The 511928-nt window shown below is 45.1% G+C and overlaps 7 protein-coding genes across 31 annotated transcripts; 2 read left to right on the top strand and 5 right to left on the bottom strand.

Annotated features, from left to right (window-relative positions):
• Positions 1-19714: 19714 nt before the first annotated feature.
• EOGT (EGF domain specific O-linked N-acetylglucosamine transferase) lies at positions 19715-40831 on the bottom strand. Of its 3 annotated transcripts, XM_090022394.1 has the most exons (17): positions 40603-40831; positions 39436-39660; positions 38629-38729; positions 37068-37176; positions 36869-36963; positions 35884-35988; positions 34452-34558; positions 33080-33183; positions 30371-30463; positions 29232-29303; positions 28993-29079; positions 27792-27860; positions 25835-25896; positions 24711-24830; positions 23323-23425; positions 22815-22961; positions 19715-20758 (listed from the first exon to the last, which is right to left on the bottom strand). In XM_090022394.1, the coding sequence occupies exons 2-16, from the start codon at positions 39643-39645 to the stop codon at positions 22815-22817; spliced, it is 1584 nt and encodes a 527-aa protein (XP_089878520.1). In that variant the 5' UTR covers positions 39646-39660; positions 40603-40831; the 3' UTR covers positions 19715-20758. The 3 variants fall into 3 exon arrangements, with proteins under 3 accessions (XP_089878520.1, XP_089878519.1, XP_089878518.1); XM_090022393.1 differs by having other exon boundaries at positions 19715-22961; positions 39436-39694; XM_090022392.1 differs by having other exon boundaries at positions 19715-22961; positions 39436-39663.
• Positions 40832-46728: 5897 nt separating this feature from the next.
• Positions 46729-69868, bottom strand: TMF1 (TATA element modulatory factor 1). The gene is made up of 17 exons (XM_090022004.1): positions 69621-69868; positions 64156-65399; positions 62526-62629; positions 61183-61309; positions 60285-60390; positions 58147-58289; positions 56942-57108; positions 56605-56761; positions 55929-56021; positions 54997-55153; positions 53920-54112; positions 52131-52200; positions 51955-52047; positions 50949-51068; positions 50119-50265; positions 49144-49269; positions 46729-47685 (listed from the first exon to the last, which is right to left on the bottom strand). The coding sequence occupies exons 1-17, from the start codon at positions 69760-69762 to the stop codon at positions 47542-47544; spliced, it is 3333 nt and encodes a 1110-aa protein (XP_089878130.1). The 5' UTR covers positions 69763-69868; the 3' UTR covers positions 46729-47541.
• Positions 69869-71545: 1677 nt separating this feature from the next.
• UBA3 (ubiquitin like modifier activating enzyme 3) lies at positions 71546-100129 on the bottom strand. Of its 5 annotated transcripts, none has more exons than XM_090022010.1 (20): positions 95241-100129; positions 94870-95115; positions 87877-88079; positions 87295-87336; positions 83740-83860; positions 82748-82828; positions 81730-81812; positions 80429-80509; positions 79758-79801; positions 79400-79464; positions 77355-77510; positions 77117-77219; positions 75479-75592; positions 75127-75180; positions 74577-74613; positions 74419-74500; positions 73116-73216; positions 72925-72988; positions 72765-72819; positions 71546-71680 (listed from the first exon to the last, which is right to left on the bottom strand). In XM_090022010.1, the coding sequence occupies exons 3-20, from the start codon at positions 87966-87968 to the stop codon at positions 71592-71594; spliced, it is 1464 nt and encodes a 487-aa protein (XP_089878136.1). In that variant the 5' UTR covers positions 87969-88079; positions 94870-95115; positions 95241-100129; the 3' UTR covers positions 71546-71591. The 5 variants fall into 5 exon arrangements, with proteins under 5 accessions (XP_089878136.1, XP_089878135.1, XP_089878134.1 ...); XM_090022009.1 differs by having other exon boundaries at positions 94870-95839; positions 96040-100129; XM_090022008.1 differs by having other exon boundaries at positions 94870-100129.
• ARL6IP5 (ARF like GTPase 6 interacting protein 5) lies at positions 90765-100871 on the top strand. The gene is made up of 3 exons (XM_090022013.1): positions 90765-91029; positions 100136-100353; positions 100675-100871. Exons 1-3 carry the CDS (start codon positions 90854-90856, stop codon positions 100845-100847), a joined length of 567 nt encoding a protein of 188 aa, XP_089878139.1. The 5' UTR covers positions 90765-90853; the 3' UTR covers positions 100848-100871.
• A 13-nt stretch (positions 100872-100884) lies between these two features.
• On the bottom strand, positions 100885-124072 carry LMOD3 (leiomodin 3). Of its 2 annotated transcripts, XM_090022007.1 has the most exons (4): positions 123894-124072; positions 113394-113700; positions 108818-110212; positions 100885-105592 (listed from the first exon to the last, which is right to left on the bottom strand). In XM_090022007.1, the coding sequence occupies exons 2-4, from the start codon at positions 113682-113684 to the stop codon at positions 105566-105568; spliced, it is 1713 nt and encodes a 570-aa protein (XP_089878133.1). In that variant the 5' UTR covers positions 113685-113700; positions 123894-124072; the 3' UTR covers positions 100885-105565. The 2 variants fall into 2 exon arrangements, with proteins under 2 accessions (XP_089878133.1, XP_089878132.1); XM_090022006.1 differs by lacking the exon at positions 123894-124072 and having other exon boundaries at positions 113394-113854.
• Positions 124073-133500: 9428 nt separating this feature from the next.
• On the bottom strand, positions 133501-292982 carry FRMD4B (FERM domain containing 4B). Of its 5 annotated transcripts, none has more exons than XM_090021034.1 (24): positions 292899-292982; positions 251622-251789; positions 203216-203281; positions 202136-202230; positions 198962-199054; positions 193207-193291; positions 180263-180319; positions 179217-179239; positions 164643-164726; positions 163496-163561; positions 162318-162375; positions 161488-161574; positions 150724-150800; positions 149599-149737; positions 148992-149133; positions 147672-147805; positions 147465-147584; positions 146062-146290; positions 142959-143015; positions 141786-141933; positions 140085-140204; positions 138233-139041; positions 137252-137384; positions 133501-135250 (listed from the first exon to the last, which is right to left on the bottom strand). In XM_090021034.1, exons 3-24 carry the CDS (start codon positions 203279-203281, stop codon positions 135130-135132), a joined length of 2943 nt encoding a protein of 980 aa, XP_089877160.1. In that variant the 5' UTR covers positions 251622-251789; positions 292899-292982; the 3' UTR covers positions 133501-135129. The 5 variants fall into 5 exon arrangements, with proteins under 5 accessions (XP_089877160.1, XP_089877162.1, XP_089877161.1 ...); XM_090021036.1 differs by lacking the exon at positions 292899-292982 and adding an exon at positions 292057-292180; XM_090021035.1 differs by lacking the exon at positions 292899-292982 and adding an exon at positions 281888-281907.
• Positions 292983-359631: 66649 nt separating this feature from the next.
• On the top strand, positions 359632-485407 carry MITF (melanocyte inducing transcription factor). 14 transcript variants are annotated; one of them, XM_090021833.1, is made up of 11 exons: positions 359632-359812; positions 396771-396896; positions 431923-432169; positions 466349-466576; positions 467642-467725; positions 470007-470102; positions 471819-471939; positions 474078-474134; positions 475039-475114; positions 478052-478199; positions 481233-485407. In XM_090021833.1, the coding sequence occupies exons 1-11, from the start codon at positions 359709-359711 to the stop codon at positions 481632-481634; spliced, it is 1689 nt and encodes a 562-aa protein (XP_089877959.1). In that variant the 5' UTR covers positions 359632-359708; the 3' UTR covers positions 481635-485407. The 14 variants fall into 14 exon arrangements, with proteins under 14 accessions (XP_089877959.1, XP_089877958.1, XP_089877964.1 ...); XM_090021832.1 differs by having other exon boundaries at positions 474060-474134; XM_090021842.1 differs by lacking the exon at positions 359632-359812 and adding an exon at positions 396487-396688 and having other exon boundaries at positions 474060-474134.
• The last annotated feature ends 26521 nt before the right edge of the window (positions 485408-511928 follow it).

Genomic DNA, 511928 nt, shown 5'->3' with positions numbered 1-511928 from the left:
AAAGCCATTGTTGCCCATTTTTGCACATTAAAACCCACTAAGATTTATTTACAACATTAAATCATTTCTTTGCTCTCTGGCTGGATTTTTAACTATTAAAATATTCATCACATACTCCAAGTACCTTAATGCCGAGTGTTTTTTTGTTTTTTTTAACAACCTTTTAAAGGAATAGCTTCTTTAAAATACCTTCAAATGAAGATATCAGTCTTATAGAGGCTGAAAAGAAAAGAGCTCATTGTAAAACACCTAGGAGACAAACAACACATTAGTCACTGAAGAGACCGATCAGAGATCCACTCATTAAAAATGGATATTTATCGCAGCTACAGCAATCAGGAAGACTGTGCACAAGAAACTGCTCAGCATGGAAAGAGAGAACTTTTTTCCCCAGTATTAAAAGTGCAAGCTTTGCAAGCTGGCAAGGGTAGGCACGATTTTCCAGCGTCGGGAACCCTAAAAAACTCAGCCAGTGAGAGAGCTATGCCTTTGCCAAACTCCCCTTAAACTTGCCCTTGCTGCATGCGGTATTTCCGCGGACATCTGACAATACAAAGAGCTGGTGCCCAGACCCTGGTCTCTTTTGAACATCTAGCTCAACTGGTTAGCAGCGCACTTTGTGACTGCTAAATGAGGTGCCACAGGAGCAATGGCAGAGATGGCCATTTCCAGGCCCAGAACGATGAGCCTGGCCAACCGGCCCTGCCTCAGCTGGCAGGAGGCACAATGAATGCCCATCCTGGCACTGGCAGGGCCCTTTATGGAGGGAGGGAACCTCTTCAGATGCTTTCTGAGCAAGAGCAATGAGAACACAGCTTAGAAAAAAAGCTCTTCTTAATCCCTAAATCCTTCTCAGGTTGTCTGAGTATGTTGGTGTGGCATCCACCCAAGTTACAGCTGCATGGATGGTATTTAAGACCTGCTTTGGTTATTAGTGGATTGTCACAGTTGGGGGTGACCATCACACAGCCATAACATGTCCCCTCTGCATCACATTACCCTGTGATGGTGAAGGGGACAAGGGACATGTGCCAGGTCTTTAGCTCTGGGGGTAAAGGCTTCAAGTTGAGCCTTGGAAGGCCTCCTCTCTTCTCGCCGTCAGGAGCACCACATGCCACGGCAGCAGGGCTTTTGGCACTGGCAGAGGTGTGCTGCTTGGATCTGTTTCAAGGTAATTTGCATCATTACAGATCCTCACAAGAGGTGAGAGTCTCATACCAGCTATGAACTGGCTGCCCAGAGGAGTTTTCCATCTGTTGACTCCTCTGCAAAATCCTATGAAATATGATCTTTCATTTCGACCCAGGACTTTTACAAACTTTTCTCCAATGCCTGATGAAGGGTGTTTGTGCCCAAAAGCTCGCAATTAAAGATTTTTTTTTTGCAAAAATCTAGTTGGTCTAATAAAAGACATCACCTCTGCTACACGCCCCGATTGCCTTATGGATGCTACCACCACTATGGTAGTTGCAGCAACACCACCAGTAAGCTGGCCTACATGCTAGCCTTTTGCTGCTCAGCCAGAATATCTCCGCCGACCCTGATGAAAACCAGCAAACCCTGTCTGAGAGCGAGTCCCAGGGATTACATTTCCCTCCCATCAGCCAGGATCGAAACCCAGACTTTCTGTTGTCCCGTAACGTGCCTGGGATGAATAAGTCAGGAACCCTGCCGGCTTAAGAAAGATCTCAAGAAAGAAGCAAAGACTCAGACGTCACCATCTTTGGGGCCCACACAGTCAAAGGAGCTTCCACACCTGATGCAATGAAATTTTTCATTCTGGAAACCTGCACATGTGGTTAAAATAGTTTGACTGGTGCAACGGCTAACTCACGCCATTTCCCTCCTCTCTGAAAACTGAGTTTCTTTGGCTACAAGAACGCTTCTCTTCAGATGAACAGAAGCCAATAAGTCCTCACCAAATGCTTGCCTGTTTTTACACACCGAGCCAAATTCATTTCCGGAAACATGGAAATGTGGTTTATTACATCGAGTTGTACACACACGGCATCTTCCACCTCTTTATATCACTGATAACTTGTGCAAGCAAAGTGACACTTCCACCTTTCTCCTCTCTCGTTTCTATTTAAAGAGGAGGACTCAAAGGAGAAGGTCAGAGGCAAAAAAGGATGAGTATCACATACTCCTCTAAGTGTTCATGTGGGACAAGGCTAGGAAATAGTTCTGGGAAATTTCATACAACCATGTATTTCACGGTCGTGTCAATATTTAAGGAAAGGGGCAAGGGGTATTTTTTGCATATTTTTGTTCTCTCCATATTTAAACGTAAATAGAGGAGACCCCCCCCCTTCCCCGGGAAGGGGTTGGACTTGATGACCTACTGAGGTCCCTTCTGACCCTAACATCTATGAATCAATGAGAGATCTCCTTCAGTTATTTTGTACAACTGTAATTTCAAAGTTATGTATATTATGTGGCAAAATGTGCATTGGTCTCAAATGATTCCCCCATATGGAAATGTCATCTGTTCCATTCTAGGCATATGCATTCAATGAAAAAGCAGCAGCAGAGTTTTATATGCAAGGAACCTAACATGGCTTTCTTTTAGGCATGAAACTTTGTACTAAATATCCAAAAATATTTAAAAGATCAAGGGAATGTGCGAAAAAGGTGTTTTTATTGCCTGCAATAAAGAGGTATATACTTGTCCTTGAAATCACTGGATTTTCAAAGCCAACTTTTCAAACCCCTAAGTAGCTGTGCTGTTCAGAGATTGTAAGGCTGGAAGGGACCTTGGAAGATCATTGGGTCCAGCCCCCTGCACCAGGCTGTGGTAGGTCTTTTGTATTATTTTAAATATACTACACGTTATTCAAAGAATTTAACGTGGTGATTGCTGGTTGCTTTGAAAAATATACATTTTTCCTTTTTGTTTAATTTGTATCTGACACCAAATTAGCCAAAACTAATTCCAAATCCAAGAGTCCAGACCCATAAGCAGCCCTACTACTAGCAAACATCCTCCACCCACACCTGAGGTTTCAGATGTTTCCAAAACATTCGGCAGGTGTCCTACTTGCAGGCCCAAGCCTGGAGGTTTGGGGTTCGGATGCCCCCGGCTTTTGCTTGCCCTCAGCCATAAGACCCTCAGAACAAGCAAGAGTGGAGACATATATTTTTCATTGCCCCTTTCATTTTCTATGAATTCTTTGATTTTCTTTCAGTGTTGGTCGTCACACTAGAGAGCATTACCCTGTCACACTCTTCAATTACATTGACATTATCTTTTAATTAACCCAGGTTGCTTAATGTTTTTAGTACAATCAACAGATGTGGTCATTATGCAATCACCTGAATGTGCAACACCATTAATACCAGCAGAATAAAAACTTGAGAACCCTTCAGCCTGCGGGAATCTCAGTAAGGGCAAAGATCAGGCTATTGCATTTAGCATGCTTTCCATGTGCAACTCCAGTGGCATTGAGCAGCAATTGCAGTTAGCAGGTGTCCTGTGTGTATTTTAATTGTTAGTGTATGCTGTTTCATGTGCAACAACCCTGTCTCTGCAACAGTACTAGAATTCAGTGGCATGATCATAAACTGATCTCAGGCTGTATCACATCGTCTTCGCTGAATGACTCCACAGCTCTCTGCCCTCTGGATGAAATTCAACCCCATAACAAGTTTTGCAAAGCAAGATGCAGATCTGGCTAGCTAATAGCCCAGAGGTAGGCAAAATGTGGCTCGCCAGGCCATTCTATCCGGCCCGCGAAACCCCTAAAAAATTTAGAAAGTTAATATTTATCTGCCCCTGGCTGCCTGTCATGCGGCTCTCAATGGCTTGCCAAAACTCAGTAAGCAGCCCTCCGCCCGAAATAACTGCCTGCCCCTGTAATAGTTAGAAGGCTCCATGTAGTTGACTGACCACTGGATCTAGAACCAAGTTCAGGTACAGACAGAGTACGGGGTTAAACACAGGCAAACGTTTGCAGGACAGCGGCTTTAAAGTGAAAGCTCTTTGAAACCAGGCTCCTGTGTGTGTGTGTGTCACTTGAGCCGTGCAAAATGGGCCAGTCCTACTCACTACTACCATCACAATTGCCATATTTAGGATTTCTACAGAAAAATAACACATTTTTCATAACAAGACCCATGTCCTGCAGAGGCTGTTTTCTGCCAGGGCTTTCTTCAGAGGCACAAAACCTCAGCATCAGCACTAGCAGGCTGTACATCCTGTTGAAGTTCTGCCAAAACCTTTGTTTAGGGGCTAGACAAAGGGGAAAATATCAGAATGAAGGGGCAGAGACCTTGCTTCATCTGTAAAAACAAGAACAAAACCTTACTCTGGAGAGACTTCAACCATGAACTGATCTGCATTGCAGCTGGATGAACATTAAATCAAATCTGACCGACTTGACTCATTTTAAGCTTAAAACAGTTCAAACACATGCAGGTGAATCCAAGATCCTGGGACATCACTGCAGTGACTTATGTGGGACTTAGACCCAGTCCCTCATAGTCAATGGCCTCCATTCTGAGAACAGCGACTATATTTTAATTAATACAGTTATTATATGGTATCAGTTAGTGAGGTTGCCTAATCAGCACTCTTACTGTACCTGTTCCAAATCAACAAAGACTCTCCCTTCCTCATAGCTTTGTATTACTAGACCAATTCCTAGAGGATATAAGCCAGAAAATTTGCCTTAAAAAATGTGGGCAAAGAGAACAAAGACTTCTCAGACAAAATACAAAGTAAGCAGTTCTGCTTTAAAAACTCGACACCTCCCTCAAAATATCAATATATGCAAATACGTCCTCTCTCTCATTCCCATGCTGCGGTACAGTTGTGATAGCGGTACTTTCCTAAAAAATAAAAAAAAAAATACAAGCGAGGTAAGAGGAGAGCGAGCGAGAAGTGTAATTTCAAACGAAATTATCTTGCATGACTACCGAAGCATCTGCAATAGATTTGTTGCAACACACTGCAGGAGATGGCAATCTTCGTATCTATTGCTTGGTAAATAATTTATGCTACCACAAGTGTCATTACATCCCCAGCCCTTTCTGTTCTTTGTACTGCCACTGAGAGGTCGAGGGATAAAGCCTCTCTGTAGTTGCTCGTGGTTTAAGCAACTAGCTAGATCTGCCAAAAATGCAGAAAAACTCCCAGCGCTTCCCAGTGTAATCACATCCTATACCAAATTGCTACCAAGGCTTAAAACTTAAGAGTCCCAACACTGAAACTCAACCCTATGATAATACCCCCAAGCACCATTTATAAAGCATTTGAGAAGCTGCTTCTATGCAGAAATATCAGCTCTCCTTCTTAACCAAGTGTCTCCCTACATCTCTAGAGCCTCAAAATCCCTTGGCAAGGGAGAGTCAGGGGGAGAGAGAACACGGCTATGAATTATTTGGCAGTTTTCAAACCTACCAGTCCAGAGGAAAACATCTGTTCCCACCTTCCCTCCCAGAGCAGTTTGGCAAGGGAATCTGGCTTTGGCCAAGGAGGGTAGAGTTGTGTGCCCATGTGCAGTTCAACACTCAAAAGTTTGCCCACCTCTCAGAGCATCTCCAGGCTTCATTTTGATCAGTAAAAGAGACAGACGAGTCTCTCGACCTGCAAGTTTGAAGGAGTCCGTGAATGGGAAGATCCAGCCCAAGAGTCGATGACGGACAACTAGATGACGGGCAGGTGAACTAGAAGTGAGGAAAAGTGGGAAACTTTACAAGAATGCTGCTGGTCCCTAGTTTGGAAGATGGAGGTGGGGGTGGAGATGAGTCCAAATATGAGTCAATAGACATCTTTTTTCTATTGTGGGATGAGCTAAAAGAAAGGGGTGGGATCCCCAAAGTGAAAGCGGATGGAGGGTCCGAAAAGGCGAGGACAGCGCATTTGAACTAGAAGCTGGGAGAAAGCAAAAAAGGAGGTGTTGGGGTGTCATGTGGTCTAATAGGCACATGCTAGAGGTAGGAGCAGTGCAAAGCATCTGCAGTAGTAGTAAAACAACACAGGACAGAATTAGCAGTGGAACTGGAAGAGGGGCAGTGCGAGTTCATGGGTACTTTGCAGAAAAGTCATCAATCAAAATGTCAGAGCAAGGAATTAGATAAAAATGGGCACATGGGGAAGAAGCAACATGCATGGCTGGCATGATGTAGTTGGGGCTGGTCCTGCTTGGAGCAGGGGGCTGGGCTAGATGTGACCTCCCTTCCAACCCTCATTATCCATGAGTCTATGTTTCTACATCCACATGCCTGCATATTAAAAAGCAAGAAAATGAGGTGTTGCTACACGAAGTCATCATGAGGTGAGCTGGATTACAGGGTGTTAGGTACATGGCAGTAACCTGCCTGTGTGCACACTTATGCTGTGCCCCCCTGGGAAGGCGAGCTTAGCCACCTCCCATCTACCACAACATAGGTGCCACAAAGACAGCTGCCCTGTAGCAGCCGATGCACTCCCCGATTATACCCCGGGCTGCCTTACATTAGCTCACCTGCATGGGCACACCACTTAGACCTTTAAAATCATATGTACGAGAAAGACTGGCATTGAAAAGACCTCAGTGTAGCAGGCATTGCTGAAAGACAGGTGAATGACAGATAATAATGAGGTGGTGCAGCATCTGGGTCTGAGCTGGGCAGAAAAGGTCGATCAATTTGGGGAAAAAGAGCAAATCATAGCTGAGAGGGCTGATAGGATCCAACAGAAAATTTCCAAATGGGAGAGAATCATACAGTGCACCTCAAATTGTAAGAATGCGAATGGGGTTTGCTACTAACACCTGCATCGGGAGGAGAGACTTGGTGCAGACTCGTCTAAACAGTGCTCAGGAGTAGTTCATATTCATAAAGCAGTGACAATGGGTAGCTTCCTGCTACATTTATGAAAACATTTAAAAAAGTTGATGAACATTAGTTATGGGGAAATAATATGGGCCTGTAAAGGAAAGTCAGGTCCATCCAGTGTGGAATTCCATCAATGAATCCCCAAAACAGATGATAAGAAGGTGGGATCTTAAGCTTTAGACAAGAGTGATCGATAGATAGACAGATCAATCTTATGACCTACATGGACCTACATGGAATTCTTTATGAAAGCTCCACTTAAGTCACATAAAAATACCTACTGACTTTGTGGGATTTCATTCAGTGCATTCATCTCTGGTCCCTCCATATTAAAAATGCAAAGAGAGGAGAGGTGCAGGGGGGCGAAATGGAAGAGGCTACAACAGTCTGTATTAGTTTGGAAAGAGACAAGGAAGCAGTGATGGAGCCAAACTGTAAAACAATGTGCAATGTGATTTGTAGAACATTTAATAGGAAACGAGGGACACTGGAAGAAGACTAAAAGCAACAAGTATGCTGCTAACTGAAAGACATACGTAGGGAAAAAACAACACAGCGCACAATCAACCTGAAGAACTTATGGGCAAAACATTGGCATCCAGAAGCACAGCATCACTCAAATCGTAATATCATAGACAATGAGGGTGACCTGTTCCAGTGTTTTACTGCCCTCCTGAGAAAGTTTTTTTCCTAATATCTAACCTAAACTTCCTTTGCTGCAGATAGGGATTAACGCCTTCATAGATTATGACCGCATCCACAGTTCATTTAGATGAATTAAAAAAAAAGAAAGATGAAAACCCTCATACTTCAGGACAGAGTGTGAATTAGGCTATGAACAGCGATCTGAACGTGTCCTTTAGTTAAGGACTAAATGAACCACTGCAAGTCCCATGGCCCTGACAGAGTACACTCTTGAAATGGGCTCCTTAAAATGCTGTTAGTGGAGAAGGTGAAGGATACCGATTGTGCGGAGACGGCGTACAAATACAGAGAACAAGTAAACATCCTAGCACAAGGGGGCTTATGGCAAAATCCCCAAGACAAAACATTAACTCACATTTGCATTTCAGTAAAGACATATGGTCTTGTGGAGGCCTGGGTCAGTGGAATGAGAGAGGCTCAAATGCTCTCCTAAGCTCCTTCTGCAAGAAGATCAAGGTCCCAAGACATGTGGGGATTTGGTACTTTCTGCCACCATCTGAAGAAAGAACACAACATACTCCACTGATGATGTTGCATGCACGGAACCAATACCAAATGCTTTGAAATCTGATCAATAAAACACAAGTTACATCAAATGGCCAGAAAGCTGTCAAATTTTTAATTTTTATTTTTTAAATCCCAGGCCCTCTCATGGATCCTTAACTTCAAAAGGAAAGCATTATGTTTATTAAGAAAGTAATGATCGATTTATTCCGTAACATTCAGAAATGCGTTCTTTGAAGCCTGTATTAAAAGGTCTAAAATTCCCAAATTTTACTTTGGGTTGAATGTTAAAAAAAGCAGAAGAGATAGTATCAAAGGCAGTTTTGTAGCCAAGGGCATTGGAAGGAGACATAGAGCATCCACGTTTCTCTTGATTTACTTAGCAGTATTTTAATGAATATGGCACTGGATTTATTTTGCAGGTCTCTCTCATCAAGGAAAGAGTAGTAGCATGAACATTTGAGATCCGGTTTGAAGACTCTGCTAGCTATTACATGCATATCTTACGGCATTTTCACACAGAGCTTCAAGAAAGAGAGAGAGACATACATTTGGCATTCGTTCAAGCACCGAACCCACTGAAGAATTCAAATTGCTGTACGCTCTCATGCCTCGAAGTGTACAGATGCATTTTTCAGCTGTAATTCTTTCTGGTGACAATTATCCAAATTAGGAATTAATGACAACACAGAATATACTCTGTCCTCCAGGAACACCTTCCCTCACCGATTCCCACAGCCCTTGATAAGCGTTACTGCCGTCAGCTTCCAACCACTCCAGTGCTGCAAGCTTGGCTAGTTTTGCAGAGGAACGGTGGCCCGGAAAGGTTTCATTTGGCCAAAGGCCTTTGATTTTGATCAAGGGAGTCTGCCAGAGGCAGCCAAGGCAGAACCCAGGTCCTTCTCCAACCCTTGGGCATTATCCACCATCTGATCAAGGGAAAGGACTTAGGCTCTGATTCAGCCTGAAGTGGAGTCCATACATCGTCACTAAAGCACATATTCTTAACAAAGATCATGGTTAAGTGCTATTCTGCCTCTTATTTTGTAGTGCTGAAGGTACCCCTCTCACATCCCCCTTCGTGAGCGTAGGGAGGGAGGGGGGAGCAGAATTTATTTGAAAGAGCCTTGAGGAGTGGGATATTGCTAACCATCTCCATTTGTTGCCTGTTGGAAAGCTTTTGACATCAATATGCAAATTGCCAGAGACAACATTAAGCTACGGGGGGGGAAGCTTTAAAAAGTCAAGTAGAATACATGCTTCTTAAATAATGAATTATGATGCATCAAAGAACCTATCTGCAAGAGGGCAGAGAGAGAAGGGCTGGTGTTTTAAAGCAACTTAAGACAGCAATAAATAAATTATAAGAAAGGCTGAATACATCTCTACATATTAAGATGGGTGGTAGGGGAGGAGGGGAAGCTCTCTTTGCCCAGATCCATAGGTGCGCACGAAAACACCACTCAGGGGTCACCTTTCCCCCCAACCTGATTTTTTTTCTGAGTCTGGGCAACTTGATGGAGAAGGCAGGGTAGATATGCACCTTTACAGACTAACTAAATAAGCTATATAGAGCATAAGCTGTCATGAACCCGGGTTCACTTCATCAGAGCTGATGAAGCAGTGTCTACCCTAACAGCCCATCTCCGACACCCGTGCGGTTCCCTCGGCACCGAGATGCACTTGCTTATTTTTCCAATGTTGCTGAAGTTCTCTCAGTCATAACAAACGATGGATGTTCGGTCAATTTGACAAAGATGAAATGATAGGTAGAAAGCATGCTTCATTATACGATCAAGGCTTTGGCATGGTAATTGGTGAAAAAACAACTCAGAGCTGTCAATTCAATACACATGACTTTTCATTGACTGACGTGCCAGGCTCTTGATGGAATAATGAATGACGGCCGATGACAATCATTGTCACACGCGCACCTCGCTCCCGCGTTTGGTGCGACATGATAAACGGCGTGACCGCTCTTTCTGGCTACGTCTACACGAGCGGCGGACTGCGCGGTTGATACTGCACAGCCCTTTAGTACTTGCATAAATTTGATACTGCACAGCCATTTAGTACTTGCATAAATTACTGCACAGTAGCGTCCTGGCATGGTTTTTCTCCCCTCAGACACTCATGCACAGTAGCAATGAACTACTGAGCAGTACCTTGTTACTACTCCACAGTAGCGTCACATCACAATTAGTGCCCACCAATTAGCATCTTGTACACGTGCCCCCTGTGTGTGGACGCAGTCATCTGGGAGGAATCCCTTGGTTAAGTGCATAGTGCAGGGAGAGATCGCTGCAAGCTACAGCGCGGCAGACAGCTAAAATCCTTCCTGAAATAATCTGTAGGTGCACCCTCCCCCCAAAAAATCCAAAGAATAGTCAGGGATACACATCTCCATTCACCCAAGCGGGAAAACCCCAGTACAATGAGTGGATTAATCATCTGGATTTGATCATCATTTGACACAGATTTGTATAGCTTAATACGGGATGCCGATTTAAAAAGTACGCTGGCTCTCGGTCTTCCAAGCAGTCTCCCCCACTTCAGGGCTGTGCCCCGCTTCTGGCTTCATGCCTTTGTCACCAAGAGCAAAGCAACACTTTCCAGAATATCCCCAGGGGAGCACTGCTTGCCGTCAGGTTTGGGAAACAACCTTCTCCTTCTGCAGCCACTAATCAAAGATGAGCCTTCTTGCTTCCTGTAAGTTAACTACCAGGATACCCAACCTGCCTAAAACACACCCAGACACCCAAAGCTTGAGAAGTTAGCCTCACCTGTGTAAGCAAGCAATGGGAGAAGTGGTGAAAAATTAATCTTCTCCCAGTCAGCACTCTGCATCAGACACCCAGCCAACCATAACACCAGTACGTGGCTATCTCCGCTGGGGAAAAAAAGCAATGATTTCCGTTGTGCTGAATTTCATAAGGATTACCATGCCCAGTGTGGTTCTAGGTGCAGGACACACTACCCATCTGCATCAATGCTTGATATGCATGAATCGCTTTCCTGAAAACTGGGCGAGTTGCTCTGGGTTTCGTTTGGGTTGGACATCCACCTTTAGTCTCCTTTCAAAAATCCCAGCCTCTGTTACTCCATTTTGAGTATAGCCACTCCTGACAATGTTTGTATTATATCCTGTAAGAAATTCAGGCTTTGGCTCATCTCACATTTATTTAAAAGAGGTGACCATTTGATTGCCTTTTACGTTATCTTTCAGTTGGAGAAAGTCAGGTGCCAAATCTTTCAAGGGGCTGAACTCGGCTCTCGCTGACTGTAGCAAGAGGTGGGAATTACGGATGCTTTTCACCTTTCAGGAGACCATCCACATCTTGGAAGATCAGATCGTATGCTCGCTTAAACTGCAAAGAGCACAAGCACATATGTTAATCCAGTTCACTTCTAATTCAGCTTTTCCTTCCTATTGCACATCACCAAGCTGCTTTGAAAGACTGAGCCAATCCATCCAAATACCTTTCTTCAGAAACAAGACAAACCAAAGCCACTCTGCCGCTTTTCTCTCTCATCATAAAACCACGGTAAGAAGTGAGAGCTCTGTCCCCTAGCTTTTTACTGTTTTTGAGCATCTGTCAGCCTGCATTTCTAAATCCAACCACACCAGCTGCACATGCCTCAAACACAACCCCTACTGAACCACGCAGCAGAGATAATTATGTAGGTGACAATACAGAAAAGCTTGTTCAACCTAGGGAATGCTGTTGCATAAATGGAAATTAAGCCCCCCTGCAGAAATAGGAGTTATGGTAAGTGCTAACAAGTAATGGTTTAGCACAGAAAACACTTTTTTATAAGAAAACGAGGCGCAGCACTTTGATAGGAAGGTTCTCTGAAAGACCATTTCTAAGCCCGGCTGCATTTACTTTCCAAAGTCATCCAGGGACTAAACAAGTAGGTGATGTTAGCCTCTGCGTAATGCCATACTTAAATCTGAAAAACTGTCCAGGTTCATTTTTCCCCACTGTTGCTCCCCACAAACAGGAAGACAGATAAAACAAAACCATCACTTGTAGGAGTAGTGGCTTTATTGTACCTGCCTGTGAACAAATTTTTTGAATTTACAGTGAGATTCCACTTAAACAGGGAAGATGGGATTGGACATTTGGAAGTGTTGTAGTGCCATCTAGTGTACTCTCGTACAATCGTTAGTGAATACAGAAGCACTCTTTGACGCAACCTGCAAGTCAGATGTCTATTCCAGGGGGAAAATTAAGCCAGATTTATAACTGAACTAAATGAGCAGCAATAAACATCTTTAAAGTGCCCACTTTTAATTTAGAGCTAGGATATTACCACATTCTTGCAATTTGAATAACTTTAAAAAATAAATAAATAAATAAAATCAACCAATACTTGAACAGAGTTGAACATGGGAGCAGAAAACTACATTTTAGAGCACTAAAAAAAAAAACTTGCCACTTTTTCTCTCCAACAATTAGGTACATGCATAAAGTCCTGACGTCATGACGGCAGAATGTGGGTCAAATTAAAACATGTAGCTTTTCCCTCTCCACCTACAAAATCATGTTTATAATCTTTGCTCTCAAATACTTCTGTTCAATTCAAATAACCCAAGCAAAAGCAACTTAAAAGAGCGCGCCGGGGGGAGGGCGGGGCAGAAATCTAAAAATGTTTCATACATAAAATATTTTCATAAATTGCAAGTTATTCATTTGAAGTATTTCATCTTAATTGAAACAATTTCAATAGTTGTATTTTCATTTTTAAGTACAATTTCTCCCTTTTTCCTTTATCAATTCCCCTACCTGGTTTTCCTGCCTTTAAACTATTTTACAGTTGGGAAAGGGGAGGGAAAGGAAAAAAGAAACAGTGGAGAGAAGCAAACATTAGAGGCAGACTTTTGTGTTGGGGTTTCAGCAAGAAAATGGGAAATTGTGCAGAAAGTCTGTATTGGTAAAGAGACTTTCTGAAAAACAGCTCAATTCCTTTGAAGAATTTCAGTCACCGACAAGGCCAGTTGTGCCTCCTTTTGTGCTTTCACCCCTATTTTTTTTAGCCAGACACCAACTTTGATGTCAGCCGCCTACTCTCCATGTCCAATCCCTTCCACGTTCGTCTGGCTGTTGACCTCGTTTGCGCCTGGTCTTTGCTCTTTGGCCAGTTTGGTTTTTTATGCATAAGGATTCTTTCATTTTTCCCCTCTCAGCCTCAAAACACCATCACTATACTGCATTGCATTTACCACTTGAGCTCTTGGGATAGCAGCTTATAGCTGCACCAGTTTCTCCACCCCCAAACCCACACCAATCAAGTTTCCACTGCCACTCCCTTCGTGCTGAATGCCTCCACTCTTCCTCTGCTCAATCTCCTCATTTCCTAGCAAGGGCTTGCGATCTCGACTCCATTCTCATTCCCTTTCACCTTGCTGCAGCATTTAGAAGGGCCAGTCCTTCATCTTCTAGACCTTGTCCTTACGGCCCCAGTGTCAGGATCCTCTGTTCCTCTGGACCGTTCTTGCATCTTTTCCTTTGCAACTCCCCGAGCATCTCTGGGAGCTGCCAGGGCTCTGTTTTTGGCTGTCACTATCTCCTCTACACTTTCGCCCTGATGTCACCTGTTCCAAGGCTTGCAGTCATCCCCATGCTGATGACCAACACATGCATCCCAGCTCACTGGGATGCTACCAGCTCCTGGAGTTTGTTGCTTGAAAACACCTGAAAGCCAAGGGTGAGGTCTGGGTGCCAGAGAAGCCAGCATCTTTCCCATGAGACAAAAACAGTGCTGAAGGAGTTGGCTGGCAGTCAAAGGAGAAACAGCTGAAGACTTGGTGCAATAAGGGCACCGAGGTAGCCGGTGTGGTGTCTGGTATACTTTAGTTTGAGATGGATTCAGGCCAATAGCTTAAAGGACTAAAATGAACTAGGAGCCAAGCTGACTAGGTCAGCCTGGGGCAGATGGCAGAAATGGATCCAGAAGGGATGCCCTGGTGCATCTGTACCCCTTTCTTACCATGCCACAGGACCAGAGACTTAAGTCCCAAAGGAGGTAAAATTCCCCCCCTCTATCCCTCTACGTTCAAAGGCACGTCCCCTTTCCTCCCATTCCCCCTTCCCTGGCCTGCCACTGCTGCTGCCCCAGGGCAAGGAGAGGTCCTGTCTTGTTCCACCTGGGCTTTACAGGGGTGGGCTCAGCCCAGAACTGCGGCAACAGCAGCAGGCATGGTCCCATGCCTCGGTCCCAGGCGAGTGCAGCCCCCATACAGCTTGACTCGAGGGGGACAGTGCAGACCCATCCTGAGAGGTACGGAGGGCCCCATCTGTCGCCAGGATCCCTCAGCACGTGAGGTCTACTGCCTGCCCGGAGCGAAGATTCAGGATGTGAAGGGGATGCTCCAGTCCATCATCCAGCCCTCCGATTATTACCCCATGGTCCTTGTCCATGTGGGTACTAACGATGCGGCCAGGAGAGCCCCTGATCGCCTGATGGAGGACTACCATGCTCTGGGAGGCGTGCTGAGGGAGATGGGCGCACAGGCGGTCTTCTCTTCCATCCTGCCAGTGAGCGGACGCGGCAGACGTCACGAGATGTGCATTGCGGAGACCAACTGGAGGCTACAGGAATGGTGCTTCGAGGCGGGCTTTGGCTTCCTCAGCCATGACCGGCACATCGTGATGAGAGACATGCTGGGATGGGATGGGCTCCACCTTTCCCCTAAAGGTAAGCGTGTGTTCTCTTCCAGGTTGGTGAACCTCCTTCGGCGGGCTTTAAACTAGGCTCGTCGGGGGAGGGGGAAGATGAGGGCGGAGGAGACGATGAGATACCAGGCCCAGCAACAGCCAGCGTGCCCAGACCAATGGTCAAAAGGGAGAAACAGGTAAGCGATGGGGGACGGGGCATTGCTGAGACTAGGGGGTCAGTGGGCACAACCGCTGAAGGCCTCAAATGCCTCTACACGAATGCTCGAAGTATGGGGAAGAAGCAGGAGGAACTCGCCCTCCTCCTAGCTGTCACCAGCCCTGACATAGTAGGGATCACAGAAACGTGGTGGGACTCATCGCATGACTGGGCGGTGAGTGTCAAGGGCTATAGGCTATACAGGAAGGACAGGATAGGAAGGAAAGGTGGAGGAGTAGCACTCTACATCAAGGAGGAATATACTTCCTCGTTAATTAGCATGGGGGTAGAGGGGGGGCACTCTGAGGTGCTCTGGGTTAGAGTAAAAGGCAGTCCAGGGGAGAGAGACTTAACGGTGGGAGTCTACTATAGACCTCCCAACCAGGGAGAAGAGCTCGACCTGGAATTCTTAGGTCAGCTCACAGAGGCAGTGAGGGCTAAGGATGTGGTCATCATGGGGGACCTGAACTTCCCAGACATCTGCTGGGAGGAGCAGTCAGCCAAGTCTGATCGCTCACGTCGGTTCTTAGCCAGACTGCAGGACCTCCATCTAACCCAGGAGGTGCACAGTCCCACCAGGGGAGACGCCTTGTTGGACCTAGTGCTGGCCACGGGTGATGACCTGGTGAGGGGGCTGCGGGTGATGGGCCACCTGGGAGACAGCGATCATCGCTTGCTGGAATTCACCATCCAGCGTAAGGTGGCAAAGGGCTGCAGCAAGGCAACAGCCCTAGACTTTAGGAGGGCTGACTTCAACAAGCTAAGGAGGATAGTTGGGGAAGCGCTGAGGACCCAGAGGGGAAGGGAATCAGATGTCGAAGGTGAGTGGTTGCTCCTTAAGGAGACGATCCTCCATGCCCAAAGGGAGGTAATCCCAACAAGGGTCAAAGGGAGCAGGAGGGCACATAAACCCCCATGGCTCACTAAGAGCATCCGGGAATGTCTCCTTGCTAAAAGGGAGGCATATACCCAATGGAGAGATGGGGTCATCGCCAAGAAGGACTATGTTATAGTCGCCCGAGGATGTAGGGGGGCAGTCAGGAGGGCCAAGGCAGAGTTGGAGATAGGACTAGCTTCCCGGATTAAGGACAATAAGAAGTCCTTCTTCAAATACATAGGGGGTAAAAAGAGGGTCCCGGGTAATGTGGGGCCCCTGCAGGACACGATGGGCAACTTAGTCATCACGCCAGATGACAAAGCTAACATATTTAACAATTTCTTTGCCTTTGTCTTCCTAAGTAGGGACCAGTTCAGCCACCTCCCTGCTGGGCCCCCCTCGGGCCCCGAGAGAGACACGCCTGGGCCAAGGGTTAGCGAGGAGTTAGTTAGGGTACTTCTGGAGAGGCTGGACGTGTTCAAGTCCGCTGGTCCGGACGATCTTCACCCTAAGGTTCTACAGGAACTGGCTGAGGTCATTGCGGGACCCCTGGCGCGGCTCTATGAGCACTCGTGGTGCTCTGGCGAGGTGCCGGAGGACTGGAAGAGGGCCAATGTGGTCCCTATCTTCAAAAAGGGAAAAAAAGAGGACCCGGGAAATTACAGGCCAGTTAGTCTGACCTCAATCCCGGGTAAGCTCTTTGAAAAAATTATCCTGGCACACATCCAGGAGGGCCTTGCGGGGGAATGCATGCTCAGGGGCAACCAACATGGGTTTATCAGTGGCAGGTCTTGTCAGACCAACCTGGTGGCCTTTTACGATCAGGTCACCAAATCATTAGACGCAGGGGTTGCTGTGGATGTAGTCTTTTTGGACTTCCGGAAGGCTTTCGACACTGTCTCTCACCCTGTCCTCATCAAAAAGCTGGGAGACTGTGGTGTCGATGCCCACACGGTCAAATGGGTCGCCAACTGGTTGGAGGGCCGCACCCAGAGGGTGGTAGTGGATGGGTTCTTCTCGACCTGGAAGGACGTGGGCAGTGGGGTTCCGCAGGGCTCAGTCCTCGGGCCCGCACTGTTCAACATCTTCATCAGTGACTTGGATGAGGGGGTAGAAAGCACCCTGTTCAAGTTTGCTGATGACACTAAGATGTGGGGGGATGTGGGTGCACTAGAAGGGTGCAATAGGCTACAAGCTGACCTTGACAGGTTGCAACGGTGGGCGGATGAGAATAGGATGGGGTTTAACACTGATAAGTGCAAGGTGTTGCACATGGGGAGGAAGAACCGGCACCACACTTACAGGTTGGGGAACTCCCCTCTTGCCAGCACGGAGACGGAAAAGGATCTTGGAGTCGTCATTGACTCCACGATGAACATGGGCCGGCAGTGTGGGGAGGCAGTCAAGAAGGCCAATCGTACCCTGTCATGCATCCACAGATGCATCTCGAGCAGGTCCAGGGAGGTGATCCTCCCCCTCTATGCGGCACTGGTCAGGCCGCGGCTGGAGTCCTGCGTCCAGTTCTGGGCGCCACACTTCAAGAGGGACGTGGACAATATGGAAAGAGTTCAGAGGAGGGCCACTCGTATGATCAGGGGTCAGCAGGGCAGGCCTTATGAGGAGAGGCTACGGGACCTGAACCTGTTTAGCCTCCACAAGAGAAGGTTAAGGGGGGACCTTGTGGCCTGCTACAAACTGGTCAGGGGGGATCAGCAGGTATTGGGGGAGTCCCTGTTCCCCCGTGCGCTGCCAGGAGTGACCAGGAATAACGGTCACAAACTGGCGGAGGGTAAGTTTAGATTAGATATTAGGAGGCGCTACTTCACAGTCAGGGCGGCTAGGGCCTGGAACCGGCTTCCAGGGGAAGTGGTGCAGGCTCCTAGCCTGGGGATTTTTAAAAGGAAGTTAGATGAGCACCTTGCCGGGGTCATCTGACCCCGGTGCTCTTTCCTGCTAAGGCAGGGGGTCGGACTAGATGATCTACCTAGGTCCCTTCCGACTCTAGCTACTATGAAACTATGAAACTATGACCCCACCAGTGACAGGCAGGGGAGGGGGACATAGGACAGCAAGAGGAATTCTCTCTTACCTTTGGGACTTAAGTCTCCAGCTGCTGCTCCTAAGATGTGACCTGTCCACCCTGCTCCGGGGTGGGGAAGGGGGCAGGCTGGAAACAGTGGGGAAGCCTCCCCTGCAACTACACCTTTGTAAAACCCCGGATCTGTTTCTGGTACCAAACAGCCAAGGCTGCATGTGCAAAACATGAACATCTTCTCTTTTCTACTTTGCCTGATCAAACCAGATGCCAAGCAGCAGCTTGCTGGATCCCAGGCTCTGTAGGGGATCAGGGATCTGCTCCTGCTTCCTCTGACTGCACCTGTCTAGATTCATGTAAGTCTGGACAAGTAAGCAAGGTCCTCCTCAGACCAATGAGCAGATGCATGACGGAGTATGCAGTGATTGGGGTAGGGTGGAGCAGTGTGTTTTCAAAGCCGTGCTCCTCCTCGTGCTGTAGACATGCACAGAAGTCACACGGGAGATAAACCTGGGTCTCCCATGTCCTAAGCACTACAACAGCCATCCTCTAACTGCCTTGGAGAAAGTGTACAAAGGTGGCCTGTTGTCAAAAGCAACGGGCTGAGATTCAGGGGCGCAGAGTCTGATTTACAGCTCAGCCTCACACGTCTTGTGTAAATGTGTCTCACCGAGATCTACTTGGGCTCCAGTCCCCACCTTATAGAGGACACCCTTGGAGTAAAACCCATTCATCACCAAGAAACTGAGGCCATTTATAGACATTATGTTCTTCTCTGTTTAATATGGACTACTATATCCACGTGGACATCTGTACTCCAAATTAAAATTGGCTCCAATCTGAATTAACTAACCTGCGCTGAACGAGCACGGAAGTTAAAGACCCGGGCAGTCCGAATTAGGCAATTGAAACTGTATTAATTAAATAGTGTGTATATATAGCATAGCTTTTAGGAAAAAATAGTCCTTGAGAGCTCCGTTAAGCATTCTGCAAAATCCAAATAAGCATTGCAAATTTGGGGTTTTGCAACGCAACCGAAGCTATCCCCCCTACCTCCTCCTCAGCCTTTACAAAGTCAAATGTGCCAACACCACCTTACAGTGACTAAATATCAGTGTCCTGACTACGCCTCCAGCCGTACCCAAGCGCAGGGACTACTAGTCTATGAGGAAGGGGGCAAACCCTCTTGCTCATCTATTAACCCTTAATTCAAATTGCAATTTGATTCAAACTGTGTGAGGCAAATCAGTTATTGTGGTTTAGAAAATGATAAGCAAGTCTACAAAATGGCCTGAGATGCTCCAGAGCTGAGCGCCACATGAGTATCTGACAGCCAGTTCTTTCAGGTCAGGGAGAAAAGACAATCTTCTATAATACAAGCGTGTTCAAAAGAACTAAAATAAAAATGTTCATATTAGCCTGAGTTTAAGCAAGCCTTCAGTGATGAGTCTTATTGGAATTTAAATACGAACTATAAAATCCTGGGGAAAAAACAGATCTATGGCCCCTTCCCCTTCCTTCATACGTTGCACCCTTCTGGGTAGACCAACAGCTGTCTCACTAGCAAAACGTTGTCTTCAGCTTCTCTCACACCAAGTGCGTCTGAAGGTACATTTCAAACCTTTCATGTTTCATCGTGAATGGAAAAATTAATGATTAATGGCAGAAATCACCCATTATTATTCTTGTTTAATTAGGTTTAAAGCCTCATCACTTTAATATTTACGATTATGTTCTTCAGATGAATTACGTTGACATGCCATTGCTCTTCTTGCCACAAATCACACCTTACCCGTACCAGTCTTCCACGGCATTCAGCTAATACGACTTAAAAAAAAAAAAAAAAAGACATGTTGAACGTTGGAATAAAAGCAGAATGGGAAGCCAGAGAGTGTGAATTCATAAGTGACTCTTTATTGCAAACCCCGATCTCAATTTACATTAGATACTGGTCACTGCAAGTTTGGAAAAACTTATAAGACTGGCAACATCAATGTTCACTTTATATTGCAGATGCCACCACACTGCTCACAGGGAGAGTAACCCAACCGAGTGTGAAGCAAAATCCATTACAGTATTGTGGAGACAAATATCACAATGAGTATCAAGGAACAAAGTCCTTACATAATGTGGCCCAATGCCCAAGCCTGGTAAAAATAAAAATAGGCTTGGGGCGTCTTGGATTCCTCTAAATCAGATTCCCAACCAGACCGAAGTCTCCCTCTGTCTCAAACCAAAGATACTAAAAAGATCAGCTGAACCAAATCCCTACCATCATCCAAATATTGTCCACGAATTGGGTTCCTGGTTATTTTGTTTCTGACAAAAGCTTCTTCCAATCCCATCCAGCCTCAACCTATTGCCAAATTTCTTTTAAAAATTTAAAAGAGAGAGTCAGAAAGGTCAGCAATGTCCATGCTATATTCCTCTTGACTAAACAAGGCCTTCAGGGCAGAAAAAGTCTCCCCATGTGTTAAGTATCCATGTTAAAACCCAGAGTTGCTCAAGCTGGCTAATTTGGGATGGTCTGTTGGGTTTGTCGGCTGGGTCAAGTCCCAAGTTAGCAGCCACCCCAATTCAAAGTATGTGGCCAAACTGGATCTTCAGAGCAGTAATAGCAACCACTGTTTATGACCCCACAGGATGCGCATGTGCTTATTGCATATTGCCATCCATGTCACCAACGCTATCCACAACATGTGCCGTTGCACCCACCAGCATATACACAAGTCTTCATGGAAGGAGGCCCCAGGACAGTATCCCCACAGTCCTCTCTGCCAGCCAAAGTACCAGGCTATAGAGTAGACAATGCAATCACGTGCACCATTGGCAAGTCAGTCCCAGATGTTCAGATCTGCCACCAAGGGGCTCAGCCAGTCCCACTGCTTTGGTCCACGCAGTGACGTTTTTTCCATCTCTACAAACGTCGGGCCCCCTAGAACCTGACAGACAGCGATCAAAGACGACTTACAAACACGTGTTCTTTACTAATACTCTCTCTTTATATAAATCTCAAAGCACGTATATTTATGCACGTTTCATAGTTACAAGTTTTCCTTGTTCTTAGAGATTTAAAAAACAAACAAACAAACAAACACCAAAACCCTGACATATTTACTGGTTTAGTCTTCTTTTATACATTTTTTTTTCCTTTGTAAAAAAAAAAAAAAAAAAAGAGGTAAAATAAAAAATAAATACAGTCATTCTGTATTGCTCAAATATTTGTAATTCAATAAGGCATTTTTCATGTCAAGAAGTGCAATTTTGCTTCCACAGCTCTTTAAGACGTAAAATACCTTTATCTGTAAGTCACCAAACATCCGACTCTAGGAACTGCACCAAATATCTTAATGCATTCTGTTTTCAATCCATCTCGCTTTTCCTATACTCAGCTTAAGGTCAGGAGAGATCTATATGAAAGTTATGCTTATGGTAATTCATCTTTACAGTTATAGGCAGGGCAGTAAGCATATCTACACTCTGTAAAATTGCCTATGATTGTTAGAGAATGGAAGTCAATAATACCTACTGTTATATCACTCAAGTGTTTACACTTCATGTATGCAAAAGCAAAAAGGTTTGAGTTTTGTGTTTTGATTTTTTTTACAAGTATACACTCTGCCTCAAGCCAGAGACATGATACAATTATAAAAGAAAAATGCCATAGGAATTCATCATGAAAAATCCAGCATATAACAAGAAACTGTTGTTTATCTGTTCAGCTCAGTCCTCAGATATTTCTACAGGTTTGTACGCATAGCTGTGCTCCCAATGAAGTCAATGGGCATGCTTCATGGACTCCTGCAGGACCTGGATCTTAGCTCAAAAGGGAGTTTTCTAAAGGTCTTGTTTGGCCCCCACTGAAGCCAGCAGCAAAATTCCCACCAATTTCCACCTCCATGAGCAGGACTTTCAAAATCTCTCCCCATTTGTTTAATATTGATCCCATTCAAGCCAACAGAAAGCACCCCCATTGAGAACTGGCCCTACCACAAGAACAATTTTTTTTGCAATATAAGTCCATTCCAAAGCACCTGCATTTGCTGTCATGTTCGCCCCAAGAAACCCACAGCTCTTTAGCATCTGAAGACAGACTACAAATAGCATTTTTTGTTCAGCCTTCTGCCCCAGAAGCACCGTTTTCATGAAGTGCAATGAAAACCCTGGAATTACCAACTACCTAAAAGTTTGTACCACAACTGTTTCCTACCCTTTGGAAGAGAAGCCTGACATAATCCAGGGCCAGAACTTTTTAATAATTTTTAATTAATTTTTGGAGGCAAGAGCCAAGTGAACTACTGCTGCTTTAAGGCTCTTAATTAAACATGCAAGGCACGCTACGCTGCATCTTGAAAATGCTTCCAAGTTTAAAATGGGACCCTTGGGTACACGCTGTATCAAACAGTGGTTGTTAAGCTTTACTTTAACTGCTTTATTCTAACAGGTATTTTTACAAAGAAACAGCTTAAAAATCCATAAGTGATAGAAGTCGATTTGTACTCAGGTACTGAGTTGTAACATGTATGGTACTACAGCATAAAAGCTTCAAGGCCAAACAATACCAGTGCCAAAGGAGGAAGGTTGGCCTTTCCTCCATCCCACAACCGACTTCAGAAACACCTTTGTATTAAATCTCCCTGTCCCAGCTTGCTCCTCTGGACACACAACTTGCTACAAGACAAATCTGACGTGAAATGCGTGGACATTCAAATCTTTGTAAACACAGGACAAGCAGCTTACGATTAGAAATGCAAGGGATCAGTGTAAAAGAAAGTCTTGATAAATAGACATAACATACAGACAAAGACTCCTATAATAAATCTCAGATCTGATAAAATATAAAAATACTGAACATTCAGAGCATTTTGGTCAGTGGATAGTAAGGGTTCCCCTCCCCCTAAAAGTTAATATACATTTATATCCACCAGCTTTTTTTTTCCTATTTTGCTCATAAAAATAAGAGTGTTATTTTAAATAATTTTAAATCTGGAATCTGACCTAGAATTCATCATGTTTTACCCTAAACGGCCACGTGGAATGCTGCGATACGCGATTGGCAGCCAAAAGCACAAGGTACATAAATTCTTCCACATCAAAGGAGTAGTTAGTAAACTTTGGATGTTTCCCCAGTGTCGGGTGGTGTCCCTGGAAAAACAAAGTAGGTTTAAGAAAGCACAGACATTCGAAAAATGAGTCATGAATGAGCAATCAGCATTTTAATATATAATCTCAAATCCACTGAAATCCCTTATAGTAACTGCATCAGTAAGTAACTGTGTAACAACAGTGTTACTGATGGCTTGTACTAACGGACAATTAATTTCATTTCTCTTCCTCCCCGCACCCCACCCAGCTATTAATACAAAACGTCTCCTAAATCAGAGGAAAGTTCATTTGGGCTAGCGCACAGATACCACATTTCACATACACGAATGAAGACAAGGAAAACAAATTTACTTTTAATTAATTAAAAATAGTATCCTCCCCCACACCTGCTATGCATTACCTGATCCTGAGGGAAGACTTTGTCCTTTTTTTGCCAAGTGATATAGTGAACACCTCTGAGCCTTGCTAAATCCAGATAACACCGTTCATCTTCACAGTTGTACCTAGGGACATGCAGAATCATATAGCTACCCTCAAAGACTGCCCTAAAATACAAATACGCGTTGTTCATTTGTGAGGCAGCAAAACCCCGAGCCAAACTCTACACCTTAGACAAACTCATTAATTGAAGCAGGATTGCCCAGGATAGAAATCAATGCTCTTAATGAAATGCAGTACACTTGTCCTGTGTATTTAGAGTAAGGATGTCTCACAATGATGCTTCAGAAGAAATATAGTGAAAATGGAAATCCCAGGGCAATTTAGGTAGAACAAACTGCACATAGCTGTGCTGGAATTTAGCCAGGATGGTGGTACCAAGCACTCTTACGCCACTAAATAAATCACAGGAACTTCAATAGTCAGGGCTTGTTCCATTTCCTCACCTGATTTAACTTACTTGGATAATCAAAACGTCCTCTTCAGGTATGTTCAGACAAGTGTGGTGTGTGGTGCTGCAGCTCCACATTGCACACACCGCTGCATATCATGCACGTCACATATGCAATCATTCCCTGCACTGCTCATTTGCAGCACTGGAGGATGGGGATTTGACCCCAAGAGATCCCAAAGGTCCAAAAACCCATGCCTAAAAAAAGCAGGGCAGCACATGTGGCAGCAGGTGCATGCCTCCCAAAACTAGAGCCTGGCCAGCCGGAGCCCACTCTTCAACTGCTGGCCAGGTTCCCTGCTGCAGGAGCGCTGCAGCTGCAGCTCCTGGAGGCCCCCAGGAAAAGTTGCTGGCCCCAGCCTCTCCCACTTTACCTGGGGCAACGTGCCACACGCCAGAGCGCACATGGCATGGGAGTTTCCTGAGGACAAGCAGCAGTAGCACACATTGTGCCGCTACTGTTTGTCCACAGGGAAATGCACATTCCCGCTCATGGCAACATGCTCTTCTTGGCAACATCAGAGTCTTTTACCAAAACAGACCCACTGGGAGAATCCAACCCATGTTCCTCCTCCTCTTTTTTTATTTTATTTTTTTGGAGTCTTGCCATCCAATCACCAACTAGATGATTCTCTGCTTGGCTATGAGATCTGATGAAATCACAAATAAGGATTCTTTCAATCCTCCATCCAGAAGAATAACCTTCACTCAGGACCTAGTCTAAAGTTTCAGCCCCAAAAGGCAAACATTATGAACAACTGAAGGACGATGGTTATAATGGAAACATGCAGACAGCCTAAGAGCTGTTACTGTTGATGCTACAATACCAAGAAGGAATCGTTCCTCAAAAAGGCATGGAAAAAGTCATGTGTTAAAATAAACTGAATAAAAGGACTTACAGCTCAAAAACGACAGCCCAGTCTGGGAGAAAGAGCAGATGGGCGAGTCCAGCTCCATGCATGCCGATGAATATATCGGAGTTGTGTGTGATTCTCAACTGTTCTGAAAATGCAAGTTCCCTGCAGACAACATAACACTTGTTAGCATCCAGAATGCCTCCCTGTCTTAGCACAATTAGCTATGTTCAAATAACATAAAACTCACTGAATGAAGGGTAATTCTGGAAGAGGACAGTGCTCCAAAGCATGGATATCTTTGAAACAACAACCCCCTAAACTGTAACCACTCTGCCCAGCAGCCATTCACCACGGGAGCAGAGACAGCGCGTTTTCACACCTTCGCTCTAACAAGACTCCGCTGCAGACTTAAGACTCTCTCAGGTACGTTCTCCGATTAACCCTAGCAATGTGCGATCATCACCTTATGTAGGGACAGGCATCCAGCTTAGTCTCAGGCATCTAGAGTGGAGGGCACTAGATGGAAACCTGGAGACCTTGATTCAATTCCTGGGCCTCTCGCTGACCTGCTGTGAACCTGGGCGAGTCATTTCAACTCTTGGCCTCTGTTCCTTTGGGATTTGCTTGCTTAGACTAAACTCTCTGGGGAAGGGACTGTTTGCACAATGTGGGTGCACTGCCTATCTACCTAGCACCTCCATTTCAAATAAAGCATCTAGGCACCACCATAATGTATAACAATAACAGGAGATCTTACACCCATTAGCATGCAAGGACAGATACAAATAACAAAAGAATTGACCAGCTGACCTACTAAAGGGACTAAAGGGAACCAGTCTTTGGTTTCTGCCTCTCAGTTCCCCTAAGGATTGGTAATGTTGGTGATCAGCAGCAAACCCAGCAGCGGGACATGAACACACTTGCTTTGGAGGATTTAGGAAGGTGAAGTTCTTCAGCCTGGAGCTCGTCCAAGGTGACAGCCATTCTTGCACAGCCGGCTGCGGGGTAGGGCATGTCAAGTCACTTCCCACAGCAACTGCTTTTATACTGACGGCTCTTAGGTTTTCAGAAACAAGCTACACCCAGGTAGGAAATTCTGCGGGAGTCTAGACCTTAACCACCACAGACAACAAAAGAGGCAGATAATATGATCCCCACATACGTACTTGTACTTGTAATCTACTACTTTGACCTCAAATGATGAGACCGTCTTCAAAGCATTGACAAGCTAGAAAGAAAAGAGTAAGATTTAGTGAGGTACTGATGTTACTTCCTTTTCCCCAGCCCCCACCTGCTTTCCACCTTCTCCCCATATCCACAAGGAATGACACTTGAGATAAGAGTGCCTATTCCCACTGCTGTAATGAAGGAGTTTGCTTTCCAGTCTCCACATCTCAAGTCCCAGTGCACAGGATAAGTGCCTGCCTAAGCTTCTGACAACATGGATATTCCTTCACATCGCCCCATCTACCATTCACTGCCTTCTTGCACATCGGCCGATTATGCGTATGGAAGTACAGCACTGCTTGCACTTTTGGAGATCACTGTTTTTTATATGAAGCCTTAGCACCTGATTGAGTACCACTGAAACCACTAGGATTTGAACCATTACCTCGAAAGGGGCAGCCCAGACTCTACAGGCCAGATTTTTCAAAGGTGTTTAAGTACGTAGAGATGCATCTTAGTTCTCAGCAACTGTTTGTGGGCTCAGTAACTCCACTGTAAATCTACCGAGCCTCAATCAGTTCTCACTTCATCCAGCTTCGCAGAGGTATGACTCTGTTCACCTAAATGCAGTAAGTCCCAATTTACACAATGTGCTGCAATGAGAATCTGGACCTCTTTAGGATTGGAGGCCCATCCAGCAAGGTGTTTAATGCCTAAACAAGCACAGGAACACACCAAATGAGGTGAGCTTTATGAACTGCTAAACCTAATGCCACATGCTGTGATTAAATTTTACCTTGCAGCCAGCATAAGAAAAAGTGCTCCTGTGAGGTCAAGGCCCGACACTGAAGCCATTTTCTGAACTTTATTTGCTACCAAACCTACTACCTCGGTCATCACAGGAGAGCTCCGCAGGGCCTTCCTGGGATACATCACCCAATACAGTTTGCTCACATTCAAACTGCTTCAAAAAACATGCTGGCCTAGGTAATCCACTGTCCTTAGTATACGGGTCCCCTCTAAATAAAGTATCGCACCAATGGTCAAAACACATGGGCATTATCACAACAGCTCTTAAAGACAACAGGGTGCAGGAGGAGAGAGATGGAGTCAAGAGTATTTTTCCCCTATGAAAGTACCATCAAGAAAAGATGCTAACCTCTCTCTTCTTGGCATGTGTCCATTATAAAAGCACGCTACATAAGGCAGCAGAGGGGAGGCAGCGTAGTCCAGTGGATTGGGACTGGGACTCTGGAGATCTGGGCACTGCCACTGACCCGCTGTGTGATCTTAGGCAAGTCTCTTAACATGTCTGTGTCTCAGTTTCCCCATCTGTAAAATGGGGATAACAATGCTTAACCCACCTCTGCAAGTCACTTTCCAAACTAAGAATGAGAAGCACTAGATGTTGTCATTTTATCAAAGGTGCACCTTGACTGCAAAACACACCCAGTGACCTGTGATTTGAAAATGCAGGCTACTTTGACAGATTCAAGTGTGCACACTCAGAGCTATAAGCACAATCTGGAGCATCTCATTAGTCTGGTGGTTTTCAGCACGGACCTGTCAAGAAGTCTAGAGTGAAGATGCACCAATAGGAAACTGAAAGAACAGTAGTTAGCCAAGTAAAATTTAGCTTTAACATCATATTATGGCTTTGTCTTATTGTCTGAAGAATGGGCACATCTAATTTAGCAGCCCTACTGGCCATCCTTCACCAGGCTCCACAGATAAATTTACAAAGCAACCAGGCTCAAAACCAGGGGCATAGACACGGATACTGGCTAAATGGCAACTCTGCTTACAGTAATCCTAGAGCTGAGCACATTTATTCAAGAGTTATCAGACGGTAGTAAAGCCCTAACTATTGTGCCCAATAGGTACGTGTTGTTGGTGGGTTTTTTGGGGGGGTTTGAGGTTTGTTTTTTTTTTATTTTAAAAGGAAAATAACCCAACCTCATTCTGGTTCAGTATTTTCCGGTAGTCTGTACTGCGTGCAAGTATCGTGACTCGAATTCTCCCATCCTAAAAAGACAGAAGCAGTGAAACATCCGTAAGGCCCCCAAATAAATCAACAGGTCTCCTATGATTAGTTTTAAAGGAAGCAATGGTTTGAGCAATAAAGTGTGTTTCCTGCAGGTAAAGTAAAAGCCTCGAGCTAAACAAATATTTCAAGTATTCTCCAAAAACAATAAATTAAAAACCTCTTACAGCTACTAGAAATGGAATATTTATTAAATTACCTGCTTCTATTCAAAAAGAATTGCCGCACTACCTGCTAAAATAGCTTCTGAATGCAGGAAAAATGAACAGATATCTGTTTTCTAAGACCCCTGGAAAAAATGATTTCGCCCATCTACCAACTCTCGCTCTCTTCCCTTCAAATCAACTGGGTCCTTCGGGGTAAATTTTCCAAGTGAAGTAATGAGATTTAGCCACAGGACACCCATTAGTGACAGTGGGAGGTGAAGAGCTAAATACCCCTGCGATGTGTTGAAAGCCTGCCACTTAGTGACAACATGCAGGCTACTCTCCGGTACATATCTCAGAAAACCAAAAGTTGTTGTAGTTATCAACACAACTGCGCCAAGTCTGCAAGCTCAGTGCCAGGTTTAATTGGTCCTGTTCTACCCCCAAGTTGGCCAGGACAGTGAGGCTCTACAGACGCATAACCTAAGCCCCTGCAAAAAAACCCAACCAGACACCTTGCAGTACTTTGCCAGGTTCCCTCAGTTAGGCTTCAGAGCAGTGCTTGATGGTGGTGCCTTCTGGAGCTCATGCATCTAGGCTTCCTGACCTGGAAGGGCATTTGTTTTTGTACAGGGATATATGGATTAAGAGTGGAGGAAGGATGGAAGGGAAGAGACTGGGGAAGGCAGTAGCTCCTCAGCATTACAAGAGGAGGTTTGAAGACTTCTCCAAGGAGAGAGGACATGGGAGTGCCTTTTATTTATATGCTCAGGTGTAGACTAATGGTGTTGAATGACTAGCTGGCGAACAAAAGGAAGAACCAACATAACCCCATGAGAGACAGACTATAACACTTACAACCCTTCTCTGCTGGATCCGGCTAGATACCGCTACTTTTCTGGGCACAAATGATGATGGCTTACAGAAAGGATCTGCAAACTCTAAACACAAATGGTATCATTCCTACCTTGGGTCCTTCTTGCGTGATATTTAATCTGTGTAACACGTGCTGGGAAAATGCTCTGAATAACCCAGTACCATGACAGCCAGAGATCTGAAATCAGAGAAGTGATTGGTATCATCATAAAATGCTCTGCTTGCAATCTACCCTCAGACTTGGTTTGCCAACAGTGGGAAAACTCAAGCTCTGGAACAATACATATGTGGATGTCTAGGCGCCACAACGGCAAGATAAAAAGGACTCACCAGTGGCGTATTATAAAATAAGCCATAGCGCATTCGAGGCAGTAATGAAAAGACTGCTTCCTTGAAACATACCTGAAAAGAGAGAGCATTAACATGTAAAGGTCACACACCTACAACTGATTTAACAAGGACATCTTCCATACTCATTCAGTGCACATAGTATTAATACTGAAAAGCCCCCTTCAGCTCCAAATCAGGGACAGCCACTGAATTGTACAAGAAACAGCACAAAAGGTTGGAACACGTCGTTGCCACCCCATACAGTTCTCACATTAGGGACTAGTTAAAATCCAAGACTGAAAAGACCAAATGAGGAGCAGGAAAAAACAAACATTTGGTACGATCGGCTGCTTCAGGCATCTATAAATCACAGGTAGGCCTGTCTTTGTAGGGATCTGTAGACACCATCTGCTGAAACACAGGTAGGTTTTAAGGACAATTCTCCTACAGAAGGTTTTTGTGGAGGAAAAAGGGGCCACTACTGTAGGCTATGGTTAATCAGGGCAGGGAGTGGAGGTTAGAGAAGATTATAAATGTCTGATATATGTATGCATATGCCAAACTTTCCTGCTTCTACACGAGGGGGTGTTTTTGGAGTGCTCTTCCCTCGGCACCAAGGCTAAAGGTTCAGTTACAGCGCTGTCTGCTCTGACACTACCAGTTTTCATATATATAAAAATACATGAAATAACATCCTTGAAATATAATCCATACATAATACTTGAAATATGATATATGAAATAGGATATATAGTATATAATACTTGAAACAGGATATACATTTCAAGTATATTATTTCATATATATAAAAACTGGTAGTGTCAGAGTGGACAGCACTGTAACTGAACCTTTAGCTTTGGCGCCGAGGGAAGAGCACTCCAAAAAAAAAAAAAAAAACCCAACCAAACAAACAAACAAAAAAAACAAATACCCCCTCATGTAGAAGCAGGGAAGTTTGGCATATGCATACAACAACACATGCAGCCACAAAGAACTAGCTTACAGCCTCAGTTTTCACCTGAAGGAAGCCCCGACTTCAACTGGTCCAAAATATCTGTCTTTGAAAAGGCAGGAAAGGTCTAGCACATCACCCTGATAACATACAGCCTAGCAGTTCTGGCTTAACATGCAATCCCATACCCTTTTGGAGTCAAACGCTTTCAAGTGTATTATTTCGTAGTCCGTAAATGCCTTCCATGTCTCACTGAACAAGTCTCCATAACCATACGAGCTCTAGGAAGAAAGACAAAAAAAAGAAAACAAAAACAAACGTATGCACACCTGTGAGTAACGAATGCATATGAAAGAAGCCCTCACTGAATGATGGTGAATTCTATGCATTACATTAGTTTCTTGCATGGGCTTTGTCACTCTAGTAACTAAGAGCCAGCCTAATATAAACCACAGTCATGTAGAGCATCTAGGCTGATCCTTACAAGTGTAGAGCGGCCTAATTTGAGATAAACAGGCCTATAAACTCTAGTCTAGACCAAACCCAGCACAGGGGTAAGGGGAGGGTGTAACAGGTAGCTCTTGCCAAAAGAATACCTCTGGTTGCCACCTACAACCCCCAACTTGAGCAACTTGGACACCTCCAACCCTTTCTGAAAAATAACCATCTCCAGGTAGCCACAAAGGATAACCCTGTCCTGGCTTTCAGGCAGCCTCCCAACCTCAAACAGCATCTCTCCAGCAGCACACTACTTAACTCCTATTCATAGCAAGGGACCAGAGCTGGCTTCAGGCCTGGATGCCTTTAGTGCCCCCTCTTCAACAGAGACCACATCATCATGGGACTGAATAGCACGGTTCATAACACCCGAGGTTCATTTACCTGCTCCTCGACCCATGTCTTATATGCCGTCTGCTGACTTCAGACTAACAAGACTAACTACTTCTCAATGCTGAGGTGAAGCCTGGTTGTCAATGTACATGCAATGCAGGCATTTGAAATGAGAAGCTGTTATATCTATTTTGGATCCGCTAAAATTTGGAAGTAAGCCTAGCACTTAGTGCTGCTGTGACAGCTAGCCCTTCCAGCACGAAGAACATCTACCATGCCATGCCTTTTGGTGGACAGACCTCTGAGAACCAACTACTCCCTTCCAGCCAAGAGATCAACTTCCCCAGCTCAAGCAGCAGAGACTTCCCCTGCAGCTCCATAACAGATCAGTAGCATCTAGAAGGCAAGAGCATCAATGCTTCCTTGCCCAGTGCAGCAAGATGGGACATCAGGGACCTGAGGCAGTCTGCTTAGAGAATGTACACTGCCTTTCGATGTTGTAGCTGTTGGGTCCACCTTGTCTTTAATGAGAGAGGAATACATTTTCCAAGATCACTAAAAAAAAAAAAAAAAGCCTACAAAACAGAGGCAGGGTCCAGCGAAAGAGAAGAGACTCTAAAGGACGGCATATATTTCATTAGCTGGGAGCCTTTCTACTTTCATGACTCCACTTCTGCAATGAAGTTTTAATGAACCGTGGGCTGGATATAGCTCACCAGCAATACAGGAACTGCTTTCCCAGATCAGTAGTGACAGTCTCATCTTCAAAGCCGGGAGCTCTGCTCCTCCACAACAGAGCAGATTGTCAGGGAACACGGAAACGTCACTTCTGCACGTATAGGACAGGGGTCCTACAAGTGCATTCCCTACTCACTTTCTGGCTTACTTCACTTAAAAGCAATGCTAATGAGGATAGAAGTGCTACAGTACCTAAGAAGTATGCATATATCTAATTATGTTAAAAGGGAAAAAAAGGGGGGGGGGTAATGCATAATAAGCTCAAGACAGTCTTTTAATAATCAAACATTCCCAGCAAATCAAGCAGGTTCTTGGTGCCATCATCTGGTAGTGTAAGGGAATAACACTGGTGTGTAGACTCAATAAGTAAATTCTTGTAAGCAATGCACACTTCTTGCACTCATTCTATACTGCGTATTTGTGAACTACAACACAACATTAAGATATCAACATCCTCAATAACATAGGAATTAACAGGAAAAGTAGCCCATTTTTCAAAAGTCCTTCACAACAATACTATGACATTTTCGGCCTTTTAAGATGATCTTAGGCATGTATTTACATACACCTATACCTCAGTTGGTGACCTTAACATGCAGAAGATGCATGCTTATTTTAAATGGATTTGCTTCCAATATAGATTCGTAGATGTTAGGGTCAGAAGGGACCTCAACGGATCATCGAGTCCAACTCCCTGCCTGGGTAGGAAAGAGTGCTGGGGTCAGATGATCCTAGCCAGATGTCTATCCAGCCTTCTCTTAAAGACCCACAAGGTAGGGAAGAGCACCACCTCTTTTGGAACAATATATTAGGGTGCATATACATGTGTAGCAAGATTGTTCTGATGCACTGCAATTATAGCATGTCAGAGCAGACACGGTTAATCGAATGTGCTGGAGCGTGGTGCTTACTGAGCTCTAGCAGACTCTAGTGCCACATGTATCAGCGTCCCCATGCTGAAAAGTGATGGCGGGGTGCTTTAACTAAAGCTCGTTCAATGAGCTTTAGTTAAAGCACCCTGCCACCATTCTTCAGCACGGGGACACCGATACACGTGACACTCTAGGTACTTTCATTTGAGCAGTTCTCGGAGCCACTCTAATTAAGGCACCTCCTCTCCCGCCCCAGAACACGTGTATAAACACCTTTAGAAAACCTTAAAAACAAATAGTTTTTAACCAGCTGCATCAGAAGCATCACATTAAGTGAAGTGCTGGAAAGATTAGCTGGTAGTTGAGCTAGGACACATGGAGGGAAGACGGACAAGAGCAGATGCACTATGCTGTATCTACGATAGGACTATTCCACACCTTTCCAGAGCTACTTACTGTATCCCACATGACAACATTGACATCAGTGCTGAAAGAGTTGTTAATGTGCTGGGTGATGTAAAGATTGACAAAGTCACAGAAGTGATGGTACATATTGACACCTGAGAGGAGAGAGGAAACATTTGTTGAGATCTAATAAACCAAAGCTGCATTCGTTCATGTTTTTGTGGATGAGCACGTTGAGTCATTTCCTTTTGAACAAGACAGGTCTTCATCCCAGCATATGGGACTGTTGGCAGTTTATATTAGTCTTCCCATTCGTAGAACTGAGGGCTTCTTATACCCCTTACAGTGGAAGTCAGGGAAGAAAACACTAATGTCTTGGAGATTTCTTAAACCACAGAACAGCCAAATGCAGCAAGCAATAAAATAAATGTAACTTGTCATTTCAACTTAGATGTGCAACTGGTTTCTGTTGCATCCTAAAGGAGCTACCACAGCACAGATCCTTTGCTTCATCACTGCCCAGTTACATGGGTAAGTACCAGTATTATATCTTCTGTAACTATTTTCAGGGTGTTTAGGGCATCAAGGTCAGCTCTGTCTTGGCCTCAGTCCTGCAGAGCTGGGGATATTTGGATGCCATTGATCCCAGGTTATTGCTTCAGCACCAGTGCCAAAGCAGGGATCAGCTCAGTAGTCTCTCATTCAGAGTGCTTTCACTCACTCCTGTTTCAAAAAGGGCCTAACAATTATCTGAATGCTAAACTAAAAAGTATTCTCCTCTATTAACGTTATGCCTCCCAAACAGAGCATTAGAAAGGGCTGACAAATTACAGAAGTGCAAACCATTTACAGTAGCACAGTTTTCATAAAGCCTTCAAGCCTTGGCTGCCTGAGGGATTTGGATACAGTGTCCAGTAGCAATCACTAGGACTTTTGCAATGAACTAACTACCTTGCTTCACACCCCGCAGCTGCTTTTCATTGAACATGAAATGGCTCTCTATTTTAAGTTATAAAACTACATAAAATTGTTTGCCTGATTTTTTTTCTTTAGATGCACAACCTACTTCCCCCATATAGATGTTATAGATTCTATATGTGCAGAAGCTGCAGTTACTAAATTCACACAGCAGAAAGTAAGTTATTTCTACTCTTATGATATGCAAGTGATATTAAATTAGTCACCAGCACATAGTCAGTCAGCATGAAAAAGGAGTGGTCTGACAAAGCACAAGTTGGATTATACTAACGTTACACATTTTGCTTCTCTATGAAAAGGGAATGGAGAAAAAGTGTTCCGAAACATGTGTGCACTATGTGCATGCATTCACAAATAACGCAAGGTGCAACTCAATACACTACATCAGGGTAACACCTTCTTCTCTCTCACCACGTGATGCAGAAAAATACAAAGACCTGGTTACCTGCATCTAATTTCATGAAGTAAGTTGGCTTTTCAATAACAATCTCGCATTTCCCATCTTCTATGGGTCTGAAACTCAAGGGAGTAAATGTCTGGAGTTCAGCAAACCTGGAAATATTCATGCACAGGTCACACATCTGACTACGAGTACCAATTCCACTCTTACAATTCGATGTTTGTTAGGGGAAACTGATATGATGAACGATGTTCCCCATGTTGAGTAACATTTGACAATTAAAAATTAATTTCAACTGAAACGGATGGTTCTGAAGCTACAGGCTTCAAAAAGGTTAAACTCTGCCTTTGATCTCAGGAGTTGAGCAGCATCTTTGATCTACAAGTCAAGGCAGCAGAGAGCTAAGGAAACCTTTCTGCCCACCCACATGTCCAGGCTGCAGTTGATGCAAGTACATTAATTTAAGTACATACAAGTCACATGTGCTGACGTGCATTTAAAAGGCACTTGAATGCCAATCTGAATATTTTCCTAAGATCAATAACCATAACAACACAGCTGATGAATCTGATGCTAATTAGAAGGGATGTCTATGTCCACTGGAACTGGATGGGGGTGTTCAGCTGATGGGACTGATTACCAAACACGAGAGACAACAGTTAAGAAGGTCCAGAAAGGAAGATCCAAGAAACTCTGGTGTAGCCAGGGGATGCCCAAATGGAAACAGAATGAGGAAGAAAACTGAATCCTCAGTGCCTCCAGGCACAAGGGAACTACTTGCAGTTGCATGGCAGCAGCTCTGAAAAGGGCAACCGTCCATCTCTGAATACCCGAGCATCTGCCCCATCAGTCCAAATGCAGGCCGGTGGGGGCAACTCTGACCATGCAGAACAAGCATGATATTAGCCTCAATTCAGCAAAAGGCTCAAGTTAAGAGCCCATTAGCTGAATGGAGGAAAAAGGGCTTTTGACCCCAGAGGTACTTTAGAGAGGCAGCATCCTCACACCTTCACCCTACAATCAGGACAGGTTTAGCTTTGTTGCTCCCAGCCATGCAGCTTGGAAATCAAGCCCTGGATTTCCAGCTTCTAGCACTGCGCACAGTCATTTCCAATTCACTTCAGAAACCATTTCAAGTGGTTCTCAAGCAAAAAAAAAGAAAGGAGTGCTGCTTTGGGGTCAAGGTGGGACAACGGCCTTTCCTCCACAAAACCGTATTATCCGCAGCCATTACAACTTAGCCCTGTGGGTTATTTTGACTCTCTCCCACATGGATGTTTCAAACCAACTGCTGCAAATACACAGCAGTGCATGGGATGGGATCTGCACTCATTCCTCGTTTGCAAGAGTCAAGGTTTTCCCAAAACAAACACATTCGCACTAAACGCCCCACTGAGAGCCGCTGGAGCCCAGGAAAGGAAGAGTGAGAAAGAATAAGATAATTTCACTGAGAGGCGGTCAAGACAGCAAATCTTACCAAGACTGCAGAGGACTCTTGCGCTGTCCTTCTGCCAGGAAAGCTCGAACATCAAGGTTGCAAGAGCCACCAATTTCTCCTTTCTGGAAAAAGTCCTCCCTGAACCTGGAGGAATAAAACCCCATCAGCACAATATACCCGACTCCAGTGCAGCAGTTCAAGAGGAGTCAACCCAAGCCTGAAGCAATCCAGTGTGCCATTAATTCAATATGGGCAATGCAATATGGCTTAGCTTTCCCAGCTCCTGGGCTCAAGCCAATGCTGCCAAGTTGCAGTTCAGTACGGTGCTTCAAGCTGAAGTATGAGACATCCCTTTGCCATAACCCAAACTTACCCGAACTTGCTCAACTGGCCCTGTTGTCTCTATGCACTACATTCAACCATAACATTTCTTTGATTCTGGGCAGGGGTGGCCATATTCTCACATGTACAACACACTTCTTTCCCCCAAAAGCCAGCTACTAGGAATTGGAGTGTGCCTTATATGTGACAAATATGGTAAAAGCAGGTTCTGCAAAAATATTACATGTGGTAAGCATCCTAAAATTGGTCTGTCTACCTCCTGTGCCCACCCACGCCACTTGATACCACCCAAGCAGGCAAAGGATGGATTGGATTCTCTTGCCACCACTTCCTCCTTCCATCTTTTGCTTTGAACAGGCCAACTAAACCAGGCCTGCAGGCCACACAGACAAGAGATAATCTGCTTTACGAGTCCTGACGGGCCTTTGCACAAGCCCAACACCCAGCTAATCCGTCCTATCTGGACATCTGTCAGCAAATGCTGATTTCAGCAGCAGCAATTTAAGGGGCCCTGGAGACTGCAGAGCTGAAGACTTATAGTGTGATAAAGTTTTAGCAGGCAGATATCATGACGAAGGGTGCACCAGATATGCAACAAGTCTCCCTCCCTGCAGATATGAGTTTTGAAATACATTTTTCCTGCTGTTTCCTGGTCACGACAGAACATGAACAATTCAGAGACCTGTCATGACTCCTCTTGGCAGTCCTCAAATCTATGTACAGGTTGGTGGCTCTGCAATACTGGAGGTACTGTGAACAGGTAAGCGAGGAATCCCCCTGGGAGAAACAAAACAAGTAAGGGTTGCTTGCAAAAAAATTAACATGCTTACAAGACAGTGCAGCCTTCACAAGTTACTTATTTAATACCCACAAACACCTACCGTTTCCATTGGCTTGCAGTGGGTTCTCATTTCATCCAACCGCTCTCTTACGTAGCCAAAGTCAGCTTGTTTCCAGAAAATCTCTTGAGCCGTCTCAATGCTGTTAGCCCTGATGCATGGGGGAAAAGATTCGAGGTCCTTCCTTTAACATACATTAGCTTTCTGATGTGTCCCCTTAATCCAAACGGTAGGAGAAAGCCTGAGAAACTGTTTCATTTTTCACTATCCATAGGAGACTTCAAAATAAGCCAGCTATGACAAAATGAATATTCACACATTTTTTAAGCATCCCAATGCAGGGCCTGCTGGGCAACAATGGTTAACAGAGGGACCGTCTAGTCCAGGATTCAAAACGTGAAGTAGTCACAACCCAGAAGTGAACAAAACCAGGACAGCAAAAACGGAAGATACACGGACACAGACAGGAGACAAAGACAGCTGGTTACAGAAGCCCAGAGCTTGCAGAACAATCCCCATCACGTGCAACCCTCTGCCCCCCGTTTCGTGTATTTTCTTTGTACATTAGATTACTAAAAATTTGCTCTAGCTTCCACCAAATATGAAGAAATACTCATATATATACAGTGCTTGGAGAACACAAGCTTATATGTTTGTTTTGGAGAGACGGGAAGCAGGACACTTTGGGCCCAAGTCCTGTACAGCACAGAGCCTCCCCAAAAGGCTCTTACGATTTCTACCAAGACATTATAATGGAAGTAACCACTGGGTTTTTCTTCACGCTTGGTTTTAAAACAGTTCATTGCACTTTCTTTAATAAAAGAAGTCAGAGTTAGTAATTATAATTACTTCTGCTTGTTCTTAACTGCAGTAGCCCCTATGGCATGAGTCATATCCCTGAAAGGGCATTCAAGAGGAACAATTATTAGGCAATGAGAGGCCAAATCGCACTCCCCTGGGCTATGCATTTTAGCAGCTTATATAAATAAAATGTCTTGGCACACCATCATTTGAAAACACCCTTTCAGCTAGCCTAGATCAGGAGATGCAGTCCTCCTTTAAGCTTGCAAATTCAGTCCTTAGAGGGTACACCACAGGCTGTAGGCAAAATATGGTCCCTAACTCCCTCACCACAAGAAGGACAGTGACAGTGAAGAGCTATGGAGCTTATGGTCTATCCCGAAGCTACTACTACAGAAACACAGACTGGAACAGAAAAGCCAGCCATGGCTGCTTCCTTGCTATTCCAGTTTCAAAACAGGAAATGGCTTATCGTCTGGATACGGGCAAAAATCCCCACCGGAGTGAAAAGCTAGATTCCCCGATAGGGTGCAAAAAAACCCAGATTATCAAAAAGTCATGGCTTTAAACTGAATTATAACCAGGTTAATAAAACATGCTAGCAGCAGGTATGTCAAAGCATGAGTTTTCCCTTAGACTTGCACAAGGAAAAAAAGCCTTTACACATTACACAGGTTTCCATAAAGAACTTTGTGATTATACCCTCTGCTAAGCAGAGACCACCACAATGCTCCCCAGGTGACACAAATGCAAAAGCAACATGGCCATCCACCTCATCCATGCATTTAAAGAGGAAACTTACCATCCGGTCTCAACATATTCACACACCGGGTAACTGAACCTGTGCTCTGGCTTGCAAGATTTTTCATAGCCCCAGCAGGATTTTAGTTTCTTCACAGATTTCTAGAACACAGAGATCCCCATTGAAAGCAGCTGCCTGACCGCCAGTTTTAAAGCCGACGTAAGAGTCGTGCTTAGTCAAATATCCTGTCTCTTGAAAATAAATCTTGCAGAAATCTTCTCGTTTTCTACTCTCTTAAACAGTATTCTTGGTAAGGAAACATTCGGCTTGCCCATGCATGACTTAACGCACACAGATTTGACTGGGCATGCGAGTATCGCCACAGATATCAATACGGTTTGGTGTGGTAGATGTTACATGCATATATAGTGTTTTGTTCGATAAGGCCTTTTGAAACTTAAGTTGCAATGAGTCTCATGCACACCTGACAGAGAAGGGCAAACAACCTCAGCCTGGTAAAAACAAATCTAGTAATCCTATAATAAAGCTCCTTTCCTATGCAAGGTGCAGTCCAGCATAAACAAGCCATTTTTTTTTGGCTGTAAGCAATTGCAGAGTTTTAGTGGAAACTATCCTTATCTCAAATCCTGCAGGAGTTGTTCTCCCCACCTTGTTTACCTGACAATACCAGAAATGCAGTTCATTAAAGGAATCAGCGGGCCCTTAAGGAATGGCAATTCTCATCCCAGAGATGAGAGGCTTATTTATTGGCAAGAACATCAACCGGCTCCGCACCAACTTTAACATCCACGATTCTAAGAATAACCACCACCAAAACGCCATTTAGGAAAACGAAGAAATACCTACTTTATATGGGCAATGTGAGTCCTGCTTACAGGCTGCAGCAAGAGCCCGATGGTTGTGCAGAAAGTATGGAATATGCTCCTCTGGCAAGTTGAGACTTTCGTAGCTATATAATGGCATTTCTGGAAGGTTTCCGACTTCAGTGAGATTTGCATCTTGGGGACCAGCCAGGCTCTCTCGCAGCAGCACTCCAAAGGCGAGCAGCATTAGCATGGCAACCAGCAAGTCCTGCTGTCAGAAAGGAGAGACTATTATGCCCCACCTGAAAGCCAACACATCACAGGTCAGAAATCAGCTAAATTAAAGTCATATACTCTAAGTCTTTTTATCCTGGAAGGTACAACTTTAGAAGTCTGCTTTTAGTCCCAGGCGAGGCAAACTTGCATGAAGACATTAGGTCTGAACTGTTTAAAGTATGAATCATTACTCATTAAACATCACTGAGCGTTAGCAACTCAAATGCACACAAAGTGGGTGTGCTGGCTTCAGCAAGTCTCCAGGGAGCCTGGGAGTCCAACTCCGGAAACTAAGTATAGACTGTACGATATCTGGATGGAAGGAAGAATTTCCTTTCTAAACCAGTCTCATTTTTTTTAGGATGCGAAAGAAAAAAAAGTTTTAAAATAGGAATGGTGGAAAATGCAACGTGTTTCTGCCGACTAAACAGGGAACGCCTTCCAGTAGCTGAATGGAAAGACGTACAATTCTCTGACTGATATTCGGATGTAACCACATTTAACACTAAACCACGACTGGTTTTTCAAGCTGCATGTTATCACCGCATGTAGCGCCAGTAACGGCCTTAATGGAGGGCAAGCCGGGTGACCTCCCAGGGCCCCACACTTAATAAAAATTAATCGCACTGGATATGTGTATTATCAATACCGTAGGAAGATACTTTCATTGCCGTTTCATGGGTAGGGCAAAGCGAAATTGAAAACGTCCAACGTGCTGACAGGTCATCAAAATTAAGCCCCCAAATGACTCTCGTGCCCAGGGCCCCACCAACCCTCAATGCCGGTAACACCTTCCTGGAAGAAGGGTCTTAACCGCACCCGTTAACCCGCGGCCCTGTCATTGGGGTGACCAAACCCGAGGGTCCACCTGCCCGTGCTGGCCCTACCCGGGAGCCCGCAGCCTGAGGAAGCGGGTCACCGATGTTCCTCCTACCTGCTCGGTTCGGCGCCAGATTGTCAGGCCGCACAAACCTGCGGGGAGAAAGCACGGCCGTGACAAGGTCTCCCACAGGATGTACGCCCAAAAGCTTGCCGAAAAAGATGCTTTCCGACTATCAGAGCTGCTCTAATAAGAGACCGGATCCACCCCCAAAAAGCCTCCTCGTCTGCCCGTGTCCTGAGAGCAGCACGACCGCAACCTCCGCGCCTACCTCCCACCTCAAGGCGCCCGCCCCTCAGCCCGCCCCACCTCACCTCATGGAGGGGCGGGTGCGCATGCGGCCCAGGCGCGGGCGGGGCGGGGCGGGGCGGGGGGAGGAGCCGCGCGGCCGGAAACCGCCCCCCGCCCCGGGCCGGCGTGGTCGGGTCCAGCCCTCCAGGGGGGGGCGGTTGGTCGTAACGGATTTGTTTCGGCGTTGCATGTCCTGAGTCACACGGGGACCCAACGCGTTTGAGCCGCGCGTGGCAAAGCCCCCGTCTCCTCCACCCCCCTGGCAAACCCTTGCTGCAAGCCCAAGCCGGCAGGATTGGGGTCCGAGGTCGCAAGTTCTGCAAATTTGCCCAGCTGTTTAAGTCGGTCTAATAAAAGATGCATCCCAAGAGCCCCTGGCGCCTATGAATCCTCCCGCCGTGGGGAGTCCTGCAAGCAGACGTGGGTGCACGCTCCCTGCACAAAGCCCGTTGGGGCGCTGCCGCCTGCGTGGACATCGGTGACACGTAGCGGGTGCACGTGCACCCGAGGTTGGCCGCGCACCCCTGGAAACGTTTCCAGGTGGTAGACACGGGTGCACGTGCACCCGAGATTGGCCGCGCACCCCCTGGAAACGTTTCCAAGGGATGCACGTGCACCTGAGATTGGCCATGCACCCCCTGGAAACGTTTCCAGGTATTAGATAGACATGGGTGTACGTGCACCCAAGATTGGCCGCGCACCCCCTGGAAACATTTCCAAGGGGTGCACGTGCACCTGGAAACATTTCCAAGGGGTGCACGCAGGTGCACGTGCACCCGAGATTGGCCGCGCACCCCCTGGAAACGTTTCCAAGGGGTGCACGCGGGTGCACGTGCACCCGAGATTGGCCGCGCACCCCCTGGAAACGTTTCCAGGTAGTAGATAGACATGGGTGCACGTGCACCCGAGATTGGCCGCGCACCCCCTGGAAACGTTTCCAGGTAGTAGATAGACATGGGTGCACGTGCACCCAAGATTGGCCGCGCACCCCCTAGAAACATTTCCAAGGGGTGCACGTGCACCTGAGATTGGCAGTGCACCCCCTGGAAACGTTTCCAAGGGGTGCACGCAGGTGCACGTGCACCCGAGATTGGCCGCACACCCCCTGGAAACGTTTCCAGGTGGTAGACACGGGTGCACGTGCACCCAAGATTGGCTGCGCACCCCCTGGAAACATTTCCAAGGGGTGCACATGCACCTGAGATTGGCCGCGCACCCCCTGGAAACGTCAGCTGGAAAAACCATTAGTGGCGCTTTCCCATTTCACAGCTGGTGATTTTGGACTCAGCAATTGGCCCCAGCCGGTGATGTGGTGCCCCCCCAGACTTGGGAAGCAGTAATCGCCCACATTTGTGGTCATGGTAATTCTGTGTTTCATCCCAGGCCGGTCCAACCATTAGGTCGCCTAGAGCACCCAAATTTGGTGGGGGGGGTGCCAAAACGATATGCAGAACAAAGAAACAGGAACGGCATTCTCCATAACAGGCCTGGCCCGCCACGGCTCCACCTTGGTCTAAGACCTTTGGTTCAGTACGGGGAGAAAGACCTTTAATGAAAAGTGTGAAACAATCAATAAAAAAAAGTATTGTTTTATTCTTCATTTCAAATATCAGATAAGTACATGTGAAAGGTCATTCTAGACTTATTTTCCTCGATGTTGGAAGTGGTGGGGTTGCCTCGGGTGCCAATTACCCTGGGACCAGCCCCAGTTTCAGCCATGCCAAACCAGCGAAGGAGGCCTTGGTGGCCTGCGTCCCAGCCCACTCCTCGCAGCATGCGATGACCCCGCCGATCTCGAGATGGGCAGGGGCCATCCCCTTGGAGCAGGCCGAAGGCCCTCCCGAGGGTTTGCTGTCAGCCACACACCTCGTGCCCCGAAAGATGAGCCAGAAGAAGTAGATGCTCTGGGGGAGGAAGGACTTGTTCCCCGTAGGTATGAACGGCGTGCAGTAAGCTTGCAGCACACCCGCCTCACTGGTACCCGGGTCCTATTGCAATATGAATGGTCCAGACTTCTGAAATCTCTTTGCAACTTCAGCTTCTCAAATACCTTCCTTGGATTTGCCTGCAAAGCAAATAGCTGCACCAGGCTGGTCTTCCTGGCTTCATAAGACAATAATATTCACACTGCCCAAAGGAAAGGGGCTTTTCCCGTCACGGCCCCGCAGGAAACGGGGCTCTGTAAAATACCATTGTTTTATTTCCTTTGACCTTAGACTTATTTCCCTATATAGAAGCAGCTTCCGCTGCTGTGGTGTTTTCTCCCTCAAATCGTTTAACATGGTCCCAGACAAAACTGCAGCCTTGTTTTTCAAAAGCTGTTCTGCCACAAGAAATAAGGTCTGACGTAAGGTGGAAAGAGATCACTACAGACACAAACATGTCTGAACGAAAGTCGTCGAGGCATGGTTTGGAGCGAGCGGACGTCCCCATCAGAAGGGGCTTTATTATAAAGATGAGCAGGGAAGCGCATTAGCACGCAGCTTCCTTAGCACTGCACAGAGGCTCCCAACTAACCACGTCTTCTTTGACTACTAATAACCCATTTGCTTGCCAGTATTTTTTTGGGCACTGAACTTCCCATTGCCAGAGGTCGTGTTCCAGCTCTCTCTGAAATGTTTAGGATCCTAGATTCAGCCCGCTGCCCCTAAATACTGCAGTAAAGCAAAGTAACCAGAGGTTAAAAACCCTGCTTCAATGGAAAGTAGGTTTTTTGCATTTAAGAATTGTTCACTCGCAGGAGTACAGGCATTTTCTTTGCAGAACGCCACATTTGAACATCCCTCTGAAGAGCTACCTTAACTTCCATTCCCATCTTCACTAGCAAGAATCAGAAACGCGCTATTAGATTAAAATTTTATTCAACCCAGCCCCATGCTTTATACAGGTTGCTTATTTACATTGTTTTACATCTTGAATTCAAAAGTTCAGATCTCGCAGAATATTCATCCATTTCCCGTCTGATATTCAAGATCACTGTAGCCTTTTGTGTATAAATGTAACAAAAGGGCTCATAGCATAGGACAAAAAAATGTACTTCTCCGTAGCGAAGATAAAAACAGACGCATGCACAGCGGGGCAGCACTGGAACAGTTGCTCTGGTTTTCACTAAGGATGCAGTCAATGCCCTTGAAGTTAACAGGTTGTTGCAGCATATCCTAATTTCTCTTTATGGTAACACGCTGCCAGCTGATCAGGGGTCTAATCCAAAACACTTTGAAAGCAATAGGAGTCTTCCCATTGCCTTCACTGTATTCAGGAATAGACTCCTATTACTTTTGAGTAAATCTGTAAAGTATAATGTTTCTTCAGACTGGCAGATATAGCAGTTTTACTACTTCAGAGCAACGGGCAGTGAGAAAAGCCACAGATGGCATTTTCATCTATTAATTTGAACAATGCTAGGTGGTCCTATTAAGACCTTTCTTGTGTGCAAACATACCTGTGCTAGAGTTGAAAGGATGTTGGAGGATTAAAGTAAGCCCTAAAAACAAATACACCAGTGTTACAGCCAAGATGCACAAAACGGGTTCATAGATTTCATAGACATTAGGGTTACTTTTTACTGTTCTGTTTCACAAGGTTTTGATGCTTAGTACAGATGTAAATAGTGTCACTTCCTGATTTTCAGGCTGCAGGATAGGTGGCAAGGGAAAAGAACAGCCAAATCCAAGCACTGAATTTAGGAGGAGAGTTTGTAAAATCTTTATATTAATTTTGTAGACTTTAAAACCTAAATTCTGCACTTAAGTACTGACAAATACTGCCTTTTACATCCAAAAGGAAAGGAATAGGACATGTAAGCATACATCAAGGTTTTCCACTTGTCCAGATTCCTCTTAAAAATTAGATAGATTGCCCAAAAAATATTTGTATTTATTAGATTCATTACTGTATATCAGCTCTGACTGACAAGTTACCCACTTGCATTTTAATGGTGGAATACTACCTTCAAAAAGGTTCTGCAATGATATGCCAAAAAAAAATGACAAAGCTAGATGCATATTTTTCATGGAATAGTCCTTGACTTGCGCAAGATTGAACACAACCCAATCGACAAGATAAAATGCGGTCTGGCTGGCAACTGATACTGAATTGATACCCTACGCTAATTTGAACCTGGTTCTGTTAAAAAACAAAACAAAAGCACTTTTAAAAAACTATTTACACATTAGAATTGAACGATTGATTTATGCTCTTGAAAATAAGCATCCACACTTCAGTCTCTACCTACTTGGAGCACCTGGGGGGTTCACTGTGTGAAAGCAAAATGCCCAGTCTTAGAACAATACTCATTTCCAAAATGAAATCAAGCATGTAGATTGAACGAGATAAAAAATAAAACTCTATTTTAAGTTCTGCACTTGTGTTGCTTCAGCAGGGCAAATCCTGAGTCAAACTGCGCTCTGATTTCAAAGGGGTGGATCCCAGAGGGGCGGTGGCACATTGCGATGGCACCCGCTTAAGAATTCTTTTTTTTTTTTTTTTGCAGGCCCCAAGGATATAAATTCCTAGTACCAGATCGTCTCTCCTGTGAAAGCTGGTTCCCCAGCTGTCACATTTTATTCATTCATTCTGCTGGCTGTACACCTGGACCACACGGGACCGCGCTCTCCGATGCCTCAGCCCTGTTCAGACGTTAAGTTTCTGCTGGGAGAATCGCTGCTCCCCCAGTAGAGACCAGAAGTGTACGGACACTCAGGCTTTTTCCTCTCAGAGCAAAAATGGCTGGTCTAGGAGAAAAATAACTCAGCAACCCTGGTTAAGACACCAGCTTTGTAATCTCTTGCCCTATGCTACAAGGGGGGGCTGGGCTGGGCTGGGCGGGCTTTTCCAGAGCTCCCACTCCCAGCTAAACTGCCCCCGCCCCCCGCACAGCTGCGAAGAGGAGCTGGAAGCCAGGCTGGGCCAGCCCCTCCAGGTTTTAAATTGCTGCCCCTGCTGCTCAGCTGAGTGGTGGAGGCTGCCTGGGGAAGTTGGAGCGGCAGGGAGACGTGTGAATGGAGGCTCTCCCTTGCTGCAGACGCTGCCCAGCTGACCCCAAGGAGAGTGGGACAAGGCAGGCTCCCAGAGCCTTGCCACAGAAGCTGAGTGCTCCCACCCGTCTCCCTGCACCCCTCTGGGTCAGCCTGAAGAAGTGCAAGTGGGGCTATTTGCCTGCAGGGGAGAACTGGGAGGGATCCCACCACGACAGTGCCTGCCCTCATGCCCATTAGCTGATGATGGGGGGGCAGAGGGGTTATTCACCTGGGGGCTGAAAGCCTGCCTTTTCCGGGCAGGATCAATTAATGGATATATTAATGTCAACTAAGGGCATGGGTAGCTCAGGGAGGGGCCCTCTAACGCCCCCTGGCTAGAGAGCTTGTCCATGAAGCTATGTAGCCATGGGGGTGGAGGAACTTCGGTACAAGTCCAGCTCTGAGGCTACTTTCCTACTGGAAGAAATTCCTTCCGGTAGAAATGAACATTTGTACGCAGCCTTAGTTAAGTTATGAATGTGAAGAGGGAGGAGAAATCACTCATAATTAAAGCAAGTGGTGGAATAAGCAGAGAATTTCATATGCAGTACAGTTCAGAATATGAGCATCCATTACTGCTACAGTGTTCAGCACAGTGAAATATTTGCTGTCTGGAATGCAAAGAGGAAGAAGCAGACTACTTTTCAGTATTCCCAAGGGTCTGATTTCTCTAACACATGACCCGAAACATGGCTCTTGAAATATCAAGCTCCACAGATGTTGATTTAGCCAATACCTTTTATAAGGAATTGAGTGATCTTTTGCAATCACTGCAGGCTACCTTAAAAAACAGACTAGCTCAGTTCCAAAAAAATGGGGCAGAAGAATCAGATTTAGACCAAGAATGGCTACAGAAGAGCAGCAGCAATGATTTCATTTCAAAAGAATTTTATTTTTCTTTCTTTTTTTAAAACAGTACCACTACAAGCAGCTCCAAAACCTAAAAGAAACTAGCGTTGAACTGCCCTGCTTGCTGAAGATGATCTTAACTGTATGTAAAGACAGGTTTACCTGGAGGTCTAATGACCCCAGGGATGCAACACAAACAGCATGCAAGATGAAGTAGTGGATTTAACAGCAAGAACAAGTTACAGTCTTGGTCCATCTCTTTGCTTTAGGGAATTGGTGCAAAACAGATGTTCTGTGAAGCAAAATTTCTTCATGAAAATGAAACTGCTGTTCTTTAGATTCCCGAAATGCAGATCAGGAATTCTCCCTTCATTGAAAAGATTGGAAACATCTACCCTCTTAAATTTCAGACAGCAAGTCTCTGCCACTTGTGTTGCAGTAAGAAAAAAAATAGCATTATAATTTTTGTTATAAAAAGAACAGATGTTCAGAACATTTAAAAGCTCTTCCTTCAATACCTTCTTCTGCCATGTGGTCAGGTCACATCACATAAATCAATCTTTCTGCTACTGCTTGGACATAAAACAGTCCATTTTTAGTTAAATAAAGGGAGGGATAGTTTTAATTAAAAAAAAAAGAAAAATTAAATATTGCACAAATAATTTAACTGCAGACAGTACCAGACACCATTAAAGCGTTGATTTTTTCCAGCATATGAATTCTACAATATAGTCACATTTTCTATAGTACATTTTTTACAACACATTTGAATTTACATGAACAACTATCTTTACAGTCTAATATCACTGTCGTAAAGTTACAGTTTCAGCAGGAATTAGTTTTGTCTTTGTTTTAAGAGTTCATCTATCTGAGTCTTGTACATATTTTTCACATCTTCAAGATCCAGTCGAAGTTCTTCCGCCTCTTCTGCTTTCTCCCCATACATCTGGAGAATTGTGTTGTACCGCTGATCCAAATCCTACAACAACATGCATGTTTGGTTATTTGATTGTTTCCCTAATAATAAACTAACATGGTAGTTTTCATTGATTGTCAAACACTTACCATTCTAACAGCTATCTTATGAAGTCAAAGTACATTTATCAAAATTAAAGATTTTTTGTTGCTTTGTTTCTCACAAGTAAAATGCCTAACTAATAAAGGCTTCTTGCTTTATGTCCTGACTACTGATGAACTTGTGCTTTAGGGAATGGTTAAGGGGTAGCAGAGTCCAAAGGCAGGATTCTTAACTACACAGAACAACCAACAAGGACTTTTACATTCAACTCAGTTGCTACAGCAGAACATAGACTGACAGATAATTCACCTACATTCTCATATAAAAGATCTTGGACTGTTGCTGGGGGGAAGAGAGAGAGATCACTAGAAATCTGAAACACACTTGCAGGCTTCTGCTCAGAAATCACGATACACTTGCATCTCACTCCTTTCAAAAGGTAGGAAGTTTGAATTTCTACCTGGATTTCAAAGTAAAATATGGAGCCTGCTTCATCAGGACACTTTGAATGCTACTCTTCAATTTTAAGCATCACACGTGCTACCGAACTTGCAAGCAGGTTCATATATTGGAGTCCAAAACAGTTTAAGCAGCATTTTTTCTTCACTTCTGAGCAGAACAAAGTAATCTATATTTTCACACAGATTCACAGAAGTTTAGGGCTGGAAGGGACCTTGTGAGATCATCGGGCTCAGCTTGACAGACTCTTCGAAATTTTAATCTTCCACATAATAGCTCCAGGCTTTCAACTCACATACCTCGAGCTGCAGGCCAGAAATGCTGAATACTGTGAGCAAGGCATGTGCACATAATTGCATATAAAAGTATGAGAACTGTATGTGCAAATGACCATCTCATCCTGAAGGAGATTAGCAAAATTATGCCAAGTTTTAGCATTCTTTATTGTTGGTGTAAGCTTCTTAAAATATAGTCTGGTATCTCTGCATATGATCACAATTGCAAGACTTCACCAGAATTCTCTTATAAGGATACACAATCACTGCACTATACTTTCACTAGATTGACCCTTTAAGAATAACATTTAGAAATAACTGATAACTGCCATAACGCAAAACCTGCTGATAAAATCCATCAGTCTCTACGCTAAAAATTACCAAGTTACAGACTCACTTAAATTTTACTCTTAAAAAAAAAAAAAAAGAGCACTTATATTTTGAATCTAAAATTAACATTTTTTTTTTTACTGTCCAGATTTGAACAATTTAATATGTTTTGTGATTACTATCCTCTCACTTAAAAAAAAAAAAAAAACAAATGTTTTGTATCAACTGTGCTTACTGGCCTCGAGCTGACTTAAAAGTCATGAATGATAACTTGTTCGTTTTCCTAATTAAAAAAACACATTGGGTCATTCAAGTTCAGACTCACAGATGAGCTTGAATATTTATTCCACCTTACCTTTAGCTGAGCCCGCAATTTTGGTATCTCCTTCACTTTTTCTTCAAATTCATCATTTTGATTAGTTAATTTAACCAGTTCCTCAGCCATTATCGACCGAGTTTTTTCAAGGTTTCCAATTTCCAGCTAAGACAACAACAACAAAAAAGCATTTAACTATCAGATGTTTGTATTGAGAAACCCAGGTTAGAATTCAGATTTTTCATTTTTAAAAAGCTCGTAGTTGAGAGGCCTTGCTAGCTAATTATAATGATTGCTGTACCTTTTAATTATACAGACTGTTAGATATACAAGACATGAGGAGATATAAAAATCTCACATGACAGAATCCACGTAAGCCATTTCATATTAAAAATTTAAGCTCAATTGCTGAACTCATTATATTTATTTTAAACACATTTTCAGTGATATAATACATTTCAGTATTTTCCATCATTGCAGACCTCTGTTTTTATGCATGTCACTTGGGTTCAAATTAGCATTTACGCTAGAGTAACTTGGGAAATTTTCATTCCCAGACAAGTTTTTAAAAAAACCCAAACAGATGTGATACACTATGTTTGAAGCACCTACAACCAACTGGCTTGGGAAGAACATCTATTACAAAATCTGACAGAGGCACTTTTTCATAAAATCTTATCAAATATTGGTGAAGTAGCCAGCTATGGTCTGTCCCACTCTTTACCCCACACTGCTCCCCTCTCCCCCTCACCTACCCCCCACCCAAAAAAAAAAAAAAAATGATGCCCCATCATAACTCTTACAGAACTGCTACAGGGTAGAAAAAGAAAGGTCCCCAGTAAAATGGGAGCCAAACTCCCCAAGCCACAGTTCACACATTCATATTTTATAAAGGTACTGGTGAAATGCAGTAAAATAAGCTTTGTAAAATTAATATGATAATATTTTTTACTGTCTTAATCTTTCTACTTAGGTACAATATGCAGTTACAACACTCAGTGACTCTTACAGTACCTGTAGGTGAGAAATCTCTCCTTCCCTTAGTTTTAACTGTGATTGCAGGTTTTCAATGATACTTGAACCTGCTCCCATTCTTATAGCATCATAAAGATTGTTCCCACTTGCAGACACTGATCCAAACGAATGGTCATGAGGATCATCCTACAAATACAAGTTAAACAACCTTAAGGCTGGATATGAAAGACTTCATTTCAGGAACTCTGGCACCAGAAGCTAGAAGTTATTGATATAGTAAATTTAGACTGTTCTCATTAGAGTCAAGGGTTTCAATGCTTCAAATAAATTTACTTGAAAGAAAAGGTTATGGTGAACAGTTAAGTAAAATTTATGATCTTCACGCCTCTTTAGTTTGCTCTGTTAAACAATGGCTGTAAGGGTATCTGAGACACTTTCATCTGCAGTGATAGAGCAGAAACAGCCTTTGTGCAGACTGCATCGAGATGCAGCTGTTCTCTTCACCTGAGTGGTAAGAGATTACAGTCACAGGATTAAAAAGTATACCGAGATCCTTGTGTGTTCTCAAACGCTTATCACTTGCAATTAAACAGTTTCCACCCGTTTTGTAACACACCCTGGAATAACTGGCAAGATCTGCACTTGCTATCCACAGACTGCTTATATTACTGTATTACATTTAAAAATGTATAAAAGACCCAGGCTCCCTCCTGTGAATACTGTGCAACTCTAGACATTTTCTAGGCGTGCTTAAGTTCTAGTGCAGATATAAACAATTTTATCAAGACATCAACATAATTCATTGGAAAGAAAAGGCAGCAAACACAGACAGTCTAGCAAGAGAAACCAGTTGATCCACCATACAATACCTGAGAGATGAAGGAAGCCTGAAGCCCTGCCACATCAACTCCACTTATTGAACTTGAGCGTGACAGAGTTGGAGTACTCGAAACAGCTTCCATTGTCGACAATGAAAACGATTTGCGTTCCTTGAGAAAGAGAGGAATTTAGAAAACAAATAAGACTTTCCAAGCTCATAAATCTAGAAAGACCATTTTCATGACCACCAGAGTTTCCTTTTTCACTCCAAAATGCAGAACATGCATTACCATTCCCCCCCCACCCCACTGTCATAACTAACTTTAAACAGTGAAAATTTAGCAGACACCCAGGGCAAATAGCCTGAGTTCAACTTCTCAAGCTTTCTTGGTAATGAAGGAAAAGAAGCAGCTACCCACAAAAGAGATTTTGAAGCAGTAATGAATTTTGCTGAGCTCATGAATTTACAAGAATGACCCCAGTCCACAAAGGTAGTTTTCTTTCCAGGAGGGAGGTCAGTGAAGAGACTTTTAAGTTTTGCACTGCCCAAATCCAGGATCTTTGAGGCCAACAGCTCTCACCCACCAGTTTTATAAACAAACCGACCACCCTTGCAACAAGCACCTGCAGGCATATTCAATTCAGAAAAATGAAGCGAAGAGCTTCTGAACAGGACTTCTGGTTTCAGAACTTGCAGCAACAAAGATTAACAATGATGGCTGTTCTATATCAATTAGATATAGGCCCAGTCATTTATCTGTCTCTCCTGCATATGCTGCCATTGCCCACGCTTTATCTATTTTGTGACTAAGTAGATAAACCGTTATGCAGGACTATAAAACCATTATCTTCTACACCAGAATTGCACTGAGTAGAGAAAAAACATAAGTTTGAAAGAATACCGGGTCTCAGATGTTTTCTTTCATGGTATTACAGTACTATATCCTTCTAAGTCTCATTTCTTGTTGTGATGTTTTGTCTTAATGGTCTGGATACCTGCTATAAAATTGACACCGTGTATTTATTTTACATGATTATTAATATAAATGGCAATACCTTTTCCTTTGCTGCTTCTTGTACAAAAATGGCTTTCTTCCTTTCTTGCTCAACTTTCATTTTCTCCATTTCTAACTGAGTAGCTAACAGTGTCTGAAGGAGGAAATGTAGATTAATAATCTCCTGCCAACTCTGAATTTGATGATAAAGAAATGCAAAATTGAAGCGGTCAATACCTTTTCTTTCTTTGCTTCTTCAAGGGTTTTCGCATACTCATGTCTAAGGTTTTCTACTTCGACCTCATACCTATTTTGAGAACAGACATGAATAAAGGCAGTCACTACAGAACCTTCTCTTCATTTCTATCTTCGATTCATACAAAGAAAAAAAAGTTAACAGAACAGGGTTTGCTACTTGAATGTTAGCTATTCTTAAGAAGGCTTCTTAGATCAGTCCTGGCAATTTTAAGTCTTGTTATTGTGCATCTTCTTTAATGCTCTGGGTACCTGCTCTATCCTGCCATAAAACAACCACCTATTTTAAAGCTTATCTGGTTCATTTTTTAAAGCAAATTTCAATACATTTCCTTTATACAGGCAGTCCTCAGACTTACAACACAATTGGGTCCTGAAAATGGGGTCTTAGTTCGAAACACTGTAACGCGGAACCAATTTTCTCATAAGAAACAATGTTATAAATGAGGGATTGGTTCCTGAACCAAGGCCTGATACCCCATTTTCACCAAAAATACTCCAGAATTTTGTATTCGATCAATTATAGTTGAGTAATATAGCTACAGTCATATATTTATATTGTAAAGAACAATCATATTGATTTGGAAGGACTTCTTTGAGGTGACTTTGCTGGACTTTTTGAAGGGTTCTTGGCTGGAGTCTTCTTAGGAGTCCCAGCTGCAGGTTTTTCTGGAGTCTCGCCTGCTTTCTTAAAGAAAGTGTCCAAGCAGTTTGGACAGATGTTCTCCAGGTAGATGAGCGATGCAGCAAACTTGTTTGCTGGTATGGCACTGCATTGGATCAAGCGTTGTAAGTCAAAACTGGCATTGTAAAGTTGAAATGGGGTGTCAGTTTATAAACGTTATAGGTGTGAAACATTGTAACTTTAAATGTTGTAAGTCAAGGACAGCCTGTACTATTTGTACACAAAATGATAAGCATATAGGTATTATCAACCCAAACCAGAAAAGAGGGACAAAACTATCCCAAGTGACAGACTGCTTGAAAAGAAACTGCACCCAACTAGACAAGCAGCAGTCGAGTGAAAGACTAGGAATGTACTCTGATCATCCCTCCACCCCTAGATACCAGGAAGCTAGGAAAGTTCATCAGAAAATTTTGAATTCCCAATGCAAGAAAGTACATCTCTCTTATGATGAATGCAAAGTAGGGAAGATTAAACACCCCACTTTAAGCACACAGCTGTCAAAGCCTGAAAAAACAAGAATTTAAGAATTTCACAAAATGCAATGTAATTTTATAGTTTTCTTGGGTTTTATCATTAAAAACATTTTTTTTTTAAATAAACTAATAAATAAACACTTAGGAACTACTGAAGCTACTTTACTTTAGGACAAGATGATGCAAGATACTTTTTACCGTTCCCAGGGAAAGCTGCTTTGCACACACGGACCCTCATGGCACCATGAGCTCCAACTGTAACTGCAAAGCAGCTTGCAGGACCAGAATCAAAAAGAACAGTATACCCATTTATCATGCCAAAAGCAGGTGAAGTGAACCTCACGGGTGAAGAAAAATATTAAGTTTCACATCTCAAGTAACACTGTGGCAAAAACCTGGACAGTATAAAGATAGCCCCAAGCAACTAAAGTAATAAGTACCAGACAAAAAGGAAGGCTCTTCTCTGCCTGCCTCAGTCAGTTTTCTCACCATATGAATGATTATTAATATTTAAAAAGACAGTAACTAAACACAAAAGAAACCCAATAATTAAAAGTAAAAAAGACACAGGAGCTTTATATACAAGATAGTAAATTCAGATCCAATTCACCTATTGTTTTCATTTTCCAGTTTCTTGAGTCTGGCTTTCTCTACTTCCAGCTGAGCCTGAAGGCGACTGTTTTCTTGCCTCAGCAGGCTGTTTTGCGATTCAGTGGCAGACATCTGAACTTTATTGGAAAGAAGCTCTTCAGTAGCAGCACGTTCTCTCTCAGCTGCTGCTGCCAGCAGGGATTGAGACTCACCTAAAACCAAATTTATAAATTGCAATCCATTGTAAACAAATGGCTAGCTGACTTACTGTCAACATCAAGTATCCATAACCAAAGCCAATTATTTAGGTGGCTACCTGAAAAATCTGATGTTTGTCAAGTATTTTAGATGCAAGTAAGATACACAATGAAGATTTAATTCTGTAAGACTTCAAGCTAGAGAAGTGTTATCTTTCAATATCGCCTAAAATATTCTAAGCAGTCCTGTCATTAGCCATCAAAACCATGCAGGTATAGTAAAGGTTTGAGATCCAGCTAATGGCAAAGGACCAGCTTTTAAAGAAGGGCAGCACATATTCAAGAGGTACAAAGAACTGTTGAATAAGGATGATTTGGTATTCTGTTCTTAGAGCGTAGAATTAAGAGCTAAAACACTAATCTCCGTGGTTCCCTACCTTCCCTGGTTGTGGCTTTGGATCATTCCACTGTCATTTTGTTCCTTACAGCCCTAATAATCTCAGATGAAATACATTTGTTTCACAACCTGGGATAGCCACAGGTAATTATTCCTATGACTACCACTTCAGTGTGTCTGGCATTTTGAGGTACTGGTACGTTTCTACTACCCACTCTTCCCCTCCCATTTTTAAATGTGAAATGTCCCCCGAAACTTATCTGGCATATAGCGGTGATATTTCCAGGACCTCAGCTCTTTATAGAACCTATGAATTGGGTCTCACAGCACCCTTGTAAAATGCCAAGGTGTCATACTACTTTGCAGACACAGATTTAAATCCAGGTCTCCCATCCCAACCCCGTCTCAGACACTGCTGTGCCCATCTCTTCTTCACATTACTGACATCTAGTGCTACTCCACAGATATGCAAAGGACATTAAAAACTAGAAGCATGTCTTACCAAGTCTGTCAGAAAGGTTCTTCTCTAACTTTTCCCATGTGGAGGTCTGGGCTCCCAGCGTTGCTTGCAGATTTTCTATCTGCCGGAGAAGCGGCCTTGTAGCAGATGTAACACTTTGACTTAGTTCTTGATTCCTATTTTCTGCTTCTTGGAGTCTCTGAATTGGGATTTAGTTTAAAAGTTGTTAAACTTTCAAACTGCAAGACCAGTTTAAATGACAGTACAAAAAAAAAAAAAAAAAGAGCTAAAAACACATTTTAAGTTCTAAATTAAAGGCTATATAAAACATATATTCAATAAATCTGGAGGTAAGGTAACAATTTAATTGCCCAGGACTTTTCCTGAAGGTAGCATTACATTCATATATACCAGGAGTTCACAGTGTTAGTCAGAAGGTGGTCCTAATCTATTAGACCCTAACTGGCAGCACATTAGATTTCAAATTTAACACCACTGCCTGTTATTTCTCTCCTTTTGTACCTATCCAAAAGTTCAAGATCTGCTTTTGCCCTTCCCAATTCCCAACTCTTTCACAGGCATAATCTGCTATCAAGTCCGCCTTCCTCACCTGAAACACTAACACGACTAACTTTGACAGTATTCGCTATACTCTCTGGACTACTCCCAAGAGGTAAGGATGAAGCGTAGGCTATTTTTTCCAAATTGTGATTTTTCACAAAGCCTTAAGGGGTATGTATAAAAAACATTTTAATAGTGAGTCCTAATGCTCCCTTACAAAAGCAGATCAAATTGTACCATCCCAATAAACCTATACTTTGAGCCATTAATTTTCAAGACATTTTAGCACTTTGTATACGGCTTTTAGACGCTCCCCCCCAAGTAAATGGTTTAGTATAAATACATGCATTTTTCATTTTGCACAAAGAAACAAGAGAGGTTAGAAAAACACACTGAAACAGCATGTACAGTACCTGTTGTAGCTCACTGATTTCTTGGCGTAAATAGTCTTCCTTTCTTGCTGCTTGCTGTTCTGCCCGTTGCAATGCCAGCCTCAGGTCTGCCACCTGTGTCCACAGGAAGTAGACCATTACATGTCATTAACCTCTTGCAGGGAATTCTAGCAGCATTTTATCATGGCTACAGTTCTGCACCAGTAATTACACTGGGGCTCTAACTGACAAGTTTAAGCAGCAAGTTATGCAGTCACGCACCATGTGCTTAACTTATACTTGTTTATCACGCCACCAACTGGTTATACAGTAGTCAGTTCAAGAACTAACACTCTGTATCATAGAAATAATGTTATGAGCATGAAAAACAGTTCGCCCCCAAAAGTAAAAGTACAGGCCTTATTTTAAATGCGATTTAGTGTAGACTTTGCTCCTCCAAAGTTTTGCTCCACTGTTAACTGACTCTCTGTCCTATTTGGCACCTCAAACTCATTTTACTTATTTGTTACAAAAATGCTGTAGTAGAGCTGCTTAATATTTGTCAAATCTGCTTTTGGCAGCAGTGTTTAGAAAACGGGAAATTCTAACACCCCTTTGCCATTAGCCTGGTTCATTTCAACAGAGTACCGTGCTTATGAATTCCAAAGACATTCACAAATTAAATCAGAAAGCTTTAATCACCCTGTTAAAAATTCACCTGAATTGCTAAAGCTTCCTGTTGTTGCCTGGCTTCCTCTTGGGCCTTCTCCAGTGCTACACCAAGTTCTTCTTTCGCCTTCATTTCACAACTTAACGCTGCTTCTTGTGCCTCACTGTCCTTTGTAGCATTGGCTTTGTGAAGCTCTGCAAGCTCTCTGCAAACCAGGAATTAAAAGCACTGAAGAATTCATAATATCTACAATGATCTGTAATAAACTACCATACTAAAGCAATTTATTAACTATTGTTTTTACTGCATGTTGCAAGGATGTCCCAGGCACTCCACAGAGGAAATTCTGAATGTAAACGTGTTTTGTTTTTCAACACCTGCTTACCTGTATGCATTGTCAAGTGCTGTCTGAATGCTTCGGTTCTTTTCTTCAAGCTCTTCCACCTCCACCTGAAGCCTGCTGAGATCCTTCTCTTGCCGCTCTCCCACACTGTTGAGTTGTTTAATGTTCTCTCGATGCTGCTTCTCAACTTCCTCCTTGCCATCAAGCACCTATTAGGTAAAAAAACAAAAACCAACAGGCAAACAACACATGGCAGTTCATAAAATTAAGTGAAAAAAGCAGCAACAAACAACCTGCTGTATTTAAGGTTGAGGATTTTATAACAACTCTTTAGTTAAATTCTATAAAAAGCTCACAAACTGCAGTTCCAACTACACTTCAGCATTTCACACTTAGATGGTAACAACACACTCAGGAGTCAATGACAGGCCTCTGTGTAAAGCCACGTATTCCTGAGCGTGAGTATAGGGAACTGGTGACAATGAAGTTCACCACTGATAGGAAGCCTTCTTCACCCCTAACAAAAGCCCCACCCTTGAGATGAGATGGCAACATACATAAATTATCTTGTCATCGAGCTTCTTGGGTTTCACTGATGTATGTCCACTCCAAAGTGACATCCTTAACGCAAACAAAATACTATGAACACTTCAAAATGAAGGCTGTAAAGGTCAATCTGGAAAGCTCATTTAACCTCACTGAACAGATGTGGAATTCCTCAACTAGCTACATATGACAAACACTAAGAGGCTAGGGACTCTACAAGCATACAGAGACATTTACATCTAAAGCTTCCAAGGCAAATCACAAGAAGATTAATTTGCTTGACAGTGATTAAAGACAGGCACTGTTATTACAGAATATATGCAACCACTGTTACACCAACGTGTCAGCTAATCAATAGGAATCAGTTAGTTTAAGAAATGAAAGGTTTGAAGAAAACCATCTAAAATGAACTACTTAAAGGTACAGCGGAATAAAATTACTAAGAAGGGATGCAAATATTAAGAACCATAGGATGAGAAACAATAAATGACGACAGATCTCTTATGCACCAAGTAAAGGTACCCCAAAACCACAGCCCAAGCTGCTGAAATGGGAGTAAGAACAGAAATCTCTAAACAAAAATGAAAAACCCAGGAACAAAAAAGCTGTCTCAGAAACGCCCCCAAAACGGACAACTTGGCAGAGACAGGAATCAGTAACAGTACAAGGAAGTCTAGGATGTGATTGCAAATAAAATTAACCTGTTTCAAAAGCTGTAACTCCTCTTCTAATTCCTTAATCTTTTTATTCTGTTTTGCATTAGTGTTTTCCCTCTCTTTCTCTTTTGCTCTCAACTTCTTAATGACGTTGGAATTCTGTAGCTGCTGTTTTGAAAGCTTTTCTCCTATGAAGAGAGATGTGCATTAAGTTAAATGCTAGCATACATTTCCAAACTCTGACTGACTGAAGTTGAAGCAGAACTGCAGTATAACCAAAAGGTACACTTTTACAAAGGGGACTCCTTTATAAAACAATCTCACACTTACCTGTTTGTTTATTTCAGGGCTTTGTGTAACAGAGGATCTATGTGCTTACACTGTGTTACACTGTTAAGGATAATTAATGGAAATGATTAAAAGACAGTGTTTATTTACTATCACAGAGAGTCTTTAGAATTGCACTATTCTAATGTTGAACCTTAAAAAAACCCAAAACAATCAGCTCTGAAGTTGTTAGATTTTCTTCCAAATGCTTTAACCTATACCTTTAAAAAAAAAATCAGGCACTGGTATTGAAGTGGCAAGCACATTTTTTCTATTATACAAAGATTCTGGAGGAATAACTGACAAAAGTCCAATCACATTGAACTGTACATGGCAAATAAGGCAAGTCTAAATGCCCAGAACTTCCCTTTTTATCAGCCTACTCTATATAATACAAAATATGCTGATATCCTTACTGGAAAGAGAGTATATTATCTATATGAATAACGAACACTCATCTAAGGAAGCGGAGTGCTTTGCATTTATTACTGCACCTGCAAAGGCAGCAACAGGAACTGCTATTAAACAGACAGGGTACCAAAACCAAGTTACTTAACCTTGTAAGTCTACACTGCAGCTCAAGAAACAACTATGACTTGATCTGCACTGCCCGAAGTCACTAACTTGTACTCCGTCCATTTATGTCACGTTTCTGTGAACTGAATGTTTAATCATCTCTTTGTATTACTGTGGCACTGAAACACTTTAGCCCTGGACCAGAACATCACTATGTAGGTGCTGTACAGGCACAAAACAAGATATTTTCTTCCCCAGAGAGTATATAATTTTTGTATAAAACAAGAGATTACAGCTAGATACAGATTTAAGGACACAAGACAACAAATGAGATAACACCACGTGGAGCGACAGATTGCTGTCATAGCAACTCACCAGCCTAACCACTGTGGGCAAAGGAGAATTTTAAAGAGGGGTTTGAAGGGACATGGAGGTGCCTTGGACACTTACAGGGAGCTACACCCAAGAGGGGTAATCTAGGAGAAGATAGGAATGTGCTTGCTTGGAAAGAGGTGATGAAGATCAGCATCTCGGGCCAATCAGAGATGGGAGCTAATTCTACAACACCAGATGAGATCATTAGGACAGTATACTCCATGGAGAGTTCGAAGGTGAAAAGAAACAGCTGTTATCACAGAGGTATACAATAATTAACCTATTTATTGTGAATTATGTATTTTCCCCAAAGGCAATGAATCAAGGCAAGCTGCAGAAACGTTTTGGATAACGCTTTGTTAGTAATTCAGGGGATAACAAGTAGAGGGCTACACTGAAAAACTGCTTTTTGTATGTGGAAGCATCTTTCAGGCCACTCCACAATCCCTGCAAGCAAATGGGGGGAGGAGGAAGTTGGGCAGTAGTGGCATTAACTTCCACTAATGGCCACACCAACAAGCTCCAGCAGCCCTGGTGATAAGCCCCATGGGCTGGTTACAAAGGTTGGTTGTCCCACCTCTCTGGCTATGGCCTACATCCTGGCTGAGAGGGAGGAATATAGGCCACCTCAGTTTGACACCTCTGACTGAAAGCATCCACTACAAAGGTATGGCATAGTCGGCCATGCTAAGGGAAGTGAATCAGTACTTCTATTCAGAAAAGAATTTGGGATTTTCTAGCTCTCCTGCCACTTTCTGGAGTGAGAGATTGCGGATGTTGTTCCAAAGGTAGCTGGAGGCAGTCGGAGAAACTGCTGAGGGGCATGCCAGTGGAGCTACAGCTCACAGTGTCAATCTCCCCATCAGTGACAAGACCTACAACCACAAAATTGGCCTGAAATAAGGTACACATTCAAAATCATGATAAAAACTTTTACCATAAAAGACCCCTTAATCCATACCCACCTTCCTCCATAAGTCCTTTGATTTGTTCATCTTTCTCCTTCAGTAGTTCAGCTGTTTCGTTACAATTTAATCTAGTAGCCAATTCTTCTTTAACAGTCTTTACTTCCTAAAGAGAACCAAATGCGCTTAGGACTGCTTACACGAGAGAGTAACATTATTTAAACACACACTAGGTTAGCACAGTACTTTCTCCACTGGAAAACAAGCCTAAACATACCATAAAGTGACTTGAGGTCTTTTGTTCTGTAACTAAAAGCTCAAATAAAAGGGGAGGAGGGGGGAACCCTTTTCAACAGAAACTATTCAGTGACAATTGCTTGAGAAAAGGAAAATGAAGATGACAACTAGTTTTAAGCTTATTTTTTTAAGGGCACTGACACACCTGTTTGTCTTCACCAGACTTCTTTGCCTCTCCCTTCTACTATATATACACACTTGATATAAAAAACCAACACTTCTTCATTCATTCAAGTGAATTAGATGATGCAGCGTTCTATTTCCTTCTCTTTAATAAAAGCACAACCTCCACTTGCCCCACTATGCAAGTTTTATCAGTGGCCTTCTAAATAATTATCTTACAAATCTGTCATGCCAAAATAAGTTTAATTTTTCAATTACACTGCTTAATGTATTTTTTGCAGACTAAGAACATACCCACTGACCAAAATCCTGAAATATCTGGGCAGTGAATTCCCAAACACTTGTCATCGATCAAGGCACAAAATAACCTCTATTATCTGGTCTTAGAGGTCTCCCCCTCAGACACATCTTATATTGGTCTATAAGTAACTTGTCAACAGATACCCAGTCTCATGGTTTTCCTCCAACTCTACTTCTACGATTTGCTCCCACATAGCCTCACCTTGCTTTATTTTAATAAAGCTAGAAAGCCGATTACCTTTTTTGCTGTATCTCTTTCTTTGCATGCTACTTGGACCTTCTTTTCAGCATCTGCTATACGCTGAGCAAACTCCTCTTTAAGAGATGAAATACTACTGCTCTCTTCTTTCATTCTGATCACTTCACTACATGTAAAATATTTGAGGATAATTGTACTGTTATGACATATCAAGCAACATGTAACAAGTATTGTTTTTTAAAAACTCACTATAGTCAGTACTATTGCAATGGCACATGGAAGCAAAAACCAAGACTGGGGTCTGATTGTTATGTGCAGTCTAAAGTCAGGAAGACAACAAGGCGATGTATTATATCACTGGTCTTAAAGGACGTCTATACACGTGCTTCGGAGGGAAAGCACTTTGCTGTGGGTGCTTGAATTAGAGCAACTCTAAGAGCAGCTCTAATTAAAGCACCCTCAGTGTCACGTGTATTCAGCATCCCACACTTCAAAATGGTAGCAGGGACACTAACTAAAGCCTGTTCGACAAGCTTGAGTTAAAGCGCCTGGAGCAGCTGTTTGCAGCCTCCTGGCTGCAGCTGGCCCAGGCTCTGGTAGCTGCTGCCAACCACAGAGCCCAGGCTGCTTGCAGCATGGCTTACAGCTGAGCTCGCCTGATTTCCACCTGCTCCGAGCTCAGCCCCCGCCCAGCCCCCCACCAGGATGAAGCTGGCACTGCCCCTTGCCAGGAGCACTGCACCTTTTGCAGACTTAGTTGTGGAGGGTGTGTGGGTGGTTGGGCGGTTGGGCTGATGCCCAGGCTCCAGGCCAGGGCCTTGGCCAGCTGTGCTGCAGCCTGGGGGCTGGCTCCCCAGGGAAGCACAGGGGCTCTGGCAGGACCAGGGCATTGTTGGGCTGGACTTTGTCCAGTGGCCTAGGAGCCCAGCTCTGAGCACTTGAACATCTGGTTTTGTGCGTCTGTCCGCCTCTGTATGCGCGCACGTGTCTGGTTCTGGATGTGCGTGCGCATTTGTCTGTTCTGGTTCTCTGTGTTTGTGCACGTGGTTCTCTGTGTGCATGTGTGTGTCTGGTTCTCTCTCTGCTCTCCTTTTTCTCCCTCTCCTCTTTCTCTTGTCTCTTTTTTCTCTCTCATTGCAACAGGCTCAACAAAAAAGGCATACACAACAAAGGCAACATTTATGATTATTAAATATACTAATATTCAATGCATCCTGCTATGTACATCCCGACCCCCCCCCCACACCTGACATGCCGGCACTCTGGTCAAAAAACTTTGCCTACCCCTGTTTTAGTACATCACACTATTTTATGTAGCCTCTATCAATATATTAACAAAAAAGTGCAGATATATGCAGAACTGCTGATAGTTTGCTACTTACTCTTTCAGGTTGTCATAAGCTTCTTCTAAGCATGCCTTCTCTTTACTAACGCTCAATAACTGGGTTTCCCTCTTTCCCAGCTTCTCAGTCAGCGAATCAACCATCTGAGAAAAATTGTAGGCATGAAGATGAGAAAAATAAAATGATGGGGATTAGGGTGGCTTTACTCTGAGTCTTAAATTCTCCCAACATTTTAAGGAGCTCAAGAATAAGAGCTAATGAAGAACATCACCACTCAGTAGCACATTATATCAATCAGTAAATGTCTTGGTATAACATTTTAGACCTTTTGCATTTAGTTTTCTTTCCAGACTTTTGAAAAAAGATGATAAACTTCACAGAAAAGAATGCTTAATGTATAATTATACACCTGGGGAACTTATTAAAGAGGATTTTTTCTATCTGAAGGTTAAATTGTAATTCTGTATAATTTAATTGCACATGCTCATTAATTTTCCTTGAAAAAACTGCATTTTTTTTTTTAAATAAAATCCTAGATTTTTATCCCAAAGCACTGCTGATACCAGTATCACAATAAACCCAGAAAACCAAAAATCAAGAATGGGGCCTGGCTGTTACACACTGTTCAAACATATGTTTGGAACAAGGCCCTATCAGACAGAGTTTAATTCAGCACAGGCAGGATAGTCTGGGAGGGGGAAGAGGCACATAAAGGGGAAGCTGCTTACATCTTAGTACAGCAGGGACAAGATTGAGAAGAGAACCTCAGTTTCTAGAGTCCCAGCCTAACGTCCCATCAGTTGGGACGTGGTGCTCCTCCATATTTCTCCTCCTTGTATTTAGTTAAACCTCACACCCAAGCCATACTTATTCTATTCAGTACCCAGTAAAATGTTTCTCTTCTTCATTTAAAAAAAAAACCTTGCAGCTTTAGTCTTTCTAAAGAAAGCCTGTTAAGGATAAAAATTGCCATTAGCCTAATACACAGTATTTTCACATGCATAGACACAACCCATGGCTTTCTCTACTTGTTAAATGCAATCTTTCACATGAGAGCTCTGAATAGAAATATTGCTGATAGAGGCTATGCATTAAGAAACTGTGATTCTGACAATATTTTCAGCATGATTTTGATAGCTCAAAGGTGGTTCTTATTCCCAAGCCATTTCACTTGCTAGAAAGCACATTTTTAAAAAATTAAGCTGGTGCTACATGCAGTGAGTTTCACAGTCAGCAAGTCTACATAGCAAAATATATCCAAAATGTGATTCCTGATTACTATAAAAGTAATTCATAATTCCCCATCATAAAAAAAATGCCAAGGGTTCCCCTCATAGGTTGGGATCATCAAATTTACAGCCAAAAAAGCCGTAATTATACACATGAGAGCTCTACTATTAAGGCCCTATGCTTGCAGCCAGGTTTCTACACTGGTATTTATACCCAGGTAGAGCCCTGATGACTTCTTTGCAATGCTGAACGGGCAAGTTCTAACACGGAAGGGAATCAAGAACTTAACTGTCTATTAGAATTGAATGATTTATCTCAAAAATACTGGACAAGCAAAGTATATACCAAAGCCTACGCACTGATGCTAAAGTAGTTTCACCCACTTAAAACAGGGTTGAATTTAGCCTCCAAAATACACAGGGTTAAAAATGTTCATTACCTTGCGAAGCTCTTCCTTTTCACAGTCCAGTTCAGGCAACGTTTCAGCATCTTGCTGCTGCACTGTACACTCCACTTTTACCATTTCTTCTTCATCTGTTTGAGCAGCAGCAACCAAAATATCCGGCTGCTCAGAATTAACAGGGGTTGCACTTCTCCCACTCTCCTCCATTTCAGTTTCCTCTGGATGCATAAGAAGTGTCTCATTCAATTCTTCTTCAGATTTATTTTTCACAAAGTCAACTGTCTCGGCCTTCGGTGTTGAGGGGCCGACTGTAATAGACGCTGAAGCACAAGCCCTACCAGATAATTCATCATCCGAGTTGATTTCACTTACGCTTCGGCTGTCTAACGACTGCACACTGAACGAGTCTATTCTTTCAAATGCATCTGAGGAACAGCAACTCTCTGTCATTTTTTGAAAGTCATCTAAACGATTATACTCGGTGCAAGCTGACGTAGATAGGAGCTGAAAGGAAGTCTGCATCAGATGAAGGCTGGATTTTGAATCTGCTGCCTCTTGTCTGGAACTAACGGAGCTCTCACTTATTACACTCTCATGGTCCAAAACTTCAATGTCGCTAGTTGTGGATGTGCCCGAGGAGAAAGTGCTGATAGGTGGTGAAGGTGTATTGCTTTGTCTGTCCTCATTTTTCTGCTCCTTGGCTTCCAGGCCCACGTCTTTTGCCTCTGGTGTAAGAGACTGTGCAGGGCTGTCGGGTCCACCTTCTGGTCCATCCTTCCCTATGCCAGATTTCACGTTCACAGCAGCTTCAGGTACTTTCAGATCTAGAGTAGAGACTGCTTCAGCTGAACTTTCATTTGCGGTTTCTTCATGCTCGCTATCATTTTTAATTGCAGAACTCTCTTCTAATTTCTCCTGGAGAATATCAAGGTTTTCCAAGTCCACTAGGGTAATTACAGAGGAGTCTTTTGTTTCTGGCTCTGTTACTACTGATGCATCTGGCTGACTGGTGTGGATACATTCTTTTAAAGTGCTGTTCACTTCTTCTTTGGGCCACTGAGATTTGGTTGGCGGTTTAAACACCACTGGACTTTTCTGTACGCTCTGAACATCCACTGGAGAGAGAAAGGCACTGAAGAAGTTTTCAGATTCATCTACTACCGTCCTCCTAACAGGTTTGGTGATTGCTGTCGTAGACATAAGCTGAGTTTGAGGTTCGGCATTAGAATTTAATCCCCAGGAAGAAGTGTCCCATCCTCCACTTGTAAGGGAATTCGCTTCTAAAACAAAGAATAGAAAATTAGACAAACCAACTAAAATTACATGATTTCTACCATTCAGCTTGGTGAGATGCAACAATACAAAAAACTAACAATATTTATGGCAGTAAACACGCTATATAAAAGCAAATAAAATATGAGCATCTATATCACTTTTTATTGCTACTGCACACTTAAAACCACCTTTTCCATCAATTTTCAGACAAAAAGAAAAGAAATATATGAAATGATTCAGTAGCTTATAGTGGATTCAAAGTCTGGGTTAGGCACTACCAGACTTGTTCCCAGAAATGCAGTGCCCCAGAGTTCCTCCTGTTGTAGAGTTTACTGTTTGTGATTTGGTAACTCTGAAAAGAGCTGGATGACAGAACTCTAAACTTTAGCCTGACAATCATGTTCAAGCTTTTTGGGTTTTTTGTTTTTTAAAGAACCAAGGTACCACAATCTGTCTTTGCCAATCCCTGTATGTCATGTATTACAAAAGCTTTAAATTTAATTGGCAGAAGAGCTTCTTTGGGCAGATGTGATATCTTTTATTAGACAGAATGAGTAGTTGGAAAAAAAGTTAAATTTAATTTATATGAGTGCTGTGCAACCTTTGTGTACATAAAAACTTCAACGAGCTAAGGAGGATAGTTGGAGAAGCACTGAGGTCCCGGAGGGGAGGGGAGCCAGGTGTCCAAGGAAAATGGTCGCTCCTTAAGGAGACGATCCTCCAAGCCCAAAGGGAGGTAATCCCAATGAGGATCAAAGGGAGCAGGAGAGCACACAAGCCTCCATGGCTCACCAAAAGCATCCGGGAATGTCTCCTTGCTAAAAAGGAGGCTTGCACCCAATGGAAAGAAGGGGTCATCACCAGGGAGGATTATGCTGTAGCTGCTCGGGGATGGAAGGGGGTAGTTAGGAAGGCCAAGGCAGAGATGGAACTGGGACTAGCTTCCCAGATTAAGGACAATAAGAAGTCCTTTTTTAAATACACAGAGGGTAAAAAGAAGGTCCCAGGTAATGTGGGGCCCTTGCAGGACGCGATGGGAAACTTGGTCGTCACACCAGACGGCAAAGCTAACATGTTCAATGATTTCTTTGCCTCCGTCTTCCTAAGTAGGGACCAGAACAGCCACCTCCCTGCTGGGCCCCCCTCGGGCCCCAGGGGAGGCACACCTGGGCCACAGGTTAGCGAGGATTTAGTTAGGGAGCTTCTGGAGGGGTTGGACGTATTCAAGTCAGCCGGTCTGGATGATCTCAACCCTACAGTTCTAAAGGAACTGGCCCAGGTCATTGCAAGTCCCTGGCACGGCTTTACGAGCACTCGTGGTGCTGTGGTGAGGTACTGGAGGACTGGAAGAGGGCCAACGTGGTCCCCATCTTCAAAAAAGGTAGGAAGGAGGACCCGGGAAACTATAGGCCGGTTAGTCTTACCTCGATCCTAGGCAAGCTGTTCGAGAAAATTATGCTGGCACACATCCAGGAGGGGCCAGCAGGGGACTGCATGCTTAGGGGCAACCAACATGGGTTCATCAGTGGCAGGTCCTGTCAGACCAACTTGGTGGCCTTTTACGATCAGATCACCAGATCATTAGACGCAGGGGTAGCAGTAGATATAGTCTTCCTGGACTTCCGAAAGGCTTTTGACACTGTCTCTCACCCTGTTCTCATTAAGAAACTGGGGGGCTGTGGTGTAGACACCCACACAGTCAAATGGGTCGCCAACTGGCTGGAGGGCCGCACCCAGAGAGTGGGGGTGGATGGGTCCTTCTCAACCTGGAAGGACGTGGGCAGTGGGGTCCCCCAGGGCTCGGTCCTCGGGCCCGCACTGTTCAACATCTTCATCAGTGATTTGGACGAGGGGGTAAAAAGCACCCTGTTCAAATTTGCTGATGACACTAAGATGTGGGGGGACATGAGCACACTGGAAGGATGCAACAGGCTACAATCAGACCTAGACAGGTTACAAGGGTGGGTGGACGAGAATAGGATGGGTTTCAACACAGACAAGTGCAAGGTGATGCACCTGGGGAGGAACAACCGGCACCACACCTACAGGTTAGGGAAATCCCCTCTTGTCAGCACAGAGGCGGAAAAGGATCTGGGGGTCATCACTGACTCCAAGATGAACATGGGCCGGCAGTGTGGGGACGCGGTCAGGAAGGCCAACCGCACCTTGTCACGCATCCACAGATGCATCTCGAGCAGGTCCAAAGAGGTGATCCTCCCCCTCCAGTTCTGGGCGCCACACTTCAAGAGGGATGTCGACAGCATGGAGAGGGTCCAGAGGAGGCCACTCGTATGATCGGGGGACAACAGGGCCGGCCCTATGAGGAGAGGCTACGGGACCTGAACCTGTTCAGCCTCCAAAAGAGAAGGCTGAGGGGGGATCTTGTGGCCTGTTATAAACTAGTCGGGGGGGGATCAGCAGGCATTGGGGGAGTCACTGTTTCCCCAAGCACTGCCAGGAGTGACCAGGAATAACGGTCACAAGCTGGCAGAGGGTAGGTTTAGGTTAGATATCAGGAGGCGCGACTTCACCGTCAGGGCGGCTAGGGGCTGGAACCAGCTTCCAAGAGAAGTGGTGCTGGCTCCTACCCTGGGGGTCTTTAAGAGGAGGTTAGATGAGCATCTTCCTGGGGTCGTTTGACCCCAGTACTCTTTCCTGCCATGGCAGGGGGATGGCAGGGGGCCGGACTAGATGATCTGTTCAGGTCCCTTCCAACCCTAGAAACTATGAAAACCTGCAATTTCACTTACGTGACACTGACATTGCCTCTCCACCCAGGGGACAGCTGCCACCCAGCAACACTCCCTCCAACATTTTCATATCAAATTAGGTTTACATTGTGTTGAGCAGCTTCAAAAACACTTTTATTGTTCCTGTTGGAGATTCAAGTCTCTCTCTGCTTCACACAAGTCTGATTTTCCTTCTCTCTACTTCCTGTGTGACGTGAAAGATAAAAACACAAGGCTATTAATTCCAAATAACTTGTACTACGGACTGAGAAATGCGGCTCCGTGTACCACCAGTGGTACTCAGACAACCTGTCCGTGATACATGTTAACAGATTTCTTATAATTACTTTATGACAAAAATTTGTTGGTGGTAACCAAAGCTGAACAGAAAAAATTGCTGGTGGTACCTAAGGTTGTATCGTTTTAAATTGGTGGCATGCAATCTGTCAGAGTTTGGGAACCACTGACTCAGACCTTCCCAAGGCTCTTCTTTTTGTCTCCCTACTTTCAAGATATAAATTTGAAATACATAGTTTAGACACTATGCATCATTTTTTTGGCTCATTTATAACTGAAAACAGGTTCCTTACATATTAAAAAAGAAAAGAGCAAGCCATCATCTCATATTTAAGTCATGCAATCTTTCAATAAACTAATACAAAATGTTGGAGAACCAGGAAATTGAGACAGCTAATTCCACACCGGAATAAATCAAACTTCCCAAGGAAACCCCACCAGGTTTCTACAGGCTTGGGAAGGGATGGATGCCATGACTGCTGCAATTCCCCACTTCCCTCAAAGCAGGAAAACAGAGAAGAATGACATCACTTAAACATTTCTTCTCCTCCGTCACCCTTTCTGAGCACGAACAGATGCAAAAGACCTAAAAGACCCGGGACCCAAAAAAGCCTTGGGAAGCTCTGAGTCGGTGGTTCCCAAACTCTGACAGATTGCATGCCACTAATTTAAAACAATACAACCTTAGGTACCACCAGCAATTTTTTCTGTTCAGCTTTGGGTACCACCAACAAGTTTTTGTCATAAAGTAATTATAATAAATCTGTTAACGTGCATCACAGACAGGCTGTCTGAGTACCACTGGTGGTACATGTACTACAGACTGAGAAATGCTGCTCCAGGTTATTTGGAATTAATATCCTTGTGTTTACATCTTTCACGTCGCACAGGAAGTAGAGAGAAGGAAAATCAGACTTGTGTGAAGCAGAGATAGATTTGGATCTCTAACAGGAACAATAAAAGTGTTTTTGAAGCTGCTCAACACAAAAGACCGGGGACAGAGGACATAAAGACCCAAGGGGCCAAAAGCCCCGGCGCCGGCGCCGGCGCCGACAGGGTGCCGTGGCGGTCACGTTCCCCGAGGCCAGGCCAGGCCAGGCCAGGCCGGGGCTCCGCGCCCGACGCGGTGTTGACACAGGGGCCGGCCCCGCCCCAGGCAAACACGGCCTCGGCTCCCGCGCCCCCGACCCGGGCACGTACCGCGGGCGCCATCGGGACGGGCGGGCTCGACCCAGGGCCCGTCCTCGGCCTGGATGTCCAGCACGCGGTCGATGGACTTCTGCGCCTGCGACAGCGCCTGCTTGGCGAAACTGGACAGCTGCGACGCGTTGAACCAGCTCATGGCCCCACCGCTCCTCAGGCCGCGGCCATGTCCGCTCCGCCCGCGCCTGCGCGTTGCGCTGCTCCACGTCGCCACCCGCTGTCACGTGGCCGCGCCTCAACGGCCGCCATAGTTGCGGTCAACGCTCCTGCCCCTTCCGCCTCGGGCGCTGTCATGGCGGACGGCAGGCTCCACTTCCGCCTCGGTATGTGTCAAAGCGGAGCAGCTGCTTCTTCTTCCGGTTGCGCCCCGCCCTTGTTGCGGGGGGGGGGGGGGGGAGATGGGTTCGGAGAAGCGCGTCTGGCTCCGCGTCTGCTTTTTGTACCCGCTGGGCCGCCGTAGCCGAGCAGGTGGCGATGGCAAGGGGAGAGCGGGCAGCAGAGGGTGTGGCTGCGCTACGGGGGTCCTGACCTTGCCGAGGTGTATGGCTGGGTACAGGCAGCAGCCTGGCCTTTGCTGGCTTGGCAGACCAGGCACAGCAGATGCCCAGAGTCACTATCTACACGTGCTTAATCCCAGTTTACCCTGCCCTAAAACAGGCCCATCCCCAACAGTACTATCTTATGGCAGCGGTACTTTACTGTGGCCTAATAGCATCACACAGGTAGAAGGTGACACTTTACTCCGCCATTGAGCACATGCATAGATGCACCCACTTGCAAGCAAGTCAAATCCTTATCAAACTGGTGGAGTCATTTCCAAGACTGGCTAACGATTACACCTCTGAATAAATCACCTGGCATCTCACTGCACCGGAACAGTGAGCTTGGTTTCTTTACACTATTAGTGTTCTGCTCTGTATCACGTTTACAAAATATTCCAGCTTGCTGTAAAGTTTACAATTTCATATTTGTTGTAAATACAGCTGATTTCCTCATACGAGTTTCTTGTACGTCGTAAAATGATTCAGTCTCTCCCATGCATTGTCTTGAAGCATTTACTGTTTATTCCTCCTCCAGGCACAGATAGGAAAGGAGGCAGGCATTGTCCAAGTTCATGACGTTCGCACCCAGCCACTCCAACCCTTTTTTTGCTCCTAAATAGTTACATGGTTGTAACTTTAAGCATTTTAATAGTGGTCACACAATCAGCAGACTAAGGTATCTTTTTGTTTTTATTAATAAATATTGTGACAGCATCAATAATAACCAAATACAACTCAGTCCTGAACATCAGTGGGTTTTTGACTGCAATACTGTACATAGCAGCCACTTGTCCATTGCAAATATACACAAGGAAATGCTTTTTCATGTACAGGTGTTCGTTTAGTTCAATTACATCGTCTTTTCCCCTATTTCGTAAACAACGTAATTAAGTCTTTTCAATACTTAGTATCTGTTAAGCAAATTCATAAAAATAAGTATTAAATAAACAAGCATAATGCTTATTTTCCTCTACAGCCCTCAGGTCTCAAGATTCAGGAAATGTATATGGGTTCTAAAATTTAAATTAAAATCACCATGGTTCTCTTTAAGGATTTTTTTTTTGTACAGGTGGGCATTTAGATGCAGAACAGAACAACTCCTTTGATCATCACAGAACTGTCATGCATAGGAAGGAGTGTCAGCATTATTTTAACAGTATCAACACACGTTGAAAAAAACATTTATCACTGTATCAGGGCTCTCTGTACATTAAAAGAAGCATTTATACAAGTACCATCCACCAAATATTGGCTTCTAAGAGACAGTTCTAAAATACAGGTGATTCTTTTGGGATAAATGAACTTCCAGCAATGCTGTAACTAAAAAGGACATTTTAGGTTACATTTAAACATGCACATAGAGCACATTTGTTTGACAAGGTGTGCAGACTTCTCCCAATGAATGTGGGAATCAATTGTGTGTAAATTAAGTAGTAAAATGAAGCTTGAACAGCATAGTCTGTGGGGTAGTAACATCAGCCACTGCAAGTTCTTGGCCATCGACGAGACCAAGTTCTGAAAGGGGAAAAAAAGAAGATAAGTGTGACAGATTTGCAAATTTAAAAACATACAAGTCTGTCACCTCTAAGAAAGCTAGAGGAGTTGTGTATACATGTGTTAGATTTAACAGCTTATTCACTGAATTACAGTGAAGTTGACCAACACAAGGTATTTGTCAAGAACAAAATGGGCTAGATCTAAACTGAAGTTCTAGCTCAGTGATTACCTTATTTGCTGGGTCATGTATTTTTAATGGGATCGGTTCATACAAGTGATACTGCAAGAGAGGGGAGCTCATGTCTAGAGTAACTTACAGGAAAGTGAGACATCAGGAAAATTTACATCTTCGCTGACTGCCTGTTTTGTATGCATACCAGTGCAGCACCTAGTTTCTTTACTATTTATCCCATTCAGGAAGAGCACATACCAACTGCAGATGCTTCCTCAGTCTGACAAAGGGTATTTAAACCCAAAAGCTTGCCAAGAAGAATTTTTCCAATTATCTGAGTTGGTCTCATAAAAGATATCAGATTCATCCAAAAAACCTTGTCTGCCTGTGTCCTTAGACCAACACGACTACAACCTACACCCCTGTAACAGCAGGAAAAACAATTTGGAAGCATATTCTGCTGCAGAGCAGAACCAGGGAAGTGAGAACAGAAAACAATCAAGAAATTTCTCACTCCCCTTTGTCTTTTGCAACATGGTTAAAATTCCAAAGGGAAACAGATAGCAAACTGCATTGAAAATCCTAGTCAGAGGTAAGTTATCCTTAGTTTCTCTTCCACAAAAAACAGGGTACAGAACCATTATGCACCAAGTATTTTGTAATAAATCAATAAATCCTTAAGTTTTATGATGGCACAGCAATTTCTACCTTCCATGTAACAAAATGACAAACCAAGGTCTCTAACACTAGGTATGTCCTAATTTCATTTAATTGCTACCCAATGTAACTTGCAACCAATTTAAGATATCTGTTCCATGTACTGTTTTGCAGTAATAGGAGGACAAAGTGCAGTTTGCCACAGAGGTAAAACAGAACACTGGAACCATGAATCACTTAAACTGTAAGCTTTGAGATTCAGTTAGACAGTACCTTTCAATGTCTTCGAAAGATTCGGCCTTGTTCGTTCTTCAATTGAAGCTACAGTCTGGGGGGGAAGAGACAAGAAACAACATTTTATTTTCAATTAAACAAGGCAGCAAACTTACACAGAGCTTCAGTAACTATGCAGAATTATGACAGTAGAAATTACCTGTAAATAAAGTGTTTTATTCCCCCCATACATCGTTGCTGTGATTGCTGGAGATTTCATTTGCCTGTGTAAAATATATGGAAAAAGTAGATAGGAAACACATCGAGTAAGTTTGTTTTAAAAATAAATATTAACACGCTGCAAAACAACAAGTTCCTCAAAATAAGTAGCCAAAATAGTTGCACACTTACAACGAAGCATTAGTTGTCAAGTAATCCAAGACCTCCTGCAACTTAGCAGATGGAGAGAATTCTATATTTTGGGGGAGCTGGCTGCAGGCAGGACAATTTTCCTACAAGAAAAGTTATATAGGAATCAGGTTTATAATAACAGATTGTTCCAAAAACATAAATGCCAGGAAAAACTTTGACATTTACAATTATTTGTGAAATGTATTCATCCTTAGATTTAGAAACAGTAGCACTTGCGTGCAAATTAAGGATGCAGTCCAGTTCCCAGTACACCCTATTGGAACATTTCCATCAGCTTTTTAATTGGGCTTGGTTTCAAGCCCTTAGTTATTAACATAAAACAAGCATTTTTTGCATACACAATGCAGTACAGCCAGCCTGTAATATGTCTGGTTTAACATCTGGGGTTAACATAGTAGTCCTGTTACTGAACAAACAAAGGTGTTAGGACAAATGCTGTTGTGTCATTAGACACTGTATTTTGTTCTGTGGGTTACAATTCTTCACATCAGAGCAGTAAAGCTTTCTTGCTACACATTTAGCTCTCCAGACACAGATACCGTTTTCCTCCAGGTAGACTGGCAAAAGCAAATGCTGAAGTTAAGAATTTAACCACCTAAAAAACACCTTTTCTAAAAAGTTTTTTAAAGAAGTGGCATGCCAGCAGCCCAACACAAGCAGCTGATAGAAAATGCTTCCTGCAGCAAGAACTACTTGTCTTAGGAATTGAGAAACCTTGGCCTGACCACTATCAATATTTCTTCATTAAGTCACCCAACAAATTTTATTTACCCTAGGTAACGCAGAGGCAGGCCTTTGGTTCAGCTATCAAATAAGCCCCTTCTACTTTAATTGATGACACCCAGTGGAACAATACTACTGTTTACTGAGGCTGTGGAAGCCTGGAGCAAAGAAATTTCTTCCCGGAGTAACAGCACAGTGCCTGGGGTGTAAAGTATACTTGTCATTCGTTAAAGATACCTTGTGAACCCTGAGCTCAGCTACTGTTCACCTTAGTTAATTTGATAGGGGAAAGTCTTGCTACTCTAAGAAACTGATTCATCTGCAGACTGCCACCATTATTAAACTAAACAACCACACAAATGCACATAAAAAATCCTGTTTTAAGTTAAGAGTCAGTTATATTTTTTAATACTAGGAAAATATTTCCGTACAATGGTGGGAGCCAAAGAAATTCAATTTTAAATTTAACAAATAAGTATCCAATTGCTATTGCAAAAGGTACTACAACAAATCGAGAACAACCTCAGAAGCCTAGAGGCTCAGGTGTAATGGTACTGACCTTTCTCTCAGCTTCAAACGTATACGTGTAGAGTCCATCTACATCATTGAACACCAAGTAGTTGTTAAGAGGAATGTATGCACTGTAATGAGAAATGTGTTAGTGTTTATACAAATAAATTTGCTGAAAATATTTGTTATTAAAAAACAACACATTACCTTGTAGCTATTTTAAAAACTTCACTGGCACATACAGCTGGAAAGGGAAAAAGAGTTACTTTGTTCTCAAATCTCAGAACACACACATACATGCACGCATGCAAAGTCAATATATTGCATAAATAAGGGAAAAATAGAAGCCAAGAGGTTCTATCCAGCATACTGACAGGAAGCTCAGAGGCTACATACTAATGTGATTTTGACATGAATTCAAGGCAGTTTTGGAGGCAGCTTGCATTATTCCTCCCATCTCTCTCATCTGAGGCAAGCTTTTGCTTACTCCCACAGGAAGATCAAAATTCAGGCAAGACCAAAGTTGCTGCCATATGAAGGCAAAAATAGGGTAATAAAAAAAAGGAAAGTGGGCCAATCAAAGTGACAAAACCCAGCTGCATCCACACTAGCCCTCGAATCCTTAATTGCCTATGAAAAGCTCAGTATTTATTGAGAATAGGTGGAGTGAAGTAGAGCTTGCATTCTAGATGCTAGGAACTTCTACTGAAACATGAAGCCACATGTACAAAAGCATTGCCTCCTGGTATTACTATACCTGCGATGACTGCATTTGTAGATGCCACAGCTGGAATGATCCGCTTAACAACCCCTGCCGAGGTAAAACACATAGGTTTGTTTTTTTCCAGAAATGATTTTCACGTGATGAATTATGTTATGCAAAATCTGTGATGGTTTTGACTGCAGATGGGTATACCTGAAATCACTTTATACCGCCTCCCATTTATAATTTCCACAATACCTAGACATTCTTCTAGAATAGGTAAAACTGTATTTTCAAGTTTTGTACGTAAAGCCAGAGACACAGCTGAATACCTTCTGAACACAGAGGCCATCATTTGCAAGATGTTACTGTGCACTAACACTGACTAAAATACCATTCCTCTTACCTTGAGTTAGTCTGTACGTAACACCTTTAATGTTAAACTGTGATGCTCTTTCTAAAGCTCTTTGGTAAATCCACTGTATGTGATCTGGATCATCTCCATCCAAAGGAACACACTCTATAAGAAAGAGAGAGAGAAAGACAAGTTTGTTTAAATCTATTATAGCTCTTCATAAATACCAGCAGGCCACGGATTAACACAAACTTGCAGTTTCTAGATGAGTTTTGGTGAAAATTAACCCACAAGCTTGCAGGTGTTGGCAAAACTATTTCATTAAATCAGACTTCCACACACATTATACCCTGATGTAAGCCTTATATAAAAATCTGCAAGGTGGGGTGGGGTCAGCCAGGAAGTATCATTGTTGGGAGCAAGAAGACTGGAACAGGGAAAGCCTGGCTGAATACAAAATAATAATGCAGGAGTGGGGTGCCAGTATGAACAGGTAGGGAGACTGTTCAGCACAGTTCTCTTCAACTCAAATCCAGTTGAGGGGCTCTCCTCCCCCCATGGGTTTTACTGAGGGAAAAAGGATGAACAGATAGAAGATGAGGTGTTTTGAGTAAGAGCCACCCCTCCACATTTAGCAATCTCTAGAGGGTTTGACATGGGAGATTTTGGCAGTACCTTTTAAAAATCCTACAGGGAACCATTAGGCCAAAACCACCTGCTGATTTTAACTGTGCATGTTCATATTTTTTACCATTAATTCTGGAGCATAGCTTTTCAGAGTGATGGGCTGCAGATTAGCTACATGGTATCAAGTGCTAGGAATGTACTCTATTTTAAAAAAGCAATGTTAAAAGTCGGTAGACCAAAAAGCCAGAGCCATTTTTTCCCCTTTAAATAATGACTGGGTTTTGCAAAGAGACTTGTATTTGCTTCTCCAAAATCCATAGGGTACCAGTACTTTTTTTTTTTTTAAAAATGGCAATGATTTTAAAACACAGCAGCAAAGTCATTTGTATATGTAAGCAACATTTACACTTTGACAGTTTCAACAACTGACTTTTACATAAACTGACGCAAGATGCTTCAAAAACAAATACTGAACTCAGTAAAAACTTTATATAAACAAATTAAAAGTCAGTGAATTACTATATCACACAAAGGTAAAGCTATGAAAAGCTTAAACTACCATAACATGAATATCTTATTCTGTATCAATTATCCAGCATAATAGCAGCATGTATCTCAATAATGGAGTCATTCACAGAAACCCAATGAAAAAATTATACATCTGTATATGTCTACATAAGTAGAAAACACAGTTGCATTATTGCGTCCAAACAATCACTTCTCAGTTCTTTTTTCTGCTGCTGATGCGTATGAATTTAAATGAGCAACATGTGAAGAAGCCAGTAACTGTTTATTCAACAGGATGAGTCCATTGTTTTTCTAACTGTAGTCACAAAATGTTTGCTTCAGGCTGTAAACTGGCAGAGTACTTTAATTCAACAGCAAATTCAGCCAGCCTATGTTTGTTTTTTTTAAGATACAAAATGCAAACTAAAAAGCAAACAAAAAGTTACCAAATTTATGTCCGCCTCTGGCACAAATAAGCATCAAAAGAAATTTTGATTATCTAAACACCACTGGTCCGTTACAAACACCTTTGGATCAATGGAGTCTATCGATTACCTCCAAAAGGTTGTTCCTTTGGCCACTGCAATATCCTGACATACTCGATACAGTGTTCAGGTAACCTGGGCATAGATGCAATGGTGCACATTGGAAAATTGATCTGACAAGGAAAGATCATAAAATAAATTAACACAGCCTGTGAGGGAGTGGAGAGGAAAGAAGTGGCGCGGGAAGAGCAGGCAACAAAACAAAACAAATGGAATGCTTACTATAAAAATAATCAACACCGAGTTACCTGTGGCGGATAAAGTTCAAGAGTGCATTCAACACATGCTGTCATGCCAGGAATAATCACACGTGCATTTCCTTTGAAGCCTTCTGTCCCTCCATCTATCAAAGGTATGATGGAACTTGGATCTAGTACACCATCTTCATAGTGTAAAAATGACATCTAATGAAATCAGAGTTTGCACAGGTTACATTCAATTTTATACTGTGGGAATTTCTCTCTTTCTTGAAGATATAACACAGGAGGATGTACTAAGGAACAGCAAAGAACTAGTTCTTTACCATTTATAAACACCTCTCCAATGCATTTGTTCTTGTTTCCCTGTGGAGGCTCACCAGTCATCTTGGACCCCGTCCCCAAAACATGTCTTAACATAACACAGAGGAGAAAGATTTGCTTCCTGGCCAAGAGATTAATTTGCTGTCCCGATTCACATGAACCATTCTCTCCAGGCAGCAAGGTAGGGGGCAGGCATCTAGGAGAAGCCAGTGGCAAGAGGCAGGCTGCCTGGTTCCCCTCCCCAACTACTGCCTTCCTTGCCACAGAGGGCAGGGAACAAATTTAAGACAACCACCCAATAGATTCCAGACATGGAAAAATTATTTTAAAGTGATAACTTTCTATTTCTAGAATCTACTTACTGGGGGGGGGGTTGTCTTAAATTCGAAGCTGTCTTGAATTCAGGTAAATGCAGTACATGAGAATGTAGCAGACAGTTATGTCAGACAGATGTAGACATTATTTACTGATACAGAACTCCATGCGGAATTGCTGATGGCATGCTCTCAGCATGAAGCGCACAGGCTGAGGACCCCTACTTTGTACCTGTCACTAAACGATCAGCCCTATGGTACTGTGCTGACAGGATCAAGTACCTACAAATAGCTTTACACATCTCAGGCAGACATCCTGATGAAATGGTGCGGACAAGGGTGCAGTTTGCTGGAGATGCGAGCAATCACAGTGGGATAGTTTGTGAGATTCTACACAAAACGGTTTAAGTGAGCAGCTCTGCTCCAAGTAATTCAAATACCTTACATTTAGGGGTCTACACAACTCAAGGCAGCAGCCAACTGATTTCACAGGTAGATGGCCCATTTTTTGTGGGTTTATCATAGCAGCCCCCCCATGCCTCTGATAGGTAATGGGGTCCTGGTGGCCCCACCCTCCACTGATTGGGAAAGAGGGCTGTCCATCACACAGCCCCCAACCCTCACCACTGATTGGCCAGGAACGGTTATGTGGCCCCACTCCTTGCTACGGATTGGTGGAAAGGGGCACAGCCACCAACAGGCAGTCCTCTCTGCCAATCAGCGGTGAGGGGTAGAGGCAGCAGCTATCTTGCTGGCTTGCCTTTGTGCTGGCAGCCCCCTTACTGCCAGGCTATGCCACTGGGGAGACAGCATTTTATTTTTAGAAAATTCCTCCCCATGGATTTTGTGGACCATACCAGCAACAACACAGACTTCCTCCTGTCACCTTTTACCATGTTTTATAGTGTCATAGTTTCTAGGGTCGGAAGGGACCTGAGCAGATAATCGAGTCCGACCCTCTGTTATTTAGTTGTGGCTTGGAAGGATGAGTCCAAAGCATTAAAAAAAGATAACTGCTTCCTTGCTCATTTCATGTCGAGCCTCGCAGATGCAAACAAAAGGCCAAAATAGTACCAATTATGCTGGCACATTTTGTGAACCAGACAGTTGTTCAGCAGGATGAGCAACATTTTACCCAGCACACACTCAAGATAAACTAGCCACCTACCTTCAACAGCCTCAAAATCCTGATCTAATTTACATCTAAAACCTTAAGTGATGCGTTTTTCAAAAAACACAATATGGTAACGTGTTTTCTACAATCCAGTGTTACAAGCATAAAACAAAGATAAAAATACATGCAAACATTATGTAAAATGCAGGTCTTGATTGATACCTTAACCAGTTTTACTGTGCAAAAGCCTTTTATTTTATATTACTGCTATAATTTGCACAAAACTGTTAGTTTAATTTAAATTCAAATAGTGAATAATTAAAAAAAAAAATTAAAGTCTTTACCAGCATGCCATTTATCCATCTTCTTGCAATTATAGAGTCCAGACCACATACAATAATATGAAATTCTAGAAGAGAAAGTGTTATTTAAATTGTATACCAGTGTATGTTTCCCAAAATAGACAATATATTTTGTCAATTAATTTTAAAATAGAAATAAAATGCAGTCCCAATATCTACCTATGTTGCCCACAAGAAAGTTTCATCTAAGTTTTAGTCTTTACCCAATAATATTGTCTGCATAACTCCACAGGGACAATAAAAAAAAATGAACACCTCCATGGAAAAAAACCCAGCAACCATTAGAATCTTTTCGTGAAGCACAAGTGGAGAATCTGTATATTTAGGAAATACCACTTACGTCGATAGAAAGCTTCATCCATATCTTGAATCTTTTTAAAATGTCTGAACGTACAGGCAGTAAAGGAATTATATGATTTGAGCATCTTTATAATCAAGTTTAGGTGAAACATAAACTCGGTATTTAAAAAAACCAAACATACAAATATTTAATAGTGATTAGAGAACTTAAAATTCATGGAAACTGTTCAAGTCATCCAGAAGGGACATGGACATTTGGGCGTGGCAATTTTCTGAAGTTTTTCAGATATTTCATTCTCGTTGAATAGATTCATATTCACCAGAGAGCCTTGCAAGATACTGATAAGATACTTTATGAAATAAAATTCAACAGATATGCTAGAAAATATTTCAGGATATTAGACTTCAAAGCACCAACCAGTTGCCGTTCCTGTCAATGAGACCTGTGATGAAGTCACACACAGAGGTCACGTTGGATCAGTTTGACAAACCTGAGCTGCCTAGGCAAAGTGACTGACTGCCCATGCATGTGTCCTATGTTCTAGGAGCCAGAGCTAGCCCAAGAATTTTAGCCATTAGTCCAATGAATGTGTTTTTTTGTTGAACAAATGGAAAGGGCAGAAGTTAAATTCTTTAAATAGCCTGACCACCCACAGAGTATTCGTAAATGCTAGACATCTCAGTGGCTGTTACTGCTCTAGAGAAGGATACGATACAACGGCACAATTAGGGATTCGGCTGTTCAGGAATTCTGCTGCAACCTCTGCTTTAGGTCTTCCAACATCTTTGGATCTGCAAGAGAGTGCTTTCAAAATTGTCATTCTAGTAGCATCCATTCATTTTGGTGAGAATGCCTCTCTCAATACTGAAAGGCAGGACAACTTACTGATATAAGTACTGTAAGGAGTACGCCCATCATTTCTTTGATGGCAATTACTCAAACTTCAGACACAAGACAGTTTTCTATATAGCTTCAAACAGCAATTGTCACCAAACCTGAAAAACGGGTTTTTGTTCATTTGTTTATTAGCAAGCATTTTTAAAGTTGATACTGCAACATACACAAATTCTTTGGTGGTATTACCCATTCCATTTCCTCAGGCATCAACAATACTGTTCTGCTTAAGAGATTTATTCTCTTGAAAGAGGCGCAATACTTGTATCCAACTGAAATTTGTTTCTATACTGTTAACTAACTTGCATCTCAAAGTTCAACTGATGGTTAAAACATATTAAACCAAAATGTGAGACCAAATCTATTCTCAAATTGGCATGGCAATTCCCACCAAAATCAAATGAAGATAAAAAAAAAAATGAATTATGTGGTTAGAAAAGCTAAGAGAATTTGTTACATTTCAGTTGCTGTAACCACTGATCAACTAATATTTCAATATTAGTATTTCAGTATTTCAGATGCTTCCCAGAAGTCACCAAAAAATACAAGTACTTACATATTCCCTATTGGCTATTATGCCAACTATGGCCGGATTAGAATTTTGTTTTAATTTTAGAAACCTATCAAATTTGCTCAGAGAAATTAAATTTAGAAGAGACTATAATCTAGGTTCTCCCTTGGCCAAAACAATCATTTTCTGCAGTGTATTTTCTCAATTTACTTTGATACACAGCACTTGTTTCTTCTTGGTACAATGAAAAAGTAAGACTTTTCTCATTTAAAACATTAAGTACTGAATATTTGCATATTTCTACACAAACATATTCAAGAAACAAAGGTTAGTAACTGGCAAAATTAAAGGTTACTGCTTTGCATCTCGTGTACTCGTTTCAGCCTATAAACTTTTAATCTGGATGCAAGACACAATGAAGTAAAAATAATACATTTACTTTATAAATGTGCAAGTGATAACACAAAAGGCAAAGCAATGCAGAATCAGACCTGAGGATGAGTAAAGCACAGCTATTATCTTGATCTGAACTATATTGAGAGTAAAATATAAATGTATTTTGATTAGGTTTGAAAAAGAATTTAAAATAATGGAATTATCACTTACCGAAACAGAAACTGTCTATTCAGATTAGAAACGTCTATAGTGTCCATGTCAATAACATGGATCTGTCTAAAACCAGACAATGCCTGTGGATAAAATCAGTGAAGAGCATAAGAGGAAGTGAGATGCTCATATGGTCATATTAAAACACATCTCAAATGCTTGTAAGTCAACCTCTGCTGGAATCTAGAAATATCTTCTCAACTGATTACAGATTGGTAATATTAATACTTCTGGCTTTTTCTAGCAACAAATATCCTTTGCCTAGATTTTAAAAAGCCCATTCTAGGCTTAAGGGATGGCTTATTCCAACATTAGTTTTGCAAGAATAAATTTAAAAATCTGAAATATTTAGAGTTGGGATATATCGCTTAGTATGCATTAACATTTCCTGTAAACTAAGCAATTAATTTCTAGATGGTTATAATTATTCTCTAATTAAAATGTTGATTCCAAAAGTTACTGAGTGTTTGGATAAACTGGATTAAAAGCGTTTCAAGTGGTCAAAGTATGCTTTGAAGCTAGTATATTGACAAAGTGAATGAGATATTCACCTTGAAATACTTGACATAATATTTTTAGCCCAAGCAGCTGCAGTACAAGCGAATTAGCAGTACACTGGTCTTCAATAACCTACTTTTACAAGTGGACCTTAGGGGACAGAATGGTGTCATGTGTTCTTAACTTATGGAAAAAAACATTTCTCCCTCACTTCCAAGGTTCAGAAGTGACAAAGCAGAAAATTAATTATTTTACAATAACAAGGTATTTTCAACAACAATTTCAGCGTTAAATGTCAATCAGGGGGCTCTTCAGGTCTGTACTCAAATCAAAGCTGAAAGTAAGTGCAAAGAGCAGACTTCAAGTTGAACTATTAGCATTTACATAAAATGCTTACGAAACTGTGTACAGAAGCTATTTAACTTACTTCAGTGAAGTTGCAGTTGCAACTACAGTATGGTTCCTCACCCATTAAAAAAAATGAGGATCACAAGAAACAGTTGAAAACAAAAGTAATTACCAGATTTTTCAGGAGTTCACATCCTAATCCTCCTGCTCCAATAACTAGAACTTTACATGTGCTTAACAAAAAATCAAGAGCCTGTAAAGAATGGAAAAAAGAACATTAATATGTTAAAGAGAAAAACATAATTTGCTTTGCAGCATCATAAGACTACCACCATTAATACAGATAGATACCCAATAATCTATTCATAAAACATTTAGATCTGCAACGGACCGAATCACCCCTTCATCTGTATACAGATATTGGACTTCAGCAGTTATTCAGTGCCTGCAATTCTAATACCCTGACTTTAATAAGAGCAAGATGTCTACTGATTTCACCGCTGCCTTCATTTACTTGCATTTTATTTTGTTTCTGAAATAAGCAGCATCTCCATCTCATTCTCTCTCTCAGTGACAAAGTTTGTTAAAAGATATTATGTTGCTTTCCTCCTGCTGAAGACATCTACTAAAAGGAGGTACAAAATGAAAACAAACACAAAGATATAAAAAACTGCTGTCCCAAAGAGCATTCATATTTTTGCACTGAGCGGCTGCTTTCCATGAACTGTTCCACCATATACCCACCACAAGCCAGAGGCAGACAGAATAGCTTTGCCCATTCCTACTAAAATGACTCCCTTCCCAATAATAGAACTGCTTATATTGAGCTTAATTTTAAATAAAGTTAAGAATTTCTGATAAATGAAGCAAAAATTATCTCAATCCAGGAGAGAGAAATATTATTGTCTGTTGAATTTCAGAAGCTGCGGTGTGCAGTTTAATTAGCACATACAAACTCCCTTAATCTGGCATAAATCTGTAAAAATGTATTCATTATACTGTATTTTCTTGTAAAAAATAAGTGTTGTTTGCTTAACTCTAAAGATAAGTTTTTTGCATGCAGTTTAGGAATCTGACATTGCTGGATGATAAACTAATGAACATCTTTCTATTAGCCTGCAACACACACTATGAATAGTTTTATTTAAAATAAGCATTTCTCACTTGAGTGCCTGGCTCGAAATCAGGGTGTGTGAATGGTCCAGATCGCTCGAGGAATTTCTTTACATGGTTCCAGCGATCTTCCCAGTCTCCAGTGTCCCCACACCCACCATCAACAGCCATTCTGCACAGAACATAATAAATTAAGCCGCAAAAAATCAGTAAAGAAAATGCCACACCTCTACAATTTACATTTCAACCAAGGAAAAGAAAGGAAACCAAATCATTGGCCAGCCTTGCAAATACATCCACACATTCTTATTTTATTCAGGTAACTTAAGCACATGCATAAGCATTTGAGTGACTTGGTTTATTTGGGTAATTAATAAGCAATACCATAACTCTGCACTAGAGTCAAACAGAAATGAACACTTCATACTACATCCGGCTGCTAGTCAGTGAAGGACCTGAAAATTAAAAAATGGGTGTGCTCTTCTGTTTGTCTATTTCATTCCTGAAGCATAAAAAGACACGGAAAAGGAGTTTTTCCTCAACACTTCTATTATTTCTGAGGATAAGAGCTAAGTCCTCAAGTCTCAACTAATTCTTTTCATCAGACTTCCTAGATATATGTAGTTATCAGCATTTAACTGATTGATAGCTAGAATCCAGAATTACTAATAGTAACAAACCCTGACACTCCATTCTCCAAATCTCCTGTGCGTTTTAGGTAAGTAAGTACATGTTAACAAAACTTCCAGTGTTGTGAAATGTCTTATTAAAAGTTCCTTAATTAACCAGGTGTCATTTTAATTAGCCCATTTGCTTGTTGCCCACAAAATTTTCCAAGATAGAAAATCTGAACTTCTGAAGTATTTATATTTTTTAATCAAGATATTTATAGTACAGCATTTCCCCCATATTTTGATGCTCAGGTTTTCAGAAATTTAGAATGGTAAAATAAGCTGATCTCACTACATTTCAAAATTCCTTACTGGAATACTTCAGAACCAACATTTTCATTTCAGCTTCCTTTTTTAATTTTAAATCTCTTCTAAACTAGTCTACATAAGAGTAATGAAGTCCTGCCCCAAAATAGCACATTTCCCATTTTTAAATCTAATTCAATTCAGTTATATAATTACTGCTCAGTGTTACTAGGAATCTGTACAAATTATAAAATAGCTTTGTCAGTTTGAGCATGCACGCTCAACTTTATCATAAATAAAGAATGCATTTTTCTTACTACAAGCATTCCTCATATTTCTCATACATATGGAGAGCTTGGTTCAATAATAGTGCGGATTTACCATCTTTGCCCTCACAACAAAATTAAATGGCGCAAGATGGTGTGCAGCCTTTTCCTTCTACCTAAAATTTAAAAGATGGACAGTAGGATCAGTCCAATGTGGGTTTAATTCATGTACAAAGCATAACTTTTTTTTAAAAGAGTAATTAGGAAACAACAACTTGTAGGAAAGAAATGTTCCAATATTTCACATCTAGGTAACATTTTGACAGACTGTCAAAATCACCCTTGGCTGGCTTCTAACTTTAGCTGAACTACTCTAGTTATTAATTTATGAAGAGTGTACTAAACCGGTGTCTCTTAATTCACACTGAATCTTGCAATTGGTTCTCCACACATGCAAGTTACATTTCAGAAATATTCTTAACTTTTTTTATTTGAACCATAAACTTCAATCTGTATTCTGTCATCTACAGTTTGACATCTCTGCTGGAAATGAGTGCATACCTGTGCTCAGTGGCATTAAAAAGTATTTTTCTCTTTCTTGTGTAGTGTCAGTGAATACAGCCACTGCCAAGCCCTGAAGGGAGCATGTCTCTTACTTTAGCATTAAACTTGGGTAGTAACATTTGGTTCCAATTTGTGATTTTAATTCAGTTTATTCTGGGGAAGAGCTAGACATTTCAAAGGTAGGCCAAATCTCAGTCATCTGACTTGTGACCTAAAAATTCACTTTCAAGGGGGTTTGTAAAGTTTTCACTACTGCAATATTAGGGCATTAACAAGTCTCTTGCATGTAAGAACGCCATCAAAATTTTACAAGGTGTGCAACTGAAAGCTGCTTTCAATCGTCACAGTTTTTGCACTGCCTCACACCCTCGCACTCCTTCCTCCCCTGTTCCCAAAGCTCATGCTTTTGAGGGTCTCTGTCACCAGCATGCACCCACACAATGCAACATGCCCAAGGGCACTCATGACCCTCAGGGCACCCTGCACAGGCCCATACACTGTATGTGAATCTCTCCCCCTCTCCTTTCCCTTTGGGGAGGGGGTCACAAGCAGGTGGAAGGGGGCAGGGGTTCCCACACTGGCTTTTGGGGGGAGCTAGGTTAGGTGCACAGAATACAGAGTTGAATAAGCACAAGCAGCTATTCTGTAGCCTAAAGTTCACAAGCCAAACAGCTAGCTGCTCCTAACCGGCATACCCTCCCCAGACCCAGCCTCTCCCACTCCTTTCTGAGCTCCCCAGCATTGCCAGCCTGCACTCACGCCAAGCCCCAGCGCCATACTCAGGGTGAGCCCTTCCCCAGCCCCAGCTGCTCAAGCTATATTTAGCTCCCATGCCACCCAGCAGCAGTTTCCCCAGCCTCCAGGCCCTGCAGGAACCAAGTGACACCCATTCCTGCAGCCCTACCCCAGAGCCACCTGCAAGCTGCTTCCCTGCTCAGCCCCGGCCCTGCTCCGAACCCACCTACTCCAGCCTAACTACAGCCACCCCGACCTCACAACCCCTGCTCCGAACCCACCTACTCCAGCCTAACTACAGCCACCCCGACCTCGCAACCCCTGCTCTGACCCACCTACTCCAGCCTAATTACAGCCACCCCGACCTCCCAACCCCTGCTCTGACCCACCTGCTGTAGCCCCAGATACATCAGGGCTAAGCGGGTCAGGCCAGCTGTATCCGGGGCAACAGTGTCAGGTCAGGGCTTGGGGTGGGCCGGCTGTAACTCACCTGCCCTTCCCTGACCTGAAACCAGCCCCAGCTGCCAACCCCTCCCTGCTCTAACCCCGATACAGCTGCCCGCATAGCCCTCCTCAAACCCACCTGCCCTGACCCCAGCTTCAGCTGCCAAGAGCCCCCCCACCCCCAACCCCCCACATATCCCACCTCCTCTACCCCCTGACACAGCCTGGACACCACCACCACCCCCGTAACCCACCTCCTCTACCCGGGCACAGCCCAGACCCCACCGCCCTGCCCTGCCCGGTCCTCCTGCTGCCACCACCCTGCCCCACAGCCCTGCCAGGTCCCTAAAGAGGAAACCAAGCTCCGCACAAAACGATCGCACACTGCCAAAAAAGAAAATTAAATAAACGATGCTGCCCAGCCTGTTTTTTATCTCCTGGGTAGGTCTCGCAGCCAGTCACGGAGGAGCAGGGCCAGGGTGCGTTTCGGGGTTTCGCATCATAAGTGCACCCCTCATTTTCGAGCAATTTGGGGCTCTCCTGCCCGTCCCATCGTGTGTGTGTGTGTCCCACCCCGTGCACCTGGCAACGCTGCTCCCCCCCAACCCCGGCCTGCCCCAGCCCCTCAGCCCGGCCTCCCCGGCTCTGCTCTGCTGCCCGGCCCGCAGCCCCGCACTAACCCATCCGCCAGCAGCTCCTCTATCCTCCTTCTTTTCTTCTCCCTAAAAAGAGAGAGAATAAAAGAAGGGTCAGTCCCGCGCTGCAGAGCCCGGGGCCCACCCGGCCGGGGAGCGGGGGAGGGGCCCGCCCGGCTACTTACGGCTCCGCGCCATCCGCCATTGCAGCCGTTCACGGGACTCGCCAGGCGCCGCGCGGCTAGAGCGGCGCCTCGGAGCACCGAGTCAGCGAGAGAACAGAGAGGCCCGCTCAGGGATGGGCGGAGCGGGCTGACTGGAAGGGGCCCGCCAATCGCCTTAGTGACAGGGTTACGTCACTGCCGCTGTGCGCGGGCGCCGGAGAGCAGTGCGCCTCAGGGGCCGGCAGGGGGCGGGCGTGTGTGTAGAGCCGGGTCCCTAGTGCAGTGCACAGCGCCGGGCCCACGGAGTGCGTGGGGCCCATCACGTAAAGCCCCCCAAAAAAGGTCGAGCATCACTGCTATAGAGCATAAGACCCATCATCTGGAGCATAGGATGCTACAAATCCTGCAGAATGCAGGCAGTCCTCCACTGACAACGTTTCCGGTTATGATGTTTTGCACTTACCACGTCACTAAATCGACACCCTGTTTCAACTTTGTGACATCAGTTGCGACTTGGTGACGCTTGATCCGACGCCGCCACGTTGCATCACCCATCTACCTGGAGAACATCTGTCTGGACTTCCTTGGACGCTTTCTTTAAGAAAGCAGACGGGACTCCTGAGAAGACTCCAGCCAAGAACCCTTCAAAAAGTCCAACGAAGAGCCCTTCAAAAAGTCCAGCAAAGTCGCCTCAGAGAAGTCCTTCCAAATCAATATGATTGCTATTTACAATACATTACATACAATACATTAATGTAGCTATATTACTCATCTATAACTGACTGAGTACAAAATTCCTGGTTATTTTTGGTGAAAACAGGGGATCGGGTTTTGGTTCAGGAACCAATCCCCCATTTATAACCTTGTTTCCTATGGGAAAATGGGTTCCAAGTTGCAACGTTTCAACTTAAGATGAACCAATTGTGTCATAAGTCCGGGGACTGCCTGTACGGGGAGCAGAAGAATAATGGAAAACAGACAGTGACGAGCGCTGGAGGAAGGAGGAAGCTTCCACAGAGCAGGGATTTCCAAGCAAAGTGCTGCAGCTCCTTGGGGTGCTTTGAGAGCCTTTGAAGGGTGCTGCCGGGTGCCCCCCCTTGAAGCATGCAAACATGACTGAGAAGATAAACCAGATTTTCCCGTAGGTATTCACAGTGTCAAAAAATTGTGGGCTTCCTGTGTTCTTTGCAGCAGAAAAAGGTTTTGGTTATTTTTCCATGATTGGAAAACCTGAGTGCAAACTAAGAGCTGGCATTTTCTGCGGGGGGGGGCACAAGTTTAATAAGGGGTACCTCACACTTACAAAAAAGTTGTGAACTGCTACCGTAGATGCTTGAAGGGACACTGATAGGCATGCCCTCCCACAGACACCAGACATGTCAGGTGCACTTTGCCCCTTGACAGCCTCACCCAGCAAGAGAGCAGTGTCAGCCTTTTGCATATTAATTTATGAAGCAATTGTCATCCCGCCATATGGCAGGCAAGAGCTATTTACAATTGTTCACAAGTATTTTTCATGTTATCAGTGCTACCAGTAATTGGCTTTGTGACTGGCACAGATGCATACCCTGCATATCAATTATACTACCAGCATTTCTTCATGCAAGTAGGAGAGGAACCAGCCGCGCGGGTGGAGCAGGGTGAGGAGATGGAGCAGCTAGCTGCCAAGACCTTGACTAAGCTGGAAAAGCTTTGCAATTAGAGCGATAATACTGGCAAACCCTCCTAATACTGGCATAGCTCATAGTTGCTAGTATAATTTGTACAACCAGTCCCTCAACAAAAGTTTCAGCAGTAAAAAGGTGTTTTTTAACCAGCTTAACTCTTGCACTAGAGCTTTTGCCAGTACAGCTATGGTTGTTGGAGACACAGTTTTTCACACGATTACCAACCAGTGGCAAAGCTTGGAAGCATACACCCAGCTCCAATCTCTGAAGTGAAACCAGCTCATAGACATTAGGGCTGGAAGGGACCTCAGAAGATCATCGAGTCCAGCCCCCAAGCTGGAGCTCTTGAGGATGGATTGTTTCTCAAGCGGCATTTGAAAAGTATCTAGTCCTGCCAGCTTAATGAAATGCTAGGGCCCAACATATCAAAGATCAACGTATGGCTATTTTTGTGTGTTTTGTTGTTAGTATATTTGACATGTCCATAACTGGAAATCTGAAAAATGGAGAAGAATGAAATCAGAATTGTAATCAAATGCCTCCGTAAGAAGAGATCAAACATGTGGAGCCAACCTGTACTTTAACTGTCAAAACTGGCCTTTTTATGGGCACTGATTGCAGACGTGTAATAAATAAAGTGCTATTTAAACCTCACTTTTAAACCCAGAGTATTGCTTTTTTTTAACTGTAGTTCATGTTTTAGTTATTTTTTAAATTTAATTTTACTCCTGGTAGACCACATAACAGTGCTTGAAGTAGGATCTGGAACTCATAACTCCCCTCTTCTAGCTAGGTGCTGTTGGTTTGACTCTCCCCAGACAGAAGAGAGTGTAAAATCTGGATGTCCTCCCTATGTGAATACTGAAATCACTGATCAGAGGGGAGTGCCAGCAGCCCTGTCTCTAGCTGTGTTTTTTTTTTTAAAGTAGCATTTTGTGCACTGCATGAGCTACAAGGTGAGCTCTGAGAAACTTCCCAGCTCCAGCCCTTCAGGCAGAGCACCGCCTTGTTGATGGTTCTTGATGAGCCGTAAGCCTGAGCTAGGCCTGGAGCTGGTGCTTGGCACATGCACAGAAGTTGTGATTAAATGTGAAGCGCCTCTGAGGGTTTGGGCTTGTCGAGGATTAAGCAGCAGCTGAGTTGACGGGTTGAAGGTCATAATTTAGAAATTAGGGAGTTGAATCCCACCATAGTCCAATTAAGCCCTTTTGTGGTCTTGGGCCTAAGTGGCAGCTGATCAGAGGTGTTGCGTTAGGGCCGCTCTTACTGCTTCGCTGCATTTATGGCAAGACTGCGCCCACTCAGCAGATGGACAAACCCCACACATCTAAATGGATCCCCTAGAAAAAAGGCTTTTGAAGGTGTTATATTTTTTGGGTTGATGCTACATCTGCCTGGGATGGGAGAAGTCTTCAGGGGTGATGATTATAGATGGGCTCTTCCTCTAAGGGACAGGACCAGGAGCCTGCCCTCCAGCAGTAGCAGAGGAAACGGAAGTTGGCGAGGAGGAGAAACTTCCCCACCCTGGAGCAAGCTGGGCCCCTCCATCCCGGCACATTTGCAAACCCGGCGTCGTTTCGTTAACACAAAAGCAAAGGCTTTCATGCAACGCACCCTGCAAGCCCCGCCCCTCGCTGCGCCGGCAGCCAATGAGCGCGGAGCAGAGCCGCCCGCCCGCCCGCGCCGGTTCCGCCCCGCGCGCGGCGCGGCGAACCGCAGAGCCGGCCCCTCCGCGCCGTCCCCGGGAGCGGTGCGGGCGGGCGCGGTGCAGCCATGGAGGTGCAGGCGGCGCCGCTGCGGCCCTGGGACGATTTCTTCCCCGGGCGCGACCGCTTCTCGCGGCCCGACCTGGGGGACGTGTCCAAGTGGAACCACCGCGTGGTCAGCAACCTGCTCTACTACCAGACCAACTACCTGGTGCTGGCGGCCGCCGTCGTCTCCGTCGTGGGGTGAGGTCGGGGGGTGCCCCCCGGGCTCGGGGTGTCCCCGTTGCAAGAGCCCCCAACCGCCCCCCCATTGCAATCGCCCCAGGGGGCTGCTGACGTGGGTCCCCCCCATTGCCATAGCTCCAGTAGCCCCCCACCCCCATTGCAAGCCCCCTGGGGAGCTGCTAATACAGATGCCCAGGGTCCCCCCCCCTTACATTAGCCCCAACATCCCTCCCCCCGCCATCAAAATAGCCTTAGGGAGCTACTACTAACGTGGATGCCCACCCCCCACTTTAGTATAGCCCTAACAGTCTCCCCCATTGCAATCACCCCAGGGGGCTGCTAACATGGGTGTCCAGGCCCCCTCCCCCCACCATTGTAGTAGGTCCAACGCCCCCCATTGTAATAGCCTCAGGGAGATGCTAACATGGGTATCCAGGGTCCTCCCATTGCAGTATCCCCAACAGCCCCCCCATTGCAGTTGCCCCAGGGAGCTGCTAACATGGGGCTCTTGCAATTGGGGGGAGGGGGCAGACCCTGAACACCCAGCAGCCCCCCTGCCATTGCAATAGCCTTAGGGAGCTGCTAAGCACCCCCACCCCAACCCTATTGCGGTAGCCCCAGGGAACTGCTAACACAAATGCCCAGGGTCCCCCTTCCCCATTGCAATAGCCCCAACATCTGCCCCCATTGCAATAGCCTTAGGGAGCTGCTAACATGGATGCCTAGCCCCAGCCCCGCCCCACTGCAATAGCCCCAGCAGTCCTTCCCTTTCTCCCCCACTCCCCAAATTGCTACAGCCCCAGGGAGCTGCTGATGGGGATGCCTGGTGCCCCCTGGCAGGCCCAGGATACCATCACCCCGGTTCCCAGAGCTCTTGGGGAAGCTGCCTTGGATGTCTGAGCTAGCAAATGTCCTGGCCTCCTCCTGGCTTTCCCACAGCTGTGGGACGAGGTGGGACCCCCCTGAGGCTGGCTGCAGTGCGTGTGTGCCCTGAAGCTGTTTTGTTTTGCGGTAGTTGGGTCCTCCAACAACTCCCTGCACGCCTGTTTTTTCCTCTGTTTTTGTGTAGGAAAGGTCTGAAACCTGAATGCTTTAAAACCTCCCGTCCCCGGCTCGGCCTTGCTTTCTGCGCTCTGCAGGCAGGCGCGCACCAAGGCCCTAAGCGTGGGGGAGCCTCCCTTAGATGCATGATGCCAGCAAATGTCCTGGCCTGGCTGCTGCATAGCTGTGGGGCAGGGTGGGGACACCTCTGAGACAGGCTGCACAGTTTTCCCCTTAAGCTGTTTTTTTTGTTGTTGTTTTTGCAGCAACCGGGTCCACCCCAGCCCTGCCTTCCCTCTGTTTTTCTGTAGGAAAGGTTTGAAACCTGAACACTTTCAACCGTTATGCCCAAGCAGATGTGCTGCCTGGCTCGAGCTCCAAAAAAACTAAGCATGTGAGCCTGCTGTAGGCAGGTTCTCTTCATATCTCTGTTTCTAATTTAAAACCAAAAACCCACATCCTCTGCAGGGAGGGGTACTTCCCTGGTCCAAGGCCATGCAGTATGACTGGGTATGCTGGCATCCACAGAGTAGAAGCGAGAGGGGTGGCTTGCCTTTATAAACCACAGTGCAAAGCCTTAGGGGCTTGATTTTGCTGTTTTGCCCTTCCCCATGTTGCAGGGGGCTGCCCCAGTTGGCTTTGGGAGCTGGGTTAGCCCTCGAAGCAGTCAGATACGATGCTGAAACTAATTTCAGGGGCCATTTGATTGAGACCGCACCTGGTATCTGTGCACTAGCTCGGTACCCGCCTGTCCTTCCACCTGCTGTGTTCCCGACTCCTTCCCAAGTAGTGGTTTTTGGGTTTAAAATCAGGAGATTGAGGATGCAGAGAACCTGGCAAGCAGAGGGCACTTGCACTTATTTAGGGCAGGTTAAAACAGAAACTGGAGGTGAATGACATGCACCTGAAGTGAATACTTGAATTGGAGGGTCTGACTTGTTTGAATCGGGTATAGCTTTAGGCCTCTTGGCTTTGGCAGCGTTTCGTACGAGAGGCGGCAGAGCTACTAGGTCCTTCACTTAAAAACAAACCCAAAAAACTAGCATGAAAACTGGCTAAAGAAATCTTGTGTGGGGTCAGATGTTGTGAGGCTGAAGTTAATGGGTCTCTTTCTTTGGAAAGTTAGGCAAGCTTCATAAATATCTGACCTTCTGGGTCCAAGGTGTGCTCCGTTCATTTGGGGTAAATCTTGGTCTGTGGTTGGCTCTAGCCAAACTATGGCATTGCCATCAAATTGGAGGCCAGGTTTCTTGTTTAATTGGGGTGTAGGATATTTTTTTACCCTACAACTAAGCAATTGGCATGGTTGAGCTATTCTGGTCAGTGTGCTAGTCTGGTCAGTGTGCTGGTCTGGAGTTTTCTTGTGTCTTTCTCTCCCCCCGCTCAGTAAAGAGCCATGATGTACTGTGCCATCTGGACGCTAGACTTACCTCCGAACTGCTCCTCCTATGTATGAAGGCCTCCCACACAGCAAAGTATACAGGCTGCTAAGTAATCCGCTGTCTTACGTGCCCCTTTCCCTTGTGATATTCTTAAACGCATTCTTCCCTGCGTCAGACCCAATTAGAAAATCACGAATCCAGAAACAAGCTTAAGGCTCTTTGTAGATGTAAACAGTCCAACCAGCCCTGCAAATGGGAATGAACCACGGTGCTATTCTGTTCATTCTTAAAATACTCTGTTAGCATGGCCTTGCATTTTTTCCCTTCCCCTGAGAAGGTGGGCTGTTTTGACCCAGTCTCCACATACCTGGCCGACTGCATCTTTGCAGCCCTTCTGCACTAAGAGTGCACCAACTAAATGAAGGTCCCCAAAACCCATTCATATTGGCTCCCCAGCAACCCTTGCATGCTGCTGTGCCTGGGAGACCTGGTTACAAACTGGGGCTCTGTTATACTGGATGCTGCACAAACCCCTAGCAAGGCTAGCTCGACTGCAAAGGCCTGAAAAAAATCCCTTTCCAGCTTGCATTTCCCTGGTGGCGTGGACTGAGTGCAGTTTGTTTCATAACCATGTTACGGGGATGGATGAGGGTGCTAGCTGGATCCAGCAGGAGCATCGACTCTTGTCTAATTAGCTTCTGTGCTTTGCTGCTGCTGCTCAGGAAAAGCCCAAACTGCCTGCTTGAGTAAATTCATGTGGTAGTTAGTATGTTGTAATGCCTTTGTCATGTGTGTCGAACATATCCATTTAACTACTTGAGCCTTTGTGCTGTTTGCAAACCGGCATAAGCTTGGTCGTATTGAAGTGCTGTGGATTCCAGTGCAATTCGGCACAAGTCACTAGCTGTCTCCATTCTGATTTTGCTTTAATAATCCCCTGCCTACAGCCTCACGTTTTAATTTTCCTCCTCTCCAGCTCTCACTTCTTCCCTAAACTTCCATTTAGCTTTCTGCATAGCCATTATCGATTGACAAACTGCTGTATTTCCTTTTCCCCACTTCATCTCCTCCCTTTAGCCATGCACACACAGCATTAGGGGACTGATGCGCTTGGATTGCTTCACTAGATGTGGATGTCACTCTAACAAAAATAGCATTTTGCTGTGTTAATGGCTCTGAGAATTGAGCTATAAATCGCTGGAGGGGTAAAATGTTAAGAGTGAGCATCTCCTCCTCTTGCGCTCTCGTTTTTTAAAGTCCCGTGTTGCATTTTAGTGTAAACTCCTAAACAGCCAAGTAAGATTTTAGGAAGTGCTTGAGAAAATGGTGACTAGTGGCTGGTGCAAGGAGACGTGGGAGCGGTATCTTCTGAATTAAACTAGCCAGTGAAAGTCGGTGCCAATTAATTCATAATTATGAAGAGCTTTGGACCTACCGTAGAGTTAAATGCATCGCTGGGTAGCGTCAATGGTAATAATTTGAAGGGTCGTGGTTGGAGAAATGCATTACCCTGGGTCTCCTGCTTTCAGATGAAAGGACCAAATGCTGCCATCTTTAATCCCATGCAAACTTCATCTGCTTCACTGAGGTTACATAGGCACAGCTGAGGATATAACTTGACCTATTCTTGTCTTGGAATAAAACATTTTGTTTTCGTATGGGCTTGAATGCAACCCTGTGTCTGGCAAAGAAATGGTAACAGGTGTGACCACTGTCAGTTAAAACCAAGCACCATTTAAATATGCTCTTCAGTCATCCCCATGTGAAAGCGTGACTCGATGCAACCTCTTCAGTTGTTGAGCTCACCTGGAGGCAGAGTTGCTAGACACTTGCTTGCCTTCCTTTAGAAACGGGCCCGTTATTCGAGTAGTTAGGCCTGGTGGCTCTCCCCACAGTGACCGTCTTCTCCTCCCATTTGGACATCCATGAAAACTGCCCTACCCAGAGCAGAGATGGCGAGGTAGCATCTAAAAACTTGGATGATACTCTTGCACAGACACAAGCACATTAAAAAAGTAACCCACTGCCTATGAAAAGACCTGCAAGCATCAATCCTAAAAGCAGAGGAAACTCACCTTCTCAAGGTCCTCGGCATGAGCGCAACGTGAAAGTCGGGTCCCATACCTGTGTTTTGTTTTGCTGTACCTCGAATGGAAGCAAATAATCTCGCAGAAGGGAGGCGGGCGTTCCTGTCGCCGTGAGACGGCAGCGATGGTCATCTGTCGATGGCTCTTCTTCCTTGCAGCACTGCCCCATCCCTTTCTCCACTGGACTTGGCAACATCCCACCCATGTGCTCTGCCCTTATCCCGGAGGGCAGTGCAGTATAGCATCCAGTTAGCGTGCTGTTGACTCTGGGCTCTTCACACCTCTTCTTGATGCTGTTTATTCCTGCCACGCTCACATCTGTCAGGGTAACGAGAACTTGTTGCCTTCCTCCCAAGTTTCTGTTTTCCGAGTTGTCTGAGCAACCTAGAACTCAAATTACCAGAAGGCTGCCATGCCCCTCGGTGTCTATATAAATGATAAAGCACTTGAGGTGTCTAAGACCCCTCCAGAAAGGAACTATATTTAGATGGTGCCTCTCCTAACAGATCATCGCTTACCTTTTTATCTGTGCAGTTTTGTAAGACTTCAATTTGTGCTTCAGAGGAGGTGGCTGGCAGGTCTTATCTCTGTCTCGCCGATAGGGACAAGGCCACGGCAATATTGGCTGTAAAGGAAACTCCAGGAGACTTAAATTGCCTTTTAAAAGAAAATCACATGCTTGTATTTATTCCCACACCTCTCAAATATTGGAACTTCGGGGGGGTTTTGGCCCTGATATGCTAATTGCTCCTTGCTTGCTTAAATAGGAAGCAAATGTTATTATGACCCTAGTCTACAGCCTGCCTTCAGCCATGCTCTGAAGTCTGGGTAGAGCGTTTGAATTGTATGTCGCACTTTTCTCCCCCAGCCAATTCCTACTCCTTATTTATGGCCTGGCTGCTTTGTCACATCCTGATTTATTTTGAGTATCTCTGATATCAGTGAAATGTCCCCAGTCAGTCTTGCAGTGATCTAAATTGGGTTTAGTAGCCATGCCACAACTAGCCCCGTTCCTTCCCTGAATGCTATTCTGACCCCCCTTCTTCCATCCAATCTGCTGCTCTGCTTTCTGCTCCCCACTCAGTGCTTCCTGCTTGATCTCCTGCTCTGCTGCCATTTGCTGCAAGTCCTTCCTTTGATCTGTTTGTGCCACTTCTGGCACTTGTGCTAGGCTGACCCTGATCAAAATAAAGCCAAATCAGGTCCTTTGGAAAACCAGCTTTGCAACACAAAGATTGGAGGTTTAATTCTACTGAATGAGCAGGCAGTCATCAGGTTTGGTAATTGTGTGAATGAGTGATAGGTGCCAAGATCCCAAATTAAACTTGGATGCTGTGGGTGCATCTACATGTGCACTTTAATGCACATAATCTATTTTAATGCGCATTAAAGCATCACTAAAAAGTGCTATTTAGTTCATGCATATTAAAGTAGGCTAACACACATTCAACATCCTTTAAACCATGCTCTTGTCTTAATGTGCATTAAGACAGGGGAATGTACATTTTCTTAATACCTCCCAGTGGAGGTACTAGATTTAATACGCATTAACTTTAAGCACCTTAATGCACGTGTAGATGTGCCCTGTGTTATGGAGTGTGGGTTTAACCTAATGGGCGACAGTCCCACTGACCTGTTCCTATAGGTTGCCAGTACCTGGAGTGTCCTACAGCCTTTTATGTTGCACCAGAATAATAGATTCAGGATAACTGCACATGCTTAGAAATCAGTAGTTTGACTGGGAGTGATGGTATCCTGATCACTTGCCCCTGCCCATGTAGTTAGGGGAGTAGAATGGGTATCTGCAAAGAGACGCATGCTCACAAATATGATTAAAATCCGTCAGTAACACTTTGCCTTCATGAAATTCAGCATTCAAATGCTCTGCTATTCTCACAAGAAATAAAGTGCTCTTGCCACAATGCTGCATTGCGTGCGTGGGGGGCTGACAGAGCTACTGAATAATGCAGTGGCTTTCAGTCACATACAAGTGGGGGAGATGGCATGAAGCAGGTCATCCAAGATGGTATGCAGCAGGATCGGCCCAAGCACTCGGTGCGTGATCTGAATACCAACTTGCTTTAGTAGCAACTGCTGTCCCAATCTGCTTTCATGTGGCTCTGAATGATCTCATTGCTCACTATTTCTTTGTATTCATTGGAATTCAGCCCACTTCAGAAAACATGGTTTACAATTAACTCGTTCATCAAGAAAGTTGAAACAACTGCTTTTCCTTGCTTCTCTGGCACATCAGTTGCACAAACCCTAGGATGACAAATGAAAATGTAGGGAAGGTTTTCCTTCTTGTTTTTTTTTTTTTTTCCTCCCCTCCTTTAAAATCTGGAGGAGTATCCCTTCCACTAATGTTTTGGAGGCAGTCACTTCAAGTCCGAATGTTGTAGAAATGGCACAACGAGCTTGTAGAAAAGCTAATTCCAGATCCGTTCTCTTCGTCCTTTTGAAAGTGGCCTGGCTGGCTTGTAAACTGGTACCTACTACCAGGACTCTCCCCTTCAAGAGGAAGAGAGCATTTTGACTTCAGATTTCAGACTGCACATGAGTTGTTTTTTGTTTGTTTGTTTGTTTGTTTTAATAAAAAAAACCCCACAAACTCCCCAGAAACTAATAGTGGTAGCTTGGTTTAATAGCTTCCTCCTGCTGCTGCAGCGGAGCACAAGCTTTCTGCCAGAGTAACGCTGTTCACTTTTTCCAGCCTGGAAACTTAAGATTGGCAGTTCAAAACTAAATATAGCCTCTCTGGTTGCACTGAGTGACTCAAGTGGTAGCCAGCTGCCGGCTGGCCTGACCTCTCAGAGTTTCCAGTGTGCCACGCTGGATCTCTTATCGTGAGTAACAAGAGCAGGTGGGGAGCTCCACTGGATTTTCACTTTTTTTTTTTTCCCTAAATCCACTTGTCTCTCTGCAGAACTGACAGATGCAAGGAACTAGAGACTGTTGAAGCCATTCTTGGCTTCCCCCTGCCTTTTTTGAACCCCCTTTTAAATGTTTTTGAGTTAGGGATTTGCAAGATGCCAATGCAGTAGCTAGGCACCAGGTATGAAGCCAACTCGTGTGTTTTGCTGGTCTTGCTCTTAGCCTGTTTTCTGGTGAGCAGTGCACGTTTCTCTAGCTTGATAGCTGAATCCAGTTCTGAGAAATCGCTGCCTGAAAACCACAAGACCAGCAGAGGAAAATTTCCGCCCAGGTGGCAGCAAACAGATCATCATGGCCTTGCAGACAGTAGGAGAAATCTCAGAAAGACCAGCACAAAAATCTGAAGCTGGCTGCGAGGTGAACGTGGTATGAATCGCTTGCTTTCTGTCCCTGCTCTGGCATGAATACAACAGTATCCCAGGTATTTTGTAATGGGAAAACATATTAGCAGGTGAAGCAAACTCATGGATAAATGTTGACAGGACCAAAACAATTTGCCTAGTCCAAATTCTCCCAGCCTAAGAATTGGTTGGTAATAGGGTAAGCCCCTCACCCGGGCTCACTTCGTAGAACAGAAATCCTGTAGAGAAGTCCTAAACCTAAAGTCTTTGTGATCCCGAGATGTTTTTTCTCGTGCACTTTGAAATCTGAAGTCATGCCAGCGGTATTAAGTTTCCCCATATGTTATACTGGGTCCTGGAAGCTTTCCATCCTGTTCATAGCTTTAAACTACAAGGAGGAAAAGGGATTAAAGGCTCATAAAATGGGGTTGTTAAGTAGTAGCAACAAGACGGTGTCTGTAAGACGCCCAGAACTACTCAGCTTGGAGTAATGAAAATTGGAGATAATGGTGGAAACTCCATGCCTTCCCCCACGAAAAGGGAGCGGTACTGGTTTGGCTGGGGTATCCGATGCATTTTATCTTTTACCATGACCTTGACTGAAAGCTGTGTAACTGCGTTCTCCGCTCTGGAAAGTAGGAAGTAATCAAATGGGAGGGGAAGGGAAGGAGAATGGCATTTGTGTCTGGATGAATCACTACATACTCCCAAATACTGACATGGACATGAATAGGGGGAGGAGAGTGCTACGTTTCAAACCCGTGATGCTTGAAGTTCAACTGAGTTTTATTCCTATGTGTAGGGGAAGACCAAATGAAATCTTAATGCTTTGAGTCTTACCTGGGGATGTAGGCGTGACAGCAGGTGGTCACTCACTTCTCACATCTTAAGACCTGGGTTCAGGCCCCGTTGTAGTCCACCGATGGAGTAAACCAGTCTCGAGCGGCACCGTCATACACCCTGACAAGGGAGCTGAATGCCACTCAGCAAAGGCCCAGGCCTGCAATCAAGCGGGTGAAGTAGCTTGTAGATGTACTGATGAGATGGATCCAATCAGGATACAAGAGCTCCTGGCTTTGAACATTTCCTCCCATCCCAAAAAGAGTTTGGGAGGGAACTAGTGTGTCTGTACCCATGCACTCTTAATGCCAAGTCTAAGAGCTTACCAGGACTCGGTGTTGCTAACAAAGCATCGCATATAAGTTGATGTTGGGGCTCAGGCCATGAGGAACGGGCCCTGTGACTAATGACTTGTCTCCAATTGCAAAACTCGCATTGCAAAGTTAAAGATTCTGCTAAACGCTGTTTTGTTTTGTGTTTTTCCCTTCCCTTCCCCTAGATTTCTGAGTCCACTCAACATGCTGCTTGGCGGTACCGTGGTGGTGCTGGTGTTCATGGGGTTTGTGTGGGCATCGCACAACAGGGATATACTTGGCAGGTTTAAGAGGCAGTACCCAACTGCGTTTGTGGCAGCTATCATGTTGTCTAGCTACTTCCTGATCTCCTGTGTTGGAGATGTCATGGTGTTCATATTTGGGATCACACTTCCTCTGCTGTGTAAGTAATGCTTTGCATATTTATTTATTTATTTTTAAGCAATGAAGATTTGCTTCTCTGCAGTCTGAAATATGGCTGGCAAACTTGCTTTTTAATATAAAAAGAGGCTTTTAAACTCTCCTCAGCCATACCCTGTGCATCGGTTTCTTCACTGCCCAGGAAGAAACCCATTATCTAATAATTTTGTATTGAAAGCAACTTGTATGATTACTTATGACCTAATCTTAGATGTCTGGAAAGCTACCTGAAGTGCACAGGTGAAGAGCTAGATATTTAGGGAATGCCAATTTAACAGACTTTTGGTTTTCTGTCCTGTTCTAGTGACTTTTATCCACGCTTCCCTGAGGCTCCGGAACATAAAGAACAAACTGGAGAATAAAATGGAAGGAATAGGTTTGAAGAAGACCCCGATGGGCATAATACTTGACGCTCTTGAGCAGCAAGAAGAGAGCATCAACAAACTGGCCGACTACCTTTCTAAAGTAAAGGAATAAAGGGTGTATGAGGTGGTGTTATTACCTGTTGCAGGAATTGAGTTGCTCTTTTTGCTTTTTTCAAGCTTGCTTTCAGTTTGTGTGTGTGTGTGTGTGTGTGCGTGCGTGCGTGTGTGTGAGAAATGAGATGTGCACACTGCACAGATTTACCAGTGGCAAGATGCAGGTATTCGAAGCTGTTCAGGGCTTCCCCGAGAAAGGGAGGAGAGATTTAACCTTTCTATTTATGGTAAAGCGTCCCAGTGTTTGCACACATACACGCGCCGTTTTTAAAGCATTTGCCTGTTTTTTGTTTTGTTTTTGTTTGGGGCTACCTGGAACGCACTCTCTAAAGCTGTCTTCAGTAGTCAAGTGTTTTGTATAAGTGTTTTTATAATCTACTTTACTGGAGAGATAGGAGGGGAGCGGCCTGTACTTTAATACAGTATTGGTTGGCTAATGTCACACTACATCACTTGGCAGAGTCGAGACCTGAGACAACTTCCAGCTAATTGTAAATGCACTGTTACTTTTTTTTTTAAGTTTTTTTTCTCTGGGCTAGGCCACCTTTCCACCTGACGGGACAAATGGAAAGAGCAGGCCTACACTGGGAACTGCTCGTTTTGTAACCGATTGGAATTCCCCTTCAGTTTACATTCTGATTTTTTGGTTAATGTTACTTTTTCTTCTCTTTTTTGAAATACCCATTTAGATTTTGAACTATTGTTAACATGTCAGACTCTTCCCCATGTCGTGGGCACAGCTGAATGGCACAATGCAAATTCCACAAGGCGCATGTAGGAGAGGCATGTCAGCCTCGTGTCTCAGCAAGGCCCTTGTTCTGGTGGAGTCCCTAGAAGTTGGGCTGTTCGCTTCAGCAGAGCCAGGATTTTGCAGTTTAATAAAATCTTGCTTTATAGCGAGGATCCTGCCCTACTTGGCGTTCTGAAAAAATCTCTTGCCTCGTTCTGCTCGAGAGCGGAGAAACAACAACGCAAGCTGAAATACAAATCTTGCCAATTAACTTGTTCACTTCTGGCACTGCTCAAGGGAAAGGAGGCTCAACTTCCGGTTTACGAATAAAAGCAATAAATCAATAGATGCGCACACTTCTAGAACCCATTCCAAATTCCTGCAAGAAACTGCGTGCACCACTTCACAGTTTCGGGTTTGTTTTTTTTTCCAGTAAATTTTTAGCTTGAAATGCCAGTTCTGAGTGCCATTGTAAGTTCAGGATTTGTCTAAACTTCAAGCCAGGAAACTGTGTTGTCCAGTTTAACATGGCATAGGGGTGTGGGGCCATCCCTCTTTTGTGTGTATCACCTCTGTGTGAAGTATGGAGCTGTAATTGTTTTTCCACCCTACATTGTGGATAAAGTAGACTTTCTTCCTCCAAAGCCTTCAGAAAGTGTATATAACCCTTGCACCTATTTGTTTTAGAAGCCTGAACCACCTCATTCCATGCAAACATTATGAAATGATCAGTATTTATTCTAAGCATGTCTCTGTATAGTCCAGGATAAGAAGCAAGGGCCTGCTCCTTATTCTTTTGTCTTTAGTTTTGATGAGTATTTCCATACATGCATTACAGAAGAAATGCTAGCTTCTGCCATCATGGTTAAATTGTAGCATTTAAAAAAAAAAAAAATCACAGTTGTGAAGAATAAAGTTTAACAAGTGAAACTGCAAGTGCATCTTATTTTAATTTAAGATATGCTAACATTTTAAAGTGGGTGTGGAGCAGAAGCATCCTAAACCCACTATCCAGAACTTCTCCTAGGAGTGGCATGACCATGGCAGCAGTAATTATAGAAACCCAAAGGGCATTTAATAGTTGCTTATGCTGTGGGGACCCATCCAGCGGGGGATACGCTGCTAGGGTCACTGCTTCAAGACAAAATAGCATGTAGACAAAATAAGATCTAATGGGGTATGCTGGGGCTCGCCTGCTTCTCCATGCTTTCTGAATCAGTGTGGTATAAAGCTTCTGGTGCCCAAGCTACCTTAGATGCTGCCTTCTGCAGAACAGCAACTACTATCTACCCTGCCTCCCTGTATTGAAACCTACCTTCTGGCCATGCTCCTTTCTTGATGCCTTATTAGACCCTGTTGCAAGTTCCTCATGGATGCTTGAGAAGTGGCTAAATGAAGTGTGAAACAGGCCATTTTCATTTATGTTGCCAGTCTGGTCCAGCTCCAGGTGACAGATTCAAAACTATAAGAGCACATGGCCCTTCATTAGACTACAACAAAGCAATGAGTGACTTTTCCTTCTAACCTCTGAGTAGAAAGATTCGAGGGTTGCTGTCCCTTCCCAGAGCATTTCACAGTGCAGGACAAAGCTCCATTTGCTTTCTTCATACCCGCTTCCCCCAACACCTTTTTTTCGCCTGTCCTACAAGTAGTAGACATCAGAAAATGGTAAAATAATAGCAGTCCCTAAAAGGCTCCCCTCCTCATAGAGAAACTCCAGGGACAGAGGGCTATGGTAACAACTCCTTGGCTGCCAGGGAGAAGGAGTTTCTAGAAAATGGGAGTTATGATGAGCATACCTCTGCCTCAAGACTGCCACCAAGTCCTAGACCAGTCCTGGCTGATGAGTGATGAAGGGAAACATGGCACCATCTTGGGTCCTCAATCAGTTGGCGGGGGCACAATTAGTCTGAGGAGTCTATGCCTGTATCCATTATGTAGAAAAACTGGACAAAGAGACAATACAAGCACACCACCCCATTCACTTTTTTCCCCCCGCGTTATTTTTACATTCCGAAGTGAGATGCAGTAAAGCTACTTTTACACAGTGTTTCCACAGGCACCATCTTAAATATCCCAATTAAGTTATGTGTCGTTCTGTAAATGTATACAACACCTGACAAATGGGAAGATCCCTCCCCTTGTCCCTACAACGTTTGCAATCGGGCTGTTCCGCTTGATGCGTGTGGGAGTCGAGTGAAGCTGGAAGGGCGCACCTCCGGGACAGACTTGGAGGTGAAGAGCTCTGATGCATGGCAAAGGGGTGGAGTACAGGGGCCGCGTAATAGGAAGCTAAGAGCAGGGGGACAGCAAAAGAAATCAGATCAGCTAGGGAGAAAGATTAGGTAAGGCTGGGAGGAAATGTGGGATGCTGACAATCCAGGCAAAGGGAACGTGGAGCAATAGAAGAAGATCCCCAAGGACAGGAGAGGATATAGGCCAGCTGCAAGTATTTAAGAGCGGTGGAAGGCGAGTTTTAAGCACGCAAGGAGGAAACGGCATCCAGCAGAACAAAAAAGGGGGAAAATAGACTCATAGCTGTGAGAGTAACCAACAAGACCTGCGTCCTTGGGAAGGAAAGAGCTCGCTCAAATTGTACAGACAAAAAGATTGGGATATAAAAATGCACCCGTTAGCAAAAAGGAGGAATGTGGGGGAAAGATCAGTGGCAGATCAACTGAGGAGGGCCTGGCATGGGAAATCTCCCTTTCTCGGCACGTTTTGTCAGTGCTCGACAACCAGGGCTTGAAGCAAGGTTTCACCTTCGCTTGTGTAAAAGGATGGGGATTTCCAGGAACTATTTAAAAACCATCTAGTTGTGCAAAGCTGGGCTCTGCAATGCCATGCAAGAGGACAGTGCTGTTCTCTCTCCCAGGTAGAAGGGACTACCTGTTTTGCAAAGGCAGTCTGCTAAACCCCAAATGAAGAAAAAGCCTGGCGAGACTCCTATATGGAGCAGAGTTGAGGGACATCTGCAACGGGTCATAGTTTCATAGTTTCTAGGGTCGGAAGGGACCTGAGCAGATCATCTAGTCCGACCCCCTGCCATGGCAGGAAATAATACAGGGGTCAAATGACCCCAGCAAGATGTTCATCTAACTGCCTCTTAAAAACCCCCAGGGTAGGAGCTTGCACCACTTCTCTTGGAAGTTGGTTCCAGGGTCTTTCCTGGTCTCGTTCGGCAGGTGCCTGCAATACACAGCACAGCACAGGGGGGCTGAGAAGTGAATCAGGGTGGTAACAAGGACTGAGAGAAACCCGGAGGAGGAGGAAAAAGGATTGCATCGCTCACCAAAAGTCCTGGCTTCATCTTTTAACTGTTGCCCAGGATAGACTACTTGCCCAAATGCATTCTGGGATAGGTGGAGTTTGAAACCATCAGATCTTTGGGTTTTGCATGCTTTTTGAGCTCTTGCTTTTCTACAGAGATGACAGATAGGCTGTCCTCAGGACAGCTGCCATTTGGTGTGGAAGTGAATGCTTCAGGGTGCTTTCTCATGGAGAGGACCTCTCCTCGCTTCTCTAGAACTTAAAAAAAAAAGTGACTAGCCGTGGCAAAGAGCAGTGTAAAGAAAGCAATTGTAGGTGTAAAAGAGGACCGTTTGTTATAGGCTGCTGGGTTTCTGGAAAAAATAATAGCAGAAGATACCATAGAAGCAATAGAGCTAAACTGTACAGGCTGTAAGGTTATTGTTGCTTCTAAGAAAATACCCATGAACAAACTGGAAGCCAAAGTCCAGCTGGCAGACAGAGATTGTATGAGGGCCTCATTGTTACTCGATATCCAGTGGAAATCCTCTTAGTTTTGGCTGTTTCCGTTCCAGCCTCTTCCTTCATCACTTAAACGAACTGCACTTTGCAAGCATTGTTCCCACGTGTTCGTTATCTACCACCTGGCTTCAGAAGAAAACCTCCTTTGAAACCATTAAAGGCAAAACTTGAATAGTCCTTATTTCAAGTTGTTTTCTTCACGTCATTCTGGTCTCTTACTCGAGCTGCTTTGGCAGGGGCACCTGGACAGGGACAAGAAGATGAAGTTACTAGTAGGAAATGTGGCTTTCTCCCTTTTAAAATAAAAATAGTTTCACTTCTTATCATCAAACAGGCGCATCAAAGTACAAGAGTGAACAGGAAGCCCTAAGGGAAAAAAAATACATACATATAAAATGGGCAAGCCGTTTTCTGTCTCCTGAGACATGATTGTTCCCCTCTTAAAATGCACCCAGCTGAGGGTTAATACTTGACAAATCAACTAGCAAGCAATAATGATATGTATCCCACATAAAGCATTTGCCCACAGATCTCAAGGCACTGTAAAATGCTAAAAGCATGGGGAAACAGGCACAGACAGAGGTTATGTGTGTTACCAAGGCCACAAAGTGAGTGAGTGGCAGAGCAGGGAATAGACCTGGATGCCTAAAAGTGAAACCCAATAATCCATTAGGGTTACTTTAGTTGGATCAGAGCCTTTCTGGGATGAGAGGAATGAACACACACACACACACACACACACACACACACACACGCACATGCACATACACACATGTGTATACATATGTATACATATGCACATACACACATATGTATACATATATGCATATATACGCACACACATATGTATACATATATGCATATATACGCACATACACACATACGTATACATATATACATATATACGCACATACACACATACGTATACATATATACATATATACGCACATACACACATACGTATATATGCATACATATACACATATATGCATACATATACACACCCCCATACACACATGTATACATATATAGATGCACACACACATTCACACAAACATACATGCACATACACACACGTGTAATATATCTGTAAATACACAAATATTATCTGTATTTTATATACATGCATTTATATATCTATTATAATATTTATATATAGATAGATAAAATATTTCAATCCGAGTCTGCTTTTGCTTTCTATTCGCTTGGTTCTTATCCTTGGTTTCAGCCTTCATTTTAGATGGGCCATTAGTTCCTGCTCATTTACCCTGGGCTCTTTCATTAGGCTGGCAACCACAGTGGGGACCCGATGCATTTGCAAGGACCAGCCCCTGGGTGCTGGGCTGTGGGTGGTGAGCTTCTACACTGAATGACAGACGTCCTCCTGGAAATCTTGCTGCTTGGAAACAAGTCAACAGACAATGGACGCAAGAGCTTCTAACCTTGCTTGGGTCATCTGTACAGAGTAACAGCAGGGCACCGTCGGCTTTTGAAGTGTCGCAACTCTTTTTTTGTTTTCCTGAGCAGCCCCCTGGCCCAGCTGCCTCAATAAACAAGCTTGCTGCTGGCTGTAAAGTATATCATTTGACTTTTTACCTAGGGCAACTACTCATGTATCATGGAGGAAGACATAATTAAGTACAAGGAATGTTGGTTGACCTGGGTGATTAACAGGTGCAGCCTAATGGCCTTGGTTCAACTGAAAATCTCAGAGCCATGAAGGCCTCATAAGGATGGAGCTCTGGTGTTCACCAGCTAGTCCCCCATCTGCCTTGTTACTGAGAGCTGGGGATTTGCCTGGAAATATATCCTGCTGATTTCTGAAGTCCAGTACTTTTGAGAGCTGGCACTGGAGCTCTACCAGCTAAGGACAGATCTATCAAAAAATGCTCTCCCCAAGTGGTGCAGGTGGGAAGACACTGGTACAAGAAGCAACGAAAGCCTATGCAGACAATGGCACATGAAGATGTGAACTTCTAAAAAATATCAAGCCAAATCCTCAGTTACACCTGAATAATTCCAATTGATTAAATGAGTGTGTGCTCACGTAGATGAGAGCAAAATTTGGCCAAGGATGTTGAATTTTCAGTATATCCACTGAAATACTTCAGATGGTTCGTCAAGCTGGGGCCGACTCTTCTGAAACAGCACTTTGGCCATTTCTTTCCGGCTGGCCCTTCAAGCTCTCTTATCCCTTAATCGCACAAATTGCGCCAATCGCATGAAGAATTTAAGCGACTGCAATAGGCCAACATGCATATAAGAGGATGGTGTGCCAGTATTGGGCCCTGGGAGAATGAAATGTTAAACACAGGAGACACGAGTCAGAAAAGCGAGTAGGAATTTTGGGTGCCCATTGGAGACATCTAAAAAGGGTGTGTTTATTAGACCGAGGCCCAGAATTAAGGTTCACATCATCGCCCAGCCTGCAGCATTCATAGCTACCTGAAAACCAAGCTTATTAAAAGCACCTTGAGTTGGACACACAAAAGCCAAAGTCTATGCAATTCAATCTATGCAGTTAAAAGAAATAATAGGCCTAAATAACAGCCCCATTGCGGCCACAAATTTTGATGCTGATTTAAATAGGAACAGAACAGAGTCCAATGCGCACTGGTGTGTCAGCACTCCCATAAGTCAGCACTTTCTGGTAAGTAATTTTGGGTATAAATGTGAAAGGATTCTGCATAACGTTCGGGGGATTAGCAATAAATTATTCCTGCAGATGTCTTCTCCCTGAAAGAAACTATATATTTATATATGTATAACTATATATATAGTTATATATATAGACTCACATCTGCTGAGTGAAGTCAGTCTCTTTCACCTTCATCACAGTGTCGATAAAGGGGCTGTGCCCTTTCAGGCTCAGCGTTGGGGCGCTATTTCACTAACTCCAATTTACACAAATTTATAAGTTGCCTGATTACGCAAATAATGGTTCGGTTCTTACCATCACCGCTCAAGGAAAACCCAGGATTAGCATCCTTTGCAGAAAGATGCCAGGTTGCCCTTAGGGTTTGTAACAGTTGAAGTAAATCTCTCTCTGGTTATCAGTGATACACAACTTCACAGGGCGAATTTCACTGAGCAGTTCATCACAGCCCAGCAGATAAACTGCACACGCTTTATCAGTGCTTCCATGTACTTCATTTTAAAATGGTAATGATAAATCTATTCACGAAGCAAGGAGGTCAAATATTCAGCAGCATTGACAAACACACCCACAAACTTTGCAGGTGCATTCATTTGCCCATGAAAAATCCTCCATTTTTGCTTGTAGGAAAATAGGGACTACTGCTAAGTTGCTCACACAGTATCAGCTTGCATGCGAGCATCAGTTTGCAAAGGAACGTGCCCGTGGTTTGTGTCAGTGCATTTCATAGCACTGACACGGAGAGACTCCAGTTGCATTGTGCTGCACAGATTAAAACATTTCCTGGTTGCTACCATTGATAAGCACTCACCGGTTTAAGATAAGCGACGTTACTCTGACGGATGTCATTTAATAGCTGATCTCTCGGGCTTACTTCCACCAGAGGAGGTGGTCTGCTTCTCGGAACCGGTTTAAGCGTCTTGATCACGTCTTTGAGATTGGTTTTTTCAGGGGGCTCCACATATTGCTTCACAGAGGGTTTGCGCTGGATCTTCTTCAGCTTAATGACTCGGAAGGAGGACGTCTCCGTCTGTGGTTCAGGGGCTGGCTTTCTTGTGTGTCGTTCTTCGTTTCTTTTGCTAATAGGCATGGGTTGGGGAACAGGAGGTTTGGGGGCGAGTATTGGCTCCTGGATCCTCGGATCGGGGATTGGCCCTCCTAGCATTTCCCACATCCCAGGAGGCAGCCCAAATCCATTTTCTAACATGCTGATCAACTCCCTCTGCTCTTTTAATTGCTGCTGTTTCTGCTCCTCTTGTCTTTTTTGTCTTTGTTTGTCAAGATTTCTACTGAGCAGGTTGGTCACAACCATCCTGGGGCCGGGAACTTCAAAATGATAGCCTATCTTCAGCAGGGTAGGGTTGGCTTTCAAAAGCCTGGCGATCTCCATTTCTGCTTGATGGCCCAGCATGTTCCTCTGGTTGTGAAAACGCAGCTCAGTCAGCCTCTCGTTAAACTGCAGGCATCGCATGATGGCGACGATGCCTTTGCCCGTGAGAAAATTAGAATCAATATTTAGGGTCGTGATGCTCCGGTTTTCACGCAACATGTTGGCCAGAGCAAACGCGACGGTGTCGTCCGCGCCCACGTTGGCTAAGCTAAATGTTTTGACGTGCTTGTTTTTTTTCATGGCATTGACAAAATCTATCAGCATTTCCTTTGGGATGTTTTCAATGTTGTTCAGGTTGAGTTCTGTGATATCGGGATTGTTTTTCCGGATGTTCTCCAAACTCGCTTCTAAATTGGTTTGATTCCCTGAAGGCCTTGCACTTAGCTTAATGAAGCTAGTGTCCAGAGCCAACTTTTTAGGAAGATTTAACTTTGATATTTTCTTCTCGTTTTCTTCTTGCTTCTCTGAAGTTTCCCCTGAGTCTGTACCTGGTTTTTTCTCTGTCATCTGTTCACTATTGCTATTTTGATCTCCATGTAGCTCCTTCGTTCCTGATTCTTCTTCCTCCTCTTCCTCCTCCTCTTCCTCCTCCTCTTCCCCTTCATCCTCCTCCTCTTCCTCCTCCTGTTCTGTCTCCTCGTTGTTTCGGACTTCATTTGTTTCTTCTGATTGTTGTGCTGAATAAGACTTTCCTAGTTGCTCATTTCTGTAATATCTTTCTCTTCCATCTGCTTCTGTAGCATCTCCTGGCAGTTCCTCCTTAGTGATATCCTCTGTATCATCAGTATTTTCTTCAAATTTGTCTGCAGTGTTTCGCTAAGGAAGACAAAATATGAATTGTTGAAATCATTTTAAATGGCTTTCTTACAATAATTATACACTAAAATAAAATATAGCAGATGGGTTTAATGTATCAATATTTTTTTCCAGTTTCATAGTAGAAGATTTAAAAATAAATTGGGTTATAGATCCAGCATGAGACCAACATGATTCCTTACCCTCAGTCGTAATATACAGAAACTTCCGTATGTACAGAAGTGTCTATATATGCCCAGGGACACCAACAGTTACAAACACATATGCTTAGTGATACCTTGCAGATCCTAGATATTCAAAGTCTATTCACTAGCTTTCAACCAGGCTCCAGTTTTCTGTACTGTGAGAGCGCACGTTCTGCTATTCTCATAGTTTTCGTGCAACAAAACTTTGGAAGCAAATATTTAGCTATCAGCTCCATGGCTTAGACTAATGAAGACTGAAGAGGAGACAGTATAATATTGGACACCAATAGCTCTACCCAAGAGAGCAAGCCTTCAGAGTGGGGGAAGCTGTTGAAAAGAAAGGGCTGTACTGAAGACACAGATGAATATTACTGATCATTTGAGGTGGGAAGGTGGCCTCCAAGCACCACTTGATGCTGTGGTGTGCTGTAAAAGACTGCTTTTACCAACAGTAGTAGGAATAGGTTTCAAGAGGAGAAATCACCACTTCCTCTAAAGCCTCATTTTGCATGACAGATTCCTATTTTAATTCCTCTTTGTGGAAGGCAAGGAGGAGATTTTACCACTCATCATCCCTTGCACTTGGTTGGCAGCTTGATGCCAGGCTGCCGCTGAGCAGAATAGCTCACCAAGATGAATTTTCATTTCTACCTAGGAAAACTTTAAAAAACCTTGCAATCTCCTATGCCGGATGAAGGGTCTTTGTGCCCGAAAGCTTGCAAATAAATATTTTTTTTTGGTGCAAATATCTAGTTGGTCTAATACAAGGTATCACCTCTGCCACGAGTTTTGATTCCTTTTGCCACTAGACCAATACCTGGATACCTCACCATGATGTCTGTATTCAACAGCAGGGGTTCCCATGCAGTGCCTCCAGAGCTGATGTGCTGATAAGAATCAGGCTTTTCAAGGGAACCGAAAAAAGGGGTGTGAGTCAGGTGGGGATTTTGCACTCTCAAAATCTGGACCAAGGCTTGGGTGCTGCATAACTGCATTTCTCATTTGCAACAGCAGAGGTTGCTATCTGTCAAGTTGTGAAGCAACCATAACAACAACAATAATAATAAGAGAAGGGGAGGCAAAAAAAAAAAAATCAGATTAGAAATAAGGTGTACATTGGTAACAGCGACGGTAGAAAGCTATTGGGGCGACTCACCAATGACTGTTGTGAAGTCTCTATTACTGAGGATTTATAAAGGTTAGCTGTTTCTCAAAGAGTAACACCCCCGTTGAAACAGGAGTGAATTCAGGGAAGTCCTATGGCCTGGCTTACGTAGGAGCAGAACCGCCGCAATGGTCGCTCGCGCCCTTAAAATCTATGAATGAAGTAAAGGAAGCTGAACTTGATTTAAATTGCTTTGCCGTATAATGTAATACCTCAGTGAGTGAATGGGAATTACCTGGAAATAGAATTAGGAACAAAGGAAACTGCTCCAAAAGCTGTGAGAGTTGAAATGCAGATCCATGCCTTGCCAGTCAGGCCCATTTCTACCTTGTTTTACCATGGGGCTAAAGAAACACCCCCCCCCGGCCTTTAAATTTCCAAAGTAAATTAGAGAAGCATGAACTTTATTATATGATCTTGTTAGAAGCCAACGGACAAGAAACACTGCTGCTTTCATCCCTAGAGTTACTGGGTCACTAAAATGTAGCTGAAATTCAGGGATGTACTGCACTGCCGCACACGAGACTATAACCACCGCACAGATGGCAGGACCGATGTTGCAAAATCACAGAGTGACCTATGAATCATAGGAAGTTAGGGTTGAAGAGACCTTAGGAAGTCACATCTAGTCCAACCACTTACTCAAAGCAGGACCAGCCCCAACTAGGTCATCCCAGCCAAAGCGTTGTCTAGCTGGGTTTTGAAAACCTCCAAGGATGGAGGGTCCACCACCTGTCTGGGTAACTTGTTCCACTGCTTTACTATCCTCTTCACGATTAAATTCTTCCTAATATCTAACCTAAACTTCCCTTGCTGCAACTTGAGCCCATTGCTCCTTGTTCTGTCAGCTGTCACCACCCAAAACAGTCCGGCTCTAGCCTCTTTTGAACCCCTTTTCAGGTGGTTGAAGGCTGCTGTTAAATCCCCTCTCAGTCTCCTCTTCTTTAAACTAAATAAGCCCAGTTCCCTTAGCTCTTCCTCATAAGACACATGCCCCATCCTTTAAAACTTGGGCAAGTCTGAGTCCTGATATATTTACTCAGGCACAACTCCTGTGTTATTCGGCTCTACCCTATGGGGGTTTGGCCAGCATAAGACCTGCACTGAAAAGGGGCTTCAGTACTATGTTGAATAGGGTTGTACTGCTAAATTAAGGTCTGTGTAGAAAGACCTGGCTACACCCTGAACTGGGTAAATGAGTGTGGGTCAATTAACTTTGTTGATCTATACAATGAGGATTTAGCTCGTTAGATCTAGGAGTCACTCATTAGCAAGCGTTACTCAAGAGTCCAAAAGACAGAAGTTTTTGAGCGTGCCATTACATGTTATTAGCTATTTAGTTTTTCTTTTTCAGTTCATTACTTTTCTAAATTCTTTTGAATTGCGGTCAGGGTACTAGAACGCGGGTTATTGAATGTTTGTTCTGAAAAGTACAAAGCTCGAGTTACATTTTCTAAGGGGCTCTGTCTGACATGGTGATTTTTCACTCCCGTGAAACCAAAAAGGTCAGAATCATAGAAAACTACAGCTGAAGGGGACCTCAGGAGATCATCTAGTCCAGACCATCCCCCCCCGCCCCCCCAGACTGAAATGTCATCTCAACATTTAAGACACAAATAGTCATACGAACCCTGCGGTATATTCCACCATTAGATTCTAGGATCATTGAAACTTTTGACAGACCCCTAAATCCATACGTTGTGTTTTGATTTGTATAAAGGAGCTGGTAAAAGGAAGATGAAAGCCCTGAACACCCATCTTTGCAACGCACTGCTACGGTAAAAACCCCATCGCAGAGGCATAACGAACACTTGTGATTCCCACTTATTACCTCAGATGGCAAAAGGGCGACCGAAGCTCTCTCATCCTCCAGCATACGTTTCGATGCTTTCTCCCAGTACAAATAATCAACGAGAGACCTGTGGTCAAAGTTCCCCGTTGGAGGTTTCTCGGTCTGGTCTTTCTGTATCATTCCCACCGGCACTTGTGGGTCCGGAGCCATGACTTCCATTTCACTCTGTAGCTCCCTCAGCTCTTCGGGAGATAAGTTTGCTAAGATTTCATCTTCATCGATGTCTTCAGGGTAGACCTCTTGGTCTGAATTTTGGCTGTATTCAGACATTTTCTTTGTTCTTTCCCTAGAAAAAAAAAGTTAAAAAAAAAAACCCGACAACCTATCTGACCAACAGTATTGCGCTCTATAAAATCACCAGCTTAATGTTTCTGTCATGAACTGTGGCAGTGTTTGATCTTAGTGTGAGAGGGAGACAGTGGAACTAAGGCTTATGGTAAGTCTATATTAAGCTGCACTTGGCTGGATAAAGAGAATTTATGGAGATGCTGCCATGCTCTGTTTTCAGCAACTTGTCAGCTGTGCAAACCCTTCTGACATTTCAGTGCAGCTGGTGAGTCTCCCCCATTGAGTAATACATACGATGGTAGTTTTCTAGAGGATTCCCTTAGGAGGGTGACTTCTAATGTATGAGTCACCAATGTATATGGGGGGGGACTTCATCTATATGGAAAGAACCAACACAAGACCTATGAATCAGGAAGGTCTCCCTGAACCCTCAAAATAGGGCTTAAACTGCACCATATGCCAGGACACATGCAGATTTCACCCTGCATGTGGGGTCCTTACTGAATCTGAAAAATAACAGGGTCTGTCAGGGGCTTTTATTTGATTTCAGTCATCAAATGCTGGATTATGATGTATGGAGATGCTATATTCAGAAACCTCTCTCTCAAGACTTCTGCAATATTCTGCTCAGAATGATTCTTTTTTGTTTCTACTGCCCTTCGCTCCTGGCACTTATCTCCAGACTCGTCCTCCTTGCCCAGATCTACTCCACCCCCAACAATCCTCTATTCATTTAACTTCTTGAAAACTTTGCACTTTTAGAGAAAGGTAAGGGCTTGGTTCTGTACAAAAGCTTGCAGAGAGACAATAGGACTGGTGGATAGGTAATCAGGTCTGTTATCTCTCATTTCCATAGAATGCTATTAATAAGCATGTTATCTCTGGAACCACAAATCCACAGTTTGAGAACTGAAACTAAGCATCACAGAGACGCTTAATGGGATCTTCTAGATGAAACACAGGCAAGATCGGCCCTGTGAAAACTCATGAAAGTCCTGAAAAGATGGGGTTAAGCTAATTAAAATATCTCCCAAAATGTCCAGTGAGAGCTTGGACCATTTCTGACTAATAATGCCCCACAACTTCAGTCTCCTGGTGCTATTGATCTAATGAATCAATAGTTTTGTGAATGTTGCAGCTGAAGAATGCTTTGCTCATCTAAAGTAGTAAGACCCCATAACCTCTCTGATGGGAATATGTTAGTTCAGGAGGTGGGACTGCAACCCACGTAGACCTACCTGAACCAGCTTTACTGAATTTAGCTCATGGAATGCCAAAATCAGTGAAGACCTGGCAGCAGGGACCATACTAGCCCACCGAAAACTGCATATTTGTACTCAGGCTAACTAGATTGCAACTAGTTCAGTATAGGCAACCCCGACTTAGCATTCTTAATTGGTTCCTGAAAAACCAAGCCTTAAGCGAAATATGCATTAAGTGAAACCAAAAGTATTTGACAACCCGAAATGGCGACCACAATTGTTTTTAATGACCCGAGATAGTGACTGTAAGTGTTATAACAAGACTCACTGAGTGCTAAGTGAAATCAGGTATCAATTTAAAATGAGCGTTATAGCAAAATAGCGCTAAGTGAAAGCATATGCCTCTATGTGTTCACATTCCACAATCAGGTGTCTAACCATGATGTAGCCATAGCTTTACCTCCTACAGAAACCATCACCTGGGAATCAAACATCACGGGGCACAGGCCAGGTGCGTGCAGGGGAAAATATCACCAATCATGTTTCCCCTGAGTTGGGCCATATCATCTTCAAACTCAAACTACTAATATTAGGCCATTACAGGTCCCTGTTTACCACAAAGGATGCCAAGTGCAAGTATAAAACAAACCCTGCATCCCATTCACCAAGTATATTTAATACCACCCTGAAGCTTTATTCTTTATTTAGCTTTCACCTACCCTCTGTGTGTTAAAAAGGGTTACTAGCACTTTTTTTTCTCTCTGGATAGCTATCAACATATGCTCTCCATTATTTTTTCCAGAGAGACTATTATGTTCGGGCTGGTCCTGCTTATGAAATACAGAGCACCACTTGTCATTATAGGGTCTTTACATTGCACTGAGATTACAGATACAACAGGTGGGGTAACCCATATTGTATTTCCATGTATTGTCCGTCGAGTGTCATGAGTACACATGGCACTGTATTTATCACATGAGAGACTGCAACCAATCCAAACCACTTCCTACAAGAACTACCTGGTAGCAGGTTGCCATTAGCACACCATTCACTGTATTTTGCTTCGAAGGTATTTTTGTATAGTATTAATCAGTATCACGCTGCGTAGGGATTCTTCATGGCAAGAAAAATTGTGACGAGAAAAAGGGTTTTTTGCAGCATGCAGAGCCGATTTTGTGGGCACTTTGTGGTGGCTCCGCCCTTGGCACTGATTGGTGGAGAGGCCCTGGCAGGGAGAGGAGGGACAAGAAGGCAGCCGCCATCTTGTCTGCTGCCCTTCACGCTTCCCTGCCAGCTGGCGCCGTCCCCTCCCCACAGCAAAGACTGCTGGATCCTGCTGGGGAGCGAGCATTTTATTTATTTTTATTTATTTTTATTAATTTTGTGGACCATCCCAGATTTTTCAGTTTCCGTGAAATCCACAAACCCACGAATTAAGTAGGTCCCTAACAATGGATCCCTGGTCTTTGGAGGGATCCTTAGGCACTACTGTAAACAGAACAATTTCCCAGTAAATGTGAACAGCCCATGGAACATACTTCTTAAAACAGGAGGAATGAGAGACTAACGTTCAATTTATCACCTGTTCTTCAGTAATACAGTGGATTTTAGTCCTTGTTTCCAGTTACCAGTTATGTGCTTCTGCTTTTCCACTGCAAAATTACCAGACGACAGATTTCTGGGTGCACCAGCCCCACTGACTTATGTGCATCTCAGTCATGTGGTTTAACACGCTGCGAGACCTATTCTGTCGTCTACTGGCAAGGATATTATCCATGTCCCTAACTGTTCTTTGGTTGGCAAATTACCCGAGTCCATTCCTCCACTACCCATTTTTAATAAATAAACCAACATGCCGAAATTCTCCTTTATCAAGGTGAATATAACTAATAAAAGATGTGTGAAATCCATATTCTTCCTCTTCCCTACAGGTTATTCTTCTATCGTTCTATTTTACAACACTGAACAACAAGGCATATCTTTGATATTTCAGTGTAAATGACTGTTTCTTCGGAGATAAATCCTGCATTGTGGGAATGTTTCTACAAGGATAGAATTTTAGTACCTCACAGTTTCATAGTTTCATAGTTTCTAGGGTCGGAAGGGACCTGAGCAGATCATCGAGTCTGACCCCAGCCATGGCAGGAAAGAGTACTGGGGTCAAACGACCCCAGCAAGGTGTTCATCCAGCCTTCTCTTAAAGACCCCCAGGGTAGGAGCCAGCACCACTTCTCTTGGAAGTTGGTCCCAGACCCTAGCCGCCCTGACCGTGAAGTCGCGCCTCCTGATGTCTAACCTAAACCTGCCCTCTGCCAGCTTGTGACTGTTATTCCTGGTCACTCCTGGCGGTGCTCAGGGGAACAGGGACTCCCCCAATGCCTGCTGGTCCCCCCTGACTAGTTTGTAACAGGCCACTAGATCCCCCTCAGCCTTCTCTTGTGGAGGCTGAACAGGTTCAGGTCCCGTCGCCTCTCCTCGTAGGGCCTGCCCTGTTGTCCCCTGATCATGCGAGTGGCCTCCTCTGGACCCTCTCCATGCTGTCCACATCCCTCTTGAAGTGTGGCGCCCAGAACTGGACGCAGTACTCCAGCTGCGGCCTGACCAGTGCCGCATAGAGGGGGAGGATCACCTCCCTGGCCCTGCTCAAGATGCATCTGTGGATGCAGGACAAGGTGCGGTCGGCCTTCCTGACCGCGTCCCCACACTGCCGGCCCGTGTTCATCTTGGAGTCAATGATGACCCCCAGATCCTTTTCTGCCTCTGCCCTGACGAGAAGGGAGTTCCCCAGCCTGTAGGTATGGTGCCGGCTCTTCCTCCCCAGGTGCAGCACCTTGCACTTGTCAGTGTTGAATCCCTTCCTGTTCTCATCCGCCCACCCCTGTAACCTGTCTAGGTCTGACTGTAGCGTAGTGCGCCCTTCTAGAGTGCCCACGTCCCCCCACATCTTAGTGTCATCAGCAAATTTGAACAGGGGCTTTTTACCCCCTCGTCCAAGTCGCTGATGAAGATGTTGAACAGTGCGGGCCTGAGGGCGGAGCCCTGGGGGGCCCCACTGCCCACATCCCTCCAGGATGAAAATGACCCGTCAAACCCCACTCTCTGGGTGCGGCCCTCCAGCCAGTTGGTGACCCGTTTGACTGCGTGTGGTCGACACCACAGCCTCCAGTTTCTTAATGAGAACAGGATGAGAGACAGTGTCGAAGACCTTCCGAAAGTCCAGGAAGACTATGTCCACTGCTGCCCCTGCATCTAATGATCTGGTGATCTGATCATAGAAGGCCAGTTTGGAAGGTTCATTTGTTTAAAACAGTTTCCGTTAATAATGTCAAGTCTTCATCAAAGACCAAATTCTGTCCCTCCTCTTGTGTACACAGCTGTATGGAAAAAAAAAAAGCAAGGCTAGAAAGGAAAGAGTCCTCACCTAATCACTGTTAATTGGCACTACCATAAAGAGTGTGGTCGAATTTGGAAACTACAGAAGACTTATTGATCTCTAAAAACCCCAGGCTCTTATAGAAGTCAACAGCAATCCTGCCTTTCATGGGTCCCCTAGATGCCCTCTGGGTTCCCAAGTCACCCCGGCTCCATCTGCCTCCCCCGCAACTTCAGCAGACCACGAGGCTGCTTTGTCCTCATGTATGTGCTCTGAGACACACTGAGAGACAGCGACTAACCATTTTTCCCCCAGGGCAAAAAGTTTTGCCTGGAGCCAGTCCATCCTTGGCCACTCTGGAAAGCTGTTCCCTGGGAACCAGCACCTATTCCACATACCTACCTGCTGTTCCCTCTGTTATGTTACATATTTCCACGTGCACTGAATGCCAGACCAGTACAAGGCTCATTCACTTGCCACTTAAATCCATCTTCTGAACATCCCATTCTATTCAGGCAGGGTAGATAAAAATCAATGTTTTTTTTAAATAAAAAAACCCCCAACATACTTTTTTTCCCTATTTAAATCTGATTTTTTTAAATTTAATCATACTTTTTTTGTTAAGATGCTTTTTTAAAAAAAAACAGAAACCTAAGTAACGATCAGTTTAATTTAAGATATGTTAGAGCTCAACGATATCATCATGGAATAGGGATTATAACTTCTAATTATATACTATTTGAGACAATATATTCATGTAACCTTTTTAGAAAACTTTTATAAATAGGTCACAATAGGCCACGGATTATATTACGGGCCCAATATTATGGGGTTCCCAGAGGCTCCTTTATACATTAGTAAAGATTAAAGAAAACCACTTTACCCAATGGGACTCTGTGTTCAGTCTAGAAGATCCCATTAAGCGTCTCTATGATGCTTAGTTTCACTTCTTAAACTGTGGATTTGTGGTTCCAGAGATAACATGCTTATTAATAGCAGTCTATGGAAATGAGAGATAACAGACCTGATTACCTATCCACCAGTCCCATTGTCTCTCTGCAAGTTTTTGTACAGAGTCAAGCCCATACCTCTCTCTAAAAGCGCAGTTTTCAAGAAGTTAAATGAATAGACGATTGTTGGGGGTGGAGTAGATCTGGGCAAGGAGAAGGAGTCTGGAGATAAATGCAAGGAGCAAGGGGCAGTAGAAACAAAAGAGAAACATTTTGAGCAGAATATTGCAGAAATCTTGAGGGATACATTTCTGAGTAGAGCATCTCCACTGATTTCAGATCTAGCGAGGAAATGGTATGGTAGAAGGGAAAACCTATCATGGCAGCAGGCCTGCAGGCTGTAAAAGAGACCCTCTTTGGAAATACTTTAATGAAGGTTATATCAAACCACAGGAATGCACTTTTTGTAGCAAACAATGATTAAATTGAGACTTCCTGACCAGTTACTTAAACCATGATTTAAATGAGATCCAACCTGCATTCAGGCATATTTCTTATGATAGGCCAAATGCTGCTCCATCCTCAGTCAATGGCAAATCTCACAGGGCTTGCACTGGTCAAAGATTTGGCTCCTAGTCTTGGCTGAACTTTATAGCAACAGGGTATTTATGCATTCACTTCCACGAAAAAGCTGTAAGTCACTGTACAGTCCTTGTTCCTCATAAGTGGAAATGACAAAAATAAAAAAGCTAGAAACTAAAGCTAAAGGAAAAGCATAGTGGGTGTCTTGTTGTCCCCTTGGTATTTTGAGGGACATTCTTTGTTTTATATAATGCATCAGCAAGCACACAGCAGACCCACACATCAATCTGCCTGGTCTAGTAGTTTAAACCCCAGCAATCACCGTACCTAATTGAGTCCATAAATGGTTTCCTGATGTTATCAAATAAATCAACTGTGCTCTGCAGATGGCATGTTATTCTCTCAAACGATGCTGTTTGGGTCACAGAAGCTATCTGTTTGCTGGTTGCAAATCTCTTGCTGATTTCTTGACTGTAAATAAAGCCCTTTGCTATCCTCTTACATTTCCCTGATCTGCAGTTATGCCATCTTGGGCTGCAATCTCATCAGACCTGCTCCGTGAACTAGGGTCAGGCTTGTCAGGCACTTGTGGATGGAAAATGGGGATACTGGAAGGAATGGTAGGGAGGATTTAGTAAGAAGTTTGTTTTTTTTTTCCCTCCGAGTCAGAACGCATCCAGCGCCCCTTCTTGGTTTCAGAAAGTATGGTTTCTGGAAGCACCATCTTTCATATTAGATGCAAAGCAAGGGTCCAGTTTATGACACGTCTTGCAAAAGCAAGGGGTGATAATCCCACAAAGCCTCAGGTTAGTGTCACATTTTGTCTATCTCAGTTCTCCCTGGAAATTCAGACTGTGGATAGGACTCGCTTCCTTTCTAAGTCTGTTATGCAGCATTGTGGTGCATTGACGGATGCATACCTCTGAGCTCACCACCGAATGAATCACACCTGCACAGGACACAGCGAGCTATGTCCATCAGTCCTGATCTAAATGAAGCTTCTTCTTCCCTCCCAGCTTAGGCAGGGACTGCAGGTTTGGGGGCCACCATTCGTAAAAATGTATAAAGCATTTTGCAGGCAAGGTTCTTTGGGCAGATACGATATTTTTTATTAGATCAACTGAGTCGTTGGGGAAAAGTATAAAGCATTTTGGCATCCTTTGGGCAAAAACACTTCTTGTTTGTATTGTTATAGCTAATTATTATTGCCAGTACTTTTGTACAGCAATAATACCTAGGGATCAGGGCAATATTGTACAAGACAATATGAACAAGTGAAAGATTGTTCCAGCAACCAGCAGCTCATGGTATACAACTCAGATAATATGCAACAGGAAAACCGGCAGATATGAAGGGGAAGGGAGAGTGGAAAGAAGAAGTAACAGCATAGAGGCATGTCTGCAGCGGTTAATCCTCACTTTTCTACAACCTTCAAAAAAAAAAAAACCTGTCCCAATTTTTTCCTGCACGGGTAACTTCTTTAGGACCAAGATCCCTACTTAATTCAAAATATATTGATTCAGGATGCTCCCTGGCCACGTAACACCCAGGAATGGGAGGAGAAGATATTTCCATTCCCTTTGAAATATGCTACCCTCTCTGTTGGGAGGGTGGGTCTGGCAGAGGCAGACCTGATGTTATTGGAGTGATGCCTCTACAGCTCCTGTAAAAGAGGCTCATTTACAAGGACTTCCACCAGTTACTCACCACTTTAGCAAATGTTTGAGATGATATGAAGGAAGGCTGGGGGGGGGCAAGGCTGAGTGTCAGGGGTAGGACGGATTGTGTTTGGATGGCTTCTTTCGCCACCAAAGTCCCTACTTGTATTACATGCACAGCTGGAATCTCTTCATTGATGTAAATGCCAGGAAGATGCACCTCTAAATGCTGCGAGTCCACTCCTCATTGCAACTCCATCGTTTCTGGGTGGAAAACAGCTGCTGTCTAACAAACCCATCACTTCACAACAGTTAAGGCAGGAAGTAAAGACTCCTTGGGATTGCTGGCAGAAATCTGACCTAGAGACCGTATGGAAACTGTCTGAAATATTCCCCATGAAATCTGAAACTAGGCAAGAGTCATTCCTTTTTGATGGAGTTTCTGTGACTCTTTCTGCTGCGTCGAGGTTTCCGGAGACAGCAAAGAAGGGAGGAAACGGGCAAACCAGGAAGATGGAGAGCCATGCATTTCATCCCAAACTCTGCTTTGCTGAGAGATGCCCCACGCAAATACCGTCCAGCACTTACAAGATCCAACGGCCACAGTGTTATAGAAGCACTTCACCTGGATGTCCTTTTTATTCTCAGTCGTGTAGGAATGAGTGATAATTAATATGAAAAGGAGATTTCTCTTCTCTGCTGCTTCATTTCAGCTTGACCCAGGAATCAACTTGGAGTGATCTAAGGTCTTTACTCAGGCAAAATACGCAGGAAAGGCAAGAAGAGATTTCTGCTGAGTAACGAACCATTAAACGAGAGGAGGAAAAGGGGTAAGCATCTGAAGGGATGCTGCCAGCGTGCAACTTAGTTGCAAATGGAATTAAAAGTGGTTCCCTGGCTGACACCTCACCCTCGCTCTCCCTGCGGTTTCTGGTGGCATCAGTCCCATTTTCCTATATCTCAAGCTGTTCTCCCCCCCCCGTCGTTGCAAAAAGCCTTCCCCCAGCAAATAGTGGAGAAAACAATTAAGCCTACAGGGGAAAAGCAAAACCAGCTGCAAATCAAACACTAGCCAATGCACAAAGTAGGCACATGGAGAAAACAGTATTTTTCTCCTCTCTTGCCATTTTAGTTTTCTACAGTAGTACTTATAAGACCAGCGGGAAAAAATATTCGAGGAGAAGGGGGATTTTTAGGTCAACAGTATCCCTTCAGCAACATGTAAGCATAGGAGGTAGCATTAGACACAGACCTTTAGTTGACTGGTGTCATGTATTTCCTTGGATCAGCTAAAGTCATACTTTTCACATGAGAGATCTAACCCGGATATTCAAACTTTAGGCCTGTGAGCGCAGGGCTCTGTGCGGGGCCGGGGACCCACTCGTCTGAAACCAGTTTCAGGACCTGGGTCCTCATCCTTTCCCCTTTCCCAATAGAGGGCATTTTATCTTTATAATTGCTCACATCTCCAGTTTTACTGCACCAAGCATCTGCAGGTTGCAATCACAGCGAGTCAACAAGCTGCGTAAAGGGAACTGTGGTTTGGGATGATCTTTCAAATGATGACAATGCCAAACTTTGCTGCTTTACTCAGTTGAGGCAAATCATCCGTGCTGCCACCTGAGCCCCCAACCTTCCAGCTGATCTTTTAACAGCTTATTTTGAACACTTGGCCATCTCCTGCCATTCCCCTTTGGTGAACTCCACGAGCATGCTGGGAACCAGCCTTACTGACAAAGATGATTAATGGCTGTCAAAGATCTTAAATAATAGTACCGAACAAGTGCCATGTTAAGGATTTTTCCACTTGGTAGAAAAGCAACGTTTCCTTCACATTTACTGCCGGGCTGACTGAAGCAGAAGTTACGTGGCTACTAATAAAAAACCAAGTCTGCAGTTTATGGTACTCTATTACAGCTGAAGAGCTTGTGAAAAGAGGAAGAGGTGACAATATTTTTTCCAAGAGGCAGGCAGAGGTCACTGTGGTAGCACTTCCAAATGAATTGATTTGACTATATTGAGTTACAAACAACAGATAAGCATAGAAACGAGCAACCTGTAAATTGTAGTTAGCATTCGATCCCAACTCAGGATTAATTCCTGTTGTTAATTATAAAAGCGGCATTTTTTCATGTGGTATCAAAATAAAAGTAAAAAAAAAAAATCACTTTCATTGTATGGGAGTCTGCTTAATATATGTAATGATGATACCTGCTTCCCATGGTTGATTCATGCAACAAGTCACTTAAAGGAATTGAAGCCAAATAATTAAAAACAAGTTCTACGTGTGCTGAGAGATGGAAGAATGTCTATAGACCTCAATGCTTAATCAATTATTAGTGCATATTTTATTTCCAAGGCAAATACTTGCATAAAGCCTGAAACCCAGAAGAGTTGAGCACAACAGTGTTTTACCTTAAACTTACTTTTCACATTAGGTAGTTTTTTTCCAGGGTTCCAGCCCATCTGTCCCTCTCTGAAGTAAAAGAAGCGACAGGTTTTTAAGTCGAATCAAGAAAGCGGGAGGCTTATTTACCAACTTCTCGTCATGCATCACCATTTGACTCCAAGGTAGTAGATCATCAAAACATGCTTCAAGTGCCTAAAATGTCCAACGCGTTCTATTTTTAAGGTAACTGATGAGCCATGTGCTGACTCCAGATACTTCAGGGCAACTTCTTGTACTGCTGGCTTTCATTTTTGCTGATAAAACCCATGCATCCGTCACCCTTTACCAATACATGCCACTTTCCAATACATGCCATTTCCAAGTGCCAAGGTATTAACTGGACCAGGTCAGAGAATGTGTCCGTGTAACATAACCTTGCATCATTGGTAAAATACTTGTAAGCATGAGGGGGCAGTCTAAAATTGAAGAACACCAACATGTCCCAAGTATGCCCAGCAATCCTCTGTAATGCAATATGGGGATTATCAAGGGTCAGATGATGGGGTTTTTTAAATAATAATACCAGCCCAGTAACTAGAGTAATCAGAGAGAGACACCATGTGGGAAAGATACCATGGGTCTTCTCGAAAAACGCTGGATATGTTACATTTCATTTGTTATTGGCAGCTCCCCTGAGAAATGAAGTCTTCCTTCCCGGCTGTAAGTACTCCTGCTCAAGTCATAGGAAGAGAGGATGTTACTGGGGCACGGTTCAGGTTCTTTGTCAAGTGGTCCATATGGGTTAAGTGGCTTAGTGACTTGGTTTGGTGAGGCCCCACGTCTCTATTCCTGCACACACGCTGTGTCAGAGCAGCGGGAAGAGGCATGGCAAGATAGCTGTGACCCTCAATGGCAGGCCCCAAAACAGAGGCAGCACAAACCCAAGGCCCAGGAGCACCTGAAAAAGGTATCACCATGCACATTTATATCCCACATCTCATCGTTAAAGGTCCTTGCCATGGCACAAAGGAGGAGGAAGGGAGAGGAATGAGTGCTATGTTATGTCTGGATCCCAAAAAGTCCAAATTTCAAGCTACGGAAGAGTAACGACACAGGATGACCATTTCCAAATCTGCCATGGCAGAAAGCATCCATCTTCAAGCATGCCCCACAGATCAGAGGCAGGCTGCTTCTGAAACCAGAAAGTGTTGTCATAGGGTCATACTGTGCTAGGAAGCAAGCCAATCAGGATGGGACCAAGCTAATTGGCACAGTAATCAGTGGGGCTCTAATTAGCCCATGCAAAGTGCCTAGGAAAGGGGCTACGCAGGCACCGCTGTCTGGCATAGTCAAGTCTGCACGTAGACCTGTGTCGATGCTTAGGAAGTGGCTTGTCAGGGAATATTACAAGAAAAAAGGCAAGTGCACATCCAATGCAAACAACCTGTTAAAACTCATTTATTGTAATTTAAATAATGACTCAAAAGACATTAAAACAAAACATGCTCCACTGTTGCGGAGCGAGAGCGCGCCACCTTTGCAAAACCTACTGGCAGAAGTCGGCTGTCTGACAGCGACCTAAAGTGAGGGGCCAAATCCTCCCCAATGTAAATCAGCCTACCTCCAGCAGAGCCCTGTCCCTTACCATCACACTGAGGTTCAGGCACTGTGACATAACATATTAATAAGCCCTCCACTCCTCCTTTGGATGCAGAAGTCAGGCTCTTCCACACATTTTAAGGATACTTAAACCTAGTCAGTGGCTCTGAGTCTACCTTGTGTCCAGGCCGTGTCTGGCTCCTGACATCCACGTCTATTTTGATTGCCCACGTCAGTTGTTTCCTCTTTGACTCGTCCTTTGTGAAATACTGGGGTGGAAGGACCTCTCAGCCCCTTAAATTTCCCCTATGACAGTCCCGTTTACTTGCACTTTTGCTGGGGATGATGGTAGCTGTTCCCCAAAGCATTTGAGTCCCTGGCATGGCTTTGATCGAGACAAAGCCCCTTTCCTAATTGATATCTTCTCCTTGCCCCCCCCAGTATTGTACTGCAGCCCCTAGGAGTGCCCCAGCCTGTGCTGCTCTAGCATTGCTGTAGCCTCCACCCATTTTCCTCCTGCACCGCTGCTGACCTCTTGATCTTTCACTGAGCCGATGAGGTCTGCTTTTCTCAGGCCTTTACTCTTGGAAGCTCTTGGGTGTTTGCACAACTTGAAGCCTATTTATCTTGAGTTTCTCAGCCAACGATGACAGGCTGATTCAGAGTTTGCCAGGCAGTCTGTAAATGTCGCTCCCCATGGCTTTATAAGGATCTGCTCGTCTTTCCTGCCCACTTCTTCGAGGGTTACAGAATGAGTTATTTATTTATTTATTCAATTTTAACGGCATCGGTGATTTTGTAGAGGAAAATGAGAATTAATAACCGGCGTGTGAGTTTCTAGGCAACATTTCCCCACATTTTTCATCATTTCAGTGTTGAAAATCATCAGCGTTCCAGTATGCACTGAAATGTGCCGCCCAGCATTTATTCCCAACTGCACCTTAAAATCTGGATCGGTTACCTTGATCTACAGACCAAGTGGCTTCTTCCGACCGTCAAACTCCCCCATCCTTGACAGCCTCTGGTCTGATGCTCTCCACCTCTTTTTGAGCTTCGGTCTTTTGCCCCTTCTATTTTCTTTGTATGAGATGGCATGTCAGGTTCCCGGGAGAAGAGCCTTGCCTTTCTATGCATTTGTCTAATTATATTGCTGCATGGCATATGACTCTCTCTTCAAGAGAGATAGCTCATTAAAGAAAAGAGCTGCAAACTCGAGACACAAACAGGCTTCCACACACACTTGAGCTCAGGCTCGCTCTCTTTTGTTGACCAGGGACCACACCTTGTCTAGAAATGTAGACTTCCAACATCAGATGACCTGTCAACAACGCAGTTAGCAATCCTGCATGTCCCAGATAACTGAGATCACATTTTTCCAACATGGTCTATACTGCAGGTCTAGGGATTCAGCAATATATTAAGGATGCGAAGACTGTAAGGCTAGGCTTGAAGAAACTTCTGAATGTGGTCTTAAAGAGAAATTCTTTGTGATGCCACAGGAACAGTGAATATGCACACAAGTAAATAATTCCTAAGAAATCCCTCATTTAGTGAATTTTGCCTCTTTCTCTGTTCATGAAATATGGACAAGTACTTTGCTGTTGCTTACCCCCAAGTTAGCCACAGTCATAATCGCTGATAGATCTACTATATCAGCCTAAATCAACAGGCTGGATAAGACTTACATCATTACACGACTTACCAATATTTGGATAAGAGAGAAGCAATGGAGCACAATATACTTATGTCTTCATTTAGTCACAACCCAAAATACCAGCGTTGCTTAGAAAATTGCTTTCCTGGGCTGAGATGCAGAAACACTCAGATCACTTGTCAAGGGCTTTGCAGGTATTGGGCCACCAGCAGTGGCTGTGTGGCAACATTTCTGCCTACCAGCTAGGAAATCTAGGTTCAAGTCCCAGCTGGGGTGAGTGAGCTAACAAGAAGCTTTTCAGCTATTTGAGTGAGCTAACAAGAAGCTTTTCAGCTATTTGAGTGTCAGGAGGAACATTTCAGCAGGCTGGAAGAGATTTTATACAAAACCAGAGGTTTTATATGCATCTGACTGGGCTGGACTTTGCATGTGTGGCCCAGAGGGTTTGCTCAGCCATGATTAGTTTTAACATGACTTCCACTCTCCTGTTACCCAACAGGCTTGTAAGCTCCTAGACACTGTTTGCACAAGGAGACCCCGCTGTCTGGCTCACGTAATTCATTATGATTGTTATTTTTACTCTATTCCAAGATAGCATTTCTTGTGCCAGCAAGCACTTTTTAATTTACCTCCAACTGTTACACTTCCAACGCCATTAAATCAAACTAAATGGTGCAAAGGACTCTTTGAAGACTAGCGGTCTCGCTGCTGAAATGAATGGCCTGTCTCTCGTTATCTCCCAGAGCCAGAGAAAGACCAAATGAAGAAACAATGAGCCAAAGACCTAGGTGTGGGAAGGAGCCTTAGGAAAACAGAATGCCCTTGACATCAAATCCAGGCTCACTTCGCATCCAGCATCATCCTGCCACCAACACAACTCCCCCCACGCTGCTAACAACACAGACACATGTGGGCACGCTAAGCCACACGCCTGGGGCCTGCCCTTCTTTAACCTTAGTCTGGGAACAGGTGGCAGGATACGCTTCTAGAGTTACCCCAGCTGAAACCCTGCTGGCTCCGGGCTTTTATATTTTATGTCTCTTTGATGACATTGTAGTGATTAAATAGAAGCAGTCTCATGCACGCTGCTCCTGTGACAGCCAGATGCGTCGCTCAATGCCGGAAGACCCCATTTCCCCCCGTACAGTCAAGGACTCGTTTAAGAATTTATAGGGATGTCTGTAAAAATAAAAAAATAAAAAAGGGAAAAAAAGGTCTTGGATGAAGTCAGATAGGTGTCTAAGCACGTTGCTTTGACTTAGGATCCTCCTATTCATTCACAAAAGGTTTGGCCTCTGGTAGAGCAGTGGAGAATTGCCCTGGGTGTGAAGGCATGGCTGGATCTCAACCCACAATACCCCTTCCTGAGAAGGAAATTTAAGGTGAGGTTTTAACTCCTGTATCTGGACATGTAGGGGGTCTCTCTTCTAGTCTAGCTTCCCACTTGGAAAAGCCCACCACGAGTCCAAAACCTGCATGTAGAGGGGAAGACTCGGGAGCTGTGCAGAAGGTATCCAGCCCTGGCTGCATTCACTTTTGCATGACACCCTTCGTGCAGTGCCACATCTATCTTTTCCCTTGGGCAGGAATCTTTAGAGGGCTTGTCACCATGTCCAGTACAGGTTTGCCAGGGAAAGGATGCACAAGTTCGGGTGGCTGACTCCTCTTGGACAAAGTATGAAGCTTCCCTCCCTCCCTCTGGTCCCACTTGTCTGGGTAAGCCGGTGGGAAGGCATTATTAGCTTCCACCCGTAATGAACAACTTTTAATCACATTGATAATATGTTGGTAGGACCACTGGTAGAGTTGACTTGTACCCAAGTGAATTATGACTAGCTCTGGCCTCTTCCTGCAGCTCTTCTTCGTGCAAAAAGTCCTTTTGAAATCACGAATGGAGGAAGAGAAGAAGAGTCCAACCTTCCTGTGGGTTTTGTCACAGTTGGACTTTATGAATTATTATCGCTTCCATTAAAGCTGTGCTTAATGAGTCTCTTAGAAAGCAAGACCCTATTATGCTAGTCACCATGCAACACCAGCCTTGCCCAGGACAGCAGACAAGACACAACAGGTGGACGGGGGACAAACGCGGAGCGGACAGGTGACAGGAAAACAAGCTTGTGTTTGCATTTTGCACGCTGCCCTCCACCCACCACCTGCCTGCCCACATCTGACCCCAGTGCTCTTACCACTTCCTTCTGGAAACAAGAGGTGCTATTCCCTTGGACAGAGCTGGCTTCAAAAACAAAACCTCCATTAGATACTCAGAGTTCAGCCCAAAACCCAGCTTTGGCACAAGATCCTATTCCACCCCGGTCCAGTCCCTGAGAACTGTTAACATGATCAACCTTTGAGGCCCGCCTTCATCCCAGCCTTCACAATCAGTCACAGCAAGCTGTGAGGAGGACGACTTGCCCACCTTGTGCCATGGGGAAATCAAGCTTTAGAGACAACATAGGATCAGGGCCTTACTCCTGATTCAGACACTTTTATAGAGAGGGAAGATTAGATGAAGTGGATCTGATGCTGCTCCACTGAAGCCAAAAGCATCATTGACCTCAGTGGGAACATCTAGTAAGTCTTCATTCCTCCCTCCAAAGGTGGAACGCTTTCCTTTCCTTAAAAAGTCCCCCAGTACTCCTGTGCAGAAGATTCTGGGGCAAAGATCCAGGGTCTTTATGTAAAAAGAAATAAAGTTCAATGTGATGAATGGTCCTTGTCCTGTTCCCTCCTCACATGGGTGGGGGAACCTTTCTGCCCATGCATCAACAACGCCTAAGCATTTTGCCCCGACTCGTTAAAAATTAGAGAATAAAACAGGTAAAAGGCGGCAAAGAAAGCACGTGGAGGAAGGGACTCTTATGGCGGAGCTATTAGCTTACCTGTCTGGATGCCGCCGTGCAAACATTGATGCTCTTCTCTGCGGCAGCAAGATATTGTGACGTGATCTCCTGCATTCATTTCAAATACTACGTAGCAGGTGTCTGAAGAAGGCCCTTGTTACGGGTCGGCGTGTTTCAGTGCACCACGGGCCACAGGACATGCCATTGCACTCTGCGCCGAGGGCTAGCAGGAAGCCTCCGTGCTACGTAGCTCCAGCCATCACAGCGCACAGGCCGTTCACCAGCTCGTCACGGGGTGCATTTGACACACGGACCTTTCCAGGGCTACATCTCCCCAGTCAAGCCTACCGCTGGGATCCTGTTGTATACAGCAGGGCATTCTCCCTGCCAATAAGCTGTTTCATTTCCTCTAGGCATTTTTGCTTCTCCACTTGCTGTGGAAAAACACTACTGACTCCAGAGTTCATAAGACCTGCCAGTTACTGGGTCAGGCTGCAGGTCCATCTTGTGCAGTCTGCGGTGCCACACACCGGCACAGAGCGGATGCTGAAGGGGAGAGTGAACAGGGTATAGTCACTCTCTCTCTCAGCCTCCAGCAGTTAGGGTTTGCTAGGTGAAGATTTCTTTTGCTTTAAAAGGAGTGCTTATATTCATGTAGAGCCTGCAGATTTGCTTAGTTTATCATTACCTCTCCCCCTTGACTTCGTCATCTCAGCAGACGTTATGCCAAGGAAATCTAAATGAGCCAAAGTGTTACCAAAGTATTTGCTCAAACCTAAAATTGGCTGAGAAAGCTGAGGATGGAAGGTGAGCATGCTCGTACCTGCAACGATGCTGCCAGGACGCTAGATGTCCTCACTGTCCCTGCTTGAAAAAAGGCCAAAGCCCCATTGCTAAAACAGCTGCAAGAACGGATGAAATAACGCAGAGGGGGCACAAGCGAGATCTGTGTTTCAGCTGCAAACAAATCATCTCAAGTACAAGCAGACATTCCCACCTCAACACTATGGTGCTGTACAAGTAGGTTCACAACTCTTCAGCTGGAACGTAACTACAGAAATAAAAGACAGAAATCAATAAAGAATGAGATCCGCAAAAGCTCGGAGCAAGAACAAGGCCTGAATTGCCCCCGCTCTGCCGGGGCGTTGTGCTCTGAGGCTTGGATCACATCCGCGAGAAACGAACATCTGCAGCCCAGGAACGTAACATCTGCAGCCCAGGGGCCTTGCTAGCAACTACCACCTCCTGTCCGCAGGCAAGCTCTGCAGGACCTCCCTGTGCCTCTCCTGGAGGAAAGCATCAGCAGCCAAAATGCCAGTACTAGGTGGGATATGAAGTCTCCAGTTTTTCCCTGTGCCTTTCCCCCCATTTAGGGCTGTCTACCCCAGCTTCCTCCCTCCTTCCCTCCACCCATGTTCCCTGGTCTCTAACTAGTTGTGTGCAGAGTCCATTACCTGCCAGTGGTGAGAAGCTGTTCTCAGCCCTTTCCCAAGTTGCAAAAGCCTCCTCCCTTGCTTCTGTATTTCTACTTGATTTCTTCCACCCTTAAAGCTCGATGGCTGCTCTTCTGTCAGTGCTGCCCTGTGCACTGCCTGAGAGCAGGAGGGACCACATCCTCTGCCCATCATGCTACAGCTATCTCAACTCCTCCATTTACTTCGGTAAGCACCATCAGTGGACAAGCAGGGCATCATCAAGGTCCTGGTGTTCTTAAAATGTTTGAGCTGGAGCATTTGGGGCTATATTTCAGCAAACTTGTGCACCAAAAAGTGGGGGCCAGGCTCATCATCACTTAACGCATCACCAAATTCACCAAGTCTCATTCTTGCACTCGACATCTTCCAACCACCCCAGATAAACCTGGAGCAATGCAGTGGGACAGCAGACACAGGATTTGACCGATACAGAAGGAAGAGTCCAGGAATATTGGCGCCCAGTCACCCCGGTTTCATGGAAGAAAAACCCTTGCTCGACAAACCTAGCCCTGTGCTAACGTGGGGGTTAGGCCCGTCGCTTTTCCTCCATCACTTGAACGTCCCATGGCCAATGAGTCAGTGACCCCCTTCCAAAATTTTAGAATGAAAGGTTCACCCCCGAGCCGAGATGAAACAGGGGGAAACGTACTTGGGGTGCTGTTTGTGACCGCACATTTCGGGCTTCCATTAGTGAGGGCGGAGGCCACGTAATGTGGGGCAGCGTGTTCTGGATCAGGGGCGTTCCCCCCGTTTCTCACACTGGTGACACTGGCCGGTCGGGTAGCTTTGATGAAACAGCAGCGTTGCAGAGGTGTTGACGACCTGCTCCTCTGCGTCACGCAGGGCAGCTGAGCTGGAAGAACCTGCAAAGCCGGTGAGGGCGAGACCTGGAGAAGGCACTGCATGGCCTGCTTGTCCTTCTGGAAGCAGCTCCTATAGAGAACGAAGGGACTCCTCCAGCACTCACTGAATTGAGGAGGACTTTAGCCATTGACTTCAATAAAACCAAGATGGGGGCTTGCACTCTGGGCTAGATAAGCAGCTTATAGGGACGAGGAGGAAGAACCCAGGAAGAATTAGTGTATACACACACACATGCACGCATGCACACAAAAGATCGGACTGGAGTAACGAGACGGAAATCATTCTGCCAGGAAAACGTGCTCTGCTGCTATTGGGGGAAACCCCCCCCCCAAAAGTCACTTCTCACGAGACTTTTTTTCTCCTTGGTGAGCTGCTGCCAGCGAGTCACTCTGTCCTCAGCCAAGTTTGATGCCGATCACCTTGAGCTGGGCTGAAAGGCCGAGGGTAGCTGCCGCAGTGCAGTTTGGGGTGAGGTTTATCAGCAAGGAAAGACACGGAGGGGGAGTTGTTTGCATTGCGCTGGAGACATCCTCCTCTACTGCCACAGCAGGGAAAGGAAATCAATGAGAAGGATGCTGATGACAGATCGAGTCTGACAGCATAGATTAGATTACAATGAGCAGGTCGTGGTTGTGCGGCCAAGGGAAGCCTTTTGCACTAGGACGCGTGGCCCCGGGCAACGAGCAATCGACGGTCTATGCCCCGGAGGCCATTTCTGGTTGTGTTTGTTGACTTTCTGTTGCATTTAGAGTATTTTCAGGGAGAAATAAGAAAAAGGGTTAACAGGTTACTTACATTTACCAGCACTAATAAACTTCACGTCCGAGTCTGCGGCAGTTCTGAGCACCTCGCGGCTCTCGCTGACCGGAGATGGAGTCGTCGGTGCCCACCGCCGTCAGGAAATCTGGTTCTGAGAGCTGAAGCAGTGCTCTCTCGGGGGGGCTTCAATAGCTTCGTGACTCACTTTCCAAAGCTGAATCATGCGCCTCACTTGTACGCATTATGCAAACCCTCTTTCATGCCCCAGGATGCATGATGTACAAACACTGGTAGGAAAAATCCTTGATGGGTTCCCACATGGCAATAAATACTACAGGCTAATGAGAAACCAGACCCTGATGAATTGTGATGAATGCCTAGATGAAAGCACAAGTAGCACGCACCAAACTGTGATTGAAATCCCCCGCAGAAATAGGAGAATACTAAAACAGCTTTCGTAGCATACTTTTAGTTTATTGACCCATACAAAATAATAGGTCCCAAAAAGTCAGGAGTAGTAAAAGAATAGGCAAAAAAGGGCTTTTGCATTTCTAGAAGGCTATACAAATATGCAAAAACAAATAAATATATTTTTTTGTCATTTAGTTTTTGCTCCTTTATTCCAAACCTCAACTCTAATAATACAAATGCCTAAGGACCAGCTTAACAAATTTGTCTTTCCATATATATATTACATGCTTTGGAATACTGGTAAAAAAATGTTCAAAAAAGTTTTATCAGAAACTTTTCTATTCACAATATGCACAAGGAGTAACTAAACCCTCTGTATAAAAGGGGGGGAAAAAAAGAGCACCATTTTATGGATTCCTGAAGCACAGTACAGCTGAGAAACAAGACTTATTTTAACCGTATGCAAATGAGATTTTTGGAAATTACACGAGAGAATCCACGCTAATTCATTCCTACATATGGATGATATGAGGTAGGTTTATCCCTCCTAGATTAAAACTGCAGTTCATTTTTTTTTAAAAGAACATAAATGATTTTATGTGAAAACGCTGCTGTCACTCAGTGACTCAGTAATGCACCTGGCATTTTGGATGATACATTGTACAATTCAATGCCCTAAATTTTAAGGCACCCACTTGGTCTTTTTCTTTTCTTTTGTTTTTGTTTTTTTTGCAACCACCTTAAAATACTGGCCATTATAACAACATTGTTCAATATGCGATAACTAAAGCATCCCATCTCCGATTTTTTTAATTGAAAATGGCAGAGCAAAACATACTAGCTGTCTGCTGAACTGTTCACTGTGCATTCAACATGAAAATCCGCATGCTCATCTGCACAATGACACTGTACCGTTGAAAATTCACTGAACGCGAAATTACCAATTTTTATTTTATCGTGGAATAAAAATTCAAAGCTTACCGCTTCCATTTCCAAAATCCACAACCACGTAAAGTTAGTTTTATGTTACACGTTGCAACAGCAGGTCGCTTTCTTTCTGGAAACTCATTCTGTGGTGCTAAACAACAAACACTCCTAACAACACCCAAAAAACAATTAAGCTCACTCAAACCTCTGTTTAAAAAAAAAAGCTGGCCTTCCTTCAAGTAAGCATCCAATACTGATTAAGTCAACCTTTGCCTCATTCATACACAAAATCCTTCATCAGCTTATGAAGCCCATCACAAGCTACCGCAGAAGAAATTCTCATTCCTTCTTTCAGCCATTCGAATTGTGCTCCTCAAATGCCGGTTTCCCCACAAAGAGTCCCCTTTTCATATTTTTTTTCTTCGAGGTTTGCCTTCCGCACCTTGCAGTCTTCAAAAAGTGCTTGCTCAATATAAATACTTCATCCAAGTGCTGCATGTTGTCGTAGATGAAACCGTGGCTTGCCCTCACGCAGTTCGGCTACTGTCTGGATTAAGGAAGAAACGCCGTTGTTGGTAAGGCTTTGTAATTGTCACGTCCCTCTTAATGCTGATGGGGATCTGCACCAGCAAACATCAACGTGCTTTTGTTTTTCATTTGGGGAAACTCCACCGAAGACCTCTGCCGGGATAGCAGCGTTCAGTGCAAGGCACAAGGCGATTGAAATGCAAGGTGGCTGGCGACCTACACGAGCGTCCCGGGCTTAGAGTCCTCGTGCCAAAACAGTCTCTGCTCGTTATCGTGTAAGCCGTCTTCCAACCGGTCCTCAGCATCGTCCTCCAGCTGGCTTGGCTCTGCATATGCCCTGCGAAAGAAACATGGCACCAATGACAAAGGACAGAGCAACGTTTCCACGGGGAAGGGTTTGGTGCTGGCTTGGGAATGGTTTAGGAATAAACCGAAAGCTGGCAGAGGAGATTCAGAGCTGGATTCTGATCTCAATTATTGCAGCATAAGCTCAGAGCAAACCCCCGGCCTCAGGAGTTCAAGTCTATTTTGTTATTCTGAACTTACGCCAACACAGTGCGAATCCTGGTATTTGTTCTGTAGAGAGGAACAGGTAAAAGGGGCAGGCTTTCTCAGCAGGCATAAGCTATTGCAGCTCTACGGATCTCAGTGGAGTGATAGCAATTCACTTGCAAAAGATCCTAAGAGCCACATACAATAACCATGATCTGCACTTCATTGGCACTTGCGGGAATGCTGAACTGCAGAGGACTGCACACTGTCTCAGACATTCACAGCATGCACACATTCATCGGTGGATTAAAGATCACAGGCAATACTGGTGCATATTTGGACCAAATGATCAGAATGGGGGAAAAAAAATCACAATATAGCACACATTCATCGGTGGATTAAAGATCACAGGCAATACTGGTGCATATTTGGACCAAATGATCAGAATGGGGGGGGAAAAAAAAAAAGCCGCGGCTCACGTAAATCTTTTGCTGTCAAAATAGGCAGCTTATTTGCACGTTGCAAAATCCAACTCTAGGCCATTAAACCATTAGTAGAAATTGTATTTTGAAACGCTGTTACTGTAGATCTTTTAGTCACGGCACTAAACTGAAAGCTGTAAGGCATTTGGTGAAAATTACTGTGAAGCTTTCATGCTCCTTTTTTTTGTTTTAAATGCTTGTTTTAAAACACACACATAAATGGAAGATCGAAGGGGCGTATTTCACACATGCCAGCCCGGCAGCGAGCAAATATTGCAACTCATGGAAGGTGGAGTACTTGCTACAGCTGGCTACACTTAGCATTAGAGTATTTAAACATGATCTCACGTCTGCAGGCACCATTGCGCTGGTGCACAGAAGGTCTTTGTTCTGACTGTTAACAGGTGGAGTTTGGAAAGGGGAGGAGGAAAGAGACACAAGGAGAAGCAGAAGTCACATGAATCTCTGCAGCACTGAAGCAACGTGCTGCACTGTAAATAGCACCAGAGTGAAATCAGGGACAGAGTGGCCAGTTTTGAACCCATCTGAATGAGAGAAAGACGTGCCAACTCGTCCAAAGCTGCACTCCCTGTTCCCGAGACAGCTGTCTTTGTAGCCACATCAAGCCAAAACTCTCTGACTATGAAGCTCCCTATGTGATATGCACAGTCTATTAATGGGGACTACCTGTCCATGCCCTCTTTGAATGCCATCACAGATATTAGTTGGAAGAGAAACTTTACTCCTGGCTCACACAGAAGTCTGTTGAGGAAGGGTGGGACATGGTCAAGGCCACTGCCACCCTGGGGGCAGGTCCAACAGCAATGCTCCCCTGTTCATCAGTGCTCTGGACTAAGGACTTTGATGCGTCTTTCCTTGCAGACAGGTGACAGAAAACAGGATATTTCTGCCTACCCTTGCCAGCATTTTGGCAGGTAAAAAAAATAAAATAAAAAAATCAAGCCCTTCAACCTCTCCCTGCATTGTTTCCTTATCATTAGGACAGGGAGAAGTCTATGTCCCGCCCAGCCGATGCCCTGGCCCAGCTGAAAGTGGGACAGGTCCTTAGCAGGTGTGTCAAAACAGAGCTACGCCCACTGATAGCAGCTAATAGCCTGCCAGGATATCTGCATAAGGGAGGCCATCTAAGCATGTTATCGCTGACGTGGAACATCACACTTGAGCAGCTGGAAAGCAGCCCATGAATACTCTCCTTTCAGTTCGACACAGCAGATCTGCTGCAGGTCACCGGCTTTCATGGATCACTCCGGTTTAGCTGGAGACGACCTGAAACCAGGCTGCTACCTGCACAAGCTTTAAAAGCCTATACGGAGCAGAAGGCAGCCTTGGTGCGCCCTACTCACCTGCTCTGCAGTGGGAAGTTGCTATAAACATTTGCATAACAGCTGGTGTAAGAGGAATGAGACAAGGTATCATAATCAGCAAGTCCCGCGGTTGTCTGGTTCCTCCAGTTCCCAGAAGCGTTTGTCGAAGAAGCTAGAGATTTAAGAACAAAACCAGCAAATTAATCCTCTTCTGGCTACAATGACTGAAAGCAGGAAGACTTTTCCCAGCAAGGATCTCTGCGGGTTTGCACAGGACTTTGTGTTTCAAAGTACTTTGGGGAGCAAGGCATGCGGCCGCCATTGAGAGTAGCAGGGTGGCATTGCTTTGAACACCAGCCCTCTCTATTCAGTGGCAATCAGTGTGCTCCCTGTCTCAGAGACCAGGGCAGTTGCAGCATTGCATGCACGGAGCCAGGCCTCTGCCCACTGCGTATATTTGGTGAACAACTATTTTCTGGGACCCGCTGTGCCTGGATGATTTCTTATTCCCTATTGCCTTATGGCAATATCCAGACAGCTAAGCTTGTGCCCATTTTCAGATGGATCACCATGGTGGTGGTATCCTTTCCAGTGAAATTTGCAGAAAAACAATACCACCAGGAAGCAGAGCGCAAGCTTCTCAACTGGCACCACTTTCTGGGACCCAGACAGGACACTGCTTCTTGCATCATCAGCGTGTCTGGGAGTGATCTTGCAGGCATAACCAGTCTGGGGTCCATGGCGTAGCTTGGGGCCATGGCCTAGCCCGACTGAGAGCATTTGTTCTACTTGCATCATTAAATCATCGGACCAAATATAGCCTTTTCTCTGCCAAAAATTCCTATTTAAACTATTCTTCAGTTTTGTTGGGGGGGGGAATGGAGAGGGAATATCTGCCCTGAATTTATATGTATGCAGCCACATTCCCATCACTGAAGTTGCAAGAGCAAAAAAGGCCACAGAGATGGACCCCCTGAAGGGATAAGTAGCACATCTAATGTATCATGAATCGGACGTTACCTGAAGAGAAAGAAGAAACCCGGCTGCTAGGAGAGCACGGTACTTGCAGGCTAGCGAAGCCCAAGCTCCTCTGAGATCCTCGATCAGAGTCAAAGCTTGCCTGCAGGCTATGACCCTGCTCTTTTTTTGGACCCGAGGCACGTTGGTACCAACCGCGGAGATGCTCTGCTACTAAGGCCTTGTGAATGTTTTTGGTTATATGCTCCGTTTTAACCACTTGCTTCCTCGGAAGCCTTAGAGTCGCGTAGGGGTTGTGTGGTACTCTCTCCATCTCATCTTCGCGGTAGGACCTGAATTCCCTGTAACGGTCATATCCATAGTGCGCTGACGAGCGATGGGAAGGGTTGACGCTATACTGCCCCTCTGTATCACTCTCGTAAACATAGCCTCCATTGTAATAAACGTCACATTCGGCATACGGGGCGTATCCAGAAATATAGTAGCTAGAGGAAGGCTGCCCTGGACTCTTTTGGTAGACCCCGTTTCGGATGTCCTTTTGGGCAAGGTTTGGCATGCTCCCCGAATTGGCAGCCAAAATGTTTTGCTTCTTCGACCTCCTCCGGCCCCGTGTGCGGTTGTCTAATGTCTGCGTGGTGTAATATGGGTTGGGAGTCGGTGTCGTGCAGTAATATTCTGCACTCGACTGGCTGGTGTAGGATGACCCGTCGTCCAAGATTTCCGTGCTGCTACTTCGCTGAGATTTGGAGATGGAGAACGCAGGCTTTTCCCCGACAGTCTCGGACAGCAAATGGGTTTGGGACTCCAGGCTGCCGCTGCGCTGTCTGCAGTGCTGCGGGGAAACGTCCGGCCTGAAACGGCAGGAGATTAGGTGGTTAAGAGCAGCTGTACATGGAAGTTTGGGAGTTGTCATGTTGTGTGCTGTGCCAGACTACAGTATAGAGTAAGGGATGAGCAGGCAATGCCAGGGCCTGGGTGGATACTCTTTAGCCCACCTGTCATAGCAATCAGAACAGCTCCTTTGTTCCTGCCAGGGGTTTGGTAGAGTATGGTAAAGGCTTTATACCAAGCTCAATTTACAGTAATTGAAATCCTTTAGCTAAGGATGGGGAAGATAAAGATCCCATTTAGGCAGTGCATTGTCTTCCCCCAGATCCAGGGAGGTCCATGCATGGACTCATAAATTAGCTTTTTATTTTTTCTTGCATAAAAGGTCTGGATTACAGCTGCAGCAAACCTCGCCAAGCTCTACTGCCTGTAAGGGACATTTCTGATGGCAGCTAAAGCACCAGATAATTCAATAGTGTAAGTGAAGTCAGGCTTAGGTATGATCACATTTTGGAAAGGAGTTATACATTCATAAGCCCTCAGTGCTCCCCAACTCGAAAGTTTATTAGCCACATGAATAGACTGACAAGATCACGCTGACAGGTGGCCTCTTAAGTGTTTGCCAATCTTGCCCGAAATGAGCAATACCATGTAGCTCAAATGTGAAACTCCTGGAGTTGTGCTGTTTAGAAACCCAGCGTGATCCCCCACTGCCTCTCCGTACCTGTCCTCCATCAGCAGAAGGGCAACATTTTCAAACCCACTTTAAGCCAATGTCTATGTTTGCATGCGACATTTTGGATGCACTCCCATTTGTTGATGGTATTTGTGTGCATGAAATCTGGTTGCACACATAAACACCATCGTCTGCATGCCACATGTGTACAAGCAAGTAACAGCTAATGTATAACCAGGCACCTGAAAAATCACAGGCAGACGTATTGCAAATCCAGATTCTACTGGGCAGCTGTCCCACACGAAGGGATCCTATTTCTACTGTCACTGGTTTTATTTCTCTGTGGCCCAAAATTCATGTCACGCTTTAGGAAAAAGGAAATCATCTTACTGTAATTGGCTGCTGCTGTAGGCATTGCGTGTAAGGACAGGTGTGGTAGGCATGCTTCTCCCTCCAAAAGGCTGCCGTTCCAGTGTCCGGTAGGGACTACTGTGTGTTGAAAGGGGGTCCCTGGGATTATAAACAGAGGATCCAATGTGCAGTTATCATCCAGCTATCGCCCATAAAATGCAATGTGATGTTAGCTTGCAGACAGAACCAAAAGAAAAAAACCACCAGTGGCAATGAAAGCAGAAGTGAGCACAGGTGTCTATCTCCCAGTGCGAAAGCTAGCACTGCAGAAACAGCCAGAAGTTCACAGGCTCCAAGACAGTAATGCAGCAGAGATGTTCATGCAGGATAATATGCTGAGGGACAGAGATGTGCAACAGGAGACAGAATAGGTAACTGAGGAGCAGCACAGAAGCAGTGTTCACAGTTCTCAATGCTTTCAATTCTGTACGTGGATTTGATGCAATTCTGCTTACTCAAGGGAACAGAAGCCAATGACCCAGCATTGTCTGAAGTACCCTCAGGACCCTGGCAGATGGTCAAGTAAAAGCATGATGGGATCTGATGTGGAATCATGACTGTGGGATCCTGCATTAGATCCTATTGTGCCCTACTGATGATGCAAGGGGAGCCCGATCCCAGGCTCCCCCTGCACTGGCAAGTAGCAAGCTTGGCTCCTTGTGTTGCCCCGGCTGGGAGCTGTGGCTAAGCTGATCTGGGCTCCCAGTCAGGAGCGCACACGGTGCGCTCCCTCATCAACTGAGGGTGCTCCGAGCCGCTGGAGCACCTGGAAGTCTTGAAAGCTATCATACATGTCTGTGATTGCATTGTGTAATAACCAAAATATTACTAATATTTATTAATTTGTATCATTTGTATAATTATAATGTATAACATATCATTTGGAATAATACAATATTATTATTGCATGATAACTACAATAATACATTTTGTGTAACGACTTTGTGGCTGCTGCTTCATTTTATCATGCTATTCACTGAATGAATGCGTGGCCTGGTCACGACTTAAGACATGATCGACCAGTTAATCATGTCTTAAGCGTAGCATCTGTCAGGGACCTCATATTCTGACATATAGGGCCTGATCCTTGCACTGCGTACAGGGGGCATTGGAGCCGTGTTGCTTGAGGATGGGACTGTTTACAGCACTGTTCATGACCTAGGTCTGTCTCCTGCTCGGTTCTCACCAGTGTCAAAGCCTTTGAAAACGTCAGGCGAGGACAGTGCCTCTTCTGCGATTCTGCTAGGATCTACGTGGACGTGTGCGACCTGACAGGATTAGGCCATCGTTGTCAACGTGGAGACAAAGGGCGGAAACAAGCCGCACAAACGGAAGTGAAGGATGGAAGGGCTAGTGGGCGAGGTGTTTTTTCATGCCACGCCTATCATTAAATCTCTAACCCACTTTCCATTTCCCACATAAACTGCTCCGACTTAACTGTGCTTCTCCACAGTTTACCTCTACCAATAAACCCACTTCATATAAAATGACAATCATTAAACAATATATTCAACCACAGAAGCGAAGTCCCCATTTAACAAAGGCGTTGTCTTCTGCTATGTCATTCAGCAGCAGGACATACTGGTGTATTCACGACAAAAGAAATCTCGCACTGAATAGCCCCGGGCTCACACCAACCGGAAGCCGCTGGGGTCATCAGCGGCATGAGATGCATCATACCTGGTATATCTGGTTTCTAAGTACTGGTCATTTATGGAGGATTTCCTCAGATGGATTCTCTCCACACCAAGAGACTTTGGCGGAGGGGTTCTTGGAGAAAGCGGTACAGAGCTTGTTTTCTGCACTGGCAGGATCAGGGACTCGCTGGCTGTTGGGAAGCAACATTATGCTTTTGGTGAGCAAAATCCTAAACACGTCAGCATCCTCTCTCAGACGGCTGGGTCCTTCCCCCGACTGCAGCTGCAACCAGGCGTCTGTGGTCACGGCGCACACTCTCTAGACCGCGGGGGCAACAAGCGCCAACCCTAGGGGCTTCTCTTGTCCCAGACGCCTGTCCTGAACTCCCCGTGCCTCCACGATTGAGAGCGAAGCCTCCCCCGACTTTGGTAGGTGCAGGTGCCCCATGCTTTCACACTCAGGTGTGACAGCTTGGGGTGAGAAGCACATTCTCACACTCAGGTGCTGACGGCAAATTTGAGGTCACGACATTTTAAAAAGTCACCAGGACTCACTAATGTGAAGCTGCAGTAAGTGAGACCAGAATAAGGCCCTCTCGATAACATTGGTAGCTGCTTAGATGATGTTTGTGCCCAAATGACTGTGCTCCATCTCTAGTGGGAGGTTAAGCCACAATCTTTCCAGCCAGTGGCTGGACAGAAAGGAGAAAACCATGCATGCTAAAAGCAAAACACCAGATCTGTGGCAAGATGTGGTTCATCACTCAGCAGACAATTATTTTCACTTTATATTCCAATATTTCTGTGGTTTATAATAGCTGTGAGGGGCACTCTCTCTTGCATAATGCCTCCTCTGGCTGATTGCTCACCCTCAGGAAGTGCCCTCCCCTGCCCATGACTACTGCTGAAAGGTTTACTTGTAAAAGTGTGATCCAGGTATCTCTGCAGATGAATCCCATTAAAACAACAATCTCCCAAACAGATGACTGGGTTCACACTTTTGACCTATAAACCGTTTCAAACAATGGACTCTTGTTAAGCCTCTTCCTCCCTTTTCTGTATCCGAAAGCTTAGCAAAAAATACCTGGGATTGAAAAAGAAGATATAGGAAACTACAATACAGCATCAGGTCAAAATAAGACATCAAAAAGCAGTTGTACTACTATTTATACAGGCCCTTACAGGCTTCATAAAAGGAAAAGCACAAGCCACATACCATCATCATATGTTGCTGTATCAGACAAAGAGCTGCTCTCCGATGGGATGATATCATCTGTGAAGGAAAATAAAGGATCTGAAACACCACAAGTAGAGGTTTCTCAATACTTTACACAGTATTTTTTAAAAGCACTTCAGAGCCAGCTGGATCTGTTCTGCAATACAGTGCAAAGCATAATTAGCCTTTCATGGTCTGTAGACACTCGTATTTGCTGCTCAAATCCCATCTTATCTGCTTACCTTGTGATTTAATAAACTACTAATATACCGATGCTTGGTGTCGAACCTACTTAGGAGCATCTCACAATATCACGAGGCACACGTCTGCTTCTTTAAGCACCTAAATACCTCAGACAACTTAGCTGTGAATCACTTATAAAAATGGGACTTTTAGGGGCTTTTGAGAATTTGGACAACCCCTGCTCTTTGTTACATGGAAATGAATCCAGAGGACCATCATGGATTTCCATTCCCTTATGCCACATATACAGTAGCGTGCCTGAAGTATCCCGAATACGGTCGCTGCAGTCTTTGCACTTTTTGTATTTATTTTTTGGTGAATACATCAGAGCAGAAGGGTCTGATCCGACCAGACCACCTTGGAAGGACTCTCATGCTCCAGTGTATTAACCCTAAGCATCAGGGAGGGAAAGGCGAATCAGAAAAGAGCTGGTGATTGCCACAGCAGTTGTTTCCACTTCCACAGCCCGGCTGTTTCTTCCGTCCATCATCAGCATCCGCGCGCACAAACACAAGTTACATGAGTTGGTTACTCTGAACTCTTCGACAATGTCTGGTCACTGCGGTTTAGGAAGGCAGCAACTCTGGAAGGGCGGCTGCTATCTGGAGAAAACCAGACCTGCCACAAATTGGACACAACCATCCAGGCCATCCATCTCCCTCCCTCTGTAGCTCATCGCTGGCCAGGGCCAACATAGAGCAAAGGTATCAAGATCTGGCTCACTTCTAAGATAATGAATCTGAAGGTCTTACAGTCAGCAAGTCAGCTGTCTGGCAGTGGCTCCCCACTTAATCCAGTCAAAGTGTGCCAGACCACATGCACCATCTGCCGTGGCACAAGTGTCAGTCAGACACTGCTCCACATGAAAAGGGCACCCCCAGAGTGTCCTGCAGCCAGGGTGTGCGAGCAACAGCGGCAAGCGTTGCAATGGAGACGAGCGGCATGGCCTGGAAGAGGGACTGTGAAAGTCAAATACGTGCTGTATCTCCTGTCCCCAGAGGGCTGCAATGAGAACACTGCAGGGCTGAATGGACAAATCAATGCCGCTATTTAATACATCATTTCCAACAAATCATTCCTGCAGCCCACAGCTGCAATGACTCACGGCCATGCTCCTTAGCTAAAGGCTGACTCTCAGCTTTCTGCCACCATGTGCGTAGTGTCTGGGGGTGGCCAGGACTGCTTAAGAGCCCTGGACAAACCTACAGGAACGCCAGGTCTGCCCTCCTGGCAGCCTGACACATGCCCAGCAGTCAGGGAAGTTGTGAGGCTGGGCTCGGGGTCATGTTTAGTCACATCTTGGAGTCCTTACTCACCTGGGGCTGGCGGGACCTCCCGAGTCATCCAGACCACTTCCCTCCCATTGCATGTAATCCCTTACTCAGGAAAAACTCCCAGCAAAGTCAAGCCCCAGGAGCGAAAGGAGAGGTTTGAAGGTTGTATCTCCCCACTTCCCTGTCCTAACAGGGGAATCCACAAGCTCCATGGAGCGAACAACGGTGGTTTCACACCCACTGTCCCGTGGCATCCACATGGCTGACTGCTTCATCACTGACTTCCTGCCTCATTGCCACAGCCTGTTACTTATTTTAAAGGCCTTCCAGAGCCAGCACCTCCCATCTTCAACCTGTGGTTTGTAAATGCCAGGCTGGAAGAACGGATGCTATCGCGCCCCTGCCCACTGGAAGCTGTCAGTCCACTTGGGAAGGCTCAAAAGCCTGGCATTGCCATTTCTCCTCAACCTCCATCCCTTGCTGGAAATCAATGCAAAATGAATTCTGAAACTCAAGGACAGCAGCTACCCTGGCAGAAGATCTAGGTTATGTGCGACCCCCATCGCTGCTGCAATACTCAGAGGGAAGAACATAGGCTGGAAAAGAGGCCCCACGCTGCCATGCCAGCTGTACATTTACTGAAGGTGTCAGCTGATATAGAGAGGGGCCCGTGTCACTCTCCCTTTCCACCTTGCAAGAGAAAGATGCATCTCATGAAACGACATATCCCCTGGGAGCAACAGAAGGAGCAGAGTGAGACGGATTAAATATTTTCAACCATGTGTACAGATGTTCCTGGTGGAGGAGCTGTAAAATGTGTCCTGAAGCCATTTATCAGCAAAGAAAGCCAAAAGGAAGCATGAGATCCTTCAGTTTTTTTGCTAAGCCCAGGCATATGAACTGCTAATCCCTGCACTCTCCTATAAAGGAGCAAAAATCAGAACTTGCCTGTACTTGGGAGAAAGCCAGTAAGAAGGAAATAGCACTGTCATTACCGCTCTACTTTTAAGAAAGTAAGCCCCTCCTTTCTGGGATCTACATGCAGCCGTGCCCATTCCCCATCAGTATCTTAATGGAAGTCAGTACTTTCTCATCAAAAAATGGATTCTTTGCTGCCCAATTATTTTCCATCTTTTCCCCAGCACTGGCTGTGCAGAAAAATCCTTTCATTGTGCAACTCAAAATAACAGGAGGGGGACGAGTGTCGTACTGGGGCGCTGGAATAGCTCGGAGATCCTGCATGGAGCAGCTCATCTCGGCACCGAGGCAGCACATGATGCGTTACAGACCGAGGTACCACGCCAGTTTCGACTGAAACGATGCTGCCAGCCTTTCCCTGCATGCTAATTCTTCCGTCTGTCCTGGATGCTCGAACAAGCCTGCACTTGTGCAGAAGCCTCTCCTCCAGCATATTCTGCCACGGCTCTCGTACGCTCTGCTTCACATGCAAGACGATGCGTCAAGCACATCTCTCCTCCCTCCCATGCCCATGCCAGGGGCACACTAACGCTATAAACCAAAAGGGAACCGTAACATGGACCTTGCGTTTTCATCCTCACCAGGATGCGGTGACTCCCGGCCCTTACCTGGTATAATGAGGGTTGATTTCTGGGTTGGTTTTTTGCCACTCTTGATCCGGTATTTGTTAATGGAATGCTCTATGTCTTGCAGCTTTTTGACGGCGTCCGTATAATCCTGCTTCCTCTTCTTCTTCACGTTTTTGCATAGGTCTGGCTCGCTAGCCAGTTTCTTTGCCGCTTCCACCAGCTTTTGCTGTATGAGGAAATTGCTCTCCAAGCTTTGTAAGGTGGGGTCCTGCCAATTTGTGACATGAGCTCTGTGTTATTACACTGGCTTGCAGATGGAAACCAGGCACATACATTTACCTGAGTAAATGAAACACCAGGTGCACCCCGTATTACAGGATGAAATCTTAAGTGAAAAGAAGTATTGCCAGACATACTTAAAGGCTTAAAAAGACTCCTGCAATCTCTTGCTCAGCTCTCTGGCAGAGGCCTCCGGACAGGTTACAAAATGGTCAAATGTGGGTAACTAAAGTGCAAAACCTAAATCCGTGTTTAGACGCCAGGGACCCAATTTTTAGAGCATGAAACGTCTCGGCTCCATCTGAAACCAAATCTTGCTCCGCTTCACATAGCCAGATGCAAAACTGATATCGTCACAGCTTTGTTACAGGGCGTTGAAAGCTTAATTAATTAACGTGTGTAAAGAAATCTGAGAAAAGCCCTGCAGAAATGCTAAGTGTGTTATTAAGCGATGTCACAAGGGTTTGCTACAACAGGATTTCACACTGGCTTGTGGCAGCCCTGTGAATCAGGGCACAGAGCTGCTGGTGGCAGAGGGATGCAAAGCATCCACAACCCCACACTCTACTTAGAGAAGAAACCTGGTTACATCCAGTCTTTAGACGTGAGCGGGACTGGTGTCTGCCCAGAGACGGCACGGGATGTTGCTTGTGATCACTTCCCTTGCCATCCCCAGCCAGCAAAGTGCCTCCTGAGCTCCATGGATAATGTGAAGTGATTTGCCCTGGGGGGAGCCTGTGTTGTGCCATACAGGCAAATCCCCACCTAGTGGCACAGTGGCCCTGGCATGCATAGAAGATGTACTACCGAACCTTGTTCGTCTATTGGGGCTCCATCAAAACCTCAACCACTGTCTAATTCAGTGCCTGGAAGAACAAACCCAATCGCAGAGTAGGCCAGCGCCTTCGGAGACTGCCCAGCCTCTCTCAAAGTCAACAGTCGCATTTCCACTAGCTTCAAACAGTGCTGCATCGAGCCTTACTGGGGCTAGACCTCCCCTGAGCTAACTTGGCCTCAGGGGCTGCAGCAGTGGACCGTCCCCGGACACCCGAAGGCTCCATTTTAACCTTGGTGTCAGCACGTCTACACGTGCGCTCAAGAGCCGGAGTAACTAAAAATGTTGGGTCAAGATGTCGGCTGCCCTCGGTCACCGAGAAGCCTACCTCTTCGCTGGGGAGCAGGTTGTCATCCAGTTTGAACGCCGTGCCTACGCGCCTTCTGACCGGAGGAGGTTTCTCACCCGCGCTCAGGGGATACTCCTTCGGCATCTTGCCCGTTAGCTCCTGCAGAAGAGAAAAGACGCTCCACTATCAAGAGGCCGGGGAGGAGGCGGTCCGACGCCTTGCTGCAAGTCGAGCGCCAGTCCTCACCGCTTCTCGCAGGCAGATCTTTTTCAGCTCCTCTACTTTCTGAAGCAGCTTTTCTTGCAGCAGCTTCTCCTTCTTCTTTAGCTCTGTAATTTTCTCTTTCTTTTGCTCCTCGCTGACCTCTGAATCCTGAGACCCTGAAAGAAGAAAACAACTTCCCTTCAATATTCACAGTGGGGTAGACCTGTTTCCTTCCTTGGCCGACAATACACAGCCCAATCCTGTAGGCTGGGATTTCCCAAAGGGGCAGGAAGACAGTTACATTTTCTATGAGATCTGGAACTCTAGATTTGTTTTTTTCCCCCGATAATCCCGTGTGCACTCTCATACATGGACACACAAGCAAACAGGGCATTCATTTGTGTGCTTGAGTCATGTACATACACAGAGCCAAAACACACCCCATTTTATTAGACAAGTCTGGATTCCACTCTGCGGGGCTGATGCTGCCCGCCAGCCGACACCGCGCTTCCCGGGCATGTAATGGTTGCAGGCTCAGTAAGCAGGTAACAGGATATTGTTGTGTCCCACAGTATAATAGTCTATGCAGTGCGTTTCTGTTTCCTCGCTCGCAGCAAAATGGGTGGTTACACTTAGAAATCAAATCTGCATCATCAGCGTATATATCTATATGAAAGAAATGGTGTCAGTTTTCCTTACACCCAGGGTTCACGGTGTATTACACTCTTTTGGGTGTGTTGGTTGTAGCCGTGTTAGTCTAAGGACACAGGCAGACAAGTTTCTTTAGGGTAGATGTGATATCTTTTATTAGGCCAAATAAATAGTTGGAAAAATTGTTTTTTGCGAGCTTTCGGGCACAAGCACCCTTCTTCCCACTATTTAGCTGGCCAGGCAGAAGGGTGCTTGTGCCTGAAAGCTTGCACAGAATAATTTTTCCAACTATTTAATTTGTGTTTTAAAATGTGATATCTTTTATTAGACCAAGTAAATAGTAGGCAAAACTGTTCTTTGCAAGCTTTCAGGCACAGGCACCCTTCTTCTGCCTGACCAACTAAATTCTTGGAAGACGGGCATTTGTACCCGAAAGCTTGCAAAGAACAATTTTGCCTACCATTTACTTGGTCTAATAAAAGATATCACCATTTTAAACACAAACTAAATAGCTGGCAAAATTGCTCTTTGCAAGCTTTCGGGCACAAGCACCCTTCTTCTTCTTGACCGACTAAATCCTTGGAAGAAGGGCGTTTGTACCTGAAAGCTTGCAAAGAACAATTTTGCCAACTATTTACATGGGCTAATAAAAGAGATCACGTTTAAAAACACAATCTTTAGCATCTTGGATTCACTCAAAACAGACGTTACCTGAGGAGATTAAGCTGCCATTGCTGGCCATGATAAGCTGATTCTTTGCCTCCAAAGTCACTAGCTTGGAAACCTTGGGCGTGCCCATCTCAGTCAGGTCCATCGCTATATCGTCCAAACTCCTGGCTGAAGGAATTTTTGCCTGAAGGAGTTAAAAAAAAAAAAATCCCACATCCTCAAGTTACTTAATTAGCTTCAGAACAAAGGGTCACAGAAGATGACATTTCACACTTCATCTCCCGGTAAGCGAAGCGCTAGGCCAGCGCCACTGCATGGGAGTTTCGGCTTTGGATTTCACTGCTTAGGGTTCCCTCCCCCAAGCTGATCCCCGCTGAAAACCCCGACTATTTGCACAGCATTCAAAATGAACGTGAGAAAGAGGCGAGTCACAGGGTAGACAATGCAAACTCCTGATTTCACATCGCCTGGTGGCAGGCTGAAACAGACTGAATAAACCAGGTTCCCGCTCAACAGCTCACATCCCGGCTACAAAGCCCGTTTCTCTCTGCTCAGGCAAGGCTGGTTTACTCTCAAACAATGCGTATTTAGGTGTCTACAGGGAAGGGAGCAGCAAGTTTTGCTCACAGTAACTTGTCTGGTAACTTACTTTGCTTTGTTTTCTGTCCAAGTAAAACTGGTGTTGACTGATTGCCATTACCCAGATGGATTTGATCAGGGAAGTGTTTGCATACCAGGTCAGGACTACAAGTCCGCTCTGACCAAAAGTCCTTCGTGACACTGAAATCCTAATGGGGCGAGGAAAAAAGCAAGAGAGATGAAAGCTAAGGCTGGTTCCTTTCAGGTTGAAAATGCATGCATGGCCTTTCTGCAAATCGGCCTGACAACCTTTATGCCAGTGGTCTAAACACGACCCCCCAACTCCCTAGCTCAGCGCATCCCCAGGCTCTGAACTTTCCCTTTACATTACAACATGGTTTCACCACCATAAAGCCCTTCCCTGTTGAGTTTTGCAACCTGCTGAAACGGAAAATAAGGCTGCTGCTGCTCCAGCAAGTGCAACGCTGCTGAGAGCAGAGGTCAAGGGATAGGTTCATTATAAAGCTAAAACAGGGAACAGAGCGAGAGGCCGTGCAGAATATTGCAGGGGGGTTGGAAGAGCGTCTCGGGCGTGTTTTGCACCGCTTTCCGGATGGAAAGCGAAGGGAGCAGCAAGCCAGCTGGGCTCGTCTGATGGACAAAGGAAGGAAATAGGAAATCCAAAGAAGGAGGGTTTCACTGGAAAGCGTTGCGAATGCCTGGCTAGCAGTGTCCCACCCGGTCCTCACACAGAGGGGCTGCTGAACTGAGGGTGCAGGTGTGTAGGTAGCGGTCACGTCCTTTCCGGCCACGGAGGAGTGAAATCCATCTCTGCTGCCCAAAGCACATCTAGGGCTGCCAGAAACAGTCCCACCGAGAGCACAGCAGGGACAAGGGGCTCCCCTGGCCGTCGCGTATGCAATTCGAGAGGACAAAAAACACTTTTTTGAAGCCTTCTGAAGCTTCACTCCACATTACCGATGGATCCCAGAGCCCTTTTGGGGCTTTGCTCTTCTTCCGGGTACCTAGTGGACACCAGGGACCACATCCAGCCCGTATCTCGAGCAAATGATCAGGGCCGTGGTTTCCCGTAGAAATCCACGCTCTCCTGATTCACTGCAGCTCCGCCGATGAGAGGATTAATCAGCGGATGACTAAAGCTTTCCAGATGCAATCGCCACCGCCTCAGCCTCACCTGCGAGGATCATGAACCTCCACGGCGAATTTCTTCTCACGGAAGTACAGGTTTTCCAGCTGTTTCCATTGAAATAACTAGGAGAATTGGGAGAGAAGGAAACAAAACGGTCAGCCCCAGGGTCGCAGCAAACTCTCTCTTTCCACCAGCGTATTCACGGCAGTGGGAGCTCACACCAGCACAATTAATATTTAACCACAGAGCCATGGCCGTGTGCAAGATAAGGAAGTGGCACTGTTATACACTGTGCCTTGCACAGGGCTGATTTTAGTTGTGAAATCCTCTGCTGTCCCGAGCAGCCCTTTCTCCCTTGCTGTCAAAGGAGGCGCTGTAACAAAGCCCGCTGTCCGGAGAGCAGAACCGAAGGGATTTTTACGCTGATTAAATGAAGAAGCCATAATCAAAACGGTGACACACAGGAAGTGAAGAAAAACATGCCCTTCTCCCCCAGTCCGATACAGAGAGCGCGCGGGAGCACCAGCGCTGCAGTATGAACCCTCCAGGCAACCTCATCCCAGTGGGATGGGATTTTGGTAGGCTTGCTTTTTGCAGGGGGGGCAAGGAAAAGAGGTGGTCTGACACGTGGGAGGAGGGGTCAGGTCCAGGGAAGAAGCACTGCATGCTTCTCTAAGGAAGCTGGGGTTTTCCTGGGAAGCGCATCCCTGCCGGTGGAGGACAGGGTCGGAGAGGACAGCACCTTCCGGGAGGCAGCCTGCACCTCCATGGGGTTTCTCCCCCTACTACTGCATGGGAATTCACTCCCCTCCTTCCTACCAGGGCTAAAAGACCAGGGTTGGCCTCTTTTCAGCACGGCACATTTTAATGCTGTTCCCCTACAGGAGGGGGTTTCCGCAGAAGGGAACAACGGTGCAATTTTTTATTTTATTTTTCTTAACGCTCAGCGGTGGCAAGTGTGCAAAGCCACTTGAAGCCCATGGGGCTGCCCGGGCAGAGCTGAGGATCCAGTTCAGCTTGCCAAACCTCTGCAAGAGAGGCAGAGAAAGCCCTTCAGACCCCAGGCTGAGCGCAGGCTTGGCAGGGAAGGGGGGAGAGATTCCTTTCACTTGCAAACTAAGCAACTTTGCTCTGGAGATCAGCATGAATATGAAACACCTCCTCCCCCGAGATCACATTTCCAGCATCACTTTTTAAAGGCAGGATGAAGCTTCAAACTTTCTAGCCAATTAATCAACACTGCATTCACTGGAACACAAAATATTCCTGTTTATCCCAACAGCATGTTACAGCATGAACAAATGTCAAGTTTCATAAAGCTAAACAGTCTGCCCTGCTTCATTTTAAATGCATTTAACACAGGTCATAAATAAAACATAATCCAGATCATATGTTTCTTGAGAAGTTATGGTCCTGGCTCTCTCAATGACCCTTCCCTCGGAGGAATCCTGTTTAGTCAAAGCTTTTCTTTGCCAGCTCTGCAATTTATTATTGTGAAACTTTACTTCATTAAAAAAAAAAACCCCAAACCCCTGCTGTAATGAGAAATGTAGTTTGCTTAAAAGAACCATTTATTAGTTCAAGATCATGCATGGGTTTTTTTTTGCAGTGCAGCTTACAACCAAACGGCCAAGTTATCTTTGCATTGCACTGACACTCAAAGCTACTGGTGCTAACAAATGAGCTGTGTGGATGCTTTTTAAAGTGTATTCCTTGTACTTTGTGCTGTTCTCCTCAAGAAGTTAATTCTAGCAACAGCGTAAGAAAGAAAGAAACCTGGGATTCCAAAATGCAGGGCCCTGGGGGAGTGCAGCCATGCTGCACACAAGTCGCACACATACATACAGACCTAGAAGTTATACAGGTGGAAGCAGCCGAGGTCCTCTCCCCTCCTCTGCAGAAGATCCAAGAACTATTTTATATCTATTTATCTAGCTATAGATAGATGGATCGATATGGGCCCAAACACCCTTCTTCTGGTCAAAGACCTTGTCTGCCTATGTCCTTCGACTAACACGACAACCAAAAACCCTATATATTGCACCAACATTTTTCTCCAAATAAAACAGTGCATTCGGCGACCCCAAACTCCAATCTCCATACTCACCTACTTACAAAACCTCTCTTCCTTCTTATCTTTTTGGCTTGTAAGTCCAAAGGAGGTTTAAATCAAGTGATAGTCCATGTTCCCCTTCCCTCCCCACCCCACTCTACAACCCGTTTCTCCCATTGAAGCCGTCTTGGTTTCCCTCTGCTGCTGAGTCCCTGGCACTTAGGTGTAATTCTGGTTTCACAGACATCCTCCCACTGCTGACATCACGTGCACCACCACCCTTTCCCCGCAGATAACCAAACAGTGGAGACAGGAGGAAAGCCCTGGGAGTTTCAGCCAGAAGGGATGTGCCTTTAAGAGAGCTGAGCACAGCAGGATGCAAATGGAAGTGCCTTCAGCTTCAGGCTGATCTACAGCAGAGGTGGAAAGCACTATATCCCACCATCGCCTTTACTCACCTGAGCGGTGACAGGTCCCACTGGAAAAGTTGCACTCTACATGCCAGCTTTGCCTCCCTTCCACCGGTGTCCCACGCTCATAAAGAGCTGCGGGTGTGAAACAGCCGCTCCCTCTGCCTTATCACTTACAAATGATGACTCTTGCTCCCTCGATCATTTCCTCTGGACTTCTGCTTTTTCATTTTATTTATTATTTTGCCAGGATGCAAGCACTACGTGCACCCTGCATACCTGCAGGTTGTGGGAAACCAGAGCGGCCGACACAATTAAAGACAACCTGTTCTGCAAGTAGACAGCACGAACGAGGTGGGGCTTGGCATGTGGATAAGAAACTTCCCCTGGGGGATGCCTAAACTCCGGAGAAGAGATGTTGGCCCCCCACACAGACATGAGGAAACGGGAATGCACATTTTGACCTGCTGGCTCTACCCAGCCTCGACAAACAGGAGGCATCTGTGTATGGGAACGCACTGCCCAATCTTTCTGCAAGCAACTATTAGCGTAATTAAGCATGCCAGAGCTACGTGGCCTAGTTAATCTCCCCTTCCCACCCAGAGAAAGAGAGTCCCTCTGAGGGTTACCACCCCAATCTCCACTGTGAAAAGCACTGTTAGGAAGTGAGTTCTTCTGCCTTCTTATAAGGCAGCCATAGCACCCGCAAATGGCACCGAACGTTTGCAAGAGATTCTGGTTTGACAGCCCTGGAGAGAGGAGTTTGCCATTTAGTTCAGTTCACACGCAGCAGGGGCAATATGCATTGGTAACCCTGTACAAGGGCTTGGCTGCTTCGCTCTACTCTGTTTGCTCATTCAAACGGACCTGGATATCAACCACTAAACTCAACCAGGGGGCATGGAAAGCAACTCCTGTTCTCAGTGGTATCTGCTCTGCATTTGGCTGCACAGATGCAATGCATATTGCCTTTGCAATATAGGAGCACGAAGGCAAAAAGATGACTCCGGTGCTACATGTTGAATCCATGCTACGTAATGCAAGGGCTAATTAATGGGGGTGTACATTGCAGCCGTGTTGGTCTAAGGCAGGGGTGGGCAAAATGCGGCCTGGGGGCCGAATGTGGCCCGCTAGGCCATTCTATCCGGCCCGCAGGGCCCCTAAAAAATTTAGAAAATGAATAATCATCTGCCCCTGACTGCCTGTCATGTGGCCCTTGATGGCTTGCCAAAACTCAGTAAGCGGCCCTCCACCCGAAACAATTGCCCGCCCCTGGTCTAAGGACATAGGCAGACAAGGCAGCCCAAATTAATAACATTTACTACGTCTATACTGCAATGGCTCCATGCAGCCACAGACCGTATCCGATTTGAATACATACCGCAAAGTTACTAGGCCTTTTAAAGGTATCTGTAAAGACATTAAAACTTACAGACCATAATACAAATCAGTGGCTGCCCAACATTAGCACCAACACTACAATATTTAGCATTTTCAGTTCCAAAGTGCTTAATTAACTGTATTAGGCCTTGCAACATCCCCTTCAGGGAGATGTTCTTTGTATTTACAGTGGTAAACTGAGGCACAGAGTGACTTGCCCAGTGACACAAAGAGAGGCAGATGAACAAGGACAACCATAAATCAGGATCTCCTGACTCCCAGGTGATGTCTACACTGCAACCCGCCTTCTGCAAGAAACCAAAGGCAGGCTGTAGCTGCCCACTGTGCCTTCATGGTCTAGGCACAGGCGTGCTGCTGCTACGTGGTCGAAAATATGTTCAGATGGTCGTGCCTGCATACAACTTCACTGTTCAAGCTTTAAACAGCATCTGTTTACATAAAACCTGCTGAGGAGCACAATTTGTTTTGAACAAAGTTTGCTCTAACAGGGATATGTGGGTTCACCATGCTTATTTGAAAGTATAATATTACATATTTTATTTAAAATAAAATACATCTAAATAACTCAGTTAAGATATCAGCTCTTTCTTAACTTGCATGACTCACGCATTTCCCTGTGGTCAGAGAAGTTCGCTACTTAATGGTATTTTCCTGTAAGTCTATCATTTAGCTGACTACCCTCTAAAAACATTTAAGTGCATTTTCGCACACAGTTTTCAGGGGATCTTAAACATGTTTAAAATAAAACAAATCACTTTGCCGTACTGTCCATTTGCAAGACTAATTATGAAATCAGGTATGGACAAATAATACCTAGTCCATCTGATGATCCACAATTACAGATGAGTAAATTAAGGCGGTTCCCTGCTAACATCTGAAAGTAATAGATACAAGTCATCAGGAAAGACAAGGAACAGAAAAGCCTCTGAACACTGGAGAAAAATCGAAGGGAAAGAAACAGATTTGCTCAAGCTACTTTAAAAACCAGATTTTCCAAATCAGGGGCCAAATCCAAAAGGTTTATACTCAGTGAAACTCCCACTGAGCACGTGTAAATCCTACCCCAGGCTAAATGTTCCCTAATTTCCAGTTCCCTTAAAATACCTTTGCAACAAAATGCAGAGAGAAGCAAAAAAAAAGAAAGGAAACTAAAAAAAAAAATCTGGAAACTTTATGCAGACTTTTAAGGTCAGAAGAAACAATCAGAAATAATTAAAATGTTTTCATGAGAGTTTGGCAATGTATATCGCTTTGAACCAAATGAGTAAGCGCACCTGAGCTAATAAGTGTTTTTTTCAACAACTCTTTTCCAGCCACAAGCTTGCCAAACCCTTAATAAGCCCATGCAAGGCTCCCATTTCGCTTAAAGGGAGGCCCGTACAGCTCTCCAAGTGCAGGATTGCTTTTTTCGAAGCCAATACCAAGGGAAGACCCTCAGAGATGACCCCTAATTCCCCCTACCGCACGCCGTGCAGAACACCACTGCCCAACAGTAATATCTGAACGGCTTCTCCATGTCAACTTTGGACGTGACCTATACATTTTAGAAAGCTAGACCCAGCAAAATTCATCAAGCCATGTGACTGAGCAAAAGAGAAAAGCCTACTTAGGGATGTATAAACATCATCAAGGAAGCAGCTGTTCAGCAGCAGTGATGTACTACTAATCATTAGATTAACATTCATGTGACTCCCTCTCTTATAGGTTAACCAGTAGACTATTCTAGTCTATCGGTTTTATGGCAATAGTAACGACCAGCTCCAGCCACAGGCTGGATCCCACGTGCCCAGCGCTGCAATGAACACAGAACAAATAGCAAGTCCGCACCTTAACGAGCCTGCAATTTAGAGCGGAGTCCCTGCCTTACATTTCAGGAAGCAGGCTAGGAACAAATACGATTTATAGGAAGACTGCCTACGTGTTTGGGGGCATGCTATAAGCATGGGGGGGAAGTGCAAAGTTTAGGTACAGCAACGGAAGCTGAATTCAAATCAGCAACGTGAAGAAAACAGTGAGAGAGAAGAAGCAGGATCAGTCCTGGTGCGATGCAGGTGCACAACAAAACGACTCCTCCTTTCCGCTGGCAGGAGGGAGAGCGCAGTTTGCATGTCCATTGATGCTTCACCACCACTTATTCCCTGAAAAGAAACTTCTATAACATAATGAGAAACCCAGGGAAGATACTTTGTGAGGGACTCTGTCATTTCTGAGCCACAAAGAACTTGGTTTATGGACCAAACTGGAGGAAGTGAGACATCTAGGAAGGAAGAGACCATTGACAGCTAGTCATTTATCTGCAATCCAGGCTTTAATGAAGTCACTGGAATTAGAGATGACTGTATGCAATAGTACACGTGTGTATTAGCCAGTGACTCAGGGATCCCAACTTTGTTATACTGCTTCATGCAAAATAAAGACCTATAAATGTGTTGGACTCTTGAAAAGAAACTTCATCAAGAGAACAGGACATTCATGTGGCTTTCATAGCGGATTGAAGTCATCCAAGAAAGGCGCTATGATTTTCTCAGCAGAACTATTTGCTTGAAAAATGCCCTACGAAAGCTTTTAAATAAGACGTAACTTGTGAAAAGTTTTGAAGAAACCCTCCCATCTTCATCTCTTGCCCTTTCTATTTTACCGCCGTAACCAGAGTTTGCTCCTTTCAAAAAGGATGTTCAAGCTAGTCTGTGCGTGCCCGTGGCAAGTAATGACGTTCTTTAAACTTATCCACTAGATGAGCTGCCATCGCTGGGTTTTGGGCTGGTCGCATCGTGGAAAGGGTTTCTGTACATGAAATCTTTCGACTGAAGACAACATATGCAGAACATTTTATACCTAAGAAATATTTATTTGAGTATCTCCAAATAAAATCAAAGTGTTCTCAACTCCCTTTGTCTGCACGAAGGCGAACAAATATCTTGCAACAACTATCTAGACCAATATAAACAGCATCTCTCTTTGAACAGGTGAAGCTTAAACAATACTTTGCGTCTGGAGGGAACTGCATTTCACAGAGCGGTCTTATTACAAGCCCTGTGTTTGCATTAAATCATTGTGTTTGCTCACTATCTGGATTCTGAATCAATGACTCCTCCTTGGTGAGAAATACCACACAGTAACAGAGCTCTCTGCATAATTAGATCAACTGGCTGGGAACCCAGTGGAAATGCTATTGTATTCCAAACAATTGAACTATGCAGGACAGGACACTTTCATTAGGTAACCGTTCTGCAGGAGAAAACTCTCAGCATCAGCATTTAAACACCTCTCTCTTAATTTCTTAAACGCTTATCATAAGCATTATCCATTTGCAAAGCTAGCACGCCCTACCAACCATGCTCTGCAAGGCCACTCTGTAAGTGGCGTTATCGCAATTTCTGTAGACCTGATGCCGTAATGAATACCATTCGTTTTAAATTTGGGCTTTCAGGCTGCATTCAGTGACAGAGGGCTGTGGATTATGAACCCAAGTTACTTGCCTCCAAGTGCTTAAAGTGGAATCCATCCGAGTCGTGTACACTATAATGCGCGACGAATATGCAGTTCATTTTCCTCCCATTTGCACTTCCGTCTCAGAAGAACAAGGCACGTTCCATAAATGATGCTTCAGAAAGTGCCCCTCCGTTTCCAGAATAATCACTGCCCCAGAGCCAAGTCCTCATACTGGTTCTGACTGCAGTCAACACCAAGCTTGTCCTTAATTTCACTGGTGTAGGATGTGTATTAGGAGTGAGGATAAGTCCTCCAAAACATTCTGCTGAAATACTGCATTTCATCTAATGATCCAGTCTCTTCAACAAGGCACAAAAAAATGCCAGGCCCAAACCTGCTTGGCACAGCCTTCCTCAGCTGAGCAGCTCCTAATGTGAGCAGGCACCCTGACTTCATGAAGATGACCTACAGGACTGAGTGCTGGTGAGCACTTGCAGGAGGAAGCTTTTGCAGGATACAACCAGTGGCTATACTAGGGTGCTGGCCCTGCCTGCCCCCCTGCAGAGAGGAAGCCCCATTTATGTTACATATGAACAGACCATTTCACCACATTGTTACACACACTGGGTGCATCTACATGTGCTATTAACAAGGAGCAGTGAACTCAGGTGCAGTTTGCATTGGAGTTTATTGCTCCTGGGTGCAGCGTTTACACATGCGCCTGGGACCGCAGCACACGGAGCAGGGGTGGCACAGCAAGGGCCCCGGGGGGTCAGCCTGCAAGCCCAGAGCTGCTCCCCCACAGCTCAGTGTGCTGTGGAGGGGCTGCCTGAGGCACAAGGGTACTTCAGTGCGGGGCTAGGTGGCAGGCAGTCCCACACTGTAGCACACTCGTGCCCTAGCCAGCCCCATTCACCATCTACACACACGTTGCAGTGGAGTAAATAACTCCACCATGGGACAGTACTTGTGTTGGGCAGGACTATCCTATCCTACGGCGGAGTTAATTAGTTTAGTTGGGCCTAATAGTGCCGCACGTGTAGGCGGTGATGCTTTACTGCGGAGCTAATTAGTCAACTCTGCAGTAAAGCATCTCATGCACTCACTGTGTGCACTGGCCAGCTGTGCGGCAGACTGAATGGTCTTTGTGGTACTCCCCCCTCCTCCCATATTTTATGAGCATGGGCTTCAAGAGCTTCTGAGGAGCGCATGTTACCAATGGGAAATAAAAGAAAAGAACAGAAAAGAAATGCAGCCCTCTCTGGGTTAAAGTACAGATGGAAAAAGGCAGTGTGATGACTGCCCTGGAACAGAGCCAGAACGCTGTGGACTCTTGCTAAGCATCACAACTGAAACTTTCCCACCCCAACAAGTATCAGTGGATAGCTGCACACCAGTTTTTCACATATGTCTAAAAATGTGGAAAAACCCCGCTTGTGGGTTACACTGTGACTCAGCATCTCCCTCTTTCTTTGCCGAAGAGGCCCACGCATATGTGAAATGCAGCTATCTCGGAGGGTGGAGCACAGTGAGGATTCCCGTAACCCTTTAACCAATACTTAGGGATAAATCTCACCAGACTTTGAATCCAGGATGCAAACAATATAACAAGCCTAACAGAAAACTTGCTGTGCAGATCATTTTGACTCCATGAAGCAAAGTAAGAATTTTCCTGCGAACGCAACGGTATCAACACGTTGGGTCTGACAAGTGGTTGGCTTTCCCATACCACGTGCCTCTTCCTCTCCCGCTGTTCTGCATCTTTTACCTAGCAATGCATTGCTTCTGCTGGTCACAAACCTACTGACAGACCTCCTCTTCTGCCTCTTCCGATATATTTCCAGCTTGGGAATAGTTATTTAAAATTAATTTGGCTAGTATTTCTAGCCAAAACACATGGCACGCTCTGACAGGGAGGAAGAATGGGGCAACACATCTGTGCTAAAACTAACAGCTGTATGGGATACATAAGCATCGTTCCTCCAAAACCCAGCAGTACCTGTTAACCTCTGTGCCCTGACTGTATCTCTTTTTTCCTTGAAATGAAACTACTCCAAGTACCTCCCTACTGAGGTTCCCAAACACAGAACCACCCTTTGTGTAAAGAAACCATTTGCACATTAGTCCTTAGCTTCCTCCTTCCAAGTAGGCCTGTGATCTCATGTACTCAAATTAGGCACAATTTCAAGCAACTTTACTGGTATCAAAGCTTTCCCCCTCCCCTGTCTCACCTTCAGGCTCCCCCTCCCTCCCCTGTGATTTTGTTTGCTAGGCTGTATCATTATAATGATGACAAGAGTCATTGGACCTAATGGTCTACCAACATTTCCATTATAAATCCTATCCCATTTCCATTATAAATCCTGTCCTACTACACAAAACTCAGACTGCCAGGGTGTGGCTGCTGCTATCTGGGCCTGGCCAGCTTCAAACCTGAAGCTTCCTAACACGGCTAGTGTTGAACACTGTAACCCCGCAGATACAGAAGGGGTTAACTGAAAGCTGGCTCTCCCAAGCGCTTATGGTGCACTGAGTACCGGACACCACCAGCCCTATTTACTGCAGTGCTTTCAGTACTTTCAACACCTCTGGAGGGCACCCAGAGCTTGAACAGTATTTGATATTAAAGCTCTTAGTACTGCAGACCCAAACTTCTTGCCTACCAATTTGCTTAGATACGGCTTGTAATCAGCTGGTGTTTGCAACTCCATAACACAGGGGAGAATCTGCATCGGCTGGACCCTGTACCCGGTTTAGCAATTTATAATCTCAGTTCTAGTCCGTGTATATAAATGACAGCAAGTCCTATGACCAAACGTGACCCTTGCATTAAACAAAACAGGAGAGAGGAACTGAACTGATTTGGAGGATGTAAAAGTATGAAGACAAGTAATGAAGGCAATCATTTAGTAGCTGCCCAAAGAGAGAAAAGGACGGTGGCAAGCTTCAGAGGGATTACCACGCTGAATTCCTACTGATCAATCTCACATTAGGCATTTTCATGAAGCCGCGGACATTTTTATACCTGTTGTGGGACCGGGTGCTTTAAGGAGCGAACGCACTAATTGAAACCACCCGCACATCATGTATATCAGTGTCCCTATGCTAAAAAAACAGCAGCAGGGCGCTTTGAACTAAAGCTCACCAAGCATGTTTTATTTCAAAGCACCCTGCCACCATTTTTTCAGCACGGAGACGTGCAGGGACGCTGATACACACGGCACGGAAAACTGCCAGAACGCATTAAATTTTCGTGCCGCAGCTGGATTTCCAGCATGTCGGAGCAGGCTCCACGCACGTGGACGGGACCCCTGTGTTTCTAGAAGCTGATCCAGAATACGAACTTACCAGTGCTATTTACACGTTTGAAGGATCCTGTGAACTCGTGTGAACCTTTGTCAAAATAACGGATGCAAGAAAAAATGAGTTCTCGGTGAGCTCGGGACTCAAAGCAGCAACTGCTTAAAAATGTACACGTTTCCACACGACATGCAGAAAAAAAACCCAACTTACTTTTCTAGGCTTGACTTTGTCTTGTAAGTCGTACTGGCCAATTCCTTTATAACTGATCCCAAGCCACCAAGGGATTCCTTGTTTATCCTGTAAAACGGAGAAAGACGAGAACTACGATCTGACCAAGATCTAGTAAGAGTATCTACACATTTCATCCTGCCACCAATATCTGTGGGTTGGGACAGTGAATAAAGTTGCCATCCAGCAGCGAGGTTGTTATTAAAGTATTACTTTCTGCGTGCTCTCCATTCAGCACAATAAAACCCTTTTGCTCATGTCGCTCAGTTATCTACAATGTGCTGCTCATCATTTGAACTATTTCACCCCTCTCAAAAAATATGTATTTTGTCAGGTAGAACTGTAGGAAGCTACATTAAAATGTTGCAGAGCTGGGACGGCAGAGAGCAGCGCGGGCACCAGCGGTAGCTGCATTTCACTCGTGAAGCCGACATCACTTAGGAACCGTCTTCTGTGCGTGGCGTTTTCCTAATCTCAATTAACAGCACATCATGTCTCTGGAGAAATGTTAACTGCTTAAAAAGATATAAGCGATAGCCAGCATGATCCCATTTAATTAGACGGATATAAATTTAGCTCCTGATAAGATTACTGGAGATTTCACTAAAAATTCCCTTCTGTGTTCTTGGGCACATAAGTGATTTTGCTGTTTGGCAACAGAAGAGTTGCTATAGAACAAGGAAATAATACATGGCTCAAAAACCTACTTTTTAATACTTTCAGACAGATAGCCTACGATTAAATTACTGCTTTAAGAGGACGATGGTACCTCACGAGCAAAAAAATCGTGCTACTTATGGACATGGACTGACCTTTACTCCATAGTAATGGACTCCATAAGTGGGCAGGGCTTCCACCACTTTCATGTACCTGCAAACAGATTGACAGAGATGAACTGCTCTGCAAAGGATAATGTCTCTTCATAGGTCTTCTTTTGCTTATGAATTCACATGGAGTTATTTGCCTTAGGCCCTAATTCCTGGAAGAGCCCAGCACACACAGGTGGAGACAGAGGTGACACGCGGGCTCACCCAACGGCGGCAGCAAAACTCCAGAGCACACGCGACAAAATGCTGCAAACTAAGTTAAACCTTGCCCGGATTTCCTCTTGTCCAAAGTCCAGAAAGCAAGGGCTAAAATGACATGTTCCACTGGTCTTTTCCAAAACACTGAAGGAGCTGCTTATACTTATTTAATTCTACCTACTTAACTATTAATTCTACTGACTTGGCCAAAATCATCACCTCAAGAAACTGGTTTGTAAAACAGGACTATATGTACCACTGTTTCATTAAATATTTAGGTGACTCCACAGCTTAATGAACCCCTAAGAGGACCGTCTATTCTCAGCTCCTCCCCCCAAAAAAAAAAGCACTAGGATTTTCTAGCAAGACTTTCCCGGATACGCAGAAAGCTGCAATCGCACAACTGAGTGGGGCAAGTTTCACGCTGATGTAACTATGCAGCTTGCTATACAGCTCTAGGTCTGTACTCTACCCTTCAATCGTCTCTACTTTGCCCTTTGAAAGTCCAATAAGCTCAGTGAAGTTAATGAGAATCCCTGACCTATTTAAAAACCAAATTCAGCCCATTTTAAGTACTAAACATGCATTGCGTTTTCCCTACAGAGCTCAGGGCAATCCTTTTTTTTCCAGAACGAGGGGTGAAAACTAACTGTTAGCAAAACAAAGTATGGAGAGCCACTCTTGTGGAGCTGGCAATAAAATGAGGTGATAAGCATTTCTGCATATCTAAGATATTTAAACATAGAGGTGAAAACCTAACTGAGAATTTGTGAAATGCTTTCGTTTACCTTCAGTATGGTTTAAAGCAGGCAACAGGGTTATTACCAGAAACATCATTGCTACAGAAATGGGGAAAAGGTTCACAAGGACTGCGGGCATCAGCCCAGCCTGCCTTATCTTTTGACAACAGGAAGGATTAAAAAAAAACAAACAATGCCCTCCAGCTGAATAAGTTTTATACTCACTGAACAATGGCTTGTCCTCTGCTCAGGCCTTTAATATTTACGTAATGCTCAATCACTCTGTCCTCACTGCAAAATAAGCACAGAAACCATTTCAGAGGCTCGGTGATTTTTTCTTTTTTATATGCAATGTTTGATGAAGTTCAGATGCACGTTCAGCGTACACTGAGCATTTCTCACTGTAGCTCACACTTGATCCCCAAACTTCATTAGTCAGAATGGACCTCCTGTCCGATCCTTCATGGAGGACACAAGGTCTCAGATGCTAATCGAGTCACTGCTGCAGATTACCCTGCTTTTATATAAGATCTACTAACTGTATACAGTCCTATCAAGAAGCATGAAGCACCCAAACTTCAAATGACAAACGCTGCACACACAAAACAGATAAAGTTATAAAAACAAGGATTTTCGCATTCCTACGTATTTTTCTTCCAGACATTACAAATGAAACGACGGGTTATCATCACCAGTAATCTTTGCACCCTTCTCCCTCTCCTAGGCTCAGTATTTTCCTCTGCTAGGAGCAGACATAAAATTATGCATTCAACCCTTAGCCACAAAGAATAAAAAAGTAAAACCAAGCTAAATGAGTTAGTTGCCTGACACAGGCACAAAGCAAAGGCTTATCATAAGCCATTAGTACAACCCTGGAAATGACATAATACAGCAGAGGCTCGAAATAAAACCAATTAGGGGATAGTGGACCTAAGTCAACGGGTTCGATTACAAGTATAATGGTCTCTTATATAATGTTGCATATTCACACCACAGGCGTGATAGCCATTACCCCTGCGTGAAATGCATTCAAGTCACATCACTGGACTAAATCTATGTTTCAGATGCTCCAGGACTGTTTGGGGTCACCTTGTTATAAAAGATAGGAGCCACTTGCAAAATCCAGACCTAGCAGGAACTTGGATGGCTCAAATCTCTCCAACATTTGCTGGAGACGGTTTGACCTGCTGTACAGCATAATAACAGCTGGATTTCCATTTCCCTACACGGTGAAAGTGCTTGAAGCAGTTGGGAATGCCGCGGTCAGGATCAGCCCCACGTACAACCCCTTAGAGAACACGGTGTCAAGTTGGCTGCGTCATTCCCCACCGCTACGGGCATTTAACATTTTTAATATTAGGAAGGAGCTTACCAGTAGGCAAGGGATGGATGCTCTTGCAAAGTCTTGGTAGGAAAGACAGGCAGCGTCTTCAAATCTTTCCTTGTGTTTTCATCGCTAAAAAATATGAATAATACGCAAGTTACTGCCGGTGAATCATCCGCGCCGTCATCAGGGTTAGCAAAAAGGACGAGCTGCTGGGTTTTAGCTACTCAAGAACCGGTCCCTTCGCCCCGTCTCCTGGCTGTCACAGCAACGTAATTCTATCGGCCTTCTCGCATAACCACTCTGCACAAAGCGATGTAACGTAGATTGGTGCTAAAACTCATTGCCAACGCGATACGACTATGGAGGCAACAAAGCTGCTGAAGAAAAGAAAAGATGGCATTTCTCTACTGCAGAGCACTGGCCGAGTTAAGGAATCTGCCTTGAGCAGCTGCAAAAGGGAACCAGAAGAGACTGTCATTCGCCAGCTTCACAGGTTCATTTTTTGGTGGGTGTTTAGTTAAAACCCACTCCCAACAGCAACCTACCTGCTGTAGGCGTGAAAAATGTTTGGCAGTCAAAAAAAGTTCTAGAGCAACATTTTCTAATTGAACTAGGAGTTTCACTCGGACTCAGAAATTTGTTGCAGGCCCGGGTAACTTTTGGCAGGACTGAAAAAAAAAAAATGCACAAGGCACCACGGTTTACACTGATCTGAGCAGCCGGTCTAAGCCCAAAACAAAATGTTTCCTTTCAAGCTGACAACCCAAAATTCAAGACTGGTGAAATATTCCATTTTGAACTACCCAAAAGAAGAGTTTTTTTCCTGCACTTGTTATTCTACAGAAAACCTTGCTAGGGTTTTTTTTGGGGGGTGGGGGGAGGGATTTGTTTTTTGGGGGGGGTTAAGCTTTTGTATCAGGTGTTAAAATATCTGAATTTCCCACAAAACACAAATTCCATGTTTTGACCTTAAATTCTGTGATAGAAGATAGAGAGGTGCGTGAACTTTTAAGGGGGAAAATAGGCACCCGCTGAAGCTATCGACTGGAGGCAGCATGGAAACGGTTAATATTTTCTGTTGACCCGGTTCATTAATTAATCAGCTGAAGGTTGCACGCCTCATTTCTGCAAAATTTCTGCATGCTTTCGCAGCGGCAAGAACAGGCACAAACATGACTCTTCTATGTGAGGAATGCAGTGGTCTGATTCAGTCACATCTGCTTCGGTATCCGAGTTGCACAGGTTGGGTGCTTTCACGGAGGAGTGCATTTCTCTCTCGCAAAGCTCCCCTGCAGATCTGACTCTCTCTCGTGAAAGATTTTACACGGACGCATTATTCCCCCTCCTCCTGAATGTCTTGGCACATGCTGCATTGCACATCACGGAGGCGAACGGGGCACCGGCATCGCCACCCGGGTTTTAACATTGCATGCCGGGGAGGTACAGAACCAGGGACAGATTTCCTTTCTTGCAAGGAAACTCAGTGTTGGGGGTAAATGTCATGCTAACAGCACTGGAAATTAAAGGCATGCCATTCAGAGGGCATGGGATAGTAGGAAGGGAGACCACCTCTATGGGTGAAGGACTAGCTCAATCCACAGCCCATTTATGCTTCAGGTGGGAGGAAGCTGCCAACAAGAGGGTCAATTAGTATGGATTTGCTATTATTGCTGAATTTCCCACACCACTCACTTCTGTCAGACATACACCTAGCTGCTCCAAACACACATATCCCAAAGGGAAGGGAAAAAAAATAAAAACCAAGTTCCCTCTTTCTAACTCTCAGTACCGCCAAACCTCACAGTATTATTCTGGGGACAGAAAGATAGCACGAGAATCTATTTAAAGAAAAAAGTGACACGCTTCCTCTAGCCCTCCTGGTCGGGGAAAAGTTGAGACAGGAACCTAACACACTGTCAAGTCTCTGAAGCCAGAAGGCAAATAAAAGCAGCCAACATTTAAGAAAGAAAGAAAGAAAGCCTGACCCATAATCTTGATGCCAAATCCCTTTGAAATGCACTGTGCTTGGGAAAAGCTTGGGCAGGCAAGATCCCTGTGCTACTTTGCTAAATAAAAGGGGCCATGCCTCCTAAATAGACCCACATCCAAACTTACAGACACCTTGTTTGGGAGTTCAGGCAGCAACTTTAGTGGGCTCCTAATTCAGTAAAAGTAATGGGTGCTGTGGGCACACAGCAGCGCTGGGCACCAGTCGACTGATGGACAAGCCGGTCTGAGCCACCTACATTGCAATGTTCTGGTCCACAAACATCTTACCCTCATCACATGCCAAGAGATAAGGGCCGTAGTTTAGTCCGCTTTCCTGTTAAATAGGAAATACAGCCCTTCATGGTTTAAGTTTGGAAACAGCTGAAGCTTGACTTGAAAATGAAGTCCACCTGGCCAGCTGCCCTTCCACCTGGGCGGCAGACTTCAAGCAGTACAGTCTGCAGACCTCCGGTCGCTGAAGACTGCAACCATCTTTACGGCAAACCTCCATGCCAAGATTATAAGACTGTTTCACTGGCCCTTGAGAAGCGGTGTCTAGTACGGCTGTGCAAAATTTCATCCTGTGTTTCATTTTGAAGCTGTTTTGAGCTTGAAACAGCGAAATCGAAACGAAACAAAAGCTGTTGAAATAGCTTCAAAATGAAACAAGGGCACTCGAGGCATTTTGAAAGTTATCGTGGCTTCAGCACCGGTCTCAGGCAGCAGCACCAGCCTCCTGTCATCCAGCAGGCAGATCGGGGGCTGCGCCGGATTCAATTTTTTAAACAACTTTTTAAGTCCGAGTCTTAGAAGTTAGCCCTTCCCTGGGCACCCAGTCTCCTGTGCTCAACAGGTCCGTCCTCCACGTGGCATATTGGGAAACACACACCTATGTTTCTAGCAGAGTTTGTGCATTATTTCCAATATGGTCTTTCTCCAGGACTGGTTGCAAGCTTTCGGGTCCCAACACCCTTCATCAGGCACAGGGAGCATCTGTAGTTGCTGCGTGCGTTTGCCTGGGTGGAACGGAAGTCAGTCTAATAAAAGAGATCACATTTGCCCAAAGAGCCTCGTCTGCCTATGTCCTTCGACCAACACAGCTACACCCTACACCCCTTTCTCCACGGCTGCAGCTCTTCCCAGAAAATGGAACAAAATCTGCAGCCATCTCCATCCCCGTCGCTGGTTGTGCTCCTTCGCCCTTCGGTGAGCGGCACAACCCAGCGCTTGCACAGCGTGAAGACGCACCTGCAACGATTCACGGCCTCATGGCCAGGAAGAAACCCCCCGCAAGGAGTGACAAGCTTTTCTCTTTCCCAAAATTCACTGTCGCAGAGAAGGCAAAGCATGTTCTCCCCTCCTGACTCGCTTCCCCAGGGCCTAAGAGAGGCCCACACTGTCCCTTAAGAGGCAAAATGTCTACGTGAAATTTGAATTATTAGCCACTGCAGTTTGGGTTTTTACCAGGTCTGCGAGACGGGAAACCACAAGGCTGCAAGAAGCCCCCGTTCTTCCACCATCTCAGCTACCCGCATAGCACCGTAAAGTGCAATAAATGGTTTTTACTACGCCCTGCCCAGCCCTGGGGAGGACACAGGAGCCGCTCCCCTAAGCGGTGGTGCTGTTCCCCCGTCAGGACAAGGCAGGCCGGCTCTCTCGAGAGCAGAGCTGGAATTCAGCTGTCAGGACCGAGGGGCCCACTTGCATTTCATCTGATCTCCAATACAGCGGGGCGGCCTCTTAACACGCTGCTGTTGGTGCCTGGCCCAGCTCCAGCGCCTCAATTGCCCTGAGTCAAGAGCACCGAATTTTTGGCAGAAGGGTTTGCTCCTTTCCCAAGAGAAGAATACACAAAAAACCACTCATTCGAGGTGTTTTTCTCGGAGGAAGCGAATGAAAGAACATGAGCAACTGGGGCTCTTTTCACATCTTGCTTTTCCATCCTTCCTGCTCTTTTATTTCTCCCCTAACAAAAATCTTGCATAACTTGAATTGATCTGGGCAATTTAAATGAAAGGCACCTGAGGTGCTTCTCACATATGGCTTTAATTTGCATCTGGTGTGTGGTCTGTATTTAATCTTCCGCTACAGCCAAGCTTAGGGTAAAACGCTGCTCCCCACCTCCACATGCAGCTCTCCTTGATCTTTGTGTAGACCAGAGGACGGTACATCTACCAATGGGGATTTTTTTTTTTTACCATTTTTCATGTTCCCTGAGCTTAATGAAGGGTGTGTGAGGCTGGAAGCTTACAGAAGAAGATTTTTTGTTTTGGTGATTTCGTAACTGGTCTAATAAAAAGTATCATCTCTGAACCACAAGTTCAGAATTTATGGATTTTTGTCTTAGACCAACACAGCTACCAAATACATCCCCCCCCCCCCCCACCATTCAAAACAGGTATCGTACTATGACTAGGAAAGCTAATCACACAAACGACCAGTTCCAGCTGTGAGCCCACATCTGCTGCACGTGCCTATCTAAACCCAAGTTACGCAAAGTCAGCCGTGACTCCAAGTTTTAGGCTCCAACATAAAGATAGTTAAAATCCATCTGATGTCCCCGTCAGAAATTTGAGCGCTGGAGTCAGACAACAATGACTTACTTTGCTTAAGCACAGGACGACGAATTAAAAAGGATTTATCAAATATCTGAGCTCCCAGCATGGGCATCTTCACAGCTTGCAGTCTCGCCGGATACAACACTCCCTGCTAACCAGAGATCTACTGCGCTAATTAGAGCCATTTGTCAGTGGATGCCCGGCTTTTTCCTTGTGCCCACTGCGCCATGTAACCTCTTATATTGGCTACTAATGCAGTAACTCAAGGTAAAAGCTTTTGATGAAACGAGATGCGGCTAATGAGATCATCACAGGATGGAAGTATGAAGGACAAGAGCACGCAGCACAACTGGGGCAGCACGAGCCAACAAACCAGTTACACTGGCTGTGGCATGAAAGTTGAACAACTTTCATTTTCACGCCAATTTTAGTAACTTGCTGGTAACTTCGGGGCTCGGACCCGATGATCTGTTTAGGTCTCTTCCGACCCTGAGCACTATGAAACTATGAATTTGGGGTTTAACCCATACGCTTCAGAAATACGAAGGTAGAGGTGTGCCTATCACTGCTGATTTGCTTGGAAAACATGGACAGAACGCATAATTGTAGCATCACGGTAGTCGACCACATCATCTTGTTCTGGTATTCTCCAAGTCTTTGGTCCTCTCAACAATACTAATGTTTGCTGCTCTCGCAGCTATCGCAGGTCTTTCCAAGTATGACATTGTATATTTGGTTCAAGGAATTTTTATTTTTTGACTTGGGGGGGCCCAGTGGGACAGGCTTCAAGTGGCTTTCTTTTCAGAGATGACAGAGCCCTTGACGTTGAACCCAGGCTAGTTCAGAGGCATTGCATGGGCACCCAGACTCAGGTCACGTTTAGGGATCTTTACTATGGAGCACAGACAGCAATACAGAGTTGTGCATGCCATTCTCCAACAACATTTTTTTAAAATTAAAAATACTCTCTTTCAAACATTTAGAGAGAAATGGCTCAGGCCCCAGTTAAATACTGGACACAGGGGGTTATCATTTCTCAATCTGCTGTACGTCAGATTATTTGGAATATGTCAACACTTACCCTGAATCTTGAGACTCGCCAAGTGCACCTACTTTAAAGGGACAAGTTGAATACCGTATGTTCCTTGCACATGGGGTCCAGTTCGGATCCTACTGCCAGCACTCACATAGCAGTGGAGTTGTTCTGGATTGACGCCGATGCAAGAGAGGAGAATCAGGTTCAGGGCCTGGAGCCATGCCCTTACAGCGGGGAAACGGGACGGACAAGTATGTTTTCACAATATTGTTGGGCATGCTCTTTGGGAGGCTGCCCTAGGCATGGAGGGGACAGGCCTGAGAGCAAGCAGCAAAGAGACAGGATGACAAGGGGTGAGAAAGGGTCTAAGTGGCGATACGGGGAACGACTAAAGTTAGGGAGAACTTTTGCAAGAAGAAACCCGCACCAGGAAAGTACAAGCCAAGCAGAGGAGAAATGCAATCAGGGCAGGGTTTTCCAAAGCCTTCACTGAGCTGGTCCCTTTTTTGTGACAAATGCCAGACGCTTTCCACGGTTCCTGCAGTCTCTCGGTCTGCTACCACGCGGTTATCCTGGAGCACTCAAGAAGCCACTTTCCTACTCAAAGGGACCAAATCTGGAGAGATGGCAAACAACTGAATCTCCCATTTACGTCATGGGAGATGGAGGTTCTCAGGACCGTCAAGAAGTCACCCCTCACCCCCCTGTCAGCAGGGACATTTGCCCGAGGAAGATTTCCAGGGCTTGGCCCCTTGATAACGGCCAAGAAAGGGCTGCGCCGGGAGGCTACATCAGAGCGAACGCTTTCAAAACCCAGCATGCAAAATGAGCATGGCGCACGGATAAAACCTGGGGTTGTGTGCATCAAGCACAGCATCGCTCGGGAGGTCTAACCCTTTCACTTAGCCTTAGAGACAGAGAGGAGCTGGTAGGAAAAGCAAAGGACTTCAGACCTGATCCAAATGCCACTGGCTCTTGCTGTGGACTCCAGTGCGAGCCGGGTCATTTCCTTGGAATTACAAGGCTTGGGTTTTAACTTCAGCTCTGCCCCATGCTAGGGATGTGGGCAGGTTATCTATCATCTCTGTTGCTCTTCCCAGGAGAAAAAAAGTGGTGGGGGAAGATGCTTAGCAATCTTTGAGGGCATTCAGAAAGAAATTTTATACGCTGCCATGCTCCCAAAATCCTCAGATGGAAGGCAATATTATATTCTGAAAATCTGCTGTACAAAACCAGTGTCCTACCGATCATTTGTAATGGGGAATGACGCATAAATATCTCAGCACCTGAGTGCCTCGCAATTATAATTATAATGAAGCTGCCCTGGTTTGATAGGGCAGGGCTATAATCCCCATTTCACAGCTGGGGAGCTGAGATGCAGGGAGGCTGAGTGAGTTGCCCAAGGTTGCACAGGAAATCTGTGTCAGAGTGGGGAGCAAACACAAATGCTGCCGGACAATCTTGGGCATCGTTCCCTTTCAGGTCTGATCCTGAAAGCTTGGTAGTTGGAATAAATAAGCCTTCTCTACCTCTGAACAAAAACCGCAAGACTATTTGAGTATGTGCCGGGAACGTTTCTTCATCAGAGCAGGCGGGAAGCACTTCGCTTAGGGATTTGCTGTAGAGCAAGTAAAAATTGTTCACGGGGGCAGGATGCTAGAAAGCCCTCGGAGCCCTCCCCGCAGACAGGAGCCGGTTATTATTGACGTTCGCGGGTTCTTCCTGTTCACACAAAAGTCAGATTAGCCCCTTTAGCCGCGGCTCTTCTGTAAGCGTAAAGCTTGTTATCGTAGACCTCAGTGCTGAAACCGGGATGCTTCAGAGTGTGTGCACACACACAAAAGTATCCGAACAACACGGGGCCAACCTAAAACTACAGCAGCAAAAAGCAGTGGCGGAAAAGCTGCCATAGCCGGCTCTCTCCCAGCAGCCCTTCCTCATGCAACACACAGGGGAAAAAGGGACTGTACCCCACTTTAACGCACTGGGGACATTCCCAGTGCCAAAGGTGAAGAAACCCTGAGGTCGCAGCCTTGCCTGGGCAGCGATGGGGACCTAAAGACTACAGCAGGCTGCCTGGCTCCAAGACAGCGATTCCTAACAAGGGCAACCCAAGGTGCCTTAAGATCCTTTCGAGGGTGCCATGCATGTTGCAAGGTGCCAATATGATTCCCAGGATAATCCCAGAGATTTCAAACAGGAGTCCTTTCTGACCTCTTACAGCAAAAGCATTGCTACAGTGGCTTTTTGGCATTAAAAGCGAAGGGACGACTAAAAGCTGCATTTCCCACGGGGTGCCTTGAGTCTAACAAGGCTGAGAAACATTGCCCTAACGTGCCCCTCTCTTTGGGGCTGCCAAGTGCAGGACCCGTGGTCCCCAGCCCCACACTCACCTCTTTCCTGGTCTGCCTTGCACTGAGATCTCTACCAAAGGGAAGAGAGCATCTCTAAACCCCTCTCCACAGCCTGCCCACCTTGGCCTCTGCAGAGGGATAACGTTTACACAGGACACAACACAGGATGCACACGGTAGCATCTTTGCAGCCGCTATAGTCACATCAGGCTAACATTTGATATATTTATCTTCTGTAAAAATGCATGCTGCCTCACCATACTCGCACATTAATATTAGCCTAAATATTAAGATCACGCTGCGTGCTTCATTAGGCCACGTGAGATCAGGCATTGTTTGCAGACAACTTCTTTTTCTTCATCTAACATCTTTTTTACCTCTCACACAAGCATTTATACCTGACTCAGTGCTGTCATTACCTGTCGTACAATGAACACGCATTTATTCTACAGCCCAGGAGCCTTCACCCCACTCACTGTGAAGGAAGCGTGCATCTGTCTGGAGTCTGATCATTTCCAAGACTGAGTTAAAAGGAGTTACGAGCTCAACTCTTGCTTCCAAGCCATTTTGCTGAGCTCTGTGATTTTCTTTACAGTCAAATCTTTCCATTTTCAATGCATTTTCTCCTTTTCCTCACTATGTATTTCTAGATGAAAGACCTGCACATACAAAAGCAGCAGCTGGCTACACTCCTACACATGCAAGACAACAACACACTTGCCTAGGTTTCTGCATGTGAGTGGCCTCCCAGTGTAGGGGCCTACAGAGAAGTAAATGGGGAAAAAAACCCACTGAAATCTTCTCCCTCTCCTTTTAAGTTTGAGTCATCTTAGGAGTTGCCAATAATAACAGTAGGTTAAAAAAATCCAGCCAGAAACAGGCTTTTATCTTGGACACGGCGACAGACATGACAGTGCAGCGGAGTGCAGCGTGCAATGCCATAATGAACCCTCCATAGTCTAGACAGCAGAAGCCAAATGAATCCCTGGGGCAACTAAGTTCACGGATCCACTGGGAGTGAATTTGGTCCTATATAATACAAATCCCATTTTAATGGGCAACCAACCCGGGTAGCAGTCATAAGATGACAAACATGGGCAGGCTGAGAGCCGGGTCTGCAATCTGCCTACTCCTTTGGTCTGACTCCTAGGGTACTGACCTTCATGCAGGACGGGTCAAAACCCATTTCACCAAGGCTAATTTTTTGACTGAAAATTGGGCTTTCAACCAAGCAAAACGTTAATGCCCAGCAAGGACCTGGCGGGTGAAATAAAACATTCCCAATGAAATTCTTTCAAATAGCTCTACCGAGGCACGGCCTTTTGCAAAGCTTAGCTGCAGGGGAGTCTGAATGAGAAGAGAGGGGTTTTTTACATTGGATAACCTTATTAAATGCATACACACATACACACACACTATATATATACACATATATATACACACACACACAAATATATATATATATTATATATATATATATATATATACACATACACACCTATATTTGCACACACATAAATATATATACACACACACATATAAATGCACATATATACACACACGTATATGTGCACATATATACACACACACGCGCACATACACACACACACATACATATACACACACACAGTGTGTGTATGGGTGTGTGCATATCACTCATTTTGCGGTGTGTTCCCTACAAACGGAAAGAAATGAACCCTCTGCTAAGGCCTGATGTTGCAAACTTTTGCACGTGTTAGTTTTTCCATAGTTTTACATAAAATGGGCCTATGTTGTGACAAGAGAGAGGGTAGCTTTGTTTGCTCAGGAGGGAGTTAATGGATTACAAGAAGGTTAAGTGAGGTATTTGAGGAACAGGTTTACGTAGTGTTACTGCTGAAAGGCAAAACACATAATGATTCATTCAGCAAACAACAGGAATATGGTTAAGGGAGCAGAAGGCAAGGCTGGAGTGTTGAACATTGATTTATGACTTGACATGCATGGTGCCTGCAAGTGTCCTTAAGCTGGAATTTTTTTTGGAGGGGGGGAATGATTCTTTTAAAGCCTTTGCAGATATTTCAGGTTAAAAACAAAGATAGAGAACTGCTTTTTTCCACGTGTCATTTTTATTAGGTGAACTTGGAGGCCATGCAAGATGGGCATTTCCTCCACGTCCACCTCTCTTTCACCCTACGTGCCTGCCCCCAAAACCACCAGCCCCCAAAACTGCAGGCTGGTAGGAATTTCCTAACATTGGAGGGATCAGCTCCTTTCCTTGCTCAGCTGCCTCTGCAGAGCTGGCTGACACGCGTGGCCACCTGAGATCATGATGTAGTGACGTGGGCTCACGTAGATCCGAGGCGCCGGCTTATTCCTTAACACGCGCCGACCACTGACTCCCGGGCACTGCCAGATGGGTTGGACTTCAAAACAGCTGGTTAGCCCGGGGAGGCTGGGTGCACGATTACCAGCTCTTCAGGGTGTGTTATGCATTAAAGTAGGCCAGTCTGATAGTGGGAAATATGGCAAACAGGTGCCTTCCTATAATACCCCCATGAACCTCCCCAAAGCATAAGCTAATTCAATGTTAAAACATGCCTTTTTGCTAAGCATACCCGCCAGTTTGTCCAGCAAAACAATACGTTTCTCACATAAAAATTGTCCTATTCCTTGTTCTCACCAGCTCTTGATTTTGGAGCAAACTTAAAGATTGTTCCCTGCACCCGGCAAATATTTAATTGATTCCTCCGTAAAACCTGGTTTGGAGGCTCCCGAATTCACAATTGTGCTATGATTGCAGTCCGCAAGGGTATCTTTTAAACAAACTGGTTCCCTTTTACAAACTGTGTTTATCACCCATGCAGTGATAAACCCCAGTCTCTCATACATGTCAGCTATCAGGAATTCATTACACTGTCTGTGTTATGTTATACCAGGCAGTAGTTATCTTTGCAGCCCACAGGCTAAAAGGAAAATCTAATGTGTCAGCTATTTAAAGAAAATGGAAGCCCTCCTCCAGCAATTTAATTAAACTTTCAAGGAACACGACTGGGTTTCAGCTTTGGAAAATATGATCTGAGATAATCTGTCAGAAAATAAATTTTTGAAAAGGTAACTTTCCTTACACAGTACTTAATCTGATTTTAATAAACTTCTTGATACAGGAAGCACAAGATTTAGACCCATCTGTCTTCACTTCAATCGTGCCCCACCTTTTTTTACTCCGGCCTCAGAAACTATCCAAGCTGAACGAAACCCCAAATCACAAGCTATCATCTGTAGGAAAATCATCTTAAGAATAAAAAGGTTTAAACTATAAAGCTAAAAAGAAAACCCAGGTAATAGATGGCACGGTGTCTATAAGGTGGGTAAGTTAACATTACGGATGCTACAAAGAAAACTTTATTACAACATTAATAAAAAAAAATAGCACTATAAAATATTTTACGGGTCTGCGTACTTAGAGTCTATAGTCATTAACAGCAGAAAGTTGAAGTTCATTTTCCAAGGTGCCACCATACTACCGTGCGTATTTGCACTAGGAATAAATATTAGAGCACCCAATCTGACGGCTTGCTTTCTGCTCATGATATTCGCTTTATCAAAATCAAGTCAAAAATGAGACTCCCAAAGTGACTAAAACAAATATATTTTGCCTAACCACCATACCATGCTAGCAGCCACAACCTGAAGCGAGCATGCTCTCTGTCGGGGAAAAAACCCCTCCTATTGGAGTTTAATAGTTCAAGCCATTCTGAAATGAGGACTGCAGTTTTTCCTGCGTTTCACCAACCCAATTCGTGTTCATTACCAATATTTGCACAATACACAGCCGCAAACTGTATTAAACAAACTCCAACTTTTAAGGGAGTGGCGGCAGATAAAGACATTTAAATGGAAGCATCTGATTAGGGCCGTCCCGATGCGCTGAACAGTGAATATAAGAAAACTTTAAAAGATTTTGAACAAAAACCACCACCTTTTTTCTACGGGAAAACAAGGGGCCAAATTGCTGCCGCCCCATCAACTCACATGTGGCTCAACATCACAATTGTGAGGCTAAGAAGTTAGTTTTCTGGCCTTATCCACCTTCGCATTGGTCCACAGCATCCGACGAAGGAGGCTGTAGCCTGCAAAAGTTCATGCATCTCTGAATAGGCTGTAACAGAGGTAGGCAACCCCCGGCATCGGTGCCAGAGCATGGCACGTGAAGGCATTTTGCTTGGCACGCGCGCCTCGGAGACGACGGCAGGGAAGGGGCTCGCTTTGCAGAGCCGAGCTGCTCAGCGAGCATTGATGTGACCTGCTCCTATGCACCTCTATCTATCTCACTCTCACACACACACAGTATAATTATCCTGGCCGGGATCACAAATGTAGTAAACAGGAAAAGGAACCGACTTGCTCATGATGGATAACAAAACGATGGGCCATGTCAACTGCACTGGGCTCTCGCCTCCGCTGATCATTTCTCTTGCAGCCAGCAGTTGCTTTATGCAGCTGCCCAAAATGTCCTGGCTAGTTGTGCTGACACTCGTGTCCTCTACAAAACAGACACACTGCAGGGGCAACCTGAAAAGCAACTTGGGCATACAGGGGTCTAAAATCCCACTGACGTTTAAGGCTTCCTGAGAGCCTAAGTCGCTTAAACACGGGACCTCACATTTGGAAATCTCTCGTTCTGACACAGGCTGGGGCTATTCTAGTTTGAAAGCCACAGCTTCCTCTATCCACATCAGGTTTTACCCAAGGCAGCTCTATTTTAGAGAGGTTCTTTATCTCCAAAGACCCATTGCTACGGGTCTTTGTAGTGCCATCCTGCTAAGTTTCCTCAGCAGATTTCACGGTGCAGAAATGAGGCTTCTCCTTTCATTTTCCAGTTTGCAAATACTGCGTTCCTTCATTGCTTGCCTGCTCAGCCATATGGATGATTTCTTGGGATACTACCAATGTCTTTGGGCATTTTCCAGTTTGCAAATACTGCATTCCTTCATTGCTTGTCTGCTCAGCCGTATGGATGATTTCTTGGGATACTACCAATGTCTTCGGGCATATCCTCCACAATCAACCAGCGTGCAAGACTCTGGCTGACTTCAACAGGGATCGACTGCCCAGATAGATATCAGGATAAGATACTTCAAAAAGCCCTTCCCCATCCACAGCTCCAATTTGCAGATCAAAAAATAAAATAAAAAATCCTCTACCAGAGGTGTGAAAACCAGCCAGGCACAGCAGGGTTCACCAACACGCTCTTAAGTGCAACCCACTTCGCAGCTCGGAGAAAGCCAGTCATTAAGTCCCCAGGTGATCCCTGCATTAACTGGCTATCAGTGCCACGTGCAAAAGTTCAGATGCCCCAAATCAAGCAAATATAACGTCCTAACAGCCGCTTTCCAAAGCGATTCAAAAATCTAATTTCCAGCTGATAACGAACAACAGAGACATTAGAAACCAGACACTGGTAATGGAGAAGACTGCTTAAATACCAGGTTGCTCTGAGGAATGCACTCCTTTTATCAAGCATAGTTTTGCAAGGGAAATTTTTTTTGAGACAGGCTGTAACTGAGCTGGTTTCCTCATTGCGGATGACCCAAATAACCACCCAGGAGATGGAAAAAAATAATAATTTTGCTCTAGAATCAGCCCCAGTGTAGGTGGCTGTTGGTTATTTGGTGCAAATGGGCCACGTAATCAGCTGGTAGGGTTTCACAGATCTACCAGAAGAGCTGCAAAAGGGTGTTTCCAGGGTGGGAGCGGCCCTTGAAGGCACAACCGAAGTCACGCCTCTCTCTTCCTGCCGATGAGTATAAACGCTTTGCAAACCAGATCCCACACCTTGCTAGGCTAGCCGCATGAACAGCCCACGTCCAGGGGATTTGAGGCAGGGGGAGGCTAAGCCACAGGGGAGGAGGTTGCATCCCACCTGTACAGAGCGGGGCACCGAAAGCTCTCGTGGAAAAGGGTAGACAAGCCAACTTCCCTAGGTGGAAACCTCTGCAGGTAGTAAAAGATTAACAAGCCTAAGGCTGACGCTCTGCACCTCTGTTTGTTCACGAAGCTGTTTCTAATTGAAGGTCTCTTCCCACCCCCCAAGGCTGGTTATAGCACCCAAGGTACAGGGTCTAAACAAGTCAAAAAAGGGTAAATCCTGTCCGATTACACAGCAGGAGGTCGCTGCAAAGCTGGAGCAACTTGGTGTCTCGCACCAGCCACAATACAACTGTCGGGTCAAGTGCACGAAGGGGGAGGCCCGGGGAGGGCAGCTGCAAAAGAAAGCAGCTCATTGATCCCCGGAGCAAGCAGCTGACTAGCTCCATCTCCCTGTGCATACATTAGCACTGCACACACAGAGGAGCCGCGGCAGTGCACAGCCCGCTGGCCTCCGGCGTGAAACCGTGGGGGCGTTCATTTCTGAGGATGATATGCAATGATTTCTGAGGATGATACGAAACAGTGGAGGTACCCACACTTGCGGTGCAACGGTGGGGTGCAGAGAGTAGGCCGAAGCAGAATCCGGTCACAAACGAGCCATGCAAACTCCGGAGATGTTTTTTCCCACCCCCCAGGGTTTTACTTCTCCAACTGCTGGCCCAGGCCGGACAGCTTTCCCTCTGGCTCGGGTTAGTCAAACAATTGTTTAAAAATACAAAGCAAAGCACAGCCGCGTTGCACATCAGTATTAAAAAGGGAAATGGTGTTACCTGGAGTAGTCCCCTTTAGCTTCCTACAATTGAAAAAAAAAAAAAAAAGTGACAAAAATTAACACGTGCTCTCTTCACAAGCCTGGTGTGCGAAGGAAAATTTCCCAGCATTGTTTTCTTCCCAGGCTCCTTTCAGGACAAATCCTGACTTCGGAGGCATTCGTGCAGCCCGAGGAGCTGCACGCATGTATACAGGAGCAGACTTTGGCCCCAGGGGCGTCGAGCCAGCACCGTCCATCAGATAACTTCCACGACCCCGGGGATTTCCACATCCCATCACCTTTTACTAGAGAGAAGCGCCACCACAAATATCCATTCCCTCTAATATGGCCCACTTCCAGCAAAAGCCTGACATTACAGGAGGGTCGTGAGCGGGTCTGAACACATTCAAGACACAAAAACAAGGGTTCAGACAGCCCAGACCACGCGAACCCACTGTGGGATTTTGTCAATGGGAACAGATGGGTTGCAGGAAGAGTCGTGGGTAGAAGCAGAGAGTAAATTTAACCCCTGCACAACCTGGTGGAGGTTAAAACGAGGGGTCACATTCGTGGCGAGGGCACTAGATATTTGCAGAAGACCAAAAATCTTGGTTTTAGTCCTCTTGAAGGAGGATGCGTATGACTGGCGCAACAGCTTGTAGCATCGGGCTATTACACCTGCCCTCCCTGCCCCGATTCCCGGCTCGTGGATGAGCTTCACATTTATTTGCGCCGGAGGAGGAAGTGGCAAAGAAATAACAACAGCTCCGACTGAGCGACTCCGCTCAAGGGTCTTCCTTACAGAGCAAAGGTCCACTTCATTTTTTTTCCCTCCTCCACCCAAGGGTCTTGAACACAGAAGTAACTTGCTGGAGTTAAGCTCCTAAAATTGCGAAGCACGCGTTTGCTGGGGAGAACGCGTCGTTTTTTGTGTGCTTCTGTGTGTGCATGTGTTGGGGATATCCATAACCTAACAAATAAACCACGCTGCCGCCACTTGCCAAAGGAGAAGTGGTTAGGAAGCAAATGCAGGCATGCTAACAGTGCGAGAAAGGATCGTCTTACCTGTAAAACCAGGGCGGCTAACTTGAAGACGGTCTCGCTGTCTACCTCAATCTGCCCCTGTGTGTGCAAAGAGGAGACGGTTAGCCTGCGGATCACACCTCTCTGGGACACAGCCGGGCACTGGCCAGCCTGGAGGTCGTCACTACTTTGTACCTCTCTGTCTCGCTCCCGTTACAGACCATACCACTGCAAGGGCAGGGCAGGGGGTTTTGCAGCTGCCAAGAAAAGCGTCCTGTGATTTTTATTTTATTTTTTACCACCGCGTAGGAGAGGCAGTCCCGAAAGCAGGGTGCACAGAGCAGAGAGGCGGGCGGCACGCGAGGGTGCATGGCGTGAACGCCTTTGCCTCTGCAACGTAGGGCGCTCAGGCCCTACAGGTTTCACCAGATCAGCTGGCTGCGGTCCCTTCCCAGAGATAATATTTCTCTGCTTTGTGAGTGTTCGCCTCCCTCGCTCTTACACACACACACACCCACACACCCGCTCAGGCTCTCTCCACTGAAGCGTCCAGCTGCACGGCTTTTCTTGCACTTTTCTTGCATAAATCCTTACTTAGTGCAGCTGAGCAGGTCTGCCTGGTCAGAGCCGAGTGCAAAGGGACCCGGCACAACTTAACTGTATGTAAGCCAGGGATGCAGGACGAAACCAAAGATGTGCACGCCTTATGGCCTGTGGGGACCCTCTTTCTTCCTTGTTGGCATGGCACCATACATTTCTGTGATGCCAGATAAATAGTGTTTGCTAGGCACAACTAACACCGTTGCTCCGTGCCGGCCCACGGAGTCCAGAACAGTTTCTCGGAGTCCTTTGCACCAGAGACCAAACTCAAAGGAGAAAGCCACTTGCCTGGATGCTTATTGCCTAGGCATGCACCACGCTTTGCCTAATTGTTAAAGATGTACAGTACATGCATAACTTGTCATTTTAGCTAAAGCACGGACTCTCATAGGTCCACTTCTGCTTACAGAGCCTTGTACGGGGTCCAACTTTTCAAAGTTGGGCAGCTCCGTTGCACAAGTACTAGACCTGGGTCTCTAAGAGGACAAAAAACTGGGCAGAGTCTCTTCCTAGCACTTAAAATGGGCCAGGGAAGGCAAGAGGCTACTAAAATTACCCTTTGCATCCTGCATCTCCTGTATAGCGTAGGAAGGACAAGATGTGACCCAAAATCAGCCTCGATCTGTGAGTTATTGACCAATAACATTTCCCACTCCCCCCACCCCCCTTTTTTTTTTTTTTTTTTTGCTTGCGGGTGATAATATTGAACCTCCTCTATCTGCATTTTGCCCCTGAAGTCAGCACTCTCCTTTGCCTTCCAAAAATTTCTGGGGCTCAAAGGTAGCCTCAAACAGCCCAGGATGTGGCTCACCTTCTTCAGGTTGACTCAGTGCTCTAACCCAGGTGCTACCAAAGGCCCTAAACCTCATTCGAATGGGGGGCAGAGAAAAAAATCCTGTGATGGCAAACAAGCATAGGGATATGGGAACAGCCTCTGGGAATACCTCCCCAGCCAGCTCCCAAAGGGAGCTATTTATAATGGCATGCAGCACCTGGATAGGCTGCAGATCAACTCCACCCTCCGGGTACTACACCCAGTGAGGCTACAACGACCCTAGTGCAAGTGAAAGCAGCCGCTTAGTCAGCTTCTCTCGCTCCTGGGTGACTGCTCAGCCACAGAAACCGGTCTGCTTCCGATCAATTGTCAACGCTGGAAAATCCAGACAGTCTCCTGAGTAAGCCTGTGGTCTGGAAAGGGGTAGGCACATTCACACCCATCCAATGGGTTTGCACAGGAACACAGCAGGCAGCTGACTGCAACAACCCACGCAGTGGTGCCACTAAGGCACGCAGCCTTTAAAAGTAAGTAAATTAAGTATACCAGTATCACCCTACCTTAAAATACAGGGGAGAGCAAAGCCGTGGTCACCAGTTGCGTGCAGCACATGACTAGGAGCCAGGAGATCTAGGTTTCATTCCCAACACAAAACAGTGCAAGGGCAAGTGACTTAACCTCAGTTTACCTATCTGTGAAATGGGCGTGATAGATGCCTACATTGCAGGGGTGTTGTGTGGTTTAGTTAATGTTTGCAAAGCACTTCAAAGATGAGAAATGAAAGTTAATAATTATTTTAATTATTATCTTAAAAAAATAATACTCAATTTAATAATAATACTTATCGTTATTTTAATAATAATATGTATTATTATTATCATTATTATTATTATTAGCTGGTCTTAAATTGTCCGCTTACGTGACATGGCCCTAAATACAAGCTTTAAGAAACCCAGAGCACTTTCCTACACATGTGACGACATTCGGTGAAAATTACCATTAACATACAACAGCAGTGGAGTGACCAAACAAACTGCATTACCTGGGATGTTACAAGATCCTATGGCTTTGAACGCCAGCCTATTGCACAACTGGGGCTGTGTCTCTTGGTAGCAAAGGCTGAAACTTTATCTACCAAGAGAGGGATTTAGCTACTTTTGCCTCCACATAATATTTTGTTTGCCCGTAAAGGCTTGGACAGGTTAGGTGCTTCTGCCCCTGCGGAGCCATTTCAGGCAGCCCGCTCCGAGCGTCTTGATGAGCAACATCTTGCTCACTCGCTTCCAGAATGGAAACGGTAAAACCTTTAAGGCCAAACCATACAACTGCTGAACCTACACTCCTCAGGGCCTCGGGGACAAATGCTTCCCAAAACACACCCTGGAAGCCACAGTGAACCAAAAACCTTTGCTCAGAACAGCCAGGGACCTGCTTGGAATGGGGAGGGAAGAAACGCGACATACCAGACGCCAGGGAGCATCCCAGTTGAGTGGCATAATGGCCTAATGCCCCACTCCCTTGCACCCTGTAACTGCAATGTGAGGATAACGTGGCTGGAGTCTTAGCGACTGCCAATAAACTCCGCTCCATAGCCTCCCACGAGATTTTCTCTTTACAATGGATGGTCCGAATGCCCTGGCACTTCTTCCTGCTCAGGTGCACAGCTGGAAACGGCTATACCAGAAAAATGCAGTCAGGAGTTGGGCTCTGCGATTTCAGCTCTTGCTACACTTCAAACAGCTGTTGGCATGCCTGCATCCAGTTGCTGCAGGTCCTCGGGGTTCCCCAACGCTTGCAGTCCCTACGCACCAGCGCACTCATACAAAAGAGCTACTAGCAGCTTTTCCCCTGCTCTCCTGCACTCAAAGTAGTTGCTCCTGTTTTTAGGATAGAGTGAACTTATTTTAATCCCACAATTATGCATTACCGCATGACACTAAGGTCTAAAGATTAAGGCCCCATAGTGCAAGGCGCTGTACAAACGTGTAGTACTCCTGCCCTGATGAGGTTAAAAGCTAAAAAGACTAGCCAGAGTTGGAAAGGAAGCAGACGTGATCTGAGGAAGCACGCACTGCATTCAAAAGCTTAACTGAGTCTATCCCAAGTATGCAGTTCAATAAAGGAGAGCACCCACAAAAATCCTTGCCTCTCAGCAACGGGGGTGAAGTGACTCCCTGAGGCTACCCAGCAGATCAGAAGCAGGATCTGAACCCAAGTCTATTCACTCAAGCAGACCATGAATGTGTCTTGATCCATGCAGCAGCATGTTTTTGCTCAAAACAGGTCCCAGGGAGGGGGAGCCTTTCATCAAATGCAGATGGCCATGTTCGGCTCTCCGGCTGTCCCCCTTCTCGAATCCGTTGTGGGATTTCATCACAAAGCCCGAGCCCAGGTGAGTGCAGTGTAGTTCCAGGCTTTGTAATGAAAGCCTGGCAAAGCTCTAGCAAGAAGATCCATTTTCCAAAGGAGATGGGAGGGACAGACCGCAAAGATTAATTTGCAATTCCTGCAATCCCTCAGATCATTTCAGCATACGTTCAGGCAAGCAGGCCAAGGGGCCTGGGAGCCAGGTCTGCAGGCTGCTCTCAGAACCACATGTTGAATATGAAGATTGGATATTTTCCTAGAATCACCCCAAGTGGGAATAAGGTCATTAGCGCAGGGTTAAGTAGATGGATGCAATTCATATAATGGCATCTGAACCTTATACGTTTCAGATGTAAATAAGCTTAGCCAGAATGGAAAGAGCTGCCCCAGGGAGGGGGAAGAAAAAGATCTTTCTCAATTACCATCTGCAGAGGGGATCAATTGTTTTATCCAGTAAGGCAAATTCACCCCTGGAGTAGTGTTCAATTTATACCAGAGTAGAGTTGCTCAATTTATACCAGGAATTAATTTGGCCCCAGGAATTAATTTGGCCCACATATCCAGGTGGCTTTTTTCATGCTGAATAATGTTAAGGAAACAGACAGTCTCATAGATGTCCAAGCTGAGTGGAAATTCCTAGATGGCAGGAATGCATCGATATCTCTAAGCAGACACAACTCCTTCGGTAGAGGCGATATCATTTATTAGGCCAGCTAAATAGCTGCAAAAAAACAAATTTCTTTGCAAGCTCTCAGGCTCGCATGCCCTTCATCATGATGGCCAAGGCATCAAATGATGGCCAAGGCATCAGTCAAAGATGGCAAGAGTCGAGTCGTAGAAATGCTGCCTTCCAATGAATAAGGGCAGAATTTGGGCCCTGATTTAGTGATGTTCTTAACATGTCCCATTGCTTTAGGGAGCCACTTTACTGAGTAGAGGCAAAGCTAAGGACACCCTGAAAATCATGATGCCTGGCACCAGAGCAAGAGAATGAGCACAAATATGGTACAACAACATCAGCTCTTGAGTCCCACCATACAGGGCAAGTCTATGTCTTTGGTGGCTGAAAAATGCATCAAGAACAAGAGGGCAATGGAGATTGGAGCTGGAGGAGCTAAGCGAAACTTCGGAGCTACACTTTTTTCAGTCCAAAGAACTGAAACGCATGGGAGTTCAACTGTTGTGTTTTGCCTTTTTCATCGGAAGTGGCAGAGAGCCAACCAGAGGGAGAAGCCAGGACCTGAAATGGCTCCTTCCAGACAGTCCAGGGTGAAAGACAGGGGGGAAAAAAAAAAAAAAAGAGAATCAAGACACCACAAAATCCCCCTGCCCTCATAAAACTTTGGCTTTTCCTTATTTATTTATTTTCCATTACAATAAGCCAGCCATGCCCTGAGCCAGTCTGCATTTGAGTAGCCTCAAGAAAGCCAGAGAACTGCCTATAATTACCCACAATTACTGGGAGGGTTGTAAAAAAGGAAAAATGGAAGAGAAAAAAAAATGCAATTAAAAAGAGAGGGGTGGACTCAAGGCAAGTGCAATAAGGTTTGCCAAGGAAGACAATTACCTGGGTGTGGAGGCAGCACAAGTGAGCATGCTAACAGCGCTATTTCCCACCGCAGATCCTTTCTGGGCTACATCGAACAGCCACCTGGGACCATATGATTTAGTCAAAGCCAGATCCCCACATCTTAAATATCTCTATGCCTTTCCTCGTAAAATCCCTTGCAGGGTCATAGCCTCAAAGCAAGAAGTACATGCTGATGGGAATGACTCTGACGATGAAGGTGTAGTAGTCAGTCATAGAGTTGGTTCTCCAGCTTTGGAGGATTAGGCAAACCTAGCCTTGGTAGGTCAGGTAAACCTAAAGCCAGGTCCTTCCAGCAGATCTGTGCTGGGTAACCCCTCCAGTGTGGCTAACGTTGGCAAGGGAGGAATACACCCCAAATGAGCAGAGCCCCATGGCACCTCTTCTGATCATCAATATTTGCCTCTTAACTATAGCCCAAGCTGGCGGAGGCACACTTCGCTAAGGCTGCCCAGCACTGTCCAGACCCTCTTTTCAGTTGTGCACAACTTTGTTTGACCAACTGGCTGGACCGAAATTTTTCCATGATTTTTTCTCGTATCTAGAAGAGCTCCAAGCCACTTCTCAGAGCAAGAGGAGGGGAAAACTCACGCCTTTCCACCAACGTGAAACGAAGAGTCTTTGCTGTGAAGTGGCGGTACAAGCACGTCGTGGATCAGGGTCCAGGGGCGGATAGTGACATCCAGGTCCAACGCCCGCCTCTGGAGCACGTTTGGCCAACTTAATGTCTTCTGAAAAATCAGTTCACGCCATGCTGTGCAGCAGCTTGTGACTCCTTCCCCCAAGGGCTCTGCCTGCCCCATGGCCCCCTACCTCCCACAGGCTGAACCAAACTTTTCACGTTTCATCCCCAGATGCTGAATCCTGGGTGCACGAGGTCTGACCAAGACTTTCTATGCAATTGTTTCTCCCGGCGCTTGAGGAGCGGGGACATTAGGAGCAGCAGCTGAAAAGGCAAAGCATCCCACTGCATCCTTTGGTGGTATCTGGGCACTGAAGAAAAAGGGAGCAAGTCACCCTGAGTACGTAATGGGAGTCGGAGAGGAGGAAGAGAACCGAAGCAATGTGAGGAGAGCAGGCAGCCGAATGTAATGGGTAGGGCAGGAGCTCGGAGGAGGTTGGGAAGACAGAAGGGTATCCTTCCCTCCAGAGCTTGTCTTTGAGCCCATGAGCCCTCCATCCCCCTGCTGTCACCGCTGCAGAAAGCCGTGGCAGGCCAACTCCCACCAGGATAACAGTTTACTACTGCTACCAGCCCATCGTGGAGCAATCCCTGGGCTGGTGAAGAAGCTTGCACATGCCAGATGTGCAAGCCTCCAGCACAGATGCAACACACAGCACCACCGCTCCGCTGTACCAGCCTAGCCTGCAACGGTGTTGCACGGTCCAAAAGAAATCTCAGGGCTACCTTGCGAGTCCAAAAGCAGGCCCGTATGGACCGGGTGGGAAAAAAAATCAATGTACACGTTAAACCGCGTGCTCTTCAATCCCGTCCACTCCCTTCCCTTCACCGGAGAAGCCAGAGGCAAAGAAATTCATGACAGCTGAAGACCGTCGCGCACGAGATCCCAGGCAGAAGTCTTTCCACAAAGCATACTCGCAGCCTGAGATTTCTCCTCCCCATCTGGTTACCTCTCACCCCCGCACTTCAGACGCACTATCTTTAGGAACAGAATCATAAATAAAGCCCCTGGCAGTGTATATTTTAATAAGGCTGGAGAGAGCTACACTCAGTACACAGAGTCTATCTGAGAACATGTCTCATCCACCCGTGACGTGGGGGAATTAGGAAATGTTTACTATAAAACTTTCGAGAGCTCTTTAATATACGGGACCACTTTACTCTTCGCAAGCTGGCAGGCAGCCAGACTTTATGCTCACCCCAGAGGTCAGCTTCAACAGCTTCTCCTGGTAAACGCTAGCCCTCCGCCTGCCAAATGTTAACAAGAACCCATTCGCAAGGCTAACGTGCTTATGGGCTCCACCGCAAATCGAGACTGCTGTCAGCGTGCCTTAACGTCTTTGCGGGTCTTTGAAACAAATGGGAAATAAAAAACAAATCCCCAATGCCCAAGGACAGAGGCAGAAATTAGCCAAGCTGACCAAGACCTTAGTTTATAGAACATATTTTAAGGACTGGCAAAGATTCAATCTATGGCTGGGGAAGCATCTGGGGCATTTGCTGTACAAACGCTAGCTTTATTGTATAACAAACTTGACAGAGATTCACTAGCCAAAGCAGCGTGTTATTTGTCCAAACAGGGCTGGTTTAAATGAAGCAAGGTCCAACTACTCTTCCAAAATAGATTAACAACATATGCACGACCAAGTCCTCTCCTCCTCTGTCAAACCGTTCTGATTACGATTCAGAAACTGCAACAGGCATCTGGCATGTTATAAAACGTGCCTGTTTCTATGCAAATTCAGCCATTCCAGCTAATCTGTTTTTACCTGAAAGCAAGGGCCGGGCTTTCACTGTTCAATCTAACAGTGCTTTCAACAGAATCTATCCGACATCTCACGCAGGCTTTTAAATTCTTTTTTGTAGCATTAAGGAAAGATTACAGGCATCTGAATCTTCTTAGGCATGACTTTTCCAAAGCCCTTGAACTGTAAAAACTTATAAGAAAACAAAGATCAAAAGTACGATGCCTCATTGCAGCCCTTCTTTTCTTCTGCAATGGTGTTCTCCCCAAAATGCCGCATAAGGAAAGCAATATTTAATAAGAAGATTCTGCTTATGGACAGACAAAACACATACACCGGCTCAATTAATATTACATTTCCATATAGAAAAGTAGCAGACCAATGACACAAAGTCCTTAAGCAGGGGTAGCTTTGGCTAAGCGCAAGGAGGACTCTCAGGGTAAAACTCCACCGTGGTTTAAGTTTCATGTGGTCCCTTCCATCCTGGAATAGCCATTTGCTAAATGCAAACAGGCTATTGCTTGCTCTCCTGCCACGTAAGGGATCTGTGCTTGCTATCCGGGGGCAACTGCAGGCCTGCTCACTGGGTGTGATATAGAAATTCAGCGTGCAATTTTAAACTAGCGTATGTTAACATCTGGCCAGGGCCTCAGGAAGCCCGCTGAAGGGCTTTCCATAGACCGTGATGGATCCCAAAACCTCAAGCTTTATCAACTATTGTCTAACGCATGGGTGGGCAAAGTCTGGCCCATGCATCGGACAGGGCTCCTGGTGGACTCCATTTCCCTGCAGCCTCTACCCATGTCACTGCAACTGGTTTCCATGGAGACCCCCAGGAGCAGCAGGGCGGTGACAGTGCAGGGCCAGGATTTCCATGGAGACTGGCCCAAGCAGCATTGGCAGGGTGCATAGCTGGGTTGAGAGCTGCTCCGGGACCTCGTGGCGGTGATAGCATGGGCTGGAGCTGGTGCAGAGCTGCGATCTGCTGCCTGCATGCTCTGGAGCAGCTCACCGCCTAGCCCCGTGCCCTGCCAGCCCTGCTTGGAAAGCGTCACAGCCCTGCCACTTCTGGGCTCTCCATGGAAACTGGCCGCAGCGACGCGGGCAGGGGTTGCTGGGAACTGGAGTCTGGTTGCCAGCTATATCCACCATTTTACCTGTGCCTGGTCTACTGCCTCCCGTTCGGCTGTCCATGCTGATCTGGACAAAGGACACGGGGCTACTCCGATCCAATAGGGACATGAATTACCAGTACTTGTGTACACACCCAGGACAAAGCAACGCCCTTCAGAGCAGCGCTGTGAGCGTGCATCGGGTACAAATCAGAGCCCCGGGAAGCCTGAACCACTGGGGAGCCGGAGCTGCAGCCGGCCCTGTGCTGCGAGCAGAGGGATGTCTTCACAACCCCCTTAAACAGCACACGCAGCTTAAACAGCACATGTGGTGCCCTGGGCAGAAAGGGAAGGGGAAGATAGGGCACAAATCCCATGGAAGAGCCCACAGGGGAGGGACAAGAAGGTGTGGGAGCAGCTGTGGGGACCCCCTGAAGCAGGGAGAGGTCGGAGGGCAGCACGCAGCAAGGGGGAAGGTGGGAGGGCCGCCCATCTGATTTGCCACTTAGCTTCCTGCAAGGAACGGGGTCGCCAGCTTCAAATCAGACACGGGAGGAAGAACAAAATGAAAGGGAGAGCAGCTACGTACAGCAGGGTGTTATTAAGTGACTTTCTCCGCCGCGCAGACGCGTTACTCATCATCAGTAAGCTCAGCCCGAAGCAAAAGGCTCTCCAGCCTCCACTGGAGCAGCAGGGTCAATGCACCTGTGGGCTGCAGGCTGACTTTTTGCTGCCGGGCACTGCCACCTGCCAGCGAGTCTGCCAGTGCTGATCTCTCTCTGCCACTTGCAGCGGTCCTGCTGGAGTTCACGTGACTGCAACGCTTCGGTGTCACTTGCTCAAACCCTGAACCGGCTCCTGGGTTTCATGCCATACAGGAACGCTGAAATGAAGCCACCCCTAGCCCCCGGGACAGACCTATTCTTTGCCTACATCGGGAAAGCAGCACTATTCTTAGAAGCACTTGGAACAGGTGTCCAGTTAAGTGCATAAAGCATATAAGCACAGACAAGAGATAGAGGCACATGCAACATCCCACTGAGGTCAACAGAGCTTAAAGCATACACCAAGTCAAGCACGAAGCCCATGTACTTTCTGAACTAGTGATTTTCTGCAGGTTTCTCCCACTCTGAAAGACAACAGGACAACGAAAACAGCACAAGTAACTGAAGGAACAGATCTGATGGCATTTTAAGCCATCTCCATCAACCTGCTCTGGTTCCTCTCCTGCTTCCAAACCCTTTTATGCGAGTGCCCACCGTGCCAGCTTCCTTCCTGTCCCATGTCCACGGGAGTCTCATACAAAGATCTCAGTAGGAGAAGGCACCCTGTATTTTTTTCTGCATGTCAACAGCATGCACCTATGCATTAATGGTCCCTCTGAATCACACACTATGCTGCAGGGTTATTGCTTCCAAAAGCCAGGAGGCGTTTTCTCCTGTATGAATGGAGCAAAAAACCAGTTTAAGCTCCCCTAGCTGGATTAACCAGTGAGAAATACCAGGGAACATTCTTCCCTGTCATTAGTGACCAGCAGCAGGGTGTTTCACCGGAGCTGGGGATCCGGTGATTGCATTGCGTGCTGACACTGCCCTTCGTTCAGACTGCACCTCCTAGCCCTGCAGCACAAAGGAGAGCGCTAAGATGTTCCTTTAACCCACCTGGGGCTCGAACACCTCTGATACGCCTTTGTATCTACTCATCTGAATTTTGGGTGCTTAAAACACGAGAGAGTCCATCCCACGAGCATCGAAACTGCATTTCACTTACTCTGGAGAGCTAGAACAGATCCACAGAGTAATTGCAAAGTTCCCCAAATAGGAAGAAAAAAAAAGCTGGACAGTGTTAAAAGACACTGGGTCAAATGTACTTCCAAAGCAAATTCAAATGATTTCAAGTTGAGGGATATGTTTTACCTATATTTCCATGCACGCACCTGGCTGCCTACTTTTGGGGATATAGATGCACCCTTTTGCACATTAATCCCACATATTTGTTGCTTTATCTAACTTGTAATGTATCTGCAGCATGCTTTGATGAAGGTGGCTAATGGCCTTACTGCCAAATGTACAAAAGTGTGTGCCTTATATCTGGGGTTTAATTATAAGCACTGTAACCAGGCCATGGCCCCATTTGCCAGGTGCATCTTAAGCAACAGTCCCTGTCCTAAATAGCTTGCAAACTAACAGCGATGTGTCAAAGTGACCCGGAGGAGGCATGGTGCCGTGGCACGCGGCATAGCCAGAAGCATCGCTGAACACAAAGAACCAGACTCCAAGCCCCATTATCAATATAACCTTGCTTTCTAGGTGGGATTCTGGGGTAAGGTTTCATCAGGCTGCCATCCCAATGCCGACACAGGTGCTTTGCAGGGCTGTGCTATTGTCTTCAGTCTACAGAAACTCGTCCAGACAACTTTTGACTCCAAGCCAAACTGTACGAATCAGCCTTATTAGCAGCAAAGATAAAGCTATAACTGCCATGCTGTCTGGGCTGCGCTAGCATTAATGAGCCCGGCTAACAGGCAGCTGGCCTGCTCTGATTTTTTAAATTGAAACTTTAATTAAAGATCTAGATACAAAAGACATTTCTTTGCTCCAGGTTCATTTTCATTTCACCGGCTCACAACGACAGGAGCAAAGGGCTGTCTGCTTTTGCTGGAGCTCCTGAATATCTCACCACTGCCCTGTGATTTTCTTTCAGTGAGATCCAGTTTCTAGGTAAAAACTCCCTGTGCCTCCTACAGAAAATGTACACTAGGGGAAACTCTCTTTTCTTCTCTTGGCAGCTGTGCTGTGCAAAAGCTGGCAACTGGCATCTTCGACACCGATACCAATTAAAGCACACACCTACCAGTCGGGAAAGCACTCTCAAAATTTCTCATGAATCCCAAAGGACCAGAGTAAAGTAAGTGGCTGTGTTTATTCCAGCACTGTACGTTCTCAGCAGTTCTTGCCGGACTATGCAGCTATGCTCCCTGAATAATCATATTTATCTGGGCCAGATGTAGGTCATCCCCACTGGCTGGATGACACATATGTTTCTACAGTAAGTATTTTTTCCTCATCTTTTACACTGTGTACTCTCTGTACATAAACACCCCCCCACATGCTCACACACACGCTTACCCTTTTTGGCATGGGACTACTAGCATTTCAGAGCCTCCTGGTGAGGTCTTGATGGTTGTAATATCCTTCATGTCCTATGGCTAACTCAATCAGCTCCATTTTGGTGGGGTTTCTGGGTCTAGTTAAACTGTTTCAGTGGTTCCTGAAACTGTTAATACCAAGTGCCAAGATGCTTATTTGAGACAACACAACACTGGCCATGAGACTCTCCTGCTATTGAACTCAGCTGGGATTAGGGGAACAAAGTTCATTGAAATGTGGCTGCTACTACAGCAAAGGTTTTGGTAGCTTGGCAAAGGTTAGGACCACCCTTGGCTCGTCTGATGGGTGCTCATTTAAGCAGGTGGGAGATTTGGAGTAGAGAAGCATTTAAATAAACATATTTTTCCTATGTGAATGCTTGAATGGACTATGAACACAGTGGGCATGTCTACACATGCACTTTAATGCGCATTAACTTATTTTAATGTGCATTCAAGTCACAAAAAACCTTGCTCTTCAGCTGATGCACATTAAAATAGGCTAATGCACATTGTTCTAGTACCTCACAATTGAGGGACTAGATCTAATGTGCATTACCTAAAACACATTAAAGAACATGTGGACACACCCAGTATTAACCTCCTAACTACAGCTGAATCAAAGTGGATGGTATTTATTACTACATGTGTCCAGGAAGCTATAGGTATGATGTCAATCAGAGTTGGGGCCTAGCCCCAAAATTATGGCCCTCTTTTCAAACAGCTCGCAAATGTATTTGGAGCTGGGATTTGGGTTCAGCCCGGTTGAGAAACAGAAGGCCTTAGAAAGATGGATGAGGACACCATCATCTTCCTGAAGTTCAGGAGTCCTCAGGTACGAAGTCTTTGATATAACTGAGACATGTGCATTCAGGAATGGCTCATTTGTGGGTCTGTCTAGGTGATGGGCTCTAACAGTGGGACATGCACCAGAATGAGAAAAAGGATCAAAAGATATTTGTGCCTCACCTTGTGCACACAGGACTTTGCATTCAGAAAAAAGAGCTCTACCGTGGTTTTGTCCTTCAGAAACGATATGCTTTCAATGTAAAACCTGAGGGGAAAGAAGAACAAGACAGCATTACTTTCTTCAGAGGGCTTCGTTCTCCTCCCAAGGCATTCTGATTTCCTCCCTATCTTATTCCTGGCAGTACAGATGGTTTAGAGGAATTATGACTTATTGCATTTAATTTCCTGCCTTTCAGTGGGAGTCAAGCAAAAAGACGGGAATGCAGGATGACGAAACCCCCTGTTAAACTGATAAGAGCAATCCGCGGCATTTCAGGTCTCAGGACAACCTCGGCAGATCTCAAAGGGGTAAGTCATCCCTTTGCACAGACAAGAGCCATGGACCGGGGAAAGGTAACAAACACTATGATACACCTTGACCAAGCCAGTGCGAGATCCACTTCCCAAGAGGGATTAAAGCTAGCTAGCATGGAAAGCTGGCAGATGTACAACTTTGGACCACGATGCATCCAGAAAGCTTGTGAACTATCAGGAGAACAAACCATTAGCATAGGCTACCTAGGGAGGTGGCACAATCTCTTTCAGTGGGGGCTTTCTAACAAGAGACAATCATCCATCAGGTTTGATCTAGGTATTAACTTGATCCTAACTCAGGGCAAGGGCAAAGAGAAGATGGCATGTCCTTCTGGCTCTAATTTCCATTACTCCAGACTGCACACGAGCTTGAGTTGCAGCACCTGGACTCAGAGGCATTTGCAAGAGTGCCCGCATCCATGCACAGCCCTAGGCTCCCACTCCTTTCTGAAAATGCCTGGGGTTTCCCTTAACACCAGGGGTTATCTGGAGGGACGGCTACTGGCCCCGGGCCGGGGGGGAAGGAAGCACTCAGGCTCCTTCCATATCCTTCCTCAGCTACACCGTGCCAGGCTGTGGTTGCATTAGGCTCCTTCCCTGTGCAGGGGGCAAAGGGAGCCCTCCGTATCTCTGAGCCCTGAGAAGCTAATGTAAACAGGCATCTTGTGCAATTCAGATGGAGATTACTCCAGTCCAGTCCTGAGGTTCAGTCTGGGTGTTCCCAGCGTGGGGAGTTCCCCAGTTTATTACCGTCTGTGCTGGAGTCCGGCTGCCAGGACCCGAGGGCAGCGGCCCGCTCGTTTAGCCTGACCTCCCACTAAGCATCAGCCACACGGCAAGCCCTGGCCTCATTCCAGCCTTCCTCAACATGCAGCACTTCTTTGCTAATAAGCCACCTCTCCCCGGGTCTCCATCCCTAGTCTTTAAGAAGCCCCCTCTTGCATGACTAACTCGAGCAGGTGCAAGTGCACGGACTTGCAGAGAGCCCACGCTGTTCGGCTCCAGGGCACTGCGTGAAATGGGGACTCGAAAGCAAGGAGTCACTTTCCAATTCGCATGGATTCGCGACTGTGATATTATATATTATTCGGACTCTCGTGCCCCTGAAATGCAAGCTCCACCGTGGCATGGTTTAAATTAGCATCCACAAGCTACTTCTCTCTCAAGCCAGCTCCTCCTGCATTACTCTTTAATGCATCCAAGGAGGGACACTCTTTTTGAATGTCTTTCTGCAATGGTGTCTCCTCTACCTCACCATTGCAGGAAGGCCCCACTGCCCATCCTATGCCATCGTACCTCTGCCCACTCCTGGGTGGGAACAGCATTGCTACCCTGTGAGGTCCCCTTCAGCCTATCTCCCCATAGGAAGCTGGTTTTGGATGAGGAAGGAGGATCTTGACTGCTTTTCCAACACCACCTATATTTGTACTTAAAAACTGCCAGAAAAGAATGGCTATTCTATGTGCTAATGAAAGCTGCAGAGACCAGGCAACCCAGCAAACCCTGTTGAGATGCATCAGCTGTCAGAGACACATCCTAAATCTGTCCCCTCTCTCCTCTGGTCTGTTCAGAGAACAGACCAACTTCCAGCCCCGCAGCGCAGGCCGCATCTGGGTCAAAACCGGTGGGGAGCACAGCCCTCAACCCGATCTCAGCACTGCTGGTGTTTGCAATAACTTCATTTGGTTCAGAGCAGTTACTCTGGCACCACTGAGAGGAGCACCGAGACCTCAGCAAAGAGTTTGCACAAAGCAAGTCAAGACTTCAGCCTCCAAGATGCCAAATGTCCTCGCCATCCACTGAAGCCAAAATCCTTTCACACTGGATGCCTCTCCACAGACTGCGGCAAACCTCCCGCTGAGGCAGACCAGCTGGAAAGGTGAATCTGACCCCCCGACTCCTAGGAGAACCGAGGATACCGGGCACCGTGTAGGAACGGACCCTTGGGTTGCAACTTGCTGGCTCAAAGCTTCCATGCCACTTGCAAAAAAAACCACCATGGACTTGTCTACCCCTTCAAAATCCTGAAAGCAGATTGCAACATGCACAACACAACCAGAGCAGCTCACCAGGAGGTGACACACAGGCAGTACCTTTGCAGCAAGGGCAGGCATCACTACAAAGAGATGCGGCCCTGTGCTCTCACCCATCCAGCTGCAATCTCTCGTGGGATTTAGGAACAGGATGCTGTGGGAAGTCGTTCTCCTCCCCCACTTGTTTTATTTCTTCTCCAGTGCGTGGAGGACATCCTTATCATTACAACATGCGCAGGGAACACTGGACCACAAAGATAAGGATGCTCCAGGGCTGCTGGGCAAGTTTGGCCGGACAATAAAGGGCTCATTCTGGTGTTGTTTTCTAAACTGTCTCCACTCTAAAGAGAGTTATACATTTATAATTTATAAACTAGGCAGGTTATAGCTATACATGATTGCTTCTGGTACAGGCATCCTCCAGGGATTCTTGAATTTACTGCTAACTTAAGAAAACAATTAACAAAATTTTAAGGGAATGAGCTAACATTTGTGTTTCATTACTCTAATGCAAATGCTCTGAACTTGGCTTCGCAAACCCCAGGAGAGTGGTGACTAGGTGTCAGGGGTCACCCTGACTTTCCCATGTTGCTAATGGGAAAGGGTCGATTACAGTATGGAAACAGGTTGGAAACTGCTCGATGCAGTGGTCACCATTTCTAAGAATGATTGTTCACAGCGCCGGGCTGTTATACACGCTACAAATCACACCTGGAAGACTATGAAACGAGGTTCTCTCTTAATGATTGGAGCTGGGGAAAAAAGGAAGTGCAAGTCAGGGAGCACGTGGTAAGAAATACACTTCCCCCCCATGAAACTTAAATTTTCATCAGAAAATAAATATCACTTCACCGTGGAAAAGAAAAGCCAAGGGTTCCACGCTTTCCTGTTTCCTGCTAGAAAAAAAGAAGCTGTTTGGAAATCAAGTGGCATATTTTCCTTATAGTAACTAAACCAACATCTCATGGCACCTACAAGTGTTATAGATGCTTCAAAGATGAGCTGAGAACTCAAACTAAATGCTGGGCATGACACAAGTGGGACAAAAGCCCAGAAGCAGGGAGGATGCTAATTCCACTTATAAAGAATTAAGGGAAAAGGATCGGGTTTGTTCATTATCTCCTTAATGCCTGCCATCAATCTAGTAACAGAAACTCCTGTTTGTGCATTTTGGAAATGACACTTCCTCCTATTTTAAAACGCTGATTTTTTTATTTTTTTTTAAGGAAGGTAATGTCTACATCTGACTCTAAGGTTGGCCAGATGCTTATCTGTGGTGAGGAATTAAACCAGCAGGATGCAGCATTTCCACCATTTCCATTCTGGTCACAGACTGAAAGCTGGCACCACACTGCCCGCACAAAAAGCGTTATGCCCGGCGGGAGAAGCTCACTCCCACTGCCACACCAGGCCCAGACCGCTCCACGAAGCAGTGTGCACACAGCGCTTGTTTGCAGCATTTAGCCTGTGTGCATCTGGATTTAATTAAAGAACAGACTATGACAGGGCACATATGCTGGCGAGAGATAAGTGCGTGTGAGCTCACCACTCGAGGCGTGCGCCACGCTGCAAAAAAGCCTCAGAGGCGCTCACTTATCTGAACAGAGGAGACAAAATTTATTTTTTGTAGATTTTAAAGAGGTGTCTCCACTCCAATCTCTCCTGGCTGAGGACACAGAGAAGTCTGCAAGATATAATCATCTCCACATCCTCCTCTTGCTGCTTCCCAATGGGCTTTTCTTCCACTACCCACTCCCCCTTCCTCACATTTATGTGGACTCTCGTGCCCCTGAAATGCAAGCTCCACCCGACGTGGCATGGTTTAAATTAGCGTCCACAAGCTACTTCTCTCTCAAGCCAGCTCCTCCTGCATTACTCTTTAATGCATCCAAGGAGGGACACTCCTAAACCTAAGGGGGACCGTATCCCCAGCCAAGGAGCACACAGGACAGCAAAAAAGCCTGCATGTGATATGGGTGACCTTACGGCACTGGGCTGGAGACTCCTCTGCCATGAGTCAGGACAACAGAGCTTTGTCGGGACCTTGCAGACTTCTGTGTCATGGCAAAGCCCTGTTAAGGATGACCTTTATATCTCAGAGCAGAATGGGCAAGACCAGGGATATGGCCAGTCTGCTGGCCAAAGACAAGACAGGGGTTTTCCTCGCCGCCGTGCGAGAGGGACTCAGACTCAAAATACAGAGCAAGCCTTATTTCCTGCCCTAGAGACTACAATAAATGTATTTAGAGAGTCACTGTCAACGGGGGAGGAAGAAAAGGGGAAACCACAAAAAAATCTAACGAGACCGAAGTTGTGTATGTTCAGGGAAAACAAGGTCAGGCTTGTCCAAATAGCTGCTCGCCATAAGGTGGACACGGGACCTAGCAGCTCATGCTACAGGAAACACGTTCTCAGAGCGCCTCGCAGACAATTAAATGCACCGCTCATGAGCTTTCCCTCTCGCTTGCTCCGTCGGCTTCTTGGCCAGGGGCAAGCGAAACCAGGGAGCATCTGAACCCCAACGCCTCCGGGCTTGGAGCTTGCATGTAGGATGCTGCTATGGTCCTGGGAGTATCCGAAGCCCGAGGTTGAACAGGCTGGGAGGTAGGATACTTGCTGGCGGGAAAGCCACGGAGACTTGAAGGATTGAGCTCTGCTCAGTCGACAGGATTCAGAACTGATTTGGCCCGAGACATAACATTTCAAAAAAGCCTAATGAAAGCTTGCCTTGTGCTGGCGCAGGAGGGTTGAAAAGGGATTCTGCAGACCAGGCTTGCTCTGCACTTAACAGGCTTGTCAGCACAGCTCTTCACTTAATAACACGTGGAAAAAAATAAATCAAATCCTAACCAATACAGCTAAGCTGTAACAAAGGCAGCGCCAGTAGCCAAAACCAGTCCGTTTGCCAGTATCGCCTACCCCATTCAGGGACTTCTTTTAAGTTAGACCAGCAAAAAAATTCTTCTGCTGATACGAGTTGAGACAAAACCCTCTTGACACAAGGTAGATAGACCCCAAGTAGGGAACTAAGTAGGATTATTACAACTGGGCACGGTTTAAAGAATCAAAGTTATTACTAGTAACTTGGGCAAGAATTTCTTCAAGTACGGGGCTTTTACAAACTGAGCAATTTCTGTTTATAATCATCATTTTATACAATAAAAAATGGCTTGGATACAAAACAGCAACAAAACCCTATAAAAAGTCATCTCAGAGGTAAAGCCAATGGGTAACAACAGTTAGCCAGGGGTTTGCTGCATTCCAAAAAAACCCCAACCAACATGGCTGTGGATAAATTAGTATTCAGTCTTTTTAAGTCATCACTCAACCAAACTGACAGTACGGCCATCTGGATAAGAGGTACTCACCGAACTGCGAAGGACAGAGTTGCTGGGCCTAGTTTCTTGGGCAAGTCATGATCCAGAACTCGATGATCTAACTGCAGCCAGATACTCTGGCCTCTGTGGGAATAAACAGGAGAGGAACAGGTTGTATTGTAAATCAGGAAGGGCAAACACGGAGACAAGGTTCCTTTCATTGCTTGTATGTACTCAGATTGGCCCTTTGTTTAAAAAAAGCTGGTGAAACAAAAGAGGAGGAAGAACTAAGCAACTAATTCCAACCCCCCCAAAGGCAGTGACCAAAACTCAAGCCTCCAACAGGCACGGTATTTGGTTGAGTGCCTCTTTTCTTACCAGAAATTTCAGATTTTGACCATGCTTGGGACTGGGAAAACCCACGGGCACCTTCACTGTGCCGCTGTAACAAAGATCATCCGAACGAACGTGTCTTACAAACCTCTAATGTGGTTAATTAGTTAGACCCCACTGGCTTCATTCAGAGGAGATGGGTGAGGCTCCCAGGGGTCAAGCTCTAGTATTTTTCTGCAGTCAAAAGTGGAACCAACTTCCCAGAGAAGCGGTGCTGGCTCCTACCCTGGGGGTGTTTAAGAGGAGGTTAGATGAACACCTTGCCGGGGTCGTTTGACCCCAGTACTCTTTCCTGCCATGGCGGGGGGTCGGACTACATCTGCTCAGGTCCCTTCCGACCCTACTAACTATGAAGCTATTAGGTGCAGTGAAGTTGCACAGCTCCCTGCTCTCCCATCTCAGATGGACTATTTATACAGCCTGCCTCCCACTGACAGAAGTCCTGCTCGTGATGATTGCCCACTCAGATCTAGTACAAGTTCCCGATTCAGAGCGCAGCTTTTTATTGCTAACTTAGCGAAGCGAGTGCATAAGAAGTCTCTCTTTGCTGTTCAACTTTGCCATTGCAACCTAGAAGAAACGACTCTTTCTGTCGCATGCACCAATTTCAGATCACAATCAGTGACAGATCCAGAGCTATAGTCTGTCTTGCACGTTGCCTAAAGCAGGAATCAAGTCTGACGTATCAGTGCTATCCAAGACAGTGACTCTCACCCGGAGTGCTATGGGTTGCCTTGAGATCCTTTCAGGTAGCGCTGTTAGGTGTGCAGACAAGATTCACAAAAGCAACCTAGAGATTTCAAATCGTGTTAAAAGCATCCTGACTTGCTTTATTCTTTCTCGTTCCCTGCCACAGAAGAACTGCTCTAGTACAGGCATACCTCGGAGATATTGCGGGTTTGGTTCCAGACCACGGCAATAAAGCAAATATCGCAATAAAGTGAGTCACACGAATTTTTTGGTTTCCCAGTGCATATAAAAGTTATGTTTACACTATACTGTAGTCTATTAAGTGTGCAATAGCACCATGTCTAAAAAAACAATGTACATACCTTAATTAAAAAAATACTTTATTGCTAAAAAATGTGAAGTGAGCAAATGCTGTTGGAAAAATGGCGCCGATAGACTTGCTCGACGCAGGGTTGCCACAAACCTTCAATTTGTAAAAAACACAATATCTGCGAAGCGCAATAAAGCGAAGTGCAATAAAACGAGGTATGCCTGTATTTTTCTGCAGTCAAAAATCAAGTGACGATTAAGAGCCGGCATTTTCCAAGGGGGCCTTGAGTCTAACAAGTTTGAGAACCACTGCGAGAAAACCTCCAGGTCTGAAGAGCATGACTGCCCTCCAGAGGCAACAAACTCAGTCTCCAAATACTGAGGCACGTACGGAGAAGGGCCAGGGGCCCATTGAGCAGTCGTTTGAAAAGTCTCTGGGATCTGCCCATGTTTTTTTCCACCAAGTTGCCAGCAGCTCTTATGTAACACGGAGGCAGGGCTTTGGAAAAGCTCATCAGGTGGAAATGCCACTAACCAAGAAGTATTCTCGTGGCAGTTCTGCTGGAAAAAATAAAAAGCCAAGCGTAAACAGCATCTTGAAGGTATTTACAGAAGCAGCGCTGGGAGAAAAACACTTTCCGAACCACGGAAAGGAGAAGTACGTGGCAAAAATATTTTAAGACGACAGTCCCTAGGAGGACCGCTGTCATTCAAACACATGCACCCATTACAGAGTCGGGAACAACTGTCCGGCCCAGCAGTAATGCCCAACCATGACCGATTTCTAGCAGGCATTCTCCACTGCTCCCAAAAAAATCCCGAGAGGGGGTCCCTCTCTAGAGATGGGCTGAAGTACAGCTTTGTATGAGAGTTAAATCTTGAGATTAAGAGGCTTCCCACTCCTAGAGGCTTTGTATATGATCATCTAAAGTAACTGAGGGCATGGTGAAAAGAGTGGGCAGCCTCCTGGAGAGGGCAGGGACTCTCACCCCTGTAATACAGATATAAAATTATAACAAGGGTCAACATCTACTAGCTATTGTTGTAAACCTCCATCCCTTCTATGCCATGCTTCCCTTTTCTGTCAGTCCCAGAAGCTGAGACACGGATGTGTTAGAAAGGCTCGTAGGGGTGCATACAGCACTGCAATATGTGCGGTACCATGTGCAGAAATGGGCAGAATAAGCAACATGCTCACGGACATCAGATGCTTGGGTTTGCTAGCAACTGGATAAGGGAGAGGAGTCCACGAACTTAAAAACAGATGCTACCTTTGTAGCCTTTTCAGTAGCCTGCAAAGGAGTCTTTGACTTCTATCAAAATGAGAAAGTCAGTGAAATTGGGACTTGATTACTGTGTCTTCTAGCTTTACATTTCTCTATGGTTACAATGGTCAGGATTAAAGGCTTGTTTATAATGGGTTTGAAGCCAGAAAAGACAAAAATGTTATAACTGATTCATGCTGAAGATGCCTGCAAATCCTTGCAACTTTTTCCCCCCCCAAAACACAGAGAGGGCTTGCGTGAGTGTGCTTGCGTTGGGAGGAACGAATACTGACTCAAACTTTTCCACCCTGGAACAGAAACAGGAAAAAAGGAGGGGAACAAAAAGGAAAAGCAACTGCCCTCTTGTTTTGTCTTGGCATATTACCTCTGCTCAGCTGGCCACTGTTTCCAGGAGAGAGGAAAATCTCTTTACAAAAAGGAGTCACCGTTACCCCAGTGTGGGCTAGCCTACAGTCCCATTTAGAGTCTGCATGGGACAGACTGGGCCTTTTCCTCCCCCCCCTCCATAACCATAATCAAGGACAAAAATCCATATGGAGATACTTACGTGTCATCTATAAACGTTATCCCAAAATACTCCTTTTCTTTGAGGTTGAAATGTGATGCCACCAGATCCAGTAACTCTCGAGACAGAAGTTTAGGCTATGGAGAGAAGCATCGTTGTGTTACATGCAATTCAGCCTTATTATTAACTAAACAGTTTTCACTCTTACAGGGATACCACCAGGTAGCGGAAAGACTTGCAGTGCTCTATAATAGTCCCACAACAGCTCCAGGCACCAGTTTACCTCTCAGAGGTGCATACATCTAGAAGCACATGGTAGCTGCATCGTCGAAAGGATGGGCGAGCAGGAGGACTAAATGCTTGGGTAGCAGAGGCCATCGAGGTCCCTAACCTACAAGTCAAGCTGAGATGCCTAATGAGAAGAAGGGAAGCAGCAGGGGCTGGTCAGGGTACACACTGATTCAGGCTTTTCTTGAACCATGTGACAAAAAGGAATTGATGACATCGAAGAAAGTTTAGGGAAAAAAAATGTAGGACCCTTCCCCACCCCCAGAACCAGGCCCTTTATTTGGATCATGAGAAGATGCAGTCCACTTCAAAGCAGACCCTGAGATATAGGACTCTTCAATTGAAATGACAAGTAAAAAAAACCCAAGGTATTGTGTAACAAAATGTTCAGTGAAAACACGTCACTTTTAAAAGACCATTTAAAAGTTTGCACACCCAACTGCACCCATGCAATGGTGACCGGACCCATTTTGTGCCACTATATCCAAGCAAAGTAGATTAAAGCAAAAAAAAATAGCAAAGAAGTCAGATTGAGATTTTAAAACGTCGTTCTGTTTTACCGGTGAGTAACAAAGGCAGCATGGGGTAAACCTCCAGCTGTGCCCAAGTGATTTAAGACCAGAAGTTACAAGCGAGTTGCATGCTCAGAAGCAAAAAAGGATTTGGAGCCTAAATACCTGCATCATGTTTGAAAATGGCGCTTTGTTTAGAAAGCATTACTGAGGGATATTAAGATAAAAATCAAGAAGCCAGCAAACCCCCCACCTCTGACTATGCCCCCGTAGGTTGGGGGACCAATGCCCTCGATGCATAGCCCCCAAAGAGAGCCTTTACCTGAACCAGCAGCTCCAAGGTCCTGTCATCAAGGAGATGCACCTGGCAGTGTCTGCCTTCTGTCATCTGCGAGGAAAGGAGCACATTGTGGGTGAAATACTGGAAGAAAGCTTGTCTTGGCTTTTCAGAAGGGCTAGCATGCACCAACTCAAGACAAGGCTTCTCCCTGTCCCTACAACGGAGCTGCGCTGGAGCAAGTGTTCATCTGCCTCGATAACTGAATGGACTCTGCATACAAAGGGGAAACTCCTCCAGCTCCCATGGACTCCAAGCATTAATTTAGAGTGCTTAACAGCTCTCAGAAACAGGTGAAAATTACACAAAAGGTCTTGAGAGCAGCAGTACAGTCATCACTTAATTTGGCCTGTGACCATGAACCACATAAACCTCTGCATTCAAGTGGTCTTCTCAATGGGCTCATCCTCCAGCGGTGGCAGAAAAGGCTCAGGACAAGCAAGTCCCCCAGATTTTATACCTTGACACCTGGTTACAACTAGGGGGGACACCAGGGTTGTAGCCCCGATTCCCTCTTTTGATAAGCAAGGCAGAGGAAATGATGAAGGCAACGCTCTGCCCGAGTTTTGTGACTGGGGGCTTGCTCAGGGTTATGCAATGAGCTCAGACTCGTTATCCTCCTATTAGTCTGAATTAAATTTGGTCCCATCGGTTCCAATTTTATGTCAGGTTCGTCAATCAAAAGCTATTTCTGTCTCTTTAAAAGGAGAACAGTTCAGAAACCAATGTACATTCGGCCCGTTGAAATCTATTGCCGTTCCATGAAAGCTTTTACATTATTTAAAAACTGCGCTATTCTGGGCCCTTCCAACTCTGGGAAGGGGACCGACTTCAAGGCCCTGCAAGAATGCAATCAGTGAAGGAAACCTGGCTTTTCTTTGGAGGGCACGAGAATAAAAATAACTCGTTTTCCTGACGGCAGAGATGGCTATAAATATGCAGCTCTAAATAGAGGCAGAGGGTGGCTTTCTAAGATAGGGGTTCCCAAATGAATTAGGCATTATAAACACAGTGGTCCTCTTCTTATCACGAGTGACCAATCTTTCCACAGACAATGGCACAGAGAGGGCCAAATCCTCAGTAGCTGGAAACTGGGACAATTCTACTCAAGCCAGTGAAACGACATCGGTTTACGCCAACTGAAGATCTGCCAGCCGAGACGTCGGGAAGGAGTTGGCCCAGACCACACGTAACACGGCAAGTGACTTAATTGAGAAAGCTCTAGAAAATCCACAAGATAGAAAGAGACAGGACTTCAAATATATAAGGTAGCGTTCACACCCAAATGCAAGCAGAAAGCAATGCAATCCCTTTACATTGCCCCAGCGATCATAATAAACACACACAAAACAATCACAGTCCTTACTGAAACAATTTTATTGGCAAAAAAACTACATGTAGACTAGATTACTGTTCCCCCTCACAGAACATCTTGCAATGCTACAAGTGCCAGGAAGAGCCAGATTCGTTCCCTGGTGGGCCCATCTACACATTCATTAATGCGCTTTAGCTAATCAGCATTAAATCTAGTACCTCCATTGTGAGGTATTAAAAAAATGTGCATTAGCATATTTTAAAGCACATTAGGTGTTTTTGTGATGCATTAAAATAGGCTAATGCGCATTAAAGTGCACATGTAGACACACCCACTGACTCACAAAGACCCAGCTTGTGGCTACTACTAACAGTGGAAGACAACCTTTAAATCCCACCGGCCAACCTTTGGTTTTGCAAAGAAAGGTCCAGAGGTCTAGCTCTGGCTTCCAACGCATTGTGTGTGTCTTCTTCGGCAATCCCTCGCAGTCGAAGACGATCGTCTTCCACGATTGTAGCTGTGGACTGGAACTGGACTGGTGGATGCAGGACGATGCATGCTTGTGGTTTACAACCTTGGTCACAGAAACAACAGCTTAGGAGGCTTGCTGCTACGGGCCAGGTCTGCGGTTTATGTGATTTATGTCTGAACTGACTGCATTGTCTGGAGCCCTTCAATCCATTATGATCTGATCACAGATCCACTTGTTACCAAAGGTCTGCCAGCGTGACACCCTTAGATGAGCCACTTCATCAGCTTCAAGGTGGTACTTTTTTCTGCCTCTGACATACTGTTGCCCCTCCTGCAAGGTGCCCGATCCAATACGGTTTTTAAGTCATGCCCCCATTTGTTGTGCTGAGATAGCGCGGGGCCTGCCGTGGCAGAACTGCTGGTTGCATTAGCTTTCTCCCACCAAAATCACATTAATCACTTCTGAGAGTTGTAATGGTTTCATTCATCTAGTGTTAAGTTTAAAAAAAAACCCTTTCCATTATAAAAACTCACATACATAAACATTGTACTAAGGAAAAAGGAGGACTGCCTGCAAGATTAAAGTCTCAAAGATGTAACCATCCATAACCGGCACGTCTATTGAGCCATCCAGCAGACTCTCAAAGTGTTTATTAAGTAATTAAAGCTTCAGGACGCCCACGGAGATAGATAAGTTAGTATTATTCTCAGTTTTAGATTGAAAACATTCTGGCACAGAGCTGAAGAGCTGAAGTCTGAGCACTTCCTTCCCTGTTTCCTATCACTAGGAGCTCTTGATATGCAGCTTTTGGAGGAGAGGAGTAAAGAAAAAAAAATCAAGCCCTAAGTACAGCATGCAAGATCACACAGGAGAGACGCAGAGCTACCAGGCAGGGCTTCCTTCCACCCAGGGATATGTTCCAAATGTCATTAAAAATAGTTGCAGATATCTATCTACGCTGTCCTCCGTCCAGCATGCCATTTATTCTGAATTAAACTGGTGATGACTTGGCGATAGACATAATATTTGAGGTTCAAGGAATATTATCTCAAAAATGAAATAGTGACTTTCCAGGGTGCTGGAAAGCTGAATCCAGAAGTTAAGAATGGGAACAAGAACAGTGCAAGAGCATTCAGTGATAAGATGTGTTGAGCTATAATTGCTGTGGCATGTGTATTAGCTCAGCTGGGATAGATCTGGGCCAGCTCACTAGGTCCCTAATTCGGCAGGCTGCTCTGTTTGCGAATGAAGAGCATGTGTCTGCACTAACCCAGAGCAGCCTGCAGGATCAAAGTAAGGATCTGCAGTCTTCTGTGCAAAGCAAAAAAAAAAAAGCAGGAGAGAACAACTGAGCCCTCGAGCAGCCAAACAGCTGCTGTAAATCCCTGTCCCTGCAAAAGCCTTACACTACATACCAATGCTCTGCAATGGGATAGGACAGGAGACATCGTCCTCTCCACCCAGAAGAGGAGACAGGACTTCAGGAAGGCAGAGCAGCGCCGCTCAAAAGGCAGGGGACCAGGGGTCTCTGTGGTCTTTGGACACCTACAATCCCCTCACCCCCAGATTTAGCTTGTGACGGGCATCTGTTTATCTGGGGACTCCGCACAGTCCTTCCTTCAGACTTCTTGCAGGCCGAGACCTCAAGCCCGCCCTGCCCGCGTGCCCACCAGATTCCCATTCTCACGCTATTTCTGAATATCAAAAGAACTGATTTCTAAAGTCCACCCCGGATGACCCCAGCAGCTCCTTTTTCCCAGGACTATACTGAGCAATTCTTTCAATGCTGTGAGCTGGCTGCTCTGGCCAGGAAGGACCTGACTTCATGCCATGACCTGAAGGATGCCTCCTAAGGCCAGGAAGGGAAAAAATGGAGGCTCCCAGCCTCCAGTTCACTCCAGATCCCCAAATGAGACTCTTTTGGCTTTGCAGACGACTGTCTTACTCTCATTGCGAGGGCACGACAAGAGGTCCGTTACCTTAAAGAGTCAAGCACAGATGAGTGACTCGGGTTTGTCACTACGGGTATGGAAGGGCTCACAACCACCGCGGAGCCGGCAGGCGTCCGACATACAGACAGAGCGATCAATGGAGACGCGCATCCACGGCAGGCCAACACATCATGGCTGGGACTGGACTGGTGGGTGCAGGACGATGCATGCTTGTGGTTTACAACCGTGGTCACAGAGACAACAGCTTAGGAGGCTTGCTGCTACGGGCCAGGTCTGCGGTTTGGGAGAAGAGTTTTGCCTCCCACGCTGCCGTGCGCGTGTCGGGGAGCGATAGGACAGTGATTCCCTATTATTTTAGGCACTTACAGATACAGAGAAGACTGCCTGCCTCCCAAATGATCGACCGACATCTCCACAAGAAAGACAACGGGTCCTAACTTAAAAGGGGCTGCCTTTAGCTCAAGGCCCAAACCCCTGTGTTTCTGGAGCTGGTGCACAAGGGGACTGGTACAGGCTCCCCAGGAGCACAATGATTTATTACAACTATTGCCTCAAGCTGTCTGCGAAAGACCCACGTGCAACCCTGCAGATCTACATGCCGCGAGTCCTCCTCAAAAGGCCCATCAGCTCCGAGGTCGGCTGCAGCGACCTTTTCATCTTCTGCTCCATATGGCTTGCTAATTCAAAAGTGACTGATGGAGCATCGATCTGCGGGGATCTGGCACAAGAGGAATTCATGCTGCCCTGGAAAAGTTAAGGCACAGGTATTAATAAGCAGCCTGGAGACCTCTACGCAGCTATGTCTTTCAGCTCAATCCAACTAGGCATCTTCTTTGTGCACCGAGGAAATAAATTACATCAGTTAGAGTTTTTTCACCTGCACATACCCAAGTCAGTCTAGTCTGGCAGGCAATGATTTCAATGATGGGGTGGTGGTGGTGGGGGAAACGGTGTCCATTTCCTAGAAAATGGTTAAGAAAACGGAGCGGCTGAAATGCATGAAAGCCTGTTTTCAATCCCATCTCCTGGAGGAAATCAGACAACCAAAACGAAACAAAAAGAAGTGGAACAAAACGTAACCCAGCTAGCAACAGCGCCAAACCGAGGGCATCAGAGATGCCGGATACCCTTGTCTTCCCAACTTGTCTACAAACCCCTTTGCTCTCTGCACAGAGATATGCTGCTCAAAAGTGGAGGGAGGGAAAGGAGAGGGGAAATGACTGCCCAGTGCAATGCTTACAGCAGCTCTGCAGCATTTGAGCACACAGACTAGCAATTCCAGCAGGCTTTGTGTAAGCGGGCGATTTCCTCAGATGCTCGATGAGAAGAGAGGGCATCGGAGGAGCAGGACTACGTACGTAACCTGCTCTGAACTGGTGCATGTATAAGGGACAAAACCATGTTGCCTGGCTGGGATGAACTCCCTGGTTTTACATTTTCAGAAAGGGTCTCACCCCAGAGGGCAAGAGCCATATTCAGCTCCTGGTAACTGAAGTCAATTCTTAATATCTTCAGTAAAATTGCTCTGGATTTCCCCTCCAAAGTGTTCACATCTGGCCGGTTTCTACATGGACATTTGGAGGATGAAAAGGGAGGAAACAACGACAGTCGTTCCCTGACTCCTGAGCTACCACTGCAGAATTTTCCACGTCGGGTCGAAGAGCCCGATTTTGCACCGCTTCAGTGGGCTTTAAATAGCAAGAAGCCCATTTCTTAGGCACATAAAACATTATTTCCTATAATACTGTGCTCCCTCGGGTTTGGAGTAAAAGCTGCAGGATATTTATGCTGTTCCTAGCTAGGAGTAACATCCTTTCTATTGGAAGCCAGTTGTTATGCACAATATTTTTAGACACCACCGTGTCATCCCGTTAAAAAAAAAAAAGCGGGCACAAACATATTTAGGTCCTGTGTAAACAGGAAGCCTCAAAAACACTTAAGTGAAAAAAAAAGCTGACAAAATAACACGTCTCATGCGACACGGCTTTATAAGAGGGTTCAAGTTCAAAATAAAATCGAAGGCACTATGCTGCTCTAAGCCAAAGACTGCAGCTCTGCACGCTGCACAAATTACAGAGCACCACGCCATGGCTGAGCTAGCCATATTGGTCACTGCTGCAGATTTTCGTGGCTTTTTTTGTTTTACAATGATATGCTGCAAGCATCAGGCCTTACAATGACAAGTAAGGAAGGGGAAAAAAAGACTAAAAATACATTGGTGGGGAAAGGACTATTTTAAATAAGCTTCACATCATTTTGGGCCAAAATTGGCAGCTGTTTGGTGACGGTCACAATGCCTGGGCTGTGCGCACACATTGCATCTGCTGTCATTTGGGACTGACTTCACTGGTGACTCAAACCACAGGGAAGTCGCAGGGATGAAGCTCCCCCCCGCTCTTCCTTTCCTCTCCACCGTGCTTCCACACGCAGGGAAAATTCCCTGTCAAGTCCCTTTAGTTTTTTTTCCAGAAAAAGCCCAGAGAAAGATTTAAGAGTGATTCAGCTCCTTTCCTTGTTTCTTCCTTCTCCCCCATGAGCATCTTCCAGACTGTGTCTGCACTGCATGGTGCAAGTCCATGCTAACGCCTGAACTAGCACCGAGCAAGCTGAAAGGTGCTGGAAGTAGTAGGTCCTTATTAGCGCAGTGTTTTGCCTGGCCTGATATACCACGCAGAGCCATGAGCTTGGAAAAAATACCATACTGTGCTAAAGCCACTATCTTGCTTCTGCTGCCCAAGCTGCCTGAGCTAGCTCTGAAGGTGTCATCTTTGCTTGGCACTGTGAGGGGTTAAACTAAGAAAAAACCCTAAAGAATACATCAGATGTATGGTAGAGAGACGCTAGATAGATACATACGGCAGACTGATAAAAAAAAAAGGAACTCTTTTTACTCAACAAATAGTACAGGCTGCAAACCATGCAAAATTAAGCAGGAAAAAATGTCCTGCAGAATGCCATTATAGCATGCATTGCTAATAGCCGGATCAGTAACACACCATCCACACGGGCTAATGTAGTCAGAATAATGAAGAGACCCTGCAGGGATAAAAAGCACTTAATGGACACCGGGCACAGGGTGGTTAGGAGGTAAGTGTTAACCCATTTCACAGACGGAAAAGCAAAGGACGAGCGATTTGCTCAGGTTTCCGCAGGAAGAGAGACTAGATGTCTTGATTCTTCGCTGCAAGTTTTAAATCCAAAGGCTGTCCTAAAAGGAACTAGGAGACCAAACCCTGGTGGGATCAAATGTTGGGCTCAAGCAGACGAGGAATTACTCAGAATTCCCACCTGAGCTTGAGACGAGCTGCGCAGGCAGAAACCCACACAGGGACCTTTGGGAAAGGGGATGCTAAGAGTCCCAAATTCTGTCCCATCGCTCAGGATGCATTTCAAAGCTTAACCCAGAAGCCCATAAACCTGCATCAGATTTCCATCAGAGTTCATTACGACTCTTACCCCAGTCCCCCATCACAAACACAATTAGATTCAGGTCCTTAGGTGGTGCACGACCAGTGTAAAGCCATTTACATCAGTGGAACAAGCCTATTTACATCCAGCCTGTAGGAAAGCAATGATGGACTGGGGGGAGGAAGGAGGGAATAAAAAGGCACCCATCTAAAAAAATACAGAGCTCCCAAACTGAGCACAGCCCAGGAAGCAAAAGCAGTGGCTGGCCCCAGTTGAAGGAAGAGGCCTGGGTGTCGCTGGAAGGAAAATGAGCAATGGAGAAATCATGCAGCCTCACAATTTTTATGTTACCTTGTAAAGAAGTACAGACCTCAGGGTGTGCCACCCTGGAGGGAATCATACCAAGCTTTTTGCATCATGCCAGAGGAAGCCAAAAGTGCTCGCTGAAAAACAAGCACTTGATTTTAATGGCTGGGCTGCAGAAACGGCAGCAGTTTCCCCACAGGTCTCTAAAAACACCTTGTGCCGGAGCACCTGCTTGCAAACACACACTACATGCACGTTCATTCGTTCCCCACTAAGGGGGCAACGGTCTAGTGTTGAGGGGCAAACTCCTGTGTGCACGCAGAGGTGACTGTCATTCAAAAGGCAGCCGGTGATGCATACCGACCACCTCCGTGAGTGCTGGGTTTTACAGCCACTGCTTTTGGCCTTGTGCGGGCTTCCTTTCCTCTAAAGAAAGGTTGGCTCCCCGCTGCGGTCAGCAGGAGGCTGTCCATGCATCCTGCTGGCCCTACGTCACAGGTGTAGCGTGGGGACGTGGGGAGCGACGTTACATCCCTGGCTGTCCGGGCTCTGTCTCCTGCAACCTTTGAAGCTTTATCCCAGCCCAGATGCCATCCCATCCCTCTGCTCCTCGGGACAGAGGATTAAGCGGACAGCATCCCCCTCAGAGACGCTCCTCGGCTGCTGACTCTCGGTGCAGCTCCAGTCGTACCCCAGGGGAAACGGCTCCGAGAAGCAGAGATCCAGATCCATCCTTGCCCGCAGCCTGGAGATACCCCAGCCCCGGCTTTCCCTTGTCCGCCTCTTCCCGCGGTGCCTCTGGCAAGTGGTTTCCATCGGCATATCCCACTCCCACCGCACTCAATGGCAAGACTTCAGTTGACTTAATTCACATGGCTGCAGGCATAAAAGAAACCTTGGCTGAAATCCTGGACCCAATGAAGCCAATGAGGGTTTTCCCCATTACCTGTGATGGAGCCAGGATCTCCTCCTTAATTGTCCCTTTTCATCTGGATGCTTATTGTAAAAGCCAGGTATCTGCTTAGTATTAAATGGGTATTTGCAAGGCAGCACAGTGTCTATTCCTCCTCCTCTGACTACGACAAAGGTTTCTTGCTAGATTGCTTGCACCAAGCAATCACTGCCGTTACTTGACTTTACACACTTCAGTTTATGCTCATCTTTACCCAAGAACACATTAGACTAGACAACAAGGGTTGAAGGGACCTCAGGGGGTCACATCTAGTCCAACCCCCTGCTCTGAGCAGGACCAGCCCCACCTACATCATCCCAGCCAAAGTTTGGTTTAGCCAGGTCTTAAAAACCTCCAAGGATGGAGATTCCCACACCTCTCTGAGGAGCCTGTTCCAGTGTTTTACTACCCTCCTCATGAGAAAGTTTTTCCTACCATCTCATCTATACTTCCCTTGCTGCAACTCGAGACCATCGCTTCATGCTCTGCATTTACTGACTGCACTCACAGTGTTAACGCTACAGAAAAAGCGTTAAAAAGCAATGCCAAAGAATCAAATGCAACTTTCTGACATAGATTTCATAGACATTAGGGCTGGAGAGGTCCCGGGAAGATCATCGAGTCCAGCCTCCTGCCCCAGTGTCAGAGACAGGGTTCCCCTCCTTTTTCTCCTCTCAACCCCCAACCCCAGGACGCACCTCACTGCAGGCTCCCCGGAGTCTTTTGTCTTCAGCAGTTTTAGAGGAGAAGATTGGCAAAAAAACCCCAAACCAATGCTAATTTGGCACTTTTCTCTGCCCCCCTCCCCAGTCTCTCCTATCTATTTTGGCCCATCTTCAAAACAATACTAATAATTGGAGCAGGAGAGCTGTTTTCACTTGCGGACAGGCTGGGGAGGAGTTACTTCCATGCTGATGGGAACAAGTGTCCCTCCACCGACCATTTCCATAGTAGTCTTGGGTATGTTAAATTTGGCTGAGTCTTAACAACAACAGACATCGACTGGACTTGGAGGAATTAAAGCTCTCTGGGTAGCATGGAAGCTGCCCAAAATACTTCTATGGTACTAAAGTCTTAAAAAAAAAAACCCAACCCATAAACCCCACCAGCTGAGCTAGTAAAATGCTGGCAAGACAGCAACCCAAAGCATTCTCCCTCACTGCAGGCAACTGCAATAATTCGGGGCCGAGTGCCAACAGATTTTAGGTACAACTGTCCTTTTTACTATTTGTTTCTCCTATTCCCAATGCATTCAATGGCTCAGAGATGTGAATTTAAGCACAACTTCCAGCTCGCTCTGATTGGTTGCTGGTCCATCATGAGCAGCACGATGCAAAACCCCAACGACGCTTTCCTAAAATTAGCTCGAGCTTTCCAAAAAAAAGCCCGTCATGCTTAGATTCGAAGGCCGTTAAAACCGCTCTTTAAAGACGAGCCAACTGCAATGAAAAAAAAGCCTCAAACAAATCAAATGACAGATCTCCCGAAGTCACAAACCCTACACAATGGCAAAATAGGGATGCGGTGTGTTTGTTGCCAAAAAGCTAATGTGTATTCGGGAGAGATGATGCCGCTATGCCTGTGATAGTGATTTATGGAAAAAACAACCACCGCAAGGCGATACCACAGCTTGGCTGTGCTTGCTCTTGCTACAGCCATGCAGCGTAGTGCATACCCACCTCGTACAATTATGCCAATGCTGCTGATGCTTTGCAGACATCCTCCGGCAGGTACCTGTGTGCCTGCAAAGAGGAATGTGCATCGGTACATAGGGCTGCTGCGTGTCTAGGAGCGTGCAGGGGACGACACAGAGAGATGCGCGTACTGCAGCAGGAGCGCCCCTGGCCGCCCCCATTAACCCTCTACTGCTCATTGCACAAGCAGCCTCCAGTCTTCTCCAGGCTCTCCTGAGGTCCTAAAGGACTTATCTAGCTGAGAGCCTTATCAGTGAAAGCCAAAATCCTCCTATCTGATTGAACAAGGACAAAGTCAGCTTCTTTTCCCCGCAGGACCAGTCCCTTATTTTTCAACAACAAAAAGGTTCCCTTCAAATTCAGCCGGGGAAACATTTCACAATACCGTTTGTTAGTCCACCGAGGTCCCTGTCACCAGCATGTTTTACTGTTTTACTGTTCTGACAAAACCTAGGACTTGACACAGTATAAAAACCCAATAGCAAACCAGGGCGCACGCATGTGAGGAGGTCTCAAAATGCCGCAATTCATGCCAAAACTGCGAAAATTAATAGGAAGCAATCAGTGCAAATCCACAGTAAATACTGAGTCAATGAAATACTTGATAGAACATCTGCTTTCCTTGGCAGGAACACAGCTCATAAATTAGTGCCTGTTAGATGCATGCTTATCACATGCAATGCTGGCACGCGCGGTAATTGCATAGTTACCATGCAAGGACTCACGGTAACGTTTGCTCCAAATGAAATCTCCTGGGAGCTCATGGAAAATCTCACAAAATCTAACGACTCTTGTTATAGCCGAGGCCGCCGGAGCACAGGCAGCGTCAGCCCGGGCAGGGGCAGCGTGCTGAATACAAGGAATGTGACAGCTTCTCTCGACCGTTCATATGGACACAACACCTCAGAGGATGAGCCAGCTCTACGGCACGGCCCCACGAACCAAAAGATGAGCAAGCTGATCTGGCTGTGCCACTGACTCACCTCGCCTTGGGCAGATCACTTAACCTCACTGATGTACACTTGCCCAGCTGCAAAACGGAGCAAATGGTATTTGCCGTGTTTTGTAAAGCGCTTTAGAGACCTGCGGATGAAAAAGCACCCTAGCCCTAGGTGCTCAAAATATCGCCTGCTGTGGCTTTTGGAAACGCACCGCTGGATGATGACTGTTTCTGGCACTTCCTGTTTTATCCTAAATTAGACACTTTAAAACGCGGGGAACCTCCCTCCTCTTGCCTTTTTGGAAGCAGGAGATGAAATTCCTCCTGCTTTCAGTGGGCATCACCCAGACCTAACTTGGTGACCTTCAGTGTTAGTCCTGACTTCTGTTACCCGTCAGGAGCTAAAGAGATGATACGCAGCAATCACTCATAAGCAGGGATCCTGGTTTTCTCTGATAAAAAAAAACTCCCCACTTTTCGGATTAAAAAAAGCAACCCCAAAACTACATTTCTCTGCAATTAAAATGAAACGCCACTAGTATACAGATATAGATTGTGGCGTTTCATTTTAATCACGGGAAAATGTGGATCTGGGGTTACTTTTTTTAATCCGAAAATTGGGGGTGGGGGTTATTTATTTATTTTTTTAATCGGAGACAACCAGGATCCCTGCTCATAAGACATGTGAAGGCTGCCCTAGTTTGCAGCCATCTGCGTCACACTGGGGAGGCCCCAGCACGTCCCCGTTACATTCACCGTCCAAAATCTCCCCCTGGTTCCCGTACCGGGGACGTGCTCTTTCCCCATGTGAGCCTCGTTTTATTGTGGCGACAAACTCACTTCCCTGAATCGCCGTTTCACCAGCCTCGAGCATCCGCGTGGTTTCCCCGCACGCCCCGCTGTGCTCGGATGCAGCTGGAAAAGCCGTCTCGCCGCGCCGGCGCGTGGTTGCCCGACGGTGCTCACCTGCGGCCCCGAGCTGCGTCCCTCCGAGCTGAGGTCAAGTTGGGAAAACTACCGTACGCCTCCTAGAAACAGCCTAATGGTCTACTGCAAATGGACATGGACACTGCTCCGTGACGTGAGCAGTCACAAAAATAGGGAGCTTCCTTCTGGCCCGAGGAAACCCAACATCCTTCTCCCATCCACCCCCTCCTGGCTCCCTGAGGCCTGACACACAGGCCGTTTCCTCCCGTGGATGGCTTTCCACGCGCTGCTGCCCGCCCCATCCCAAGATGGTCCCCTTTGCACTTCCTTCGGGGCGTCTCGTGCTTCCTCAGCTCGTGAAGCCTGTCTGCAAAGGAAAGGCTCCTGAGGGCCTGCAGCAGTTGCTCGAAGCCCACCTTGTCCCCCCTTTTCCAGCAGGTTTCCTGCATCTTCTCTCCGTTTCTTAGCGACTCCATGCACGCAGCCTGCTTCTCTCCATAGCAGCCATCCCTGCTCGCGCCGTCTCATTTCCTTCCTCTCCCCAACCCCAACTCCCCTTCCTTCCCTACTGCTGATCAACTCTTTCCAAAGTCTCTCGTTTTTGCCCTGTCCTTCAAACCCTGCTTCCTCTCTCCCCTAGCCTCCATGCTATCCTACATTTTGCAGCTCCCCTCTTTCACATCTCGGGAAATCTTGATGCCGATCCGGAATAGATATTAAGCAAGCAGGGAGAGCGGTGGGTTATGCCGGCAGTCTACCTGGACAGGCTTTAATTGCAGGAGGGGAGTGGAAAAACCCTTCCAGAAGAAGGAAAAAACTTTAGCTGCACCATCCGTTATCTAATATCCGCCTCAAAAGGCGCTCTGAGGACAGCAAGGCTTGATGACACATGTATCGGGAGGCATTTAAATGGCTTTGACAGAATTGGACTTTCCGTGCTGCTTTCTCGAAGCAAAACAAGAGCTTCCAATCAAAAAAGATCAGTCTGAAAGGCTGCTAACGAGATCCATGTGCGCTGCTGCATCTTCAGTGCCAGCCAGCCCTTCCCTGATTTATCGGGGACAGAGGAGTACAGATCTTACTGATGAGCAACACGGCAACACGTGGAAAAGTCCCATTCACTGTAGGAATTCTGCATCCGGAGCTTAAATCATATTTCAAAGCAGTCTCTCGCCGTAAAAATAAAAGACGAACCTGCAAATGCGGCTTCTCTGACACCAAAAATCGTAGCCCTGATCCCCAGCTGCAGCAGCAAGAGATACCAGAGTCCAGCTTAGATTTAGCGCTTGCATTAAGCATCCAAGACAGCCGTTATAACAAAGACAGGAAATGCCGAGGGTAAACAAACAACCAGCATCCTCCAGGATGGAGGATTGAAGATGCAAATAAAGTTCCCCAAAAACCCTGGTCTTTAGAAAACGATCAGACAAAAAGAAGGCAGTCGGTACCGTGAAGCCCCCTTCCCAGAGCAAGCCCACTTTGCTCCCTATTGTTTTCGCACTCTCCTTCCCTCTCTAACTACAGCGCTGTGTCACGCATGTAAGTCAGGACTCAGAACAACAGCAACCACCGCCGTTATCTGCAGCTGGTAAGCATTAAAAAATATGAAGATATTCTCTTACCTCCAAGCCACGCGCTCTGGGTGTTTGAAAGGATGGGAGAAACCCTAGAGGCACCGAGCCTTCAGATGTTTCTGTAAATATGAGCGAGTGGAAGTGGGGAGACACGGTCCCTGGCTTCTTCCGTTGCCATATAATCTCAAGGAAATGACCTTACTGTTTTGTGCTTTGATTACAGATTCAGAAACAAAAGCCCTCCCAGCATGAATCAGGGGACGCAAGATGTTGAAGGTTGATAAATGGAAGTGTGGCAGGGGAGGAGGGGAAGAAAGAAAATGCACAAAAAAAGTCAGTCTTCATTGTATTTGAATTCACACGCACCCTTTTCTGAGATTGTCGTCCAGGGAATACAAAGCTGGCAACCCCCCTCCCCAAAAGCCATTGCAGAAAGGGCTGGCCCAGTGGCTTTTGTGGATGAAGTTCAATCCAGGCCACCGTCCCCACACAGTCATTTGGCCCACTCACTTCTGCTCTCTCCCAAGCCTCACAGCACAGGCAGGAGGGCCAGACCAAGCCACTGAAACTTAGCGTCAAGCCAGCCCCATGATCTGGGCCTAAGTTTGTGCTCCAAGCTGCGATATCCCAGCATCTGCCCTGCCGTGCAGCAGACATGGTCTGTAGTGCCGGCTCCAGCCTCGCGCTCCCTGATCCAGCAGCAGACAGAAAAAGCAAAACCCTGTGCATCCAGCAACGAGACTGGGAAGAAATGGGGATCACTAACCAACCTGGAGCTATAGACATCCTGCTCCCGATGTGCACGCCTGCTGTGCATGGACAGCCTGATGCCAGGACCCCCAGGGCTATTAAAGCTGTCGGTCTACTAAGCTCTGCAGCCTATGCTCCTCTGCGGTCTACCAGGTGAGCCATCGGGCTACCTGACACGAAGCTGGTGTGCATTTCCAAAGCTTTGTCAAAACAGATCCATGTCCATGAAACATGATGGCATTGACAAATGGATATTTTCCAATGGAAAACCCTTCTGTCAGGTAAATCCTGACGAGCTCTCACCAAAATCGCTGCCTGTCACGCTAACCACGGCCGCCTCATTGTTTTGCTTTGTTTGCAAGTTTGGGCTTTTGCATAAAGCCACGTTGGATGAGTTGCATGTAAAAGGTAGTTTCTGGAAAGGGAACTGAGCCAGTTATTGAAGAGTTTGCTCCCTGTCTTGGTCTCTAATTACAGTAATTCTTGAGCCAGCGTGTACTCTAGGAACTGGGCATAAGCCAGAGATGCTAAGAAGAAGGCATTGCTTGTGTGCTGTTTGACCACCTTTGTCCCAGGACTGGATTTTGTGCATAAAATAACTAACTCACAATTACAAGATACCTACATTGCATCTCACTGCTTTCTCTTCCTTTGAGATGCCAGGATATAAGGCCACAGACACTGACTGACTCGACATAGGGGTGACATCTGTGTCAGAAGTAGGAACAACAGTATTATGCTAAAGAAAGCGTGGTCTCTTTGACTAGAAAGGGTAAGGGGGGAATGGGTGAATTTTTTTTAATGGTAGAGGTCCAAATTCTCTGTCTACATATGCTTCGTAAGCCTGAAAATGTACGTAAGGCACAAACATGATTTATGCCTTCAGCCTGGGCTCCCAGTCAGCTTGCCTAGAGACATAACTGCTCCGATCTGCACATTGTACCAGTGGAAAATGCAGTTATAAGTTGGGCCTGCGAAAGGGAGCCCAACCTTTGAAAAAATATCATTCTTCCCTCTTTATGGCAGCATATCTCTAGCAGAAAATTTACCACTTCCTCGTGAGGTCAGCAGAGTTGCATTGCTTCGTGCAAGCTGAGAATACGGTTTGCCGTGTGCTATATCAGCTGGAGCCGTGTCCACACACACTGAGCAAAGGCCACAGGATCTGGCCCATTCCAGGATCAATGCCGGTGAAAGCAGTGGGTGTATTTCCATTCATTTCAGTGGGCTCTGAATATAGCCTTCTGGGCAGACGGGGTAGGAAGAATCCCAGTACAGATGAGGGGGATTTCTGCACAGAGCAAAAGAAATGCACAGCAGGGCCTGGCGATGACAACATTTTTCACTGAATGCATTTGCTATTCTTTAGTTTTCGGTGCTCAGGTCAGCACAGAGTAATAGCTGTATCCAACTTTAGCCCCCGAAGTCAGGAGCGTGGCATTTTTGGTTCTTCCTATATGCCTCCAGGGTGCACTTGCATCACTTCTTCCAGCTCTCCTCTGCAACCAGAAGGGTCAGAAGCTGACCCCAGCCTCACAGGAGCTGGGACGTAAAAAATAGCACAAGCCTTGTTATGTCAGAGCAAGAGCTGGCAACGCTGCAGGAGCAAGGCTTTGATCTTCACTTAACGAACCACTCGCAAAGTCAGGATTGCACCAGTGAAGCTAATGGCTCACAGCTGATGCCGTTTTTGTCAACAATTTTGGAGGAACAAGCTTGCGTTTGTCTCCAAAATAAGAAGGAAAACCAAGTGAGTTGGAAAAAAGAGTCAGTGAGTCATTTTTCCTTTTAGTAATCAAAGAAATGTGATGCTTATCTGGGTGGTGCCAACGTCTGCCCTGGCTGGAAGAATGACACAGGACAGGAATAACTGACGGGTGGAAAAACAGAGAGAAGATGGCAAAGTACCTGGGAGGACCTGAGCAAGGCAGGAAGACAAACTGGCTCTGTGCCATTCACCTGCACCCCGAGGGCACGTGCGGCTTTTCTGGAGACGCAGATCAGAGTCGGAAAGAAACACAGCGCACGTCTGCAATAGGTTCCTGCCTCTGGATGTGGAGAGCTGGTTACCAGAGCACAAGTCTAATAGTGAACTATGGTTCTCCACCTCCCAAACCTCTGGGGCTTTGGGTCTGTAGCACTACAGTTAAGGTATAATCCTCAGCTCACTCTTTCATGCCCCCCACCCCTTTCCGAATTAGACCCCATCGGGGCAAGTTCAGTTCAGAGCGAACAGGTGCGCCATGGCTGACATTGGGAGAGCTCCCCATTTACATCTGGCTGAATTTGTCCCTAAATGCTCATTTTCTAACGAGCCACATTTGGCTGCCTGCCTAACAAGCACAACTGGACGCACAAACAGATGTTCAGACTAACCTCTGGCTTGGTGGGCCTGCACGCATCTGCCCTGTACGTGCAACTGTGGTAATTGGGCATCTTGGTCAACTCAGCTGGACAAGCACAACTTTGAAAGCAGGTGCTAGCATCCCACTGCGGAAAGCTCAGAGATACCATTTCCCCAGCAGGCGTTGAAGCACCTGTCAAATCACAGCCCTGGCCTTTCTTCTCATGCACAGAAATCTCATGGACAGGCAACCCCCATTTAGCGCTCTTAACTAGTTCCCAAAAAAACAAGCATTAAGCGGAATAGCGTTACGCGGAATAAAGTTAAGCAGAACAGCACTGGGTGGAACTAATTTTTTTTTGACAAACCAAGATGGCGACACAAACAAACCGGTGCTAAATTGCACAATGCAGCTGTGCGCTGCCGATGAGCTGCAGCGCTAGTGTATGCTCCCTGCTGCCAGCTGTACAATGCCTGTGAGCATTATACCGAAACTTGCTGAGTGCTAACTGGAATCAAGTATCAATGTAAAATGAGCATTAGAGTGAAATAGCGCTAAGCGAAACAGCATTAAGCAGGGGTTGCCTGTATTTCTCTGTTCCTCCCTCTTTCCTGTAGTTATTTGTCCTGGGGAAGCCCCCTGGTCTAGTTGGAGCCCCTCTAGGGCCTTCACCATGCCTTTCAGTGGGATGAAACTTTGATTTTCTGTCTGACTCAATCCATCTCTCATCCCCTTCCTTCCTTGTTCTCAGCCTCTGCCTCCATCTCCCTGCCCCCTACTCTAATAGGATCCCCCGATCCCTTGTCTTCTTGCCATGAGATGTCTGCATCCCACCAGTGATGCTACAGCCCCTGATGCCCAGACACCCCAGACAAGAGGCTTGGCCCCCAACGGGTAAAAATCCAGGTGAGAAAGCATGCAGGCAGGGACCTGCAGCAGCCAAGGCAGGTATCCTATATGATCCTCTCTCAGCATCTCACCTCTGCAGTACTCACAGCTCCACCGGCATTGTGCATTTCCAGCTTATCTCAAGCAATAAAGCAGAGTGAATACTGGGAATGGAGACCTCATGCAACAAGATGGTCATTTATCTAGTTTACCTCAGCTGCTGACTATAAAATGTTATCAGGGAGCTCTACCAAGTCATATACAAGAGAGTAATAAATAATGCTACAGCTTTTTTTTTTATATAGATGACATAGGTGCCTCGTGTGCAAAGGCCTCGCAGCATCTGACAAGTGGAAAATTTCAAGGCAAACAGATAGCCCAATAAATAAGTAACGGAGCCAGGGAAAAAAAGAGAGAAAATGAGAAACCTGCACAGGCCTCTTTCCACACACATGGAAGACTACAGGCAAAGACAGAATAATGTCCAGCAACCTGACATGGTTTATCCGGTGTGTACCGATCTAATTCTTCCACTAAGCACTGATTTTGTAAAAACACTGGTTATCCTCAGTATTTTCAAAGAAACTTGACATTCTCCTTCTCTGTCAGGTCCCGCTAATATAAAACACACAAGCCATTTCCACCTGAAATATTACAGTGTTGAGTTTCCTAGGATGGGATTTTTTCAGTGTTATAACAGCTCCTGTATCCCGCACCAGAACACATCTTTGGACTCCAAGAAAGGGTTGAGGTTTGGTTTTTTTTTTAAATTAGAAGCAAAAAATAGGATGGCAAATGCAGGATTTAATAGCAGATGTTACCGTTAGATAGATGCTGCATGGACATCCTCTTCATTAGTAGGCAAAGCAGCACAGCACTGCTTCAGAGTTTTGCAGACAGGAGCAAAAGGCAGCGCAGGCTACGGCCCAGGGCACAGGGTGAGAAACCCAATCTCCTGGCTCTAGCCCTGACTTGGCACTGAGCTCTATAAAGGGCAAGTCACCTCACCTCTCTCAGCCTCTGCTTCCCTTCTTGCTTCTCGTCCATGTGTTTGCACCGCAAGTTGAGACCAGGATTTAACATGCAGGCAGATGAACTATTTACTAGGAGGTAAAAGGAGGGCAGGACTTGACCTCACATCTGCTGATCAGCAGTAACAGCACACGTGCACACATTGACTCCACAAGAGATGCAAGTTAAAGCCATGGTAGCTTATTCCTCAGTGAAAGCTGCCTGTTTAGCTTTCACTTAACTGCAGGATAAGACTGTACACATGAACTGCTGCTGCAGTGGGATAAACCTGTGCTCTCTTCCACCTCCCAGTAAATCATCTGTCATATACACCTTTACTTCTGGCCATACCCTTCCCTTACTAAACGCTGCCTAGCACAACAGGGATGGATTCTGGTTGAGGTGACCGTGATACAGTTTGGTAGCAAGAGGAAAAAGTTAATTCAGTTCTCAAAGTCTGGAGTCAGAAATGCCAAACTCCTAAGGTGGATGGGCATAAAACCAATCCTGACGTGCCAGTGGGATCTGGATATTTTTTAATAAGGTTGAATGGCAAATAAACTAGCAAGAAAGGTTTAAAAGCAGATGCTACCGTTAGATGGATGACTGCTAATTATCTACTGCGTGGACGTCCTTTCCATTAGCAGGCAAAGCAGCATACCGCTGCTTCAGAGTCTTGCAGGTGGGAGCAAGAGGCAGTGCAGGCTACGGCTCAGGGCACAGGGTGAGAAACCCGTCCTGTGCCCTCATTTCTCAAAGTCTGGAGTCAGAAACTCCTAAGTCCTAAAGTGGATGAGCATAAAACAAATCTTGACGTTCCAGACAGGTCTGGATATTATTTAGTAAGGTTCAATGGCAAATAATCTAGATAGAAAGGTTTGCAAGGCAGGAAGCAAGCCACATTTCCCCCTGCACTCTCTTCCGAGTTCGTGGCTGAAATTCAAGGTGTCGACTTATAAAAAGGCTTGGGACCTGTCTAACAGGAGAAACTGCCCCTTTTTAGTGCCGCTGCCACAGGAGGCACCAGCAAAAGGCTTTCAAGCTTTCACAAACCCAAATCCACACCACCCGCACCCCCAACCCGAATTATAATCCAAACCATCCCGTGGGAGAGGCAGTCCTACCCTGGGCCAATTCATTCAATCTGCTGGAGTTGTTAACCTGTAAGGTTGCCGATTCAGAGAGCTGCAATGGGGTCGACCTCTCTTCCTTTTGCTTTGGAGCTGCCCAAACGGGGCTCGTTTGCAGAGCCTGTTGTTATCCAGCACCCTACATCAAAGTAAGTCAACCTTCTCGCCTGGACTATTTTCACAGCTGTTGGCAGTTATGCCTGTTCCAAAATCTCCATCCTTTAGACCAGTGGTCTCCAAAGTGGGATGCGTGAACCCCAGGAAGTGCGCAGGATGATCCACTGGGGTGCGGGAAAAAATATTAGCACTTCTACTTCTATAAATATGCATATATTGGGGGTACGTGCTCAAAAATTTTTACTAATAGGGGTGCGTGACTATAAATATACATATATTGGGGGTGCGTGCTCAAAAATTTTTACTAATAGAGGTGTGCAAATATAAATATACATATATTGGGGGTGCGTGCTCAAAAATTTTTACTAATAGAGGTGCGCAAATATAAATATACATATATTGGGGGTGCGTGCTCAAAAATTTTTACTAATAGAGGTGCGCAAATATAAATATACATATATTGGGGGTGCGTGCTCAAAAATTTTTACTAATAGAGGTGCGCAAATATAAATATACATATATTGGGGGTGCGTGCTCAAAAATTTTTTACTGATAGGGGTGTGCGATCAAAAAAGTTTGGAGACCACTGCTTTAGACTACTACTTTCTGAATATCCGGCACAGACATCTGCATGGAGAGCTGCTTAGCTTCTTACAGGCAGACCTGCTGCTCTTCCATGACCCGATCCAAAAAGACCTAAATATAAATGAACCTGAAGGTATGCATCATTTTGTGTGCGTCTTCCCTTGGGCTTTTAAAATAAGAGAGGGAAAGAATTAAGAAAAAAGCTATTTGTTCTTTTATGTCGTTCAGCTTGCTGACCCTGGCTTCTGCCAGTGGCACTGCTACGTATTCACGGCATCCCTTGTCCTGCATTTTCCACGTTACATTTCTCCCCACCCCAAATTTGCCCAACTAAATCCATGGTAGTTCATGCAGAAAGAGAACAGACATCTATGTGAGTGTTTATATGTGGGTGACTAACTTAAGCTAATATATTCCAGGGCTGATAGCATTATCCTCTTTGCAGCCACTGAGAACGAACAGGCCTCCATCTGTACAGGAGATTAGCAGAATTACTTATGACTAATTATGACTCGGAGGTTTTAAGAGTGATGCAGATAGTGCAATGATGTCCTGATTTTTAGGGGCAATATAACTGGGAGACAAAAATGGTGCAATGGTATTTTAAGCACTCATCATCCATCTCATCTGTATAAAAAAAAGAGACATCGGGATAAGCAAATGGAAAAAGACCAGTAGAAAAACCCAAAGAGACGAAAGGAAATGGAGAAATGCGTTCAATAGGCCAATATTTATCCGAAATTACATTCATGCCACCTCCTTGCCCAATCAAGCACCAGCCTTTCTGAAGACGACAGAAGTATTTATGGGAATGAAATAAATACAGTGCCCAACAGCATACCTCGATACAAGAGTTTAATTTCAAAAAGCAACTCCAGCTACATTCAAAATCTAACGTGTTTCACGAACCGCGTCAGACCAAAAAAAAGAAGAAAGGAGTACAGCTAATATAAATGGCCAATGAATAGAGGCCACTGTTTCAAACCTGGCACTGTGACACCTCCAAGGAAATGAGATGAAGTTCATAGTCTGGTTATGAAGTTTGTCTGTTGAAGGAGAGGGAGGGGAAGCACACAAAGCTCACTTCATTTGAACAAACCCTTTCAAACAGAAGGCACTATATCACGAGCTCAAGTGGAAATGCGTCTGGCAGGGATCGTTTGGAAAGTTGTTTTTGGAAGGCTGAAAGTATAAAACTAAATTTAAACTCTGGGCTGGCACAGCAGGTTGTGTGTGGAGCAACGCTCCGCTCTCAACACTTCAGGAGGTGTTAAAATGGCTCAGAACTCACCTTTCCCACCCCCACCCAAAAATACGGTTGTGATTTGTGTTGAAACATCCTCCACTTCCCTCCCTACAGTGTTTCGGAAAGATGGAAATATGCAAGCAAAGTACGTCTCTAAGGCGTTGTTGCATTCATTCACATAATTTCTCCCCATCTTTGAAAAGCAAAGCAGATCTCCAACAAGTTACAGCAAAGCCTGAAGAAACAAGGGACTCTGGGTGCCCACCGTGACGCTGTAAAGGGGGTGGGCATGCTGCATTTTCTGAAAATTACGCCCCGTTACAGGTGTCTCCTATTGTGCACACAAGAATGGAGGACCTCTCCCCCAACAATCACCTTTAAAAGCTTTGGCCCATAGAGATGGGGCTAGATGCTCTGGACACTTATCAGAAAAGAGCTTTCCCCAAGCAATGAACACCCTTAACTCCAAGCCCAGCTCCTCTGTATCGGACCAGACCCATTAAACAACTGATGGCTGCTTTTCCTGCCACCTCCAAAAGGCAAAATTAAAGTCTCAGGTTCCTGGATAATATGCCTACGAAAAATAAATGACGGGGTGTGGTGACACAGGAAACCAGAGTGGTTCTGGCTCTCCAAACTGAATTGATTTCCACCCTAGGAAGCAGAAATTGCCCATTTCCCATCTCAGGCCTCCACCCCCGGTTAGGTGCGAAGCAGGCATGCGGTTCCAGGCTTATATACTTCTGCTGCATCAGCAATTTCTTAGCCAGACCTGGAGGAAACAACTTTCACGAGGTTAAAGAGAGCTTTGTCTACAAATCACGTGAATTCAGTCCCTATATCCACGGCTCAGATTTTGTTCACGTTCAGTTACCCAACTACTTTCAAGGGTGTCTCTTCCTATATCAGATACACGTCCAAAGTGATGCGTATATGTTTCTATTGAAGCATGACTTCTCACAGATCCATCCTGTGGACACGCCGCTCGCCTTGCACACATGCTTCTCCAGCACTAGCACTAGGCAGTCACAAAACTTTTAATTTGCAAAAAAAAAAAACAAAACACCTTCTCATTTGCAAAATTCACATGGCCACCTGTCCTAACAATGGCTTTGAGCAGGAAAAAAAAATCTGCTGCACGATAGCTCAAGTACTCATGCAAAAAACACGGGCTGGGATTCAGGCAGGCTAAAAACACACGCACTAGTACAAACCCATGTGCAGTCCCACTGAAACATCAGAACCGCTGTATGAGAAATAACCTCGATTAGGGACAGAGGTTGATACAAGAGTCTGGCCCCTTCAGCACCATTCATTAGCCTCAATTATAGATAGGATCCCACGCAGCAGGATATAACGCAGTTGTCTTTTTGCTTCACTTGCAGTATAATTAGATACAAAACAGAGGGAGTTTAACTTCAGAAGAGAAATGTGTTTGAGGAGAATGCTAATGCATTATTTTTATCTTGAAAGAAATGTCCCAACATTGACCATGTGTGCATATAACCCTCCAAGGGTCTCCAGAGATAATTGCCTGATAAGTATTGCTGCAAAGAAATTGCTCCTTCTTGCCTCCCTTCCCTTCACCAAATGAGCACCACGCTTGGAAACTTCGAAGCTGAGATTTTCATTTGGGATTGTATCCAAGCCCTAATAGTATTAGGTCTTACTGACTTGTAGAGACTTGCTGCAGTTGCAAGGAGGATCTATGCCAACTCTTCCCTCAGCACTCTTCACCTTTTGATGTCATTATCTAGGACAGACTCCTGCATACTCTGCTCCAGACACAAGACACTTCGGCATACAGCTCTAGTTCTCCCAGGCAGGAGAAATTCTGATGCTGTATAATTTACCCCTTTCATCTAGGGGCTCAGAAATTATTTGGGGGAAACAGGGCACTTGCCTAAGCATCTTGGTACATAGAAACCTGTTAAATAAGTAGGGCTGAACAAATACACATCCCTTCTCTGTTAGAATCAGAGAAAATGAGGGCTGAAGGGACCTCAGGAGGTCACATCTAGTCTACCCCCCTGCTCCAAGCAGGACCAGCCCCATCTACATCATCCCAGCCAGGGCTTTGTCTACCTGGGTCTTAAAAACCTCCAAGGATGGAGAGTTCACCACCTCTCTGGGTAACCTGTTCCTAAGTTAATCAGTTTTTCCTAATATCTAACCTCAACTTCTCTTGCTGCAACTTAAGCCCATTGCTCCTTGTCCTGTCCCCAATCCTCCAACCATTTGGCAGCTGCCCCGCGTAAGCGAGACAAGTTTGCTCCCATCTTCTGGCGTGGGCATGTACTCAGGAAGCCAATGGACCTTCTCTAAGGCTAATTCCCCAAGTTTCAAAGGGAGTTAGTCCGCACAGGCAGGTGCCCCCGCGAGCGAGCCTTTGGGACAGGCCTCGGTTGTGTCACCACCGGGAAGGAGACTCACAGCAAGGACTATGCCGGCCAGGTGCCCGCCGGTGAAAGTCTAACATGAAAAAGGAAATAAAAAGGCAGCTGCTAAGTGAGCTAAGCCCCTTATGTAAGGAGAGCGGATTCAGCTTCTTGTAGCATAAGGACTGTGCCCGCATGGCAATGCCTTCACCGGACAAGGGTGGGCTAGAGCCTGCCTTCTGGAAGTGCTTAGGTTTGATTTCCTCGCCTGCGATGAAATGCTAATTGAAGTCAACTCTCCTGCCTGGAGAAAAGGAGCTGTTGGGCTCCTGGTTAAGGATGCTCTTGGCATCTCGTTCACCTTTCCACTCGGCTCTTCTAGGCTCTCATGACAGCTTACCAGCCCAGGTTACAAAATCTACCAATTCTTCCTCTACTGTGACAGCATATAGTGATGATGATGATAATGATAATGATAATGATGATGTGAATTATGAAAATCGAGGGGTGTGTTACCCACCAGAAATCACAAATTCCTGGTCTCGGCATGAGCCAAAAATAGTGATGCAGATCAATCTAAATCCCTTCTGACCTCTTCTTGGTTAAACACTAGCTCTCAAAGCATCTACCTTGTTTGAAATCATATTTACCCTGAGAATACCACTGTAACTATGTTCCTTACTGTATCTACGCATGTTCCTTATGTCTTCGCAGATGTCCAGCCAGGTAACCCAGGCATGCTCCAGCTATTGAGATGAGACACTGTGCTTCAAACCAGGGATCAAAGTGCTTCTCCTGTATTCACACGAAGTGTTTGTTGATAAGACCATGGATTTATTTCACCTCTGGAATCAGAACGAGCGTGCAATCCAGATGCCTATCGTCACTCTTGTGGAAAGGCTGGCTTTTATATCTGCATTAAGCAGCTGCTCCATTCCCCGAATTGAGAAAAGCGCACCTTTATGTCACGAACTGCCCTCCAAGGGATTTATTCTAGTAGTGGCAGTCATACCTCTAGGCATATTTCTCCTTGCAACGCTCCTGTGAGCTAGGGAGTCGCTTTTATCTCATTGCACACATGGGAGGATGAGACACAGAAGTCAAGTGAGTTGCCTGTGTTACACAAGCAGCCCATAGCAGCAAAGAGATGAACACAGGTCTCTTAACCCAAGGCTGCTGCCCTAAACACTGGGCCACCTTCATCTGAGAAACCAGATCCCATACGAGACCAGGCTCACTGTTACACAGGGGTTTGGTTCACTCCTGTGTCGCTATAGCTTCAGCTCACTGATTTCCATGTGAACTGGAAAAGCACAGTGGAGAATCAGGCCATGACTGTCCGTGCAGTTGCCATGTTGCCAATAAATAAATAAATAAATAAAAATAAAAATCAATCATTTTTTTTTATTTTTACACTGGACACGATCTCTCATAAATTCCCCAGCATTTGAACGTAGGCTGATGCCATGCATCATTTACACAACTCCCAGGCAGGAATGGTGAGCATGCTTTGAGAAATCCTAGATTGTGACTGGAACGATCCCAATTTATGAATCGATGGGTTGAGCCACGGCTACGCTGCTCTGCTTTGCAATTGCTAGAGGGAGGAAGACAGGGTACGCCCTGTACTCTTGGAGTTTGAGGCTGCTTGTTTGCCAAAGCATCTCATGGCTGCCCATCCAAAGGGGCCACTGGCTCTCTAGCCTTGAAGTATGGCTAGGGCTCCATACCTGCTAAGCGTAGGCCAAGGGAGGTCAGGAAGCATTTTGCCATTTGCTCCTTTTAAGCCTGAGGTCGAGGCAGTCTGCTTCCGGCTACCACGAGCAGACACTCCTTATTGCACCCCAGACGATGAGCAAATGCATGTGCCATGATACACCTATGGGTGTCGAAGATGCCTCCAAAGCAGGTGTTGCCAGCATCAGAGCGCAAGACTTCAAACCGAACGAACAGGGATGCCCTCCCCGCCCGCTGCAGCACTCCAGCACGGGACAAGCAGAGCCTCTGCATTAACCCTGCTTCTCAAAGGTGTCCAAATGTTTCCTTCAAAAGCCTCTTCAGAAAAAATACAGAGATGACGGGCTTGCTCCGAGAGCAATTTGTGTCGGTAAGGACTTGGCTGCTTCTTCATTAGGACATAGCAACAGCTGAGAAGGTGGATCTGGCAATATTTACATGCTAATGAATCCCGAGGAAGTGAGGCAGTTCAAACGATTCACCCTTCGTGTGCACGGATGTCAGGTACACGCAGGGTGTGTGCCCAGGTGATGCATCGGTGCAGGTACCGTAAAAGCGTTCCTGTGCAAGTATCTGAAAGGGGATCATGTTCTTGTACTCAGAAACCCTGCCCTCCTTTTAGAGCTGCAATCCACCCATGGGCACAACAGGGATTTAATGGTGCAAGCAGATTCCTTAGGGAATACAGTAAGGGACGATTTTCCACCTATCGTGACTTCCACATAGAAATCGCCAGCGATGATTATGGAGAGAAGGCTTCCCACCGTCTGCTAAAACGTAACATTGAAAACAAGAATCTGAAATAATCAGCCTTGCTTTAAGAAATATTTGTAAGCTGCAGCGTGAGCAGACAAAGCCTCTATCTTATCCTGGGGGAGAAAAATAAATACATTTTGCCAGGCAAGAAAATAAATAAATTCCACGCAAGAATTGGCTCAGAGATGTGACCGGAGAACACAGGACTTGCACGAATGCTGCTGCATTTTTTGTCTGCAAGACAGCTATAAATGGAGTAGTTGGGAGAATATTTGATAGGGCATGCCTCAAAAACCAGTGATTTCAAGGTTTCAGATTTTGGTCACCCCTTTATGGATAACAACCGTTTCATGATGCAAAGTAAAATGATAATATGATATATCGTGATGGTGCTGTTCTGGAAACAAAATAAATGATGGGGGAAAAAAAACCCACAGGCAGGTTCTTCTGCCACAGCAGTTAATGGGAATGCAGGCGATGTATGGAATAAAACCTATCCGGCTTTAAAGTACAAGGTACTAACAGCAGCTGAACAGCCTCTTGAAAGACGCCGAATGAATGCATTGAAAGTCACTCTCGGGAAGAGATTTAAACATTCAGCTTCTAAGATGCATTTTACATGGCAAATACCTCCCAGAAAATTGACTTTACCCAGTGAGCACGCAGTCCCAATTAATTACTTGAAACGGAAATATTTAACACTACCTCCGACTTGTAGCTTTCAAATCTTAGCACTAGGGATGTTGGAGACGTAGCCTCGGCACGATGCCATTACTTGCTCCGAACCCGCTGCTTTTATGCGCTGCCACTTGAACTGCATTATCTAAAGCGCGCACGCACATGCCCGCCGGTCCAGGGACGCGCACAGGTGAACTGGGGAGCTCCCGCCACATCATCGTGTCGCCTGCTTGCAAAATGCAAAAGACGGCCCGGGGGGGGGTTACCTGATAAAGTTCTCTCAAGCCACACCATGTCCTCAGCGCCTGGTGGCAAGCTCTCACTCTCTCCGTGTACCACCGTCTTAACGTGGAGACCGTCAAGTTCCAGACAAACCGGCTCCCGCTGAAAAGCAAGTCCTCTACGCCACACATGAACACTGAAGCCATGATCGGCTCTTTCGGACTGTCTTAGGCAAACCCTCTTCCTGCCTCGCTCCGCTGCTCGCTCGAATGCCTGACGTTCGAGCAGCTTCGCTTTATACGGGGCAGGAAGGGCAGGGGTGCTTTAAACGCCACCATCAACCCCGCCAACAAACTCCTCTTTCACGGGGCTTCCTGGGCAGACTCGCAGACATGCCCCGGCGCTGCCTGAAGTCCAGCCAAGGGCTGCAGTGGCTCAGCCCCACCAGCAGCTCACACAGCAGCCTTGTCCTTCTTAACAGCTTATATAAATCTCTGTTAAGCTCCAGTAGCTACCGCCGTGCCTTCTAATGAAATGTTAACCCCTTTTCCACGAGCCCCGACAGCCAGCCCGGTTGTACACGGCTGGAAAAGAACGAAAGGAAAAAGTCCCGAGGAATCGTCCCCTCCGCGTCGCAGTGAACTCGGCAGGCACGACCCCCATCCTCTGGTGCGCGTATGCACGCACGCACACAATACACAATTAGACACACACATACACACGCACACAATCACACACACAGAGACACACACACACAATCACACACACAATTAGAGACACAATTAGAGACACACACACAACCACACACACAATTAGACACACACACATACACAATCACACACAATTAGACACTCACACATCACACACACAATTACAGACAATTAGACACACATACACAATTACACACAGTCACACATACAATTAGAGACACACTCACACAATCACACAGACAATTAGACACACACACACAATCACACAGACAATTAGAGACACTCACACAATCACACAGACAATTAGACACACACATACACAATCACACAGACAATTAGAGACACACTCACACAATTGAACACACTCACACAATCACACAGACACAATTAGACACACACTTACAATCACACAGACACACAATTACAGACACAATTAGACACACACACATACACAATCACTCACACAGACACACAATTACAGACACAATTAGACACACACACACAATCACTCACACAGACACACAATTAGACACAATTACAGACACACACAATTACAAACACACTTACAAACAGAATTACACACACACAATTACAGACACACTTACACAATTACAGACACACTTCTTTTTAACTCCATCACCTCATTATCTGCCCTAAAGCGAACAAAGCTGCCACCAAATTTTCCCACTTAATCTGTTGCTAAAATAATACATGGTTAAACACTTGGGGGAGTAACACACAGGGAAGGAAAAAAAGAAAATCAGAATAGCTCTTGCAGAAATAAATGCACCAACTTCTCTGTCAGCTCCCATCTGGAAGACACAAACAAAGCAAAGAGATCACGTTACTCGATGCCTCCCTCTTGGATGTTGCATCTCGCCCACGTAAATGCTCAACATGCTGCCCGCCTGCTCAGGAGACACAATTTTGATCTACAGTTAAACTAACATAATCCTATTAATGCAGCCCTCGCTGCAGGAGAAAAACAAAGCAGCGCACACAAGCCGGGCCCTCTGCAAACAGCCCACGGTAAATAAACACTCTGAAATAATAGCCCACAAGAGAGTCGCTACGCCTGCCTCAGTTGTCAGGGTAGAAGCAAGCAGCGGCTCTGCTCTTCTGGGGCTTAAACCGTCAGCGGCGGAGAACTGCACCTTTCACTTGCCAGCTGTTCCCTAGGAAAGGCGAAAGGGAGCAGCTCCAAGCTGGAAGATGCCAAAGGGTAATGAATCTTTTTAAGAACGCTCACGGGATCTGGCGTTTCCTAAGCCTGTTGGACAAAAGCTGCTGGGGTCCCCCATACCGCTGGCCTGTCCTTTCCTGGAGAAAGTGCTCCGTGTGTAGGTTTTGGCTGTAATCCCTCAGCACGCAACCGTGCTGCAAAGACGCAGCGTCCATGCCCTGAGAAACGCATGGGAAGTAGCAGAGCGCATGGAAGAGTTTCCAGACAGAAGAGCTGCTGAATCTGAGCCTTTGGTAAGAGCTGGGCCCTGTGCAGATATTCGCCAGGGAGATTTTATCACCAGTTCATTTCACAGGCAGCTATACTGATTGTGTGCAAAATTTAGGGAACTGCAAAACATTAAAGTAGAAACCACACAAGTAGTCCTTTTGTGGCGCAAAATTTCTACCAGGAGGTACAAGGCTTTGAAGTAGCAGAAAGCACACAGGCTTTTTTTCTATCCAGCCTATCAAGGTCTCTATATAAACACACTTGTGTCCATTTTATTGCTGGATAAACTGAGGCACAGATGAATTCAATAGCTCCCAGTAAGAGATGCAGTCAGCATCAAAACCACTGGATTACAGTTTCTAGAGGAAGTCACTTAAGACCTAATGATTAAAATACTCAACTTCATGATACAGCACCCAGGAAGCAGCTCCCAGAAGGCCCAAATGGAAAGCGGGGCACAACATGCCTAACAAAATTAAAACAAATGGACCCAAGATCTTTCTCGGCCTTAGTTTTTCCTCATTTTACGAACGTGAAAATGTCATTTCCCCTGGGCAAAGTCCAAAACTAGACACCATAATCCCAGCCTACAGCTCCGAGCATCGCAGTTCTGGCTTTATTACCTAGGTGGAATAAACCAGCCTAACGTTTTCAAGTCAGGCATGTCTGCCCGGCAGAGCGCAGGAGGTAGGTTGATGCAGCCCCGCCAACCAAGGAGATCCTAAGACACTACAAAAACTTTGGGTGTTGGATACACTCAACAGCTGGTCACGTCGACTGAGTCTGAGACTCGCCCACATTTTCGGCCTCTCAGACGTTCGGTCATCCCAAACAAAAGACTGGGATAATGGTAATTACCTACTTGGTGAAGAGGCCAAACTGAACTACGGGGCATTGACGACATGCCATTATTTTCAGTAGTGCTGGCCCTCGGGGTGACGGTGAACAAATTCCCAAGTCCTCTCATTTGCTCTTTAAAGCTCAGCTTTAAAGTAGATGTCTAGGTCTTATGGCCATGCCCAAACCTGTAGAGAGCGTACCCTCCGAATCTGCTGGAGCCGGCGACTCTAGTTCTGAAGTGCTGGCTTCAAAGGTGCCCGTCCACCTCAAAGCTGCCCATCCAGATGCCAGTGACGCCTCCTGAATGTCGACTCTGCCACTGTCCAGAGCATGCATATACGAAAGAGGGAGGAGGATGGATCATTTGCAAGACCTACGTTCTCCAAAGTGCTATTCCCAGGAAGCGCAAATGCTGCAAAGTTTAGAGACCAGGCTGTGGGAGGGACAACTTTCAGAAGTCAAGAAGTGCCTCTCTAGGCCAGGTGGCTTCTAGAGCATCCTTCTTCTCCACTGTCGTACGGTATCAACTTCTCCGTGTGCTTAGAGGTATGAAATACATTTCCATAGAGCTACATCCTTCAAATTTACACGCGTGTCCGCATGCACATGCATCCACACCCTGTGCTTCCCTTTCTCGGTGAAACAGTCGGATGGCACAAAGTTGCTTCCAGTACCAGGGAGAAAATCTGTACTGGGATAATTGCTGTTCTCTAAGATAACACCATCTCTGATAAGAACCAGTTAAAAGACTCTTTTATAGCATCTGTGAACAATGGTCTATTCGTCACCAAGTTTAAACAGAACAGATAAAATGAGAGGAAAAAACCCAGTGCAATTCCATTTTCAAGTTCCAATTAAAAAAAAAAAAGCTTTGTATTTTAAGAAAAGTCCTAATAAAAGAAAAAGAACAACCTAATTTTGAGAAAGGCAACCTACCCCCACCCCAACCCAGTCCACTGAAAATTAAGATATTTCTCCTCCTTCACCTGTTGTCTTCACTGCCTTTCTTTGCTTCCCTTATCACTTAATTACAGACTGCTACAAATGCAAACACAACGGCTTTCACAATGAAGACAGCAAGTTTTTAAGTTAATCGACAGCATTTTGGTTGTGTGAACCTCCTCCCACTCCTTACACCTTCGGGCTGCCTTGATATACACACCTCTCTGGATGAGTTTAGTGAAGCTCAGAAAAGGAACAACCTGACGGAGCCACGCTGCCCCCAGCTCTACCGATCACTTCCACCATCATTTTGGGCCCTCCAACCCCAGCCGCCCAACCCTACCAAACCATAGGTTACAGATGGACTGGCCATGGAGAACATACACTCACAGAAAATGAGGGTTGAAGGGACCTCAAGAGGTCACATCTGGTCCAACCCCCTGCTCCAAGCAGGACCAGCCCCAACTACATGATCCCAGCCAAGGCTTTGTCTAGCTGGGTCTTGAAAACCCCCAAGTCCACCACCTTCTGGGTAACCTGTTTTACCACCCTCCTAGTGAGACAGTTTTTCCTAATATCCAACCTAAATGTCCCTTACTGCAACTTGAGTCCATTGCTCCTTGTCCTGTATCTGCCCCCACTGAGACCAGCCCAGCTCCATCGCCTTCACAGCCCCCCTGCAGGGAGATGAAGGCTGCTAGTCAATCCCCCTCCGTCTTCTCTTCTGCAGGCTAAATCAGCCCAGTTTCCGCATCCTCACCAGTCATGTGCCCCAGCCCCCCAACATGAAGAAGGGCAAGCATCCTTTTCCCACCCTTGGATTCAGACACACAGAAAAAGACCTGTTTGACTTCTCATTTCCTTCCTGGAGGAAGTGCGTGGTGATGGGCTGAGCTGGTCCAGTGAAGTCTTGACTCCATCTACTCACCAGCCACGGAAGCTATTTCTGCACAGGGCATGGGCAATGGCCAGCTCCTAATAAAAGCCGGCAGCACGTTGCTGTCTTGTGGGAGCGAGAAAAGAATCACGATTCAGTGGGTGTTTGCACTTCACACTTCATCCTGCAGCTGCCCCTGGAGCCCAACGCCTTGCACAGGGTTGTGCCAAGTCACGAAACCAGTCCATCGATGATACTCTGCACTTCCAGGCAATATCTGATTTGCAAACACCAGTGTATCAAGCCTTCATACACTGCTCACATGGAGGGAATAAAGTCCGGGAAAGGCAAAGCGCCTTTCCAAAGGTCACACTCGGAGTCTCCTGCAGCAAGGAAGAGGAATAAGGCATCTTCCAAATCTCTCTGCCTTGACATCCTGCCTACATTTAATACAATACCACTAATACACAGTTATCCATGTGCACGAACTAGGAAGAAGGTAAAAGGCTGTGAAATATCAGAGGGGGAAGAGGACTGAGCATGGGCGGCAGTTCAAAGGATAAAAATGAGGCCATTTTTCTATTAAAAGGTATTCAATAAGAAAAGGATCAAAGAACACTGTAGCTGGGGAATAAAAAGCAAAAGCCTCTGAACCGTGAGCACAGCATTTAACATCAATGGAAAAGAAAGAAAGGGCTAGAGAAAGCTGAGGATGCAAAGGGTTAGTTAAACGTGGTTTGGCAGAAGAGATTTCGGTGCCCTTTAGTGGCTTGATCCTGCACACGAGGAAATCAGTTCCAGTTGTTCTGGATAAGGCTCAGAAGGAGCAGTAAGGGTCCATCTGAAACACATTTCTAGGTAAAATCCTGATCCCTTTTTATAAATGGAGACCACAGAACATACAGCAGGAGAAACCAGCATGGTACCCAAATGATTTTCAAAGGGCATGGTAAGCAGACTCTTGTGGGGAGGAGAAGGGAGATTTCAAGAAAAGACACTGTAGAGGCCACAGAGAAATGGAGGTCACAAAGCTATTTGATCTTCTGCGTTGGAACAGCAAGGCAAGGATTTCAGCTACGGAAAAAGTGTGCACGACAAGCATTCAAGAGGAATGCCGCCCCCCCACCCCCACCCAAAAAGTTGGCTTTCATTGCAAAATATGCCAGGTAGCACCGGGACTATCTAAACAACAGTTTAAAGAAAGGCGTTAGATAAGCATTACGCTGGATTACAAATATTAACAGCTAATAGGAGGGGATGATCCTAAATGGGTTATTTGGCCTTCTTCCACGTTGGCACATCCCGTGTTTACAGCTTAAGGAGTGATTCGGAAGTGCCAGTTAAAGCCAAAGACTTGCACCCAGCTAATCCAGCTGGTCATCTGGGTTGCAAATCAAAGGCAGACACACATGCCATGAGCCACATCAACTTCCCCACATGTGCAGCTGGCTACTTAAGCACACAGGCCCAATAAGCCACTTAGGTTTTCATGAACTCCTGACCTGGGGAAAAGCAGTTCACACCTTAAGCCCCAAGTCACATGCTAGTCACCTCAACACACAGCCCATCGACTGTAGACACTGAAGAACATGGGTATCAGTTTTCCCTGACACGTATGAATCCAGGCACACTGGCTGTCAAATGGCCTGGAAAAATTTGAAGCAAAAATTGGATAGGAGACTTCTTTTTATATATATATAGATATAGATATCACTTGCTCTCTAAACCTTCCTGAGAATTACTGAAGCTGTGAAACAGAAATCCTGATCCTCTGAACTAGCACTAGCCCCTGATTCTCTGTGGTTAACGAGTGGTTTTAGATATAGATACGGTATTTTGAAACCACGTGACATTACTGTGTAATAGAAGCTCACACATTTCTTGCTGAGTGGATCCCGTGTCTATGTTTGCAATGCAGCGATCTACAGAGCAAATATGTATGTAGAGAACACGCTACTACGCAGCAAATGTATATACAGAGCTGCAAAGAAATACAGACTGGCAATGAAATGACTGGAAACGCATCATGGATATGGCATAAAACTGACGTCCGGTGCAAGGCCGTGAGACAGGGAATTGTTTCATGGAGGATCGAATGGCTTCAAAATTCAGTCGTTCCAAAACGCTGACGGTCCCTGTGAAAGGAAATGGAGCTTAGTTGTGCATGGCAAACCATGGTGGGGTTGCAGACCCTGACAACCCTGCAGTCGATGGCCCTGCGACAGTCCTCATGGCAAGCTGCCCTGGCACTACAGGAGGCAAAAGCCTGAGCTAAGGGGCCAAGTGTGCAAGGTGTCAGGAAACTAGAGTGCTTCATGGCTCTCTGGAGCCCCCGATAGTTTGACTTTGCAGAATCTGAAATCCCAATTAAGCAATTTTTTCCATTAGATTTTTTCTGACTAACGCTAGCCATGAGTCCATGTCCATAATTACACTCCCTTTCAAAAGAAGATATATCATGCTTTCAAATTTGCCCTGCGAGATGCTGATTTAAACGCGCTTTGACAAGCATGGACAGAACCATAGGATTATCAGCGAATTAGGACTTCCTCTCATTGTCCTCAAGGCAGGCAGCTATCTAGCCCTTTTCCTTTTCTGTTTCCCTCCCACCGCCCCCCACAACATAATGCAATTAACCTCAAGGCAACAACCAAGCGGCTTTTTAGAAAACCTTTTGCCCAAGTCAAGTCCCTAATTAACGTCTTCAGTAAGATAAAAAGAAAATAAAGTTAGCTTCCCGCCATGGTGCAACCGCTGCAGTTTTCTCTTTGCCCGGGACAAAACCGATCCAGGCAGAAATGCCAGAGATAGCTCTGAACAAGCTTCTCGGCAAGGCTAATAGCCTCTCTGAAGTACTCCGCTAACTTATCTCTATTGCTTCCGGGACCCCAGCTAGCTCGTTCAGACCTAGCTTGTCTCTCTCTCGGCTGTGCTGGGTGGACATACCTTCCAGGCCAAATACTATCCAAACAGTGCAATGCGACTGTAAACTCCTCGCCATCTACTGGGTTCTGGGTTTGCACAAGGCCTAGCACGCTGGGTCGGGGTCCAGGACTGGAGCTCATCGGGATTAGCTGCAGTACAGGTAATTATGCCGAGGAAGGGGTAGGGATGTGCAGTCAAGTAACGATAATCCCAGGGCACCTGAATGTATTCATTTGTTGAGAAAGCTGTAAATAACTACGCGGTGTTGGTTCAAGAGTGCAGCTAAGGGAAGTGTTCGTTTAGAGCAGGGGTTGTCAACCGGGGGTACACATCCCCGGGGTACTTGAGAAAGCCCTAGGAGGTACGCACAGGTGGGCAGGGACAGAGCGCGCCACGCACCATCCCGCGCAGGCCGGATGTGGGGACCGGGGCAAGCCCACAAGCAGTGGCACTGGGTCATGCGCCCCCCCCACACTCTGCATCTGGCATTGCCCCATGCGTGCTGGGGCCAGGCCAGGGGCTGCATGTGCCCCGCGTGACCGGGCGGGCAGGGTGTGCACGCGGCACTGTGCGCATGCAGCCAGGGGCCACGGGTGCCAGCTGCTCACGGTGGGAGGCATGGGGTGGGAGCAGCAGTCACTGAGGCTGTCCCACATTCGAGAGCAGCTGTGTGGAGGGGGGAGAGAGGGGACATCTCCTGCACATATTCAAAGAAACAACCAATGTGATCTTAAATATTTCAGGATTTTTAGACCAGATTCAAGATTTTGTGAATAAAGTCCCCTCTCCCTATTTGGCGCTCGCACGCGTCCTTGTGGCTCTGGGTTTTCATGGACTAGGGATAGAAATTACACATAAACCAGTATAAGTGATTGAAAACCGGTTCAAATCTGTAACACAACAGAAGTTCGGTGCACATAAACCGCTTTCAAAATGGCTGAAACTGGATTAAGATAAACCTGGAGGGAAGCAGTATCAGACTTAACTGATTTAGGTTAAATTGGTTTATTGAACTTCTGTCCCAGTTCCCCTCCAGATTCAGGTCAACTTGCAGCCCCCCAGCATCCCAGGATGCTTTGCACCTCCCCAGCTTGCAGGGTGGACAGGTGAGCCTTGGCCCAAGCTGCCTGCTCTAGCGCCCCCCAGTGCCGGACCTGGGCCACTGCAGACACCTGGCTGCATTTCCACAATCAACAGCAAGTGTCTGTTCACTTGCTTATCGGTTCAATCTACTCGGCTTAAACTAACCTGCAAAGATTGAATCGATTCAGCCTTGGACGTTTTGGCTGTCTGTACTTAGCCACAGTGTTTATTTTACTCAAGAGCGGCAGAGCTCTAGCGTGCTTTTGAATTTTTTTTTTTTTTACATTAATTTTATGTAAAAGCTACTTGTGCTTCTTGAACAGCTTGTTCAGGCCCTTCAGGATGCCTGACCTTGGGACAAGCGTCTTGGTTGGCTTCCTCATCCTCACACACGTTCTTGTTGACTTCCAAAACAAGAACAAGAACGAGCCCCTAAACTTCCAGGACTGCAAGCAGAAGCATTCACGGACCAACTCAGTGGGATGTCTCACCACCCCCCCACCCCCAAAGTAGGAAAACCCATTCTGCAAGGGTCTGGGGGCTCAAAAGAGATTAACGGGCTGGACCAGGATCTGAAATGTAGGTGCTCCTCTGACATGAGCTCTACAAAAGCTGTGAGTAGAGGAATCCCCCCAGCACTGAGGTATTCCTCAAGTGTAAAGTATTTGCATCTCCAGGCAGCGATGTTCCCCACCCTGCTGTTAAATGAGTTTTCTGTTGTTTCTTAAAGCCCGCCCCCACCCGAATGGTTTACTTACAGTCTTTGCACTCCTGCATAATAATGGAAGTGCTGGGTTTCTTTTTTCCTTATTCAGGCAGAATACTACACGTGCAAACTGTCAGCCATGAGCATCTCTGCAATGCAACGATAATTTACACAACCGCATTATTTAAATATGCCAACGGTTATGTGCCTCCGACACGCAGCTACGCGGATTTCCTGCAATCTGTATAACAACACTATAAACTGCTTACCATTTCCAGTCAGGAATAGCGTATTGCTGCCTTTTCTCTCTATAAATGTTTAAGCAGGCTGAAGTCAGATTTCCTAAACAGCAAATTGTCTCACATTTGCTGTACAACAATCACGCCAAGCTGAGAGAGGCTGCTGCAAAACATGCACCCGTTCTGCAAATTCAGTTTAATCCTGTTTAATGTGGCAGCCTCTGAGCCCCAGATCAGAGAATCATACAAAATGAGGGTTTGAAGGGACCTCAGGAGGTCACATCCAGTCCAACCCCTGCTCAAAGCGGGACCAGCCCCGACGACATCATCCCAGCCAGGACTTTGTCTACCCAGGGTTTCAAAACCTCTAAGGATGGAGAGTCCGTCACTTTTCTGGGTAACCTTGTTCCAGTGTTTCATCACCCTCCTAGCGAAAAAGTTTTTCCTAATATCCATACTAAACGTCCTTTGCTGCAACTGGAACCCATTGCTCCTTGTCCTGTATCTGCCCCCACTGAGACCAGTCCAGCTCCATCCTCGTTGCGACCCCCTGGCAGGGAGGTGAAGGCTGCTATTCAATCCCCCTCGGTCTTCTCTTCTCCAGACTAAATAAGCCCAGTTCCCGCAGTCTCTCCTCAGAAGTCATGTCCCCCAGCCCCCACACCATTTTCGCTGTCCTGCGCTGGACTCTCTCCGGTTTGCCCACCTCCTTTCTGTAGTGGGGGACCCAAAACTGGACACATGTAGCCACTAGTGCCAAATAAAGAGGAAGAATCACTGCCCTCCAATGAGTTAGAAAGCACAAGAGATTTCCATCAAAAAGATGGGGGGGGAATGTGACAACAGGGAGCTTTTAGCCCAAAATTGTCATTTCCATTTTGACCACTTACGGTTTTTCCTTTTAATATGCCGCCACCTTTCCAGCTCACAAAGGATGGAAAAGAAAGGTAGAAAAAAAAATTATTTTTGGTGGGGGGTTGACCTCCAAAATGCACAACGTTGTGTTGCAAGCTGAAATGGACCTGGTTTCATTAAAGAGACTCTATGAAAACCTTAAAACAAAACTTTTTGTTTTCCTCCCCATCTTTGTATACTTTTCACAGGAGAATCTTCCCTTCTGCTAGCCCGCCCCAGAACAATGCTGATTTGTGCTGGCTGCAAATCAGCGCCGATAATGAGCTTTACAGAATGCAGCCTTTCACATAAGCCCATACCAGCCCTAGGATCTCGGTCCAGCAGCGATTCGGGGAAGATCACCACCTCCTGCGTCACCGGTGGCAGTGTCTGCAGGACTCGGTGTCTGCTCGGCCCGCAGGTTGGGATGACAGCATGAATTCACAAAGCGCCTCCTTCATCTAGCACAAGAACAAGGCTCCGAGTCCACAGATGGTTCCTCCTCTTCTCTGCCATTACCGAATACTCTGCAGGGGCTGACTTCATCACTGCACAGCAAATGCTTGCAACCCCGTCACCCGGTTCAGCGCTATTCATCTAAAAGATGGAGCTTCTCTGCTACCAAACAGGTGGGTTGCAGGGCGATCTGCTCCTGTAAAGACCCCCAGGCCAGCCAGCTCCATTCAGAGACAAAGCCCCTACAAAGCAACGGGTGTTGAAACCCGGTAGAGGGGTTTCTTAGGGGATGCAAAGGGTCGAGCAATTCCAACGTGACAATGAAAGAGCTCAGCAGAAGGGAGGAAGGACACAGGTGGGTCCAAGATGCAAGAGGAACAGCTTTCAGGTCAGGGAAATGCTTCGCTTTGCACTGGAAGACTCAAGCGTGCCACGAAGGAAGGGGCTGGCAAACAATTTCTGGGCAGGATGAGGCGACAGGCCTGCTGCCTACAAGGTGGGAAGGGTCTTCCTGCTCAGGGAAGGCTGCTTATTTATTAGGGAAAGCAAACCTCTCCCCATCCAACTCCACCCCAGAAGGAAAGAATCTGTAGGGGCCACTTTGCAGGAGTCAATTCAGCGAGTCTGCTGGCTTCCAGCCTTGAAAGGCACTGGGTTTTCATTGCCTTCCCTTAAGCTGCCCTAGAAAGTCGGCTGTTACCCAGCAGTCCCAAAGAAGGGCAATAGCCTTGGTGCTTCACAAGGGATTGCTCCGGCTGATGGCCTGTCCACTTCCCCCGGAGCGGGGCCAGTGGAAAACACCCAAATGTGTCTGTGCTGACAGCTTTAAGGCAGCACCTTGCCTGGCCCGCGCCGCTCCGATGATGCAGGAAACCATGCTGCGCTTCAAGCCGCTCCCAGACACATCTGGAGGAAGTCAGGAAAAGGCAGAGCGGGGTGGAGGGGAAAGCGGTAGCCCCTACAGCAGCCGTGACAGCTGCTGGGGGATGCGAGGGGCCCTCAAGAAAGTGACACCTCCTTTGAATGATGGCCTGGCAGACGCGCTCCGCCGGCTTCAGGCTGGGCTGAGAACGGGGCGTTTGCACGGCTTCCCAGCTGGGCTTCATTTATCAAAGGAAATGATTCACCGCATGCCAGGTTGCTGCCAGGCTCCAGCCTGCACCGCGGAGGCACCGGGAGCGTCCTGCCTCATTTATGCCCAGAACTAGCGTATTGTAGCTGCACCGTGCCGGCCTCTGTGCATGCAGCGCCGTCCCGGGTTCACGCACCATCGCCCGGGGCTGGTCTGATATGCTGAGAAGGTTTATTTTAAAATCGCTGGAAGATAGTGGTGCAGGGGACAGGTCACAACTCATCTGGGATGTCTGGCAGAGGCAGGTGTGGTTTGCCCCTAAAGCTCTTCCACTCCTGAGGCTCAATCCAATGAAATCCTATTCTCGCTAAAAGCCTTCTCTCACCTGCGGAGCCGGCAGCACCCTTGCCAGCTCCGGGGAACGCCAGAGGAGCTGGAGCACAAAAAGCCCTGGTGCAATATCTGTTCCTCCTTTCCCCGTCTCTTGGGGAAGAGCAGTGCCCCAAGCCGCTGCAGAAGGCAGGTAAAGCCTACCCCTATATATCTAGAATAAAAAAAATATCCGGTGGTGGAAGGTGGCGGGGGCTAATCCAAGCCTGCGTCGGCCGGGCAGAGGAGAGCAGAGGCGCAGAGTTATACAGTCAAAATGCTCCCGCTCGCTGGGAATCGGCAACGTCACCCATCATGTGCACACTGCCCGCAGGCAGGGGCGCCAAATCGGATGGTGCCAAACCTTAAACAACTCCACAATCACGAGACAAGCCGTTGAACATTTTTGGGGCCGAACTTCCAGCTTTAGCTTTCAAGACTTCGGTGCAACTGTCAGCACAGTCCTCATCCACTTCTGGCCAGGACAGCTGCATTTTGCTCAACTAAATATACCCCCCGCGCCCTGCTTAATTCCAATTAGAGGGTGGTGGGACTCTTCATTTCTTGTCCTAAAACCCGCTGTTAGCCCCTGCCATCTCCTCTCCAGAGCTCCCTGCAGCTCCGTGGTGAGATGCAGCCAGTCTCGTACTGCGGCCTACCAAGGCTGTGAAATTTTGGGGGTCTTGAAGTGACCATGTAAACGTAAGGGGTAATTGCCATGGTTTGTTCCCCCCCACAACAATGATCTATTGCCTCCCCCTTCCCCACTACAGTAACATCTAAGCGTCGCGTGGGATTTGGCTGTTGCACTAGCGGGACAGCAGACTTGCATCCACACTAATGCACCTAGAAGCAGCGGTTTGCTATAATTTTTTCCGCTCTCCTTCCAACGCACCGCACAGCAGGAGGAGGTTTCTCCAGCTCTCCCCTAATCAATCATCCTGATCCGAACCTCAAGGCACCTGCCTAGAGAGGCTGAGCCAGCCGGGTTCCCACGTGCCCGGCAGCATCAATCCTCTGCTCCTCCTGACGTCGTGTCTTCTCGTACCACCAGTGAAAAAAGAGGCAGCATCACCAACACTTTGGATCAGCATAAAATATTAAAGGGAGCCCGAAGAAGTCAGGTAATTATATTTGGATGGAGTATTTCACGGCAGATACAAATACGTGAGGAGCCTGAAAAATCCAGGGCTGCCCCTTGTTTTATGATTATTTTATAGCCTCATCCATCTACGGCAAACGGGGTGGAATTACTACATAATCTAAACAGCAGGCCCAAACCTACAGCACTGCGCCAGGAAGCGTAAATGAGACCGTAGCGTTCAGCACTGGGCGTGACATACGTAGTCACGAAGGCAAAATAACAGCCCCAAAATGCACCACCGTTTCCTGACGGGGAATGGTTAAGGAGTGTGAATAAAGGGTATCCGAGTGACTATAATGATCTCCTCTCCGTAGTCACGCTCTCAGGATGACAACCCTGGGAGGTGGAAGCCTTCAGAATAGCAGTGACTCACTGCTACATGGTGCCCTTCGTTAGGCTCGATGAGGTGGGCTCATGTCTATGAACAGGTATCTCCAGGAAAGGTAAAGGGATGCCGGGACTCTGGCTTCTTCCTCCTGCATCCGTGTCCAAGATCAGAGGCAGATCTTGTCCCCCAAGGCACCTATGCAGCACCTGGCATAATAGAGTAGCATTGGACCGAGGGCTTTGACTATATATAAATATTTAACCAGCCTCACATACCCCACAGGAGGAAGGCACGGCTGCCCTCTTCCTTGCTGGCCAGGGTTCAGGGGCTAGGGAAGCGTACCCTTGGGAGAAGTACAGCAAAGGCAGCAGGACTTTGGGGGGACTAAGCTTGCCTCACAGTATATTGGCCTCTGTATTTGTCCCCACGTAGGCCGTGTAGCCAAATAAAGTTTACCACATTTCTGCATGTTGGACTGGAGGAGTGGTACAAACAGCTCCCTCCGTCAGTGCCCAAGCCAATTCCCTCTGAAGTCGATGGGAGGTTGTGTTGTGGTCTTTTGGGATACAAAGTTAGCCTCAAGCATTTCCCTAGGGACACACAATGGGGTATCATAAAGGAGACATGGATGTAGATTAAGGGCACCCACTAACAAGCTGCCGGCTTCCAACTGTCCGAGATACTGAAGAGTGCACTCAGTGGAGGTATTGAATATACAGCAACTATGCTGTAAGCAGAAGCAAGTTTCAGATGGTATTAGCAGTTGTTGCTAGGGCAATTAACGCTCCTTTTTGCTAGCAAAGCACTTGCCCAATGACTGTTTGACAGTCTAGTCTGGGAAAAAGTGAGTGGTAATCTAGGATTTGGAAAGGTGGCAGATCAAGAGGCTTCGTTACAGCAGATGAGTTTTGGCACAGATGGCGCACAGGGGTACAACCCACTTCTACAAAACAGCTGAAGCAATGCAAGGCATTTCACCCCACGTCCTGGGAGCATCACATCCCTCTTCTACAGTTTAATCATTGGCATGCCAAAAGCTGAAGCCAGGACTCCCTTTTAAAGCTTGCGAGTTGGTGGCTTATAATACCAGGCCTCTAGTAAGTACAACACCTTACCAAGGGAGGAGTCCCCAAAACCCAGGAAGGACCATAGGAGTAGCAAAGAAGCCATTCAGAAGTGTTAAGTGGCGATGAACACTCCCAGACTGATCCAGGGTCCCCTGAAACCCACGGAAAGATGCCGACTTCAACGAGCTTCAGTTCAAGGCTGAGTACCACATTTCTTTTTCTTTTCAGGGAAACACGGGACTTGTAAGCAGCAGCCAGAGCGATGCTGTCCAGACAGAGCAGCTTTTATTCATGCAGAGCAACAGTTCAGCACGGACAGCTGCAGCGCAAGCATCCTTCACACCGCCGTACCAACGGGCCACGACGCCATGTGCCAATTAACAGCCTGGGCCAGCCAGCTCCTAATTAATTCTTTGTGCTTAAATAGCCTTCCCCCCCCTCCCACCAAGCACAGGATCTCAACCCATTTTAGAAAGCCTAGTACAATGAGCCTCACAGCGCTCCTGTGAAGCGGGGCCGTGTTTTTCTACTAGTCTCACAGATGGGTACGTTCCAGCTCGCGGAGAGGTGGACTGATTTGCTCTGAGCCTTGCAGAGTTTATCTGGAAATACAAGGCCAGGGTCCCGATTCAGAGATGTGCTATCTGGGATCAGAGCAAACAGTCCTCCCGCCCCCGAGCCCTTCTTAGAAATCTGGGGAGAAACTCTTGGCAGGGATGCATCGGATCTGAGGTTCCTCCTCCACGTGAAGCCAGCCAGCGCACCCTACTCAAAGGGCTGCTCAATGCAAACCCCTGGCGTCAAGATGAGCACCGGTCCAGACCTCCCAGCGCACCAAGGGAACAGTGACGCCAGCAGTGGCTTTATCAGATGCCCCCTCCGAGTGGAAACGGTGACATTTGGAAATGTCAGCAATGCAAACAATGAGAAAGGAAGTTAGAAAAGGAAACCGTGGAGGGGGAAGCCGAGGCTGCCCAGGTCCATTGTGACCACGTTAGCTGAGTCAGCCCAGGGAAGGGGAGAGGAAGTGGAGACCGCACCCCTCCAAAAAGCAGATGGCAACACACCAGGCAAGGGGAGCAGAGAGAGGCTGTGGCAGGTGTCCCTGGCAGAGATGCAAACCAAACACCCAACTGCGGGCAGAGGAAGTTTCAAAAGTGTCTGCTGACCACTGCGGTAGCTGGTCTCCTCAGGGTACCTCCCTCTGCCCCTACTCACCTCCCCTGGGGAACAGAAGCTGTCCATCAGCCCCTTTGGGCACTACTGCCCCTGGCCTTGCTGCCTAAACCATTTTGGGACCAGCTCTGGAAGCAGTGAGATGATTCCTACTTTTCCAGTCCAGGCCTAAGCAACACCTTTGCGGGGAGCGCCAGGTCGCCCAGGCAAACTAAGAGCAGGAGGAGAAGCCCTGGGTCAGGCATTAGCAATTCACGGACAAAAATTTCACCTCTTCTTTTATAGCTGACAGAGGAATAAGTGGGGCCTGGGTGCCCTGCACTCAGGAGAGCCAGCTGAGCTTGTGGGCACATGAAAGCTGGGTTGGGAGCAAAGAGCAAGAGCTGCTAGGAGCTACCTTGGTTTTTGTCAGACTTTTTTTTTTTTTTTTTTTTTTTTATTGGTACTGGTGCAGAGGCATCCGTCACCTCGCCAGCGGCAGGGACAAGAGGCTCCCCCCACCCCTGCAAAGCAGAAACGCTCCAGGTATCACTCTCTCCTCTTCAGACTCCCCGTACAGTTTCATCAGCTCCGCTGTGCACCTCCCTGGACGACACAGCCATGCAGCGTCTGCGCAATTTAGAACCAGTTAAAGCCAGAGAGATTTTTTTTATTCCCATCACAACGGCCACAAACAACATTTCCACGTTTGCTGGCAATTGTTGGCCAGCACCATGCACTGTACCACCATCTTGCTGTGCTTCAAAACCAGAACTGCAAGGGACATTTTCAGCTGGGTGGGGAGGAGAGGTGGGTAGGAAGGGCTCTTGAACAGAAAGCAGTTATTTTTTCATGCCCTTTGGGACAAAAAAGCAGTTTGCGCACAGACTTTATGGCTGCATGGCAATAATTAAAGAGTATTTGCTTTCATGGGCGTGAACTTCATTTGCCAGGTTTCCAAAATTACATTGTGCTCTTCCTGTCCTCCTTGGGCAGAACATGATGTGAGCTTGGCCGGCTAAGATGCCATCTGGAGCAAGAACAGGATGCCTGGAAACAGAGTTTAAGTGCTGATATTAGACCCATTATGTGGTGCTAGACTAGGACCTAGGTGTTTTAAACTATGTACCACTTGGACTGATTAGGCGATGAAACTGCAGCCTGGAAGCCTTTCGCCAAGCCATTCAAATAGGCTGTCAGGTCTTGTCTTGAGATTTGGCATCTCATTTCTAGCTGTACTGCTAATAATGAATGTCAGGAACAACAAAATCAGGGTACCCTGGCCTGAACTTCCCATGTTACGATCAGATGGTGGAGGAGACCTGCTGCCTTGTCCTGCATCACCATACATGCCAGTCTTTCTACTGGGACAAAAAGAAGGAGCCATAATCCCTACGCAGTGGGGTATCAATGGCTGGTAACCTCCCACATAGCACAGCAAGGCCAAAGCAAGACCCTTGGGCATCTACTGAAGCTAATGGGATTTTAAGGGCACTCTGCACCTAAAAGGCAGCTGGCGCCTTCACAATAAGGATCATAAAGCAACAACTCACTGATGAGATTTAAGGGGTCCTGGGAGGGATAGTAAGGCAATAATGTTGTGTTGGCCTTCAGGAAATCCCTGGTTGATACGATATTCTCAGCCTTTGGAGGGGAGGGAGCTTGGAGAGGAGAGGGGGGAATTATTTAAATATATTATGTTTTCTCCTGTCGATTGGTAAATCAGATTAAAGAAAAACCGTAAGAAAACAGCAGTCCCTGGAATACAATTCATGTTGCTGCATTGTTAAATTATGTATTAGCTTTATGCCAGGTACAATTATAGTAGCGCACCATCTGTTTCCCAATATGGTAACTCACAGCCATAGTAGCAGAGATTTACTTTTATAATTTCTCTTGGTATGCGCCAAGCTGATGAGCGCAGTGTCTACTGCAGAGGAAGGAGTCTGTCACCTGCCGACTGCACATTTGGGATATACCCTAGTGAAGGATGGGTTACAGATTATTTATTCTCAGACATATGAGATGTGCTTATGATGCCAACTCTAATGAATAGCTCTTGATGATGCTACACATCCTCCAAATATTGCAGGAGAAGCACATTCTCCAGCTGCTTGTTCATCATGCCAGAGCACACTTATATCAGCAATTTCATTTCTATACATTCTGCGGAGGGCCAACCGTATTTCATTAGGATATCCTGATCGTAGGATGGGAGAGTAAAAAAATTTCCAGAATCCATAAATTGAGATTTAAGTGTGTCAATTAAAAGATTAAATGCAGCATATGACAAAACAGTAAGTGCATGAACACATCAGAGATGAATTTCAGTTCTCTGCTTCCATGTGATTTCTGCTGGTTCTTCAGTGGTACCAAAGCCACTAGGACATAGCAGAGCCGATGGCACCACAGTTACTATATAATCAACTATGCTACTTTCCATCACTTTTAAACTAGAGCCAAGACTCAGTCTAGAATATAACTGCAGAGGTGAAATGGGCGTGCAGATGGAGGCTACTGGGATGAAGACGATTCCCGGAGCGGGAGATGTTGGCCAGCTGCTATTCTATTAGCATATCTCCCTCTGCTGGTCAGACCAGCACATCTACTTTTAAGGGACACCATGCTTAAAAAATTAAAAAAGCATCCCAAATTTCTTACCCCTCTCCACCTCCACCCCTCCATACTTCCCTGTCTGGGACAAAGATGAGACGTGCTCTTCAAGGAGAGAGCAGGGGGACTGCAACCTCCTGGTGGGTGAGGGTCGGCAGGGGACGAGTGGGTACATCCCAAATGAAAGCAAGCCCTTCCAAAGCTTCCCTCCGTTGCTGAACAGCGATCATCCAGCATGGACACGCTAGGGAAGCAGAGCTGCAGACACAACTTTGACTAGATGCGACTAAAGTCTCACTTCTCCTGCGCAGGACGCAAGGCCGAGGGGATGCAGACAGGTGCATGGATGCAGCGGTCTGGCTCTTTGCTCCAGATTTCTCTTGAAGACCCCCAGCTGATGGCAGACTGGACAAGCATCTAACTGGGGTCGTCTGACCCCACCACTCTTTCCTGCCTCGGTAGGGGGCAAACTCAATGACCTATTGAGGTCCCTTCCAACCCTAACATCTATGAACCGTCTACAGCTACTGTTGAAGTTATAGTTTTTCTCCTCCTGAAGGCTCTGGCTGTCCTAAGAAAAGGTGCCCTATGCCACTGTGCACCCCGCATGTCTGTAGTACAATTTTTCACGTGCTTGGGAGTACACCCAGGATCCTAGGTTGGCAGGGCAGCTGCAGGAGGACTGTGACAACTCGCACAGGGTAAGCCTACCCCTAATCTACACTGGGGCACAGGTTGCTCCCAGGACCCAGAAAGCACCGAGCTGTCTTAAGCAACTTGTGCTCCCTCCCCAATCCTGCAGAGAAATGTGGTCAGTGCAACGGAGAATTCAGCAATCCCTACAGAGCTCCTACTCTTCTCTTCAGGCTTTTCTTTTTGCCTCACAGATTGGTGTTTCTCCCTCTCTGAGCCAGTCCCATACTTCTAACTGGGGTCCTCTCCCATTTCCCCTTCCTCAGTGCCTTAACTCCTTCGAATACGAGGCAGATTTCTTTAAAACCAATTAACCCTTCTAAATATCTTAACAACCAAGCAGGACTATAAAGCTCTTGTAATATATCTTTATTTTTAAGTGTGTCTCTATTTGATGCTTTCTTTTTTTCCCTTAAAATTGAGTGGTAAATTGGGTGCATCTTAAATTCAAGTGAACCTTCTATTCCAAGGAATACGGCACACTCTCCTCATCTGAGATCATGCCTGCTTTTCAATAACTAATACAAACTACCTACCACAATAGGCTGCAAAATGATTTGGAAAAGAAAAAAAAACCCACCCAGCATCATTGTGCCATAAAATTAATTCCAGCGCCTTGTGCTCTCATGGGAGGAAAGAGAGAGAATTCCCAGCGTTACAGGAGCGTTCAGTTTATACTAAATATCATCTGAACCAGGAAAGTACATTTACTACAAGTGTGTATATCTTTAAATTTACATAAATTCCCACATATGGGCTTTTGAATGGTGGTGGGGGGGGGGGGTGTTAATGCTATTCATTGCATCTCGGATCTAATGTACACAAGCCCAAAAAACAAGACGATGCCAAATCACCGTGATGTCAGCACTGCATGCACTGCTCAGAGAAAAGGCTGTTCCCAATATGAACTTGATGTATGCCTGTTATCACAAAGAGCAGGATAGCAATGCTAAAACTCCCCCCCGCCCCCCCCCCCCCTTCTTCACCCAGAGCAGGACTGAGCATCAGTATTTCACCAAGTCATTTTTCCCCGTTCCCTCTCCCCTTCCCGCAAGAAGTAATTTATAGTCTGCAGAGCAAATCACGAAGCATCCAAACACAAAGCCAAATGCTTTCCACAGCAAGAAGTCATCCCAGCCCACACCATGTTCGGCATCACTGTGCCCATGTTTGTGCTGTGCTTTATTTCAGCGACAGCTGCCTGCTAACTACAGGCATTGCAGGAATTCGGGGAGTGTATTCATCCACTTCATCATGCATTCCTTGAATCCATGCACCATCAAGTCACCCCAGTGACTGATTAAAGAGGCCTCCTTTGGATGATGAAACATGAAATGCCTGGCGCAGACCGCTCGATTTGCAGAACTTAACTCCAAATCCATATGTGATCACATCTCTGACATGCTAAACCCCATGTTGCAAGCTTTTGTGTCTGTTCATACCTTTAGCTCCGGTGCAGTCTTCTGTTTTGATTTAATCCTTGCTTGCGATATCCTTCAGCTTTCCACCACGAGGAGCCGATTTCATCCTTCTAATTCGATCACGCCTCCATCTCCTTTATCCAGATCGTTCATGAAGTGCTACAGCAAAGACAGAATATCCATTTCTGTCTAGAAAAAAACAAACAAAAAAAAACTCATCCAACCCGTACATTGCTTTCTATTCATTCCCCAGATTCGCTAGCCCCATCCTCCCCATCCAAGACTGGCAATCAACCCGCTATGTACACAAATTAGCTTGGTATACAAATTAACAAGCTCTATTGCCAAGATATTTGTACACAAATTACACCGTGGCATTCCTCCCCGCTAATGTCTCTGGGTGCACTACTTCCCAACAGCTTCCAGTGATGTGCGTTTCGGTTCATTAGAGATGCAAAACCAGTCTTGCTGAACATCTTTTAAGTTCATCTAGGCATAATTCTTTCTTCCATTAGATTAATGAAGTGTTTCCAAGGTACAGAGATATACATGTTAGCTAATTACTGAAGTCAGAGCAAGGCAGATCTCTTAAACAAACCCATCCTGGTGGAGCTTTGTACTACTAATTATGAAAATAGATGCGGTGAGTTGGGAGACACCTGACAAGCAGTTCCTTAGAGCAGGCATCCTGAGGCACCTCTCCAAAACCCTTGTCCACACAGCAAATGCTGGAGAGCGCCACCCTCCCAGAGCTAAGCTTCAGTGTCCCAGGGAAAATGGACCTAGTGATAACAGTAAACACCCTAGCAATATTTTTTAGACTTTTTTGCCTCCTCTCCTTTCTCAGGGTATGGGAAGCTCTGCTTGGGGTCAGTTGCATTTAGCTTTTCATGAGTTTTACACACAAAAAAACCTCACAAGCGAGACCTGCAAGCCAATTCTATCAATGTTAGATACTTATAGGGCCCTCCCTCACTGTAGCATCCTAGAGCCTTAAAACCTGTCCATCTTCTCCGTACTCCTGTTTCACTGAGCGGCTAAGTGAGATGCCCCAGGACCCAAGGAAGTTTGTTGCACAGTAGAGAAATGAACCCCAGTGTCCCAAGTTCCAGATAACCCCTTTTACCCACAGGTCCTCTCATTCCCCCCCTGTTTTGGAGCAGACAATTTTCTGCCCTTTTTAGCACTGGGCTAAGATGACCAGAGATGATTCCCCGTGGGACAAGCGCCGTGGGTAACTGGAGCAGCACATTTACAGAGGTAAGGTCTGCAGGGCGTGGAGCAGGGCAAGGAGCAGGGCAGTCCCCCACCCCTGAACAAGACCAAACTCACATGCGCATGTTCAATAGAGAAGGACCCCCCCCTTCATTACAACACGCTCCAATAGCACAAGGCAGCACAGACGGTGCCCAGGTTCATTCCCCGTTGCACCGACTGGGACATTTCTCTCAGCTTCAGGGGGCTGGTGACAACACCACTTTGGTTCCTCCTGCCCCAGTACAAGTTGAATTAAACACACTGCTCATTGCATAGGTGCTGCACGGCCTTCAAAAAAACCCTTATGCGTGCACACAAATAGCAGCAGCAACAGCATGCAACACTAATCCTACAAAAAAAATGCATGCACCTGAAGCCCCGCTGACTTCTCCGGGGCTGTGTGTCAAAGTGCCCACCCTGACAGACCCTCTTGCAAGGCAAGGGCCTTCAATAAGCAGATTTCCTCCAGGATGAGCATGGCATCGCACACACCACGGGAACAAAATGGGAAGTCTGACATCCACCCCGCTGCTCCCAAAGCACGTTACAGTCCTACAGTACAGGCATCAGAGGAGAAGTGTACACTAGCACGAGGGCGTGGGGTACTTTTTAAACGCTCTGCCATTCACTCCTGTGAATAATGTCACAGACAGTGGAGATGGGCCATTTGGGACCTCGGGTTGCACCAGGTACAGAGGTTTTCAAGTTTCGCTGCAACAGGAACAGCACCATTTTTGGGTTTACTGTAAGCAATTTACAGTAGGTGCACTATATGCAACTGGTCCCAAACAATCCTGCGGCATGAGGATGGACTGCCAATCTGGATGCACCTTACTGCAGATTGTTTCACATGCTGACCGAATGTTTTAAGAGGCTGTGGTCTGTGACCATTGCATCTGCAGTGCCTTTTCTCTACACGCAGCGATTTCCTGCAGCCGTCTCCCCACGAGAGGGCAGGCTGTGCAAAACTCCAACTTCGTCTCAACCGTTACCGTAATCCAAGAAAACCAACAGTGCAAAGCATAAAGGGGTCTTCAATTTGTGGGCCTCCCTTTGCGTGCAGAACCCCCAGCTGGGTGGCACGAGCAAAACCTGCATTTGTTCACACACGCCCAGTAACTTAGTTCTCCCAGACAAGGGGCTCTTTCCACACAAGCAGTTCTGTGGGCAAGCAGTAACTATATTCACTGCTTGCTTTTGACATTTCACATGTGTGCCTCTCGGCAATTAACCCCTGAAAGTGCTTTACTAAGAGTTGTGGCAAAGAATGGCTGCAAAAATGAAAGACAGATCCAAAAAAAAGGTGCTATCTTCAATGCCTACCTCTTTTCTATGTCTATAAATGGAGTAGCTCCATGCACAAACAGGCACCGCTGTGTCCAGACTGCACTAATATTGAGCGTTTCACAAAAGGAAGTCATCCTCTCCAACTCCTTCCCACTAGTGCTAGCTCACTAGCTGCCTGACATGTAACCATGAGCTATGGCTGATCTCTTTTACTGAACCAACTCCATGGATGGGATAGACACAGGCAAGCTTTTGGGAACCACCGTAGCCTTCCTTTAGCCTCTGGGAGACAGGACATAAGAGCAATTATTAGGTATCCAAGCAGCAGAAGAGATGCAGTCCAGACCTGATAACGGAGGAAACGGGATTGTTCAGGAGGGTCCTTATCACTGAAGAAATGCAGAGGTCAGAAGCTACCGTGTGGATTATAATGGCCCGTATAGTCATTGTCTATGTTAAGTTGCTTGGGAATGTCTGTGCCCAAGATGGTCTTGTCCTTACAAGATTTGGGTAGATTTCCTTTGAGCACAAGAACTGTGAGGTCAGACAGGGGAGCACTTTTTCTATGAAAAATGTTCCCTTACCTGCTTTCCAGTGTCTCCGTCCTTTTTTTTTTTTTTTCCTCCTGGTGCTCATTCATTTTGGCACGCAGTTTGTGTCTGGTTTCACACGCACACAGTTACCACAAGGGCATCTGGGATAGACATGTTTATGATCCACAGATTCTGATCGTTTCGTTGTAGGGAGAGTTAATTGTTGTGGAAGCAGAGATGTGTTGACTGGACTTGCATTTATTGTTAGGCAGGAAGAGGTCCTGGGCTACGTTCCAGCTGTCCAGCAAGACACCAGATCAGGTACCGATATGTGGCCATGTATTGCAAAATATATGTCCCTTGCAAAAAAATTATTTATATATACAATATACATCTAATATGATGCGCGCGTGCACACATTATGTATATGTATGTGTATATATGTATGTGTGTGTGCGTATTAGATACACACGCACACTATGTATATGTATGTGTATATATGCATGTGTGCGCGCGCATTAGATACGCACATTAGATCTATATATCTATCTATCTATCTCTCACACACACACACACACTCTCTCTTACCAAGTAAGACAGAGCATATCTTTGTCCACCACAAAGCCAAAAACATCAGTCCTATTCAACTAAACCGATAAAGATCAATGATGGCTCATCCATAAACAACAGACTTATCTTTTGTGTTTCAGCTCAAAATAACCCAGGGCTTTAAGGAAAACTGTTCCTTCCCCACAAAGATATGCTTCAAAATTTAGGCCCAAGTTCTTTTACACTGCACTGCTGAAATTGTGAAAACTGGCACTAATCTGGAATGCAACTAAGAGGCTCCGGGGCAAACCTGTTCCCTTGGTAAATTCTCACCAGTCTTTACTAGCCTCCAGCAAAAATATTTCACTTCTATTAATAGGTAGTTAAAGCAATCAGAATAGATTATTAAGTTTCCCAATGGAGGTGGGGAGACAGAGGGACTTGCCCATCCCTCTGGGACAGCGTACACATTACGAAAGGCCTGATCCAAAGCCTGCAAAAAAACCCATTTGGAGTCTTTGTTGGAGTCAGCCCATACAAACCAATGGATGAATTGCCACCAGGCGTAACCCAGCATAGCCCACTGACTTCGGAGCAAGGCAGAAGCCAACTGAGGGTCTAACCCTGAAGACGTGTATTTAAATACATCCTGACAGGTCGTCTTCTGTGACCACTGCAATGGACAGACTTTAGTTCTCAGACAGCCCAAGTCAACATGATGCAATGTGGAGTAAAAAAGGCCTTACAGACCCAGAGGGACCACTTGGCCAATATCCCATGCTGCCACATTTCAGCTGCATCACTGTATAAGCCTGAGACATCATTGTGCAGTGAGACAATTCACCCATCTTTTGCTCCGTGCTGCCCGTTTGCTGCACGACACGCACGGAGACCCCACTGCAGCAACTGGGTCCACGAGGCTGGAACGCAGCATCCAGGACCCGCCTAGCAAAGCAACATGGCTCAGTGACAGTGAATTTTGGACCATCACTGTAAAGACATTGTCATAGAAATGCTAAAATAAAACGCCAGCTGTTTAATGTTAATTTTTTCCTCCACTGAGCCACAAATAAATCTTAATTCTAGACTATTTTGACACCAAGGTTAATTTACCATCCTAACGGTTTTCAAAATATTTCCCTCGGGGTCTGATACGCTTCTTTGTACCTTGGTAACGATACAAGTGGAATCTACTAATCAAGAGAAACTTACTGCACTTCCCGGCTTCTTTCCTCTATGAGTGCACATTACAATTAATTTTTTCCATCTTGATGCCTTTTAAAAGGTTGCTGGAATAGTAAGACACTTACACGACCCAGGAAATTTACAGTGGATGCAAGTCTGCTTCCCCCCACATTAGTAAGACTGCAATCCTCCCCCTAACAGAGATATACCTTAAATTGAAGCAAGAAAACGAACAACAGTCGCATACTAGCCTCTTACTAGAAAGTTGCCCTCGATCAATTAAACTCCTCTGAACAGTTTGCCAGGCAGGCAGTCATTGTTTTGGGGATACCTGCAGTGGCTCTCAGATGCATGGGTTGAATGAAAAATTAAATAAAAAAAAAAAAAAAATCACAATTCAGGATTTCCTAGTATGATTCCAGCTTTATGCGCACAGGGAGTTTCACTCCTATAGAAATGTATTGGGGAAAAGAAGTGCCATTGAATTAATTAGGCAATCCTTTCTGTGAACAGCCAATACTGACTTAGCAAAACGTTCAGGCCGGGTTGTTTAACTGCGACTGCTGGAGCTGCACTGTTAAGTCTTCACTCAATTTTAAAGCAACATAAATAAAAGCACTCTGCTGTGCCTGCGTCTTTCCCAGAGACCCGAGGAACCAGGCGATCCCCAAACGTTTGTCTAAATCTATACAACCATGCAGTTGGACCACAAAGAGAGAGCACCCATGGAAACTCTTGGAAAATAAACCAGTCATTTGTGCAACGCTGCTCACGGATAAGAACAGAACCAAAGGAAATGGTGTTGGTATAAAACACCGAGTCCAATCCCGATCCTGCTGGAGCCCATGATAAAATTCTCATTTATATTAATGAGAAGATTAATTGTTCAGCTAGCCAAAGAAATATCAGTGAGAAACTCAGAATTGGGCTCAATTTGTTCCTAATTATCCCAGCTCTAAACTGAGGTAGCCCCATTCATTTTAATGGGGTTACACCCTGTAGATAGAATTGGCTTACAGGCCTCGCTTGTGAGGTTTTTGTGTGTGTAAAACTCCTGTAAAACTGGAGTAACTGTTTCCAACCACTCATTTTTTTCACTAATGCAGATGGATCTTTCCAGGCCATCGCTGTATCTAAAAGATGAATTAGTCTGCGAGTTCAAAGCAAAACTTCTCAAAGCCTTTTAAAAAATTTTTTAAAGCAATACAAGAGACATTTCCCCATTTACACAACACCACAGTGCACCTTAATATCTAAAGGGTGCAGTAAAGAAAAGCTGCAAGAGAAACATTTCCAAATAAAAACGGGTATGTGGCTACTTTACTAGATCTACCCAAAGAAAGGGAGGCCACATCCAAGCCTATTTACCAACTGGACTTCAGAGAGCGGTTATTATTTGGAGATTGCCCATTTCTGTTTTGTACAGGATTGAATAAAAGGGTGGGAAATGCAGCATACCTCCATATTGCAGTTAAGGGGAAGAAACTCTGTTAAGCTCCGGCTGTAAATGCCTAAGTGCAATTTCTGAAGAGGTGGTTTTGATATAGGACACACTCATAACCTGAAGCCTTCAGCCTACATGGGAGGGGAGCATTATTACTACCGAGTAATTAGACCGTCGGTGCCGAGAGGCGTCCTGCTTTGCACAGGCGCAGAACAAGTCACCAGAGGACGGCTCACTACTAACCAAGAAACCAGTTGACTTCAGTCCACCTCGTGCACAATCGTCGGCTTCACAGAAAGAGAAGCAAGAACAGCAACACCGCCCATGCCATACTGCGTCCTCTCAGCACAAAAGCCAAGGATTACAATGGACAAAGGTCCATGCGACCCTCCACTCCCAGATCCCAATCTGGCCACTGAAGGCCCCATCCTACACCAAAGTCAACAGAAGTTTGGACTGAAGCTGGGAGAAGAGTCAAGCCCAAATTGGTTATTTCAGTCACCCTTATTCAGACAGGAAGACGTGGGCCACCACCTCATTTGCTGGCCCCATCTTTCACTTCTAGCTTCACTTAACAATGTCAAATGTTTCTCAAGAGACTTGCTGAATTGGGGAGATTCTGGTTTTTGCCAGTAATGGGATGCAAGTTCTCTGCAGGCTGCTCTGGCAAAGCATAAACTACTTATAAAAGCAAAGGAGGATGCATACGGTAGCTCCGTTTCCCAGGCCAAACTATAACCGTACTCCCAACTGCTCCATCAAATGATCTGGCTAAAGAGCCAGCTCTGACAGCAAGTCGAGGAGGAAGGGTTGGAAGCTGCATGTCACCAATGCAACGAGTCAGGACAAAGGTCTGTCAGATAATTATTTAGCATCAGGATGGTGGTCATCGTCTCTGATCAAAAGCTCCAGGGGGTCCCACGGGCTGGGCCCAAGAAAGGGGGAGCCAAGCATGAGGGCAGAGAAAGCAAAGTCAACCTCTGCCATGGACCATCCTCCATGTAGAAAGCCCAGAGCTAAAACTGCATTAATCAGTCGTGCCATTTGTTGGGGCTCAGAGCAGATTCGCAGCCCTGGAGCCAGTGGCAGCAGGTCAACCAAGCAGGCCACGCTCCCATTTCTGAGGAGTTTGGGCATCTCTGGCCAAGGCTGCACAGCTCGGGGCCACGATTTTTTATGGGTTTTTAATGCATCTCTTTTTTCCAAGCCTTTACCACCCCCAGTCATGCAAGCAAGGTGAGGGAGGGGACGAATACAAGACCCGCTTTGCTCTTTACCCTTCAGGTAGCCTAAAGGGCTTGGCTTCCCTTTGGCATCTTAACACATGAGAAGGAAACATGGGCATTGCCTTTCCAATCAGGTCCCTGGCTTCTCGCATTTCTTTAATTAGTTTATTGCTCTGTAAAACTTTCCAACCATTTGACCAGCCCTTCTTTCTCACGTATGCCCACAGTGCAACAATAGGAGGACATGGCTACCCGTCCTTCTGCTGGCTCACCCCATGCAACCCTGTGAGCTTCTCTGCCATCGTCAGCCTCTTCCACCAACTCCTATCCATCCACTGATGCAGGCTGCGCGATATCCCGGCAGCTACAACCAACGTCGGCCGCTTTGCAAATGAACAAATTATGCAAAACTAATAAAAAAAATAAATTAATTATTTTCAGCCTTGTAACGGGGTGCTGGCAACAACAGGCAAACAGCTGCTCGGAGGCAGTCAGTTATGTATTATCAGGGCACAGCTGGCCAGTTTTGTCAACACTGGGCAACAGCTAGACGGGCTGTTGCAACCCATGCCCCAGCTCAAGTCCAGGCGCTCAGCTTGCTGCTTCTTTATGCAGCGTCCCTGGGTTTCGGTGGAGTTATACCCATCTACACCCAGCAAGAGATGGTGGAGGATCCACTATCGCTAGAAATAAAGGGAAAAGGCACGTTCCAGTGTTGGAGGGGGTCAGCAGTGGAGTCCTGAATAGCATCTCCTCCCAACCCAAGAGGGCTCTGTAGAGATGACTACAGCAACTGCCATGGGAAACCGCCTGGCTGATTGGGGGAGTCTTATTTATGAACTATTACTTTCCATGGGGAAAAAAAGAAAAATACAATTGGGAAATCTCTTGATGAAGGCTGAAAAACAGCGGTGCGTGGCAGGCTGCCAGCAGAAGCATGCATGTAAACCAGGAGTATTCTTGGCTCTCCTCCACAGCTTAAACTGGACTATATCATCAACTGCAAATCTAGCCAATAAAAAAAAAAAAAAAAAGAGTGGTTTTAGGTACTAATCTGCCCTTGACTCTGCAATGCTAGATTTTGGTGGGTTTATACATTTTTCTATTAAAAAAACAAACAAACCACTTTCTTCTGGGAAAGCTCCAGCACAAGACAGACAGGCAGCTCGCTCCGTTAAGGCCTTGCTCAAGATGTAGATGCTTAAACAAAAAAGGTCATGGCTCTGACACAGGACTTGCCAGTCGATGGCCTGTTATGTAGGAGGATGAAAGGAGATGAATGTCACGGTTCTTTCTAGCGTTCATCCACGGTCCTACAATGAGCTCTGTGCTGATGCTAGGAACAAGCTGTAGGATTAGGGCCCAACTGAGTTCAGTTAAAATGGCCAATTAAAAAAAACCAAACAAACCCAAAAAACAAAACCACACACAGAATTTCTCAACCCGCATAACCTCTTATACGTGCATGAACCACAGGGCTACTCATGCTCCTTCTTCTTCGGCAATCCCTCGCAGTTGGGAATGACGGTCTTCCAGGACTGTCTTATCCGTGGGGCTGAAGATGGATGGCAAAGGAAATGTGGGATCGACAGGTCCTGTCGCAACCTCGGGCAGGCGTTTCTTCGTGGGATGGTTTCGGTTCGCTGGTTCTGACGCTCCCGCTTTCCCGTCTCCTGTCGTCATCGTAAGGTTTCAAAGTACCGAGATCCTTGCAGCAGACTCTTCCGCCATTTGGGACAGTCCTGGGCAAGAGTCTCCCACCAGTTGATGTCAATGTTGCATTTCTGCAAGTTGGCCTTGAGGATGTCCTCAAAGCATTTTCTCTCTCTAATGCTCCAACAGTTTGCATACAGAAGTGCTTTGGTGGCAAGGGTTTTTTTAAATGGTGGACAGCTGTTTTATATAAAATAGCCGAAACAAAACCTTTTAGAGATCTGCCCGTTTTCCTCTCAAACAAAGCTGCAGTTCCAGTTTTCCAAGCAACCACGTGTCAAATTCATCCCTGGCGTAACTCCGTGGGTTTCGGTGCATTTATCCAAGGAATTCATCTTGCACTATGCGGTGCAAAGGTGCATGGTTCATCCACTCTGTGGCAGGCTGAAGGACAACCCCTGGCTATAGAGGGCTGCTGGGCCAGTCCCCTGGCAGATGCAGTTGTTCAGAAAACAGAAGGGGGAAGAGATCTTTGGGGATCTTTGGGGAAGCCGGACTTCACGTCCGAGCCTCCTGAAACAAGGTCGAATAGCAGCTGGCAAAGCATCACTTCCTCTGAACTGCATTACATGCATTTATTCTCAAATCATAACAGCAAGCTCTCAAAGAACGGGCCTTGATGACAACCAGGGGTGAGGCCATCTGCCATCTCACAAGCCCCGTCTTCAAACTCCCTCCCCTCTTCCAACCAGAAGAGCGTTCATTTTCTTAAAACTTTGTGCGAGTTGCCCAGGTCTGGAGATGACTCCCTCCATTGCAACACAACAGGGGAGAGGGCTGTAGGAGGCAGGGGCTGAACCTCGCATCTTAAAAACACAAGTCTGAAAGTTCAGATGAAAAGCAGAACCAGCTCTGTTAAGATGAGGCCACAGCAAGCACATCCACCTCTCTGTGCGACCCAATCCCTGCTAAAAGCAATAGACTCAAGCTGCAGCAGGGGAAACTGAGGCTGGAGATTGGGAGAAACTTTCCAACCAGGTAGCCAGCATTAGAAACAGCTACCTAGAGAAGCTGGAGAAGGTCCGTCTCTGGAAATATTCAAGAGCAAGTTGCACAGACACTTGGCTGAGGCGGTTTGGTCAGGGATGACCCTGCCTTGAGCATGGGGTTGGACTGCATGACACTTCCAGCCCCAGTTTCCTATGAGCCTCATACCACCCATTTCCCCTGGCCTTCTCCCACACGTAACAGCTGTAGCCAAATGAACAGCGAGCGTGTCACATAAAGAAGTCACGCATTGTTGGGGAAGGGAAGGAGAAAAAAAAAAAAAGGTTGTGATTATTTGCGGAAAAGGAACTATATTTCAGTGATTAGTTTTAACTTCTTTAAAATGAAGCAGAAATATGGACTAACGTCAGAAGGAAGAAATGTTTGAGATGGCTTACACTGAATAAAAACATGGCCTCATATTAGACTATTCAGTCATTATTACTTATGGAATGCAAATTGGGCTGATTTCAATATAACCAGCCCACGCCAGCTACCTCTCTCTCGATATGTTGAGCACAAATCATTGCAGTTCTGTTCGGTCATTTCTGTGGGGAGTTTGTTTGACATATTCTTCACTTCAATACCATCCTGATCTCAGCAAATTATTAGATAAAGAACTTCCCATGGAAAGAACTGGCACCTTCAAAAACACTCTTTGCCCCTAGGACAGCAAGCAGTCATGGGCAAGCAGTCAACCTGCGTCTTGGCTAACGCACAGAAAAGTCTACAAAATATAAAATAAGTAAATCAAACAAATCAGAGGTATTTGCCTTTTGGAGTTCGCATTTCCAAGTTTTCCTCTGTACTCCTAAAAGCCAGAAACTCATTTTAATTTTAAGAAAAAATGAGAACAAAGGGTCTATGGTAATCACGTGACTCCCAGAGCTGGAGCTCCATGTAAGGGATAAAACTCCATAAAATATAGTAAGGGGTAAAAAAAAGTTGATGAAAATTACTTGGGTTAGTCCAGAACGAGAGAAGCCTGGATGTTTCTTGGGCTATTCTGTTCAAATGCTGGCGTACTGCAGAGGAAAATATCACCCTCCATTTCGAACGCACCTGCTCCTGGTATGCCAGGGCTCAGAAATGGCATTGTTCAAAGCAGCTCGTACGTCGTGCATCTGCTGTTCTTCCTAAATCAGCTTCAGCAGTATTTGATCTAAGCAAACCTCAGAGCTGGCACCGTCCCCCATGTAAAGATGAATGAATTCATCCTCTGGCTAAGCGTGTCTGTATATTAAAAGCCTCTACACCAAGCCAAAAGAGAAAAGGAGCCTTTGCTGCAAAACAGCGCCTCGCCTGCTCTTCACGAGTAGATCTCAAAGCACTTTACAAAGGAGGCAAATGTCATTAGCCCCATTTCCCAGATACAAAGAGATGAAGTGCCTTGCTCAAACAGAGCCGGCAGGCAGAGCTGGAAATGCAACCTGGGTCTCGGGAACACTGGTTCAGAGCCACGCTACTGCCTGGTGGGCATGACTATCTATATCAGAGGCTTAAACACATCTCCACTTCCCTTCTTTTCTTTACTCACTGTATACGAATAACACACAATCTTAGGAAAAATAATTTCCCCTGGTTCGTGCCCATGCAACCATCTCTGCCTAATTCTGGTCTCTTACCTTTCAGATCACCAGCAAAGCGGCACTACTTTGCCTGCGACCCAAACTGTTAGAAAGGAAGAGGATCCAGCCACCACCTTCGTTCAAACCAGCTGGCTCGTGATATATTTCTGACCCCAGCATCGGCGATTCAACTTCAGATTACACCCACCGTCCTTGCTGACATTGTGGGGAGTCAAAGAGCCACTGCCAGGATAATAATCTCTCTCTCACTGAGACCTCCTAAAGGTGCGAGTATAAAAAGAGTCACACTCCCATATGGGCCCAATCCCACATCACCGAAATAGGAGAGCTGTGCTATCAATTTAAGTGGCAGCGGGATACAGTCCTTAGCTGGCAGACGAACATTTTGGCCTGCCAGACCCTCTGCTCCTGCAAGCATCTCGTGTGCATGCCCTATTTTTGAGCTCCGCGCCGCGGGCCCGTCTCAAGGATCGGGCATCTCTTCTTGAGATGGGAATTTTGTGAAGTTTCTACTCACCTCAAAGCTGGAATATCTACTAAAAAATCACAAGCAGCAGCGACAGCTGATCCCAATGGTATGAACATGGCAAAAAAAAATAAAATAAAGAAAAAAGCCTGCCTTAATCATCACAGAAAGAGAGAGGACTCTCAAAGGAAGCAATTCCACATTACCTTCTGTGCCTGTAGAGGATGCCAAAGTCTATGGAGCACTGCCATCTCCACACATCCGCAGTCCAAAGGGAAAAAAGTCTCCTCCCACCAAGCTGAGCTTTGAAGCGGTCCTTCGATTTTCAATTGTGCAAGCAAATTTTTTTTTTTTTTTTTTTTTTGACTGCAATTTAGCTGGGGAAGGGCTCATATATGCAACCACTCGCCTTCATCCCTGCAAGATGCCCCTCTTAGGAAAAGGGTGGGAGAGGTGCCACTCAGTTCTGCAGACCCCGTATTTCTATGCATACAACGCTGGGACAGCCTGGCTTACGGCATCCAGTCTATAGGCAAGAGAGCTCCAGTTTGCTCAGCGCTTTGAGGAACTTCATGCTGCGTGTCGGTGCTTTGCACCACAGACAGCAGTCCTCACGTCGGTCACATTTGTTGGGTTGCGCTGCACGGACAAGCTCTTGGGTCCTAGTGTTTCTAACCTTTCTGCACAAGACAGGGAGGACGCATGCCGCTTTTAGCAACATACCACTCGGCGCAGAGACAGATTTCAAGACTATCTGTAACCCTTGTGAAAGACGAATCAGTTATTCCAGCTGCTTTCAAAGCTCTCATTTTTCAGGTTTAGGTGGGCCCAAGTCAACCCCTCTAGTGAAGCCATGTGTTAGCTTTGCCTTACAAATCCACCTTAGCACAGACATGAAGGGGACCTGCACAGCCACATCCAACAGGTATCAAAGGTCTGCCAAAGCCTAGGTGGCCCACTGGGGGGGGGTGCTGTAAGTTGTGCCAGCTTCTCTGACCAGTGGCATATGGGAGTGATGTTGCCAGCATCCCACCTAGACCAAACCACCAAATATACCGGGTCCATAGGGCGAGTACAGGGAGACCCCTGACCTTGCATCACTGAAGCCGCGGCAGGCACTAGGCGCTGCCCCTCCCTGCTGCACAGATGCACAGACTGGTAACAGCAAAACCAGGGCAGTGAAAAACATGTCGGTGGGTACTGGGGAATGAGGCTCTGCTGCTAAGCAAGTCCCTGGGGCAACAGCAATATTATCACACCCTGGAAGCAGCTCTGCATTCACCCAGCACTATTTGTTCAGTGTTTTCCACGGGCTCTCTCCCCCGGGAGGATCACAGTGACAAAGAGGGAGCATGAAAGACCAGTGGAAAAATGGTCCCTGTAGCACAAAGAAGAGGCTCCTGTCCTCTGACATCCTGACAGTCCTGTCACAGCAATCACAGCACCAACGACAGAGCCACAGCCCCAGTAAATACATAAGTCAAGGAAATGAAGGATCCTGCAAGCTGCTGAAGTTAAATCCAAGCATTTCAGGGCTAGCTTGAAGCAGCCAAATGAAATGGTGACATGGGGCTCTTCCAAAGTACAAAACAGTTAGAGATTTAGGGCTGATCCCCACCCTGTGCTGCAAGGAACACAGCCCTCAAATTAATCAGTAACGTTTTGTGGAAGAGAAAAGGAAGGCGAGAGAGAGTACAGTGCTAAGGAGAGAACGGTGCATAGTTTTCCAAAGATGTCACTCTGGGCATGGCATGAAAAAGGTGTGCAAAGCATTATTTAGCTTTTTCCATTAGCGATAGCTCCATACACTCCACTCTGATGGCTTTACTCCCCGCCCCCCACCATCATCACCGCTGATAATTTAGGCAATCATCTGTAACATCACGACTGTAAAGGAATATTACACAACAGGCCACGGAAACCGCTCCAAAATAAACGAGCATCTGATGCGCTTGTGCTGCCACCAGAGGTGGACCAAGGATGATCATCTCCACTGCGCAGGCAGGAGCGGTCAGAGCCCTGGCCAAGTTCACCAGCAAGTCAAAGCTGTGACGCCAGTGTTTTAACCTCTGGATCATACAGTTGAATGACTGGAGAGGTCCAATTTTAATTAGGGAGGAGAGAGGGAATTGGAAAACTTTTGCACTTTGTTTTTCCTAAACTCTGGCTCGTTTGTAAATCTGGCTGTGTAGAGAGACGTGGAGCTCTCTTTGTCATAGTTTCATAGTTGGTCGGGTGGGAAGGGACCTGAGCAGATCATCGAGTCCGACCCCCTGCCACGGCAGGAAAGAGTACTGGGGTCAAACGACGCCGGCAAGGTCAGGCCCATGCCTTTGGGTGATGACTTGAGCATCATGAGAAAAGCTCTCCACAGGCTTGTGCAGCAGGGAGATGCAGGTCCAGAGCCTTGGGCAACAGCCCGTCCCACAAGACAGAGCTCAAGATAAGCATCCCGACTGCACCCCAGGTAGGCGACTTACACCAAGCACCTGCAAAACCTCAGGGACTCGCTGCCTGGAGCGAGGCCTGTGCTCTAGTCCCCGGCTGAATCGGGGGGTGTCAAACAAAGCACCCCCTCAGTGGACTCCTGCAGCAGCCCCGGCTTTCCAAGGGCAGGGCCGAGACTCAGGGAGGGGAAGGGAACAGACAGGAGGGGGAAATGGGACGTGCATCCCCTGGCAGCCCTGCCCCGTCTCAGCAGAGAGGAGAGAGCAAGGCTGCGTTGCTGGGGACAGCTGCCAACCTCAGTTTGACAACTCAGGGAAAGGGGCAATCCTGGACGCAAGCTGCCAGCCCTGCGCTGCCATTCATTTCCTGCTTCACTTTGCTGATCAACAGCCAGCGCGATCCCGACTTGCTTTCCACTTCCACGCGGTCTCTCCCTTAGCTTCCTCTCATCTCCGTCATCCCATTTCACCATGCCCCGAGCACCATCTCTGCCCAATCCCCCACCTGTCAGCCCGCCCGAGCCTGCACTCCCTGCCCCGGACGTCCACATGACTGTTATGTAACCGAGGACAGCCCGAAAGCCCCCTCCAGCTCCACGTTCGGGCCTAATCCCCGTTGGGTCCGAAGCGTTTATACAGTATTACCGGCAAGCTTTAACTAGAAGGGATTAATTTGGCCCGATGCTTTCGGCTCCGCTTTGATTTCCAGACGGTCAGAAAAAAAAAAACAACTCATTTTCTTTACTGTAGGGCTCTTCCCCCGGATCAAAGCTCTCAAGAAGCTGATAAACATTTATAGCCCTGCAATGCAAGCAAAGGGCTTTCACACTGCTATACAAGACAGCATCACCTCTAATATGTCTCAACCCATTCAGCCCCGCTTAGGAGGTGGAAAATTGCACTCATCATGTCTGTGCTTGCAGGTACTGCATTTATTTCACATTAAAATCCAGGCTGCCCATCTGATGGGCATTCAAAATCCAGTGCTGGCAGGCTGTGAACACACGTATGCATACATGTGTACGCATGCACGCACACACAGCAGAGAGGAGGGGCCCCTAAGGTCTGAGTGAGCAGAGCAGCTGGTTACCGATCTGTGCAGCATTTCTGCCCCTGGGGTAAAGCGAATTCAGAAAGTGAGGTCTTCTCACCAAGGGGCTCACCACATGGTGCGGGATTAACGCAGCACTGTCAGGATATTCTTGTGAAAAGGCAGGTGTGGATGGCTCTAGCCCAGTACCTTTCCCGACAGCACGCCAGGCTGGAGACAACGACATCTGTATTCCCCGTAACAAGCATCTGGCACGAAAGGCCAGGATGCAAAGCCCCAGCTTCACACACTGGACTGTCCATCTCTCCGTGCCGCCTGACACAGCCGCTGGAGATGTGCGAAGGGAGCAGCTGATATAGCTTTGTGCCGCTGGTTTTCTCCCAGCAACTGCAAAGCAAAGTGGGAGGTTTATGGCCTCATTTGCATGTCAATCTCCAGAAGGCTCCTTCAGCTTGCAGCAAATTTCATAGCAACTGAACCATATTTGTCAGGCAGGCTTGTCCCTTTCTGGCTTCTGATAATAAGAGACAGGTGGCTCGTTATGCCGCGAGAGGCTCCTTGAAAGTCAGCTTGCTCAGCAAACCACAGAAGCAGGCTGCAGCAATGTGGATAATTACAGTTCATGCTTTGGGGCAGAAACAGATATTACTAGGTGGAGATCAGGGAGGACTTTTTACTTCAGATGCAGAACAGCCCTTCTGCAGAAGCAGAGTCCGGGCAGATTTTAACCTCTGGTCTGAGGGCAAGTCACCCAGCATCCAACAGTTATCCTGGCCTTATTACATATTTGCTACCTGATAATGGACCGGACCCCTCAGCTGGTGTAAGTCAGTGCTGAGCCATTTAAAGTGACTGATTTGCACCATTTCAGGCTTTCACCTAAAAAATCTCTTTCCATTAAATGCGCGCCTTCCCAAATCCACATGGGCAGTGAGACAGCCTGAGTCTCACTGAAAGTCCTTTCTGTCTCCAGGTCCTCGGGAATGAAATTAAAGCCGTGCATAAGCAGATGCAAGTACTGCTGTCTTCACGGCAAATGATGGTTAACTCTGGTAGCTGAATGTTACCCTGAGATCCCATGAATGAGGCACCAGGTAGCAATTTCCACACCAAGCATCGCACAAACCTTGTATTGCTGGCTGAAGTGAATATTTGTCAGCAAGGCAGCAACTCCCTATGCCTGACGAAGGGCAACTGACTGCGCCGGAAAGCTTGCTAAAAACTCTTGGCCAACTATTCGGTCTAAGAAAACGAACCCGGTCATCACATCTACTCAACGAATCTTGCCTGCCTATCTGTCAGAAAACCTTTTTAAGGGTTTCACCAGAATATCCGGACACTTGTTCCCTTCACCCATTTCTAACTGTGTGTTACGTGGCTCAAAAAGAAGTTCACATGTGGCCCCATCTGTCAGGGCAGAGAACAGAAATGCATCTATGCATCAGATGCCAAAATATCACTGGAAAAAACAACAAACCAAAAAACCGCTGTCAGAGGTACTCAGCAAGGATGCAGGACAGACATCCAGATTTTACCAACAACACACAAAGAGAAAGACATGGAAAATGTTCAGTAATAAACTGGATCTTAAATGCTAGCATATCCCAGAGCTCGGTTTGAGCCCAGATGGCAAGTCGCTTTAATGAGAAAGGAGTGGAAATATTATAGGTTCATCAAGGTGCATTTCAGGTAACTCTGAAATATTCTAATTTGTCCAAGTCCTCTAAAACCATTTAGCTCAGTTGCAGACAGAGTCCAATTTTTAATCTAGGGCACAGTAGCATCCTTACCTGCTATAAGATGCTTACAGCAAAATGAGAACAATATCACCATCTCTCTCTATCGCATCTGATAGCCTGAGCTAAGTTTTCAGTACCCTGGAGTGACTTCTTAGAGCTCTGCGGCAGTCAGGACTCAATGAAAACAGATCAACCACAACTCAAAGCCTAACACACACACACACACACACACACACACGAAATCAGAGCTCCTGGCAGAGGTGATACCTTTTATCAGATCAACTAGATTTTTGGAAGAAATAAAATAATTGCAAGCGTTCAGGTACAAGCACCCTTCTTCAGGCATAGAAGACTGTAAAAGTTCTCCTATGCCTGAAGAAGGGTGCTCATGCCCGAAAGCTTACAATTAAAAAGTTTTTGTTGCAAAAATCTAGTTAGTTAGTCTAATACAAGATATCACCCCTACCACAAGTCCCGACTCCTTTTGCCTCTAGACCAATACAGATACAACCTGGATACTTAACACACACACATGCATATGCAAAGGCATGACTGAATGCCACTCAAGGGCATTTCTCCTCACAGCAGAGTCAGGGCAACCTTCTTCCCCATTAGGAGTGTTATTCCTCCCCCCCCCAAAAAAAAAAAAAAAAAATCCACACTAGTTATAGCCTTCTAATAATAACAATTATACTTTGTTGGATGAATCACAAAAACTGCTCTGCAAACCTTTTAATTAAAGTCTGAGAGAGGCATGTTCGATTATCCTCGTTTTACAAGCAAAAAGGCCAGCAGACAGCAACGAACGGGACCATCCAAGACCAAACAGTACAAATCACTGTCACCGTTGTGACAAGCACCCAGAACTGTCAGTCTCATGCTTAAACGGCAGAAAATGCCTGAAGAAGGGCGATTGCGCCCGAAAGCTTGCAAAAAACTTTTTTCTAATTACTCAGCTGATCTAATAAAAGAGACCACATCTACCCAAAGAACCTGACCTGCCTTTTTGGAGTTTGAGAAATGCAGGTGGAGAAGGGAAGGGGTAGAGAACACCCAAGCACTGATTTGCAAGACTACCATTTATTCTCCCAACACCCTGGGGAGAGAAACACTCAAAGTGATGGGCGGGAAGTGGCACACAGACTCGTTTAATACTTAGCTGGTTTAGAGACGCAACTACATAGCAGTTCCACTATGGTTTCACATCATTTAAAATAAACGGCATCGCAACATACCCTTCCGCAGAGCTGAACTCCAAGCCACCGCTCCAGATGAAAAATACGGATGCCCGCCCAGCTGTGCAACAGATTAAAGACTCCAAAACCCTGGGAATATTCCTGATCTGTATTCCCTGAAGAGACTAGCTTTGCAGGAAAATGAGTTTATTATTTATAGCAGAAAACAAGATTGCTTGCTGCCAGCAAGAAAGCCACTTTCAATTAAAGCAAGCAGATATCTTGATATAGTCCCGTGTATAAACGATATCTGCATGTACAGAGCACACAAATGCCACCCTATAACAGAAATGACTCTTTCTACTGGGCGTGAGCAGAAGTCTTGCCGTTGGTCTTATGAGGAGAAGGATCAGGCTCTGGCTGGAGATTCGTTTTAAGATTATGACATGCTACAATCAGTTTTCTCCCTTATGGCTTAAAAGCAGGCTTAATATGTCAGGTTTTCCCAGGGGGAACTATTCTACCCAATAAGGAGTCTCCAATTTTAGGAACAAACAAGATTTTGGGCTCCAAATATGAAGCACGTGATCAACGGCTGTTTGCATCTGCTTCGTGAGCGCTGGATGTCCAACTACGCAAAAATGTCTACACCCAAATGCCACGGAAGCAGGAGAGTGGGAGTCCCAGCCGGCCAGGCGTGCCGATCTGGGCCTGGACTTTGCAGGAGTATTGTCCCATTGCTTCCACCTCAATACGAAAGGCCAAATTACACATCTCCTCCCAGATTCGCCTAGGTAGGTAAGCAGGGGAACACAGCGAGGAGATGAAAATAGGATGTCAACAAGTCACAGCACTTCACGCAACACAGCGGTGTTACCATTCGGGGAATTTTTCACCTGGGTTGGTAAACTCCAGTTCTTCTCACCAGCACATACAATACAGACAGCTTCCCTACTGCCTTTCCTAAGACCCACATGTTTGATTTGACGCAGCCGCTCAAACAAAGACACTTTGCTGTTATCACCAAAGAAGTGGCTTGACATATTATATTCTTTCCTGGGTCTCCAAAATGACATGCACCAGCCACGAAAACTTAACAGCTTCAGATCCCACTGAGCATCTCTGGAAGAAAAACCACCACTCTTACCCTATCTGTTTAAAAAAAAAAAAAAAAAAGACACACACAGGTATTTTTTTTCAGTCTTTTTTCTATGGGAAAACAATTATTCTCCCATGAAAAGATTAACCTTGAGAAGTTAACACCACTTGGGATAAAATTATGGCTTGACATTTAAAACTCAAGTAGCTTAGGGAGAATTAGTAATTAAATTTAGACATATCCAAGCCAGCCCAAGGAGAAATGAAGTCAGTAATTTGAAGATGTGATCACACTGTCTTGCATTCAAGCAACTTCATTTCAATCTAGGAGAATTATTGCACCTCTAGTTCAACTAGAAACAACAGCTGAGGACCACGCTGACAAGGATTTCTGACGGCAACAAGAAGCATAACGTGGCTTCGTTCTCTGTATGCTGGTACAGTGCTCTCTAGACACCTGTTTGGATTTCATTTTCTGGGCATATTCCCACTAAATGCCTCACCTGCCTACAACTCACACCTTGAACATGGGTCTATGAAAAACACAACCTAAGAGACGTCCAATGTCTTTTGTTGATGGCCTGTGCAATGCATCTGAGGCCCTACCTATAGATTGATGCGCAGGTAGCAAAGGAGCCAACCTGTAAAGGAGACTTTTGGAGCAAGGAGCATTAAAAACCAACAGGTCACACCTCATGTTGAAGGGGAATGACACACGTCTTCCTGATGCCAGGATGGACCACAGCTCAGAGAGTCTCAGCTGAGCAGAGAACAACACGAGGCACCAGCTACTCATGCCAGGTGGGGATCTAGCCTGCGGTACTTTGCTCTAGGCCCCTGCACAGCATCCCAGCAACCCTCCCTTCCCACTGATTTCTCAATTCGGTAGTAGGAGGACGCGCTTCAATCTCAGCAGACAAGTTGTCAAGTGCTTTAATGCCTTACTGACTCCGAATACCAAGTAACTGGCATAACCTCAGTTAAAAGACGGGTCTCGGAGGATGCTTGAATTCGTGTTGCTACACAGCCTAACAACACAGGCTGGCTAATAGCTCCTTGCAAAAGCAACCTGAGAGCAGACACATGAACATGCAAGAAAGTACAGAAGATTTAATGCCTTTATCTAGGGGCCGCATAATCTGGCATATCCCAGCACACATCCACTGCAACGTAGGATTGCATTGAGTGAGGAAATATATATATATATTCCAGAGCCCGGCTTCTCGTTTCAGTTACTACATTTTATATCAGGAATTGGAGGGCAGAACAGTCATGCAGTTGCTGTATCTGTCTGTCTGTCAGTCAGTCAGACTCTGGCCTTTCTTTGTCTGACGGATGTTTGAAATCCAGCTCCAATTCTTTCACCTACAGCATCAGTCACTGCACAATTGTTATTCTGCTCATTTAATAAGGGCGGGGGGGTGTTGCAAGAACAGGCCGTGTTCACAATATTGCTTTTCTGGATTAGTGTCAACAAATGCTGGGTGAAGGAAAGTACTTACTTATTTAAAAGTCCAAATGTCTCTTTTACTCGGTCCTCATCCATCATCCTGCATTAGAACCACTCAAGGGGCTCCGCTCCTGCTTTACCAGAGATTTAACATGTAGATTTCTCCCCCTCCTTATTTCACAATCTTTGGTGGTATTAAGCTTAGTACTTCAGAAACTCCCCAGGGGAACTTCTATTTAAAGCCAGCCTTTCTGTGGGGAATTTAAAGAACATGTTGCAAGTGATTTAAAAAAAAAAAAAAGAAGTTAAAAAAAAAAAGAGGAATATTAATAACAGAAAAGACTGGCTGGAAGAGACTGCCTGACTTCTGAAACTCGGACCCGAGGAACACAAAACATATCTCCTGCTAACAGCACAGGGTTTGACCTTGCAGAGGCAAAAGTCCCTGAGGTTTTCAAGAGGAAAATAAGAAACAGGGGAAAAGAAAGTTTTAAAAGCACAATCTAAAAACCCACGCATGCCTTCGTCAAAGGGGGAAATGTGTAGCAAAGGGCAAAAGAACACAGGAAAGTCTCTCCCTCTTCAGCTTTAGCTGGATAACATCATTAAAATATCTATAATTGCATAGACCGATTCCTCCGGGAACCCAAATTTCAGCGTGGATGTACACAATCGGGTAGCACAGCTGGGACAGAGGAGGAGAATAGGCCCGTAATTAGGTCTCTGTTGTGCCATCAACGTACACGACTCTTGCAGAGGTCCTTTCCCCAAAGGTGTAAATCCCACACACAGAGATGAAAGAGCGCACGAGCCCCATTGTGCTCCACCCGCACGTGCTATTATGCTACATATTTCACTGTGGGTTGGATTATTAAGGACCAGCAACATGTATTAAACCAAGCAAGCAAGTAGCAGTATAAATTTTTATGCTACCGCCCAGACAGCTCCCATAAAACAGAACAAAACCCGCTCTGAATTAACCCAGCATTATCTTCTTGTCAAAGCACAGGATGATTCACTGGAGACGGCCCCATGGAGCTCAGACAAGAACGGCACCAGGACACTTTTCTTTCTCTCCACGGCACACAGCGGCTCTAGCTGGCTGGCAAGATATGTGACATTTGCTCTCCCAGCAAAAGAAAAGTGCAGCCAAGTGTTCAGCCCCTACCCACGGATGTAGCTCAAGTCAACAGTGCTTGGGCAAGTTATGCGAGCGGTGGATTGGAGTATGGGGCCAGGGGAGGAAATGAAACGCCAATGCACCCTGCATTACTGCAGCCAGGAGCACTGCCCTTATGATTTAAAGCAGGCAGAGCATCACGAGTTAATTATCTCTATAAAACAAACTCTGCTCTCAGATGCAATATCCCGCACAATGGAAACCACAGAAAGGAACGGTTCGTTCAGCACAGCCGAGTGCACGAAGTAAAGGATGTGAACAAGACCTATTCTGATAGCGGCACTTTCTGTACCGAGTAGCACGCAGGAAATGGTGCTTGTAACTCAGGGGAACATCCTAGTGAGAGAGAGGGGTATTTTTCATAGCAATACCCTCTGATTTAATAGACATATCGTGGCTCGTGTCATTGTCCTCTCCCCTCTGGAAGCAACACCATTATTTTTCTACAATTGTTCCACCAAATGAAACACCTGAGAGGGCAGCATAAAAAATTCACTTATTGAAACTAGCCAGGGATCAACAGACTTCACATGAGAGACGCATGACTTCCCTTCACCCATACAACTGATCAGCGGAAACTGTAATTTTTATTTCATTAGGAGTTAAAATGCATTTTATTAAAATACGCTTTTCACTGATCTTTTCAAACTGCAATTCCCAAACCTTCCTACCAGTCCACTTAGTCATTTCCATGCCACCCTATATACAATTATTGCCAATCTTGTGCCAAGAGTTGACACAGGGCAGGACTCACCATGCCTCAGCCGCTCCATAGTAACCATCCCACCATCTGTACTTACCCTACAATGAGAGTTGAACTTAGGCAGTTTACCCCTGAGCAAAATGGGGCAAAGCCCCCCCCACCCAAGTCCACCTCTGCTTCTAGCAAATGACCCACATAACCAAGGAAAACAAAATCCCCCAACAGAAACACCTCCAAAGTTTGACCCTAAATTCAGATTAAAAAACTCACAGCTCTGTGCTACCTGCTTTGTGCATTTAGTCCCCAACATCCACTAAATTTGATGGACAACCATAAATGACTCATGTTCCCAGGTTACTCAGTTTCCAGAAGCAGAGAGCTTGACAGGGTTTCAGCTTTAATACATAGCTCTGATGAGACCAACTTACATTTTATCCCTCTATAATTGTGTTACTGCTCCCAAAAGCCTTAAAGATTCGTGCCACATTTATGATTCCTGGGCATTTAAAGACCGTTATTCAAAGTGCCATGGGCAGTGGCACATGCCAAAAATAGCGTGTCCAACGCACACTAAGCATATGTCCCAGTTGCATGGAAAATTCTTGTTGGCATGTGCAAAAGGACAGTTGGATACATTACTGGACATGTGTGCACACAATGCCCAGGGACTTACAATGCAATCATAGACTTATGCACACAAATGAAGCACACCGTTGCACTCAACAATGTAACGTGCACTCAGCGCAAACTGCACACGTCCCTTGTAAGAGAATACCAAGGGGAGGAAAACACAACCAGCCAAAGCAAGTTATTCTCAGCTCACACTTTACAGGGGTTGCTCCCAAAATTTTTCCCTACTGGAAACCCCTTTTTCTCCCGGATTTGTAACCCAACCATTTACATTTTCAGCTGGAAGAAAAGCAGAGGCGAGCTCAAACACAATGTACTTACTATGGTAATGCCTGTTATCAGCTAAATCCCACCTCGGATGAAAAGCTGTCAAACAAAAGGAGGGGAGGGAAGGCAGCACGTAGTAAGAAAACATAACCAGCCTCAACTCATTGTTTTTTATAGAAATCACTACGGACATTTCTGCCGTGAGATACAGTTTTTGTAATAACCAGTCACCTAACTCCGCTCCTGGTCACTGCAATACCAAATAGCCCCTTTTAGCCTCACGTGTCTCACAAGGTCCAGGCTGTCGACTTAAAGCCTTTCCAAGCCCAGCGTATGAGCAACCACAGAGGTGTTTTCTGGAGCAACATCCTGGAAACAAGCTCTCAGCTCTTCTGCGCGCTGGGAGAGGACCCTCCTCCTCACACTCACCCAGCACGCGTGTATGTTCATCTCATTAAAAAAAGCCAACAATTCCCACAACATAATATCTGCAGTATCCCAAGTCTCTTCTATGCTATACACCAACTGGAAAATGACTGCAGTCCCTCCTGTGATAACCAGGGGCAAATGCTGTCCCTGAACCAAGGCACTGGGCAGAGCAATCTAAATGGAATAGGAAATCTTTGGTTAAAGATGGGTGCTGGGCATTCACCGACATGGGATGCAAACTTAGCTCTGTCACGGACTTCTTTGTGACCATGGCCAAGTCACTGCATGTTTCTGATGCCCCATTCACCCATCTCTAAAGTGGGGAGAAGGCAACTCTCCCAGAGGGGGTGTACAAGGCCAAGGGGCCTGCCCATCCACCTCATACCAAAGGCCGCGGGGCACTCAAACAGGCCAGAATACATGGCCCTTATACGAACAAGGCTTGTTCAGCCTGACGAAGGGTACTTATACCTGAAAAGAATTTGCCCAACTATTTGAGTTGGTCTAATAAAAGATATCAGTTTTAGGCAAACAAGGCTCTTTGATTAACTAAAACCAAGAATTTTAGAAGGACTTTAAGCAATTCGTGTGCATCCCAGCAGGGGTTAGGAAAAAACCCATGCACCAATAATGTCCTAACTGCATGGCTTTTCCAACCTTTTTCTGAAGCTGCTGGCTTTGGCCACTGCCAGACACAGGGCAGGGGAGCAACTGGAGCACTGATCCAAGCTGATTCTGATTCAACTCTCTCTCATGACTTCAGATTTGCAGATCATCACCTCTGCCGATGTCAAGATGAAAATGGTATGCTTCCTGGTTAAGGCATCTCAAATTTTAAGACATTTGCAAGGTACCAAATGCTACAATACAGAAGCACCAGGTTCCCAGATGATCAGCACATAGGTCATATATTTGTTGGGAACCCTGTGGCTTTTATTTTCTAGGGAAATGGGATTACTATGCTTTGGGATAGTTATTCTTAGGGGGGGAAAGCCTCTCTCAACAGGTCTGCCCCACAAATACAATCCCCTTGATGCCACTCCTAATTCTTCCCTCCCTTTTAGACTATCAGCACCATCCAGAAGTATCCAGGCATTGCATTTTAACATATGCAAAAAGGGACTGGAGGGGTGCATATACATCAGCCGCAGAGACATGCTCAGACACCAAGATGATAACCCTTCTTAGGATTTGTATGGTCTTGATGTGGAAATCTGCCCTTGCCATCGCTAACTAACTGGAGTACCTCCATCATGTATATGGAACATGTTCTCATTTCTTTTCTTTATCTCGTGCTAGGAGAAAGAGATGAAGCTTTGATCCCTCGGTGAAACGCAACACAATCGTCTGCAGAAAAAAAAATCTCCCTCTGCTCTTGCTCTAATCAAGACCGTTTCTTTTGGAAAACAACATCATCTTAGTCCTGAGCACGGTTTTTTAACAGTCAGGCACATCATAATAATCGCCTGCTTTCCATCTCCTGCCTCTCTTTCTTAATAAAAGCTCTGAGATTGGAGTCTGGCTCGGTGACAGCTTGCCAAGCATTATTAAAAGAAGAAATATGTTTTTTCCCCTGAGACAGGGATTAGGAAGGAAACTTCCCTTTCTGTATCCCCAATGCTGTACAAATGAGATTACGAGTTTAGCAAACTGCTTCCTTTAACTGTTCTTTGAAAGCCATAATCCCCAAACCCATCCACACAGGGAAACCCAATCCCGATTACCAGATGCTTTCATGTAGCTCAAATGAGCATGCGATGCCACACAATGTGCGGTGGCACGGGGCAGAAGGCATCACATCGATCCTGGTCTCGGCTCTGAGAGCGTAAATGCAGAAACTCATGCCAAGGAAGCATTAGTCATGAAACCAGACATAGTTAAAAGTAAAGGTTTCTATGGCTCCGGTGCTGTAATAGGATCTGCCTGGATGAAGTTTATTGCAGGAGCAATGCGGCCCAGGGTAGCAAGGTGACTCTCAGCGACGCTGATCTATGGGGGTGTGAAACCCTGGCTCATTAAAGTCAATGGCCAAACTCTGACTTCATGGGGTCAGAAGTGCTCCCATGGCCTTTCTTTATAAGGTTTTGTTCCTTCAATGTGAACATAGAGCTGTTTAAGTGCATACCACTGGCTGCAACGAGAGCAAAGCATTAGGAAAGCAGTAAAGGAAGAGACACGGCATTTCAGATTTTTGCTACATGTCCTTCCCCTGCTTCCCCCTACAACAGATGAGATTACTGATGTATACTATTATTTGGAAAGCAACTGGCCCACAGCCTCTAAATCGGTGGCGATCAACCCTTTCGTCCGGTGGGCAATGCCCAGTGGGTCTCCAGGCCAGGCTCAGCAGGGGGTTTGATCAGTGCCTGGAGGGGGTCTCAGCAGGGACAAAGGGAGCGGGGCAAAGGGGCAGCCTGGCCCTGATCCAGCTGCCCTGGGCTGCAGGGGATACACAGGGACTTGGCCCAGCTGCAACCCAGCCCAGTGGGGAGGAGTGGGGACATGTCAGGGAAAGGGACACAGCCCAACCCTGATCCAAAATTACAGGAGGAAAGGATGTGACCCAGCCCCGTCGGGAGAAGTATTAATTGCCACAGCTCCTCCACTGCCAAATTTCCCAACTCACGGGGCAGCCCCACGGGCTGGGTGCTGCGGCTTCTCGGGCCGGGTCTGGCCCTCGACATTTGATCTAGATCAGTGGTCTCCAAACTTTTTTGATCGTGCACCCCTACCAGTAAAATATTTTTGAGCAGGCACCCCCATTATATGTATATTTATACTCGCGCACCCCTACCAGTAAAATATTTTTGAGCACGCACCCCCAATATATGTATATTTATATAAATAGAAATAGAAGGTCTAATATTTTCTTCCCGCATCCCAATGGCTTGTCTTGCGCACCCCTTGGGGTGCGTGCACCCTACTTTGGAGACCACTGCTCTAGATAGCTGCCTTTCATCAGTACGTTCACACTAACACCACGTCAGCTACTGCAGCGTGTCCAAATTTTCTAAGAGCTGTCATCTACAGCATGGCAGAAGTGAGGGGGGAAAGCAGATTAGATTTTCCAATTAAATGCATTATTGCAAAAAAAAAAAAAAATCCTGTACGTGTAGCACCTCTGCAACCCTCATTCCTACCAGGTCTCAGCCCCTCGATAAGTATACCCCCACAACACTCTTTTGAGCCAACTGTGAAGAAACCCTGCTCCTACATGCAGCCTCCGGGACTGCGTGGCGTCACCGATGGGCTCCGAGGCTTGCAATTCAATTATAGCACAAAGCTCCCAGTCCAAATCTGAAGCACGCGTGTGAAAAAATGGCTTCTGACCAGTCAAAGCCTTATCCCATGGCTTCACGCTTGGGCAGCTAGAGCATGACAAAAACCCTGAGGAACACCCCCCTCCCGAGCATGAGGCAGCTTATTCCCGAGTTTTGCAAGAGGGCTGAACTGAGACACAAAAAAGCGACTTGGGTCTCACCTGCACTGGGTAAGATGAGTTTAACTAAAGGGCTTAGTTTAAAACAGCATAGCAAAAAGGTGCAAAAGGCTGCGTGGCCTCTTATATTGGCTCAAACGAGGCTTACGCTGATTTGACTTAAATGTGTTAAGAAGGCAAGAAGAGGAGGCGGCAGGATTCAGCCTCTTTTCACAGGTACAGGTAGCACTCATGTCACAAGGATCTGTGTGTGCCATCACTTAATTCAGAGAGAAACTGTTTCAATTTCTGTAGCAAAAAATTAAAAACCTGTTAATGGAAAAGCAAGGCCGGTTTAACCAATGGGCCATTTCCTCCCAAACTGCTTCCCTATACATACAGCACCACGCTGAAAGAAAGAATTCCTTGGCTGAAATATCAGGTATCCAGGTTGTAGCCATACTGGTCTACAGGCAAAAGCAATCAGGGCTTGTGGACAGAGGTGATATCTTTTATTAGACCAACGAGAGTTTTGCAAAAAAAAAAGAAATTATGTAATTGCAAGTGTGTGTGCCCAAAAGCTTGCAATTAAAGAGATTTTTTTTGCAAAACTCTTGTTGGTCTAATAGAAGATATCACCTCTATCTATGAGCCCCGATTGCTTTTGGCCAAAATATGAGTTGTATGGATGATGAGCATCAAAGCTAGCTGTGCAAAGAGAGAGAGCGCTAGGCACGAGAGGTACAAGGAATTAGTAAATGGCTTTTATTATTTCTTCATTCCCCTTTCCAGAGGATACCCACATCTCAACACTGTATGTTATCACTTTATTGTGTTCTCGCTGCACCCACTACCTCCGTTACAGGATTTAGCAGAGATGAGAGATTACCTTTAACTGCATTTATCTCAGAGTGGAAACCTACTGAAAGCCAAATACAGAACCAGATGCCCAGGTTTCTCTCCTTGAAGTCTTGAAGTCTTCAAACTCTGCACACACTGGCAAAAGTCTGCTGCTCTAATTTGCACATACCCCTGCAGGTTTGGTTTTTTTTTAAAATCACTGGCATACTTATTCCTCTAAGAAGCATCCACTCCAATTACTTCAAATTAGCTGCTTCTGGATCTAAATTTTCTGTTGTACCATTGCCTCCAGTTACTCCGTCTTAAAACTGCCCTATTACCCTGTCTTGATGTTTGCAGTTGTCAAATATTGGTCACTGCCCTTCTTTGCACTGCTCTGTACAGAGCATCTCTCACTTTGATGTTTATTTCCAGACTGACCCTGTCCTGTAGGAAGCTGCTTTTTCATTACTCAGAACTGCAGTTTACCAACCAAGTCACTTATTTCAGGAGTTCCCACACTAGTAATAGAAACCACCCACCCAAGATGCCATGAAGCAAGGAAATGCTTGGAGCAGTCTCAGCTCCCCGCAGTTTGTTTTCTCAAAGCCTCTTGAAGGTATTCTCTTCCCATGTCCATGCGATTGAGCCAAGATGGGGCCAATCCTAATTTGAACTCGGGACCGATCTCAAGACAATCACTGTGGGTGGAAGGGACACACTACACACATGGTCTGGTGGGTCAAGGATTTCCCCTATAAAGCAAGCAGTCTGCCCCAAAGGTCTGGACCGGTGCATTGTCGAGTTGTCTCGAGGGCTACAAAACTTCTATGGCCTGCAAAAGGCTCGGCTTGCATAACTGTCGACGTCTCGGCTGACCCCAGGACCCGAGCTGGAGTCTTCCCAATGCTGAGGCCTCAGTAGCTGGGAGCTGCAGACTCACCCCTGTATGGGGCACGTAACCCACTGGATAAAGGGTTTCCACAGAGATGATCTGCCCCTTCTACACATCTCCTAGCCAGATGCTTCCTGAGAAGTACCAGGACTTAGCTTTGTTTTGGAGAGAGAGGGCCATGGGCAGCTCCCCAGGAAATCCCTCCCTACAGAAACAGAGCATCCACTCTTATCTGCCCCCAAGGGTCTCACAAACCACCCCAAATGGAGGCTTGTCACTGTCCCTTTATGCCCTGCAGAACAGCAGGAATCCACGTGTTGCACTACACACCACGAGCAAGAGCACCTACCAGTCGGTGCCAAGTCCAAGCAGAAGGGCAGGGAGGAAGAATTGGGGCTGATATTTCAACTTTGGGTTTCTTTTCTAAACTTTTGCACGCTTGGTTTCAAACAGTCGTGATGGCTGTGCTTTTGTTATTATGCATGATCCACCTGTCTATTATATCACACTAAACAGGGACAGAAGGGACCGAAGAGGTCCTCTGGTCATCTCCAGGCCCTGGGCAAACTCGGCCCTGTCTATAGGCTTGCCCCACACACGTTTGTGCACACACAGCACCCAACAAAATATCCTCTCTTCTCCTCTCTCAAAACCAGCCACAAACAGGAAGAAAACAAAAGGCCACGCCAAGAACAGGTTGCTGCATAAAAACTGGAGGCTGGTACTCACCGTGGCGCTAGCAGCTATTTCTCTGTGCCGCGCAGACACTCCTCTGCATCTGCAGCCACCGTCCAGAACGAGAAAGTGGTTGGATTTGTGCCCACACAACCATTTGTTCTCCTTTTCCCTGTTTCTTGCAGCAAATAAGAGCAGAGGCTGGGAAGGCCCTGGGGACCCTCTCTTATCCCGCTCCGGATCTGAGAGTTTTGTGCAGCTACGCAGCCTAGAGCTGGGAGCTGTAAAATCACGCGAATGATGTCAGTCCTCTCCACCCCCCCAATTCCTTTCAGTTATATACCTGAGACAGCTCAGTGCACTGTTTCCTGACCGACTACAACCACTGCCACTCGTGGTTATATTAGTAATTCTAATAAAAGCCCAGGCACCACATATTGATTCATATGGGGCTGTTTAGTAGTTGGAAAATCCATTTTAAAAAGATAGAATGGCAAGGACTGTAATTATTGGGCTAGAAAAAGCAAAGGAACCTAAATAAAACTTCAGGCTCAAATTTAGTCTCCCTAACCATCACCCTACGTACTAGAAGGGTCATCCACCACTTACAGAATACCTCTTTAGAAGTACAGCCGTCACATTATTATTAACTCTTGGATGAATCCCAGCGCTGCAGAGAGTAAAAGCCCCAATTCCAGATTAAAAGCCCCGGAGCTTTGAGTCCACCAAAAAGACAGCTTGTTGCAAGCCAAGTTTCCCCGAAGTACCCTGGCACTGACAGAATCCAGTTCAGGCTCCACTATCATCCATTTCTGCTGCAAAAACAGACAAGGGCTGCAACTGGAGCTAATCATATAGATCCTAGTTTAAAAGGAAGATGCACATCACTTCAGAAGTCATTAAACAGCCTCGACTAAGTGCTTTAGCCCCGGCTCTGCTTCCACTGAGACGATGTAGGAAGAGAGGAGTCCTTTGAGCAAAGAGCTAGGACTTCACTGCTTCTGATCTAGACTGCCCGCAGATCTATAGGTGAAGCCCTTCTGTTACCAACTTCCAGTCAATGCACATCTGCATTTGTCATTCCCTGCCCCATCTCCAGAGCATTCACTGCTCCCTCCACTTATGCCTGGCTTTTCTTACTCACTAACTCTAAGCTGTGTTTGTTTTAAGAAGCTGGGACTGCAGCTCTCTGGTACTACTTTAAAAAAAAACAAAACAAAAAACCCACACATGGAGAATTACCGGTTTGCTGACAGCCGCAAAGGGACTGCCAAGTCAAGCTAGACACACAGTCTAACACAGAAAGCAATTAGATTGAAAAGAAAACACTAGACAATGAAATTAAGCCTAACAAAGGCCCCTACTCGCACCTTGCAAAAGTCACCCATAACATCATTTCAAGCAACTCCCTAGAAAGGTATCCCTCAAGGGTGTCAGATACAAGACTCGTGAATAAATCCTGATTGTCCCAGATCACCTACTAGGCTCCACTCCAGTTATCTGGCATCTGTGAAAAGCCTGGGAAAGGATTTCTCTCGCTCACACAGGCCAAGAAATGTAACTTGCTTGTACAAGCACAAGAGCTTGTGACAGGGCATAACTCCTGGGAGACAAGCAATTAATGCTTTGCTAATGATTGCCTTTGCCTCTGGACAGCAGCGGTGGAACAGGCTACAGCAAGGAAGCAGAGGGGCCAAGGCATCATAGGCAACCTCAGTGCTCTCGCATCACGGTGCCTGCGTGAGAAGTCACCCAGACCTTCACCACATACACCTAGGCAGGAGCACGGAGGCTGCCCAGACCCTCCATCCTCCCTTTAGACAGTATCCAAAGACCAGACCAAGACTGGACGTCGGGTGCCTCGATGGCTGCAGCTATGCACGTGTCTGGGAATTGAACCCGGGTCGCCCGCAGGCAGACACGGAGTCCATCGCTGAACCACAACAGCAGGGCCAAGGCTGAGCATCGCTATCTTAAAAGCAGCTCCCTTTCAAAGTGGAGAGAGGGAGAGCAATTAGCAGTGAAGTAGCTCATTAAAGAGCCTCTCATGAAGGCAGGCTCCACAGCAGGGCTAAAGACTGGTTTTATTTTAGCTTGAAAGGGCTGCTCAGATTTGAGGGTTTTTCAAAAATCCTTTGTTTCAACTCCTGTTTACTTTTAAAAAACCCTCGATAGGGGGGTGACTTTACCTTGGAGGCACATATCCTCCCCTTCAACAACCCACATTTCAGCCTTCTCTTGGCTCCAACTTGCTTTCTGTCCCTTGCCAATGAACTGAGCAGCTCAGCACACCCACCGCCCCCACCTCCACACCCACACAGAGCGCTGTACTCTGCCTAACAAGCCCAGCCGAGGAGCAGGTAGAGCAGCTGGGGGCATGGCATCGTCCTAATACTGCTCCTGGTACCCAAACTGACCCCATCACCTGTGCCAAGCCGCACGGGCTTGTGCAGACGCATCCTACGTGCAAAGCTAACAAAGATGCCAGGCCCCAGGATGCAGCAATATGCAAAGCAAGTGGCCGAGGTTCCCATGGATCAAGGATCTGGGTTCTTGCTCACTTGCTAAGTCTCAGATTGAAAACCCAGGTCTAGCCCATGACCAAACCTTGCTCTTCAGACAACTGACCTCAGTTACCCGCAACAGCCTCCATCCCCCAAGCACTATGATTTTCAGCCTCTGAAGAGAAGGGAAATTAAATGCAACTTATTCTGTTATCCCAGGCCTCTCATGGCCAGCACGTGCCACCAGCCAGCGTACAGAACTTGTGCATATGCATTATTGATAAATAAGTCTCGTCTCCAGGGCTGTCAGATGAACACCTTCCGTAAGCATAAAAGTCAGAACAGCAAAGCTTACAAACATGCTCTTACAGCAGGAACGACCAGGAAAAATAACCTGGGCCAAACTTTCTTTGGCAGAGGTCAGCCTTCCCGCGGAGGACAGCACCATGCTTCGTTTTGCCAACTCATCCTGCTTTCAAGGATAGACAAGTTCAGCGACTTCCCACGACCAACTTATCTCAAAACAGATTTGAGTGGTGAACCGCTGCATCCATGCAGCTCTGTTCGAAGTCTTCCCTTGCAGCAGGAAAGGACATTTACAATCAAGTACTTTCATGATGGAAGTGCATTAGAGTCAATTAATTTTCTGCTCTACATTTTTGTCGGGGAAAGCTTTCAAAACAGTTGTCTTCTGCTTTAATAAAACAATTGACTATGTAAATGATACGAGATCTAACCCGGGTGGTGAGGCAGCCCTCCCGTTTAAACCTTCCTGCTTGCCGAGCAAGGTCTATATGCAGCACGTTGGTTTTACCAGGAGAGTATCATTAAAATTTCAGTTCGTTTCCATTTGCTTTGGAACAAGAAGCCGCTCTCAGGCAGCGAGCCTGCAAACAAGAGCCTGTTTGCTTTATGTTACGCACAGAACGAGACTCCTTGAAGTTAACAGGACCATTCAGAAACACGCGGCGAAGTGCAGGCTCAAGTCTTAGCAGGCTCCGGATATTACGCTGCTGTGTAAGGTGAATCTTAGCATTCATCTGCTTCGCTGCTGTCTTGCGATGATGTGTAGGTGGAATATTAACCAAGTTAGAAAACAAAACCCTGTTTCTCTGCATGGTTTTTTTTTCTTTAATTTAATTAGAAAGAAAAAGTCTGCGAGACCTCCTTCCTTTGTGTTTCCCAACAAGTCACTTCTTGCCAGCATCTCTCAAAGATATAGGTTCACCAGCCAGGAGCCCTTCGTTTTTTGCTACGTGACACTCAAAGCACAATGTTCTTATATTACAAAAATGTCAATCATGGAGGAATCTTTGGAAAGCATTTTCATCGGAGTCCAGTCAGTTCTGGCCCACAGAGGCGCTCTCCTACAGCCTGGTCAAAGCAGCCAAAAAAGCCTTTCAGCTCCACCTGGGTTGTTTCATTTGGCAATCCTCAGTTTAATTGTTTCTTTGCCAGCTAAAGATTCAAGCAAGGAAGAGGCAAGGGAAGGCAGAAGTAGCAAGAGGTCTCAGGATGCAAATGTCCAGAAAGAAGCAATGCCCTTAGCAACAATCAGAGTCTGCAAAAATAGGCAAAAGCAAGCAACATCTAGGGTGCTGACAGACATGCAGGTCCCTGGTCTAACTTGTGGCGCTTTACAGAAAGCATCATGAGTTGGAATGAGTCCCCAGTTCATTTGTTGGGTGGGGGAATTTAAATAAAGCTCCACTTTGGAGCCAATCCAGATGAGGACCTGCCTGCCAGCAGCCTCCCTCTCCTAGCCCTGCACCCCACTCCCAGCTCTGGTGCTGTCTGCAGGATGGGGGAGGGAAAAGGAAGGGGAGAAAGCTCTGGGCTGGGGTTTGCCCAGCCTGAGTTGGAGGGGAGGGGGCTGGGAAAAGGGTCATGAGAAGGATGGGGGTTCAATCCACCTGCCCCCACCCCCAGCTCAGGTTGGGCAAACTCCAGTCCACAGCTCCCTCCCTTTCCCTTCCCGCAGACAGAGCAGGGCTGAGCTGCATCAGCCCAGCCCGACTGACACAGGGACGGACAGAAGTTAATGAAGGTGCTCTCTCATTAGATGAGGGTTAATTTGTTGCATAAAACGGACACTTTTAAACCACTCCCCAGCCCTGCACTTCTGTCAGGGCATGGCTGTAGAGCGCTTTCAAAGGGCTGATGGCACAAGCAGTGTCCCTTCTGTCAGCGCCCTTACTGCATTGGTTTGCTCTGCCTCCCAAATCCCCACTGGTCATTACTGTCCCTATTAAAAGACAGTTCAAGTACAAAATGCACACAGCACATCACTATTGCTCCCATCATTAATCCAACCACAGGACAAGAAATCAGGAGGGAGAGGGAGGAGAGGGGTCCTGGCAATGCAACTCTCCCCCCTGAGCAACAGGTCCACATTCAGGAGCCACGTGGCCAAATCAAAATACTTTGAAAGAATAAAGAGCTACCAGTTCTCACAGGAAGACTACGCCGTCTTCCAAGGCTAGGACTTAAGGCAGGGCTGTCACACATGGTAGCAAAGGTCATTCCTTAGAGTCACCAGGAGCAGTTCGTGCTCGACAGAAAACAGGCTTCTGGGATGGCAGCTCCCCCTCCAGAAAGTTAATCCCCAGTTGCAGAAGCATCCAAGATGTTAGGAGGCATTTTAATTTTCTCCCACGAGATACCACTCACTAACGATGGTGCTATCCTCTTTCCTTCTTACTCTATTAGTCATATATTTTTATCCTTTCTTCTCAAAAATCAATACAGTTCCAGGGTATGAAAGTCAGTCCAACGTGCTCCCAGGTGTAGTAAAATAAAACGGAGGCTGAAATCCCAGCTGCAAATACGGACTTTAACAAGGCCTGATTTCCACATTGAGTCTTTTATTTTCTTGCCATGGGATTGTTAATAATGGGGGGGTGGGGATTTTCCCAGGTTAAAATTATTTTTCTCCTCTCTTATTGGCATGAAGCCAGAACAAATACTAGCCCAAGCAAAGGTGCATACCTCTCCACTCGGATACCTGCAACACACAGCGGAAACGAGTGTTTCTTAAGCAAACTTCTCTGCTACACTGTGAAGGAAAAAGAAAAAAAGAACTAAATTGACGCAAGATTTATAAAGTGGGACATTAACTCAGCCTGGGGAATGATGCTCAAAACAGCCAAGCTCAGTCTCAAAAACTAGACAGGGCAAAACTTTGGAAAAGGGTTTAGATTCCCCATCTCCCACCGTAAGAGCTTTCTTGCCTTGAAAAGGAACTCAGCCTCCGACTGGAAACGAACCATATGGATGAAAAGGATGGTTTAGGATATCTGTTATCTCCTTCTGCCTTTTATGATGTCCTGACAGCACTGTATACATTTTCAGGCAGGATGTTTCACACTGGCTCTATAAACTACTAGATTATACATTTATGATGGGGTTCGAACGTTCGGATACAGTTAGAGCAGCTTCAAAACGCGTATTTAAAATGTGTGCGCACACACACATATTGAGGGCTTCTCCTTCCCCTTAAAACTTCCTTTTCTTTTTGTCTCTGTTTTGACAATAGTTCAAAACCTGAAACAAAACATGATCTCCTAGTACTGTGGATAATATATCACACAGCCCATATACAGGACCATACACTGAGAAGTTGAAAGCAGCTGCCTTAAGCTACAGCCTTAAAACAAAAAAGGCTAACTGCAGCTGGAGTGTGTGCTCAATCAAGGTCCATTACACATTTTTTCAGGAGCGTGCGTGTGCATTTCACCTCCATTATACATTTTCCAGAAATTCCTGGAGTTTCCAGGCACCACATTTGATGGTGTTGAAAGTTTTTCTCATCTGCTCATTATATCCCATCTGTAGCATTGTTAGCAGCTGTTGAAAGCAGTGATGCAATAGGATTGGGAGTCGAGGGGAGAAGTTTAATGTCCCAAACAGGCCGAATCCCAACAATGGAAGCTTCCCCATTTTTTAAAAGTAAAACGCTGTGTGTTGCAGGTATCCGAGTGGAGAGGTATGCACCTTTGCTTGGGCTACTATTTGTTCTGGCTTCATGCCAATAAGAGAGGAGAAAAATAATTTTAACCTGGGAAAATCCCGCCCCCCCCCCCATTTTTTTAAAGTAAAATGTTGACCTTATTTTAAAAAAATGTAGATGCACCTATTCTAAGCTCCAGGACACTCCTATTATAGAGAACCAGTCTTTATAAAGCGATGACATGTTTTGAGACTGCTACAAAGAGGAAGCTATACAAGTCACCTAATACACTACAACCTAGTTTCTGAACTCTGCATCTGATGTAATTGTATGTCCATGTGCCCAAAAGGTTTTAAGTACTGACCAATCCTAGAGCATATGGCTTGTGCTAGTTCAGCAGCATCTCTAATTGCAAATCCAAAGGCATTCAAGCCTCTGCCTCTCTTCAATCAGTCCCTTCTTCAGTGATGTGGTGATCCAAAAAGCCCCTCAACAGTCACATGGCTATACACGGTCTACAGCTGTCCTCAGCTGCTCAGAGATCCTTAAAATGAATGCATCTGCTTCATTACCATCTCCATCATTTATCTATTGGTGGGAATTTATCTATCAAGCACAAAGAAGAGGCTATACTGTAGCACGCCAATTAAAATCTAACACTAGCAACTCCATTGGAACAGGTTATCCCTGGATTTGGGGTATAATCTATGTAAACCATCATCCAACAGCCTGCTTAAATTAACTGGGTCTGACCATGCTTGCAATCAGCTGCAAGGACCGGTCTAATTTATGCTCATTATCAATGCCTGTCTAGACAAGCGCTTGCCTTCGTCGTGCCAAGTGGCACCAGGGGGCTAAGAGCTGTTCCACGGGCTGTGAACTCTGGCAAGCAAGGTGCTCTTGTTGCAAGCTTCAGCTCTCAGACACGCTCCCTTTCCAAATCCACGTGGCTGCCTGCATGCTTTGCACTGACCAATGGACTCAGTGAGGTGCAACAAAGAGACGGAGGCCCACATTGCTGGCCCGCCCCTTGTCTGGTCTTGGGCTGATGCTGTCGGTTGAAATCAGCAGGCGGCAGAGAAGGCCATGACAGGCACTGGTGTTTTCTGAGAACCAAGCAAGTGGGAAGGGCTCCCAGGGAAATCATCTCTTTCTTCCCTGGCACTGTGGTGTCCTGAATCATTATTTCTAATGCATCCGCAATAGGAGTGTCTACCTCCATTTATGGAGCATCCACCACCGCTCACGCACAGCTGGCTGCTAGGGTGTGTACAGAGATCTCTTCGGTCAAAGCAGCCGGTTAAGACAGAGTAGAAATCTTTACCTGCAAGGCAGAGCACAAATAACTCGGGGCTTGATTCTCCTCATTTACCCTATTCCGAGTCAGGCGCAGCCTTTTTAAGATACTGGAGTTGTGCCAGTGTAACCAAGATTGATACCACTTAAATCTCCTCTCCCTTCACGTTAAATAGTGAAGTTTAAAGCTACTCACGTGCTTGCAGAGGAGACCAGAGCATGGCCTGGACTGCTGCCTTCCAGCTCCAAGGCCCATGGTGGACGGCAAATACCAACATGCAACTCTTCCTTCGATTCCCGCTCCTCCTGCTTAGCATAAATGACATCCTAGCTGCACACAGCTTCATTTCTACATGTCACTTTGAACAGGCAGTCAAATACAGTCTGAATGCTGGCCAGCACACGGATATATCCTAGCTCAAGAGTTTGTAACTCGCAGGAGTGGGAAACTACAAGAATACAGGGGCAAATTCTGACCTGTTTTATAGTCAGGTGTTAGCCTAAGAGCCAAGATCAGCAGGTTTCCAAACCCCAAACACCCAACATGAAACACAAGCTGCTGTTACAACCACAGCAGTCGCTGCTCCTCTACATTACAGCCTGAGTTTCCCAAAACAGAAGCCAACTACTCCTTCGCTCCCGGCTTAGGATACTCCGATTAGTCCTGGATTCAGTAGGCACAAAAAGTTATGGCTACTTTTCAGGTTAAGCTTAGAAATCTCAAAAACCCAACACACCTTTGATTGCTACAGCTTTCGATTTGTTTGCTTGCGGATTCGGAGCGGGTGAACCGTCCAGAGGATCAAACTCTACTGTTTATCAGAGCACGCGCTACACGCAGGGTGCAGAAGAGGTTTGAAAAGGAATATGAAGGATCAGATAATGCAGCCACTTACGCCATCTAATCCACTCATAGTTTAGGCCACCACCTAAACCTGGATTTGCCAAACACTTGTAGGCAGCCACATTTGCCTTGCACAGGCACGGATTTGTCCAGTTTTCTAGCCAACTACTGCAGAAGCTAACAGGGCTTCAGTGAACGTAGTTAGCACGATCACAGTGATCTGGAAGCCAGCAGTGTGCTTTTTGCCACAAACTGTTTAAAAGGATAGGACCCACTTTGCACGTAGTGTGGGGGCAAGGGCAGGAAAGGCAACACGTTCCCACCATCGTCCCAGTCCCCAGATCACTGCCACAAAGCCTGCAACGAAGGACGGTGGCCTTTACATGTCCATCCACATTCAACAGATCTAGTCACCTCTGTCCAGTTATGAAAACATCACTTGAAATAAAACTTCCCAAGTTTAACAGTCTGCTTCGGGTTTGTTTGGTTTTTTTAAGTATAAACAGAAATCTGTGGAACATCCCCCACTGTTTCCACCGCTGAAGCACATTCACAGTATTTCGTCCTGGGAAGCAGATAGCAATTTTGCTAGCCATAAAACACACCAGCTTTAGCAAATTAAAGCAACAACAAAGTGCTGGCGGAAAACCACACAAAAAGTCACCTGCAAGTCAGGCCTCAGGAATTCACTTGCTCCCATAATGCTTGAAATTATAGGATTCCAGGGCTCATTTAAGAATAGAAAATCTCCAGACAATTATTGCCTTTGAATAAGATAACATGTATAGAACTGGAGTGAATAATCAGTGCCGGGCTTTCTTGCCATGTGCTCTGGTGCTTTCACATCAAAAAAGTCAAACTAAAAACCAATTATGGTTGCGGACTTGGTCAAGACCTCTCAAACCAACAAGGCAAGTTTCCAGATAGAATTGACCAGACTTTAAAACTCGCTCACCTGAAAGCAAGAGAAATCCTGGCAAGGCAAGGATTGCTACCTTCTGCAGAATATGCTCCCTCTCTCTTTTTTTTTTTTAAAGGTTAAGAGCAAATAGATTAAAAAAAAAAGAAAAAGAAAATCCATCTGAAAAAGTCAGCCAAGAACATCATTTCTGTCTCAGGGCTGACCTTCTCTGTGTCTGCCAAACTAGCTCTAGATCCTTGCCCTCATGCTCATGAAAATACCCTAGCCCGACGCAGTCCCAAATAACCAGATGAAACCCTCCACTCCGTGCCTCTGCTCAGAGCTTTCCCAAAGCACAGCGGAGTAAAAACTGATTCGAGACATCATTTTTCACACAGCGGCCAGACACGAAACGGACCCAAATCAGCTGCTCCGCCTCGAAAAAGCTCCAAGTCAGTAGCAACCGACCAACCTACGCCCCCCGCTTCCCTGCTGACCTGCTTTCTGCTCCCGGTCCCATCTGCTATTGAGGGCCACGACAATACTACTTTTCTAAATTTTTTAGGAGCCCGTGGGCCGGACAGAACGCATTTTGCACGCCCCTGATCTAGGCCTAGGCCTATTTCCCGCCGTTGGTTACACAGGCTCGCCCATCCCATCTTGGCTCAGGAGCGAACGAGCGGAAAAGGAAACGCGAGTTATTTTATTTCACGTGCCGCATTTAAATACCTGGCACTGAAATGTTTATGGTTTCGATGACGAGTTCAGGTCTTGCCTACGTGCATCAATTGCACGCGTTTAAATAACTTAATCCGTCTGACACCACTACTTGAGCCGGTCCAAATGCTCGTTCAAATGTGGTTTAAGAGGGTCTCATTTCAGTTCAGCTCCAACCCGCGCCGAAGCAACTGAAACTCAACCGGAGTCCGCGTTTGCCTGTTTCAAGGTAACCCCTTCCTGCCTGGAGCAGGGGGTCCGACCCCACCATCTACCAGACCCCTTCCGATCCTGGAAAGCTACGAGCGGGGCGTATGCTCCCGCGGATGGCCAGCCGAAGTCAGAAGAGAGGTGGGAGGACGAGCGAGGAGAGAGAAAACAAGGTAGAGAAAACAACCTGGGACCAGAAGCTGAAGTGACATCAGGGTGGAAGGAAAGAGGCCGGGGAGAGGAAACAGATACCAGGGAACGAGACTATTCTAGGAAGGGAAGGAGGAAGCAGGGGAAGCCAGGAAGGTAAAGCCAGTGTGACAAAGCAAGGGAAGCTGCCGGAGCTGCGAAAAAACAAAGCAGGGGAGGCTGCGATCCCACAGGGACGCGCCGGGCTGGGAGCTGCATGCTGATGAGCCGCAGGCGGCAAACCACCCCGGGCAGCTCGGCCCGCATGTGCCGCAGCCGCCGGCGCGGGCGGAGGGGGCCCCGCGGGTGCGCAACTGCGGCGCCGCGCCGCGCCTGAGGGGCAGGTGCGTCCTCGCACGCCGGCGCCCCCCGGCCCGCACCCGCGCCCGCACCCGCACAGCGGCGGCGGCCATCGCCGTCCTCACCGCCGCCGGCCCGCGCTCGCCCGCACCAACCTCGCGCCGGCCGCCGCGCTCCCGCTCCCGCTCCCGGCGCGGCCCCCGCCCCGCCCCGCCCCGCCCGCAGCCGCCTCGTGCCGGCCCGCGGGGCGGGGCGGGGCGGGGCCGGGAGCAGGTGCCCGCGCCGGGGCGGGGCGGGGCGTGTGCGGTCCCGCGCGCGCGCGGTGTCCTATGCAGCCGTGTGTGTGTGTGTGCGCGTGTGTGTGTGGAGTTGCTCTACATCTGTGTGTGCGCGCGGGTTGTTTCTATGCATCCGCGCGTGTGTGTGTGTGTGTGTGTGTGTGTGTGGAGTTTCTCTACATCTCTGCGCGCGCGCACAGTTTCCATACATTCCCGTGTGTGTTGTTTCTATACGTCTGTGTGCATCACTGCAGTTTCTATCCAGTCCTCTGTGTGTGTGTGTGTGTGTGTGTGTGTGTGTGTGTGTGGAGTTGCTGTACATCTGTGTGTGCGCACAGGTAGTTTCTATGCATCCGTGTGTGTAGTTTCTATACATTCCTGTGTGTGTCTGTGTGTGTGTCCGTGTGTGTGCGTGCGTGCGCACGCACATGTGGAGTTTCTCTCCATCTACGTGTGTGCACACAGTTTCCATACATTCCTGTGTGTGTCGTTTCTATATGTCTGTGTGCATCACTGCAGTTTCTATACATTCCTCTGTGTGTGTGTGTGTGCGCGCGCACGTACATGTGGAGTTTCTATACATCTATGTGTGTGCACACAGTTTCCATACATTCCTGTGTGTGTCGTTTCTATACATCTGTGTGCATCACTGCAGTTTCTATACAGTCCTGTGTGTGTATGTGTGTGTGTGCAGTTCCCATTTGTGTGTGGGTGTGCGTTTGTGTGGAGTCGCTGTTCATCTGTGTGTGCGCACGGGTGGTTTCTATGCATCCATGCGCGTGGAGTTTCTATACGTTTAGGTGTGTGCGTGTGCACTCGAATGCACACAGGTGCGTGTATACACATGCTCACATCCCCACAACCCCTTCCCCAGGCTGCGTGCGTGCACCGCCCAGCCCCGCAGCGCAGCCCGGTGCTTCCCCGGTCCCGAGGGCGCGCGGGCCCTGGCCGTGCTCGGTGGAAGGGAGCCGGGCTCGGCCTCCCCGGGCCGGTCCTGCCTGGCCGCTCTGGCCGAGTTGTGTGGTCCGAGGTGGCTCCTGATGCTTTCTCCCCTTATCGCTCTCTGGGGCTGGGAGCAGAGGCAGCTTCCCTGTCTCGCCTTAGATGAGCAGCCCAGGACTGAGAAAACGGATGCTGAATCAGAACATCCTAGACCTCAAATGCGAGACAAAGACGAACATCACGGGAAATAACCCAGGTCAACCCCAGTTCACTCTGCCTTTCCACCTCTGCGGCTGTGTGACATGGGAGACTGGGCGAGGTGGGCCTAGGGTCTGCCCCCGTCCGTGACAGCTCTGATGAGCTGGAGACAGCGGCCAGACACAGTGGGTTTCATTTACTTATATATACCAGGACGCTCTAGCTAGGAGTAAAGGCTGGTTTTCTTATCACTGCCATATGAAAGAGGCCCTAGCACAAAAAGCACATGGGCTGGTGCCTTTGTGTTAGGCATACAGGCTTCTAATTACCATACGGTAATAGGCTGTCTAAAGTACCGTAATGAATAGGCAGTGCAGTCTTTGGCTATTGTTCAGGGGTTGTCAGATCAAGTGTAGGCTCCAGCAACGTGAGCTCTGAAATCTGACTCTCCATCAAACCAAGCCAGGCAGCGGTAAATCTTCGCCCACTCTCGGGGGAATAACTGGGGATAGAGTGGGGCACTTGGGTGGAAACTCATGTTGGTAGGCGATCAGGAAAGAATTGCAGAAAAGTAATAGGTGGTCTTAATCCTGTTAGCAAAAATGGTGTGTGTACATATATAGATATATCTATCTATCTAATATGTATGTGTATAAATATATATATATGTATAAATATATATATGTATGTGTATAAATATATATATATACATATATATGTAGGTATCTGTATATATTGCCAGAGCACCCCAAAAATCATATTTGGTTTTTCCTTTAAAAAGATACCTCTTTAGCAGATAATGGCTCTTAACCCCACTGTTGCTAAGTCTGCATCTCTGTACTTATTCCGGCTGTAGACTATCATGGAAGTGCTTTTTGGAGGGCAGAAATGGACCTATAGCAAGGCCTGGTTGTCTAGTCTGGGTATTATCTATATTAACGTGCAGGTTTTTACAGCTGAATGGCACTGGTTCCTTCTTACCCAGGAACTGGTGTATTAAAGCTCTCCGTACTCCTTGCACAGACTGAGCTCCTGCTCTTCACGCAGCTCCCTTTCCTCTCCCGCAGTGATGCCCTGCACTTCACGTCCTCTTGCCTTATTTTCTTGGAGATGCTTCATGTTTTTCCTTCTGTTTGCTGTTTCTCTCCAGATTCAGGATGCCTTAAAAATGCAGGGCAAGACGGTGACATTTGCATCCTCGTATCAAGTCGCTGCGAGTCTGGGATGATGCAGTATTACCGCGTTATGTCATTGACTCCCGCACACGATCTGACATCACTCAAGTCCCCCTCTTACCTGCCTTGTCCCACACCAAGCATCTCCCATTGTTCACCGCCAGGCTACGTTCACTCAACACAACTGAGGATGATGCCAAAAACAAAACCAGCCGATGTAACAATAGTTTCCGATTGTAGTTGGAACCTGAGCAGTGAAGACTCACGGTATATACCGTCTCGGATGTATTGCCTCATTAGGGGAAATTACACTGCCAATCGTTTCAGTATTATGTATGCATCCATTTTCCTTCTGCAACTAATCTTAAATCAAAGTCTAGACACAGAGAGGGGAGAGAGCTTCCTCTGAATGGATTTGAAAGGCCAGCCAAAATTTATAGTAGTTGGGATAAATGCTCTTTATCTGTTTTAGCACTGCATTATTATCAAATCAAAAGGTTGCCGGAGAAAAAATATCTTGGCAGGGCTGCTATACCAGAGTAAACACTGCAATGCAATGTGGATGGCTTTTTATTGGATGTAAGGACCTCCAAGGACGAGTCCTCCTTACTCTACCCCTCCTGGTAGTCTCACCGGCTCCATGTGAGCAAGGCAAACATAATTTGACCCATGACAAAAGAACATCTATTAGGCCATTTGGTTATTTATATTACAGGAGCATTAGAGGCTCCAGCCAAGCCTGGACCCCCTTGTGCAAGGGGCTGTACAAACCTGCAGTAAACATTAGGAGCTTGAATTCAAACAGATAAGGAACATGAGGGGGAACAGGGTCTCAAAGAAGTGTTTTGCCCAAGATCCCATATCGAGTCAGTGGCAAAGCCAGGTCTTCTGACTCCCACTGGGCCAGGCTTCCTAGCTGCTAAATTGTATAATAATTGGTATAAACCAAAGAAAACTACATTACAACAAGGCTGATCGTCCTAGGGTCCAACTGCACAGTGGCCCAGGGCAGCAGAACTAGCAGGGTGGCATTTCCAGACCTAGTTAGTGACTGGCAGCTTCTGAATCACATGGATAACAGTGTGAATCAATAGGTAAGGGGCCACAGCAACATTTAATCCCCCCAAAGCTGGTAAAGAACCAGGGCCAGCCCCACATGCAAGTCAGGTTTGTGTCACAGTACCTGGATCTGGGCTCAAATGCTTCTTGGTTTCAAGGGTGTCCTGATCCAGGGAGTAGGTTTGGGCCTTTCTCTCAAGCCAAGCAGTTTTAAGAGCACGCTCCCAGCAACTTCCCTTCTTCCATGGGCTGATCGATGAAAGGCAGCTCTGCCTATGTTCAGTCTCTCCTCCTTGTTCCCTTCATTTGAGCCGATGTTTCCTAAATAATTATTTCCAGCACTACAATGTTATCCTTCGAAGCATCATCACCCGGTTATAGAGGCTAATGCTGAAACCCAGTGGGCTTCTGGCTTTCTTGAGCAGCTCATTTGAATTGTATGTCTAGCCTGACATTTGCTAATTTGATCTTGCCTTTTATCCACACAGTGGAGCGCTCTCTCCAGTCTGGCTAACGAGCCCTTTGTTAGCTAGAATCAGTCAAAGCTCCCACGAGCAACATCCAGGAAGCATTGCACCATGCTGAAGGGAAACTCTCACTTTTCCTCAAGATTTGGAGGCCTTAAAACATTGCCAAAACCCCCTGCCATCTATTCCGTCAATAAGCTTATGCTTTTTATGAACCTTTCCTGGTGAAGTGAAAGTGCTGAAGACCATCCAGGAGCAAGTGAGATGGAGTTAAAAATCCTTTGGGAGCCATCACTTTAATTAGGTTTGCAAATCAAATCTCTCTGCAAACACCCTTGCTAACTGAGGAGGAATATTAATGTTCAAAAGGTGATGCCTTCTCTGCTGAGACCTCCACAGATGCCACTTTGCCCTAATCATTAGCATGGGGGAGGTTTAATTATTTGGAAATCTGCGTTGTTTCATGTTGAAGGCTGAATGGGTCTAGAGAATCGCCCACCTTATCACTCCTAGCCATTTCTCTTCCAGGACAGGGCTCAGGTATATGTGCAGCCCTTGCCTGAGAAACCATTATGTGATCCTCCCAATCAGGTTAACATCTAGGACATGATCTCCTATTCTTTATTAAGTGTATACAGAACACCTCAGGCCCCTCGGGCTTGGACCTTGCCCATGCTTGTACTTATTTAATGACCTCATGGCCCAAAAACACTGCTTTTTTTTAAGGCAAAGGAGCCTCGCTCCAAAATAAGTAAATGCAGCCACACTGATGACATTTGACTGCACACAGCTAATTGCTAAATAAGTACAATGTCACTCTAATGCGGGGGAAAAATAGTCTTACTAATTATATCCCATCAAAAATAATCTCTGAGATAATATTGCTGCGCAATGATCTTTGTTTTTTGTTCAAATGGGGTCCTGTCAGTCGTTAGTCTCATAAAAGATTCTTAATGCTAATGGAGTTTATAATGATTGCAAACTCCATTAACGCTGATAATCTCGTCTCTTTGTGCATGTGTGCGCGCGCGCGCGCGCGTGTGAACGAAATGTTTCTGACACATGCCGCATTGTCAGCCCTGGCTGCTTAGCCATAGATTAGAGGCAGCGGCACAGGAAGCAAACACCAATAGTTCGACTAATACTGGTGGTGGGGGAACTCCCGCTAGGAGCAGAAGAAGAATGCTTTGTGCTGCGTTATCGCATGAAGTCACTAGCCCACGTCAGGGACTTGGGGTTGTTCGAAGCTGAGATGTGTTGCAAGAGAGATCTCTCCCCAAGAAACATTTGATGAAGGCATCTAGGTCTGACTTAAGCTCCACCTGTGACCCAGACTCCCTGAATGGCCAGCATGAGTCTAGTCAAGGCTCAAGGCTCCGCAATGCCCCCACGAGGCAACGAAATATTATTTTCCCTGTTCTACAAATGGAGAACTGAGGCACAGAGCGATGAAGTTTGGTGCTCAAGGTCTCACCGGACGCCTGTGGCAGGGCAGTCAAGTGAATGCCAGCTCTCCTAAGTCTTCAGCAAATGCCCCAACCTCTGGAGCATCCTTTCTCTCTCTGCAGGGTCAAGCTGTTTAATCTTTCCATGCCTCGGCTCCTCCCTCTTGTCGTGGGTATGTACAGCCCCTATCACAATGAAGCCTCAGTCTTTGCGTGCCACTTGAATATATGTAAATATTTAACACTGGGCATCCTACCAACAGTGACAGCCAATGGGGACATCTTGGCATGACAGATTTCAGAGTTAGGAGATCCTGTGGCCCAAACTAGGAAGGGTCTGGTAGCCACAGGTTACCCAGTCTGCAACACTGGTATCCTAATATCCCTAGTGCTCCTCCAGTGGGAGTTTTGTAGGCTAATAAGCATGTGGGTAAGAAATGCAGGGCTAGGCCCCGTGTGCATCTACAAAGACCTTTTCTCTTGCAGATATTACTAGCGAACCAGTGGAAAGTAATGGCTTTATTCTTTTTATGACTAAGACTCTCTCAGCTCTCAGAGAAAGGTTGCCAGGGTTGGTAGTACAATATATTGGGCTTCCTTGCAGTTAATGTTCTTGTTCATTATTAATTGAACTTGTTCTCATTTCTCTGGGCTTAGAGACAATTACAAATTAGAGAGTCATGCAGTGTAAGTCTGGAGTGGGCCATTACGATCGTCTAGTCTGACCCCCTGCATTTCACAGGCCATAGAATTTCACCCAGTAATTTTTGCCTCAACCTTACTGAGCTCAATAGCTTCTTGCTGTGTAAAAGCTGGTCTTTTGGAAGACATGTCATGTTAAAAATATGTGCAGTGCTGCTGTGGTTCGGAGGGAGCCCCGCTTCTCTAAATCCAGTAGTTGCATTGTTTAAAAAGTTGCAGCTAGAAAATAAATGTTTCCTCCATTTTTCCTCTGCTGCTTTGTTCCTAAAGATACCAGACAGATTTGTGCTGTATGTTTTTCCAAAAATCCCTCTTGCCTCCCAGAACAGTGGGGAGAAGTGGAGACCTTTCCATATGGTGATGATAATACTACCTGCTCTTATATATATGGTCCTTTTGTTTGAGACCTATCCCTGACAATGTTTATAGATAGATAGATATATTTATAGATATCTAAGATATAGATAGAACATATATCTATAGATATAGATCATATAGATATAAACACGAATATCTATATCTATATATCGATATAGATATCGATATAGATATCGATATAGATATATATTGGGCATCCTACCAACAGTGACAGCCAATGGGGACATCTTGGCATGACAGATTTTAGAGTTAGGCGATCCTGTGGCCCAAACTAGGAAGGGTCTGGTAGCCACAGGTTACCCAGTCTGCAACACTGGTATCCTAATATCCCTAGTGCTCCTCCAGTGGGAGTTTTGTAGGCTAATAAGCATGTGGGTAAGAAATGCAGGGCTAGGCCCCGTGTGCATCTACAAAGACCTTTTCTCTTGCAGCTATTACTAGAGAACCAGTGGAAAGTAATGGCTTACATATATATATATATATATATATATATATATATATGCACCTGGGCTCAGCTCCAGCTCTTCATACACCAGGCCTGAGCAGGGACATGGGGCTGGGAAAGTGGTGGTGTGCTTACATGGAGCCAGCCATCATAGCAGGGGTCCTAAGGAAGAAGCCGGCTATTACATTTGAACCATGCTGCTTCTAGACCAATCCATGGGGCTTTTGCCATTGGTTTTAGTGGGAGCAGGATTAAACCCTGTCATGGCAAGACAACAACATACTGGGCTTGGAGAACCTATGAATTATGAATGATGCCATAGCTTGCTCAGAGCTAATTAACTGGCATCTTAATGTATCTTCCCCTAACTACGACCCCATGCCCCACACTGCATGGCAGCTCTGAGCCCTGTCCTGTCTCTTCTCTGTTCTCTACAATGAATTCCTTGTGCAAAATTCACTGAAGCTTAAACTAAATATGGATAAGCTTCTTGGTTTTGCTAATCCAGTCTCAGCATCCAAAAACCATCATGCAACAAAGACACGCTGAGGTTGCTCATCTCCACGGCATAACACAAAGCAAATGCACACACTCCTTTTCTCTCCAGCCCGTGCAAAAGCACGTCTTATAACTTTGACCACAGGCAGATTAAGATCGATCCACTGTGGGTGGGTATGCGCTAGTCTGGTAAAAATGGGCTGCCCGGAAAGAAGGATGAGGCTGGTTTTCAGGCAGTTGTGTGAGAGTTAAAGAGTGAAAATAACTAATGGCCAAAACTTATAAATATCAGATCAGGAAGAGGATCTAGACAGTTCAGTTGCCCCATGAAAAGCAAGTGTTACAACCAGTCTGCTAATTCTCTCCCTTATGCTATTGTAAATTGGAGGCAACCATGGAAGTCAATAGTTATTCTGTTGCAAAATCAGAGTAAACGAAAAGGTATTGAAGTGTTTAGTGGTTAGAGTAGGGGGCAGAAAGTCGGCTCTGGAAGAGGAGTGGGGTTTGGCTCTCTCCATGCATGCCCAAGAGGGTTAGGAGTTCAGAAAAAAAGGTGGGCTTTGAAAAAAACACATCAGTGTCCTAGTTGCACAAGCCTCATCGGAAGTCAAGGGGGCCTGTTCCCTCAATCAAATAGGTATTTTCAGAAAATCCCACCCCAACCATTTGAAAATGGTTCTTTTCCATTCTTCATTGAAGGCTTGACTCTGTGAAGGCGAGGAGGATGCCAAGCATCAGACCTAATCTTTCCACGCAGCAGCCAGTTCCCCAAGTCTCATGAAACTTTCTCTATCTATTCTTCATATGCTCATATCATGCTGTAGAGCCCCTGGCTGGAAAGAGTGAATGTGTGGTAGCAGTTCGTCGCTCCTGGGTCAGGGACCGAGGGATGTAGGAAATGCAATTTAAAAGCAACATTCTGCCCAACAACATTTGGTACTGAATGTGCAACGATTAGCCGGTACCTAGGGGGTGCAGGCGGAGAGTAATTTGGCTGTTTTTGTTATTAAAAGCTGCCATAACTCTATATCCCCTGAGGTTTTTAAAGTCTGAGGGATTCTTAATGCCAATATTCCTGAAAGGTAGCATCCACTTACATGGCTAATAGACAACGGCAGCCTTTGCTTCACCTTCCAGGCGTTCTTTTTAATAGCATCCTATGCTTTCTTGCTCCAGAAATGTACTCATCTTACCTGTAATATTGTTTGTGCTCATTTTAAGAGAGCAATTGACTGTTCATCAGACTGGATAATCCCAGAGCGTCTATGATTTAAAGGTCTTTCAACGACGTCTCCGTTGCTCTGACTGGCTTACCCAGCAATGCTAATTTCTGCAGAAATATAATCCCATTGCTATAACTGGGCACAGGTGTCGAATGCTGTGTTATCTCAGGAATCTTGTGTACATGAGAACAAGCTAAAAAAGGATACCAGGCCTATCAGAGGACCACCTGAAGAAAGAATATTTGGTAGTTTTGATCCCTATTTGAAAAGAAATATCATTAAACCTCTCAGAAATGACTAACCCACATGTGACAGATTAGCTCCTGTAATGCATGCGTCGTATGCTACTCCAACTGTGACGAGAGAATTTCTTCCCCTTATTTCTTTTCGAGCAGGCCACGCAATGAGCTGATATGGTGCGATGGAGGATGGGCCCACTCATTTTGTTTCTAGTTTTGATGGTTCAATTGCAGGGAGCTAAGCGGTGGAAGTTTTATAAAAAAGGAGTATTAAAATGACACAAAGATGCATTGGTCCTCAGAAGCAATAAATAATTCCAGGAAGGGGAAGACTATGTTGTTTGACTCTTTATGGGAAAGCTTAGCGCCGCACACCTCTCCCCTGTTGGGGGATACAAAACATTTATCATCTTCCAGAACGAATTCCTTGCAGGTCATCCATTTTCACTTCTTCCTGCTTCCCCGACCGCCAGCAAAATTCCTACCCGCTAAATGGAGAAGGGCCACAATTGCCAGCCATTCCTGCTGCATCATATTTTATTTGGTTGATTTATCTCTCTCTTCTTCACAGGCATATTGAACTAAAATTGGCTCGCATAGTGGTGCCTCCCCAGCCAATTACTAGATTCTCCAGTAGGTAATTTTTCACTTTACAATCATGTGTCACGCATGTGACCCTTCTGCCGGGTGCCAGTCGGCATCAAAAAGGGCCGAGTTCACATTTCGGGGTACCCCGTAAATTATACCAGCGGCTCAAGCAGCCACCCAGAAATTTGGGAACGCTAAATTTGCTGGGGCATGGCATATGAACAAAAATCCCTCCTTGCAAGCAGTGTAAACACAAAACTCCAAATTTATTACAGGGAATTAAAAAAAACAAAACAAAAGGAAACACTAAATATATTTAAAAACACTAGTAACTACTAAGCAAAGTATAGGTGGCACCCTCTGGCACGAGACTGTACCCATGACCGGATGGTTTAACTGCGGCTTTCGGCAGGATACCTCACCCCAAAATTTCTAGTCCCAAAGGCAGAAAACTGCAAAAAACTCGAAGGATAGGTCAGGCCCATCTTGGCTTGGGCCTGAACTAGAACTAGCACCCAACCACGCTGCTTGGTTGGGACATAAACTACAAAAGGGACAAAAGAAGGCCCAGGACTATCTTGCTGGGCATCAAATGAGCAGCAAAAGTTGGCCAGGCCTATACATCACTGAGGCCAGGATCAACAACAAGTGGTGCCAGGTCTGACCCTGGCCCAAACCTTGCCAGACTTCACCTTGGCCCAAATGTGCCAGCCAAACACATGGCTGAAATGCAATAGCTGTGAAACAGCAAAAAGGGCCCAGGCCTATGGCTGCAGCCTGGACATCCGGTCTCAGCAATACCCCTGTGCTAAGATACTACCGTCACAAAACAGAGGGGGCCAGGTAGGGTGGCCGCCATAGAGGACAGTCCGGTTTTCTGCTACTCCGTTCTCTATTGATACGAAACCGGTTGCTTTTATGTCCTCTATTTTTCTCTTAACAGATAGAGGTCATAAAAGCATCTGGTTTCGTATCAATAAAGGACAACCAGACTGTCCTCTATGATGGCCACCCTAGGGCCAGGCCCACGTGGCCAGTAACTTCCAGGACCCCGTTCCTGATCAGTTTGCTTCAGGGATCAATACTCCCCTGGTATTATCCCACTAAAAAAAAGTGGGGGGGAAGGAGGAAATAGGGAGCTCAGACTCTGAGACAAACTTTCTCTCCCTGTACCTGAGGCTTTCCCTTCACGCAGCTTTTGCTTGCCTCTCTAGTGAATTGAGGGGGGACGAGCATTGTCTGGTTTAACTCCTAGCAATCCAATATATGCCCACTCACTATGGTACTGCTCTCTACCATTCACCCCACAAGCCTCTCCCATACACCACCCTTAAAATGTGTCCATGCAAAAAGGCATGGCATTGTGCCATTCAGTTGCCAGGGCTAATATATGCAGTAACCCTTCTTAATTACTTTTGTCCCCTGTGAAATTAATAAGCACTGAGCCTGAAGTAAGAAGCTTGTAATGGTTATGGCATTTGAAGCTTTTGTTTCCTGGGGCCGGATTTTCTAATTGCACAAGAGAACCTTTTCTTTTCCCTTTTTATCGATGCTGACAGTTTTATTTGCATGAGCAAACGAGCTCAGGTATGCTGTCCAGTAAGATCCTTTTCCATGGAAGATGGCAAATAGTCCAAAAGAGACCATATAAACCTTTTAGTAGGGAAGGCAGTGCAATAAAGTCTACAGCAAGGCCCCTCGGTGGCATGTTCCAATATGCCTGACAATATGCCTGACAAATGTCTTTCTAGGTTGAATTTGGTGGGAGTAAGGAGAATTGTTTCCAACCACTGTATATTGCAAACTTCAGTCCTTCCTTCAACCTTTGGATTTATCCCTTTCCATTTGATGGATCAGTACAGCGATACCAGGCTTATTGGAAACTCGACTGGCCTGCTTTGCGTCTTGAAATGTGTGCCACTCTCCAGCAACATCTCAGTGGGAGCTTCTTCAGGAACGGGGATGATTAAATCCTTTCAGACTGCTGCAACGAGTGCATGGCTGGTACAGGTCTACAGGCTGTCAGAGGTGGCTCAGGAGACAGACCCAAGATAGCTTCAGTCTAACTAGCTTGGGTCTTTGTAGCACAGCCGCCACCCAGTCTTCAGCGCAAGGGTGTGCAAGTACCTCTGGGACCCTAGCTAGGTACTTGGATGAGTCATTGAGCGGCAGAGTCTTTCCAAAGTTCACTATGCCTGCTATCCTTGAAGGTTTGGGAGACCAGAGGCAGATCTTCATTGACATAAGCCCACTGAAAGGACTGGAACTGCCCCCCCCTACAACAGTAAGGGATCTCGCCTAACATGTGTGCTTGTGTCTGCTGAGTAAAACATTGCTTTAGGAAATGGTGAGTAAAACATTGCTCCGGGTTAGTGGTGAGGCCTTCTTTCCTCTGTTTCACCCCTGCAGCGGGCTTCTCAAGGTGATTTAGGAGCCCTCTTACCTTCCCACTTTAATTTTCTTATTCCTTCTTATCTGCCCTGACTACAGCAATCTCAGTTCTTCATGGTCCCTCAAGGTTTGTCAATAGAAAGTAAGCAGCCCTCCACCCCCAGGCTGTTTTCTTTTTTTCCCCCAACTGCTGCCTCCCATCTTATCTTCACGCCTTTTAATTCCACCCTCATTTCCTCCCTCTCTGCTTCTGTAATGCATTTAGCTACAAAGCCTTGGCGAGACTGCTCCCTGCTCGCCCTCCTCAGCTAGTTCCACGGTCAATGAAGATGTTTTCAAGTCTTCACACTTCCAGGGAGGATGTCTTCTTCCTTCCTGCCTGGCTTTATCCAGAATTTCTCATTGCATCCTATCTGATCCATTTGTGTTTTTTTTTAAATTCTCCCTTCGTTTTCTATGGTAAATGGATTCAAATAAGCTTAACACTACAAAGTTGTCAAAATACAATTGGACGGAGTTGGGGGGGGCGCTGGGTGGGAGCTTGTAGCTGCAGGGAAGAGAGCTAAACCGGTTCTGACTATCACACTGATCTGCTTTCCAACACTGCATTAATGGCAACCATTTGCTAGTTTGTCAGGCACAAGCATCTGAACATCTGGGGGTGGTGATGTGATGAATGCTTAAATGGCCAAAAACCTCATTGATGCTGGCAGACGGTATAGATGACGAGAAAGCCGGGTGAATACTGCAAGCCCTACTGCCATGAATATTCATTTGAATTTTTAAACAGATTTGCTTTGATTGTGTTGGCATCCCTTTTGTGTTCAAGTTGGGTTGAATGCTCTAGCAAATGAGCTTTCTGCCAGGAGCATTTTCTTTAGCAGAGAATAGGGAGAATACTTTTAGATATTATTGACGTTACCCTGGCCAGAGCCAAAGGACAGTCTCTGCCCTCAAAAACCTTCATGTGAAGAATCAGACAAGAGATAATGTCACATGCAGACAGACAGGGGAATACATGAAAACAATGCAACAATATGGGTCATCATGATAGTCAATGGGCACAAAACCTCTGCAGCCTAGTCGTGGCCAAGTGCACACTGGCATATTGGTAAAGAAGAGTTTTAAGGAGACCGTTTTGAAGGAGGTCAGCTAGGTGGCTCCCAGCTAGCAATGACATGTTCCTCCCGAGAGCAGCATAGGAGAAAGCACAAGGTGTTCATACGGTAACATGCAGATATGCAGTGTGGAAGTGTGGGCCAAGCAGAGGTAGGGTTTGACCTTTTGGTACAGAATGAAATAGCTGGCACTGGGATATGGTGGTGGGCATTTGCAGCATAAACCAAATGCCAAGAGTGATGTTCATCCAGTCAGAGAACGGGAAGAGTCTGTGTGACCTGTCCACTCAAAACATCACAAATTTTGCATGTTGGTCGTCAAATTTCTGCCAGTAGCTTGCCAAGGAGAGGACAGACCCTCTTCCACCTGATGTCTGAGCATCTCGTTATGATCGTATGCCACCCTGCTCAAGTCCTTGACAAGTACTGCCCTTGCAAGACGCCTTCCACTGAGCCCTATGACGAAGCCGCACGAAGTGGTGAGGAGGAGGACTCACCCACCTTTTGCACTGACCTGTTTGCAGAGACTCAAATGGGGTGGAGGCAGATTTCACTTAGATGCTGACAGATGACTTAGACACCTGGTGGCTGGCCTGAGAAATTCACAGACCAAGAAATATGTGTTGAAACTGGTTGGTACAATTTGAAAACCTCTATAACATTGAGTAAGACTCCATCTCTTTATCATAGGCCGCCTGGCCCTTTAAGTGGGAGCAGTCAGCCCTGTTGAAGAAACCCAGTGGCGGGGCGTTTAGGTAATGAGAGAGGTGTCCTACTGGGAGCTTAAAATCTCAAGGTAGAGAACAGAAGGGGCAAACTGCTGGTTGACTTATTTATTTGCTTGCTGCTCAAAGACCGTGTTTTCATGTGGCTGAGGCGCTCTTGGGGGCAGGGGGGCAAAGCCAGCCTGCAGTGGACTAAGCAACCTGCTTATGCTCTCCCATAACAGCTTGGAAACAGGAGGAGGTGAAAGGGAACAAATTATTAAGCGTGAATTTGTTGCCCAGTTTCATGTGACAGCCCTTCAGCAGAGCCCTTAAACCCCTTAATTTTTTTTAACATCGCCTCACTAGGGGATTTGCAAAGGGGATACCAAAGCAGGGGATTTGCAAAGGGGATACCTGCTGTGGCAGGGGATACCAGAGCAATGAGACCCTGCACTGACACAGCCAGGATAGACGCTGCCGCTTTTGGGGAAAGAGCGTGCTCTGCCATCGAGGCCCAGGTCGTGAGCTTGCTGCATAGAGTGACTTCCACGCCAGCTTTCTTAAAAATGCCTGATTAGGCAGAATTTTCCTGAACTGAAGCAGGGGAGAAGGTGATGTGAGCAATGGTGCGAAGAGAGCAAATTGGTGATTAATATGATGTCCCTGTTGATGCAACACCCTTTTCCTTCCGAAAAATCCCATAATTACACTGAAGGCCTGGGAGGCTGTAACGAAGCCGAGGGTACCGAGGGTGGAAGTTAAGGTCAGAGGGAAAAACAGAGTCAGGATCCTCTGGATGGCACAGAAGATGGGAACAATGAGGATGCGAGTTGTGGCGGGCTGAATAAATCCATTGGGAGGATCGCTAAAGCTTTCAGCTAGCATGCTCAAGGAGCAGAGACCCCCCTCCCTACTTCATAAGTGTTTAATTGTAAAGGTCGTCAAGGGGTCTGGCCTCTGGCAGCATGACTAAAATGAAATGTTCTGGTTCAGAATTAAACAGGGCAGGGATGGGGAGGACAATAAACAAAGCACCTTAAAAGCCCCTTGGGTGAGGGCCCCGGGGAGGCAGTCCCAGCCTGTCACCGTTCCAGCATGAATAACTCAGACATCTAATTAACAGTAGACTCAAATAATTAACATCTGTGAAACCAGACAGCTTCGCCTCAGGACCATTAAGAAACCAATTCCAAGCTGAATGGTACAGTATGGAGGCACTTGACAAATGCTCATTTTCAAATGATTAAGTTGCGCGAAAGCTGGAAATTGCTACACCGGGGCATTTATTTCCTCGTCCGATGCCCGTGTGATTTATTTATTGTTTGAACGTTGCCACCAGTTAAAATCTGGCGGTTCACAGAGAGAAAGCACATTGGAGGTTTAGATCAGAGTAACACAAGAGACGTGGTTTCGCCATCCAAAGAGAACTGGAGTCTGCTGATTGTAACAGGGGGGCAAAACCCCCTCCTTCAATACCCATCAGCATTGCCGAGCAGAAAGCCAGCAAGCATCAGTATTTCTGAATCAGTTTGTACAGAGGGGGCCTCAGTGAAGCATCAGGGATTTCACAATGATTCAAATAAAGGCTACTTTTATTAAGCAAGTGCACTAACACCCTGGCCAGCATCTGGGAGGCCTATTACTGCATCTGATTAATAGCTGAACCCACGCTCAACATGCTGGCTCTTTTGCACCCTATTCTGAACTCAGACAAAAAAGTAGAGCCCAGAAAATAACCTATAGCCTCTGTGCTATGCTGCAAGTCTTTCCAAGGGACGGTGAAAAACAAAGGATGGAGCGTTCAATTCGCTGTTTGCTCACCTCGCCGAGATACACAGCTAAATTAAAGCCAGCTTGGTCCCTTCCACAATAAACCCCAGGGAAGAGATTTACTCGGTAGGAACATTACACCTCCCTTGCAAATCCCTTGGCGAATGCATGCAGAGGCTCTTTGACCCCAGGCCCTCTTTTCTGTTGTTGGCCGCGTGGCTCTGCTGGAGAGGTGGTGCTGGATGTCACAGCCATGTCAAGGGGTTTCTTTCCCCTGGGGCTGAGGCACTCCATGAGAGCCAGGGATCACAGCACCACGTAAAACACCCAAGCAGCAGAGTAGCATGAAAGCCAGCATGATTGCATCCTTGGGGAATGTCCTGACGTGGCTGGGGACACCTGCTCTCAGCATGCCTTGCTTTATTAGACATGCTTTAGAAACCCTAACTTTCTATGACCTACGCAGAAGAGCTGCTCCGGGGGCATTTCCCCACCACTGATCTCTGTAGCCAGGACGCCCCTGGAATTGCTTCCCCTGGGCTCAGTGTGTGCAAGCAGGCGCAGGGCAAACTTGGGAGCAGGCTGGGATGAAGGGGATTTAAACTACGTGTGCCAGTTCTGAACTAGAGATTCCCTCTGGGCTGGTGAAATGATCGGCTCAGAGTTTCCAGCCAGCTTTCAGATGGATGAGGAGGAAATGTTGATTGATGGGGCCACTTTTAAGCCATTTGATGTTGCATAGGGCTAGGCAGAAGGTGCCCTACAGGTGAACGATGACACCGTGCATGTCTGGCTGCGAGGAACTGGGAGCGTTGATTAGAAAATTCGGAAAAGTTGCATTACATCGAGTGGAAAGAGCCCCTGCCCCTCAGCAAAAGGCCCGGCAGATTTGACCTAACTATAATCGAAAGTGCATCTGTGGTTGCCTGTGTGCCCCGCAGGGGTTAACAGCGGCAATCTTAGCACTTGTTGACCTCTTCCTTTTACACACCTGAGTGACTTGGCAGATGGGACCTTAAGTGTTTATGACTTTTATGGCTCAATGCTTCACTGGCAAATTTAAATAAATTACAGCCTTGTAAAAGAGAGAGTGTTTAGATGCGGTGTCAGATAACGTGGAGTTATGCCCCTTACGACTTTATTAATCAAAATAGATATGCCGGCTCGCAGGCTCCAGCAGACATGGAAGGTCAGAGACGTGGATTCACCGTTCTGCCAACTCATCCATCACCCGAGTGCCCGGGCGGCGTGCCTGCGCGTGCACGTGTGTCACAGGCGCTCTTTCCACACCGCCCAGCAACAAGTACAGGATTGCAGTAGAGCAGGATTTGCTGTTGGACTGATAAAACAATAATTTGCCTAATCAATAGGGCATATTGTTTCAATTATGAATACAGGGGAGGACAAACTGCTGGAGCCCTGTAATGGGCAACCAGTCTGAACTGGGCAGAACTGGGTCACAACCGGGCAGAACTGGTCAAACCGGTTTGGAAGGGTTTGGTCTGGGGCCCGGGTCGGCCCTGTTCGGCCTGGTTTGGCCTGGGTCAGCCCAGTTGGGCCTGGGTCAGCCGTATGTGGCCCAGTTCAGCCCTCTTCAGCCCGGTTCGGCCTGATTCGGCCCAGTTTGGCCCGACGGCCCGGTTTGCCTTGGGTCATCCCAGTTCGGCCCACTTTGGCCCTGTTTGGCCCAGGCTGGCCCTCATCAGCCCCGGTCAGCCTGGTTCCTACCGGTTTGGCCCGGGTCGGCCCTGTTCATCCTGGTTCCACCCTGTTCAGCCCAGTTTGGTCTATGTTGGCCCAGTTCGTCCCGGGTTGGTCCAAACTGGTCCAAGCCAGACTGAACCAGTCCAGACCGGCTCAACCCGGAACCAGTTGGAATAGAGTCAAGCCAGTCAGAACCAGTCAGAACAGGTTCAAACTGGTTCGAACTGGTCAGAACCGGGTCGCAACCAGTCTGAACTGGTCTGCCCTAGCATCTTTCCCTCTGTGCCTGTTGCTACTTAGAGGAAGGGCCACAAGCCCTGTAGTCAGGTCTGAGTTTGCCCAAGATCTCCAGAGTTGTGCTATGGGACTAGTGTGAAAAAAATATGTCTTTTTGTCCCCAGAGCCACGCTGCCATGAGCCGGGCAACGGCTGGCAAATGTTAGCGACCTGCTAGAGCTTTCAGACGAACAGGAGTTTCTAAGCAGATGCATAATATCTCAGCTGGTCAAGAGACCGCTAGTTCAAAAATTAACTTAAAATGTGTGAGTTTTTGGAGGCTGTCATGTGGGGCAGAACTCGCACCTTTTAACAGTGGGATCCCGTTAGGAAGCTGTGTTTGTTCGCTTAATGTTTCGGCTGAGCTAAGAGCTGCACAGGTGGCTCCAGCTACATGACCGCAGAAGTGCTTGTAGCTTCAGTTGCTGAGTCCTAAAGCCAGTGATTCTGGTAAATAAAGCTCTTAAATCTTAACTGCACAGCAGAGCTGTAGAAGTGCAGCTTGCTGTTTCCATGTTCCATGATCATATAAAGCAGAAAAGTTCGTTTTCATTTGTTTGCAAATGGCTTATGAGATTAGACAAATAGAGAAGTTGGTTGTTTTTTTCTCCGGAGCACACAGAATACTTGGAATATTCGCATATTTAGGTAATGACAGCGTTTTCTTATGCTGTAGACTTGCTCGTAGTTATAAACCCATTATACCCTCCAAAGCCGTGTTGTCCTCACATATCTGATATGCTTCATTTTTTTTCCCAGAGTCATGTGTATGCATCTGCAATTCATTAAACAACCCAACCAACACATTTTCCATCTCCTAGTTACCATCTGTGTATGACCTCGTCGGTCTGATGACTCAAACGCATTTAATAAATTATTAACGATAAGACTGTGAGGTTGCATTATTGAGAACAGAGCTTTGTAATTAGTTGTAAAGATGCGTGGAAAACTGGGGTTAATAAGGTCATTAGAAGCCAGAGTGGGAAAGCGTTTTAAGAAGGAAAGCAACTGGATTTACAAAAAATCGTAGAAGAAATTAGACTAGAAGTTGTTTACAAGTTAATGATACATATTATGGATTTCATATACTTTCCACAGTAGCTTTAAGCACACTTACTATTACCCTCACCTGGCTCAGTGCAATAGATTGAAGAGTAAATGTTTTCGCTCCGAGCCTTCAAGAGGCCGAGAACTGAACTGAATGAGAACAGAGAACTGAATGACCGTGTTCAGTCACCAGCGTGCTGTCTGACCCCAAGCAACTTGCCTCATTTCTCTGTGTTGCATTTACCCTATCTGCAAAATGGGGCCATTTATCTATATAAAACCCCTTGAGCGCTACAATGAAAAAAGGTCTGCGAAAGTCATTAATTGATGGGTAGATGAACCTACATGACCAAGCAACAGGCTTAAATTGCAACAAGGTTTACGTTGTGTGTGAAGAATAAAAAAAAAATTCTAGCTGCAAGGGTAGTTAAGCACAGGGATCGATTAAAAAAGAAAGCGATATTTTAAAATTCCAAAGTCACAGTATTCCTGAACTCCTGCTAAATTTGCCTTTGACTTTTCACGTATGCTAGGTCAGCTGGCTTTCATTCAGGTACCCTTGCAGGCATGCTCAGTGTGTTAGTTAGTGCATATAAGATGAGCCAGTAGACGGGGCCCAAGAATATCTAACAGTACAAAGTACATAGTCATGGTGGGAAGTAAAAGGCTACTTCTTTGCAGCTCTGATTTATCTGCTCTAAATGGGTCCTTTGCAGAGGCATTATATTCACATCAGGAAGAGAAAGGCCTGGCATAGCACACAGGATACTTACAAAGGAAATAAGAAAAAGGACCTTGCACAAATAAGTAGGGTGTTTCCGATTAATAGCTAGGTCAGGGCTTCTTACGGATTTGGCATTTATTTATATTTACTACTTTGTCAGCACTTAATTCATGGGGCAGTGGAAGCTCTTAGAGCTGCTTTGCATTGCAACACCTGATGATCCGGTTGCGAGTTCCATTTATTGAACAGGTCCAAATTGGGATGCATGGATGGGAATAATGAAAAAAGACCCGTTTGTCTTCCGAGTTTATCTCTGTGGCAGGGTTCTTCCCTAAAGTGCATTTCCTTGTCTAGGTTTAGATGCAACAAGAATACATTTGGTTTCCATAAACTGAAGAGCTATGGCTGTCCCTGACCTTGTAAATCTCACCAATAACTCTTCAGTCTTAAATGTGTGTGTGTGTGTGTGTGTGTGTGCGTGTGTACACACAGTGACTGCTCTGATAAATGGTAACTACCATTGCAGAAAAAGTAGCCTCTCCTAATTCATGGTAGGCCTCCCTTTCAATCATGTGTATCACTTTTACTGTACTCTGTCTTAATTCCAGATGAGGTAATGGCATTTGAATCAATATGCTGAAACCTTACAGGACTCCTTTCCCATAACTAATAGCTTGCATTGAAAGTTTTGCTGTTCTGCATTTGCAGAATTGTGCAAATGATTAAATTAAAGACATACCCATAGAAATGTTTCTTGACAGCCTTCCCTAATATGTTCACGGTTCATTTTGATTTTGTAGCTCTGATTTGCATGCGACTCTACGCTTTTAATTTGAGGATGTCAAATCTTTTCCGAGCATTGATTCCACTTCTGCCACTGTGGGACAGCTGGGCATCACATTCATGTTTCAGATGGGTAAACATGAAGCGGGGGTTAAGATCAATGGTCTCTGAAGTGCCTGGTAATTCTTGATTTCTCATTTCTGAAGCATCCAACTGCAGACCTCTAAGGCATCTCTGATTTTCAAGGGTGTCAGATGCTTTCATTTCAGATGATGTCCATGGGAGTTGGGACTGCTCAGTCTGTCTGAAAATCAGGCCTTTGATGTTCAGCATCTAAATTCAATAGAAAGGCTGGCAAATATTGGCCCAAGAGACTTGCATTGTCACCTATAGCCCCCAGCTTGACTATCTCAGACACATCATTAATATCTTCCAGCTGCTCCTGGAAAAGGACGACCATCTCCAGGTAGCCATGAGGGACAAACCTGTACTGCCTTATAGGAAGCCCTCTAACCTCAAATGGTATCTCTCAAGCAACAGGCTTCTTAACTCCCATTCTCATCGAGGCATCACGTCTTGCAGCAGACCCAGATGTCTACTGTACCACAACATCAGTATAGACCATACCATCACTGAATAACACAGCTTATAGCATCCAAGCTTAATTCACCTGCACCTCTGCCAACATCATATATGCTATCACCTGCTTACAGTGCTCCTCTACTGTCTACATTGGACAGATGGGGTGATCCCCATGTGAAAGACTGAATATACACCTCAGCTCCAGAAAGATGCAAAGGCCTATGGCACAACACTTCGACTTCCCTGGACGCTCCATTGCTGATCTCGGCAAAGCTTTAAAACACAATTTGAACAGGAAGCTACAGAACAAGAAATCATCCACAGACTGGATTGTGTTAACTATGGTTGAAGCATGGACTACGGATTCTTACTCTGCTACCTAGATAAGCCTTTGTGACTGCTTTGTCCTATGGGCTCTTTGCTTGTATGCCTCTCCCGGCACTGCCCTCATTCCCCTCTCCTCTCCCCTTTGCACCTCCCTTCCTACCTACTGTATTCAAATCTCAATTCTATATACTGCACATCCTTTCACAGCATCTGAAGAAGTGAGCTCCAGTTCTTGAAAGTTTATACTAAATATATCTCTAATTTATATAGTCAGTAAAGTGCAAATCTACCCTGCCTTCTAAGAGATTTGCCCAAGGTTACCTAGCTCGTGTGCTAGATTCCAAGCATTTTACTCCTATTTACGTCAAAGCCATTTCCCCACCCCTGAATATGATAAAACCTAATGGCATGGTCCGCCCTCCTTCAATCACAATCTCTTAATCTGAAAAACGAAGCCAAAATCAATGGCAACGGAAGTACTTTTTCCATGAAATGAACATGAAAATGGAGGCTCAGTGAATAGTTTTCATTAAACTATATCATGTCATTAAAAAGAAACTTTAGATTTCCTTAGCTAGTTTTCCCAGTAACCATGTGCTTCACTTTTCCTCTGCTATCTCTTTTCGGTTCCTCCTGGCCCATTGTAGATTAGGGGACCCATTAGGCAGGGGTCAAAACGAATGTCATGAATGGGGGGAAATGGCTTTTTATGAAGGAAAGGTCTTTGAACATTTCCCCTCCTCATTAATGATACCTCATTGTTTTGTTATGGTGGCCTGCTATGCAGTTTTGTATGGATCCCACCATGAATTAAACTGCTCTAATAACATTTGTAAAGCTAAGATGCCCCATTTCTAGCCAGCAATGGATTGGCCTTGGATGCTGGTGTATATTCCTAAGCACAATGGGCTTTTATTTCAGACCTAAAACTTAAGTCTTAAAATAAATTCCAGGCCCTCTCTGCATTCACATCCCAGAGCTCTTCAGTCCAGCTGACTTCACTAATGATGTCTTAGTATCCCATTAGTACCCAGTTTCTCATTCTGCACTTGTAGCCCATATTCATCCATCATGTCGTGCTGGCTCCATGTCTAAGTGTGCTGGCAAGGGCCGTGCATGTCCACCCAAACCCCTGAGAGCCCTGTTCAATCCTGAGGGGAAAGGGTGGAGGACACTGGGGATCAGGAAAACTCATTGGCAAGAAAGAGCAAGGCCAGATCGGTGCAACATGCGGTGCCGCAGCACCACTTTTTGAACACGTTGTCAGTCCAGCTTGGCCGTACCCGGCTGAAGGCGTCCACCCCAGGTGCTGCTGTGGGAGATTTAAAAGGCACAGATGGTGCCAAAGAGGGGGACAGGAGGCAGGGACCCGACACTGGGCAGACTGAGCCCAGCTGCGGGGGCACCATGGGGCATCAAAGCTGTGGGACACTCGAGATGTTGGGTCCCCACTGAAATAGGGACAGGAGAAGACAAGGTGCTCCTGTTCAACTCCTTACCTCCCTCATCTCCCTTGCTTTCATCTAGAAGGGAGACTTAGAAGAGAGGCAGCCTGTGGGGTTTCTCAGCCTCTTAACGGCAGCCCCTTTGTTGTTTTCTTTTTCTTTTGCCCCTGGTTTTTGGGGTTTTTTTGAGACACATTGGGACAAGAAGTAAGGGCTACTTCCTGGTGGGGGAAGGCCTAGAGCAGGAAGCCCTGGGATTAGGGTGAAGTCAAATGGTGAAGAGGATGCCATGTACACAATCATCGTACCCTGGGTCAGCCCAGTGAGGGCTGAACAGGGCTGGAGAGCCAAAGCAGCTACTGCAGACCGTAAAGTATTGACATCAACGGCTGGCGAGTGGATGGGGTGTAGGCGAGGAGGAGCCCCAAGTCAGCCGTGACCATCCCATGAGTACCCCAAGAGGGGCCCACTGATTATATCACTGAAGCCCTCCTTTTTTCTTTTGGATATCATACAGATGTGGCAGGTGAGTTGGGGAGGGGCCCTGCTAAGGGTACTCATGTGCTCATTTACCAGTCAAGTACCAGCTTGACACCAAGTATGCAAACATTTCTGTTTTTCCTTAGTGATCACACCCAGTTTCTTAATCAAGTCATGCTCACTCTTTTCACTAATCTTTTACCTATTGATTTCTATTCTTGTCAGTATTGATACACTCCCCCTCCTCCTTGTCCATCTTTCTGCACCCTGATGTACTTTTACACATTCCCCTGCCTCAGGTACCTGCTCTTCCTCTTTCTGTGGATAAAAACCTGACATGAAGATTACAGGAGTTTCTCCCTCAATCCCCTCATTTCATAATTTAAAGCTCTTATTAGCTCTGTCATACTCAGTCCAAGAAAGCTGATGGACAGATAACTGCTGAATTTAAATGAGGGGCAGGACCAACCTATTCAAAAGACTTAAAACCTAAAAAGGTGGGACAAAGAAGAGCAGATGAAAAGGTGATGAAAGACATGAAGCTTCCCTCGGGCCACAAGTCTGGTCCCTCACCTCACTGTACACAGCTGTTGAACAGACTTTGCAAAATACAAGCTGTAGCCAAACGGCAGTCTCTCCAACAAGCACAAAACCAGACCTGTGCTTACTGCTAACATTAGTTCTTTAAGTGATAATTCTTCATTGATTAGGTGTGATTCTCTCCACCAGACCGCTGCTTCATGTTTTTCCTCAAGCTGCTCCCTGACTAAATTAAGGATGCCAGTGGGTTATTGGATCTGACAAGGCTGGACAATCTCCTTTTTTACTCCTCTCCATTTACTCTTTCAGAGAGAACTTATTTCTAGTTCACGTCACTGCCAGTTACCCTGGCTGGCTTGAGGAGAGACACTGAGTGCCTCAAATAGCTGCAGCGTTCAGGGGTCAGTGTTAAGGGAGTGTGTCCCCAGAGATCTGTAGAAGAGAGTATGTTAAATACAATAAAATTAAAAAAAAATGTATGTATGCCAAAATAGGTGGTGCTGCCATTAAATTTCAGGGAATATTAAAAGGAGACCTTTTAATAGGGGCAGGCCTCTGTGCAAGACAAAACATTTTTCATGCTAAACAACTAAGACCAAGATGGTCGCTGTCTATAATCCTGGCAATAAGAACCACAGGAAAAAACTGTACTGAGCCACTCATCTCACTGGGGAGCTTTAAGGGTAACCTTAGCCTGAAACAGAACGGGGACTGGCTTTTCCTTACCCATAACTAGTGGGTGTCATTGGCACACTCGACCAGCTCGTCTACCTGTTTTTATGAGCTACCACAGGTTAAATCTTATGATGTCACTGGCAAAATTCCTATTGACTCAATAGGACCAGGATTTCAGCCCCAAAGCTAGAATGACTGCACCATCCAAGGTGCACCAAGTGCAATTAAATTCAATTCCAGGATGATAATTCAGTGATTTAGTCACCAGAAGAGGCCTTTCCATCTTCAGAGCAATCTGCATTGTAATATTAGTCAGGCCATTTGGGTGATATATATCACTAAATGCCATTATTCTGATACGATGATTTAGGATTAAAAAAATTCATGTGCCATTCCATCATGTAAGGTATGTGTCATCATGAATTATGCCATAGCTCAGCATCCTGCTCTAGTAAAAATTCTTCCAAATGAAGGCATCCCCTTTCCAAACCGGGGCTTAGAGAATGCCTTTTAAAAAAAGGTAAGCAAGCAACACATTGGGACTTCTTGAAACAGCCATCCAAGTAGCTGGGAATCTTTCCATCGGTTTCAGTGAGCGTTGCACTGGGCCCTGAGAGGGCTAATGTCTGCAGGCTATCCATTTCGAAACATTACACAGCCTTTCAATCACCTGCCCCTTTTTATTTTTAGATTTCCTCCCTTTTTCCCCCAGAAGTGCTGAAGAATATAAGCATCTAAAGTTCTTGTGTGTTCAAGCCTTCTGCCTGCATGGGGTGAGTATTTTTTAGCCTGGACGAAAAAGCTAGCAGACAGCAATATCTTTGCTATGTGATAGTTTTTAACATATCAAATTATCCGTAGTAATAAAGCAGAGCAACGTTTCTAGTCTGCATCTGACCTCCAGCTTTGATGGTGCATGCTGTGTTGGTATTGTTGTCTGCTTTGACGTAGAATGCATATGAAGGTGCTAAAGCTTTTTGAGTCTGTTCGTTGTCCTATACTACATTTCGTAAGAGCTACATAGAATGTGTTTTTTTCTATCTGTATTTTTGTTCTTCCATTTTTCACAGGATACAGCTTTTGCTTGGCATAGTATTTATTCCTTTGATCAATAAGCATGTGTCTCTGCAGCAGAAAAATGGTGTGTTAACCCAGGGTTTCTCAATAACCCAAAAAAATGTGGGTTGCAAGAATATTTAAAAGGGCTGCAAGCAAATCCCAGAAAAACATGGGAAAGTGTGGGTTTCCCTTTGCAGGCTGGCAGTATTCCAGCCTGCCAGGGGCTGCTTGGGGCAATCAGAGGCTGTGGGCACATGTGCATCTGCGTGTGCACACACATGTGGCTGGCATGCAGCCAGGCAAGGTTGTGGGAGCAGCCCCACCAGCCGGATGCAAGTAAGTGTATGAGGATTAGAGGTCCAGGGCTTGAGGACAGCCCAGGAGTGGGTGAGTGTAGAGGGGATGGGTGTGTGACAGGGGTAGGGGGGCTGCCTGCCAGCTGTGGGGGAAGGTGGCTGGGTGCTGAGGCTGCATCAGGGCAGGAGGGCGGACGCCTGCCCCTCAAGCAGGAGAAGGAAGTGGTGGGGAGCTGTGTGGCTGGACTGGTGGCACCATGGCTGGTGCCTGTACTCGTAGGGGTGCAGCACCCGGGAGACATTGCTCCAGGGGTGGGACGGGCTGTGACCGGGGCTGTTATACTGCAGGAGCCCCAGCCCAGGGCAGGGGGTGCCAGGGCCACACTCACTCCTCCTCCCTCCAGCCTGTGCCAGGGCCAGACCAGCTCTGCTGCCGCCCACGTGAGCTGGAGCTGCTGCAGCCACCGTGCTCCAGCCCGAGCGGGATGGGGGCAGCTGGGAGCCGCCCTCCGGCAGGGCTGCGGGCTGCGGGCACCAGCACGGCCCAGGAGGGCAAGGGACTGCGGCTTGGGAGTGAGGGCACCAGCAAGGCCAGGGGGTCTGGGTCAGGACTGGCCATTGATGTTTACAAATGGGTCCCGGTACAAAAAAAGGCTGAGAACCACTATGTTAAACTAAAGCTTTGTGATTTTGGCCACAAAATGTGTCACGTACGAAGCCTCACTTGAGTAGAAAGTGTAGCAGTGGTAAAGGAAATCTTTCAGAACAAAGTACTTTGGTTTTAAAAGTTTTTCATGTAAGAATATTTTGGGGGAAAGCTCAGAGCCAGAACTCAGAACCAGATCTAGTCAAACACTTCCTATAGGAATGATTTTTCAGGAATACATTTGTGGGTTTTTTGGGCAAAACACCTTTCTTTTTTTCACACAACAAGCAGCTTTGGCAGAACTTCTTCTTTTGTTGTTGTTGTTGTGGTTGAAGGTATGAAACACCCAACACCAACAGATTTAGGCTGAAAAACCAAAATAGTTTCATTCCGAAACACAGCTGCAGGGCGTGGTGGGATTGCAATTTGCATACATCGTAGACTTATTTGCCTCAGGTTCCAACAGTTTAATTTTAGAATGGAAATATTTCTGTTTTTTGGGGGGGAAAAAAACAGTTTTCTTTCTTCCTGTCTTTAAAAACTGGACATTTTCCCCAGGGAAACTAGAAATTATTTTCTCCAGGAAACCTCTGAACGTCTCCCCTACCACCAGTAAGACACTCTTAATAGCAGGATGCCATTATTACATTGTCCCATGGCTCCAGCCTTAGACATGTTCCCAGCATGTTTTACAACTGTTATTTTGCCCGGTGATGCTCCAGGTTTGCTCTTCTTGGCATATTGCAAACTGCAAATTATAGAAGTTGACATACAAGGCATCAAAGGAAGATCCAGCCCCATATGAATCAAAAAGCTTTGAGAAAAGAGATAGCAGCCATGCCTTGTCAACGAAAAGAATCCAGTTGTGAATCTTATACCCTGCACAGCTTTTAATTGATCTGAAGTTGTCGGCTTGTTGCGAGAAACAGTCAGTGGTACAAAAGTGTTAATCAGTAAACTCAGCAACTGTAATTTAAGCCGGTGGCACATCTTAACATCCATTGAAATCAATGGAGTAATTGATGGGTAGGAAAGGGGCATTTTAGGTTACAACACAATCTTCAACCCGGTCAAACAAAGCCAAGAAAATATAAAGGATTATGGAAAGAAGCTTATAAAGCTGAGGTTTGCAACCCAACAGGTTATATATGACTTATCCATTTTGGCTATATATCATTCAGCCTTTCCGCATTATCGTAGCTGCTGGCTTTTGGGCAAATTTTATACTTAAGCCACTAGTATGGAAGGGCGTATTTTATACTTTTACTTCATAAGCTTTGACACGCAAAGAGAAAACTGAAGCATTTTAAGGGTTCCTGCATAATGAGACAACCCAGATGAAAAATGAGCAAGCCTGTCATGACGTAGTGAGTGCATTGCTTTTTGATGTGAAAAGCAATTGAGTAGCTAATTTTAAAGTAAATTGCCCTTGCTTCCCATGATAAGCTGTTTTGACATTTACACTGACAATTTCCTGATTAGATGCGAATATTTTGGTGCTATTTGAGGATAAACCAACCCAGGTATTTCAGTAGCCTTTGAGATCTAATTTCTACTAACATGATTTTTACATGCATACTGTAGTTCTTTGCCTTTTGGGCATCGAACCAGGGGAGATCCATTATTTTCTGTATAGACTAAGCTTCCATTACAAAGGTCTGCTCACAATTGCCAGAAACAGATAGAACTGCTCTGCTTTGGCTCTAACCTTTTTTATATGGACAAATGCAGATCCTTACATGTGTTGAAGGGAATTTTTAGAAGTGGTCATTGAAGGCCTCAGTTTGCTCCCAAGGAAATCAAGAAATGCCTTTTCTTTGACCTAAATGGGATCAGAGTTCAGCCAGTTTCAAGGGTATTAGAAATACCCGCTAGTCTGTTTTTATAGATAAGCTTATGGTATTGAATGGAGACCCAAGTTCAAGGACATTTGCACATCTGTAACTGCTAGCAAATGGGCCTACATGGGACCAGCTGGAACCTTGCTTTAAGAAGTGGATGTTGAGATTCAACCTTGTAGACCAAGGTCCTAAAGTTGGTTTATAATTTTTATGAAGACATGAATTAGCACTCCAAAGCCCTGGGGCTGTATCTGAGCAAGCAGGCATCTCCAGGTTCTGTGCTTGCATCTGCTACCGTGTCGCACTTTTGTCTTAAAAGATTTGTGCAGGATATGGTGGTATGCACTGACTTCATTAACAAGTGCTACCTTCTGTGCAGTGCTGCAGAAAAATGCTGGGGTATAAAATAACCCATAGCTTAGCTTGGCATCTCCTGCATGCTCATGGACTTGCTTCTTGATTAGGAACCGTAAAACAAAAATTAAAATGTTACGCTCACTTGTGTGAGCTCCACCTGCTAGGGAAAACCTGGTGCATGATTCCCATGAGTAAAGGTTGTTAGTCTGCTTCAGAAGTGTTGACCCAAGTGGACTTCATGAGTAGTTTCTCCAGAGCAGTAATTCTGGCACCAAAATGGAGCCATAAACACAGATTTAGTCACAGGCAGGCAAGGGAGGGTAAAGATCCCCCAAACCTGGAATAGGGGCCAGGTCTGAAGACATCGACTGTTATAATTCCTAAGGGGGTGGGGGGCTGTGGCAGTGCAACCTGAAGAAGAAACAATGCCTCTTAAAAGAATTGGCAAGCTGCTTTGCCAAACACCAGGAGCAAGCATTGGGCACCAGTTGGATCCCAAACAGCCAAGTCTACTAAGGGTGCAGACACACGCAGGCTTGAAGCCCTTTCAAAAGGGGAGCATCTCAAAAGGGCCACAGCTGGTATGTCCAAATTGCTGTGTGTGAAAGAGCTGAGCGCCACTGAAATGCAGCGGGACTGCTCCAACTTTCACCACGGATAAAAGAGTGGTAAAGCTGGAATGGTCTTTGCTACATTTGAATTGTTTGCAGCTCGCTCACACCCAGGTGTCCCCTTTTGAAAGGGCGGCAAGCCTTTGTATGTCCACACCCGTATTACACCCAAAGAGACAAGTCCTAGCTACATGCATTACTGCAGCTCAGAGTAGATGGTTCCCGGCAACTTTTGCAACATTCGAGTGTCACTAGAGGGCTCCCAAACCGTTAGAAAGGCTACTCCTCTATTCCTGTATGCTGCCTCCACTCTCAACCCTGCCACTCCAGTTCAGGAGATGAGGCCATGAAAACCTTCGGCATCACTCCTCTTTGGGGGGTCTGGCATATCGACAGTGACATCAACCTCTGTGTTCGGACAGCCTTGTTTGCGAGGTGGTTCAGGGAACTCTTTTCTCCATCTTCTTCCTCCCATCATCTTTTCCAGGACAGCCCCATGCAAGGTCCCCAAACTGTAGGTACTTAGGGAAACACAAGACAAGAGACAGGAAGCTGTAACAAGACTGTCCTGGTATATCTGGACAATTTTTAAGCTGGACCTTTCGGTCCTAATGCAAAAACTCAGTTCCACTGAGTAGTCCAAAAAAACAACATTTCTTCATTTCATAATTTTAAATCAGATAGAAAATATGAGAGTGGAAAAAGAGGGAGAGAGGAAGAAGGTGGGAATTCACTACAGGAAATGAGCAAATGCAGCAGAGACCAAAAGGGCCGATAAACTTACTGTGTAACTCACAGGTACTGTTTTAATTTGGATGCTGTTTTCATTTATAAAAAACCCTCTCCTGATTTATCTGCCTGGGTCAGATCTTTTCTTTGTGAGCTATTCTGCCTTCTGAATGCAGCCCAAGGTAACCTGAATTCTTTTGGCACAAGTACAATGTAATGACAAGGCAAATATTTGCAGTATTCACCCCAATAATAAAAGGAAAACATCTTTCTATTGTGCCAGGAGAAAGCAATATACCACAGACTTTCCCTCTCCGAACACATCACTGTCTTACAATGAGAGCTGTTTTGAAAGCATTTATTCTGATTTCTGGGGGGGGGGGGGTGTTATTAGCTACTACAAAATACGTATATCAGTCTGTAACAGGCTCAGACAACCTGCCTGATGTCTAATGCCACCTGGTAGTCAGACCAGGCTGCCCACACACCCCAGTCTCCCTTTACCTCCTATCTCTTGCCTGCTGTGACTTGATCTTGAAGCTAGGGTAGCATCTTCCTAGGTACTTTTCCTTGGTGTACAATCCTCCAGGTTTCAAACTCTATGGGGAGGGCTTTCCCTTGAAGACAACCCCAGCTGCACCGTGAGGGGCAATTATCGTGACCTCCAGCCAGCCCCATAGTCATCCCCATGCTTCACAGATGTCTAGCCATGTTTGAGAGGCCCTTGGCCCCAACTGTGCACTCAGCCTCTGACCCCAGCCGTCTGCACCGTCAGCCCTGTGGTCCCTGACCCTGTGCTGGGCTGTCTAATGACTCCTCCGTGGCCTCCTCGCCTCTCCCATAGGTGCAATGAGGCCCTCCAGTGCTAAACAAACATGCATCAGTGTAACAGAAATATCAGCAGACTGCTTCTACAAAGTCCTTCTCCACTCTGGGTCCATACCCTACCCAAGTCATACTTCACAAGTATCTTGGATATCCATGAGCCTCCTTCTTGAAGTCAGCTTCCCTGGGAGACTCCTCTCCCTGCAGCATGCAGGGTCTGACTGCCCCCTGCCTCCAGGCCCTGGGTTTATATACCTCGTAGCCCTGCCCCTTTTCTGTCATGTGCTACAGAGAGCTACAGGAGTTCCCCCTTTTTAAATTAAAGCCACATTAGCCTTCTGCCTTTTCTTAAAGTAACAGGAGCCCTTTGTTACTCTTTTTCTGATCAGCTGCATTTGGATAGCTGTAAAATGTTGGCTACTATTTGTAAAACAAAAAAACAAAAACAACCCCGCCCCCCGCAACCCCTCAATACTTTAAACAAGACATACTTTATTTTGGTTTATTTCAGAAAAGCAATGGAGATACATGATGTGGTCACCAAATATACAGTGCAGGTTCTGAACCGGTTCCTATGAAAAGCAATGGGAAGGCTTCCTCTCTTGAACTGCACTTCAAGGAGATTAGAGGTCCAAAGACCTAAGCCACTTTTGAACATGACTTTTTTTTAGGACTCATACTCTTGAATCACTTAGACACATCTGAGTACATGCTCCCACCCGAGTGCCTCGATGTGCTTCAGAGACTGAGGTCCATCAGGCAGGCCACCAGCTCTCAAGCCCTCAGCCTCCAGTGGGCTGGGGATAAATCTGGACCAGCTCGACTGGTGAAATTTTGGACCTGGAGCATTTGTGAGACTGACACTGCAGCATAGACAGGCCTTTTAAGTTGCGATTATCATTGGTTGATGTATAGGCAAGGGAGCTCTTTTCTGTGGCCCTGTATACAACAACTCTGTACAACATTTGGTATTGAATTAATCCTCCTTTTGTCTTTGCTGGTCAATAGCATTAGCAGGGAAGCTTCTGACAGTTCCTGCACTTAGTGTAGAGACCCCAACCTTCACACCTGCAACATTTATCCCTTGTAAAGATTTTACTGTTGGCCATTGGATGGGATTACTGGGACATAATGTAGCAGTGCCTTGGCTTAGTACTGGTGCTTATGAAGGTTTGTGTTTGAGGCAGTGTTTGCATGTAGATGTGCTGCAATATTGGATGAACACGGTCCCCAGGGTTATAACACTGGGTAAGTAGAAGCATTATATGTTAATAGTCCAGTGCCACAGTCTGCTGTTTTTTAGACCACGTAACCTGTGATGTATTGATGTAAGTTAGAACGAGATTTAAAAGACGCTGGTTTTCCCCTGCTCCCCCACAAGCTTCCCCAGGGCTCTTATAAAAATGAGCTGTACCTCCCAAGAGTGGCAAGTGTTTAAGTACATTTCAGCAAAATCAATAACTCGATGCTGGAGAAGGCGGGAAACCAAACAGCAAGATTTGTATTTTACCGAGAGATTTATTAGTTCCTTTCTGATGTCAGGATGCTGTAGTTCTTCATGTGCAAACCTGATTAGGGATTTGCATGCTACCTATCTGCTTAGCTTTTGGGCCACTCAAAATGTCATTAGCATTCTGCTCCCGCCTGGAAACCAGAGGTCATTAACATGCAATGTGATGCTGTGCCTCAGATCCCTTTTTGCACCAAATATCTGCTAAACTCATGCTCAGGTTTTGTTTTTTTTGTGTATCACTTATGTATGCTGATATCAATAAAACTTTAATGAAAGGAGGTTATACTATCATAGCACTGCTATACCCACCTTATTTTACTTCTTTTTCTGGCTGTTCATGTCATAGACTCTTGGATGCCTCTTCTTTATAGAGATGAAAGAAATGGTCTATATCTTGGGTTTAAGAGTCTGGGTGCTGTGCCTCAGATCCCTTTTTGCACCAAATCTCTTCTAAACTCAGGCTCAGGTTTTTTCATGCATCACTTATATATGTTGATATCAATGATATGTTAATGAAAGGAGGTTATGCTGTTCATGTCATAGACTCTTGGATGCCTCTTCTTTATAGATATGAAGGAAATAGTCTATTCCTTGGCTTTAAGAGTCTCGGGGCTTTGTTGAAGTGTTAGATTTTCTCCTCCTGAAGGCTTCAGCCAAAGCTGTTCTGGCTGTCAGTTGCCCCGAGAAAAGCTGCCCCGTGCCACGGTGCACCCCGCGTGTCTGTAGTAGAATTTATCACGTGCTTGGGAAAGTATCCAGGTTGTAGCCGTATTAGTCTAGAGGAAAAGGCAATCAGGACTCGCAGTAGAGATGACATCTTTTATTAGACCAACAAGATTTTTGCAAAAAAAAAAATCGTTTCATTGCAAGCCTTCAGTAGCAAACAAGGGAATAAGAGCTCCTACATTCATGCCAGAGGAAGCATCCCAGGTAGCAATGCTGCTGGCAGTGTCATCCTATGCACAGTTTGACCCTGGTAAAATCCAGATCATTTGAACAGGAGTCTGACAGCTGAAGCCACAAAACAATCCTGCTGTTTGGTGAGAAGGACTTACAGGGCCCAGCATCTTGTGCCTAATGGAGATGTCATCGCCTTTTTTTAGGAGAACCTCGACAGTGGGAGACAGACCAATTCCTAGCCTCTTCTGAGCATATTTTACCTGACAAATTCCCCAACTCAGAAGGGGCCTCAGGCTCAGTGGGTGCCTTTCCCTCTCCTGTGGTCATACTTTGGCACACTGTAATTTCTTAAGTTTCTTTTGTTTGTACTGAAGATCCTAAGGGGAAGGAAGGGAGACAATCATGCCTCATTTGTACCATCCAGATTCTGGTTGGTCTATGGCCTGATGTTTCTAACACAGCCCCCAAAATCCCATGGTATCACATACTGCACCATCCTTTGCCTCCCCTACTCACATACCCTATAGCTAGAGGTTGGAAGAGGGTGGCATAGGGTGCCCCAGGGAAATTCATTCCCTCCTGACCTGTTGTGAGGTAGGATTGGCATTGGTAGTCTGCTAGAGCAGGTGGCATAGTCTATCCCAGGAGATTTCTGGAGAGATTGGTGTCTAGCTGTGTGATCATACAGTTAATTAGAAAGCACTCCCATGGTACGGCAGGCTTACTAAATGCCAGAAAGTGGCAAGGCAGTCGGCAACCTGCACAGCAAAGTGCATGGTGTTTTAGGCCAATGTTCTTCATATTTAGCCATGCAGAGCTGGCTGTTTCCCATAATACCAGCGGTCCTCCAAAGGGCAGACAGACTTGTCTTGGAAGGATCAGACTAGTCAGAAGGAAGAGCTGAGCAGCTCAGCTGGGATTCCCACCTGCATGTCCAGGGAGGGGAAGTATCTTAAATGCAGCACAAAGCCCACCCAGAGGCAGTAACATTTCTACATTTCAAGCATTGATTGATCAGTAAAAAATGGGATTAAGCTTCCTTAACTCTTTGGTGCCTGGCCAATGCATGAGCCTTACAAAGGCTTCCATGAAACAAATGATACTTTTCCAACTCATAATGATTTAAAATATCAAGGCTGCTCCCTCGATTCTGAGGCATCTCTATCCGGGACCATTTTTGGCTGAGGCCACCAAAGTGATTTTCTTGTCCTGCTTAGTAGCAGCAGTTGTATTCATTATTCCTCACCACCCTTGTCCTTTGCTGCTACTAGTGACTGGGGCTTGATCGAGAGCCCATGGATGGATGGGGACCTTTCTCTTGACTCTTAGACTGGGTCATTTCCATGAACAATTGTGCTGCTTTTTGTTTTGAAAGCATCCAATTCTCTGTGGGAATTTCTGGAAATAATCAATAACATACTTACGTCATACAGGTTTTCAGTCTAGCGCTGGACATTATTCAGGGGTTTTTTTTAAGCTTTCATATGGCATCTCTAAGCTAATGATCCCTCATTTAACAATAGAATAGGTGTCTGCTATATCCCTAATTGGCCAGTTCATTTCAGCTTCAATCCCCAGGATAATTGCAGATGTCTGTCTATAATTTGTGTCTTACCTATCACTTTAATAATCGCTATGGCTATTGTTTAATGCTCTCAGAGATTACCGGCAAAGAATTAAGACTCTTTGGAAGTCCCAGCCACTAATGATTGTTAAGATATCACTGCTATCATGCTGTCCTCTGAGTAGCCTCAACACACTAAGTTCCTTCAACTCTCGTGTCATTAAGAGAATCCTCGATATTTTTTGACTCTGTGAATTATTGACTACAAAGTTCTGTGGGGAATCTTTCAGGAGAGTAGGGCAGAAATGCTAACTTCATCACAGGTAGCAAGGGCTTTTTTGTTAAGTATGCATTCGTTCTCTCTGCTGCTTTCCATAATACGGCCGAGTACAATTTTACAAGCAACGAAAGTTTTGTGAACTTAAACTTTGGTGTTACTATCACAAAGCCATTCATTATACACCCCCAGGAATGTGAAGGCGCACATGCACTCTGCCACTCACAGCGAAATAACACATGCCAGCTGTACTTCACAAGTTTATGTGGGTTTAGACTTGTTAAAACATAAGCCAAATTCAGGAAATTACCTTGCTAAAAGCTCATTGAATATTTCCATATATGGTGTTTATCCATGATGATACAAATGAATTCATGGGAAATTTAATTAAGTTCTCAAGAAGAAACAAATGGCCTTTTATGTAGCGAGTAGACTGGCCAAGTTTATTTCTGGCGTGCTTCCTTGTCACACAAAGGCTTTGGGTACGTTATTTTTTACTTGGACTAATCTCGTTTCTAAATTAAGCTTGAGGTCAACATCGGCCTGCCATGTACCACATCAAATGTTGATAACTTCAGTGTGCCATACCTGCTGCGAAGGATGGTTTAAATATTAAGGGTCTAGGTCTCAGAGAGAGATTTATTGATTTTTCCTTGTTGGAAAATATCCTGCACATGGAAGTGGATGCACCCAAATTATGCAGCCAGCATCTTGCATCAAGGCTGCTGTTTCCAACCATGTACACACGTTACTGGGAAGAAGTTCCTGGAATAGTGCTCAATAAAACACTGCAACTATTGATAAGCTAGTAAAAGATGAGACTTCAGGTTGTCGTAGAATGGGTGCCATCCTTATCCTGTACAGCTACCAGCCACAAGGCAACATAATTGGTGCAGAATAAGATGGGCCAAGTCCTATAAATCTAACCCTTGCTTAGACAGTGACAGAGCGCAGCTGTGGATACGGAGAATTTTATTTCAAAGGAACTTTGAAAAGGCAAGCATGAGTGAAGAGCTTCATGCTCCTTGCTCATTTTTTACTGTATATTTGCATGTGTTATCTGATTGGAAGGGATTAGAAGTGAACTGGATTTTTAAAGTATGTCAAGACAGTCCTGGGCATGGAACATATTATTGTAGGATCCCCATACAGGCCAGCAACTTCCTGCTCATGTGAGCATGCAAGCGAAGGTCCCCCTTCTCCAAGCTCTTCCACATGGGGGAAGGGTTTCTATTAGCTTCATGAGTATAAGGGTCTACTTAGGCAAGTTGGCTTGCTGGATCAGAGCTTCCATTAGCAAATCTTTGCTCCAGGTGGATGTTGTAATGCTCTATAAAGTCCTAGCCTTGCTCAGTAGGTGGGAATTGGGCTATTTCAGAATCTACAGGGAGATAAAAAAACACGCTTATTGTAATACTGAGTATAAGTGACACTTCAATAGACAGCACTGAAACCATCCAGACCTTGGAGCTAGTGCAGAAAGCAAGCAGCCTGCTCACTGCATGAGGTATCTCGCTGCAAATATCTTAAACGAGAGACCTAAGAACACTGGTTCCCTGGGAGTTTAAAGTGCCAGTTTTGACCTGGATTATTCGAGATGGCTTAGGATCTTCTTTCCTGAGACCAGTGTCACTCCTCAGGCCAAGCTACCACAGTTCACAGATCAAGAGATGTGTTCAGCTGAAGCCCTGTTGATATAAGCAAGAACGAGCTGCAGGCAGGATAATTTCTTTGGAGTTCCCTCCCTACTACCCCCACAGTTGGTCTAGAGCAGTCCAAAAGGGGTGACCTTGCGGGCACTTTGCAAAGCATGCCTCAGCTCACAGACACTAGGAAACAGGAAGCAAGGTGGTTGTCTTGCATGACATTGCAAGGCCATGTTTGACTTATAGGTATGTGTCTTCAGAGTTGGCATGCCCCATATGTAACCATACCCACAAGATATTTCTGACCATACAGAGCCAGATTCATCAAGGTATTTGGGTGTCTATCTTACCGTTGAAATAGGAAGTAGACATCTTCATGAATTCGGGTTCTGCAGGCCCTGGGCAGCCGTATTAAATGTGGAGCTATCCTCTAGAAATGGAGACATGTTGATTTACAGAAAGCTATTCAGCTTTTAGCCCGATAGCTATTCGGTGACTCTTGTTCATTTTGAGTATGTGTTCAAATGCTTCACTTCTTCAGTGTCTCTGTAGCACAGTTATGAGCTCCTAGCACATCTATTATTCATAGCAGAACTATTGCTTTCTGCGGCGAAGAATTCATGCTGAAGGAGATCGACTTGGGTTAAATCACATGGGCCTTTTCAGCATTTCAGCTTGAGCTTGGAAAAATTAGCCAAATACTGGTGCTACCAAGGCCGCAAGTCAGTTCAGAGCCTGGCCTTAACATGAGGACAGCAAAGCAATCGGAAGGAAAAGGACATTGGTGTAGTCCATTTCCTGCTCTGGTTCTCACATTTCTATACTAGTCAAGCCCTTGCTTTTGTAGGAGAAAATCATCACCTATTTAAGTGGGAAAGTAAACACATGTTAAATTCCCAGCTCGTATCCTACGATTAGGAAAATGCTAACCAATGCTTGATTTTTTAGGATAATGCCCAGAATATTTAGTCATTTGAAAAAAATTCTGCTCTGGGCTGCTCAAGATCTGTCATACTTAATTACATTTATAATTACTTTGCCTGAAAACAGACTGTTTTGATGTTCTGTTCTAGCTATCCCACTCTCCTGCTTATTTCATTGCGGCTGCATTAATAGTTCAGTTGATAGTTGCAAAATCATTTTCTTAGTGCTGCAAAATCATTTGGGTAACCACTTAAATATAAAACCACGAGTGTAATTTTGTAGAAGTTTTGCCTGTTATTTCCCTTTTAATGTAAAACCCCTTTTTACATACTGGAGATTGCCTTGATCTGTGCAATCAATTGGCAATATAGCCATTTAACAAATCTTTAGTCTGCAGTGCCCTCTGCTGCTCCTCTTGGCGACATGCAATTATTTCCATGTAGGTACGTAAATTGAAATGTTTCTTTCTCATACGTTTTTAAACAGTGGCTCCTAAGTGGTGGTACCTGGCAAATATGCTGCCTGGTTACTTTATACTGCTGCTTGTTTGCATTTAAAGACAACTACATATACCTTGCATCCTGCCGTTATATCGCTTCCCCGTGCGAGCATCAGTCGAGCTGACACCCACTTGATCATTCGTGGGAATGGCAGGAATCGCTGCAGTTGCAAAGGAAGGGCATGCTGTCTATTAAATGACAACCAACTAGGCGAGATTAGCACTCCTGGTCTGGAAGACAGGTATCGTTAGTACTTGGACAATCGACATTGTTTCTAATGCCGTTAGCAGCAGAAGTTAAAAGCCAACTCTTAACTCCTTACTGAGGTTTTGTGCTGAGTAAAATCTCAGGATTTTACTCAGCACGAGACCTGAATCCTATCAGTACTCAGACAAGTTGACCTTGGTGAAATCTCCCATGCTTAATTTGAATCGGGCACGTGAGGCCATCGTGGGATAGGAATATGCTTTTCCCAGCGCTAAGAGTTGAGTGCTAGGAGTTAAGTCAGGGGTAGGCAAAATGCGGCCCACGGGCCAGATGCAGCCTGCCAGGCCATTCTGTCTGGCCCGTGGGGCCCCTAAAAAACATAGAAAATTAATATTTATCTGCCCCTGGCTGCCTGTCATGCAACCCTCAATGGCTTGCCAAAACTCAGTAAGCGGCCCTCTGCCCAAAATAATTGCCCGCCCCTGAGTTAAGTACATGCTTAAATTATTTTGTGGAGCCTTGCTGAATTGAAGCTTGTCACCCTTCCACACAAGTTTTAAAGCACTTCATTAGGGACAGGGAGGAGGAAATGGCACCTGCTATAACTAAGGAGGTTATTCCAAACTTCAGATCTGAATGCAACAAGGAAGCTCAGACATGAGGCTCAGGATTGGGCTGTGATGCTGTGGATCTCTCTCAGGTGACACCTCCAATGGTGCTGGAGATGGTTTTAAATGAGAGGACTGCCACTTTGGCATACAGGCGAAAGTTGGTTTGAAGCTACTTCATTGTCTTGTTTCACCTTCTACCTGGCTTATACATTTTCTCTGAATGAACAGGGAATTGAGCAGTGCACTGAGGTCCTGGTCCAAAGCCTTCTGAGACTTGATTTTAGTGGCCTTTGGAACAGACCCTGTCCAGCACTATCTGCCTTTGACAAAACACAAAGCTCATCATTTAGTAAAAGCAACTAGGATGCGGTCAGACTGAGATACCAATCATTTGACTATACATGGGTGATTTGATAATTGAGTCAGCGCTTATTACCAGGAAATGGAACAATGATGCCTTTGGTAGTAACAGGGCCACTTACATAAATGTGGCTAGACTTAAAAATGGCAAACAGGTTTTCCCCAAAGGCTATAAAGAGGGGAAATACGATAAAAATAAAAGAGGAGGGTGAGGGCAATAGCTGGAACATGAGGCAGATCTAAATTCCCCCAAGGATCAGGAGTGGTGACAAACCTTTGGTTAGGAAGTAGATTTTTTAAAAATGAAATCTTCATATTTTCCCAAGCAGGAAGCAACTGTGACTGCCTGAAACCTGAGATCCTGCCTTTATTTCAAGGTAATTTGCATTATCACGGGTCCTCCTAGGAGGTGAGAAGCTTCATACCAGCTATGAACTGGCTGCCCAGAGGAGTTTTCCATCTATTGACTCTTCTGTGAAATCCTATGAAATATGAACTTTCATTTCTATCCAGGAGAACTTCTACAATATTTTCTCCAATGCCTGATGAAGGGTGTTTGTGCCTGAAAGCTTGCGATTAAAGAAATTTTTTTGCAAAAATCTTGTTGGATTTTTGCAAAAGGACAACAATGATCTCTTCCTGCATACTTCCTACAACAGTGGTCTCTTCCTGCAACAATCTCTTCCTGCATACTTCCTAACCAGGACTACATGAGTCCTGGTTAGGAAATATGCAGGAAGAGATCACTGCTTTTTGTAAAGGCGCCAAGGTTTTCAAGCTCTCTTACTCACTTTCCCTTTGCAATGAATAGCCCAGTTATTTTCTATGGAAGCCGCGTGGGTGTTAACGGTGTTAGTGTTTGGGTTGCTCTGCAATATACCTTAACAGATGAGGCACTGGCCATGAACTGTCTCCATGTCTGTGCACTGGCAAGTTGGCGGTCCCTGATGCCGGAGGCACTCGAACAGACTTGGCCCAGATCCATCTTGTGTGATGTCTGATGCTGAAAGCAGAGAGCAGCCGAGCATAAGTGGAATCCCAAAACAGCTCTCTGGCTCCAAGTGTTTTCCCACAATGCGTGCTCTGCACACACAGTGTGGTTGCCAGGCTCCTGCTTGGCCTTGTTCAGGAATACCTTCTTTCCAAAGAGCGTTACCCATAAAAGAAGAGGGTGAGACATGGGAAACTCAATGGGCCTGTCTATGCTGCTTCCAGGTGGCACTAGAGGGACCCACAGTCCAACACAGCGCACCCACAACTTGTCTCCAGTGCCCAAAGCAATGCAGCTGCAGCTGTGCAGGACTGTGTCCAGCCCTTGAGCTAATTCACTTGCTCACAGCCATGGAAGTGAGTGCTGCTACTTGCGGAGGATGCCTGCGTGGACCAATGCAGCACACTTGAAGATAAGTTTACAATGTAGACGTGGCTGATTGTGGACATGTCTGTCAGCATGGGCCTGGCACCGATCTCGGGGGACTATGCTTTATATGGCTTTGGAGCAGCCGTGCCGTGCTTCATTGTGTCATTCCCTAGTGCAGCATGAAAAAGCAGGCTCTGCTTTTGTGCTCTGCAGTTACTGTGGTCTAGGTTTTTCAGAAGCTGCCTGTTTGGATGAAATGTCAGGTATCTAAGGTATATTGAAGATGTAAGGTACCCAGGGGAGAGGCTTCCCCAAGCTTGAAGACAGCTAGGGAGAAGCCTACAGAGTCCAAGAAGAGTCCTCGGCTGCCCTCTCCCCAAGGGAAACATCCGCGACAGGGGTGGTGGTGGGGTACTCCAACCTATGAGTCCCTGATGATCAACACTGACTGATCTAAGATACAGAAAGAATTAGACCATGAATGCCTGTGACAAAAGACTTAACAAAGTGCAGCCCTAACTAAGTCCTCTGCTGTGCTCTGAGGAAATATAAGCCAAATATTTTCTCACCCCATCCCCATCTCAGTCAGCCACAGACAGACACTACTGGGCTGGTACGTTGTCTCTTTTAGCACAAGGAAGGTGTCTAGCACATTGCAGGCGCTGTCAAAACACTGACCTACAGTAACATCAGCTTTTTCAGCTTCAGCAGCCGAGCACGTGGCTGTTAGTAATCTAGTGAAAAATGTAACACAGTTGGCTTTAAAAAAAATCCAGCCCACCAAAAAAGGGAAGTAATGAATAAACTACATAAGATGGTAACAACAAAAGAATGATGATGATAACCACGACAGTTCAAAAGCACACTTCCAAAACAGGAGGTATTTAAAATGTCCCTTGATACATTTCTCCATTCAAATCTCACTGTGTTAACCCAATGAGAGAGCAGACCGTCAAACAAGCCAAGTCTGGGGATAGAGTTACCCCAGTGCTTCTGCCCACACAACTTCCCTTCTTGAAGTCACGATGTAAAAGAGGAGGGTTTTTTTCTTCCACTTGCTCAATAGAGCATGGTGAGCTCATAAACAGGAGGTTTGTGTGTTGTTGACTTTCCAAAAATTGACCCCCACCAAGGCATGATTTCCTTTTTTATTTGTGTTTTCTTCAGTGAAGTCTAGGACCTGAGCTACCTTCTGCTAAAGCCATCTCCAACTGGCTTTCTCTTCCACTTGCTTGAAAAGTTGTTATACTGGGGTCTGATTTTGAAGAAAGACTTTTCCTCCAGGGGTAATTTGCTGAAGCCAAGGGATCTTAGCAGCTCATAGGACCAGACTGAAAAGGCTGGATGGTTCTTTAATGATTTAAAACCATTTGCAATCAGAACTAAGAAAAGATGCGACAGCTCAGAATGATACTTACAGCAGCGAACACACCTCCGCCCACTCAACACCTCCCACAACCGGACAAAAGAGATCAAGCAGGACTGTTGATAGCCACAGCAGTGAGCCACAGGCTCTCTGAAGGCCACTACTATAGCCAGTCTGTCACATGGCAAACCTACCATGATAAGCCCTGGTATAAATTAAACAAGCCTAACCTGCAGCAGCCTGTCATGTCTCGCATGTTGTACTCCTGGGCTTGTTCAGGTCGTTTTCCATTGGGCAATACGTTTGCTAAAACAGGAGCAAACTCAGTTTCGTTAGACTTATGCTTTAACAAGGCACTTTTGTTTTTAGTCGATTTGATTTTCCTGGTTCTTGTGCATCAGTACTGTTTTGTGTTGGGCTCACAGTTGTGTGGTAAGGGGTATGTAGCAGGACGGTCCCTAGGGTTGCCGTGACCTCCCCCGGCGCCCTTGCCTACGGTGCCAAGTCAGGGTCCTGAACGCACCCTCTGTCTTGCCCGCCACGTCTTTGATCTTATATTATCATCAATGGGAGGCTGCCTTCTTGCCCCCTTGGCACGGGGCCGGTCTTGCTATACCACGATTCTGGAGCTGCTCCCTGTGCCGGCCCTCGCCGGCCTGTCTCTGTGACTGCTCTGAGTAGCCCGCTCTCTCTTCGGGCTTCCTAGTAGACTCGCCCTTCTCTCCGGGGCCTTCCCCTGGGCTTGCCCCCTTCCGGGCTTCCCCCTCACAGGCAGTGCCCCACTGGGCCTGCCCAATGTCCAATATACGCGCCCTCTCCCAGGGCCTGCCCAATGTCCAATATACGCGCCCTCTCCCAGGGCCTGCCCAATGTCCAATATACGCGCCCTCTCCCGGGGCCTGCCCAATGTCCAATATACGCGCCCTCTCCCGGGGCCTGCCCAATGTCCAATATACGCGCCCTCTCCCAGGGCCTGCCCAATGTCCAATATACACGCCCTCTCCCGGGGCCTGCCCAATGTCCAATATACGCGCCCTCTCCCGGGGCCTGCCCAATGTCCAATATACGCGCCCTCTCCCAGGGCCTGCCCAATGTCCAATATACGCGCCCTCTCCCGGGGCCTGCCCAATGTCCAATATACGCGCCCTCTCCCGGGGCCTGCCCAATGTCCAATATACGCGCCCTCTCCCGGGGCCTGCCCAATGTCCAATATACACGCCCTCTCCCGGGGCCTGCCCAATGTCCAATATACGCGCCCTCTCCCGGGGCCTGCCCAATGTCCAATATATGCGCCCTCTCCCAGGGCCTGCTCCAATATACGCGCGCCTCATGCGCTCCCCTGCCCGCACTGGGGCCCTTGCTCACGCTTCTCGCGCTCCGCTGCCTGTACTTGTGCCTGCGCTTGCACTCCTCGCGCTCCCCTGCCCGCACTGGGGCCCTTGCTCGCGCTTCTCGCGCTCCCCTGCCCGTACTTGTGCCTGCGCTTGCACTCCTCGCGCTCCCCTGCCCGCACTGGGGCCCTTGCTCGCGCTTCTCGCGCTCCCCTGCCCGTACTTGTGCCTGCGCTTGCACTCCTCGCGCTCCCCTGCCCGCACTGGGCCTTCTTTGCCTGCGCTTCACATGCACCCACTCACACTGGGGCATATGTTCGCGCCTCTGCCCGCTCTGGGGCCTCCTATGCCCGACTCGGGCTTCCCAGAATTGGGGCTCAGGCGGCCTCAGCCTCACCTGGCCCCCGGACCCATGCCCCACTGGGGCCTGTCCCGATAGTCGCCCACACTGGGGCCGGGACACCCCAAAACGCAGCGCCCTCTGCAACGCTAGGAACCCCCACTTCTACTGGGGAGCTCCCCTGAGGCCTCCTCCACCCCTACAGCCTCGCCCGGTCCTCCGGTGTAATAATCACAACAATAACCAAAACAGAAACACAAAGCCCCTAGGCCATAACACAAATCTTAGGCCAACCTGGCTATATCCTTCTCTCATCCCTGTCAGGGCCCTCTCCACCCTGTATCCGCACGCTGGCGCACGACACCGCCCTGCTCGCTCTAGCAGAGCTCTTGCTCCTCCGGCTGCCAGACGGGGGCTGGCTCTGGCCTCGGCCTTCTCTATTTATGAAGGCCGGCCCGCCCCCCGGCGGTCAGCTGACCCAGGTAGTTGCCTTGGCAACTCACAGCTGTGCTGCCCTATTGAGTGGCAGCTAGGCCTACATCACCACTACCAGTAGCAGGCTCCTTAGTGCCCCGCTACACACCATTATCCAGTAGCAGGCACCCTGGAGGGCGCTGCATTTTGGGGTGTCCCGGCCCCAGCGGGGCATGGGTCCGGGGGCCAGGTAAGGCTGAGGCCGCCTGAGCCCCAACTGGGAAAAACCCAGTGGTGCCCTGCTACAGGGTATCTATCTGTTTTAAAGATAATTTCCTTGTCACTTTACTCCTGTGAATTCCCATTGACTTCAGTGCAGCTGTGTGCGTGCGGTGAGGTGCTCTTCAGCCTGCACTTGCCTGTTGGATGCTGGTCCTATATGGCTCTTAGTAGTTAATAAATAATAATCCCTTGTGTAGCCTGTTTCTTTAAGGATCCTGGGGTCAGCGAGCTCTGTTCAATTAGCAGACCCAGCTGAGAAGTGATGAGGTGTGCCCTATAAAAGGGTTGAGAGGGCAATAGGGCAGTCTCTGCTCCATGTAGGAGACTAGAAGCTGGTTCTCCAGTGATAGGGTAGGTGGGGAGACTGGTAGCAGGGCACGTAGCAGGCCTGTTTTTGTCAAAAAGCAAATGTGCACCCCTAAATGGATTTCAGCCAGGCAGGGAGACTTCCCTGTCCAGATCCAGGAAGGACAGAGGTACCTTATCAGAGATAGCTGGAAAGCCAGGTGGATGTAAGTGGTCAGTGCTCCTAGGCGTTGAAGACGAGGTGTCTCTGTGGAAATGCTGTCATTGGCTTTTTGAATGTTTTCATACTTTCTCAGCACCGGCTCACAATACAGTACGGCTGTACTGCAAAAAAATAGTCCTCCAGATTTCACCGGAGCTCCCTGTCCTGCATTATTGTATTATAGGTGTATTATTTAGTGTGAATAAGGCCTCACAGCCGCCTGCCTGTATATGATGGCTTGTAGGGGGGTGTCCATAGTCGAGTGGTTTCAGCACCCAAAACTTGCCAGCAGTGGGTTATTTTAGAATAAAACTCTGAATAGCTATGAACAAGGAGGCTGGATTTGTCAGCTAACGTAACATCTTTTAGTGGACAGTGAGGGGTGAGAGGAGATTTGCTCCCAGGCTTCAAGCACCTTCCATCAGGACTGGGAAAGGAGCCATCACAGTCCAGTCCAAGCCCAAGCAGAATGCCCTTAAGTCTTCTGAGGTGGAGAAGGTTTTACTTAATAACATAAATCTTTAAGATTTTATTTCTCGGGTTGTGAAAGCAGCCATATAGGCAAAAAATGACAAATAAAATAACAAATAAAATAAAAGCCTTTTACGGGATTTTATCAGTTCTCATAAAACATTCCTAGCCTTCAATTACTCCAATGTCTTTGCATCACTTACAGGTAAGTTCATAGGGTAAGAAGTTACAGCTTTACACTACGGCATTCATGCTGACAGGATGCTGATTCCATGTTAGACTGGTGTGATATTAGTTACCGGTCCCTTTGTACCATAATGATGGTCACGATGGAAATGCCAGGGCTTATAAAGCTTCAGTGTAGAGGTCCAGCGGTGCCAAGCGCTTACTCTGCCAAAGTCCTGGTTCTTGGGTTCACCATCCTACCTTCTGCTCCTAAAGCTATGCGGTCTGTAGGAGCTATACGAGCTCCAGAGATGAAATAAATCTCAGTTCTTATATGCGGGCATTTGAGAAATGCTAAGTTGAGAGCTCTGAAATAAGGTGGGTGGTATGGCAAAGAGGAACTGGTGTCCTCTTTTCCACTGATAAAGGTACTGAAAAATCTGGTCCACCGGCCATTATACAACTGAGTTGGTCTGGACACATTGTGAGACATGGTAGTCTGCCCGAGAGGAGGAAAAGAGGCCAGGCAAGGAAAAGGTGAAGAGATAACATTATTGGATGATATGAAAGACCATCAAAAGGCTATTCTAAGGATGTCAGTGATGGGGAGAGGTCATCAGTGAGTTGTTTATGATGGCACACTACCAGGGCGGTGATTACAGGGAAACTGACTGGCTGACCCGCCCACTGCCCAGAAGAGTCTGGGGGTGGTGAGGTTGGGTTATTTTGGTGCTTTTGAAGGTTGCCAATAGCACATTACTCATGCTGAGTGGTTTTTCCACTGTTTAAGTCTGGAGGGACATCTCTTTTCCCAGAATGATCAGTGTTTGGTAGATAAATAACTTTTAGAAAAGTAGTATTCTGCTTCTCTCTGCCTGGCTTACGAAGCACAGCTCTGAACCAAGGATGTCCCAGTCCTTTCTGGTCCACTTGCAAATTTTTTCCAGGCTCCCTGATTGTCTAAGAGCCTGGGATGAACTAGCCCTGACTGGAAGCATGTTCAATGAACCCCCAGGCTCTTGAAGGCCCCTTTGACCCCATCCCTGAGACAGCAACAACAACTGTGTCATGAAGGACAAATGGGTCTGTAAGTCCCACAGGAACACCAAACAGCCTCATAAATTCTTTTAAGTATGAGAAGCTACGACAGAAATGCCAGTATGGGAGCGGAGTCATATTTTGCTGCAGCTCCATTGAAGAATCCTTAGGGTTTTCCTTTCCAACAAATAACATTTTGATAGCACTCACCTCCTGACCTGGCAGTCCGTGCACTCCTAATAGTTCTATTTTATGATCTCTTAGGTCCATTAGCTTTTAAATCATATTAATTATGTTACTGTCTATGTGCTTACCCTGCCCTCTGAGCACTTTTAGCAGAAAATATGAGTCAGGTTCATACTAGAGTTATTGCATATGTACTTCTGTCTTCCTCCCTAGCTACAATCCTTGGAATTCCCCCCCAGCTCCTTCCAAATTTTATGCTCTCTTTTCCAGCCAAGGAACTTTCCCTCAGCTTCCTGCATGACCCAAGATTGCACTCACATCTTTAACAGGGCCCTGTGACCAACTTTTGTTAAGCAGTCTTGGCCTTTTTAGCACTTCAGACTGCTCTGTAGCTTCCCTAATGGGGAACTAGGTTGCATAAGATTTCTTCAGCTGGGCAGTGTTGGTGTTTTACTGGAGGGCTACTGTTTTCCAGAAACTGCCACCCCTGGCAGCAGTAGACTGATCCTCTCCAAAGCCACTTGGATTGAATGGGACTCACTTGCTTCCCTAGCCTTCAAATAGATGTTTGACTGAAATAATAAAGGAAAGGAAAAGAGGGAAAGCAGAGTTCAGCATTGTAAAATGAAACATGGACAAGAGATGCTGCCCTTTCAGGTTCATGCAGCGTGCTTCCCTCACTTCAAGCTGCTTTACCCAAGGGCGTCTCAGCAGTGTATGATCATACACACTATGTGGCCTGCAAGCCCCACAGTGAAGTTTGATTGTGAATTCCCTTGTTTGTGCATTTATGTACAGCAGCTATGTGGGGGATTTGAGGAAGGAAATGTATAGAGAAAAGGGAATAACACATTGTTATTTGTGAAAGAGCATAATATTTCTTAATAGATCTGTGTAGGATAGACCATAAATAACACATGCCTAGCTACATTTAACATGCGTGCTTCTTTATTATAGAGGAACTTATAAAAATCCACCTTGGCTTTAGATAAAATAAATAGCGGCTTTCCCCCTTAATATTTGTGGCCTAGTAAAAGTACTTCCAATGATCCAAAAAATGTCCCCAGTCAGAACGAGGTACCGATATAATAAGCAGGAAGTGATGTATAATACAGTTCTTCTGCAGAAGCAATTTTATATTGTGTAGTTCAAGCAAGCTGCATGTGGTAAGATATTTAAAAATAACCCAGCCCTCTGATCTATTTGATCCTGTATGTATTGCCCTGGTTAGCTAGAGGTGGAGTCATATGCACTTTGCGCCCTATGCACTGACATTGCAGAACAAGCTGCTGGCATTGACTGCTGCTGGCCTGTGTCACATGAACTGGATAAAAACAGGGCAACATCTGGCAGTGAACACTGCAGTCCTCCTGACCAGAACTTCAGTGTAAAAAGGAAACGCGGTGGCTGCATTGCCTCCTGAGTGCCTTAAACACATGCTAAGATTTAGGAACAAAACTCTTTCCAAATGAGTGCTTCAAAATCTTTCCAGTATTAGCTCTTTGCTATGAGCTCAGACAGGATCTCCCCTGAGCACTTGAGTGGCAACGTTCGTGTCTATGCATGTATGGCCAGGATAGATCTATGGGCCTAATCCTGTTCCTGTTGCAATCAATAGCAAAATCCTTGCTGACTTCAAAGGGAGTAGATTCCAATGGCCCCAAGACAGTAAAGCATTTACATACAGGATTCACCGTGAATCTGAAACCAGTGGGACTTAAACACGTGCTTAGACTTACTCGCATGGTTAACACGTTGATGAAGAATTCTGGATTGCTTAATATTGCTGATGTTGCAGAAGCCAGATAATAATCCAACTCACTTAGCACTAGTTGTACAGGATCTGCCATGCCACCAGGAGTTTGCTTCTCTGCCATTGCTTCCCTGCCACTAAAAAAGTGCCATTTTCCCATCACTACATTATCATTATAGCATAACTAGTGTCCTCTTTTCCGCTGAGAAAGGTACTGAAAAATCTGGTCCACCGGCTATTATCCAACTGAGTTGGTCTGGACACATTGTGAGACATGGTAGTCTGTCGGAGAGGAGGAAAAGGCCTTTATCCCATTTTTCTGTCACCATATTTTAAAGGAAAAAACACCTATGTTGTTCATAACTTACAGGTAGAAAAGTGTTAGCACTGATCTTATTTGATTAGCCTGGGCCCAGGGAGGAATGAAATGCGACACTGATTGCTTATAGCATGCCTAATTAATAATCTTTGCTAAAGTCAATGGAAACATTGAGAACACAGATATGAGCCACAGAAGTGTCAACTACAGCAAATTTTGCCACACTACTTATTCTGGGGGATGCTTATAATATATGTGCAAAGTATTTTATTTTCTACCTTAGTTTCAAGTTTGTCATGGTCTCTTCCATAGCCTCGTAGAGGAGTGAGCACCATACACATGGTGAACGTCAGGGTAGGAAGGTTTTTATCATTCTGTTTCTCACTGGGGAACAGAAAACACAGGGTGTTGGAGGACAGGAGAGCATGCTTGCTACATCTCTGCCTTTCTTACCCTCCCATCCATGCCCTTGCCAAGGAGCTGCGGTGCCCCTTTGGGTTTGATCTCATCCCAGGGAAGGCAGTGGCAGAGTTCACATCAGTAGGGTGGTGACGACTCTGAAACTCATGCTCAGCTGGGGCCTACTCACAAAAGTTAAAATACAAAATACTGATGCTAATTACATAGTGCAAGAGGATGCAAGTTCATGGCTAGGCCATCAGAGAAGAAATAATGAGGTATTACTTCCAGCTTATCTCACTATAGTCATGATGATTTTAAGCAGGCTCTTAGTTGTCTAGTATGTAACTCTGTGAAATGTCTATCCTTGATTAATTAGTATGGTAAATATTTCTTTTGCAATTAACTCATGCTTATATGCAGGAAGAGACATTCTCCATATGTAATAGGTGTCTTCTGATTTACTTTTGTTTTGCTGTTTCCTCCTGATTTACCTTGTTTTGCCGTGTGGTTCCCTTGATCTTCCAAAGACACTCCCCCAAACCTTGTGTTTTTCCTGGTTGTTAATCACTTTCTCAATGCATTCTAAACTTAGTAGAAATGGATAACCTCTTGTCACTGAGGAAGGTCATTTATTCAAATTGGAACTTTCTGATAACCAATAACGAGGAGTTTGATTAACAGGATTTTCCTGACAATTACTGCTCGGGCCTCTCTTGATTTATACAACTACAAGAATGCTGTGAAGGTGCTGGACTAAAGGGCATGGGCGACTGGTGCCTCCCAAATCTTGGGGGGCACCAGATCACCAACTGGGAGGGGGTCCCCCAGTGGCTGATCACTGAATGGGGGTAGATCCCCTAGTGGTTGAAATCTCTGGCAACAAAACCAGAAGTGCACTTCTGCCGGCACTTCTGATTTCGCAGCTGGCGTTTCCAGGGGGTGGACAGCCAATCTCAGGGGGTGCATGTGCACCCGCGTACACCCCCTACACATCGCTGATGCTAAAGGGTATAAGAAAGAAGTGGAACAACTAACAGCACATGCTTTAAGTGTGAGAAATCTCTGACACGAACTACTGCTGCGCCCAACTATCTTGAGAAGTTGAAGAGAAACAGACTGTCTTTTGTCGCCTGTTTGGTGAGAAATTATCACCTTAAAGCTAAATGCTGGACTTTGCTTTGCTTTGGGCTCCTTTAACCTTGAATACTTGTAATCAATAACGCCTTTCGAATGAGGCGTTGTGTCAATCCACTGATACTAGTCCAGCACCCTGTGTTTTTATTTGTTAACAGGTGGCTTCAAGTCCTTCGCTTTTATGGGAGGGAAGCTCATTTTCATGGCTGAATATAATTGCTTCCTCACCTTCTGATCCTCCAATTTGAGCACAGCTCCTATTGTATTTCCAGCCCCCCACTAGGAAGAATTCCTGATATTTTACTAATAAATATCCATCTTGTAAATGAAAAGACATTGTTAGGGGACATTGAAATCAGAATGAAGAGATGCATCAGCCCCAGACGCAACAGCAGAGCTGATAAGGTATGGTCAGCTAGCAGGTGTCTCTGAAAGGACCGTGCTCTGTAGGCCTCAAGCTTTCGTTTTATTTTTTGCTCCTAGAATAAATTTAGAAAAAGGACATAGGGAAAGGTAGCCAAGTATTACTCAGTTGGCTTCAGTCTGGTTGCAGGCTGGATTGTTCAGGGACAGCCATGAATAAGAGGCACCGTGAAGCCAGTAGCAGCTCTTCAATAAGGAGTCAAATATAACTGTCCCATGAAGGAGCAGTTCTGACTCATACCATGGTGCACCCTTACGCAAGTGGATGCTCACATGCAGAGGAACCTTGCTCAGCATCTTCCACCCCTCCCATATGCCATCTCTCTCCCTTATGCTGGGAGTGGTGGGAAACTGGTGCAGGAGCTTGTTGGTTATTCCCTGCTAGCTCTCTCTGTTCACTGTCTGCTAACCAGGTGCCAAGTGGATTAACCACGTTGGAGAAACAGATCCTCTGGGTATTACCTACTGCATTTGGGTTAAAGCCTGCTATGCAATGACTTATTATGGAAATGCCTGGTGCATATTTTCTCTGCTCTCCCACACGAGTACAGAGTGTGCTCTTTTATTCTGTCTTGCCATATTACTGGCAATTGCTTCTTGGAGAGCAGGCAGCATGAGCTCCACAACTTGCTTTCTTCACCATCTCAGCTCCTTGGAGAGGCAGAGAACTCGTGTTGTCCAACAAACCCAAAAAGCGACCGAGTCAAACAGCTCAAGCCATTCGAGACATTTGAATTATCCCATTCTTGCAGGCTACATCACCGAGCAGGGAGTGGGAAGTTCAGCCATATGTGTGCTTATTTATTTTATTCATTCATCTGTTTAAGATCTTGTCAGGGATGTGCTATTCTCTAACCAGTTTACTAATGCCCTGGCATCAGCATTACATTACTGCCAATGGAAATCTGATAGTCTGTGAATTTTTGTTTCAGGCAAAGCCATAAGGGGTCACTGACCTGGTCAGGCCACCTGTCATGCTTCCAGTTTACATTAACATTCCCCAAAGGTTTGTAGAGACATTTATGTAATAGTAGATGACAACATAAGAAGCAATGGCATCGTTCTCACTCAGGGTCAATAGCTAAGATGACAATATTTGGACTTTAATACATCCTGGAGCTCAGGGTTTGTGTTTACTTCTGAGGGCCACTTCCAACATTTGGAGTTTGAATCACAGACTCATGGGATCATAGAAAACGAGGGTTGAAAGGGACCTCAGGAGATTACATCTAGTCCAACCTCCTGCTCAAAGCAGGACCAGCCCTAACTAGATCATCCCAGCCAAAGTTTTGTGTAGCTGGGTCCTAAAAACCTCCAAGGATGGAGACAGTGTTTTACTACCCTCCTAGTGAGAAAAATACTACCTAAACATCCCTTGCTGCAGCTGGAGCCCATTACTCCTTCTCTTGTCATCTGCCCCCACTGAAAACAGCCTAGCTCCATCCTCTTTGCAACCCCCCTGTGGGGAGCTGAAGGCTGCTATTCAATGTCCCTCAGTCGTCTCTTCTCCAGACTAAATAACCCCAGTTCCCTCAGCCTCTCCTCACCAGTCCTGACCCCCAGCCCCCAAAAAATTTTTGTTGCCCTCCACTGGACTCTCTCCAGTTTGTCCTCATTCTTTCTGTAGTGGGTGGTCCAAAACTGGACACCCCAGATGTGGTGTCACCAGTGCTGAACAGAAGGGAAGAATCACTTCTCTTGACCTACTGGCAACGCTCCTACCAATTCAGCCCAGTATGCCATTATCCTTCTTCATAACAAGGGCACACTGTTGGCTTATATCCATCTTATTGCTCACCAGGTCCTTTTCTGCAGAGCTGCTGCCCAGCCCGTCAGCCCCAGATTGTACTGGTGCATGGGACTGTCCCATCCTAAGTGCAGGACTTGGCACTTGTCCTTGTTGAACCTCATGAGATTTCTTTTGGTCCAATCCTCCAATATGTCTAAGTCACTCTGAATCCTAGCCCTCCCCTCCAGCATATCTACTAGCATATCGTTTGGTTTGGGTGTTTAGTCCTATTACCCTAAACTTTCCACTCCATCTCATGTGTTGTAACTGAAGGTGAAGACCATTATTTGTGTCACGATAGCACCCAGGTGTCCTCAAAACAGGTCAAGACCCCGCTGTGCCAGACCAACACAGAATCAAAAGCCAGTCCCTGCCCAGAGGAGCTCATAGTTGAAGCGAAAGACAGGAGACAGAAAGTAGATACAGACATGGGAGTCCAAGGAAACAGAGATGTGATGCGCTGGCTTGACAGACAAGTGGGCTCAGCACACCAGCTGCCTCATTCTTGTCGCGCTTTCTGTAGGCACGTATCAGAGCAGAACGTCCTCATCCATCAGTGAATTCAGCTGGAGGAAGGGCTCTTCTTTCTTCGTGGCAGTGCAAGTTCTTCCCATCCCCCTCACCTAGCTGGTATCTCAAAATAGAGTCTTTACAATATATCTACACCGTCCTTCACAAACTAGCTCTAGGTTTGACATAAATCCACCTTTTTATATTTCAAGTAACATATAAGGCTTTGGGCCGGGCTTTTTTTCTCTCTTTCTATCAAATCCTCTTGCCTTAGAAATGAAATGCTTGTAAATTATTCATTTCAGGTAGCTGGAGGTAGTGACACAGGCTTGTGCAGGTTCTTGTCATATCAAAAAGCAACCTGCTGAGAGAAGAGAGGAAGAGAGTTAAATCAGGATTTTTTCCTGAATTAGATTTAAATGGTGAATAAACCCCTTGCTGATCCCTCACAAAAGAGTTGAAAATCATTCCCTGTAAAGGCAAGCCTACTTATCAGTCCCTGAGCTGGATTCTCTACAGTGTTGCCTTTTATAGTCTCATTTGTCCTAATGCAACATAGTACCATTCTGCCAGGCTGGTTTGATAGTGTTTTTTGCACCTATTTTGTACTTCTGCAGGTGAAAAGTCACACTAGGCCGTGGGAAACAAGTCCCTTTTGTTGACTCTCTTCTGCTACTTTAAAAGGCCTTTTGGAGGGTGATCTTGAAAAAGGGATCCTTGTTGCTCAAGCTTTGTGCTTCCCTTGCTACTTATTTCTAAGGAGGAACTCCTTAGTTCGTGACATCCCAATAAGTTGCTTTCAAAATTGGTAAGATGCAACAACAAACAGGATGACAACTTTGGGTGGGAAGCGACCATGTGGGTGCATCTACATGAGACGTTTGTTGCCTAATTAGTTGTGCCGTAAATGTTTTGGCATCTCCGTGTGTGGCCCACTTAGGCTGTAGGAAACTAATAAACTCTGCAGTAAGTTACTGCTTGTAAATACAAGTACTAGTCCACTGCAGAGTTTTTTTTTCCCGCATGCAGCTATGCACATGTAGACGGTGATGTGGCTAGCTGGGGCATGAAAGTGCCCTGCACTGAAGCACCCTTGTGCCCCAGCCAGCCCCTCTGCAGCATGTTGAGTTGGGCTGGAGCAGCCCCAGGCTGGCAGGCTGACCCTTGGACCCTCTGCCAGCTGGGGTTGCTCTGACCCAGCTCAACATGCTGCAGTCTCAGGTGCACATGTAAATGGGGATCCTGGGAGCAATAAACTCCAGTGCAATGTATACTGGAGTTTATCGTGGCTTTAATATGCATATGTAGATGTGCCCTGTGTGTGTACAGTAAGGGGACAATAAAATTCTGATCTCTGACTGAGGCTTTTATGGGTCAACACCAATATTGTCATTGTGTATTATTTTTGAGCTCTTTAAAAATAATTCCTGTTTTTTTCTGTCACTTGTAAATAAATATCATCTGTAACAAAACCCAGGGGATGAACCCAAGAATCACCCACAGAACTGTTTCTGAACAGGAATCTTTTGAAAGTTTTCACTGAAAACACCCATCTTGCTTCATCCAACACTGTTGTTGGACAGAATGGGGAGGTGGAAAAAAACCCACCTTTTCCCAACTTGATCGGCTTGCGTGTCTTTTGAAAAACGGGCTATGATTTTGGTCTCACCTTTTATAATAGAATTTTCAGGAACAAATTTAGCCCAAAGTGTTGTTGATGTTAAAATGACACAGCTTATCATGAAAGCTAAGAATAATCCATTTTAGAATAGAACTCCCTGGGGAAATTGGGAAGAACCTGATGCAATTGGCTACTGTTGGCACCTTGCTGTAAGAGAGGGGACCAATCAGCTGTGTCACTGAGAGCACTGGGTCAAGTCTTTCGTCCTCCATGCTCTTTGTATCTTGAGCTGGTTCACCAGAGTTGTCAGAGATTAATGAAGGCCTTGTCTATACTAGTGGTATTGGGTGAACACAAGCAATTTGAAATTGGCAAGACTGTTATCATTTGATTTTGGATACATCTATTAAACAGGAAAAAGTACAAATGCATTTAAAACCATTTAACCCTTAACTGGTACTGATCACATCCTAAATTCAGCTAAATTAATAACATCCTGAATTCAGCTAAACTAGTACCAATAGAGATTAACCTCATAGATTTCATAAGTTTCATAGATGTTAGGGCTGGAAGGGACCTTGGAAGATCGAGCCCAGCCCCCTGCCCCAGGGGCAGGAAGTCAGCTGGGGTCATGGGATCCCAGCAAGATAAGCATCCAATTTGCTCTTGAAGGCATTCAAAGTAGGTGCTTGAACCACCTCCGATGGCAGGCTATTCCAGACCTTGGGGAATAGGTCTTGGGGAACGTCATTTAAGTAAGTCTGTTTTTAGGCATTTCTACCAGCTGAATGACTTGACTTGAAATCAAGTGATAACGACACAAGCTCGTCGTTACAAAATATCCCTTTTATTGTTCTTTATGGCCTATAACTTGGTGGTCTATGCTACCTGTGTCACATAGCTTTCCTTTTCAGACCATCAATGTAAAACAGCAATTCTTGATCTTTCCATGCCAAGTTCTACTTTTCCATACTGGGATTTCCCTTCCCTGAAATCCTTACCTGGCTCTTTGATTTAGTACCTGTTGGCAGCGATCGCTCATGGTCGAGGATGATCACTCTCATGGGTCAAATAGTATTATTTAGGATGTAGTACTGTGGGGTGGCTGTGAAGCCATGATACTGTGGAAAGAATTGCAAAGAAGAGTTTCATTAATGAAGCATCCCAGGGTCATGACACAAGCCCCAGTTCAGGTTTTTATAGCCACCAGCCAAAGCAGAGTCAGAATGACATAGCTGTTATAGCTTCTGCTTGCTCTGCTGCCACTGTTGCTGTGTAGTACCCTGGGTTACACTCCAGAAAGAGGAACCTGAAAAAGAAAAAAAGATATTAAACAGTGCAAATTTTCTAGTCTCCTCTCTGTCCTGTGCCTCCAATACTTTTATATCTTGGTGTAAATGACCTGTTGTAGAGAATTAAAGGAGGAAAGGAAGAGTGATAGCAGCATGATTCATTGAAGTAGCAGTGCCAAGATCCAAACCAAGTCATTTTTAACTCAGCTGTAGAAAAGGCTATAGAAGCTAATAGTGTTCCAGAAACTGCCTATGCTGCAGGATGGCCAAACTATGATTTGTCTTGTTTTGCTTGTTTTAATTAGTTAGTGTTCGTTTGCCTTCAGGTGTTCAAGTATTGAGGTAAGTTTGGTCACATTTTTAAATGATCCTTTGCCCTCTAGGAGAAATACGAACTTATTAAAAGCTGAAATTAAAAAAAAAAAAATAACATGAGTCCAGGAACTGGGGCTTTCAGATGGATGACTTGCAATAAAAGCATAAGAGTTGGCAACTGTGTATGTATAGAAGGCTATGGAGAACAATGGTGATACTACTGAAACCAAGCAAGAGAGCTAGGCTCTTCTGTGTGTTAAATAATTCGGGGATCATTTTGCAAGACATCTGGCTGCTTCTGACTGTCTAGCAGACTGAGTGCACATGAATTAATAATGCAAACAGTGTACTCACAGTCTCAGTGCATGGACATTGCTTTTTTTTATATATATAAACAGGGCTGGATTTGGGTTTGCCAAATTGTAACTGAGCTGAAATGTTTTACATGAGGCGTTTCTTAGGCCAACTTTATGTTTGTTTGGTTGTCTTTTTTTCTGAACACGTCAGGCAAAATCACTTAGGTTTTTTTGAGTACATAGCTAGGCGTGCTCCAGACTGAGCCCTGGACAGGATTTTCCCTGCCATTATAGCACTCGGTTGAGGTAGGTGGGGTCTCCAGGCTCAGATCCAGGTCTGGAGACCTGACCTAAGAAAAGTGAGCTCATTTTGCTTGCACTCAAAGACTCCACCTGGAAGGAGATGGATCAGATGTAGTGGGAGGAAAGGGGTTGGGGCTGGCTGGGCAAAGCAAGACAAGGGGTTACCTTCTAAGGTAGTTTGTGTAATTTATACACATGCTGTGTAAGAGTTTGCTTCAGAGCTGCATTGCTTCCTTTATTCAGTACGAAAAGCATTGGGACTGGAATGAATCCCTTCCTTCATAAGAGAATTTACAATAATAATTACATGCTATGCTTTTAGCCTGGAGGGGTCAGCTGTGTCCTTTTAACTTCCCTGGTTGCACTGTGTACAACACCATTATGCATGCAAGGAGTGGGGTACTTTGTCCAACATCAAGTCACATGTCTGTTTATTCTTTTGAATAGCAGCATTGATTGTTGTTTCTTCTCTCAGCCCAACACACACATGGGTCAGTGGAGAAGGGGGGGAGTTAGTTGTATACTTTTCACTGTCAGTTTGGGGGTCAGACCTAGGCCATTTGAACAGGACAATAAATGATGCTGCTGGTTCCTGAGATACATGATTCTAGAGCTGTGTAAACATCATCTCTGCTCAAGTACAATGGCTAATGCGGTAGAGTTTAGGAGGGGATGTGCATACGCTGATCAAAAAACCCTGAAGCAAAAGATTAGCAATTGGGAACAGCTCCTTATCAGTGTATTGATTTCCAAAGAGGGCGTGTGCCTCCCATACAATGAGACAGCCACTCCCTGAGGCCTAAACTATACAATTGCTTGAGACTACATGTCCTAAGGGGACACTTTTCCCCCTATCTTTTTGCCTGGTTCTTGTTTCCCTAGTGTAAGAAAGAATATAGAAAGTATAAAACACACAACCAAGGATGATAAATATACAGTGATTGTGGAAGGATAAATCAATGGCCTATCCTGACTTTTTTGTTGTGTTTCCTGCTGCTGGTTTCATTCTACAGTGTCCAATATCTTCAATTTTTTTTTGTTAAAACCATAGGAAGCGTTGATTCAGTGCAGAACAGCCCTTTCTATGGACCAACCACACCCCTTTCAAAGTGTGTTTTGAGTCCAAGTGTTTTCATCTTCTCCCTGCTTAGCAAACCATTTCCCACTGGTACCCATAGTGTAGCCTTTATGGCAATATCCAAAGCATGAATTTAAAAGTTGCCAGTGAATATTTATCATCTTGTTCCATTCATCTCAGCCCCAGAGAGTATCAGAGAGCTTATTTCTGGTTCCTCTAATGCCAAAAAGGACTGGAGCCCATTAATTCATCCATGTCAGGATGAGAGTTGTATTGGCTCCGGTTGTGCTGCAGAAACCTTCATTCTGCCATGCCCTGAAGTTTCTCCTCTCTAATCCCAATTCTCTTCCTTTTGTTCAGTACCTCAGATGTTTTGCAGTGATGAGTAAGGACCCCAGAGAGGGGGACTTTCAGGAAATGAAAAGAGGTCTGAAACCCTAATGCCGTAAGAGCTTTCCTGACCCTTAGGAGTCTTTATACAAGGCAAAAAACTGAAACTAAAAACAGAGATTGGATTTCTCCCCAATACAGAAGGAATCAGAACTCATGGGAGAGATGATCTCTTTTATTAGACCAACTAGATTTTTGCAAAAAAAAAATAAAAAATCTGTATTTACAAGCTTTCACGCACAAGCATCCTTCTTCAGGTCCAGTAGAAAAGATTGTAAAACTTCTCCTAGGGTAGAAATGAAAGTTCATATTCCCTGAGACAAGCCTTTCATCATGGGATGCTACACAGATGTATAAGCCCATTGCCATCTTAAGTACCTGTGAAGTATCTGAGATAACACTTTTCTCCCATCAGGGCTAACTGGAGTTCATTGCCATTCAAGCTGTGTTTTGATGCAGGTAAAAGCCCAGGTGGATTAGATTCGAATAAGTCTCTTTTTACCCTGGGTGTTTGAGGACTGGAATTCAGTGATAGAGACCTGGGTGCAATTCCTGGATAACTACAGCCATCTAGGCACCAAATGTCTGGATCCATCTTGCCTTTGGATGCTGTCTCAGTGGTCTAAAAGTGGGGTGGAAGGTTTGGGCAGCCTCCACTCCTTCATACTTCTGCGTAGGCATACACATTGAAGATCCTGGTGACCCCCTGCATATAGATCATGATCCAGAAGGATTTATGGCTGTGTCTTAGACCCGATCTCTGTCCCTTTTTAAATCAAAGTAGGAGTAGAGAGTTGGCTTTTATTTCTGCATAATATATCATGGCATTGATACTGGAAAACTGCAGCCAGTTCTGGTAGCCACATATTAAAAGAAAGGTTGAATAATTGGGAAGGATGCAGATTAAAGCCACCAAAAGAGATATGATGGTTGGAAACAGTGCCTTCTTGGGGTAGATTTAAAGAACCCAGTCTATGTTATCAGCAAGAGTGATACCATGATTAGGTAAGTACCTTCAGGGGGAGGGAATACTGGGAAATAATGGACACAGGGCAACATCTACTGAATTATTATTTTTCTGTAAGAAGGGACCAGGGTGAAGTCACCATGAAGAAGCACAAAGTGTCTTTTCTCTGTAACATGCTCTATTACATCTTGCTATGTTGCTATACACCATGGAAAGCAGTGATCTCAGGAAGAGTTAACAGAAGAATACAGCAGGAATATTTAGTTCTCTTAGAAAAAAAAAGAAATCTGGGCGGTTGGAATATCCTCCAGATGGGAACAAACTGACACATTTTTTTCCTTGTTGTAGATACAGCTTTTTATAGTCTTCTGATTTATAATTTGTTTTAAATCAATATTGAGTTTGAGGAAGATGTCAGCCAGTGAACAAGCAAACTGTTAGCTTACTCCAATCCCTAAGCCTGCTTATATGAATGCACAAATAAAGAAAAAGAATGAATCCTGGCCTCATGCAGGTTTGAGTGCAATGCAGTTGCTGAATCTGCAGCAAAGATTTCTCTCTTCACAGGACAGTCCCTGTAACAGAATGCAGGGTTGATATGACACCCACAAAAAACCTTTGACAGTGGTTAGGGAGCTGATGGGATGAGATCATTCTGAATCATGCTGACAAATATGGTTTCATCATTGGCTTGCACTCCCGAGTCTATCTGGTTCCATGTGGTTATAAACTCCTGGTGGGCCAAGACCAGGGCTCCTAGATAGATATTACTGCATTTCAAGTCATAATCTAATGTAGTGGCATTCTTCAAAATGCTTGTATTAATTCATTTAGCAGTGCCCAGCTGGGTGAATGGAAGGTGATGAGGGCTAATGGTTTGATGAAAGGACTAGGAGCCAGGCATGCCAGATTTGTAATTAGCCACCCAGTCCATTTGTGACTTTCAGCAATTTACTTGATCTCTGCTTTTGTATGAGGAAGGAGAATAGTAGTTTCAAGAACTTTGAAAAATACTCTTCCACACGTATGTGAACCACAAAGAATGCTTATATCTTAATTATGAGAGTAATTGTATTGTCTCTGGTGGGATGAGTTGTGTGAATAAAATCACACACGTGCTTCAGTGTCTGCAGGATTGGGCATGTATTTCAGAACCTGGGTTTTGACTCAAGCAATCTCTGCTTTGTTCCCAGCTCAGCCACTATTTTTGGTCGATCAAATAACCTTTCTGTTTCTCTATTAGATGGGGAGAATAATCCTTACCTACTTTTGTAAAGCATTTTGAGACTTATGGCTGAGACATACTATGCATTAGATTGTTAAAAGTAAATCCAAATAATAATAAACAAACTGATGAATCTATGCAATTTTATCTTCACCTACTCATTGTGTGTGTTTTAAAAATAATTCTCTTTATGGTGATCTAATCACAAAATTATCATGGTATAATTCAGTTCTGAGAGTGATGTTTGTTCAGTGCTGTGCTTATATGTAAATATTGGTTTCAGGCACAGGAGAAGCATTGTTCCCTCACCCTGAAGAGCTAACTACTAAGGATTTATAAAAACAAATAACACCTGCTAAAATAAGGGATGTGTTTTGCATGACTCAGCAAACACCACAAAGATTCCCAATGATCCAGGTGCAATGAAAAATTGTCACCAGTTTGAAGGTGGAATGGAAACCTTGTCCTGATGCAAGAAAGAAAAAGTGAATAAGGAACGAACTGAGAAATTCAGACTGCCTAATGAAAAAAACAGGTTCTTATCTCTCTACCAGCTGTTCACTGCCACATTCATATAGCTGTGGTATCTCAAAGAAAGCAGCAGCAACTAGAACTTATATCAGTCTGCCAGAACTTAACTCTTTACAACTATAGCTACAACTGAAGCAAAGCCTGGGGATGGAGATACATGGCGCATATTTGAAACGTCAGATGAGGATATCTATTTTGTGTGCATGAAAATACAAAAATAGCTTGCCTATTGCAGGACAAAAAGAAGCAGTGTCCTGATTTTATTCCTCCATCACGTTAAATGATATGGAGCCTTTTCTTTCAGAGAGACACACTTCATTAGGAACAGCTGATAAGCCAAGAAGACTGAGTGGCTCGGGCTGTTAAAACTGCACGTGGCCTGACATGCATTGGGTTTTATTCAGTGGAGATTTTTTTTTTTTTTTGCCAAAAGCATTAACAAGCCCAGTGTTATATCAGTTTCTTCCATCATTCTGCTAAGTACACCCACCATCCAAAAGTGCCTTACCCAACTAACAGTATCTAATTCATTAAGTCCTGTTGCTGTTGAAGTCATTGTTGAGGGAGAAGCATATTAATGATAATTAAGGACCAAGTCCTAAAGTTCTTATGTGGGCAAGTCTCTCATTCCACTCTTCATGCCTTGAGTGCATCACCTCCCTCTTCAGAAGCTTTCCTACTGCCTCTCTTCTGGTGGCGGAAGATGGATAGTCAGTTATTCCCATTCAGTCTTTCTACTTCTGCTTTGTTCAGGTGTAGCAGACACAAGGCTGCTGATCCCCAGGGGTCTAGACTAGCTCTGGAGAATGATGACAGAGCTGCAGCAGCAGAGCCCGCTAGGAATAAGACCAGCTCTCCTCAGCATGGGCCCTGTGGTTTTGCCTCCTCTCCGCTCCTGGGAATGAATGCAACTATCTCATTGCAAGTATGTCGCTATAAAGGCCACTATCAGGACACAATGGAAAAATGGAGGCACAGAGGCTGTGGTAGCATGTACTATTTTAGTCAGAGGAGATACCTTGCTGAGATAGTTCTGTATGGTACTAGGGCTGGATTCATCTCTGCAGCACCCCGTCATCAGCCTCCTTCGTGGCCTAACACAGCCTGTCTGCCTGCCTCTAATGCTTCTTCAGAGCCAAAGCAATGGAGCATTAGGCTCTAGCTATGACACTATTTCTACCCACTCCAGGGTATTGAAGCTCATAACTATGAGCAAACAAAGTGCTCAAGAAAGGGATAACTGTAACTCTTCAGCAGAATGTCACCTTTCTGCAGGTCAGTGTCCCCATTTCCAACTGTGCCATCTACCAGGATGCTGTGCAGCTAGCAGGATGCCTCTGATTCCTGGCCAGGACCAGACTACTTTCACAGATGGAGTGGTCTGGTCAGACAACATTGGATTTAGCCTACTTACCCTGCTATACTTGACACTTACTGCAGTGTATAGCAGGGTTGGATCTGCAGACCCTCATTAAGCCCCTCCTGCCAATGTTTGGCTTATGTACCCCATCCTAGGTACTAAAATCCAGGTGCTGCCGGCAGGATTATAAAGAAAATGTTTCATGGCACAGTGCTCAGGGAAGCCATGCTGGAACCTTGTTAGCGGTGGATTCCAGCTAGCAGTTTCAGCTGAGAGTGTGTGATCACTGGTTCTCAGTAAATGTTTTCCTGCCCCTGCTAATTTTGCATGATATGGGTTGGGAAAATGATATGCACTGTTCTTTCTAATCCCCCAGAAGTCATGCTGCTCTGCTCTCCCCTATGATCTGTTTGTGCACCACTACCCATCCCCTGAGCTGGAAGCTGTCCTGTAACTCTAGGAATGGCTCTGGGAAGCTCTCTTGCTATCATGGGATGCGAATAACATAAAAAAACCATTCAACTGCACTTGGTTTTAGCTGAAAAGTGAGTCAAAATTAAGAGAAGTCTGGAAAATAATTCCCACAGTATCTGAACAATCACAAGATGTTTCAAATGAGAGTGTCTCCTTCAAGCTTAGGTTATGTGTGCAGTTTTCCATTCGTAAGGCCAGAGAATTTCATCACATGGCTCCAAAAGCCTGTAACTTCTTTTTCAGCTGCTGCATATAATTGAGAAAGAAATATATTGTGTGTGTCATATATATATATATATTAGACACACACACAGAGAAATATTTTAGTTTAAAGATTTCAGGGAAGGGTGAGTCTATTGTATCTTCATGTAACTCCCCCTCAGTGATTAATTACTCACAGTAAAAGACACTGTGCCTCAAACTTAGGCCAGCGATTCTCAACCTGAGGCACCCCTTGATATACTCAAGGCATCCCTTGATAGACTTGAGGCACTCCTCAGCAAATGTCAGCTCTTAGTTTTCACTCTTTTTTTTTGTGACTAGACTACAGGAAAATAATGGGATCAATCTTCTGTTGCAAGGAACTTGGAAAGACCATGACACATCAACATTTTTTTAATGCTATGGATTCCTGTGTGAAATCTCTAGTTTTATTTTGAGACTCGTGCCACAGCACCCGGGCTGAGAATCAGTGACCTTGGCTATAAGCTTTTTGAGGCAGGGACCTTATCTTCATACCTGCAAGCACTGTGGCCCGAAGTGATGTTGTGAATCAGTATGTTAGACTTTAAGGTGTCTATAGTCTCCCTGCAATACTGCCATATTAAAAATTCCACTATAGATACTTAAAACCCAGCTGGCTCCTAACTGTTTAAGTATTTTTATTGCACTACTTTTGTGATAATTGCAATCTTCGGTTTACCTTGGTGTATAGCATACTGATTTCAACTCAGAATGTCCTAACTGTAAATTCTACTGTTGAGATTCTCTGTGAGCTATGCTACCTGCAAAATCTATTATTACATTTGACTTTCAACATTTCCAGGTTTTTTTAATTGTTTAACGTGTCTGCATTTAATATGAACTCTGACATAGTATAATTTGCCTACTATAATCCCTATTTATCCACCAACAATCTTAACCAAGCCTGACTATCTGATAACACCAATTTCCTATGGAGGAAGCTAGTCTGGAGTCTCATGAAGTAGGGAGGACACTGGCTTTAGGGGTAACCTGAATGTAAATGCTATGAATACCAGAATGCACAGGAGTGTCTTAAAACCACCTTTGCTGCCTTTTTATGTCATTCGGACATAAAATAGCATTTCATGATAGCAAGGGAGCTGCTCGGAGCCCTTCTCAAAGTTACAGGACAGCTTCCAACTCCTTGCCACCAGATGTTGTGGGGCTGACAGTTTAGGCAGATTCAGAAAAGGATTGGACAAATTCTTGGAGGAAAGGCCCATCAGTAGCTATTGAGCATGAGAGTTAAGGATACAGCCTCTGAATTAGAACTGCCTAGACTTTAAATGCTGGAGGCTGCAAGTGAGAGAGGAACAGTGGAAAAGCCCTGGTCAGCTCCAGTTCACTCTCCCTTTCAGCATCCACTGTCTGCAAGATGGACACGTGGGTGGATCTAGAATTTTGAAAAGGAGGGTGCAGATGGTGAGGTGCATCGTCACCCCCCTACTTATCCACCAACTTGTAAAATATATTTTTCTCCAATTAAGAATAAACTAGAATCTTTAGTAATTGCTAGGGGCCTAGGGCTGTATTTAGGATTGAAACAGAAACAAACATAACGTAATTGGAATGAGTTAAAAACAATCTGCACGGCTCTAAAATAGGAGATGCATTACCAGGGGCAGCGAACAGACAGTGGAAATGCAGAACAAAAGATAACTTGATTGGTGCAACATCAGGGGCTATTAAAAATGAGAGAGGGTCTTAACACTTGTGGAATGAAAAGTTTTGAAGGGATTGGTTGATTATAACAAGCCATGAATTTAAGTGACTGCCTCAGCACTGCACGAGTAGAAACTGCTGCCATTGCCAGGCTGCTGGCTTTAAACTTTTGGTGGGGCAGGAATCAAGTGCACCCCACCTGGATGGACCTGTGGTCTGACACAGTGGATGGCAGTTCTTACATTCTTACTATTTTTTGGCATCCCTTGGTGCCTTAAAAGGCTCTCAAGGCTCAAAATCGCTGCCCCCACCATGACTTGAAAAAGATGCGCTACAGCCAGCACCTGATGAAGTGAACTTGGCTTCAGGAAAGCTTGTGTTCTCTCTAAATCTTATTAGTTAGTCTATAAAGGTGCGCATCTGCCCTGCCTGGTCCCGCTGTGCAAGGTGTGGTCCCCACAGGGGCTGGTCACCTTTAACATGAGAAGTGCCACGGAGTGGGTCAGACCGCAGGTCCTTATCTTGCCCAGTCATGGACTCTCCTGACCCTTTTGTGAGCAAAGAGAGACCCTAGTGCACGGCAGCCTGGAGCGTGCCAGGCTGCAGCTCCTTCATCGCCTCCTCCAGAGCCTCCTACTGAGGTGCTGGCTTCACGACTCCCCCCACCTTTTTGTATTTGCGCTCCTCATCCACGGCTCCTCCGAGTCCTGGGACCTCCTGGTCAACTTCCTCCTGGCCCTGGCCGAGCTAGCGATCTCCCTGACCTGGAAGGAGGCTCTGGCCACGAGGGCCCCTGGAGACCCCTGTTTTCCTGTCCCTGGTCCACTCACACCTCCGGGCAGCGTCCACTGGCTCGCTTGACTCATTCAGGGAGCTGGTGTGCTCTGCGGTGTGTCCCCCTTGTTATTAATCCATGTTCTCACTCCCATTCCCCTTTTCCTTCTTAATTGTCCCAAAGTAATCGGCTGACATGTCCCCGCAATGGGCCAAAGCCCATCACCCCATGGCACTTCAGACAGCGGCTAGGAAGCTGTGAGGCAGAGTGCGCCTCTTTCCTCCAAAAATGTGTGCCGGGGGGGACCCATGGCGTGGGAAGGGAGGGAAGAAAGTGGGAGACGTGCCTCTCAGGGGTGTGTATGTGTGTGTGTGTGGGGGGGGGGACCCATGGGGTGCAAAGGGAGGGAAGGAAGTGGGAGACGTGCCTCTCAGGCGTGCTGAGGTGTGCTTGTGTGCACGTGTGGAACCTACGGGGTGCAAAGGGAGGGAAGGAAGTGGGAGATGTGCCCCTCAGGGGTGTGTATGTGTGTGTGTGTGGGGGGGGAACCTATGGGGTGCAAAGGGAGGGAAGGAAGTGGGAGATGTGCCCCTCAGGGGTGTGTATGTGTGTGTGTGTGGGGGGGGAACCTATGGGGTGCAAAGGGAGGGAAGGAAGTGGGAGATGTGCCCCTCAGGGGTGTGTATGTGTGTGTGTGTGGGGGGGGAACCTATGGGGTGCAAAGGGAGGGAAGGAAGTGGGAGATGTGCCCCTCAGGGGTGTGTATGTGTGTGTGTGTGGGGGGGGAACCTATGGGGTGCAAAGGGAGGGAAGGAAGTGGGAGATGTGCCCCTCAGGGGTGTGTATGTGTGTGTGTGTGGGGGGGGAACCTATGGGGTGCAAAGGGAGGGAAGGAAGTGGGAGATGTGCCCCTCAGGGGTGCGTGTGTGTGTGTGTGGGGGGGGGGACCGATGGGGTGCAAAGGGAGGGAAGGAAGTGGGAGATGTGCCCCTCAGGGGTGTGTATGTGTGTGTGTGTGGGGGGGGACCCATGGGGTGCAAAGGGAGGGAAGGAAGTGGGAGATGTGCCCCTCAGGGGTGCGTGTGTGTGTGTGTGTGGGGGGACCGATGGGGTGCAAAGGGAGGGACAGAAGTGGGAGACGTGCCCTTCAGGGGTGCTGAGGTGTGTTTGTGTGTGGGGGGGGGGAACCTACGGGGTGCAAAGGGAGGGAAGGAAGTGGGAGATGTGCCCCTCAGGGGTGTGTGTGGGTGGGTGGGGAACCCATGGGGTGGCAAGGGAGCGAAATCAGGTGGGAGACGTGCCCACAACAAGCGCTTATGTGCGTGTGGGGGACCCAACGAGTAGGGCGGGAGGGACGGACGTGCCCCTCAGGGGTGCGAGGGGAGCCCGTGAGGCGCGGGGGGCGGGGCGCGGGGCGGGGCGGGGCGGGCCGTGCGGGGCCGGCGGGAGTTGTAGTGCGGAGCGGCGGGCGGACTACAAGTCCCAGGGCCGGGCGCACGGTGCACACACACGGGCACGGGCACGGGCACGGGCTCGGGCTCGGGCTCGGGCAGTAGCAGCCGCCGCCGCGATGCAGGCGGAGTCGGGGATCGTGCCGGACTTCGAGGTGGGCGACGACTTCCACGAGGAGCCCAAGACGTACTACGAGCTCAAGAGCCAGCCGCTGAAGAGCAGGTGGGTGCCCGCCCGCCCCCCCGGCGGGGTCGCGCCGCTGTCCCACGCTGCTGCCGCGCGCCCCTCGCCGGGGCCCGTGGGGGCAAGGAGCCGCAGAGGTCCCCCACGGAGCCCCCCCGGGCACCCCGGGGTGCCCCCAGCTGCATAAGAGCCGGCTTGCTTCTTCCCCTCTTTTTTTGTCATTTCATCCTCCTCCCCGATGTCTTGCTCGCCCTTGGGCTTGTCTCCTGCATCTTTCCGTGGCCCTGTTGGGCCACCGTGTCCAGTTCGCGCCTCCTGGTACCCGGCTCGTGCGCCCGACGCTGTGCCCTGCTCCGGTCCCGGGCAAGGATGGGCCACGGGCAGCCCACCTCTTCTCCTCGGTTGTTATATTTGAAAGCTTGTCTAACTTTACCCCTCCTTACATTGGCTCCCCCCCCTAAAAAAGAGATTGCCCTGAGACAGCCTCGCCTCTTACATCGTTTGTGGACTGGCACGCGCTCGGGTCGGTACCACGGCATTGCCTCGTTTTTGACCTTGGCTGCAGTTAGTGTGTCTGCTGTCCGTCCTTTTTTGTTGTTGTTAAAGACAAGTCTGCGCCGTGGCTGGCAGGCGCACGTGTTGTGAAATGTGGCGTTAAAAATGAAGGAGGTAATTAAGGTCAAAGCAGGTAAATGTACGCCTCGGCCCTCCAGTAAAAGCCCAAGTAAATCAAGTGTCCGGGTTGGTCTAGAGAAAAAACCAGTTGGGGCTCATAGTAGAGGAGATGTCTTTTATGAGATCAACAAGGTCTTTTGACTCCTCTGTGACATCCTATGAAATATGAACTTTCATTCTACCCAGGAGGACTTTTACAATCTGTTCTTTGATGCCTGATGGAGGGTGTCTGTGCCTGAAAGCTTGCAATTAAATAATAATTGTTTATTTATTTATTTTTGCAAAAATCACGTTGGTCTAATAAAAGATACTGCCTGTCTTATGAGCCCCGAGTACATCAGTAGGCTTTGCGCTGTGCTTAAGGAAAAAAATCAAGTTCTTTTGGGCCTGGTAAAAGTCCTGGAAAAACCTTGCTGCTGTCATCACTCCATTTTCAAATCAAGGGCTTAGGGATTGTCTTTATTGCAGAGTTAAACTGAGTGATATCATGAATGTCGGCCTAACTCGAGGCCCTTCTGCACGCACAAGCTTTCACCTTGAGTGTGGTGGTATTTTTAAATCAAATTGGCTGGCCTACCAGGGGAACATGCTACAGCGTAAGTTAGCCCAACATCCTCAGTTAATAATGCAACAATCGCACTGTGGGAGCTGGGTTAACTTGAGGTCCCCATGCTGCAGCTTGAATGCCTCTCAAGTCCTGATTGAGGTGGTCTTTACCCATCCCCTGTGGCTTTCCGAGGTGCAGGTGAGCAAACTGCTTTCCCCTGTGATCGCCAGAGACAAGGTTATCTGAATGTATCCTATGCTGTAAACTTCCTACAGAGAAAATGGGCAAAGCCACGTGCTGAGGATGACCCTACTCTTCGGTGTCTTCCTTGAACCATCTGGCTCCCCTTCAAACGAACTAACAGACCCCCAGCAAAGCTAGGAACAGAATGTGAGACTCCTGGGTCTCCATCCACTGCTTGTCTGGTTGCAATTCAAACTCTTGAGACAGCCAATCCAGCAGGCCTCCTTTTGTGCATAAAGAGAGTTTCTTTCCCTCCAGAGTCGTCCTGAGGCCCAGGTAGTGGAAATCAGAGGGATGATGAGCTGGAACCCCCATGACCTACTCTTACTGTACACAGAAAAAACAGCAAGCCCCAGATGAAACCAAATCAGTCCTCCCCACTCAGAAGGTTCCTCTTGGTTGCACAGTTTAACTCAGCACTTAAATTCCTCTTCTCTTTCCTATAATGACCACTCACTGTTGCTCACTCACTGTTTGATAATTCGCAGTCTTTCTTCCTGAGCTGCAAGGGGCCCAACAAATAATAGCTCTTTGCTGTAAATACTGTACTCAGAAAAGCCAAGCCACAATGCAAGGGTAGAGGCCAGTGAAAAATGAGAGTCTAGCAAAAAAGTTCTAACAACAAGGAATGATAATACTATGCAGGGCTAAAATACACTTTTTCCACCCAAACTTCCCAGTGTCCTTGGGGGAACTCACGGGAATTTAGTCTGTCAGGCTGAGCTGTATGGGGCATGTTTAAGGGTTCTCTGGAATTCACTGTGGTTAAGCTGTAGTCTTTGAAAACTACATAGCATTTGCATTCATAGTTGTTTTTCCAGAGTTACTTTGTGGTATGAGAGAACACTGGATTATACAATACGAGAAAAAGATTCTGAATTTCTGATTTGTATGGAGTATCAACTCGACTGGAGAATACTTTAGCAGATGACTCAAGTGTTCAATGAAGACTAAATTGGGTTTCTTCTCTAATAGAAATAATGCACAGAGATATGGGTAGAACATTTTTGAATAACTGGTCGAATGATTATTTCCAAAAGTAAGGGCAGATTCTTTCCCACCTTCTCAGATATCATCACATTTGGCTTAAATGATATATGCAACAAGGCTAATGTTGGTTGTTTAATTATTTTAACAAATTTTTATTGTATAGATTATTCGGTGTCTGAGAAGAAAAAGGAGTTGAATTTCATGTTGGCTTTTTCCTTATGCCCAGACTTTACGTGCCGTAACTTTCAGCTTGCCCTATTTTCTGTTTCCTCCATGTTCTGTGCAATTTAGCATTTTGAGAGCTCAAACCCTGCCCTCATGTTTAGCTCCACTCCTTTTAATGAGCCTTGTACATGTGCCACCAAAGGCAGTATTTGACCTGCTGCTGTCAGAGGCTCTGCATTTAAATTAGATCAAGTTGCTTGGTAATCCAAGTTTTACTGTTGATTCCAATGTGCTGAAAAATGCAAAAAATGTTTAGGTCCATTTGCTTTTCTTTTTTCCTCCTAGTAATACAAACCTATTTACATGATGTGCTCAGTGTAGCAAGAACCTGCAAATTGTTGTCAGCTATTGTAGCTGACAGTCTTGATCTCACCAGCACTGTGTTTCTTAAGAACTTCAGGCACACTTCTAGAATTTGTGCTATTCAGCTACTGACCTTTTCCAGCTTAAATTTGTTACCCAGTGGCTAGAAAAAACCACAGATGATCCTGCCATGAAAAACATACTGTAATTAGGGGAAAATTAACAGAGACTTTATTTGCATAGCCACTTTTAAAGAAGCTTTTAAAAAAAATTGGCAATAACTTTGAGAGAGAGTTTGTAATATTGATGCGGTGATGATATTTTTACAAACTCATCATCACTCTAGTTTTCAAGTGCTCTTATTAGCTCCATGTATTTTCCTCATGTAAAATCAGGACTTCCTCTCCAGCCAGTCATGCATCTAGGTCTGAAGCATGTCAAGTTGGGCTGCTGTCAACGTTGGAGATTGACTAGTCAAATTAATTTTTTTTTTTCTTGTGAAATGCTCTCTGTTTGAAAGGGTGGTTTCTAATACATGAATCGGAGGCATGAGGGTTTTTTTTTGCAGAGAATTGTAAAACCAAAATGGAAGTGGGCTGTTTTAAAGAGCGTTGCTCTGCATATGATCAAATTCAATTTTGTAAACTAATTCTGCAATGTGATTAGATTTAAACTTGATTACATTAGGACACTCCAGATTGAGTTTGTGCTTTATTAGAAGTAGTCTTTTTCTTTGGATCTTATTCAAGTGCTTTGTATTCTTGTTGAGTTCTGCAATGCAGTTGGTTCAGGCTACTGTTTATATCTGTTCCAGTTGTGCAAGAAGTGGAAAATATCCTTTATTTAGAACAGGTCACATGCACTTACATCCAGGAACAGTGTCTCAATGTAAAAAATGTATCTTAGAGGAACAAACTAAAAAACTCCTGGAAGAGTTCTCCTTCCCTAATACACAAGCAGTAATGTTGCTTGAAGAAGAAGCAAGCATAGTACCCAAGCTGAACAATATGCAGGCTGCATTGGTATGAATCTGAAGCCTGCTTCTGAGGCCAGTGGGAACAGTGTTAGACTGATGCTGTGTCTCTTTGAAAACCTTTCTGTCAATGGGTAAATCATCTGTACCTCCAGTTCACATAGCTGCAAAGAGAATCCTAACCACAGGGGATAGCAAATTAAGGCACTTTATTTTTTGGACAGCCGGCCAAAATAAATCTGCCAGTATTGGCATGTGTGATTACAAGGAGGGGTAGCCTGTATATAGAAGGCAGGGGAAAGATAAGAAACCATCTCTCTCTCTCCCTTTCCCTTTGTTGCGGGCTGCTGGTTCTGACTCCTCTTTTCAAGTAGCCTCTGACTTCCAATTGTCAGGTGTTCTTGTGACACCTCGTTTGAGAACTTTCGGGGACCGTTGTTGCTTGCAGGCCCTTGGTATTTGGCAAAGGGACTGCCTCGAGGCTACAGAGACGTCCGACCAAATGCTCTTCAGTGTTTCCAGCGCTGTGAAACATTAAGCATCACCATTTCTCTGTTCTCCATGCCTCAGAAAAATGTTGGCAGCCTGCTAAATTAATAACAAATCCCAAATATTCTGCAGCCAGATTAATACTGCTGTCGAAACAGCACCAGTAGTGCGGCAGGTACTTGCCTGGCGACAGCCAGTGAGGAAAGAGAACCAGGGATGGTGGATGAGTATGATGCAGTCTTTCATTACCTGATTGCATACTGGTTTTCCATGATCCTCATTCAGTGCCTGGGGTGGCAAGACAACTGGAAGTTGCATTCCTGAATTTTTGAGTGCTTGATTTGGCAGCATACTTGACTTGGCTCAGTAGCATACCTTAATCATGATGCAAACTTTGCACGGACCTGCATGGTGTTACGCAAAATCCTTTCCTAGTCAAGTACTATAAACATTGAAAGGATGGAAGTATTTGTGTAAAACAGACAAATGCAAAGCATCCCTGTCCTGGTCGTTTGGACTGAAAAGCAGTGTAGTTCTGTTGTCTTCTGCCAATACTGCTGCAGTGCCTCTGCTACTCCTCAGTTATAGCAGGGAGATGGGCACAAGGTCCTGGACCGAAACCTGTAGGCTCTTGGGAACTGGCAAGAAACTGCTCTTTTCCCTATCTTGGCAGACTCCCTTCTATTCTATATACTTCATTCTTCACTGAAGTATGTAAGTGACATTTTTTTGGAATATTAAGTAACTTGACTGTCATGTTGTTTGACCAGGAGATTCAGAGTGGTCGTGGGTAGATTCAGAGCGGTAATGACTTGCATGTATACCATCTAATGTAGCAATGCTGTTTCCCACTGCGCACCCCTACAATCAAAACTTTACTGGCAAGATTTTGAGTTTTGTAGAGCATGGTTTTGTGAAATAGACAGTTACTTTCTGGATGTGACTTCGTACAGGGAAATGCATTTAAGTTGTGAATGGGCAATTTGAATATGAAACATCTTCAAATATTTTTACATTTCCCCCTGCATTTCAAAGCAAAACCACCTTTAACATTTTGAAAACTAACCAAAGCAGTAGTTTTCAGTTCCTCTTCTTAATGTTAAAAATTGACTTTGCATGTGGATGCTGGACGGGCTTTAATTAGCAATCTTTTAAGGTCAGAAGTAAAATTAGGAAGTTCTGATCCAGTTTTCTTGGTGGTCTTTGTTGAACTTTGTTACTTTTAGATTCTAAAACTTTTCACAGTGCAAAATGATGTCCTGAACCTAATATCTAGAGCTCACGTTGACTGTTGTAGAAATTTTGCCAAAAAGAGGACTACCTGATTAGGTGGTATAATAGGGTTAATTTTATATTGCTACCTGCCATATTGCATCATCTTAAATATTATTGCATTAGCGCTGTGACTTTTTTTTTTCACCTGCTTCCTGGACCTTACAGTATGACAGAAAAAGATAACGAATAGTTTGTGTGCAGTTGCAACCTTTAATTTATATGTACAGCAAGCGGCTGTAAATCAGCTGAAAGGAATGTTGCTCTGTGTAGCGATATTTGAGCTTATTGGCACCTATTGCTTAATTTGCATATTGTTAGTCTCTGGTGAACCCTAACCTGGTATCCTGACAGTGTCTTCCATGACGCTTGTTGTGTTAAGAGTCATTGAGACAACTCCTTAAAAATTTTAAGGGCCTGTTTATTCTGCCTTTTGGAAGACTAGGACTTTGTCCAGGGGGTGTTGGCCAGAATTTTGCCTCCTGATACTTCTGACTACTGTGAACTGCTTTTCCCTGAGCAGTTGGCTGCATTGCAGCATCAAGTGAACCTTTTATGCACCTGGGCCCCAGTCCATCAAAGACATCTACAGACACAGTCTCCTGATGTCTGTGGGAACAATTTCAGGATGAAAGATTCTCTCCCTCTGAGAAGATCAGTGTAGTGCCGGTAGGACCTTTGCCCCTTTCCTTACAACAGTGCAGCTAGATGTAGGAATTAATAATGAAACATTACCATTTGTATCGGTAGATGCCCCAGGCTGTTGTTTCATAGTATCATCGCTAACATGCTTAATAGCTTAAGTGTTGGCTCTGGTTTGTATTTTATTATAACGCCTGGCATCTCTGCTGTAACTGCCTCTGTCATATTTGCATTTGCACCTTTTTGAACAATATCCATGTGAGAGTCCAGTGAATTTGTCCTTTTTCCTCAGTAGTAACTCATTACTCTGAAACACTGTGTGGGGAGGGGAGGTCTTTCTGCATCGCTAATAGCTGCTTCGTAGATGGGGCTGACAGATTGAGAGACAGAAACATGTTGCTGCCATACATACTAATAACTACTTCTACTAGAAATGCATGCCATGATGATTGTTACATTTAATGCTGTGTAAAGGGTAAAATTTTAATACAGGGGTTTGGGGTAGTATTTTAATATTGTAATTAACATCTAACAGTAAATAAGATTTTTTTTTTTTCGCTTGGTTCCCACGAGGAGTCTTCACTTACAGTATAACAAAGCGCACAGTGCAAGACAGAGGAGTTCATTTTAGATACATCCTGTAATGCATAAAGGTAGGGAATGCTGAGAACCAACAAACATCTCATTCAGGATTACAGGTGGGCTGCATACATTGGTACTATAGGATACAACTGAAGGGGTTGATCCTGCAACTGGTATTCTGCATGAATGGTCCTTACTCATTTAAAGAACTCCACAAAAGTCAGTAAGCAGGGCCTATGGAATTGGGTTTTGTAAATCCTTTCCTAAAACATGTATTCCAGATTTCTGGGTACATTTGGGTGGACTTTCTTACTCTTCTGGTGCAAAGAAGGCCCTGGCCTGGCATAACCAGTTATTTAGGTTGTGTTGATGGCTTCTGTGCAAAACCATACACTAAGAAATCTCTCTCTCTTTCCCCCAAATTGCTCTCTCTGTAGGATGAACTGAAGGCATATGGGCCAGGGAGAAGGGTCACAAAGCGGCCACACCTGTCTTTCCTTCATCTCCATGCAAAGTCTGCACTTCCAGTTTTCACCTGCACTCCCAGTTTTCCCACTCTGCACACCCAGTTTTTACCTGCGATCACTTGGACTCAAAGTGGACATTTTACACATGTAGGTTAGGAGGATAGGGTGGAGAATAGGTTCTCACTCAGAAAATGCAGTCCTTGTGTGCAAGAAGACCCCGAGTGAATGTTGCCAGGCTTCTCTTTGGTTTCCTTATCTTTAAAGGGTAGGTCTGTGTTAGGTTTTGATAGTTCCCCAGGAGTCAGTCATTTCCCTGAGGATCAGGCAAATAAAAACCCTGTGCAAGAATCAGGAAACTAAGACAGCTTTGACTTACTTGGCAGCCAGTAGCAATGCAAACTGCAATAGAAGCAGTTGAAATCTAGCAGAGTGCAGTAGGCTTTGGCAAGGACATTGGGGAGCTTAGGAGCTGCGAAGGTTATGTGCCACCGTGGCAGGGGAAATGGAATAAAGGGGTGGGAACCATCCGAGTAAGATGCAGCAGAGTGGGTAAGGATTTATTACTAATATTTACTGTTTGTATTGTGGTCAAATCTGGAGGCCTGACCAACTGCAGGGCCTTCTTGTGCTTTGTATTGCAAACATCTGTATAAATGGGAATTGTTGTGACTTTTTTGGGGGGAGGGGAGGGAAGGAGAAACTAGCAGGGAGAGTGGGCATGGAGCCAAAGCCAACAGGGATGGCAGGCAGCAGTCGGAGCAGGGCCCACTTACATTCACAGGAGCAGGGAGTTGGGATGATGGGGTTGATGCTGGTGAAATTTCCAGGTAGGAAGGGAGAAGGGAGTGGGAGCCTGTGGGAAGTTTCAAGGCATTGCTTGGAGCAGGAGAGCTAGGCCAAACCTGCCATGTGTGTCTTATGTGTTTATTGCCTGCACTTTCCTTTTGGGATTTTATGCAGATGAATAAACCTAGGGCACATTTCCAAAGCAAATGACCTTGAATGGTAGTTCAGTTTACTGCAACACATGGAGATAAGGTAAAGGATTAGAACAGAGGAGGGAAAAAAAAATGAAAAATTCCCTCTCCTGCTTACAAACATCAGCCTTGAGAGCCTGCAGGTGAAATGGGAATCTGCACTGAATGATTCCTGAGGAGGGGAATCGTGTAGAAAAGCAAAGCCCTGCTATTCACAGGCTGCTATTTTGCAGCCTTCAACTGAAAGGAGGTCAGAGGGAATGCAGCAGCCCTGCTTGCACTTCCCTTGAGATGGCACGGTCCTTTAAGTGGGTTTTGGAGGGCATTGGTGCAGACTGGGACATTTTGCATTTTCCCCAAACCTATGCCAGGCTCGGGGCAAGCTCCATGGTTAAAAACTCTTGCTAGTGAAAAAGGGATGGCAGCTATCTGCTTATTGCAGCTTAGAAAACAGGCAGGTTATAAACCAATTAGGCTGCTGTTTCTCTTTGTTCGGAGTGGCTTGGAAGTCCCAGTACATTGTGTAACTTTCCATCTTGTTTCCTCCTCCCCCTCCCACCCTGCTTGGCTGTGTTGTCCACAGATGCTGTTGGATGCCCAGGGTGCTTCTACATGGGAAGCCTAATTCCCCTTGTAACTCTCCCAATTTTAGCCTTGCTACTTGTTGTAACTCCTGCATCTTGGGGTGTGCATTGGTTCTAGAGGCTGTAAGGGAAGGAGGGACGGTTTCTGCACTGGTGAAAGCCGTGGATTCATAGTACTACAGGGTTTATGGCATGCCAGGTAATCTGTGGTTCAGGAAAAGAGAAGGGGGCCTGTATGCAGGCAGACTCTGCTGGGTTGCAAATGCTGTATTCCAAGGGGAAGGTGTTCATGCAGGGAAGGTTTTTGCAACAGGAAGAGGTCTATAATTCCCACCAGGCTGTTTCTGATGGTGGGGGGGGGGGTACAATGAGCAGTAGTCACTATATGAGGTCCTTTTGAAATTGTATAATGACTTTTTTTGCTTTAGCTAGTTGCACCACTAATAGCTTTGGCATTGCATGGGCTCTGTTCTGTCAGTGGTAAGCCGGTGTATTGGTACCATTGTGGCACCTGTATGCCATTACTTCATGTTCTTGAGCAGTGCTGATCGTGTAGGTGGAAGGGGCTCTCTTTGACCTGCTTGAGCTTAAATTGTAGCCCAAGAGAGAGAATTTTGTATTTGCACCAAAAGCCTCATTGTCAAGCTGGCTTGTTATGCAGGGCTGTAAAAATGCCTGGCACAGAAAATAGCCTTCCATTTTTTTACTACATCCAGTTGTTTTGGAGGGGCATGAAGAAAATATCTTCTTGCCTGGACCTTGGTGTGCTGCAGGAAGCTGCCTGATGAGGCTACCGCAGTTAGGATTTATTACTGAAAATAATGATCTGATGTTTGGATTGTGTTCCTTGATAGGTATAACCAGTCCTGGTCACCTTGGGGCCAGAACACCAGAGCAGAGCCCGACGTTGGAGGTGGAGCAATGTTGGTAGGCCACAGGCCTGCATTTGGAACTAAAAAAAAAGCGAGACCTATTGATTATTGCCCTGATCATTGGACCTGCTGAGGGAAGGTGCTCATTTGAGTTGTGTCGGGGTAGCTGTGACCTTCCCCTCTTTGAGAGATCTGGCCGCAGAGCATGCCACAACCATGTTGACGATTGTCTTCCTCATGCTGACTCTGGTTGGGTGTCGATTTATTATTATTTTTTTTTAATTTTTTTTTTTTTTTAATTTAGCTATCTAAATTAAATCTTAATCTAAGATAATCTTCAGTGCCTTGATTTGTGATGCTATCTATCCTTTGGCCTTTTGCCTTCCAGGTGCAGCTTTGCTTGAGCCTATAAATAGACTAGTGGAGGAGCAGCTCCAACAGCTCTGTGCCTCCAAGTGCTATGGCTGTTTCCAGGTGTTTGCTTGAATTCATCCTTTGTTAATTATGGCAGTCCTCAGACTGGTTTTTGTGCCCAGTTCATTTGAGAGTTGGCAAGGCTTGTTTTGTTGTGGCTTTGGTTTATATGGGCCCAAACCAAAAAAAACAACAACAAACCTGGTTGGTTTTATTTAAAGCAACTTATTTATTTGGTCCAGTTGGATCTGCATTTGTCCCTTCTTCCTTTTGTGCCTGTTTACAAAACACAATGCTTTATAGCATTCCCAAGCACGGCCTGGTGGGCCCATCTCCACCTGCTCCGTGACTGAGCACGGCTGTGGTGGTACAGGCTTCAACTAGAAATGTCCCCCCTCCCTGCTGATTTTGCTGCTGTCCTGATGAGGTGTGGAGGAAGGCATTCCTGAGATCCTTGGTCCTGGTTCATTAAGGGATTACAAGAGGCTCAGCATGCTACAAGTAGGACAAATGTATGTTCCTCTGCAAGATGATCTGGGTGACACAGCCCTGGCCCAGTCTTCCCAGCTGCCTGATGTGCAAAGGCCAAGAGTGCTGAGTTTTTTTGTTTTTTTTTCTTAAAGTTTAAACCTTGATGATGTGCTGTAAAAAATTGGCTGCATGATTTCCTAGAGTTACCTTGTTGTTTAAATATTGTGTTGAGTGATCAGACTGCTGATATGTCTGTGACCACCAGAATTGTTTGCAGGGTTCTTCCCCATTTTTTTCCTGTTTTGCCTTGCTTGCTTGCTTGCTAGCTGTGAAACTGCATTATGCAAAATGATGACATTTTGCATTTATACCTTTGTGGGTGTTTAGCATAGCTCTCTGCTTGCTGATCTTTCCAATCAGGTTTTTGAGTCGCCATGTATGGATTTGCATGGTATGCTCTGTATATTGTATCTGGCTGTTTACTTCCCCTTCTAGAATCACTTGTGCTTGCTTTTGAGGGACATTGTCCATACAGTAGCTCAGGCTACAGGATTGCACCCCTACCCGTGATCCTCTGTTTCCAACAGATGCATTTTCTGAGTGCTCCTTCCTAGCTCTTTGAAAGCCTCTTTTGGTAGTCAGGAAAAGTGTTTTGTTTTGTTTTTTTGGTTTTTTTTTTTTTTTTTTTTCTTTACTTGGAAGCATTGGGATTATGGGTTTGGGAAGCACTGGATTTATGACCACTTACCAACACAGCTAAAGCCCGTGGAACCGTTTGGCCCTTCTGGTGTCTGGCTTCAGGTAGCAAATAAGATGTGTGTGGCCTGGCAAGACATTGAAACGGAGATGTAATTGATATTTTATATGTGTAAGATTTTTCAAACATTGCTTTTGGAAATTGTGTGTACTTCAGGATTTTGTTGAACTTACAAACATTGCTTTTGGAAATTGTGTGTACTTCAGGATTTTGTTGAACTTACAGTTGGGAAGCATCCTGGATGGCAGAACGAAGGGTGCTATAGAACTGCAAGACTGTATTGATTGTATTGCAGTTCTGTTGGAACAAAAATATAATGGGCTCAGCATTTGCACTTTCCACTTGTGTATTGTTTTCTCTTTTATTTTGTGTATTTAGAAAATGCCATGCTCTGCAAACTGCTGATTTGGTATTTTCTGTGGAATGAAAACCATCTGCACAATTTAACTGAATTTTATCTAGGTTTTTGGTAACAGGCTCTATGTGTGTTTTCTAGTACCCTGTTTGACTAAGACTAGAACTTCAACTTAAATCTATAGAGGTCAATACAAGTCAAATGCTAGTCTGTTCTCTCAGAGGTTAAAAGCACATCAGACTTTTCAGAACTTTGTTTTCTCTTTGAATGTAAATACGAGTATGGAAAATGAATGTGTGATTTCTCCAAAAGGCATTTCCATTTTGGATAGCACTTGCTACAGTTTGCTTTTCTTATGCATTTTATTCTAGGTTGCCCCTTTTAATTAAGACCCCATTTAAGGTAAAAGTCAGCATGTGTTGAAAGGCTTTGCTGGGTCCACTCAACAAAGCACATATGTAGGTGCTTAATTTTGATCTCTGAGCAGCAATCCCATTAGCTTTAGAGTCACAGGTTTAAAGAGGTGTTTGATCCTAGGTACCTTCTTGGATTGTAGAAGTAGGGCTTGATTCTGCAGTGCGCTGAGCCCTGCCCTGAACCCAGCAAAAAATTCAAATGCAAGCTTAATGTTAAGGACGTGAATTGCACTATTGAAGACCATTCTAGCTTAAATTTTAAGTTTTATACTTAAAATCCTCATTGGACTGGTATAAGAGTGTTCAGCACTTGGCAGGAAAATGACTTAATGCATTTACATTTGACATTTTTGACTTCGGAATGTTCCATTTTCACTGGTAGTTTCTGATTAGAAATAACATCTTTGTTTTAAAAGATTGTGAAATCAAGTAAACAGTCCTTTCCAGAAGGGTGACATGTAATGTGTTTTAATATAAAGTACAAAAGGGAGAGACCTTCAGTTTAGTGTATTTTAAGGCAGCAACTCCATTTAAAGATGTATTTTCAAAGTTGGTCAGTTTTTTTTCAAAAGCTTCTGTCTTTCTGAGTGGGAGAAATTTTCTTTGCCTGCCTTTGGGTGGGGGAAGCTTGAGGGGCAGGCGGGAAAGTGGGTTAAGAGAGAAAGTTCTCAACACGGGGAAGTTTGATATGTTCTGGAGTTCTAGATGTTCAGGCTTCTAGATGAAAACAATTCATTTTCAGAGACAAAAGCTACATTATTAATACAACACTGGGCTTGATGTTGTAATGGCAGAAAGGTCAGGAAAATTCAGAAGTAAAGCAGCCTGAACTCCATCCCACGCTTTTTTTTTTTTTCCTCCTCTCTTTTTTTTTTTTTTAAATGGTAAAAGTCTTCCATTATAGAAGAGTTAAGAATGAGGTAAGACAACATATTTGTCTGTGGGGAATACAATATAACAGGAGTTGCATAGTTTTCAGTATTGATCTTTCCAAAAGTTGAATCTAGTAGTATCTTTTATCTCCACTACTCTCATCTATCAGAGAGACTATTGGTGTTTGCCAGAGATTACACAGTCTATTAGATAGCAGCTCTTGGTTCACAGGCCCAGCTGCAGGTTGGGCAGGAGCATTTGCTGAATGCCTGTGCCTTCTCACAAACTGCTCCCTTTTCTTGTTATTGCTGATTTGCATCTTGTTTCAAACCTTTCTGCTCCAGATGGTATGTGAGGGCTTGACAAATTGATTAGCTTGTTGCTATAGCTTCCCATGTTGTGATAGAGATATATAGTGTTACATTTTGTATCACTCTGCTGTATAAGTAGTTCACCTCTGGAGGACATGCCTGCTGCAGCCAAATTGGGCTTTGGTGGCGTTGTGCAACTTCTGTGCAATATTTTTGATGCTATCTTGTTCTTTAATGTGAAAGTGTTGGTTAAAATATTCCAGTGCTTTGATGCACCAGTGCTGACTTGTCTGTTAGAGGTGCGTACAGTAAGGCAGGAATTACTCTGAGTGGCAAACATGGACTTTGGCCCTTCCTGCATTACAGTGCTCATTCTTAGCTCTGCATGACGGTATCCTGGATGCAGAAACGTGTCTTTTTGTAAAATGGGCAACAGTTTCTTTGGGGATGAGGAGCACATTTGCCAGCTGCCCTGAGTTAAGCAAAGTCCATTACCCTAGTGACCTGAATGTAGGTTTTCATGCTACAGCGCAGCTGCTTTTCTCTGTGCTTTCTTGAAACAAGTACTTAATTGTGGTTTCCTTCCAGCTGAGAGCAAAGCCATAGTTTTCAGGTGCGTAAAAGGCTAGTGAATTAAATATGTTCAAAAGGAGAACAGTGTTCAGCATGAAGAAGCTTCCTTTGGTATGTCTGGGGTGGCTTTCAATTTTCCTAGGTGAAATAAGATGCCAGAGTTGAGGACTTCTGGAAACATGTCTGGGATCTTCCTCATTTATCACTGCCAAGCAGACTTCAGGGAGACAGCAGGCCAAAGTGCTGTCTTGCCTGATTCATATGAAAGTGTTTTGGTGCACTCTGCAGACGTGCGTGCTGGATAAGTACGTAATTTGCCTAACGCTATGCAGTCCCAAATTTGTTGCTGCTGCTTATATTATAATATTGGCTATGGGCTTATCCTTTAACTGCATCAACTGCTTAAGTGTAAAATGGGTGAGACTGACTAGGAGCTGTCTTTTTTTACTCCAGGGCTCCTAGAGCAGCCCTGAACTGATAAGGTCCTTTCCTTCTCTAAGCTGCTATTAGAGGCATCAGGACCTCTTGGAAGTAAAGTAACCAGCTCTAACTAGGTGCCAGAAGCTCAGCACAGGCTGTCCCGGAGTTGATGATTGTTGCTTACACTGAGTTCTGAGTAAATGCTCCTGGAAGGTACATACCTCCACCTTTTTTATTTCATTTATTTTTTTTAGTCCTGAGTCTGTGTACTTCAGAAGAACTGGTTGCACCTACTATTCTGTAGTGCAGCTTGCATTTCTCTTTACTGCCAAATTCAGATGTATTTTGGTGGTCTTAGTCTGTCGGTGTTGTCAAAATGTCTGGTATGGAAAGTCAGCATTGCACACAGGTACAGATTGTGTTCCCGACAATTTTCTAGCAGCTGCTGAGAAACAAACAGGAAGCTAATGTTGTTTCTTTTTCTTTTCTGAAATGGTACTCTTCTGCAGAGGACTTGCCTGCCAGCAATGCTGTTATCGGGAGTCTCCTAGGAAGCAACGTGGAAAAGATCATTCCACTTTGTATTTATAGAGGGTAGTGGTGGCTTCACTGGGAAAGTCCTATTGGGCGACGCTGTCTTCATATATTGCCTTTAAACAGGAGAATAACTATGACTGGATACCACAGAAACTGAGGGTTGGCTACCCATTTGCAGGGTGTTGTGAGGCTTTGTTGTAAGGCACTCTGGAGTTGCAAACAACACCTATGTAAGTGCTAATTATTAGTAATATTATGCATTGGTGGGTGGCCACAAGTTTTGAAGTTAGTTGCTGCTGCTATCTGTATACAATTAGATTAATAAAAGAAGTCATGAATCTCTGGGAATGAGGATGATTGGTACCATGCAATGCCTCTACATCCCCACCCCCCTGCCGACTGCCTGCATTGCATCTCTGGGGCCTTGTGTTCCTCGGAGATGACTGGAAAAGCACAATGGGAACATGCAGGGCATCAATGCTGTGACAGGCCAGAGAAGGTATTTCCTTGAGCCCCAAGTGCAGGTAGCTGCTAGGGGCTGCAAAGCCCCTGATATCTTCTCTCACCTTTTGTGGCTGATTGACAGTGATTTAAAAAAAAAAAAAAAAAAAAAAAAAAGAAAGGCGGGGGGAGGCTTGAGCTTGCAAGCCTATAGATTCCCACCTTAACATTACTTTAGGCTCTTGATAGAGTTTTTTTTGCTTGCATGAGAAATCTGGTGTAGTAATTAACCTCTGTTTTCTTCCAGAGTTCATAAGGTGCCAGTTTATTGCAGCAGAACTAACGTCATGAGAATTAAAACGTGCAAGATGTTCAGTAATGAAAGGTATTGAAATAGGACAGCGCAGCAATGAACAGGGCACTGTGCTAGATCCCGGCAGTGAATGTAAAGCATTTGAAAAGGGATCGTTTTATTTCTCCTTTTGCGTGGTGAAGGAATGTTCTGAATTAGAATAGGAATTAGTAATGCCGACGAGATTTTCATTGTAGCAAACTGACTTCTCATTGTAACTGGCTGCCCAGGCACCAAACAATTATACCCCTTTAAAAGGCGGGAGGGGCTTTAATGCTCATGAGCCCACGTCAGCTGATCCATTGTCACTGTTTCATGTAGCTGTTCCTGTCCTGCAGTTTGGGAAGCTAAATTGGGCCAGCTTACACCAGAATGAAACGGCTATTACGTTACTGCGCTTTAGCTTCCACTTACTGCGGCGCAGAACAGACGCACAAACCAGAGACAGCAGACCAGCTGGAAACACGGTAAGTTCCCCATCCCCTCCCACCTTCCCAGTATAATCATTTCTGTCTGGCTGTACCCTCACAATAGCACACGCATGGTTATCACAGAGCTTGGGATGGGGTGGAGGATCGGGGTGATGGCCAGGAGTGTTGGAAAGGTCTGGGGTATTCGTACCAGATGAAAAAGGTTTAGGATGGCTTGGAGACGAAGGAATCTCAATTTTTGTGTTGGCATGACACGCGTCCTTCATTGAGGCCTCTGGGTTTATTAATTTAGGGCCACGTCCATATTGCAGCTCAGGTCAGCCTCACGATGTGTGTATGGGGGTGTGGGGAGGAAGAAGAAGTCTCCTCGCAGGTGACAGCTGCTCCGTAACGTGTGCTGATCACTTCTGGCTCCCTCATTTCGCTCTGTCCTTAAATTGCCCTCTCCACTGCCTGTATTGTGTAGGCTGAGCCCTGTCTCCAGGCTGCAGCGGGGATGATGACCTCTTGAGTGGATTACCTCTTACCCAGGCTTCCCCTTTGTACAGAGGATCCCAGCCATGTCCCCTGCCCAAGGGCCCTTAAGTGACTGTGAGCATAGGAGGGGGCTTTTGACCTTGTGGAGGTCACTCCAGAATTGTTCAGATGTCCTTTACTCCTGTGCTAATGACTAGTCGCAAAAGAATACAGGCCTGGTAACAGGGACTCAAAGGCATTTTGAGATGAGCGTGATCTAGTTCAGTGGGGCCCAACCTTTTTGGCTGGCATGCTGTGTATTAGCCCCGCACCCTCCCCGAGTGCCACTCCAGTTCTCTTCCTCTGTGCCATCTGCTGTTTTCCTTTCTGCTCCCTTCTCTGTCTGATCTGCTGCTCTGCTTTCTGCCCTGTGCATCCTGTCTGATATCTTGCTTTACCCTGCCCTGTCTACTGCTGTACCTCCTGTCTCCTCCCTGATCTGCTCCATGCCCCATTTGAGAATGGCCACCCCATTGCAGCACGGGACACAAACTCCTCTGATTCTAATGCCCTGCTTATGGTGGTGTTGAGTATGCTTCATTAGACTTTACAGAGGACAGGGGTTGGAGTGGCTGTTAGGTCAGTTCACTGCAGATCTGACACACTCACCAGCTCTAGAGCAATCCATGTGCAGAGACAGACTATTTGATTTTACTGGTATTTGTGCAGCTGAAAAGATATTTTATGTCCTGGGTAGTAACACAGGGTGATGCTCACCTTTATACAGCCCAAGGCTGATGCAGTACTTGTTCCATTAAAATGAGGCTGAAGTGGAATTTAAATTATGTATGAATCTCATGTTAATTCTCTGTATGGTGGTGAGAATTTCACTTGTCCCTTACAAACAAAGAACGGGCTGGTGGAAAGTTAACAGCTCTTGCATCTGTCCTGTTTACATTTGAAGATGCCTTCACCAGGAAGTTGTATTTAATGGCTTAATTGAGTCTAGCCACCCCGGGTTCCATGAGATCCTTTCAAGGGTGTTATGGTCTTTGCAGTGGAAAAAATAACAGAGCAACTCTTCTCAAGTCAAGAGATGAATGAAAGCTTAGAGCTGGTATTTTCTAAGGGGTGCTTTGGGTCTGGAAAGGTTGAGGACCACTGATATAGACAAACACCATGACTTTAATTTATGGCATCTTTATTTAATTAGTCTGCAGTACATAGGCTGTCAGAGAGCGAGGCTAGGGATGTTGTCTATAACTAGCTGCTTGCTCCATAGCAATAGCTTTCCAAGTTTGTTGTTTTTTTGTTTTTTGTTTTTTTCAGTCTAGCAGTCTAGCATCCTATGTTGCAAATACTGATTGCAGTTTGTTGGTTGATCCCTAGCATCTGCAGCGTCTAAATGTTCTTATTTGTCGTTCCCATTTTCCAAACCAGATTGAAAATGTAGACGACAGGTCAACGGCGTTAAATCCCACGTGCGTGTACTCATTGCTCATCGTTCTCAACTACTTTGACAAAGTTCGCTTCTGCGTCCCCAGCTTTCAGAAGATGGCATGCAACGCTTGTGCAGTCGCTTATCCACTCGCAGGTTCTCTACATCATTTAGGAGAAGCTGCTTATTCACGCTCTTCAAGAATCGTGCCAAAAATAGCTATTGCATTATGTCACAACCCATAGTCTCATAGAACAATTCATCTGATTCCAAACCTTGTTTATTTGCCGCCATTTTACATTTGGGCCGGAGAGCTTAGTATGAAGTCATTTGGACTTGAGCTGGTTCAGGAAGCCTCCCTTCTGCTTGGCACATCTGCAGGGAAATTCTTGTGAAGCAGGAGATTGTTTTCCAGTGATGTGTCTGCATGGGCCAAACAATAAAAATCCAGCGTGTGCTGCTTTCGTTCAGCACACGATTGTTGCCTAGTCTTGGTACCGTAGCATGGAGGTTCCCTGGTGGCAGAGCTGAACCCCATCGTGTCAGGTACTGCACAGACCCAGAACAAAGCAGCAGTCCCTTCCCCAGAGGGAGTTTACTTGCTGCACCTAAGACATGAGAAACACATGGGGACACAAATGAGATGATGTTGGTCAGCATGATGGCAGCAGTCATGGCTTATCAGCTGCCCTCAAACATTTTGGAGGAATCCCAGCAAGGGCGAGTTTTGGGGAAGGAGTTGAAGGAGGCCAATACAATGGCTTTGGAGATGTTAAATTTTCATATGTGCCTGCCTGGGCTTTCTCCCACACTTGGAAGCAGCTGCCCCAAAACAAGTGAGTGATGAAGCTTGGCATCCTGGTGGGTCAGCTGATTTTTCTTGGTACTAATGAGAGGACTGGTGGTTGGGGTGAGGCTGAGAAGGGTCTGTGGACTACAAGCATCCTGTGTTTGAGCTGAGGAAGGAGGGCGATGGTGGTTGAAGTGAACACTTGGAGAGCAGTCCTGGAAGGGTACAAGCAGGACAAAAGAGCCCTTGGCCAGGCCAGAGAAAGGGAGCTAATAGGGATCTAATAGTCCATTGAAGTCGAGCACCTCCCCTTTCCTTCACCCCTTTTCTTGCCTAACCTCTTCCAGCATTGGTCTCTCTGCAGGCAGCCCCACACTGTGCCTCATCCTCTTGTGTTTGCGCATTCACACAGCATCGCCTGGTTTCCGATGGCAAGTGCTTCAGCACCTTTTCTTCATTTCTGCCTTGTGTGTAAAGTCCTGTGTTCTGTATTGGAAACAGTAATTCCATGCGCAGAGAGCCGCCCAGTGTTTTGCTGACCACCACAAAAGCCATTGGTGAAGTTCTGGCTCTGAAGCCAATGGCAAAGCTCTTGTTCACTCGAACAAGATCAGCATTTCATCACCGGCCTCGGGAGCATGCAGTTTTGGATCCTGATCCTGTGTCATTGGCAAGCATTGTATGGAAGCACAGATATCCAGGCCAGCAGATCTTAGTAAGGACTAGGGCCTAAATTAAGATGCAGCATGACAAGGGAGTAGTGTCCTCCTTGGTAGGGATGAGACAAACCTCCTTTGTAATGGAAATAAAAACAAATCTTTATGGAGGCTGCTGACCATAGCCAGTGCCCTGGAGATCTCTGTCCCCCCAGCTCTCAAAGTCTAAACACAACTGCCTAGTGTTGCCACACTGCGTCTTCCAGAGTCCACAGAGACTACAAGGGGGCATCAATACAATCCAGTTGTTTGCACGGGTTAACAGTGCACATGACTTGAGGATTTTGCGGTTGAAAGAAGGATACTGTTCCTTTGGTGGGAAGATTAAGATTTATTCTCTGTGCATTGATACTCTTCCTCTTTCTTTCGTTTTTGTTTGGTTTTGTTTGTGTGCCAGATACTAGCTTGGTTTTTCCCCGTCCATCCTCTTGCAGTAAGTGGAGCAAGTAGATATGTAGTGAAGATAGAAGCAGTCTGTATGTGAAGGGCTCAGTTTTTATATATTGGCCCTCTCCTCTCCAAATACCTGCCTACAACATAGTCCCATTTTTCATATAGTACCAATTTTTAGGGGACATGATTTTGGATGAAGTCGCTGAGGGTTGAAATATACAGTGTTCAGCAGCTCTCAGGATTAGGTCCAGGAAGCGTGCCTAGAATAGAAGATGTGTACGGCATAACAAAATATCTCAGTGCTCACACCCATGGATCACTAAGACATAGTTTTATGAACTCTCCTCCATTTCTTCTTACCTAATGGGAAAATACATGGCAAGCAGGGGTTACATATCTCATCAGGGACTCTCCAGTACAGGCAATACCTGTGTTGCGCTACATGCCTTCCCATATCTGTTGCATTGGATTTTCAAAGAGAGAAACCCCACTCTTTGGAGGGAGGGTGAGGGGAGCTAACAGAAAGGGACAACACTGATCGGAAGCAAAATTAGAGAAGTGGATTTGTTATCCAACAAAATTATGGAGAGGATAAAGGCTGTATCAAATTTAAAAAGAGGATTAGGATGGGATTGGACAGAAATGATGAAACGTAACAAAAGCAGCAATTAGCTGGTGACCACTTGGTTGCCGATCTCTCTGGAAGGGTGGCTGTTTCCCCGAGCATTGCGCTTCTGCACATCCACATGTGTGTACACACACAAAGCTCCTTGGGGTGAAGACTTACTTTTGTGGTTGTACAGAGTCTTGGAAGAAGGATCCCCTCACTAAAAGGTGCAGTTGGGCGGTTGCACAATGCCAATAATGCCTGATAAAAAGTAAGTCAAAGCAGATTTGGCATTTCTAGTCCTTTCTTTTTGTGCTTCCTTCAAAGCTGTGAAAACGGCCTGGAGGCTGGGCTAATGAATCATAGCAAATGCGCCATGTGTTGGCAGCGGCATGCCAACCTGCTTTACATTCTGTTCTCCTGCCATCAATTTAGGAAACTGTTGGAAGCCTGCCGGCAAAAGTTTATCTGAGGATTTGGGAATTGATATGCCACCCTCCCCCCTGTTTATTTGTATTGGGTTGTTTGCATGGTCCTTGATACTCGTTCTAGCTGGAAAGCAGGTTGTAGTTAGGAAAGCAAAAACCTGTGAAATTCCTCTGATTGAATAGATGAGCTATCTAGAACAGAGCAGATGGGGAAGAAAGTGGCATGAGCAGGTAGAAATCATTCAAAGAAGTATAGCTGTGTTTTGAGACCCTAGGAAAGACTATGTGGAGTCTTGCTTTAGTTTTTAGATCAGTTGTTACCTTCCCGGTCTTGACTATTTGCTTTGGTTTGGCATTCATTGAAATGCCATTCACTTTTCATGCACTAGGATGTTTGTTACTAGGAAATACATAAGATGGTCATTTTAAGTGATCTGTGTGGCTCTATTTTATATATCTGTTTGGTTCACCCAGCCATATTTTTGCAGACCGTGGTTTTGACCCATATACTAATGTATGGCATTTACAAAATGCCTTTGGTCTTCAGGAAGAAACGTTTCTCAGATTATCTCGTCATGCCTGTTTGGGACGTGGCATCGTACCTGTTCTGCAGAGGGTGGGGATAAGGCAAGGGATATAAGTGACTTGGTTGATACCACCGGAGGGAATTAGTGTCAGTTCTGCAGTTTGAACACTGGTTCTGGGCCCAGACTGCTAGAACGTGCCCTTCTCTTTAGCTTTTGCTAATGCTTATATTGAACTTTATGGCTGGGTTAAACCAGAGGACAGTTAAGAAATAAATGGAGCATTTCTTTGCAAACCCCATTTTGCAGCTTCACGGCCACCATGATATTGCGCGTCTTTGAAACGGAGCCCAGATGCATGTCGAATGTGTACATAAATACTCTTCTGGTTCTTTCGGTATTCTTCCAAGTACAGACCTACTTTGTATTTACTACTTCTGTCACTGTTTTTCTGGGAGTCTCAGTCCTGTGCTAACTTCGCATACTCCAAGAACATAACCTTTTCCATCATTTGAGCAGCTGCCCAATAGCTTGTAGTAATGTTCCCACTTTTTTTTTTTTTCTTCATTTCTGCAGTGTCAGGAAGAAAAAAAAATAAATCTGTAATCCAAGTAATACTCTAAATTTAGAAGTGTTAAGTTTCAAATGGGAAAGATTTGTGATGGCTCCCAAGCTGGTTTTGTAATGAAAGGAAATGTATTTGACGTTGCCAGAATTTACGGTCCCACCAGAGGCTTGTGAAATAACTGTTGTACCAAACACTTGGGGCTGCAACAAAGCTTGCTGACACATGCAGGTTACTGAAGGGTATTTCTGATGGTTGCCATGCAGATGGGTTAGTAGGGAAAATACTCTTTGCATGGACTAACGTAGGACCACCTCAGTGCCACCAGCTTGCAAACAGACCTCTGTATTGATTATGGGGAGCATTACACTTCTAAACAGATGCTGTGACATGTGCCAAAAAGCCCAGAACAAAAAAGTCGGCCCCTCGGCCTTTCCTTCAAAGCTGCTCTTTGCTTTGTTTAATGATAGTATGGTGGCATGGTATTTAAAACCATCATTAATGAGTACAAAAGGTGCTGGGTTGGCTGACCTAAAAGAGTAAAGCCCTCCCTTTATTCAGAGAGCAATGGGCAGTAGCAGTGTCCTTCTGGGGCCAGAGAGTAAATTATCCTTTGTGTCTGTTCGGTCCTTGACCCCTCTGCTGCTTTGGCTGTCACTATATGTCCCAATTAATGTTGAGTGCCCTGGTGGCTTTCTGACTTTAACACTAGGACCTAGATTGTGACCAATTAATTTTGTAATGGTCATTAGGTGGTGAAATATTTCATTGCCATCAGGTTCAGTAGGATTTTAGTGCATTTTGCACACAGTTGTGTGCATACTACAGGCAGCATTCTCAGCCTGTGGAAAGGTATTACATAGCACCGGTAAATACTTGCATTATGGCAGCACCCAAAGGTCCCAGTCGGGATTGGTATCCAGCACAACGGGTCCCCAGACAGGCAGACCTCTGCCGGTGGAAGAGTGGTGTGATGCAGCAGTCTAATCCAGCCTATACCATGTGCCCCTGGCAATGTGACATGGGTCTGCACAGCCCCCTGGATCAGATGGTGTCATGGAGCAAAAAGAAATGCAGTGTTTGGAAAGATAGCTGACTGTAGGAAAAGGTATTTAATGAGCTTTCCCCTTTTTCTTTCCTTGGAAAAACTGCTTTCTGCCTTAAATGTTTTCTCTGACAGCTGAAAGTGTGGGAATTAAAGAATACATCATATTTAACAGAGGAAAAAAATGTAAAATTTTCCATCTTGAATAGCTGAGTGGAGGCAGCCACTTCTGTCCGGTTGTATCTTGTAAAATTTATGACAAAGCTTCCTGATTGATATACCGCAACACCCTTGAATCCAACCAGGTCCTGCTCCCTACTTTTTCTTCTGCAGATCTCCAAGTGCTTTTGCTAGTCTCAGGTTAACTGTGTAAAGTAGTCTCATGTCTGTTTACAGACAGGGGAGTGGAGCCATTAAGAGGCCCTGCACCTTGTCCAAGGCAATTTTGGTCCCAATTTCGTAAATCGCTTGAGCACAAACTTAATTGTATTCCCAGGTTGAAATGCCAGTGGGCGCATCTGCATGTCACTGTACGGCACGCTATGGCGCTGTAGCGATCGTGGGGGTCTACACGTGATTGCTAGCTATGTCACTGTAGCAGCAGCGTGCTCCCTGCTTATAGCATACTGCTGTGGCGATGTAGCAGGGACATTTTTGTGTGTGGCGCAGTATGGGTGTTTTTAGTACATCCAGAAGTTACTAAAACACAGTGCAGTAACAACATTGCTGTACAGCGATGTGTAGACATGCCTAGTGGGACCTAATTTCATGCCTAAAGTTAAGCATAAACTTAAGTGCTTCAATAAACAGCAATGCAAGCATGAATTGTGGTCTCGGTGACTTAGTGATTCAGAAAGTAAAAGAGCCTTTTGAATCTAACTCCCGCTTCTGTATTTTAGACTCTTTCTTCCCTTAGTCTAGTAGTCGTCTTTCTCACTGTGTTGTCATAGTATAAAACAATACCGCCCCCCTCCCCCCAAAAAAAATCAGTCCAAGTCTTGAAAGAAATGCTTTTTAATGCAAAACTTCATCAGTCCTAATAATATCATTTTTCACAATATTGAAGTACACATTGACTAGGCACATTTTCTCTGTAGTGCCAAGGGACTTAACATAGCAAATACTATGCTCTGTTGCTAAGAATAGTGAGTGCAGTTATCTCCCCCCTGCCCCCCGCAAACTTTCTTGCCAAGCTTTTGCCATCTGCTTATCTGCACTGCAAAAGATCATGCGTATCTTCATTTTGTCTTTACAGAAAATAATCTCCAGCTCTTCTGTTTCAAGACATTTATCAGAAGACATCCTTTTTTTTTTTTTAATTTTGAAGAACTGTGAATCTAAGCCCAATGGTTTTTCTGCGATAGAGAGAACTCCTGATGTGCATCAGAATAATGCAACTTAACAGGAATCTCTCTTTATTTGTGCTTCTTCATTTTTAGCTATTCCAGTGGTAAACAGCAACACTCACTGGCGAGAAGGAGAACAACAGACCATCCGCTTTATAGTCCAGCCACTGGGGGTAATACAAAATTATGCTCTTTGGTGGGGAAACAGTTAACGTTTTAGCAGGAACCTTGTAGCCAAGGGTAAGATAGGAGTCTGTTCCTCAGTTGTTATCTGGCTTGATGAGTGGTGAGGCAGAGAAATCTGTAGCTCCAGAACTTGTTTGCAATAATCAAGTTGAGTTTAAGTGAGCTGTCCTATTGCTCCACGTTCACGTGAGCGAGACCAAACACGTTCTTACAAAACACTTCAAAACAGCAACAGATACATTTACCGAGAGGAATGTCTCAGAGTCACTGCACGGGAAGGGGCAGCAGTGCGACCATCAGCCCAATAAACATGTGTAAAACCCATTTACTGGGAGCTGTCTAGCTGCTGTTGCTGGTAAACGGGTAAGTGCTTAAAGTATCTGCTTGAGCAAAACACCTGTTCATGGTAACAAGAGGAGATTTTGCCCGAGGAAGGAATGATGGCAGGGCACGGAGAACTATTAGTCCATTACTAAGGCATAGAGATAGATAAAATACAAGCAGTGTGCTAAAAAGGTCACATTTTACGTGATCTTGTCTAATTCCCACTAACTTCAGTGGGAGTACCTAAATACCTTTACAAAAATTGGGAGTACCTAAATACCTTTACAAAAATTGAACCTTTGTTATAGTCTCGTACTGAACAAAGCAAGGAGGTTCGTGGGGGCGTGAAGGAGAGGCTCATTGGAAAAGGGAAAGAAGGGTGAGAACCAGCGAGGGGGATCTTAATTTTTAAGGCAACTTCACATCACTGCTGGATCCATCCCCTGGTTTGCATGCAGCCAGCCCTGTGTTTGCTCCCCAGCTAATTTCGTCCTCTACACCGCGTTTTGCTAGGTCAGTTGGTGTCTGAGCAAAGAGCGGCAGCCCAGGTGTAGCTTTCTCGTTTGCTCGCTCTGTCAGTCCCCATAAAAGGGTACTGCCAAACCTCCCTGCCTCGGGTGCATCCCATTATCAGCTGTAGTACTTGCAACAAGGTCCAAATCTCCTGCTTTCAGTTAGGAACCGGGCTTTTCTTCCGAGGATGATCTACTTCTGGTATGTAGCTGTCAAGAGGGATCGTTTGGGTCTGTATGTACAGTAGGAAGGTTGCTGGCTGTTGTGTAACCAGCCCTCAGGTAAAGGTCAGGAGGGCCTCCAAGGCGAAATGTGCTCTGGTCCTTGTTGCAAAAGCTGCTTTGCATCCTGCAGAGCATGATGCTACTTGTTTCCATAGGTTTAAGAAATACCCCGGCAACAGGATGGATTGTGTGAGTGCTAAAACTGGGTGAAGTGCCCAGGCTGCTGGTAGCTCTTATGCTGAGCAGTCAGCCAGACAGGCCCTACATAATATCTGAGCATTTCAGATTTTCCCACCCACTGCAGCTGCTGTGCTTTTTTCACTTCTCTGGCTACTGGGTAGTTGACCTGGCAAACAAACCCCTGTGTTCTGGATTTCCTTCATTCTGTACATTGCACTTTTTTTTTTTTTTTTTTTGGTTCTTTCTGTGCTGCTTTATGCAAGAGGGGACACTTTGGCCCTGGGGATAAGTGGTCAAGTGCAAGAAGAGCACTAGTTAACCCTTTCTGCCTCTGGTCTCGGTCTTCATGTCCAAGCTATCTCTGAACAAATGACTTCAGCATCCTGCCATATTTTTGTTAGATTCTCAATTCTGAGATTCGTTCTAGGCCAACTTGTCCACCTGCTTCTAGAGGCCTGTGATGTAGACTGAGGTTTGGTTTAAACTGGTAGATGAACAGCGTTTTCCTGCAGGGAGCTTGCAAAGAAAGGGTTCCCTAGTACGGCAGGAACGCCAACTGCGAGTTTGTTGGGCTGAGCCCTGTCTTTGCACGTGTGTGTGTGGTGCCTCGGGCAAGTCATGAATAGCCTTCTGTACAAATGCTCAGTAACAAATCAATGCACTTTAGGAATCTGACAAACACTGTTTTATTGAGGTAGCAAAAGGAAGCAAAGCACGCGCCTTGCTTGTAATTGAAGAGCATTGTTTAGACTGCAATTAAAATGAAGGAAAAAATAATCTTCTAAATGCCCCCAAAGGTCCTGTTGGAATGTGTAGCATGTGATTGCAGTGTTATTTTTATTTTTTTATAGCTTGTGTAGAGAAGAGCTAAAGGGGAGGTGATCTTGTTGCATGAGAAACTACCCAGAAAGAAATCCCATGAAGGTGAAAGGCCATATCCTTGTGCCTCAGGTCCCAAACTGACCCCTAAATGATATGGTGATGGAGAGAAGCCTCTTTTGGTTAGTAGGTTATCCTAGAATTGCTCCTGCCTGCCCCTCTACCTTGAAATATATGGTATTAGGTGCAGGAGGTCTGATCTGTTGTGGCAATGCCTATGTTTCTAATCTAGCTATCCTCATTTCCTTCTTGCATCCAGGAGCACAGCTATGCTTATCTACACGAGATGTTGATAGTGCGCGCTTGACAACTGATTGAATGTGAATAGCAAGAGAACATCACACTTACAAAGACCTCAAATGTTTCTTGTCTTGCTAAAGTCAAAAGAGCAGTCTCATTAGCGGCATCTAGGATTGTGCCTTCTCTCACATTTTCTGACTATGGTTCGGTGTTGGCTTTTCAGATTTAAAAGTGGGTTTGTTTTGGGTTTGTTTTTGGTCCCACTATATTACGTGACATAATGTGTTATCAGATTTCATCTGAAAGATAACACTTTCATCACTATTTTCCACCCCCCCCCAATCTTCTCTAGAGTTGATCACAACAAACCAGAGCAGACTTTGTCCCTAATGTTGTATGTTTTTCCCCCTTTAATGAGTACTAGAGCACAGGCTGGTTGAGGAAACACTGGGAACTTCCTGTGTTGTTGTCCCTTCCTTTTAATCGGTGAGTTTACACAGGGGGAACCTATTAGTTATTTGTTGAGCTGTAATATAGGTGCAGTCTTGTATCAAATATCACTGACGGTAGGACGGGGGGGCCCAGCACCTGTTCCTGGAAATCTACGAGAAGGCTTCACAAAAAATACATCAAAAAATAATTTCATGTTTCTTAAGCCTGCCTATTGAATGCACCCGCTGGCATAGCATATGGGTTCTAAATATGGAGAGCACAGAAACAATACCTTCATCAATACATGCATTGTGTGTGGTCAGCTTATCTTTTTATAACTGTAATTCCTGGCTAGCAGCCAGCTCTCAGGGTAACTCGATATTTTGCATCTCCAGGAGAAAGTTCTGTTGATCTGCCCCGTCGCATCAAGTAGCTGCGGTGACCTATCCTGATAGCGATCTTTGGCCTGCGTGCTGCTAGCCCGAGATAATTGTTGGAAATGTTCACATTTTTTTTTTTTTTATATTTCTGAAACATGAGACCTATTTAATAATTTATGAGGAACAGTTGCAGATAAGTGATTAGCCGGTGAGTCATACATTCCTCTTGCTCTTTCTTTTTTGGTACGTCACAAACGAGCTAAAAGCTCATTCATGCCAGATATCGTATCCATGAAATCAAGCTGTGGAGGGGTGCACAGGATGCCTGCTGCTGTGCTTTTAAATGGCTTGGTGTGGGGAGGGGGGAAATCTATTCTGCTATAATTTGTGGGTAAAATGCTTTGGAGACTGAACTGGTTGCATACAGTGTGCATTAGTTAGGTGCTCACTTAGTGTCCATGCTTAGCACTCATCAGTGGGAAGACAAGGAAGAGCACGTGTGTGTATGGGGGGGGGGGGGCAGGAGGGGGAATGAGAAGGCTTGGTTTTGCAGACACCGTGATTAGGGAAATAACCAGGCTGTCCAGGGACAAAGAGGAAGTGGTTGGGAAGTGATATGAAGGAGAGTTGTTCCCTAATTTCCTTTTGCAGCCTTCCATCAAGATGCCCTGTTCACTTTTCTCTCCTCTTAAATGTCCCACTTTCTCAGTGTTGCCCCTCTAGTCCCTCGCCAGAGAGTGTGTTAACAGAGGTGTGAGGAGGTGATCTTTTGTTTCTTCTCCTCTTTTAAAAGCCAGGCATGAGCCCATGCTCTTTTCTGGCTGGCGAAATTGAGAACTTCTGCCTCAGCTTCCTTCTGACCATTGCCTGTTCACCCTTTCTTTCTGCAGATCTCTACCTTCCCCTGGTTTCACCATGCTGCCTGTCCTTTCCTTGCCCTGCATTTTGTTCTTCTTTTCCTTTAGCAGCCTCTCATCCTCAGTCCTTCGGCTATACCTTCCTCCTTCCCACTTTTCAATACCATAACCTGCCTTTTGGAAAGAAGCCAAGGAGAGGAATTTGGGTCCCCCTCATTGCTTTTTTTGTGTGGCAAATCCAGTCCTTTTATCCAAAGCTATTAAGCTGTGCTTGGCCAAGACAAGTTCCCCTTGCAGCACCTGCTTAAGAACGTAGTGGTCTTGTTGGGAGCCTCCTGAGAAGTGGGTGAATCGCTAGTGCATTAGTTAGGTGCTCTGGGGCCAGATGTTCAGCAGCTGTGCTGACTTTTTTGTGCTGCCACAGTGGTGCAAAAGAACGGGGTGTCCAGGGATCTCCCTGCTGGAAACCCTCCAGCAGAGCCAGTTCTTCTGCTTGCTCCTGGCTGTCCCTGCTGCTGGAGGAGATTTGAGGCTAGCAGTTTGCTTACCAGCAATCCAGAGCTGGTGGAAGAGACTTCTTGGGGTCCTTGTAGGCTGCTCTAACTTGGATGCTCCTTTTAACATACACCAGGAGAAAAACTGACTTCCTCTGCGATTGATGGCTGGGAGATGCAGAGCTTTTTCTGCCTCTTTGTCCTTCCTTTCGCACTCCTTTTGGGTCCGGTGTTTAGCCTGGCTCATTGGGAACTGAGACTCTCCACTAGATTTATCAACTTATTATTTTGTCTAGGCAGCCAGGCTACTTCTGCTTACCATTTCTCTGTTGCCTGGTTTCTTCCGCTGACATAATTTGCTCTGGGCTGAAATGGTTTGTTTTTCCTTGCCTATGGTTATCTCTGTCTTCATTCCCTTCCACATCACACTCATTTTTCTTTCTTTCAAGAATTTCAGTGTCCATCCCTGAAAATGGTCTCTATTTTAAAGATATTTTACAGCAGTGGTTTTCAACCTTTTTGTTTGTGAACCTCTAAGAAATTTCAAATGAAGATGTGAACCCCTTTGGAGACTTCAAATGGAGGTGTTGGACCCCTTTTGAATTGTAAGTGTGGGTAATCATATACTTTTGACTGATCTTAGCTATCTTTTGTGGACCCCCCAGGGGTCCACAAGTGGTTTTACAGCATTACTCATTCCTTGCGGAAACACTAGCTAAGGTCAACTTTTAACTACAGATGGCCTTGAGGGGAAGTCCTGAGGAAGAGCTTGATGCTACATAACACAATTTGTCCTATACTTGCCAACACTTTCACTGAAAGCACCAGATGAATGCCATACACTCTTGCAGGGGAGGAGGGGTAGGAAAGTTACCTACTCACTGGCCACTGAACTTCTGTCTTCCAGGTTTGGGTCGGGATAATAAATTTTTTACCATCGGCTTCAGCATGAAGGTCTGTAATCTGGTATTTCTAAATACCTAATCCTATTCATGAAACTGCCTTGACAAAAGGAAGAGAAGCAGTGCCAATTGCAGCCTAGTTGATTTGCTGCATTTACAAAAATGAAACCAGCCACCCCCAAAAAGCAGGTGTGTACTCATGTGATAGTGTTTGAGCGGTTGGAGTGCAGAGACTGCTGCCGTCCTCTGTTGTTTCCCTATGCACTTCCTTTTGTTGTTCCTTTGGGGCACAACCTAGGTCCCTGTTTGCCCTTAGTACAGCGCCTAGCATAGGGTGGGGCAATAGTGCACCATCATGAGTACTCCTGTGTGCTATCATAATATAAATTGGTGGTAGTGGTGAAGAAGCCACTTACTAATTACACCTACTACTTCCTTAACCATTGCTCTAACATATCAAAAAGGGAAATAAATTGGTGGTTTTGTGTGATAGGCATGCATAAATTAATATCATTTGCATGTAGTGAGATTAACCTTATGGTAAGGCAGGAATGTGCTAATAAAATGTGTTCATCAGGGTGGGTAGCAGCATACTGACTGATAATCAAATGGCCTTGGTCAGTCTCAGTTGAGGCAGTCATTATTTTTTAAGTCTTATTTCTTTATCTTAAACTTTTCTACTGTTTTTTTTTTTTTCTTCTTCCCCCCCGACCTTACTACAAAATGACTGAAATCTCAAACATTTTACCATTTTTTTTTTTTTCTCTCTTTTGTACATATGACAAACTTAAACACAGTTTTTACTTTCACAAGATGCGTTTGTCAAGGTCTAAAGTGAGAAGCAAAATGTAATGCGGTAGAACCCTCCATGACCCAAATTACAGCTCTTCCACACTCTGCTTAGCTGCTGCATCTCTGGGAAATAATTCGCAGAAAGAAATCTGTATGATAAATAGGAGCAGGTGTGTCAAGGGAACATATTAGAAAACCGCCACTAAGGAAGAGTTAGAACATACTGCTTGGCTCAATACATTTCTGACTGATGCTGCACAATGTTTGAGTCTATTGAAGGGACTATGATTCATATTTATTTATAACGTGCGTGAATAATTATTACTCAGAAAGGGTGAGCGTTATTTTCTTGGGAAGTCCCTTATTAGAAACTCTGTCTCATCAGGGGTGAAGTGGCCTATTACTTAACGAGTTTCAGTTAACATCTGGCCGAGGACTAGAGGGGAAAAATTGTGAAGCTAAATACTATAAATAAGAGGGCAAATGTGTCAGCATCCCAGACGGTGTTTTATTATGGTATATTTCTCATATTTTGTAGCTGGTTTCAGACTAATAATGTGTTCTTCCGTGTGCATGCTGCTAAGTGTATGGAAACTATACTAAGGGGTAGGGGGAAAAAGTCTCATTCTCTCCCTAAAGGGGGAGGGGAGGCATCCATTTCACTCTTGCTGCTTCTCGCGTTTGGCATTGTTCTTTCCTGGCGTCTATCTCAGTCTCGCAGACCCTGCAACTCTCACATCCTCTTCGTCTCTTCTGCAGGGGAGAAGATCCTTTTTGTCCCTAAGGATCCCTGGCACCCTCCTGTACTGCATAGGACTCAGTCATGAACCAGGGCCATTGCTGTTGCAAGCCGTCCTCTCTCTGTTTGGCATCAGGAGTGGTCCTGGCTTCTGTACCATTTACTGCTGGGCAGCCCAAGTGGGTAAATGATCTGCAAGGCTTGGCCAAGCCCCAGAAGAGTTGCTGCATGTAGCGACACATCCAGTGCATGCTTGGCACCATAGTTGCCTCAAGTCTGCTTGGAAGTCTTCAGTCCTGTCCCTTGGTATCAAACAGGCAGCCAGCTCTGCTGCATGCCCTTGCTTTATGCACACTGTGCGCCTCTGAGGTGAGGAAGGGTTTTCAGCCATACGGACTCGCCTCAACGGATGTTACGAGGCATGGGGAAAACTTGCCGACTGAATTTGAAACAGCAGATGAGCTGCTTCACTACTTTTCTCCGGAAGCAGTAATCAAAACTAACAAAGTCTGTCTTGCTTCTAAAGACTGGGCTTTGACAAAGCCCTGGGAAAAGCAGCCCGTTAATAGTCTCCTAGAGCTTTTTCTGGATATCTTTTACAGCTGATGGCATGTGAAAAGCTTTGTCGTTTGTATCGCACGTGCTGCTTCATCTCCAAGTGCATTGCTGCTCCAGTTGAACAACAACATTTCGTTAGACCAGGGGTCGGCAACGTTTTTGGGCAAAGTGCCGCATGCCAGGGGCAGATGGTGGGGGAGCCACGAGGGGCCTGATTCTTGTTGTGGAAGTGCAGCTTTGGCCCTTTTTTTTAGCATTTTGTGCCAAAGTGTGTGCACCAGGCAAAATGGCTTTACATGCCACGCTCTGGCCCTGGTGCCAGGGGTTGCCTACCCCTGCATTAGACTTGTCCTATAATGGGCCTACTGCCCGTATGACATCTATTCCCTTGAGGGAACTGTCCCTGTAATTAAGTGATAAACAGAGCTTTATAACTGGTAGGCCCAGAATATGGCCAGGCTGGTTTTTTATTTCTTTTGTAAAAACTAACTTCTGTGACATTTTTTTTCCCCACTTACTCTTTTTATTCGCCTTCTTGCTGGTACTGAAAGCAACAGGCATGCCAAACAAAGTGGTGTTTCAGGAAGGAAACTGGCTTCAATTTAGAGTGTTCAGAGGATTAGAAAAGCAATAAGGTCAATGGAAAATGTAGCAGTGTTGGATAAATATCTTGACAATGCTCTGTTCAAGCTGCAGATTTAGTGAGATTGGGCATAACAGCTTTTGGGCACCACCTAGTGTAGCAGAAACCGGAAGTTATTAAGGCAACATTGCTTATAATTTACACCCAGCTTGATAGCTTCCTGCAGGCTGGCAGGGATGTTAATTGAACAGGGGTGAGCCTTTATTGCAAGAGTAGCAAATAACCATTTGGATGTCTAGTGGATGGCTTTCCTAGGGTTTTTGGTTCCCCTATTGGGTGGTGCTTCTTAACTGGCGCTCGCTACATATTCCACGATCTTTTCTACTCTTTAAATCAAAATGGTGTCAGCAAAAACCCCCCCCAAAACCCCCCTGTGCATTTGTGGGAAAGACATCTCAAATCTACTTCCGTACAGGGTGCTCATGCTTGGTACAAATGACTAGGGGTTTCAGCACCCTGTTTCTCCCTGGCTCTATGGAGACATGAAAATATTTCCAGTAGCCCATTACTTATTGATGCAAACATTTTATAATGGTGTTGTGCATTATGTTGGATTGGCTCTGTGGAGTCCTCAGTGCATTTGCATGGTACAGTGAACAGAAACCATCCATTGACTCTGTATTGTAAGCAGGCTCTGAACTCTTATGCTTGGCTCTGGTAACAGTACTTTTAGCAAGTTGTTTTTTATTTTTGTGGCTGCAACGGGCTGTTACTGTTACTTTGCTGTTATGGTATACTATGCTTGATATGCAAAGTCTCTGTGCTAACTGTTGAAAAGTTTTCTGATGCATACAAATAACAGGACTTCAGGTATCTCTGGTTTGGAGTGGGGCAAAGACTTTCTTTGGTTTTGCTCCCTTTGAAATTTTTCTCTAAAAAGTGCCTGAGATTCTTCTTGGAACTAGAAGTTTCTGATACTAGGGAACTCCTACCAAAATGCCCTCGTGTCTCTTGGAGAGAAGCAGATGTTAATGGTCAAGGAATATATTTGAGTAGGAAGCCTGGTAAGCAGGCAGTGCAAATTTATTTTGACTCCCCTCTGCAACTTTCACCACTATGTTTTGTTTCTTGTATTCCTTTGTTTTTCCAGCTACTCTTCTACTCTTTAAATTTCTTCCATTTTTTGGGAACATCTAACTTATATTCTGTTTGGGGGAGGAAGGCTTGTATCCAAGTGGCAAGCAGTGCAACAGTGGAGGAGCAGAAATGTTGACCGAGGGGGCAATGTCAGATCCTGGCTTTTGAAAACCCAGCCACTTCCATGACAAGAACTGCAGTGTAGAAAACAAATTTAAGGTTGCTGCCTCTCCATTTCACATGCAAGGTGCTAAATATGTATCCACCTTCTAAGAACTTTAATTCAGAATTGTATTTGTAGGAGTTAAACACTGTGGAAAGACAGGTTCAAAACCCTGGATGCACGGGTAGGGTTGTGATGCATCAGGCTGCGTCCTCTGTGTTGAACACATGGGTTGCACAAAGCTGTCACCCAGCCTGAGAGACATGCTTATTGCATATTGTGATATGTGGAAAAGGCATCACAGAGCAATTGTCCACCCTTGATTTCATCTCCACGGCTGGCCAAAATCCATGGAACAATGGCTTTGCCTATGCAGGGATGTTGGCATGGCTCACAGCATGGCAGCTGTTCAGCCTGGCTTTGTGGCCAAAAGAGATTTGTGTTTTTAAAGGGGATCTGCTTCAGAGAAGCAGATGACCAAGAAAGAAAGGAGGCAATAGAGCTTTAGCCCTGGCTGAAATACTGCACATCCCCTTCTGCAAGACTGACTCCCTGGGCCATCCATTTGACTCTTCTTCCCTCCCCAAGGCTCATAACTCATGTATGTGTGCGCACGCACCTTTAAAGAGAAAGGAGACTGGTTAAACTCTATTACTAAGCCTCTGTTCCTTGTTTTGCTATGGGTTATGGATTGAAAACCCGGAGGGGCCATGGCCGAGGTGACATCTTTAGGGAAAATGTATAAACCACTAGGACAGGAGCAGGCAACTTTTTTAGCTGGAGGGCTGCTTAACAAGTTTTGAGCTGTCAGGCCACCTGAGTAGCCCCGCCCCTTGGCAGTTGCCCCGCCCCAGTCACCATTTTTGAACTGGAAGTCCTGCCCCTAACACCTGCCTGTTGCCATCGAAGTCCCTCTCCTTGCCCTCTGGAAATATTCCTTTTAGGAGGGGAAGGTTGCCAGAGAAAAAACAAACCACACATTAAAATTCAAACACCTACTATAGCATATTTCATTACAAAAATATTTTTGTCATGATTTGTGTTTGCATAGTGTACGTAGAGGTGATTGCATAATAACTCAAAAATAAAAACTTACTCTTGTGTATATAGACTCTGTGGTGCGGTGTGGGGTATGTATGGTGGGTGTGTGTGTGTGTGTGGGGGGGCATAGGATATGTTGGAGGTGTGTGTGTGTGTGTGTGTGTGTGTGTGTGTGTGTGTTGGGTGGTGGGGGGGTGTTGTGTGGGTTAGGATGTACATGGCACAGCCCATGCTGCAGGCGGGAACAGCAGCAGATGGGGCGCTCAGGGCACTTGTGCCCGGTGCAGGCGGTGTGTAGATCAGGCAGCATTGCATGTGGGAGTGCAAAGCTTGGTCTGGCTGGCCTGCCTGTATTGCGTGGGGCTCTGCGTGTCGCCAGTGCAGCTCTCTCACTTGTGCAATCGGGGGAGGTCCTGTGCAATGGAGCTGCCCCCGTGGCAGGGGCAGCAAAGGCAGCCAGCTCCATCACATGGGACTCCTCCCCCATGGTACGCAAGTATGAGAGCTGCATGTGGGTTTGGGGAGGTCCCAAGCAAAGGGCTACATGCCCCACAGCACAAGGAGGGCCTCCCAGAAGAGAGCCTAGTGGGGAGAGCACCTTTTAGACGGTGCTAAGTGCTCTTACCAGACCCAATTAAGACTGAGGAACTGCTTGGGTTCACTTGCGGTGGAAAACCATCCAGATGGGGAAGGGGCCAGTCTGCGCCAGATCTTGAAGGGACAAGTCTCATGCCTGACTCGGTGGTATCCATTGCAGAAAGAAAGGGGTAAAATGGGTGGACAAGGGAAATCTGAGTTTGGAATGGGACTTAAATGGGAACGTGGCTGCTCTCCATCATGTTTGACGTCTTTGGAAACAAGTGCAGTGAGAAATATCCATTAGTGATTTTATGTGGTCCGTATCATGAATGGAACTGTTCTCAAATCCCTGAATGTCAATTTTATTCTACAAGAGTGAAACTAATTTTTGAAAGACGGAGTATCCTAAACCATTAGCTAGGCTTATTTCTGAAGGCTTTGAACCGTCACTCAAATGGGATTATTTACATGCTGAAAGAGTGTGGTGCCTCCCTGTAATAAATATTTCCTGTTGATGGAAAGGAGCGTGTAACCTACCCACTGAGGCTGGCAGGATAGCACGACCTTCCGACATGCTTCTGTTTTCTGGTAGGATTTGAAAACTAGTCGGTAATCGAGTGGAGCATGAACGTGACTTAAATTCTGCTGCGCTTGCTTTATGGGCTTTGTAAATTGAGGGACTGATACTTTTGCAGCTTGGTCTGTCTGAAGTAGGTGGACCTTTTTCTGAGCGCAGGGATCCTTTTTTGACCAGTCCTGTGTGAAGTGTCATTTAGTATAAAGGGAGCCAGCTATCCATGAGTCCTTCCTTCAGCCTTTCTGGAGGAAGGATGGCTTGGTTTGACCTAACAGATGACCCTTTACAGATCATACCGTGAGTGTACATCTCTCTGCCCTTCCTGATGGTCATAAAGTATGCAGCTCGGGAAAGAGGTGCTCTTTCCCACCTGAGCCTTTGTGGGAAAAGGAATACCGGTTATGGTATTGAAAGACCTTTTATGTACCACATTAGCTAAGACATCTCAATATAAGGCAGCTAAAGGCTGCAGTGTGCAAAGGGGCATAGAGAAAGTGGTCAGCATTTAGCATGTAGTTTCTCAAACTTTGGACATGCAGGACTGTGCAGTGCCTCGCTTGGAAGGAAAAGTAATAAATCAAGAAAAAGTCACAGGTTTTGCAGAAAGCAGCAGAATGAAGAAACATTAGGAGAAGGTTGGTAATTACTTGACTTGCATGCCACGTGGTGCTGTAGTGGGCAGGATCCAATCAGATTATTAACACTGTTTTTTTTCAGAAGTGTTACCCAGACTTGCTGTCAAGATGCATCTATCGCAGTAGCTGATATTTTGAATGACACTGCCAGATGGACTCTACGCTCAAGTGGCTCTGACTACTTGCTGGGGAATTGCATAACTACAGAGTGAGTCACCTTTGGGATTAAGTGTTTAGTTAATTTTCTTCATTTTTAATTTCCAAATAAGACTCCTTGAGCTACTTGAGTGCTCAAGGACAGTTAAAGCGAAGGAGAAGTCAAAACTGTCAGAATAAAGCATGCACTGAGAAATGCTCCTCCCTTGTCATCGCATTGCCTGCCGAATTTCTTTGCCACTCGGCCTAGTTTTGAACCTAAATATGTAATTGAATACATGCGGTCAAAGAGCAGGGAGTGAAATTGCTCCTGTGTTTATTTTAAAAGGGTGAAGGATACCCAGATGTAGCAGGAGTAGCCGCACTGGAGGCATCATCAAGAATAAACAGGACGTTATTGCATTAGCTTTGGTTTCCCTTCAGCCTTTTGTGCTGCAGGTCGCGTGCTGCGCACTATTGAAGAACAAGCTTGCCTGGAGTATTGATAGAAATATTGAAGCTCCCTAAGCAAGTGGAATAACTTCGAGTTTGGGTTCCTTCATTGGCTTATGCTTCATAAAGTTTAGTTGTATTCTCAGAGGCCACTTGTTTCCTGCAGCATCCTATTTTTGTCTTTGCATCTTTCTTCACCATCCCTGACTGCTGCGAAACAGGAAGACACGCCTATTTTTACTCCCGTACATGGGAAATTGAACAGACGCATGAGCTGTTAGCAAAAGCACCCTCAATTAGCACCCTGTGTGGCAATGCAAAAGTATCCAAGGCATTGCTAGTGACATCTATATTTAGACTGCACAATAACTTCCGTTGTGAATAGGTTCTTGGAGCCTTATTCTGAAACTTTCTGGCGCTTCCCTTTTGGGCAGCAGACCTTTTAAACTCAATGGGGTCAAAGCCCAGAGGCTAGAGATTGGCATTGATTTGTCCGATGATATTCCACTTGGGTTTTTGCTGGTGAGTTATAAAAACTACCTTATACTTTCTCCTTGCTGCCCCCTAAGAACTGCGGCAGCTTCCCAAATATTGGCAAAGCATGAACGTTCGAGAAAGCATGTTCATGCTGGTGATTTTGTTCCTCGTTTTAATGACCGAGCAGTTTTACCAGAGATCGAGGGAAGTCTGGTTTGGGTCAGAACCTAGTCCCAGGAGCTAGAAAATGCATGCTCCCCTGTAGTTTTGGTGGAAAAGAGTAGAAGTCCACTTCTGAGAGGTAGGATTACATACCTGCAGTTGACATGTAACTGGGTAAAGAGGGTTGTCCACTGACAGCACACACACAGCTGCACCATTCAGACTGGAGGGAGAATCGCTCTCGCCCCCTGGCCCCTAGCCTCAGTCGGTGGACAAGAGGGATGCAAAGAAGTTAAATGGGTAGCTGAATTCTGGACTTGCCCATCTAAATGGCATGCTTTGAAGTGCATTTGGGAGGCCTCTAAGATCACCAGCCGTGTGGAAAAAGTGATAAGGGATCTGTCCTCTACTACATCTCAATAGTGAAGTAAGGAGCACTCGGTGAAATGATAGTAAGCAGCAGCTTAAACAAGTGAAAGAACTGTTTTGTTTTTTTTCCCCACAATACACAATTAACATGTGGAACTCAGTGCCACAGGATGTTGTGGAAGCCAAAAGAATAGCTAACTTCAAAAAAGGGCTTAAAAACATTTGTGGGGATTAGGTCCATCAGGCTGTGTTACATTCTTAACTGATACAAGTTAGAGTGATTCATCCAACCTACCCAGTCACTATTTTGTTATGCTTTTCCTCTAAAGCGTCTGTTGCTTGCCATTGCCAGAGCGAGGATATTGAACTAGGCTGACCACCTTTTTGGTACGACTCAGTGTAGCAATTCTTATATGTAAAACTTTGTGGCATAGGAGTTGTTGCTAGCATGCCTTCAGAGCTGGGCTGGGTTTACCTATTTTTAAATAAAAGAGAAGACTTGATGGTGATATTTTAAGGGGCATCATCTACTGGGAGTGCTCAGGATGGAGACGTTGCCACAATCCAGCCATTCCTGCTGGCTAGCTTAGCCAGTGATGGATTTTGCTTTCAGCTACATTGGAATTTGATATAAAGCTTCAATTGTGACTATTATGACTATGCCAAACCTATTAGCAGCATTCAGAATTTGTAATGGTCTCAGAACGGGTAGGCATTTTACCAACTTTGAATATTTAGCATGAATGACTTTTTTTTTTTTAAAGTTTGACCGTACAGACATCTAATCATTGTGCATGTAGTATCTGTATCCCGAAATGTGTTTCTTTTGCATAAGTGAGTTCTTACAGCTAAAAACTTTAATACTCTTGATCGTCACTTACTGTAAAACAGGTGGTAAAATAGTGTCATTTTTTTCATTTGATTTGCCAGTGGCAGAAATCTTTGTTCTTTTGACTCATAAAATGTACCTCTCCTGTGCTTCTGGTGCATGGACACATGCTTGGGTGCAATCTCCATACCAGCTGTAGACTGAGCGGTAAGCCAGCAGCATAATCTATTGTGTTGCCAATTTAAAAGCCTTGGAGGTCCTGGCAATCCTTGCAGAGTGGCCTGAAGCCCAGTGACCTGGGGACCTATTGGGTCAAGTGGAGGACAGAAGGGCCATTAGCTTTTGCTTCTTCTATGAATGCACTCCGCCCTTCCCCGCTTCCAGTTCTTGCAACCAGGGAAGATCCCTGTAGAAATTCAGTAACTAAAACCTGCACAGAAGAATCAGCTTGGAGGGTTTCCAAGAGGTAATGTCCCTGTTCATGTACAGCCCCCATCGCTGCACAGCATTGGCTTCCCCTCCAAGTTTGTTGCCTAGTGTCTGTGCTGGGCTGCCATGAAAAACGTACTCAGCTTTGAAGTACAAAGTACCTGTAACTTGGTCCATACTCATATGTGTGGATATACATTAAGGGCAAGCACAGCTTGTTTCCTACTTAAGGCCTTTTAATACTGTGTAATTTTCCACATTCTCATTTCTAGAGTTTTGTCAGTGAGTATTTTTCCAGGACCAAGCTTTTCCAGTAACCCTTTTGGTTGATAAATAATACGTTGTTTTTATTGAAGGTGTGTTTTAAAAGCAGATGACAGCAGAAGAAGGAAACTGACTTCCACAAACCTTGAAATTTGGAGGTTAATTTTTTAATCGCACCCAAAGATAGATATTTAAATGCTAATCACCACATTTATGCGTCTGGAAGCAGCATTTGGGTGCACACAGATTAAGCTCCAGCTATAAATAGTATCTTTAGTGACCCTGTTGGAATTTTCTTCAGACCTCGGAAATGCTGAAGTGGTATTTTTTTGTCAAGCTTGAATCATAAAGCCTGGAGACGAGTTAATTCCCCATCCCTCCCCAGCCCTCACTGCTACCTTTAAAAAAATCTAATTGATGGTTTGCATTAGTAAAGATTTGCAGATCTGAGACTGCATTGCAGGCTGCAAGCTTTTCAGTTAACTCGTTTTGCTTTGTAAGGCCATTTTCTACGACCTTTTCTGCATCGGTTGAGGTCAATCATGTTAGGTACCAAAGCCATGGCACTGCAACAGTTGTCATAGTCAACAGTTCCCACAGTCCTTCCTTCCTTCAGATTTGTAGAGGGCTTTCCTGTTATAGTATTATTTAAATCTTATTCCCCAAATGAAGAACTCTTCCTTTGTTGTCTAGATCTCACATTGGGGCTGTCTAAGGGAGGAGTTTAATTGTGGCTAAGCAGATGGAAGATAAAATCTGTTTGATATTGCTTGCCTGGGTGCAGTCTTGGCATCAGTGAAGTGGATGGCAAAACTCCCAATGACTCTGAAGCCAGCATTTGAAAACACTCCCTGGACCTGCTCTACCTGAACTGTCCAGCCTACTCCTGTTCCGCCTTCGTGTTCTCATCCTCCAGTTTCAGTCTCCTGTTCATTTTGTGTGGGTTGCTCTTGCTTTTATCCTACCCCGTCTTTGGAGTTCCCTTCCTCCAAGTCACTGAACTATTCTTATATCTTGCTGCTTTTACCACTTGACAGCTGACTTGGAGTTTTGGCTCTGCAGGGACAACTAAATTTCTGAGCATGTGAACCAGCATTTTAATGCTGAAATGTATGCCAGATTTCTCTAACTCTTACTATCTGCCTCTTTTTCCACCCCCCTTTTCCTGCTTCTGAGAATCTCTCAGAAGATTCTTATCTGGTTTTAGGTGGCTGCTTGGTAAAATGTTTTTCTCCTATAGCTAGCTGAAAATGCAGGAAACTTAAGAATTTCTGGTCCATGGGGAAACTCCTGTTCCCAGCCAAGTCTTCCCCCCAGTGTTCACATATAAATTACAGACTTTGGGAATAGAGGGTGTTTCTTCAGGGTTTTAAATTAGGAAATGCATAAAGTAGAAAGCAAGACTGAGTGTCAGTTCAGATCTCTTGAAGTTTGGTTTTAAAGCATGTAATGAAAGTGTGCTAAAAGGAACTGATGTGAAAGATAGCAATGAGCTATGGCAACTTTTACTTAAATGTCCAACTATTCAAATGTAGCCAGCAACTTTGACTTGTGGTCATTAGTCTGACTTTGGAAGGTGGTCTCAGTGCAGTGCCAAGCCTGCGAAGTGTCCTCTTGCATGTCTGAGCACACGACGCTTAGGAAAGAGGGGTCTGTAGAGCTTATTCCTGATGCTGAATGATGCTCTGTGGTTTCTATTCATTACCTTCATCCAGCTAGTGTGGCGATGAAGTCTGACAGGTCAATACCAGCACCTTCCTCTTTCCTTTTTAGATTTTATGTGAAGCTGTGATGATGAAGTGAGTTTTCATATTATTTGGGTTGACAAAGGGGAACAGTAATCCTTTCCCACACTAGTTGTGTAAGGAATTAGAGAAGTCTCACTTGCTAGCAGTTCGGATTTGGCTCTAAATTTGTTGGTAAAGTTCACTAGTTTTCGTTACATATGATACTCTTTTTCCAATCCAGATTTTCACCAAGGAGTTCTGTCCTGTTTTGCTTTTCAGTAGGCTTATTGCAATGACTACACCGATGTCTGTCTGCCTTTCCTCTGTCTGTTGTTGGCAGTTCATGTGTTGCTTTAACTGCATGTAGGTATCGGCACACTGTCCCTTTCTGCACATTGGCAAGGCTGTTCTGATAATGAACTCAAGGCCAAAATATTTTGGTAGTATTCAGAGATTTTACACTCAAAATAGAGTAGAAGGTGGGGCAGTGTGACACCTTGTAGACTAATTTGTTAAGAAGATGAAGCTTGGGTGCATGAGAGAGTAGGCTTTTATAGATTAACTTGGTAAATCTGTAACATACATCACTGGCCTGCCTTCAGCCTAACTTCAGACTAATGTGGCTAACTCTCTCAAAATAGACGAGTTACTCTCTAAAAAACTGTCTCTGCTCATAGTCTTCTCATGCCTCTACCTTTTGCTATTTGCATACTCAGACTAGCCAGGTTGAGGTAACTTGGCTCCGCTGTGGATTTTTCTGAAACGCTCCTAAAGCAGCGCTTGGTTTTAAAATTAGTCTGCAGCTTTTCTCCGCTTGCTTTTTAAGCTCTTTGTGCCGTAGTTTTTTGGGAATGGGCATATGCTGTACAGCACTATGGCCTTTGAATAGTCTAGCCTATTGTTGTGGCTTGCACCTACTGCTGTTTTTCCTGTAAATTTTGTGTAGAGCTGGAAGGGACCTCCTAGGTCATTGAGTGCAGCCCATGGTGTCACAGACAAGGATGTCATACCCTTTTGTATAGCATTTCATTCCAATGGAGTGATGCAGTGACAAATTTAGCTCCGCAATTCAGCTTCCTATTTTGCAAGAGTGGGTGTTGCTAAGTAATTGCAGGGTCTCATGGCTCAAAAAGCAGGGAAAAAAGGCAAGGCATTTAAGAATACAGCATTCAGATCTCTGCAAAAGTGACTTTTGGAAAGGTTGCGCATCTTGCAATAGCCAAGGGGTCACTGGGCAAAACACTAAGGAGCAGAAATTAAGGTTTGAAATGAAGTAACAATACCTTAATGAAAACATAGTTCACTTTCTATAAACAATGAAGGCCAAGACCATCAGTAATGACTAGTGACTTGTCTTGAGTGCTCTCATTTTTTTTTTTTTTTTTCCCCCAGCTGCCTCATTTCAGACACCCAAGTGGCCTGACTCCGTCAAGTGTCTTTTTTAAAGCATCAGTGTGAGCACCCAAATTACTTATTACTACTTATTCTTTATTTAGATGTACATACACATTCTCATCCAAAAATACCTGAGCCAAAACCAGTTAAAATGGATCATGGTTGTTTCCCACCCCCCTCCCTCCCTCTTAATTTCAGTAGACTGACTAAGCCCCAAACCTATATTGCGGCATGTTGAATACATTGCTGGGCAAAAAGTCATACCATATGGAATAAGACTTTCTGATTGGGTAGTGTGTGGGTTGTGCTCAGAAATGTTATATGAGTAGATGGCAGAGTGTGATTCTGAAAGCTATATGAAACACTTTGATAGCCTGAATTCCAGTCTTTTTAATTGACTTCAAAAAAGAAGAGGATTTGCTGTCATAGTGACGTAGGTTAAGATGGACAGGTAAAATGTCTAGATGGGTATGTCGTTTGGGACCTTCCCCTTCTTATGGAGGCTTTACAGAAGCAAGCTACAAGAACCGCTGGAGTAGATCACTTTCTAAGATGGGTAGCAACTGGCAATCACTTGGCATGTCACCTTCCTGCAGTAAAAATGCTGTTTTCCCCCCTGTGCAATACAGGGGATTACTTGTGCCAAGGCATTCCAGTGATTGAGAGAATCTGTATGAGCTTCACAAACGGCTTCTTCCCAGCAATGAATCGGGCCTATTGCTTGTGCAAGGAGATGTACAATATAGTTTTGCTCACGGCTCTCCCACCGTCATTTCACAACTTTGGTCTTTCATCCCCTCCCTTTCTTGCCTCCCCACTGCTGTCACTGGGCATGAGTGTGCGTGGGGGTGGAGGTTAGGTTCAGGTCACTGCCATTAGTTAAGCAGGCCTATCATTATCAGAAAAGCTGAGTTGCTAACTGGAGTCCCTTTACCCTAATTGTTCTGGAAGGTAGGATGATCGTGGTGTGCCCAGGCTGGAAGGCTCTGATCTGTGTCGGGAAGTCAAACTTTTGAGCAGGTCCATTGTTGGTGCAGAAAAACTGATAAGGTTTGTAAGTGTAATCGTGCTTTCATCCATGTGATCCCTGGTCTGCGAGGAATGATGTCTAATCAGCTTATGAATGGACAGAAACTTATGCATAGGCACAACTGGCTGATCAGGGCCTAGTATAAAGGTATACTGTTATATCAGAGAGAGACTCTATGTATTAGCTTGTGTTTTTCATGCAAGCATTTAAATGTCTAAATCCTCTTTAATAGTAAGAGGAACAGGGTATAGGGGATGGGGCTTGGGAGTTTCACAAAGCAGCAGTTGTTGCTCATCTGTTTTTTCATTTGCAGAAGATTTCTAACAAGGCAGATGAGCAGCAGGGGTTAGGAGGTGGCTAGTAGGAGGAAAAGTGAAGTCAGCTTTTGGAAGTTAGTGCTTAGTAAGATCTTTCTGTGTAGCTTTTGGTTTTGTGGCCATCTGAATCACAGCTTGGTGCAAACTTCTTGCTATCGTGGGTCAAAAGTAAAAAAGAATGACTTCTAGGGGTAAGTTTTTATTTATATTTTTTAAATTTCTGATAACGTGGTATAGAAAATTCTGCTTAGGGGAGCCATTCTAGCACGGTATTATGTTCTTGCAGTTGGATTTCATGAAGGTCATTGAAAATGAGAGTGCACACTGATCGTATGTTAAAGCATTTGGTACAACAGCCGTCTGTTCTATCTGGGTGTGGAAAACAAGGTTGATAAAACTCATGGACATGAGACAACAAGTATTTGAATATTAAATAACGGGTTTTTGCTTACGTTAACTATGCATTTCTTCGTTCCTTTTTTGTACATGGAAATGTTCACCAAAGTTCAGCCCTGTGGGTACCAGTTCGTGATTGTGTCCTTAATGGTATAAAAACCTGCAGACTTCAATGGATGATGCCACGGGTTTACTATCTTGCTGTGTGCTTTTCACTGTTAGCATTTGAACACGCGCCGTTCCAATATTTTGGGTTTTAAGGGGTGCTGGCTGACGTTGAGGGAAAAAGAAATACTCCCACTGATTTTCAGCAAGTCTGGCACTGGGGCTAGAGTTGTTTCCTGCCATGTAACATGCTGAGGGCTGGATCTTTTTCCACATCTGGATCCTGATGTGTGATCTTGTTCAATCTTGCTTCAACCCCTGAGGGAACCAACACCAGATGTGGATGGGTCCTCTTTCTGCTCACTGCTTTTTGTATCTTTGTTTTAAGGCTGCAATGAAGGCCGTTTACAAAAGTAGCTGCTTTGTTTCTTTCAGGGACTTGAGCAGGGTGGAATAGATTCATGCTTGGGTACTTGAGCCCAGGTAGGCAATGACCAGTTGGAAGGAGATCTGGACTGGAAAGCTTAGTCTTGAAGCCTTCATTGGGCACTTGCAGTATAATTAAATGAATGTGAAAATTTAAGACACGGCATTTTCTATCTTACAGCAGTTAAGAACTAGCTTTACCTTGCAACTGAATTTAAACTAAAGGATTAGATAAAACACCCTGGAGATCTTCAGAAGGAGACTGGATGTGCACCTTGCTGGGGTTGTTTGACCCCAATTGTCTTCCCTGCCCAGAGCCAGGGGGGCTGGACCCGACAGTTTCCCGAGGTCCCTTCCAGCCCTAAACTTTTGTGAATCGAAGCGATGATGAACAGAGAGATGGTTTTCCTAGGCAATGCAAGTGGTGTGAGAGCTAATCCTTACAAATGGCTGTTTTGCTTATAGTCATGTTTTCTACTTTTTTCAAACATATATTTTTCTGATGTTTTATATTTAAAACCAGGGAACATGGTGCCCTAAGCTTGAAATGAAAATAAAAGGTATATTGAAGATGTAGAAAGAACTGTCTTGGAACAATCATACAGCAGCCCCATGGGTTTCAAACCCAGTAAGTCCAAAAAGACAGCATGCTTTTATCTGTTAAAGGATAAAGCAGAGATTTGAAAAACCAGGGTGTAAAATGGTCAGCCCGCTCATGTGAAACCAGTGGACAGATTTTCACCTGTGGTTGTAGTAGTCATGTCTCCATCCTGCTTCTGTTGAAGTTGGTGGCAAGACGCCCAACATGGATGCTAAGGCACGCTTTTTCACTTTTCCAAATCTAGCATTTGGTTTAAAATAAACCAAGACTTTTTAATATTAACCTCCCCCCAACTTTCTCTCCTGCTGTTTGCTAAACTATAGGGAAGAGAGGGATTGATTGTATAGTATACATGTAATATGTCCGTAGTATATCTGCGTTCCCCAGTTAATGACTAAAGTACCAATTTGTTTTTTCCTGCATTCCCAAAGTTTGCATTTGAGTAAGTTCTGTTCACACACAAGTTCAAAATGACCTGGCACTCAAGTGAACAAACATGCCGCCACCCTCTTTTAACAAGTGTGGAGCAGAGAACTATTTAATTTGGTTGTTTTTTTTTCTATGACAAACACTTAATCTTGGCGAAGTAGGTTGTATAAGCAGGATGTTAGATAGGAGGGGGTGGATCTTTCAAAGTTAATATATTGTGTTTATTAATTTAATTAATTTGTGAGTGTAATGTTAACTTTAAGCAGAACAGTATTTAGTGTTTATTTTCTATATGTGTTTTTTTCCTAGCTTGTCTGATAGTTTCCCAGTAGAAAACTAAAGGTGTCACTCTTTGCATTGATGTCTCTCTGTTTGAAGAATCCCATTTTTCTTTATTACTACCTCCTTGTGCATAAAACCAGCCTCAAAAAGTTGGTATAAATAGGGCTTATTTCCTGTTTTACAGGATTGAAGATTAAAATGGTATTTCAGGTTTTTGGATCTTCCTTCCCCCCCCCGCCACAATTTTGTTTCCCTGTTTATTTGTGCTTTTAATCTCAGATTTTAAAATGATGCTAAAGCAGGACTTGAATGTGTATAAAATGACAGCTCACAGCTACTGTTCGTTTCTGTGCTGTTCTTCAAGTGGAAACCATGAATGGATATACTCATTCTTTCCAGCAAGGACTTTTTTTTCAAGGGAGCAAATTTTGACTGGTATCTTACTTGGTAGATTAATTATTTCTATAATAAATGAGGAACTCTTAAGCCAGTCTTAAAAACCAAAAAAACTCAACAAAAAACAAAACAAAACCCAAAAAGAAGTAGCATGATTATTTGGGGCCTAGAGGCTATTTAAGGCTTTTATGTTTTTTTCCCCAAGTTTTTACTCTTCAACCTTAAGGGGGCAGCAAACAGTGTCATAAGTCTCTTCCCCCACCAAAAGTTGTGATTTTATTGCTTGTCCACAGGAACTGGTGCTATAAATGCACCAAGTATGGCAAGAGTTGGCAACAGGGAAAGTGTCTAACTTGGTGGGGTTTGGGGGTTTTTTCTTTTAAATTTTTTTTCATGGTTTTGTAGTCTGTGGGGTTGGAAGGGACCTGAGCAGACTGAGTCCAGCCCCCTGCCATGGCAGGAAAGAGTACTGGGGTCAAGCAACCCCAGCAAGGTGTTCATCCAGCCTCCTCTTAAAGACCCCCAGGGTAGGAGCCTGCGCCACTTCTCTTGGAAGTTGGTTCCAGATCCTAGCCGCCCTGACCGTGAAGTCGCGCCTCCTGATGTCTAACCTAAACCTGCCCTCTGCCAGCTTGTGACCGTTATTCCTGGTCACTCCTGGCAGTGCTCAGGGGAACAGGGACTCCCCCAATACCTGCTGGTCCCCTCTGACTAGTTTGTAACAGGCCACTAGATCCCCCTCAGCCTTCTCTTGTGGAGGCTGAACAGGTTCAGGTCCCGTCGCCTCTCCTCGTAGGGCCTGCCCCGCTGCCCCGATCATGCGAGTGGCCTCCTCTGGACCCTCTCCATGCTGCCTACATCCCTCCTGAAGCGCGGCGCCCAGACCTGGACGCAGTACTCCAGCCGCGGCCTGACCAGTGCCGCATAGAGGGGGAGGATCACCTCCCTGGACCTGCTCGAGATGCATCTGTGGATGCGTGACAGGGTGCGGTTGGCCTTCCTGACCACGTCCCCACACTGCCGGCCCATGTTCATTTTGGCATCAGTGATGACTCCAAGATCCTTTTCTGCCTCTGCCCAGACGAGAAGGGAGTTCCCCAGCCTGTAGGTATGGTGCCGGTTCTTCCTCCCCAGGCGCAGCACCTTGCACTTGTTGGTGTTGAAACCCATCCTGTTCTCATCTGCGCACCCCTGTAACCTGTCTAGGTCCGATTTATAGCCTATTTCTTCCTTGTAGCATACCCACATCCCCCCACATCTTAATGTCATCAGCAAATTTGAGCAGGGTGCTTTTTACCCCCTCGTCCAAGTCGCTGATGAAGATGTTGAACAGTGCGGGCCCAAGGACCGATCCCTGGGGGACCCCACTGCCCACGTCCTTCCAGGGCGAAAATGACCTGTCAACCACCACTCTCTGGGTGCGGCCCTCCCGCCAGTTGGCGAGCCATCTGACTGTGTGGGTGTCGACACCACAGCCCCCCAGTTTTTTAATGAGAACGGGGTGAGAGACAGTGTCGAAGGCCTTCCAAAAGTCCAGAAAGGCTGATACCCCTGCGTCTGAGGATTTGGTGATCTGGTTGTAGAAGGCCACCAAGTTGGTATGACAGGACCTGCCTCTAATGAACTCATACCAGGGACCCGCAATGATCTCGGCTAATTCCCTCAGCACTCGGGGGTGGAGGGGGTGGAGATCGTCCGGACCAGCTGATTTAAATACATCCAGTCCCTTAATTTATTTATTTTTTAAAGCTTCTCTAGAAACACTTAAAGAATTTTTTTAGAACACTTTTAACACTTTGACCTTGAGCCTGCAAACACTGAAGGCTGCACTTACCTTTAAGGATATTACTACTTTTTTTTTTTTATTGAACACCTAGGGTTCTCATTGCCTGCTATGGTTGTTAGATTAGATGAAATAAAAACTCCTGAGATCCATAAGTTGTTCATAAGTTAACTGTTTATGGGCTTCAGATCTAAAAGAAGTAATGATTGCTGTAGTCAGAATAACCTTTTTTCACCTCCTGGTTTACTGAAGTATACTGCTGTTTCTCTTGCAGTATAGATAGCCAAGTATGTAAAATTCCTAACAAATTATGATAAGATTACTTTATCAATCTTCTTTTAAAAATGTTTGGTATTAGAAATAGCTGCCTTGTAATGAGTAGCAGCCCAGCTGTTATCAGAGGTTTGAATGTCTCTGTTACTAGTACTTGCTAATGCTTCGCATGTAATTCTTTTCAAGGCCATTACCTCACTATAGTCTTTGGCCCATAAAAAATGCTTTGGAAGGGGATCTGTGTTTTTTCTGGCTGCTGCTGAGGTTGCAGTATGCATTTACCTAGCTGCTGCTGCTGCTGCCATTTACCTACAGCTCTTTGCTTCTTTCCTTTTGTTTCAGGGAATTTTTGCTTTTAGTATTTCAGTCTTTCCAGACTTTGCATTCAGTGCTCAGACTCTAGTTGTAGAACATTTCTATTTTTGTGTGGTTTTTGAAAATAAAAATCCATCCATGGAATCCTTGAAACAATTAGCATGCAAAATAAGGCGCTAGAACATGCTTCCTTTTTGTGGTTGATATTTTATTTTTGCCTTAAAATTCTGACTCATATCTTTTTTTTGATATCATTAGCTCTCCAGAAATATACCCTCTCCTTGACGTAGCCTTTTTTTAACGGACCTCTTTAAAAAATGAGGGTTAGATTTCTTATGAAAATGTGTTTAGTGAGATGACATAATGGAAATATCTTTTCTTCCCCCAAAAGGCTCTGTTCTTACACCATGCATGCTTTTTAAAAAAAATACACATTAAATTTGGCATCAGATTGTAGAGATGTATAGCATAGATGGTGAAGCTTTCTGTCTCCTTTTCTATTACAGCATCATAATAAAATGTTCTGGAACTACTAAAAGTCTATTTAATGGTGAAATTTGTAGTAATAGTCTTATGGATTGGATGGGCTGTTGGGTATTGGAATTGAAGAATATCATTGCAACTGAAGAAATAAATGTGTAAGTTTAATTTTAGAAAACGAGCCGTGATTGCTGTATGTTTTGTTTTTTAAAAATGTGTCCAGTTCTGGCTGTTTTTACTTTCAAGATGGATTAAAAAAACAGTCAAGACTAAAATTTACTCTCAGAGTTAAAGGAAGCTTTCTAACGATCAGAGATTTCCAGTAGGGATAACGAGAACCAAAAACCTAGCTAGCTTCTGAGAAGGAGGTTGATGCATGTGATAAGACATAGTCCCCAGAGAAAGGAGGAGACTGGACTTTGAAAATGTGAATTGGAGGTGAAAGAATATCTTCCAACCTTGTGTGAGACTTTTGTTTCCATGCCCCGATCCCTTCCCTAAGAGCTTCAGTGCTTTTTGGAACAAAGATTTGTGTGATTAAAAGTGAGTGAGGAATTGTTCTTTTTTTTCCATAATTGGTGCATGCTTCATCTGTTTGACCAGTGGTGTTCAACTTCTCTAGCCCTGCTGGATCCTGCGTGCAGAAGTTATGAGTGACTATTATTCCATTCTTGTAAAAATAGTGTCTGGCAACTCTTAACGACTTTATTTGAAACTTAAGATCTGTACATCTTGAGGGGGAAGTGGGGAGTGATTTGATTAGGGTCCTGTTCAACTGTCCTTTTGTTTTTTCCAGGCAGAGTTCCTATGACTTCTGATTTTTGTTCACCCTCAGTTTTTCCAATTAAGTCTATTCACAATGTTGAACTTGTCAGACTAATTTAACCTCTGAGGCTAAAGTAGCATTTAAGAGGATGTCAAAACTTCCAAAGTTCTCGACACGTGCCTATCAGCTCTGTTTTTTGTTTTTGTCCTGTGTGTATTTTAACTTGAATAGTAAACACCTTCTGAGATTTGTTGGTGAGTGATCTGCAGTTGTGTTGGGTAGCCGAATGCTTTGGATAAATCATGTGGCTATTGCTTATGTTTCATAATTGGAAAAGCGCTTAAGCATTTCTATTATGAAAACATGACTAAGTCTAAAATCTGGGTTTGGCAAATAATCACCTATGACATTTGCATTCCTGTAAGACTCTGCATGAAAAGGAAAGGGACTAATGCAACCGTTTTGAGCAGAGTGCCAAAAGAACCCGCAACCCCAAATTTGTAAGATGTTGGCATGCTGGGGTGGGATGACAGGAGAGCTGCACGGGGCTCAATCCTTGTTGTGGCAGTGCAGCCCCAGCCCCTTCCTCACTGTCCGCCCCGAGGCACGTGTGCCAAGCAAAATGCCTTTGCGTCCCATGCTCTGGCACCCGTGCTGGGGTTGCCTGTCCCTGGACTAAAGGAAGTGAACATGGCTGAAGGAGAACTTTTTAAGATGTGGATGCATAATGGATTTTTTTTCAAAATTTTTGAGTTGTGATCTGTCCTGTCTCACCTCATACTATACATCAGGATTAAGTACATTTAAAAGGAGTTTTCAAATGTTTAAGATGTAAGGAATAAATCCTCTTCTCTGCATGAAAAGTAGGCTCCAAAGGGGGTTTAGTTCCAGATGGAGTTGTCTGGGATTCAGGCTTGACTTGGCATGAATATTAGCCACCTTATGACTTCTGGGACTTGGCCTTGTTTGTCGCTTTGTAATAGTTAACCTCACAACCAAGGCAAATTTGAATGTCCAGAAGGATCAAAAGAGGCTTGCCACTTGAGTGTTTACATGGAGGAAGGGCAATCTCAAGGTAGTATCGCACTAAGTTGAATGGGACAGGTGTGTGCATGTGTAGTGGTGTGGAAGGCATGGGAAGAGAGAGGTGTGTGTACCCACAACCCCCCTGTAGTTTGTCTGGATGTTTGGGTGCCTGAATGCAGCCCCAGTTGTCATGTTTTGAAAACTTTTACCCATACATGGGTTGAATCAGTAAGAGTGTTGTGATGTCTCCCCACCCTCTTTGAAACTTTCTTGGTAATAAATGCTGTAAACTGAACACTCTCTTCCAGGATTTCAACCCCTGTCTCCAGCTGATATGCCCAGTTCTCCATAGTGTTCCCCAGTACAGTATAAGCGGCAGAAATCTCAGGTGTACTCTCAACTGAGGAAAGCAGAAGACAAAAGTGGGATCTGCCAAAACACAATTATTTATTTACAAAGCGGTGACTAATAGACTCGCAGAATCCCAGGAACTCAAGTTATCTATAAAATGGGTGGGAACAAGAGGTCATCCTGGAGGCAGTTTCTTCTGTGGTGCTTGAGTTCAACACTTTTTGAACTTTGGTTCACTCAGCTGGAGTGCGTTGTCGATTCTCTTGTTACCCAAGAAAACCCCCCCATAGTTCTGAGAAGTTGCAGCTCGGCAGATGTTGATGCTTATTTTCCAGACATGGATGTGAAATGTCATAGCATCTCGCTCTCTTAAGGCCTTGAGATGTAAACTAGTGTTGCTGTAGCAGAACTGGATGCAAAGCCCTTTCATATGAGTGTTTCTCAGGTCTACTCACTTCCCAGTGAGAGGGCAGACTGGCCATACTGACGCATGTGCCTAGACTTCAGCTTCGGACTAGTCTGGTGCTACATGGGTGTGATGTTTTGCCAGCAAAGAAAACGATGCCTGTTTCGTCGTGATTTAAGAACCAGTATTTGTCCTTTTAACTTCTGGCTAGCTGTCGACCGCTCTTTCTGCAGTATTTAGAGGGAGCAATCCTGTTTGCTCTTTTCCTTTTGCTCAAATAAACAAGCCGAGTTGTTTTGTTTGTTTGTTTGTTTTTAATTCCCCTAACACAATAGGCTCTGCATCCCTCTGCTCCTTTAGTCGCTCTCTGTACCTGCTACTCCTCTGACTTTGTCCGTCTTGATTGTAGGGGACGAGAGTGACATAACACTGCAGAAAACCTTACCAGTATCTTGTACAGTGGCACCTGTACTTCCTCCTCTCTACTGGACTTACCTTGCCCGTAACATCCTGGGGTCATAGTGGTCTCTGTCACTGCATCGGCTTCCTGATGCAAACATCTTGTGATCACTCATCATAGCTGGGGTCATTTTCTTTCCTTTTTTCCCCCCCCACTAACTGATGCTCCAAGTTTGTGGTAGAAATTCTTGCATTTTGTCGAGCCTTTAAGGACTTCACTTTCTCTTACTCTGGTCCTCAGGGTCATCTAGTGCTTCCTAGATAATATCCCTGCTTCCTCAGTATTGACAGTGCCTCCCAATGTTGTGTCCTCCAAGTCTCGATAAGAGACCCCCACTTTGTGCTAAAGGTTATTCATGCAGATCTTTGTTTGGATCAAGATTAATCCTTGAAACTTCTCCAGTAGCTTCCTTTCAACCCAACATGTTGCTGCCTCTCCTTTTATCCACCTTGCTGTTCTTGTACTGGTTCCTGCTTTCTCCAGCTTCACTAATTATTTCCCATGTGACGTTATAGTAGATGCTTTATTGAAAACCAGGTAACATCCGTCACATTTCCCTTGCCTGGAAAAAGAATGATGTTTGGGTTGGAGGCATGATCTAGTTTTAGTAAACTCTCTGCGTTATCCTGTCTCTTCACTTACCTGCATGTCTTCAAAACTTATGCTCACCCCGGTGCATGCTGAGGGGCCTGTGACTTCTTAATCCTCTGTATTGGCTGTTCTCCAGCTACTCAGGAGCATCCAAAGTTTGAAGGATTTTTTTAAAATCGTTGCTTTTAGGCCTATAACTTCATGGGCCAGTTTGTTCATAATTTTGGGGAAGAGATTATTTCATGTCTCATCTTTTGTTTATTTAGCTCTTTGAGATTTCCCCCCCCCCCATCTGTATTTATTGTTTTTACCCTCGTTCTGATGAGCTTCTGCCTTTGCCTCTGTGTTCATTAGTACAGACATTGCAAGGCAAAATGATTGTTCTTAGTTTTTGGTCAATAGTTAGATCTCAGTCCCATTCTCTGTCAATGTAACTTTCTTGTCCAAAGGAGTTAACATCTTGCACTCCTTGGCAGTTTTCATTCTTTGTTCATAAAGCTTTTCTTGCTGATCAGCAGTCTCCCATTGCTCGCACCGTCTCACTTTTTTGGCAGAGGAATAGCCACCTCGCAAAATCTGCAACCCACCCTACAAGATCTTCCTTCCCTTCCCTGGCTTGAAGTATAATTTGCAAATAGTTCATGCTGCGAAAGTGCCAAGTCTGCTCCACATTCAAGTCCTTCTACTCTTCATCTTGAGTGACTTTAATAATTGGTTACCTTTTTAATTTCCCCCAATTTTATGTTTAATTTTTTTTTTAATTAGACCTTAGTTACAAATTTCTCTCCCTTTTTTTTTTTTTGGTCTCCTTTTGCCCCCCTGCTGTTTATTTTAACAGAATCAACTTATGATTATTCTGTTTTGAGGCTGTTTTCTACAACCACCTCTTTTATAAACTTGTTACGTGCCAAAGTAAAGTCTAAAGTGGCATCTCCTCCTGTTAGTTCAGTGACTGTTTGCTGAAGAAATCTATCACCTCCAAGATTAACTTGGTCCTATTGTTAGTAGTAGCAGAATATGTTCTCAAATCTATATCTGGGAAGTGATTCTGTCATCATGACAAGTACTACTCAGAATTGTACCCCTACTAATGAATGAGTCTATATCCAAAGCTCATTCAATGAAATGAGAATCCTTCAAAAGTTCACAAAGTTTTTCTGATACACCTTTATTTTGGAATATACAATTTTTTGGCTGTTACCTCTTGATAGCTGTTACTGTATGTCCAAAGATGGCTCGGTTCAGATTTCCAACTTTTCGAGATTAAAAGCATTTTGTGGGGGTAGCCTTAAATCTCAAGAATTAGAGTTAAAACATGAACACCTGGACACCTTTTTTTTTCTTTTTTTTTTTTTAGTATAATTTTGAGGAATTATCTAGATTTTATGCGTCAGTGTAGTTTGTTTGTTTGTTTATTTATTTATTTATTTATTTTTAATTCTTTTGCCTTCTCTCAAAGTCTTTAAAAGTTTTTATTATCTGAAGAGAAGCAGCTAGGGTTTGTTTGTGATTTTTTCTTTCTCCCAGCTTGCTTCTCTGCTGTTAGTGCCACCTCCTCTCTCACCCACTTACACAGAGTATCCTGTTGCATGCTGAAAAATCCTAGTGGGAGAGTGCCAGCTTGCCAGAAGTGAGGTTACCTTTGTTCTGCCATACAATGATGAGAATCCAGTTTGCATGGAATGAACTGTGGGCTCTTAAAGAACACACTTGGCTTTTCCTTCTCAATGTGAGAATTGACAGGATACATTTGCTGGAATTTGGGCTCAATTTTGTACATATAAGTAAAATTCACCTTCATCTCAAAGACTTTTTTTTTTTGTGAGATTCATCTGACTTGTAAAATGAAAAATCAATGCACTCGGATCTATTAATAATGAATCTTTCAAATATCTGATATAGAGTGAGGTATCAATATTGAAAAAATAATATATTGTTACTGGATAGAAGGCAGGGGGAGGATTACAAGGATTTAAAGGCCGCAGAAAAACAGGTTCACAAAATACAGCTTTAACCATGGTGCTCTAATAGGCATTTAAGCTATGATAGTTTGTAGATGCAGTAAAGCGTAGGTGGAAATTAGAGCATGGCATGGTAGTTGGAGTCGTTTATCTTTTTAGTGGGATCTGATGCTTGATACTCTGGAAACCATAGAGTCCTGTTTGCATTACGTTTTGGAGATTTTTAAGAAAACAGGTTTTAAACCCCAGTATACCTCCCTTGAAATCCTGACTCTAGAGAGGTCATTGATGTTTCTGGGGCCAATGTTTCCCTTTTTACCTTGCTTATCCTTGAGATATTCGTAGTGCAAGGGAAGTAGGGAGTGGGAAATTGTAACTTGAGAGGCAGACTGAAAAGTTGCAAGACTCCATCTAGTGTATGAAAGTATGTCAATAAACTGTTTCACATTTTAGGCTACCTTTTTTTGCATTGCTGTATACTCTACCATCTCTTGTTATGCCCAGCCCTATCAACTTTGGGGGAAGTGGTGTGAAATGCTTGGAAGCCCGTGCACCTGCAGGTATTAGCTGGGTGTCATTTACTTTCCACTGATGATGTAACAGTGCTCTGTAAGCATGTGTATGTACCAGAGTACCTTACATGTTAACTTTGCCGTCTGTAAATAGTTCATAATAACTTGGCTAAACACAAGTTCTGGCATTCAGGTTTGGCATTTGTGTTTCAGAAATGACAATGATGGGAATAAATGGGTACTTGAGTGAAGAGCGTCAGAGACCAGTGCAAAAAGCTGTAGGATTCTTGGGCCTTTTCAAGCAAACCCAACGTAGATATTAATGATGTATACAAAAACTCCCCAACAATCCTCGCTCCCTTCCTCTTTGCTTTCATTCTTGGTCAAGCTATATATAGGATGCTTCAATAAGCGGGAAAGATTTGTGGGTGGGGCTTGTACCAGTACTAGCCAGATGCAATAATGCCTCATGACAAATTTGGAAAGGTCTGTTGGCTGAGGTTAGGCCACCCTCGATTTATTTGCGTATTCAATAATACGCGCTGACAATGACCTTGGCAGCAGTGTTGGTGTATTCTTTTGTCCAGAGATGAAAAATTTCTCCAGCGCATTAGACACAAATAGGCCATTTGACATCAAGCATATGTGACGCTGTGTTCCAACTATTTTTGTTCATGGATTTTTTTTTTTTTTTAAGGCAAAAAGGGACCATTGTGGTGATCTAGTTAGGCCTCCTGGGCTGCTGTATAAAATTGCAAGGAAGTGCAATATTTTCTTCAGGTTTTAAATGCATCTATCTCTTGCCCCAGTTCTGTAATGTAAGATGGTAAAAATTGCACTTTCTTTTTTTTTAGTCCTTTGACAGAAGCTTGGTGCTAAAGAGTGCTTGGGGCCGATCCTAAATATCTCCTTTTCTACCCCTGGCATGTCCAAGTGGACTTAGATGCCTTAGCTTGGTTTAAATCTCTGAAAGCCCATGAATGTATGTTCTTCTATTGCAACCCTGACTTGTAAGACCCAGTCACGTAAAGTAGTTGGAAAGAGGAAGATCCACTCCTCTTTTTATCAGTAGCTTTTCAGGGACTTAAGCTTGATCCTATTCCATCCTGTTCAAGTGCTTATGTCCCCAGTAGGTGGAAACTAATCCAACCCTCTGACTCTGTTCAGCAACGGCCCATGTTTTTGTTACCTGAGGAAGGGATCCTAGGGCCTTTCTGCATGCAGAGGTGTACCTGTTCCAAACTACTACCTATGCCAAGGCCACATCTGTGGAATAAAATCAGAATAATTTATTAGGAGCCATCACAAAACCTTCTGATGAACAGGGATCCTGGTTGTCTCCAATTTAAAAAAAAAAAAAAAAAAATCCACAACTTTTGGTTTAAAAAAAGTAAAGCAAAATCCATATCTTTCTGTGATTTAAATGAAACACTACTAATATAATATATATGGGTGTGTGAAGCTTTTTTAAAAACACCGCTTTCATTTAGGGCCGATTTTTTTTTAAGCCCCCCGTGTTGTGAACACACCTGACTTTACCTGCCTCTCTGGCGGGGAGGGGAGGGCAAGCTTCCAGCAGGTGGAGCAGTCCCCGGGTTATGGGGGAGCTGGTGCTTGCCTCCGTGGCAGTGGTGGGGCCCCCCCCCTGCCACCCCCTCCCCCAAGCGGCACCTACCCGCAGGCACATGGCTCAGGCAGTCCCAGGGGGCACTGCAGCTGGGAAGGGAAACATTGGCCCCTGCACAGTTCAGGCAGGCAGCCAGGCTCTGGGGGGCAGGGCGGGGGGTGGCGGGGCAGTTAGGCTAACCACTTTTCCTGGGTGGAGCCTGCCTTCCCAGGCTGCTGCCAGGCTGCCTGCGTGGGCTTCCTGCAGAGCCCCTGAGCAGCACGGAGACCAGTGCTTTGCTCCGCCACTGTAGGGGCATCAAACTAAAACTCTTCAGAGGAGTTTGTTTGCTGTGCCCCAAGTTATATAAGATGCATTACACCACCAAATTCCAACCGCTGTAGGAAATTAATGTGCAATACTCCACTGAGGCGTGCAAACACTGACGCCATTAAAGAGGTGCAGCAGCATTTGGCCCACTTTGAAGTGTTGTGCATACATGTGCCTCGTCTTGTCTACATGCAGCCTATTAGTGCTGTTTCATTTAATCATGAAGAGATGTGGATTTTGCATTACTTCTTTTTAAACTGAAAATTGGGTTTTTTGTTGGTTGTTTTTTTGAGTTGGAGAAAACCAGGATCCCTGCTTATGATCTTGTCATAGTAACTAAGGCAGATGTGAACTTCAGAGACCAATGATATGTTTTCTGGCTCTCACTCCTGTTTACATGATTCAGGAGTTGGCAACAGTTCTCCAGTAAGTATACCAATAACTTGGAATAGAAATAGCCATTCAAATGCAGTGCTATTAGCCAAGCAGACAGGATTAAGTGTGCATAACAAAAGGCATGTGAGTAATTCTGACTTGGCTGCTTTTTTCCTTTTTTAAAAGAAATTGTTGGTAGTTGTATGCCCTTTCAGGGGTAAGGAACAATGTTTCTGCACCACAGACGTGGGCTTTGCTGAATGAGTAAGAGTTGTGAGGGGCACCAGGTCTTTATTTGGTGGGCTATAGCCACCGTCATGCTGGCTTTGCTGGTGTGGCTATCCACGAAAGCTAGGCCAGTGTTTGTTTGGATACGCTTGTGTGCTGCACCTTTTTATTTTAAAATAAAACTTGCCAGTTTCCAGTGTCTAGGGCTTTAAGAGAGCATCATGCCTAGAATCAGAAACAAGAACTTGCATTGTGTGTGTTTTTAAAGGAAAAAAAAATCAAACTCCCACATTTTAGTGTCCGCTTTGTCTTGTCTCCCTGTCCTCCTCTCCCCCATGTAATATTCATTATCTGTTAATAAGTCTCATACACTGATGGGAGACTAGGCCCTTAGAGTATTGAGTATAGAGTTACCATTGTGGCTTTCATTATGGTTGTTTGGGATTCGTTAATCCATTTAAAGCATGTCTTCTATAAATATTTCCTTCTCTCGCTAGTTTAAATCCTGTTTGCTCAACACACCAGAACCAGGATGTTACTTGTGTAAGAGATGAAATTTTGGAAAGCTATGTATTTAGAAAATATTATTCGATCCAGCTCTCAGCAGCCAAGGCTGTAAACACAGGCCATCCAGGATGAAGAGGGGGATGGAGATCCTGAATTACTCTGCCCCACAGTATGCCTTGGGAGATTGGCATAGTTTTGTTTGTTTGGGGCAGCTCAGATGAAATGAGAAATAAGGGCAGAAGCTGCGAGTGCTCAACGTGAATTAACCCTACCGTCTTCAGCAGGCCTGCAGGTGGTGAATGAGACCTTACAGTGTGAAGCGACTTACTAATGAATATCATTTTCAGTTTCCTTTTAATTAAAAATGACGTGAGGTCAGACCAGGGGCCAGGCAATTGTAAAACATCAAACCTGTCGTGTAGTGAAATTAAGAAACTTAGTCTACTCCCTTGGCGACAGTATTAATCTCCCCTATTTATTTACCCAGATAAAGGTGGTAAACCGTACGTTACAGAACTTCTAAACTGCAGAGATTATCAGTGCCGTGTTATCTCCTTGCTGCTCCATTTTACCACCTTTTGAGTTGTTGTTCTGGCTGTTTGGCTTTCCTTGTAGTGTGAGTCCATTCTTTGCAAACGTGGCTTTTTATCAGTAAGTACTGATAACAGGGATGCAGTGTCTGAATTGCTTTGAAAAGTCTCTAACGAGGTGATTAAGGCTTTCAAGTAAAAGGCAAGTCTCTAAAGCTGGCTCATAGCAGATACGTGTTAGGAAAGGCACAAGTATGTTCGTGCCTGGCTTTGAAAGCTTATGGAGGAATATTGATCGATTTATCTCAAATATTGATTAAAACTTAGTAATGCTGTCCGTTTGCAGGTTTTCAGTTTTTGATTATTAAAACCCCTTGGCAATAAAGAAGGGCCTCAGGGAAGGATCATGGTCACTGGCCAGCTACACAGTCAGTATCAGAGCAGTCCTTCCTCCTCCCTCTCCTTACTTTCTGTTTAGCTGTAAGCAAGCCCAACTTCAGATCTTGAAACGTTTTTAAAACTCTTGAAATGTTTTGAGTGCCCTTGTTTTGTTTCCAAGTTGTTTTTGAAGCCTTTTGTGTTGCATTGTTTTGATTTAGCTGTTTTGAGCTTGAAACGTGTTGTAACAGCTTTGAAACGAAACGCCCATTGAAATTTTGCAAAGCCTTAGCAGTTATGAAGACTGTATTTTCAGCACTAGGACTCTTGTTTTTTGCTCTTCTTCGTTCCCGCTCAGAAGGTGCACTATAAAGAGAACATAATTCAGCTAAACACATCTTCTTTTGCACAGGCTACATCTACTGAAGCAACAGTAAATGCCAAACTTCTACACGGTAAAACAGTTATTACCATATTTCCCATAGGTGATATGTACAGAGAGGTACAGGGGTGGGGAGGGAGGCATGTGCCCTGCTTGAGATTTGCCCAATGCTGCCGCTGGTGTCTGCGGGTGGTCATCAACCTACTCCCCTCACCACTGCGGCTGCCTGCAGGTGGTCCCCACTTGGTCTGCCCTTGCTGCCACCATCATCGTGGCCGCCTGTGGCCAGTCCCCATTTGCTACTTCCACACCTCTGCTACCAGCGCTGCTGTCACCTCCTGCAGGCGGTCGCCATGTGCCCCCCCCCCCCCCCAGCCTCTGGAGGCACGAGTTCATGATATTTCCCCATATTTAAGACCCCCCCCCTCCCCCATTAATTAGATTCTTTACAAGGAAAAGTAATCAACTTTGGTACAGTTCTCTATATATAATATAATTACAATCTAATTATTGGAAGGTCATTTTTATATTGTTGTTCCCCATCTCCTCCTGCTTGCCTCCTTTCTTAACCACTGCAGCAGTGGATGCAGCAGCAGGGTTACAGGTGCATGGCAGCACCTCTGGTCCTGGGACTGGGTCAGTCTCTGAGCCTGGGCTTGGGCTGCTGCCACCTGGCTGAGTGGGGGCCAGAGCCACCATGTTGGAGCAGGGCCAGGGCTGGACCCATACCTGGCCACTGATTTCTGAATGGGATAGTTGTTTTCAGCAGCATATTGTTTTTCTTGCCTGCCAGATTTTCTGCTAGGCTAGGGGCAGAAGTTGCACACAAACCAGTTGAAGTCATCAGAAACTGGCTTAAACCTGTAATGGAACAGAAGCTCAGTGCACGTAAACCAGTTTCAAAATGGCTGAAACCGGTTTGAGATAACCCTGGTCAAATGTAGTATCAGAGAGACTTAACTGATTTGGGTCAAACAGGCTTATGAAACTTCTGTCCCGGACAGCTTCCTGGTTCAAGTTAAATCACAGTCCCCCAGCATGCTTTCCAGTCCTGGGCTGGGCTGTGCTGTCTACTCCAGAGAGCAGGGCTGGTCTTGCCCCTCTGCTCCCTAGCTGGAGCAGTGAAGGCTGACTGACAAAGGGGTGGGGGGCAAGCCTGGCCGGGGATGCAGCCCAATCTACAGAGGAGAGGGGGCAGGGAGGGAAGACTGCCCCCCCCCCCCCCAGCAAATCCTGGCTGGGGTGTGGGGCCAGGGAGGTGGGTTAAATACCCTTTCCCCTGCTCAAACAAACTGGCTGCAACTGTGGACTGCAAATCCCAGAGGCACCTGAAAGCAGGAAGTAGTAATGAGCAACCCTGCAGAGTCCTGCTATTGTAATCCTGGACTGCAAATCCCAGAGACCTTGGGGGCAGCACATAGTCAGAGAGCTGTGCTCTAGTGGCTCAGGCCAGGAGCCAGGGGCTGCTGCAGGCACATGGCTGCCTTTCCTGAATCGAAGGTAAATTTCTGTTCCCTTCTGTTTCAGTTTAATCTGTGCAGTTTAGACTAACCTGGAAAGCCTGAATGGATTCAGCCTTGGGCTTTTTGACTGTCTGTGCTTAACCCTAAAGTTTCATTGTACTCCATGGGTCGGGAAACGAGAATAAAACTGCTAGCATGCGGGTTTTAGAGCATCGGAGCCCCATCCTGCTAACTCCATGCTTGTGTTTCATGAATTGTCATCACAGTAAGTGCATCTCCTCTCTGTTCTGGTGTGCCGCAGCCAAACCCTTTTTGTACCGCCGATGAACAAGTTGAGGGAAGTAAGTCTAATGCCCGGAGCAGGACCTTGATTCCAAATGTCTTCGCTTCTGTTTCTGCTTGGCGGCCTCCCACAGAGCATGCTTTGCTGTGTCAAGCTGCACTTCTCTCCAGGTAGGCGCTGGATTGAACAGGTCTGCTAGTGCAGACAGACACCAGGGCTCCACTCAAGCGCGGAGCTGTGCTTGGATTGGAGTTGCCACGGTCTTATCTGGAGCCACCCCTAGAGACGCATCCCTTGCCAGGACTCGAGTTTGACTTTCACTCTTCTCCAAGGGCTTGCAGAGCACCTTTAAAAGGGGAGGGGGGAGGAAAGATGGAAGCTCTTAGAGTTCAGATGTTCATGCCCTGCTCCTTTGAAAGCTTGTATCTGTAAGTGCCACTTTATTTGGGAATCAGCACTCTGAACAAATGGTATGATTGGGCTTTATTGTAATGATTTTATTCTGCGAGTTAAAAATACTGTGCTTGTTGACTTGTCATTATCTTAAAGCTACAACAGCTGTGTGTGACTGCCTACGATAAAGATAGAAACGTTTAGGAGGGGAAGCAGAAACACTCTTTAAAAAAAAAAAACTTGAAGTTTTTAATGCTAAATGAATGGGGATAAAAATAAAAGTAGCGTTTCTGGTTTTGTTTATACGCTGGTTAATGCCTCAATGTAAGCACATGTAGGAGAAATGTTCTTTGTGGAATCTCCTTGGCATTGTATAGCTTACCTTGCTTTCCTTTCCTTTCCTCCCTCCAGATTAAAATGGGGCAACAAAAATATTTCAGTGTATCATTTTCTACTGATTTTATTATTTTAACTAATGTATTCAAAAAGTCCTTTCCTCGGTATATTGAAGTGACAGTCCTACTTTCTAGTGGATACATTAAAAAAAAAAATCCTTTTATTACTGTAACCTTTGCAGCTTTTAGTTGCATCTTCCTTTTTGCATTTACCTTGCAACTCAGTGAAATGGTGATCAAGCTTTTCCAAACAGTACCTAAAGCTGTGTCCCCAAGTGAATAAGCATTCAAGCAAATCAACTTATAGCATTTTATTAAGTCAAGACTCATGCAAAAACCACCTCCAGAGCTTAATAATTATTTACTGAATGTTCTTGGGTCATGAGAGAGGTTTTCATTAAGTTGGAAATGCATTATGCTCACTAGCTTGTGAAGGTGTGTTTAAAGACGGGCAAAAAACGGAAAAATACTAAATGGTGCACAACTGCTTGCGGAATTTTAATTAAAAAATCTATGCTTAACAGACTCTTGAATTGGCGGGTTCCGTCTTTTAATTAAACAATTATGATGCGATGAACTTCTTGTTGCAATCAAAATTAATTTTTTTTATCAACACTTAATTCTTGTATTGCCAACTTTTTTTTTTTTGTCTCTTCCTGGACACTTTTTGAAGGATGCTTTTTATATTAACTTTGTACCATCTGACAAAATGCACTTGGGGTAGAACACACTTGTTTGAGTGTATTGTTGCAAATATGCCTAGTGTTGGATTTAATCTTAAATGCTGATGCTGGAGGGAAAAGGGGTCAGAGCAAGAGGAGTTTGAGAAAAGTAAAGAAAGGATTGAAGGAGAAAAATGTGTTAGGTCGGTGACGAAGCAAGTGCTGCGGCAAGTGGCATTATCTCCAAGGACATACGTCACTGGTAGATGTGGAAACTGTACTGCTACTTTGAAGTAAAACATTTTGAAATGCAGTAGCGACAAAAAAATGGTGTGTAGACTTTATCAGCCATTATAATAGAGTAGTTGTACCAGGTTTGCTGTTCTGTCCTTGGCAGGAAAGGACGGAGCTGCATGCCAAGACCTTTTTTTCCCACATTGATACTTTGAGCTCTGCCAGCCAATGGGAATGGTGAAAGGAAGTGTCACTTGGCACCCCCGATCATTTATTAAGGTTTGGAATGAAGTACAAAGTGCTGCGAGTGGAGCACAGCGTGGAAATTTTAGTGTAGGTAACCACAATAGTGGTCTGCTGAACTAAAAACAGCAAGGAGGAGCCTTTTTTTTTTTTGTAATCTTCCCCTCCCCCCCCTTTTTTCCATGGGGCAGGCACCCTTGCTTAGTTAAGCAGCAGAGCCACTGGCTGCTCATTATGAAACCTCTGCATATACCTTTGTGTGTACTAAGTAATAAGAAGTTCCTGTGAAGCTTTCTTTTTCTCCTACGTAGAAAGAAACTGTAAGATGGTCTGTGTAAACTTTTCGATAACTGACGTTTTAACTTGCCCCTATGAAACTTTGCAGGTACATAATTAGCCTCTTTTTTTTTTTTTTAACATGTTCTTCTGATAGAACCTGTGAATGAAGCAAAGTATTGAGCTGAAAAGCTGCCAGTCTTGGATCTCCTCTTAAAGTTTTTAAATTAAGCAACAAGGGGTGCATGAACAATATACGTGGATATCCCTCACGTACTTTGTCCACAGCACAAAGGAGTGTGGTTACTACACGTAAGCTGCCAAACACCGGTTTTCAGACCTTGCATTCTTTTGCGCCTGGCTTTCCTAAAGGAACTTCAGGTCAGCTGGCATCTTCACAGTGCAAAATCCTAGACACTTCTGCTGCTTCTGTTAGCTTTTATTTGCTAGCCTTAAAGTCCCTGGCCAGATGATACCTCTTAATTCCAAACCAATTCTTAATTTTTGGGGAATGGCAGGTTACTTTGTGCTTGTGGTCCCCTTGCTAGCATAGCTTTTAGTGCTGTTAGTGTGGTTCTTGAGAGCCTTCTATCCTGCTCCTGAGCAGTGGGGAGGCTCTGCCTCTGCCTCCTGCCAAGCAAGCTGTTTTATAGCATCTTTATTACTCCACTCCCATCCCCTCCTCCCAGATTTTGAGCAAGGGCAGTTCAGTCACCTGTCCTGTTCTCAAAGCCACTGCCTGCCCTTTCCCAGGTCTTGCAGGGGTGGGTTACGTTTCAGCCTTTCCAATTTATGTTTGAACAAAATTCTATCGCTGCTTTTGCCTGGATTAATAGATCATCATGGAGGTATACCATGTTGCCGATGAAGTGGCTTCTTCAGTACTTGGATCTCTCAAGGTCATTTAATTTTTTTTTTCCCCTCCCCTTAAAGACTGATTCTGTTCATCTCCTGCTTTTTAAACTAAGCCATTTGGAAGGTAAGGTGCCAGATCCCAGATTAACTCATTGGTCTGGAGCTGTTGTAGAGCAGGGTGCAGTTTTATCTTCCAGCATTCAAACACATGCAGTGTTTTGACACTCCAAATATAACAACAGTAACTTCTTTTTTCCCTAGACCAGCTTCTTGTTCTGTTGATCAACTCCTTTTTATTTTAATAGGATGAGAGATTAAATTGCAGCATTTTAGGGGATCCTTTTAACACTCGTGCTCTCTTTTTTTTCTTTTGTACTAGAACCTTTTCATACTTGCTGGGCACATCTACACATTCATTAATGGGCTTTTGCTACTGTATATTAAATTTAGTACCTCACATTAGAGGTAGTAAATAAAATGTGCATTAGGCTGCCTTAATGTGTAGTAGCGCAAGTGCACACTTTTTAGTGACACTTAATGAGCAGTAGCCTATTTTTACTGCACATTAGTTTATTAGTGTGCTTTTTTGACGTGACACTTTAATGCACGGTAAAATAGCCTCCCGCACATGTGTAATGCACCTGCTGGGTAGCAAACCCAGTTAAAAACTAAAATTGCGTGCATGTCTCCATGACTGCTCAGTTTGAACCAGACTAGACTAGCACTGTATTTTGGGTAGGATCCACCCATAATCTAGAGTTTTCACCTGGTTTCATTCTGGGGAAATAAAACGCATCAAATTTTTTGGTTTAAGGTTTTGAATGAATTCACAGCTGAACATCAGAGTTAGCATGTGAAATGAGGGTGGGTGAGTGGGGAGTAGCAACTGTTTGCTGTAACTATTGTCTCCTAAACTTTGCTTCAGATCATGCTTTGGGCAAGGAAAAAGAAATGGAGTGGCGAAAGCTAGGGCTTGAAACTTTGATCCTGTCACTTCTAAGTTGTGGGACAAGTTGGGAACTAAAAGTGCATTGTCTGACTTAAAGTTTTAGCTACGTTTCTTGATAACGAGTGGATGGAGACTTGAGTGATCCCTTTCACATGTCACCTTGCTCCAAGTGACACCTGTTCTCCAAGTGACGATCACAGTGATGTCCTTCATGGGTATCTCTTGGCTAGGTTTTTAGGATTATGATGACCATCTTCCACCTCCATTCTGCTATCAGTCACTTTGCATGCATGGATCAACTCTTCTATAAAGGGCTTCCCAGACTTGTGTGCCCCCTTAATGCTTCAAATGAGACAGATGATTAACTAAAGTTTTGTTGCAAATTTAGATTTTTGTAAGTGGGGTTTTATGAACACTCGGGCTTCTAGTAATATATAGAAGCTATGGATATGTAACATTTCTTGAGAGGTTTTTTATCAAAGAAACTCATCTAATCCAAAACTGTTTTGCAAGCCAGTCTGCAAACAAAATTGACTTGTTATTGAGTAGCATTTTCTATCTAAACTGAGAAAAATATCTGTATCTAAAACCAACAGATCATTGAGAGATTGAATGTAGAGCTTAATGATGTTGTGTTATCAGTAAGAGTTAAGAGAACTTTTTATTTTCAGAATAATATAACTTAATCTGACTAGTGTGTTTTCCAAACAAAGTCCATGTATAGGCGGTGATATGTACAGTTACTAAAATCTTCTAAAAAGAGAACAGACTTTGAACTCAATAAAATTTCGTGATTATAGGCATGACTCCATCTAGACTGGCTCTGTATCATGTATTACACTTGCAGGGAAGTACCTAATAATTGCAGTATTGCCTATTGCTCATCTAAATACTGTATCCTGTGTTTTATTGATTTCATGATCACACCTAGAATACAAGATAAGTTTTTTTTTATTTAGTTTGATTTTATGTTGTATTGTGGTCAGTCATGTGGGCCTCAGGAATGAATATGCTTAACTCAGTGCCAGTTTTGAGAGACCCAAAGAGCTGGTTCAGATGGTCAGGACTGCTGAAGAAATGAATTTGCAAAGCCCCTCCATGGTCTGTGGCAAGCTGAAAGCTTGGAGCCAGTTGCACACTTTTCAGCCATCTGCTTTGATGAAGAATTTTGTGTGTTGACTAACCAGATTTTTTTTTAATTAATTTTTTTCTTACCCTTGGGAGAGGGGAGGACAAAACTGTTGGTCGAATGTTGTTTAGGGAGAGTGGAAGTGGAGGCATTGGACTACCTCTCCTGTTTATCACCCTGCACCTTGCTGTGGGTTATGCTGAAGGAGTGTGCAGATGAACTGTGGGTAGGGTAGATGCTTGTATTTCTTATAAAGCACCCATCCACCGACAGGTTTAGAAAGTGGGATCCATGCACTCTACTTGCTGCTCTGGACAGACTGCAAGTTGCATTTCAAATTGGCACCAAATGCAAAGCTAAGAGGACACTTCCACCCTTAACAAATATTGTAACATGTTGTTGTTGAGTTAATCGGTCCTTAAGGGAAACCTGAGGAGGCTCCTTCAGGAATTTTCAGTTGGACTCTGCTGCTTTCTCTTGTCCCTGGGAGCGAATATGAGACCATAGCTGTTTCCATGGGGGAACAAAGTGTAGGTATTTCTGCTATACCTGTTCCCTTTGGCTTGAAGAAATCTTGCAGAAGTTTCAAAGCACCTAATGCAGTGGTGCTCAACCTTTTTTAGCTTGTTGGGCTAGATTGGTCATCCATCTGCAGGCTTGATCCAGCTGGTCTCTCCAGTCCAGGCCCTGGGTGAGCATAGCAGGGACTGCCGTATGGGTTGGTGTGGACAGGCCTGTCCCGGTGCAGCCCTGCACGGTTTGATTCGGCTCCATGGAGGGGAAGGGGATGTAGCCTGCATGGGAGTGGGGCGGGAAAGGGAGATATGGCCAGGCCCCAACCGAGCCCCACGGGAGAAGGAGGTGGGTCCTGTAAAAAATTATCAATCTAGATATTTATAACGCAAAGGTGACACCTCTGAATGCTGAACTAACAAACACGCCCCACACACTGTTGTCCGCTTTAACACACAGGTGTGTTGTACAGTTGTGCAATTATTTGCCAGTCCTGTTGGCATTCTCTCCAAAAGTTTGTGGGCCTTTTCAAGCTGTTTGTCCAAGCAGTTGAGGCAAAACAGCAGTTGGTGATCCTGAGACTTCCAGCCCTTTAAGGAGTTTAGTGAAGTGTAGCTTGGACGCTCTCTCTGCACTCTTTCCTTTGTGCAGCACCCACCTGTATTGTAGACAAAAGCTTATTTCACTGAAGAACAAGCACCGTGATGAATCTAGGTACGATTATGATGATGACATAGATGATGATAAATGACCACGCTGGAGTTGCCGACACTGGCTGTGCTTGGATCTTGTAATATTGCTCACGATGATGTCCTATATCTGCAGCGCACCTTTCTTTAATTTTAATCCCATGCAGACGGGATCTCTCTCACCCCCCGCCCACCTGGCAGATCTTGGTTCCTGCAGCCCCAAGCCTTCCTAGCTAAGACAGGGCTCCCTCTTTCTTTAATTTTAATTCTTTCTTGCTTGAATTTTGACTTTTTAAGGAAATGTGTTTTTTAACCTGGGCTGCTTTGCCTGTAGTCTTGTGAGCTAAGCAGGTCAATAAAAGGCCCTTTTCCACCTGGTGGCACTAAGGGTTAGCACTGAGAAGTGACTGGATATTGTACTGCAGAAGTACCATCTTCCTGATGGGGCTGATGCATCTTTACTAGTCCTAGCTTCTTGCTTTGCTCTTGGCAAAGACTGCTGCATTCCCTCCTCCCCCTGGCCCATTTTGAAGTCTAGATTTGATTTGCTTCTGGTTATGCGAGAGGACAGCAGGACTCTCACTTCAGCAAATATGAGCAGTATCAGTTGGTTCTCTTCGCTTCCCAAATTCATACTCTTCTCTTGCCAAATTAAAGTAGAAATCTTTGGGCTCTGACTCGGCATGGAATATTTTAGTTTAAATAAAACCCACTTCAAAAAGTTGCTCATGCCTGGGGAAGGTAACCAGACCAGAACAGAAAACTGCTGCAGCCCAGACTTTCCTTTGGTTTGAGCTCCACAGTCTGCCCAGTGACAGGACACTGGTTTTGGAAGCAACTATTTTGGTTCCCCATAGTATGAAGCTGTTTTGTGCATGAGTAACTGAGCGTCGTGTCTTCCTTGCTCGCTAAAATCTACTGCTTCTAAAACTGTTTCTGGCTTCTTTTTAGCTTTGAGGAAGGCCAGAATATTTTGTAATGTTCAGGATCACCTGCCTCCCTTGTCGTCTTAACTTGGCGTCCAATTAAGCATTTAGGCTTATGGAAGATTGGGCTTGTCCCCCTCCTCTTTGATCTCTGTGTGGAGAATGCACTCTGCTTGCTCATCAGAGGTTGTTGTCCAGTGACGTAGAGACCTAGACGGCCAGAAGACTGGCAGACTTCACCTGATCGCAGGTCATCCGCTTCTTATCTGCATGTTTCTTTGAGAAGGCTCAACTTGGCAGAGCCAGGTGGCAGTGGCCGGGGTAACACAGAATTTGGGGGGTTGTTCACGGAATTGCCCCTGAAGACAACAGCCCCTTTGCTCTTTCTCTCTCCTGCTTTCCATGAGCCAAATGCTGGAGCAATGGAGTTGCTGTTTGTTGATTCACCATGTACCACCAGCTCATGCCCAGAACAGCATCTGTATTACAATTCCTCTTAGCATTTTCACCCTTTAGCTTTTTTTGTTTCACCCCTTAGCTTTTGAAAATGGGTGGGAGGGATTTTTTGGCTGTTTGTTTTAGACATGCTGTGTATTTGCAAGGTCTACCCCAAGGCCATCAAGCCTATGGATTTGGCGTCTTTTCAGGAGCTGCTGTGCAGCTAAAATAAAGGCATATTTCCATTGGCCTCAATAGGAGCAGGATCAATCTAGGCATGGCTTTTACTGCAGAAATCCAGCACAGGGTATTTTAACTCCTAACCTAACTTTTTTAGTAACCATTTTTAAATAGAACATCTCAGCAATTTGGAAATGTGTGAATGTCTCAAGCTCTTTTAAACTTCAGTAAAGTTAGGGAACTCTGGATTTAGGATGTGAGAATGCTTCACTGTTAATTGAAAGGTTTTTTTTTTTTTTTTTTTGCAAGTATCACAGTCAGTGACTTGTCTTGAGCAGCTAATTAGTGCGATTTATTCCCCAGCTGAATTAGCTTCACCACAAAGGTTTTTCTCTTGTTTTATCAAAAGGATCAGTCTCTCTGGGAATGCTTTAACCTGACAGGCCCTAAATAGCAAGACGGTCTTTCCTTTTTTTTTCCTTCCCCCTCCCTTCTCTTCATACTTTTTTTAAGAACTTCTTAAAGGGCAAGGAAGGGTCCGTGGCACTTTCAGAATTGGTGCCGCTCCAGTGAAACCAGTCTACACAAGCAGGCTTCTGTAGTTGGTACCAGTTAAATACTTCTCCCCAGCCCCCTACTTGGATTCAAAGTTCTACATTTTTAATGGGCTTAATGCAGTTTAGTTTCTGAGGATATTAACTCCACTTGCTTAACTTTTAATCTTGTAGGAAAAAACATGTTGTTGTATAGCAGTGAGATGTGTTGGGAAATTTGAGGGTTTGGCTTTTGGCAAGACGTTTGATACAACAGGTGTTAAAGTTCATCTTTATTCCAAAGTTATAATTGTAAGGTCGTGTCATGTTCAGATGATATAAGCTGAAGAGTGGGCTTTTCACGAATGTCAAGCAACGGCTTAAAACTGGCGTTGCTTAAGTGTCAATGGGAGCTTTATCTCTGGCTTTAGTGTGTGCCCAGTTAGTGCTTTTGAAATCCCAGTCCGGCTGTCAAAATTTTGTGCCATGGATTTAATAGTATACCAGTCCTTGGCAAAAGTGCCTGGACAAGAAACAAATATACAGTGTTTACCTACAGGAGTGAAGCTTCCTTCACTGTTTTATGCATTTTTTTTTCCAGTCTAACCTGTTATCCGTTTTGTTTGTATGATGTGTTGCATACCTGCAGTAGGCGACAAATACAGTTGTTCGTTAAGCACTTTAGGGGGTCATCTCGGATGAAAGACCTTATAAAAATCATGGCAATAACTTCCATATGGAATCTTTATATAAGGGGTTGATAAATGGCTTGTCACCTGTTGTAGATCGTGATATGCATATAAAGAGAAGGGGTTACAGCTTCCAAGAAGTGGCTTAGAACAATCGATATCATTCAAATGTGTGCAATACTTGTATTAGCCATTGGGCTGTAATTTTTTTTTTTTATAGGTAACTAGTTACAGAGGAATGTGCATTGCAGGGGCCTTCTCCCAACTCATCTCATACCTTTCACTATACCACCTTCCCCAGATCCAGCAGCAGTCGCTGTTGTGCAAGCCTGCCCTTCAGCGTGGAGGGACTACGCACGGTTGGGAATGTCGGGATGTGTTGTGGAACAGCCTTTGTTTTCTACCTTTCTCTATTTGGACTCGCATTTTCCCCCTTTGCTGAAGTTTAATTACTCATGTAAAATCCTGTGAAATTTGAAGTGATAGCTAATGGCTCATAACCTAGATGGCAGAGTAGTGATAAAGTGCCGGCACTTAAGATTGGCAGCATAATAGAAATATGGTGTCTCTCTAAAAGAACCCGGTGGTGCATGTCACAACATTATAGGAGCTCTGTAGTTCTGCTGGGCATCAGTGAGCATTAAATGGTTGTAAAACTTGGAACAAATAATCCTCCTCTTCCTGCTATGTATTGATAACGTGTTTACATGTCATCAGGATAACTTTGCTTAATTTTCCTGCTAAGGACCTACGGTAGATCAGCATATTGTTACTGATTTTGTTTTGGGTTTTTTGTTTTTTGTTCTATGTCTTAGCATAATTCTGCAAACTTCAGAACACAAGAATAATGAATGGAGTGGTGGAAACTGAGCTGTCTGTGTCTTTTTTTGGTCTTTCTACAGTAGTTCAGAGCATCCTGGGGCTTCCAAGCCTCCCCTAAGCTCCTCCAGTATGACATCACGAATCTTGCTACGACAGCAGCTCATGCGTGAGCAGATGCAAGAGCAAGAGCGTCGAGAGCAGCAGCAGAAGCAGCAAGCAGCCCAGTTCATGCAACAGAGAGTCCCGGTCAGCCAGACACCAGCCATCAACGTCAGCGTGCCCAGTAGCCTGCCCCCAGCGACTCAGGTACCAATGGAAGTCCTCAAGGTATGTAGGGGGGATGTTTCTCTGGACTTCTGACTCTTCCGTTTTATCGTCTCTTGTACTCGTCTAAATGTGCTTCGTGTGCTGGTGACCTAGTTACTGACACTTTTGCTAATTTAGCAAATAAGCTGCAGGTTTGGCTTCATTTTCAGTTTGAATTCAACGTATTGGGACCAAGGAAGAGTGGGAGTCTTAAATTTTGATTTCAGAAGAAAGCTTCATTTGCAAAATGCATACACTTCCCTCCCCCCACCTTTTTTTTGAATCCTTCCCCCTCCCTTATTTTTCATGTGTTTTAAATATCCTGATTCAAAAGTATTTCAAACTAATCTTCCACTGCATTTTTTTTAAACTGCGTGGAAACCCATTACAAAAGACCGCCTTATACAGGCTTAATCTGCGATACAAGTGAGTTTCCAGCTTTTTGCATCTAGTCATTGTAATCCTTTTGCTTAAATGATTTGCTTGGTATTAGTAGCTTTAGGTTCCTTGTTCTAGAAACTGTAGAAGCTTGTTAGTATCTTTCTACCAAAGGATATGTAGCTTGCTAATTTTGTGGAAAAACTATTGAATAGAAACTGTCTAAATTTCACACATGAAGGGTAAGTCTAATAAAGAAGACGGCAATGAAATCTTTTGTTAAAAGAGCATGATTGTAAAGGTTGGGGAACAGTGCTATATCAAAGCAAAACTTTGCTAACAGTAAAAAGTTGCATACTTTTAACTTGTTTGATCTGTTGCATGTAACTGTGTTGTGTAATATTTTTTTCTTGTTTCATTGGGTTTTATTACAGCATGAAGGTTAGCAGCTATCTTGAGTCAATCTGCAAAGACTAACCTACTAATACAATTGAGCTACTTTACAATAGACTCTTTTTAGTGTGTGGTATGTTGCTGCCATGGTTGTATATTAACTGCATCTTTAGATTTGTTTTAAAAAGTTGCTTGGGTCTGAAGTAAGCTGAACATACACACTTTAAGATGCCACGTGAATATAGTGAGGGTTTTCTTGGTGATGGATGCTATCTATGGAATATAGTGACGCTGAGCATTCAAGATGCAAGAATTAGGAAAAACAGAGTACTTATGGAAAAAATCAAGTATGTTTGGAATTGTATGTCCTTTTTTTTTTTTTTTTAAAAAAAAGGAACAAGAGAAAAATGGTAGTGATTTTTACGATCCATTTTTATTTCTCTACCAGTGTTTCACATGGAAGTTAATAAACTGAAGAAAAACAGCTTGTCTTCAAATCAGCAATTTGAAGAAACTTATTTAGCTTTTCTGAAATACTGCAACATAGTTATACCCAGTAAGGTTTGCATAAACTGTGTCATTGAAACCTTACTGGAATGCCTGACTTAGAGATTTTCCTAAAATGTATGTGGATTTTTTTAGGGGAGGGAGGGGGTTAAAGGGGTTCCCTCATCCGTGGTATGAATTGTGGGTGTACAAGAGTCTTGGGGAACATTATAGCAATGTATTGCCTTATTTCTATCTTAAGTGTTTAACTGCTGAAAGAATGTTAGTAGTCGGGTGCTGTTGGATATGGGACTGCTAATCATAGCAGTATCAGTAACATGCTATATTTTTGTCTGTTTAGTAGCTACCTTCCCACATGAGAGAGCAGTCCATATAGATACGTGTGCAAATGAACAAACATATGTTATAATATGACAGAGGTAAAAGAGGATGTAGGTAAGAAAGATGGCAGGTGGAAGCCAGTGTTTGTTTATTTTATAAACTGAGAATGGTAAGGATTAGTTCTGCCTGGCTATTTGCACCGCAAAGACGGGTACGAGGAGTGCCGGGTGTCCCGCAGAGATGCCAGGAAGAACCTAGGTTAAGCCAAGAAAGGGAGTTGGCCACATTAGTCTGAAGTCAGCAAAGCCTCCCTATTTTTTAAAGGGAAAATACTGCAAACTCAGAGAGGTAGGACTCCGGTCCTGTTACCATACCATTCTTTTCATTGGCTCAAATGGCAGTTGGCAGCCTTAGGAAAGGTAATAGCAGGAAGCGTTACAAGGCTTGAAGTCCGGGAAGCATTTTGCATTCCTCAAGCAGGATGTTGCATGGTGTGTCAAGCGTGGAGCAGGAGAGTACCAGGCCTTGCCAAGGCAGGGGTGACTGAAATCCCATATGCCATTCCCTGGTGCCTGATTTGCACATTGGAACAAACCAACTTTGGTGTTTTGCTCTGTCTCCATCTAGGTGAGATGTTGCTTTGCAAGCGGCCTAATTATGCATGGAAGTGGAGAATGTATGGGTTGTTTTTTTGGGGTTTTGCTTTCTTCCTTATAGAAGTAGCCAGAACCCAATTCAGCTGTCTGTCGCTTCAGTTATGTAATCCTGTTCATCTAGAACCTGGAAACTTTTAAACCATGGAAGCTGAAATCTTGGCCCTGCTGAAGACTGATTTCCCTTAGGCTTCAGCAGAGACTGGATTTCGCCTAGAAGTCAGTTTGCTTTAAGCAAGGTTTTTTTTCCATAGAGGAATTCACACCAGCACCTGATAACAGAAACGGAGAGGCTTCTGTATACTGAGTATTTGCTAGATATCAGTGTTATCAGAGCTGGTATTTTATACTTTACCTGTTTTGAGTTGAAGGCAATTTCCATAAGGACTGGGCAGAAGTTTTTTAATTAGGCGAGTAGGATATTACAATAGGTAATTTTATCATCCAGATGGTCTGGGCTTCATGACCTTTTAAGAAACAGCTGGATCAAAAAAGGGATGTTCATGCTTTCCTAAATACTAATCTGCAAGGTGACTTGTTAAAGCAGAATTTTGGAAAACCTTTTTTGTTTAAAAAAAAAATATATATATTGGGGGGGGCAAAATGGATATTTGTGAGGAAGTAAGGTTATTCATATTTTTTAAAGCATGAAGAATATGAATATGATTGTCTTGGATACATGTGCTAAACTTGCCTTCATATTTTTACAGTGAAACTGATTTTCAGGGATTCATAAACCCTGTCTCAGTCACCATATTGATAAGGGTAGTGGTATTTAAAAGGCCAAAATACTTTTCTAAAAAAAACACAGAATATTACAAAACGGATTATTATAGCATTGGCAGAATAATGCCTGTTAGCTCCTCTCACAAAGTTGCACACTCTTCAGAGTTATTTATATAAGATGCACTACACCATTCATAGCTAATATGATCTGGGTGCCTGAGTGTGGACTCATCATTGTAAGGCTTCTCTGAGGTAGGAAGACAATTTAGCGTAGTAGGAAATGTGTTGGAATTAATATTGGTATTTGTGAAGAATAATTAATTGATTGTTCCTGGGCAGGGAGAGAATGCAGCTGCAACAATATTGGTTTGGATCCAGGAGCAATAGTAGGATTTGTTGTGGTATCCCATGGTGCCTCTGCAAACTCTAAATTAATTTCACAGGAGGTTGCTTTAGGTTTTGCCACTTCCTGCTACCTTGCAATGAAACTGGGAGCAGACGCTGGAAATATCACAAACTAAATTGGAGACATGCAAAGTACTTCAGATAAGCTGACAAGGTTCTTTGGGTGAATCTGATATCTTTTATTAGGCTAACTTAAGTAGCTGGAAAAAAAATAAGATAAGCTGTACTTCTGAAGTAGGCCAAAATAATTTCAAAAGTGTTGATTTGTTGCAGGGTTTCCAAGGCCCTAAATTCCATATGTTAATGTTGGATCAGAATCCATTTTTAAAGTGTGAGGCTTCTTATTTAGAAGAATTAACATTGTTTTGTAAGTACATCTAGCTTCTCTTAAAATGGTTTCAAACTATTTTGGTTGATTGAGTATCAGCACTTTAAAAAGTAAAGTTAAAAATAGCAGTTTCTTACATCCAGGTGTAGTAGTAGTGTTGTTGTTATTGTTATTGTTGTTATTATTATTATTATTATTGTTATTGTTATTATCAGATGCAAAGTTGTGATTTCTCCCTCTCAAGTATTTCCTCTGGTCTCTAGCAGAAGTCTCTGTAGCAGAAAGGCTTACGTGAATAACCTTACAAATATTCAAAAGCTAACGCTTAGTAAATTATGATCTTCCCTGTGCAATGACCTTGTTCCAGGTGAACTCAGATTGCACTCCAGGACATTGAATCAAGACCCTGCATATACTTGCTTTGGTTTTGTAACACAGCTGGTAAATCCCTATTTTGATTCCTCCCCTGTTGTCCTGCTTTTAAAGAATGAATGTTAAGCTCTTTGTTTCTAGATCACAGCAAAAATCACTAATAGATTCATAGACGTTAGGGTCAGAAGGGACCTTAGTAGGTCATCGAGTCCGACTCCAATGTCTCTGGGTGGATCCTGTCACTTAAATTAACTCTTCCCATGCATGACTTCCTTTCCTCAAAGATGCCTCTATTTCTAGGCCACCACTTTTGCTTCTCCCCCTAAAATACTGAAAGGTAAATGACAGGTATATGATGGGAACGGTCACTATGCAGCTGAATAGCCCTTGGTGCTGGTCTGCCGTGTACGGTCTTTGTCATCTTGCTGAATGTCTTGACTGCCCCATGTTTCATTCAGTTTCTGAGTTGCCTCCCAGATACCAAATTTCCAAACCATGAAATGTATAAGAATTTAAGGTGTGTTAAGTTAAATTTTGTGCCATTTTTTAAATTTTTGGATAAGACCTACAGCATAGATAAACTTGAGATGATTGTAGCAAGCTGGTGTGGGTTATGGGTATTGACTGTTAACATCAGCTCTTCCCAACTTTTATCTTGCTCGGTTTTCCAAGGATACCAGTGGGTCTTGCCAAAAAGATTTCAGCCTTTTTTTTTTTTAAGTACTTTTTAATTTTTTGAAACCCATTGGGTTTCCCTGTTGGATTACTGTAACGCGAGTTAGAAAATGGGGGTGCACTGATAAAGATTTTATGGGTCAATACAAATGGCCAATTATTAACCAGCCCTAGTGGCGGATACTGGTCTGATTGCCAGTTTATGCATCCCAGCAGCTTGGAGAGTAGTATCTGGCTGGCAAATATGTGAGGCAGGGCAGATTGAGGCCCCCATGGTGAGATGGGGGTGGGGCTGGGGCTGGGACAGGGGCAGAAGCAGGTGCTGCCCAGCCAGGGCAGGGCGTGGGACAGGGCTGCAGACGGCTCATCCAGGAGGGCTGGGGGTTGGCTTCTGCCACTGCATGCACTCCTGGGAGAGGCATGGGGGCATATGCCCCCTGGATTTGCATGGGGCAAGGGCAGGCTGGGTACTGCAGGCTGGGGCCAGGAGCTGCGCCCCTCTCTTCCTGGTGGAGGGGCTGGGCTGGGGCTGTGGGTGGGGTGGCTGGCGGTGGCATTAGGAAGGGTGGCTGTGGGGCGGGCTGTGGCTACCCCAAAATTTGCTGTAGCCACCCTGTAGTCCCCTTCCCAGTGCCACTGCCGCACATCTTGCCCACCCCAGGGGGCGGCCCTGGCTCAGCCCTCCTGCCAGGAAGAGACTGCAGCTCCTGACCCCAAGCCTGTAGTGCACAGCCTACCCTCTCCCCATGCACAAATCCAGAGGGCACATGCTCCCCATGCCTCCCCTGGGGATTTGCGTAGCAGCGGCTGTGTGCATGCATGTGGCATTTATTGGTGATAAGATCAGCCACGTTGGCCAAAAAAAGCTGATTGACAATGATGCCAATTTTCCTTTTATCGGTGCTGATACAATATGGACCGATTTATATCAGTGCACCTCTATTAATAAGGCTAAATCTTCATGTTGTCCAAAAATTATAGCTCTCCATTTAGTGAGTGAATTGCACCTACTGATGCTAAGGTCTGAGGTAGGTGAGGAGTAGGGTGACCCAGATGGTCTTAATCCATCATATCAAGTCATATGGTCCAGGTATCAGTTGAAACTGGATCCAACATGTTCTCTTTTGGTTGGGGGAAACATGTTTGCAGTTCCCTGACACCCTGGCGGAAGCTACTGTGGACTCTGCTGCTATGACCGACTCTAGGTATGATCTCTTTTTTCCCAATGCAAGATTCTCTTGTTAAATCCCATGAATAACATGCATGGAAATCTTTGCTACACTGTTCTTCCTGAGGAGTTGAGGGTGGATCTTCTCCACTGTCCAGCTGCCCACGTGACTCTTTGCTCTGTATGCAGCATGCAGACCGCTCAAACTGTGTTCGGTCTCTGGTTTTCTTTGTTGCGTGGAGTCCCTCTGCCCAGGGCTTTAATCACTTTACTGACTTGCTTATACAGTAGCTCAGATCACATTCTGAGCATCAAACAAACATCTTTCTGGTAATAAAACAAAAACATCTTGCCCAGCTATTGGGTGATGAAATAAGTTTCCCCCCTTCTTTCATGTTGTTAATTCCCTTATCCTGATCCCTGGGAGGTGAAACAAACTGTTCCCTTACTTTAGAGGATGTGAACAAAACAGGTTCCTACTTTGACAGTGTGCAAAATAAGACAAGTTTGAGACTATATATTCCTGCCTTTGGCTTCTGGGCAGTACCAGCTCTCCTCTGCCAAAAAGAGAGTAAACCCTAAAATGCAGTCATGTGTACTTAGCCAAAGGCCTTTCCTTTTTTCCTGTTGCTTCTAAATGAGTTGCTAGCCAGGCAATAACTTTTTCTATTACTTTATAACACCTGTCACTGCTGTATATAAATGTCCCAAGTAGAGAGTTTTTATAACGCTTTCCTGCACTCTGCACATAAGGACAGAAGACAGCAGGATAGAGTAGATCTTTTCAGAGAGCAACTTGTGTAGATCAGCCCTCTGGGGCCACTCTTTTTGGCTTGCAGCTCTCCTTGCTTATCTGTTTGGTTTTAGTTCTGCCTGCCCTTGAAGTCTTTAAAGTATTGGTTGCTTTTTAATCACGATAGAATAATGTGTTGAGCATAGCATGACTGTTCTGCATCCCAGTGTGAACAGCTGAACGGGAACTCCTAAAGAGACGTGAAAACTCAAATGTCCTACTGATCCTGCAAATGTGCATTTTCTTCCCAATGTAACGGCCTCAACAACTTATTCCATGTCTTGCAGGTTTATTTTCCTTATCATGGATGTTATTGAAACAGTAACTGTAGCATTATTACTTTTAAACCTGTTTTGCACTCTTCTGTTCATTGTCTTGCATTCAGAACTTGCACAGCATTTTTCCATTGTTGGAGATGCCTTCTGTGTTTGGATGATAAATTACGGAAATAGATGCCAGCTTCTCTTGCCATCATGTCCTACTATGATGGAGTACTGTGTGCTCTTCATAGCCCTTTTTCTACTGATGTTAGAAGTTGGTGCATCTATGCAGAAAGAAGATTTAGAGTTCACCTGATCCAGTTCCATATGTTAAAGATCTATTTTCTAATCTTAAACAGGAACAATGATTCTTGGTATTTAGTAGGGTGTCCTGTCATTGATGTACTAATGGGTGGCTTTCTTGTCTGCTTACCAGCTGGCTTTGGGTAGCTGAACTGTAACGCCAGCTTTTTTGTATGCGATACCTTAAGCAGTAGTTGTAGTTAATATGAAGGTGAAAGTGTAATGTCTGTACCTGGCCTGAGAGTCGGTGGATATGTTAGAGGCAAAGTACTGACACTGTGTGCTGGCAAGAGGGTGCCAGTTTTGAAGAGGCTGGTGGGTGGGCTTCTTGATGCTGCCGAGGGGTTAAGATTTTGCAGTAAGCCCTGAGAGAAGTGGTTCAGTGGGCAGAGAGCCGTTAAGGTGGGTGAATGTGCATGATAAATTGCACTGTTTTCTCTCTGACATTTGCATCGTAAATGGAGATGTGAACCAAGTGCGATCACACCCGTGCTGGGGATCAGGTAGGACTTTACAGTACGCCCATGCAGTGCCAATTTTACCTGTTTATCCTAAAATAACATCCAGCAGAAAAGAGGGCAGACCTTTCTTTCTCTCTCTCTTTTTCTCTCTCTCTCTCTCTCTTTCTCTCTCTCTCTCATGTGAGAGCAAGAGCGAAGAAAAGTGAATATAATATAGTATTAGCCTAGGGTAATACTATATATATTATTTACACAGGCTTACATAGTCCTCTGGAAGGCGCAAATCTGTGTAGGTTCTTGGGTGGAGCAGCCTGTTGGTGTTAATACATTTCTAAGGTAATTTCTGTGCCTGACAACAGGTCATTTGGGGAGACCAGGATGGCTCTGGCCCACTTCTGTTTTATGTCATTGGAAGTTACTTGAGTTAGAGGCATGAGATGTTTAAGAAGTAGTGATGGGGTTTATCTTGTTTCATTGCTCTAGAAGAGGATGAGAACGCCTCCCCTCTCAGACTTGGAAGTGTCCTCTAGTTGTGGATTTTAGAGGCATTGGAGAGATTCCATAGTCCATTAACGAAAGAGGCTGAGAGTGACTGCAATGAGCCTTTAATCCAGTTGGCATCCAGTTAATGCCTAATGCCTAAACTCTTGCTGCACTTCTCTGTCTGAGCAAAAAAAAATCTGCATGTCTCTAAAGCACTCATTGCAAGTCTTCCTCTTCTGCAAGTGTTCCAACATTGATGTAGGAAACTTCTGACTAACTGGAAAAGATCATAAGTGCAGACCATCCCAGGGAGCAACAGGAAAGGAGCAATGTGTGGTTGAGCATCTGTGTGTTGGAGGAGATGAAAGAGGAAGTTCAAGGCATACAGAAAGGGCACAAAGAGAAGAGCCTCAAGGAAAGGATCCGTGAAATGCGCAGAGTACAGGAAGCCTTTAAACTACAAGAAAGGGCACTTCAGTTTCATCAGAGCAAGATTTTCCCGAGACGTTTCTTAAACCGTATCTGAATGAGTGCACTCAAGCCTTTGTGGGTGCACGCAAGCGGCCTAACCTTCAGTGCTGAATTGTGGCTGATGGAGTCAGTCAGCAGTAGATGCCTGACTCCCCAACCCTTGCTGAACAGCTTTGCCCCAACTTAGAGATTGCTTCCAGAACCTGGGTTTGAAACACTTCAGGACCAACACTTCCTTCTTTCTGGCTCTCGTTAGCAAACATTGCATTTGCTGCCTGCAAGGAGAGATGAGTTGAACATGTTTCAACTGGCACACTGCATTAAGCCAGGTCAGGTTTTAGGATGATGCTTTGTCCTTCGATCTGTGCAGAAGATGGTTCCTGACTTCAGCTAGGCAGAAGTACAGAGAGCCAGAAAGCCGAGGCTGAATCGATTCAATCTTCACAGGTTATTCTAAACAGTGTAGATTGAACTGATAAGCAAGTGAACAGACATTCATTTTTGATTTGGAAATGCAGCTACATGCCTGCAGTGGCCCTGGCCAGAAGCCAGGGGGCACTAGAGCACACTTCCTTGCTCAGCTGGAGAAGACACCTTGGGCCTGCCCACCCTGTGTGAGGAGGGGAGGTTTGTGGGGGGAGGTGCAAAGCAACCTGGGGTGCTGGGGGACTGAGTTAACTTGCATGTGGAGAGGATCTGGGACAGAAGTTCAATAAACTGGTCTGACCTAAATCAGTTAAGTCTGATACTACCTCCATCCAGGTTTATCTTAAACTACTTTCACCCACTTCGAAAGCAGTTTGTGTGCACCGAACTTCTGTTGCATTATAGATTTGAGCGGGTTTTTGACCACTTATACTGGTTTATGTGTAACTTCTGTTCCTAGCCCTGGTATGGGCTTTGCGTTAATTCCTGCTAAAGAGGGAGCCCAAAGACATCAACACCCAGACACTAAAATATTGGCAGCAGGTAATTTTCTAATTCTTTGGCAATGAGTCATTAAGTTGTAGATGGGGCCACCTGATTCCTACAAATTTAATGTAGGCATGCATTTTAAAACGTCCAACTTAAGGCTTTGGGCAAGTCTTTTAAGGCCTGGTACGTGTTCAGTTGTGTTCTCTTGCTTCGGTGGTGGTGTTGATTTGGAAGCTTTATTTTCTTAGATGCTGAACCTGCATAGCGAGTGAATTAAAAGTGACAAGCTACAGACATTCCTGCCATTCAGGAGAGGCTTAAGGAATTTCTTATTGGCTAAATTACAAATATGTAGCATTTTGCCCAGCACAGCATGGCAACTTCAACCTGCCTGACTGTGACAAGATTAGCTCTTTTTTCTTCCCCTGCCTAACAGTAATATATTTAAAAAAAAAAGAAAGAAAGAATAGATTAAGAAGTACCAGGCGGAGATGCAAATGCCTGAAAGTGTAAAAACTGAACCTTACCTTGAATGATTGTCTGCCATTTGATTGGCGCGTTAATTAGCCTGGTGTCCTTTAACCTTTTGAGAAATAAGTAAGGGATAAATTTGGGGATAAAGATAAAGACAAAGACGCACAGAGATTTACCACACACCACTAGGTAATTCATCAAGGAATGTTGGTAATTAGCCCTGCCTCTTTCATTTCTGGCTCATTTAATAAAACCAGTTGATTTAAAATAATGCCTGCTGGGTCATTATCAACAAGTTTCAAGTCCATAACTTGGCTCCTTAAACAAAACTAATATTATGCTATGTCTGTAACGTGCCCTAGTATTTCTTCATGTGCTGTTTCTGATGAATAAGTCCAGATTTCCCTCTTTTTCTCCCCCCCCTCCCCAACCTTGGTGACTAATTATTGCATTTTCATTTTTGTTGGTTTTGTGGCTTTTTTTTTTTTTTCTTTTAAATTGTGCTTTCTGGTATCCAACACTGAAAGGTATGGGGCAGAGGGGAGAGTGAAATCCAAGATGCTGGAGAGGTACCCGTCAGACTGTATTAATTAAGTGTGGCTTGATGGAATTTTTCTGAATACTTTGGAGGAGGAGTAAGAAGCAGGTTGAGGTAATGGTTGCTTTCTCTTGTTTAACCCTCTGTTTGGAAATGGGGTAGCAGCAATTTATATCAGTTTTGTGGCTTTACCTTGCTCTGTAAATAGTGAGTCTTACACCAGATGCATCTGATTAACTTAATAGAAGTTTATAGCCACGCAATGAGGAAATAATAACTTGTTTTGTTTGTTTCTGTCCAAATACCCCATCCCTGCAGCACTTGCTGAATCTGAAGATTCAAAGCCCTCCCTGAAAGGCAACACTGACATCTATTGTCCTCTTCTGTGAAAGGGCTTAGGTAAAAGGTCAAGATTTGGGGTTGAGTTAGAGTGGAACCCAGGTGTCCCTTCAATGGAAAAGCCTGTATATGGCAGCATTTGGTTCCTTGCAGCCATTTTAACTCCCTTTTTAGGATGAAGTCTTAGGGTCCCTACAACTTGGGCAGATTAGAAGACTCTTTCTAATCTCTTTCTAAATGGGATGAAGACGGTAGAATTGAGCTGCCTAATTTAATCCTACTCATTAAGTTGGATATTCTGTAATTCCAGCCATAAAGTTGTCCCAGAAGCTGCTTGCTTGGTGCTGCTGGGGTCTTGTCTGTGCGCTGAGAGTACCTCTTGAAGCCAGTCCAGGCTTTGCTTTTAGAGCAAGGGGGAGGGAGTCTGTGCTCCTTCCCACTTTGAGACCCCAGCCTTTTGGTCCATCATCTGCCCTGGTTTTCCATGGCCATGGCTTAAGGTCTGAGCATCCATTTTTCTCTCTTGAGAGAGGGACTTCACCTCCTCTTGGGGTGACCAAGCATACAGACCCTTTAGTTAAAGGCATTCATTGGCGCGAAGACCACTCAGCCAGAGGTTCTCTGTCCCCTCCAAAGGGGTCAGGCAGTCCATCCCTTTATTCCCCAGTCCAACCAGTACGTCCCTGAGGACCTCCAAAGATCCTCAGCTATTTCTTTTCCAGTCTTTGAAGCTCCCCGAAGCTTCTCCACTTCTCTGTCCCAGCCTTTCATTGCCAGCCTGCTCTCTCACTGTTGTGTATCTCTTCTGCATTTTGGGTGTTGGGCTTCTGGCCTTTGTTTCTGCCAAGAAAGCCATTCAGTACTGTGGATGCTAGATGTTCATCTTGTCTGGAGGTACTTAATCCTTCATTCTCTGTGCACAGGCTAAAGTAAACTGAGTCGCATGTCATAACAACTTGAACATAGTTAATACACAAATATCACCGAAAACACTTCAAGTGTTTGTTAAATTGATGATACACTTCACCCCAGATCTCAACGTACACTCTGAGTCCACATAACTGAACTGGATATGGTTTTCCACTAATGGCCTTGGTACCGATGTTTCGTAGAAGCATAGAAGTTGGGTCGGAAAGGACCTTGTAGATCTTCAAGCCCGACACCCCGCCTGGGCGGGAGAAAAGACTGGACTCATTTGAGTCCAGCCAGGTAGTCATCAAGCCTTTTCTTAAAGACCCCCAGGGTAGGAGCCAGCACCGCTTCCCTAGGAAGTTGGTTCCAGCTCCTAGCCGCCCTGACTGTGAAGTAGTTCTTGCGGATGTCTAATCTAAACCTACTCTCTAATAACTTGTGTTCATTGTTCCTTGTCATGCCAGGGGGCGCGAGGGGAAACGGTGTCTCCCCCAAACCCTTCTGGTCCCCCCCCCCCCAGTGAGTTTATAGACAGTCACTAGATCTCCCCTCAGCCTTCTCTTATGAAGGCTGAACAGGTTGAGGTCCCACAGTCTTTCAATGTAGGGTCTGCCCTGTAGTCGCCGGATCATGCGGGTGGCCCTCCTCTGGACCCTTTCAATGTTGTCCGCATCCCTCCTGAAATGGGGCGCCCAGAACTGGACACAGTACTCCAACTGTGGCCTGACCAGCGTTGCATAGAGGGGGAGGATCACCTCCCTGGCTCTACTTGAGATGCATCTGTGGATGCATGACAAGGTCTGGTTAGCCCTGCCAACCGTGACCTCGCATTGTCGGCCCATGTTCATCTTGGAGTCGATTTAATGACTCCAAGATCCCTTTCCGCCTCCGTGCTCTCAAGAAGGGAGTTTCCCGTTCTGTAAGTGTGCTGCTGGTTTCTACCACCTAAGTGCAGCACCCTGCACTTGTCAGTATTGAAATGCATCCTGTTTGTCAGCCCACTCCTGTAATCTATCCAGGTCTTGTTGCAGTCTTTCCCTCCCTACTAGTGTGCTCACCTCACCCCAAATGTTGGTATCATCAGCGAATTTAAACAGGTTGCAATTCACCCCATTGTCCAAATCGCTGATGAAGAAATTGAACAGCGCAGGCCCCAGGACCGAGCCCTGGGGGACTCCGCTGCCCACTTCCCCCCCAGGTTGAATATGGTCTGTCCACCACCACCCTCTGAGTACGACCCTTGAGCCAATCTGCAATCCATCTGACTGTGTAGGCATCAATGCCACAGTCGCCTAGTTTTTTAATGAGGATGGGGTGGGAGACGGTGTCAAAGGCCTTGCTGAAGTCTAGAAAGACTACGTCCACGGCAACATCTGCATCCATTGCCTTTGTGACCTGATCATAAAAGGCAATCAGGTTGGTCTGAGATGACCTGCCCCTAATGAAACCGTGCTGGTTGCCCTTGAGCATCCTCCTTGAAGCCGGCCCATCACAGATGTGCTCCTTGAAGATCTTCTCAAAGAGTTTCCCAAGGATAGAGGTAAGACTGACGGGCCTATAGTTGCCCGGGTCCTCTCTCCCCTTTTTTGAAGATGGGGACCACGTTAGCTATCTTCCAGTCATCCAGCACCTGGCCGGAGTACCACGAGTGCTCGTAAAGCTGTGCCAAGGGCCCTGCAATAACCCCAGCTAGCTCCCTCAACACCCTGGGGTGGAGAGCATCTGGACCCGCTGACTTGAACACGTCCAGCCCCTCCAGAAGCTCTCTAACCCAGTCCTCCCCAACCTAAAGTCTGGGGGCGTTCCCCTCGAGTCCATCTGTCCAAGAGTTTCCGTGCTTCTTCCCAGTATTCCCCTACTTGCATTTCCAAGGGTCATGTTGGTTCTTGGCCCCATCGTCACACACAGAGTTCACGTCCAGTTAGTTACCTACACTGACCCTGGAAATCCTTTTTGAATCTGGTTTTCCAGAATAGTTGCTCATTGCATAATTGTGATCTTGAAGCTGAGAATGTAGATGTGTAGCTTTACATCTGGCTATATTAAAAATAGGAGGTTAAATGTAGGCTAACATCCTGAAACCCAGATTGTCTATTAGAACCATTGCTCTACCAGCTTCTGTTTCTGCGATGGTTTCCCTTTTGAGTTTTCCTGTCTTCTTGCAGGTCCTTGATAATGTTATTGAATGGCTGAGAACTGTCCCAGTGGGGTCCCTTTTAGAAATACCCACTTGGCTGAGGATTGTTTATTACAATTGTTTTGAGATTGTAAATTTACTATGCTGCATTGACTTGGTATAATTCTAAGTTTTTTGTGATGTTGTGAAATATTAAACCATGGAGTCAAATAGGAGTATATTATGTCAACATTGTTGCATTTGCTAACAGAATTTGTGATCCCACAAATTTTATAATCCATAAAACCATTGATTTGGTTTTAATTACACAACTATATAATTCTGTGTTATCAGCCATTTCAGGCTCAAAGTCAGGTTGCCTGGGTCATACTGTTAACCCTTTTAGGATATTGGCACAGTGTTATCTTTTCCCCACTCCCTTGTTCTAGGAGCTTCACTGTTCTAAGCCATGTTAACATTAATGGCATATAGCTCCTCAACTATTTCTTCTAAAACTTTTGGATGCAGATTATTTCTTCCTGTAGATGAAAAAAGTTGAACCTTTAATCTCAGCAGCTTCCATTTAAATAGTAGCCTATTAAACCATGCCTTGTGGGGTTCCCCTCCCTCCCCCGCAAAGTTGCATATGGAACAAATACGAACACTTGGTACAACTCTAGCATTGTACTTTCTTAAACTTGCAACAGATGGCCGTACAATTTCTGGGAGTTCAAATAAATCCGTGTAACAAAGCCTTCCTTTTGCCTATGTCTTGAGATGGATCCTTTCGTTGTAGTTTCAGGAAAGAGAGGAACAGGAGATGTGATTTGTATTTACTTTAAATATTTATTTTTTGCTGCCTGCCAAATACAAGGGATAGTAAAGACAGTAGAGGTCAATCAGTATTCTGCTCTGTCACAAAGGCATTTTGTTGTCATCAGTAGAGAGTTTACAGAAGTTTCTATTTAAGATTGTTACCCAGACAAATTCACCAGGGTGGGATGATGGCAAGAATGAAGGAAAATGAGGATATCTATCTCTTTAATTCATTCCTGATATAAAACGAAGCTTCTGTATTTACACCCATTGTTTAGGGTCTTGTTGGCTTCCATGCTGCGAGTTGCTTTCTAGCCTTTTGATCTCTAGATATTTGGATTAGTCGGGATTGCTTATAAAGCTATTTAATCCCAGGCATCTGTGAGCACAAGCAAGAGGGCATAAGGAACTTGTCCGCTGACTTCTGTTTGGCTGTCCCTTAGGGACTCATTCCAAAGAAGAAAGCCTCATCAATCACTTTGCAGGTGCATGCTCATGGTTTTGGCTCTTTAATCTTAAAACTATTTTATGTCCCTACCATCTTGCTTTGGGTAAGCACTATGCAATGCATCACAAGCCACCGGCATTGGTTAAAAGCACATTAAAGCATGCTTTAAACTGTAGATTAATTTGTTTACTGATTGGCACGCTCTCATGCCAAGTGCATTTCGATGATGAAATTCCTACCAGAATTGGTAAAGGCGCGGCAGCTTTTGGACAGTAATGTGAATGTGTTTGGAGCAGGAGCAGCATTTGCAACCAAGATTGAAAGCTTTTTCCAGGCTGTATCCCCGGTCTCTACACTCTGTACCTAATGAGTCATGTACAGCCTGCTCCCATCCGGTCGTTTCTAAATTGTTTGAGGCGGATGATGCAGATAAAATGGCTAAATAGAATCCTAAATGCTGCAGGCTGCCAATGAACGGACATGGCAATTATAGGTGTTCTGGATATGAAGGCAGAATTAAGATGGTCTGTCTGTTTAACTAGGATATGAAATGAGCAATTCCCCAGAAACATCCCATATCGAGAACTGTGCAACCATTCATGGGGGGGGAAGAGACAAGACACACTTATAACCAAGCCATGATTTGGTAATCGGAACTGGGAACAAAGGGCCCATAAATGTAAGACACGGTGCTGATTTGAGATGCACAGGATGATCCTTTGCAATGAAAGTCTGTCCTCCCAGTTCATGATGCTTTCCATCACCTGTGCAGTCTGTAACCGTACGTTCCAGGCAGACCTTGGATGTACGAGCCACTAGAGACCCCATCACTGAATATCTTGATAGTGAGGTGAAAAATAATCATCTTAGTTATATAGGAAGACTAACGTTGCGCTTTCCTAAACTCTCAGCAGATGGCACTCGCGTTTCCTGGAGCTCTAATCAGCCTGGTTAATAGATTTCTTTTTGGTGGTGCAGAAACTGAGACTGCTTTCTCTTTGCAATGCTAGGCTAGCACCTAGACATCAGGATACTGTACCAAGAATTGAATAGCATTTTAGAAACTGCAGAACGAGTCTATCTGTAAACTCAAGGCGGGCCTAGACTAATTGCATGCTTGAGACCTATGTGAAATCACATAAACAAGTTGCAGACTGTGTTGGGGAAAGGCAGGTTGGGGAAACCCAATTTTAATATGCGTGTTTTGAGAATATGAATTGTAAACTTCTTGCTTATGGTTTTTACAACTGTTGCTGAAGAAACATACATACATCTTCAGTTTTTTAGCAGCGGGTGACTTCCAAGAATATGCCTCATTCTTGATGCAGGGATCTTTGTTGTTGTATTTTGTTTTGGGTTTGAGAGTAAAGACTGAGTGGAGAAAATGGTTGGGAGAAACCAGACAGAGGTGGGAAAGGAAATGGGTGGTGTCTGTTGCCCACTAGGAAAAGATAAACAGGAAAGACTCCTAAGGAACAGGTGTTTAAATCCTCTTCCTTCCCAGTTTTGAGTGAGACGTGAGCAGTGGCAGTGGCTTCCTGAATCTAGGGTAGTGGCATCTTTATTCAGAAGGACTGCTTGTGTGGAAGGAAGGAGCGACAGTGGTAGGGCACCCCTCCAGGAGGAGCTAATTTGCCATGCCAGAGATGTTGCTGCATGGTTCAGGTAGTCTACGTTGGACTGGGTGGCTGAGAGGATGTGGTAGGTGATGAGTTGCACAGTTCTCTGCCTGTGGAGAGGGCTCTGCATGAACATGCCCTTTATTGCCTTCTGTGTCCAGCTGACCATGGCGTGCCACTGAATAGGGGTTGGTACAGCTTGAAGTGTGAAAGTTGATGCTGGAGTGGCTGAGTGAAATCCTCTGGTCTGTCTTGCAGTTCAGACTAGGGCTAAGTACAGACCGTCAAAAACTCCAAGGCAGAATTGATCCAGTCTAGGCGGCTCCCTCTAAGCTGCACGGGTGGAACCGATAACTGACTGAGCAGACATTCAGTTTTTGATTGGGAAAGGCAGGAGAGGCCTGCACTGACCCGGGCCAGTAGGTGGAGGGCACTAGAGCACTCTCCCAGCCTGCTGGCCATGCTTGCTCAGGCAAGCAGCCCTGGGGTTTGGGAGGTGAAGAATTCCCCTTAGCTCCCTGGGACTGCCCTGGGCTTGGGGGACCCCAGGCCTGGGGTGGTGGGAAGCCCCCCAAGGTGGGGGCTCCCCAGTACCCCCATGCTGGGCTGCAGGGGCAGGCACCTGGCCCAGAGGACTCCTTCTTCCTCCCTCCTGTGGCAGCCACTGAATCAATCGGCAGCTGGGAGGGGAGAGGACTGCTAAGGGTTGAAAAGCCCCCACCTCGGGGGCTTTCCCTCCCCCCAAGTGCTGTGTAGACCCTGGTTTGGGGTGTCTGGGGGTCTGTTTTCTTGCCTCCCTATATCCCTTTGGGTTGAAGGATGCAAGCACGAAGGGAGCAGAGGGGTGAGATGGTCCCTTCTCCACGAGCTGGGCTGCAAAGCATCTTGGGATGCTGAGGGACTGAGTTAACTTGAACCAGGAAGAAAGGTGAGGACAGAAGCAGTTCTCACCTTGAAAATCTGCCAAGGTGTTGCCTGACCAAGAGGATACAGGAGCTCTTAAAACTTACAGTTTCATAGTTGGTTGGGTTGGAAGGGACCCGAGCAGATCATTGAGTCCGACCCCCCGCCATGGCAGGAAAGAGTACTGGGGTCAAACGACCCCAGCAAGGTGTTCATCTAACCTCCTCTTAAACACCCCCAGGGTAGGAGCCAGCACCACTTCTCTTGGAAGTTGGTTCCAGACCCTAGCCGCCCTGACAGTGAAGTCGTGCCTCCTGATGTCTAATCTGAATTTACCCTCTGCCAGCTTGTGACCATTATTTCTAGTCACTCCTGATCGTGCTCAGGGGAACAGTAACTCCCCCAGTGCCTGCTGATCCCCCCTGACTAGTTTGTAACAGGCCACTAGATCCCCCTCGGCCTTCTCTTGTGGAGGCTGAACAGGTTCAGGTCCTGTTGCCTCTCCTCTTGGGACCTGCCCTGCTGCCCCCTGATCATGCGAGAGGCCTCCTCTGGACCCTCTCCATGCTGTCCACATCCCTCCTGAAGTGCGGCGCCCAGAGCTGGACGTAGTACTCCAGCTGCGGCCTGACCAGTGCCGCATAGAGGGGGAGGATCACCTCCCTGGACCTGCTCGAGATGCATCTGTGGAAGCATGACATGGTGCGGTTAGCCTTCCTGACCGTGTCCCCACACTGCCGGCCCATGTTCATCTTGGCATCAATGATGACACCAAGATCCTTTTCTGCCTCAGTACTGATGAGAAGGGAGTTCCCCAGCCTGTAGGTATGGTGCCGGCTCTTCCTCCCCAGGTGCAACACCTTGCACTTGTCTGTGTTGAATCCCATTCTGTTCTCATCCACCCACCCCTGTAACCTGTCTAGGTCTGATTTGCAGCCTTTTCCTTCCTTCTAGCGTGCCCGCATCCCCCCACATCTTAGTGTCATCAGCAAATTTGAACAGGGTGCTTTTTACCCCCTTGTCCAAGTCACTGATGAAGATGTTGAACAGTGCGGGCCCAAGGACCGAGCCCTGGGGGACCCCAGTGCCCACATCCCTCCAGGCTGAAAATGACCTGTCAACCACCACTGTCTGGGTGCGGCCCTTCAGCCAGTTGGAAGCAATGCTGCATTAGAGACGTGGCTCCCAGGAGGAGACAACTGTCCTTAAACTCTGCTCTGCCCCGAGTGGCTTCCAGGGCAAGATGCTAGCACTGGTGTCCAAAGCAAACGACACGTGGCGTGGCCTAGCAACTTGCAGCACTCTCCACCTCCCTGTAATGCTGTGCAGGAAGAGACCAAGTAACATGTGCAGCAAATCATTGGTTGGTAACTATCACATTGATTGATTTGTCTGCACTTTCATATAAAATCACAAAAATATAAAAAAGGTCATGCTTGTGCTTTTTTTTTTTCTTCTCCTTGTGCTTTTTCAATGTAGAAGGAAGATCTTCCCAAAGCGTGCAGTAGCTTTACCAAAAAAAAAAAAATCTATGTCTTCCTATACATAAGTTCATGTGGGTTGAACATCTTCACAGGCCCCCATAGTCTTTTGCGACTCTCCGGGAACTCAGTAGCTTAAAGCTTCAATCGCTCACAGCAGAGGTTTTGTTACTGATTTGTTTGGAATCTGTGCCATGTCTTCAGCCTGAGCGCATTGACATCAGCAGGAGCGTGTCCTATGTGTGTTAAACAAACCGACATTTCAAAGAGATGCTTTGCTGCCTTGGGGCAATGTACCCGGTGCAGCTCGCTAGCCTTCCCCTTTTGAATGGGGAGTGAGAGAAGCTACTTGCCTGAAAGCATCAGCAGACAATGGGTGGATTGAGCAGTCTATTTGCATTTAAGAAAAAAAAACAAAAAAAACGAGAGCAGCTATTGCCAGCACCGAAGTCTGGATCCAGGAAGGTATTTAGGTTCCCAGCTCCCACTGGTTTCGTAGGAATCGGACACCTCTGCCTTTTTTGAATGTCGGGGCCCACTTATCTCGGATGTGAGCAGCTGGGCTGAACTTGAATGCAAGGACAGGATGATCAAGCGGCGCTGGACACATGCAACCTTTTTTCTTTTACCTGAAGATTGATACTGGGATTCACCTAAAGGGTTTACACCGCGGTGAAACCAACAAAACGACATGCCCGATACAGCAGTTACACATGCATAAAAATGGTTATACTAATAGGACTTATTCTGGTTTTGGAGAATAATGTACTTCATACTGGTATAATTGGGAGTTCTAGGACTTATTTCCAATACAGCTGTGTCAGTAAAAATCCCATCCCTGAAGGACATGGTTATGCTAGTAACAACTGAAGCATTGACTGGAATAAAGAGTGACCTTAAGAGTTCACAAAGTGAAACTTGTGTTCTGTTTGGAGGATGCACCAACAGGCATGTAATGGGAATTTCTCCCTCTTGAGCAATGCAACAGTGGCTCCTCTCTGAGGGAGAAACAGGAGCAGCACATTACACCCTGCCCCCCCCCCCCTTGGCAGATGTTTTAGGAGATGGCTGATAAACTTTTTTGTGGGGGCAGGAGCATAGAAATTCACTCCAGGCCTCTCAGCTAGGTCCACCTGCCTTTTAACATCTCACTTGCCACCTGCTCTTGGTTTCTGCTTTTCAGCTTCCTCTTTATGTCCACTCTTTCAGCTAGGAACATCTTTTCCATTTTCTTTAGCTGCTTCTGGACTTCCTGGGTCTGATTTCCGTTGCTTAGACCTGATCTGGGCCTTGCTAGATTCATAGATGTTTAGGGCTGGAAGGGACCTCATGAGATCATGGGGTCGAACTGGATTCCCCCCCCCTTTTTTTTTCTTTTTTTTACTTTTTGCTTAGGCCTGGTAGGACTTTCTGGGGTGAGTTTCTAGAATGAATCTGCATTGCTCAACTGTGTTTTGAGTTGTTATAGTTTAAAACTTTAAAAATCAAATGTCTGAGTTACTTGAGTTGGACTCTATTTCTAGATCTCAGGACTGTTGCTCTGATATTCCAGAATGAATGAGGACTAGTTTTCTATGCATTCTTTGTGTATTTCCACCCTCCCCCTTTTTACCACCTCTGGTTTCCTTGTCTGTAGCATTGCAGCAATGTATACTAATTAGGCTGAATAGAGCTGCTGCTGCTACAGGCTGTTGTGTAGCTCACCTGCCAACTTTGGCAGTAGAGCCAACATTGCTAAGCACTTTATCCCCAGTGATTTGACAAAATCCTTTAATATCCATTCTGTTACGTGCCTGAGGTGGAGGGAGACGGTGACTCTGAATGTAGGCCAACTCTGTAAGAATGAAGTTTGCAATTTAGATGCTGATGTATATCTGCTTAGGTCTCGACAAGGATGCTGCAGCACCCTGGGGTGCCTTGAGATTCTTTCAAGGGTGCTGTGAGATGCCACACAGTGTTAGCACTGTTAGGTTTACACATGTGATTTACAAGATGATAAACCCAGAGATTTAGAATAGAAGTCTATAGCTGGGGTCTTTCTGAGTTCTTGTCAACAGGAAAAAAAACCCTGTTTTCGTGTAATCAAAAAGAGTAAAAACTAAGAGTTCAGAACTCATGGTAGAGGTGATATCTTTTATTAGACCAACTAGATTTTTTGCAAAAATATATTCTTGACTTGGTAAAGACTTTTTTTTTTTCTTTGCAAAATTCTTTTTGCAAAAATCGAGTTGGTTTAATAAAAGAGATCACCTCTACCACGACTTTGTGATTCCTTTTTCCTCTAGACCCATACAGCTACAACCTGGAAAACTAAGAGCTAGCATTTTCTGAGAGCTGCTGCGAGTCTACCCACGGGTCTTTTGAGGCTGAAAAGGTTGAGAACCACTGGCTTGGACTCCTTAAAGGTACAGCAATGAGAGCAGAAATCATACTGCCTTGCGATGAGAGAGGAAAAACTGTATCCCCCAACTTAAGATCCCGGGAAGCTTCTCATTTTCTTTTCCCCAGAAGTTGGTGATAATTTTCTCCAGATCCCTTTCACCTGTTCCTTAGCTGGTTTAAGTCAATAAAAGAAAATGGAGGTAAATTTTCCATTGGCGTTGCTCCCATTGGCTCTGATCACATAAAATTGAAAAGATCAATGGCATAAAAACATTTGTCACAAACTTGAGAGTGAGTTTCTTTTGGCTTTTTGTTTTGTATGTTAATTTTGTTTTCAAGATCTTTTAAAAATCGGTATTTAAAGTAAACTAGATAGAAAAGAACTTGCCTTCAGGATCCTGTGAAAGACAGTTGTTATCGGGAGCTACGTTAATCCAGCTGTGGGTTTAGTTCACATGAATATCGAGGTACATCCTAGTTACCAGTATTAATCTATGGATAGCTGCAACTTTCTACTGTGTGGCTTCAGTAAATGCTCAACGTATTGTACAATACACTGCTTTTTCATGTTTTGTACAAGCTAAATGCTAAAAGAGTAATATGTTGCATGGTGAATAATGGCTTGACTTGAAGATGCCACACTCAGTCTCTTTAATCTCTTGGTAAGAATTTTGAGGGGTTAAACATGTACTGGTTAGGTTAAATGCGGTTTAAAATAGGATTCTTTGTAAACGAAGCCTGGAGGCCCTGAATGTCCTTATCAAAAGCTGGTTTGATCTTCTGACAAAAATATTACTTTTGAATGTGAGCATTACTTATTCACTACTAACCTTTTGGAGCCCTGGAATGATAACACACACACACACACACACTTCTTTGTATTTCACAAATGTGCTTCTGCTTGGGGGGTCAGCGACTCTGCGTTCCTTATTGAAGTTCAACTTCGGCGATGTTAAAGGACGTTCTTGTACTTGGAAAAGGTGAAGTTTTGCAGTATCTGGGTGACGTACTACATAAAAAGCTAAGCCAAGGAAGGCATAACCCTGACATTGGGACTTGGTGTCAAACATGCATGCATCCCTGAGGTCCTGTTTTGTAGTCACAGGCTCAATATCGTGTCTAGGTATTGCAGTATCCGGGGCAGGGGGAGTTTTGATATTAACGGGTGTACTTCTTTATTCTATCAAAGTACTCCATTCACACAGTTTATTCATCCAAATTTAGTTTTGAGAAATGTAAAGAGATATCATCATCTGTTATACCTGAACAGAAGGTTAATGAGTAAGGTGCAAATGGTGCTCTTCAGCATCCACCCGTATTGGGACCATACTTACCAGCATCTTGGCTTGCCAAGAAGCGAATTGGCTAATGCTGTCTAAAATGGTTCAAAGCCAGGTTCAAGAGGTTTGCCTTAGCTTAGCAACCCATTGGGCTGGCATGGTTAAGCTTGCCTTTTTCCGTAGTTAATGGTGCAGTGTCACTAGCATCATATCCAAGCACCTTTTATCTTCCCAGACCTCTCTGCAGCCAAGCTGCAGGATGCCTATCAGAAAAAGTCCAGAGCAGGGCTTGAACTTGTGCCTTTGCTGCTGTATAAGGCTCTGTCACTGCATCCCATTTTAACAAAAAGTGTAGTAAGAGGTGCAATAGAGCACTTCTGGAAGAAGTGACTTATTTTTTTGGGTTGGTATGTGTAGGTTTTCCCCTCCACCCCTTTCTCCCTTTTTCAGCTGTGTGGATTTAAAAAGGATTGTTCTCTGTCTAAATGGCTATCCATTCTGTGAGAGGCAAGGATTTATTTTATTGGACCAGTTGCGTCGTTGGCATAGAGCTAGACACATTTTCAAATGCAAGACTTTCTTCCTCAGGTGGTTCTGTGCAACTTGGTCTGGCTGTGACCCAGCTGTGGTCCACAGCTTCATACATCAGTGAGTCTAGCGCATGTAATGGTTGATCCTTCTGTATATTGTGGCTGCTAGTAAAATGTCATGCTACGGAGTCTAGGTCAGAGCTCTTCTGACCCTCTGCATTATGTAGGGCCGTCGTTGGAGAGTTGGAGGGGAAAAAAGCCTTTCTGTGCCATTTCAGTGTGCTTAGATTAGAGTTTTAAAGGGGAAAACCTTGTCCAGGTAGCTGAGTAGGAGAAGCTAATGCAATGTTCCTTCCTCTTTTAAAAAGCATCCTGTTTGTCCTGTAGAATGGAAATCTTCATCGCCTAGGTATAAAGTAAGGAGAAAACCCCTGGATTGAGATGGGGAGGAAGCTAAACCCTCAGATGGTTTTACTTGCCAGATAGATAGTTCTGCTGACCTATGTGTGTTAAGAGACGACCATGATGCTGTATAATGTGGGGCAGCATTACATCCTCCTTCTGGAATTTATCTCTTCCTTCAGCACCATTTGCTTGTTTGCTTGCTTTTTCTTGTAAAGGTATATGGTATATGGACCATCCAGGAATGCTTCAGGGGGAGATGGAAATAGCATCTCTGTGGCTTAGAGAGATGGGAATGCAGTTCTTGGATCGGGAGGTGTAGAGAAGGGTCCTGGAAGAAGAAGATATGAAAGGGGAAAGAGGGCTGCCCAGTGACTGCCAAGGTAGTAGAATAGGTCTGTATGTGAGACATTTCAGGGTTTGGCCCTAAACGTGGCGGCGTCTCAAGAACCTTTCATGTGGGGAAGGTGGGAGGGAGAGAGACTAATTACAAGTGACTAAATTTTACAATGACAGTAACTTACTTTAACGCTACTTTTTTTATTTTTCACTTGAGAAAAATCTTAAAATTGGGATATGATACATTTTAACTGATTTCCCCCCCCTTGTTCTCTCCTGCCCCTCCCACAGGCTTGAAAAGAAAGGTATATCACTAGGTATCGAGGTGGGAGTTAAGGACACAGACTTGGAGTTGGGACTTCCTAGACCCTGAATGCTGGAGGAGCGGTGGGTAGGAAAGTGGTCCTACCCAGTTTACACTCCCTTTCCACATCCACTCTTGTGCCAGTGTGACACAGCATACTGGGCAAAATGCATCTATGGTCTGACCTAGTAAATGGCAGTTCTCGTGGTTTTATGTCGTCCACTGCTCTGTGAGACAGGGGTTAAATTCGTGTAGCACTGCTTAAGCAATGATGACTGCCAGTGTGTGGTTTTGTTTTCGTTTTTTTTCTGTTAATTGAGCCTCAAGGCCTTGAAGGGCTCCTATAGATGTGCATGGAGGCTGCTTCAGTGTGCTGTAATTACGGCATGTTGGAGCAGACTCGATTAACCAAGTCTGCCGGAGCATGGTAATTAATATGCTCCAGCAGAATCCAGCGTCATGTGTATCAGCATCACCATGCTGAAAAATGGGAGTCAGGGTGCTTTAACTAAAGCCTGTCAAATGAGCTTTAGTTAAAGTACCTCCCCACCTCTCCCTGCCACCACTTTTCAGCAAGGGGACACTGATACACATGACACTCTAGGTGTTTTAATTAAAGCACCCCCACCTCCTTAAAGCACATGCCACTATTTACTTTTTCTGCACAGAGTCATTTAAAAATTAGCGTCATGATATGGTGGGGATATGTAATAGCATCAGTTTGGCATTTTGGATGAACTCCTCCTTTGGAGCACCAGAGTCCTGCCTTTTGTGTGATGTCCCCCTCCTGACCCTCAAGATTAATAAATAAAATTTAAAAAATAACAGCAAAATTTATTGGAACAGTTTTGGTAGTGGATAGTTGCTTTTCCATGAAGGTGACTTGGATAATCTTACTCTGAAATGCTTGATCATCAAGTTCAGCGGTGTAGTGAAACTGTTTTGTGATAATTCAGTAGGTTTAACAAAGTCATAAATAACGCTGCAGCCCATTGAGCAGAAGTATAAAAATCAAGGAATTCACTGGTAATCTGGCCTTTGTCTCCTTCAAGTAAACTAAATCAGTGATTCCTTTCTTTAATGCTGTTTCTAATGATCATGTTAATAGCGTGATAAAATGAAGGCCTTTAAATTTGTTTTGTGTTACTGCTTATTCAACCTTTCCATATAATGGCTTGTATGTCAGCCTGAATAGGCTATGAGTGAAGAAGTATAGATTCTGGCTTGCTCTTTATTAACTGTGACATGTGATAGCTCAGGGCACTTGTGCTGCACAAAACTATTTTGAATTAACAAAATCTTCATTCTTTGTAAAATGGTTCCCGTGGCTGTTGCATTCACTGCAAAGCAGATAGCCTGAAAACAGACATATTTTAAAACAAGTGTTCTTTGTGCTGCAACCAGAGCTGGTAAAATGATTTGTTAAACAAAGTAAATGGTACTTTGAAAATAGATTGATTTTTGTATTTTTGGTGTTTCTTGTAAATGTTCTTCTGCTGGTGAATGTGAAAAGCCGTTCCTAAGCTGCTTGGGTTTTTGCAGGCCTTGAGAATTGACTCACGTTTTTGGTTTGATAGTCTTCAGTATGCAATTGGGAGAGAGTGTGCGGGAGAGTCGACCTCTCTGTGCCTCTGCTTAGTTGTGGGTACAGCCATTCTTGCCCAAGTCTTTATGTAAGTCTAATGGGTTTAGAGATTTGTTGGAAGAAAGTTACTGCACATCTGCAAAACGGGTGTTCGTTGCATTATTAGTGTCAGAGGATGGTGCTTTTGGCAATGTAGAGACTTTTTTTGTCTACATTTAATGTACTTGGCCCAGTTATGCCTCTAGGCCACAATTTCTCTACACCAGGCCATTGCCCCCGAACATTCATGCACACACTATGTTAACAATCAGTGCATCTTTCTAGAGCAGTTGGACCACCACCTCTTGACAGCAAGGGCCAGATCCTGTTTTTCTTCTTGGGGAGGGGGGTGGATATGAGTGCAGCCCTATTGCGCCCTGTCCCAGTCACTGAGACACAGTAGTCCAAAAGATGAGTAGTTGATCTGTTCCTCACTGCTTTTTGGGACTTTATCTGCAGGCTGAGATGAAGCTATGTTGCAAAGAGATGCGTTAGGAACTTTTTCAGGGACTTGAGCAGGGTGGAATAGGCATTTGTTGGGCATGTTACTGCCATTTCAGAAGCCTAGAACAGGACTCTACCCCAAATTTCATCTTACTTTGACTCCTGCCGTGTTGTCATTCCATAGAGCATGTAGCGGTAATATGTGCTGCTTGTGAATGGAAAAGCTTCAACAATCAAGAAAATGGCAAAGATTAAAGCATCAGGGGCTTGTCTCGGTGCTCGTGGAAGTCTGTAGGGACACTGTCAGTTTGATTCCCATGGGCTTTGGAACAGAGTCCATTTTGCAAGTGGAAATCTACAAGTTAAAAGTTTTAATTATGATTTTCTGACTTATTCAGGCCAGAGTTCTGGGCACTGCCTTTCTGTGTACCAGAATAGTGGATTTAATGCTTAAAGCAAAACAAAACGGGCATGTCAAAACATGCAAGCCCATGCACTTACTACTTTGTCCAAAAAATGAGCAAACTCAAGCTTGTTGCCACTTTCATAATGAGATGGGAGGCGAGGCAAGTTTTCTTCCCTTTTTTTGTTGGTCTATTTGTTTTTGTCTACTTTGTCCCATGCATGACTTTGGCAAAGTAACCCCTGTGCTCTACTGCTTGGTGAGATTGGTGGGGTTCTGCATGCTTCTTGGTGGCGGGTTGTGTGTGTGTTACCAAGGCAGACTTACGTTAACGCACACTAGACATAAGTCATGTGCAAAAGGGGTGAGGGTTGCTAAATGAACAAAGATTTTTGAATGTTCTGACTCTTGTGGATTTAAAATGTGAGCTTGATATTTGCAATGATTTTTGGAAATACTCCAATTAAGGTAAACGATGAACCCTGTTCCATATGCGACTTGGGCAAACCTGGCCCAGCTAAGTATCCTTTCAAGTGTCTTCTCCAAAATGTCTTTCCTCCATGGCTTCTGTGAAGTGAACATTAGTCACTTCCTTACAGACTATGTCCACATGTGAGAAACCACCTAGAATTGGGAGTCTTGGGAAAAAGGCACAGAGAAAAAAAGTGGATTTGAACCTGTAGAGCAAAGTGGCATAGGTCACAGCTGGGGCATTTTGGTAGCATGCGTACAGATGTGATGAAGCTTGCATTCCTGTAGGCTCTTTCTGTAGCTCACTTGAGGACTTTCAGGGCATGAATCCAGGGCCTCTTTCCCTTTCTCTTCATCACTAAATTTATTTTCTATGTGTGTTTTGTGAGGGAGAGTAGGGGGGAGGTTATTATTTTTTTTTATTATTATTATCCCTTCATGTGATACAAGTTGAAGGCAGCAGCTACTTCCTTGGAACAAAATTGTTTCGACTGAAGAATTCAGACGCGTGCGAAGAAAACAAATTTGCTCCGCTTCTAAATTGTGCCTAACTGTTGGAGACGCATCCGAGGAAAGCATGGTATTTATGGGCTCTTCCTTCCTGAGGGGATATGAGAAATCAAGTTAATTGACTAGCTTCATTTCTGAACCAGTTAAGGACTTGAAACTTCCCTAGCAGCGAAACCAGAAACACAGAGCCTTTCATCTCTAGGTTCCTGGTTCAAATCCTTGGGCCATTAGTGACTTAGTTATTTACTAACCAATGAATGTTCAGTGGCTTTATGCAACCTTTCTAATGGTTAGTCCCTTTCAGCCACAGTGCCCCAACGTGTCCCACCCCCACCTATCGGCATGTCTCACAGGGCCTGCATACCAATGTGTGCGCGCACACACACACACAAAAAGGGTTTTTGTTTTTTTTTTAGTAGGCAGCTTTATGGCCTGATGCATGGCATGCCGGGTTGTAGCATGAGTGAGGCTATGTCCATAAATTAAAAATAAGCATTTTGCTTATTGAAAACCAAGCTGTCTGTGGCCTTGGATTTCAGCTGATCATGTCATTTAAGGGCAGGCATATTTTTTTGTACATGGGTAGTTCCCCAGGCTCAATTTTTCAGTGCCTTATTATCGGATGTAATGGCATAGCTATATTTGCCAACAGGCTGTAAAACATTTGCTCCAGTGCAGCTTGGATGTGCAGGCTTGAAAGAAATAGGAAGAACTATAAAACTGAAAAGACCAGTCTAATGCACAGCAACTCTTCTACCAAGAATTAAAATAGCTTTGAAATTATCCCATAGGCTCTGCATAAAAGTCTATGGCACTTGATTCAGTCATTGGCTTCCTGATGTTTCTCTTAGTCTCTTAATAGAAATCTGGCAGGTGAGAGGGCTCTGAGCTCTGCCAAAAACTACCATACTCTTGTGCTATGGTGCAAAGTTGCAACAAGTTGGTTTATGGGAAAGAAATATATCTAGGTAGATATAGATAGAGCCTTAAAAATTAGCCGAACGCAGCACCTTGCTGTGTTTTATTCCATCTTCATGTAGCTTCTGCAGCTGAAGTACAACTTAATGCTGGTCTGCTGTTGTGCTATGCTTATCTTAAATCTCTTCTGTACAACATGACCGCTCTTCTGTGACATGGGAGAAAACGCAAACAGTCTTTGGGTAATGGTCAACTGCCTTTTTAAGAAAAAAAAAGGGAAATCTGTGTACAGGAGTGATGATGATTTTATACTGAATCCATGGTGGTTGTGCCTGTGGATACCGAGTTGCATCAAATATCTTTTTATAGACATTTCATAATCGCAAAATGTTGTTGGACCCTTTTGTCCATTGATAGCAAATAGGTAATTGGCCAAGAAAGCTTATGCCTGTTTGAATCAATTAGTTAAAGGGCCACTTTGTCTTCCCGCCTCCTGACTTTAGGCTAACATGGCTAACAACCGCCCTACTTGTCTGTGCAAGCGATGCTCTGCAACAAAACTAGGGAACTTCTTCTGCCTTTGAAGTGGTCCCAGAAGATGGTTACTGATTTCGTTGGAGCTGCAGTGGCGTTGCTCACTTGTACCTGCCCTGGCCTTAGTACCTGGGATCTCTTCATTGGTTTTGCATTAGTAGGAGAATTAAGCAACAAGGAACAAGTGTTCCAGAAGGTTTTTCCTGCACTTGCTTGGTGTCTGTAATTGGATTTTTAGCTCTCCTTCATGTTAAGCAGATGAGGTCATTTAACTTGCTGTTGTCTGACGGGTCTTGTTCCAGAACTTTGCTGTCTCCTTTAAGTCAGCAATCTGAAAACTAATAAAAACCTTTTCAAGTGGCTAAAACCCTGAAATCCTGTTTCCGGATGGCTTTTCCTCTCGGCCCTTAGTCTGGCAATCTGGGCATAACTAAATCTTCAACTCGAGCAAAGTCTTGCCATTTGTGGGGTTTTGTGGTTTATCGTTTGGTCCCATTAATTTTAAAGTGATACAGTATGTTAACCTTTCTTCAAAATCCCATGACATTTAGCTTTTTGAGCAACAAGAACTGCTATTGAGCTGGGGAAACTGACCCCAAAAGTATTTATTTGCAATTATAAGCTGTAAGTCCTAGGGCAATATTCTTAGAACAAATGCTTTCTCTCTTTTTTGTTTGTTTTAAGCTTCCTCTCATTGGATTAGTACGTTCCCTGAATCTTTAATCTGTTCAGTCCCTGCTCCTCAATAACGCACAGGCTTTTCTTTTAATAGTAATGTTTAAAAGCATTGTATCTTCTACAGAGGGTAACAGCCTGCTCTGACTGTTAATCCTGTACTGAAACCAAACCCACTATTGTTTCATCCTGGCTATTAGGGCAGTGATTGTTACAGCTACAACCTTGGCTGCGGGACCCCCAGTAGTCAGCATGACTAATTGCATGATTTAGATTGCATTAGCATGCAACTGTGGACTTAGGTTTCTGTCATGCATGGGGTCCTGTAATGTCTTTCAACCCCAAGCCATGTAACAATTCTTGTAGGCGACTATCAGTCTGTATGCAATATTCAGCAATTTTTGGCACCAAGTTTCTAATCAGACTTATGTGAACATGTGAAGTTGGAATTTGCTTAGAAGGCAGGTTTTTCTAAGGGAAAGCAAGAATTACCTGCCTGACACCCAATCCCATAACTAATCTCAAATTAGAGTTTTTAAATATGGAGCTGCTAGAATTCTTCAGGGAACTAATTAGGAAAAAGGAACTGTTGTAAATCTGTTTGGGGGCCTGCAAATATTGCGAGAGTCGTGCTTTCTTTCTTTAAACCGAGTTTGGGCACCCTTTAGTGTAAGTACTTTTTCAAGTCATTCAGACATCCCGACCATGTTAGCTGTTGGTCTTAACAAATCCAGTCTGTTGTAACTGGAAGAGTGAAATTGTCCGTTTCCACCCAATACTTCAAAACACTCTAATTCATTTTCTATGCCTAGTAAAAATAATGCAAGAGCAGGCATGGTTTTGTGTCCTCCAGTTGCTCAAAATACTACTGAATTATCTTGTTTTATTAGGCATGTAAAAGTGTGTGTGTGGGGGGGGGAACCAGGCAAAATTTTATCTTCTTGTAATAGTAGAGTCCCTTATTTTTGTCAGAATTGGAACATCTGTCTTGAAATCCATTAATCAGCATAGTGTGCTTCAGTCATTAGCTAATGGCCAGAGATGTGTGTTTATTTCTTGTCCATGTTGACCCTGAATCAGTCTCTCTTGTATTCTTTTTATATAAAAATGTGGCATGTAAACTTCAGCTAGGCCATTTCCAGATAAAATGTAGTGATTTTATTCTGCTGATTTAATAGACTTGGTTTAGCTTTCCACCAAGTTTCTTTGAGGTGACAGGCAGGAAATTCTCGGATGAGCATCGAACACCCCTTCATGTCTTTCATGGTAGTTGGTTCAAAGGAAATTTGGATTCAGGGTATTAATTGGTCTCTGCATTCTGCTTTCCCCCTTTATACACAAGCCTAAAGAGTGAAGTAGTCTCCAGGAGTCCAGATTTACCTATTGTGTAATGCAGCAATGTCAGCAGTGCCCAGTGAGCACGAGAGCTATTCTGAGGATATGGATGTATGCAACACATCTTGTGTGTTTCCCTCTGTACAGAACTGATTCAGAGAAGTTGTCTCCAGATCTGTCAAGCTCCTCTACCATCCCCAAGAGGAATTGTTAGCCTGGATATCTGTAAATCCTGCCAATTTGCTCTGAATCCAAAAGCAAGCCATACGTTGCACCACTGTCCCCAGTCAAAGACCAAAGCCTTTCCCCAAAGGCCCTTCTGTCCCATGATCTCCCAGTAGGACCTTTTTCTAAGTACGGTACAACCAAAGTGGAGTTGCCAGATACAGTACAAGCATCACTTTGCCTTGGATACCAGGTCCCTCTCCAGCGCTGTGCACCGAGTACCAGCAGCTCTGTGCTAAATGGATGCATTGGAGGAGGTACCTCCATAAAATTGGACGGAAAGGGTCCTAACCCCTCTCCTTAACCCTATAGAAAAAGGGGGTATAAAACTGTCACAAATGATCAACGTCTTAAACTTTTAACTCGCTGTATATTCAGAATGGTCACTTTAACCCCTCTCCATCCTTGGACCCTGACTACAACTCTCCTTTGTACTGGAAGTATATTTCAGGTAGAATTTACCCTTTACCCACCATAGTCCCAAGAGCGTGCAATTCGGGAAGTAAGAAATCCAGGTGTAACCTAACCAGGAAAGTCACCAATACAGAGCTGATCCCTTTGGCAATACTCAAGACTCTTATATAAAAGACTTTCTGGGCCTCAAAGTGAGAAATATCTACACCAGCCCCAATACAAAGCATTAGGGCAGTGTTTTGGTGAAGATCCATCTGCCCTTGTTCCAGACAACGACTTTGTCCCTAATTCCATGTGTGCAGAGTCCTGGGGTAAAAAGTTTTAGATGAAATGGGCTGATTAAAGAGATGCAGCTTTCTCCAGCAATAGTTTATGCTGAAGGACAGGGACATGTTTGGGGTATCTTTCCAGAATGCATTCACTAGGCTACCTAAGAACGCGTTTCTTCGGCAGCTCCAGCACGAGGGGCCATGATTGAAGTACATTGCGTACTACAGTAATGGCTGAAGGGACATGAGGACATCTGAGCATGGCAGACTTGGGAAAATTAAGCCTAGAAGGGCAGTAGCTGGTGCTGGTTGGCTTCATTCCTCCCACACCACTGGGTGCATAAGGCAGATGTGGAAGTACATAAACCTGGAAGCCTAGAATAGGACTAGGCAACCATGTACTTTTGTTCAGCGCATGCCCCTGACCGTGAAGACTGCATGCAACTTGTAGCACTTCTTGTGCAGTTTCTGCCCTTTTTACTCTGGACTTAAAATTTGTAACCTTACTGCTAAAGAAAAATACCATTGTTTAGTAGTATGACTGGAACGAAAGATGAATAGCAGACTGGCCTTGAGCTAACTGTCAATCCTGACTTTGATAGCCCATCACTTAAAAGATCCTTTTATGTTTATGAAAAAGCATGACGTCAAAGCGGGGGGAAAAATCATACCAATATTTAGGGCTAAACTTGCTTCCAAGAAGAGTCCCTTGTGTGAACTGTTTGTTTCTCTACATGCGTAACTAATTAGCTTAGGTTATTATAAGTGGATGGTCGTAGTAAAGTTTCTTGTGCTGTACTGGGGTAGCCTGTTTATGATGCTTCTGTGTGTGAGTCTTTGAGCTGGAATAGCAAAAAATAAAAGATAATCAGTTCCTTAGCTAAGCTGGGAACATAAAAATAGTATGCTGGAAATGCTTGAGTATAATCATTATCAGGTGAGTTACTTTGTTATCCGCTTTAAGAATATTTGCCGCATATGCGAAGTTGTTTTATCAGCATACCATGTCATATTTTACCTGGTCTGGGTAGTTTTTAACTGTTTGAAATGGTTCATGAGCTCCTCTGTAGGGTATTGCATTTCAGTGTGGCATAAAGACAGTAGCATTCAATGTTAGGTAAACTTTGTGTTCAGAAGTGGTGAGAATTTGCCTTTTTAAAAATATTGATTTTCCTCGATTGTCTGCTTTTTACGGTTGGTGTGGATTTATTTTTCACTTTTCCACAAAAAAACCCATAGTATTAATAAAGCAGGTTTAAATAGAAAATATACTGCTAACAAACACGATTAATGCATGCATTGAATTTTTAAAAATTTATTAAGCCCTTAAAGATTTTTTTTTTTTCTTTGTGTCCGCCACTTACAATTAGTATTTTAACCAGGCTTCATGCCTTAACAAGGTCATTTTAGTTGCACACAAATTAGACCAGGAGTCTCTATGGTTTGAATGTTTTGTCTGCAAAAGAAAACTTTAATAATTTACTTAATTTTGTACAATGCTCATCTTTTCCAGGGATTAAAACATGTTAACATGTTTAACTCTAGGATTCATTGGATTATGTACCACAGGAGAGCAACCATAAGTAGTATGGTTTTGAAAGTAAAACTAACGCTTTCAGAAACAAGCAGGTTATGAGACCTGTCACAGCCTTACAAACTGCAATTACTCGAATGTAAGCCAAAAAAAAAAAAAATCTGGTCGGTCTTCAGCTATTATAAGGTAGTGAAACTTCAGCACAGCTGCACAGACTTATACCCGTCAAGGAATTCACTGTGAATAGTATCTGGCACCATGTGCATGTGGAATAAACCATGCAACGACTTCGGAAAGCAATAAATGGTTGCTTTTTTATTTTTATTTTTTTTTTACTATGTGTTTGTAGGTGCAGACTCACCTTGAAAACCCAACCAAGTACCACATTCAGCAAGCCCAGCGGCAGCAGGTGAAGCAGTACCTTTCTACCACTCTTGCAAATAAACATGCCAACCAAGCTCTGAGCTTGCCCTGCCCAAATCAGCCTGGTGATCATGTCATGCCATCTGGAACAGGAAGCAGCGCACCCAACAGTCCAATGGCTATGCTCACGCTTAACTCCAACTGTGAAAAAGAGGTAACGTAGCCTATTATGATAGTAATTGTTTCCCTCTTACGAAAGCTGAGATTCACTCTTGATCTTTATTTTCTATTCTGAAGTCCTGGCTTGAATCCATAGTTGCCAGTAATGTGCATATAGTTTTATATAAAATATTTGGGGTGGAAAAAAATCTGTGTCCTAGTTGTGTTTCTCTGAGCTACTTTTAGTCTGCTTACACGTCTTAAAGGCTTTTCTGTGCTTGGTCAGCACAAAAAGGAGCGGGTAATTGACCTTTGGAGAGTACAAAGCCATTTTTGTATGCTGTAACTTTCTGGAATAATGTTTTCGTGGCTCATTCATAGTATAAAAAGCAAAGCAGAATAAATGAAAAAAATCAGAAACCGCAAACCATTGTGAGGATTTTTTGCAGGAAAATAAAGTTAAGTAGATCTGTCACTTGAGAGTAGGACTCCCAAGTGACACTTTTTTTGATAAATTTTTAAAATATTGCTGGTTGCCATTTTGGTTGCAGACCCAATTCATACACATTCAGAATTTCACTTGTATGCCCCTTGCAGCTCTCAGGACCATGAGTTCACATGCGCAGCCCGCAGTTCCCTTGACTGGGGAGTGCTGATGGCAACGCTTATGATTGGATAGTCTCATATCTGCATCCAGGGTGTGTGCACACATGTAAATGTTGGTGTGCCAAAGGCCAATGTATCAACATTTATTCTGTTCTCCTCCTTTTTAGGATGGAAAAAAAAAAATGTAATGGCCATGTCTTTTCAGACTTGACTTCAGTTCTAGGGTTATTTTTATGCTAGCCAGAAAAGCCGAGCTGTTCGTAGCTGTTTGTTCTTTCTTTTGCTCTGTACTGTTTCAGTGCTTCAAAATAAAGGGAACTTAAATAGACCTGTCCCATAATCAGCATCTCACCCAAACTCTGCTTTTCCTTTAGGGATTTAGAGCTTCACATTGCTGTGTCATCAGGGATGTGTGTGCATGGCACTGGCTCACTTGCGCTCTCTTCTGACAGAGAGGTTGTGCTATCAACTCAAGTCCATGCTTTGCTTTTTTTTTTCCTTTTTATTTTTACAGGGATTATATAAATTTGAAGAGCAAAGCAGGTTAGAGAGTGAGTGCCCGGCTCTGAACACGCACTCACGAACATCATGCATGCAGGTACTGGATGACACAGGACTTGGGAGCACGAGACCCTTTATAAAGAGATGCTCTGATTCTTTGGGATCATTCAAAAATGCAAATTTGCCCCATAATTCATTGAAATGTAAAAGTAAAAGAATTACAGTACAGAAACCAAATCTTCCACTTGGTAATTTCTCATAGCAGCACCTGAGAGAGTTTAATCCTTGTTCCAGTTTTAGTAAAAGAACCAAAATGTTTTAACCCGGCTCTGCAACAAATTCTTGGTTCCTGAAGAAGTCCTAGGAAGATTATTTGTTAGACGGCTCCAAAATATCGTTTGCTTCATAGGACGTCAGAGGAAAGGAGACCTGTTTTGTTTCAGCTATGGCTTCCCTCTTATGTAGCATGTCCTAGTCTAATGAATGATGCTCATTTAAAATATGACATCCATACAACTGGAAAGGGTATAACGAGAAAAGTTTTTAATATTTCCTTAGGAGAGGAGGCTGCTGCTTGAGGGCTGAGGAGCTGATTTGATATTTTCATCAACAATATGTCTTAGAGTTGCTAATGTGTCTCTTTATGGCATTTGTCTTTGATCTTCTACTCCTTCAATTCATGCCATCATGTGTGAGTCTCCCATAGGAAATGCTGTATAGAAATGTCAGGGGAGTGAACCAGTTAGATGCTGGTAGAGATGGAGGTAACCAGTACAATTCTTGGCAGCAGTGATGGGAAAGGAAGTGAGGCACAGTTTTATAGGATAAAAGGGGAAAGGAAAGGTGACAGCAAGTCAGAGGGAAGAGATGGAAGAGGACCCAGTCTGAAAGTTCAGAGAAGCCCCCAAACCTTTCATAAAGTTATGTATCCTTGTTTGCTGTGCAGAAATTAGTCTTGAATGCCGTATGTGCTTGACTAGACTTGCACGACCGTGCTCTGCAGTGCATGAGCCATCACTTTGCATTGTTGTTATTGACGTGGTGCTTTGATACAATTCAGCTTGTGGGAATGTCAGCTATACAGCTGCAATTTAAACCTCATCTTGCCCAGGTGCCCTAGGAACAAAATGGCAAGCAAGAACAAGCTCTCTGAAGTGGCTACAGGGGATTACTCTGAACAGCACAGAGGAGCGAAGCTGTCCAGTGTCTGGAGAACTGTGGCTTAGGTCCATAAAAGTATTTGGTGTTGGCAGTGACACGTGGTTGTGCACGTCCAGTATTTAGGTGCCATGGATTCTCAAAATCTTTGCTCAGCTGCCATGCAACTCAAAGGTGCCTAAACTTGCTAGCGCCTCTGATTTGAGAGCAGTCTCTCAGCTAAAGTTCCTGCAGAGCCCTAGTTGGTGAATATTTTCAGACTTTGCTCACTAGATGAGGCCTGCTGCTAAATGGTGGTACAGGTGCCCTCTGTTAACCAATATGGTAGTAACTAGAGCACTCATTTGGGATATGGGAGAGCCAAGTTGGGGAATGTGAGCCCACATGCTCCAACTTCCCAGAGGGCCACCTTAACCACCAGGCTACAAGGTACTTTGGGTGGGTTGCCTGCAGTTCTCTTTTTCTTAGAACAGCCTTTTATTGGGTGGAGAGTGAGTGGATGCTATATTTTAGTAGGACACTTGCCTGCAAGTTGCAGTCCCCACTCCAATAAATATTTAAGCATGTTGTAAAAAATGAAGTGGTTAGCAGCTGAGCTGAGAGAGATGCTTCCTTTCAGCCTGGAGTTAGATGCCTGGACCCCTGGAAGGAAGAAGGCTTAAGCCTTGCTCCTCTCCCTGGCATTTCTTACTGGCTTGCTAAGGGTACCTAATGCTCTGCATTCATTGCATAGGGAGCCTCAGCACCCAACTGAGGGTTGCTGGTTTCACCAGCTGATAACGCACCTGAAAGTTAGGGCATTGCACGTTGTAAACCCTTCTGCAGATCAGACACTGATTCCGGCGCACCTTCTCAGCCACATTGCTGTGGCACAGCTGCCTTGCACTTCAAAGCCACCACCTTTTGCATGCGTTGAATTGAGTGGATGTAGCACGCGGGGAGCAAAAGTTGCATGCTGCCAGATGCTGACTCCTGCTGATTTGGGAGTGGTGCTGATTGCGAGTGCAGGCAGTCATGGCTGCTCCCGGGTGGGGGAAGTGGTGACTAGTGTCCAGGGACTGGAATAGATAGTCCCCGGCACACGAGCAGAGACCCACATCCTTGGCAAAAGGCTGAGGGACACCAGGGCAGTGCAGGGCATGCTTTTGTAGAATGCAACCTGGGGTTTGCTTAAAAACAGCAAAATGACACAAACTTCTCTTTCATTTTTGTCTGTCCAGATGGATGATGTTATTGACGATATAATTAGTTTGGAATCGAGTTACAATGAAGAAATCCTTGGCCTGATGGATCCGGCCCTGCAAATGGCGAATACGGTACTATAGCCCTTCCTCTTCATTTTCCAGTTGTACAGATTGCCAGTCTAGCTCTATTAAATTCAGGAACAAGGCTTGCTTGTAGGGGTTATAAGATGATGGTGATGCTTGGTTGATTCAGTTACTCACTGGGTGAAAAGAAGGAAGATGATTCTTTTGCAGTGGTAACGAGATATAATAGGTAACCGCTGCTAATGTTTTACATTGCATTGTATGCAGCTAATCCAGAGACCAGCTTGTAAATGCAGCTGAGACCATGGAAGCATCCTCCTCGTATCATACTGCTCACAAGGCATAAGGGAACTGGAGAGCTGGGCATCCTGCTTCAAAGGACTGAATTTGGTGACTTGGTCTGCTACATGCTCTGAATTTGGGACAGACCTAGATAATATTCTCCCTCTTCCCCCTTGGGTTATCATTATTCTATTGTTTGCCAGTCTCATCCAGGTTGAGAGGCTTCTTTGCAGCTAGTAGCCTGCTTCCTGAATTACGGTACCTGAGGTCTGCAGAGTGGGCCTATTTTGGAGATTGGCTTTGCACTGCACAATAGAGGAGTGCTCCGAGGTCTCAGCCACTCAAAACTTAAGTGTATTCTTTGCTTTGTGCACGGGAAGTAGCTCCACTGAATTCAATGCTCAGACTTGAGTAAATGCACAAATCTGCAGAATCTGGGGCCATAAGGAGTTTATAAAAATAGCTGAATGTTAAGATAAAGGCTTACAAAGTGTCACAACAGCAGTAATCGGAACTTACTCAGCACCACCGAGTTAAAGATGTGAGCGAGCTTATAACTGCTTTCTCAGTAAACTCAGTATGAAAAATTAAAAAGGTGTGGGTAGCACTGTTCAGCATGATACAAGAGTGTTAAGGAATTGTCTTGATAAATCTTGTTGGAATATTACCCTGGTGTGTCTGTACAAATCTATTTTGCTTTTACACACCTACGTAAATGAGTACGAATAATTTAATGGATTAGTCATTAAGAAACCCGATGCTAAAAAATACATGGAAATCTTTTCTCTGCCACCACTGCCTTTGGGGTTTTTTTTATTTTTTGTTTTTTGTTTTTTTTAAATGTTGGAACAGGAACTAGGTATGTAGAATGCTTCCCTATGCAGTAGATATTAGGTCAAGTGGAAAAAATGTACATGGTCTAAACAGGTCTGTCTTATGCAAGTCTAATTTACCAATAACTCCATGCTTGAATGCTCATGGAAGAGTTTGGGGCTCCCTCTAGTGGTTGCATCTTGACTTTTGGGATTCCCTTTTTGGTGGTGGTGGGAAAACATAATCAGTTTTTCTTGCAACAAACAGGATCAGAACATGTCAGGGTTGTAGTAATTAAATGTTCCAACATCCCAATATTCTTTTATAGTTTAGAGACCACGTTTCCTAGGCTATTTTTTCTTCCCCTTTTTTTCCACCAAGTTTTACATGTTCTGTATAGTTTCCTTTCCACGGGATCAGGCCTTCTGAGAGAGACCTGCAGAATTGTCTCAGTGTAGGCAATTGTCTCTGGAAGGCTCAGACCGAGCGAAAACATTTATTCTTCATTCTTTGTACATCTCTAGGCTTGAGGGACTTTCCCTATTGTAAGGTGGAGAAAAGAACAGATTTTTTTAGCTGATGTTGGCTTTGTGCTTCTGTATGAAGTCTGTCATATGGATCATGGGAAATGATCTTCTATTTCTTTCTTTGTTGTTTTTTCTGTTTCAGTTACCTGTATCTGGCAATTTGATTGACCTGTATGGTAACCATACAAGTTTGCCTCCTCCAGGGCTAAACATCAGCAACTCTTGTCCTGCTAATCTTCCCAATATAAAAAGGGAGCTGACAGGTAAATAACACTTGAAAGAATAATGTCAAGGCTTTGTTTTATTAAGATGACTTTTAAAAATAGGTTAGAAAAAAGGAAATGTACAGATGCCTTACTCTTTAGTTTGCCCTGCACTTCAATAAGCCTGTTTAGCTTACAGAATACAGCATGCAACGTGTGGTCTTTACACAGAGCAAAATGATTCAATTGTCAGGCCTGTAATCAGCTTCTACTGTGATAGACAAGGACATTATTCTAACCAGGGTTGCCAACCCAAGAATTTTTTTTACTGGCAACAATTGTTTTTTTACTAACTGTTTTACCTCATGTAAATGTGACTGTCTTCTGCCAGGCCCTGAATGACAACAAGGCCAGATTCAAATTTAAGGATTGAATATCAACTTTTAATATAGTTTTACTTTGCCTGCAGCATTGGCTTTACACTCCCCTACTCATTCCCAACTGCACCCTGTACCTGTGCTGCTTTTCCCAGCCTTACCCCTGCCAGCCCTACTCTCCCCATCCTGTCAGGGTCTTCAGCTCAGGCTTCTTGGTTATTTTAAAGAATAGTTCTGTTTTGTTTTGTTTTGTTTTTATGGACAGGCGTTTCTAGCTCTGGCACCCACCTCTTCCTCCTCCCTTTTTTGATGGACTGTCTGTAAATTTATGGAGAGTTATCAGGAAAATTTATGGATGAAATCTGTGTCGCATTCAAACCTGTGTGATGAAAGTGTGCACTCTGAAGGACTCCTTGCATAGCTCCTTTATGGGTTAGACCTACTAGACATTGCTCTCGCAATAGGCATAATAGTGACGTGAGCTGTCTTAATGGTGCTCTGGGGGAGTGCCAAGTTTGTGGCTCTTTTAGTGGACGAGATTCGTCATTGTTAAGAAAACTGGCAGTATTGTGCAATGTGAGGACTTGGAAGTGTGAAATCGCCTCTCATTGGCAAGGGCTATGGCTGTTTGTGTGGGCAGGCTTGGGTCAACAAGCCCTGTATAATGCAAGAAATTTTTTTAAAAGAAGCCTTGCACTGTGGCAGCTACACCTGTATCCTTTGTTTTCTTTCTGCATTGAATTGTATTATTTCTCTCCAACTGCAGATTTTTATTTTTTGCTAGATGCAAACATTTGCATCTGCCCCAGTTGCATTCCCATGCTCAGGGAAAGGTTATTTCCAGTGGTACAACTGCCTCCTACTTGCCCCGCACAGTGTTTCCATCATGTGCCCAGGCAACACTGAGTACATTTTACTTTTATTGCCACAGAAGCCTGAAATGCAGATTTGGGGTGGGGAAGGGGTGGAAGCAAGTTGCCCAGATATCTGTGACAAATTGCCTTGGGGGATTTTAAACCCTTACCACTGTTTTGCATGATGTGGATGAGCTGTGCAGATCACGCCAGGAAATTTTACCCCTCCAGATCCCATTGAGCATCTCCTAACTAGCAGACTCCACCACAGAGCTTCTGGGTTAACTCCTTCCCCTGCTGCAGGTCCTTTGGCATCTGTGAATTTTACCCATTGCAGCTTAAACTTTTTGGAAGAAGTGAATTGTTTTCTGTCCTGCCTAGATAATTCTGCTGACAGTGGTGCATTATGGCACATTTCAGTAAGGTATCTAAACACGTGGCAGAACTTCAACATGTGAAAGTCTCATTTCTGTGACCCTCTCGTGTGCCAAAGCAGAGCCTCAGTAAGAACTATTCCCTTCATTCCTACCAGCAGAATGGGTTTAGTGGTTTCAATTTGGACTGACTCTGGATTTCATTAATATAGCTTGCATTATTAGAGAATGCTTTGTCTGTAGTGTACAGCAGAAGTTCTCAAACTTTTTCTTATCGCATAGTCCTTTCCAGCTTTACCAGCTATCCATGTACCCCTACCAGCATAAATTTTATATTTTAACCCCTTAAATTCCAATGATTATAATCAAAAGTAAATCTGCCATTTTACAATTTCTCCTGCATACCCCTCAGAGATGTCTTGCATACCCCCAGGGGTAGGTATACCACAGTTTGGGATCCCCGATGTACAGGATAGGTACTTTTCAGTTGTTTGTCATGTTCCTGCTGTTTATGAAACTGAAATTTTGTGTTTCCTACACTTCCTTCATTCTAATTACTTCATTCACATGCGCAGCATGTATTTTTCCTACAGAGTCGGAAGCAAGGGCATTGGCTAAAGAGAGGCAAAAGAAGGACAATCACAATTTAAGTAAGTTGATTCTGCTCAGCTAACAATCATTCCCTCAGCATTTTAATTAGTAGGTCAGTAACTATGAGGCTACATGGCTAATTAAGAATTGAATTGAATAATATTTTTATTTTTAAAGGTATTTGGGAAGTTGGGCCTTGTGAAGACTTAAGCGTACACTTTCAATAATACTTAATGATAGTATATCCCCATGCAAGCCCCCCTGAATTCTGTTGTACTGATGGCTTAAACCAACTTGGAATTCAGCCTTCTATCAGAATTAGAAAATGTTTGTTGATTTTTAAAGTATTTCAAGCTTGTTAGAATATGTGCAAAATTCAAAGGAGTTGCAATTTCAAGTACCAGAACTGAAAATTAGAATTGGGCCAGTGGACTCTTAGCAATAAATGCCATACTTGGTTTTACAAAAAAAAATAACCTTGTGTTTTAAGCTTAACTTCTAACAGATGGGCTCATCAATCTCTTCACTTAAAGTAACGATGCATTTACTAACACAAATTCTAAAGGACTGCTCTAGGGTCTTTCTAAAAAGACAAAACTATCTCATCCCTTTACTTATGGACCAGACTTTCCTGGCAGTTTCAGTAGCAACTCTGGATGAAATATAATGCCATCTGGAGCAAGATTTCAGAGCATGACAACATAACTGGAGCATGAGACCAGCCCTCTAAGTTAGTTGTAGAAAACAAAAGGATGTGACAAACTGGACACTCCTCTGGATGAGTCTCTGTCTCACTTATCTGTGTGAAAAGCAGATATATGTTATTTATCGTCTATTGTAGGAATGGTTAATAGCTTAAGTGGTGGTTTTAAAGTGTTGTTATAATTCATCAGTAGAAGGGGCTATGCACTACAAGCAGAAAGCATTCATATTGCTGACTAATATTTGTTTGTTTTCTTAAAGTTGAAAGAAGAAGAAGATTTAATATTAATGACCGCATTAAAGAACTAGGCACTTTGATACCCAAGTCAAATGACCCGTAAGTATGGTAACATTTTATTGCAAATAGCAGTAGGTGTGAATCATTGGATGTATTGTAGTCATGGTCTGAACTGTAATTTAGCCCTACTGCTCAGTTATTTAATGATCTGTCTTCACAGAAGAGTCTCTTTTTTGTTTATCTGAGGTTGTTATCCAAAGTGAGAGGTTAATAAATGCCACCATGTTGAGTGGTCTTCAGGGTAGCAGGACAATGGAAAGGTGATGCATCTTCAGGGAAACTCGCTCCTTCCCAGTCAGAAAAGAGAGAGTCCATAACTTTATTTCCATTCTCCTTATCTTTTGCTAACTTGCCACAGGTATGCCAGGCCCATGGGCAAAGAGAGGTATTTGTTAAACGGTCTGTAGGTTTTTTTTTTTTTTTTAGTAACTTACTCTGTTTTGTTTTTTGTTTTGTTTTTACCTCCACTAGAATGAAAGTGGAAAGGATAGGAAACTAAGCTTGTGCGAAGCAGCAAGTATTCGATTTGGCTTCGGATTTGGCCAGTTCACAGGGACAGCAATTCGATTCGGTGATATGAATCACTGTCCCAATTCAGTTTTGCCCTGATTTTTGGATTTGGAGATTTGGCTGCCAAATTGGGCCAAATCTCCTCTGAATTGAACAGGTGGTGGCAGGAGTGGTGGTGGTGGGGGCATGGCAGCGGTGAGTGGGGCCCCGCTACCCCAGCTCCCCCAGTGCCCAGGCACTTAAAAAAAAGCCCTGCACTCACCGGCTGCAGCAGCAGCAGTTGGGGCCTCTGGGGCTTCGTGGCAGAGCCCCCCTGTGGAGCGCAGGGTAGCAGGGATCAGTCCCCGCCTGGCACCTGCTTGGCAGCTGTTGCATCGCGTGAGTGCAGAGTTGCTTGGCAGGGATCTGTGTGCTGTTAGGGAGCTGGAGCTGCTAATCAGTTACTGAAGCTTCTCACAGCTCTATAGGAAACGCCCTGCTTCTGGATGTAAGCAAATCCCTAAAGGCCGATTTAGTGCCCCTGAAGCTCGTGTTTAATGTTTCCATTGGTTTCATGGGCATTTGAGGCAGTAACTGATTGGGGTAGGAGAATTTTCTCCTCCTGATGTTAATACATTATTGTTGCTCACCGGAGTTTTGTCTTCCTCCGCAGTTGCTGCTACTAACCACTTTTCAACAGAACACTGGATGAGCCTGACTATATTCTAGATGGAAAATAGTGTTGCTTGTAGGTGCTTTGTCCTTTTAAGGACACCCCCCCCCCCCAAAAAAAAAAAAAAACAACAACCACAAACAAAAAAACCAAGAAAAGGGAAGCAAGGCTTCTGCTTACCAACTGGTTGGTTGCATGTGTGAACAGTTCTTTGGTCCCCACTGGAGATACCCGAATGTGACATTCACTTGGCCACTGAGCTGACTTGGCTGATGCCTCATGAATACTATTAAGCACTGGAACATAAATCCTAATTCTGATATACCCCCCTGTCCAATACAAGTGAGAGGGAGCTGTAACTATGTAAGGAATACAGATTTCTAGTCATTTTGTGCTTGGATATCTAATTTAGTTCTCCATTAGCAGCCCAATGTCATGGATACTGAGGCTTTGCCCATTCATGCTGGTACCAAAAAGGGAAGATTGCTGATGAGCTTTCATTTTATAAACGATCACGAAGTGGTGAAACTCTGTCAGTTCATGTTTTGTTCTGTTACTGGTATAAATACATTCTTGGCAGAGATGTGGTGATGTAGAGGCAGCTCATTTACTTCCTTTTTGTCATAAAGGATGGGAGATACAACAACCTTCTCAGTGCCATGTGGTAATTAATAAAGTACATACCTGTTTTGGGCATTATCTAGATAGGCATCTATCAAGTGGTTAGATATATAGACAAAGTGATTTTGCTGTGGTGATTAACACTATATCAATACTTTGAAGTTCTTATGAAAAGCCAGTCTCTCTTCTTACTAACAGCTTCAGAAAAGTGCTGAAACACTTTCTTCCAGTTCTGTTAATTCTTGTTCCACTTGTGTGATGTAGGGCAAATGACACATTTCCTACCCTTCCCAATGGCATCATCAGATGACTGTGGTATTCTGTACCATAGTGTTGGTTCTGTGATTTGCCATTGTGTACATATTATAATAGCTTTAACTATTAATATTAGGGCTAGATCCACCCCCCACATCCAGTGTAATTGGTGCCATCACTGAGAGCAGGGGATATTTCCTAGGGCAACTTCTGTTTCCAGTGTGAAACAAGTCAGGGTGAAATACTTGCAAAAGGACTGTTGTGCTCTTCTTCAGGACACGGGTACTGTGTCACAGGTGGTAGTAGATCTGACTGTACTCCCTAACCAATAGATCACCATAATGCACTGCCTTGGTGGAATTGGTCACTCTAATACCCCACCTGGGTATATTATTGAGGCCACAGGAATTTTGCTAAAGCCTCCTAGACTTTACTTCCCTTGCAGCATGTCCCTGCAACATGGTTCCTTAGGAAATGTGAGTTTAATCGTGTGGTTAAAAGGTCCAAGGTGTGACGAGGAGCACTGGTTATTCAGAGGACATGATGCTTGCTATAAGTGTTGTGCTCTTAGTCGAGCAGCCTTTACTGATGCTATAATTGGGCACTAATGGGCACACCATTCCACATAAGAAACTGGTTGGAAGCAAACTCGCACGCAGCTCCGTGTCCTTCAGTAATGCTGGAATAATGAAATCTTTGAAGCGCTCTGCTTGGGAATGAGTGACCTTCTAGCTCCCCCTAGTGCATTATTGCAAAAGGCTTTATATTTTATATTAAAAGCTTTCAAGAGCCTTGCTTGCTCTAATATTGGGAGTGTGGCGTAGTTTTGAGTAGAAACATAGCTCCTCTTGCAGCACTACATTTTTTCCCCACCCCCTCTTGTAATCTGTGTCCCTTTACAAAGAGGCTCATGGCTTTTTGTTTTCTTTTCCTTGAAGGGACATGCGCTGGAATAAGGGAACTATTTTGAAAGCGTCGGTGGATTATATCCGCAAACTGCAAAGAGAACAGCAGCGCACAAAAGAACTTGAAAACAGGCAGAAGAAATTGGAACATGCCAACAGGCACCTCTTGCTCAGAATACAGGTTTGCTGATTAAATATGTTCTGAATGATTTAAGATGCATGGCTTGTGTGCACAGTGAAGTGCCATTGTCAGCTGTGTCTAACCCCTTGGACGTTTCCTCTGTCTGGTGTCCCCTCTACCTGGTGCTCTAAGGAGACCCTCCTAATGGCTGCTGATCACTAGGGCCATTGTAGCAAGACTGAAGTAGGAGTCATGAATGCTGACATCTCCTGTATCCAGGGACCTAGGCTGTGTTTCCCCTCTGAAGCCTGGAGTCTGCAGGGCTGGGCAGCTTGCTCTCCTCCATTTAAAGGGGCACTCTGCAGGTACACCTTGTTGAGTATCTCTGCCCTGCTTTCTAGCTGATTTTTTTTTTTCCAGAGGACAGGATGCTCCATCTACGTGATCTGCATCCAGAGTCCTAATGGTCTAAGTCCTCAACTCAAGGAGGAGTTGGTGAGGGGTAATCCAGTGCCTCTAGTTCTAGAGGTCTCGCCACAAGTCTCATTAATAAGCACATTGATGTAGCAGGGGAGTCGAGGGAAAAAGAAAATGTGCCTGGCTTGGTTTTCTTCTGTAACAGGTCAGATGCCCAAGCACAGCAGCAAACATCCTTAACAGAGAGGTATATATGTTGGGTTTGACTCTGCTTTCATTTAAGTGCATTAGCAATTTTGTTACAGCGTTGGGATGCTGAAATTAGAGCACAGGAAGGCATGCTTCTCGAAAGCATGATGCCTAGCGGTTTGATCTGTCACAGCCTTGACATAAGTCTAACAGTTTCTCTCATCTCTTTTCATACTTTCCATCAATGCTTGATCCCAGGTGAGTCAGAATAGTTTAAATAGCACACCCTCCCACAAGCCCAAATAACAGCCAGAAGCTAATAACCTGGAGATGCTTTCCCCTTGGGTTGGTTTGTACCCCTACATAATACAGCGCAATCTTTATCAAAATAGAAAGAGCAGCAAGTCCTTTTTAAAATTTTTCTGCTGTTGATCCCTGGAGGTTTCTGCATTTCCTTTTGGTTCTTTGATGTCCTCTTACAAAACTTTCTTGTTTTCAAGCTAAGGAAATAACAACCACCAGTCTTACTTAGGATTCGGGGCTGCAGCTGAATTGCTCCTGCTGTGTGGAGCTTGGCTCTTGCTGGGCAGGCTCCATCTTTGCATGGCCACACCGCGTATGCCACTCAACTTTTTTTCTTTTCTACTGTTTTTTGACCCCTGGATATTCAAGGGTCAGAAAGCCACTCTGAGCTGCTTCCTTGCAGCACAGAGTACAACTGAACCTGCAGTACATGGCACCACAGATGTGTCTGTGGAGCCATAGACTGGGTGCATCCAAGATGCCTTTCCATTGACCATGACAGGGATTGGTTCAGGTCCTTTGTGCAGGCAGAACTCAGTGTGTGTTGCATCAAGACTACATGTCCATTTTTTTTTTTCTTGTTCTGTTATTACCCCAAACTGCATTTCCAACCTGAGGAAGGGTACCTTGTGCCTGAAACCTTGCCTAAAGTCTTTCCTAACTATACAGTCGGTTCAATAAAAGATATCACCCAGGGGAAAAAACCTTCAACTCTTGTGTATTTCCTGAACTCCCGTGGCTACAGCGTTGCTTCAACAGTACCATTTTCTTTTTTCATATTTAAATGCCTTGTTTCCTTGGGCATAACACACCCCTCCCTACCCCCCATCTCCAACCTGCCACTACATACTTTGGATTAAAATCGAGGAGATATGTTTATTATTTAAAACAAATTGGTAGTACATTAAGCAGCACACTGATGAAAACCATAGAGGTTTTTCCACCAAAGACAATGAGATCCTGTAGAGATACCTCTGCTCTTCTCCAGACCTGTGATGAACAGCACGACTTCACAACCATCACTGTTTTTTCCCCCTGAGGTTCAGTTTCTGCATAGTGTTGATTCTAATAATACATAGCAGTAATGGTTTATTTACTGCTTTTGCTAAACCAATACAGTAAAGTGAACAATAAAAATAGATCAGTAACATTATGCTTTTAGCCGTAAGTCTAAAAGTAAGATTATCTGTTTTTTACCAATTGATGCAATTTATACACGGTGTGCAGTACATGGCATACAATGATTCAGAACTGGATAAAATGAAGCAATGGACAATAAAATAAAACAGAAGAATTCTTCTTGTCCTTTTATTCTTTTTGCAAGTAATGGAAATACACCTAAGGAGTACAAGCCAGGTTCCAGGTTGTTAGAGAGAATTTTATGTTCATTATAGCCCAGTATTTAAATTTTGTGTTAATGGAGAGATTAATTTTTTTCTCTTTTTTCTTTAAGGAATAAACAAATCACACTTGTGTTCTATCTCATTCTTCCCACAAGACTCTCTAGAGTCTGAATATGGGATCTGATCCCAGCTGCCCATGACAATGGCAGATCTCATTAGAGTGAATTGTAGTCTAGTAGTGGCCCCTCACTGGTTTTTGTACCACAAATTGGTGGATTTGTAGGCCAAAGGAGTACTTAACCTCAAAAAAGGGGGAGTTTGAGTCTCACTGCTTGCATAGCTGTCTATATGTTGGCAACTTTAATACTTAAAGCCTGAAGTAAGTTATAATAATGTGAGACAGCCTTGTGGTGCTGGCATCGTAACACATTATAGTAGAGCTTTGCCCTGATTATGTTAGCTGCCCCCCCCCCCCCCCCCCAATCTGAGTATCTGTTGAGAACTTTAATTCATGGTTGGCTTGCAGATGTGCTGCAGGTCTTAATAGTATAGCATGTGAATGCCTTTTGGCACAGGCTAGATACCTGGGAGAGGGTCAAAGGGCCTGGAAAGGAAACCACTTGTTTTAAGCCATTAAAAGAGCATTGTTGAAGTAGTGATCTTGCGTGAAATGAGACAATATCTTGCTGCAAGTGATTTTTTTCTAGGTGATAAGGGAACTGCTGGGATAACATTGTGTTCATCCATTGGAAATCAATCCTATATATTAGCATTGCCCAATATTTTGCCGGGTCTCCATGTTCAGGGCTGTCTATTTGAATATGCGTTTTCTTCTTCCTAGGAGCTTGAGATGCAGGCTCGAGCACATGGACTTTCCCTTGTTCCATCTACCGGCCTTTGCTCACCTGACATGGTAAATCGGGCCGTCAAACAAGAACCTGTTATTGACAACTGCAACCAGGATATCATACAGCATCACACAGATCTTTCTTGCACTACTACCCTTGATCTTACTGATGGTACCATCACTTTCAGTGATAACTTAGGAAATGTGACTGACTCTAGCAATGCCTACAACGTTCCCACAAAAATGGGATCCAAACTGGAAGATATCTTGATGGACGACACTCTGTCCCCCGTAGGTGTCACCGACCCACTACTTTCCTCAGTGTCACCTGGCGCTTCAAAGACAAGTAGCAGGCGAAGCAGCATGAGTATGGAAGATACTGACCATACTTGTTAGCAGATGATGCTCAGCACAGTCTTTCATAAACTGCATCATTTCCTGATCAGTAGATGAAATAATTGACCTTTTTAGGTTTTCTTGATTTTTTTTTTTTTCTTTTTTCTTTTCTTTTAATATAAAACTACTTGTGCTTCATCAGTAGCCCAGTATAATATATATATACGATTTCTTTTTTAGGATTTTGTGAACAGACTTGTATATTCTATTTTAAAACTACCAATGCCTCCAAAATATTGTACAACACGTGTACAGTGTCTGTGAACTGGATTCACCGAGAACTTTGAACTGCTGGAATCTACTCAAGCAATAGAATTACAAATCAAGGGGCTGTTTCTATTCAGGGGGGAGTTTAGGTATCAGTGTAATGCAGCCTGTTCGCTTGGAAACAATGTAAAGTTAAAAAAAAAAAGAGAGAGAATGTAAAGAAACCAAAAAATGATCCACTCCGTAATCATGTTGTGTTGATTTGATAGTGCTGCCTTAAAGATACAGTGTCCTTCAAAGTTAGTTTAGTCTTTATATCACAACGTGTTTAAAAATATTACTATTCCACTCAAAAGTGTTTAATGCATCTTGATTGTGTTGATTCTGATATCAAATGTTCCTGATTATTGTTGCTAAAAAAAGGAGAGCAAATGCAGGGAGATGTAATTGTCTCCATTTCTTGGAGTGCTGTTATTTTTACGCTCAACCAAGTGGCTTTTTTTTCTGGTCACGATTCCTTTTTTTTTTTTTCCCTGAGGCTTTTATTTTGGAAAAGAGATTTATAATGGTTTATCAACAATAAAGCATGAAGGAGCACTGTATAGCTGGTACACATTTTTTCAGACAAAATTCAATGCATTTTATCAAGGGGGCACATCTTGTTGTACATTTCTAATCGGCTTTACTTTTTTTTTTTTTAAATGGTGTTGTATGGTTCATTTTGATTTGCATGGATTCTTCAGTTATCCTCATTTTTGTTTTAAATATATTTGTATTTCATTTGTAGGAATTTTGCCTCTTAATATTGCAACGTTTTTAAAACTCACTGGAAGTTTTCTGCTTTCTTTGCAAACACTTGAAAGGAAGCTTTTATGCAGGGTCCTGTGTTTTAAGAGAGATTTTAAGAATATTTTGTATATTACAGTCTCACATTGGAAATGTTTTTAAACACAGTAAAGGTATAGCACAGATTTAGACTAGGAAACAAAGCACACCTCTGTAGAGAAACTGAACTTGCATATTTATTTTTAGTGATACAGAGAGAATAGTAATATGCTTGAGAACCTGATAACTATGTAGTTAATATGCCCGTTCTAGTAATTGGTGTTTTATTTCAGCAATGTGGCTGGTCTAAAAAAAGAGCAAATTACTGTATCTGCAAATAACTGTTACTTGATAACAATGTTATTAATTTTTTTAACATGCAACAATGTTGTAAAAGTAGTTTTGGTGCATTATCTACTCAAGTGTAGTCCTATGCAATACCAGTAGTTATACTTGTATTATATCAAGCCTACTTGTTTTTACAAAGATGGCATATGTGGTGGTGTTACAAGCCAGACGGATTGAATGGATTTCTTTATAGCAGCCTACAATTTAACTTGCAAGTGGCAGAAAAGCATATCTCATTCAGAATGAAGTGCCTTAAATTCTAGTAGTAGTCTTCCTGGACTAGCACTGACTGAAGTGTGACATAGGAGAGAGTTTTGGGGTGATATTTATAGGAAATTGGAGTGTGGCCCGGTGCCTGTGGAGGAAACAAGAACTGCCCGTTCTCCTTGTATGCTACACTGGAAATATTTAAATCAATCAATCATTGGACTTGGAGAGCCAACTTGGCTCTCCACGAGGAAACCTTGAGCATGGCAGTTAGTGTTCAGAAATCAACTGTGAATTTAGTAGTAAGGAAAAATGGAGAACAAAATGTCAGGCATTGCAGTGGCAGGTTCACATGGTTTTTAATCAATGCTGCGTCTGTCGCATGAACTTCTGGTTATGAAAAAATCCTTGAAACCACTGCCCAGTCCTGCTTCCATCCAAGTCAGCAGTGTTTTGTTGACGGGGGGGACTCTGGCTGGGCTTGCGGTCTGTTCTGCACCTTCTTTTAGGGTTGGGGGTTAAGGGAGCTCGGGGCATTTTTGATGGTCTCCTTTACTTGCTTAGCTCTTCCGGCAGTTTGCTGTGCTATCTCATGTCTGTGCTTGCGCAGCTTGCCGTATATTGGCATCGATGCAATCAATGTTGCTATCTTGGGGGAGGACAGGAGTCAGATTACATTGGCGCCTGTCTTTTTGCATTGTTTTCTAGCCAGCTTGGGGATTGTTTGCTTTCTGAGTTATACCAGGAGTTGGCCCAGAGCACTTTCATCCTATGGGTCCAGCACTCTTCATCCAGCTCTTTATAGTACTCAGCAATGCAGTAGAAACCTCTTTATGTACTGTGGCGCTCTGGCCAGCATCTGTGCCATAGTGTAGTGACCATGTGTGCAGTTGCGTGCTCCTCTTGCAACATGTTAATGGTGCCAGATGAAAGAAAGAAGGAAAGAAAGGGCAGTCTGAACAATGATTCATATAATGCAGGGTCACTTGCTTCCCTTGAAATGGAAGAAGTTGAGCAAAGGCAGTAACCACAGCACTGTACAACAGGAAAGGATGCACATGTTAATGTATGCAGGTTAGTAACCATTAAAGGTAACCATGGTGGTATGTGAGATGGCCAAGCTACTCAAGTGGGAGCTTGGATGAAGGTATGTATGCATGTGTCAAGCTTATCTGATCTCTCTGCTGCCTAGAAGATGCAGTCGCCTACTTGCATGCAGTTTGTAGCTGGTCCTCATACACACTGAAGTCTGGGGATGCTGGAGCTTACCGGGGCTGGATTTTCTTGTTAGAAGATCTGTGGTCTACAGCAACCGGAGCAGGCTGCAGTGCTGCACCTGTATGTTGTGCTCCTCCAAGATAGCAGACCATGCTGAACACAGCACTTCAGTCGATTCCTCTCTTTATGCCAGACTCCTTTAGCAAATGCCACCACACCCCCCAACTTGAATTTTCTGCATGGAAACATCTGAATGTCCCAGTTTGGTATGTTAGTAACAGTTATGGACGTTTCAGGAATGTCTTAATTTCTGACGTATTTATTCTCTGTACAGCATGCGTATCATGGAGCTTATGGCCTTCAGTGTTTTACATAGAGCGTAACCAGAGTGAATAGACAGGCAGAGTCATTGGCCTGAGGCAGGACATGGCATCAGCAAGATGAATATGGCAGCCCAATGATAGCGATTTGTGCAGATGGTTGACGTGTAGCGACTGTGGCCCGCCTGCCAAAAACTTGGGTCAACCCTGGTTAGCTGGCTGGGGAGTTGGAATACCAAGCAACATCACTTTGCCAAAACCATACAGCAAACGTGATCATTGTTTTTAGTCTATTAAGCAATATTAACTCTGCAACCTACAAAAAGCAAGAAAGGAAGTGAACAAGGAAAAAAAAAAAAGCAAAGCACAAAATAATGCACTTACATTTGTTTGACATAAGATGCACTGGGGAGAAGCTGATGTTGATACTAGTATAAAATGACCTGTATTTCTTGAAAAGGTGACATTAATTACTGCCTCTTGCTATGATGCTTGGTACTGTAATGTTGTTATTCACCTGCTGTTGACTACAGCAATAATTCGTGTCTGGTCCATAGCACTGTAAATTATGGATCGATATTAATGTATCCAATGAAATAATTTGAACTGTTGTTCTTGAGAGATGGATTAAAGCATTTTGGTTTTTCACATACTGTGTGTACGCCACGTGTGTTTAGTGTGAGTCGGTCCTGGTTTTGAATGTCTTTTCTTTTAAGGTTCCCAGCAACACATTTCATTCTGTTTTGTGGTTTAGTCAGTGACAGATTTGCCAAAGGTATTTAAGCTTATAATTAAACCTCCTTATGTTTTGCCTGTATTGCAGTAGCACATAGGAGCCCTAGTCAGGGACGAAGGCCCCTTTGTGCTATAAATGCGGGAGTCAAAGAACAGGCTTGTTCCAGCCGTGCCACCTCTGAGCCTACCCAGGCTTTCCCATGAGTGTAGAAAGTTGTTTTCCCAGGCTTCCCCTTCTGCCTGGAGGAATATTCCCCATCAAATATGTCCTCCGAGTTTTCCCTTTTTTAAAATAACAGGTTGCAATTTTTCTTCTATGCATTTCAGCACTGGGCAAATGATGCACTGTGACTGCTTACAAATTCGGTGCAGTTTGTTTTTAAAAAATCCTGTCTCTGCCATGCCGTCTTCCTGTCCACCCTACCTACCACCTGCTTTTTTGCTTCGTTTACCCATAATGGTTTTGTCTTTTGCACCATAGGCTCTTTCGGGTATCAGCTTAAGCCTGTAGTTGATGGCCCCAAACAAGCCTCTGGATGTCACTGCAATATCAGTGATTAATATCACAACCCTTCTTCTACTAACTGATGGAAAACAGTAAAGGGATGCCCAACTGCAAAGGGATATGCTATAAAGGGTCCTGTGCCTAAATATGCGAGAACACTGAACCGTTAAGAAAGTTACTGGATTAAGTCTATTAATGGAAATAAACTCGATCTTCTCTTTTTATGTTGTTGCATTTCAGGAAGTCACTTGCTGTTTTACCTAGACTTGCATTTCCCCGGGTTCGTAGTTTTCTGTTTTGTCTTTGCATGTTCTCTCCTTGTTTTGAGTCTGGATCTGTTGGAGATTAAGTCAGACTTTCTAAAGGAAGCTGCTCTGGCATGTTTGAAATGGGTAATGTTACAGGCTATCTTAGCAAGATCTAAATATTCTTCTACTCTGACCTAATTGATAGAAATAAGCCAATCCAGTATAACACCTTACAGCTGAAATGTTCTGGTTATAGGTAACAGTTTTGCTGCCCTTTCTCTCCTGACTTCAAACGATTTTGCCTCCAGTAAATTTGGTCCTTCTCTTTTTAAGATTAAGAGAGCAAATATTGGCAGTTTACCAGTGGGGGAAACTGCATCATCAAGATGAAGTTGCTTGCCCAGAGCAAGTCGGTAGGAGATGTGGGAATTGACTGGGTTTCCTGGTTTTCAGTCCAAAGCCTTATAACGAGATCAGTAGTTTTCTCCAAAGATCATTCAACCTGAGCCAAGGAAACGTGGAAGCATTTCTAGATTGGGTTGCCTTTTTGTGAATAGCAATAGAAATACACAACTCTGCAAAGTGAGACTTATTTTGTGTATGCATTACAGCCTTTTCTGGAAGTCTTGGGAAGCTTGAATCTTCATGAAGTAATCCTAGATGGGTGCGTAGCAGTGACAGTAACAGTGGGTTATCGATTGGCATAGTGGTATTTGATTGCAGAAACCAATTTCCTTTCCAAATAATTTAGCATGAACCTATGTGGTCTTGTAACTCACCTGCCAAAGTGCGGCTCAGATTGCATTGAGGTCTAGGTTAAGAATGCGTTTTGACTTGCGTTTCAGTGTTAAATATTTAAAATGCTTAATTTTCTCTAGTGAGCAGTCAAGTAATAATCCATGCCAGCAAATCCAGCCCTTTTCATGAGATGTCCAGCCACTTTTACAAACGGCAAAGGAGGATCTCCTGTCGCAAGAGGTCATGGCTGTAATATACAAGTAGAAACCAGTTTCAGGTGAGGGGGATGAACAGTTCTCTTCAAATACCTTTTCCTTCAGGCGATATCTGAAAAGCTGGGTGGGGCTAAGCTTAGGAAAAATTAATTTTACTAGCTGCCAGCTGACAAAAGGTCCTATGAGATGAGTGGCTTAGACCTCGCACCTAAACTTGGTACATGGCTATGAAAACAGGCTCCCATGAGGTTCCTGGGTCTAGGATGATGCTATGGCCCATGCCCCTCTGAAAATTTCTGACTCCGTGCATCCCAGTGCAGATCTGGGCTTGCTTTCTCACTTGCCACCTCTTACTCTATAGGGTGAGGTGGTGACCTCTAAGTCAGACTTGTCCAAACCTGGAGTTGAAAACAGGCACACGCTTCCTCTGCTTCTAGCAGGTGGGGGTAACGGTGCTTTTTCCCCACCAGCTTTTCCCTTGCTGTAATGTGTGCCTGCAGTCTAGACTGCAGGGCTCTGAAATACCTGGCTTTTCAGATACTTCTTGAAGTACAATCTGTCTTGGTGGTATTCTAGGGTTTCCCGAAGGGCATCCTAGTGCATTGAAACTAATGTTGGAGTCTCTTTCCTGCATACCTTAGTCATAACATAAAAGATGCAGTCTGTTTCTGATCATTGTCTTTTGCCATCTCGTGGACGTGTGTGAGAATTGCATCTGCACTCCAAATTGTTAGCTAATTACTGTGCCATGATAGAGCAGGGCGTGTGTTTTTGTATGTGAAGGCAAGAGGGGAATGGACACCAGCTCAGAGTCTCAAATCTGCCACTGAGCTGATGTGTGAACTGAGGCAACTCCTCCAGCTCCGAGTTTGCCTTTCTTTAGACCAGTGCTTTTCAACCTCTTTTCATTCCCTAAACAATGTTAAATGAGGTGTGGACCCCATTGACTTGTAAGTGTGGTTACTCATATACTTTTGATTGATCACAGTCCTCCTTCAAAGACCCTTTAGACATAGAGGTCTGCAGGCCATAGATTGAAAACCACTGCTTTAGATCATAAGCTCTTGAGGGAGCAAAGACCCTTAGTACAAGTGTAAGTAGATCATCTGCCATTGGAGGTCCTGATCTCTGTTGGGGTGGTCACTACTGCTACTGGAATGAAAAGAACAATTGTGATTTATATACCTTTTTCCCTCCCTCAATGTGCCCCAGCCCCCGCCTTCCTGAAGTAGAAAATGCTACCGTAAATCTAGAATAATGGCAGAGATGTCACCAGTGGATGGTGCTCCTTTCTCTGAGATCCACAAGAAATGAGCCAAACCCAGACCTTGGGTTGCCCCTGTGCCCAAAGTGATTTTTGTGGTTTGTATTGCAGTCATGTCTGGCTCCTGCTGGGATCGGGAGCACTGGGGGGGATCCTGTACAAGCATGCAAGAAAAGATGAGACCAAGCGTGCTTGCAACCTATATGAGGAGATGAGCAGACTTGACAGAGGAGGGAAGCACAAGGTAATGATTTTTTACAAGTACTCTAATAAGCCGTAGTCATGGCACACTATAACCACCTGGTCCTTGTTGAGATGTGGAATAGCCTCATCCAGTTTTTTCATCTGGCAATTGATTTTTCTGTTTTGCTTAATCTCTAAGCACTATTGTATTCAACACAGCATTTGAGCCCTGTAACCCTTGGAATAACTTCATACGTTGCGCTTGAGGGCTGCAGCTACACCCTGGGTGTAACACACCAGCCATGGGTCAGCCCAGTCCCATGTCTCAGACCCTGCCTGGAAGATGCTCCAAAACACAGGAAAGAAACCATTAAAATGTCACTGGCTCTGTTCTGGCCTCACGCCACGATGTACTAAGAAGTATGCCTCAGAGGGAAGAATCAGGTTTTTCCATGCGATTCCCAACGGAGAATCCAAAAAACTACAATTTGGGACAACCGTTTTAAGAGACCTGCAGGAGACTTGGACGGGGTGGGGCAGCACAAGAAGGAACAGCTTGACTAGGGCAATGAGACCATTAGAGGTGGGGAAAACAGATGGCAAAAGACCAATGATAGATTTGAGAACAAAGACTCTTCGTGGACAGCGAGAACTGTGTCTCAACAGTCCTTAAGAGTGTGCATTGCTAGCAAAGGGATGATTGGCTTTGAGGGCTGACTATACATATTGGGACACTGTGTCCAGGAAAATTCAAGCAATGAAGGTTGGTTATTGTGATGGGCTAAGGCATCATGTTATTTTAATGTTAATACCATTTTCTGGGAAACCCACTGATCAGTGTGCTGTTTCCAGGGACGTTGCTATTTTTGGTAATGCTTAGATCCCTGTGTAGCGGATCAGGCCATATTGTACCAGATGGTCTTCAAGCAATGTAGAGAAGATCCCTGCCTCTGTTCTCAGAGTAAGGTCCTGGACAAATGAACACATTGCAGCACATTGAAAGGGAGCAGTCTTACCAGGCATCAAGTGGTCTGTGGCTACTGCCGTGTGCTCCCTCTTTATCACAGGGTAGGTGAAAGTAATGTAATCTTGTTTTATTGAAAGCTAAGACCGCAGAGTTTAGCTTTCACTTACTGCAAAGTAAGAGCAGGCATGTAGCGTGAACTGGAGAACACAGCAAACCACCTTCTTGTAACACTGTGTAATTCATAGGTTTGTCTCTAACATATGGCTTGTCTTCACTGCTAAAGTCAGGCATGTCTTGCTGTGGGATAACTAACATGGCTATATTTGTCTATGAAACTAAGTAGAAACCTAGAATCATAAAAAATGAGGGTTGAAGGGACCTCAGGAGGTCGCATCTAGTCCAAGCAGGACCAGCCCCAACTATGTCATCGAGCCAAGGCTTTGTCTAGCCGGGTCTTAAAAACCTCCAAGGATGGAGATTCTGTAATGTGAATAAGGCAAGGTCAGTTAGAAAGGAGGTTAGAGTGCTGGTCTTGCCTCGCCACCATGCCATCAGCAGAACAATTGCTTTGTTTCTACTTCAGGGTTTTGGAGTAGGACAGCTCTGGGTTTATCTTGCTCGAAGAAAGACGCTCTTTTCAGCAGGGAAGAGAGCCGAAGCAGACAACAGCCCTCCTGTCCGGCTACAACCAGGGACTTCCCATTTCCTCTTCGGTGAGAGGGCATTGACAGTTCATTCGAGAGGGCCGATGTCGAAAAACATGCAGGCTTGCAAACTTCATTGCAGCATGCCGAGCTTTAATGAAGGTCCATTTTCCTTGGGCAGGCTTAGATCTGTACGCCACTCTCCCATGTTTATTATTTCTATTGCAAGCCGGCGCTTTCAGGAATCCTATAACAAATGCATAACTAACGTGACATCCACACGCAACATTACATTAGTTCCATACGATCAGTTCCATTCGGATGAAGACTGAGTGAATTCATGTTGCTCTAATGTGAGCCAGGATTTAATACCATAATTTGCAAGTAGTTTTGTCTGAATGTAGCATGTAATTTACATCAGCGGTCGTGGCTTTAAGACAGCCAGCCAGCGAGCATTTAGCTGCGTTACATAATACACGGGAGAGCATGTATTCTCAGTTCAGATTCTCTTGTGTGCTCTGCTATTTTCCTCCTCGCTTAGAAATTTGAATCAAAATCTTTTAGCATCTGACCTGCTAATCTCTGGCTTGACTCTCATTTATCCTAAGGTACCGCTCTGCCATCACAGCCCAGCATTGAAATGTCTCTATGGATCCAGAGACGTGAGTTTGAATCTCACCAAAGGCTGCTCCCAGTTTGACCTAGGTATAAATGAGTACCTGATCATTTAGAGTCAAAGACCGCTAGACCTTAGGATGTCCGTATCGCCCCCAGATAAACCATTGGCATGTCCTAGCCGCACCAACCTGATGGGCCACTAGGTTCAGGCAGGACTTTGATCTTCTTTTGCTATTTTAGTAATGTTGTGAAGTGTCTGTGAAAGACCAGGCAACTTGATGAGGCTTCCTTATATTGCTAAATTTCTATCCAGTGACCTTGTGGTAAATGACAATTAGCATCCAGAATCTTTTCTCTGTAGGATATTGAATTCTTATGACAAAGTTGCTACTTGTAGACGAGACGTTTGCAGAAAGTGTAATTCTGGAGCCCCAGCACAAGTGATATCAAATATCAAAATAATTCCTCATTATCTTTGGAGAAATATTTGCCACAAAAGAATGTGCTGAAATTTCAGCCGATCAGCAGCTTGATGGGAATGGGTGATACTTTGCATTTTCTCAGTGGTGTAATATTTCCTTGTGGGTAATAAGGGAATGAGCTGAGATTTTTAGGTCTGGCAATAATAGCTCCATTTGAAAAGCAGGAATTAAATCAAAACTTTAATAAATGGAAAAGAATTACATTGATGGTAGACTTAAAAAAAAAAAAAAAAAAAAAAAGTCTTGCAAACAATGGAGGGTATTTTTAAAAGTCTCTGCTTTATTAATAATATTTTCCACCTCCTTTCCTTGATCTTTTGATGACAAGCCTGGCAGAGGCACTCTTTATCAGACACTAAAGCAATTTAGTTGCTGTCATATGCCTTTCTTGATATACATGTATTAGTCACACAGCAGTTTTATGTTCTTTAGCATATTTTAGTATATAATTAAAAATGTGGCTGTCTGCTACTAAGCAACCAAGCATGGCAGAGGTTGATTGTATTCTGTCACCTGAGGTAGAAAGAAGGGGAAAAAATAATAATCATGTGTTCAGTTTTCAATCTTAACTGTGCTCTAGCTCCTTTGATATGTTGTTATATGTTGTTGCCTCAAGACTGAAGCAAACCGTGCACGTAAGCAATGGCTGGGAGATATCTACAGGTGACCACAGCAGCAGAGTTGATAGTGTATCTGGTCGTAAAATGCTGGAGCCAAAATCTGTTGAAATCAATGAGTCCTGCTGTCTTCAGCGGGCTTTCATTCAGGCCTTGTTGGTTGTTTGTTTGTTTGTTTGTTTTTTTAAACAGGCTTTTCCTAACTATGATTGTCCTTGGCAAGCCTTTTAGTTTAATTTCAAAGGAGTCATGAGGATCAAACTCGAGTTTGGCTTTTAGAGAGCTGGGTGTCAGAGTATCCATTGTCTCTCTGAAAATCCTTTTGCCAGCATTTAATATTTAAATCTTTATGCTATAGTGCCTGCTATGTACCTTTTCCTGGCTCTGCAAACCAGAATTGGCTCCACAACTATTTCTTTCCAAGTTGGCATGAAACACACCTAAGTACTTTGCTTTACAGCCCAGTAATACACCTAGTTTATGCATAATATACCATTTTATGTGACGGCGTGAGAGATGCTGCATCAACCAAAGCCCAGGATGGTCACGTAACTCCTAACTCACTTGGCTACCTGCATATGCAGCGCACCTACCTGCTCCAGAAGTAGGGAGTCTACGGTATTCACTTCCCCAAAAACTTCCCGGCTTTGGTGAGCGTAGATCTTATGCTACATCATTGACTTACAGAAGCAAAGAAATGACCAGACTGGCTCTATCCTGTTCCTCCATCTAATCCAGGATCCCATCTCTCTCAGTAGCTAGCCCCACATCTTTTGGAAGAAGATGGAATAAACCTGTCAGGAGTGTAATATAGACCAACATGTGCCCTTCAGCAGAACTATCCTTCCCCCTCTCCACCAGGTAAGAGCAGTTGGTTTAAAATGAGCATTATAAGTTTTTCCTGTCTTTTTTTTTATCTAACATTTCCTGTATAGTATTCATGGTTATGATCCTGGTTATTATTGATAGCTATACACGCCCAGTCTCTCATTGAACCTGGCTAAATACTTGGCTTCCATAGCCAAGGGTAATGAATTCTTGTGGTTAATTAAGAACATTTGCAGCTGCCTCATGTTTTGGAAAACCTTCAGAACCTGGCATGGACCTAGCGCTCAGCCCAGAAACCGTCTTGATGTCCAGCATCCAACTCTCCTGAGCTCTGTCCCTGGGTGTCATAACATTAAGGATCCAGCCAAACGCTCACCAAAACTAGTAGTCTTGCTTCTATTAGCTTTTCAGTGGGTGTTGGCTGAACTGGGCCCTTGTAATCAGCATATGTGGTTTTGGCATATTGGTTCAGCCTTCTGAAGGCAATGTCAACACCAGGGTGAGGAGCTTGAAAGCCACCAGGTAGCATTGTAAATGGACATGAGTTCACTGGGCACTTATAAGCTTCCACGTCCTTATAATTGTGAACACTTGAATGCATGCCTGCTCATTTGAATGTTTTAATGTAATGGGCATACATATTTTATGATCTGGCTTAGCAGTGTTGTTTCATCTATGCTCATGGCAGCTTTTCCTAGTCAGAAGTATAGAGAATTGTTTCTCTGTTGGATGAGGGGGCTTTCTGAATGCACTTCTCCTCTAGCTGCAGCTGAGGAACTGGAAGTATTTCTGGAAGCGTGCACCACGTGTGGTTTATGAGCAGCTTCTTGCTGCCAAATTAATTAGCAGCCTGCACAAATACAGACAGCTGATTTTACTGCTAAGCCTAATAGAGGTAGTAGAGAAGATGGGGGCAGTATGCATAACATGCCTATGCTTCTCAGCAGGGTAAAGTAGCCCCTACAGAGCTCCACATTGCCAGGGCAAGATGGCTTCTGGTAGCCAAGCTAGCCTGTGTACTTTTGCACTAGTCCTAGCCTAAGGTACTTCTGCACCCAGTGTGGACCTATCCTATGTGTTATCTGCCCCCTGTGCTCACACTGCTGGTTATCGTGCTTTCTGTGAACATGGCATATCAGAGCTACACAGTCGTCATAGTGGCCTGCAGCTGTGCTTTGGGAGACGGAAATGACCACCGTGCAGGGACAGGTTGAAGTTATTCATTCTCTCTCTCTATATATCTATATCTGTATCTATATATAATATTTTCTCTGCCAAATTATTTAGACATGTTGGGCCTTTATACACATGATCCAGGAATAGGGGGCAGGAAGGGGTGCTTTAAAAAGGGTCACGTCCAACAAGCTTGTCCAGCAAGCTTTACTTAAAGCACCCCCACCACTATTTTTCAGTGTGGGGACGCTGATGCATGTGATGCTGGAGTCTGCTGAAGCATGGTAGTTAAGTGTAGCAGACTCAATCAAGTCTGCTCTAGTGCGCTGTAATTACAGGATGTCAGAGCAGCCTCTCTGCACATGTATACGTGCCCAATGTTCTTGCTATTTGGTGATGCTAATCTTCCCTGGTGTTTTCCAGTCGCCAAGCTAGTAGCTACTGGAGAGCTCCAAGTATGAATGCTTTATGACCTAAAACGAGCCAAATCCATCCCAGGTGAAAGTGGGCGTACAGCCACCCCTACTGATTTCAGTGGGAGTTGTTTTCGGATGTACCAGTGCTCTCTTCCAGGGCTTCTTTTTTTGTTGTACAGACATATTCAGTGATACAAGAGTCTGAGTTAATCTGGCATCCAGAGGCCCTTTTATTTTACCTAGATAAACTAACTTCTTTCCAAGTGCAATTAACTCTCATGAGCTATAGAGACTGAACTGAACTATTCTGGACTTAGTGCTGTAATTAGAGTCAGAGGCTCTCTCTATTGTTATTACTTTGATTATTGTTTTTACTTATGGATATTGTCACTCTGGGCAAGCATTGGTGGTATTGAGGATGTATGCTGTTTAGTTCTAAGCATGTTCGCTGCATATTACGCTAGCTTCCTTTTTGCCAAGAATTACTTCCAAGTGGTGTCAAGCACGAGAAAGAAATCTTCCTGCTACTATTTTTAAAAACAGATATAGCACTGCATTTGAATTGTCAGCTGACGTACTACCAAGTACGCTTTGTAACGTGTTTGCAAAGTGAATTAACCAGCCGTAATGCAATTAATTAGTGCTCAGTCTTTAATTAAGTTCTGGTGGTCAGACGCTGGAGATGAATACTGTCTCTGTCGAGGTTTATTAAGACATTAAAATAAAAGACTGACTAAAACCATAAATGTACAAAAGCAAACTGTAGGGCAGGCGTGTTAGTATATTTATGCTGTGTTCTTCAGCGGGCGTATTAGCTTTATTTTTCGCCCTTTGCAATGCTGCCAGGACAACTGAACAACAAAGAAGCTCGCAAAGTTCCTGGGGGGCGGGGGGGAAATTAATAAAAATGTTTATATATCCCAGGTTTCCTTGAGGAAGGCCTAATCCAAACCCTGCTGGAGTTTGGAGGATCAATAGGCATTTGTTCAGATCCTCCAGACCGCAACTCTACAGCTGTTTGAAGACCTAAAAATGCATGTGGTTGCCTGGTGGGAGTCTGGAAGTGCCTAGATATTTCCTTCCTACTGGATTGCTAGGAGGGGTTGATGTCAACAGGCACCCAGATTATGCACAAAATGTCTAGATTGCTGTTTTACTTGGGAATGAATGTGGAAACACCCCTTCTCCTGGCGATTCCTAGTTTGGTTGGGTGTTGTTTGCTGGCCTCCCTAGCGTCTCAGCCTTTCCACCAAGACCTTTTTGACTGGAGGCCTGTTGCAGTCAATGTGCCATACTGAAAGGTCTAAACTCTTCATGCACTGAATAATCTTGGCTTTTTCTTCAGCGAGGAGAAGCCCTTTTATGTCGGCCACGTAAGTCATAAATGCCATGTCTCTGTTTACAGCTTCCCCATACAACAATGACAGTAAAACTCTCTGAAATGGAAATGAAAATAAATAGTTATTTTCCTGAGAATAAATAATAATTATTTTTGAGTTAAGCTGACATTGCTAATGGAAATTACTATGTTGTTCTCAGTAGCAGAGCTCAAGATATGCCAGATGGCAGCATCTTATGTATTTGTGAGCAGCGGGAGGAAATGGCTTTGTCACATGATAAATTGTACATAAAACCTCCCACAAAGATTTGGAACTAGATTCTGCTCCCATTAAAGTCACTGAAGTCAAACTCTCAGGACCACCACAGAGAGGGAGAGAAAGTTGCTGAGTGGCAAATGCTTTGCTAGAATATTTCATGAAGATAGTCTCCTTGATTTCCCATGCTAGCCGTGTCTAGCAACAGGGTCTGTAACCTTGAAACCTTGCAATGTGAGACTGCTGGAGCGGAAATGGTGGTTTACATTATGGTCCTGCCTAGCAGTCCCACCCAAATAAATAACAAAGCTATTTAACTGGCATGTAAAATATGCATGAAAATTGTTCCAAGAATATTGTTTGTTGTTATGTTTAAAAACATCTATTTCTTTAACAGAGCACAGTAATATCAACCCCCTAACTTAGCATTTCCATTTCTGGGCTGTTGAGGTGACCAAAATCAACCAGTTTGTCCAGGTCATCCTCTCAGAGGTTGAGAGCAAGCTCTTTCAACATTGTTTCTGTGGCAGGGCTGGTCATCCTGAGTGCAGCACCATTGTGATGAGCCAAACTATAAGAGACTGGATTTTGTGTCCAGCCAGTATTTTCCATGGCTCTTGAGCAGATCAAATAATGCCTTGCGTTTCACGGGCACCATCTTGGATAAAGACTGGAAAGAAGGAATCAAAAATAATTTTATAGATGGAGTAAGTTGTTTCAAGTTGGTCAACTTGAAAGTTTTATTGGAGCCTTGTGAGCTACTCCAGTGCAAATGGTTTGTGAAGGGATTTTCTGCCATTTGTATCTAGCAAGGAATCTGAGGCTTTTGTAACAGGATGCTCGACCTCCTCAGGATAATTGAGGCCTATTTCCCAGAATATTTTTCAGGAAGGATGGGGGAAAATAAAATAAATATACAATAAAACAGTGTGTTTGGGGATTGATGAAGTCTTTTTAGCTTCATGATCACTGTTCACATTGTATAGATGTTACTAGAAATGCATACAGGTGCCCAGAGTAGTTTCTTTTTTTTAATATACTCGACAGGGCACAATAACTATATATTTTGAACTACGTTTCCTCAACTGCATTTCAAAACCTCACTTTTGTTTGTCTTCACTGAAAAGCTAGAGAGGAGTAGCTTGTAACCAACTGGTTCTTCAGTAGATTGCAACTTGACTGTCAATTAATAGCACAATGCTAGGAGTAACTTATGTAAGAAAAATGGGAGTAACTTATGTAAGAAATATGAAGTAATCTCACCGCTAAATAAGACCTCGATCAAAGCATTGTGTTCAGTGGGAGTACTGTTTGGGGCATAACACTTCAAGAAGATGTGGGCCAAATGGATAAGAGGGCAATAAAAATTGTTGGTAGTCTAGAAAGTGTGATCAATGAAATAAGTGGTTTTGTTTAACTAAGCGAAGAGAGGAGATGTGGTAAGTCTTCAAATGTGTAAGAGATTGTTGCAGAGAGGAAGGTTATGACTTGTAAGCTGTTCTCCATATCCACTGAGTACAGGACAAGTAGTAACCCTCTAAAATTGCAACAAAGGTGATTTGGTCAGACCTCATAAATTTGCTAAGCATTGTCAAGCACTGGAATAGATTACCTAGGGAGGTCATGGATTCACTAGCACTTGAGAAGTTTCAGAACAGGTTAGACAAGTATCTGGTTGGGAGTGGTTTAAGTAGAATTGATCCTAACTCAGAGTAGGGGGATGGACCAGATGACTTCTAGATGATATTCCCTCAAAACTCCTGTTTTCTAGGATTTTTGTCTTCATAAAGAAGCAACAAAGTGCCTACTGCCTACAGTCTGTTAATCAATGTTACAAGTGTGTAATGTGTGTGAAAAACCATGCCTTTAAAATTTCACCTGACCATTGGAGGTATGTTGCTATAGAATAGTTTTGAGGAAGTTCTGTCCAGAAAATTATCCTGCAGGAAGAGTACAATCTCCAAACTTATTCTTACACTGGAAAAATGTACTCCAGTCTTTGCTCCTACACTGGCACTGGCATAAGACAAGAGGGTTGTTGGGGCACGAATGTAAACGGTATGTCGTCTTCACCGGGAGGCCACTAGCCCTTCTGTATCCAAACTTGTTTTTCCTTTACTCAGTATAATAAGCTGTGTGCATCTGTCAATGCTAAAGTTGTGAACTTCTTGCAACGCACTTAAGACCTGATCCTTGGATGTGGTCTCTTCAGAGGAGGGCGAGGAAAGGATTTTATAGTAAGTGCTATGGGTCTCAAAGCACTTTCTTACTTTTGAGCTATAGGCTAGGGACAAAAATTACACACGAACCAGTAGAAGAGATCGGAAACCAGTTCAAATCTGGAACACAACAAAAGTTCAGTGCACGTAAACCACTTTCAAAAAGGCTGAAACAGGTTTAAGGTAAACCTGAATGGATACAGTATCAGACTTGACTGGTTAGGGTAAATTGCTTTAATCAACCTCTGTCTCAGATCCCCTGCAGATCCGAGTTAACAGAGTCCCCCAGCATCCCAGGATGCTTTGCACCTCTCCTGCAACCCCCTCCCAGCTCCCTACAAGGTGGGCAGGCTAGCCTTGGTCCAAGCTGTCTGCTCCAGCTGTGCAGGGTTGTGTGCTCTAGTACCTCCTGGCTTCTGGCCTGGGCCACTGCAGACATCTGGCTGCATATCCCAAATCAAAAGTGAATGTGTGCTCACTTGCTTATTGGTTCAACCTGTGCAGCTTAGACTAACCTGTGAAGGTTGAATTGATTCAACCTCAGGCTTTTTGACTGTCTGTACTTAGCTAAAATGTTCATCAACTCTTGTATCCATGACAATAATACATCTCGGCTTTCTTTTAGTGTTAATAGTCATTTCTAATTACTGGGCACGTGTCAAGTGCCACCAAAGGAGTCTAGCATTAAAGGAATCCAGAAAGTTATATGTTTCTTTTACTTTGTAGTAGAAATAGATATGAACTTTGGTTGTCCTGGAAATCCCATCACCTGGAATACTTTCACCTCTGTCAGGGATCAGAAAGCAAGGTATGAGATGATTACAATAGTACCTCGGATGTCTGAAAGAATGTAAGTCAGGCTGCTGATAGAAATATGGAAGATCTCATTAAAGTTGACTGCTATATCAGAAATCTGTAGGGTTTCTAATGTTGTCCTGATCTTTACAATAGCCTCTATGGATGACCTGGGAATTATCGATGAGTTGGCATTGCTTCAGGCCCACGAATCTTGGGTAACGTTATAATTAAAGCTATTACAGATTGTCTAGTCTCTGGGTACAAAAATCCTAGTGAACTGGAGCTTGAAACCATTGATTAGTTTTTCTTTTTAACTTCAGTTGCTTTTTTGTGGGCTGGGCACTAACTCCATCAAGTCACTGTCTAGCCCTGATCCTGTCAGGTCTGCATGCGTTTGGGCCTAGATACAGCCCCGTTAAATTCAGTTTGCTTTAACCATGTTCACCGCTTATGATTTCAACCTGTTCTTGGTTAAGTCAGTGGTTTGGTGTCTTGTGGGAGCCAGGCAGGTGGCCTGCTCTGCTGTTCTAAGACGGCAGTAAAGTGTTAAGCATGCCATAAGGTCTGGCTTTTTTGCACATATCAGTGTGGAGTGGAAAGCAGAGTGCAGCATGGGCCATGAAAAAGAACAGCAGCCTACCGTCTCTGGTAGCTGCAGTGAGGAGCTCTTCTTTCAGTTTAGCCAGAGCTGCTGTTATAAACCGATAGGAACAGAGCTCTCCTGCTTGATGTAGCCCCAAAGTATTAGGAAATCTGCTCATGCATAACCATGTACTTGTGCTACCTCCTGTCCCAGGTTCAACCCCCTCAACAGGTCAGGGGTGGGGAGAGAAGGTTGCATGCCTGATTGCATGCCTCAGAGTTTCATTTTGCTGAGCAATTCACATACTTACCTGAACTTGTATCCAATCCTTTTGAGGTTGATCCATCACTAATTTGAACTGTGTTCAAGGCGAACCCCAGTATAACGACTAGCTCACTGTCCTGTCCAGCTCATACTCCATCAAGTTTCTCATGATGGAGCAATACAATTAGAATCCAACCTGAGCACAAGGCATAAAGTGAGACCAGCAGAATGCAAGAACAAGTGTGTGTATGTGTATGTGTATAATGACACAATTAAGGCAATGTTTGTTGTCTGCAACAAACTTACATCACCACTTAACCTATGGTTAAATTCTGGTAGAAACAAAGTAGATGCCCTGAAGCAGCATAGATATATTAGAAAAGAACCTGGCATGCAGTTTGCAGAGAGAGGGGAAATTAAAAAAATATAACTAGGCAACTGCAGTTCTGCTGCTGAAGAAGGAGGAACCAAATCAATAGGGAAATGACAAATAATTAACAAAACAGAGTAGGCCATCTGTGTTACCAAAAGATTTTATTTGGAAAAAGAAGCAATGATGTCATCATATAAGAGATGGGGGCGGGAAGGGTGTTGCATAGCAACTTAGTAAACAGAGACCAAGAACATTCAAAACAAGCAGAAATGTGCAGACTGGGAAAACGGGTTTTCAAGAAGGTGTCAATTGACAACTGCTTCACAGCTTAGGGAAAGCTGAATGCCTCCTGAACTCAGCTCAGAAAAGGCTGTTGGAATAAGGATATTGTCCAGGACAAATTCATCTTAGGAGCTTTGGCAGTGCCAATGGTCTAATGGGACAACTGGAAGGGCCAACTGGCTATCACAGTAATTGATGAAACCCAGCTCTTACAGTGCTTTTTCTTCATTGATCTCAAAGCACTTTCCATCAGTTTCATTTGACAGGCGGGGACATTGAGGCACGGGGAGGAGATGTGGCATGCTGAATGGCACTTAGCAAAGCAGTGGGGAGAGAACTGGAGGGACCACAGAAAACATCAGCTCCCTGTTTACTAATCCCTACCCAAAAATGTGTCCGGTATTTCATACTGCACAGTTATGAGGGTATGTCACCACAGTCATGTGCCCCAGCACCTGGAGCTTCACCAGGCCCAGACAGGACCACTCAAGCTAGCACCCAACTTGTGTAAGAGAAAGGCACAGGAGCTCAGCTGCTTGCTGAGTGGTGCTGTTTCCTCTCCCCAGCCCATGTTACAAATGCCTGGAGATGGGTGGGGGGGTAGGCTGGCCTGCCCTGTGCAGCTGGACCTGCAAGTCCAGTCCATGCTTGTGGGCATCACTCCAGAACCAGCAGTTGACTCAGCCTATGTGTTCACAGTGCCAGCCCTACACTTGTGTGGAGAGAGAAGCACTTTCCCAGTGGGATACCTGAACCCTGCTGAGATGGTAGCAGCACCGGTGCTACCCCTCCTCACCGAAGCTCACAGCAAGCTGGAAAACTATGCATTGCCACATAGATAAGCTTTTGTCGTAGCTGTTGGCCCAGGTCTTCACCTGAGTGCAATGGCAAATCTGAAGAGGTAATGAGATTCACTTGTTACGTTGTGCATTTCTCTAAGATGTTAAAGCCAGAGCAGATAGTTGTCTCAAGGGGTGGCTGGAGACCACACTGGAGCTTGGAAGGGTTGCTTGAACTCATGGTGCTTTCTGTAAAGTGCCATGAGTTACAGTGGGGAGCTGCACGTCTGTCAGTGCCCACATAGTCTTACCGATTTTAAGAGAGTTGTTTCTTTCCTTTGCGTTTAGATCTAGATGTCTTATGTTCCCAGAAATATACCAGGTGCAATGTTATTGCTACAGCTAGGCAAAATAGTCCAAGAATTCATGTCAGTTGCACCCATTTTGTTTTCAGTTGGGATTAAAAGAAACCCTAAAATAATTTTGTTTTAAGAAAAAGAAACCATTGACACTTTCTTTTGGGCATTTTCAAAATGAGCTGCTTCAATTGCGACATGTTGCATTTGGAAAACAATCAAGTATTCAAAACATTTTGTTTTGCAATGACTAAAATGTTTCTTTCAACCCCAGATAATGTATACATTTTTCACTCTCAGGTCATCAAACACTTCCACTGCAGGTTAGCACCAAACTCTTTCTTGTGATGAGAAAATAAGCCTGCTGCACCCAAAATCCTGCTGAGTTCTGAGGCAGGACGAGAAGCACGACAGCAAACCCAAAATTGTAGTTCCCATATAATTTTAAACCTTTTAAAATAAAAAGTAAACCTCTATATAGGATCCTTGCAGGGCCTCTGAGCATGAAACCTGACCCTTCACCCATGTGTGTTTGCCTGAGTAAGAAGAGCCTGACAGTTCCATATTACAGTAATAGCCTTCATAGGCACTGGAGCTTTTATCTCCAACGTGCTTTACAAACATTAATTAATTTGCTAACTAAATTACTCTAGTAACTTAAACTAATTAATTAAAGTAATTTTAGGTATCATTAATTCAGAAGTCCAATTGATACCCTCATTATTCGTCTTTGAGCTGCAGTATATTACCTGGGCACGTGAGGTCTGCTAAGTGGTTCCCATTTATCAGTGTAAATTTTGATATGTGGAAAAAGTCGGTTCTTTCTGAAACCGACAATGTGTAAACTGTTCCAGTCTGTGGATTATGGGAAGGCTGTTGCTGAAATAATAGCTGATAGTTGTTTGACTTAAGCTAGCTGTATGATAATAGCTATGCATTATCTTATTAAAGTTGTTAAAGCATTTGTGAGGGGCAGAAAGGAGGTTATAGGAAATGTTCTGCTCTTCAAGTCTCGGATTATCGGAGTGTCTGATACGGGATCTGAAATCTTTCTCATTTCGCTGAAGATTGGTCAGGAGAGAATGGATTTAAAAAAAAAAAAAGATCAAATGGCTTAAAATTCTGATCTGCAGAAGCATCGTGAACGTTCAGGGACTGAGAGCTGATCGGGTTGCTTTCTTCCCATGGGGACCTCTAACCTGTCTGGAGGTTGGTGACTACTTCACCTTTCTGTGTTGTCTTCCCAGAGCACAATCTCTCATTTAGCTCAAACTGATCCCTATATGCTGTGCCCGGTGGAATTGCTCTGGAGACCCCTTCCCTTGTGATTCAGGTCTCTTCTGCTGATCTGAGTAGTTTTGGATGGGAAATCATAGGATCATAGCAAATGGGGTTGGAAGAGGCCTCAGGGGGTCACATCTAGTCCAACCCCCTGCTCAAAGCAGGACCAGCCCCAACTCATCACAGCCAAGGCTTTGTCTAGCCGGGTCTTGAAAACCTCCAAGGATGGGGACTCTACAGTCTCTCTGGGTAACCCATTCCTGTGTTTTACTATCTTCCTAATGAGAGTTTTTTTTGTTTTTTTTTCTAATACCCTACTTAAACCTCCCTTGCTGCAACTTGACCAACAAACATAGTATTACATCAGCAATTAGGAAGGTCCTTGCAGAAGTTCTTAGTGAGGATTCGCTCATTTTTCCTAGATGTCCTGTTTTATCATTCAAGGCCAGTGCTTATCGTGTGCTAAGAGAGCTTCTTCCAATAGCATTGCCAGACTGACTCCCATGAATGCTGCGGCTCACAGTGTATGAGAGGCTCTGGACTATACTGCAACTGAGAAGGGTTTACCCTCTCTTCTTCCTGCATCTGATTTTTCTTTTAAATGCTGTGAAGTCAAGGTGATTCGGAGCCCTGAGCCCTCTTTGAGATCCAGTTCAGAAAACCTGCTCTTCTCTCATCTCGTTTTCTTGCTCGTCATGCCAGGCTTTCTCTATTTCATACCATTGTGTTGGGGGAGCCAAGTAGAAGGGGAGGCATGGGAATAGGGGGAGCTTTGCAGGTATTGTGCAAGACTGTAACGTCGAACTGTTTGTTTCCTGTTTAGAAAAACCTCACCTGAAGGCTGGTGTCTGAATGCTGAAGGAGTCGGAAGGACGGCTAAGCCTCATAAAGAATGCACCTCTGGCTATCAAAGGCAAGACCATCAGGATGTGTAATTAAATGTTACAAGATTTGAATAACAGTTGCCAGTGAGACCGTGATGCTTGTCCTTCCCTGTCCCATCCATTCAGAATGGGGTTTTAATGGCTAGTGGGTGGACACCATGAAAATATCCAGGATCCATGGAAAAAAGAATTTAAAATGAGAGATTTTTTATGGCAGTGTTCTGCTTCATTTTGCATGAAAAGCTAATTCTCCATGCGTGACCTGTCTCTTCTGCAAACAATAAAGAGATCAGATTAATGGGGTGAACTGGAGGCTTTTTTTTTTTTTTTTTAAAATGCCAAGTTTTGAAGGGGTTGTTTGTAGAGGTTTGCGGCGCGCAGTACAAAACACTGTTCATTTTCAAAATAGCAACACCCGGCTTTGTGTTCACATGGAAAGCTATTATATTATATCTATTCCCAGACTCATTCTTCCCAGATGTTGCCATCTTTTGAGTAATACATCATCACAGAAAAGTACTCTTATAATGTATTACACTAATACATTGTTCGAAGGACACCAGCGATGATAAATTCCTTAAATGCTAGTGCTGTCTGGGGATAACGACTCTAGGAGCACATGCAAGGTAATGTAGTGATTTTTTTTTTTTTTTTTTTTACTTGGTCCCAGAAAGAATACAGGAGACATCTTAAAGTCATTTTCACGTAGGGGGAATATTAAAATATGCAATATTTCAAGCACTATTTAACAAGCACTTGAACAATACCAGTATTAATGATAAAGATCTCACATTTAAAACCATTTGCTTTATTCTGTTGTCTTTACCTGCAGTTCAGCTGAAATTCTGTCTAATTCTGTTGTTTAGCCCCAATTATGGTGTTTTGAAATGGGATTTTTTTTTAAATGACATTTGTTTAGAGGGTAGATTTAATGTTCACTGTGATCATTGTGCAATGCAGTGTCTTTATTATGGCTGTATTTCTCACATTTTATCCTCTTCCTTAAATAGGCCAGGTTTTTAGGATGTTAGTTCATATCATCGGAGCCAATAGGATTTTATTCATTGTCAGGCTTAAAGGCTACAGTGTCCTTGCTATGGCAGAGGCAATGCCAGGTGATGGCAAAATAATTGCATGTATAGAAGTACCATATTTTGGAGTGAATGGCCAAGGAGCTTTTATATGATGCATCTCATGGCAAGAAAATACTTGGGACCAATAGCAGACAGTCTGGAGGTCAACTCATTTGGGGGGATATTCATGTTGAAAGCGAGTTGAATAAATTTACTTCTATCTTCTGTTTGCAAACTGCTGGCCAGTTACCCTGACTTTCTTTGTTTGCATATATGTGAGCAAATATTGCTGCCTGACATGATCATGGTCTATTCATTTCAACCATTTATCTGGGCCTGTTTATGAATGCTTTGTTAGGAGACAGCTGAATTGTATGGCGTTGTTTCTTCTCAACTAGAAAACTGCAACTGTTTAATCGAGAGAATGATTAATTTCTAAATCTAATGGGCTTTGAATCAGGCCCACAGAAATCCAAGCTTTTCCACTGACTTCAGCTGGCTTTTGATCAGACCCTGTAATACCAAGGTAACGCACAGGCTGACTAGCTATGTGCTTCTCCATGACTGTCCCCACAGAGAACAACCACCTGCTACTGTTAATCATTGAGCGACAAAGCCTCGTGGCTACCATAGCTGGAGTTTGTGCATTGAAACACAACCTCTTGTTTCGCCAATGATTTAATAATCAGGGAAATGGGACACATTTCTCGCTTCCTGGGTGACACACTTGCTTAGATATGCTTTGCTCTGTCTGTTGGCTTACTACCGCTAGCCACTAGTAGAGTTATTCCTTTCGCTCTAGTGTTAGGGACCCTGGAAATAGCATCATAGAAAAGCAGGGTTGGCAGGGACCTCAGGAGGCCGCATCTCGTCCAGCCCCCTGTCCAAAGCAGGACTAGCCCCAACTACATCATCCCAGCCAAGGCTTTGTCCAGCTGGGTTTTGAAGACCTCCAAGGATGGAGCTTCCACCATCTCTCTGGGTAACCTGTACAGTGTTTTACTACCCTCCTAGTGAGAAAATTTTTCCTAATATCTACACTCAACTTCACTTGCTGCAACTTGAGCCCATTGTTTCTTGTTCTGTCACCTACCACCACTGAGGACAGTCCAGCTCCATCCTCTTTGCAAACCCCCTTCAGGGAGCTGAAGGCTGCTATTCAGTCCCCCTCAGTCTTCTCTTCTCTGGACTAAATAAGCCCAGTTCCCTCAGCCTCTACTCAGCAGTCATGTCCTGCAGCCCCTGAACCATTTTTGTTGCCTTTCTCTGGACTCTCTCCAATTTGTCCACATCCTTTCTGTAGCGGGGGGCCCAAAACTGGACACAGTACTCCAGATGTGGCCTCACCAGTGCTGAATAGAGGGGAAGAATCACTTCCATTGACCTGCTGGCAATGCTCCTACCAATGCCAGACGTACAGTGTGGAAGCTCTCCCGGTTTCTAATCTCAGCTGAAGACCCTTTGAAACCCTACCAGACTCCCATTTTCAACTCAGAAGTGTCAGTGTGGGCTCAACTAAGTTTTATTTGCACTCACAGGTGCTTGTGTTCATTTCTAAAATTATATGGCTTGGAGCTTTCTGACCTCTGCCTTCTGTGACCTCCGAGTCTGCTCGGAAACAAACAAAGACCTGTGGCAAATAGCCTGCAAACACCGTGTTACCGATCACCTGCGATGTGCGGTGCTTAAAATCCTCGCTCCCTGCAGTGAGTGTGAAATTAATTGAATTGCTGTTGCTCTCTAGTGCTCGTTCTGTGCAACTGACTTGCTGTGACCAAATTAAAATATCTAGAGGCAGGCAGAGTCCATGCTGGGTAGAGATTAAAGAAGGGACCAGCGCAAGAATAGAGACATGGAAATTTAAATCCTGAAAACATAATGCTGTGCTGGATTTTTATATACGATTCAAGGGCTGGGTGAAGCGAAGGAAGGCTCAGAGCCTGGTCCTGCATGGTACTTGAACTCCTTTTCAATTTAATGGGTGCGCAGGACATGGCTATTGGCGTGTTGCTTTGTTGCAGAACGATTGCAGCGTGACTGTAAAAGGTCCCACCCTGCACCGCTGTAGTTCATGGAGGTTTCATAGTTTCATAGTAGCTAGAGTCGGAAGGGACCTAGGTAGATCATCTAGTCCGACCCCCTGCCTTGGCAGGAAAGAGCACCGGGGTCAGATGACCCCGGCAAGGTGCTCATCTAACTTCCTTTTAAAAATCCCCAGGCTAGGAGCCTGCACCACTTCCCCTGGAAGCCGGTTCCAGGCCCTAGCCGCCCTGACTGTGAAGTAGCGCCTCCTAATATCTAATCTAAACCTATCCTCCGCCAGCTTGTGACCGTTATTCCTGGTCACTCCTGGCAGCGCACGGGGGAACAGGGACTCCCCCAATACCTGCTGATCCCCCCTGACCAGTTTGTAGCAGGCCACAAGGTCCCCCCTCAGCCTTCTCTTGTGGAGGCTAAACAGGTTCAGGTCCCGTAGCCTCTCCTCATAAGGCCTGCCCTGCTGACCCCTGATCATACGAGTGGCCCTCCTCTGGACTCTTTCCATATCGTCCACGTCCCTCTTGAAGGGCGGCGCCCAGAACTGGACGCGGTACTCCAGCTGCGGCCTGACCAGTGCCGCATAGAGGGGGAGGATCACCTCCCTGGACCTGCTCGAGATGCATCTGTGGATGCAGGACAGGGTACGGTTGGCCTTCTTGACTGCCTCCCCACACTGCCGGCCCATGTTCATCGTGGAGTCAATGACGACTCCAAGATCCTTTTCCGTCTCCGTGCTGGCAAGAGGGGAGTTCCCCACCTCAGAGGTGGTCTTGTTGGCTTTGGCAGAACCAGAATCTGCTGGAAGATAGGCCTCTTCTTCATTTAATCAACAAGCCAACCAACCTGGCCAAGCAATCCCAAGCAACAGGGATGACAGCAGCATTCGTGCTACCACGGGAGCCTGGCAGCACTACACATGTGGAAGGGAGGTCTTGTGGTAGGCTTTCCACATATGACTTCTTGGACACGATAGGCTGCAGCTGAAATGTGTGCTGATCCTAGGTTGCCGTTGACACTGGTGCTCTTTGGCAGTCAGCTAGATTAGGTCCTAGTCGCTGTTTCTAGAGCTGGGAGCTGGCCCGGTACTACAACAGCTAGGGCTGTGCTGTGATGAGGTTCAGGGTGCCCTGGGAGTGAAATTAATGCTTTTTCCTCCCTGCCATTGCTGCAGGAGGCCTTGCTGGTAGCAGAAGCACTGCAGATCCTCTGGGTGAGAGAGTTGTCATCTGCTAAGATGTGGGGGGGGGTTTGGGTGTATGTGTGTGTTGGGGGATCTTTATCCTCTTATGCACCTGCCGACCTAGTTCTGCAAGCACAACTTCTCAGGGCCCAGCAGAGCAGGATAAGGGAGGAGAAGTCAGTTCTTCACCGGTAATTGCATACGCAGATTGAGGTGGTAACCTCAGCAGTGGCTACTAGCGCCTTCACGCGATGGACTGGCACACCGCAGGCCCTGGGAGACGCAGATAATTCCTTCCTTCCCAGAAGCTCCTGGCACCAACTCAGGTAGTTACTGAGCGGGAGGGTTTGCCTCCGCTGATTCTTGTAAAGGACCATCTTAGTGCATAACTAACTCTAGGTAAAGCCAAAAGACCTTCTCTGCCAACAGTCGCTCCAAAAAGTGTGAGGAACCGATTATATAGTCATATCACAGGTATCATGTTTTTAGCAGCTGCCAGGCTTGGCCATCTGGGAGCTGTGTCTGTAAATGCTACATCCCCTTGGCTGCGTATCAGGTGCCAAGCAATTGATGCCAAATGCACGCTGTGCTGCATCTCTAGCTGGCACGCAAGTTTGATGAGGAACGTTGCCAGCTATTGCAGCAGCAGTCGCCTGAGTGTGATGTAAGCATCCTGCCACATCTGGGCCAGTGCAACTCAAGCTGCAGGTCATTATAACCTCCATGTGGTTCTGGCTCTGGCACAGAGTAGTGCTGTGATGAAAGGGGGTCAGAACAGCAGTACCAAATCAGTTAGGTATGGGCTAACGAGGATCTGAAGCAGTCTCCAAAGGGAAACGATACCCTTGCTGTTACTGCTCCGAGTGCCAGCCTGCTGCATCAGCACGGTTTGTGTTTTACTGAAGAAGCCTTTTCCTGCGTTCCACTGGAAATGGGAAGGGATCCTTGAGCTGCTTAATGCTCAACATCCTGAACTGTGTCCCAAAACAATGCTTTAATACTGTCTTTTGCATACAGCTGTGCACAAGGACTTCAGTCATTTTAGTGCATTAATGTTTGGGGGCTTCTCTTTCTTATGGTTGGGATTTTTGGAAGCACATTTGCCCTTTAGGGCTCAGACCTGTTGATTTTAATGGGAGCTGGACATCTAAAAAGGAGCGTAAGGTGCTTCAGTGTGTTTGGGGATCAGGGTCTTATTCCGTATTTTCTCATGTATAAGGCACTCCACTCCCAATAATACATAAGATAAAATTGTGAAATACTTCTTTTACATCAATTTGATCAAATTTTGGTCATTTTAACTATAATGGTTTGGGGCTGGGCTGGGGTTGAGTTTGGTGTGGTTTTGTAGCTTCACTGTACACAACACGCCTTAATTTTAAACTTCTATGTTCAGGGGGAGGAAAATGTGCCTTAATCCCCAGAAAATATAGCAGTGGTCTCTTCCGGGTAAACCTTTTAAATAAGGTTTGATTGTCAGTAATGGGCCCAATCCAGCATACCAGTGGCTTCTGGGGATGTCATATTACAAATTAAATTCAGGATCAGGATCTGTATAAATGCAAAGCCCTGGGAAATCATCTGAGTTCGTTATTTTGACCCTTCCATTTTGAGATCTAAAATACAACGTAAAAAAGAAGATAATGCACTTGCAAAGATCCTGCTGATTGCAGGACATCATGCAAACATGTAGGAGTCTTTTTCCTTTTCTCTTTTTTCCCCTCCTTTTACCAGACAGAATAGGTGAAGAGGTTGAGTTGCAGATCTCATTTCCCCTGTTTTGCTGCTTGTGAAGTCTGCCAACAGAATCCACCTTGACAAAGTCAAGGACTCTGCGTTTAATGTTGAACTGAGTGAATAAATTATGCATGAAATTGTGTCGGAGTCTCTAGTGTGCAGAATTGCTCCTTTTGATATGAAAGGTTAATTCAGAAAGGAGTCCAAAATAGCTGGAAATTGTGGGGATAAGTGGATAGTATTCACTGTTGTGAGCTGTTATTACTAGAAATTGCATTCCCTCTCTAGCTTCCCCAGAGATTTAGCTTTGCCAGTGAATATAAACTGTACTCAATAGAATAGCATTTAGGAGTAACAAGAGTGTATGTCCACATACAGTAAAATATTCTAATGGTGTTTTAAAAAGAAGCTGTACTTTTTCATGTATACCATGTACCCTAAGGATAGATTACTATTACATTTAGGTCAAGAACAAGGCATAGCAAAGGTAATAGGTTTTGAGCACATCTTTATTACCCTATACTGGCTGTATGATCTATTCCTAAGGAATTGGACCGTCATTCTTATGATTGAGTTTGGGCACGTCTAATGCAAGTGGTGGTTCCAATCAAGACTAAATCAGATTTTCCTTAGCTTTGGCAGAAGATTCAGTTTTGTTATGCCAGGATGTCTTGTCCCTAGTCTTCTCCCATAACCTTCATTAGCATTGTTATGATCTTCAACCCATTGTCTTTTTAGTGGATAGTCTACGTACAACGCAGGTCTATGATTTTATTAAGGAAGTAGGGATTTGCTGTAAGTAAAAGCACAAACTTGTAGCCAAGTTATCCCTGGGTGAAGACCATTTTTCTTGCTATTTATTACATGTATGATGCTTCTGCGGTAAGGGGCGTTCCAGTTCTCTGCCAATAGAGACATGATCCAGCCCTCCCTCTTTTGTGGGTATAGCCATGAGCATAATTCCTCCTTCTCCCCTATCTTCTCATTTGCCAGTATTTCTAATACCTTGCTTACCATACAGGGCTACCCCTAGGGCTCCTTCCTGGTGCATGGATGCATCTCGCCAGTGGGTGGAGCAGGCCAAAGAGAGAAAGCAGAAGGCTGCATGTGTGCCCAGGGCCTGCTAACAGGATGTGACAAACTAGGTGTCCATCCATGCATCTTTATCTCCAGCTTCTGAACTCCTAATTTTGTGGGCAATGCTGGGACTGAAGGAATGTCATGGCTTCCTCTTGCAGAACCGTCTCCACCTACAGACATAAAGAGAGTCTCCGAGAAGTGTCCTCAGGGATGACAGGATCCTCCCTTCACAACACAGCCCCCAAACTTCTGATTAGAGGCCCCGGTACTTCATGGGAAACAAATAGCACCACCAGATACAAGGCATGTAGTTGGGATGAGCATCTTCAGAGCACCAAATGCTTGGGGATGGAGGTGTGTAGGCTGACTGCAGGAGTTGAGGAATCAGTGGAGGAGGAAGCATGTTTTTCGGTCATCCAGCACAATGGCCATGGTAGGCATGAGTGGACAAAGGAACGAAGAAGTCCTAGATGCCGAGCCTTGACTATTGGGTTACTGAGTGACAAGCTTTGGCAAATTGAGATGCTCTGACAAAATGGTTTAGCTTTTCCACGCCTCCTGAAGCTCTTCCACCAAATCAGTGGATCCATGCCAAGAGTGAAGCTCAGCTTTCTGACCTCTCACTGGACTGCTATGCCGTGAACTTTCTCAGCCTTTCCATTCACATCCCGGTCATCTAATTCCCTATGCTTCTTCACGATAAAGGCACGCTCTGTGCTCCTAATCACCTCATTAAAAAGATCTCCAGTAACCTCTGCATAGAGGTTACTTCACATTCCCCAAGGATAAATGAGGTCTTCATACACCAGAGCTACTTGTTAATCCAGTTAGCTCTTCCTTTCATACATCAAGGAAGGATCACTCTTCCTTCATCATGCCCAAAGCTTCAGCACACAAAGAAAAAGCTGGATGTGCAAAGTGCTGTTAAGAGACATAGCAGAAACAATCCATCCAGGAAAACATCATTATTTGTCTCCTCTCACTCTGAATGTCTGTTCCTGAGAGCATTTAA

This window comes from Crocodylus siamensis, chromosome 11, assembly GCF_052110815.1.
Source record: "Crocodylus siamensis isolate JL-2025a chromosome 11, ASM5211081v1, whole genome shotgun sequence".
NCBI classification, from domain to species: domain Eukaryota; kingdom Metazoa; phylum Chordata; order Crocodylia; family Crocodylidae; genus Crocodylus; species Crocodylus siamensis.
Note: the sequence above shows the minus strand (reverse complement) of the source record. Positions and strands in the feature narration are given on the sequence as shown.

Excerpts from the sequence above, each read along its gene's own strand:
- EOGT (XM_090022393.1), bottom strand. The coding sequence starts at position 39,645 with ATGCTAATGCTGCTCGCCTTTGGAGTGCTGCTGCGAGAGAGCCTGGCT. Across the intron at positions 35,989-36,868 it reads GCCAAGAGGAGTCATGACAG|GTTCAGGGAGGACTTTTTCC; the intron begins GTCTCTGAATTG and ends TTATTCCTCCAG. Across the intron at positions 30,464-33,079 it reads ATGTTGTCATGTGGGATACA|AGCTCGTATGGTTATGGAGA; the intron begins GTAAGTAGCTCT and ends CTTTCTTCCTAG.
- TMF1 (XM_090022004.1), bottom strand. The coding sequence starts at position 69,762 with ATGAGCTGGTTCAACGCGTCGCAGCTGTCCAGTTTCGCCAAGCAGGCG. Across the intron at positions 62,630-64,155 it reads AAAAGGAAGAGCTTCGCAAG|ATGGTTGATTCGCTGACTGA; the intron begins GTAATGAACATT and ends AATTTTTCTCAG. Across the intron at positions 61,310-62,525 it reads GCTTATGACAACCTGAAAGA|TGAAGTGATCAGAATGAAAG; the intron begins GTAAGTAGCAAA and ends TTTTACATGTAG.
- UBA3 (XM_090022008.1), bottom strand. The coding sequence starts at position 87,968 with ATGGGTGATGCAACGTGGCGGCGTCGGATCAAGCGTCACCAAGTCGCA. Across the intron at positions 77,220-77,354 it reads TTGAACTTTATCCGCCACAG|ATCAATTTTCCAATGTGCAC; the intron begins GTAACTCGGTGT and ends TTTCCTTGTCAG. Across the intron at positions 72,989-73,115 it reads TTGACAACTAATGCTTCGTT|GCAAATGAAATCTCCAGCAA; the intron begins GTAAGTGTGCAA and ends TATTTTACACAG.
- ARL6IP5 (XM_090022013.1), top strand. The coding sequence starts at position 90,854 with ATGGAGGTGCAGGCGGCGCCGCTGCGGCCCTGGGACGATTTCTTCCCC. Across the intron at positions 91,030-100,135 it reads GCCGTCGTCTCCGTCGTGGG|ATTTCTGAGTCCACTCAACA; the intron begins GTGAGGTCGGGG and ends CCCTTCCCCTAG. Across the intron at positions 100,354-100,674 it reads GATCACACTTCCTCTGCTGT|TGACTTTTATCCACGCTTCC; the intron begins GTAAGTAATGCT and ends GTCCTGTTCTAG.
- LMOD3 (XM_090022007.1), bottom strand. The coding sequence starts at position 113,684 with ATGTCTGAATACAGCCAAAATTCAGACCAAGAGGTCTACCCTGAAGAC. Across the intron at positions 110,213-113,393 it reads TCGCCCTTTTGCCATCTGAG|CGAAACACTGCAGACAAATT; the intron begins GTAATAAGTGGG and ends TGTCTTCCTTAG. Across the intron at positions 105,593-108,817 it reads ACGTCGCTTATCTTAAACCG|GTGCCCCTGCCAAAGCAGCT; the intron begins GTGAGTGCTTAT and ends GTCCCTGTCCAG.
- FRMD4B (XM_090021033.1), bottom strand. The coding sequence starts at position 230,819 with ATGGCTTCAGTGTTCATGTGTGGCGTAGAGGACTTGCTTTTCAGCGGG. Across the intron at positions 150,801-161,487 it reads ACAAAGTCAAGCCTAGAAAA|TTATTTCAATGGAAACAGCT; the intron begins GTAAGTTGGGTT and ends CAATTCTCCTAG. Across the intron at positions 149,738-150,723 it reads GAGGTTCATGATCCTCGCAG|GATTTCAGTGTCACGAAGGA; the intron begins GTGAGGCTGAGG and ends TCGCCCCATTAG.
- MITF (XM_090021832.1), top strand. The coding sequence starts at position 359,709 with ATGCAGGCGGAGTCGGGGATCGTGCCGGACTTCGAGGTGGGCGACGAC. Across the intron at positions 396,897-431,922 it reads GGGAATTGCATAACTACAGA|TAGTTCAGAGCATCCTGGGG; the intron begins GTGAGTCACCTT and ends GTCTTTCTACAG. Across the intron at positions 466,577-467,641 it reads ACTCCAACTGTGAAAAAGAG|GGATTATATAAATTTGAAGA; the intron begins GTAACGTAGCCT and ends TTATTTTTACAG.